Source organism: Myotis daubentonii, chromosome 1 (genome assembly GCF_963259705.1).
Source record: "Myotis daubentonii chromosome 1, mMyoDau2.1, whole genome shotgun sequence".
NCBI classification, from domain to species: Eukaryota; Metazoa; Chordata; class Mammalia; order Chiroptera; family Vespertilionidae; genus Myotis; species Myotis daubentonii.
Window position 1 is genome coordinate 59,889,921 of NC_081840.1, and position 576,716 is coordinate 60,466,636.

Consider the following 576,716-nt stretch of genomic DNA (forward strand, 5'->3'; position numbering starts at 1 on the left):
AGATTTTAAAATGTTCATTATGTCCTTTAGATATCGTTTGCTGTTTCTGAAGCTAAAGAGAAATGGAAAAGCGAGCTTGAAAATACGAAGAAAAATGCAACGCCTGGAAAAATGCAACACCTGGAAAAATTGGAGGAGAAGATTCATTCTCTTCAGAGAGAGCTGGAACTGAAGGACGAGGAAGTCCCTGTGGTTATCAGGGCCGAGTTGGCAAAGGCCCGGAGTGAATGGAACAAAGAAAAGCAAGAAGAAATCCACAGAATTCAAGAACAAAATGAGCAAGATTACAGACAGTTTTTAGATGATCATCGAAATAAAATTAATGAGGTGCTTGCAGCAGCTAAAGAAGACTTTCTGAAACAGAAAGCGGAACTGCTCCTCCAGAAGGAGACAGAATTGCAAACCTGTCTAGACCAGAGTCGCAGGGAGTGGACTGTGCAGGAAGCCAGGCGGGTCCAACTGGAAATCTGTCAGTACGAGGAGGACATTCTGACTGTCCTTGAACTTCTCCTAAAGGGTACCCCGAAGGAGCAAGCCCCTGGTTCAGAGAACAGGCAACTCTCAGAACTCATGTCGACGTGTTCTTCAAAGTGGGCGTCTGTGCGATATTTTGAAAAACTAAAGGCCTGCATTCAGAAAGCACTTCAAGATCTACTCTCCCTACTTACGGAAAACACCAACTCAGAATGGGAAAAGGTATGTGCCCAGGAAGTGAAAAGAGCTCTTAAACATCAAGGGTGATTGTAGACGTTGCATACAGTATTTTTTCCTTTCATTTTACAGATGTAATACTTGTGTGTTTTTTAACCAGTGGTTTAAAAAACTTTTTGTAACAAATCCAAAGCATTGCATTTTTTTTTTTTTTTTGGCCAAAATAACATTACTTCTTCATAAATATGAGGCAGCGCTTTTAACCCCCAGACATCTTTTTCCCTAAAAATATATATGATATTCTTTGTAAGGGCCTGAGATTTCAGAAACGGAGTAACTCTCATTCCTGTTTTGTTTCTTCGGCATTGCCGCTCCAAGAAATACGCATCATATTAAAGTAGGGTTTCTTAAGAGCTTCTAAAGAGTTTAGAAACCTATTTCTTGCCCTCAGGGAATTTATATCTCATGTAGGCAAAAAAGTGCCAACCAAGTATAAAGAATATTGATGTAGAAACAAGCAAGTAGAGGTATGGCTTGCTCACACAAGCTCGGAAGCCCAGTTTGGCTGGTGTTCCATGCACATGCATGTGTCATGAAATCATTGTATCCTTCTCATTGTATAAGTACTTTCTGACACCAGCTTTGAGTTTGTGGAACAGTTGATAAAGTCTTGCTCCTTATGATTGAAGAAATTTGGTATGAGTGAAAAAATCCAGAATGATATTCTAGGCCAGGGGTGGGCAAACTTTTTGACTCGAGGGCCACAATGGGTTCTTAAACTGGACCAGAGGGCCGGAACAAAAGCATGGATGGAGTGTTTGTGTGAACTAATATAAATTCAAAGTAAACATCATTACATAAAAGGGTACAGTCTTTTTTTTTTTTTTTTAAGTTTTATTCATTTCAAACGGGCTGGATCCGGCCCGCGGGCCGTAGTTTGCCCACGGCTGTTCTAGGCATTGTGATCAGCCAGTTTCAACATTTGTAATTAGAGGAAGAAAAAACAAACCAGTATTATAAGGTTTGTCTGATAGAAGAGTTGAGATATGAGTTAATTCAGCCAGATAGCATGACTAAATATTTTCAAGGCAAAAAGTATTTGGTATTAATACCTCCTGGAAAGAGTCATAATAAGCTAGGAAAAAAATCTGAATTCCAGTCCCATACATGGGGGTAATTAACTTATTATCTTGGGCAATCATATAGTATTGTTTGTCATCTGAAAAAGAAAGTACAAATCCCTTGGGTTTTGGTAGGATACCCATGATGCAGCTCGGCCTTTCTGCATCCCAGAATTTTAGAGCTGAAGAAACCCGAAAGATCAGTCCACTCCATCCCATTTCACTCCTGTCATGTTTGTTTGTTTTTTCCTCTTTTAAATGTGTTTTTATTGATTTTAGAGAGGAAGGGAAAGGGAGGGAGAGTTAAAAACATTGATGAGAGATAAACATCAACATTGATTGGCTGTCTCCTGCATGCCCCCCACTGGGGATTGAGCCTGCAACTCGGGGATGTGCCCTGACCAGGAATTAAACCAATGACTTACTGGTGCATAGGTCCCTACTAAACCACTGAGCCACACCAGCCAGGCGCCAGGTGATATTTTTAATTCTTTTATTGTTATTATTTTTTAAGTCTTTATTGTTAAGAGCATTACAGATGTTTTTTCCCCCCCTTTTTCCCTTCATTGTCCTCCTGCACTGGATCCTGCCTCACCCTATTGTCTGTGTCAATGGGTAGTGCATATATAAGTATAAGTTCTTTGGTTAAGCTCTTCCTGCTCTTTCCTCCCCTCCCCCTTCCCTCACTCTTCCATCCAAGATTCATCAGTCTGTTCCATGTTTCCATGCCTCTGGTTCTATTTTCATCAGTTTTTTTGTTGTTGTGCATTAGAGTCCTTATTTATTTATTTTGATTTTTAGATTCTATTGTTGATAGGTATGTATTGCCATTTTACTGTTCATATTATTATTATTATTTTTCTTCTTAAAAAAGACCCTTCAACATTTCATGTAATACTGGTTTGGTGGTGATGAACTCTAGCTTTTTCTTCTCTGTGAAGCTCTTTATCTGACCTTCAATTCTAAATGATATCTTTGCTGGGTAATCTTGGGTTTAGGTCCTTGCTTTTCATCACTGAATATTTCTTGCCACTCCCTTCTGACCTGCAAAGTTTTTGTTGAGAAATCTGCAAACAGTCTTATGGGAGCTCCCTTATATGTAACTAACTGCTTTTCTCTTGCTCCTTTTGAGATTCTCTGTTTGTCTTTAACCTTTGGTATTTTAATTATGATGTACCTTGGTGTGGGCCTCTTGTTTGGGACTTTCTGTGCTTCCTGGACTAGTAAGTCTATTTCTTTTACCAGGTAGGGGAAGTTTTCTGTCATTATTGCTTCAAATAGGTTTTTAATTTCTTGCACTCTCTCTTTGCCTTCTGGCACCCATAGGATGCAAATTATGGTACACTTGAAATTGTCCCAGAAGCTCTTTATACTATCTTCATAATTTTGGGTTCTTTTCTCCTTTTGCTTTTCTGATTGGATGTTTTTTGCTTCCTTATATTTCAAGTTGCTGATTTGATTCTTGGCATCCTCTACTGTCAATTCCCTGTAAATCTTCATTTCAGTTAGTGCAGTGGTTCTCAACCTTCCTAATGCTGCAACCCTTTAATACAGTTCCTCATGTTGTGGTGACCCCCAATTTCATTGTTACAAATTGAACATAATTAAAGCATAATGATTAATCACAAAAACAATATGTAATTATATATGTGTTTTCCGATGGTCTTAGGTACCCCTGTGAAAGGGTCGTTTGACCCCAAAGGGGTCGCGACCCACAGGTTGAGAACCGCTGAGTTAGTGTATCCTTCATTTCTGACTGGTCCTTTTTTAGTTATTGATGTTCTCACTAATTTCCTTGGAATTCTCACTAAGTTCCTTGAGCATCCTTATAACCATTGTTTTGAACTCTGTATCTAATACAGTGGTTCTCAACCTTCTGGCCCTTTAAATACAGTTCCTCATGTTGTGACCCAACCATAAAATTATTTTCGTTGCTACTTCATAACTGTAATGTTGCTACTGATAGGAATCATAATGTAAATATCTGAGATGCAGGATGGTCTTAGGCGACCCCTGTGAAAGGGTCGTTCGACCGCCAGAGGGGTCGCGACCCACAGGTTGAGAACCGCTGTTCTAGTAGTTTGCTTGCTTCCTTTTCATTTAGTTCTTTTTTCTGGAGATTTCTCCTGTTCTTTCATTTGTGACATGTTTCTTTGTCTCCGCATTTTGGTTGCTTCCCTGTGTTTGTTTCTATGTATTAGGTAGAGCTGCTGTGTCTCCTGGAATTGGTAGAGTGGCCTTGTGTAGTAGGTGTCCTATAGGGCCTAGTGGCTCAGCATACCCAGTCACCTGAGCTGGGCACTCTTGGTGTGCTCCTGTGTGGGCTGTGTCCTGTTGTAGTTGAGCCTTGATTACTCTTGGAATAACTGGGAGGAATTGACCCCCAGGCCAATTGGCTGTGAGGACTAGCTGTGACTACAGTGGAAGAGCTGCTGTGCAGGAGACACCCCTATGGATCAAGACTTGCTTCTGTGGGGCTTTGGTGCTCACTGAGTCCGCCCTTTGAGTGTGTCGCTTTAGATGTGGTAGAGTTGTAATTTGGTGTGGTCTGAAACTTTTCCACCAGGTGCAATGGCTCTGGGGCCTCCTGGGAGGTGCAAAGTCAGCCACTGCTTGTCCCTTGCCTGGGGCCACCTGGCATGAACTACAGAGCAATCTGCAGATGGCTGCTACTTGTGTTGTGCTAGGAGGTGTCCAGGAGAGGCCAAGCTGTGAACATTGGCAAGTTGCTGCTAGTGCCAGGCCTGGGGCCACTTATTGAGAGGTATGGGGCACACCAAGTCCAGCTGCTGCTTATTTGAGAGATTTTAGGAAAATCTGAAGCCTGAGCCAGAACAGACCATTAATATAAAAAAAGCCACTGCAAACAGGTTGGGTGGGGCTGCAAATTGGGTGGAGTGGGATCTCAGGGAATCACCAAGTTGAACAATGTTGGCCAGAATAATGGAGCACCTGCCAGTCAGCTCTGTGTGGGGGGAGATCTCAGCAGGAAAACAATGACCTCTGCCAGCACTTTTGTTTAGGAGATAGCTGCCCGCCAAGTTCTTGCCCTGATGCTAGACAATTTAGTTCCTCCCCATATGTCCCTGGATCCTTTCAAGCTGCTGCCCAGCACTGGAGCTCAGAGGGAGTAAGTCTGTGCAAGGGCCCTTTAAGAGGAACTGCCTGGATCTCAGGCAGCCTCTGTGTCACTTAGCCACAATTCCTGCTGGTTTTTCCAGCCCAAAGTTAAGGGGACTTCTCTTCCCAGCACTGGAACCCTGGGCTGACAGTTTTGATGTGGAGCTGGGACCCTTGCTCCTCAGAGGAGGCCTTCTCAGCCAAGATATCCATCCCAATTGAAAACACGTATTGGACCAGCCCATTCTGCGCCTCTGCCTCACCTACCAGTCTCAGTGTGGTTTCTTTAAATTTCCTAGTTGGAGGGCTTTTATTCAGTCAGATTTTAAGCGGTTCTGAATGATGGTTGTTCTGTGTTTTAGTTGTAATTTTGATGGGTTGTGGGAGGTGGCGAGTACCACGTTTACCTATGCCGCCATCTTCTCTACAGCTCAAATCTGATATTTTAAATTACTGATTTCAAAAGATGTTATTACTTACTAGTTGCTTTCAATTTAAGAATAATTGGGTGAGACTCCTTCCCATGAATAATGCTTATAATATTCTATTGAGAATTTTGGGAAAAAATAGATAATTAAAATAAGAAGAATTATCCATAGGAGGTTTTAATGATAAGTGATGGGAAAATCATATTATGTATGCTTTCAAGTTTACTTTCCTGAAAAGGCAATTTCTGCTATAAAAAAATCAAGAAAATGTAACACCTTTCTTCTACCATTAATATGTAATCAAACCCGGGGTCTTTTTATAGGACTTATAATTGTGCAAACAGTGTAAGATCATTTGTATGACTCAATGTGGCTTACATGTCTCTGGAGACAGAATCACGTAATTTGGCTAAGAACTTAGACTTCTGCGGCTTTAGTTGGGTGGGATCAGATTCCATTCCTGAAAAAGGGTGGCTTTGAAATGCCTAATCTGGCATTTGTCACAGAGTAATACTTGAATTTTGCTCTTTTAAAGCTAACTCATTTCAGAACCTTGAGGTAAAGCAGTGATTATAAATTTGCAATATAGGTGCCATAAATGTGAAGAGCTGTGATTGATGATTTATTAAATTTATAGTTTTTAGAGCTGTTCATGAAAATTAAAACAGAAACACTGATCTACAGGTACATATAAAATAAGTCTCGTTAAAATAATTTAGATGATCAAAGGGTTTTTTTTAAATGGAAAGGATGGCCCTAGCTGGTTTGGATCAGTGGATAGAGCATGGCCTGCAGACTGAAGGGTCCCAGGTTTGATTCCAATCAGGGGCAAATGCCCAGGTTGCAGGCTTGATCCCCAGTAAGGGGCATGCAGAAGGCAGCCGATCAGTGATTCTTATTATTGATGTTTCTATCTCTCCTCCATCTCCCTTCCTCTCTGAAATCAATAAGAATATTTAAAAAACAAATAAATAAATAAATAAATAAAATGGAAAGGATGAAATGAATTAAAAATCAAGTGTCCAAGGAAAATAATGCCTTATCAAAATATATTAACACAACATTTCATAGTTGATAAAAGAGAAATATCAATTGGAATAAAAATTTCAAACAGACTAAAGGATGTGCATTCTATCTTTTCATACCACCAAAGTCAAGTCAAAGCTAAGACCAGAAAGTGCTTGCTAATTTTTTTTGTTATCTTAGCTTTTCTCCAGTTTTGAGTAGAAACTGGAAACATTGACTGTTTGGGGGCTCCACCTTTGTTACTCCTTTTGGCTCAACCCCATCTGTGTCCTCTTGAATGCTCAGAATTTGCCTCTTCTCTTTACTTGCTGATCTCTGCTTGTGGTGGGCATTGTAGGTAGGTTTCCTGACAGTTAAATGAGTTTCTTATAATCAAAATAAAGGCTTCTAGAATCAAGCATATATAATGTGTTTTAAGTAATTAAACAAGACAGCCCTCGCAAGATCATTCTTTGGGATTTAGTAGTTGTCCAAAATCTGAAAATACTACTTTAAAAGAATGTCTCACCACAAATTAGTATGGTGGCTGTATTGCCTGTAATAGGACTAGAATGCAGAAAGTGTTCAATACGTGTTAGTGAAGAAATGGTCTTGTGCAAGGTGCTTCATTTAGGTGAGCCTCAGTTTCTCTTTTTAACATTGGAATTTAACTGGCCTTTCTTTCAAAATGGTAGCATATATTAAAATATTTAGAAACATATAGCATACTTATGTAAGTTAAAAAAATATTTTTACTGTTATTTTACTCTCAATTCATGGAAGGCAAAAGATTGGTATTGCAATTTCTTATTTTTTATTTTTTTTAATTAAATCTTTATTGTTCAGATTATTACATTTGTTCCTCTTTTTCCCCCCCATAACTCCCCTCCTCCCAGTTCCCACCCCACCCTCCGCCCTCACTCCCCACCCACTGTCCTCTTCCATAGGTGCACGATTTTTGTCCAGTCTCTTTCCGCATCTCCCACACCCCTTTCCCCCCAAGAATAGTCAGTCCATTGCCTTTCTATGTCCCTGATTCTATTATGATCACCAGATTATTTATTCACTTGATTCTTAGATTCACTTGTTGATAGATGCATATTTGTTGTTCATAATTTGTATCTTTACCTTTTTCTTCTTCTTCCTGTTCTTAAAGGATACCTTTCAGCATTTCATATAATCCTGGTTTGGTGGTGATGAACTCCTTTAGCTTTTCCTTATCTGTGAAGCTCTTTATCTGACCTTCCGTTCTGAATGATAGCTTTGCTGGATAAAGTAATCTTGGTTGTAGGTTCTTGGTATTCATCACTTTGAATATTTCTTGCCACTCCCTTCTGGCCTGCAAAGTTTCTGTTGAGAAATCAGCTGACAGTCATATGGGTACTCCCTTGTAGGTAACTGAGTTTCTTTCTCTTGCTGCTTTTAAGATTCTCTCTTTGTCTTTTGCTCTTGGCATTTTAATTATGATGTGTCTTGGTGTGGTCCTCTTTGGATTCCTTTTGTTTGGGGTTCTCTGCGCTTCCTGGACCTGTAAGTCTATTTCTTTCACCAGCTGGGGGAAGTTTTCTGTCATTATTTCTTCAAATAGGTTTTCAATATCTTGCTCTCTCTCATCTTCTGGCACCCCTATAATTCTGATGTTGGTACGCTTGAAGCTGTCCCAGAGGCTCCTTACACTATCTTCGTATTTTCGGATTCTTTTTTCATTTTGCTTTTCCAGTTGGGTGTTTTTTGCTTCTTCGCGTTTTGAATCTTTGACTTGATTCTTGCACTCCTCTGGTCTGCTGTTGGGTGTCTGAATAATATTCTTTATTTCAGTCAGTGTATGCTTAATTTCTAGTTGGTTCTTTATCACAACATCGAGGGTCTCATTAGATTTCTTGAGGATCTCACTACATTTATCGGCGGTCTCACCAGTCTTTTCGAGGGCCTTACTAAGTTTATCAGCAGCTTCTAGACAGTTCTTGAGAGACCTTAAAAGTGTGGTTTTGAGCTCTATATCTTCCATTTCTGACATTTGCGTCCTGTTTCTTTGTCTCCGCATTTTTTTATCTTTTCTTGGTGCACCCCCTAGTGGTCTTTGTGCGCAGTCTTGTAGTTAAGCCTTGATTGTTGTCGGTAATACCAGGGGTGATTTGACCTCCAGGCTAATTGGCTATGAGAGTCCGCAATTTGTAATGAATTTGATTCCTGCTGCAGTGAAAATGTTCTGGATTTTCAAGAGCAATTTTGATTTCATCTAGTCCAATGGTTTGATCACACAAACTATTAAAATACTTCAAATTCATATGTATCTCCTGTCTCATAGTTGGCCGCCAGTCCTCTGCCAGATAATGTTCTAATTTGGAAAATTAGAGAGACTAGTTCATCGTAATGACAGTATTCACATTAATACCATAGAAAAATATTGGTGATAGTTTAGGCAGGATTTGTTTCAGGGTGATGGTTTTTGTGTGTTTTTTTTTTTTTTTGGTGTGTGTGTGTGTGTGTGTGTGTGTGTGTGTTTAATATTAGCATGTTAAATAGAGAATTGTGTGAAGACTTTTACTAGGCAATAACTATAAAGCTAATTTGTTTCAGAGAAACATGGGTGTCACCGGCCGAGGAGACCCTGGAACCCTGGTCGTCCTTCCTACACCCACGTCCGGACACCATGCTCAGACCTCGGCCTCAAAACAAACAGAAGCAGAAGCTGGTAATGGGGTTTGATTCCTGCTGATCTTTGTAACATCCATAACCACAGTTCCAGAGGGTTGCTTTGAAAATAAAAGGAGAGCAAAGATGTATCTAGTTTTTGAGTGAACAAATGCGTAATGTTACTCCTACTTGATGTGTGTCCTCCCCCTAAATTTCATTTTGCATTTAAAAGACAAAGTTGCCCTAGGCCTTCTTACGTCTATTTTTCATGGCGTTCCCTCCATTCGGAAGTGATTCTGTTTAGAAGGAGAACAATGAGAATTTTAATGGCACAGTCATATTTTTATTCCCTGGCTTTATTGAGAAATCAAGGGCTTCACATAAGAAAATTGACAAATAGCGGACACTTTTTCATTCACATTACTGGTTTATTTCAACCATTTTTTTCTTTTTTTAAAATATATTTTTATTGATTTCAGAGAGGAAGAGAGAGGGAGAGGTAGAAACATCAGGGATGAGAGAGAATCACTGATTGGCTGCTTCCTGCAGGCCCCCCCCCGCCCCCCCCCCCCCACGTTGGGGATCGAGCCCGCAACCCAGGCATGTGCCCTTGACTGGAATCGATCCCGGGACCCTTCAGTCCACAGGCCAACACTCTGTCCACTGAGCCAAACCGGCTAGGGCTCAACCATTTTTTTAATGATAATGTTCCTGAAGTGTATTAGGTGTTTTCTGATTTATTTGTGAGTTTCTTGTGGGCAGGGGCAGTGTTTTTATCTCTTTCTTCCTAACACATGGCCGAGTGAATGACACAGAATTTGCGGTCCTTGAGCATTTGATGAATTAACAGTTTAACTTTTCCTTAAGACTTAGAATTGTCATTATGAAGAAGAGTTGGTGTGCTTACTGCAGGCCCCTGAAGTTTTCAGAGGTCACAGAGGACTATAGGGCTTCTATTCACTGAGCTTTTGAGCGAGCCTTGGCATGTCTTTTAGTAGCTTTCATCCCTAATAGGGGATTGGCCCCTTGCAGCCTGCTTCTTCCCCCCACATACCAACACATGCACACTCTCTCTGTTTGTAACCCAAAAAGAACTAAGAATTGCCAGAGCAAATCATACGTACTAAACCAAACCTTAGTTTTCACACGTTTCTAATTCAGTAGGCAGTATTACCAGGATCCTTAGAGAACCCCTGCCTTGCCTGAGAAATCAGTCAACAGTATTTTTCTCATTGTTCATAGATCTTTTTCCCTTACTTCTAGGTTCTAGATGGTCGAGAATATCTAATTGCTCATTAGGTGCGTGGTAATACCACCTTAATTTATATCTTGCTTCTTACTTTTCAGTGTCATTTTATGTCTGTTATCATATTTGGAATGGCCTGAGAATCATATTTGTGTGTGTGAAATGAGTAGTTTGGCTTTGGGAAATCCTGTCAATATGAAAGAAATTGGACTAAGTCAAATCAGACTATAAACAAATTTATTTTTCTTTTTTTAGTCTTTTCCCCTAAAAACAACACATTAACAACTTCATTAGAAAGGATTAAATAATCCAAAACATATAGTAAGAGATAAAGTCCTTTACAATCTTACTCCCAGAGTGCCACTGTTGACTATTTGGTTATAGTCTTCTAATATCTCATTATTTTTAAAAGTAATTTAAACATTAATTATTAAATACTTGACACATACAAAAAATACATGTAATGATCACATAAGTTACGAGGGCTGATGACCAGGAATCCACTTTAAGACTTAAGAAATAGAACATTACCAATACTGTTAAAGACTGCTCCCCTCCAGTTTGCGTAGTTATTTATCTATCTGTGTGTCCACCCATCCATCTGCCTATCTACTTACCAACTTGCCTACATATCCATCTATCCGTCCATCCATCCATCCATCCATCCATCCATCCATCCATCCATCCCATTTTTGGTAGGATTATTGGTATGAACCATGAATTCATATTTTTAAAAAAACATATTTTAAATATACACTTTATTGACTTTTTAGAGAGAGAGGAAGAGAGAGAGAGAGAAATATTGATGAGAGAGGACCATCATCGATCAGCTGCCTCCTGCATGCCCCCTACTAGGGATGGACCCACACCCGGGCATGTGCCCGGTGCCTTCTTGGTTCCTGGGTCGATGCTCAGCCGCTGAGCCACACGAGCCAGGCTAAAATATGTTTTATAATTCATTACTAAGTGTTAAAATTTTCCCAGATTTAGCTAGTGGAGCCTCTTCAAACTGGCTCCCATGTCCTTGGGACATGCTATATATTTGAGTAATTTCTTACTTTCTGGTATAGCAAAATACTCTAGCCTCATCTTGTATATACCCTTTCCCGGTACTAGAGTCAGTCATTTCTTGAAGATTTGAGGTCCTTTTTAGTGGGAAATGGTATTCAATACTAAAATCTGAGCATTATTTTTCATAGCAATTTAAAATAGAGGGTTTTATTCAGTTTTGCACATTAAAATACTAAGTCTCAGAGAGGTTAAGTGATATTCTCCGAGTCACACACCCAGTAAATAGTGGAAACAGGATTTAAACCCAAGTCTTTCTCTTAAGCATCATACTTTTTCCAGTTATACTGTAGCCTTTAGTCATGTCATTTGGTCTCCTTTTTCCCTCCTTCCATCCCTCTCTCCCTCCCACCCTCGTACCCTCCCTCCTTTCCTTCCTTGTAGTTCTTAGTCTAAATTGATATAAAACTTTGCTATCATTTAATTTTTGCAGATAAGAAAAATGTCCCTGAGATTAAAGGTTCATGCTGTGGACACAGCTTCCAAGAACTTGAAAAGTCAAAGGAGGAATGTCAAGATCTAAAAAGAAAACTGGAGAAATGCTGTCGGCACCTTCAGCATTTAGAAAGGAAGCACAAAGCCGTAGTGGAAAAAATCGGAGGTTAGCATTTAAGGTGGCATTGCTACCGGTAGGAATCTCTCTGATCCTTGTTGACATGTTCACATGTGAACTTTTACTTAACAGGCACTGCTTCTCTTTGGGAGTTAATGTAGACTAATTTGGACCTTATTTTTACTCACCAAATTATTACTGAACTCAAAAGAGGAAAATTGGAGCTCTGATGAAAAGGTCACACTCCTTTCTTCCTGTTTTGATTGAAGAGACACTGAGTGCCCATTACGTGTCAGGCAGTATTGTAGGCACTGGCGATATCGCAGTAAATGCATCAGGCAGAATTCCACTTTAGATGGAGATATGCAAGACTGTTCTTTTCCTTCAAGAAGCTTCTTATCAAGTGAGGACAATTGAAAACAAGTTAATCAATAATTGCAGCATTGAGTGCTACTGGCAGTATGTTCGTGTAAACTTGGAAGAAAAGATGTTCATTAACTCTTCCTCCTGTTTAGAGTTAAGGGAGGCTTGACTGAGCCGTGAAAGGTGAAGGTCTTTGCCAGAGAGAACAGCATTCTAGGCAGAGGGCAAAGGCGCCTGGGTCTGACCTGGTTGCCTTCCAGTCCATTTTTCACAGTGTTTTCAGGGAAATTATTTAAACGGGCATTTCTGCCATTTTCTATTGCCCTTATAAGAAAGGAAGCTATTGAGCTTATGAGGGTACACCCTCTTACCTTTCACTCTTCACTTATATTCTGTGCTCTGTATTCTTTACATTTGAAATAGTTCAGATTCTTGAACTGGTCAGGAATTTTCTTTTACTCCTGTAAGTACCCTGAGGATAAGGAATGTTTTGTCTTATTCACCCTTGTTGTCATGGTGCCCACTACATACCAGACAATAGTAAACGTCTGAATGAATGAAAGCCTGAATCCATGGACTCCAAATAATTGCATCATCCATAAAAGACCAGGTGGATAGATTTACTTTGTTTTTTTCTACATTCACCTCTTGCTTGCCTGGGCAACCTCAGTCACTTCCTGAGTCTTTCTGCTTCCACTCTTGCCCCTCTCATCTGTTCTCCTTCAGGTAGCTAGAGCAGTGATGACGAACCTTTTGAGCTTGGCATGTCAGCATTTTGAAAAACCCTAACTTAACTCTGGTGCCGTGTCACATATAGAAATTTTTTGATATTTGCAACCATAGTAAAACAAAGATTTATATTTTTGATATTTATTTTATATATTTAAATGCCATTTAACAAAGAAAAATCAACCAAAAAAATGAGTTTGAGTATCACCTCTGACACGCGTGTCATAGGTTCACCATCACTGAGCCAGAGCAACCTTTTACAAAGTAAATTGTGTCACCACACTCTTAAAGCCCAGTAGGGGCTGGATGTGGTCCTCAGTGAGACATACAAATACTTAATTGAAGAGTCTAAAAAGCCCTTCATGACGGAGCATCTGCTAGCCCCTCCAGCTTCGTCTTCCCCAGCCCACATACCCATTCATAGAGCCATAGCATGGATTTCATTGTCTCTTTCCTCGGGACCTCTTTGCATTCCCTCCTTTTACCAGAACATCTGCCCTACCATCCAGACCATACTGCCTGGCTAGCTCCTCCGCATCTCTCTCTCAGTGCATGCCTTCCTCAGGGAGGTAATCCCAGCCGCCAGACTTGATTAGGTTCTTCTGATAGACGTCCCCTCACCACCTGTGATTTTTATAACAGTCATCATCCTTGGAGTTATTGGACGTTTATATTCTCCAAAGGAGTAAAGACTTCATGGTGACAGGGATCAAGTCCTGGACCAGCACTTAGCACAGTGTCTGGCATCAGCACACACTGTGAACACCGTTGCCTAAGAGAAGCCATCTACATCCTCCTACTGCTTGCTAAGTCTGTTAAAGATCTATATACAGTGGGGCCTTGACTTACGAGTGTCCCAACTAACGAGTTTTTCGAGATACGAGCCGTCTCTTGGCCGATTTTTTGCTTTGAGTTGCGAGCTAAAATTTGGGTTATGAGCTAGCTTCAGATACCCCACTGCTAGTTGGCGCAGCGAATGTCACAGTGAACACCACAACATCAGCCCAGCGTCACGTTTCTCACTCGTTCACTTTTGATTTGACATACGAGTAATTTGAGTTATGAGCTCCGTCACGGAACGAATTAAACTTGTAAGTCAAGGCCCCACTGTATATAAAAGCCTAAGTGACCGTTACGACCAAATGACCGAATGACTGGTCGCTATGATGAGCACTGACCACCAGGGGGCAAATGCTCAATGCAGGAGCCCCCTGGTGGTCAGTGCGCTCCCACAGCCAACCAACCATAGTCCCTCCCCCTGGCCAGCCAATCTCCTGTGGTCCCTTCCCCCTCAGCCAGCCTCCCATAGTCCCTCCCCAGGCCAACCAACCTCCTGGGGTCCCTCCCCCAGCTGGCCTGGCCCTGATGGTCCCCGAACGGGGGTGGGGCCAGCTGGTGAACCTCCTTTGTTCCTTACCCCTAGCCCACCCTGCTGGGCTGGCCAGGCTGAGAGATCCTACCTATGCACGAATTCGTGCACTGGGCCTCTAGTAGATAATAATTACTCTAAGGCAAAAAGTGTTTTAAGAATTTTGAGAAAAAAATTTTAACAGTTATAACTCCTATATAGTGATTGCTTACTTATTTAGTATAATTGTTCAACTGTAGATGTAGATACAATGTAGCTACTGTAAAATTAGGTGAAAACCAGCAATATCTGTTTTATAGAGTAAAATGACAGGGGCAGTTGGGTGTGATTATTACTTATAAATAATATTTAGCACCATTCATTGTTATCATAAAATCATTATTCTACATAGTGCTTTTTAAAAATACATATATTTTTATTGATTTCACAGAGGAAGGGAGAGGGAGAGAGAGAAACATCAATGATGAGAGAGAGTCATTGATTGGCTGCTTCCTGCACACCCCCCTACTGGAGATCGAGCCTGCAACCTGGGTATGTGCCCTTGACTGGAATGGAACTCAGGACTCTTCAGTCCACAGGTGGACACTCTATCCACTGAGCCAAACCAGCTAGGGCTACCCAGTGCTTTTTGAGGTAGATCTCTTCTGTAATTTGTGCACTTAGAAATATTTCAAGGAAGTTGGTGATTAGCTCAAAACAATGGCTGCAAAAAGGGGTCAGGGTCAGAATTTAAGTCATTCAATAGTTACATTTTAGTGTTTGTCTTAATGTAAATCTGTTGATAATGTTTTTGCTCTTGTGGTTGCTTCCTTTTTGTTTCTTAAATTCCCTTTCCACTGTCTTGGTAGCATTTATTGGAAAGTGATAGGGTAATAATGAACGGTTTAAAAATATACAAGTTAACATCAATCACTAGGGGGAATAGAGTGAATCATTCCCCAATGTATGGGGTGTAATGAGAGGGTTAAGTGTAGGATACATGAGGTGCCAGGTTTGTACTTCCTGAACAATGGTATTGCCAGGCCCACGTACAGTGCTGTTAACTTATTGTTTTATCTCTGTCATAATCTTAAAGTAGGTAACACTATCTGCATTTTTCCAATGAAAAAACTCAGGTTCAGATAGTTTAAGAAATTTGCCTAAGCTCATCCAACTGGTAAGAAGTAGAGTTAGCATTTAAACCTGTGTCACTGACTGAAATTCATGGACTCCATCAGTCTCCTCATCTTTTTTAAAGTTCAAGGAATTAAAAAATCTGACCTTCATTCTGAAAACAGTGGGTTCTTAAGCTTGATTTTTAAAAAAATGTTGTTTTGAGGTGCTTGTTCAGTGATCATTGATATGATCATAGACTGTATACCAGGACCCACGGGAACTGGGAATTAGAAAACCTAGTAGTTTCTGCAGAGCTTCAGTCTAGCTGGAAAACAAAAGAGATGCCTCTGAAACAATTAGAAACCCTTGCAGAGCAGTGTGTAACCTGAAGCAAGATGAACAAGCAGCACAGATTTTAAGTGCTAAGAAAACAGAACAGGAGTGGTCAGGTTAGGGCTCATCAGGGAATGAATGGCACAGAGAGCAACTGGAAATCCTGTAGTTTCCTCCATAAACATTTGGGTTGTGAACATAAGGGAACAGGAGGCTGAGAAAAAAAGAGATTAATTGATCAGTATTCTATAAACTTCTTTTTTTAGAAGAGAATAGTAAAGTTGTTGAAGAATTAATAGAAGAAAACAATGACATGAAGAGTAAATTGGAAGAACTGAGAACACTTTGTAATTTACCACCAAGGTATACTTTTACTATTTTAAAGAAATTGCTTATTTCTAAGTATCTTTAAATTATATCAATTGTGTAGATAATATACCAGGAAAATCAATTATTGTCATTGTTATATAGTCCTATGCCATGTAACAACATTTTGCTTAATGATGGACTTCATATATGACAGTAGTCCCATCCTATCTAATAAAAGAGTAATATGCAAATTAACCATCACTCCCTCACTCTGCCAGTCTGTCACAAAGATGGCAGCGGCCACGGAGCTGGAGTGAGCAGGAGGCTTAGGTTGCCCCTGGCAATAGAGGAAGCCAAGCTTCCCGCCTGCCCTGGCCAGCCCTGAGCTCCACTCAAGGCTACAAAATTTCAATTATAGAAGATAAATAAATCCCAGATACCTGCTTCCAGCCGCTGTGGCCTCTGCTCAAGGAGGGGCTGGGAACATGGGTTGCCAGGGGCAACCCAGGCTTTGAGTGGGACCAAGACTACAAAATTTCAATTATAGAAGTTAAATAAATCCCAGATACCTGCTTCCAGCCCGTGGCCGTGGCCAGCCTGAACACAGCCCTCAGCCCCTCACCCAGGCTGGCCAGGCACCCCAGTAGGGCCCCAAACCCTGAAGGGGCTGTGGCCAGCCTGCAAACAGCCATCAGCCCCTCACCCAGGCTGGCCACACCCCCATGGGGTGAGGGTCCCCACTGGGGGGCTTGACCAGCCTGCAAAGAGCCATCAGCTTCTCACCAAGGCTGACCAGGCACCCTAGCAGGACCCCCACCCTGATCTGGGACACCCTTTGGGGCAAATCAGCCGGCCCCCACCCATGCACCAGGCCTCTATCCTATATAACAGTGGTTGTCAACCTGTGGGTCGCGACCCCTTAGGCAGTCGAACGACCCTTTCACAGGGGTCACCTAAGACCATCCTGCATATCAGATATTTACATTACGATTCATAACAGTAGCAACATTATAGTTATGAAGTAGCAACGAAAATAATTTTATGGTTGGGTCACAGCATGAGGAACTGTATTTAAAGGTCCAGAAGGTTGAGAACCACTGCTATATAATAAAAGGGTAATATGCAAATTGACCCTAACAGCAGAACAACTGGGAATGACTGGTCACTATGACACACACTGACCACCAGGGGCAGACGCTCAATGCAGGAGATGCCCCCTAGTGTGGTCAGTGCACTCCCACAGAGGGAGCTCTGCTCAGCCACAAGCCAGGCTGACGGCTGCCAGCACAGTGATGGTGGTGGGAGCCTCTCCTGCCTTCTCAGCAGTGCTAAGCATGTCCGACTGCAGTTTAGGCTTGCTCCCCGCGGGCAAGTGGACATCCCCTGAGGGCTCCCGGGTTGCCAGAGGGATGTCTGACTGCCAGCTTAGGCCCGATCGCCCCAGGGAGTGGGCCTAAGCCAGCAGGTGGACATCTCCCGAGGAGTCCCGGACTGTGAGAGAGCACAGACCGGGCTGAGGGATCCCCCCGAGTGCACAAATTTTTGTGCACCAGGCCTCTAGTCTATACTAATGATAGAGGAATATGCAAATTGTCCAAGATGCCCTCACAGTAACAGTAACGACTGAACAGAACAGCAGGCTGCGTAGGGTGACAAGGCCGGCAGGGGTGTTAATGAGGGATGACCAAATGACTGAACAGCAGGCTGTTTGGGTTAACCAAGCTGGCGGGGGAGTGGGGGCAGTAAGGAGCGGCCAGGCCGGTAGTGGAGGGGTTAGTTAGGGGTGACCAGGCTGGTGGGGGGGGGCAGTTGGGGTGACCAGGCCAGCAGAGGGAGCAGTTAGGGGCGATCAGGCCAGCAGGCAGAGGCGATTAGGGCTGATCAGGCTGCCGGGGGGGGGGGGGTTATTTAGGGGCAATCAGGTAGGCAGGCAGGTGAGCAGTTAGGAGCCAGCAGTACCAGATTGTGAGAGGGATGTCTGACTGCTGGGGATCGGGCCTAAACCAGCAGTCAGACATCCCCTGAGGGGTCCCGGATTGGAGAGGGTGCAGACTGGGCTGAGGGGACCCTACCCCCCGCCCCCCGTGCACGAATTTTGTGCACCGGGCCTCTAGTTAGATTATAATGGAGCTGAAAAATGCCTCTTCCTAGTGACCTCATAGCTGTTGAAATGCAACACTTTATTCACGTGTTTGTGGAGATGCTGGTGTAAACAAACCTGCTGAGTCATACAAACATATAATACATACAATTATGTACAGTGCATAATACTTGGTAATGGTAATAACTATGTTACTGGTTTACGTTTATTATGTTTCTTGGTTGCATCATTATTTCTTGTGCTTGATTTAATCTCATGCTGTTTCGTACAGTGACAGGTGTACAGGCTTGGAGCCTAGGAGCAATAGGCTACACCGTATAGGCTAGGTGTGTAGTAGGCTATGCCATCTAGGTTTGTGGAAGGGCACTTGGCGATGCTTGCACAATGGTAAAATTGCCTACTGACACATTTTCCAGAACATACCCTGATCATTAAGTGGTGCATAACTGTGTGGCACAAAGTATAAAAAAGAGGACAATCTTCCCAAATCCTATCCCTAGGATACCCTCTTTGAACCTCTTGTTTTATATCATTTAGGCTCTTTCATATACACATACCATGTGCACATGTTTTAAAAGTTGAGAACACTGTAAAAGCTATTTTGTAATCTTTATTAACATTTCCCCACCTCATTATAAACTCTATAATATGCTGCATTGATTTTCATCATGTGGATTTACCACGACTTACTTAAGTAACCATAACATTTCAATTGTTTTCATTTTTCTCCTATTTTAAATAACTATATAATAAAGATTCTCCTATGTAACTTTTAAGCACATTTCAGTTTATCTTATTGGAATTTATAGATAGAAGTTTTTCACTTACAACCTATGCTGTTTCTGTTTAGGTCATTGTCAGAAGGGGCCATTGAACATGCTTGCCTGCCGAGCAATCAGGGGGCCTTGGAAGAGCTCCGTGAGCAGTACATTAAAGCAGTGAAAAAAATCAAGCGTAAGTCCCTAGAGAGAGTCCCATGATTTTCAAGTGGTTTGGGCCTTTTTGTTACTGACAAAAGTAATTTTGGGGAATTTTTCAAACTACTTTGTCTTAGACCAGCCGTGGGCAAACTACGGCCCGCGGGCCGGATCCGGCCCGTTTGAAATGAATAAAACTAAAAACAAAAAGACCGTACCCTTTTATGTAATGATGTTTACTTTGAATTTATATTAGTTCACACAAACACTCCATCCATGCTTTTGTTCCGGCCCTCCGGTCCAGTTTAAGAACCCATTGTGGCCCTCGAGTCAAAAAGTTTGCCCACCCCTGTCCTATACTCTTACCAGCTTGCATAAGAGAACATGGATACCTTTCTTTTTTTTTAAAAAAAATATATATTTTATTGATTTTTTACAGAGAGGAAGGGAGAGGGATAGAGAGTTAGAAACACTGATGAGAGAGAAACATCGATCAGCTGCCTCCTGCACACTCCCCACTGGGGATGTGCCCACAACCAAGGTACATGCCCTTGACCGGAATCAAACCTGGGACCCTTGAGTCCGCAGGCTGACGCTCTATCCACTGAGCCAAACCAGTTAGGGCAATACCTTTCTTAATTAAACAGTAATGGATCATTTTGCCCAAGTAATTTCTTTTGGAAGTGACGTAGAGGATAGAGTTGTTTTATATTGTTGATTATCCTGTTTCTTTTTTGGACACTAATATTAAACTAAAAATGTCCTAATCTTATAACTTTTAACTGATAGCAAAGAAACTCTCTCGTGAGTGTTAAATTACTTTTTACTACCATCAACTTTTTAGGACCAGGGGAAATGGATCTAGTTAGGCGGCGTTCTCTGGTTTCTCATTATTTTGACAATGGACTAAGTTGTGGATGTATTTGTTTGCCACGTCCTTTACAGCCCTCGGTGGTGCAGCACCCTGCAGAGCGTTTCTTCAGTTATGTTTGCCTAGTAGCACGGATACCTCCTGGTTTTTAATTACAATAAATATTGCATAGAATGTGTGTGTCCCAGAACAATAACCAACACTTATACAGAAGAAATGTATACTTACGTCCTAATACTGCATTCATTTTTAACAAAGGAGTGGAGCAGGTCTCAAGTTCCGAATATAATTGGTAGATCATGAGAATCATGTGTAGATGTTTGAAAAGCCCATTTAGTGTCAGTTTTTAAGAGGATTTGCTTCTCAGTTGCCGCTTATATTAATAGAGGCTCTATTACTACAAACAAGGCAATTGTTGTTACCAATCATATTAATGGGGAAGTGAAATTTTAAGTATTTTTTTCACCCTAATATAACTTGTGTGTGTGCGTGTTTACATTTTAGAAGTTGGTTGGAAATTTTGTGTTGACATGTACTTTATTTTCATTTTTTCCACTTCAGGTAGTGAAAAGTAGTCTATCAGTATTTTTGCAGAGAACATGTGATTTTTCAGGACAAGGTTACTGTCCTCTGTGAATTGGAATCCTTAATATAACAGGGGTGTTGATATTCTAGATGGAGAATGCAGGCCTGGGCTTGGTAACAAAAGTCAACCTTAGCTAAAGGTACTCCCAATCAAAGCATGTCGAGTTACAGATAAAAAGAGATTTCGAAAGCTTGTGGACTATTTTAAATGTGAATTCAGAAGGCAACGTGAGTCCCATTCCTTTCCCTGCAGTAGCACTGTGCACCTCTCTCTCGTGATGGTGAGATTCCATGTTGTTGGATGCTCACTGGTGCTGAAAGGATTGAATACATGATGAAACACGGATTTTCAGAGCACAAGGAAACAGAAGATTCTGTGTCTCTTCAGCTCCTTTTGCCTCCTTCTGTGTCTGCTATCTCCTCCTTTCTGGCTCCCTTTCCTGTATATTTCTCTTTTTCTCTTTTAATCAAACCTAATAGACAAGTAAAATGCATACAGGGTGGGGCAAAAGTAGGTTTACAGTTGTATGTGAAACTTTATCCTTGTGCCATTATTTCTGAATTATTGTATTTTCCATATGAACAACCGTAAGCCTACTTTTGCCCCACCCTGTGTTTATGGTCTTTTTCTTACCTCAGTGTTTTAGAAGAGGACAGAATCTCCCTGGGGAATGTGCTCTGTGTCCTTACCATATGTGGCTGTCATCATTCTGGGAAGACTTTTAGATTCCTTTGCCTTTGAGTCTACCAAAATAGTGATCGGAAATATTCCCTTTTAATGACTGTGGAAAAGTGCAGTGTCTAAATTATACCTGTAATCAGTTCATCTCTTAGAAAATTGGTCTGAAGTCTGCTTCTCTTGTTTTTAAAGAACTGATAACAAACGTGCCTCTGTGGGGATTTCTCTGCACCCCACCCCCTCACCCACCCCCTTGCCCGCAGGTGACATGCTGCGGTACATCCGGGAGAGTAAGGAGAGAGCTGCGGAAATGGTCAAGGCAGAGGTGTTGCGAGAACGTCAAGAAACCATCCGTAAGATGCGCACGTACTATTTGACCTGCCTCCAACAGATCTTGCAGGATAATGGGAAACAGGAGGGGTAAGCTTAAACAAGCATCGTGTCCTTAGAGTACAGTACCATGACGCATGTTTTTTTTTAAGCATTTTGCTTAATCACGTTATTAACTGTTTCTACATGATCAGCCATTGGGGTTAAGAGAGGCTCAAAGGCTGTGCTGCCCTAATGTTGGCAGAGCTAATAGGAAAACAGAAGTCCTGGAGTGAAGGAAACTCATTTTTCCCCTTAAACTATATTAATTTAATGTTCTGGAATTCCCACAGAGCTGAGAAAAAGATTATGAATGCTGCTAGCAAACTTGCTACAATGGCAAAGCTGCTGGAAACACCTATTGCAAACAGATCCCAGAGCAAAACCACAGCGTCAGGTATGTCAACATGAGTCACTTGAGGGGTTTTCTCTCTCTCTCTCTCTCTCTCTCTCTCTCTCTCTCTCTCTCTCTCTCTCTCTCTCTTTTTGATACTTAATATTTTTCAAATGAAAAAAAAATCCACAGGAAATGTAGGGAGTGAGAAGTAATTTATTAACTTCTGTGTGTTTTTTACTTAAACTGGAAATGTGCAAAACAATGTTGTTTCCAGCTCAAGTAGGCAGACTCAGCAAACCCATCAGCTTCCTTTTGCTGCTTCCAACCCTAGAAATGGTAGAAAAGATGGTAAACAACAACTATAAAAGAAGAAATTATAACTGGGCTTAGAAAAGTGTGATTGGGGGCCAGAAGCCATGAGAAATCCTGAAAGAAATACAGCAGAAGATTGAGGAGGGGAGCCCCGTTCAGAACTGCCAGAGGTGACAGCCACAGCAGGAGCAGTATCAGAGCTGTCCCACAGAAGAAGGTGGTGGTGTTGCAGGAGAAGTAAGCCTGGGCCATCCCACCAGGAAAACTAGTTGGGGTTCTAGAACAGCAGGATCCAGGTGGGGTCACCTCTTCATTTCTCCGCCTCTCCCTTCCCCAACCCCAATACTGGGCTGGGTCAGAGCAACAGGAAGAAGGGCCTGGAAGCAGGGCAGTGCTCTGGGTGGCCAGCCACACCAAGGGGGCGCGGAGTGGGAGCCCACATGCTCAGAGGACCAGCATTTGTATTTTTTTAATTTAATGTTTTTTATCCTCACCTGCGGATATGTTTATTGATTTGGTAGAGAAAGAAAGAGAGAAACATTGATGTGAGAGAGAAACATCGATCACGCTATTTGCCTCCCAAATGCACTCCTACTAGGGATCAAACCCATGACCTAGGTAAGTGCCCTGACTGGGAATCAAATCTGCATCCTTTTGGTGTATGGAACAATGCTCCAACCAACTGAGCCACCTGGCCAGGGCCAGAGTATCAGGTTTTAGGTCTTTCTACCCTGCAGCTCATTTCTTCCCATTCCATTCCCAACTTCTTTAAACCAACAGCAAAACAGGTCATTGAGGACATCTGAAAGGTAAGCATTCAACCAAGAATCATCACATGTTTATAGAAAGCCAGTACCATGAAAAAAAGCACCAAACTCAAAATAAAACGAAACAAAACAAATAAACAGAACTTATACCTAAGGAAATAGAATTCGTAGAACGAACAGCAGGACCTGAGAATGTTAGAAAAGTATAGTATGCTCAGAAAAATGTAAGAGAATATTGTAGTGGAAATTAACAATATGCTAAGATTTTTATTATTTTTAAGGAGAGGAAATAGATACTGGTAATTCTAGCCATTGCTAGAAAAATATAGGTTTAAGTATGTGTATTGAAATTTAAGGATAACCAATAGAGAAATAGAAATAGAGTATGTAACTTTCAAATTGGTAGGGGAAAAACTTGGAAGATGATGTTTTTAATCTAACAAAATCAAGAAAGAGGAAAAATACAACTAGAAAGCATGGGTAAGTAGGAAACAATGATTGGTTGAAATATCAGCATTCACACCAAATGTGAATAGCTTAAACTCACTTATTAAGAGACCACAACTTGCAAACGGTTTTTTAAAAATCCAGACATATGTTACTTCCACAGGAAGAACATTTAAAATTCAAAATAAAAGGATGGAGGGTGACATACCTAGTAAGTGCAGTGCTGATAGTAGAAAAATTATAGAGCTAAATGCAATGTTAGGAAAATTAGAGTGTTTTAGCATTAAAAGGGACCAAAGTTCATGATAAAGGAATTGCCTCCCAAGAAGCTATGTCAATGGTTTCTTTTTCTAAAAAAAGAAAAGAAAAAAGCTTTAGAATATGTAAAGCAACAGCTGGTGAAAATACATGAAAGCATTGGTAAATTCCACATGGGTGGGGGCGGGGTGGGATTTGGACTCTGGGAAGCTTCAGGCAGAAATTGTTCAGGAAACTGAGTCTGATATTGGTAAATGTGATTATTTGTGTAAATTTTGGAATGGTAATGTGAACCTTGGGTAGAAAAGGGCAGTTGCATATAATAAGAAAAAGGTTTTTCTGGATTTGGAGCAACAGTGTGCAAATAATGTTCCCAGTCGAAGCCCTTTTCATGGACTGTGGGGACCAAGCTGTACTCTTCTGAGGCAGTTGCCTCTGATTCTGTGCCGTGTGGCTACTGTGCCTCTGGTCAGATTTAATGCCTTAGCTCCGTGGTCGGCAAACTGCGGCTCGCGAGCCACATGCGGCTCTTTGGCCCCTTGAGTGTGGCTCTTCCTAAGCCTTAGGAGTACCCTAATTAAGTTAATAACAATGTACCTACCTATATAGTTTAAGTTTAAAAAATTTGGCTCTCAAAAGAAATTTCAGTCGTTGTACTGTTGATATTTGGCTCTGTTGTCTAATGAGTTTGCCAACCACTGGCTTAGCTGATTAAATGAGAAACTCCGATTAGTTTGTGCTGTGTGTGTGGGCCTAGTGTTGGGCACTGGGGTTCTTCCAGTCAACTCTCTTTATCAGAAACTCCATATCAGAACAGGACTGGAAATGTCGCAGTTGGTTCTTAAAATGCTATAACATCTGTTGCAGAAAATAATAGACCCCGGTGGATAGCAATAATACTGTATCAGATTTCAGTATTAAAATTACCTACCTTGTTTGAATGGATATATGTAAATGAGGATTTTAACATGGTGACATTGATGTATTTCTGAGAGTGATTCAAATAAATGTGCCTTCTTTGGGAATACATAAAAATGGAGTTTTTGTCCTTCTCTTCCAATGTTAACTTTCTCCTGGTTTTACGTTCCCCTCATTCTGTGTTCCCTTGTATATTGTAGTACTGCCCCTGACTTCAGAGATAATTGGTGTTGAAAAATCAAAAAGTAATGACGTGGACCAGACTCTACCGGGTCACACTGAAAGCAAATCAAACAGTATGAAAACTCTCCCCCAAAGTACGTGCGACCAGGTTCCCAAGAGGCGGGCTGCTTGCGACCTTCGGAGGCGGCTGGAGGCGGCGGAGCGTGGGGACCCAAAGCACGTGAGTCCCAAAGGGTCGCGTGCAGACTTTCAGGGCGGGGATTGCAGTCACAAACATCTGCACGCGTCGCCAGGGGCTGCCTCTCCCGAGTTTGTCCCTTGGGAAGGCGAAGGGGGCTATGGTTTGCGCAGGAAGAAAGACCTCCTCGGTGACGCCGGCTCGGGCTCGTGTCTGCAGGCAGCCGAATACCCCTTCCTCGGACCCTTCGGAAGCAAGTCCTCGCCGAGAAATGGCCCCGCGCTTTCCGAAGCGGGATCCGCACACATAACTTGTCGGAGTCCTAATGAAAGACTCGGCTTCAAAGTCTACAAGTGTGTTCCACTCACTGAAAGGGAATCGGACAAAAGTGAGGGTCTGGGTGTCGAGGAAGCTCCGGTCAAGGACGGCGGGGACCCGGGCGCCTCGCTGGGCTGGCCTTCCAGCAGCGCCACCTTGCCCTTTGGCAGCCCCGAGGCGTCCTTTCTCCGCGCAGGGCCGCACGACACCCCGGAGGCGCGCGCCGGGGCCGGGGCCGGTCCTTTCAAACAGTTCTTGGCAGCCGGTTGCCTTTCAGAGAAAGAGAAAAATCATAAGACTTCTCCACCGATGCAGTGCCGGACTGGTCGCACTGCAGACCTGTCCGAAGAAGCCATGTATGCCCAGCCGGGGAAGACCAGCATGACCCCTGGACGCCCAGCTCGTCCCAAGGCGGATCTGTTGGCGGCAGATTTCCAACAGCTGAGCAGCGCAGAGCCGTCTTCAGCGCATCGGCAGCCTTCGAGAAGGCCGATGGCCCCTCTGTCCAGCCAGCAGGACAGCGGCTTTGACAGCCCCTTTGTCAATCTTGACTAATCGTTGTACAGTATTTAAGAAGAATATATTGGCAAGAAAACTGGAAGGGAAGACTTCATATTGAAAAATGTTTTGAGATGTTTTAATAACATCTATTCTATGAGTAAAGTATTCCCATAAAACTACTTGAGATATTCATGTCGCCTTAATCTCCCAAAGGCCTGATAGTGTCTGTGTAATCTGTTTCCGTGTGGTGTTTACATTTGGTTGCTAAACCCTCTATTTTTTTATACTTACAAATTAGCTCTCTGTGCACTGTTAAATTATTTAAATAAACTTGCATATGGTCTATAGAGTTGTTATGAATTATTTTGTACCTCATGATATAGAAATGTTATACTGACATTATGTTTGAAATTCATCCAGAAAAAAAAAAATGTAAACTTTGATGATTTGTGTATATGATCAGCCAAATTTAATTTTTTAAATTGGCAATATTTAATGAGGCTATATACTCACTCTACACACACCTTTCCTAGAAGTATCTTCTCAAAATTTTTATTCTTGCTTTCAATTTGTAGAAAAGAGGTTTTGTACGGATTGCCACAAAATATGTAACGGTGTCCTAGTTGTACTGTTTAGAATAATAGTATACATTTTTTAGTTGGCATTTGCATTATTTCATGTCTCCTAGGACATCCAGAGAAAGACTTTCTTTGTCTCCTTTATGGTTTCATAGTCTTTCTTTTAGTTAAAATACCACTTTTTAAAAAATGGAAACGATAGGCCCTATCATGTAGCAAACAATTTTTAGCTGTTAGATTTTTATGTTCATTTATAGAATAGAAATTGGCTAAGTTATTAATGCTATGTGCCAAAGGTCATAACTTTAAACCACGCAGAAATGAATGACCACCTGAATACTGTTGTTTTAGAGGAATCTTTTGCAGATTCTTAGAGGTGCGTATGAAAGTGTTGGTGTATGCAGGTGCTTCTCTCAAACCTCTCACCCTCAACTGTGTATGGACAGTATATGTGGTTTGATTCAATATAGTTTCCACCCAGAACCAGGCTAACATGGGTGTTGGTGGGATGGGTGGCAAATGCATCCTCCTCCTGCTGTGAATCATATCTAAAAGCAAGAACCTGGAATGGAACCTTCTGGAGCTTGGAAAGCTGTGTCAGCTCATCTGGTGACCGAATGTAGAGAGAGAAGCCTGAAAACTAGCCCGGATTTCAGTGCTTGAGTTGACATGCAGTTAGGGAAAGGGACACGGCATCTCTTCAAAGTCTCACTTCTGTTCCCAAGTATCAGTGCCCCTTGTCTAATAGTTTAGCTGGAATTTCTGACTCTAGGAAAACTCCTAAACCAGCTGAATTTATGGTTCTGATTAGTTATTGATCCGTTGAAGCCCGGGGTGTAACTGAATCGAGAATCTAGCTCATTGCTCACCTACCTTTTCATCTTTTGTTTGTTTTAAAACCTTGTCAGGTATTGACATCCTCAGCATCAAGGTCGACATTGGAGATCATGCTTTCTGCTCCTCTTATGGTGTCTCTAATCTCTTTTGATATCATAATTTCAACCTAATTTTTTTTGATATCCATATTTCATTCTATTCAGTAGGATTAAGTTACCTTATTTCAAACACCTTACACACAACCACCAAGGAAGGTATACACAGACAACTGTGCAAACGAAGGGACTGCACAGCCAAACCAGCACAGCGATTTGCATGTGAAGGTTGATGTCAGAACAGAATGGAAGCGGGAGCTCCATGGACGATACGGTCACATAAATTTCACTTCATCATGGTGTTTAATCTCTTCTATGTGCTGCTGGGTTCTGTTTGCTAATACTGTGTTAGGGACTTTCATGTGTATGCTCACAAAGGATGTCAGTTTTCTTGTGATAACTTCGTCTTGCTGTGATAAAAAGGTGATACTGGTCTCATAGAATGGGTTGGAAAGTGGTTCTCTCCCTCTGTTTTCTGGAAGAATCTGTATAGAACTGACATTATTATTTAAATACTGGATAGGTCACTATGTGAAATTTTGGTTTCTTTGACCCCCTCCCCCCTATTTTTCTGTTTCTTATTAAATTGATTTTTCTCCCCTCTGATCTTTATTTTCTTTCTAATACTTTAGGTTTAATTCACTCTTATTTGTCTCTTCTTAAAGTGGAAGCTTAGATTATTGATGTGAAACCTTTTCTTCTATAGGTATTTAAACCTCTAAGTACTATTTAAGTCATATCTTGTAAATGTTGATATGTTTTGCTTTTTTTTATTTACCAGGTAGTTCAAAATATTTTCTAATTTCCCTTGTGATTTTTTTTTTTACCCATAGGTTATATAGAAATATGTAACTTCATTTCTAAGTATTAAGGATTTTCCAAATTTCTTCTTGTTTATTTTTATTTTTTTGTCATTGGAGACTATACTTTGAATGATTTAAATTCCTTCAAATTTCTTGAGACTTGTTTTATGGCCTGGTGTATAGTTTATCGTGGAGAATGGTTACACCTGAAAAGAATGTGTACAGCATTCTCTTGTTTGATGGAGTATTAAAAACAGTTAGGCCCTAGCTGGTTTGGCTCAGTGGGTAGAGCATCCGCCTGCAGACTGAAGGGTCCCGTGTTTGATTGTGGTCAAGGGCATGTAGCTCTGTTGCAAACTCCTCCCTGGCCTGGGCCTGTGCAGGATGCAACCAATCGATGTGGTTCTCTCACATCAATGTTTCTCTCTGTCTTTCCCTTTCTCTTCCACACTCTCTAAAAATCAATGGAAAAATATCCTTGGGTGAGGATTGAAAAAAAAAAATGTCAGATCAAGTCGTTGGTTGATAGTAGTGCTCAAGTCTGTGATAGCCTTGCTGATTTGTGCCAATTTGTTCTGTTAATTATGAAAAAAATGTGATATTGTCATTTCCAACAATAATTGTTAAAGTGTCTATTTTTCCTTTCAAGTGAGACCATGCTGTCGGGGTCTTCCCATGCTGCTCAGAGGAAGCAGGCAGGGAAGCCAGGAGGACAGTGTCCTGGTACAGTTAGGCAGGAACAAGGCCAGAGCCAGGGTAGACATGGTAGAAAAGAAGGAGACTATCCCAACACTGGGCTGAACAGGACCTGCCGCCTGACTGAATACAAGGTCAAGAGCAAAAGAAGCACCAAAAGAGGATTAGAGCTGGAATGATTGTGAAGATTATTGTGCTGTTCACCAACAGGTATTGGGAAATCAGGACGAAAACGGGACATGGTGAATTGAACTGGACGTACCTTCCCTTCAATACTACAACGCCTGTGCTCTGGTGGCCACACACTAATGTTAAAACTAATTTACAGACACTTAACTGCATGCGGAGCATTGTGCCAAGTAGTTCATTAGCTCATTAAATCCTCACAACAGTCTTTGAAGTAGGCTCCATATGACACTTTTTAGATGAATGAAACTGAGGCTTAGAGGGGTTAAATAATTTGCTCAAAGCTAACACAGCTAACACATGGGCAGAGCCAGAAATCACACCCAGGTCTTTTTTTTTTTTTTTAAATAAACTTTTCACTTAAAATAGTTTTAGGTTTACAAAAAAAGTTAGAAAGCTATTACAGAGAGTCTCCAAATGTATCTCACCCAGACTCCCCTATTGTTAGCATCTTACATCACTATGATGTATTTGCCACAACTACTATAAAGAACCAATTTCACCAACGTCTTTTTTTCTTTTTCCTCCAGAGCCCATAGTCTTAATCCCTATCCTGTCTATTTGGCTTGGCTTATAGGTGAGCTGGAATTCACTTTAAAAGGGGAGTTCTTTCCTTTTTCCTCTCCTTCCACTTCTCCCCCGTGCTCCTGAGAAGGAAAATGAGTTCAGCAGGCTTTTCCACATGTGAAATCCTTTTAACTTGCTTTCTTGGTAGAATACAGGGGTGGGGGTGGGGGGGTGGGAAGGTCTTACTCTTTAGTGGAGATTTATGGAATATGACATTATGTGGAGGTTGTGTTACAACTCAGAATTTACCAACACAATTGGAAAATCTATAACACAATAGAGTCATCTTTTGTAATTTTAAAATTCAACCAATAATAGTTCATCTAAAAATAAAAAATAGAAGACATTTAGAAATTTCCTAGCAGTAAATAAGCCATTCTGAAGCTTCTTGATATTATTATGACAACATTTTTCCTTAAGGACCGGAATAGGAAATTAATTGGAAATTAAAATAGTAATAGCATTAAAGAGAAACTTTATTTACAAAAGTAACATAAACTGAAGGACTTCTTTCATAAAGTTCAACAATAACATGAAAACTCAGAGATTGAGTTAAATCTTGTGCTCTTAGAAATGTCTGATGAGTAAATTGAATAGAACCAACAAAAAAAATGTGGTTTTGAAAATTATCTTGTTTGGGTTCAGGCACAGTCCTTGTCGGAAAGATTCTGTTTTCTCACAAGAAGTTTGATTTCACAATTTTATTAATCATGTTGTGTACATAGTATGCTGACCAAATTCTCCTCCTGGTGCTTCCTGACCTCATGCGCCCAAGAGTCGGAGTTCATTTGTATAAGGACACAGAGTGAACCCACTTTATGCGTGATCACAATGGCCCTATAGGTATTAATGGTTCAGTTTCACAATTTACTCTGCAAAGTCTACAAGACTTAGGTTATTGTTAGTTACTTTGATTCTGTGATTCCAAGTTGTTTCTGACTTTCCCATGAATTCAGGTTTCTGTTTTAATTAGTTAAAAATTTTCCAAAAAAATTTTTTAAATTAAATTTATTGGGACGACATTGGTCAACATGAACATATAGGTTTCAGGTGTGGCTTTCTATGTTACAAGATCTGTACATTGCACCATGTGCCCACCACCCAAACCAAAATTCTTACCTGTTTGGTTTCTTAAGGTTTGGCCTAGGTATAAACACAAATAATAATATATGCTTTTTGGATACCTATAATGGAGCAGTCATCATATTAAGCTTCATACATACACTTTGTCCTAATCCTTTCAACAGCCTTTCAAAGTGCGTCTTCTTATCCTCATTTGACCAATCAGGAAGGCTTGAAAGGTGAAGGGGCTTGCACAGGGACTCTCTGTGGCTGAGCAGGTACCCACAGTGGCCATAAATGTGAAGGTGGATATGAGCCCATATGCTCAGCAAACATTGTCTTTAAACCAAAGCCATACATTTCTAGCATTGATATTGCTTCCCCCTCAAGAACAACATATGTGGATGCTACTGTATCATTAATAAGAAGTCTTCATACTAAAGACGGTTAAGAGTTGCTGCACTGTCCTTAAAAATCAAAAACAAAAAACCTTCCTAAAATTAGATTAGGTGTGTGCTGCATAGCTCATATCTAGTTAGTACAAAGCAGGCTTTTCTCCGGTTAGACACTGAGGTAGTGATTAGGATCAGAACTTTGGAATCAAATAAGGTTCAGATTTTTATTCCATCACTTACCAGTGAACCTAGACCCCACAACTGAAAGGTTGGGGTTATGTGACTGACACTGTTGGTTGTGTACCCAACATGATTACCTACTTCTTGTTGGCAGAGCAAGGAGGTGGGGGTGTCTTCCTTCCCTCATGACTCAGTCCCGCCTCCAGAGCTGACTCCTGGTTGGCAGGAGCTAATCACAGTGTCCCGGCCCCAATTCCAGCTGCCAGGATTGGTTTAGGGGTGGGCATAGGACTCAGTTTTGTGGGGCACTGATAGAAGGGAAGGGCTGGAGGGCTTCTGGAAAATGTTCCTTCCTAACTGTGTGTCCTTCCTCACTGGGAAGGAGAACTGATCTATAATGACAAATGTGTAATTTCTAGATTGGTGGTGAGACCCACTTCCTCGATGTCTTACCTATTGGAAGCAAATTATCTTCTTCAAGTCACCTGAATAAATACTGTAGGAAGTTTGCTCGCAAAGGTCTTTTCTCTGGAGCAAATCTAATTATTTACATGTATTTGCCCAAACGGAAGCAAAAACAGACAAAAGAAGATATTCTGAACTGGCTCAAAATCAAGATATGTAAGATTAGCCAGAGGTTTCCTTAGGAGAAATGAAAAGTCTTGTTCTGGGAAGAAGTCTTCAAAACTTTTATGCTGTTTATTTCTTAATTGAGTTTTTAGAGAGAGTGAGAGAGAAACATCGATTTGTTGTTCCACTTATTCATGCATTCATTGATTGATTCTTGTATGTGCCCTTACCGGAGATTGGACTCACAATCATGGCATATGGGGGATACGCTCTATCCAACTGAGCTACTGGCTAGGGCTCAGATTTTAGAGCCAAACACATATGGGTATGGGCACTAGAAGATGAAAAAAGATCTAAAAAAATGAAATGTTTTGTCTCCTAAGTCCTTCAGAGTAGTTAAGATGTTGCCGTAGCTGACAAAATCTATGGCCAAATATATAGAAACCTGCAAGTTGAAAATCTGGAATCCTTTGACTTTCCACCTTGCTGCTCTCCTCCCCCTTCCCATCAGCCTATAGAGAGAGGCCAGGCCAGTCTCCACGAGTAGGTGCAAAGATGAGTGTCAGAGGAGCCAAGGCCAAGGCCAGACATAGCTTTCAAAACCTCCCCTATGATGGGCTCCGCGCGGAACGCGGAACACCCAACTGGCCAGAGAAAGGCTTTTGGAAACAGCCGAGTGATGGACGTTCTTGAGCGCTCATTTTCCAGCAGGGACAGATATTTGATTATATAACGAGAAGTTATGTCTTCTGGCATCCAAAGAACTGACCTACAATGACAAATGTGCAACTTATTAAACACATTCCACTGGGCCTGCAACACATGCTGGTTGTTTTCTCAAGACACGTAGTAGCTTCGCCACGAGGAGCCCTTTCCCGTGGCTCCAGCTGGCAAATCTCTCTCTCATTTGTATTCGTGGCTTTGTCATCACACAAAGCTTCGCTGTGGGTTTTTTAAAACACTAAGTTGATGTGGATGTGGGTTCCCCTCTATTGCCACAATTCTAGAGACCACAGATCATTGTTTAAGGCCAAACCTATGTGCGAGTTTCTATTGGTGAAAAAAGAGAAAGAGAGCCCCCTCCATGCTGTATCTCATATGTACTGCTTCCTCGTGGTGGGTGTGGTTTTGTTTTCTTGATCAAGATTCACATCTTAAGCATATAAATGGGTCCAAATGTATTCGTTTTGCTCTGGAGTCTTCATTAATGTTAGTTGGGAAATGTTGGTTCTATGTCTTATTGGGTTTTCTTCTTTTCCCACAATGCATAGGTGGTTGTACCAATGGTGAGCGTGGTCACTACAGCCCATGCAGTTAACAGGCACAGCTACATGCTTGCTGAGGAGGAATGAGGGCAAGTGGAGTATCTCACTGAGGTCCCAGCTGGCTGGGCTCTGGAGAGGCTTAGGAAGGAGATGAGGACAGCAGTGGCTGGCTGCTCTGTGCAGAGTTGTGTTGTAGGTGCCGCAGACAGAATGATCGATCTATACGTGAAAATTGTTCATAACTGAGTTTATATTGTTTTAAAAATTATTATTTTTTTTTATTATTATTAGTTAAGGTATTACAAATGTGTCCTCATCCCCCCATTAACCCCCAACCTCCCCCCCCCCCCCCGCCCCGCACACTCATGCTCCCATCCCCCTGTTGTCCATGTCCATTGGTTTGGCTTATATACATGTATACAAGTCCTTCGGTTGATCTTGTTTTAAAAATTATTAATGGTAAGTTACACATGAATGGTAAGCTAGACTTATAGATGTTAAGTTTAACATTGCAAGAAGGTGTACAATGAAAAGCCTCCTTCCCAGCTCTGATTCCCAGGCCCCTCGTTCTCCATCTTTGAAGCAGAATCGATTACTCCGAGTCTATGTACACAGGGATGTGTATGTAAATAGCCTCTATTCTAAGTGGTAGCTGGTTATACCTACTGTTCTGTACCTTACTGTTACATAAACAAATTAAAGCAAGCATATGAACAACAGATTGTCATACTTTTCTAATGCTACAAAATAATGAGAACCTGAAAATAGTGAAAACTGGATAAAAAAGATCAGTCACTTACAAGCATGGGGTGGTCCTCTACAGATATTTATAACTGAAGTGTGGGGTGACCTTCTAGTGGGGACTGTGCAGTTATATGTAATCACTGAAAACTGGTTCACAGAAGCCTCTTCAAGCATCAGCAGTACAAGATAGCACACTCAACTGCTCTCTCGAACAATATGCAAAGGGAGTGTAGGTCCCAGGATGTTGGCAGTGTTCTGTGGATGGGGTACAAACCATGTAGTCATCAGAATGTCAAGCAGAAACTTATACATGTGAGCTCCTAAACAGTCCTCCATTAGCTCACATGCAGGTCAGATAAGAATGCCCTAAATAACACATGGGACTATTAGAATTTAAATGTGCATTTCTGGTAAACAGCAAATACCCCTTTAGTATAAGTACTAGAGGCCCAGTGCATGAAATTTGTGCACTGCTGAGGGGTTGTCCCTCAGCCCAGCCTGCACCCTCTCCAATCTGGAACCCCTTGGCGGACATCCCTCTCACAATCCGGGACTGCTGGCTCCCAACCGCTTGCCTGCCTGCCTGCTTGATTGCCCCTAACCGCTTCTGCCTGCCAGCCTGATCACCCCCTAACCACTCCCCTGCCAGCCTGATCACCCCCAACTGCCCTACCCTGCCAGCCCGGTTGCCCCCAACTGCCCTCCCCTGCTGGCCTGGTCACCCACAACTCCCTCCCCTGCTGGCCATGTTGTGGCTGAGGGCGCCGCCATCTTTGAGGGCATGGTAGTCAATTAGCATATTCCCTCCTTATTGGCTATGGGCACCACCATCTTTGAGGGCAGGGCAGTCAATTAGCATATTCCCTCCTTATTGGCTGTGGGCGCCTCCATTTTTGCAATGGTGTGAGGGTCAATTAGCATATTCCATCGTTATTAGATAGGATGTCCGAAATTACATGGGACTTATGTTAAAAAAATTATTTGTTCATCTAATATTCAGATTTAGTAAGGAATCCTTTATTTTATCTGGCAACCCTAGTTATTAATCTTAGTGGCTACATGATTAATGTATTGATTAATCTTAGGGACATGAGTTAGCACAGAGATGGGCACAAGACTCAAGCTAGGCAATCAGCCTGTCTCTAGGATTGTATATATAGCTGTTGAAAGAAAGACTTTCAGGGGTGGATGTCATTTTTTTAGATCCTCTTCCATTGGCCAAATAAAGTAGGCAGTATGCTATTAGAATGAAATTCAGGGACTCTAGAATCACATATTGTGCAGAAAAGGTTATGTAAACAGCTCCAGGTCACACAGAAGTCAGTTCATCAACCTAGGATCTGTCCAACTGACTCCAAAATTAATGCTCTCTCTACAACTACTGGGAAACTAAGAAATTAAGACACCTCCCACCCCTGAAGTAGAATTCAAAGAAGACGAATGTAAATCCCTGGTCCTCTGCCTGATTTTCCAGTGGAGCCCCACTAGGGCACCATCTTGCTGTTTCTGCTTCTGTTCCTCCTTCCTTTCCTCTGAGGCTGGTTCCCTGTGATTAAGAACCAGAGGCTCAGACCGCCTTTTAAAACCTAACTTTGAAAGAGAAGAAGATGGGAAAATTATATTAAGATGGTATTTCTTTGAAGTAAAAGTATTAAACTACTGGGCCAGGGGTCTCTAATCATCTTAACATGAGAGAAATCCCACCTAAGGAATCTTTTTTTCAGCCTTTGGGTGCAAAGAACTTGGAACGCAGACAAGGTTCTGAGGTCTCTTTAAACATGGAACTACTCAAGGGCTGGGCACACTGGCGTTGCTCCTGCCTTTCAGTAAGAATTAGTTGTCAGAACGAAACATCTCTTCTGAACTAAGGATTAGGGAATCTTTTTGGTTGCTGTAACTCAGTTGTAAATAAACAGAAAACTAAAAATGGGATGGGCATGCTTGTTATAAGGAACTGGTCTTGTTCCATTAGCCAGTGACTTTAAAGAGTATAAGGCTTAAGGCTGTATTCCACAAAGTGGAAGATTTCCACACGGAAATGGTGATGCCCTCACATCTTTGTATTTTAAAGCAATCAAATATGATTGATTTGAAACACACATTAGGCAACAGTTGCAAATACAGTTTATACAAGATACCCAAGTTGAATTGTGGTATGTCCTCATCTAATGTTTTACTCCCCTCTAGTGGCTTTTTATATAGGATAGCAGATTTTAGAGGAAAAAATAATTTTAAAATATATTTAAAGCATATTTATGTTTTACAGAACTTCTGGATAATTCTGTTGAATTTAAAGATAAAAAAATTGAACTTGAAGTTCTGTTAGTTTACTGCTCATTTTGTAAGTGAAGAAATTAAGGCAGAAAGGGGAAATGACTTACTCAATATCACATAGTTGGTTTCAATCAGATCTTCTCACCACAAATGATGATATTGTCCATATAAATTTATGGTTTCCATGGAACTAGGAAGCTTACAGATGTCCACTCAGATGCTCATCATCCGAGGAGAGACTTATGCTTTGGAGGAAGTTGGAAATCAAACTCAGTAAGTGTATCATGGATTATGGGTACTCTGGGATGAGAGGGGCTTACACCAGGAAGGGAAGAGTAACTGTTAACAAGAATACCTAGAGATGAAAATACTGACCAGGTAAGCTCTGGTTTGCCTTTCTCCTTGCTAATGTTGATGGGTGCAATACCTGCTCAGAGGTGTCCTTTGTCTTAGAGACTTTCCTATTTTACAATCTGAATTATTGCTGTGTAATGTTTAGCTCTGTTTCATTCTCTTAAAACTTTTACTATTATTCTCCAAAGTCTACTTCCCATTGCTCTCTATATAAATGTAAAGTTTTTTCTTTTTTTGGAATGGAAAGTTTTTGCTTATGATACAACTAGAGGCCTGGTGCATGAAATTCGAGGACTGGGGAGGTCTCTCAGCCCGGCCTGCACCCTCTCGCAGTTGGGGACCCCCTGGGAGATGTCCGTCTGCTGACTTAGGCCTAATCCCCCCAGGGGTATTGGGCCTAAGCCGGCAGTCAGACATCCCTCTTGCAGTTGGGGCTCTCTCAGTCCAGGACCCCTTACTCCTTACTGCCACTGCGCTCGCCAGCTGTGAGCCTGGCTTCTAGCTGAGCAGTGCTCCGCCTGTGGGAGCACACTGACCACCAGGGGGAAGCTCCTACATTGAGCATCTGCCCCTGGTGGTCAGTGCATGTCATAGTGACTGGTCGTTTGGCTGGTCATTCCACCATTTGGTCGATTTGCATAATAGGGTTTTATTATATAGGATATTAATATAATAAAAAGTAATTTTCTTAATTATAAAAGTAACTCTGATTACTTTTAGAATGGTCCTCCCAGAGATAACAACTATAAACAATAGGAGAACGAACAAACAAAAACTTCCTGGAAGCAATGGAGGCTGAACAAAGTTAAACAGATTATGGAGAGGATTGGTTTGGAAGAGGGAAATGGTTAAGGGTGAGTTTTCTTTGTCTTGTTTTTTTTTTATAGTTGAATACATGTGGCAGCTAAAATACCTGTAGAAAACCAATAGTCTTTCTGGCCTGAAGGATCAGAGAGCAGAGCTTAAGGCAATCATGGCCCCTGGGAAGTAAGGGAGGAATTCTGGCAATGACAAATCCTAAGAGAGGAACCAAAAATCCTGTGTACAAATTTTTGCTAAAACTTGTACTGATCCCTGAACTCCTTATGGGTGGGTCAGATTTTAAGTAGCTTAGCTCAGGATAAAATAACAGATTTGGGCTAGTGCCCAAGAGACAAAAACTTGCAGTTTAAATTCAGCTAAGTTACTTATCTGCTAAACCAAACCAAAACAACAACAAAAAACAAAACAAAAAGTAATATTCATAAGAGGAATATAACCTATTCCAGAGTGTCCCTAGATAAGGTTCACAACATAAAGGATACAATCCAAATTTATTTAACATAATAGAAACAAAAAAATATGATCTATTCTTGAGAAGAATGACAATAAAAAAAGATGAAACCTGATATGACCCAGCTTTTGTAATTATCAAAGGATTTTAAAGCAGTTATTATAACTATGCACAATTATGTAAAGGAAAATATGCTTAAAATAAATGAAAAGACAGGAAATTTCAGCAAGAAAATAAACCATGAAAAGAACCAAACAAATTCTTGAACTAAAAATTAGATTACATGAAATATAAAATTTAACAACAGAAAGGAGGAGACAGAGGAAAGAACCATTTAAGAGCCAAAAGGAGATGACAGAGAAAGAACCACTGAACTTGAAGATAAATCAACAGAATTATCTAATCCAAAGTACAGTGAGCAAAAACACTTTAAAAATAAAAGAAATAGTACTTCATGGATTTGTGGTACAATATCAAAACACTTAACATATGTATAATTGGAGGCTCAGAAGTAAGAAGAAAAAGCAAATGCAACACAAAGAAACATTTTAAGAAATAATGGCCAAAATACCCCAATTTTGTGTAAATTATAAGTTTACAGTTTATAAAAGCTTAGCAAACCCAAAATCAGAGTATAGTCAAATTGCTTAAAATTAAGAATACAGAGTAACTCTAGATAGCAGCCAGGAAAAAAAAAAGCAATGCATTACATATAAGGGTACAATAATTTGAATGAGTTCAAATTTTATACACCAGTGCCACTTTTAATACTTTGGTATTAAAAATTCTCAGAAACAATGAAGAGAGAAGATAGCTACCCAACATCTTTAAAGAACTATAAGAAAGAGAGAAAAAAAACCTGTTTGCCCAAAACTATATTAAAATTTTTATATCAACAAAAATATTGTTTAAGAAATGGAGGCAAATGAAGATATTTTCAGATAAAAGAAAATTCAGAGAACTTGTCTTAAACAGAACTACACTAAAGATATGTTAAATGAAGTTCAGGCTGATGGAAAATAAGGCCAGATGGAAACCTGGTTCTTCAGAAAGAAGGAAGAGAGAGAGGGAGGGAGAGAAGTAGGGAAAAAGGAAGAAAGAGCATCTGAACTAGTAAAAATAAAATATTACTTTTCTCTTAATTTCTTTAAAATATGTGACAGTTTAAAGGAACACTTGTAACATTGTCTCATGAGTTTTATAATGTATATAGATGTAATACATATGACAATTATAGCATAAAGGCTGGAGGTGGCTGATAAGTGGTCCTATATGGTTGAAAGAGTGTTAAATTTTACATGGAGTCATACAGTTATATATCTTGATAGCAGTTTGAGTTACACAGATATATGCATTTACTAAAACTCAGTGAATTTATACTCATATTTGTACATTTTACTTTATATAAAAATTACCTCTAAAGAAAATTACTACAAATAATATTGAACTTGAGTTAATAATATGCATACTGAAACATTCATTTTGAAATACATAAAAAGTAAGAGAGATTAATGTATGGCTAGAGGAATGGATAGATGGATAGATATGTGATAAAAAACATATAGCAAAATGTTATTGCTATAATCCAGGCAGTAGAAATACAGTTGTTTACTGACAAATTTTTTTAACTTTGCTATGTGTTGAAAATGTTTATTATAAGATGTTGGAAATAGAAGATTAAAATTATAATTGTAAATATTTATGTTAATATGCTCCTTTACTGATTTTTCCAGAGTAATAATGATATTTATTACTGGTTGAAAGAGGATTTTTAACATGGCATTAGGACACTTTTTTAAACCCAAATATATACATAGTAAAAAAGAGGTCCCATACACTTACTTAGTATAGAAGTGTCTTAGTCAGCTTCAGTTGCTATATCAAGGTGGCTTAAACAAGAGACATTTATTTCTCACAGCTCTGGAGACTGAGAAGTCAAGATTAAGGTGTTGGCATATTTGGATCCTGGTGAGAATCCTTTTCTTGGTTTGCAGACAGCTGCCTTCTCTCATGTTCTCATGACCTTGAGAGAGAAAGAGTGCTCTAGGGTCTTTACCTCTTCTTCTAAGGACACGAAGTCCATCATGGGAGCTGCACCCCCAAAATCTCATCTATACCTACTTACCTCCCAAGACCCCAGCTACAAATATAATCACATTGTGAGCTTAGGGCTTCAATTTTGTATTCGGGGTCAGGGGACACAACCATACATCAGCCTATAAAGGGAACTCAAAATTGTATCATACAGCAGTGCCACTTTTAATACTTTGGTGAGTTATCTTTCAGTATTTTAAAACATTAATACGTTATCTTTTCTATTTTGGTTATTTTATTAAGACATTAAATATTTTTCTGAAATATAATTTCTAATGGCTAAATTAAATGAAGATAGAAAAATTAATAACATCTATTATTTGACATACATTGTTTTTGAATTTTCACATAAATGCTCACATAAAAAGAGGTCACAGAACCTGGCCCGTGTGGCTCAGTAGATTGTGCACTGTCCCATAGACCAAGAGGTCCCCTATTTAATTCCCAGTCAGGACACATGCCCAGGTTGTGGGCTCAATCCCAGTGGTGGATATGCAGGAGGCAGCGCATCAAAGTTTCTCTCTCTCTGCCTCTCCTTTCCTCTCTATCTAAAAAACAATAAAAACATATTTTTGAAAAAGAGGTCACAGAATAAGAATCAGTAATCAGAGAGCATGAGACTTCTATATGGCAATTGACAAAATTAGAAGTCAGTGCCTTTAAAATTCTGATGGGAAAGATTTTCAGTTCATAATTCAAAACTCACCCTGTCAATAAGATGTACATTGCAATATCTTCTAAAATTTACTCATTTTTTAGGAGACAATTATGGGATGTGCATTGCCAAAACAAGGTGACAAAGAAATGTGGAAAACATAGGATCCAGGGGATAAGGATCCAATAGAACACAGTGGAAAAGGAAGGAAATTCCCAGGATGACTGTGAAGAGAAGTCCTAACAGTACAACAGATCTACAGTGCAATCAGAAGGATGGAGATACCCAAGAGAGTGAGTTCTTAAAGAAAAAGGAAACTTATAGAATACCTTATAGAGTTTGAACTTGAGAGAATATTTTTAGTTCAGTTGAAGAATTGTGGATAAAATAATAAGAGACAAGTATATAAAAAGTTGAGGAAATAAAAGGCAGTATTTCCTCTAGGAAAAAAAAGTTGCACATGGAAAGAAACCTTATCATTGTATACTATAGGCTCATTCCTGAATAATATTAATTTTATTATAATAATGTAAGTACTTTATACTGATTTAAGCAAAAAGAGCAAAAAGCTATATTGAGATTATCAGGGAAATATATATATACATACACATACATACAAGCAGGATATGTAAGAGTTAAATTTTTATTTTATACTAGAGGCCAAGTGCATGAATTTGTGCACGGGTGGGGTGCCTCGGCCAGGCTGGCGATTGGGGCCAATCGGGGCTGGCCAGCTGGGGAGGGACCATGGGAGGTTGAACAGCTGCAGGAGGTTGGCTGGGGGAGCGCACTGATCACCAGGGGGCAGCTTCTTGCTCCCTGGTGGTCAGTGCACATCATAGTGACCAGTCCACCGGTCGTTCAATCGCTTAGGCTTTTCTATATGTAGATAGTGGAAATAAAACATAAAATTAAAAAATTTAAGAAAAATTAACATAACACATTATTAAGAATTTTGAAATAAATTCTAGAAAACACAGACAAAGAAATTGAAAGTTATTGCCACTGGAGGACAGGAATTGGAAGTAGGGAAAGATGGGGCAGGATTTTATTATATGTATTTTTTTATTACAAATTTTAAAACTCTTAATGGGAGATGTGTATGTATTTTGCTAGTCCAGGTTGTAGGAAGCTGTGAATAGTGCTTACAAAGCCTAACCACATTGTTCTGACACTCCACATAATTGCCTTGCCTGGTTATAAAACTGCTTTCAGTAAGCCCTGTCACCTAGGTATAACATTTGGATTCTGGGTAGAATTTTTTACATCATTACCAGACTCATCTTATGACAGACTCTAAGATAATTACTAGTTATCTCAGAGGTATAGTTGAATTGCTGCTGTGAAAAAATGACTTGCTTGCAGGCATGGTAACTGGTTAAAGGCTGGGAGGGGCTGGGCATGGCATTGCTGCCCAGGCACACCACAGTTCCCCATCATGGATACATTTATTTATTCATTTTATTTTATTTTTTAAATATTTTTTTTATTGATTTCAGAGAGGAAGCAAGAGGGGAGAGATAGACAGAAACATTAATGATGAGAGAGAATCATTGATCGGCTGCCTCCTGCACACCCCACACTGAGGATTGAGCCTGCAACCCAGGCATGTGCCCTGACTGAGAATTAAACCTTGACCTCCTGGTTATAGGTCAGTCGACTCTCAGCCACTGAGCCATGCTGGCCGGGCATCATGCATACATTTAAACAGAAGCTAGGTTAAGGCTTTAGGGAAGGTTGTCGAGACTTTTCAATTAGGCATAGGGTTGGAGTACGCAACTCTGAAGTGCCTGAGATTCTATGAAGGAGTTTCATTCTTTCTGAGAATGGCTACCGGTTACTATTTAAGTAAGGATTAGGACCCAGGAAGAGGAGTCAATGATTTCTTTACTTTTTCTGTCAGCGTTGAGTTATACTCAGTATCTTCCCATTTCCTTTCAAATGTTCCTTGTGTGTTTTAAAATAATGTATGTTATCTATTTTGGAGGCCCCTGTTTTATATGTGATCATTTGATTAAGCTTGACAAATGTGTTTGTTTAAATTTTCTATGTCCTTACAATTTCTTGTTCACTCAATCTGTCAGTTATTTTAAGAGGTATGTGAAATCTCTCACAGAGACAGTGAATTCATCAATATGTCCTTGTGGTGGTTTCAAAATTTCTTTATATATTTTTGAAGCTGTCTTATGTTCACACACATTTTGAATTAATATTCCTTCTTGGTTTACTAAAACGTAAAAAAAAAAAATCTACCTAGTGGCCTTCATTATCTTTGGTAAAGTGTTCACCTTCCATTTAGGTTAATATAACAATGCCAGATTTTTTTTCATTAGTACTTGACTGGTATATCATTTTTATCCTTCTACTTTCAGCATTTATATTTTATGCTTTTGTTGTGCAAAATTTTAGTTCACTTAAAAAGTAATCCCACAAGTTATATATCATTTTTGTTTTATGCAGTTATTGTTTGTTGAGATTTATCCAAATTCTTATTATTTTTCTCACTAGTATTTCCTCTTATATTTCAGACTTTCCTTTTGAGGCTATTTTCTTTTTTGCTGTAGAAGTTCCCTTGGTAAATATTGGAAGTAATTCTTTTAGTTTGTCTGAAAATTTTTTAAAAATTTATTTTTTACTTCAATGTTAATAGACAACATTGCTGGTACAGATTTATAAATTGACAGCTTCGTTCAGTGCTTTGAGACGTTATCCCATTGTCGTGATTTTCTTGTTGGTGAGAAATCAGCTTTTGTCTAAGTGATGTTTCCTTGAAAATAATCTGTTGGTTTACTCCTTGGCTGCTCTTTTTAGGGGGGTGCTTGTGGGGAAGTGTAGTGTACTTTTAAGATCGTCATCTTTTTAACTTGATGTTTTACTGTCTCATTACAATATGTCTAGTGAAGATTTGTTTGTATCTATTTTGCTTGGGGTTCACTATAGTTCCTGGATCTGAAGATTCATGAGTTTAATAGATTCTGGAAAAATCTCAGCTATAATCTCTTCAAAATATTGCCTCTCCCTATTACCTCCTTCACTAGGACTCTGATTAACTGTAGTTCAAACTTCTCAATCCATGTTCTATTTCACAATTTTTATGTCTGTATCTATTGACTTGCATTGTAGTTATTTCTTTCGCCCTATTATTCACTTTGCAAAGTCTCTTTTCAGCTGTATCTGATCTGCTGTTTCATCTGTCATTGAATTTCTAATTTTAATTTCTAAACATTTTATGTGCTTTTCAAGAAATGATTTCTTGCTATTTTTGATAAACTCATTCTTTGACATATTTTTGATAGTTTTAAAGAATTTTAAGCAAAGATACTTTATATTTATTTTAAAAAATTATTCTAACATATCCAGTTTTTGTAGGTATAATTCTAAAGTATATTCTTTTGTCAAGTTTGGTGACATTTTTTTAAGGGGAACTCAAGTGCTCTGAAACTTTATTCTTGAAATTCACTGAATCCTGGTTTAATTAAAGCGTGCTACCAGCAAAGAACTGTGTTTGCTTCTGCAGCATGTATAGGGCCTTTACAACCTGAGAACCCTTTAAATGAAAAAAAGAAAAAAAAAAAGAAAAAAGATTTTGGCCTTAGCCGATTTGGCTCAGTGGATAGAGCGTCAACCCATGGATTGAAGGGTTCTGGGTTTAATTGGGTCAAGGGCATGAACCTGGTCAGGGTGCTGTGCAGGAGGCAACCAGTCGATGTGTCTCTGTCACATGGATATTTCTCTCTGTCTCTTCCTCTCCTTTTCACTCTCTCTAAAAATCAATGGGAAAATATCCTCGGGTGAGTATTAACCAAAAAAGAAAAAAGAAAAGTTTTTTGAACCCAATAGAAATTTAACTCCATGCTATGATTTTAGAAATTTCAGGAGAGAAATTTTATTTCCTCTCTCTGAGGCAAGTCTGAGATAGGCAAATTTCTTTCAATGGGGCTTTTGTTTCTTTGTTTTCCATTTTGCCCACTAAGAGTGTTACCCTGCAGGGGTCTTGCTTTATGTGGGGGATCTGACCTGACTCTCCCTGCGTGGGCGCTGTGCTTCTTCTCCTGTGCCCCTTTTTCCCATAGGCCGCCAGGGATTGACAAATATTTTTACTGCAACCTTTGACTTCAGTGCTGGCTCACCCTCTCAATTCATGCTTTCTTGTGATTTGGGGCCTCTGAGGATTTTCCTAACTTTCTTGCCACATAAACTATTTATTTAATGACTCGAGGGATTGCTTACTCACTGGAATTGAAAGATACTCTAACTGGGTTTGAGGGAATAAGATCAGAGTTTTTGTGGGTCATTAGTTGGCTGTACATCTGTAAAGACCTCCTACTGTATATAAAACATACATAACATATGCCTTTTATCTGATATTTTGAAGTGTACTGGACTAGGAGAAAATTGCTGGTTATTTAATTCAGCATATTGAAAGAAATAGAAATAGTTTGCTTCCTTTCATTATTGATTTTTTTCTTTTTACTTTTCCCCTCTCTGTCCCTCTCTGTCTACTCTGTTGACTTTCTTGTTTTTATTCATTTTCACTATTCCATTTTTTGTCATTCTATTTTTTTTCCACTTGTCCTTGGCCTTTTTATTTCTTTTTACATTCTTGCCTCTTTATTGTTATGTTTCTTTTCTTTCTTTGTTTTATTTCTTTCCCCTCCGTTCCTTTCCTCCCCCTTTTCTTTCTCTCGTTCATGTACTTTCCCAAGAAGGGCCAAAAGATTATTCTTGGTCTCACCTAGAACAATTGTTTAATAATCTCTTTTATAAAAATTAGTTTAGCGAACACTGATTAGAACAAGGAGTCTATGTCATTGGAATGAGGTCAAACTTATAGTGCCTTTCATATAATGAGTGCTCAATAAATGTTTTTGTTTTTGAGTGCAACTTCAATAAGGATTCTAACGCGCCTACGGTAAGCACGCCGTGAGATAAAAATGCTGCCAAGCAGACCGTACCTGTGACTCCATCAAGCCTAACCCGCACTGACAGGGAAGCGGATGGAATGTTAATTGGGAGCAGCTGGGTGACTGGCATGCCTGCAGCCACAGGACGGGGCCAAGGAGCTCTCAGCGAGTGTACAAGTTACATTTATCAAAGACCCCAGAGGCTTTTTAATGAGAATGACCTCTGGTTAAAATTAGAGTGAAGGGGAAATAAAGATAGTAATTTGGGTCTTAGCATATTTTCCACCTAGTAGCCACTGTCCTAGAGAATGAAACTCATGGAATTCTCAGAATAGTAATGACTTGGCCTTAATAATCTCGAGAACCCCGTTAGGTGGGCTCACCACTTGTTGGTTAGCAACATTGGGAAAAATGCCATGTGAAGAAAACTGAGATTACCCCCTCCACCCCCCCCCCCCCCCAGTTTTAAATACTCTTATTGTTGTCTTGGCTGATAGAAAACAGGCTGTGGTGATCGGATTTGCCTCTCTGAGAGGGATTGCTTACTCACCGGGATGGAAAGATACTCTAAATGGGCTCAAGGGGAATAAGATCAGCGTTTTGGGGGATGGTTAGCTGGCCGTACATCTGTAAAGACGCCCCACTCTATGGAAAATCCTAAATTGAGGCTGGAATAAAGTGACAAAGCTAACCTACAAGTTCTAAGATACATTTTGGTGGGGACCCCCAGACAACTCCTTTTGGGGTTTCACCAGGAGGAATTAGTAATCTCCCCGTCCGCTAAACGAGGCCTTTGGTTTGTGAGTAGAAAGCTGGCTGATGCAACTTGATTGTAAAAACACTAGTTTGACTTCGAGTATGTTTGAAATGTTCAAGTATGATTAGTGTGTAACTATATACTAGTATGTTGTTTTATCTATTTTTCCCTCCCCAACACACACCTTTACTTTCTGGAGTATTTTAAAGCAAATTCCTGACATAATAGCATAGTATTTCATCTGTAAATATTGTAAAATCCTGGCTACTCTTGAGAAGGGTTGAGGTTGTACCCAGCCAGTCCATTAGATAGAGGAAGCCACAAGACATGAATGTGGCCCATGATACTTCCTCTCATGTGCCTAGCGATTTCTATGGATGTGTCAGGAACATTGTAAGTACTTTACATTTTTAAACCCATTTCATGCCATTGACCAACTTGGAGGGAGTTGGTTTCCTTGAGGACCCACAGACTATCAACCAACTCCACCTCTACATCCCACCAGCATATGCCCGCCTCTGTACGAAGTGCTAGGAACTGGGACCCCCTGGGCCCCCATTTGGCTAACATTTCCCCTTTTTTCTCTACCACTAGCCTCAGAAGGATGGAGGCGACTACACTGGTTGCTTTTGTTTTACCTATATCTCAAAGTTCCATTCTTTGGATAAAAGACCATTTATTCAGAGTATAAAGAGATGTTTTTATTCTGGGAACCTGGAAGGTATTCTGTCATCAGAGCACTGTTTAAAGCCATCTTTACATTTTTACTATTAAACAGTGTTTATTTCAGGTATCTTCTGCTTCTTTGGAATGATTGTGAAGAAATGCAAAATGTATGTTGAACAGACAGGCATATTGGAATTAATCAGCTTTCTTTCCCTCAGAAGGTACAAGGAAAGTACGTTATAAATTATTATCTACTACGGTAGTCTTTTAGGTTGAATACTTTAAGTTGGAAAAAGGAGGCCTTTCCAACCCTCTAACCCAAGAAAGTTTGCTCATTTGCATTTTGACTCAAAAATACATTTTGAACAGATGAAGAAATTGTAAAATATTTTAAATACACTATTTTATAGTTTAAAAATTATGAATATACATTCTCTGAGAATTCAGATGTGCATAGGATGATTTTTTTCATTAGGAAGAGGTCCTAAGCAGTGATCTTCCTCCAAGTTTATGTAACTATTTTCCTGTGTGTGTGTGTGTGTGTGTGTGTGTGTGTGTGTGTCCTTTTAGCACTTGTAAGGTTTCATTTTCACATTTAATATTTGGTCCTTGGAAATATTTCCAGGTAGTCAGGCAGTGGTCATAATGGTTTATATTGAATAAACCATCATTTTTCCAAAGGTATAAAACCCTACCCAATTCCCAGAATAATTTCTTAAATGTAAGTTTTTCAGGACAGTTTATTCTGTTCCATTAGTATCTATAGTTCTCGTACCAATATCATGCACTATTATACTTCAGGTAACTTCAAAATAAACTTTTGTATCTAATAGGGGAACTCTGTGTCAGAATGACCTAGAAAGTTTTGAAAAGTTCTGATTCCTAGGCACACACCAGACTTACTGAATCAGTAGGACTCTCAAGAAATGAGTCCAAGATGCATATTTTTGGAAGCCTCCCCTGATGTTTCTGATGTGTAGCCGGTTAATGTAGAGCTACATCCTGATGTTTAATGGCTGTATAATAGTCCATGATATGTGTATGCATGTTATTGCTATTATCCTGATATATATAAACCCTGGGTCGAAGGACCAATAACTACCAAGGCTCCATTAATCAGAAGTCAGTCCTGCAGTCAGCACTGGGCTGCCTGCCTGATTGGGCCTAAACCAGGAGTCGGACATCTCCCAAGGGGTCCCCAATTGGAGAGGGTGCAGGCAGGGCTGAGGGAACCCCCCCTCTGTGCATGAATTTCATGCACCAGGCCAATAGTAAACAATATTGTAACAGACATTCTTGATTCATAGACACTTTTCCTACTATTTATTTGGAATAAATTTCTAAAAATAAAAAATTTTAAAATATGTTTTTATTGATTTCAGAGAGAAGAAGAAAGAGGGAGAGAGAGAGAAACATAAATGATGAGAGAGAAACATTGATTGGCTGCCTCCTGCACGCCCCCTACTGGGGATAGAGCCCACAACCTGAGCATGTGCCCAGATGTGGAATCAAACTGGCGACCTCCTGGTGCATGGGACAATGCTCAACCAACTGAGCAACAATGGCTAGGCTCTAAAAATAAATTTCCTGAGCCAAAGGGCATTCATATTTTTATGCATTTTGATGCCTAATGCCTACTGACCCTCTAGAATAGAACTGTTTAACATTACCTCTATTATTGTATGAGGGCATCCTTCCTAATTCTGGGCATTATATTAATACTAGAGGCCCGTTGCGGAAAGATTCCTGCAAGAATAGGGCTTCTTCGGGCCTATTCTTGCAAGAATAGGGCTTTCTGCAGTGGCTCCACTCCCACTCCGCTGCCGAGGCTCTGCTCCTGTCTCCACTGCCTCTGCTCCCTCCCTTCTCCACTGCTTTGCTCCCTTCTGCAGCACTTGGCTTCCTTCTATGCTATCTTCAGTCTTTGCTCCATGCCTGTGTATGCAAATTAACCACCATCTTTGTTGGGTTAATTTGCATACTTCCTCTGATTGGCTGGTGGGCGTAACAGAGTGACACCAATTTGCATGTTTCTCTTTTATTAGTGTAGATTTGCCAATTGTATATGTCTCTGTGAGAGTTGAGACTTGAGGGCATCAGGAAGAATGAGGAGGAAGAAACATATCTTCAACTCACACTGGTGTATAACTCTGGAGGAGATGCGATTTAAAACAATGATACCCATGTTGTACTGTTTTCCTGAACTGTTCCGTGTAGGGGGAAAGTACTTCTGGAGATTATTGAGGCCTAGAGGTTATTATCCTGGACTGGGGTGGGGCTGAGAGAGGAGATAATATATGTGAGAAATAGAATTTTCTGTAAACTTGAGGACATCAGATGGTTGTTCTAAAATGGAAGATGTCATCTAGGAGAAAACACAAGTGAGAGTTTGGAGTGGAGTTGGTAGGTAGGAAAGAGAAAGTATTTTCTAAAAATTTCAAGAAATATCAAATAGGAGACTGGATTTCTTAAAATTGCCTAAGATGCAGGTTTGAATTATTTTATTTGTATTTTTAAAAAATATCTCAGGTATTATCCTTGTGCCATATATATTGCAAATATTTTCCTGAATGTGTTGTGTACCTTTTTAATATTTATGGTGGCTTTTCTTTTTTGACATATAAACATGTTCTTTTCTTTTATGGTTTCCACATAAATAGTTCACATTTTTTTTCAGATAAAAATTGTAATTATTTGGTTAAATTTTAGATGACACTGGAATTCTTTATTATTTATGATTAGTTTAGGTAAAATTGACATTTTTATGGTGTTTAATTTTTAAATTTGAGACATACCATTTCTACCCTTTTAATTTTTTTCAGAAAAAAATTCTTGTATTGCTTCTGTTTTCTTTATGTAGCTCCTATATATTTCTTAAGTTTTTCCTAGATATTTTATAGTTTTTGTTGTTCTATATTATAATTTCTAATGGACTAATATTGGGATATAAGGAATTTATTGAGTTTGTATATTAATTAGTAAAATATTGATTTCTTATTAGTTTTATAGTGTTCCAGTTGTTTTTCTTGGTATTTCAGCTAGGCAATCATCAGCAGTAAGTAATAATGATTTTGCCTTTTCCATTTCACAGTATTTATTCCTTGTTTTGTTATCTTCTCAGATTGTACTGACTAGCACTTCTAGAATGATTTTTAAATCATTCTAGACTCATTTTTGCCTTATATCTGATTGAAAAGAGATTGTCTTTGTAGCAGTGTTTTTCAAAGTCCCTTTTTATATCCTTTAAAAAGAGTTTAGTAGTCAAGTATGTTTTGAAACCATATATTAATATATTAAAGGCCTTCAAATATCTGTTGTAAATGCACTTGTTTAAATTTCTTTAAATATGCTTACCATTTTTAATAATTCGTTGTCCCTTCTCTTTTTTTTTAACATAATACCTATAATCTTACTCAACCAGTGCTCTACATGTTTAAGCATGCTGTAAGATGTTGACTTGAAACAATTTTTAAGACCGCTTTACATAAGTTCCTTTGATTCCTGTATTGCTAGTAATTAAATGATAAATCTTGCCAAATATATTTTTTTAGTATTTAAGATGATAAAATATATATTTTTCTTTTGATTGACATGATAAATAATACTAATAGTTTTTTTAAAAATATATTAAACTGTCTTTGAATTTTTAAAAGAAACCATTTCATGACCATTGGGTTTCATATCTTTTATATTCTTCTGTATCTTATTTGCTAATATTTTAGATATATAGTCACAAATGATATTGACCTCTAGTTTTCTTTGATATGTCAGTATCAGCATTATGCCAGATTCACAGAATGAATTCAAGTCTTTCCTACTTTCTCTATGCCCTGGACCAGTCTTATAGCACATAAATTCTCTGTTCCTCAAGTATTTGAAAGAACTTTCTGGGAATTAGTAATGGTTTGAACACATTGGGTGTGACACATATTTTGGGAGTAGTTCTCTGACAGCTCTTTCAGTGCCATTAATGGTATATACATGGTATATACAGATTTTCTCTTAGTTTTTGTGGTGGGTTGATTGCATGGATGAATCCAATTAATGCCCACCTTGTATTCATGCACTTTCCAGTGGCTTTGCAACTCTTCCCATCAAGGTGTGGATTCTCTTTCTTTGCATCTTGAATCTGGGCTGATCTTATAACTTGCTTTGGCCAATAGATTCTGATTGAAGTGACATGTGTCATTCCCTAGCTTGTGCCTCACAGGGCCTTGTGCATTCTGCCCTTACTCTTGGAACCCTGTGAATAAGCGAAAGTTAGCCTGCTGGAGAATGAGAGAGCACATGGAGGAAACCTCAGTGTCCCATCCAAGACCGTCCTAGACCAGCGTATAGCCAGTCATCTCCTAAAATCTGCAAGATCTGAGACAAGATTAGCCAAGACAAGATGAGCTGGCCAATTAACCTGCAGTTGACTGCAAACTTATGAGCAAGCCCAGCAAGACCAGAAGAAACACCCAACTAATGCAGACTCATGAACAGTAATAAGTGCTACTGTTTTAAACTTCTGGGTTTGCTATATAGCAATGTTAACCAATGCAGCTGTATTTCTTTAGAAAATCATCCTTTACAGGGAGATTTTAAAATTTATTGCGATAGTTTTATATGATATTCTCTCATGAATTTTCTGTTTTCTTCTTATCTGTAGCATTACCTCCTTTATTAATTTTAAGGTGTTTACTTGTTGCCTTATGTATGAGTGTGTGTTTTAGTTAGTTGTGTCTCTTTTATTGGTACTTTCAAATAATCCCCTCCTAAATACTTTACATATATATAAATTTATATTAAAATATATATTTCCTTCTTTTTTATTTGTGTTATTTTTATTTAATAAAAAATGTATTAAGCCTGGCTGGTGTAGCTTAGTGGTTAAGCATTGACCCATGCGCTAAGAAGTCACCAGTTGATTCCCAGTCAGGGCACATGCCCGGGTTGCCGGCTCAATCCCCAGTAGGCAGTGTGTAGGAGGCAGCCAATCAATGTTTCTCTCTCATCGATATTTCTATCTCTTTTCTCTCTCTCTCTCTCTCTCTCTCTCTCTCTCTCTCTCTCTCTCTCTCTCTCATCAATAAAAAACATTTTTAAAAATGCATTAAGCCCTAACTGGTTTAGCCCAGTGGATAGAGCATCAGCCTACAGACTGAAGGGTCCCAGGTTCCATTCTGGTCAAGGGCATGTACCTTGGTTGCGGGTACATCCCCAGTAGGAGGTGTGCAGGAGGCAGCTGATTGGTGTTTCTCTCTCATTGACGTTTCTGACTCTCTATCCCTCTCCCTTCCTCTCTGTAAAAAATCAATAAAATATATTTTTAAAAAATGCGTTAAGATTTTACTTTTACCCTCGGTTCAGCTTTGCCAGAGACTCACATTATAAGGTATAACATTGTCATTTTGTTGCATCTTGGTAGTTTTAGCCACTTTTCTTTCTTTTTTCATTAAACTTTACATAAAAATGAATTCTTAGTTTTTATTTTAATTTTTTTGGTTAATCCTTACTTGAGGATTTTTCCATTGATTTTTAGAGAGAATGGAAAGGAGGGAGTGAGGGAGAAAGAGAGAGAGAGAGAGAGAGAGAGAGAGAGAGAGAGAGAGAGAGAGAGAGAGAGACATCAATATGAGAGAGACATATTGATTGTTTGTCTCTGGAGCAGGCTTTGACGAGGGGTGGGGATTGAACCTGCAACCCAGTACGTGCCCTTGACTGGGAATCAAATCTGTGATTCTTCAGTGCTTGAGTCAACCCTCTAACGACTGAGTACACTGGTCAGGGCAAAATGAATTCTTAGTTTTTAAGTGTCTTTGACTTTTTCCACTTGTCCTTTAGTTATAAACTTCCAATTTTATGGCACTGTGGTTAGAGAATATGGTCTTTACAACTTTGAGAACTTGAGATTTTTATTTTTTGTGGCCTGGGATAGTATTACTTTCTGAAAATAAACCCCTTGACTTTCCATCAAAAGCATATTAACCTTATGGATTAGTAAAATGTGAGAATTTTTATAGGTTGGGTTTCAGTAATACTTTGAGTACTTAATATAATATTATAGAAGAGAATTATAAAACTAGAAAGGGATAATGGGAAATCAGTTCAAGAAATGCTGATGGAATTGCCAGGATAAGCAGAAAGGGAAAAGAAGGCCGGGGGAGCCTCAGTCTTGGTTGATAATGTTGCCTTAAATGTTTTAGTTTAGTTAAAGAAGAGAGCAGAACAGGTTCTTTTTTTTTTTTCTTTTCTTTCTGAAGGGGCTTTTACACAGAGAACAAAGACTCAGAATTGTATAAACCAAAAGACACCTTGAATGTTGTGCCAGTCCCCACCCCTACTCATCCCTTCATCCCTAGTCCATGGGGATATAAGGAATATAATATTTATCACTTGGGGAAAGACAGCAATTTTGCCATCAGGTATCAATAGTTATAACAGTCATGTGTGGACCTGCCTATGTTCTATCACTGAGGCTGTGCTGGGGAGAAAGCTAAGCAGTTCCCCTATTAAGTGGCTAACTGGGAAGTCATGGTTTCTCATGAGATTTCCTGGGTACGAAAAACCCCAAAACTCTTTCTAATGATATAACCAATAGTAAACAAGATACCCATGCCTAAATTCAAACTACTGCATTATATTCAAGTTACAGTCTTTCTTTAATTTTTTCTCTTTATTGATTAAGGTATTACACATATGTCCTTATCGCCCCATTGCCCCTTTTGCCCCCCAATCATGCCCTCACCCCCCTGTTGTCTGTGTCTATTGGTTAGGCTTATATGCATGCATACAAGTCCTTTGGTTGATCTCTCCCCCTTCCTCTTGCTCTCCCCTACCTTCCCTCTGAGGTTTGACTGTCTAATCCAGGGGTGGGCAAACTTTTTGACTCGAGGGCCACAATGGGTTCTTAAACTGGACTCGGAAGAAGGAGCTGCGGCCGTGTTTCCCGACGTTGCCATGTTAACACTGCTGCTGGTGAAGGAGCGGAGGGGAGAGCAAGAGAACCCTCCGCTCTTTCGGCTCCACGGGCCGGATAGAACAGCCGAACGGGCCGGATCCGGCCCGCAGGCCGTAGTTTGCCCACGGCTGGTCTAATCGATGCTTCTCTATCTCTGGATCTGTTTTTGTTCATCAGTTTATGTTGTTCATTATATTCCATAAATGAGTGAGATCATGTGATATTTATCTTTCTCTGACTGGTTTATTTCGCTCAGCATAATGCTCTCCAATTCCATCCATGCTGTTGCAAATTTGAGTTTATTTTTGTGTATGGTGTAAGTTGGTGGTCTAGTTTCATTTTTTTGCATGTATCTGTCCAATTTTCCCAACACCATTTATTGAAGATACTGTCTTGATTCCATTGTATGTTCTTGCCTCCTTTGTCAAATATTAATTGAGCATAGTGGTTTGGGTCGATTTCTGGGTTCTCTATTCTATCCCATTGATCTATATGTCTGTTCTTGTGCCAGTACCAGGCAGTTTTGAGAACAGTGGCTTTGTAATACAGCGTGATATCTGGTATTGAGATCCCACCTACTTTGTTCTTCTTTCTCAGGATTGTTGCAGCTATTTGGGGTCTTTTTTTTTTATTCCAGATGAATTTTTGGAGAGTTCATTCTAGGTCTGTGAAATATGCCATTGGTATTTTAATGGGGAGTGCATTGAATCTATAGATTGCTTTGGGTAGTATGGACATTTTAATGATGTTGATTCTACCGATCCATGAACATGGTATGTTCTTCCATTTGTTTATGTCTTCCTCTATCTCTTTTTTCAATGTCCTGTAGTTTTCTGAGTACAGGTCTTTTACATCCTTAGTTAATTTTATTCCTAAGTATCTTAATTTTTTTGGTGTGATGGTAAATGGGATTGCTTTTTTAGTCTCTCTTTCTGTAAGTTCACTATTGGTGTATAGAAATGCCATATATTTCTTGGTGTTAATTTTGTATCTTGCTACATTGCCAAATTCATTTACTAAGTCATTAATTTTTTGATGTAGTCTTTAGGGTATTCTATGTACAGTATCATGTCATCTGTGAATAAGGACAGTTTTACTTCTTTTCCAATTTAGATGCATTTTATTTCTTCTTGTCTGATTGCAATGGCTAGTACTTCCAGTACTATGTCGAACAGGAGTGGTGAGAGTGGATATCCCTGTCTTGTTCCTGTTCTTAGGGGAAATGGTTTTAGTTTTTTCTCATTGAGTAAGATGTTGGCTGTGGGTTTGTCATATAAGGCTTTTATTATGTTGAGGTATGATCCTTCTATTCCCACATTGTTGAGAGTTTTTATCAAGAAAGGGTGTTGGATTTTGTCAAATGCTTTTTCTGCATCAATTGATATGACTATGTGACTTTTATCTCTCAATTTGTTTATGAGATGTATCACGTTTATTGATTCGTGGATATTGTACCATCCTTGCATCCCCAGGATAAATTCTACTTGGTCATGGTGTATGATCTTTCTGGTGTAATGCTGGGTCCAATTTGCTAGAATTTTGTTGAGGATTTTGGCATCGATGTTCATGAGGAATATTGGCCTGTAATTCTCTTTCATTGTGCTGTCTTTATCTGGTTTTGGTATTAGGGTAATGATGGCTTCATAGAATGAGCTTGGAAGAGTTCCTTCCTCTTGAATTTTTTGGAATAGTCTGAGGAGGATAGGTTTTAGTTCTTCCTTGAATGTTTTGTAAAACTCCCCTATGAAGTGGACTGGCCCCGGGCTTTGGTTTGTTGGAAGCTTTTTGATGACAGCTTCAATTTCTTCCACAGTTATCAGCCTATTGAGATTTTTAGATTCTTCCTGATTGAGTTTTGGAAGGTTGCATTTTTCTAGGAATATGTCCATTTCCTCCAGGTTGTCTAGTTTGTTGGAATAGAGTTGTTCATAGTGTTTTTTAACATTCCTTTGTATTTCTATGGGGTCTGTTGCTATTTCACCTCTTTCATTTCTGATTTTGTTTATTTGGGTCCTTTCTCTTTGCTTCTTGGTGAGCCTGGCTAGAGGTTCATCAATCTTGTTTATCCTTTCAAAGAACCAGCTCTTGGTTTCATTGATCTTTTGTATTGTTTTTTTGTTCTCTATGTCATTTATTTCTACTCTGATTTTTATTATCTCCTTCCTTCTGTGCACTCTGGGCTTTTCTTGTTGCTCTCTAATTCTTTAAGTTGTAGAGTTAGATGATTTACTACCATTTTTTCTTGTTTTTTTGAGGTAGGCCTATAGAGCTATAAACTTCCCTCTCAGGACTGCTTTCATTGTGTCCCATAGATTTTGGATTGTTGTGTTTTCATTTTCAGGATGTTTTTAATTTCTTCTTTGATCTCTTTGGTAACCCAATCATTGTTTAATAGCATGCTATTCAGCTTCCAAGTTTTTGAATTTTTTTGATTGTTTTTATTGTACTTTATTTCTAATATTATGCTATTGTGGTTTGAGAAGATGCTTGATATGATTTCAATCTTCTTGAATTTGGAGAGACTTTGCTTGTGACCCAATATGTGGTCTATTTTAAAAATGTCCCATGTGCAATTGAAAAGAACGTATATTTCGTGGCTTTGGGGTGAAATGTTCTGAAGATGTCAATTAAGTCCATCTGATCTAGTGAGTCATTTAGGATTTCTGTTTCTTTGCTGATCTTTTGTCTAGAGGATTTGTCCAGTGATGTCAGTGGTGTATTAAAGTCCCCTACTATGATTGTATTGTCGATCTCTCCCTTGATATCTTCCAGGAGTTTTTTTTTATGTATTTGGGTGCCCCTACATTGGGTGCATATATGTTTATCAGGGTTATATCCTCTTGTTGTATTGATCCCTTTAGTATTATGAAGTGGCCTTCCTTATCTCTTGTTATGGCCTTCACTCTGAGATCTATTTTGTCAGATATATGTATTGCTACCCCAGCTTTTTTTTTCATTTCCATTTGCCTGAAAGATATTTTTCCATCCCTTCACTTTCAGTCTGTGTGAGTTCCTTGTTCTGAGGTGGGTCTCTTGTAGACAGCATGTATATGGGTCATGTCTTTTTATCCATTCAGCCACTTGATGTCTTTTGATTAGAGCATTTAGCCCATTTACATTTGAAGTTATTATTGATAGGTACTTGTTTGTATCCATTTTTATTTTTGTGTGTCTGTGTTCCTTCTTCCCTTTTTATTTCTTCTTTTTACACCAGTCCCTTTAGCATTCCTTGCATTGCTGGCTTGGTAGTGATAAACTCCCTTAGGTTTTTTTTTTTTTTTTTGTCTGTGAAGCTCCTTATTTTCCCTTCAATTTTGAATGATAGCCTTGCTGGATTGAGTATTCTTGGATTCAGTCCCTTGCTTTGCATCACTTTGTAAATTTAAAAATATGGAATGCTTCACAAATTTGCGTGTCATCCTTGTGCAGGGGCCATGCTTATCTTCTCTGTATCATTCCAGTTTTAGTATATGTGCTGCCGAAGCTAGCACTCATGTTACATTCTTGATGTATGCTGTTATGGTCCCAGTTGATATTTTTGCTGCTAGTCACATCTTTGTCAGCTAAAGACTGGATGTGAAATTTTTATCAGAAAATAAAAAAGAACTTCAGTCCTTCTCACTATCAATAATACAATTACTTTCTTTTTGTTACCACTGATATTTCAAAACACACTTTATCCAATATTTCTGGGTTTTAAAATGAAAGGTTTGGAGAAGGAAAGGGAATTAGTAATGGCTTATTAATGGCCTGTGGCAAACCATGCTTTTCAAATTGATGATTTTAAGAAGGAAAAGTGCTATGAGAGAAATAAGTATTGTGGAACAGTAAATAAATCTTCACTAGACCCTGAAATAGATGAACAGAAAGTAAAATTATTCAGGTCTCTCTCTCTCCCTCTCTCCCTCCCTCCCCCCTCTTCTCCTCTCCCTCTCCCTCTCCCTCTCCTTATTCCTCCCCCTTCCACCTCTCTCTGAGAATTAGTTCTTTGCACATTCATAGAGGAAGCCACCAGGGGGCCTCGTGGTGTGCAGGCTAGGTAATTGGAGTTGAGGTTAATATGGCTGCATCCCTTCTACCACGTGGTGGGATGCCAAGATCCTGTTCAACTGCAGATGCCACTTTCTTTCTTTCTTTTTTTCCTTGCTAAATGTCTATGAAAATGAGAGGGGGAAAAATCCAATCCACTTCAAAAAAAATTCTATATCTGAGGTAGAAAACCTGAAGTCTAAAGGGCTGAATCTAGGCCTACGGTTAATAACAGTTACATATAGGATGGCAATTCTGGAAACCCATTTTAGTTGCAGGTTCAACTTGAATAGCATTGTTAGTGTGGATAATTACAACTACCTGCCAGTGAGCAACTAGCACATTGTGAACTTTGTTGCTGGTCATATCTGTCAGGATTTGGCACAAGTTACATCACCCTGTAGAGGACCCAGTCCTCCTTGTTCCTCTGAGGATCTCTTCTAATATTTCTGTGTGCCCTCCCCCGAGTTTGTATAGGCTTTTGCTTTTAATCACCTGCTTCTCTCCAGAAAACCGCCCTGGGATTTCTGAGCCACTTTGTCTGTAAGCACAGCAGATCCCCATTCCCTGAAGGTGTGGCCCATAGCTAGTGGAAGATGGTGTGAGGTTTTGAAGGCCCAGCTCTCTTGTCTCAACCTAGGTCAACCTCTGTGGTGTCACTAGCTTCCTGGGGTAATTTAATATTTCCTGGGGTAAGCACTTCTGTGGGATCTGGATGGGGCTGGAACTATGACTAAAATTGTACCCTCACTTGACTTCTTCCTTTTCCCAGTTTCACTTCCATCACCCCCTTCATGGTTTCTCTGGGAACCATGGCCTTAATAAGTCACTTGCACGTAAATCCTCATATTAGTGTCTGCTTCAGGTAAATATGACTCAAGGCATTGCTGAGTATTTTAAGAAGAAATGGGTTTAACACAGGGAACCAGGTGCTTTCAGAATTACTGAAAGGAAGCAGGAATCAGAGGCTATAATTGAGTTTAAGGATGTACTGCCACAGTCACAATCCCAGGGAGCACAACTGCCTCTCCACAGTCAAAGCTGGTGGCCAGACAGCAGCACACCATGCCTGGCCAATATCAGGGAGACATGTGTGTTTAAGACCTTGCTTCTAGCCGGGCCCTTCCAAAATCTAGAGCAAGTGGTATCTGCTGACTCAATTCCAATTTCTTTATTCTAATTTTTATTAAATTTATTGGGGTGATATTGGTTAATAAAAGTATATAGGTTCAGGTGTATAGTTCTGTAATACATCATCTGTATATTGTATTGTGTGTGCTCACCACCCCAGTCAAGTCTCCTTCCAAAACCATTTATCCCCCCTTTGCTCTCTTCTACCTCCCACAGCTCCCCTTTCCCCGTGGTAATCACACACTGTTGTCCGTGCCTATGATTTTTTTTCCTTAATCCCTTCACCTTTTCCGCCCAGTTCCCCATCACTTCCACCCTCTGACAGCTGTCAGTCTGTTCTCTGTACATATGAGTCTATGTCTATTTTGTTTGTTAGCTTATTTTGTTCATTTAGATTCCACATATGAGTGAAATCATATGGTACTCGTCTTTCTCTGACTGGCTTATTTCATTTAGCATAATGCTCTCCAGGTCCATCCATGTTGTCACAGAAGGTAAGATTTTTCTTCTTTTTAAAGGCCAAGTATTATTCCATTGTGTAAATGTACCACTGCTTTTTTGTCTACTGATAGACATTTGGGCTGCTTCCAAATGTCTACTGATGGACATTTGGGCCGCTTCCAAATCTTGGTTATTGTAAATAACAGTGCAATGAGCATAGGGGTGCATATATTATTTTGAACTAATGTTTTGGGTTTCTTTGGATATATTTCCATAACTAGAATTGCTGGATCAAATGGGAGCTCCATTTTTAACTTTTTGAGGAACCTCCAACTGCTCCCCACGGTGGCTGCACTAATCTGCATTCCCACCAACAGTGCAGGAGGGTTCCCTTTTCTTCACATCTACCCCAGCACGTGTTGTTTGTTGATTTATTGATGGTAACCATTCTGACAGGAGTGAGGCAATATCTCATTGTGGTTTTAATTTGCATTTCTCTGATGATTAGTGGTATTGAGCATCTTTTCATATGTATATAGGCATCTGTATACCTTCTTTGGAGAAGTATCTGTTCAGATCCTTTGCCCACTTTTTAATTAGATTGTTTTGCGGGTTTTTTTGGTGTTGAGTTTTGTAAATTCTTTATAAATTTTACATGTTAACCCCTTATCAGATGTAGCATTGGTGAATATGTTCTCCCATTCAAAAGGTTGTCTTTTTATTTTGTTGATGGTTTCTTTGGCTGTGCAAAAGCATTTTTAGTTTGATGTAGTCCCATTTGTTTATTTTTTCTTTTGTTTCCCTTGCCTGAGGAGATATGTCAGAAATAAATATTGCTATAAGAAATGTCCAATATTTTACTGCCTATGTTTTTTTCTAGTATTTTTATGGTTTCAAGTATAACAATCTAAGCCTTTAATCCATTTTGAGTTTATTCTTGTATATAGTATAAAAGGTGGTCTAGTTTCATTTTTTGAATGTATCTGTCCAACTTTCCAGATACCATTTATTGAATAGACTATCTTTACCTTATTGTATGTTTTTGTCTCATTTTGTCAAATATTAATTGACCATAAAGGCATGAGTTTATTTCTGGCCTCTCTATTCTGTTCCACTAATCTAAATGTCAGGTTTTATGCCAGTACTATGCAGTTTTGTTTACTATGGCCTTATAATATAGTTTAATATGAGTTAGTATGATTTCTCCAACTTTGTTCTTCTTTCTCAAGATTGTTGTGACTATTTGGGTTTTTTTGTGATCCTATATACATTTTTGAAATATTCGCTCTAGTTATGTGAAATATGCCATTGGTATCTTGATAGGACTTGCATTAAATCTATAAATTGCTTTGGGTAGTATGGACATTTTAATGATGTTAATTCTTTATATCTATGAACATGGTATATGCTTCCACTTATTTGCATCTTCTTCAGTTTCTTCCTGCAGTGTCTTATGATTTTCTGAGTACAGGTCTTTTATATCCTTGGTTAAATTTATTCCTAGAAATAAGGGACAGTTTAGCTTTACTCACAAGTTTTGTCACTCTATGATTATGTAGGTACACCCAGCACAGAAATCTACATACAATGCCATTAAGAGGTTCTTAATTCACACTTACTGAGGAGCATGTAAAATAACTGAACCCACACTTAGAAGATATCTCATTTCAATGAACTACACATGTTTACTTGGAATGTGTTTCTTATAGGCTTCCTATTCTGCTGCACTAAGGAGCTGGTGACAAGTCTTTGCACAAAGGCCAAGGAAGGAGTCTCTATGCTGATCTAGTCAAAGTTTCTCTTCAGGTTCCATGATGCTCTTGTTCTCTTATGGTTGATTGTGCTAGGATATCTTTTTTTTGCTTCAGTTTCTCCTGCTGCAAATATTATTTTGAGTTTATGCACTTTTTCAAAGTCTCTAGTCTACTCATTAGTCCTAGGAATAGCTCAGTGACACAAAAGTTCATAACAAACCCTTTCTCCTTTATTCATTCAGCAAATTTGAAAAAAAAGCTACTACGTGACAGACCTCATGACAAGGTAACAGAAAGCAAGACCAACACAGTATCTAAGCTCTCCTCTGGGAGCCAGAGTCTAATGAGGAGCACAGATATTGGACGTGCATGTGCGCATGTGTATGTGTGCGCGTGGGCACATGTATGCAAATGGAACTATAGGGAGTGAATTACAGAGTTCTCTGCAATACACAGACGTACCATAGCCAGACTTAAATACCAGGGAATTGAGGGAGTTACATGTAAGGAAACATTTTCCAACCATTTTTACTATGACCTACACTAAGAAATAGAATTTAGAGTACAATACAACATACGTACACATACAAAATCAAAACATATATTTAATAAAACAACATTTATTTTTCTCTTTTATTTTTTTATACGTTGTTTTCTTTGCTGGTAAATGCCTACTAGATTAGGAACTAAGAGTAACAGACACATATTCCAAAACACAATGCACAAAGTCCTGGAATGAATGCATGTTAATTCATTGTTCTCACCCTTCTGTTGTGCTTATGATCTATTTGCAAATACCTTTTGGGTGCCTTCCTGTTTTGCCAAGATCAGAAAGCAAAAACTACATTTCCCAAGCTTCCTTATAGCTGAGCTTTTACATTTGAAATAGGTTATGCAAGTTAGCTGCAGTATCATCATTAGAAAGTTGGAATTGTAGGGGATTTTAACACCCCATTTATATCAATGGATGATCTTCCAGACAGAAACAGTGGCTTTAAATGACACACTGGATCAGATAAATTTCATTGATATCTTCAAAGCATTTTGCCCCAAAGTGAAAAAAATATACATTCTTTTCAAGTACACATGGAACATTTTCTAGGACTATATGTTAGGACACAGAACAAGTCTCAATAAATTTAAGAAGATTGAAATCATATCAAGCATCTTTTCTGACCATGATGGTATAAAACTAGAAATCAGTCAGTCACAAGAAAAAAACCTGAAAAACACACAAAGACATAGTGGCTAAATAACATGTTACGAAACGAATAAGTTAACAATGAGATCAAGGAAGAAATCAAAAGTTACCTTGAAACAAGTGAAAATGAGAGCACAACAATCTAAAACCTAAGTGACACAGCGAACACAGTCCTAAGAGGGAAATTCATTACAGGCTACCTCAAGAAACAAGAAAAATCTCAAATAAACAATCTAACTTTCCACTTAGAGGGACTTGGAAAAGAAAAACAAACAAAGCCCAAAGTGGGTAGAAGAAAGGAAGTAATAAAGATCAGAGCAGAAATAAACAAGATAGAGTTTAAAAGAATACAAAAGATCAATGAAACTAACAGCTGATTCTTTGGAAACATAAAAAGACTGACAAACCTTTAACCAGACTCATGAAGAAAAAAAGAGAGGTCCCAAATAAATAAAATCAGAAATGAATGAGGAGAAGTAACAATTGACAACAAAAAGTACATAGAATTTTAAGAAAATATAACAAACAACTATATGCCAACAAATTGGACAATCTGGACAAAATGGATAAATTCCTAGAAGCGTACAATCATCCAAAACTGAATCAGGAAGAATTAGAAAACCTGAATAAGCCAACAACAATGATGAAATTGAAGCAGTAATAAAAAAAACTCCCAGCAAACAAAAGCCCTGATCTGGATGGCTTCACAGGGGAGTTTTATCAAACATTTAAAGAAGAACTAACACCTCTCTTTCTCAAACTTTTCCAAAAACCCAAGAGGAAGGAACACATCCAAGATTTGTTTACAAGACCAGCATTATCCTAAATCCAAAATCAGACAAAGACATTACAAAGAAAAAGAATTACAGGCCAATATCTCTGATGAAGTAGATGCTAAAATCCTCTACAAAATATTAGCAAATTTGATCCAGCAATCCTATATAATAAAGAAGGAATATGCAAATTGATCATCATGCCCTCGCCCAAAGATGGCCGCCCCCATGTGGTCACAAGATGTCCACTCCCATGTGGTCACAAGATGGCCAGCACAAGATGGCCGGCAAGGGGAGGGCAGTTGGGGGCAAGTAGGCCTGCAGGGGAGGGCAGTTGGTACATTTATACCATGAAATAACTATGCAGCTGTAAAAAAGAAGGCTCTCTTACCCTTTGAAACAGCATGGAGCGACCTGGAGAATATTAGGCCAAGAGGAATGAACCAGTCAGAGAAAGACAAGCATCACGATGTGGAATCTAGTGAACAAGGTAAACTGATGAACATAATAGACCCAGAGACATAGATGTATGGAATAGGCTGACGAATCGCTGAGGGAAGGTGGGTGGGGATTGCTGGGAAGAGATTAACCAATGAACTTATATGCATATATGCATAACCCATGGGAACAGACAATAGTAAGGTGGTGGCAGGTACGGGGTAGAGGGTAGTCAATGGAGAGAAAAGGGGACATCTGTAATACTTTCACCAATAAAGATGGATTAAAAAATAAAATAAATGAATAAAGCTGGCATATATTAAATGGTTCTTATGTAGCAGGGACTGGGCTAAGAACATTATGTCATATAATTCTTACAACAACTCTGCAAAGTTTTAACTGCATTTTATAGATCAGAAAAGTCAGACTCAGAGAGAGTAACTATCTTGCTCAAGGTGGTAGAGCAAGTGTGGAATCAAACCCAGATCTGTCTCACTCCTAAGCCCAGGCTCTTAACCACCCTGGCAAGGCAAGTGGTGACTAATTGTCTAATCCTCCCCCCTTGCCCTTAATTATTGCTTTCTGCTTCTTTGTGGCCTGAGCTTTATTTCAGTTTTTCCTGTGGTTGATGGTCTATGTTCATATACCATAATTGCAAAAAACCTATGTGGATGGCCAAGAAAAACTTCCCCTTCAGATTGCAATTGCTTGGAAACATTTGCCTTATTCCCTAAGCTCTCATTTATGGCTGGAATGCATAAGTATTCCTCGTTAGTCTGCTTGTTCATTTATTTTAAAAATTGTTTAGTACTTGCTATGTATCACACAGAATTCTAGACATTGGGAATATTAACCAAGTCCCTTCTCATTAGAGGAGATAAACAATTCAATTTATATTTGACATATATAATATGAAAAGTGGAAATAAGTACAATAATAACATGATAATGGGAGATAGTGACAGCTGCATATGTATGTGAGTGTGTAACTTATTTTCTCTAGGGTGGTTAGCAAAAACTTTTATGATAGGATGACATTTGAGCAAGGACATAAAAATAAGAGAGAGAGAGAGTCCTGTGGGAATGCGGGGTAGCAGTTTTCAGGTTGACGACCAGCAGGTGTAAAGGCTCTGAAGTAGAAGTGCACTTGGCTTCTTTGAGAAACAGCAAGGAGTCCCATGTATGTGAAATAAAGTGAGTGAGGGGAAAATGGTAAAGAGAAGGGCAAGAAGCTACAGGGCCTTATAGGCTCTGTTAAGGACTTACCTTTATTCAAAGTGAGACATTACAGAGCACTTATCAAAGGAGTTATATGATCTGATTTACTTTTTATAAAGTTTATTTATTATTTTAAATCCCCATCTGAGGATATTTTCCTATTGATTTTTAGAGAGAGTGGAAGAGAGAGGGAAAGACAGAGAAATATCGATATGAGAGAAACACATGGATTGGTTGCCTCCTGCATGTGACCCATCCAGGGCCCAGGACAGGGAGGAGCCTGCAACCGAGATACACGCCCTTAACCTTAATCCAACCTGGGACCCTTCGGTCTGTAGGCTGATGCTCTATCCACTGAGCCAAACTGGCTAGGGCTGCTTTACTTTTTAGAAGGATGACTCCAGTTGCTGGATGAAGGCTATAATAAAGGGAACAAACATGGAAGCCAGACCAAAGAGGAGGCTATGGCAGCCCACTCGGTGTGATATGGATTGGATTAGCATGGTGATGGTGGATCTGGAGAAAAGAGGTGGGATCCTGGATATAGTGTGAAGATAAGTCTAACGGCTGTAGAGCTCAGGTGAGTAGACAGAACTGGAGATATTTAAGGGCAGTTGTCACATAGAGCTGGGACTGAATGAGACGTCTGAAGGGGGAATGTAGATAGAGGGTAGCAGAGGTCCTAGAGTTGGACACTGGGACACCACAACGATTACAGTTTGTAGAGGTGAAGTGTAGCCAGCCAAAACAGCTGAGAAGGAGTGAACGGTGATGGACCAGGAAAACCAAAAAGTGTGGCGTCTTGGCCAGAGCCGAGTGAAGAAAGTGTTTCAGAAAGGAGTGAGAGGTCAACTACGTCAAATACTGCTAGAGACTGAACAGGACGGGTTGGATGACTGAGGATTAACCAATAGATTTGACGCTGTTGAAAATGTTGACACTTTTGGTAAGAGCTGTTTAGGGGAGTGGTGGCATTTAATAAATGAAAAAAGAAGTCCTGGAAATAGCAGGTAGAGGTCGCTCTTTCTTGAAGTTTTGCAGAAAAGTGGGCTGGAGAAGGATATTGATAAATGTTTAAATTTGGTTTTTAATGATAGAAGAAATGACAGCATGCCTGTTTGTTAATAGGAATGATCCAGCAGAGAGAAGTTAGCCTTAGGTATAAGAGTTGGTTTGTCCACCTTTGAAATGGGAGGGAAGGCAATGTCCATGATCATAAATGCAGGTAAATGATAGTGGAGGGGGCATGTAGATTTACCCTTTGGATAGCTTTTATTTTCTCAGTAAAATAATAACCAAGGTGAGCAAAAAAGACTTAAGGAGGAGGGAAAGCATAGCAGGTTTGAAAAGAGAGGAGACAGTATGGGAATTGAACTGAACAGGAAAATGTAGGAGTTCCAGGCAGTATAGAGGGCCCATGAACTCAAACTAAGACAAGTCAATATAATGGTGTGATTTTCTCCACTTATACTCAGCTGCTTGGGTGCTGGCCTGGGAGAATAGATGAAGAGTTGGATTTGCCAGGATTGTGGTTAGTCAGGCAAGCACAGAAAAGTTTTCTAGGCAGAGAACTTACAGAGGGACCAAAGGGGAAGGGAATTGGGTGAATGTGAGAGTGTAGAATAGTAATTTTTCATGGTGTCTAAGCTGGGTAAGAAGGAAATAAGTCAGCAGGAGTGATGGACAGTAAATTGGTGACGTGGTTAGTAAGTTGGATGTCCTGGTGGTGTCAAAGAACTAGCAGAATTGAGGTTCTAAAGAGAGGCAGCAGGAGATATGGGAATGTGGTGGTCAGAGTATAGAATGCTCGACACTTAGATTATAAAATGACCCAATTATTGGTAATGGTTCATACTTGTCTAAATTGCAATCTGGTGGTTCTTGAACAATGGCCCATAATGTGGGAAGTAGTCAGGCATTCCTTGGCTGAAGATAACCTACTATTTGATTATTAAAACTGTTATTTTATAAAATATTATATTAGTAAAAATAATATGTTAAAAGAGCATGAATATAATATGATTGTATTACTGAGTCTTTTTTTCAAAAAGAATTTTTATTAAAATAATTTAAAAATATGAGGACTTCCTTTGGGCCCAAGAATTCTATATTTAAGATAATTAGAGATGTATACTCAACAATAAAGAATTAAAAGAAAAGAGAAGTAGAATAGCTATATCAATATCCATCAAAACAGATTTCAAGAGAAATAAAGTTACTATGGAAAAAATAGACATTTTATAATGTTAAAAAGTTAATGTAAGTAAGAAGATATGTTATAAATATGCATGTATCTAACAAGTGTTCTAAAACAGATGAAGCAAAAATGGACAGAAATAAAGGGAGAAACAGACAACTCAACATTAGTTAGAGTTGTCTCAATAATTGCTAAAACAAAGACAGAAAATCAGCAATTACATAGCTCAGAGAAACAATATCAACCAACATAAATTAACTGACATCTACAGAATACTCCAAAAAATATAAAAATAAATAAAAATAACTAATCCCATATATTGATTAACTATGCAGTATTATGGCCCTGGCTGGTGTGGCTCAGTTAGTTGAGCTTCATCTCATGAACCAAAGAGTCGCAGGTTTGATTCCCTGTCAGGGCTCATGCCTAGGTTGTGAGTTCAATTACAGGTTGGGGTACGTTCAGGAGGCAACTGATTGATGTTTCTCTCTCACATCGATGTTTCACTCTCTCTTCCTCTCTCTTTCTCAAATCAATAAAAAACTTTAAAAAATATATATATATATACAGTATGATGGAATATTTATACAATGGAATATTTTACAGACATTAAAATACTATATGGAAAAATATATTTTTGGTGTGGGATATATTTACCACACATTACTAAGAGAAAATCAGTAGGTATATTATGAGAATTTTGGTAAACAACATAGGTCTAGTTGCATAAAAAATACTGGACAGAAATATGGCAGTGATTGATGGCATTATAGAAGATATATTTTTCCTCTTTGTGAAAGAGTTTGTCTCTGATTTTCAAGGTTTTTAATTGAGCATGTACTACTCTTGAAAGTAGAAGCTAAAACAAACAATAGTTGCTATTTTAAAAATTCTACCTTTGTAGTACCTATATCTGTTAACAATTATGGCCCATTTATAATTTGGTTCTTTCCTTAAGCTTGAACAGAACACCCCCTTACTTAGATTAGGGTTCCTAGGCTCATCGGTAGCTAAACTTTACATTCTTAGGTCAGTTATTCAACTTGTGTTTCACTTGAGAGATTTTTCATGGCCATAAACTTTTCCACTCTTCTAATCATATCTATTTCCAGCTATCACTTCTCATGTAGTCTGAACAAATAATGAAGCAATATAGATTTCAAGTAAAATTTAAAGATATATCTAAAGAAAGAAATCCTCTTGCTCCTTTTCTGGTCATTAAAAGGTGTTTTTCTTTATAAAAGAAAAGCCTTCTTATTTCTAGAATCAGATATTTAGCTGGTCAGTGTTTACTTACTGATTTCCTAAATGTGACTACTGGCATCCTTGACTACACTGATTGCAAGCTTCCAGATCATTTCAAACAGGGCTCCTTTAGGAGATCCATCACACTGTCTTTTTTTTTTTTTTTTGAAAACAAAGCATTTAAAAACCATATTTAATTGAAAACCAATGAAGTTGTCTAGAAATCTAGCAATTTTTCAACAACCTCATTGGGTCGGCATAGGATCCACTGGTTTTTGTTAATGGCATGATTTGTTTCTGATTTATCTGTTGCTTAATCTACTGGGGCATAGAGCCAAGTACATGTTTTCAAGATTCAGCTGCATTCCCTACACCCAGGAAATGTGAAATGTGTGTCCAATCCACTGAAAGACTGTGCCCCCCCCCCATTGAGTCTTCTTCATTTGAACATCTACTTTCATTTTCCAGTGTGAGAATGCTACTTTCTTGTACAATTTAAGGCAGACACTTTCTTGAGTAGTTCTTCTGAGTCCCCCCTTATTCTAATATTGGGGTTTCCAAACTGAACTTCCTCTTACCCTTGTACACTTCTAGGTTTAAATATGATGTAAAATTTTTTACTGTCTTTGTGGTTTGGTTTGATGTTTTTCCTAATATAAGCAAGGTTTAAATGGCAGATTTTTCTTTCCATCAATAGCTTAGTGGACAAATAATGAAATCAAGTTTGCATAACGCCACTACAGGGCTATCTACAGTTAGAACTGAATGTTTTATGAAGATAGTGTTAAATTAATAATTCTTTCATTTGGCTTGACCATCTAACTCTTGAGTTTTTTTGTGTGTGTGATTTCTACTACCATCTGTACACATTTTTTGAACTATAAAAAGAATAACTAAAGCACTAAATGTTTCATTTCTCTGAATTCCCTTCGAATATTTGTCCAGGCAAATGTTAGCAGACACATACATCTTTCCAATTAAATCTGCACTGTCATCACTAAGTGAAAACAAATGGTGGAAAAGACAATTCTGAAAGAGTAAAATGTTTAAGTTGCAGAACATTTAAGAAACTTGTGCCCTGTCCAGTGTGGCTCAGTTGGTTGGAGTGTAATCCCATACACCAAAAGGTGTGGGTTCAATCCCAGGTCAGGCATGGGCAGGGGCAAGAGATCGATGTTTCTCTCACACATTGATGTTTTTCATGTTTCTCTCTCTTCTCTCTTCTTCTCCTTCTCCTTCTCCTTCTCCTCCTTCTCCTTCTCCTCCTCCTCCTTCTTCTCCTTCTCTTTCTCTTCTTCTTCTTCTTCTTCTTCTTCTTCTTCTTCTTCTTCTTCTTCTTCTTCTTCTTCTTCTTCTTCTTCTTCTTCTTCTTCTTCTCCCTCCTCCTCCTCCTCTTCCTCCTCCTCCTCCTCCTCCTCCTCCTCTCCTCTCTCTCCTCTCCTCCTCCCTCCTCCTCCTCCTCCTCCTCTTCTTCTTCTTCTTCTTCTTCTTCTTCTTCTTCTTCTTCTCTTCTTCTTCTTCTTCTCTTCTTCTTCTTCTTCTCTCTCTCCTCTCTCCCTCCCCCTCTCCCTCTCCCCTCTCCCTCTCCCTCTCCCTCTCCCCCTCTCCCTCTCCCTCTCCCTCTCCCTCTCCCTCTCCCTCTCCCTCTCCCTCTCTCCCTCTCCCTCTCTCTCCCCCTCTCCCTCTCTCTCCCCCTCTCCCTCTCCCTCTCCCTCTCCCTCTCCTTCTCCCTCTCTAAAAATGTGAGGATAAAAACCCAAACTTGTTCCAGAGACATTGAATCAAGCCTGCTTAGAAATGCTCTTCAGGGATTTTGTTTTACAGACTAACCAAGGTAAGTTATTTATAATCAACTTCTCAAGTGTTTGTTAATTGGTCTCAAAGTGAGGAAGATGCTTGAAAAAGTCTCGTATTTCTTCAGATGGTATCTGTTGGCTGTCTGATGTACCTGTCAAAATGCAGCTTCCACTTCCAGTTTTAGCTGTGAATGTTAAGGGCTTAGAAGTTGTCATTCCTGCCTTTACAACAAAGAAAAGCTGAAGGAACTGAAAATTAGCATCATTTTTTCGACTCTCCCCGCCCCTCAGAAAACTGAGGTTGTAGGACAAATCACCACCTTAAAATCTTAGGAGAGGCAAATCCAGAGAGTCATAGCTGAGATCTGCTTACTTGGGGAACTCCTGGGATGATATATGGATATAACACACTTAAGTGGTCATTTTGATTTATTAGATGGAGGCTGATGTGGTCTAGCTTGAGAGTTAAAACCTCCTGGGGGTGTAATCTTAGGAGGGGAGTCTCTACATTTCGTGGAACCTTACCATTTCTCATGGTGAAGAGCCAAGAAAGATCCCCTTATAGTTCTGACAGGGAAAAGGAAAGAGCAGCTATTGTGAAACACAACCAAGCAATATCCATCTCAAAAGCCTAGTCTCCAGGGGAGGAAATACTGCCAGAGTCCTAACACTTCTGGAGAAAGGGCATTTCTTCAAGGATAGCCCCCGATATCCTCCCTGTATCACCTAAGCAAGATGGGGGAGATAGAACCTGGAGAAGGAGAAGGTTCTAGTCCAAAGACATGGGCCTGGTAAATGACAGATTTAATCCCTGGGCCACCACACCCATGGGATTCCATAGATTATAGCTGAGAGAGCTTTAAGATTCAGTCTATCTGAATGGAAGTTCTTTGGCAAACTCAGAGCAGACATAAGCAAAGACACTAAACAAATTTGAAGCCCTTGGCACCTATAGCTATAGCAAACATGCAAGATGATAGAAAGAAAAAAATACCCACCAATCTAGATTCTATATCCAGTGAAATTATCCTTATAAAGTGAAGGAGAAATAAGGCTTTATCAAGAATACAAAACTGATGGAATTCATTGCCAAAATATCTGACCTGTAAAAAATGCAAAGGAAGTTATTTTTTTAAAAAATATTTTTTTATTGATTTCAGAGAAGAAGGGAGAGGGAGAGAGAAAGATAGAAACATCAATAATGAGAGAGGATCATTGATTGGCTGCCTCCTGAATGCCCCCTACTGGGGATCGAGCCTGCAACCCAGGCATGTGCCCTTGACTGGAATCGAATGCAGGACCCCTCAGTCTGCAGGCCAATGCTCTATTCACTGAGCCAAACAGTTAGGGCCAAAGGAAGTTCTTTAGGGAGAGGAAGTTGATATTGTCAGAAACTTAGATCTATATAAAGAAAGGAAAAGCATCAGAGAAGGAATAAATTTCTTTTGAAAGAAATATAATCTATATATATAAAACCCTAATATGCAAATAGACTGAACGACAAAACAACTGAACAACTGAACAACCAGTCACTATGATGTGTGCTGACCACCATGGGGCGTGCATGGAACATGGCCGGCGTCAGCAGCAAGCGGCAGAGCGCGGAACATGGTGGCATCAGCTGTGGTGGGATGGTGGAGTAGGTGAGTGGGGGTGCCAGACGAAGGCGGGGTGCCAGTCGCTGTCATCAGGGCGAGCCTCTGGTGGTTACTGAAAATTCTTTGCTCCCACGCACCACAGTCCCACCCGGCACTCATACCTGCTGCAGGCGCCGGTCTCACTTGCACCTGCTGCCAGCGCCTAGTGCTGGTCCTGATCACTCAGTGCTGTCAATGGGTGTGAGCACTGGCTGCCAGCTCCGATCGCCCCGGAGGGCTTCTCCACCTCCCACTGCTCCTGACGGGTGATTGGGGCAGCCGCTGCAGCTGCTCGCACCCACTGATGGCACCGGCCCCACTTGTACCCACTGCTGTCGCCAGCCCCAATTGCTCTGCGCTGTAGGCAGGTGCGAGTGGGGCCATCAGGATGTGGAAGCAGTGGCGGCGGGAGCAGGGCTTCTAGCAGACAGGGAACCAGGGGCCACAGCAGGCAGGGGCGCGGAGGATGGGCCGAGACCTGCCCCTGTGCCCACCGCAGCATCACGGCCCACAGTTCCTTTCAAAGTGCACGAATTCATGCATTGGGCCCCTAGTTGATCTATAAAGAGAAGAGATAAAATGGAATTACACAAAATGTTCAATGAATACCAGAGAAGACAGGAAAAAGGAGAAAGAAGAAACAAAGAACAAATACAATAAATAGAAAACAGTTTAAACATGCTAAGTTTATATTCTATATCTTTGTTTAAAGTAAAATGTTTAGGACTTGCCATTGCATGTGTTAATGGAGTTTTTTATTGCCATCCAGCTCTCAAATCCAACAGGTCAGGTGTGAGGGCACCTGCTGCATTTGTAGGACATGTGAAGAGATAGTGCCCTCAGTTTGGGTTCTTTTGCCTATTCATGGGCCTCTTTCTCCTTTGCCTTCTTTGTGCAATTGACTTGAAAGGAAGCCATGGCATGTTAGACTAGAGGAAAACCTTGGACCAATTTTGGGGAAGAGTTTTTTTCTGCCAGAAGAAGCCTGTGCTGACTCTTCTGCTCCTGCCTTTTCCTCACAGGGCCCTCAGGAAAGATGTCTCACTCAATTATCTGAGAAGCTAATATATGTAGCAATGACAATAGACCCTTGGGGAAATGATTTATATTCTGGAATTCCATGACACCATTAACTCATGAGAATAATAAGCGAATTCTGGCTCCCTGCCTTCCTCACTGGAATAGTCTAATTTCCAGGTGCATTGATCAAATCTAAGTTTTGCTATCAGGCACATACCATAAAGCTTTAAGGGCTGATGTCGATCTAATAAGTAGTCATTGGATAAACACAGTCAATTGATGTAATGGGATTCATATAGAAGAAGTAAAGGGACTCTCACCTTCAGAAAGATCTCCATGCTTTTTCTCATCAGGCATACGCTACCCTGATGCCTTTTCACCCCATCTTTCTCTATTAAAATTCTCAATCAACTTTTACTGTAAAATTAACATATGCTTATTTTGTCACATTAAAAATATGCACGTGATGCACTCTCAGATTTATTTGTCACTAAATTAGATCCATTGTGCATGCCCTATATAGAATTAGCATTTAACTTGATCACAGTAACTGTGCTTTCTAGTACTGAGAGATGATTGCTTAGGGCAGTGATGGCGAACCTTTTGAGCTCGGCGTGTCAGCATTTTGAAAAATCCTAACTTAACTCTGGTGCCATGTCACATATAGAAATTTTTTGATATATTCAACCATAATAAAACAAAGATTTATATTTTTGATATGTATTTTATATATTTAAATTCCATTTAACAAAGAAAAATCAACCAAAAAAATGAGCTCGCGTGTCACCTCTGACATGCGTGTCATAGGTTTGCCATCACTGGCTTAGGGTTACAACATTCCTGAGTGACAGAAGTTCCCATTTACACTGTTCAGATTTTCCTAGGGATTCCAAGAATGCCTGTTAGGCAAAAAAATAGGATGTGCCTTTATTTTCCACTCAACAAATACTGGTTAGTTCATTTGCCTTCAAAGGCCCATCACATGTTTATCCTTGTAAATTATCATTGTAAAATATGATAACTTCAAATTCCCAGGAGGACATTTAAAATATTTCCCACATTTTAATGTACTGAGATGCTTTCATACAATTAGAGTAACATTTCCTAAATTGATGTTCCATGGATATTAATAGTTTGCCACAAAATTTCTTACAAAAATATTTTTGAGAAATTGTATTAAGATAACTCTATTTTTTTTTCTGTTCATCAGATTATTTATTCACTTGATTCTTAGATTCACTTGTTGATAGATGCGTATTTGTTGTTCATAATTTGTATCTTTACCTTTTTCTTCTTCTTCCTCTTCTTAAAGGACACCTTTCAGCATTTCATATAATACTGGTTTGGTGGTGATGAACTCCTTTAGCTTTTTCTTATCTGTGAAACTCTTTATCTGACCTTCAATTCTGAATGATAGCTTTGCTGGATAAAGTAATCTTGGTTGTAAGTTCTTGGTATTCATCACTTTGAATATTTCTTGCCACTCTCTTCTGGCTTGCAAAGTTTCTGTTGAGAAATCAGCTGACAGTTGTATGGGTATTCCCTTGTAGGTAACTGAGTTTCTTTCTCTTGTTGCTTTTAAGATTATCTCTTTGTCTTTTGCTCTTGGCATTTTAATTATGATGTGTCTTGGTGTGGTCCTCTTTGGATTCCTTTTGTTTGGGGTTCTCTGCACTTCCTGGACTTGTAAGTCTATTTCTTTCACCAGGTGGGGGAAGTTTTCTGTCATTATTTCTTCAAATAGGTTTTCAATATCTTGCTATCTCTCATCTTCTGGCACCCCTATAATTCGGATGTTGGTACGCTTGAAGTTGTCCCAGAGGCTCCTTGCAGTAGCTTTGTATTTTCGGATTCTTTTTTCATTTTGCTTTACGGTTGGGTGTTTTTTGCTTCTTCGCATTTCAAATCTTTGACTTGATTCTTGCGCTCCTCTGGTCTGCTGTTGGGAGTCTGTATAATATTCTTTATTTCAGTCAGTGTATGCTTAATTTCTAGTTGGTTCTTTATCACAACATCGAGGGTCTCATTAGATTTCTTGAGGATCTCACTATATTTATCGGCGGTCTCATCAGTCTTTTCGAGGGCCTTACTAAGTTTATCGGTGGCTTCTAGACAGTTCTTGAGAGACCTTAAAAGTGTGGTTTTGAACTCTATATTCTCCATTTCTGTCAGTTGTGTCCTGTTTCTTTGTCTCCACATTTTTTATGCTTTCTTGGTGCACCCCCTTGTGGTCTTTGTGCGCAGTCTTGTTGTAGTTAAGCCTTGATTGTTTTAGGTAACACTGGGGGTGGGATTTGACCTCCAGGCCAATTGGCTGTGAGAATCAGCTGTCTAAGATAACTTTAAAAGAGTATGACTACTAATATTCATAATAAATTTATGAAAGTGTTGTTAAATACTTGGGCAGTGTTTAATAGGACACTCCCTAGAAATCCCTGCATGGTTAATTTAGCAGTAAACAGGCAGTTTTTTGTTAGTTTTTAGTAGACATTTTCAAGGGAAACCATGATGATACATTACAATTCAAGAAGTCTGGACACACACAAAACACTTCCTTAGTAATCCATTTGTGTTGTGTTTGTTTTTGTGCCAGAGGCAACTACTAATTATGTAGGGATTGAACTAGAAGATAATATGGTAAGTTTTAGGATACAACCAATATTCTGGCTTATTAGAAGAGATGAAGAGATTCTTAGGAGAGATCAAATACTCAGGGTAGGAAGCTGGGGGCAGGAGGAGATGGAGATTCTTGATGAAGAACTTGAAAGTTGGAAATCCGTCAAGGGGATGTGAAAGGAAGAAAAGAAATGACATCACTGTATACAGATCAGAGAAGCTGGGTCTGTAAAGAGAACATCCAGAATTGAAGCAGTAGCAGCCACTCTTGCTCCAAACTATTAAGGTGCCTTCCTAGGTATTGGCAGTTTATGGGATCCTATTATCTTAGCCTCAAGAGGAAGAGACACGTCCTTGGCAGTTGATGCAGACTCCTTGCTGAGAAGAATGGAGGTGGCCAGAGAGAGCCCACAAGTGGTTACCGCAGAAGAATACATTTCTCGTGGAGTATGCCTCCAAAACAAGCTGACTACGGTAACCCAAGTTGCTGTTGTACACTTCTGCAGGTTCATGTGGAACAAATCACACGGGTCAAACTGCCTTAGGACTCATGGACTGTTTATCTGTTGAACGCAGGGATGCGTCTTCAGAATATGTAAGATGTCTAGATTAGAGTTTTGCATATAGAAACCTCTCACATAAATACATTTCTAAAAGCTCCAAATATCTTCAATTCAGCTTTGATTAAAATTAAAGCGAGGCCCATAAATTATTTCAAGGAAGAAAATTTAAGACAAAGAAGCAACATGTTTAAAAAACTCAAAGCATGACATTCTGCAAAAAGGGAAACTATGGAGACAGTTAAAAGGTTGGTGGTTGACAGTGGGACAGGTGACAAATAAGTGGAGCACAGAGGGTTTTTAGGGCAGTGAAAATACTTTGTATGACATCATAATAATGGCCATATATTCAGTATACATTTGTTCAAACCCACAGAACGTACAACACCAAGAGTGGACGGTGATATAAAAATAAATTTACCCTGGGGGGCGGAGGGGTTGGCTAATAGTGGGGAGGCTGTGCATGAGCCAGCAGGGGTATTGGGAAATCTCTTTACTTTTTCCTCAATTCGCTGTGAACCTAAAACTTCTCTTTAAAAAGGTTGTAATAAAAAAATAATCAAAGCACTAGGTTAGTCATTAGATTTTTTTAAAGAGAAAAGATAGCAAATATTTATATATTAATTACCTTAAAATTTAATTTAAATCTACATCTTGTTATAAGGTCGAATTTCTATTTAAATCTGTTTGTAAAAGTAATGCTCCAGGACTGTTGAATTGTGACTATGAATGCTTGTTATAGGAAGCCACATTTGTTAAAATGTACATGTGGAAAATGGTTCAGTTACAATGATAGCCATGTCTTAGGAGGCTAATTTCATGCTTCGACTGGTTTACTGTATAAATTAACTCCACTAGTATAAAAGGACTATACCCCTAATCTAAAGGGCTTTCCTTCTTACAAAATTTACCTTCCATATAAAAGTGGCTAAAGCACATTAACTTGAAAATACAATGCAGAAACACAGTTTCCCTCAACACATATAAATATTTGTCCTAGTCAAGTCTGCAACCTCTTTCTTCTTCCTTGAAAGCTGATATTACACATAGCTTATGGTCTGGCCAAACCTCAAAAATTCTAAGTTAAATATTTTAAATTCAACACAGAGGAGGACAACCCTACCTTCCGCCATTATGTTCTTGCTTCTATCGGGCTATAACCTACCTGTCTGGCTGTTTGCTGAGTTTAGAGCCGTTCTAACTTAACTGGGAGAGGAAGGACAGGGGAGGGGCCGATATGCAGGTTGTGAGTGGTCATAGTCATCCTACCTTTACAGAAAGTTTTCATTGCCTCTGGGTTTGCTCCTGACTCTTTTTTGATAGGACTCTTCTATATTGGAGGGGGGATGGGGAGAATATGATAGAGCAAATTGGTCAAAATGTTAATAATTGTTAGAGCTAATGTATATGGGATTTTTGTTACTATTCTTACATTGTTGAATGTTTAAAACTATTTCAAAATAAAAAGTTAAAAATAAAAAGATGCATGCCCCAAATTCCATGTAAGAATCTTCCCAAACATTTCATGCTGCGCACAGAGGACTCTAAGAGATGGTGCTGCCTGACTTCCTGCTGTCAGCTCTGACTCGGCTGCTGCACCGTGTACATGTGGAGGAGGAGTCAGTGACCTAGAAGAAAGGTGACTTGCCTAAAGGCCATACTACATCTCTGGTTTTCACAAAAGTCGGGGGATATACTCTAGGCTTCCTGACCCTGACTTTATGAAGGTAATAACAATTAGAAAAGTCTGAGAAAGCCAAATGGGCCCTTGCCATCCAACCTCAAACCATGGTGAAGTTTTCTTCAGGGAAGAGAGAAATAGTTGTGTGTATGTGTGTGTGTGCGTGCATTTGTGTGTGTGTGTGTGTGTGTGTGTTTGGGAAGGGGTGTGGTCTGAACCATTTTCCCACAACAAGCCCAGGCTCGTTCTCCTGGATCAGAATCCCAGTACTCACTTTTCCTCCTAATCTCCCTCATCCCCACCACACGTCTCTTTTAGGAATGGTTTTTGGTTCTGGAAGATTCTGCCCAACATGGCCCAGGTCCTTATACTCTGAGGGAAATTTCATTTAGGAGCATGAGTCAGCCAGGGCCCAGGAGGGAACACTTGTGGCAGCAGCCTGCTGCTGGAGCCTGGGCCCAATACAGGGACCAGTGAGATGGCAGCACAGCAGCAGGTGACCTGATGGGCATTATGGACCTTCTTCGCGTCTGCACCCTTCTCAGCACCCTGCCAGAAGAGCTGCAGGCAGGGCTAACCACCTCCTTTCCTTAGATAAATCCATTGATTGGCAATCAAACTTGGGCTCGAATTTGATCGATATTTAAAAATATAGCATACTAGCCTGGCTGGTGTAGCTCAGTGGTTGAGCATAGACCTATGAACCAAGAGGTTAAGGTTTGATTTCTGGTCAGGGCACTTGTCTGGTTTGCGGGCTTGATCCCTAGTGAGAGGAGTGCAGGAGGCAGCTGATCAATGATTCTCTCTCATCATTGATGTTTCTATCTCTCCCTCCCTCTCTCTTTCTCTCTGAAATCAATAAAAACATTTTTTAAAAATATAACATACTAATAAAAAATTTGGGATATAAAAGACCAACACATCGAAACTGATTACCATTGAGAAGATAGTTTATTACTCATATTCCCAAGAGGAGGGGGTGAACCACGTCACCGCAGGGGTGGGGTGGGGGGACACATGTGGAAGCACCAGGGTCATTTAAGAGGCAGAGGGAAAGGGAGGCATTGTTGACAAGAGCCTTTATTATGGTTTCCACAGGGATATAGGATTTATAATTTGCATCAAAATCATTGTCATATTCTTGTCTAACAGGATAATTTGTGTTATATTCCCATCACATCATTGGTTTCCTGATACACCATAATATTAAAAATAATGTAGAAGTTTCTAATTAGAGTTACAGCAAACCCAGAGGCAAAGGAAACTTTTATGTAAAGGTAGGATTACTTTGCTTGTTCAGAATCTGCATAATGGCTGATGATAACGAGAATTCCGAGCTTTCTGTGAAGTTACAAAGATTTCAGAAACATAAGATTGCAGACATGGCACATTTGTGGACCCCAGAGAGTAAGCCATATGTGAATGAGAGTTTGAACTAAATGAACGCTATATCCTGTCCAACTATAGGGACTGTAAGATAATAGACAGAACAGCTCAAGAGGAGGAGACTGTAGGCCAGCAGCTCCTCAGTCCAAGTTTTGCTTTCCATCTCCTGAGTATCAGGCCACAGAGAGCTAGGCACCACTCTGGTCACAACAGAGCCAGAATATTTGCAGTGTCTCCACAGAGATAATCCACTACTGACAACAACCCCGCCACACCTCCAATAGGGTGGCCAAAGGCCCCCAGGACAAGGCTAGCTGGGAAACTGCAGGTGGAATGATCCATACTAGGAAGTGATCAGAGGCAGTGGGGTATGTTGTAATAGGTCAGAGTATCCCTAGACCATGGGAAGATGATCTTTGTGGTGACCCTAACATGGCACATTTCCCCATGGTTTTCTGGTATTTATGGAATTGCTTTTATTTCTGCAGCACTTTATAATGAAGGGAAGGCTGGATGGGGTGTTGAGAGCCAGTCTAAGTGCCTGCAGGGATGGCCTCTTACTCTGACTTTATGAGACTTTGCCTTGGATCCTTCCCACTTCCTCATATTTCCCTATTAATACACGACTCATAATTGGACCTCTAGAGAATTTGAGGAACATTTTATACTAAATGCCTTCATTGGTCACTTCTGTGAAATCAGTTGGGGGCTTTGCACTGTTGAATCGTTTGTTTTTATGTTGGGCCACCTAAGAGGGCATTGGCTATACTGATGTCTAAGTTTTTGCTTTCCCCTGTGGAGTCTGGCTTCAAGTCTTCTCATGATACCTCAGAATAAATCCCCCTTAAATTTTTTTTGACCACCCAATTGCCAGCTAGAACCAAGACTTAGAAATCCTGGGTGGCAAAATTTAATAAGTAGATTTGATTAATTCCTAGATGATAAAATTTTAAAATGTCTTCAGATGCATTTAAAAATGTGTCATGTATTATTTTAGGCATGTGAGCTATGAAATAATGGCAATAATGATGTGTTTAAAACCATTAAATCATGTTGCTGGCTGAAAGTTTTCCATAAAATAGAGTGGGAGTAATAACTGTAGGTCAAATTGAATTCTGAAAGATGACCACACAGGGACCAGGAAGGCTCAAGAACATGGATATAGTCTGAGACAGAAATCATTTTAATGGAATTTCCTGAGGTTCACAGAGAACATATGTAGTTTACAAGATAAAAATAGTATGAAGGTTCAGATATTTAATAATTGATGTAGAGGTCAAATAGAATGGCCTGCTGAGATAGTCCTTCCATAAGTCAATTAGTGTTGGACAAGTTCTATATGTAAGGGAATCTGGTAGGCTCTGAGGCATTCACAGTTGATTTGTTCTAAGGTGTTTTTATGCATCTCATTCAGTTCTCTCATGAGCCCTAGTGAGGTAGGCAGAGCAATAGTTGTCTCTCCATCTCACAGATGAAGAAATTGAACCTTGTGGTACCTCTCAAATTTTAATGTACCTATAAAACAACTGGAGCTTTCATTGACATGCAGATTCTGCTATGATAGGTTCAGAGTGGAGCCTGAACTTTAGCATGTCTAACGAGTTTCCAGATGATACTGATGCTGCGATGTGTGGTGAGATCTTATAGGGCATGAATGATTCCAAACAATGTAGTCAGGAAAAAATGAGACTGTTTCAAGGCATAGTGGAAAATAAGTGGGCATTATGTTTGCTGAGTTAGTATCCTTGATGCTATAGGCTAATAGTTAAAAATGTTTTGGTGCAGACCTCCATAATAGAACTGACCGTGATGAACTGTATCTTACTTGATACTGAGCCATCTCCTCAAGCAGCCTGTATGTTCAACCCCTGAACCACACTGGCCAGGCTAACTCAGTGGTTTTCAAATTGTGTTTTATAAAGTTGCTTCAGAGGTGACCTGAATGGGGTTAAGTAGAGGCTTGGACCCTCCTCTGCTTTTACCAGATTTATCTGATTTATGTATTGGGGTTCAGTATAAGGTTGTGTTTGAAAAAAAGGTTTCTGATGTCTTAACTGTGTTTGAAGTCTTTGGATCAGGTGATCTCTAAGATCTTACCTAAAGTTAACATTGTATGACTGGTGGCAGAGCTTGGACTAGAATTTGGGTAAACTGGCTCATCCTTCTCTCATGCTATCTTGGTGCCCATATCTAGTCCCCCTTTCACAGATAATTCACTGACAAACTTACTTCTCTGAAGCCCAGTAGTTTAGGGAAAAGAACTGAAAATTGGGTGACTTTGGTACAAAACCTGATTCCTCCAGTAATTAGCTATGAAAACTGGAGCAGTCATTTACTTATCCATCACGTATTTATTATAGCTCACTATGGACCAGGCACTGTTAGGTGCACTGAGAATATGATGGGAAACAAGGTAGACAGAATCCCTGCTCTCATCAAACTCACATTTAAAAGGGTGCTAACAAAAATATAAATAAGATAATTTCTCCTAATAAGGACCTCCTTACATAGAAAAATAAAAGGGATAAGAACAGACAGTGGAAGTGAGAGAGGATTTGCCTTGGGCTTTAGCAGAGGCTCACAAATAGTTCTTTGCTTCTCCACCTCCCAACCGGGTAGGAAATTCTCTCAAACTGAAACAAAAAAAGGAGATTCATGTCTCTTCCCAGTTGGATCCATCCTTTTGGTCTTTGCTGAGCCACAATCAATGGGAAGGAACAGATACACTCAGATCTTCTGACACCCCATCTTCAGAAGGCCTGCTCGGGACAGGTGGACTTTCAAAGATGTGTCAGTAGGCATGAGAAGCTGCACGTGGCTCCAAGGTGTTCTGGGTCTCCCCTCCCTCTTGGTTTTCACAACCTGCACAAGCCATGAGCACTAACTAATTGGGTACCCTTGGGGACTTCTAGAATTTTAGAGCACAAGATCATAGGGAAATTCTCCATTTTACAGATAAGAAAATGAGATTCCAAGAGGTCAACCTTAACTCCAGGTCATTTGGTGTGTGCCGTCAGGTCTAGAACCTCAGGTCTCATGATTCCCGGGTCAGTGTTTCTGTCACAAAATGTTCTTGCTCCCTCTCTGGGCCTTAGGAACCTCACCTGTAAAACAAGGGATTGAGTTAGGTCAGGGGCCTAACCAGTGCATAGATGTGCTTGGTCTGGCCAGCATGGGGTTGTAAGTCCCTCAGTGTGAGTCCTTGGGGTGGGTTATCACATCTCCAGTTTGACACATACCCTGCGACTCCCCTTCACTATTTTCTGTCATCGGCCTGCCCCTTGTTTTCATGCGTTTAAGGCCCTGGGCCACATGATCTCTAAGATCCTTCCTAACCTGGTCTGATCCCGAGTCTTCTCCCCTTACACTTTAGACAGCAGACAGGATTTCTGATGGGAAAAGAGAATCCTTTGGACTGACTTTGTTTCTTTCTGGCAGAAATACCACCCATCAAATCAGAGAGGAGTGAAAAATTACAAAAGTTTAGTCATCTTAACCCAGAGAGGCCAAAGTCTGACTAAAGACAGCATCAGCTTATTAAATTTAACTCATAGACAGCCACCCAGCAAGATCAAGAGGGCTAACCCCTTTAGGCTTTGAAATGAAAGCCCCCTTGAAGCTAAATCTCACCCTTTCAGGGAGACCCCTGCATCACACATGCAGAAAGCTGCAACCCCGTGTTTTCTGGGATGGCGGCGCCCCAGTGGATCCACTCTGAAGCTTAGTGCTGGGAGGAGCGATGTTGGCTGCAGATATTGGCCTCGAATGAAACAATGACTATGCATGCTTTAGGGAATTTTACTAAGTATGAGATCACCCCGGCTGTGCTGGGCTTTCTTCACACAGCCTGTTATCTATAACAGGGGAGTTAGAAAAAGCAATGATTTTAAATATCTCTGGGAGCCTTTCCCCTGCCCTGCATAATGAAGCTCTTTCTCAAGCCCTGCTGGCCCCCTGCCCACAGGACACTGGCCTTGGATGCAGGAAGGATTTACCTCGTTTCTATGCAGTGGAAATGTGATTTGCATGGTTTGCTCTGTCAAAGGGCCTGTGTGGTCCAAGCGACAAAACATCAGTTCTGTCATATATCATCTTCCTGACCTCTTCATTTATTCATTTACTCATTTCTCAACAAATATTTATTGAGGATCTACTGTGTACTGACATTGTTATAGTGCTTAGGATACATGAATGAACAGATCAAGAAAAAATATCTTGTGCTCACATGTTCCATTTATGCAATAGATGGCTAGTCTGTATGGATTGTAAAAGGATCTAAAGTTTTATGGATATCTTCTTAGTTGCCTGACAGTCTCTTTGATGGCATTTTAAGGGATACTAAGGGTCAAATGCAATCACTCACTTTTCTTCTCACACCTACCATGACTGCGAAGAACAAAAATATGATTTCCGGGATTCTATGGCTCTTTGTCTTCCTCCAATCTTATAACCATTGGAGAACCTCCATGCTTGACTATCATAGCCTCAACTTTCACCCTTGACCTCTGAATGCCAAAGGTAGGTGTTTTAACACCCTGATTTATATATATAGTTTAATAATACTTCTTGGATGTCCACATGAACAATTGGGATCTTCATAAATGAACTGGTTTCTCCACAACCATCTATCCATCCTGGTTTTGATATCTCTGTTATCAACATAATTTTCCTCTAATTTTCTATATTTGAAAACTTGTCTTTAGTCACTTCTGATATCTCTGATCCTCAGTCAGCTATGTGACTTCTTTCATCTTGTTCCTTATGTCTGTTTCTGTCTTCCTGTTTGTAACTGCCCTGCACCCCCACCCCCAGCTCCTTTCCAGCTCATTCTTGGATCAGTACATCAACTTCCCAAGGAACCTCCCTGACTTCAGCTTCCCCTGCTCTAATCTACCCTGCACGTGGACACCAGATGCATGTTCCTTACACGTTGCTTTCATCTTACCACTCCCTCCTATCAAACATAAATCCTTTGCCAGGTTTCCAAGGCCCTCCATGGTCTGACTTCCCTCTACATTACCAACAGCTTTTTCCATTTTCCTCTACACATACTCTCTGCTCTTAGTCAGGTAAGTCTCTTAATGTCCCTCAAACGCACATAGCTCATTCCATGTATGTTCATACTTTTCCTCCTCAGCCTGGCAGCCTATTCTTCCTCGTGCCTAAGTAGATCATGTATCTGTCACTTAGAGTATAGTGTCATCTCCTCCACAGCGTCTTCACTGACTAGCTCAGAACCCCCTTCCTGTGAACTTCCTCAGGTCTACAGTTTGTCTGTAGTGTTTAGCAATCATTTACACTAGTCATTAATGGTTTGCTCATTGTTTCACATATTAATCCCATCTCCCCAAATAAATCAAAGCCCCTTGACCAGGAACTATAGACTATATTGTAAAATACATACTCTATTTTACTCCACTATACCACACTGTACTACACTATGATATAGTCTGATACAATTTTATGTCTAAGCTTTTGAGCTTAAGCTTTTTGGTTGATTGTATTTAAGTAGACTCTACCCCACCCCACATTTTCCCAATTTTTTTTATTATACATAACTAGCCATGTTTATCCCATCTTTAATAATCCTTATTTATGCACGCGGATACATGATACATTTTCAGGCAAAGGGTTTATTCTGGTGTTCTTAGCTATAATTTTTATATTGATTTGAGAGTATTTTAAATTAGTTAATTAAACCTCTCACTCTTTTTTTTTCATCTCCTAGTCATCTTACCTCAAAGAAAGAAATAATTTCCTGTCAAGGAGCTAAGATTTTAGAATCATTTACATAGAACAGTCACTTTATGCCTGTCAACATGAAAAATAATTTGGAAGAAACGGGAATATGGTTGTTTATTTTTTGGCAATATATGCAACTTCAAACTCAATAAGCTAAAAATCTGTTCCTTTCCGAATATAAATTGACTGTCAAGAATCTGTGTACCAAATGATTATGTTGCTGCATATTTCTCTCAATTCATGAACCCCATGTATTGTATAACATTACCTCATATGCTGTAATCATCATGTGTCACATGCAAGATACATAAAATACATCATGAACGTCCCACTAGGTATCAAAGCCATCCAAGTCTAATTAACTTATTTTACAGACTGTTTCTAGTTCTTGTCTCTAGAACATACAAACATCAGAAATCAGAAGTCAGTCTAAATGTTTGAATACCCTATTGTAGTAAATCATAATATCTTCGTTTGCTATTCTTTGGCTATCTGTATTTCTTTCAAGTGCACTTTTTTTTTTAACATCACTTTGGAGCAATTAAAAAATGATACAGATAGGAACTCCATTTCATATTGAATAGGCTCATGAACTGTGAATTATTGCATGTGGCTGTCATCATTTTAATCCACTATAGGTTTTTCTAGAGTCAAAAGACTCTATCATGCTTCACTGCAGAGCAAAAGTCACACTCCTTTCGTTCAGGAGAGTTCATAGGTGGTAGAGAAATCTGCAGGAGAGAATAGAGCTGATTTTCTTTACAAGTCTCATGGACATATTGAGGTTTCTAGTCATTTGGGATCTGCACTACCTAAGAGGAAGATACTACCCTGAACTTGGAGGACAGAAGAAAAGCTCATGGCGTGGCTTGGCCTCCATTATCTTTCAGTGCAGGGTGATTGTATCCACAGAGCTCAGACGGAAGAGAATATGAGCTCTGACCCATGACTTTGTGCATGTCTCTTACTCACCAAGGCACTGCACTGCCTTGTAAACACATTCCTCCACCCCACATGCAATCTCCCCCTCTGACGCATGCCTTCTGTACCCTCTGCTTTTCCCAGATGCATTAGGGTCGGAGCAACATAGGGCAGCATGGGCCTGTCATGCTGGGGAGACTCTGTGTCAATAACAGTTATGTGTTCCTTTCCTGCCTTGGGAAAAATAAAAATTTTCCTCTCAAGAAAACTTTGTGCTTATTTGAAGCAAAAAGAAATAAGGATACAAAGTATCCTTGGAGGCCATCATCCATTTCTGGTTTAAAAAGCAGGACAGGTGCTTCTTGGCACAAAACCCTCAGTCCAAGGGTTAAAGCTTGTGGACTTAAGCAGTCTGAAGTCCAGAATTTCACCGAGACACCTGTTGCCATCCAGGAAGCAGTGGCTGTGTCTCAGGGTTCACTGACCATTTGGCCGAGGTAGCTGGCTGTCTTCATAGTCATCCTGGTCGGGCCTGCTAGAGAGATGCCCAATCCCAGGCTGGAGGAAGCCCCGAGCCTTCCCAGAAGACCGCAAAGGCTAGGGGAACTCTTAAGAAATCCTGCCAGCTTGGATTGTAGTTTCAGTACTTTTATGACAAATTCCTGTAATGTTTATTAATTTTCCCAATTTTTCCCAGAAAAGCATATATCTCTGCCTCCCAGGGTTTGCAAGTAATGCTGACACATTTTTGTAGCAGCTGTCATTGAATGATACATTTCCTAGTATCATTTGAGACCACATTGGAAATAGAGGAAATGGGTGAGGAATTGTTATTAATGATATTGAACTTGAGTTCTCCCAAATTTAACACATTATTTTTCTAGAAAGTTGCTCTGAGCTCTCTAAACACCAAATTTCTTTCCATTTTGTCTCTCTTTTTTAAAACTAATCTGAAATATGAATTATTTCCACATTATTTTCTGTTTATTAACTTTCTATTATATTACCAGCCTTTTCCCAAATTATTACTGGCATGATTTTTAATAGGCATATCATATAATATTCATGCTTTTGCCCTTTTGTTAGTCAACAAGGTTATTTCTAATAATGAAATATTGTAAATATTGAAATAAGGATGCTGTGGCCATCCTTATATAAAATGTTTTTCATTTTAAGTGTTTCTTTAGGGTTGATTTTTGGAATTGAAATCACTGGGTGAAGGTATATTTTCCTTATAAAGTGTATTAAAGAAAAGTGGCAGAACAGGAAGGTGAAACCTATGTACCCATCACTCAGCTTCAATAGTGATCAACTTAGGAGCAACTCGTTTCTCCTCCACCACCTCCTTCCCCCTCACCCAGGACATTTTGAAGTAGATCCCAGTCATCTGGCCATTCCATCCTAGAACTCATCTTTGCCTTCTTTCCCTGGTCCCACACAGATAATCCATCAGCATGTTCCACTGCTTTTATCTCCAAAAAATACCTTGACTGTGTCCATGGGTGCCACTCTAGTCCAGGCCACAATCATTTCTTTCCTGGACCATTTCAATAATATATTTCTTGATGTAATTCAAATTTCCAGGTAAAAATTGAACAGTTTATTGCTTTTGAAGACACAATAAAGATAAGGCTAAGGTCAAGAAGATTTTGATTAAGTGAATGATGGTGATGCTTACCTAATGCTAAATACAATATGTAGATTTATATCTTGTCTGTCCTGTGGTTATTGAAGCCACTGTTGTCATGGAAAATGTAAGAGGACTGAGATGTGATGATTTATAGTGGTCTGTGGAAATTTGACTGTGCTGACTCCTTAAATTAGAAGACTCAGTTTCTATTACTTCAATATTTACACTTCAGACTATGTCAGACAGCTTTGAAGCATCATGTCCAAAATCTCTGTATCCACATTCTGTATGGCAACCAACTCTATGCAGACCCCCTTTAACTTCATGCCGGTGCAGTGGGGCCCATGGCTACTTCATGGCCTCTCACCTCCTGCACACACCTACTTTGCAGGAAAGCCCACCCCAAGCCCATGCTTGGAAGAATAAAGGAGTCAATTCTTCGTGGATTGTTAGGCAAAATATTTCTAATGCTTGATGTACCCAATGCTACCTTAAGAAGCACATTGCTCTCAGTGACCGCCAGTTCACCCCGGGAGAGGTAGGCTCGTATCATCTGAAAAGAATGTTCTTACATAGGAAAGTAGGCCCATTAAGTTGTTCACTGCTTTGAAATATACAGTGTTTATCAAGCACATGGCACTTGGCTTCAAGCCTGGAGGCTATATATATCAAGCCCCCATCCCCTTTCCCGTGTGGAGATCTACCATCTTACTGTTGGCTAAGACTCTACTTCTGTCCGTAAGTTTCCTTAATAAACTCTTCAATTCTGGAGTTTTCAGCCTGGGGAACTCAGGAGAAGGGCAAATTGATGCAGGACCCGGTGACTTAAGGACAATGTGAGGGAGTGAAGGGGGTGCTGTTCGCTTGCTCTAATATCAAGCACAACTGTATTATGTCTAGTCTGTGTTTCCCATGAGATTTCACCGTCAGTACCAACTGGACAATACCAACCACCTATTTGTTCCCCTACAGCTAGGTTGCCTTTCTGTGATTTATTGTCTCCTTCAAAGCTACACTCACTATTCATTTGAATTAGGTTTCATTTATGCCAGAATATTTAGGGTGGGACCACAGTACTCTGATTTTTTCCAGGTTTCACCCTCTCTCAGAAGTAAGCAAGTGGTGTTTTTATTTCACATGTGGGAATAAACTGGTTCATAGGGAAGTTAAGAACCTTATCCAAGATGAGAAATTGAAGGGAATAGCAGAAAACTTTATAACATTCTCCAAGATGCAGAAACTATTCATTTGGACAATTACACTGTTTTGAAATCAAATATATTTGAGAGTTTTAAAATTCAAGCCGACTTTTGGTGAAGTCCTTAGAATTTATCTTCAGTATGTCCAGTCTTATATTTCTGTGGTTCCTCCCCCGCCTCTTTTGTCCCAATGCCTGTATATCTATGATGTTTCAACCAAGTATCTCCTATCAAAACCTGGTCTCAGCAAAGGAGCTGAAACTATACCCGCATACAGAGAATATTTATTAATGTTTAAGGTATTACTTCTCCCTAAAATGATGCATAAATGAATTTCTAATTGTGGAACTTGGGGACTAAAAAAACTGGGATAGACTTGATTGGAAAAGCAAGGTGAAGAGTGGGGAAAGGAGTTTGGAAAAAATTTATTTCCTTGACTCCTGGAACTCCTGGAACAGATGAAGGTTCTACTTATGTGTCCTGTTGGTGGAAAGTGCCTTGCAGTGGCTAGCCGGGTGTGCCAGGAAGAGTGCATCAGGAATAGTTATTCTACTTGCTCAGGCTTACATATATTTTTTAAATAATCTATTCTTTAGAGCAGTTTTAATTTCACAGCAAAAATGAAGGGAAATTATTGAGAGTTTCGATGTATCACCTAACTGTCCCCATGCACAACCTCCCTTGCTATGAACATCCTGCACCAGAATGGGACATTTGTTACAATTGAACCTACACCGACACATCATAAGCACCTGAAGTTCATAGTTTTTATTTGGATTCACTCTTGGTGTTGTGCATTCTATACATTTGGACAAATTTGTAATGACATGTAACCTTCATTATAATAGCACACAGAATAGTTATATTGCCCTAAAAATCCTTTGAGCTCAACCTATTCATCCCCCCTCCTCTGAATCCTTGGCAATCAGTCATCTTTTTTTTTTTTATGAAAAACTATTCTGTTTAATAGTGCACTTCATTTATGCTACAGGATGAGCAGGATAAGTTGGGAAAACATAATGAGGTCATCCCTTCAGCTGGTAAATTCAGGAGCTCCAACTTACCCCGGCAAGGAGCCCTGCCACCAGGCACAGGCCAGAGCCTTCCTTCTCTGGGCTTTGCACTTTGTTTGCATTCATACTCTGCTGTTGAAGTCAGAGGTGGGGTCAGGAGAAGTCTGGCTTCTGGGGCCAAATGTCCAGGTCATAGGTGACAGAGGGCAGGGCAAGCTGGCTGAGCAAGTTTATTAAAAGCATCCTTAGTCACTAGGGTTTGAATTAAACAACTTTTTATCACAGGAGTGGTGAGAGGAAGAGGGAGAGGAGAGGAAAGAAAACAAAAACTAATTCTAAATGCTTTTGATCCATTTCCTCATGTTAGACTCACTGATTAGTTGTATTTCCCAATTAGTCCTGGGTTCTCCACCAAAATTGCCAGAATGCTTTCCGAAACTCCTCACCCCCAATCAAATAACAAATCCCTCATCACCCTATTTCCTTATCAAGACTTAAAGCTGGATTAGGAACAGTGGCTTCCACATACAGCATCCTTTCCCATTTCTTTTCTTTCTTTTTTTAACAGCTTGTAGTTACTTCAACACATTTAAAGTTCCTTTTCCCTTTCTTAGCAAGTAACAGGACCCAGAACATTCTTTCCACTGCCACCTGTGCTGACTATACTGACTCCAACTAGAGGAATCCTTAGAATTTTACTCCTACTGTGCTTCCACCCTCACCTTGGTAAGAAAGGCTCCCTTGGTATGAGAACTCTGGTCTAGTGCAAACTCCCTTCCATAACGGAAGGTGATTGGTCCTAGAGCTTCCCTCTATTTCCAGCACTTAATCTGCTGCTTGCCTCCTAATTTTTTAAGGCTGGTATTGTTCCTGGGGAAACTGACCAGGCTGCTAATCACTGTGCCAGGATGACTTGCCCAATTTTCCCCATTCTCCAAATGGAAGATTTGCATCAGAAGGGACACACCCTAAGTTGTTCATACTTTTATAGTAAGGCAGGGGGTCTTCAGACGCAGAGGAAGTGAGAAAAACAGGTGTGTGGCTCTCTTTCATGTAGACTCCCTGATATTTAATTCAGCAGTAACTCAGAGAGATCTTTTGCTCATTCTCATTACATCCAAAGGCTTCTCTCCAGTGTGAATTCTCTGATGGTGGACAAGAGCTGAACTATACCTAAAGGCTTTCCCACATTCATTAAGGCCTGAACTATAGGTAAACTTTCCTCTGCATTCCATACATTCATAGGGCTTCTCTCAAGTGTGGATTCTCTGGTGATGAATGAGGGTAGAGCTTCTACTGCAGGCTTCCCCACATTCATTACAAACATAGAGTTTTTCTCCAGTGTGGATTCTCTGATGATGAGTAAGGGTGGAGCTCCAGCTAAAGGTTTCCCCATACTCATTACATTCATAAGGTTTCTTTCCAGTGTGGATCCTTCTATGTAGAATGAGAGCAGAGCTACAACTGAAGGTCTTCCCACAATCATTACATTCATAAGATTTCTCTCCAGTGTGGATTCTCTGATGCTGAATCAGATGTGAGCTCTGGCTGAAAGCCTTCCCACATTCACTACATTCACAGGGTTTTTCCCCGGTATGAATTCTCTGATGTTGAATAAGGTCTGAAGTTTGATTAAAGCCCTTGCTACATTCATCACACTTATGGGGTCTGTCTCCCACAGGAAGTCTCTGAGGTGAAATAAGGTTGGAACTCACAGTAAAGCTGTTCCCCAAATCATTATATTTCTCACTTCTCTCTGTCATGGGGGTTAGCTTTTCCTCAACTGTCACTTGACCAAAATCTTGTATCTTCCTATGCAGTTTTTCTCCAGAAGAGTTCCCCAGCTGCCTCTTGAGACTGACTACTTTTTCATAGGCTTCTCCAAACTTAAGACCCTGAGAAATATCCTTTTGGAATCTTCCCAATAGCACCCCATCTGATTCCGTATCTTCAGAAATTTCTTGGTCATGCTCAGTTCTGGTCTCACCATCCAATGAGAATAAATTCCCATAATTCTCCAGCATACATCTCTATAGAGATCCCTTTGAGCAGGCTACAAATGCTCCACTCCTTCCAGATAAAGTATACAGCCACATCCTCAAATGTCACCAGCTCCTGAGACTTGGCCTTTAGGAGTGCAGCTACCAGCACCTCAACCCCCAGTCTGTCCTTGTTGGAAAATGTGGGAACTTTGAGGGAGGAAGACCACTCTCAAGCAGGGACTGAGGTTCCTGAGATGCATGATCAGCCTGCGTTTCCATGGGTAAGGCCAGAAGCTCCTGTCTCTGGTCTCCTGTTTGCAGATTCAGTAGGAAATAGGTTTTCTGAATGAGATAGAGGAAGGCACTTCTGTATTCTTTCCCACCTCCTTTGTAGTTATCTCTTGGCAGCAATTACTGGGAGCTCTTGGAGATTCTGGCTTTAGTTGATGCCAATGCCTGGAGGCAGGGACAGAAAACTTGGGGGGTCTGGACATGGACCAGGCCCCACTGAACACTGTCACAGACCCCCACACCAGGGACAGAACAAAGAACCAATCAGTCATATTTTAACTGTCTCCATAGTTTTGTCTTTTCCAGAATGTCATATAGCTGGAATCATACAGTATGTAACCTTTTCAGACTGGTTAACCTTCTCACTTGGTAAGAACATTTAAGGTTTTACCTTGCAACTCCCTAATAACATATGATGCAGAGCATCTTTTTATATGATTATTAGCCATCAGTATATTTTCTTTGGTGAGATATCTGTTCAAGACTTCTGTCCATTTTTTAAATTGGACATATACCTTTTCTTACTATATAAGTTTGAGAGTTTTTTTTAATATTTTGGATAGTAATCATTTATTAGATATCTTTTGCAAATATATTCTCCCAGTCTGTGGCTTGTCTTTTCATTCTCTTGAGGCTCATGCTTCTACATATGAAAAATAGTGGGTCTTTTTTTCATGTTCATTTACTTCCTGGTTCCTGAGCAGCAGCCAACAAAGTTGAGGTGATATGAAAAGAACATTATGTTCTGGTATCCATGAAGTATGCATATCCCAAGATACACAGTTTATTTCTTGTCCGTTTTCAGCTGCGGTATGCCATATATCTCACCACTAACAGCTTATACAGATGGATCAAGGAATGGAATATGTGGCCTCTGGGATGGAGGTTACCCCTAGGGATTTCTGTTATATATTCCTTAGAACTTCAGGACGTTATTGCTCTTGGAAGTTTCAGATTTCAAATTTGTGTAAATGTATTGTCTGCAGGACCAGCCCTGTTTCAAGGGTTACTTATCAATAAAATAAATTAATTCCTCTAGTACACAGTGATCACCCCCAACTGCCCTCCCCTGCCAGCCCAGTCACACCTAACTGCTCTCCCCTGCCAACCTGGTTGCTCCTAACTGCCCTCCCCTGCAGGCCTGGTTGCCCCCAACTGCCCTCCCCTGCTGACCATCTTGTGGCTGTGGGTGCCACCATCTTTGAGGGTGTGACAGTCAATTAGCATATTCCCTCCTTATTGGCTGTGGGCACCGCCATCTTTGCGACAGTGTGAGGGTCAATTAGCATATTCCCTTTTTATTAGATAGGATAATTTGGGGTTAAATTTTACCAAATGGTTTTTCTGCATCTTTTGAGATGATCATCTGGGGATTCTCTTTTAACGTGATAATATGGTGAGTTACATTGACTTTTAAATGTTAAACCAACCTTATACTCTGGAATAAATTCCATTTGTTCATGATTCACTTTTCTTTCTATATATTTCTTGGTTTAATTTGCTAAAATTTTGTTTAAGATTATTGCCCCCATATTTTTAAAGGATATGGACCTGCCTTTTCTTTTCTTTTCTTTTTTTTAAAAATATATTTTATTGATTTTTTACAGAGAGGAAGGGAGAGGAATAGAAAGTTAGAAACATTGATAAGAGAGAAACATCGATCAGCTGCCTCCTGCACACCCCCTGCTGGTGATGTGCCCTCAACCAAGGTACATGCCCTTGACCGGAATCAAACCTGGGACCCTTCAGTCTGCAGGCTGACACTCTATCCACTGAGCCAAACCGGTTAGGGCCCTTTTCTTTTCTTTTAATGTCTTTGTCTGGTTTTATATCAGGAGGATGATGAGCTCATGAAATGAATAAGGAATTGTGTTTCTCTTCTATTTTCTGAATGAGTTTTTACAGGATTGTTAATATTTATCTTATAAATGTTTGATAAAATATATCTGTGAAGCTATGTGTACTTGGTGTTTTCTTTGTGGAAATATTTTAAATTATGAATTTAATTTCTTTAATTGCTATAAAGTCTCTTCAACTTTTCTATTATTTTTATATCAGTTGGTAATTTATGCATTTCAAGAAAAGCTTCCATTTAATTTACATTGCCAAATTTACAGGCATAAATTTATTCATAATTTTTTTTAACCTTTTAATGTCTATAGGGTTTTTAATAAGGTTAACTCTTTTATTCCTGATATTGGTGATTTGAGCTTCCTCTAACTTTTATCTTGAGCAGTGCAGAACTTGTGTTATCCATAGCAGGCTTTTAGGAATGTTAAAAATATTGTACCATGCCTCAGGAGAGGGTGTCACCGTGGATTAGGCTGCTCCCTTTGGTCAAGGGCAATGTTCACTTAGGGACATAGCTGTTAGCAGTTAACATTACCAGCAACTGGTGGATGGGTACATGAGCCTAGAAGAGGAGATCTTAGCAGAGAATGGCATTAACCATTTTGGAAGAAAAAACACATTTTGAGTGTGAGATAAAATTTGAGCAAAAGCAGGGTGTTGAATAGCAATAGATCAGCAGAGGTAATATGGAATTTGGCTTGGTGAGGACCAGGGGCAGAGAAAGGTCCCTAAATAGTACTCACAATTTGGCTTCCCTTAGTTTCTAGGGGCCTAGGAAAGCCATAATGTAATCCTAGAAACAGTGATGACTGCCCAACTAACTATATCTACTTTACATTCTAATTATTTCATGCTGATGAGCACCTAGACTAATGGAAATGGATACTCAATTTACTTAATAAATATAGAATAAAATATTTTAAAGCACAAGTCTCTGGTGAAAATTAATAAAGGAAGCCTTTAGTGGTAAAAAGTTGGAAGCTACTGGCCTAGAGCCTCAGGTGAAAGAATTTTGGTTTAAAATCAGCAATAGGAATATACCTCTAGGTTCCTGACTGAGAAAGTAACTATAATTGATTCTTAAATCTTAAGTCCAGAGTTTCAAATTTAACTCTGGCAATGTAAATTTGTTATTGTGTACTGTAGACAAGTTTGAAGCAAAGCCTTCTCTCTTAAAAGAATACAAACATTTTCATAGCTTTTTAAATTGATTATGCACATGCAATTGTTTTTATCATTCACAGATCATCAAGAAGTGAATGAGATCCATGAATGTAATTTCTTAATCATCCCCCAGAATTCCAACCACCATTCCCACTCTCCAGTGTGCAGGTCTTTCTTTCTCCTGGTGTTTGCTGGGAGCAGAGTCCACTTCTGGTATTTATAAGGTATCCCTCCTTGCCTCTTTAATTACTCAAAATTCCTACCCTGCTTGCCTTCAGAATCTCTTCCCAAGAATATATCTGAAAAAAGAACAAATGCTGGTTAACAAAAGGGTTATCCATCTCTTCCAGGTTGATTTGAACTTTTATTAGGAATCAAAACTCTAAACTATGAGAAAAATGCAATTTTAATTAGTTGGTGAATATAATATCTTACAGATGCTCACAAATATAAATCCCCACTGCCCCAAAGCAGCCCTCTGCATCTCCTTTGCCTACTGGCTACTCCCCTTGGCTGAGCTGCCTTCAGAATTGCCACATAGAATAAGCATCAACTTGACATCTTCTCCCTCCCACATCCCAATTTCCTCCTTCATTCCTCATTTCTGCTCATACCCCATCCAACTAGTTTCACATCTCCTTGTCATCTTTGGCTTCCCCCAGCCATGATTGTCCTACCATGACCTCATGCAGTAATTTTTCTATTCTGTTTCATGCCACATCCCTGGAGCACACGCCCATCACCAAGACCCAGAGGCTAAACAAGCTTCCTGACCTCCTTTCTTAAAGGATTTTGTTCCTTCGTCCCTGAAGCATGGTGACAAAACATTAATTTTCGAAATCATGCCACTCCCATGCTCTAAATTCTTTAATGAGGTATATTTCCATACAGTCCTCAATGTTCTGGCCCCAACCCACTTTCCAATCTTGTCTTACTCTTCTTTCCCTCTCTACAGCCCACTGGTTTTGTCTACCTGCTAAACAGGTGGTAGAATTGCCTTTCTTTGGCCTTCCTTTTACAATAGTCCTCATTCCATTGGAGAGGAGGGCTCCACTCTTCGCTTGTAAAACATTTCCCCATGTTTTCAACCTTTAGATTACCTCTTCTCTTCTCTATGACTTCTCTGGAATAGAGATATCTTTTTCTCCTCTAAGCATCTAGAAGTCCAATGTTCTCTCTAGTTAGTATTTAAGCATGTACTGCCTTATAGTGTTGGTTCCATTTTCTTAGTGTACAGGGTTAAAAGTATTATGTTAGACATAGCTATGACCCTTCAAGTGAAAGTGGATCCCAGGCTTTTCTTCTGTGGAAAATACAACAGAAGCTGAGAGAAGGGGGGAAAGCTCTATCTAACAAAAGGCTTGTGGGCCAGCAGGGTAGGCTGAAAAGTCTAGGACAGTGGTTGGCAAACCATGGCTCGTGAGCCACATGTGGCTCTTTGGCCCCTTGAGTGTGGCTCTTCCACAAAATACCACGTGCGGGTGCGCACGTACAGTGTGACTGAAACTTCGTGGCCCATGCACAGAAGTCGGTTTTCGGCCTGGGTGAGTCTATTTTGAAGAAGTGGCTTTAGAAGAAGTTGGGGGTGTCGGTTGGTTGGGCAACAGGAGACGTGGCGCAGGCAGGCCGCGGGATACGCAGCGCGGGGACGCGCGATTCATGCATGAGTTGAGTGAGCCAGCCAGCCATCTCATTGTGCAGTGGTTAGTGCTAGTCGTGTCCACAAATTGTGCGCGGGTGACAAAAGATAGACGAAACAAGTATATAAGACGAGTGTGGATGGGAGAGTTGGAAGGGGTCGACCTCAGCGAACGTACCTCAAACAGATTGAGGACATTTTTAGCAAAGTCCAGCTTAGGAGTACCCTAATGAAGTTAATAACAATGTACCTATCTATATAGTTTAAGTTTAAAAAATTTGGCTCTCAAAAGAAATTTCAGTCGTTGTACTGTTGATATTTGGCTCTGTTGACTAAGGAGTTTGCCGACCACTGGTTCAGGAGAAAGGGGAGGAGAGGGGTGCAAGAGAACCAGAGTGAGGGCAGGTGAAGTGGTTGATCTGAGACATTTGGAGAGAGGGGAAAAAGTGTCTGAGGGAGAGTTTTTACAACAGAGTAAGTCTTGCTGTGCGCAATGTGGCAACAAGTTCTCCTTCCACCTCCTCACGAGGGCTTCAGTGGAGACTTGCATTATTTAACAGATGTTTTCTTATTAAGTTAGATTCTGTTTCTTTTTTTTATGTACTGTGTACCGATTGTTCATGTCCCCTCCAAATCCATATGTTGAAGCCCTAAAGCTTAAGAGTGATGGTATTTGGAGATGGAGTCCTTGGGAAGTAATTACGCTTAGATGAAGTTATGAGGGTGGGGTGCCCATGACATTAGTGGTTTTATAAGAAGAGGAAAAGCCAGAGATCGCCGGTTCTCTGCCACATGAGGAAACAGTGAGAAAACCACTGTTTATACACCAGGAAAATGGCCTTTACCAGGAACTGAATCAGCCAGCACTTTGATCGTGGGACTTCCCAGTCTCTAGAACTGTGAGAAATAAATATCTGTTGTCTAAGCCACCCAGTGTCTGGTATTTTGTTATGGCAACATGAACAGACCAATATAATGTGACATTGTGTTGTGACAGGCTGTCAGATGGGGACAAGGAGGCCTAACTCTGTACACACACACACATACACACACACGTATTACCGTATAGTTTGTAAGTTCTTTTGGAATAATAACTTTTACTTCTCAGTATCCATGCAATGCCAAGCAGTACTGTGACTAGAAGGAGCCCACCTCCCACCCTGACTGTTTGTCTTTGGTATTCCTGAACCTCTGTGTCCCTCTTCACCCAATTCCAGTATACCAGTCATGGCCTCCAGCGGGTCTCCCAGTGAGGGCCATGTGTCCCAGTGACTATGCAAGGACATCCACTGGGGTTTGGGAAGAGAGCAAAATGGAAAAACAACAACAACAACAACACCCACACACATGTGCACATACACATATGTACACACACAAATCCATTCTTTATATTTTTTGTTTGTTTTATAATGTACATGCAAAGTAGAATTGGCATATAGTAAGAACTATTTGGCAATTACAGTATTAGAATTTAGATATCCTTTAGAGGGTCTAGTTCAGTATTTCCTAGATAAACTTCAAAGAGGTGGTCACTTTATTTTTTAAAATATATTTTATTGATTTCAGAGATGAGGGGAGAGGGAGAGATGGAAACATCAATGATGAGAAAGAATCATTGATCGGCTGCCTTCTCCATGCCCTCTACTGGAGATTGGGCCTGCAACCCCAGCATTTCCCCTTGACCAGAATCAAACCTGGAACTCTTCAGTCCATGGGCTGACACTCTATCCAATGAGATAAACCAGCTAGGGCTAGTCACTTTAGAAATACAGATTTCTAAGCCCCACCTTAGACCTGCTGAATCAGCATGGGGTAAAGTAGGGACAGGACTCTGAAGTTTAACAAGCTCCTAGTTCACCCTGAAGCAATGCACCCATGGGTCTGCTGTCCACTGACATCTAACCCACTCGTTTTGCTGAAGAGGAAAGTGACTCTTAAAGAAGTAAATGACTTGCCAAGGACACAGCCAATTAGCAGCAAAGCCTCAACCAGGACCCACACCTCAGCATTTGAATCCCATGCTTGTTCTATCCCCTGTATAATGTGCTTGCTTTTTAAGCTATGGGCATCATTTTCAAGTTTCCCAGACTCTCCCTTCTTCCAGTCTATCACTCTGGACACTTCCCAGGGGTTTATTATCTGCGGAAAGACATCCAGGATGATGTCATATTGTTGCCTGCACAATCATGCAGAAATTGAGAAAGTTCAAGCTACGCCATGTGATGCTGCATAAGTGGCTTAATTTCCAGATGGAACTCACAGGGGGCAATATTTCAGCTTACTAAGTCATGTCGATTGAAAAATACAAAAGCTTTTGAGCTTTTGTAGATGTAAGAAAATCAAATGAAGGACTGCTAACATCCTATTGCCAGCTTAGGTGAGTGGATGCGTGGTGGCCCTAGCAAATAAAGAGAGAACTTAGGGGAAGAAACAGGTTTAGGGAATTTGCTGATTCATTAGTTAACTTTTTGTGGAATAAATTACCTCAAAATTTAGCAGCTTCAGCCCTGACATGTTTATTACCTCCTAGTGTCTGTGGATCACCAATCAGGCCCTGCTCAGCGAAGTGCCTTGGGCTCAGCATTCTCACAGATGTAATCAAGGTGTTGCAGTCCCAGCTGAAGACTTGCACGCTCACCCCTGTGGTTGTTAGCAGAACCTAGTTCTCCCAGGGCTGTTGGACTGAGAACCTTAGGTCCTCACTGGCTATTGGCCTGAAACCTCCCTCAGTTCCTAGCCATAGGACCTCTCCATTGGGGCAGCTCAGAATATGGCAGCTGGCTTCCAGCAGTGTGAGCAAGAGGAGAGTAAGAAAGGGCAAGCAAGATGGAATCTAGACTCTTTGTAACTTGATATCAGGAGTGATACCCCATCACCTCTGCCATACTCTGTCTGCTAGAAGTGAGTCACTAGGCCCAGCCCACACCCAAAGGGAAGGGATAACTCAAGGGCGTGAGTACCAAGAGGTGGGGACCAGTGATCATTGCAGGCCATTTTGGAGGCTGCCAACTGTGGGAGGACTAGGTGGGGACACTCGGCAGGAATTTGGACATCTGCATTTGAAGCTTTAGGGAGATATCTACTGGAGATACAGTTCTGGGAGTTAGCCCTTTATGAGTAGGAGATGAAATCATGGGAACAGATAGAGTCAGCCAGAAAGAACATTTTAAAAAGTTATCCACTAATTACTAACTTCTAGAGAAACTTCATATTGATATTAAAACACAAACAAAAATATACTAACCAAAGCCATTTGTTACTCCTAACTTAAGACTTTCAGACTGGCCATGAAAATTTGGGTTAGTGCACGTGGCATCTTCTGGTATGATTGGAATATTATTAAGATTCTGAGAACAAGCTCATTCTCCACAAAAATTCCTTAAAAGAAGTGACTAATTGAAACCTGGAACATCTCCTGATGAAGAAAAATAAAGTCTAATTTGTCCTCCATCAGTTTTGAATTGCGGATCTGGTGGATCTCTCAGTGTTTCCAACAAGTTTTGGGTGATGAATATTATAAATATTCATACAATATGATTGATTGTAGTCATTTAAAGGCCTGTTCCCACGGGCCCACAATACCCATCCCCTTCATAAACACCAGGCCCAGGGTGTGTCACAGAAACCTTGGAGAGTGAGAAGTATGTCACAGTCTCCACTGGTCCATGATCTTTCCTCCCACTGTGCTTTGCTTTGTGCTCATCGCTTCAGCCTGGAATGTTCTCCCCAGACTGTTCTGTGCAGCCAAATCCTACCCTCCCTTCAAGGCTCAAATCCCTTCTCTTCCATTAAGTCTTCCTAACTGGACCAGCCCACCCCACCTCTCTCCTCTCTGGACTTGTGTCGTGGTGCCACCCATTTTGGGGACTAACTCCCAGCCATTTTCCATCCTTTCCTTTGTCTTACTCATCAGGGGTTGACAAAGTATGGCCCATGTGGCTAATCTGACCCCACTGCCGGTTTTTGTTTTTGTTTTTTTTTTTTAATATATTTTATTGATTTTTTACAGAGAGGAAGGGAGAGAGATAGAGAGTTAGAAACATCGATGGGAGAGAAACATCGATCAGCTGCCTCCTGCACATCTCCCACTGGGGATGTGCCCGCAACCCAGGTACATGCCCCCGACTGGAATTGAACCCAGGACCCTTTAGTCCGCAGGCCGACGCTCTATCCACTGAGCCAAACCGGTTTCGGCCCCACTGCCGGTTTTTATATGGCCTGCAGGCTAAGAATGGTTATTACGTTTTTAAATTGTTGGGGGGAAAAATAACTCAAAAGAAGAACAGCATTTGTTACATGTGAAAATCATATGAAATTTCAATTCAACGTCCATAGATAAAGTTTTATTTTGTCAATAAAACACTTGTGGAAATTTTCTTTCTTTGGCTTCTGGCCCCATAAAGCCAAAAATATTGATTATTTGTCATTTTATAGAAAGTGTGCAGACCTCTGCTATACACACTTGCTTTCTCCCTCCGTGAGGACACAGTGCTGACACATTCTGGTAGCTTCTGCAGGGTCTACTAGAGTCTGGAGCACAGAGCTGGTGTTTGTTGAATGCTGTTGAATGGAGCTGAGAGAAAATGTGTTTTTAATTTTTGATGGATACAATGTTATGTCCTTTCTTGCTGTCCAGGCCTTCTCTTTATTCCCCTCTGCTGTTGGGCTGGTATCTGTTATGTCTGGTAGAAAAAAAAATGACAGGGAATACCAGGGTGGGTCCCAGAACTCATGGAAAACACAAATGAAATAAAGTCTGGGAACCAGAACTTTTGTTTTGGGTGGGGAGGATCTGTTTGCTTTTGGGGATTGAGGTAATGAAAGTTATTTCAATAACATAATTCAACGGTTGTGCATGCTTTCTGCCAGAAGAATGGCTAGGCAAACCTCACTCAGGAACCCCATCTGCAAAATGCGAAGAGTAAGCACTGAAATGTTGAGCAAATTCTCCCTCAGCAGAGCGCAAAACTATGCACACACCTAGGTTAGACTATGTGAGATGCGCAATATGGACACAGACTAGATGGGGATGTGACTGGAAAACTGAGGCAGAGAGGCAGGGACGTTGACCTCAGCAGCTGTCATGATCCTTTCATTTCCCAGTGAGACTTTGTGACGGCCTCACAGAATACATGGAGCTCGCAGATAGGATGTGGTGCAGTTTCACATAGCAAGGAAGCTCAAGAGATGAATTTGTAGCTTCCAAGAACACACCAGAGAAGTGCTATAGATACTGGGAGTGGGTCCAATCTATATCAACCCAATCTTGCCTGAGATTTTTGTGGCAGATGGATGAGGTAGCTGTGATGAAATGAAGAGTGCCCTTGACTTGCATCAAAGGCATGGTTTTGAATCCAGCCCTGCCTCTAGTACTAGTTTTATGAATTGGAGCAAGTTTCTTAACTTTTCTGAATGTGCGTTTACTCATCTATAAAATTGAGGCAGAAGTATTTTCCTTCGTAAGTTTATATTAGTTATCTATTCATGTACAACAGACTACCCTAATGATTAAGTGGCTTAAAATTACCATAATATATTTATTCTGTGGGTTTACAGGGCAGTGCTTGAATCTTGAGATGGTGTAGTGGACATCTGGACATTTTTTGTGTGTGTATATGACAAGCATCTATTCCCCAACTTTTGGCAACAGTGTTTTGGTCGTCCTTTATGGAGCAACTCCTTTCCTCTAGCATGCCTTCTTGTTGGGCCCATCCATCAGGCTTCTCCATCTTCCCCTGGCCAGAACTGTGGGCCAATTGGACCCTAGCCTTTGACTTTGAACCCTGAGAAGTGTGGCAGAAGGACCAAAATGGTTGGAATGGATTCACTCAAACAGTACCACACTGAAGAGATTCTCCATTTGTTTCTGATGCTTCTACTCAGAACTGAGCTACTCTCCATTTGTCACAAAGTCAGGTTCAATGAGCCATCTTATGACCTGATAATACTTTAAGCCATTTTTAAAGACTTAAATTGTCCAGACTTAGTTTTCTTGCTTGTAGACAGAACCCTTGCTGACAGAGACATCTATTCAGGAGATATAAAGTGATGAGAATGGTCTGGAAGCTAAAATGTCAGAAGATTCCAGTTGATCAAACAACAACAATTTAACTAGTTATGTTTTATATAACAGTTTTTAGGACACTGTACAAGTTTCCTTGAATAAGAAATGTAACCTTGTCCTTAAGGATCCATAATCCAGCTAGGGGAGAATAAGTACAATGACTACAGAAAAAAATATATATTTCACTATAACAATATAATATCCCAACTGTCAGTACCTAACAGTGCTTGGCACACAGGAAGCATACTATCTACACTAATAAAAGAGAAAGATGCAAATTGACCATACCTTCATGATGCCCACCAGCCAATCAGGAGTGAGTATGAAAATTAACCTTATTGCCTCTGTGGAGGCTGACAGCAGGGAGGAGGCAGCTCCCAGCACTGCCTGGCCTGCTTGGCCGTCACCATGGCGACCAGGGTGCAGGCAAGTGCGGCTGCAGGCAGCACCCAGCATGGCCTGCTTAGCAGTTGCTCCAGTGTGGAGCAGGCAGGCCCCGCAGAGAGCAGAGAACCACGGGGAGCGGGCCTAAGCTGTCAATAGGACATCCCCTGAGGGCTGCTGGATTGGAGAGGGTGCAGGTCAGGCTGGGACACACACACACACACACACACACACACACCATGCATGAATTTCGTGCACTGGGCCTCTAGTAATTACATATTACAACTAATACACTATTAAATGAGTGATTCAGTTAATTAGTGCAATAAGGTCTGAATAAGAGAGAGAGCATATGAGCTAAAATTCCTCATGAACAAGGAGGAATTTGAGCAGATGCTCTTAGAATGGATCAAATTCTTTGAAATGGAGAGGAAGGATAAAGGCATTCTAGCCTATTAACTTATTTTGCAAACAGAGTTATAAACTGTGATAAGTATGGAGAGAGGTGGCTTCTGAATCATCTGGCATAAGAAAATCTTATTGCAAAGACATGGATTTTCTTTATTTGTTACTGAACTTTGTTACTGGAAGCACACTGCTCTAATATATGTTGATTGCTTAGATAATGGGAATATTTCTTATGTATTTAAAAATGCATTTCCCTTTCAGTAATCAGGTTTTTACACCCTTCCCCTGCAGATTTTTTTTATCATTATAATTAATGGTGGAAGTCATGAGACTTATTGCCCAAAGAAAGGAGGATATGGGCTAGAGCAGTGGTCGCCAACCTTTCGGACCTCACGGACCACCGCTGGTCTGCGGACCACTGGTTGGCAACCGCTGAGCTAGAGCTCCCATGCCATATAAAGAAGATGCAGAAAGTCTTTCCTCTACTAGAGCATGGGGCCAAGGAGAAAAGAGGAGAAGATGGGGACAAAGAGCAGAAGCAAATGTTTAATCTAAATTTCCCCCTTAGAGTGAAATCCTGGAAGGTAGTTTAGGGTTGAGGTAAGAATCATAGAAATATCCGGAAATGCTGGAATGGGGGCCTTGCAAGGCACCAAGATATGCTCTTTGCTTAGTGGGAAAAGCCTGAGAAAAGTTGTGTTCAGTTGCTGCTGTCCAACATGACACTGAGTGGGAGTTCCTCAGAGAGAGTAGAGAGTGTCTCCCATGTTAGTGGAGTGTAGAGGAAGCAGGCAGGGTTCCATCAGCCCTGCTTCTCCTGAGCCATGGTCCCTCTGCTCTGATCCCTTTCCCAATCTGAACAACCCCCTTACCTCTCCCTGCCCAGGGAGCTTTTAAAGATGCCCTAGTGAAGGTTCCACTCCAGAAATCAGAACCATCGGGAGTTGGGTCCTGGTGTCAGACTGTGTTAAAGCTCGTAGGTCATTCTACTGTATGGCCATGGCTGAGAACCACTACCCTAAGTCTAGTCTAATCATGTGTTTGAAGTTAAGTTAAACATCACTTCCTCATGGAAGCTTTCCCTGATAGCCCCCAACATAAGTCAAATCCCCTTTTTATATGTCCTCCAAGCAAACGCCCAGTACTTCTCCCTCTTGGCATTTAACAATTGGGCCATTATTTATTTCAAGTAGACTGCCTGGAGAGAAACATTCTGCCTTGCTCTGCAAGGAGCCTGTTTCAACCATGCACCAACTGCTGCACAGTGCTCAGCAAATAACTTCTTGAATGAATGATCCCCCTTGACTCAGCCAAGGGTGTGTGATCAAGGCTCCAATTTATGACTCTGCTAAGAGCATTTTAAACCTTAAACTAGACCCCATGTACTTATAGAACTATGGTTTGAAATGGGTTCATGGTTTTGCAATTTGTTTTCTTTTCCACCTTCATGTGTCACAACAGATCAGCAGGCTCATTCATCATCATCATTACAACCTGTGTGGTCAACATTATTATTATTATTATTATTATTATTCCCATCTTGCAATTGGAAAAATGTTAAATAACTTGCCCAGGTGTCTATACCCTATTATCTAGGCACAAACTATTGCAAATGAGGAAAAACCCCTTCAGCAGGCTTCCTGTTTGTGCTGAGCTGTGATTTCTGGCTTGGTAGCTCCAGTTCCAGCGGCCAAGGCCCAGGGTGCGATGTCCTGACCTCCTAAATCATTATAGGGTGCAGAGAACACCGGGCCTTAAACATATAAAGATGCCATTGCCATAAATATTATATTCTCCAAAGTCACAGTGCTTTGCTTGTCCTGGACAGGCAGCTGTGTGTGTGTGTGTGTGTGTGTGTGTGTGTGTGTGTGTATGCTCTCGCGGTTTGGGGCAGGTGAAATGGGGTCATCCAGGAAAAGCCCAATCTTAGCTTTGGGCTGGGCAAGAGAACCATCTCATCACAGCCCCTACCCCAAATCCCAGGTTTCAACCTGCACAGGCCTATGGGGCAGAATCACACTGAGGCCACTGGAGTATCCTGGATCCAGCCTGGCTGGCTTGAACCAAGCCTCAGAAGAGCTGTGCCTGGAGCAGGCTCCGGACTCCCCAGGCGGCAAGTGGAAGTGGTGGGGGTCACCCCCCCACCCCCCACCTGCACATCAGTCCCTGCCAAGGCCCACGACCCTTGGGGCTCCTGGCTTCAGCGCAGGCGCCGCTCCGGCTCCTTTCCCTGCCCAAGAGGCGCTGTAAAGAGGCACAGGCAGCGAGGACAGGTCTCATCTCGCGCAGGGGCCGCCTAGGCCTCCAGGGCCGCTGTCTCCAGCGCGCGTTCTTGGTGCAGGTGGCACAGCTCTCCGCGCGGGCCGGGTTTCCCAGATCACGAGAGAGGCTAATCTTGGGTCTTAACCTCCCAGCCGCAGAGCGGGCTCCACCGCTGCTCCACTTCTTCCCATTCCTTCAACTTCTCACCCGCAAACGAACAATCCCAGGCCGGGCAGGACCCGATCACCTCTGCCTCCTCTCACTGCACTAATCCCGCGAGCGAGGGAGGCCGCTGCGCCGAGGCGGTGGCTGGCAAAGGGGAGTGGAAAGGGAGGATGGATGGGGCCGAGGGGTGGGGTGGTGATGAGGGGGGATGTAGGAGGGGGTGTCATTTTCTTTTTCTTTCTTTTTTTTAAAAAAAGTATTTCTCTCGCGAGAAACCGCTGCGCAGACGATACTTGAAGAGGTGGGGAAAGGAGGGGGCGCGGGAGCCGCGGCAGAGACTGTGGGTGCCACGGGCGGACAGGCGGCCACAGCTGGAACAGCTGCGGGCGGAGCGGGGCCGCGGCTGCTGCGGCCAGGACCGAGGGACAGCCGCCGCCTCCTCGGGAGCAGGAGCCGCCGTTTTCCCAGTGGGTGCAGCCGGGGTCCCGGCAGGGGTCGGGCGGCTACCGGGGCTGGAGGGGCGGCCACCGGGGCTGGAGCTCCAGCCACCGAGGCTTTTGCGTTGGCGCCGCGGCGAGGACGGGGATGGGGGTGAGGGGCTGTCCCAGGACGTCCACAGCTGGTGCTGGCCCCCTTCTGCCTGACAGCTTCCTGGCCCGGGTCTCCCGGTGCCCGGCTCCGAGTCAGATGCTTGGGGGGCGGTGGCAGCGCCCGCAGCCGGCCTCGGACGGCGCGGCGGGCTTCTAGCCCCGCGGCTTGGCGGAGGGGACAGGCTGGGGAGCTGGGCGTTCCGAGCGCGCGACGCGCGCAATCCGTGCCATGAAAAAAGAAACGCAGCGAACTGGCCCCCGGGCGCAGGCACCTCTCCGGACCTGGGTACTTTGCGGCGCGCTTTCCAGGCGGCGCCCGGGAGGCCGTGGGGTTGGCTGGAGCCACTGCTGCCGGGGGCCTGGGCTTTTCAGCCAGCTGTGGACCAAACGGTCCTCACTTACCCAAAATAAGTGCGCCACGCGCAGGCGGCGCGCGGGCTGGGCTGGGGAATGGGGACCGCGAAGCGGCAGCATCCCGATGCCCTGAATGACTCCCCGCCCGGGCGATTTGTCTGTTGCAGCTGGCACGGGCCGCCCGAAGTGGGAGCAGCGCCTGGAGAAGGCGGGAGGAACCCGGCCCGGGGTACGGGCGGCGGGAGAGCGGGACCCCGGCGGCGCGGCGCGCGTGAGGGCGCAGCGGCGGCCGCGGAGCAGCCCCGGGCGCGGCGAGAGGCGGCGGGAGCCGGCGGCCGCTCGACACCATGCGGCGAGGGGGGCTGCTGGAGGTCGCCCTGGGATTTACCGTGCTCTTAGCGTCCTACACGAGCCACGGGGCGGACACCAATGTGGCAGCTGGGAACGCGAAGGAAACCCGAGCCAGCCGGGCCAAGAGAAGAGGCGGCGGCGGACACGACGCGCTGAAAGGGTAATGCAACGGGGCAGCTCCTCTGGGGTGGGTCTCCCCTCCCTCTCCTCCAGAGACACTGAGGGGATGGACTCCCGCCCCGGGAAGTGTCCCTCACAAGACCTCCTGGGGGCACCTTAGAGGTGCAAGGGTTACCCGGTCCTCTACGCATTCGAGGATAAACCACTCTAAGGATTCCTGCCCCAGAGGCGAGGTCATGGTTAAAAGGAATCCTGGGCCATTGTCGAGGCCGATTTTGGGAGGCCAGAAGGGTTCTTTGAGGAAGAAGGGGAGGAGCTGCGACTGAGAGTAGAGAAGTCCATTCCTTTCCCTTCATACCAATCCGCTCGGGTTTAGGGGAAAGCACTTTGCTGTGGGCATCTTTGCAGATGCTCCGTTTGTAAGGGAGCGCGGGCAGGGAGGGATTCCAGGGACAGTGGGAGAAGACACACAGTGAGTGGTCAGCGTCCTCTAAGTCGTGCTATTAAAATTAGGGAGTGAGTTTTCTGAGTAGCAGTGCTCTTCAGAGGTCTACGCTGGAAGCACAGCAGGGCAAGAGTTTCTGAGAGCTTGTTTCTGGGTTGTAAGGAGCTCTTCATTTCACCGGGGCACTAAGGCTGCTGTGGCCCAGCCTTAAAGGGTGTTTTAAACCGGTGGTGTATGTGTTGGGTGCGTGCAGCTGGGCACTTCACCAGCTTCCTATGCCCCTGTTACAGAAACTGTTTCAGCAGGAACTATTTAAATTAGGCAGCTCGACTGTATAGGGAATACACTTCTTTTAAAATTGTTCAGATTGAGAAAGAAATTCCTTTCTGCGGTTAACTTCAAGCCTCCATAGGAGCAGCAGGATGGACTGTAAATGACCCATTATATCTCCTGGGAGGAGCCTATTAACTGAACCCAGACGGGAAATACTCAGAGGCTTTCCACGAAGGGCTTATGATTCTCATTGTTGCTCTTTTTTTTGAATAGTTCTGTAGCTTGATTATAGGGCCCTGAGTGACCAAGTGATGTTGTCTCTGGGATATGCGGCTGAACAGTTCACTTATTATTTCTTGTTCTGGGCTGTTTTAATTATATCTGTAGTGACATTTGTGTTTGTGTGGCCCAGGTAGGGAATAAAAAGTGCACTAAACTGACAGATGGGTTTTTGAATCCTGATCTGGACTGGGGACACGATGACTGTCAGAGCCACGCACTTAGACTGTGGTAAATCGTGTGGTTTCCTGACCCCAGGAAATAGTTACGATTAATTTAGTTCCATCTTGGTCTGTGTGGGATTCCGCCAGTGTTGGAAAGACAGTTTGCTTACCATGTGAAGCCGGATCCGCATCAGGCAGCAGGCACTGATTGCTCTGTGTGTGAGGCCCATTCCAAGTTCAATAGATGGACCGAAACTCTGACTTTTCATATGTTCTCAAAAAGACCTATTTTTTCCAGCATTTTTCCTTCAAAAATATTTCTGCTATGTAATCTTATCTTGATATCTAAGCTTGATGCCATGGTTCCGAGAGAGAGAGAGAGAGAGAGAGAGAGAGAGAGAGAGAGAGAGAAGTGGGGGTTTAATTCTGTGGATGAAAGTCTGCAGGAAGACATTAGGCCCGGCCAGACAGATATTTGTCTCATCGCTATGTGCTGTCACCAACCAGGGTGTTTCCTTGGGAGGCACAGACTCAGTGTGGAAGCAGAAACTAAGCTCTGCTGCTTAACAGGATGTCCACACTTTCACTCACACCAGCACTTCCTTCTGTTGGGTTTTACGTGTTTATGACCATAGAGAGACAACCCTCTCTGTTCCTTGTAGTATTTGCTCCCTAACACAGATGTTACCCTAGTGCAAACTATTTATAAAGCCTTCCTATAAACGTGATATTAAATAGAACAGCAATGATAACTATTCCTAATTCTCATGTTACCTTTAAGATTTTACCTATAGACATGTTTTAAAAATAATTAAAATTAACCTTTATAGTATAAATATTATATGTTTGTATGATATGATATAATATAATAATGAACCTTGATAATATAAGGGGTTTTATTATTATTCTCATGTTATCTATTTGGGGAGGTAAAAATGATAATTTAAAAAGATATACAATTAAAAGTATTGTTTTAATTAGTACTCAGAGACCATTTTCTTGGGCATTTAAAAAAATTATAGGCATATACATATACATATACAAATACATGTACACATGAATTTATATGTATATATACACACATATAGGTGTGTCCTTTTTTTTTAAAAAAAAGTTCTTTATTGTTGAAAGTATTACAATATGTCTCCTTTCCCCCCCATTGGTATGTGTTCTTTTTAATTCATGTGCATACTGTATTGAACCTTGCTCACTTTCATATATTGTTAGTGCATCCATCTATAAACTTATATGGATCTACCTCATGCATTCTCTTGGCATATAGAATTCCATAATGTGGCTGGTACAGTTCCCTAATGATAGCTCTTTAGACTATATCATTTTTGTGTGCAATTACCAACATTCTTCTACATACCTACGTGTGTACGTGTGCAAATTTATATGTGGTATAAATGAATAAAAATAGAATTGCTGGGTCAAAAGTTTTAAACAAATGCCAGTTCTGATGTTAAATTTGAATAGCATTTAAATGTATTCTCTCTGCTCACTGCTATTACAGTCTCCCATGAATAAGTCTTTGAACCATGCCCTGCTGCATAAGTCATCAGGGAAAGCAGTTGTGTGTTACATTTTTCCAGTTATTGCTTAAAATTCTATTTTTGCTAGTTAAAATAGTACCAGCTTTAAAACTAACCTCTTTGACTAAAGTAAAACCTGTTTACCATTTTAATGGAAATGCACCATTTATGAAGTGAAAGTGATTTGTAACCCCTGAGTCTGCCTGATGCCCAGTTGGTGGCAGCAACTTTCAGCACCTCACTAATATTTCCTCTAGTTAAAAGGCACTTTAAGCTCATCAGTGTCGGTGTGCGCTGGCCTAATCTCTCTTACAAATACCGCCTTCTTGTCTTTCCCTGAGGTGACAGGTGGCTTCAGGATTCGCCTTCATGTTCTTGGTACGTATATGTATTCGTATCCTGTCAGCTGCCTCACTTCACAGGCCAGGGACTGCCTAGCTTTACCATCTGGGTGTATCGTCTTAGCTTGTCTTATTCTCCTCCCATCCTGTTGCAGGTGTTTTTTTTTTCTTCCCACTGGGCAGCAGAAGTTGTTCCACAGTGGAAATTTAAGCATCCTCAAGTTCCTTCCCAGTTCTCGCTGTGTTTTCTTAGAGTAAATCGCCAATTTCTGTCTTTACAGGAATATTTTTAAATGAAGTGAGTGTGGTCTGCCTTTACTCTGCAAAAATTACATTTTTCTCGATTTTGAAATGAGAATTTTGCAAGTTTCAAAAGTGTTTTCAAATAATAAGTGTATAGTAGTTTTCTTTTGTTTGGGCATTGTTAATTTGTGTGAAATGAGTTTATGAGAAATAATAAAATTCTAGCTTTGTTGTTGAAATTTCAGTCCATCACATTTTTTTCTCAGCCAAATCCTTAACTTGTGGGATTAGGCAAAAAGTGTGGGAGACAATCCAATAAAAAAAACAACAAAGCCAAATGCACAACTTTACTAGACTAGGAGTAGTTATGCACCATTTATTTATGATTGCCTTATTGCTTTAGCTCCCAAATAAGGACATAGTACAGTTTCCTATCAAAGGGGAAAAAGAAATCTTTAGCGTGAAACCCCTGCCCCTAAATCTCTGATAAGATGAATTGAGAAGTTTCATCCTTGTTGCCTGGTTTGTGAGTGTATGAGACTGGTTGTGCTTCACACAATTTGTCCCCTTGTGCGTGACTCCTTTTGGTCTTTGTTTATTTGTTTATTTTTTCCAGAGGTCTTGTTCCCAGAAAAATACACATGGAACAGTTCATACACAGGGTAGATTATGTGACGGCAAACTCCTAGGGATTAATTACACAGAAGTCTGTTATTAAAATAAAGAACGTTAACAGGGAACACAGAAAAAGTTCTGTAGACTTTATAACGCCCATTTTACTTTACAAAGAGGACTTTAAGGCTTCACCTGAAGTCAGATAGGCTAATCATTACATATGGCTAAAAGACTCCTGCAGTGGTATGGTTTGTCCTTGCATTTATTGAAAAGATTAAGCTAAAATATTGAGGCACCATTAAAAAAGATATTCTTAAGTAGAAGGCTTCAGTAATTCCACATTTTAAACAAGAAGATGGAGACACAATATTTATTTATATGACTCATTTCATAACATTTAAGACATAGTGGTTGTTGACAAAAATGCATAAGTTGTTGATATTACAAATTAATTAAAACATGCACCAGCCTCCTTGAGATGGGGTTAGGGCTGATGGAAACAGGATTACAGATATCTGTCCAAATTTATTTGGAATTATAAAGATTAGTGAAATGTTTCTTTCTTGTCTTGTGTAGCAGATACTTAACAAGGTTATAGTATTTTGCCAGTGACTCTAAGCAATCAAAATACTGAACAAATTATTAGGCTCTTTACACACTAGTTTGTTTGCTTTATCCTACTATAAACCAGGCAACCAAATCTAAATAATTTGGGAATATGAGCCTTAATTTTCAGTGTGAAAATAAGGTTTTAAATATGTTTTCTTGAGCTCTACTAACATTTTTTTCTGTTTCTAGAAACTAACCCAATAAATGGGGCCCATTCGAGCAACTTAGAACTTTTTCCCATAATTTTGTTTTTAGAAAGCTGAAATCAATAATGTATCAGGCCTGAGTTATATGGCAGGCATATGAGAGTTTAATGTTTCAAGAGTGTTAAGCTTGATTTTCCCATTAGGTTGTAAAATCATCAAAGGCAAGAAAGCAGTCATAAGCATGTTAACATTACGTTACTGGTAGATGGGATTCCAGAGAGTTCATTAACTCAGGAAGCCTTGATCGAAAGCCATCCTGAATTTAGGTGCGTGGAATGCCAGAGACATGCAGCCATGGCCACGAGGGGCTTAATATTTGCGAGCACAGTCAGATGCATTACAGGAACTAAGAGTCAACAGAAAGATAGTAGAGGACATGGCATCTAGGATTAAGTAAAAACAAATAATAAGAACAATTGTTGCAGTGGCAGGTGACATTTAGATGACATTTATGTACCAGGCACTGCTTTCAGTGTTTTACAGATAGGACCTCATTTGATGCCCACAGCATTTCTGTGAAATGAGTCCTTTTACTAGCTTCCTTTTACAGCTATAAGAGCACAACGGTTAAGTTTTAAAGACACATTTTTAATATTTTTTTCTTCATTAATTTTAGTTCTGGTTTTGGTTTTTCATTCCACTGGACAAAAATGTGGGGCTAAAACATTGTAAAATTCCCCTTAAAATTCCTAATATTTCTTTGTGCCCGATCCCAGGCATAGTTAATAACATGATAATATTTTGTCAAACAAGAAAATTTCTTTAACATTTCTGAAATAACATAATAGAACAGAAGGAATTAAAGAATGTTAGATCTGGTGGGGTCTTTGGATGGCACATATATTTTAGCATTATACCTTGACTTTTATTGAGAGTGGTAGGTAACCATCGCAGGCACTCTCCTGCATCACCCAAGGTTCTGAGCTAGAGACATTGCTCATGTTGTCATTCAGAATCTCTTGCGCTCATGTGCCATGTGAGAGATTTTTCTCAGAATCAAGTTGCAAGAGAGACTTCTCTTTCCAGGAGAGGCTGCTATGTGTCTTAAATTCTTAAGACACAATATGATGAGTTACTGAATTCTTTCATTTTTTTTTTTTTACCTTGGTTGCCTGCAATATGTAATTTTTACATTAAATTGCAGGAATAATGGTAAAGAATAGCAGGTTCTAATATGTCCCTCATGATTGCACTTTACATATGTTAATTCATTTAACACATAACCTTCTTGAAGAGGGAGATTATACCTACTTGCCCATTAAACAGATGAAGAAATGGAGGAATGCAGAGTGCTAGTAATTATTCCAGAGATATAAATTAGTAAGAGGTAGAGTTGGGAAATCTGTCTTCATAGTCTGTGCTCTTAACCAATGTGTTGCACTGTTTCTCCAGTGTAATAAATCTGATACCTGGTAAGTTTATTCTTTTTTTCATAGTCTTGAATCTTTCATTTCCCCCAAATCTTCTCCGACCATTGCTTCGGGGAAAGACTCAACATTTATTGAAGGCAGATGCAGTCACACGACAAAGGAAGCATCATTGTGGAAATTGGATTAATCAGAAAAGACTTCAAAGTGAAAGTCTACCAGGGCTCAGCCAACTGTGGACCAAGCTTCCTGTTTTTTATAAATAAAGTTTTATTGAATCAAATCCATGCCCATTGTTTACATATGATCTATGTCTGCTTTCACACTACAGGGATAGAGTGGAATAGTTGAGACAAAGATTGTATGGCCTGGACAAAAAACAAATTATTTGCTCTTTGTCTTTACAGAAAAAGTTTGCTGACTTTTGTTCTATGTGACAAATAAGTGACTGTCAGGTCTGAGAACTTCTTAAAGGCAGTTTCCTTTTTCATTTTTTTTATTACTGGGAATAATTAGGAGCTGGGCATATGGTAGGTGTTCAATATTTAATTTTTGAATGCTGGGCCATTTTGATGGACTGGTTGACAGGATAAGGTGAATTATATAAAGTAGAGCTCAAAGGATGTATATGAGAGAAATGAAGAAAAATTTGAGTGGAAAAGGCACAAAGTGAAAAGAATATAAAATGTTTGCGCTCATGGGCAGGGCTTGCATTGCCTGGCTCCAAGGGGCCCAGCTCACAGTGTAGCCTGTGAGAGTAGTGCCTTTGGAGTTGTATAATATGCAATCATGTGAGCCTGTCCATAGAGTGACATTGTCAGGCTGGGAGAGGAACTAGAGGACACATACCAGCACTACCTGATCGTGGGAAAGGTGAAGATGGTGAGTTAGTAAAGGATTTTAAGATGGGAACACGATCAGATCTTTGCCACTTGGCAGAAGTGTGGGAGGCACATGGTTTAGAGAACTGAGAGACTAGAGGCAGGGAGTTTTGGGGGGCTATCATGGCAATCAGGGTGAGCGTGGACGATGGCCTAAGCAATGGCAGTGGAGGGGTTAGAAGAAGCTCAAGGTGTTCCAGAAGTAACCTGGCCAGTACTCAACCACTAAGTTGTGTAAAGCAAAGTGGGCGAGGCACTTAGGATGTTCCCACCTCCATGTATCATTAAAACTTATTACACATGAAAACATTATAGCACCATTAATGAGAAATGAAATCATTCCAAGTCCCTGTACTACAAGGAAACAAGCTATTTTCATCTGTGTTTTGGTTATCTTATTGCTATGTAACCAATTACCCCCAAACTGAGTGGCTTAAAGAACAACAATTTTATTATTTCTTATGATTCTGCAGGCCAGGAATTTGGACAGGGCACAGTGGGGAACCTTGTCTCTGCTCCCTGCAGTGTCACTGGGGCTGGAATGAGCAAGAGGACTTCTTCACGTGTGTTTCTGGTTCTGTGATTGTGGGCTGGCGCCTGCCGCCCTGTTTACTTTGGTGTGGCTTAACTAAATGGACAGATAGAGCAGGGGAATAAAGGAAGCAAAGAGTCACTTGTCTGGCTCTTTTGGGGGACTTCCAGGTTTTAAAGCTCTCTTCGATGTGATCTCCTGCCTGGGCCTGCCCCTGGTGATGGAGCCATGTAGTGTGTTTTTTCAAATGGGGAAACTGAGCCCCAGGTGCAGCGACCAGGCCTCGCTCAGAATAAGTGTCTGTTGTAGCTCGATCTTGAACAAGAGCTTCTTGACCTGGGTCACATACTTTAACCCCATATGTTGACTGCAGAACTGACTTGAATGGCTGAAAGCTGGCTGGAAGGGCTGGATGGGCTCATGTGTTTGGATCGTGGGCTGCGTCCCTCACATCTTCCTGTAGTCTCAGATTGTCCCCCTCTCACATGGCCTTGTGGCAGACTCTCCAGCAGCGTAGCCAGACCTTTTACATGGAAGCTGAGGATTCCAAGAGTACAAAAGTGGAAGCTACCAGGCTTTCTTCAAACTTAGCCTGGACTTGCATGGCCTTGAATTCCATGCAAGTCACAGGTCTTGTCTAAGTTCAAAGGCATGAACAAAAAGCCATAGTTTTAGCATGGATGGAACTGGAGAGCATTATGCTAAGTGAAATAAGCCAGTCAGAGAAAGATAAATATCACATGATATCACTTATTTGTGGAATATAACGATCAATATAAACTGATGAACAAAAACAGATCCAGAGACAGAGAAGCATCAATCAGACCGTCAAACCTCAGAGGGAAGGTAGGGGAGGGTGGAGGTAAGGGGGACTTGTATGCATGCAAATAAGCTTAACCAATGGACACAGACACCAGGGGCGTGAGGGCATGAGTCGGGGGCTGGTGGGGGGGCGGCAAGGGGGGGGATAAGGACATATCTAATCCTATCTAATAAAAGAGAAAAATGGTAATTGGCATACGACGATACCCTTTTCATTGGCTAATCAGGGCTATATGCAAATTAACTGCCAACTATGATTGGCAGTTAACTGCCAACTATGATTGGCAGTTAACTGCCAACTAAGATTGGCAGTTAACTGCCAACAAGATGGCGGTTAATTTGCATATGTAGGCACAATGCAGGGAGGCGAAAGGGAAAGCAGGAAGAAGCCCCCTGCCACTGACAGTGATCGGAAACCCAGGGGGGAGCTAAGAGCTGGGGGACAGGGCAAAGGCGGCCCTGGGGCCGCCTTTGCCCTGCCCCCCAGCCATGATTGGAGAATCAGGTGCCTTTTCCGCCCTGGCCAGTGATAGCAGGAAGTAGGGGTGGAGCCAGCGATGGGAGCTGGGCACGGTCGAAGCTGGCAGTCCCGGGAGCTAGGGGTCCCTTGCCTGGGCCTAAAGCGGAGCCCACGATCGCGGGGCCGCTGCAGCTGCGGGTCCCCGCTGCCCGGGCCGGACGCCTCAGCTAGAGGGGTTAGGCCTGGGGAGGGGCGGAACCTGCAACCACGGGGAGATGGGGGTCCCCTGCTCAGGCCTGACACCTCTGCCGGACGCCTCAGGCCTGGTCAAGGGGCCGATCCGGTGATTGGTGATCGGAGGGTGATGAGGGTCAACTCCTCTGGCCGAGGCATCAGGCCTGGGTGGGCGGCGGAGCCAGGGATTGGGGGGATATGATGGTCGGTCCCCTTGCCCAGGCCTGAAGCCTGGGTCAGAGGCGTCAGGCTTGGGCGGGGGGTGGAGCAAGCGATCAGAGGGAGATGGGGGTCCCCGGCCCAGGCATGATTCCTGGGCCAGAGGCCTCAGGCCTGGGCGGGGGCCAGAGCCAGTGATCAGGGGGAGATGGGGGTCCCCTGTCCAAGCCTGACACCTCTGGCAGGGGCGTCAGGCCTGGGCAAGAGGCCGATCAGGCGATCGGAGGGTGATGGGGGTCTATGCCTCTGGCGGAGGCATCAGGCCTGGGCAAGGGGCCGATCAGGCGATCAGAGGGTGATGGGGGTCAACGCCTGAGGGCTCCCAGTATGTGAGAGGGGGCAGGCTGGCCTGAGGGACACTCCCCTCCCCACACACACCCAGTGCACGAATTTCGTGCACCGGGCCCCTAGTACCTTAATAAAGGGGAAAAAAAGCCATAGTTCCCCGCTGCCCCAGGTTCTTTATTTTTTCCATCACTATATATCTACTCTATGCCCTCACCCCCCTCCGCCCCCCCCCCCCCGAAATCACCACACTGTTGTTCTAGTTCTTTATGTGAGGAGCAGCATGTATCTGCAGGAAGGGGCGGAATTGGGGAGGACATTTTTGGAGACTAGCTATCAAAGTGAAGGAATGGGTTTTTGGGAAGGATAATTAGATGTTTAAGGTTTTTTGTTGTTGTTATTGTTAATCCTCACATGAGGATATTGTTTTTCCATTGATTTTTAGAGAGAGTGGAAGGGAGGGGAGAGAGAGAGAGAGAGAGAGAGAGAGAGAGAGAGAGACATTGATGTGAGACTGACACACTGATTGGTTGCCTGGCCAGGGCAGATGTTTATGTTGTAATCTAACTTGATTGAGTCTGATTGGCTTAGTTCCCCACTGAAGATATATATGGTGTTTTGCTACTGTGACTGCATAATGAAAGATGAACAACATGTCCCATGTTCTGTTAGGTTAATGTTAAGGCACTGTTCTTAGCTTGTCCACAGTTCCACAAACCCTAGGAATAATGTTACAGTTCTAATAAACTGGCCAATTTTGTTTTATTGAAATACAAGAGTTATGAAACTCCTAACTTTCCTGCTTTCTTTTTAGCTTCTAAGAAACTTGGACAAATTTAATGCAGACTTTAATTTATTATCTTAGGTACCTGATATGTTTTGCCTCCTTCTATATGGGATTTTATTTTCAATTTCTATTAATAGCCAATTTTTTGCATATCTGTTGGTATAATTTACCTCAAAAGTTGTTTTTAGAATGAGGGAGTATAATTAATAAATAAAAAAAGATGTACAGTTGCCAATAGAATTAGGGTTGTAATGAGTCGAATGCTATTAATTTTGTCATAAATGGAACAGCCACATTGTTAATAGAACAAAACTGGATTAGGAGTGCAGTCCAGTTTTGATTGTAGATCCAATACTCTACTATCAAAGTCTGGTTTTAAGTCCTTGTGACTTTCCCACTTTCTCAAGTGGCTTTTGTGTTGAAGTTATCACAGAGTCTATTTATTCAGCCCCTTGGAGCGGAAGGGAGAGGGGACAATCCCCTATCTCCGCCATTCCCAGCCGGAGATGTATTCCAGACATCAGGCAGCCCAGAGCGGGAGAACTGCTCCATTAGACAAGTTATTTGGTTCAGTGTTCTGAAGGGTTGTGAATTCCTAGACCATCAGTCATACTTACATTCAAATATAAGTATCCAAACACATCGAAGTCCAAATATAGTACAACCACTTTACAACGCGGGTGCTGGGAGACAGGATTTATGTCGGCCCTATGGACACATTACGTCTGCTGTTAAGCTCTTAGTGTCGTAGTTTTGAACTAAACTGGTGTGATATCTCTGTTAATAAAGAGAAGTATTCTAGAGATAGGTATTTGTTTTTCTGTTTCTTCTCCTTTTCCCTCTACCTCTTTTCCTTCTTCTATGTCATCAATATTCTTCTCCTTATTACTCTTCTTCATCATCTCATCTTTTTTTCTTCTTCTTGTAAGTAACTTCATGAGCTGAGCTTCACATAAAATAGGGATAATAGGAATATCAAATAAGGGTTAAAACATTAAGAAAATTAAATTATAAGTAAAACATTACATTTTTACCTGAGGGTCTTAGAGTGTTCAAGAAGAAAACAGAGATAAGGTTTTGTTAGGGGAGGGAAGGAGAAAGACTGAAGAAGCCAGTGGGAGGGAGTCAGGAACAGGTTGTGGATGAAGAGTCCAGTCAACCAGTTACCTGCGTTGGACAGAGCAGGTCCCTCACTCATGGCAGCCTTGCTACCAGGTGACCTATGGCCTTACTGGACTGTTCAGGGGACCGAGAAAGATAGACACTTGGATGTCAGAAAAGATTCTTGTGAAACAATTAGAGAAATTTTGTGGAAAAATCAGGTCAAGCCAGCATTTATTATGCACCTATGTATATGGTACTATGTAAGGTTTGGTGCTCTCTCACTCTCCTCACGAATGATGGTTTATTGTCTGCCATTTCCCCTACTCATTTGATGCTAATTTAGATTGAGTAAATTAATAGGTGCCTTTGATGAATAACTTTTAAAGACTCTTCTTGGTTTTGATTTTTTTGGCATATGGAATCATGACTCAGGTCTTCCTCTATAGTCAGATCATCCATCTTTATAAAAACATTACAAGTTAGAGTGATAGTGGGACAGACGTTAAAAATTTATAGATGCAGAAACCGAGGCCCAGAGAGAGTTTATTAAAAAGTGCTCAAGATGCTTACTTCCTTCTCTATGAAGTAGAGAGATGTGGAAGCTGAGTCCCACAGTGCCAGGAGCCGATTTCATTAGACGTGTGTCATTGCGCAGGAGATTATGCCTCTCTTTGTGTTCATACCCTGGAGAGGGTGAGTGGTACCCGAGGGTCCTTAGCTGGGCTGCCAGTAAGGGCACAGGGCACAGGGCACAGGCACTTTTCTTGTTCTCCCTTTATTTGGCTTAGGAAGTGCGATCAGCCTCTCAGTGATTGACCCAGATGGGAGGCTGGACATCAGAGCTTTAGCTCCTCAGGACTCCCTTCAATCAATGGAAGTCTCTGGCTTAGGTGGGGGCAAATGCGATGGGGCTTAATGGAAGGTGGTTTCCGGTGAGGGTAGCAGTGAGGGGGTGGGAGAAGGAGCACTGGGAATCTTCTCTGGGAGTCTGAGGGGTAACTCCCCCCGACCCCATAGTCACACTTCTAATGAGCAATTAGAATGTTCAATGTCCTGGGATGGGCCACCGCAGTTCTATGTCTGTAAACGTGGACTCTTGTTGCAGCGTGCTGACTCAGCTATCCAAACTATCAATTTATACATTTATACATTTAGATTCCATGTAATAAGCATGTCAGTAATGAAAAAACTCTTGTTTTCCATATCATCTCTCCCAGAACATCTGCTTAATCTAAGTGACAACTATGTATTGAGCATTAGCCGTTTTTGAATCTAATGCTTAATTCTCAGAATGAACAGCCTGTCTCAAGCCAGTTGATATTATCATCTTCTGTCCAATGATTCTAGGCAGAACTACATTTGGAATATCTTTCTCTCTCTTTGCTGATGGGGTTAATGTCCCAGATGATGTAGACACGTGCTCTCCAAAGAAGGACTTGATATGCAACCTTCAAGTGGACAGAACGTTTTTTAATTTTTCATGGACTGCTGCTGCTTCACACCCCAGAGTTTAGGCCACTGACCTCAAGTTTGCAAATTTTATATCCCATTACCACCCTGTGAGCTCTGTACTCCCCAGGGCCACATAGTTGATGTTTTAGCTGGAATCTGAGAAAGTGTCTGAACATTTCCTGAAGAGTTGGCGAGGAGCAATTTGGCAGTTCAGTCATAAAAACCCAGAGCTAGTGGCTGGGGTATATGTTATAATGACCTCACGCTGTTTCCTATTTGAGCCTGGTCGTGGGTAGCTGGGTAGAGTGGCATTGCTTGTGGGACTGACTGTATTTTAAAGGTCTGAGGAGTCATTTTCAATGAAGACTAATAACCATTGGCCATGTTTTCAGAGGGGCTTGGAAGTGTGGGCGTAGGGTCTGTTAGGAAGGAACCTTAGACAAGTGGCTTGATCAGTCTGAGCCTCAGTTTCTTCACTTATAAATGAGATTATAATACCTTTCTGGGTTGCCTGGAGGTTTAATGAGATAGTACATTTCCCATTCCTACTACAGTGCCTGATGTGCTTAGGTATGGCAATGAAGGTGATTCTAATTCTGATACAGATAAGGAAAATGAGGGAGGGAGTCATACAAAGAGGCAGGATTTTTATGGCTAAAGCAAAAACGTAGATAATTATTGTATCTGGAGACCACAGTCTCCACTTTCTCTCCTTGGAACTGATTATTTTCAGAACCAAAGGAAGCAAACTTGAACTTTAAAATCTTTAAAAATATAATTTTAATGGAAACTTACTTTGTCTGTGGAGCTCTGGCTATATGTAAAGGCAATGTGCTGGTAAGGCTTTTATTTTTAAATGCTCCCTTCATCTAAATTGTGTTGCCTTCGTTAGGAAATAAACTTACTAAGCACTATTCCTTATTAATATGCTCCTCTCAACTCCTCCAAAGAAGTTTGCATTGTTGGATTGGCAGATGTGGCCAATAGGCCTTGTCTCTCTCCTGAAGGACACTCTTTTCCACAAGAGCTTTGTGAAAGGAATTTGTTACTTTAGGAAATGGAAGGACTGACCCCAAACCGTTTTCTTTGGCATCAGTGCAAAGAGGACCCTGAAAGATAGTCCTGCTTTGTGGTGAGGTGGTTGGCCGTTTATTGAAACGTGCTTTCTTTGGTTATGATCGAGTGGACGACAAGCCACACTACCTTTCAGCTCATGATCTCAGAGGTGATGAGAGACACTCTTTCCCAGCTACCACACATCAGATCTCGTGGAGAAGTCTGGCTCTGCTGCTGTTCATGTGCCCACCACTGTGGCCAAGGAAATGGGGCACTGGGGCTGGCCAGGCCTGAGCCGTGTGGAATGGGTTCCTCTTAGGAAAGAGGAGTTTGGCCAGCAAAGAAGAGGAAGGGAAGCTGAATGGGTAAACAGCACATCTGTACGCAAACAAAGAAAGCTCCATTTTTCTTTCTTTTCTTTAAAAAATATTTTTTTTACTGTTGAGAGCATTACAGATGTCTCCCATTCATACGCCCCCCACCCCCGTGTCCCCCTTTCCCCAGGTTTTCAAAAGCTCCCTTTTTCGTAGACCCAGGACTTCTTCAACTCACTGTTATTACCGTTTTCCCTGGGCGCTTTGTGGGTGGGCCTCACTTGCCTGATTTGGGGCCAGGCTGACGCAGATTGGCCACCCCTGAGAAGAGCCATGGCCTTCACCTTCCGACTGACCACCCCCTTCCTTTGGCTTCATGCTTTGCAGCAGCATAATGCACATTCAGTACAAAAGGGTTCTTATTTGTTGTTTTTCTTCTGTGCCCTATTTCTCTTAAGAAATTGAAAATAGCTTTATTTTTTTTATTTTCTTATAATGATTCCCATTTTGATTTTCAAGAAATCTTAAACTTTTGAACATTCAGGAAAGTGGAACAAAATATGCATTATCTTAATTGAGACAAAGCTGTAGTAGAATCCCTGTGCCCTGCACCCTTACATTTCAGCCTCTGGTGAATTAATGGCTGTAAACTTTCTGAAGTTGTGGTTGCTTCATATTCATTCTCAGCCCATAAAAGTAAGACTGCTCTAAATAAGGAATGGTTTCCACAGATAGTAATTTTTCTAATTGTCATTAAAAATGTTCGAATTACCTAATTTTTCTCATCCCCTTAGGGTAAATCACACAACCACCAATACAATCAAGGTTTATGAAAAAGCAAAAATATAAAAACAAAGCAACAAATACCAGGTACTTTTTATGCTTTGCTAACTTCTCAAGAAAGAAAGAAATTCTATATAATAGAATGCTAATATGCAAATTGTCCCCTCTGGAGTTTGACCGCTCGCTATGACATGAGCTGACCACCAGGGGGTGGCATGAAATGAAGGAAGACACTGGCTGGCAGCTGGCAGCTGAGGGAAGGAAGGCCCCAATCGTCCCTGATTGCCAACCAGGCCTAGGGACCCTACCCGTGCATGAATTTCATGCGCCGGGCCTCTAGTCTCAAATAAGAAAAAAAACTTTTCAAAGTTTTGAAGACCTTTCAGGAATTTTACAAGAATATGCAAGCCATTTTTTTTCCTTCTTCTTTTTCTTTGGTAAGCAATTCTGACTTAATATTAGGGATATTGTTGACTATTTGACAGAATTCGAGACAACAGAGTTTCCTTTAACCGTGGATTGAGTTGTCTGCTCATTTGCATTTGGTCTCTCCCTTGAAAATGGGTCAACACAGATTCTCACATATTGAAGAATCAGAAAACATAGCACGATTTCTTGCTAAATAATTTCGTCCTCTCGTCTCCTATTTCCTGTGACTGTAAGCACTCTCTCATTTATGAATAGAAAAGCCAAAATTTAGCCCTTTAATGGACCTGATACAAATCAATCCCCTCAAATGTATTTTTTTGTTATCTGATGGGTTTATTTTCTTATTAAAAAAGATAAAGTATCCTTATGAAGATGAGTCATGTCCAAAAGTAGTTGTAGTACCCAGGGAAGCCCACCCCTTGGGCTGACATGCTAATTCTTTGCACAAGTGTAGTGACGTCATTGCTCTTGGAGTCCTTGTCTAATGAACAGCAGCCTTATTTAGTTGCCACACACTTCAAATTTGTAGAAACACGTTGGTTAGTTTTTGCCACTTGTTTAAGATGGTAAACATGTTGGGATTGGACTGTTATCTCTAAATGGGGATTCCCATCCCTCTTAAGAATGTTGAGATAAACAACAGATAAAAGTGGTTCCTGAAGTGGTGTGGTGATGGTGTGCAGGAGAATATGCCTATGAGGATGAACTAGGCCAATGCTACTGCAAAGCTGTTGATTTAAGTTTTTTAATAAGGAGGATTTAATATATACAAGACTAGAGAGAACAATACAAAAGCTCCAGCTTCTGCAGTTATCAAGTAATGGTCAATCTTATTTTATCCATTTCACTCCCCCATTGCAGATTTTTTTTTTGAAGTAAATCCCTAAAAATAATTTAGTGAATATTTCAATATGCATTTCTACAAGATAAGGGATCTTTAAGAAGCATAACCATAATACACTATTACATTTAAAAATAACATTAAAATATCACCAAACACCCAGGATTTAAATTTTCCTGATTAGGTCATAAATTTTATTTATTTTTTAAGTTTGTCAAATCAGGATTCAAGTAAAGTTCATATTTTGTAATTATTGATATGCTTCTTAAATATGTTTAGATATATAGATTGTCCCCTTTGTCATTTTCTACCTTGTAATTTATTTATTGAAGAAATTTGTTCATGCTCTATGATAACACTTATATGTGGAATCTAAAAAGCTTAATAAACTCAGAGAAACAGAGAGTGGAGGGGTGGTTACCAGGGGCTGCCAGGTGGGAGAAAAGGGGAGATAGTGGTCAAAGGGTATAAATTTCTGGTTATAAGATACATTAGTTCTGGGGACCTAATGTACAGCATGGTGTTTATAGCTAATAATACTGTGTTATATACTTGAAAATGGCTAAGAATAGATCTGAAATGTTCTCACCACAAGAAATAGGAACTATGTGATGGGGTGGAGGTGTTAGCACATGTCAGGGCGGTAATCATGTTGTATCAAATCAACACACTGTACACCTTAAAGTTACACACTGCTACATGTCAATTATATCTCAGCAAAGCTGGAAAGGAAGAAATTGGTGCATGTCCTGTAGAGTAGAGCTACTTAAAATGCCAGTCCATAAACAGCTTATTACCAGTTTCTAATGAGACGAGAAGCATGTGCCAGATTGTAAATCCAATCACTAAGCACACTATTTAGCTCAGCTGATTCATTTTTTTTCATGGCAAGGCTTTCTCCATGAAGGAGGCAGGGAGGTGATTTGTCCCGCCGTCAGCTCCTTATCTCATTACAGATGAGTACCATGTAGCATGCAGACCAGCACCGCCAGTCCTGGGACCACACCTCAGCACGCTGCTGTCCAGTTTCTCAGCCTAGTGGTGACTGCATCCAGTGCTGGTGGTACTTGTCCTTCCCCTCTGTCTCCTGTGTGCACTGTGACTTGCTTGTTGGCCCTAGAGGCGGATCCAAATCTGAATCGACTTTTTGGCGAGAAGACTTTGTTAGGCGTACTCCTATTAAGAGGCCCGTCATGCCTGCTGGTATATCTTTTTGTGATGTGAGCAGCCCAAATTGATGATCATTGTCTAGATCCATTAACTTATGAGGGTAGCAGAATGGGCATATTTGAATTTTGTCACTTCCTATTTATTAATACTGTGAAGTTATGCTCATTGCTCCACAGCCAGCAATGTCTACGATGCTGCCAAAGTGTGCTTTTTCTGCACTTCTCCAGACTGACCCATGGCTTTGAGAGTTGTGGAAAATGACTTAATAGCTAATGCTAAGTATTAGCAATGATGAGGTATAACATTTTGGGAAATTTGTGCAGAGGAGCCTGGCAGAAAAGAAGGATATAATTATGCAGGTGTCCATGGCTCTCCCCTTATCCAATGATTTTGCGTGAAAGTCAAGATGGAGCAGCTCAGTGTGTTATTTTTATTTCACAGTAAGAGTTTCAGACCAGGGTCTTATGAAAAGTTGGTAAGATTTTGGACTAAGGGTGGAAAGAAGATGCTTGTAGATATTTTAACATTCAGGAGTGAATGTTTGTCTTCTCATTTCAGCATTGCTTTCTCAGGAATGCTCTTTTTAACTTTAGAAATAGTAACTTTTAAATAAACTTTATTGTGGTAACCATTTCATAATAGTTAAGTCAGATCATTATGAATCTGTTTAACTTAAACTTATACAGTGCTGCAAGTCAGTTATATCACTAAAACTGGAAAAACAAACAAACAAACACAAAGAAATGGTACAGCTTTAATGACTCAAGTGAAAGATTTTGAAAAACACTGATATATCCAGATCCCCTTGGGAAAGGAATGCGGGGACAAGAGCTGCTCCAGTAGATTCATGCTAAATGTTTGTGGGGAACAGTGTGTGTGTGTGTGTGTGTGTGTGTGTGTGTGTGTGTGTGTGTGTGTGTAAGTCACATTTCCTGTGTTTCATATCAGTGAAAAAGATGTACATATACAGTTCTTTGAGAACAGATGTATTTCTACCTAATGTCCAACTTCCAGGTACTTGCAGGTTTTTAGACCAAGCTTTGTCTTAGGAGCTGCTACAGAGATTGGAAACCTTTTAGGTATGTTAGGAGGTAGAAAGGTGGACACGTTTCCCTGTTCTGGCAGCATCGTCTCCTCTGAAGTTGTCACTATGTTGAAATTTTGTGCTGACATTATCACCGCCTCTGCACAATTATAGCTTGAAACATGAATGCTGCCACATCCTCCCGGGCACTCCAGAGGTGTTGAGAGGACAGCACCGGCATCACGGAGGCCCAGAGAGAAACCTTTTGGGTTGGATTTCAGGGGAGAGCTGTGCTGATGGTTGGGATGAATCGCCAGCCTCTCCATACATTGGACCAAGTGCCGGCAGCCTCTGCATTAAGTCAGAGAGCTGTGATGCTGGAGGGTTTTTTAGAACATCGTCCTGCTCACCTGGCTTTCGTGCACCAGGTCAGATGGTTGCCTGGGTGATCTGATACTTTTGCTTGAAGCTGCTTTTCTAGATGAGACACACCCATGTTCAAGTGTACATGCAAAACACATTCCAGTGGGGCTGTGAGTAGGTTTAGAATTGTCCACATTGCTCCCCACCCACCCGCTCCCCTGAACACTGAACATGTTAAGAGCTGGCTGCTATTTCACCAGAGGGAACAGGACAGGATACTCACCATGGAGAAGCTATTTCAGAAAGGGAAGTGCCAATCTGTAGGAGTGAGTGCTCCCAAAATGTATTTATCATCGCTTTCCCTTTCCAATCTACTTTGTAAGATCGATCTTCAAATTTTTGGTTTGCACACCCAGGAAAAGAAAACCAGAGTGCAAAAAATGATGCACACATTAGTTTTTATGAGGGAACAAATTCTTTCTGGGATATTTATGGAAACATCTTTCTAATCTCGAATCTAGAATCTTTAGTACTAACCTTGGGATATTTTAGGAGTAAATTCTTTTGGTTTTTAATTAGTGACCTATGACATGCTTCTATTGTGTAACCTCTGAACAATTACTTCACATCTCTGAATTTCAGCTTCCTCATCTAAAAAGGAGCACAATAATACATTTTCTTAATAGAATCTGGGGGAAGAGTCACATGATTATTTTGTAAATTATAAAGCTCTCTAAAATTTGCTAATGATATTTGTTCTACAATGTGACTTCCCATGGACTAGATAAATTCTTGATTTAGTCATATTCCCTCAAATTTAAATTAGACTGTTTTATTAGAAGTTTTAATAAATGTTTAGAAATAAATGCTTACACCTTTGCTTCCATTGCAAAGTTAGAAAAAAAAAGACTTGTTAAGTTCTTGACCCCTAATATTGTGAATTGTTAATTTCTATGACATACTCTCAACAACTTCCTTTCAGCTAACTTCCTCTGACTTTTTAAAAACTTAAACGCTATCGCTATCAATGACTTTTTGTTGTTGTTCCTTAGGAACAGTGTTGTCTCTGTTCTCATGAAAGGGTTTGGGAAAGAAATGTTTTAAAAGACCCACTGCCTGTTGATGCCTATGAAATAGAGGTAGAGATTCAAGACCCCCAAAGCTTTCGTAGCTATAAAATGTTTCTAAATAATGCACCTGACACATGGAAAAACTTTACTCTCATACCCCACGAATTCCACATATGGGTATCTTTTATGTTTTTGATTTTTCATTTTAATTTCTTCAAATTTAGAAGAGTGAATGAGATGATATTGATTTCCTAGGACTCATGATCTCTTTTATTCCTTTATTGTTGGTTTTATTCTAAACAGATGGACCTTGGCAATAAATTAACTCTGACTGAATTCGGTCCCCTTGTGTTGTCTTAGTTGGATGTACGTTTGACACCTGAGCCTTCATTTACCATTTAGGATTCAGGTATTGTGCGAGGTGCTGGGTGGCAAAGATCAATCTGAACTTTCTATCTTTAAGGAACTCACATTGCAAAAGAGAGGACAATTTTTTTGGTTCCAGGGGATCTGAAATGCTTGAATAACTTGAGTACAAGGTAAAGCTGCCAAATGGAGTTCAAATCTGACCTGCCTCCTTGTTTCATCTGGAAGCTACTCTTTCTGGAAATGGCTCACTGAACCCTGGTTCTGTGAAGCCATCCTGGGGACTGATTTTATATTGGAGTTGCAGGCGGGGTGGGATCTTCTGGTCTCTACCAGAAACCAGGTACATTGAGGATGAGAATATCCAATTCCTTGCCAGTGTTTAAGTTCCTACTTTATGGACTTATGGATATCCCGCATTGGCCCCAGTGGTCTTGGGCTAGGGGTGAGGGTGGCACTGGGCCTGGGGCCAAGAAGGCTTATTCTGGCCGCCCTCTTAGGACTGTGTGGAGTGGTCTGAGTTGAAGGTGTTGAGTTCTCATAGTTCCCTGGGCAGCTTACTGTAGCTGCAGGGACCACGGGCCTGAGTGGCCAAGTTTCCCTCGGCTTGCCTGCCGTGGAATGTGTTTTCCCATAGAAACAACATTTTAAGTTGTGGTCAGGTTCCCAGACCAGCCTATAATAACCTATTTAGCTGATAATGTAGTCCAGAGATTGCTATTTGACTAGCTTGGGGACCAAACCACCACCTATTAACATTGTTTCTATTGGAAGAGCCATCCCGAGTTCTAAATACCAATATAGAAATGACATTTGGAGTCCTTCCTGTTGGTCAGTTGGGAGCTGCCAGTACTCAGACCGGAATATCGCATCACTCTGCACTCCCAGTTCCTGAAGAACCCCATTCATTCCCCTCAGCCTGACCCCACTGACTGGTATTCTTGTCTTTTCCTGGGGCTGCCAATACATTCAGATGGTATTATCGCCCTGGACAGAGCTCTTGGTTTGAGAATTTCTGGGAAGGGGTGGGAATCATGGTTTCTGGCCCCCACTTCTTCTGTGGGTGATGAAGAGGAGGGGAGGGGAAATTAGGGCTAATGGGGCAGTGAATTCCACAGACCTAGTCCTGGGCTGCCTCTCACTGTGCAGGTTTTGCACCACTTGCTGAGTTTATGTGTTTGTGTTTTAATAATTTCTATACTTTTGCCAGTCTTTGGGAAAGTACAGTATGGCTTCGGTTTGAGTAAATGGAGCAAATACTCTAGGAAAGGAAACTGTGTTGCCAGTCCTTGAACTCGTGGGGAAGGCCAAGGAGTTGCAGGGCTCTGGGAAGCCATTCTACAGCAGCTGTGTGTTTCCATGGTGTCATTGATCAGATTCTCTAGGATGCTGGAGAGACACAAATCTGAGATGTGCCAGTTTTCCTGTATTGAGGAAACCCTTCCTCATCCTTATAGAATCAAAGAGTAAAGTCCAAACTCTATCAATAGATACACCGCCCTCCACATTTAAATGGGAGCATCTTTTATGCAACCAACCATGGGTGTGATGCTGGCAGGCCAGACACAGGTCCCTCCCTTTAGAGAGAAGTAGGTCCAGTGTAGACTATGGTGGCAAGTTAGTCAGAGCATCGCCTTTAGAAGTCGGGGGCCTCTGGGTGTTTAGCAGTGTGTGCAGCCTTGGTGCTCTCAGTGTTGCTCCTTGCAGAGCACCAGAAGTAGGAAGTGCCCAGACTTCAGCAGGATCCGGACATGCTGCACAAAGCCGCGGGCTTCTGGTCTTCACGGTTCTTTCCCATCACACTGCCTCAGGGCTTTAAATTCTTCCTTTCTTTTTTTCCAAAGTAAATTACATATACACACATGTTTCAGTCACCCATAAAAGATTCCAAAAGTTGGCCACCAGTCTAAAATGACCTCCCAGATTTGGGGAACTGCCTTTGCTGCTTTCCATTCTTTCAGCTTCTTAGGGTGTGTGTGTCCATCCTTGATACAGCAACCTAAATTCTTTGGTTCTTAAGTCCTTGGGCTATTGCTTTTGATCAACACAAAATCCCCCCACAAGCACAGTTTAGGGCAGACAGCAAAAAACTGTTGATACAACACCCTACCCTCTCTGTGCTGTGAGTTCCCTACTCAGTGGTGGGAAAAGCCTTTGTCCAAATAGCACCTGCAGGCAGGCCTTTCCAGGCCACCCAGTGAACTGTGGGATGTTTGTCTTTAGGAATTGGCCGTACATGGTGGCTTCATCTGTGGCCTTGGTCAGTTGCACCAATCTGCCAAAAGAAAATATGCACCAATTTGTGAACTGAGAACTTTTGTTTCATTGCTTTTGGGATTTTGATCAGCTGCCTCCTGCATGCTGCCCCCCAAGGGTGATTGAGCCCACCACCGGGGTATATGCCCTTTTGCTAAAGAAATAAGTAGAATCAGAAATATATGATCTTGTCTACATTGATTTTGTCTTTTCTCAACGGAAACATATTGATCCCTGAGTTCTAAACACTGATAACTTCACTGGTCAGAATACATTAATGAGCCCTGGCCGGTGTGGCTCAGTTGATTGGGCATCATCCCATGTACCAGAAGGTTGCTTGTTCTATTCCCAGTCACAACACATGCCCAGGTTGCGGGCTTGATTCCCGGTGAGGGCGTGCAGGAGGCAGCTGATCGATGTTCCACACTCACATCGATGTTTCTTTCTCTCTCACCCTCTCCTTTCCTCTCTCTCTAAAATCAATGAAAATATTAAAAAAGAGAATCCTATATAGTAAAAGCCTAATGTGCTAAGTGTCCGGCCGACCAGTTGGCCGTTCAACCAATCAAAGCATAATATGCTAATGATATGCTAAGGCCGCTCAACCACTCGCTATGATGTGCTATGATGTGCACTGACCAACAGGGGTCAGACTCTCTGACTGGTAGGTTAGCTTGCTGCTGGGGTCCAGCCGATCAGGACTGAGCGAGACAGGGCCGGACATGCCCTGGAGCCCTCCCTTGTTCCTCCCCCACCCCAATTGTGCACTGGTGGGGTCCCTCGGACTGGCTTGCGCCCTCTTGCAATCCAGGACCCCTTGGGGGATTTCGGAGAGCCAGTTTGGGCACGATCCCGCAGGCCAGGCCGAGGGATCCCACTGGCGCATGAATTCATGCAGCGGGCTTCTAGTAAATTAATGATCAGCATGTCAGCAAGTAACCAAGGCATGAAACCATTATACATCACTGTTAACTGCCTATACCTTTCAAATAGGCATGAAATATGCTTCCTTTAAATAGATTAACTGATAAGAAATAGTTCTCACTATTAGACAGACTTCCATGTTGGTGACATTTACAGCTGGCCTATTTATGACACCAAAGGGATGGTGTTCATCTTTGTTAATTGTACTTTGTACTTAATAAGGCATTTATTTAGTTCTGTGTGCTTTTAAAGAGACTCCAGGATATTCTAGGCATAACAGACATAGTTTCTCTGCTTGAAGAACTATTAGTCTGAGATCAGAGTGGGTGGGGGCAGGGATGAGACTCTAGACATATAATTATTTAAAATATATAATTACAGTATAGCATATGTTGGTTTTTGAGAGGTATGTTTGGAATTGTGTTAATAGATTGCAAGGTGGTGGGATTAATCCGGGAGTGGGGATTAACAGTATGGGGAGAGGTGGACTGACACATTAAAAGGGAAAGATGGGAGAAGAGTTTGGATTTAGCATGTGCATGTCATGGGTGCAGGGGCATGTGCATTAATGAGGGCTGAGACAGCGAAGAGGAGCAGAGCCGGAAGGGGAAAGTGAGGGTACAGGTGAAGAAGAGAGTGGCAGGTAGGTAGGCCTGCCTGGTAGAGATCTGAAGCTAGTAGTTCAGGTTTTGCAAACCAGAATACAAAATTGTTCATCTTCCTGTTCTTTTTAACGGCATAAAGTGGCTTAGAGAGGTTGGCTGGCTTGCTTCTTCAAAGAAGGAAACTGGGATTGTCCCATCCCAGCCAGTGTTGACCCAGACAACCCAGAAATGAATCCTTGGGTCTGGAGAGCCCGGCTGAGGCTTGAGGAGGCCATGGGAGCTGTTTTCATGACCAGGGTTTGAAGTTTCATTACTCAAGTTGTTGTGACTGGCAGATGGGTTGGAACAGTCACATGTGGTATTCAGATCACTTCTGGGAGATCTGACCTCTGTCTTCAGTGAGGGGGGCCAGAATACAGCACTAAAATAAGAGAGAGCATTTGCAAAGTTTATTGGAGTAGTAGTGGGGTCCCTTTATCAGATAGTATACATGATTTTTCTTTTCTTTTTTATCTTGATAAAAATTTTTGTCAAAGAACTAATACAGTCAAGATGTGTGGTTCACAATACATGTAGTTCATTTGTGTATTATAATTTTTCATCTATCATATTTTTTACCTTAAAAATTAAGTTTTTGTAAAACTCTGGAACAGTGGAATATTAAGATCTTGCCTTGAGGCATATTACATGGGCAGCTGGGCCCTACTCATTATGTAGGGCATATGCCTTTTGATATCCCTCCATGATTATACTCAAGGGGACTAAATCATAATTTTTACCCCAAAGCTCAAGAAAGCAGGCAACTCATGGGGCAGTGTCCACCTCATTCACCTTTATCTAATATTTAGTATTCTCCTTGCCTAAGGACTTAATCAGTTCACAGCCTAAGAAACGCACGAGGATGCAATAAGAGCCCCTGAACTTGTTTCTATTACCCCCATCTTGTCTGAAAAGCAGTTTGCACTCGGGATAGGAGACAGAAAGGCTATCTTGCTATAAGAGAGGCCAGACTCGCAGAAGTGGGTTCTGGCTAAGGAATCTGGACACACTGCAGACATTTTGCACAGAGGCCAATTCTTGCAATAATGTGGTCAGACGTGGTAGAGCCCAGCTGTTTGCTCCATTGAGAGGGGCTCTCGCTAGCCCACACAATCTCTGAGTGCTGTGTCTGAACTGGATCCAAATATCCAGCCTGCTGAGGCTCACCCATCCCCCACACTGATTGGAAGTGGGCTGTTGCAGAGCGCAATATTCACTGCAATTTGTGAGAGAAGTTACAGATAAAGACTTAGCAACTAAAAAAAAAGTAATATATAGCGGTGACGTGACATGTAAATGTATTTCCTCTTTCCCCCCCATGAACTAGTAGAATACAACTATAAGTAATTTATGCGTTATCTTTGGTCTATTGATGGACGTTTTGTGATTTTTGTTACTCATGCCACCATGAAATGTCATCTTGTTTCCTAAATACATTTCTGCCTTAGCATAGGGCTTAAGAGGGTGTATTTCTGAGTAAGGTTTCCTGAGTTCAAATCCCTGTTCTCTACTTCCAAGCTATGGGACCTTGGTAGTTTGTGTAACCTTCCAACTCCCTGGTTTCCTCCATGTTAAAGACAACAGGAATAGAACTCCCCTCAAAGGGCTGCTATGAGCATGGGATAAAGTAATGTATCTTTAGCATTTAGCATGAAGTTCTTTACCCTTTAACTTTTACCTTTAATTTGCTGAATGCTCCTGCCACTTTCATGGGGCTGTAACTCTGACATTTTTTTTTTTTTTTTTGGTGGTGCGCTAGTGGGTCTGGTTGATGAAGTGAAAAGGAAGAGAGAGAGGTATATGAACGCTACACTTCCATTTACACACACACGTAGCTTCATTAAAGACGTATCTTCTTTGTTAATAATTGTTGTGCTGAAACCTTAATGTCTTTCATAATGGAAATAATTCAACATGTCTACTTTAGACTTTACATGTGTTAGTGCTTTCCCACTTAAATAAGACACTCATTTATTTCTAGAATTGGAGCTGTTCTTTTATGTGCATACGTAGCACAGATGCCACCCAGCTTGCTTGAATGAGTTGTTACTTTGCCATTCTCAAGACCAAAGTCAGCAGAGGCGAAATCTTAACATCTTTGTAATACTTTGCATTTAGTCATATAACATAGTAGTATTTAGTGTTGTTAAAGGATGAATGAGATTAAAACAGTCACCAGGTGAAGATGTTGGTTGAAACAACTGAAACTAAATGATATATTACTTATTATAAAGGGTAAAGTTATGAAACACAATAAAAAGTCAGAACATGCAAACTAAATAAGTCACAATTCAACATTATCTAGCATCTTAAGAAATGCAGTGAAAGGAAAATGTGATAACTAAAAAAGGGACTGTGATAACTAGTAAAGCAGAAAGTGACTTGTTTGAGATGAGATGTTTATGATTTTAAAGTAAGTTGTTGCTTTAAATAAAAAATTATGACCCTGGCCAGTGTGGCATCATCCCATGCACAAAACGGTTGCTGGTTTGATTCCTGGTCAGGCACATACCTGGGTTGCAGGCTTGATCCCTGGTGGGATGCATGCAGGAGGCAGCCAATTGATGTTACACTCCCACATTCATGTTTTTCTCTCTTTCCCTCTCCCTTGTTCTCTCTCTAAAAATCAATTTTAAAAATCTTTTTAAAAAAGATGATCAAAGTATAACAGTGTATATTTTAAAAATAAACAGTTTTGGATGGGATTAAAGTGAGAAAGCAAGCCCAGGGACACAGACAATAGAGTTGCGAAGGCCTGGGAGGGGCAGAGGGGGGTCAATGGGAAAAACAAACAAATAAACAAACACAAACAAACGGGACATCTGTAATACTTGCAACAATAAAAATAAAATTTTTTAAAATTGAGAAAGCAAAAGAATTATCCTTCCACTTCCCCAGGTCCTCAGCTCTTAGGCAACAAGTTTTAACCATTTCTGTTTTTAATTATTCTCATATTTATCTGCATAGCACCATCTACTTTGCTTGTACCTATCTGCTTAGATTTAAACAGTACCCACTGGCTTCTTGCCATGAAAGATGGGGACATAGCTCACATAGATATAACATCTAACATGTTTCCTCTGTAGGTTGATTCTAAACACTAAAAATACCAATAAAGAATTACTCTATTTCTGTGATTTGTCAAATACCTTGGAAAATATTTTGAATATCTTGCTTTGTAGGACTGAAATTACTGATTCTTTTTTTCTTAACTTTTTCACCCTGTTATGTGTGTTGTTACTCCATAAATATACTCATTCTTGTCAGACAATATGTCTTGATTTTTGTTTGAAAAACATCGTTTCTCCAAACACAGGACACCCTGCAAAGGCTCAGGGGCCCTCTGAAGCCATTCCAGGATTTGGTTTGGGGTTGGACTGGATCCAGTGGGGTTGTTGTAAATGGGCTATTGGTGGGGGAAAGTTTGAGGTGGTTGACTTTTGCCTGGATTGTCATTTTAGATGGAGAGGACATTTATGAAGTTTAGAGGGTTGAGTGACCTCCCTGCCTCCCCCCCCCCACCACCTAGCCCCCTACCCTATCTTCTCCTCTGATCATCCTTTCCAAGAATTTGAGTTGCCTTAGGAAATTCTGGGGCAACTGAACTAAAGTTTTTGGCACTACTTCACAGGAGGGGCAAAGGATTGATGGCTGTTGGCTAAGAATTCTTATAAGATCTTTCTTTCTTTCTTTCTTTTTTTCTTTCTTTCTTTCTTTCTTTCTTTCTTTCTTTCTTTCTTTCTTTCTTTCTTTCTTTCTTTCTTTCTTTCTTTCTTTCTTTCTTTCTTTCTTTCTTTCTTTCTTCCATCCTTCCTTCCTTCCTTCCTTCCTTCCTTCCTTCCTTCCTTCCTTCCTTCCTTCCTTCCTTTCTTTCATCTTCTATGGTTCCTTTGGCTGAGTAGGTAATTTAGGTTAGAAGATGATTCCATCCTGAAATACATTGCATTTTCATTGTCTTTTTCATACACGGAGCTTTCATATCCATTATTTCAACTGACACACATATTTCATTATCCTAATGTATAGAGAAATAAACTAAGGACCAGAAGCCCTAAAGTCATATAATGTACATATGAAGTCTCTATTCAATCATTTTCTGTTTAGCCTTGGAGAAGCCCTGGCTCTTGGGTATGGATTTAGGGCCCTTAGCCTGGTCCCTCCATCTTTCTTTCTACTTCTCTTTCTGACCTTAGCATCAGCAAGCCTGAAGTATGCATTTTATCCTGCAGTGTTCCAGGTTCTCTTAGGCTGTCAAAGGTGTGCAGGACAGGACAAAGACCTTACCTGCATTCTCAATCCTGCATGTGGTCCAAGTAGTGACTTCAGAGGAAGATGCTCTGCATACATAGGGAGAATGTGTGAGTTCACACCAACCGGAAATACACTTTAGCTGTGCATTTGTTTTTAAAGGCTTATGCTTATGGGGCTACAGTATTCCAGAAAGCTTTGGAATAGCTCTTGGTTTGTGAAATTGATTGCAAAACATTTGACCTTCCTCATTAGTCCCTGAACTCGAGGAACTAGCATGAATGTTCAGGCCAAGTATCTGCAGCCATTGTGGAACTAGCTGGATCCTTACCCAGTTGCTCCTTAAAATTTTAAATGTGGATCATCTGGATTTTGAATGGAGGCTTTGCTCTAAGATGTGTGATGAGTTGTCTGTAAACAAGAAGCCCAGAGCGACGTTGACTTTATTTTCCTGTAACTGTGGGTATCAACTGTGTTTCCAAACTTTGGCTAAAGAAATATTTATGTGTTTCGGCTTTTATTTATTCTGAGTAATGTCAGGATTCACATTCCTGTAATTCTGGTGAAGGGAAGAATGCGGTCATTCTTCCTTTTTAGAGGTGAACTGGGCCATAGAAAAAAATGTACACAGCTTCAATGAATAGAAATTTAAAGACATACATGCAATATATTTTATGATGCCCTTTCTTAACTAGATTGGTAGGAAGTTTATTGTTTTTTTAAATATTTATTTAGAAATTTCATAGTGGTTTTTTTTAAAAAACATATTGTTATTGATTTCAGAGAGCAAGCGGAGGGAGAGGGATAGAAATATCAATGATGAGGGAGAATCATTGATTGGCTGCCTCCTGCACACCCCACACTGGGGATTGAGTTCACAACCCAGGCCCTGACCAGGAATCGAACCGTGACCTCCTGGTTCATAGGTCCATGCTCAACCACTGAGCCATGCCAGTTGGGCGGAAGTTTATTGTTTAAATTAGACCCCTCTATAGCTCTACAAACATTTATATTTGTGTATTGGGATAGAAGGCACTGTATTTTGCATCTCTGTGTTTTATTTCTTTGATGTACTATATGCGCAGGTGATATTAAGGGATATCCATATTGATATCAATATGTTAAAGTGTCTCAAACTAAAAAGCCAGCATTGAGTCCCATGAGTTTACTTTTCTCTGTCTGCAAAGATTCATCTTGTTCTTTAAAGAAGTTTTGTAATCCTTACCCGAGGATATGTTTTTAAATTGATGTTTTAGATAGAGAGGGAGAGAGAGAAACATTAATTGGTTGCCTCAGGTATACACCCCAACCAGGGATTGAACCTGAAACCTGGGTATGTGTGACAGGGAATTGAACCTGCAACCTTTTGGTGGATGGGATGTTGCTCCAACCAACTAAGCCACCTGGCCAGGGCCATCCTATTCTTATAACTCAGGAATTTTTTGCTTTTTTTGGTTATAGTTCTTTCTTTAAATTTTATGGGTTTCTTATCATTGAATTTTGCTTTTGTTTTTGTTTCAGACCCAATGTCTGTGGATCACGTTATAACGCTTACTGTTGCCCTGGATGGAAAACCTTACCTGGTGGAAATCAGTGTATCGTTCGTAAGTAAATAGATAATCTGTCATTCTTCATGTTCTTCCTTTGTGGTTTGGTTGACTGGTGATTTTTAATGTTTGGTCCTTTGTATCTGCATACCAGTAATATGTTGCAGTACCTTCCAGCTCTAAGATTTCCCTACTTTCTCTGAATCCAGATGGGAAATACACTAATGGGATCAGACCATTAATATCCTTTAACTCAGTGACTTCTTTTGGAGTATTTCTGAGATACAGGAATAGACCTTAGGGTACTGGGACACCCTGGTCAGTGTTGCATGTCATCACATATGCTGTGCCTGACTGCATAGATTGCATGATCACTTCGAAGGGATTGTGAAAGAAGGTCACCATTGCTGTTTTCCTTATTTTTAACTTCTTCGTTGGCCACCCACAAGCCTACCCAAACGTTGTATGCTGAGTTTGTGTGGTCAAGGCCACAGGCAGACCTTCCTGTTAGACAAAGGGGAAAGGAGGCAGATAGAGCATCAGATGAAGACCAGGGGAAATATTAGGGAAGAACTCAAGTGGTGCCAGAGATTCCTCTGGGATCTGTGCTTCTGTGGCAAACATCCAGGTTCTCAGAATAGCCCACAAATGTTGAGTGGTACACCACATGCCAGGCCAGATGTTATTTAATGGAGATATGAAAAATTAGTTATGGCATCTGTTCTCCATGAACTTTTACAGTCATCATACCTATGAAATAATTTTCAGTTTTCAGAAAATTTCATTAGTATAATGGGAGAATATACAGCTGAAAGGACACTAAGGAATCACTCAATCTATCTTCTCACTTGGCTAACAGTGGTATGTGGATAAGAATAGACTCTTTCAATAAATATTCACTTGGTGAGCTGAAAAAATTAATCCTTTCCCCCAATTCTCTTTTTTCCCAAAGTGATTTTAGGCAGAGAGAGAGAAGAAAGGAGAGAGAGAAAGAGAGAGGGAAGTAGGGGAAGGAAGAGAGGGAAGGAGGGAGAGAGAGATTCATTGTTCTGCTTATTTATGCATTCATTGCTTGATTCTTGTATGTGTCCTGCCGAGGAATTGAACCCGCAACCTTAGCATATTGAGATGATGTTCTAATCAACTGAATTACCAGGCCAGGGTCCTTTTCCCAATTTTTGATTCTGACCAAAAGCAACTTATTCATTTAACACATTGCCATGTATTTCAAAACCAAAGTTGAGTCAGTAAAACAGGGATGTAAATGATATTTGGAGTTTCCTAAATGAACTTAACAACAGAACCTTTTCCCTGGTATTCTGTAGAATCTCTGAGAAATGCTATCCAGATATTTAAAAATGTTTATAGGATGCTTTGACAGTTTTTTTCTTAGTAGTTTTTAGTCTCCATCCGTGGATGTTTTGATGTTTCAATGCATTTTCTATCAAGTGTATTGTATTTAGCCTTGCCATCTCATTTGCCTCTTGCAAGGCTGTGTAGGAGTTTGAGGAAAGGATCATGCCTATGAGTATTAAAAATAGTCACCAAGTCTTAGTTTGGTGATAAATAGAAATCATTTGCCATTTAGACTTACTGTTTTGGCTACTGGCAAAGCATTTGGTACCAGTAAGATATTAGTTTAAACAGCTTCCTGGCTGTGGAGGCAGGACTGTTGCAGTGGATTTCAGACGTCTGCTCTCAGACTGTGGACATGACTCACAATTGGATAGAAGGCAGGATCAGAGCTGCTCCATAGATCATATGTTCTCAATGAACAGGGTCTGATCTAGAGAAGGAGGCCCAGTGGGCCTCAGTATTTTTATAAAATTATTAAAGATTAAGCATTTATGATAAACTAGACTTCCAAGAATACTGTGGTAATTTTTGTATCATTAAATCTTAGTGTTGCTATAAAAACAGAATGCTTGTAGGTATTTAAGTATGTTTAGCTGCAGGATTTGTGTTTTTGTTTTCCCTTCATAGGATGTCTGGGCCCCTGGATAGACTGAGTGCTGTGGAATACGCCAAGAGAGGCTGAGAACCACTGACATGGATAAGGGAGTTACCAAATTTTATAGCCAGAGTTTATTTGGTCCAAATGATTTGTTTTGCAAATGAATAAACCCGAGGCCTAAGGTCCCATAAGTCACGATGACAGAGTTAGGGAGGAGCCGGAGATCCCAGGTTTCTCATTTGAGGCCTGGGTCCTTGTCAGTCAGTGTGAGCTGAAACCGTGTGCTAACCACCCTCTGGTTTTATTCACAGCCATCTGCCGGCATTCCTGTGGGGATGGATTTTGTTCTAGGCCGAATATGTGCACTTGCCCATCTGGTCAGATAGCTCCTTCCTGTGGCTCCAGATCCAGTGAGTATAACATGTTATTATATATAATATTATTTTATGTGGTTATGCCCTATTTTCTCCTAAATTTGCATTTGGCTTTTCTCTTGCCTGCAATACATTTTTTTCACGAGAACATCTGCCTTCTCCGTTTTGCCCAAAATACTTGGAATGACTTTGCTTAATCTGGCCTCCCATTTCCCTTCTTTACTCTTTATAGGGAAATTGCTATATGGGGCATAGTTACTATGAGTAATATAAAGATTATGACCTTCTTCTGTGTAGCCATTGCCTTATTTATCTTTGTGTCTCCAATGTAAACACCATAAAAGATGCTCAATGAAATGGTTGTTTAATGAACATTTTGGCTCAACCTAGGCATTCTTCCTTGTGGTACTGAAATATGAATCTGATTAAACACTTTTTAAAAATCTCAAGACCCCTGCCTTTGCAAGAAGAAAATGCAAGAAGCCATTATTGCAGTTTCTGGGGGTGATTTATCTTGAAGCACAAACATATTTTCCCTTTCAGAATTTTATCACTTTGTTCATTCTGTGAGCCAAACAAATATTTACAGTTCATTCCTCAGAACTTTGCTTGCTTGTTCTTTAAGTGTGGGGTCCTCAGCAGTGAATTAGGGGATGTGAGGGGGGGAGGGTTGGAAGGAGGTGAGTCATTATTGGTTGTTAACAAGTTGAAGTTCATGTTCCTCAACACCTTGACACTCCCCTTACAGTGTGTTCTGCTTTTGACAAGGTTTTAAGGGAATGTATTGTGAAATAAGTTCATTCTCTTTGGTTTACTGCAATTAGAGACTTCCGCAGAGTCAAGGTTCATCATCCACTCAGAGTTCTGACATTAAAGTGTGACTCGTATAAGCCAGTTAACAGGATAAGGCAACTAGTGCTTGGTAGTCGACCCTCTCGGTGCCCACTCACGTACCTTGGCTTTCATGGGTTGACTGTGCCTGAGACATCTGTAAAATTTTCCTGGCTAGGGAGCATGCCAGGTCTGCATGCAGGGCAAGATGGAAAGGCTGGGGGTGCGAATGGGGACAGTTAATGGCCCCAGAAGCAACTTTTAACCAATGACAGGAGAATGTTAGTGCCCTCGCCTCCTTGCCTCTCAGTTTGCATCACTATGAGGTGTATTCTGCACTGTCTCCTGGAGTTCCCCACTTGAACACAGTAGGAATAGGCTTGATAATGTACTTTATTAGCTTCCTTCTCTTCCTTGTCTCCCTTTCCCACTCTCTTATCAGTGTTTCCTGAAATTACTTCTAAAATAAAACAACTCACATTGAAATAATTGTCTCAGAATTTGTTTCTGATGGAAACCTAGAACTATACACAGACCGATTGGGATAGAATTCCCACCTTGAGCTGGGACTCATTTGCTTATTTCACTGAGTATAGATTATTCTTATTTTATCTCAGCTTGGTTTTGAATGTATGTCTTCCAAGCAACAGAAAGTTCATTTGCCATATCAAGGGCACCTGAGTGGGAGAAATAGAAAGAGGCAGAGAGGTCAGCTGGCAGCACAGGACCATGTTGGATGTCTCTAGCCTCATCAGGATGGCCCTCAGGCTGCTGCTGAGGAGTGAGAGCCTCAGGGTTGGGGAAACAATCCACATATCAAGCTGGGAATAGAACCATCTCTCAAATAGGTCCTTCAACCAACCAACAACACCGTACTCCTCTGGGGGAAGAAAATAAAGCCAGATGGCAAAACTGAGTAGCCAGCTGGAAAGGTCTTCAGTGATAGTGTGAGCTGCTAATGATTTCTGTCAAGTAATGACATCTCTGTCATGAGATATGGAGACAGCTGTTAATAAGACCAGAAGGGAAAACTGTGGTCCTAGTAGACCTCATGCTAGCAGTGAAGTGGGAGGAATGGTAGTCTTGTGCCTAGATTTAGGCTAGAGATTGAAGTTTAAGACTACTGGGTGATGTTCTCTAAAGAGGTTTGGGTTCATCTGTGGTGCTCGGACACTGGACAAAGTAGTTTGTGGATCAGAATAGTGTGAGGAGGAGAATTTGGATCATATGAATCTTTGAGGCATTTGGAGCCTTTAATATTGTTGGTTTGGACTTTATATGAACTAATATTTTCTAAATAGCTTGAAAAATTAAAGAGGGCAGAATGTTTTTCATTAAGGTAACTGGGGATGATCAGAACCCCTTTCTGATCTTTTGAAGTGGTGTTCTAGGGAAGAGCTATACCTTCCTGTAGAACTTCCTGGCCACGGTGTGGTAGACAATAAATGTGGATGGATCACTTTGCTAACTCTCTTGCTAGTAGAGGATAACCCAGCTCAGTGAAATGTTTGCACTCACTACTTGTGATTCTATGAAAACGGGGTAAATTTAAATAATCTCACCAATTTTTCCTATTAGAAGTTTTATGCTTGGTTTGTGACAGGTGTCAAAGAGGTGTAGGCGAGTTGTAGGACCTCTGAGGCCTTTGTTTTCTCACTGGAAAATTAAAAGAATGAAAGGAAGGCAGTTCTTCTAGGTTGTTTTTGATTTGCGTGTCCTGTGAATCTGAAAATTGGAAATGACTCCTTAGTGGTCTGAATGAGAAACTACATTTCCAGAAGGTCCAAAGTGTCAGTCCACAATTCCTTTAGATACTAAGGACATGGCTTCCCTTAATCTACAGGGAGTCTTCCCACCAGTCATTGAGGCATCAGGGTAAAAAGAGAAGGTTGGCTAGGCAAGGTTACAACAATGGATTTTTTAGACTTTAATTCCAGCTCTCTTAGGACCCTTCTCTACTCTACGAGTCTCTGAGGCTAGATGGATTCTGAGTAATCCTAATTCTCACAAAGATCTGTCACGGTTGACTGATCCATGAATTTGTCCATCGAATTACTTTTATACTTTTGTCAAAAATTAGTTGACCATATTTATGTAGGTCTATGTAGGTCTGGGTTCACTGTTTTATTTAATTGATCCACTGTCCCTTCTCTAATACCATACAGTCTTAATTACCATAGCCTTATGATGTCTTGAAAATTGAGTAGATGAATTCTTTTCACTTTTTTCTTCTTTTTAAACTTTATTTTAGCTATTCCAGTTCCTTTGCCATTTCATATATATTTTAGATTAATCCTGTCTGTATCTACAAAAAATATTTCTAAGATTTGATAGGAATTGTATTAAGCCTATATGTCGGTTTGGGAAGTATTGGCATCTTTATACTTCGTTAAATTTTATCATTTTCAATTCACTTCAGATTCAGTGAGAATTTGGTGTGCTTGTACTCCCAAAAGGAATCCAACCTCTAAGGATATAAGAAGGAAAAGGCCCGGGCAACAATTCCAGAGCAGCATGTTATCGGGTCTGAGTGAATGTGGTGCAACCACATAGTGAAACTGCAATGACTCCTCAAGCACGGGAAGGTGCTGTAGCTAGTCTGGAAAAAGTGACCCTTTGAACAGTTTTTCAGGGAAGTGTGGGATTTATATGATCAGGGAGGAAAGGAGTGGGTAGAATCTACTTAGACTGGTCCATAGACACAATTCAGTTCTTTGCTTTCTAGTCTATCCTCTATGGAAGTGCCCTTATCATTGTTTTCATATAACTTGCCTTTCTCTGGCCCTTTTCCAGCTCTGCTAGGTTGTGTGTTTTGTTTTGTTAATACTCACTTTAGGGTATTTTTTCCATTGCTTTTCAGAGAGAATGGAAAGGAGGGAGGGAGGGGGAGATAGATGGAGTAGAGAGAGAGAAACATTGAAGTGAGAGAGACACATTGATTGGTTGCCTCCTGCATGTACCCGGACTGGGGCTGGGGATCAAATTTGTAACCCAGGCACATGTCCTTAGCCAGGAGTCAAACCTTCCACCCTTTGGTGAGTGGGCTGGCGGTCTAACCTCTGAGCAACACAGCCAGGGAGAGTTTGTTGGTTTATTGGTTTGTTTTTTTAGATATTTTAGTGAAGTTACTCTTCTGAGTAGTGTGTCTTTAGGCAGCACGGGATATTTATGCACTTAAGGAAAATGTTATTGCTGTTATCTCTTCCTGTGAAAATCTTTTTTGCCCTTCAATGATTCTGGTTGCCCTTATGGACTGTTGTCTCAGGCAGAGAGTCAAGAAGTCCGTCCAATTGTTTGATTTGTCTGTCTTGTGCCTTTCCTAGTTCCTAAATTAAAATCACCTGCTTGCCCATACACATACTTATTTGCAAATTGCTCCCAGTGTTCTGTCTGCCCCTGTGCCTGCCAAGATAATGGCAGGTTTTGGAATCATTTCCAACCTAATGCATCCCAAAGAAAATCGTTACCTGGGTATTTAGACCTTAGTGCCAGCCCGGCATATCCTGTTCCAGTAGTGTGCTCACATTGTTCTCTTTTGATTGGTTATTTTAAGAATTAATTTGTACTGGACATGATCTAAAGAAAGTTTCTTCTACTCCTCCTGATGCCTGTCAAATGGAAGGCATTCAATAAGTGTGGGATGACTGAAATCTGGAGCCAACATGAAACTCATTGGGATGCTACATGGATACAGGTTAATTCCATCTTCAAGGGGAAATCCTCACTGGGCCTCATGAACCTCAGGTGGCAGCCTGCACACCAACACTTGGTACTTAGAGCATCTGATAAATTTAGAGCATCTTAATGGTTTTAAGTAGAGCTATTATTTTTCAGTTGCCATTTGTAGAGACACAGAACTTGGTCTCCAAATTGCCAGACATCTGGAATTCTTGTTCACATCAGAGTAAATTTAGAATATGCATCAATGGCAGAACTCAATAAAAAATACAACCAATTGGTGTGCATATACTCCCTAAACTGTTCCTGTTGTGCAGTGAGGTCCTGGGTGCCTGCTTTCCCCTCGAGAACTGAGACGCACATAGAATGCAGTTTCTGCCCTGTCCCGTTTGGCTCAGTGGGTAGAGCGTCGACCTGTGGACTGAGGGGTTCCAGGTTCAGTTCTGGTCAAAGGCACATGCCTGGGTTGCGGGCTTGGTCCCCGGTGGGGAGCGTGCAGGGGGAGGCCGATCAATGATTCTCTCTCATCATTGATGTTTCTATCTCTCTTTCCCTCTTCCTTCCTCTCTGAAATTAATAAAAATATATTTAAAAGAGAATGCAGTTTCTCTGGTGAACATATTTGTGGCAAAGCAGGTGTGATTAAGATCTACTCTCTGTTGATGAGCTTGCCCCCCTGGGAGCCATGGCTCATTGGTATATTTGGACCATTGGACTCACCATACTTTAGTGTTTCACAAGTCTGACCAAGTTCTTTTATAATTTAAAGGAGAAAGAATATTTCATGCTGGAAAAAGTTCACTTGAAAGACAGGGCAGAAAATATATAAAAGCATATGAGAGAGGTTTTTTATTATATTTGTTATATTTAAATATAAACTTCTCATTCTTCTTCAAAAGAAGAATTAATTCTAGTTTCTAATTTGAACAAATAATGTAAAGTCACTATTTAATCTGCTGTTAGCCTTTTTATCTCAAAGTAGCTAAATGGCTTTGCTGCTCATGTGGGAATGGAAATTAGCTTTTGGCATGAGCCACTTTAATTGAAATCAGTTTGTGGGTTGAGTTCCTCTGCTGCTTGACAGATGACATCATTTCCTGTGCCTTTCCCAGTCCTCGCTGTTTTGCTAAGATAGGATGGAGCTAAGTTTAACTTCAAATTTTAAAGCAACTATACACCTTTTCCTGACCTACTTAGAATACTATCCAAATTTTTCACCGAATCATTTCCTCTGTGTACTTGCAGATAGTTTTTTTAGTTAAAAGCATTTTGGCTGAGACGTTTTAATGGAAATATAGGAGCCTAAAATAACAGTTTGTTTTAATCAGTTTCCTGGGTTGCTTGACTTCTATAATGATTCTTCAACAAAGGAGTTATTTCTGCTTTTACACACGGGGAAATAAAGATAAAAATATTTTTAACAGCAAAGTACTCGGGGCTATATAAGTGCTTGGGACACAATGGGCAAATTCCCAGTCTCAGCTTTTTAGCATGGCTCTTGATATCATTATCAGGTAGCACGATTTACGTAAATAGGTGTTAATTTAGTAAAGTTTTTTTTTTTAAATATATGTTTTTATTTATTTCAGAGAAGAAGGGACAGGGAGAGGGAGATAGAAACATCAATGAGAGAGAATCATTGATTGGCTGCCTGTACATGTCCCCTACTGGGGATTGAGCCCGCAACCCGGGCATGTGCCCTGCCTGGGAATCAAACTGTGGCCTCCTATTTCATAGGTTAATGCTCAACCACTGAACCACACTGGCTGGGCAGTTTTAATAAAGTTTTTACAGCATCTATAAATAGGCTAGGGCTACTCTGAGCACTTACGGGGGGCGTATAATTAATGATCATGATGCTTCCCACTTTCAAGAAGCTCTCAGATAAATGGGCTGAGGATGGGAGAAATAATTTAAAAAATAGGTTTGGTGACATAATATACATTTCAAAAGACAAGAATAAGGTACTCTGGAGTCAGAGGGAAAGAAGGGGAGGGAGGAGAGAATATAAATGAGGAAATGTCATAGGAGAAAAGAGATGTTTGCAGTGGGTATTGGAGATAGGTGGGATTTCAGATTTTGTGAGAACTGTGTATGCTTTCTGTTTGGGGGTGGAAAGTTAGGCTCAAGAGACAAATAGACAGGTTAGAGAGGAGAGTCCACGAAGAGACCAGTGCAAACAAAGTGCCTGGCATTTTGTCCGGTATATAGTAGGCACTCGGAAATATTTGTTGAGTGAATGAATGACTGATACGGAGATCGGGGACTGAGTCATAGGACATATTAGGAGTTTGCAAAGGAGCCTGAAAGGCGCATGGGGCCTTCCTGAGGAGGGCTTTGATGCTGAGAGATGGAGGTTGTTCTTCATACAGTAGAGAGAGTGAGCCTTTGATGGTGTTTCGGTCAGTGTGTGACATGTTCTTGCAAAGGTGCATCACTTTCAATGTGACTTCACTCTTTGGTGCTCTGTGAGGGCATAGCAAGTGTTGAGTTCTGGCCCCTTCCTTTCCCCGTTGTCATGCTGAGATTTGTGTAGCTCCTGATGAAATGGTCCTTTCTCCTGGAGTCAGCAGCTGTGTTTTGATCCTCACAAGGCTGCTGGAGTCTTCTTTCTGCTCCTGGGAGATTTGGCTTCCATGCTCCAGGAAGACTGAGCAGAAGAAGGAGCATAGCCCCTGATGTCTGCTCTTGCACAGAAGAAGGATTCTCTTCTTCCCCACCCCCCTTGTTAAAATTCTTTAATGTAATGATTTTTTAATTTTTTCTTTATTGATTAAGCTATTACATATGTGTCCTTATCTCCCCTTGCTCCCCCAACCCCCCACTCATTCCTTCACCCCCTTGGTGTCTGTATCCATTGGTTATGCTTATATGCATGCATATAAGTCCTTTGGTTGATCTCTCCCCCTTACCCCCACCCTCCCCTACCTTCCCTCTGAGGTTTATCGATGTAAAACTGTTGAGCCTTTTTCTCTAGAAATTTACCCCCACCACTTTGAGGACAGGGCAGAGTAAGGCAGACTTCCCATGCCTGGCCTGGCCTCCTTGTATAGGGATGTGTCACCGAGGATTGATGATGGATTCAAGCAAGCCTTAGTCTTTTCCAAGTAGAGTAGTTACTGTTTCTGGAGGCCTAAGGAACAGCCTTGGATTTTGAAAGAGTTCTTAGCATGCTCGCATGATTGCAATAGAGACAGCCTAAACTCTAGAGAAACGAGAGCCCACGACTTGCCATCATGCTCATAGGCGTCTTTTACTCCAGCTTTCTCTCAGGTCTGCTTGCCTGCCTGCGGTCTTTCTGCCCTGGGCCCTGAAGCCCCCACTCCTGTAGGTGACAATGTGATGAAGAATGAATTTCAAACACTGCAGGTCTTATTTGGTTTAAGGTTACAGTTGAAGCAAGCAGCTCTTTCTGAGCCGAGTCCAGCAGGCCTTCATTATCAGGATTCTTGTGACTCAATGCTGTTGTAGGGTTTTCCCCTTCTTTCTTGTTGTCGCCAAAACTTCTTTTAACAAAGTTCCTTGGACTTTCTCACTCTGACTGTTTTCCTGGGCACCTAGCTGGAATTCTAAATCTTTTAAAATAAAAATTATTGCCGTGGTAATCTTGCCTCATATGGTTACTCAAAACACTACTTTCTTGGTACAAATTACAGAAGTGATATTGAGCGGTAAGTTCTGCTAAATTAGGGAAGTCATTTAGCATGATTAAATATCAAAGAAACAATTACATTGCACTGTAAATTACTTTATACATACAAACAATAACATGTTTATCATTGCCAATTAGGTTACTTCTGAATAAATATATGAATCTTGATAAATAATTTTATTTTCTCTTTAAATCACTGCAAATCAACTTCTGTGAACTGTTGCAATCTATGTACTTAGATTGTTAAACTAAAGCATTCTTCTTTTCTTTTTCCTTTTCAAGTCCAACACTGTAATATTCGCTGTATGAATGGAGGTAGCTGCAGCGATGATCACTGTATATGCCAGAAAGGATACATAGGGACTCACTGTGGACAACGTAAGTAAACCATAGCTGTAAGTATTCTAGATGTTAATCCATGTAGATAGACATGTAGGCAGATATATAGGCCAAAAGAATACAGAGATAAGCACCAATGGATTTTCTTTGATTACCTGGGACATGACATTTTCATAGACGTCCAGTGGCTTATTGGTGAACAGGTCATTTACCCAGCACACTAAGCACCAAATTTCTAATAGGAACCTTGGGAATGGATAGTTTGATTCCTTTTCCTCTCATTTGTCTTCACCAGCCCACTTTTCCTTATCCCTTCGGTTTACAGTCACCACCACAGGTGCAGAATTGTTATTCATTCCAGCTGTATACCTTCCATTTGATCACTGACCCTGTCCACCTGAATTTTCAAGAAGCATTTCAAATAAAGAAATCAATCTCATATTTCTCCTCAAATGTGTCCTTTATCTTGATCAATGGTATTTGCATCTCTCTAATTTCCTAGTCTAGATTCTGCTACTCTAATAGGTATCACATGGTGTTCAGTTTGTTGGTTCATTCACGAACAGTTCATTGTGTGTTTGCTCCTTTATTAGTCCTTGTGCTTTTCAGAAGAAAAAATTCCTTTTCAAAAACTTGTGTTTTTTTTATTACACCGAGATAAAGATATATATCCTGCAAAAATTTGGAACAGTTCAAAAATGTAAAAAATAAAATTATCCATAACCCATCATTTCAGATATCCCTTAGTCTTTTAATGCATATTTGGTACATGAGATCTTATCCTATGCATACTTTTTCATACTACTTTTCCCCTAAATATTTTATTAGAAGTATATTCCATGTTATTAAACATTTAAAAATACATTTAATGGCTGAATTTCATTACATAGATGAATTACATGGATGAATTCTTAAGGATGAGCTTTTATTCATGTTGTTTCCAATTGGCGAGAGAAAAGGGGGACAGCCTCCCCAGTGTGGGACACCCTTCAGCTGAGTCTTGAGGGTCAGCTAGGAGTTCAGTTGTCAGATGATGGGAGATGGGCCTTCTAGGCAGATGGCCAGCATGGGCCACAGTACTGGAGCATGACAGAGCATGGGCTGTTGAACATGGCGGGTGCTTTGGTGTTGCTAGAGCTTATGTGCTAAGGGGAGTTATGGGAATGGAGATATTGCATGGAATGGAAGTCATGGGCCAGGTTTTGAGGATCTTTATGCATACCATGTTTTTGCCCAAAGTAGAGCCAGGAAGGGGAGTGAGATAACAATGAACAACCAGAACATCATTCATCTGTTGAGTGACTTACTCTGTGCTAGGCACATTTCAGATTTTGCATGTGTTAACTCATTTACTAACAATAGCCCTGGCTTCCTTTGAATTTCAAGTACAGCAGTGATTAGACATTTATGTAACCTATGAAGTGATTCCCCCGGTAAGTCTAGTACCCATCTGATACCATACCTACTTACTACAAGGTTATTCGTTGTGTTCCCTCTGTGGTACTTTACATCCCCATGGCTGTTTTTATAATTGGCGATTTGTATGTCTTAATCCCTTCCCCCTTTTAACCCACCCCCTAAATCCCCCTCCCTTCTGGCAACTCTCAAAATGTTCTGTGTATCTTTGAGTTCAGTGATGCCTTTTATAAAGCACCATTTTAGATGCAGAACTGAAAGCATTGCCCCTATGCTTCCTGGAATGAAACTGCCAGAGTTAACACAGGTACAAACTCACCTACCCAGGCAGTTTTATCTAAGAGTTGACAGAGGGACATGGTGGAGCTAGAACTGTAGAGTAACACATACCACAGTGATTATTTAGATTTTTTTTATTGTTGTCCTTTCAGGGGACAGAAATTATTTCATTAGCATTAGAAGACCTCTCAGCTCCTCTCTCCTTGTTTTCCAGCTGTCTGTGAAAGTGGCTGTCTCAACGGAGGCAGGTGTGTGGCCCCAAACCGATGTGCGTGCACTTACGGCTTTACTGGACCCCAGTGTGAAAGAGGTAATTTGTAAAAAATGAATTGGTATACAGATGTTCTGGTGGCTATGGCTGTTATTGATTTAAATACACATTGGATTTGTGCTGCTGCTTCATGACGTTGGCTCAATGTTGGGGGGCTTTCCAAATTGTCACTGGGAAGGATCCTAGGATGATAAGACAGTGGTTCTAAATCTGTTTATGTCATTCAGTTATTCTTTCCAATGGAGTCAGGACTCCAGAGTGAGCATAAGTTCCAGTTGGCATCAAGGTAGAAGAAGGAGAATTTCCCACATTGAGCTCATTATTATCCTAGTAAAGTAGAAAAATGGTTCTGAACAGAACATCTGTATAGAAAGGGGAAAATTTAGGACGAAGAAAAACACACCTAAAGATCTATTAGGACCTGTTGGAGGCTGTAGTGGCACAGATGCTCAACATTCAGAATCCACTGTAGAAATATCGCGCATCTGCCACGGCAGTGTGCGGCTTTCCAGCACTCTGCACCTGCTGAAGGGTGTCACCATCCTCACTTTTGCATCTGAGAAGGTTGCTTACATAATTATAAGCTTTAATTTGAATGTGAATGTTCTGTGTTCAAGCCTAATGCTTACTCCTGCTCCTAATAAAAACAAATGTTTTACCTACAAATGCAGCTGTGTGGAGATGTGTAATGTGCTTGAGTCTCCTTCCCATCCTCGGAACTATGGTATTTTTGATCATTTTGTCTCCACATTCATAGCCATTTTCTTATCGTTCCCAGTTTTATAGCGAAGGTTTAGACCAGAGGTGGGGAACATGTGGGTCATATAAGGCCCGAGAAATCATTTGGTCTGGCCCTGCCAAGGCATTAGGGGTGAGTTAATTAAATGTTAGACCAAATGCAGCAGGCTAATTTTTAAGTTGATAATTCTGTATGGCCCACAAATGATGTTATAAATATCCAAATGGCCCTTGGTGGAAAAAGGTTCCCCATTTCTGGTTTAGAGGGTTTATTTCATACAAAACTACAAAAATACTGTACTCATGAAAAGTATTCATTGAAAAATACTCATAAACTTTTTAAACTGCATCATCACTTGTATCCAATGTTGTGAAAGATCTTTTTATTCGAAGATGGAAAGTAAAGATTCAGTAGTAGATATTGAATATATGTTATTTTAATACAAAGAGCAGAGAGTGGTATGTGAGAAATTGTTCTCTGTTTCTATTTTTACAAGTTTATTTAAATTGAGTTATTTGTTGATAAAGCAACAATACATATTTTAGCAAGTAACTCTAGGTCAATTACTATGATTGCTGATAAATAACATTGTATCTCTATTTATAAACCATTGTGTGGTATTGATGTGTGATGGATGCATCGTGGCCTCTTGGCCTTTATGTTGCATTTGGTACCATGTTGGAAGCCCTTCTTAAAACCGTTTCTTTTTACAACTTGCACAGATTATTTTTATTGATTTGGAGCTAATATTTGTCTAATGGTATCCAGAGTAATAAAGATAAATATTTTGATTAGGTAGTATCACTATAGCCTCATTATTTACTCAATGAAGATGTTGTAGGATTTAAATTGTTGAGATTAAAATTGTTAATGTGTAAATTGAGAAAGTGGTATGTGAAAATAATTCTGCAATGGTAATACTAGGTTCAATTTGTTTTAGAAAAAAATCACTAATATAATGAAATTGTAGGCTATTTTACATCTAAGAAAGTGATTAATAATTTGCAGCAAAGGATATTGATGCCCATAGTTCTGGTATTGATAATAACCCAATCTAAAATAAAGAGGATGTGGTGTTTAACCATCCCATAGTTATGTCTTTAAAGACTTGATTTTCTACCAAGATTAAGGAATGAAATGAAAGGGTTACGTTACTAAACTACTAATTAAAACTGGCATATTACTCAGGGGTTTCTCCAACTTTTAGAGAGCATTTCGGTCACCTCCCCTGAAATTTGCACTGAGGTGTGGGGTCTTTGCAGTATCGAAATAAAATTAGTCCCTAAATGGCAAATTTTCAGGCATTTGCAGTAGTTGAGATGAGGGGATAGAAGGTGGGCTCTCTTTAATCATTACTTTTGCCTGCTCCACTCCTGAATGCGCAGCCCCAGACCTTCAACGGGAGAGGTGATACATGGGTATAATTTCCTTCAGTGCACAGGAGAGGGGAGTCTTTTGGATTCGAGAATTGTATTTCCCTTAATAGAATTTTCACTGTTTTCTGCTCATGGGAAACTCATCTGCTTCCCTCTTTACAAAAATTAGAGGCAATATATCCTTTTACTCAAATGTACATTTGTGATTTCAGGAATCATTACCAAATATGTAGGACAGAGTCAGGACAAATACATCTGGAAGTGTAGGGAAGTGTCTGTGTGACTTCTGTGTTGGATAGTGTCCTGATTACCTCATTTATTACCTAGGCTAGTTTAAACTGCCTTAGGCTAGTTGTATTATGTTTTAATTGGGATGTGACTTTTTATTTTTAAAAATGAACTTTCAGGAAGGCTTTACTAATCCCCTCTCTTCCTTCCCGGAGGCTGGGGCTGGTGCTCCTTCCGCATCCTTCCTTAGCTCTCTCTCCATGCCTCTCGTCGGGACATCACCATGGTACCCAAGTGGGTTTCCCTGTCCACTTCCCCACTAGAGAGTAAGCTCTTCAGCAGCAACTATGGCTTCATCTTTTTAATTCCTACTGATGCATGGCACACGGCCAATACATGTTGAACAGGACTTATTTTAAAGCACGAGGAAACCTGGAGATATGATTATCAGACCCGAATAAGTATCTCCTGGAAGTAATTGTTGTTTGCTCACTGGGACAGTTCTGGATATTTTTCATTGGGTTTATTGTAAGCACAGTTTACACTGTTGATGCCTAATTGAATTCAGCCCCATCTTTCACAAGTGTGATATTTTTAGGGTCACAAGACTGTTATTTTTCAATTGACAAGGATGCAGAAAAGGAAGGTGTGTTTTGGTCCAAAGCAAGTGGCAATACACAAACTAACAAACAAATAAACAACTTCCTGTCCTGATGTAATGCACATGAAAGGAACACTTAATATGTCAGTAACAAGTCCTTCTTAGAATAAGCAGCTTTGTCCCTGGGAAATCTTGGAACTTTTATGTACCTCTAAGTGCCTTAGGGAGCCGATACAAGTGTGGAGTACCCTTTGGGAATGACTTGGGAAGGATTTGGCTCACTTTAAGCCAATAAGTGAATCTTCATTCACGGACATAGTGGTTTGGTCTGTGATGGAGAGGAGCAGTAGATGCACGTTTGAATTATGAATCATAACAATTCACTCAGCAAATGCAATCAGATTATAAAGTAAATTTGTCTTACTTGCAGCTTTTAGCCAGTAAAATAAATATGTTTTTTAAAACATTTCTTGGCTAGTCAGCCTCGTTGGGCTGGTAACAATGACACTAATTCCTATCACTGCACTAGAGGAAGAAAAGTAAAGGCCTGTGACTTGTTTGGCTTGCAATGTTTACTTTTCTGAATGCGAATGCCTTTAGTTACATTCTTCGGTTTACCACAACCTCCACCACTCCCTATTATCATCCTGCCCACTTGATTTATTTAGCTTGCTTCTTAGCCCTTGTGAGCACTTGCATTTCCCACTCCCTGCTATATTCTCTATCAAAGATAGAATCTCTTGTATCTTCTTTTATATCCTAAGTTTCTTTCATTGTTCTTCATCTTATAATTATTTTCTGTAAATTTACATTTTCTGTAAATGTATGGTTTTCCTGATTCCTCTTTCCTCCCTCCCTCACCATTTTTACCTTCTTTCTGCTTGGGTCTTGAGTAACCAGTAAAACTGATCATTTCCCAAGCTCTGTGGTACAGTATGTTAGCAGTTGTTATTAGTATTGAAATGAAGTCAGTGTCTGTTTTGGCAATGATAACATGAGCTAGTTGTTTATTGCCATAGCTACTGTCAACAGACTGTGTGGAATCACACTTTCTCTTGCCATCTTGCCTCAGAATGCAAGCCATTTAAAATCTTGTTAAATTCTCTTATATTAAACACAGTGAATCATGTAGTGAATGAAACGTCTCAAGGTAATAAAGGGAGAATGATGGTGATAGACCTGAACTTGGAAGTGGGGAGGGACAATGATGAATAAGCTTGAGGAAGAAGACAATAAAAGAAAGACACTGAGAAAACACAAAGAGAAGCAAGAGACCCAGGCGGGCACTAAGTTAAAGAAACTCAAGTCAAGAAGGAGTTCAAGAAATCGCTTGGCAATTGTTTCACTCGTCAAAGGGTCAAGAAAGAATGGAAATCACAAAGAGGCCCTTGATATAGCAGGGGGTGTGTACTGGGCACTTAGAGTGTGCCAGGGAGTGTGCTGAATGCGGTACTTCGGGGATTTGCAGCAACTTCATGAGAAAAGTCCTAGAATGAGTCCCATTTTATAGAGGTGTAAACAGAGACAGACAGAGGTCAGATAGCTTGCCCAAGGTCAGACAGCTTGTAAGTGGTGCAATCAAAAGCTGAACCCAGCCAGTTTGTCTCATAAGCCTGTGCATGGGATTGCTGTGCTACAGTTGGATATCACTGGGAAGGTGCCATTAGTAATGCAGAGAATTTTCTGAGGAACAGAGGAAGAAATGTAGAACGATGAGTTTTTAAATGGAAGTCATATTTTTTTAAAAGCCCTTCAAGAAATTTGTCTAGTTGGGTGGAGAGTTGAATTAAGTTTCTGATAAATAAGTTTAAAGCCGAAGGAAAGGGAGGGGTCTTGAATATTGCTCAAGTGCATCTAATGCAGGGTTTTGGAATATTTTTCCATTTTATTGATTTTTATATATTTAAAATATGTATTTTTATTGATTTCAGAGAGGAAAAGAGAGGGAGAGAGTGATAGAAACATCAGTGATGAGGGAGAATTATTGATGGGCTGCCTCCTGCAGGCTTCACACTGGGGATCGAGCCTGCAACCCAGGCACGTGCCCTGACTTGGAATCAAACTGTTACCTCTTGGTTCATAGGTCAACAATCAACCACTGAGTCAAGCCGGCCAGGCTGATTTTGATATTTTAAAGATAATCCACTCATGGAAAGAGGGTGATTCCTGTCTGTTCATAGTATATAAATAAAGGGACTCTGAAGGACTGAACCAACATTCCTAAATGTAGACATACAAAATGAATATTGCCATTCAGTGTAGGTACCATGGAAGGTTCTATTGTTATATTACAACTAGAGGCCCGGTGCACAAAGTTGGTGCACTGGAGGGAGAGGGGGTCTCTCAGCCTGGCCTGCGCCCTCTCTCAGTCCAGGAGCCCTCAGGGGATGTCCGACTGCTGCAGAGGCTGGAGAGGCTCCTGCTACCACTGCTGCGCTCACCAGCTGTAAGCCCAGCTTCTGGCCGAGCGGCCCGCCCCCTGTGGGAGAGTACTGACCACCAGGGGGCAGCTCCTGCATTGAACATCTGCCCCCTGTTGGTCAGTGCATTTGGTCGATTTGCATATTAGCCTTTTATTATATAGGACTGTTCAAACCATATTTTGAGCCACTTTTTGGAGAATTACTTTCATAGAGTCAGCAATACATTAAAATGAGCACATGACCATTTTTCCTTCTCTTTCTGGGAGGCATTTGAGTTTTAGAAACAAAATAGTGTCAGCTCTAATGACATCAGTGTATAGTCAAGCACTTTAGTTGTTTGGGGTCAAAAACTGACTCATTAAAAAGCAGCGAAAAGGATTGTCTTGCATGGCTCTTGCAGCACATGGAAGTGGATTACTGTTTCATGGCAAACTTTCTGTGAACCGGAGGAGGAAGCCTTTTGGAAGCATGAATGCGCATAACAAAACGTTTTCTCTGATTCCTCCATCTGGCGGTCCTCATGCGTGCTGCTGAGTGTAAGCATGGACACGGAGCCTCCTAAATTCCGATGCATTCATTCAGTGTTAAATTCCTACCCAAGTCTAAACTGTGAAGACAATCATTGGGTTGTTGCCAAATCAAGAATGTCTGTTGGCTGTTCTGCGGGCTCTCCGTGGCTAAAGCCTAAGGGAAAGCATTGTTGAAATGATTGCTTTAAGAAAAAGAACAATGGGGCAAATGTGGAGTAGAATAAAAATGAAAGTATTGCCATAATTCTCTCTCTGTCAGAGAAGCAGACAGTGGAAGGGGAACTAAGCCTTCCTTCCTTATACTTGACTCCTTTTTGGAATTGCAGTGTTAACGGAGGTGGAAAAGATGTGTGTGTTTTTTTTGTTGTTGTTTTTCAAATCTACATCCTCATATGTGCAGTTGGTATATAAGAAACTGTCTTTATCATAATTTAGTTTCCCTGATGATAAAAAACTGGTAATTTTGCACAGATATCTTTTTAAATGACTTCATTGAACAATTATAAAAAAAAAACAATCCTTAAACAATTGATAAGCATTTATTTTGTGAATCCAGAAAAGCTGCATTGTATCGTATCTAATGAATGGAAAGGACTAACATATAACGGTCCCAACACATAACCAGGTCGTGCATTTCAGATACATTTTCTTCATAAAAAGGAGCTAGAAACGTGACCTTCTCACAGAGGCCTGTCTAAGGTGCTTCATAGAATCAGGGCCTGGTTTTCTCATGCTTTTTTCCCTGGAGCTTTTTTCTGGAATGAATTAATGAATGAAATGCATCTCTCTCTCTCTCTCTCTCTCTCTCTCTCTCTCTCTCTCTCTCTCTCTCTCTCTCTCCTCTCTCTCAGTGAGTTTTGTAGAGCTGCATTTCTGACACTAATTTTACGTAATGTTAAATTTTAGGTGGCTGTCACCAAAGTCCCTAGTGTAACTGCCGCAGGCCATCTCCTGTTCTCAGAGCGCTTTTGGAAGGCAGGGCTCTGTGAGCTAGGCATCTTGTTTCCCTTAAAGGTAACCAGCAATACACACTGTTGTTCCTAAAGTATATTGGAGCCCTCTGTGAGCCTCACTTTTGGTATTTAGTTTAAATGGAAACTAAATACCAGGGTGCAGAGAGCAAAGGCAGAATGCCCTAAATGTTACCATGCATCTGAAGTGGTATGGCAGCACTTGGCAGGTGGTGGGTCATTGAATAAACTTGATTGTCCTAGAATAGCTGCAGAAACCACATCTGTTGACATAGACATTCAGTTTTCGCAGTTGAGTCACTGTATGCACACAGGGAACATATGCTACCATGCCTCGCGAGGCTGCACATGCCTGGCATGAAGACGCAGGACTGGTGGGATGCTGTGATAAAGCAGTTGCACTGTCCCCACTCTGTCCCTCTCGTGGGCTCGTTTTTCCTCTGTTGGTGGATGAAATTTTTTTGTCCCTTTCAGAATTTCTTCCCTGTGGGTTAATGTGAGCAAATATATCTAAGTTCTTGGTTGTTTACAGGTTCTTTCGTCCATGGTACCTCTGGCCATTTGAAGCCTCGTTGCTGCTCCAGGCGGTCCTCTGAGGAAGGATCTAAGTTCACTCCACACCAGCTTTCCCTTGCAGTGGCCCACCGCTAGCTGGCAGAAAACACTCTTGCATTTTTTGCCACAATAAATTTCTGGAATACAAACCAACTTTGACAGTAGTAGCCTCTCCCTAGAACCATGTCAGCATCAGGGCAGTCAGTTTCTTTCTTTAAAAAAAAATATTTTTAAAATTAATTTTAGAGAGGAAGGGGAAGAGAGAGAGAGAGAGAGAGAGAGAGAGAAAGAGAGAGAGAGAGAGAGAGAGAGAGAGAGAGAGAGAGAGAGAGAGAATGAGAATCATTGATCGGCTGCCTCCTGCACGCCCCACACTAGGGATCGAGCCCACAATCTAGGCATGTGCCCTGACTGGGAATCGAACCACGACCTTCTAGGTTCATAGGTCGATGCTCAACCACTGAGCCATGTCAGCTGGGCAGGGCAGCCAGTTTCCATCATTAGACAGTCCCCAGTGTCCTGCAGACTTCAGGGTTATATATCATGTGTTCTGAGCAGCCTCCTGGAAGCCGTCCTCATGACTCGTCATCATAATGTGGTCTTCCCCCAGTTTCTCAGAGAGAGAGAGCTAGTGATAGCTCAGCTCTCGCCCAAGTACCCCCTACCCATCTTTTGCAACCTCAGACACTTTGATACTCTTGGTGTGCATGAGATTTAAGAGCCTTGTGATCAGATTGTCATCACCCCCTTTGCAAATTCTAATCGCAGTGTCACACTTGATTTAGAATGTGATATCTATGGTCTTGGTGGAAATGTCCGTTTTCACATCCTCTTCTGTTCTCAAAACCAATAATGGAATGCAGCTATTGAATTTGATCAAAGATTTAGTATCATGGTTTCATCTTCAAAGACAGTTTGTTTTCAACTTCATTGTTTGTTTTTTTAGCACTCTGATCTTTAAAAAAAAAGAAAGGTTTTTTTTTATAAGTTAGTGGCCACATTTAATATTTGGACCATTCTTTTTTCCTGGACGATGTTTTAGTTTTGGGTGCTCAAAACCCTGGAGCAACACTCAATAGAAATGTATTGTGAGCCACATAAGTGATTTTAACTTTTCTAGTAGTCACATGAAAACATCAAAAGAAACAGGTAAAATGGACTTTGATAGTATATTTTGTTTAATCCAGCATATCCCAAAGTTTTTTTAATCGATCCTCAGTATTGAAAATTATTGAGATATTTTGCATTCTTTTTTATAGTAAGTCTTTGAACTCCAGTGCATATATTACGCCACATATGAACTTGGGCCAGCTAATAGCCACATGTGGCTATTGGACAGCACACTCTGGAACCTTATTTCTAGTAACATCAGCACTTCTCCTAAGGTCTCAGTTAAGTCTCCAATTTCCCTTCTTCCTGCAGCTTCTTCAACTTTTAAGAGAGCAGCATCTTAGAGACAGAACCTGTATTGTTATTTAAAAGTAAACCAATAATAATAATAAAACAGAATCAGAGACCTCAGATGAGAGTCTAATTTCTCAGGACATAGAAATAGAATTTTGTTCAAATGTAAGTGATAAGCAAAATCTCTTGTAGTCATGTTATTTAGATATAACAATTGTAGCAAGTATTTCATAAAAGCTTGGCCTTAAGCTAGGCACTAGGATGGAACCAAAAAGAAGTGTGTGATTTTTGTCATCAGGTTCTTGAAATATTTTTTTTTGGAAAGGTACAAATGGATATATGAAATAATTAAGTAACCAAGCAGGGCAAAGGTTTAGTGAGGCAGCGTAGGTGAGGGGAAGTACAGGTGAAGGGAAAAGAGCGTGCAAAGGTGCAGAGGCTGGAACTGGCTGGGAAAAGGGAGCACACAGCCACCCTCAGGAGGTCCCTGCTCTGCCAGCTTTCTCCGTGTTGGAATCCTCCTATGAGAAAGAGGGGGCATGATGCCAACTTGCTTTACTGAAAAGAAGGGAGGGTGAATTTCAGATCTCTCTGTGGTGCCCCTCTATTCTACTGAATGGTGCTTCAGTACACTATCTGTATGATGCAGGGTTTTGAGCTTTGGAGAGTTCTCTTTTGTGAGTATAAATTGTGGACTGGCCTGCTTCTTGAAACTGCTTCAGCTTAACCTGTGGCTAGCAGCCTGGAGACCCTCCCTGATTTTACATGCTCGACTGCGAGTCCTTGAGCAAGGACGCTTAGTGTTTGCGTTCCCTAGGAGTTATGGCCTCTAGAGAGCCTGCTGCTTTGGGTGTAGGAATGTATATTGAACACATATCTGGGATGCTGTGGCCCAGATGATGTGCCAAAGTACTTTTTGTAAAACATTACTCCTATGGGGGTTCCGTGCAATGAAGTTTCCATGGCCGTAGCATTTTGGGAACGCTAGTCCATGTCCTCGTCTTGGAGAGGCACTGGTGTATTCGCAGACTAGCTCCCGGGAGCCCTGCAGGAAGGTGAGTGTTTTCACTTAGTTTAACCCAGCGCTTTCAAATCCATTAATTTTACCCTCCCTCCCTTTCTCCCTCAACACCTTTAACATTCTTATTCTAAAGATCTGGCTTCTGATCTTGACAAGCATTTTGAAAGTCATTTGACATCTCCATGACAACATCTTCATATTCTAGATAGGTGTTTTAAATCCATATATGATCCTCATCTGTAGATGAGTATTTGTCAAAATGTCTAGGGTTTGGAGGAAGATCTTCATCATGTAGTAACTCACCTTTTGTGTTCCTAAGAGGACGCATGGGACCATAAATCAGGGCAGTAGGTAACACCCATTCTCTTGGGTTTGGTTCTTTAATATTCTAAAGTATTACCAAGGCAAGCTGAATTATCTCATTAAGTAGTGATAAATTCATAATCTGAATGGTTTAATGTGGTTGGCATGTATACCCTCTGATTCTTATCAGCCCTTGGGGGCACTACTTATTAAAAACTAGGAGTATTGGATATTCTCAGAGCTAGAGCCCCCTTTTCTAGATTGGTTACTTTACATTCAAGGTCAGGTTTAAGGATTTATTCTTCCTCAGTTCTTTCCTGACAAAGGGGACTCCACCATGAAAGCCCATCAATTTCCATGCAACTTCACCGACATCACCACCTCTGGCCACCTGGACCCCACCCACATTTCTATTTGATGGTCAATGCATCTATTCAAATTTTGGTCTTTGTCATTTACTTTAAGGATTACATCAGCCATTTTAGTATTTTCATTCCTCTAATGACTTCTTGTTTTCTTGCATTTTATTATATTTTAAGATAATTGGATGAGACAGTCCCTGTCTTTGGGGAGGAAGGTTTTATTTGTGTGTTGTTTTTTAAAGAATATAGTCTTTTATAAAAAAATATTTTTATTGATTTCAGAGAGGAAGGGAAAGGGAGAGATAGAAACATCAATGATGAGAGAGAATCTGATTGGCTGCCTCTTGCACACCCCTTACTGGGGATCAAGCCTTCAACCCAGGCATGTGCCCTTGACCAGAATCTAACTTGGCTATCTACTGAGCCAAACCAACTAGGGTGGGACAATGGTTTTTAATTATGTTACCTAAGAGGTAGGGAATGAGCACATTCACCTTGTCAAAAAATGTTTTTAATGTACATTTGTTGATATACTTATATCCTAATAAAATGATGTAGACTTCTTTTTCATGTCTTTTGGGAAGCCTTATAAGCAAGTTATAATACTTTAACCTTTCTTAAAAAAATATTTTCTTCATCAAATGAAATATAAATGACCTCTTAATTTGAAAACATATATATGTATATATTTACATAAATATGAATATATACACAAATATGAATATATATGTAAACTAGAGGCCCAGTGCACAGCATTCATGCACTGGGGGGAGGGGGGGGTGTTCCTCAGCCCAGCCTGTGCCCTCTTGTAGTCCAGGACCCCTTGCCATCAGTCGACAATCCCGTGAGGGGTCCTTAGCGCTACAGTAGAGGCGGGAGAGGCTCCAGCCACCGCCCTTGAGCTCGCCAGCTGTGAGCTCAGCTTATGGCTGAGCGGCGCTCCCCCTGTGGGAGCACACTGACCACCTGGGGGCAGCTCCTGCATTGAGCATCTGCCCCCTGGTGGTCAGTGCGCATCATAGCGACCAGTTGTTCCACTGTTTGGTTGATTTGCATATTAGGGTTTTATCATGTAGGATACATGTGAATATATTTTTTTCTGTATTTTCTCTGCAAAGTAAATTTGGCCTGTCAGACCCCATCATATGGACATTATAAATGTGGCTAATCCAGTCAGAGAAAGATAAATACCACATGAGCTCACTCATTTGTGGATTATAGGGAACAACATAGACTGATGAAAAGGGACAGACCCAAAGACTGAGAAACAGCGATCAGGCTATCAATCCCCAGAAGGAAAGTAGGGGAGGGCGGGGGTAAGGGGAAGAGATCAACCGAAGGACTTGTATACATGTATATAAGCCAAACCAATGGACATGGACAACAGGGGGATGGGAGCATGAGTTTGTGTGTGGGGAGGAGGTTGGGGGTTAATGGGGGGGATGAGGACACATTTGTAATACCTTAACTAATAATAAAAAAAAAATAAAAAAAATAGGAAAAAAAAATAAATGTGGCTAATCTAGTTCTAGTTTTGGGGCTAATAAAGCACTGATTTATATATACATCTCCAGCCAGGCTATGGTGCTTCTCATAGACCAAAGAACAAAACTATGATGCTCCTTCCTATGGCACTGAATACCAAACCCAGTGCTGTGAAGAGTTGTTTATTAAACCTTTGTTGACTTACTTAAACTGTGGGATCTTGAGGTTGCTGAGAGATAGTATTTCAATGGTAAATACTAGTATACCTAGTATATTTGTTTGATACAAGCTTTTTAAAAAAGATGCTCTGAACAACAGTACCTACCCATACATCTGTATTTCATATAGAAACGTGAGTGTGGACATTGATAACTGAAATGCGTGGGAAGTGAAGTCTGTGGAACACATGAAAGGAAATGTTCTCCAACTTTCCTCTCCTATTCCCTCAGCAGCAATCCCTTCTCTCTGAACTGTTTCAGAAGAGTTTTATAAGTAAACAATGGGTTGGGACATTTATTTCCTCAGGAAATAAAGAATGTTGTAATGGTGCAATTCATAAAATAGGCCATTTCTCTGTGTCCCTGGAGAGCCTTTGTCCTCTTGCCTGCCTTTTCGTAGGAGACACTGCTGATCTTCACCGATGTAGGACACTCAACTGAAAGAGAAGGCTTTCAGGTTTGGGGGCAAATTTTACCCAGATTGAAAAAAAATTATAATAAATATGTATTCGTTCTTAGGGATCATTTCTTCCCTAAAATCTCAATTTAAAAAGCTCATATCTTGTTAGGGATTCCAGTGATATAGTCTTTAAAAACTAGTGAACTTTAAAAAACAAAGGCAAAGCCATGGTCCTCCAAGTATAAATTTTGATTCAATCTTTGTATAATGATTTGCAAGCATAATTTGAAAAGCTGGGAATATTTTAGAACTTTCTTCTTGTACTAGGGGAAAAATAAAAAGCAGAGGCATATAAATATCTATCTATCTATATCTATCTATCTATCTATCTATCTATCTATCTATCTATCATCTATCTATCTATATATCTGAATAACACAAAACTCACTTTGCAAAGCAGTATGTTGAATTGCCCTCTTTGAGGGAAATAACCCTTAAACACCATAAAAAACTCTCTAATTTTTTTTAAAAATAGTGTGATTTGGAATTAGAGCTATTTTCTTTTTTAAAACTTATCTTTATTGTTGAAAGTATTACAAATGTCACTCCTTTTTTTTCCCACAGACCCCCTTCACCCCACTCCTACCCCTCCCAGGCCTTCACCACACTACTCTGTGTCCATGGGCTATGCATATCTACACTAATAAAAGACAAACATGCAAATTGACCGTACCTTTGCTATACCTTAAGCCACACCCACCAGCCAATCAGAGCGACTATATGCAAATTAACCCAACCAAGATGGCGGCCAGCAGCCACATGGCTGGAGCAAGCAGGAGGCTTGGTTGCCCCTGTGATGGAGGAAGCCAAGCTTCCCGCCTGCCGCGGCCAGCTCTAAGCTCCACTCAAGGAAACAAAGTTTCAATTATAGAAGATAAATAAACCCCAGACGGAGCTGGAGCGAGTAGGAGGCTTGGGTTGCCCCTGGTGATGGAGGAAGCCAAGCTTCCCGCCCATCCTGGCCGGCTCTGAGCTCCACTCAGGGCTACAAAGTTTTAATTATAGAAGGTAAATAAATCCCAGAATAAAAAAAGAAGAAAGAAAGGAGAGGCTGTGAGCTTCCTTTGCTGGGGGGCTTGGCCAGCCTGAAAATGGCCCTCAGCCCCTCACCCAGACTGGCCAGGCACCCCAGTGGGGACCCCCCACCCTAAAGGGGGTGTGGCCAGCCTGAAAACAGCCATCAGCCCCTCACCTAGGCTGGCCAAACCTCCATGGGGTGAGGGTCCCCACTGGGGGGGGGGGGCTTGACCAGCCTGCAAACAGCAATCAGCCCCTCACCCAGGCTTGCCAGGCACCCCAGTGGGGACCCCCACCCTGAAGGGGGTGTGCTGAAAACAGCCATCAGCCCCTCACCCAGACGGGCCATGCACCCCAGTGGGGACACCCACCCTGAAGGGGGTGTGACCAGCCTGCAAACACCCATCAGCCCTTCACCCAGGCTGACCAGGCACCTCAGCGGGACCCCTACCCTGATCCGGGACACACTTCAGGGCAAACCAGCCAGCCCCCACCCGTGCACCAGGCCTCTATCCTATATAATAAAAGGGTAATATGCAAATTGACCCTAACAGCAGAACGACTGGGAATGACTGGTCACTATGACACACACTGACCACCAGGGGGCAGATTCTCAATGCAGAAGCTGTCCCCTGGTGGTCAGTGCACTCCCACAGCAGGAGCTCTGCTCAGCCACAAGCCAGGCTGATGGCTGCCAGCACAGCGGTGGTGGTGGGAGCCTCTCCTACCTCCTCAGCAGCACTAAGGATGTCTGACTGCAGTTTAGGCCTGCTCCCTGCTGGTAAGTGGACATCCCCCGAGGGCTGCCAGTCTGCCAAAGGGATGTCTGACTGCCAGCTTGGGCCCGATCCCCCAGGGAACAGGCCTAAGCCAGCAGGTGAACATCCTCCGAGGGGTCCCAGACTGCAAGAGGGCATAGGCCAGGCTGAGGGACCCCCCCCGAGTGCACAAATTTTTGTGCACCGGGCCTCTAGTATGCATATTAGTTCCCAGGTTCATCTCTCCCCACCTGCTCCCCACCCACTCTTCACCCCCCTTCCCTCTGAGGCTCGTCGGTCTGTTCCATTTCTTTTCAGACCTTATTTAGGCTTCATTTCTTTCAGCAATGCTTTTTCACACTGCCAAGCCGAATAGCTATCATAAAACCAAACAAAAGTCAAGGTTCTGAGCGGTCATTACAGCCTTTTACTGAGCCAACCTGAAGTGTGCATGGGGCTCCCCCATTTCCTAGGTTGTTATTCTTTGTTTTTTATGAATGAGAGGAAATGATAGGGAAATGACCTTCAAGACTAAGTTTTATACCAAAAGAGTCCCTCCTTCCAATTTGTCAGTATTACATGACAGTAATTTGAACATTTTAATTAAAATTCTTAGTTAGGAGACATTGTGTTTTTAAAATTGCTTGTTAATTCCCAGAAAATGGGTTAAGAACTTTGACCCTGAAGAAAGTCCTGCCACATGTTGGCTGTGGGGCTTTTGGAAGTTCCTGATTGGTTCCCTTATCTGTACAAGGGGGTACTAAAACCTACCTAGTGAGACTGTTGGGATATTACATGAGATAGTATACAAAGTACTTAGTATGAGGCCTAGCACAGACATAATACATGCTTAATAAACACTTGCTATTAACATTTGCCTTCTCATGAAAGTGAGAGTAATCTTGGTTGGAAGTGTTATTTCATAAACAATATTATCAAACTATCAACTATCACCAATACTAGATCTAAACTTAGAGGCCCCATTGTGACTATGTTTTCCACTGAGAGGACTTGTCATTTTACTGGAACAACATAGTTTTTGGGCCGCCTATTCAGATTAAGTGCAACATTCCCTTTTGGACATCATATCAACCATGTGCTTTTCTTTAAGACACACCCAATCGTTGCAATTGTAATGAAGGCTGAAACTCCAGTGGTGCAAATAGTAATAAAAGAAGGAGAAAGTGAAGGAGTGAATGACAACCAGTTCCATAAAATGTCGTGGTGACTGTAGCCCAGGAAAGCATTGGTTGTCACAACAGCTAGCCAAAGATTACTAAAAGGTTTTTGTTTCCATATACTGACGTATACAGATACAGAAGGGGGAGTGAACTCGTTTCTTCGGAAAAGGCCAGCAGTGAAATGTGGAAAGTACTCAGCTATTTTAGAAAGGTGGCGTTCTAAAATCATTGAGAGATCATAGAAACTTACCAATCGGCAAAATAAAATGAACACCTATGTAAAGTATATATTCAGCTTTCCAGGTTGGTATGAGAACTTGAGTCTACAAAGATGGCATCAGGCAGTTTATGGGTGTGTGGGAAGGTGCTTTTACTTATCGAATCCACATGACATTCTTTTTTTCTATGTTTCTATCTATGTATTTATCTATTTATATATATATATCTATCATCTTTTTAAAAACTCCTCACTTGAGGACATGCTTAGGGAGAAAGAGAGACAGAGAGAGAAACATTGATCAGTTGCAAGTTGCCTTTCATATGTGCCCAGACCTGGGATTGAATCTGCAATCCAGGCATGTGCCCTGACTGGCAATCGAACTAGCAACCTTTCAGTGCACAGGACTATGCTCAACCAACTGAGCCACTCCAGCTGGGCTCATCTTTTCTCTTTTTTTTTTAATGTTATTTTTCAATTAGTTTACATACAATATTATTTTGTATTAGTTTCAGGTGTGCAGCATAGTGGTTAGACAATCATATACTTTACAAAGTGTTTCCCCCACTATTTCCAGTACCCACCTGGCACCATACAGTTATTACAATATTATTGACTCTATTCTCTATGCTGTACTTTATTATTATTATTATTTTAATCCTCATCCGAGGATATTTTTCCATTGATTTTTAGAGAGTGGAAGAGAGAGAGAAAGACATAGAGAAATATCAATGTGAGAGTAACACATCGACTGGCTGTACTTCTCACTCCCATCACCTTTTTCACACAGTCCCCCAACCCCTCATCCCTCTGACAACCACCACTCTGTATCTATGAGTCTGGTTCAATTTTGTCTGTTTGTTAATTTTGGTTTATAGATTCCACATATAAGTGAAAATCACATGCCATTCTTGAGGCCACATCTAAGAAAGGACTGAAAGTGCTGGTCATAGAAGACTACAGTTAGAAAAGCCAAAATATTGACATTTCCAGGCTCACGCATTAGGGTTTTATTAGATGTACCTGTAAGAAAGGTATGCTGTTAGGATTTCTGAAAAGAAATTCTGAGAAGAAGAGATGTGAGTGTGTCCCTGTGCATCTGTTCTTTCCCAGGCGCGGTGCTATAGGCACACACTTACCCTACCTTCTGCAGTTACATGCTAGTGGGGAGAGCAGAGAGCAAACATGTAAACACAGAAACACTCAAGTACCAGTGTGTGCTGGAAATGAAGGGATGTGGAGGACATGAGGGCAGAGAATAATGACACATGGGGACGCCTGGTCAGGGGGCCTCTCTCAGAGAAGTCGCCAGCTGTGTGAAGAGTGAGAAGAAGATGTCTAGGTAGAAGGAAGAATATGTGTAAAGGTTCTAAGATGATCCAAGTACTCGAGGCAGTTCAGACCATGAGGGAGAGTGATGGGACCTGAGGCTGGAGAAGCGGTCAGGAGGGCTTGTGGGGAGCTCTGCACACAGCACTTCAGGACGAGGGCAGTGGTGCGTGGCACCCACGCTGGGGGTGATAGGACGCTGTAGACTTTTTTTTTTTTTTTTTTACAGCACATTAGAAACCTGATAGCTCAGGTTGTCCATGAGAATCTTCTGTAAAGAGCTACCAAGTTCTGACCCAGTTAAGGTGGGAGAGTTCTTGTAGGTTTCCAATGCCCTTCAAAACCAGGGGGATCTTGAGTTTTAAGTTGCTCAACACTGCTTTTTCTCTCGTGTTTCTATAGGGACTCCAGCCCCTACCTTTTCTCCGAGGAAGTGACTAAGCTGCCCTTAAAATACATAAAACAAGTACACCCTAAAAATGGTTTGTTCAGGCATTAAACATTTTGAGATAATGCATGCTTTCAAGTGGACGCATGCAGACTTGTCTCCCGGGAATGCCTTTGGATGTCATAATAGCAATTCTGGTATCAATAAATCATTTACTATTTGGACAAGCCATGGCCACCACCTCAGTCACTAGATACATTTGTAATGGTTTTTATGAACAATAATAACAACCACCTAGCAACATAGTGTTTGGGCATGGCAGTTTTAGAATAGCACATGTGGTTTTGTGGGCTTTGGAAGGATAAATTCTTACTGCCTGTAATATATTTTGAAAATTAAACAGCCAATATTGTTGGAGGCCCACTGTGCACAATACATGAAGTCATGCTGCTTGGTGTGTGGCTTTATATAAGAATGACACATCCGTGTTGGGTTTTTTTTTTGTGTGTGTGTTTTTGCTAGTTTGTAAGTACTTTTCTGCTCCATGAGGGAAGGGACTGATCCTTCTTGCTCCCATTTTTATCTCCAATGTAGAGGGCACATAGTAGCTCAGTAGTAGGTGTTCACTAGATGAATGAATAAATGAATAGTTTCTAGGCACAGTTTATTCCTTGTGTTTCTTATAACGAATGAGAAATGAGTGATCTGCCATCTCTACTTTGAATGAGTAGCTTTCCTCTTGACCCTTTAAAACCATGAACAGCTTCAAATATTGTTATTATTCACCAGTGAGTTCCGTGCAGTTTGACACCCCAGAGAAGCCAACGCTGTATGATCTCTTCCATCTATGCTGTATGTTATAGACATACACACTGTCTCAGCTGGTCCTTGGAGACAACTTGAGGGAATGTATTTCCAAGCTAAGGAAACCGAGCTTGGAAAGACCCTCTTGTCTCTTCTAAGGCAAGTGTCTAGGAATGAGATCTGTGTTTTCCAACTCAGCCCAGACTGTGGTGTATCCATATTCTCCAAGAAATATTTGCCTGGCCTTTAGGGCTAAAACCATCTTTAGCATTACTTTTAGCTATTATTAATTATCTTTTTTTAAAAAAAATTTCTAATTTTGTTCTCTCCTCCTCTCCTTTGGTTCTCAGTTGGGTTGCTAATTCTTGGCTATTGCCATTCTTGATGTCTTTCAGTCTCTAGATCAAGTCTTAAAATTCTGCATTTCAGGTGACTAAACAAAATTGTTTGTTTGAATTTGGGGAATAGCTTGTCTTTAATCATAAGTGGATTCTGTATGATAAAACGCTTTCCCCCAGACTGTGAACATACGGATGGATGCGGGGGCTTAGCTGAAATTGAGCTGTAAATAGAATTGGAAGAGAATGTGGTGTTGAAGGAGCCTGAGAGAACACGCAGGCACCAAGAATCTGGATGTCTGAATGAATGTCCTGCTGCCAGGTTGCTCTGCCTAGGACACCTTCTGGTGCAGTTTCTGTAAGGGCGAAGTTAGACAGGTGTACTGGAGCGCCTGTTTAGGGAAGGGCTGAAAATTGGTTTTCTTTTGTCCTTTTTTTTAAATGTACATGTCAGGAGATGTGCAGTTTCACTCTTATAAAAATGCCTGGGGATTTAGGTAGGAGAATGGTCTTCTCTAGAGCATGAGCTCTGTGAGAACAGGGGCTTTTGACTGTTGTGTCAAGGTGCCTAGCATTGTACCTGACACATAGTAGATGCTCAATAAATATTTGTTGAATAAAAGATTGAATCTAACAACAGATCTAGCCCTTCGCTTTTAGCAATAGGACTGGGTTCAGAGTGGACCCCATGATTTGCTGGTGCGTCGCTGTAACGATGCTCCGAGCTCAATCTGCCTCAGTTACTTAATGACCAGAAGCTCCAGCCAAGTTGGAGCTGGCGTTCGACTCTGTTCTGACACACTGTGCATGCAGCTCTCATCACTGTCTCAGTGGGTGGTGACCTGCCTCTCTGATAGGCTCTACTCGATTATGAAATTATAATTGGCTTCAGCTCAACTCTACAGAATAGAATAGTGACTGTAGCTTATCTGTGGCTGAAAATAGGGGAGAAGAATGAAAAGAATTAAAAGGGACTGCTCTGGGTAGCTTGGAGTGACATTGATTAATTAATATGCTATCAATTTTCTTCCCCTGAGAAACATTTGGTCACAAAGAGATCTGGCTTTCAGAAGAAATTTAAATTTGGGGGTGAGGCTTTTTGGCATAGTCTGGTATCATTGGAATGGTCTAAGTAGCTTTTGTTTCTTTTTTCCCATGCCTTCCCATGCTTGCTCACAAAGGCTCGATGCAGTCCTTGACTGTAGAGTTATCCGTCTTCCACGGGCTGAGCATTACCTTGCCAAGTGCCATGGAGGAGCCAGCGTGTGGAGTGTACGTGGGGCAGGATGTGTCGCTCTGTGAAGCACCTCAGGAAGCCTGGAAAGCTAAAGTCCGAGGGGCTACAGTGTGGAATTTCCAAGGAGAGGCTGAGAGAGAAGGAGACTGATTGGTTGATTGATCTCCAAAGGGCAGGGGATATATTTCACGGTTCATGGTGCAGGGAGCCTGCAGGCTTTTAACAGATGCTTTTCATGCGCCTCAAGAAGTACAAATGTCCCATTTGTTAGGTTTTCAAGAACAAATGGCCCAAAAGGTTCCGTGTTCTCTTTTAGCCCTGGTGCGTGCATAGCGGCCGTATGTTCTCTGACAGCGTCACGGTGTGGGTAGGTAGGAGGAGCTTCTGGCTGAAAAGCAAATGAGAAAACTGGAGAGGAAGAAAAGAAAATTAAAATAAGATGTTGGATTGAGAAATACCAAGAAGGGTGGATGTTTCAGGCTTTCTTTTTGTAACGTCAGTAACTGTAAAAAAAAAAAAAAAAAAAAAAGATAAACAGAATAATCTATCTTTTTAATTTAACTTTTTATAGCTATCCCCTCATTGACTTTTGTTTCTTCTTCAAATTCTAATTATACAATATTAAACATACTTCATGAACTTCCTCTTCACTAAGTACAAAATGCTCATGTGAAAGTATGCTATCACAGCAGTCTCATTTTGGATGAGATTTTGAAAGATCTCATCCAAAATATTTCAAAGAAGTTAAAGAGCAGGTCAAGTTGCTGCCTTGGGGAGCAAGGAAGAACTTGCTCCTTTCTCCATCACAAATGTCTCCTTAGACTCGTATTATTTGGACTCTTTTTACCCTGTTATCTTTCATGAATTCATTCCATCTTATAAGAAAGTAACATTGGTTTTAATATAGAACTAACTGAGTTTAGAATAAATAAGCTTTTTTCATGGGCTCCCTGTTTTGACTTCGGGATGCTAATACTAATAATAACTCTCTTAGTCCTCGGGGTTGCTAAAAAAGACCTGCACCCTTCCACTCTGAGACACTTTAGGTGGATTGAGTGTAAGTGTGCGCAGGTTTGATGAGGCCTGGAAGGGATGTTTATTGAGTAGGAGCGCTTCCGAGGACATCGAGGCCTGAAAGAGCCTGATATAGAACTTACTTTCCCTCGGCCCTTCGTGAAGGGATAGAACATGAAGTGCTCTTCTGTGGGTTGTCATGGGCTGAAAAAGACTCAGAGAATACGGTCCTCAAAGAACTCACACCTGAGGCAGAAGATGGCGCCAAATATTCCCCTCATTGTTCTTCAGAGACGGGAGCTGTTCCTGACATCCACAGGTTTCAGAAAGCCGGCTTCTGGGAAATGGAGATTTTATAGCCTATTAAAATATGAAAATACCCATCTCTTCCTTCCCTGCTCTTTTGAGAGGGTGATAGAATTATATGTGCAACTGTATTGTAGTTTAAAGTACAAAAAAAAGAGAAGGGCCATTATTAACATTAAGCAACAGACCCAGCAGTAACCCTATAACTGTTTTTGCTTAATACATGGAATTATTCCTAAATTCAATTAACATGGTATTTTTAAGAATGGATTTTTGCCAAGAAAGTATCCGTAACAAATATGGAAAGAATAGCTCCTTATCATTCTCTACTATAATTGCTGCATTCAGACATGCATCATCACACCCAACAAGACTTGGCAGTGCTCCGGGTGAGATCTCTGGTCCTCACACTGCTTTGGCCCTTGCCCGCCCTCCTTTCAAAACTGTGTTCACCACTTGGGTACATGGTCACTGAAAGTATCTACAAGCTTCAACGAGTTGGAGTTGCATTTTTGCAGCTTACATTTTTACTTAAAAATAAATCACAGGATGCACTTTGGAGAGCACAGGTCTAGGAATGGAACATTAACAGAGGGTACGTCAAACCGCAAATACTTCCAGTCCATTCAATTCAAAGTATTTCCACACAAGCCTGAAAAATAAATAACATGACCAGCAAAAGTATTATCTTGTCCATAACTTCCCGTCATGGCCCTGACAATTTTTTGAGCACACATTTGGAGGTTAGGAACCCAGTGATAGTCTCCTTGGAGATTTGAATGTTCTTCCTTACTTTCCCCTTTGAATGAAGGAACTGAAAATGAATTTGAACCATGTGCCGACCTTAGAGGATTTGATTTTAAAATATTTTTTTTCTTCTCAAAAATACTTGAACCAATAGAATCACTTTTGATTCCCCAATCCTATTCCTGGCCAAAAGTACACATTCTAATCTTCAAATTCTTTTTTGTAGACAGAGTGTTCCAAGATTGTTTGTTGATGTAAAGAGCAATATTATTTTAGTAATAAGTCCATACTAACAGCTTAATTTCTTTTGAATTGAATTGTTCAGACACACAAGTCAATCATTTGGTGCCAACTGAAGATTGCTTTTACAAGAAGATATGTGTCATACATCTTAATGATGTATGCCACCTTAGCCCTTAGGGCAGGGGTTGCAAATTAGATGCTCATGCTGTATTAGCCAACTCGCTCCCTAACTTTCATTATCTAATGCATGCATTATGGAGAATCACCAACACATGGGATATAAAAGTAAAAATGACACCGTTGAGTAATCGCAAACTGTTGACTAATCTCCAGGGAAGGGAGGGCAATGAGCATTCTTTAGGCCACTTAATTCAAGAAAGAACAGGCTCTGTTTACTTAAGAGGCTAGTTCGTCTGTTTCCTGATTGCATTATTATTGTGAGAATGCCAGAATGTATTACAATGGATAAAATGAGGGAAAAAATAAAAGATTAACTTACACGGGCCAGGAAAGAGTGGTGGTAGATGTTTGAATGTTTCTTTGGAATTAATCAGTGGTTCATAAACTTAAAATACTTTTTTTTTTAAATCTTGAGAAATGAGTTTTTGATTCAAGTTACACAGGAGAAAATATGAGTTGGCTTGAGAAAGGGAAAACCTCGGTTCACATAAACTTGTGCACCGATGCCTTTATCATGGGAAACTTGTAATTAGAGGTCCAAATCTCGAGCACACAATTGCAACCTAGTTATGCCTGTACTGCAAGTGCTCACAGGAGGTACTGGCTAGACCTGCAAATAACGAATTAAGAGATTCCAGCTGGGACGTGATGAAAGCATTTTTGTGAATCTCTGTATCTTGGCTGGACCACAGGGTTATAACTTGGAGAAGGCTAACTTGTAGTAGTATGTGACAGATTTATAGCCCAATGGATGTTGGGCATCAGAAAAAAAGACTGAGGTTAAAAGAATGACTCGAGAATTATGAACTTCAAAACAATTGCCATTGGAAGGGATGCTGAAGAAGGAAAGCACGAATTCCTTATAAGAAGGGAAATAAAAATAATAAAGATTGATGGTGAGGCATTGAATAGGAAGCGAGGTAGTTTGGTTTTCACGGCAACCCTCTCCTCCAAGACCCCTGTCCACTTTCGCTGCTTTACAGTTCTCCACGCCACTTCTTCCTCCTAACACATTGTAGAGCTTGTTTAGGATCTAGTTCTTCGGCTATATTGTGAGAAGAGGGATTGCTTTTGTGACTCCAACCTCCTTCAGCTATTTGTTGCATCTTCAGCTACCAGACTTGTGTCTGGGACATAGTAGGCTCTCAATAAAAATTTGTTGAATTAATGAATCTTGTGACGTTAAGCCAAAACTTTGTTTTAGTCTGTCTTTCTTTCATCCCTTTTTCTCCCCCTCTTTCCCTGCCTTCCTTCGGCAGTTACCTATAGGGTGTGCTAGGGCCCAAAGACCAATCAAAACAAGATTCCTGCACCCCTGGAGTTTGCAGTCTATTGGGATAAATCCCATTGTGTAAAAGGGGGAGTAAATGAGGGAGTCCAGTTCAGGTTGATAATGCTGTGATAGACATAACATGACGTGCAGTGAGAATATAGAGAAAGCACACACATTTAAATCAGATTGAGAGGCCAGGGAAAAGGTTTTTGGAGGAATGGAAAATGAAGGATTTATAGAACCTAGAAGCATTTGTGAGTTGATGAAGAAAAAGACTTGGATGAAAGCACAGGCCTGGAGAAACAAAATAGCATTTTCAGAGAAACTGGAGTAAGCTTGTGAATAGTGATAACACCAGAGCATACAGAGTTTTGGAAGTAAGCAAAATGGACAGTAATTTAAAAATCATTGACTTTATGAGGTGTTTTGGTGTTTTCATTGGGCGAGTCCGTTATACTGAGATTTCATACTACTTCAGACAAATAGGTGAGATCACTGTCGTTGGTCATCTTACCTTTTTATTTCCTACTTTCCTATTTGCCCCTTCCGGTCTTGATATCCTAGGCTTAGGATTAATAGTGCTCTAAAGTAGAATTGCCACTTTGCTGCCAGCATGGTATTTGGAATATGAAGACTTTTGTTCTAGCTTATAATAACTGTTAGGACAATGGCCCTTTCAGACTAATTTTGTTATTTGTGATTGTGGGCAAGGGTTATCTCTGAGTGAATACTCTTCCCTGAATGAATAAATGAATGAATGAAGTTGAATGAATGAAAGGATGAATACACATGAATTATTTCTGATCTCTATTCTGCAACTTTTCTCTTCTGGAACCTGTTTTTATATTTAGCTTCTAGGCATGCCTGGCTGTCGATTAAAGTGGTAGTTCTGTGTTAATCTGATCTGATATAATCTTCAAATTTCATTAGTTTTAGTGTTAATAACTTTATATGTGATGAATTTGCCATCCGTATTTGTTCATTTAAATTGATATTTAAAATTAAACGAACAAAGCAGTGATTTTCATAAAATTGGATGGCAATTTTGTGTCTTACTTGAATTTCCAAATAGGAGACTCCTAATTGTCCTGATCTGATGTTGTGTAGAAATCATGCATACTCTCAACCTTCCCATGTTCTTAAACATTTTATTAACATTTCTTGGAATATTTTCTAGCTTGTTGCATTTATATTGGTCTTGTTTTATAATGATAAATAGATGTATCTGAAAACAGTGCCTGCACAAAGTAGAAACTTAGTACATATCGCTGACTGGATGAATAAGAGAGATTTTTAAAACATACATCTGATCATTAGCAGTTTCTCACTGTCTTTAAGGAAAAGTCCTGACTTCTTTGCAAGAAGCACCAGGCCTTTTACAGTCTGAAACTGGTAGATCTTTTGGGCCTTATTTCTTGCTGTCACACACAATAATTCATGTTCTGCAATGCATGTTCCTAGCTCTGTGCCTTTATTTGTTCTGTCCCTTCTGTCTGACAGATTCTTACTGATCCACCAGATGGGAAAGCTGCCCCTAGTCCTACTGCAGAAGAATAACTTCCGCACTATTTCTGAAACATAACTCTCATTGCACTATTTCACCTTCTGTGCTTAGCTCCTTGTCTAGCTCGTACACTCAAGACAGAGGCACAGTCTTGTTTGCCTTTGTGTCTCTGTGGCTTAATGTTGTGCCTCTGATCATTTCAAGGACTCGGTAATGTGTTTTGAATGAACCGATGGGGTTATTAGGCCAGTGCCAAGGCTTGAGAGTCCTCCAGTTGCTCTGGGGCCTGCTCCACACCATGAGGACAGGAGTCCCGCAGTCGGGACAAGCAGACGGGGTTAGCGGTCTGAAGAGGCCTAACCCAGAGCCTGGACACCTGTAGGAGGAGAGACCATTGCCAGCTTCGAGAAGGCCGTGTGGTCCTGGCCTGACTGCTCACTGGCCTTTTTTTTGGAGGAGTCCTTGAATGGTGCTGCCCTTGTTTCCTCACCAGGAAAGCCTTTCTCAAGAGATCAGGATCCATCAGAAGCCTGCAGTCTAGTTCTCAGGGTTTCTTTACCTGTTTGCCAGGCATCTGGTTAAAGGGAGAATGACAGACTTCAAGGGACTATCGAGAATCCGAAATCTCCTTGTTGGGCCACAATCATAGTTGAGAGCCATGTCTAAGGGGTGTAATAGTGATTACTTTTCTCAGAGCTATGACTTTACGTTTGCTGAAGCTTATTTAATACTTAACTGCTCATCCACTGAGCCTTGTAAAAGCTTTCTGTTTTATAATAGCAGGCATGGTGCTTTTATTGTTATTACACAATAAGCCACGTTGTCGAGTTTATGATTTATTAGACTCTGCTAGGGTATAATGAGTAATGGTGGTGTTGAGTACAGAAACGTGATTAGATGTCATTTGTTGTGCCATAGGAGATGAATGTTCTTCGCACGAGCTTCAGATAGGCAGTTCCAGTGTGTAATTGGAAGTGTGTTGTGTATTCTGGGTCATAACTGTGACATAACTCAGACTATGGTGATATAAATATATATGCAAAATACAAGCTTTCCAAAGTAATTTGAGACGAGCCCCAAGACATGCCAAAGAAAGATTCCTTTCTTAGTTGAAATGCTTTATTAGCTTCCAGTTTGCAGGTAGTGTTCAAGCTCCTTAGCGCAGCCGACAAGGCCCCTCCTGATCTGGTCCTTGTCTACCTCCCCTCCCCTCGCCACTGCTCCCTGCCAGCAGGCACCCTTCACTTGACTCAGGAACCACGCCCACTTCCTCCTTTTGTCCCACTTCCCACAGATTTTTCCAACACTGGTCAGCATCCTCAACTTTCCTTGCCCTTTGCCTCGTCTTTATTTATTTATTTATTTATTTATTTATTTATTTATTTTCAATTTATGAAATGAAGAAAAGTACAGAGCACAATACGACAACCATATGTAAACTCTCCACCTAGGATTAACTAATATCAGCATTTCATGAATTTTGCCTCGAAATGAAATAGACAAACCATAACATCTCAGATAAAGCTGATGTCTTTTTTTTTCTTTTTTCCTTCCTGGTTCCTTGGCCATTCCTTTTTCGAGAGGCCACTGCCATCATGAATACGTCCTGTAGTTTTTCATCTCAACACATTACTGTACAGAAGAGCCCATGGCCGCTTGGGACTGCATAGATGTTGCTGTGCACGGTCTCTGCCCTATTTCTAAGAGAATGCTAATTTAGAGAATCCCAGTGCTCCCCTCTGGGAGCTCCTTGTTTCCTGTGGTTTGAGGGTTCTTTGTTTTCTACTGTTCGTCTTTTAAACAATCCAGTTGTTGCTTTTTTTTTTTTTTAAGTTTTCTAAAATTTCTGGCCTGGAGCTTCTTCAGAGATTTTTTTCCCCCCAAAGTCTTGTAGATTTTAAATGTGATTCTCCATTTTATTGGAAGGTTCGTTGGCCGTTCTTCTAATCCCCTCCTTCTACAGATATAGTTATTAATTATACATCATTTCTTTTTACAGAAATCATATTACCTTTCCATTAACCTGGCAGTTTTAGCAGTGAGAAATTTTACTTGTAATGTCCACAATTTTTCTTAAAGACTTAAAATTTTTAATTCTTTACTTTAAAAATATCTTGATATCAAAGTAACACATGTTCATGTAGGCAGTGTGAAAAGTGTTTTTAAAAAGTCAGAAAAGTGAAAAGCAGTTGGAAAAATGCCTATATAGGTCCTTGGGAAACTACTGTTAATGTTTAATATGCTCATTTAAGAAAATTTAGAAAGCGAAGGGAGGTAAGGAAAAAATGACCTACCATGCTATGCTAATATAATCACAGTGTATATTTGCTTGACTTTATTTCCTTTTAGTTTTTATGTTTCTTTACATAGCCATTTACATCATAATCAGGATATCAATGCAGCTTACAGTATATATTTATCCACATATAAGTATTTAAAAAATATTATATAAACCCATATTTCCATTTTGTTGACCATTTGGGCTCTACCTTTAGTTTTTATTTTTATTTTTTCTGATATATCACCATGTGTAACATCTTTGCACCTGGAGCTTTTTCTGCATTTAGAATAAAGTGAAATTAAAGCTTTTGATACATATTCCCAATCTGGTTGTGTGCCTCTGAGTGTCTGGGTCCTTGCTTCTCCTCATTCTTGCCAACATATGGGGTGTGTGTGTGTGTGTGTGTGTGTGTTTAAAATAATCAAAAAGAAAAATAAATCTTTGCTCATTCCTATCAATAGGCATCAGCTCTTTTTTTAAGAAAAAAATTATTGATTTCAGAGAGGAAGGGAGAGGGGGAGAGTGAGAGAAACATCAGTGATGAGAGAGAATCATTGATCGGCTGCCTCGCTACCCGGGCATGTGCTCTTGACCAGAATCTTACCAGGGGGCCTTCAGTCCACAGGCCGACACTATCCACTGAGCCAAACCAGCTAGGGCAGGTATCAGCTCTTTATAGAATTAAATTCTTATTTCTTCGATTATCTTATTTGTTTTAAATATTTTTCCACATATATTTATTATTTATTAGTGTACAGATATTTTTATTTAATATCACATGTGGATATTTTCCTTGTGATTCTATCTATAGCGTTTGAGAGTAAGTAGTCCTCTAGCTTGCAAAGATTGGATACATAGTTTGATTTATGTTTTTCCAGTTTTTCTTAATGGTTTGATTTTTAAATGTATTTGATGCTGTAGTTCAGTTTGAGGATTCCTTGTGGCTGAAGACGGAGGCTACTGAAGTACCATTGTCCTGCCATGCCTGGTAGAGACCGTGAGGAATGCAGTGGTGGGGAGGATGCATCTCACACTGTTTGCACCTGATTCCTATTAGAAGTGTTATTTAAATCATGCTGGTGGGTGTTAACTAAAATGTTGGGCTAACCGTGGACTTCCCAATACCCGTGCTGCTCCTCTGTGGCTCAGTGGAAAGCTGCCGTCTGTCCTTGCTGGGTGTCCTTGTTTCCTGATTGTTCTCCAGCTAGTTCACACTAGGTCTTTGGCCTTTCTCTTGGACTTGTAAGCTCTGCCTTCCAGCAGATAATTCACACAACATTAGTCCACAAAGCCATTTTCCTTAGGCTCTGGGAAGTCTAAAACACAGGGTCATTCTTCTACAGGCAGGCTCTCTTCCCATCACCTTTCCTCCAGGACCTGCTCACCTGTCTGCTGCAGCCCAGCCAGCAGAGGCCAGTGTGCCGGGCCTGGCCAGCTCATTCAGGCAGCTCTGCCTCCTTAGCTGGGTGAAAGGCTTTCTTTGCTAGCTCCACTGCTTCAGAATAAACACAAACTCTGTTTATAGCAACAACATTGTTTTTTATTTTTATTTCTTAAGGAATGAGTATGGGGTAAGTGATTCAGTAACTGATCAAGGATTGACTTTCAAATAAACAAGACTTGGTGGGCAGAACAGCTTTCGGAACTACCCAGTTTAAATGTAATGATCTCCTTATCACCCAAAGTATTCAACAGAGATGGGAAAACATTGTAACAAATGGTGTATCGGGAGTCACACATTTCATGAGGATAACCTTCTCAATAACTTTCTCACTATAAGGGTCTAAAGTTATACTGACATCTCATTTTCACCCCCTTTACCCCCGCTCAAAGTTCTAAAATTTATAGTAGCAGAGGCTCAAAACAAATTTTCAAGTTATAGAGTCAGTCTGGAAAAAAAGAATTCCAAAACCATAGGATACATATTATTGTAAATGGGTTGGTTATCTGCCCCCAGTGATTAGAAATACAAAGCTTACTCATGTAGTAAGTAAAACAAACCAAAAAAAAAAAAAAAAAAAAAAAAAAAGGAAGAAAAGGACAGTAAGTCCATATAGCTAAGATAGAACCAGGACGTCTAACTGCAGACTTATAGGGTTTAGTATATGATTTTTTCAGTTGACAATATCTGCATATTTTAGGTAATAAAAAAATTGATGAGCCAATCCATTCTTAAAACAGCCCAATGGAGGTATAATTTATACATCATAAAATTCACTCATTCTAAGTGTGTAGTCCTTTTTAATAAGTTTAGAGTTTTGCACCCATCACTGCAATTCAGTTTTAGGACATTTTCCATTCTATGAGTAAGAGATGTCTCTTCATTTATTTAAACATTTCAAGATTGTTTATTGTTAGTATACACAAATGTAGTTGTTCTCTGTATGTTGATTTTGTATGCAATGGCCTTGTTTATTAGTTATAGTAATTTTGTGTAGGTTCTTTAGGATTTTCAACATGTAAGATTATGTTGTCTGTGAATAAAGATACTTCTACTTCTTTCTTTCCAAATTGTATACTTTTCTTTTCTTTGCATTACTGCACTGGCTAGAACCCCCAATTCAATGTTTAATAGAGGTGGCAAGAGCAGATGTCCTTGCATTTTTCCTGATTTTAGAAATAAAATATTTATTATTTCTCATTATTTATTGTGTTAGCTATAGGTTGAGGCAGTTCACTTCTATTTCTATTTTGTTAAGAGTTTTACTATGAATGGTTATTGGATTTTGTCTAATGCATTTCCTGCAGCTATTGAGATGATCATGTGTTTCCTCCCCTTCATTCTATTGATATGATGTGTTATATTGATTATCAGATGTTAAGCCAACCTTGCATTCCTGGGATAAATCCCAGTTGGTCATGGTGGATAATCTTTTTATATATTTGGTAGTATTGTATTAAGGGTTTTTGTGTCTCTGTTAATAGGAGATATTGGTCTGTAGTTTTCTTTTCTTGTGATATCATTGTTTGGCTCAGAATAAATTAAGAAGTGAGCCAATTGATGTTTTTGTTTATTTGTTTTTTTCAACTAGTCTTAATTAGGAGGATAGTGTAGAGCAGTGTTTCTTTATGGTAAAATTCTATTTAAAAAGTAATTTCTAATCTAGTGTGAACTGGGGCTTTTTATAACGTACAATAAAAATAAATTACTAGGAAAATTATCCAAAATATACAAATATAAGCTCCATTTCTAAAAAGAAATTCAGCTTCTATAAGCTTTATTCAAATTGATACAAGAATTTCTAAAGGCTTTTTATTCTTAATTTCTGTACTTGTTTCTTCACAGACTGGACACACATAGTTCTCACCAAACTGTAAACTAACTCTGAGTTAGCTTATGTTTCTCAGACTTTAATGTGCATAGACATCACCCAGGGATTCTGTTAAAATGCAGATTCGGATTCAGTAGGTCTGGGACAGGGCCCAAGGGTCTGCATTTCTGTCAAGCTACCAGATCATGCTGATGCTGTTGGTCCACAGACCACACTTTGAGTACTAAGGCTATGAAATATAATACAGATAGTAAAATAAATGTGATCTCTTTAATAACCCTATTATAAATTGCTTTGGGAGATATTTTGGTTTTTCAAGGATTGTTGGATTGTTGCTCAATGGTCACAGTTCCCTAGATATTCATTGTTTTTCTTGGCCTCACCTTTCTGGGCCTGCAACTGCTCATCTCTACATCGAGGGGGTTGAACCAGAAGCTTTCTGAAGTCCCTTTGTGATCTCACATTCTGTGGTTTTAAGCATCCACGTCAAAGGACAATTATGGCTGCATTTGCATTTTCTTTTTATGTAAACCTAATAAAACAATGAACTCATAGTCTTATTTTACAACAGTTCTTATGTGATGTTTAAAAATAACAGTAAACATTCTTTGCAAAATTTTGGATGATCCAGAAAGATTAATATCAACATTCAAGAATTTTTTTTCATGTTGAAGTCTTAATAAAAATGGGCGGGGTTCTTGTTTAACCTTATAGTTGGAAATCCAATAAAAAAAATAATTGACTTGCTTAAACTGTGGAGAGAAAAGTAAAATAGGTGTTTATATTATGAAATTCAAGTTGACACAAAATAGCTGAAAGGCTTTAATCTCGGCCAAGTTAAAATGATCTCATTTTTCTTTATGTTTCATTTTATATACTGAGACAGTTGAAACAGTCCACCCTCTCTCGTCTTCCCTGCCCCCCACCCCATGCTTAAAAGCAAATGAAAAGGGTGGTAAATCAGTAATAGAAATGTGTTGTCGGAACCTTCAGAGGCGGTATCCTCAGTTTTCAGCACATATTAGTGTGGTTCTACTATTCTTAATACAGATGATCACAGCAAACTCTGCAATGAAGGGTGGAGGCATTTGGTCAGCCTCCAAAGAAAGTGACTAATAATTGACCTAATGTACAGAGCACATGAATAACATATTCTTTGGGTAAAAAAAAATATACATATATATGGTTTATGGGGTGTGAGAGAGTTCACATCCCTTTTTCAGTTCTTCCAAAAGATTTAAAAACTTAGCACTAGCCCTGGCTGGTGTGGTTCAGTTGGTTGGGCATTGTCCAGTGCATCAAAAGGTCACTGGTTTGATGATTCCCAGTCAGGGCACATCCAGGTTGTGGATTCGATCCCCAGGAGGCAGCCAATTGATGTTTCTCTCTCACATCCATGTTTTTCTCTCTCTCTCAAATCAGTAACACTATATTTAAAATAAAACAAACAAAAAAACCTCAGCTGCTTTATTAAAATTTTAATCCCTTAGTCTCAAATGCAGGTCATGCATTCAATGTCACTGTGCAATTCAAAAGCAGATTCCCCATCCCAGGATTTTCTTAAAATTGTTGTTTAGAATTTTGGAGTATTGATTTTGTTACATTTAAGTGTACAGTGACTCTAAAACAATTTTATTATAATTTTTTGCACCATTGAGCATTTGTTTCCCTTGGTGAAGAGATTTGATGTCTCCAAAATACATAGGAGTTTTCACTTGTTGAGAGATCAGTGGAAAGTTGTAATTTTTCTTTCCTTTTTTCATTTAACACATTGCACATCACATCAATAATACACTTACTGTATTTCTATTATTCTTGGCTTGTCTGCAAGATATTTTACTTGGTGGATTTCCTTTTATTCATTTAGTAATAATGGGGTCAGCCATGCAGACCTTTTCATTTTTAATTGACTAACCCTTATTGTGTTATGTGCTAAGACACATCCATTAATGGTAGGAAGGACATGGATCAAAAAGTTTTACAGTGGTTCTTTCTGGGCGGTGTGAGATTATAGTTGAATGCTATTTTCTGCCTTCTAATTCTTTGTATTTTTTTTTGAAATGTTCTGCAAAATCCATGTTTTTAATTTTTAATTAGGAAGGACCACAAATATAACAATTAACAAAAACATTTCTAGATTTATTTCTCTCTAAAGAAACTAAGTTTCACGTAACTATTTAGCCTAGATGGTGCGCCTGCTGTATGTGGGGCACGCTGCCCGGTCTGGGGCAGTCAGGCAGATGAGACTCCGCTGTCAGCCTGGAGGAGCTCAGGCTCTAGTCTAGTCCATCATCTCACTAAAGTGTGGTCAGTGGGAGCCAATAACTGGCACCCCCAATAAATTATTACCACCTGTAGAGTGGGAATAATTCCATGCCTCTTTGCTGGGATTAATTGAGATTGTGTAAGTGAAGGATTGCTCTGATAGTTGGCACATAGGAAGTTTGGTCATGATTGCTGTGCTTGGCACATTCCTGCGAATGTGGAGCTCATTGCCTCCAGAGGCAGCTCGGTCTGTCCTTGGGGAAAGGGAGAGGATGCACCCAGGTGACCTCTGCTCTGAGGAGCCCCGCCCCCGCCCCCCAGTTGCTGTTCCACATGGCCTCCCGCTGAGCACTGACTGATGGTGGTTGGAGCTGTTACTCTGTTCCTTCCAAGCCAAGTTAACAGTTGGGATTGTCCTGAGAATGCATCTCTGTTTCATGAGGGATAGGGAGAAACTAGGATTTCATTTCTGGTTGGGCAACTCTAGAGAGTTATTTTGTAGCTATGTAAGGGCCACCTTGGGCTTTTGCTTTTTAATTAAGGGAATGTTTTATAGTATTAGTAGAAAACAAGCATTTGAGAAGACAAAAATAAAACTAGAAAAAATATATGCTGGGTCACCTAAAGCCATTCAGATGAAGACATCGAGTCCAGAAACTTCCAAAATGTCTTTTCTCTGACCTCACAACAAAGCACATAAAACCCCACTGGCTTTGTATCACAGAAACGCCTCCCGGTGCGAGCAGATGATTCTAATAAGCTTGCTTTATTGATCTGGTTGCAAAGGGCGCTGTCCAACAAGTAATCCTATACAATAAAAAGTCTTCTTGGGGGATCCTTTAATAGTGAGGGTGCTGTTGGTGTCTGCGTGATGACGACGATAGTGAAGGGGAACGTTTAGCTAATCACACAGTTATTGTTCTGCAGTTAAGCAGCCGCAGCGGCACTCTGGAGCTCTCCGAATGCCTGCCTCCCATACCAAACATTGCAGCCTTGCCCTGAAATTCCCAGACCACCCACTGTAACAGTATAGTATATAAAAGGATCCAGATGCTCAGAAAGAGAACGGGTGAAGTGTCGAGCACGTGTGATAGCTTCTCCTTTGTCCTTCTAGATTTTGAGCACTGTTTTCTCATAGCTGGCTCACTAGAGAGAGCAAATTCCATCTCAAAGTCTTCTTTTCAGAGCTTTTTTTGGGGGAAATAGATCAGGATTAAATTTATCACAAAAATATACATTTTTAAAATTGTATTTGATTCAGGGGTCTCTGTGCCTGTCCAGCCTTTGCACTTCTCTCCTGTATTCCTCAGAGAAAGAAACTGTAGGCTGCACACCCACGTTGAGCCCGAATGACAGGTAGGACCTGGAGGGTATCATGCAACAGAGTGATAACCACCAGGTAAGGGTATCCGGTAATGTGGAGTGTGCATTTGCAGAATGGGAGAAGAGAACTGGCTACATACAGATAACTTATTATGGTTTCAGGCCTAATTTCTTGGAAGTTTTAAAAATGCTTCCTTTTATACATGTTTTGGAAGTGAAGATCTATTTGGAACTGAAACATCATGGCAGCTTTGCAGTGGTTCAACTGGTGATCTATGGGTAGTTTGTTCAAGACAGATTTAATAGATGTTGCTGTTCCTCTCCCCAAACACTCCACTCAGGGCAGGAGATTTAGAAGAAGAAATTCTCTTCAGATGAGATTTATTCATTTATTCATCCTAACTCCTTTATTTTCTCTCACCATCCTGTTGAATTGTGTTTCCCAGTCCGTCTTTATCACAGTACTATATTTTTAAAAATGCCTAACCTAAAATTAATATCTCTTCCTCAAGAAAGTTAGCTTCAAGAGAGCAGAAACTGGCTGCCCATTTTCTGCTGTATCTTCAGGGCCCAAAACAATGCCTGGCATACAATAGGTTCTCAATAAGCATCGATGATGGAACTTGGCCCATAAAGGAATTCTAGCTAGGACTGTGAGGAAAAGATCTTGGTTCATTCATTATTTTGTTCATTCATTCATTCCACAAGCATTTATTGAGGACCCGGCATGTACCAGGGACTGTGGGCTGGTTACTGGGTAAACCTGCTCTAAAAGAATTTACAAATAGATAAAAACACATTAACTATAATGTAGTACAACCCTTTCATTAAGGAACAAGTTAATGAACACTGGATTTAAAATGTCTCATTAAACATTTTAGAGTCTTTCAAAATCTTTATTAACATATAAAAATTTCCTTTCTAACTTAAATGTTGTAATCAGGGAGACTGTGAGCACAGGCCTTGTGTGGGCTGCTGTCTTGGCCTGACTTAGGCAGGGAAGATGCTTTCCCCAAACCATGGGCATGCCAGGGTTGAGGGGTGACCCACCAGGGGGCCATCACCTACTCAGTGCCATCTCTGAAAACAGCAAATCTTTATCCTTGAAAATGAAAATGCTTTGGTTTTAAAAATATGTTTCTGTTTCTAATGAATCCAAAGCTTGGCTTTACTTAAAGGCATGCACATTCCCCCTTGCTGATGGAAAGCAAAAATTTCATGCCTGTGCATGAAGGGCTATTTCATTTTAGAGTCTCAATTCTCCATTTGTACTACACAACCTGACCACCATTTGGCATAAACAAATAAATATTCCTAAAGCAAGGAAAGACCATAGGTTACTGTGTTGCATGCTCTTTCAGAATAAGTAGTTTCTCTGAAGTAGATGCATTGCAACAACCCGCAGTCTCTTTGTGGCCTACTATCCATCCAAGTTGTCTATGATGTCACAGCGTCACAGTAGACCTCTGGAAGGGACCCACCTTATGACCTGCCCAGTCTCTGCCTTTTGTAGAGGATGCTATGAAGGTCCAGTGAGCCAAAGTTCCTTATCAGGGGTCATGCAGTTAATTGATGGGAGTTTGGACATGAAATAATTTTTCTAACTTCCAGTCCAATGTTTCCCCAAATGTGGTCTGTTGTCACTTGCATCATAATTGCTAGGGTTGCTCATTAAAATGTGATTTCTGGTCCTCAAGGAAATTCGAATAGCTGGGAGTTCAGCTCAGAAATTTGTGTGTTAATAAGCTCCTCAGTTGAGCTTACATTAAATAGTCTGCTTGCACAGAGCGGCCTGCCTTCCTGTTGTACTCCAAGGAGTCAGTAGACTGTATCCCATTTAAAGAGGAGCTTTAGCCGGGCATGGTGGCTCAGTGGTTAAGAATTGACCTATGAACCAGGAGGTCACAGTTCAATTCCTGTCAAGGCACATGCCTGGGTTGTGGGCTCAATCCCAAGTGTGGGGCATGCAGGGAGCAGTTGGTCAATAGTTCTCTTTCATCATTGATGTTTCTATCTCTCTCTCTCCCTCTCCCTTCTTCTCTGAAATATATATGCTATCTAATAAAGAGGGAATATGCTAATTGACCCTCACGCCATCGCAAAGATGGCGGCACTCACAGCCAATAAGGAGGGAATATACTAATTGACTGCCCAACCCTCAAAGATGGCAGCGCCCACGGCCAATAAGGAGGTAATATGCTAATTGACTGCCACACCCTCAAAGATGGCGGCACCCACAGCCACAAGATGGAGGCACCCAGTTCCCTCAGCCCTACCAGTGCGCCTGCCTCCAGAGTCCCCCAGTCCCCTCAGTCCCCCAGCTGCCCAGGGCTGGCCGAGGCACAGGCAAGCCTCAGATGGTGGCTGCCCAGCCGGCCAGGGCCATCCGAGGCTCAGGTAACCAGGGCCGGCCAAGGCTTGTGCTGCCGGCAGTGGCAACAGCAGAGGTGTGATGGGGCATCTCCTTCTCCTGATCGCCAGGTTTCCTCCTGCCCCTGAGGGCTCCTGGACTGTGAGAGAGGGCAGGCCAGGCTGAGGGACCCCCCCCCCCTCCAATGCATGAATTTTCATGCACCGGGCCTTTAGTAGATTTAATGAGGAGCTTCAGTGATCTAAGAACATTACTCTAGTTTAAATGGTAAAACCCCTAATTTAGAGAGAGATTATTTTCCCATAGTGTAGCAGTAGTAAAATTTTCATTTGAAGGTTGTTGGATCAGTGGACTGTTTGGGAATTTTTGATCAAGTCTAAATAGATAAATGTGATTCTTTAAAATTTTGAATTGAGTCTAATAGAGCTTGAGCTGACATTTAATATATTCACATCTGTTTTTGTTATCATAAAACGCTCTCTGGATGGATGTTGAGGGCACTAATAACGGGGTTACCTATTTTGTGGAAGGAACTGGGCAGAGGGTAAATGAGGGGGAAATGAAACTTTACAGTAAATATTTTCTATGCCTCTTGAGTTTTGAACTCTGTGAATGTATTGCCTATTCCAAATGTTATAATCATATAAAAGTTTAAAGCGTTGATATTCACCATCGGACCTTAGCAGGTGACAGCTCGGACTGCCCAGGCGACATGAACACACACTCTGGAATCTTGATCTCCCTGTAGCAGAAGGTAATGCACATTTATGAAGGTCAAGGCCAGGAAGAGAAAGACTGCAGATTCAGCTAGTTTTAAGGAAATCACTAATTGGCTTGAAAAGATAAGTTGCTATGATTGTCCACGTATACCCACGGTCTTACAGCTCCACCCAGGATCACACTCAGCACTGGGAATTATGGTGACCTTGGGAAAATTACTTAATCCTCTTGAGACTTAATTTTCCAATCTGTAATAATAATAATGAAAACGTAATTCTTTTAAATTTGCTGTTTCTGAAAACATTAGTTAGTCTTCAAAAACAGTTCTGGGGGCAGATAATACAGTACCATCTCTATTGTTCAGATGAGGAAATTTTGGCCCAGAGAGGTTAGGTTGTTTAGGGTCACACAAGGGTGGGACATCTAACTTCAACTACTAGATTTTTTTTTTTTAATGTGACATGAGGTCCCATGAATTAGATAATTTCCAAGGCCCTTTCCAGCATTAAAGTCTTTGAGAATATGAGCTATTCAGGACTCAGGTAACTTTTGTTGAGGCCTTTCAGAGAAATCCAAAAGAAATTGAAATGAAGAGCCCTCAGTTTTAGGAGCTTGCATGAAGAAGACCAAGGAATATTTACAAATCCAGTGCATACCAAGTGCAAATTACACATACACAACTTCTCTTATCACATAGCACTGTTTGTGCACCTGACCACCAAGAGGGTGGGGAATTCTAGTTCCCAGGAAATAATGTCTGACTGACTCTCAGCCTCTCCATTAGTAATAGTAACAAATGGGGATTGCTCTCTGAGAACTCCCTGAGGAAAGTGTTTGTTATATATTATCTCATTTAACCCTTACTATAACCCTCAGAAAAATATGATTCGCTTTTACAGATAAGGAAACCAAGACTTAGAGATCAAGTGATTCAAATTGTAGGTGGCAAAGCCAGGTCGCTACCCAGGATCCTTTATTGGTTTCAGGTGTGTGAGCTCCCTTTATGCCTGTGCCATCTTCATGTTTGAGAACGTATGTCGGATGGTTTCAGATAAGGATATGCTATAGAGAAAACTTAACCAACCCCTGTCAACACACAGACACGTTTGATTTCATACAACGACAATTTAAGTCACCTTTAGTGTGGCCACCAGTAGCAAAGGGCCCATGAGTTCCACATTCTTGTCTCAAAACTCTTTATCATGGGAGCCTGGCCTCTCCTGTGTAGTATATATCACCTTATATTGCTTCCTATATAAGAAGTAGAAATTGATCAACTTATCTTACAGATTATGGCTGACCGAAAGCAAATGATGGGCGTACTAACCAATTTGACAGGCTTTGTCTCCACAACAAGAGGGTTTTGTGGACCACGTACTTTCATTCTTTCTTTTCATCATGTTTTGTTTATTCTTTTTCTGTGGCTAGATGTGACCACTTTCCTCTGTCACATGCCATCATCTCTTTCAACGCTGTGCTCGTGGCCAGAGTGGATCCATGCAGAGTCAGCATTTACCCAGTCGTTCTGGGAAGTGAGGGGAATTTCCATCATTTTCTTAGTTCACATGGACACAGCAAGGTTCCTAGCTTGCCCGGATTGGCAGACAGTTTTTGACGATTGTAAAAACTGCTTTGCTCAGGACCCTGGCTCCTCGCAGAGGTCTGCCTGCCTCCCCTTGGTCTGTGTCCTCAGCAGGCCTTTTCCTCGAGTCAGACTCTTCTAATGAGAGCGTTCTTGGGTTTCATTCTGGGGGGAACCCAGCCTCCACCCGCCAGACTTCCTGGAGAGCTCTCAGCTGCTGCCGAAAGGGCCAGGAGCCTTGAGGATTGGATGGAGCTCCCTTTCGAAGGGGGTCTCAAAATTCCTTACACATAATATATTTGTGGCTACAATTTGTTAAGAAAGGAACCAGGCTGTTCCAGCCAATAAATTGTCAAAGGAACACATACCTTAGATAGAGAAAATGATTCTCAGTCCACAGTCCTCTTACTCCCTTTCCTAGGGCTCTGCCTTCAGGATTTCCAGTATCTTCACGTAAAGCTCATTTCTAAGCAGACCTTTGGTGTCTGCTCTTTCCATTTTCCAAACTCTTGGGGCCTATGCGTGAGGACAGGCCTCTTCATTCACCTGCCTCCTTGTCTGAACTTCAGATAATCAACACAATCAACACTGTTTGTTCCCAGTATGAATTCAAAGAGCTCTGAAACAGCATTCCTTATGGGAAGTCAGGTTAAGTGGGGTTTCTCCAGGGATGTGTGTCCATGCAGCGCTTCCCAGCTCACTGAGGAGGCGCTGAGCAGAAAGTTAGAGCTCTAGAGTGTGTATAGCTACTCCTTTCAAAGATTGCGGTGGCTTTGTAAAAATTAGCTGTCAGAAAAACAGAGCTGGCCATATCACCCCACAGGCTTTGAACTTGAAAACACATTTCATATCTATTTCGACATAATCTTCTCTCTAAATCTGATCCCCCTGCTATTCATACATGTCTGGTTTTGTATTAGGATATATTGTAGCCAGATATTTGGCTAATCTATATGACTTTTTTTTTTTTTTTACTTTTCATAATTCTCCCCAATTTCTTAGGTATAGAATTTCCAAAGCTGGCTTGTCAATGTGCCAAAATAGCTTGATGCTTTGCTTGACTAGGTTATAAGATGACTTAGATAATTTATGCTTCCCTTCACCATATTTGAGGGAGTACTTACTTAGAAAGGGTTTACATCTTGGCTTGAAATAGGTCTAATAATTTAAACCCTCCCTCCTGGAATTAGCAAGATAGCAAAAAAAACTAAGCCTCATGGTAATAATGTGGAAATGATGTTTAAAATTATATTCAAATATTTATGATTCTTTATATCCTAAGTTACAGTATTGAGATAAACTGGGGAAAGATAGTCTGGAGTGGGAACCAGTTTAAAAAAAAAACAAGGGTGTATGCATAGAAATACGAAAAATGTGTTACAGAATTAAAGATTGAGCAGTTTAGATGAAGCAAAGAGAATTCAAATAAGGAGGCTGGATATGGGGTTGGATGGTAGGTTGGCCTCACTGAGAGGACTTGGGCTGCTAATTATTATTTATGCCAAGTTTGCTGAAGAGTTCTTCTTTTCATAGGAAGACATATTTGATTGGGGTATGGGAGGGAAGGTCTAACTTTTTACTTAGCCACTAAAACAGAAGCCTAGTTATTCAGACCTCAAAGTCTTCACCCTGACAAAGTCATCTCCTGGTGGCGGCTTCATTATATGTTAGTCATAGTGTTTAAAGTGAGTGTTAAGTTTTTTTTTTAAGTGAGAATCTTGCAAATGCAAATGTATCAAGTGGTGGCCAATGTCACAGGGACCCTCCACAAACAGCTAAGTTGGCTGAGCGTAGCCCCAGTGGAGGAAAATGCTGAGAAGGAAACCCGGTCCGCTAGTACCTTTCCTTCACCCTTCACCTAATCCTTTTCTCCTCCCTTCCCCAACCTGGACCCATCTTGCCTAGCCTTTTCAATGAATACTTGGCTTGAACTTAGTTCACTCAACTTTGTCGCTGACACGCCCGTTGTACTGACGGAATCCTGGCTTGAATGGAGCTTGCTCAGCTGTGCTTCAGACAAATCCTTCTGGCTGACCTGGTTTAAACCTGGCTTTCTTGACATCATCGCTGGCATGTTTCAAGGTGAAAAAGGACTCCGCTGCCCCTTTGACTGCTCCCCTAGAGGGGAAACCAGTTGCCACTTGGCACCAGAGCTTATCAGGCCCGCATCCAGAGCAGTAACATGATTTAGTGCTGGAGCAGGAGGCAGGAAACTCGAGTTCTAGTGCTGGCTGTGCTTTGCAGAAGCCGTGTGACCTTGGGCAAATCATTTCCCTGCCCTGGCCTCAGTGTTTTCATCTGTAAAGAAAAGTCAGGCCCTTTCCGATCCTGAACATCAGGAATTCACGTGACGTTAGCAAACTCTTGAGTATGTAGAGATCTTGGTTCCACGTGCTAATCTTCTTACCTGCCACATGGCATCTTTCCACATGGAAACACGGACCCGCTCCATTGTGACTCTGTTGTGTACACCCCACCCACCTCTTCATCTTCGGCTTAGGAACCGCAAAGCCCTACCTTCTGCTACAAAGAAGGCCATTCGAAAAGTTGGTTAGTTGGGGAAGGCTATTCTGAGTATTAATTTGTCTCTCTTGAATATCTTACTTTATTTTAAGAAGCTTTTTCTTAATTTAAATCACTCTGTTATCAGCCCCTTTCGGGTGATGATTTCAAAATTATCACCGATAACAGCTATGTACTTGGGACACTTCCAGGTATTTTACATACGGGGGTGGGCAAAAGTAGGTTTACAGTTGTGAGTACACGAAACTGGTATTGTTGGGGTTTTTTTTGGTATTATTATTTATTATTGTATTATTTTCCATACCAGCAACTATAAATCTACTTTTGACCACCCCTGTGTAATATTCACCTAACCTTAGCAAGCCTATCAGGGACATATCATCTCCATTTGATACGTGAGGGAATTGAGTCTCTCTGAGGTCACTCAGAGCACAGAACTGATACAGGCTGAAATTCAAATCCAAGCTATCTATCCCTACCCTGAGCTCAACCACTCCCTTTGCCATGAGAAGTACCTGCCAGCGACCTACGAAGAACCTAGTGTTTTGTGCAAGAGATCTCAGGAAACCCCTCTTGTTAAGGTCTCAAAGAGAATAATCTCTAACTGCATTTCAGATGCTTGGAATTTATGCTTTGCCAAGCGGTTTTCCACTTAATTTTAAATCCATGGGTATTTCAAGGGGAATTTAACCCATATGTTTCTGATTCATTTGTACTTAACTCATCAAAGAGGATTGTTTTGTACACTTTCGATTCTTCTCATGAGCACTCTTGAACTCATATTTGACTGGCATGGGCTGGATTTCCAGTCTGCCAGGGTTGAAGCTTGATTTTAAATCCTTCTTTCCAACCACTATTTCATGGTGGTTTCATCCTGTGAGTGGATGGAAATTGAAGGTGAGTCCTAAAGACTCTTCCAACACTCACCAATATTCCGCTGATGTAAAAAGACAGCCACTAACCTTTCAAGGTCTATTGTGCTCACCTACAACCTTACCTCATGAAGCTTCTGACCCATGTATGGATGTGTTCTATGAGGGGGGGAAATGAACTTCATAGATGCAGCATTTTCCCTTGGAATGGTATAGAGTAAAATTGTCTTTCAGGGATAAGGTGTTTATGGAGCTTAGGTATAGTATTAGTACCTTGGAAAAACCTGTTAGCTGAGAATTCTATTTGGGAGATACTTGAGTTATACAGCTATAGAGAGTTTTCTTCAGAGACCGCCATTTGAAATGCAGAAGGCAAAGCCTGTTTATGATCTCAGCATGTAGATGGGTTGGGTACATTCAGTTCTGATAACCTGCTGAGTTGGAGAATGAATTAACTTTACATGAGTTCACCTAAGGAATGTGTACAGTTGTTGGTAGTTGTGCATGGCCCAAAGGGAAGCAAGAAAAATTTTTGTTCCAAGTTAACAGTTTGGTTCTATGAACATATATGTAGAGTGTCTTCTGTCCCTGGCATTTGGAGATAGGGGATGAGAGATCTGAGAAAAACAAGAGACTGGAAATTTACCATTCAGTAGGCTATGTAACGTACACTTTTAAATGTACCATAAAGCCAAATGGTCTGAGTGCCAAGTAGGCAAAGTACAGGCAATGCACCATGGGAGCTCAGAAGATGATGTTTATTTTGGTTGATGAAGTTGGACAGGCTTTCTCCAAAATGAGATGTTTAAGTTTGGGCTTGAAGGATGAGAAAGCTTTTGAAGGGGGAAGGGTATTCTGGGATGAGGCAACCCGACATGTTCTCGGGTAATAGAGACAGTTTCAAATAGTTATCCCAGATCCCTGCCCTGGTGTAGACGTGGGCTGGGTGAGTCTGCAGAGGAGGATCAGAATCCTAGAAGTTCATTCTGGGCTCGCAGGAGTTGTGCACACCTCTGAGTAATGAGCAGCCGGGATTAGTTTGACAGCCTTTAACTGGGCACAGGTTTGCAGTGCAGGGAGAGTTTTTTAGTCTTGGATCAAAGAACGGACACTGGAAAGAGGCCTGGAAAGGAACAAGATGTGAAGGAGCAGTGCGTGAAATTTACATAAAAATTAATGTATCAATGGAGGGCGGGAAAGAGGACATATGGAATACTTTCAACAATAAAGATTTTAACAGAGAAATAAAAAGAAAGAAATAACAGAGAAAGCAAAATAAAATAAACACCATAAATGTATAGATGAAATTAATAATACATTACACATGGCCTTGTACTTGGAATAGTGTATAAATGCTGGTCAGTTCTATTTGATGTAGAAAAAAACAATCAAATGATGCATCTTATGTGAAAAGCTCTATTCACAGTATCATTTTCATAGCATAAAAAGAGCTACTATTAGACACAAGATTAAGCATTTTACATACTTTACCTCATATTGTTCTTATGAATACCCTGTCTTATTATCCCCTTTATAATTGAAAAAAACTGAGACCAGAGAGTAAATAATTTGCCCATGATCATATAGTTGTAAAGGTACCTGCATCTTAGTTTGCAGAGACAATGTGTATGTATGGATATGGCTTAGCCCTTTCTATCCATAATACTTTTTCATTGCAATATATGGCATATAAAGGATATATGTCACATATGTATGACTTATGATGCTAATAAAAGTATATACACTGCCTAACATAAGCACTAGAACGATGCCAAAACCTATCTAGGCTTCCCCATCCTCTTTCCTGCTTCATTCTACAGAGGTAGCTACCTCTGTTGTAAATTTTAATGCATATATTTTTCAACTGACACCAACATTGCTTCTGTGTTATCATGGTTTAGGATTAATATATTTATAAAAACAAAATTAGGATAATTTTAATTTCATTCAAACATTTCAATATTGCATTGATATAGTCTGAAGGTAGGTCAAGATGTAGGAGTCTGAGAAATAGGACTCTGACACTGATACAAACATCGTTTTAATCGCGAGAGCTGTGACCTAATCCTGGGGGACAAGAAGAGCAAAGAACTAAGAGGAGATAAGCAGTAACAGACAGGGCCTGTTCAAGATTCCATCTGCCATTAATTTGTTTTATGACATTGAGAAAATTACTTTGCTTCTCTGAGTTTTGACTTACCCTTGCATAAATTGTATGATTTCTTTGAGAAAGGCAAAGTTGTATAGCGGGAAAAGTACTGATTTTTAGAATCAGAAACACCACAATTAGAATTTGCATGGTGCCACTTAACCTTTGTATAGCCTTAGGCAAGTGCCTTAACTTTATTTTCAGCCTCAGTTTCCCATTCTGTAAAATGGAGTGAGAAAATACCCCTCAGAGAATTGTTGTGAGAACTAGGTGAGAAACCATGTAAAAGTAGCCAGTACAATGTATTTTCTTTCTCTTCTATCAGTTTCTTTCTAATTCCAAAATGAGAGATTCCAATGCTCATCTTATACATAGACTTTTGAAGCACACCAGCTCATAATTATGGAATTTCCTGTATTAACAGGCTAAGCATTTCTCTCAAATCAGACTTGTCATCAGAGGACTTTCCAAGGTCTGGGTGAATCTTTTCAAATTAACAACAGCATCTGGGATTTTTAAAAAAGTACACAAAAACCAGTTCCTCTCATACTCACAGGAGTGAGGGGAAAGGAGTGGAAAGAAAAGTGTAATAAAAGTTCATTTACCACCCTTTTCCTTCCCCTTTTCTGAGCCAAAAGAATAGAATATAAAGCTAGGACTTTGTTTTTATTGGTTGTGCAGACCATCTGTGCTTGCATGAAATATCACTACTGTTGCCATATTTAAAGATTGAATAGTTCCCCATGTCGATTTGAATGCAGTAATTACCTTTCAGTGACCTTCCAGTCTCTCCCTAACCATAAAGCTCCTTGGCATTTACATAGTTCTTTGATTTCTTCTCAGTACATTCTTATTGATATATAGTTTGAAATTGCCACTGTTTGGGAATAACTCCAAAATTCCATTAGTTCCAGATGTCGTCCACTGTATTTGTTTATATTTTATGATTGTTATGGTAACAAATCAAATACATATAACCTTTGGGAATCTAGGGGAGGGGATAGTGGTCTTTTATTTTTCAGTTAAGGGTAGTACATGGGGCACATCCCATTTAAAAAATATCTCGAATGTTTAGAAAATTGAATAGAGAAACATGGTCTTTAAAGGTACCACTGATCTTATTTTAAAAAATGGGATGCATTTTACAAATGAAAGCTGGCATAACTCTTGTGATGGTTATGGTGCATTTGGCCATTTCCATGCTGATTAATTTTAAAAATGTGTGTACATCAGAGAGCAGAGTATTAAGGCAGATTAGCAGAGTCTATTCATGTCCTAACATTAGACACTTTATCCAGTTGCCAGGAAGGAAAACTAGGTTGATTTTTAGAATATGAGTTCATAAAAGAATAGTATCTGGAATTCTCTTTTGAAGTTAGGTGTTTATTTATGTACTTGAGCAATTTTGCTCAATCGTTTTGCTCGCAATCTTTAAAGTACATGCTATATAAAAATTTCTAAAATGAAATATTTTATTCCTGGGTCATTCATTCATATTTGTCAGATGAGTACAATATCCATGCACTTGGTGTCTCAGTTAGGAATCAGTTTAGATGAAGTAATGGGAAACCCAACCATAGTGGTGTAAGCAAGTAGGGCTTAAGTTTTCTTATCCTTGATCAAAAATGTGATCAAGGATCAAGGCTCTTCTTTCTTTCTGCTTTACCATCCTTAGTGCATGAATTTTTGTCCCCACAATTGCAGTTTGGAAGATGGACTTCCAGGCATCACATTTTCTAGAAGGGGTTAAGGACAAGGGCTAATCCAGACGAGTGTGTCTCATTATATCAGAAAATGAAAAGCTTTCCTTGACTATCCATCCTGCAGACCTCCACTTGCATCATATTGACCAGACCTAGCTACATGTCCACTCTTAGCTGGAGAATAGCTAAGAAGAAAGAGATTGTGGAGATAGTAGAACTTGCTCAGAGCAAAGGTTTCATGTATCCAGGCTTGGACTTGATCTGCATGTTGACCTTTATTTTTGCTCTATTTTTAAAATCCCAACTATTGTTCACAAGACAGGACAAGCAACAGAGTTGAGATGACTTAGAACAAATCTATCAGCACTACAAACAGATTAAAAGATGTGTGTCCGGTAGACTGTGGATCAATGACATAATCTATTTTTAAGAATTGCAGAATACATGTTATCTTTAGCCATGGTATGTGTGGGAGGAAGAGAAAATAGAAGAACTAGTGGCTCTGCTAGGTCTTTCATATAAATGGATTTGTTGCCCTGACCGGTTTGGCTCAGTGGATAGAGCGTCGGCCTGTGGACCAAAGGGTTCCAGGTTTGATTCCAGTCAAGGGCATGTACCTTGGTTGCCGGCATGTCCCCAGTGGGGGGTGTGCAGGAGGCAGCTGATCGATGTTTCTCTCTCATCAATGTTTCCAACTCTCTATCCTTCTCCCTTCCTCTCTGTAAAATATCAATAAAATATATATTTTTAAAAAATAAATGGATTTGTTTACTACTCATACAACCCTAGGAGGTAGAGGAAACTAACTCAGAGAGGGTAACGGTTCATTGTCTTGTTGATAATCAGAGTTTGAGGATTCAATTAAAGTATGATAGGTTCAAGGAATCACAAACAGTTAATTACGGCTTGGGCAAAGTGAGCGAATAGTGCAAAAGATGATGGATTTAGACTAACTTGAAGATTTAGACAAACTTGTTTTCATCATTCATTCATTCATAAATACTTATTTGCTTATTATGGGCCCACAGATTATTCTAGGCCCTGATGATACAAAGTTTAATGAGATAAAATATTTATCCTTAAGACTCACAGTTTGATGAAAGACAATTATATAAACCAGTGATTAAAGATAATTATATAATAAATCAGTGATTACCGTTGAGCTTAACTAACACAGAGGAAGAGGAAAGTGGTGAGGGAAGACTTCCAGAAGAGGAATTTGCTGGGCATATAGATTGGTAACAGCTCTGTGAGTTGAGGAACTACATACAGTTCACTCAGTGTTGCTACAGAGAATCTGCACTCAGAAGATGAAGCTGGGTGGTCCTAACTTAGGTTCTAACTTAAGTTCACACCTGCAGGGTCAGGGGAAATGGGGCTCTACAATAAAGCAGCAACAGTTGGGTTGCAGAGGACGGGCAGATTAAGAAACTGTTGGGGTGGTAAATTTCACAGAGTTTGCAGTGATGATGGAGATAGGGTGTGAGGGCTTCTGTGATACCCCCAACCAAGTTTGTAGACTTGATGTGGGCTATGGTGATGCCCTTCAACAAAGTAAGAAATGTGGGAGGAGCCAGTCTAGGGGGAAAAAAGCTCGGACATCTTTCTGCGCACACACTACCCTTCTTAGATGATGAAAACAACCCTTTCTCCCTAATCTGGCTGCTGCTTTTCTGGCTCAGGCCACCAGGGCACCTGAGTGGTTCATGGTTCGGCCACTTAAAGTCCAACAGACAGGTGGAGTGTCTGACTCAAGATGCATAGCAGATGAGTTGCCGAGCTGAGACTGGGAAGCAGCTTCCTTGACTTTGTAGGCCTTCTGCCTTTCAGTTCTACCATTGTGTGTATTCTACCTACATAGGGCAGGCATGTAGCAGTATATGCCTGCTGATGTTGGGGGAAAATCAGCTAGAACTTTGTGTGTTACTGAGAGTTAGCCACTGATTTATATATGTCTGTGATCATTTTCCTGCAAATTTATCTGTTTCTGGGTGGCCCCCTCTTGAGTTACAACTAAAAGGATAGCTTGCTGAAGTGGTTTCATGTTTGGGATTGTGTTACTAATTGGGAGGGGTTTTATATTTTCACTTTTCTTTGAGAATGAAACATTACACATTTCATAAAACTCTTTCTGATAAATATGGATGATTATGTAAGTAGAGCCACATTCTTCTTAATGACTTGTTAAACAGTACAGGGGCTTGGTACCTTTTTTGAGCAATGATACTTTTAAGAATCTGATGAAAGCTGTGGACTCTCTTCCTCCAAAAAGGCGCAAATGCACACCCATGTTGGGTCAGATCCATCCAGCTGGTTACAAATAAGGAAATCAGCTTTTGCAGAAAGGGAGATTGATTGTGAGGAACCTGGGGTGTGCCAGGAACCCCAGGGCAGTGGTGCACTGTGGCTTGATTGAGGGCTGGAGGCAGGAACCAAGTGCTCTCTCAGTCTCTCCCTGGAGCCACAGGCTCTCTGTTCTCCCTGCCGACCTTGTTCCTACTCCATGTAAATGGCTTGTTATGTGCTTCCTCTTCTACATACTGGCCCACAGCTCCGGAGGTAACATCATCTGAGGTTCCAGACAGATTAAGACCAGTGTTTTTCAATCCCAGTTCCAAATTTCTGGAAGAGAGCATGCGATTGCTGCACGTGGCTCCAGCACTCAGACACCAGGTCCCCTTGACTGTGTCCAGATCTGTCACACTGGTGCATGTGACGTGTGCACAATGTCAGGGCACTTTTGGATGCCCCAAGTCCCAACTATGTTCTTCAGGTTAAGAACCCTGGACTAGAGAAATTTGAATGCTAATAGCCCAGCAGCACTACCTTTTAGCCATAAAACTTGCAGAAAATGGAACATAGAAGGTATTTGCACAAGCGTAGAGCCTATGAGCACTTGCTCTGTGCAGAGTTGTGAAGTTTGAATATCAGTAGTGAAATCCCAGGATGGTGAATATGATGTAGATTGAATTATAACTCTCTCCAAGGTCGTTGATATTATATTCCTAACTTTTACCCTTAAAGGTTTGGAAATTCAATTTTAATTATTGTTAACATGCCTCGTAAATATCCAGGGGAATACAATATAGACCTGTTCATACATCCAGAGAGCCAGAATCTGGCTTGAGTTGTTTTTCTTCCACAGTTGGAGAAAATTGTGGTGTTCGGCTTGCCTCTTGGGCATGTTAAACCACTTTTAATGCTGTCTCTTATTATTTTCTAACCATATGCACTTTCCACACATATCTAACTAGCTGCCTCAGATGAAACCCCAGTGTCTGGCCAAGCTGGTGTAAATCTTCAGTAAGTGGTAAGAGGGAACAGAGTAGCACAGTGCCTCTAATGTTCAGACAGTGCACAATTTAATAGTTAGACCTCGTCGTCTCAGGAGCAACTTCAGATTTTTTTCCAGTCCTATGGAAATTTCTGAGCTGTACTCCCTTCTCCCACTGGCTGCACCAGGCAACACTTCATTGAAACTAGATTGGCCTTTCTGCCTGGATAGTGTGGTGTTGATATTTGGTTCTTCAGATCATTAACCTGGGATGCGTGGGACATAATTACTTCTAAAGAGCATAGCACATATCTATCAAATTGCTATTCTATGCTGTACAACAGTAATCACATAAAAAACATAATGTCCCAGAACATCAAAACCTGTATGGTATAGGGAAGCTGCCGAGAAACCACGGTGCTCATCCAGTTAGTGGCATGTTCTCAGTCCACATGGTAGGTCCCAAAGGCTGACCATAAAATAACAACAAAAAGGCAGTTTTGAGTTTCTAAATGCAGCTTTGTCTTTGGCCTGAGAAAATCAGCCTTCTACCATATTTTGGTATATGAGCATGCACAGATTTTTTTTTTAAATCAGAATCTTCTTTTGTTGATTAATTAAACCTACATGATTGGATTTTGGTATCACTGCCTCTCCCATCCCCTATGTCCATGCCTGTCTTCTGCTTCAATCATGTGTTCTGAGTAATGCTGTACTTTCTTCTTACTTGTCTGTCTTCAGTTGAGTTCAGCGCCAAACCCTGAGCTGGAAACAGTCTCAGGAATTTTTCATTCATCAAGACATTTTCTTCCAAACAAAAATTCTGAGACTGGGAGGGTCACCTTGAGAACCATGTGATGATATATTAGCATAGTTCAGTGATGCATGTCTGTGTGTGTGTACTTGCATGTGTCTGTACTTAGTTCAGTGGTATATCTGTATGTGTACATGAGTATGTGTGTACTTTTGTAGTTTTGTGTACATGTGTGTGTGTGTGTGTGTGTGAGAGAGAGAGAGAGAGAGAGAGAGAGAGAGAGAGAGAAAGAGAGAGAGAGAGAAAGAGAGAGAGAGAGAGAGAGAGAGAGAGAGAGAGAGAGAGAGAGAGAGAGAGAGGAGCAACCTATTATCATATACCCATAAGCAAATAAAAGTTTGGTAAAAAGCCAATTCTAGACATAACACTTCCCAACCAATGTATGTGAAGGCTCTCACTGTTGTGTTTCTGCCTTGATATTACAAAAAGACCATATTTATAGGAGGCATGGCTTAGTTGTGGTTAAATGGCTAAACCTTTGTCCTTGCTTTAAGTTTTCAACCCTATCTCTGACAATTGATAGTATCACTGGAACATGGTATGTACCTATATCCTGTCGCATGAGCTTAGCTGGCAGGTGGAATGCCAGTGATTGTGGGCTCCCTTGCCCTGTCAGTTCAGAGGTGCAGAGTGCAGCTGCTCTGGGAGAACTCTCACCTGTCGCGCCAGGACTCCATCACTTAGTGTTGGCCTGATCCATGTGTACTTAACGCTCAGGTTTCTGTGAGAATTGGCCAAATGTGTTTGAAGTAAGAATTTCAACCATGAAGTTTATATATAAATATCTGACTGTGATATGACTAAGTGCTTGCTCACAAAGAGGAAGGGAAGGGCAAGAAATGTAGTAAAAAAGCTAAAATACACAGACTAAGGTTTACTCCGTTACACATAGGTTCTGCTTTATTTTGATAGCCTCTATATTTACAGAGGCTAATAGTGTTTTGTGCAGGGCCAGACTCATCAATTCAAATCACTTGTCCTATACCAGGTATTTGATTGTAAAAGTGTGAAGAACTTTCACACTGAATATTGGTAGGTAGAGCCTCATCTTCCCACAGGTTCTCCATTTCAGTGAGTGGCTGGCCGTATGTCCAGCTACCAAAGCCAGGCACCCAGGAGTCATTCCTGTCTCTTGTTTCCCTCACTCACATCCAATCCATCTTTAAGTGCTCTTGGTTCTACCCCCCAAAGACATCCCACCTGCCACCTGCTCTTCATTTTTATGCCACCACCTTCGCCTAGTCAACACCATCTCTCACCTCAGATTCTTCAGTAGCCTCTTTGCAAGCTTTCCCATTTCCATTCTTGAACCCTCCAAGCAGCACTCTTTAAAAATAACACATCATGTTTTCTGTGGCTTCCTGTTGAACTTAGGGCCATATCCAAACTCCTACTGTAGCCTGGAATGTGCTGTGGATTCCAGTCCCTGCCGAACGTTCCAACCTCCTGGAGTGCCCCTTAGCCTTTGCTCTCTGAACTCTGGTCACAGTGGCCTCCTCTTGTTACTAGAGAAGCCAGACCGTCTCCTAGCTCAGAGCCACTGTTCTTGCTGCCTCCTAAACCTGGAAAGCACTTACTGTCACTTTGCATAGCTGACTTACTCTCATCCTTTAGGCTCCAGTTAAATGTCATCTCCTCCAAGAAATCTTCTCTGATAATTCTACCAAGATAGGTATCCCCAGTTACTCTGTATCACAGTAGTATGCTTATTTCATTTGCAGACTAAGTCACATCCTCAAATCTAATATTACTTTAAGTATATGTACCTATTGACTATCTCCCCTACCACATTGTGAACCCATGTGGTGTAAGTACATTCTCACTGTTATGCAACAATCACCACCATTCATCTTCAGAACTTTTTATTATCATTTCAAAGTGAAACTCTATACCCATTAAACAATAACTCCTCATTTCTCCCTCCCCCAGCTCCTGGAAACCACAATTCCACTTTTTGTCTCTATGAATTTGACTATTCTAGGTACCTCATATTAGTGGAATATTTTGAATCTATTTATTTTATTGCTCCTTTACTAATATAGGCCTTTACCCTCTATATAGAAAAATCTCATTTATAAGAATAATTTCCCAAATTTATTGATAAAATATTCTACTAGGATCCTTCAGAAATTTAATTGACTTTTTGAAGAACTAATATTTGGAAATTAAACCATATTACAAGGCACTTTTAAGATATACAAGTTGATCTAATATCATTGATCGTAAGGCCCGTTACTCTTCTGTCATTAATCTGGCTTTTGGATTGTAGAGAATCTTCTATACTTGGTGGCATTGAAGAAAATGTAAAAGAACAAATAGCTCAAATGGCTGCATGATACTGTTGTTTTTTTCTTGCTGTTCAATAGCTGATGCTCTTCAGTGAAACTGTAGTTTGGTTTCACGGGATGCTCATACAAGCCATTTAAAAAGTGAATAAATAGGAGCCAGCTGGTTCTTTAGCATGGAATTTGCAAAACATTAAAAACGAAGACACTCGCTATCATTTTATTATCTTAACGGTAAACATATCACTGAAACCAGAATTTGACTTCTGTTCACCTTCCACCCATTTTCCTCCTAGTAAAAATAGTTGAGAGATAACTTTTGGGGGAAATGAAAATTAGTAATGACTTAAAGGATATCCAGTGAGGGAATAAATAATGTCAGGTAAATGATTATTTGGAAATGAGATATCCTCTTTCCTGGACAAGATTGCTTACTGTTTTCTTCAGCATGCAACAGAATAAAATGTGGTACCAATTTTCTGAAGTTGAATTGCTGCCACACATAATTGGGTCCCACAGAACTGGGTTTTGGTGAATTATATAGTATGCATTTTTAAAATTTATTTTTTATTTTTTAAATTTATCTTTATTGTTGAAAGTATTACAGATGTCTCCTTTTCCCCTCCATTTTCTGTTTTAAATAATATTTATGTTAACATTTATAATGGTAATACTTTTCACTTAGGAATTAAAGAAGTTAATAAGTAAGATACTAACATATAGTTTGTTTTATTTATGCTTTATTTCTAAAGTGCTTTAAAAAACCATTCATTATAATTAAGCTGTACTTCAAATACGGTTGCTTAAACATCAATATTTTTGCATATTATAGTATAGTAAAGTTTTACAAAGGTTCATATTCTTTAAATAACATTGTGTAGACCACATAGACCATGCTCAATAGGTAATCTTTCATGTAGTATTTCATAGAAATGTATGGATTGGAAAGTATATTGTCATTAAAAGAAACACATAACTTGAATGAAATGGGAGAGGCAATATTGCCTAGTAAAAGTAGCCCAGAAAGGAATTCCCACTCTCCCCAAATTTTTATTCTGAAAAATTCCAAACCTACATTAAAGATGAAATACAAATAAACCTATATACCTTCCACCTACATTAAATATTTGTTAATCTTTTCCACTTTTATACACATAATTCTCTCTATTTATATGTATATTTATATATAATATATGTATGTACAGTAGTAGTATATGCATACATTATTATATAGTATTATATAGTATACTAAGGGCCCAGTGCATGAATTCATGCACCTTGAAAGGAACTGTGGACCACGAGGCTTTGGCGGGCACAGGGGCCAGTCTTGGCCCATCCTCTGCACTCCCACCTGGCCCCTCCTGCCGCAGCCCTGCTCTCACCTCTGCCGCTCCCATGCACTGATGGTGCCAGCCCGCTTGCACCTGCTGATTACGTGGAGCAATTGGGGCTGGCACTAGCAGTGAGTCCAAACAGGGCTGGCACTGTCAGCGGGTGTGAGCGTCAGCTGCTGCCCCCAATCGCCCTTCGGGAGCAGGGGGAGGTGGAGAAGCCCTCAGGGGCGATCAGGGCCGGCAGCCACTGCTTGCACCTGCTGATGGTGCCAAGCAATCTGGACCAGCACCAGGTGCCAGCTGTGGTTGCGAGCAGGGCTGTTGCCAGCAGTGGGTGTGAGAGTCAGCTTCCGGCCCCGATCGCCCCTCAGGAGCAGGGGTAGGTAGAGAAGCCCTGAGGGGTGATTGGGGCTGGCAGCCACCACTCACACCTGCTGACGCGCTGAGCGATCAGAGGCCAGTGCTGGGTGCTGGCAGTGGGTGCAAATGCTGGGCAGGACCACGGTGCATGGGAGCAAAGAATTTCTAGTAACCACCAGAGGCTCGCCCAGATGACAGCACCCAGTGCCCCACCTTGGTCTGGTGCTTTAGCTCATCTGCTCCACCATCCCACTGTGGCTGACGCCCACCATGTTCTGCGCTCTGCCGCCTGCTGCTGTCACCTGCCATGTTTTGCGCGCCCTGCCCCCCTGGTGGTCAGCGCATGTCATAGCGACCGGTTGTTCGGCTGTTCTGCCCTTCGGTCTAGTTGCATATTAGGGTTTTATATAAATAGATAATACTGTACATTATTATTATTTGTATATATATCAACACTAATAAAAGAGAAAAATGGTAATTGGCGTACGACAATACCCTTTTCATTGGCTAATCAGGGCTATATGCAAATTAACTGCCAAGATTGGCAGTTAACTGCCAACTAAAATTGGCAGTTAACTGTCAACGAGATGGCAGTTAATTTGCATATGTAGGCACAATGCAGGGAGGCGAAAGGGAAAGCAGGAAGAAGCCCCCTGCCACTGACAGTGATCGGAAACCCAGGGGGGAGCTAAGAGCTGGGGGGCAGGGCAAAGGCGGCCCTGGGGCTGCCTTTGACCTGCCCCCCAACCATGATCGGAGAATCAGGCGCCTTTTCCGCCCTGGCCAGTGATAGCAGGAAGTAGGGGTGGAGCCAGCAATGGGAGCTGGACACAGTCGAAGCTGGCAGTCCCAGGAGCTAGGGGCCCCTTGCCTGGGCCTAAAGTGGAGCCCACGATCGCGGGGCCGCTGCAGCTGTGGGTTCCCGCTGCCCGGGCTGAACGCCTCAGCCAGAGGCATCAGGCCTGGGCTGGGGGCAGAACCAGTGATGGGGGGAAATGAGGGTCCCCTGCCCAGGCCTGACGCCTCTGTCAGAGGCGTCAGGCCTGGGCAAGGGGCCGATCCTGCGATTGGAGGGTGATGGGGGTCCATGCCTGAGGGCTCCCAGTATGTGAGAGGGGGCAGGCTGGGCTGAGGGACACTCCCCCCCCCCCGCCCCACACCCAGAGCACGAATTTCGTGCACCGGGCCCCTAGTATATATATAAAATTGTTTTGATGAATCACTTGAAAATTAAGTTGCATACATTATAACACTCATCTCTAAACAATAAGGACATTCCCGTATATAATACAATATCATGATCACACCTAAGGGAACAATGATTCCAAAATACCATGTAGTAGCAGCCCATATAAAATCTTCCTCTTATTTCTTTTTGAGACAGTATCCAATTAAGGTTTGATTATTATGTTTTTTAAATCTAAAATAATCCCTCTACCACCTTCTTCTCCTTCTCTTCCTCCTTCTCCTTCTCCTTCTTCCTTTCCTTCTTTTTCTTCTTCTTCCTATTGCTCTTCTTCTTGTTCAGAGCTGCGGTCATTTACTTTTGGAAAAGTTCAGGACAGTTGCATTTGAAGATCACAGATTTTGGGTTTTCTGATTCCTTCCTCATGGTGTTGTTTATCTTGTTCTACTATCCCTGTGTGCCCTCTCAGCTGGAACTTAGGTTTGGACGCTTGCTTTGATTAAGGTTTGACTATTTTGGGTATACCAGTAAACTTCATAGATAATGCTTAATACTTTACGTATATTTCATCAAATCAGGACCTGTGGACCTAAGTTTGATCATTCGGTTAGGATCTTGGTTAGAGAATGCCCCTGGAGTTCCATCCAGGTAGTAGCTCCAGCACTGGACAGGGAAGCAGGAGGTAGGGGTTTATGGTAGTGGAGTGATGCCATGTATATAAATGTGCTTTCTAACACTGTGAATTCAGTTGACTGTTAGGACAATGGAGTAGTGTGTGTTAGCCTTCTTAAATTTGGGTTTGTTGTTCGGTTAGTGAGCTTGTGGAGAGTATAATTAATAAAGAACATAATAAAGTGTCTCAAAATTAGCCAACACTAAGGAAATAAACACTGTTTTGCCGTGATTAGAAGGGTGGTCCTGGTTGGGAGATACTAGGTTGTGTTGAGTGTCGGTGATTCCAGGGTTAGAATCACATTTCTAGGGTTAGACTTTTAGGTAAGCAGCCAGCTACCTTGCAAACGCCTCCAATTAACAATGGAACATAAACTCTTCTCAATAAAGTTTAAAAAAGAAATAGAGACGCATTCAACTGAGAGCCCTAGAAGGCAAAATCACTTTGGGGGCTTATGCAAAATATGGATGCCCTTGCCCAGTGCCACATCTACTGTGTCGGATTCCATGGGGGAGGCCCAGGCGTCAGTATTTTGCAGAGCCTCCCCAGGGGATTTGGTTATGTCCTAAGGTTAAGAGTGATTGGAGTAAGAAGAAATAGCAGTTATGAGACTGATTATGATCATGGAACTTCTTTGCCTTAATTTTCTTCAGACTAACAGTTCTCTGAACTCTTTCCTGGGAAGGATGTATTAAAATTCCATATACCGGGAACTTAGGCAAACCAGTGCGCCCCAGGGCAACCTACCTGGAAGAAAGAGGCATGGCGGTGACCCTCTCTGTCATGAATAAATTGATATCGCATCCTTTCGTTTGTAATTTTTATGAAAAGGATTTAAAATAATTGGAGCCTAGTGCCCATAATTATATCCTTGTGCCTTCCCTGCAGTTTGTGGTTTCGTGACTGGGCAGGAGTGACAAGAATTCATTGGACCACAGAATATGCTTTGTGAATGATGCATTTGCTTCAGAGTGAAGTCTGAATACAAATGAAGGTGACATAATGCTGTATGTCACAGCATTCTGAGCTGCAGAGCTGGGAAGGAGCTGAGGGTCGAGGCGGACACACGTTGGTTAGATCTCAAGCACTGAGGCCAAATCTGTTGGGACTGGGGAACAATCCTTGAGCCTAACCACTCAGAATGGGAACATTTAGAGGCAGAATTTCCCATGAACTAGCTATACTAGGGTAAGCCAGTTAAAAACAAGTAAAATTGCATTTTAATTTTGGAAAGGCTTGGCCTGTTGCCCTAGTTCATGGAGGTCTTATATGGAAGTGATTGTAGAGCAATTTGCAAACAGCCAGTCTTTTTAGTACTATATTTTAGTTGCATTAGGGATAATGATTTACATTGAAGGAATGAGTCAGACGTTACCAAGCTTTGAATAAGGCACATTCCCTGTCTATCTGGAACTATCTGAAAAAAAATAAAAAGAGTATGTAAATTTAGCCTGTTATCATGTAAGTGCTATGGGAATAATTGTACATAATTGGATTATTAGGAAGGAATTGGAAGTGTGGGCAGATTTTTTCCCCCTGTGGTTGGAGTATTGTACTAAATGCAGCATAGCTTTGGCAATTTAAATGAAGTATGGGACAAAAAGCACATGCTGCCAAATCGGAATGGCATTTGAAAACCACGTTGATACAGCATTGACCTTCCAAGAGATTTTTAGATCCAACTCTGTTTCATCCAGATTATGCCTCTCCCTCTGCAATCAGCCATTTTTATTGAAAATATGGCTCTATAAATACATTGATGTCCACTTACTAATCTGCACTGGCAAATGAGCTGGGTCTTTGTCCACAGTGATAAGGATCTAGAGTGGCAATGTGTTAAGTCCATAAATTTTGTTATACACACTCAAACTATTTGCCAAATATCCAGAATATTTAATAAAGATTGCTCCCTATGGGCTCTAGAGATGACTAATGAATATTGTCAGAATTAACAAGTGCCGTTTCTATTCCATGTGTTCCATATTGAAATGAGAGCAAGATGTTGTTGACCCTGGAAAAGTCTTAAGGGTTCTTTTTCTTTTTGTGAAGGCCTTCCAGTGAGGAATTCATGTCTGAAGTCATGAACTAGTGTTAGAAAGGACTGAATCAGATTTTCCTAGCGTTTTTGTTTTGTGCCCTGATTTTGTTAGTGTCACTCACAAAACACAGTGTTTGCACCTACCCCGAATCTTTGCATATATAATTCCTTAGGGTGTCTTGGCAAAATGAAGAGGGAAAACAAATCCAAGTAGTGTTGAAGAGAGGGTTTTTAATTAAACTTCATTTTTCATTATGTTTTTTTAAAGATTGAAACTGGCATGCCAACATGAATCTGTTTGATTAAAGCATTTGCCCTTGTCTCAATTCATTAAGAGGGGAAAAAAAGAAATAAACCTAAATTTTCTTCCTTGTTACCTAACATGGAAGGCTTTATTTGTTTTTTAAGTAAAAGATTGTGTTGCTGTGACCTTTCTAGCCTCAGATTTAAGATCTGTATAGTCATAAAAATCTTGATGGCTGTGCATGAGACAATATTTTTCATACTAAAGGAATTCATCAGTAATATACACTGAATGTTGTGTATAATAATGAAAAATTGGAAGCAATTTAAGTGACATACAGTAACAAAATTACTGAATAAATTATTCTGTAACTTCTTGGAAAATTATGCCATCAGAATCATATTTTGGAATACTATCTCTATATATCAAAGCCAAAGCGACTGAACAACCGAACAACTGGTAGACTGGTTGCTATGATGCACACTGACCACCAGGGGGCAGATGCTCAATGTAGGAGCTGCCCCCTGGAGGTCAGTGCGCTCCCACAGTGGGAGCGTTGCTCAGCAAGCTTACTGAGTGGTTGCGGCAGGCGCAGTGGTCTGGGATAAGCTGAGTGGTGCAGGCTCCTCCCCAGCCACCTGCTGCTTCATGTACTACTACATCCCTCAGGGGATGTCAGACTGCCGATTAAAAATGCACATATAAAAGTATGTATATCCGATAATATAACCAATACGGTATCAAGGGTTTCTTTATGTGTAATTACATGTAAGGGCTATGGGAATAATTGTGAATAATTAGATATTTAGTATTGTCTTATTTATATGTTACTGCTTTTGCTAATTGTCTGAAATAATTATTTTTGAATCAAAAATACATAATAAAATATTAAAATAGAAAAAGAAACACTATATATCAGAGAAGTATTCATTGAATGACTATAGGTAATATGTGGAAGGTTTGAGACAAAGAACAAAGAAAGAAAGATGACTTTAGCATTGCCCTTTGTCCCATGTAGCTCCTGCATCTAAGAGCAAACTGCCGTGATGCTGAGTGACGTTTTCTTTACTGACAGAATGAGATGAAGGCAGAGATTTTATTTAACAGCTCAAGCATTTAATTTCTGTATTCTTGTTTGAATTCAGTATCGAGGGAGGAAGATAGCAGACTTTCAACAGATATGGCATTATGGAGAATATTAAAATATACCTAGAATTTGACTATATAAAAGTAAAAAATAATCAGGAGGGTGAAATATACTTAAACAAAGTAAAAAGACAAACTGAGGAAGTGTCAAGAGGGTGGGCTGGGAAAGGTGGGCGGGGCCCGAGCATATAGAGACTTGAGGGGAACAAAGGTCTAAGGTTAGTCTTGCAGTCCTGTCATGAAGACTTGTCCTTAATAAATTGCATGTCTCTGTTCCATGAGCTACTTGGAGAAAGAAAGAAAAAAATAAAAATGAAAACATAACCCAGGGTTTCATTGGCACACACAGGGCTGTTCATAAAACCGTAGAATTCAGTGGGGAAAGGAACTTACTGAGGTCATCTAGTCCATCCCAAGACTCTCAGGAAACACTCTATCTGTATCTGTGCACTTCCAAAAACGACACAAGGAATCTCTCAGTGTTGGGTAGCGGATGGGAGCCCAGGAGACTTGCCACAGCCCAGCCTCCCTTATCAGTTGAGGCCGTTGTAGAGCAGAAGGGGACATTATCGTCCCAATGTCTCCCACAGGAGACAGAGGACAGCCTGACTTTGGTCTTCTGTGTTCCCCATATCTTACTCGTTCTTCTTGGTTGCTGAATCCAGATGGACTTTCTCCCTTATACAAAAAAAAAAAAAAAAAAAAAAAAGGCAGAGCTTGTATTTGGTGAGACTCCTTGGAAATTCTCCTGTGACCTTCCTTAGCTTATTTCTGTTTGCTTTAAGATGTTCCTTTTGCCCAGGGATTATAATGATTTCAGACCATTGCCCGTACTCTTTATATCCAATTCCTCATGTCTTTAACGTGACTGAATAAAAAAAAAACACCTTTTTTGGTTGTTTACTTGTTTTTGTATTTGAAATAAGACAGGCTCAGTTCAGGAGAAACAGGTAACTATTTCTTTGTTTAAGGAACTCCCAAGAAGAAGGGGTCATGAGTTGCCTTGCTGAAGGTTCTTAAATTCTTTGTTTTCACAGCCTGAATAATAATAGACTGTGAGCTCTGTGAGGGCAAGGACTTCGTCTCCTAATCACGGAAGCATCTAATCAGACATAGGGCTGATTCCTAGTAGGCACTGATACCTTTTCCTGAGTGAGCGGACGTGTAACAATGTCATCATGTTATATTTGTATAGCACATCTCAGGTGTAGTATCTGTTAGCTCGTCTGATCCTCACAACAGCATCTTCTAAATGGGTAGGCACTGATGTGTCTATCCCCATTTTGTAGGAGAGGGAAATGGGGTTCAGAGGTAGAAAGGACTTCCCGAGGCATCATATGAGGTCAGTGATTTGGAGTTAAGCAAGATGGGGCACAGGGTTCCTCTGCAGGATGGTTCTGGTTTTCTGGACTTTCATGGCTTCCTTCTTCTTTATTTTCAGATTACAGGACAGGCCCGTGCTTCACTGTGGTCAGCAACCAGATGTGCCAGGGACAGCTCAGCGGGATTGTCTGCACAAAAACCCTCTGCTGCGCCACCGTGGGCCGAGCCTGGGGCCACCCCTGCGAGATGTGCCCTGCCCAGCCCCACCCCTGCCGCCGCGGCTTCATTCCCAATATCCGCACAGGAGCTTGTCAAGGTAAACCCCAGGCTGGTGGAGTTATTAATGGATTCATCTTGTTTGCTCTGGAGGGCCATTTTCCAACAACGTTGGAGAGGATGGAAACGCAGCGTCAGAGACATAACTTCACGATTGCTCTGACGGCATGACATCCAACTTAGGCGTTAGAAGTGTGGCTCTCCCTGGATTTTCCTTGCCAGCAGTTTCTCCTTGGGACCCCAGAGGTGCTTCCCTGAGGTGCTATGATTCTAGTTCCAGCAGTGCTGCGCATTACAACAATGCTGTGGGTGCACACAAAGCAAAATTTGTGGTCAAGGTCGTTTGTTTTTCTTGATTTTTTTTCCCCCTCCATATAAAATGGTTGGAGTTTCCCTGTCTCCTAGGTTGTACTCAGTTGACCTGAAGAAAATTGCATCTCTCTCCATTTTATGGGCTACATTATGCTTTTTTTTCTTTACAAGTCAGAAATAAATTAGGCTTTGGTTCACAGTTTTAAATATCCCCAGATGTTGCCTGCTTGCTTCTTCTCCTGCCTCCCCTAGAAGCCCTTACTCTGTTTTTGGCTTCTACTCCTGTTCTTCCAGCTGTACAAATTCTTTTATTGTCTGGGTGTCTGGCAGGAAACAGGAGGAAGTGAACGGAGGCAGCCGTGCACTAAACTGATGGGCCTGAAAACTCCCAGGCTGTCTCTGTTTCCTTTAAACATCTTCGGTGCTTTTTGAGCAAGTTGCAATATTTGCAGAAAATTCAGGGTATGCTTTTCTGAGGCAAATAGAGACTAGTTTGGTTTTGTTCTATATGTTAATTCTAAGGGTAATATGCAATAAAACAGAACTTGAGCTTAATCACACAGTCCTATGGGTCTCCATTAAATGAGACTTCAATAAATTCATCTCCTGAGAAACACTGTTGAGGCTGGCTTCTGGCTTCTATGTACAACATACGACTCCTTTGGACTCATCCTTCTCAATGTCAGAAACAGCAAGAAGTCACTTTGAAACCCAAGAATGACAAAGCAGTTGATTGTATGATTTTATAAGATAGGGTAAATTTAGTTCCCCTTTTCTTTGATGCCTTTCGCTTTTCTCATCCTTAGAAAGTCCCAGTGAATTTTGAAGAAATTCTTGGCCTTGGTGTTCTGAGGTCAGCTAATGCCCATGAACTCACTGACTGACCGGGGAGCCAGAATTTGAGTGCCCCAGCTGCCCATCCATGAGTCAGAGGCTGAGGTGCTAAGATATTTTGGGGGAAAGAGAATGAAGAGGGAGAGGAAAGAGCTACTGCTCTTTAGCTTTGCTATTCATTTAATACAGTCTGGACTTTTCCAGCATTTTCTTTCTGTCCCTCCCTGACTCTGCTATTCAACATCCAAGACAAAAAGCATTTTATAAGAAAATTCGTGAAAAGCCATGGAATCAAAATGGTAGTTGTAGTGCCACGCTGTGAATGAAATTCTTCATCTCCACCCTGAGGGATTCTGCTGTCAGCTTGGGGCTCTGTCTCCTTGCTGGTGTTGTGAGTCCTTGGGCCAGATGTAAGGGACTGTGGGCAAAAGGGTTTATCAAGGAGCTTATTGGGTCTTCATTTTTAGAATGTATGGCCAGTAGAGAAGTGCCCTCATCTATATTTCCTCTTGGCTCAAAATCACAATCAATAAGACTATATAATTTTGCTTCTATGTACAATCTTAATTTTAAATAACATTTGAATAAACATATTTAACCTACCAAGTGACTGGGAAATTCTGACCTAAGAAAAAATTGAGATGAGCTCTAGAACATAATTTAATTATATTTCACATACAGTCATTAATTTGTGGGCCAGGACATTCCATCTAAAACAGGAAGCAACACTTTTACACCAAAATAAATGGTTGTTCCTTTGTTGCCCCTTTTCCTTTTTGCCAACTTTTCTCAAGAACTCAGGTTGCTTAGAGGTCTTACAACTGGTCATCGCTCTCTTGTTTCACACAATGAAGAGTGAAACTAAAGAGGATACCAGGCTTCTAGATTTCTAAGAAAATACCGGAAGCAGAGGAAGAAGCGTTAGACTACTTCCCTGGGGGTTCTTCACTAAACCAGACTTTTGCATGTTGCGGATGAAAAGATGGAGAAAGAGTACATGGAGAAAGATGGCACTTTCACCATCTTTCTGACTGGATGTCATGAGCCTTCACTGATTACATTTGTTCCTGGAAGGTTCATAGTTGAGGCTCCATGTAGTACCCACAGGTTTCTTCCTTGGGTGCTGTGATACAGCAGTGAACGAAATGAACAAAGAACCTGCTGTATGGAAGATAATCAATTTATAAAAGCAAATCTACGTATTGGGTCACTTGGTGATTCATCCTATGGAGAAAAATAAGCCGAGTAACTAAGAAGGGTGGTGACTGATGGAGGGCTGGGTGTTGCTATTAGACTGGTCAGGGAGGGGTCTGCTTCTGAAGTGCCTGAGGAGCAGAGACCTGATGGATGGGATGGCATGAGCCGGGCAACTGTGTGGAGGAAGAATGGCCCAGGCAGAGGGGCCACCACCACAAAGCCCATGGCAGGTGCATCCTTGTTGTATTTGAGGCCAGGCAAGGATGCCAGTGCGCATGGAGAGGAGTGTGAGAGGGAGGAGGTTAGGACATGAGGTCGGAGAGTAGAGGGGTTAGGTAGCATTTTCTAGGGCTTAATGTGGATTGAAGTTTTGAGCTGAGGCGGACATAATCTGACTTTAAAAGGTCCTCTCCCATCACCACTCTGCCAGCAAGGCGCTTCACCTGGGATTTCTCACTTCTTGACCTAACTTCCTGTGTTCTTTAATTTTTATTGCACAAGACAGTTCTACAGAATGCAAGGTGAACATGTTGCATTGAATTTGTATAAAAACATTAGCTCTCTTGTGTAATCTGAGTGACCTTATTTAAGAGTAGTCTGTTTTAACTGAATTATTCAATACAACTCAAAGACAGTTTTGCTATAGATTGTGTTACATTTTGATTTTAAGGGTTTCTTGAATAACTCTAGTTTTTAATGTCAACCGTTTTTGTCATTGTACCTTTGCATGCATGCATGATCAAACCCCCAAAAGTTAGTACTTCTCTACATGAGGAAAGATGGAAAAATAACGAATGCTTATAACTTCATATAGAAAACATTATAAGAATGTTTTATATGAATTAGTAAATTTTGTATAAATTAATCTCTCTCTCTTTCCTCTCTTTTTCTCTCTCTGACCTAAAATCTGACAGATGTGGATGAATGCCAGGCCATCCCTGGGCTCTGTCAAGGAGGAAATTGCATCAATACTGTTGGATCTTTTGAGTGCAAATGCCCTGCTGGACACAAATTTAATGAAGTGTCACAAAAATGTGAAGGTAAGAAATATCAGGCTTTGCAGTTCGAAAATGGAGGGGCAGGTAAAATCCAAATCAGTGGCAAGTTTTTTTTTGTAAATTGTTCCTAATTCCTTCTGTCTTTGTCATTCCTATGAATGTGTAAATATAACATTCTCACCAGGAATAATATGCCTTTGGAAAGCCTGGCAGCTTTTTCCACTTTTATAGACCCAAAAATTAAATATTAAAACATGACATTTTAATTTTATTTCTGTTGTTGACATTGCTGCAGATGTCCCCCTTTTCCCAGGATTTGGGTTACAATGTTTAAGACACATGTTTTTGCATAGCTCTGTAGATAGAAATTTAAATTTGATCATTACATATAATTTAGAATACCTTATCTTCTAATATTTTCCTAATTAAAACGTACATTTGATTTTTTTTTTAAAGAGACCAATGAACTCATTTATTCTCCAGGTACAAGTAGGGTTAGGGTTAGAGTTAGGTCAAGTTTAGAATTTTCTTTTCTGCCTATTAAATGGACACCTTTTTTATGTTAAACAAAAATGACTTGAGGTAGAGTGATTTATTTGCATTTAGTTTATAGATTGAGCTTCTAAAAATATGTGTACAGAAAATATGTTCATATTCACCACTACTGAGGCCTGGCTTCTAAGTGTAATAAATACTATTTTTTTCTATGAGAGGGAAACACCCAGGAAATGAGTAGGCAGCATTGAACCCTCTTTTCTTTGGTGAGTGCATGTACCTTATATGTAATATCTGACAATAATGTACCACCATTCTCAGGCCTACATCTCTGATCAGCAGAGAAAACATTTTTCATCTTTTGGTTCACACTCTAGCACTTATGTTGTCTTCTTTCCTAGATGTAAACCATTACCTTTACTTTAAATATATATATATTTCAGAGAGGAAGGGAGTGGGAGAGAGAGATAGAAACATCAATGATGAGAGGTAATCATTGATTAGCTGCCTCCTGCACGCCCCACACTGTGGATCAAGCCCGCAACCCAGGCATGTGCCTTTGACCGGAATCGAACCTGGGACCCTTCAGTCTGCAGGACAACGCTCCATCCATCGAGCCAAACCAGCTAGGGCAACCTCTACTTTAACAATTATACTTCCAAATTTTAAAATATTATGGTATATGTTCTTAGGTATCATCATACATACATTTTTATGACATTAGTACACTATTAAGATTTATGGCATACAAAATCCACATCAGAGTGGGCTGTGGCTTACAGGCTTAGGTGGTCTCAGATTAATATATTCATCTTCAAGAGACAGAGTCAGCTTTCAGAGAGGGGAATATGGGGTGTAGGACTTGGCCAGTCTGTTTCATTTTCTGAAATTATTATTGCTTCCAGCCTGAACTAGAATCATTTTCCTACGTCCCTTATCTTTCACCCAGACCCATCAGTTAGCATCAGTTGGGACCGAGCACCTTCTGTGGTTGTGAACGAGACAGAAGACACTCGGATTTAATATCCAGACAGAAAGAAAAATGATTCAAAATCCTTTTATTAATGCTAAGAAACCTATTATGGTGGTGTATCTAATGGACCAAAAATTCAGTCTGAGAATTACTTAACCATTTTCCACAAATATTCCACCCTAACCCCATTCCCCAAGCTACATATTGAAGTCAGTAGCAAGATAAAAACAGAATACTTTTGGCTAGACCTTTTTTTTTCTTTCTTTGCCATCTACTGTTACATTAAATTCAGATAGTGGGTTTTTTCTCTTCCTTTTTATTTTTCTTTGCAAAATTGATATTGGAAGAGACCCTGTTTATACTACATGTTCTCTGGCCTGGAGGCTGCTGTGAGATGGTTGCCTCCTTACCCCGGTTGAGGAAAGTAATCAGAAAGCCCTCTCAGGATGCTTGGTGAGCTGGGTCCACGCCAGGCTCTTTGCTCTTCTCCCGCTGCAGCGCCTCACGATGGGGAGGGCATAGCTCTGGGCATAGGATGATCTCCAGGTGCTCAATAGGAGGAATTCCAGACCCTCTGGCCCGCGTGGCTGAAAGGCTGAAGAGACCACCTATGAGCCCCCAGAAGATGGTCGGGCCACATGGGATTCTGTGCCCTTGTGGAGATTGTCCTGGCATCGTTGTCATTACTTTGGTGGCTGTTTAAATGTATCTTCCTCTTGACTGGAAGCCTGAAGTAATTTAAAAACACACACCAGTTCAATCAAAAATTGGCTTTAGCAAATTTACAAGATGCTAACCTTCACTCTCTTTGTGATGGTGAAACAGCTTTCCAGAAGATCTTCCTCTGGGAGAATTCTCCTTTCTTGAAATATTCCCCTTTTCTCAAAACTTAAAAAAAAAAGTCATGTACAATTTAGGTGCATTTGAAAGTCATGTACAATTTAGGTGCATTTGATGTGTAAATGAACAAACTGGAGTGATTAAATAATAATTATTAAATTTTCGTAAGTGGGAGAAGAAGATTGAGAGTCATCCTGTGAATGGAGAAAGACGGACACAGTCCATGCCCTCCTTCCCTGGGATTTTTCAATGACTGGAGTGTGCACACTAAAAGGACACGAGCATTTTCTTTTTGGAAACCAAGCCCTATTTGCATAGGCTATTGTGGGAGGAAATTAAGAAATAAAGTGTAATTAAAGGATTAAGTTTTATTTCTGGAAGAAGTCCCTTGGATTCCTTATGAACCACTAATATTTTAGGATTTAGATTATCACCAGCCCATCCTTTAGCAATTATAATAGTGCTGCACGATGCAAAGGGCTTTTTAAAAATGTAGTTCTTAAGTGTGTACACTCCCTACTATGTGAGCCAAAAACCTAGGACTTCCCTTTCTGAAATAATGGCATATTTATCTGATGGCTACTTGCTTTAGGGATTCTTATAGCTCAGACATCAAGAATTCCTGAGTTACTCAACCCATAGACATAGAAGGGGCTCCATCTTCTTCAGATGCTTACAAGCTCTTGGCTCTCACTGTTCAAGGTCACTGGCTCCCTGTACCGTTGCTGAACAAAATCTTTGTGGTAGAGACGTAAGAGCCCTGGGAATAGAGTAGACCTGGCCCCAGTCCAGGTAATGTCCCTCATCCTCCGAGTGACCTTGAACAAGTCGATTACCAGCTCTGAGTTACTTCAGTTTTCAAATGAGGAGGTTGAACAAGATGGTATCTGGGTTCTTTCCAGTCCTGCCATCCAGACCCCATCACCGCATTTCTCACTATTGTCCCGTTGTGATCAGGCTGCCGTGCTGGGTGACTAAGAAACCATGCGTGCTGGCATACCTAGTGTGACTATCAAGTAGCGTGGCTGATGGTTTTTTCCATGTGACTTGAAGGATCAGCCTGTTTACTTTTTAGTCACACATTTTTCACCGGATTTTGTGTGTGTAATAAAGCAAAATTCATCTCACCAGCTTGGTGACATTCATAATTAGTAGTGTCACATGTTGCTTTTAAACAACTGCCACAATTTTTAGTTTTATATCTTCCTAGTGAGTAATCTAGAATCTAGATTCTAGATGGTCCAGATCAGGTTAACTGGTTTTCCCTGTTTCTCACTCAGGGTAGATGTCCATGATCCTGGATCAAGCTCCTGAATAGCTGAGTGTCCCAATGATACCTGGACCAACCTCCATTCCAGTTGCCCCCTCCTTTCTTCGCTCTGCTAGAGGAGCCCCAGGATAGGGAAGTGGCTGAGGGACAGGAAGAATACCCAGGGAGAGATAGTTGGAAGGGAAGGAAGACCAAGAACAAAGATCCGGGCAGCAAATCCAGAGGAAAAGGACCTATCATTTGTGTCCCTTCTCAGATCCATAGAGAGAAGGCAACCATGGCACAGGCATCTCCCAAGGGATAGCTACTCCCCAGCAGCTCTGCCTCTCTCGCCTGCCCCAAGGGAAGAGGGGAAGTGTCCCAAGCACAGAAGAACCTCTTCCCAGCCAAGCCTCACTGCTCACTGGGCCCCTGAAAAGATGGACTTGCAGAAACTGAGAAAGCCACTGTTCCCAGACTCTCCTACCCAGGGTCCCTGGTAGGAGATAAACACAGAGTGATAAGAGCCTGGAGAAATAATAAATTCATGTGAAGTTCAGAGTATGAGTGATTCTGACACAAATGCTTTATTTATTTAGCCTTTTCCTCTCGAGACCTCCTCACAGCCTGGTCATGAAATCAGAACTCTTGCTTCCCTCCCTGGGAAGCAACAGGACCGAGGAAGCGAGGGGATGCAGGGAAGTAGAAAGGCCCTAGACACATGGAGGAAAGGGCTGTGTCACTCAGGAGAGGGCACTGAAGGGGACTCAGAGCCATTGAAGTTTTCTCACATTGAGCAGTATGGCCTGGGAGTTCTATCTTGATCTGTGTGAAAATTAGGGAGGTTTGCACTACAGTGAGTTTTCTAACCTGCTGACCTTTGAGGGTGTGCACCTAAGTGGAAACTCTGTTCCTCCCTCTCCCCAGCCCCTGGCAGTGGAAACTTGGGTTTAACATCACTTTATGAATGAACCTCTTGGCTCTTATTTTGGGCATTACTCATGCCAGTTCTCTGGAGGCCTCCTGGGCACCAGAATTACTGGGGTAATTAGAGGAGTTGACACACATAAAGCGTTTAGACCAGTGATGGCGAACCTATGACACGTGTGTCAGAGGTGACACGCGAACTCATTTTTTTGGTTGATTTTTCTTTGTTAAATGGCATTTAAATATATAAAATAAATATCAAAAATATAAATCTTTGTTTTACTATGGTTGCAAATATCAAAAAATTTCTATATGTGACATGGCACCAGAGTTAAGTTAGGGTTTTTCAAAATGCTGACACGCCGCGCTCAAAAGGTTCGCCATCACTGGTTTAGACAGTGCCCGGCACCCAGCACATGTCAGCTCATTCTCATTGCTGCTGCGATAGTCTTCAGTAAGGGGTCCACATCTGACCTAGCCAGCAAGTGAAAGACGATTCGCCATCTGGCCAAATTAATTCTGGTTTTACAATGGCGTTTCTCTGGTATATGCTATCACATAAATAACCTCTTTGGATATTGATATATATTGTGTTTTTAATAGGAATGGTAGCAATCATTTATACTATCAGGTAGAAAAAGATTTCTTTCCATAGACACGATCTCCCCACAGGATCTTTGATAGATATTTTATGACTTAGAAATTAACTTTTAGGGACACTTTGAGAAAGGTGCTTTCTTCTTAATACTGTTGTGGGTTCTGGGTGGAGCATCCCAGTGTTCCCCCTGCTCTCCCCTGAACCCACAGAGAAGCATCGTAATGGCAGCCAGAGTGCTCCATTGTGGCCAAGTTTGGTCATCACTCAAACCACGTGGTCTTCTCTGTGGGATTTTGGTATCTGCTTTGTGGAAAATCAGATTGAAACGCAATGCAAGAACTGATGCAGATCATAAAGTACATAGAGAGGAAGCTTAACTGAATGCATACCATGGAGAGAGAAAGAGAAAACAGAATTTAAAAATAAGTGACATTTGGACTGTTAGCATGCTGTAGTTACTTGGTGAAATAGCAGTACACAGTTTTAGATTTTAAAGGGGAAATTTATTTTATTTTGCTTTTATAATGAATTTGGTGAATTTCTTGGGTAAACCTGTATTGAGAGGAGAAGCACCCACTCTTTGAATTGACTTTTTTATGTGCAGCTTTTATTCTGTAAAGATTGCTGTTTCTGGCAACACTATTTGACTAATGTCACATCTGAGTCCTTGGGTGACAAACAGTTGTCTATTGTGTTCTGTGAGTACCGAAACTCTTCTTTATGTTCCAGATATTGATGAGTGCAGCACCATTCCTGGAATCTGTGACGGGGGCGAATGTACAAACACAGTCAGCAGCTACTTTTGCAAATGTCCCCCCGGTTTCTACACCTCTCCCGATGGCACCAGGTGCATAGGTAGGTCTAATTGTAAACAGCATGAATGGTTTCTGTCAATTAGTTCCATAACATCTTTCTAAACAAGTCTGTTAAGGGGTCATATAATTTCTCACTTACTGTAAAATGTACATCTATGGAAACCTATTAAACAGTCAAGCACCCTTGGAAAGAGCAGAGGCACCCTGTGGTCCTGTTTTGGGATTTTTGCCTCCCATAGGGAGGGGTGATCCAGGAGGCCCTACAGATATCCTCAGGCTATGAATTAACCTGCAGTTATGCAAGTGTCAAACCTTGAAGCCCTGCTTGACTCTTCTCTCTTTTGACCCCCAACCTTCAGTCATTTCCTGGGACCTATACTATTTCAGGTCTGAAGTTTTGCCATAATCTTTTCATTGGTCTTCCTGCTCCCTGGCTTCTCTACAATTTATCTTGTCAGATTTATCTTCCTCAAGTAGTGCTCTGATTAAATAACTCTCTTGCTCTGGTAGTTTTCCATTAGGATTTGGAGATTAGTGGATCCTTCGGGTGCTGCAAGCCCCCCAGAGCTTTTGGGGTTAAAGAGGGGGCTGTAAACATGGAGAGGCTGAGTGGAGAGGGCTGTTGCCTTCCACCCCCAATCCCCACATCCACACCCTCCAGCTCTGTTTTTATCTGGTTGGATGTTAAACTTCCATGAAAAATATTAATTAAATAAGGGGTTTTGTTGTTTAAAAAAATAGATTTGACAACTGCTGGATTTAACAACTGCTGAGACTCCCTTCAAAACCGATTATTTAGACTAAAGTTCAGGTTCCAGAGTGTGCAGCCTGAGAGCTAAGAAGCTTCGCTCTCTGCCCGATTCCAATCTCGCTACGTTGTCAGCACAGCTCCTGCTTCTCACCCTCGAACAGGCTATTCATTTTTATCCTTTCAGGCCTGTAATCATACATGTTGCACCCACAACTCAAGACACCCCTCTTCCCAGCTCAAGCCCCCTTTCACATTCTTCTCAGGCCCTCTGTCTTTGAGGGTGCTCCAGATCAGTTTACCCGAAAGCTATTTCTCCCTTACCAGGGGACATGCTTCTCACAAATGGCCTCATAGGGAAATTCTATGTCTGCATGTTTTTATCTCACTAATTATGCCGTCAGCTACCCTTAAAGACTAGTAACTGCTGTCCTTATGTCCCTGGCGGTTCTCAGCACAGTGTCTCCCATGTTGGAGGTGCTCAGTGAGTGTTTGTTGAATAGCAAGATGATTAAGTCTTTACTGTTGGGACAATGCTAGGAAGCCCGTGGCAAATGGCCTTGGAGAAAAGCGAAGGCTATCTTTTGATGTTTGTTTCTGGCCCATATTTTTGGAGACACTCAGCTTCACATCCTCACCACAGGCCATGGATTTCAGACCAAAACGAAATTGCACTTGAAATTCTGGATTCCTTTTTACTTAGTCACATACAATAAAAGCCGAGGGCAGTCTCTTACAGTTGACATTTGGATAACTACAACTAGTGAGGGAAGGATATCTGACTTTTCATTAGAAACAATGGGAGTGCCCAGATTGCCGATTTTCCAGGATCTATCCATAGAATAGGAACTGCAGTGAAAGAATGGCAAGTGCAATATATAGTTCCTTCCCCCCCCCCCCAAAAAAGTCCCAATTAGCATATGACCTCTAGGGGATATGCTTAGCACAGACGTAGATCAGAAGTCCTTTCATGACCAGATAATAGGTAGATTTTTTTTTTAACTTTTAAAGAGAGACTCAAATGACATTAAAATGGTTAAAAACACATTTACATATCAGATTTCTTACATTAAAAGTTTTTTTTCTTTTTACTAGATATATTTACGCTAATTTTTTACAAAGGAAGAGGGTGGGGAGGGAACTAAGATTTATGGATCACCTTGGTATGAGGTACTTTGTGGAAGTTACCTAACTTAATGTTCATGACGGTGCCATAGATGGAAGAAGCTGGGGTTTAGAGAGTCCAGGTAAATCGGTTGGTCCAGTTGTTTAAGTGACTAGTAAGTGAGGGAGCTGGATTTCAGCCTGGGCCTCAGTCCACCATCTGGCCTCCTTCCACTGCTTCCTCCCAGATGAAGCCCATGCAGTAACTTTCTTGCCATACCTCCAGGCAAGCGCTGTTTGTCCTTCTTTGGAACTTTCTGGTACCCATAATTAGCAATTTATTATATAAAATTATCCAGAGGACATATCTGCCTTTGCTAATGCTAATATTTCCTGCCATGGTAAACCACAGAGACACCCCCCTCAAATAATCCCTATTGGCAGGAAAATAGTTTTAGTGTCCAACTTATATACAAATCCAAGGTTAGCTGGTAAGTTGGCTGTTTGGAATCAGTAAATCTAACCAATAGAAACATCCCATATGTAGATGGTGGTCTGCAGTGTTTCCTTATATATCTCTTCTAAGCATGCAATTCTGTTACCTTCTGTCAGCACATCCTGAGACTCTCAGCCCTCCTCAGCCCCAGTGCCCTCTGTGTTCTGTAAGCTCTGGCAGGATTATTTTATTTTTTGCTCTGTGATCATTTGTTGGCACACTAAGACCCTTTGTGTAGGGTTGTCTTTTCATAGTAGTTTGTCTGTCACATCAACTCCCAGGAGTTCTTCAGATGTCCTGTACCTAGTTTAGGCCTCAATGAGTCTGATTTAACACATAAGATAGCCCTAACTCTGGGCTGGACACAACGATGCTAGTGATTGGATAGGAGAGGCCTGTTGATAGGCTAGGAGGACCTGCAAACACCTATTTGTAATATATTTGTTCTGCTACGATGTGGCTTCTGGGTCCTGAGAGGGAGGGCGAAGGAGGAAATTCCTGTTCCTTTCTTGCTGGGTGTCTTGGCCAGGACAGGTGCAAAATAGCTGACGGGGTCTGCGGCTCCCCCTGCCCCCTTTATCTCCTTCAGATGCTGACATTCTTCCCCCTCGGCTTCCGTAGGTCTTCATATTATCTCGAACCCACCCTGACCCTCCGTGCAAAGTGATCCAGCACCAGAATGGTCTTCTCCCCACTTACTATGGCATTGCTACCTGATGACATAGGGAACTTCAGGCTGGTGTGCCCAGGGCTCAGTTCCTCCAAATAGAGTCTGGTTTTCACAGATTTTCTCTTCTTTTACCTATTAGCCCATAGGTTTTCTTTAAAATGTTGAGTTGTATAAATGTGTGCATTTTTAACAAAGGCTGTCCTTCTGGGAAAAAGTAAAGCAAAAGCAAAATGATTATTGCATGTGCAGGTGCCATTTGTAAATCAAGGACTGTGGCAACCGAAACACGGCTGATAATTTTTTCAACATTCACCATTTTGATCAAGAGTCTCCGTCTCACTGATTTAACACATAAGACAGCCAGCGGAGCAGTAACATAGTGTCATAGTTAATTTGCAAAATAATAGGCATTAGCCCATTATGAGTTTGCTGTCCCCAGCTTTTCTCTGAAAGATAACCCATGCTGAAAATTATGTAGACTAATTTTGGTCAAGTGTTTACACTGGGTTTGGACCACTAAATTCATTGGAAGCTGGGATATAAGCCAGTTTTTAACATCTCTTTCCATTCTTAACAGCCTTTGGTTTCTGATCTTCAAATATTTACCAATCCCTAAATATACAAAGTACTAGTGGCTTTAAGGCATTGCTAACTAGAATGTAATAACTCCTATCTCTCCAACCTCTTCAGGAGGAGGTGCCACCCTTGGCTTCACAGAACATGCCTTGTCTGCACCCCTCTCCCGCCCTCTACCCTGGACCAGCATGGAATAACACTTGTCTTGCCTCTTTGCTGAGAATATTAGTCTGACCAGAGCAGCAGGAACTGGGATCACAAAAAATTTCTGGAAAGCACATTCATTCTTGCTAGTGGTTTTAAGTCCTTTTCAGAAATGATCTTGCACCCTTTAAAGTGGACCCATAGTTTTACAGTTTGTCTAGGCTTGTTGTAGCCTTTATCACTTGATGTTAACAATGTAACTGCTTCTAAGTTAGCCTGGTTTTTAAATTTTATTTCACTTTATTCATTTACTAGAGGCCCAGTGCACAGGATTTGTGCCCTGGTGGGGGCGTGGCCTGCGGGGATCGACCTGCTGTGGGAGCACCGCTCATCCTGGTCAGCCCAGTGGCTGTGGACCTGCCCTCTGAGTGGCTGCTCCCTGGTCCAGCATCTTTCATGGAGCTGGAGCACTTGCCTCTCCAGGGGACCCAGTCGGGGCCGGGCCCAGGGACAATAGCACTGAGAGGCGGTGGAGTAGGCCTCATTCCTGCAGTGGCCACGAACCCGCCTCCCAGCCTCTGGGGTCAGCTCTATGAGCCCAGTGGCAGCACTGCAAGGCCTGCAGGCATCCGGAGGAGGCAGCAGGGAGCGAGGAGGAGGAGCCTGGGACGAGGAGGCAGTGATTGATCCAGCCTGGCTTCCTGCCTGTCCTCCCGGGGTTTGCAGCGGGAGCAGCCGCTCATCCGGGTCAGCCAAGCGGCACTCCCACTGTGGGAGCGCACTGACCACCAGGGGGCAGCTCTTGCCTTGAGTGTCTGCTCCCTGGTGGTCAGTGTGCATCATAGCAACTGGTCGACCAGTCATTCTGGTTGTTCTGCCATTCGGTCGCTGGGCTTTTATTATATAGGATTGCAATCATCAAGATTTGAAGGCTTTGCATTCCTAAGAATGATTTAGATGAAAACCATGCTAGATATAACTCTTTGGGAAAACTTAATGTTTAATATTTAGTCTTATAGGAAACATAGGGGCAGATTTTTTTACTATTAAAAAATTCCACACTTCAGAAAAGGATTTGCCACTTCTATTCTTTTAAATGACAGGCATATGTAAAACATTGTTTACATTTCAGCACATTATTTTGTATTATCTGTGCAGAGGTGTGCTTTACTCAAAGAGAAGCATACCATTAACGCGTGCCAGGTAGACCAAGGTGTTCAGTTGGCTCCTTGGTAGCCCAGGGTTGCACTTCGGTGTGTCAATGTTGTCATGACAGTCAGACATGATGTCACCCAGTAAAAGTGATCTATAGAGAGAAATATGTCTTCCCATGTTGCTTTGGGATGATACCTTCTGCCAAAAATAAATAAATAAATAAATGTTTCCAGAACCATTGTCTCCTATAGGACTAAGAACTTGGAATCGCCTACATTTTGAACTTGTAAATATTTCGTGCCTTATAAAATTCGTTAGGGCCCCAGGACAAAAGGAAATCTTGATTAGCAAGCATTGAATCTGTCTGCAAAGTGGCTTATTCCTTAAAAAAAAAAAAATCTCAAGTCTGACTCATAGTTTCAGACTGCAAAATAAGAAAGATCTCTTAGAAATGCAGACTATAGTGCAGACTTAATGTTGTTTTAAAATAGATTTATATCAATATTTGCCTAAAGGGGCTCGAATGAAATCGTTTGAAACCAAGGACAACATAGTCTCCCTTCAGTAGAGAGACCTGTCTTTGCAATAATTAACTGTCACCGCCATGGTTTTCTTAGTCTCTCTTTTCCTATGGCACATATGGTTGTAATCATTCGTTCCCACCTTGGGATTGGAATGTGGGCCTTGGGCCAAGTGCACCAGCTCGCAGGGGCACCAGGTGTGAGCCGAAGAAAGGGTTTCTGTCGGAGCATTGTTCCTGAGCAGGGCTCGCAGCTTCCCTTCCAGGGGCAGGAGTGTCCGTTCCTGCTGCCGGAGCCCAAATGGGAAACGCAGAGGTGGCGGGCAGCAGAGTGTTGTAACCAGTTTGATCTCAGTGATGTGTGTGTGTTTCTTTCTTCTCTCAGACGTTCGCCCAGGATACTGTTACACGGCTCTGGCAAACGGGCGCTGTTCTAACCAGCTGCCACAGTCCATAACCAAAATGCAGTGCTGCTGTGACATCGGCCGATGCTGGTCTCCGGGGATCGCCCTCGCGCCTGAGATGTGTCCCATCAGAGCAACTGGTAAGAGCCCTCCCAGCTTACTGCAGGGTGTCCCGACTCAGCCCCCGCAGGCCTGGTGGCAATGTGCATGAGGCAGATTTCATGGAAACCCAGGTAAGTAAGATTCCCAAAAATAAGAGATGACATTCAGGAAAATTTCCCCAGGTCATGGACTGGGAAAATAGAGGCCTATATCAATAACACTGCTTCAGGTACTGCTTCTTACTTCGCTTGCCTATGACTGCTGAACAGCACCCTTTTCTGGAAGCAATTGCTCCCTCTTATTCGCATCTATTTCTTTTGGCCGCATGCAGTCCTCCAAAGCTCTGAGTAAAACGCAGCTCTCCCAGAGCCTTTCAGGGGAGCTATTCTGGGTACACATTTCCTCCTTCCCTAACATCTGACACTTTCCTTTTCCTACTTGCCAAGTTCTGTTGACTTTTTTTTTTTTTTTTTTTTACAATATCTCTTTCATCTGTCATATTTATTTCCACGTAATGTTCATTTTCCCGCGTCTGGGCTATTGCGGTAGCCTCCTAGCTGATCTCCGTGAACTCCGCAGCCGCCACATACATTTCCCAAAGCATAACTCATCCGGAGTTCAGTTTAAAAAATTATGTCTGGGGGGAAAATGTAGAGAAAGATGTCCAGAAAAATTTTCCCAGGACGAAGTCAGGCCGTATATACTGGGCTAAGTCACTTTATTTCTTGAAAATAAGATTTTAGTACTTAGCCTTATATTTAGTCCCCAAATCTGTTCCCTGTTCATCTTTTAACTCTTGTTCTTTGTAATAGCTTTCTTTTCTTTTTTAATAGATATTTTATTGATTTCAGAGAGGAAGGAAGAGGGGGAGAGAGGTGGAAACATCAGTAATGAGAGAGAATCATTGATTGGCTGCCTCCTGCATGGTCTACACTGGGGATCGAGCTTGCAACCAGGACATGTACCCTGACTGGGAATCGAATCGTGACCTGGTTCATGGCCCAACCACTGAACCACACTGGCCAGGCTAGCTTTATTTTCTCGTTGCATAATGTGATCCAGTGTTCCTTGAACCCAGTCACAGTATTTCTAAACTCAAATGTTCTTTTCTCTTAACACTTCTCCCCAGTTCAGGTCCTTCTTCCTTCTTCCTCACCCCTGCCATCCTGCTCATTTTCTACCCTCCTGTCTGTTAAGGATTGGCTCAAAGGTGACCTGGTCCATATACTCTCCCTAGACAACGAGCTGGAATTGCTGCTTTGTCCTCAGTGCTCCAGGCTTGTGGTCCTGCTGCGGCACCCGTCCCACCAGCTCTGCCTTGTGCCTCTGTGTGCTCATACATTGTGTTTTCACTGGTTGGTAAATCTCATTAGGACGTCTCCTACATCATTATAGCCCCATGTTCCTTATGCTTTTTTTTTTTTAACACTTCCACAGTATTTAGCAAAATCTTGCTTATAGGAGGCAATCAGTAGAATGAACAATTTATTAAGTGACATCTTTCCCAGCAGTTCTAAGTTATAACTGGGGTTATATCTCCTTCTCAACCTGATTCCTGAAAAGTGTGTTTAAATCAGGGACATTTGGGAGAGAAAAGGTAGGTGAGGGTGGATAATGCAGAGCTAATGAAATACTTCAGAGTATGCTCCTCACAGAATGCGAATTGCCCATTATCGAGGGTTATAGAATTGCTCACAGATGTTGCTATAAAATTTCTGTTTATTGCTGAGAATTATATGTGTGAGTTAAAGAAGCAATAAAATCTTTCAATATCTTTTAACATATACCAAGTCATATATTTTATTTGATTTGCTTACGGTCTCTGACCTAAAAATATAACCCACCCTCCTTCATTCATTAGGGAGAACATTTAGTAGGTCGCTGTTTAGACACACATGACTTCCTACTAAGACGTATGGCTTGGGTACCAGGAAAATTGCTTTTTAAATACATATGTTAACTTAGGAATCAGCAGCATCAATGTGGTTTTCTTCCTGTGTTGAGGCTTGCGTAGAGGAGAGAGGAAACTGGAGCAGGCTTAGGTGCCTGAAGACCTACTTTGGGACATGCGGGGCAGAAGGCCTGGTTCTCTCGGGTCCTAGTTGTATCAGGAAAGATGCACAGGCTGAAGTAGGCCCAGGGCAAAACAGACTGATAGAGAAAACACATTTGCGGGTAGGCGTGTGTTTGCTCAAATGTTCCAGTACCAGTGCTACAGAGCTTGGGCCTCTGACAGAGAGTGATGACATAGGAAGGAATATCTTAGATAGGTCAGTTTTTTACTCTTCAAAAAATAAAATCTGTATCATCTCTGGGTTAAATGGGGATAGGAAAGGTGGACATCAACTGAACAAAATTCGCCCCAGGTTGCTGATCCTGAATGTAAAGGCATTTAATGGACAGTTATGAAGCTGAAGAAAGTACAGGACCCAGTCTGATATACTCTCCTGGAGAGGACATGATGCATTTAATGGCATGCTTAAAGTAATATACCCACCTAATTAGCAGAAATTATGATAAGCGATGGAACTTCTTTTGTACAAATGCAAAAAGGCTAAAAAAAGAAAGAAAGGCTGCTTGATGCTTGGAAGCAAAACGAGTCCTTTAATATAATTGGCATTCAATTAAATCCAGCACATTAACAGATTCCTTTTATGTGCATTTTAAGACACAATTTAAGGGCTAGGCTGAGCATGGGAGGTTGAATTATGAATGTATTTCAGTAAGACATTTTACTGTGTCTTAGAAGAAGCCAGACTTTAGTCCACACAGAAATGAAAAATATTGGCCTAATTTCTATTAATGGATTAAATTAATATGGAAAATAACTATGGGAGAATCTCTCTGTGACAGTGATAATACAATTATCAATATTCTGGCAAGAGAGTAAAAATACATGAAAAATTGCATGGTCATTTTTCTCAAAGAAGGTTACTATGACAGAATATGGCTATTTGTGGGAAACAGGAAACTGATTAGTTAGTACATCTCTGGAAACCTGGGTGCTGTTTAAAAACACCTGTTTGGAAGCCCGGGGGGGGGGGGAGTGTCACAGATCTAAAGACAGTTTCTTCTAATAAAGACATGGCATTGTGGGAAATAGGAATCGGCCTGAATCAGGGTGTACTGGTTCAGAGGGTCATTAGGCAGCATTAGCAGCAGACCGCCACCCCCTGGGCCCCGTGGGCCCCTCCTTCACCAGCACTCTGCTGTCTTTCACACGTAGGTGCTCCTTGGGGGTTCTGTCCCCGCATTCCCTTCCTAAGATGAGCTCATCCATCTCTAAGGCTTTAGATATCACCCATCTACTGATGACTCCAAAACTTATGTCCAGCCTGACTTCTCTTTAGGCTTCAAACTCTTCAAACTCATCTGCACTGGGATGTCTGATGTCTCAAAACTCGTCTGTTCAGATGGAACATAGAGCTTCCACCCACCAAACCCACCCCCACCACACTTTTCCCCACCCCAGGGATCAGAGCCTGCATCTATCTACCCAATCGCACAGCCAGGAAATTAGAAGTCATTCTCAATTTCCTCTTTCCTCCACTCTGACATTTACTCCTGCACCAAGCACTATCCATTTTTCTCTAAAATGTGCTTTAAATTTATCTACTTCTGTCTGATTCCATCACTACTACCTTTGTTCAGTCATCATTGTCTTGGCTCCCTCCAGTACATCTTCCACGTTAGCAAGAATGATCTGGAAATGTTCATCTTCTCACATCTTAACCCTGCTGAAGACCTCCAGTGCTTTCCATTGCGCATGAAATAAAATCTGGGCTTTTAAGGGTACTCTTTAGAGTCCTTTGGGATCCACAGGCGGGACTAGATGGAGAAAGTGGCATTTCTTCTCCTTTGAAGTGAATTGTGATATAAGTTAAAGACTTCCTTGGGTTTGAAAGAGGCATTGGTACACCCCCTGGTAAGTTTGTTTTGGGTTTTGAATTATTGTACCAGTATGGCTGCTGTTGTAGGTATTCTGAATGGGAATGAAGTCAGTTGGCTTTTTTCCTTTTCTTCAGTTGACCTACGTGGTTTGAAGATCAGTGCTACTCAAAGATTTCTTTGAAAAGTAAGGATGATTTCCGTGGACCAATGAGAGATGCTACAGCTTAGCTGTTGTGTTCTGTTGTGTTTTTCCAGAGGATTACAACAAGCTGTGCTCTGTCCCTATGGTGATTCCCGAGAGACCAGGATATCCTCCCCCACCGATTGGCCCCATTCCTCCAGTTCACCCTGTTCCTCCTGGCTTTCCTCCGGGACCTGGCGTCCTGGGCCCTCGACCACCAGTGGACTATCCGTATCCATCTCGGGAACCACCAAGTAAGAATTCAGAAGTCATCTAGCAATTTTTCTTGCATTAGTCAGCTTAACTTTTTTGTTGTTGGTTATGCTGCTTTAGTCATTAAATAATTTTACCAAATCTTGGATTAACTTTGAGTTTATATAGTGTTGTATAAAACTTTCTCAATTTACCTAGTTCTTAGATTAAAAATGGGAGGTTTCATATTCTCCAGAGATTAATGTCCTTTTATGTTATAGATGTTTTCAGTCAACTGTGGGAAAGATTTGGGAGAGATTTAAATCTGATTACAGGATGAATTAATAGAGGAGGTGTAAAATTATCCTTGGGTTATTAGTCATACAAAGCAGTTTTGCAAGTAAATGCCAATAACTCACTGCCTTATGTCTTCAACCTGGAATCTTGAGATTGGGGTGGAAAAAGGGGTGGGGAGGAGTAGACAGAGAAGCAGGTGATGCCTGGCCAGGTGTGCTACAGTGCACATGCGATCTCTGTGGGCAGGATGGAAGTATGCTTTATTGAAGCCAGATGACCTTTGTTTGCCCAGGGTCTCCTTCCTTTATGATCCAACATCTTGCCCATTATTTCCAGATTAAGTGCTGATGAAAGATGCCCTAGTTACAAAGCATTTTAATGGGATTTAATATGATTCCTTTAGGGGTGCTGCCAGTCAACGTCACTGATTACTGCCAGTTGTTTCGTCACCTCTGTCAAAACGGACGCTGCATTCCAACTCCTGGGAGCTACCGGTGTGAGTGCAACAAAGGATTCCAGCTGGACCTTCGTGGGGAGTGCATCGGTATGTAATAGATCGCTAGGTTGGTAGCAAGAGGTTACTGCAGTGTTCTGTTCCTTGACTATACAGGTTTTCTATTCTCTGTAACAAGTCACCTCAAACTTAGTGGCATCACAAGTTAGTGGCATTGCAAGTGGCAACACAAATGTATTATTTTATAGTTCTGTAGGTTAGAAGTCCAACACAGTCTCCCGGGGGTGATAGCAAGGTGTTACAGTGCTGTGCTCCCCTTGGAGGCTCTCGGGAAAACCCATTTCTTTGCCTTTTCCAGTTTCTGGAGCCTTCTGTATTCCTTGTCTGAGGGGTCCTCCCTCTATCTTCAAAGCCAACAGGGTCACATCCTCAGATCAGTCTCTAACTCTCTGGTTCCCTCTTCCAAGCCCCCCTTCCACTCAAGGACATTCGTGATCACCATGGGGGATCTGTGTGATCCAGGAGACCCTCCCCAGCTCAGATCTGCTGATTAGCAGCATTGATTTTTACCTGCAACCTCATTCCCCTTGGCCATGTAGCATATGTACAGGTCCTGGGGGTTAGGACATGAACATATTTGGGGGCCATTATTCTGCCTAACACAGTGACTTTTAACTTTTATTGTAAAATACATTCAAATCTTTGTTGGTAACCCCAGCTTAACTCATCTTACTAAAATGCGTGAGCATTAAAAATATCTCAAATTATAAAATCTTTTCACATGTTACTAATTTAAATGGACAACTTACCAACTCTCTCTAGTTATTAAAAACTGAAGAGAGAAACTTTAAATGGTTGACAAGACCTTTAAGCTAGTGAAGGGAGGAAATGTCCCACAGGGACCTTATATTGTTAAGAAAACTCAGTTGCCATCTAATGTTTAAAAATATAATAAATTCTTCCCTTAGTTCTGTTTCAAATTCCAATTCTGAAATTATGAATCAGGCAAAAATCAGTCGTTCTTGGTTTCTTGTGCTGTGGAGTTCCCTGGCGATGTGAAAGCCCCCCCTAGCAGCCCATTGGAAAGTCATTCAACCCTAGAGGTCACCCTGAGTTGGGCAGAAGAGGGAACATCCAGCTCAGGGCTGGGGAGTGTGAGGTCAGACCTGCACCTGCCACCAGAAGCATGTGACCTTGGCCAGGTCGTGTATCCTCTGTGAGCCTTAGCTTCCTCGCCTTTACAATAGAGCAGCGGTTCTCAACCTGTGGGTCGCGACCCCTTTGGCGGTCGAACGACCCTTTCACAGGGGTCACGTAAGACCATCCTGCATATCAGATATTTACATTACGATTCATAACAGTAGCAACATTACAGTTATGAAGTAGCAACAAAAATAATTTTATGGTTGGGTCACAACATGAGGAACTGTATTTAAAGGGCCAGAAGGTTGAGAACCACTGCAATAGAGGAATGTAAACCAGTTTACCTCTAAGTCTACGGATAGTTCGCCATGACTGTAAAACTAGTGGGAGCCTGTCTGGGGACACGGTGAAGGAGGGCTCCATGATGGGTGAGAATGGCCCTTTAGAGGACAGCGGGGGTCATGTTTTGTTCTAATGTTCCCAGTGGAGTTCAGCAGGGGATGCTTAGATGGCGTCACACCTTTTTATGGAAAAATCAGGCTTCGAGAGATACTCAGAATCCTATCCAGAAGCCGCTTCTGAAGTGTTATTCTGTTTGATTCTTTTGGGCAAGGCTCAGGGAAGATAAAATGTTTATTAGCTTGGAGTATTGAGTTGCTACGTGTTCAGCATTTTTCTCTGAAAAATGACACAAGAGAAGAATACACTTTAACTGCTCCACCAGTCTTCAAGTGGCTGGTGACACGGCACTCTGCAGTGAAAAGAAAAGAGATCCTTTGACTACGCTTTTTAGTTCTTAAAATGAAAGTGTTTTAACATAAAAAGGAAACCAATAAAATGGCCTGGAGTTATGAGTTATGCTATCAAATTTCTTACTAAAATATACTGTGTTTTTCAGATGTGGATGAATGTGAGAAAAACCCGTGTGCCGGGGGAGAGTGCATTAATAACCAGGGCTCCTACACCTGCCAGTGCCGCACCGGCTACCAGAGCACGCTCACCCGGACGGAGTGCCGAGGTATGTCCCCGCTGGGATGGGGGGCGTGTGTGCTCAGTGAGAGATTTGCTTCGAAGGACTTCAATGGAGTTTAACTAACCTTTACCAAGAACGGCTAACATGGTCACACTGATTTTCGCACTTCACTCCAGATAATTATTACTTCAAAGGACATTGTCATAAAATCTGACATTCAAATTATTGTAAAAGAAGCTTCTGTGCCTGCAGGAATGTCCTGATTTTCACTACTTTTTTTGCCTCATCACTATCGCCTGTTAATTTTTTATCTGAGAGTTAGGGAATGGCGTTGTCTTTTGTTGACTCGGAAAGTCTCAGGTGAAAGTGGATGCAATTCATTCATTAATGGCAAGGTCTAAAGCAGGGCTGGGGAACGTCCGGCCTATGGGCTGTATGAGGTCCGAGAAATCATTTGGTCCGGCCCAGCCAAGACATTAGGGGGGTGTTAATTAAATGTTTGACCAAATAGAGCCGGCTAATTTTTAAGTTGATACTTTTGTGTGGCCTGAGAATGATGCTATAAACATCCAAATGGCCCTTGGCAGAAAAAAGGTTCCCACCCCTGGTCTAAAGGCTAAGGAAGTAGCCTGTAAGTCTTTGCTGCTTCCTAGTGCGGTCAGCAGCTGCATCACCCGTTTGCTGATGGGACGTGCAGAATCTCAGGTCCCACCCCAGATCTGCCGAGGAAGAATCACATTTAAATTTAACATGATCCTCAGGGATCCACGTGCACATTAAAGTTTTCGAAGCACTGTTATCAGTGGTTCCTCATGAAAATTTCCCTTTAGGTTTGTTTCTTCATGAACGTATCAAGTCACCCAAAATGCCTTTTATTGGTTGACTGTGATGTACCAAGGGGTACTCCCCACCCTCAGAGAACTCATATATCTATATCTTTATAAATTTGGCACAGAATGAGCTGTATCACTGATCCAGTAAAGCCAGATAAAAGCAAGAAAACTCCCTGTTAAAATTAAATACAAGGAAAGATGGGAGGTTTGTATGACTTAAAAATTCGTAAGCCATTCATAAGAGTTAATTTTATTGCCTCTTTTAGCAAAAGCTATGAGTTGAAGACATACAGAAGTTATAAGTGTTTGTATCAGTGACTAATTTCAAAATCTTCATATTTTGTTCTGAGTTGGAGATTGCCTGCCAGTGGTATATTTTAGTTCACTACTTGCAATTGGCAGTTTTGAGCAGAAAAGAACTGGAGTATGTAGCATTTCAGTCTGCTGATATTTCTATTAATAGCATACTTATTGAATTAGAAGTATGGACAGTTAGATTATTTATTCGATTTTAGAACCTTTTTAATGTTTAAACAATATAAAAAGGTTCTAAAATCGAATAAATAATATAACTATAATTGGCATGTACAAACAGTGTACTAGGCATTTTTGCAATAGTAGAAAACAAATGGAAAGCGATGTGTTGGAAGTCCACACTATTAAGTAAATGACTCAAAGACATCATTGGGAGCACTCACGTAGGGCACAGCCAGCAGTGGAGATGAATGTTGTCATTAATGTGAGGATTGCTTTATGAGAGACTGAGGATTACCTAAAAGCCTCCAGCACTGTCTTCGTTAATAGCTAGTACTAATAAGCTTATCACAAACAGAGAAAATGGATAAAATACTCACATTTTTGGGTAGATACTTGCCACAGATGGTCAGAAAGGCTGTGTAGTTCATTGAGAAATACATGATGGGCTGAATAGAGGTCAGGAGAGACAGACTTTGAATGGCAAGCTTTTCATTCATCTTGTAGAGCAGCAGGGAGCCCGGGGCGTTCAGAAATTAGTTAGGAGAGAAAACGCTGAACTCTTTATCCTATCCTCAAGAATATGTGGGTTTTCCTATTTTTTTTGGAGTGTGGAGCAAGTCAGATTTTAGCAAGGATTAAGAAATAAATGAGAGAGAAAAAGATTGGAGGTTGTTGGCACAAAGATCAGACAGAAGAAAAGCCCAGACTGCCTCAGCTAGTCCAAGGACTCGTGTGGAAACCACTGCCGGGTCTGCCCAGAAAGAAAGTGCGCCTGAGGGTCAACCACAAGACACCATGCAGACGTGGGGTAGACAGTCAGAACAACCCATGTGCCATGAGTGCACATTCTTGTCCTCCGGAGGGTGTTGAGGGCACTTATAATCAGGCACATGTGGTCTCAGCTCCAATAGGTAGGTCTGCTCTCATCCGGTTCTCCACAGATCCCTGGTCTTGGCCTTCTGGGGAATAAGCCCTGGCAAAGATTGTGTGCTATGTGGACAAGGCGGTTTGTGTTCATCCTCTTTGATGTTCCTCCAGGTATCTAGCCTAGAAACTGAGAGGAGCAGATAATCCAGGACACTGTCTTGTCCAATTTGGGTTTACTATCAATCTTTAAATGAGAGATCAGATATGCGTTTACTCCAGTTATTGTCATCTTTAACACTTTCACATCAAGCTCTGCTGTTTACTTTGGCATAATATTGAATACAATAGAAAAAAAGAGGGAAATGCCCACAGTACCAATGCTTTATTTGGTAGCTAGAATACTCATGAAGTTAGAAAAGTGACTAGGAATAAATAAACAATAACATTGTACTTGAACCAGAACTGCCATCAGGAAGGTAGACATTTCAGAGTCATGTGATTTATGGTTTTCAGATAGAATTAAATATTTTTTTAATGGCATTTCTGTTTTATTATTCTGATATAGCTATCAGATCTGCCTTTTTTATCATATATAGGATGTGGCAAAAGTAGGTTTACTGCTGTTAATATATGAAACAGTTTATCCTTGTATTATATTTTGTTGAGTATTGTATTATTTTCCATACAAGCAACTGTATTGAAGGACGCCAGCCAAAGTTCAACATGAATAATGGTGTATACTGGCTCATTAACTCAGCTAGGAAAATGGTGAAGAAGAATCTATTTTATTTATAAATCGAGGTTTAAAGAGTCTTATTAGAAATTAGAGTTAGAGGGAGTACTCTTATGTTGACATTTTTCTTCTGTTCATATGTCTTTCAAACTCTAATCAGTAATCTTATTTCTCACAATATTTGATACCAACTTTATGTTTGAAGATTATTTAGTAATTGTGACCCAAGATTAAGATTATGAGTTTGGAGTTGGAGGGAGGGAGAAATAAAATAATTTTTAACCCCCTCACTAATGCTATCTCTTCTACTTTAACTTTGATTTTAGACATTGATGAATGTTTACAGAACGGCCGGATATGCAATAATGGACGTTGCATCAACACAGACGGCAGTTTCCATTGTGTGTGTAATGCGGGCTTTCACGTTACACGAGATGGGAAGAACTGTGAAGGTAATGACAGCATGCTAACAATAACAGTATAATACTGTTATCTCCCTTCTTCCAGTGAGTGTCAATATCAGATGTCTTTAACAAGACCAAGTCAACCATTGAGTGAAAGTTCAAAATATCAAATATATTTCACATATTGTTATCTGGGAGGCAAGCATAATTTTCGACAATATCCGTGCCTTTAATTCACATTTCTGTGAGTCAAATATATTTTAAATATAGGAGGAGAGCTTGCCATTTAAAGATCCCTGGTTATGATGAAACTTAGGTAGCATAAATCATTACTTCCTAATTTTATATAATTAGAACTTGTACATTATTTTTTAAAATGCAGGGTACATCATTTATTCTTTAGTCATATATGATCTTTTTGTTTAAACTGTCTACCTAGTAATAACATATTACTAATGGGTATCTGAAAATGTAAAATTTGATTGAGAGAATATTTGACTATAGAGAGCCAGCCATAATTTTATATTATCTCTTAAATTACCTCATTTTTTTGAATTGGGCTGTTTCAAATATTTTGTCTTTTTCCCTTGTCATTTTTTCCTAAATTGAAACTATGGCAATTATTGATGAGTTTCCACTTCTTAGACTTTCAGTGAAAAATGAAGAATGGCCCTTATCATCTTTCCCAACGTCTTTGGGAAAGATCCCAAGAATCTATTCATACATTAAAAGAATTTCAAAATTGTTCTTAGAAACATTTTTGGCAGAATATTATCTCAGTGATTCAATTCAAAGACATAATGCCAAAATTCTCAGTTGGGATAGAATCCTGTTTTAAAAAAATCATAAATTACACTGATCTGACTAATGCCGGTAAGTAAAAACACACCATGTCTAGATCAAGTGCCTCCCAAGACAGCTTGAATATTAAATAAAATAACATATTGATGAATTTAAAGAAATATCCTCATGGTCAAAGGATCCTTAAAAGTTAGCTGGCATGACTGTAATCCATAGTCAAGTCTTGCATTTTAAAAATACATTTTTTTCTTACCCCTATTTGAAATTGCTTCAAACTTCAAGCTGTCCTCTGATTCTCTGGTTTCCACTTTTTAAACTATATATATTGATTGATTTTTAGTGAGAGGAAGTGGGAGGGAGGGAGGGAGAGAGAGAGAGAGAGAGAGAGAGAGAGAGAGAGAGAGAGAGAGAGAGAGAGAGAAACATCCATGTGAAACAGCGAAGGCTGCATGCCCCCTATGGGTGGAGCCCACAACCTGGGCATGTGGCCTGCCCGGAAATGGAACCAGCAACCTTTTAGTGCATGGGACAGTGCCCAACCACATGAGCCACACTGGCCAGGGCTCTGGTTTCCACTTTTTAAAGAATCACGAAATCACCTAAACAAATTTCAAAATTCCATTATTGACTTTTTATTTTTGGTATATGAGAAGTAATATGGATCTGTGAAGTAAATTTAACCATGAGGCTGCTAACACATTTTCAGTTTTTAAACTGCTATTCCTTAAAAGAGTCCTGGTAGTTTCTATTGAGTCAAATTTCATAATATGTATATGTATATTTTTATGACAAAATTATATATGAACTTATATATATATGTATGTATACATGTATGTGTATATGTGTATATTATATATACATGTCATAAAATAAATTTAGCCTTATAGTTTGCATGCATATGTCAAAAATTGAGAACTTGAGATACATATTTCCTTTGGCCCCTCTCTGTTTGTGTGCTGTAATTTGGATGATAATTAGCCTTAGACCAGTGGTCGGCAAACTCGTTAGTCAACAGAGCCAAATATCAACAGTACAACGATTGAAATTTCTTTTGAGAGCCAAATTTTTAAACTTAAACTATATAGGTAGGTACATTGTTATTAACTTAATTAGGGTACTCCTAAGGCTTAGGAAGAGCCACACTCAAGGGGCCAAAGAGCCTTATGTGGCTCGCAAGCCGCAGTTTGCCGACCATGGCCTTAGACTATAATTTTAAAAAAGAAAGAAATATAAAGAAACAATTATATCCATCTAGGTTGGCTTCCTTTGTAGGCTTACTCTTCTGGTCCTAAGAAAACGTATTTTTGTGTTTTAAGATATGGATGAATGCAGCATACGGAACATGTGCCTTAATGGAATGTGTATCAATGAAGATGGCAGTTTTAAATGTATTTGCAAACCTGGATTTCAGCTGGCATCAGATGGGCGTTATTGTAAAGGTTTGTGCTGTAGAACTCTACATCATGTTCTGCTTTTTCCTTCGCTCTATATTACTTAGAGGTACCATTTTCCTTATTGATTCTCTTCATTTAAATTACTCCGAATTCTGGCTTACGCAACTTCTTAAGTCCAGCCATCCAAAGAGCTACATTGAGTGCCCAGGAGGCTGTCCTTGTTACAGAGAGGATGTTTGGGGTCTCCTTAAAGGAGCCCAATTGGTCTACCAACAGATGAGAGTGCCTTTTGGATGAGCTGGGTCTGCCCCTTCCTTGCAGTTGGGGAATAATGGCAGTTAGCCTCCTTGATGGCTTCCCTTTGCCACCTCTTCCATCTTCACCTGGACAAAAAAATGTGGACTCATTGCAGTGATCTCTTTTCATGATTCCCGCCATATACCTTAAGGAACAGAAAATTCTTCATGGACAATTTATTTAGGCTTTATCAAGAAACAAAAGGGAAACAGGATTAAGCAGAACAGATAAATGAACCAAGAGCCACTGTGTAGCTTGGTAGCTTTTGAAATAATCTCATTGCTCCAGGTATTGAAGCAAAAGTGAAGATTTTCATTTGTGCTTTTGAAATCAGGGGTCCTAAGGCGAGTCATAGGGGATCCATCTGTGCTTAGAGTCTCTTGTTTTATTTAGTCAGGGGTGAGAGGCTATTGCGCTTGGGTTCAAGATCTGAGTTGGAACCAGGCTTCTCAAGAAACCTCACACTCAACACAGGCCCCGGAAATCCGCTAAAGTGCCGCACACAAAGCCTTTTGCTCCTAGGTTCAGATGCGGGAGCACAGGGCATCGAGCTCTTCACGAGTGCGGAAGCAGGATAAAGTTCAGTGGTGCCCCTTCTCCAGCTGGTGGACAGCTTTGGTAAAGGTGTTATGGAAGGAAGCCTTACATCAAGTCTTTGGCAAGACGTGCATGTTCTCTAGGCTTTAAAGAGCTTCTAGTTCTTGGTTGTTTACCTACGTTCTCTATGACCTTCACAGCAGTGACTTAACTTGATGTTGGGCAAATCTGTCTTCATAGCAAGGGAAAACATTTGAGTTTTCAAATTTGAGGTAGAAAATTGGTTTCTGTACTTTTGAGCCCTGTACAGGGAGAAACTCAAGAGTTGGGAAGACAAGATGAACATATGGAAATATTCTGCAATGTAAGACAGCATAACGGAGTGCCAAAATGTACAGATCAAGTGCTGTACAAGTGAAAAAGAAAGGGGAAGAGATGTGAAGGCTCCCTTGTGAGCAGACCTTTAGCAAGAACACACACTCCTCTTAGCGACCCACAGAGCACACTAAGATTCACTTTCAGTGCCTTTACGCTGCTAGTGAGCCAGCCCATAGCCTCTCAGCGTTAAGTATGCCAATAGAGAATGGTGATGGGACTATTTCAGAAGACACTATGACCTCATAGATGAAACTAGTTTTTGTAACTATTTGCAACCAGTGAAATAGTATCTTATCAATAAACTAGAGGCCTGATGCATGAAATTCGTGCGAGGGGCGTGGCTCTCGCAGCCCCAGCTTCGTCCAGGAAGGTCGTCCAGACGGTTGTTCTGCTGTTTGGTCTAATTAGCATATTAGCTCTTTATTATATAGGATTATATAGGCTAGGTTGTTCCATTCATCTGAAAGTGCCTAATGACTTGGAAGATTTGTTCTGACTTTACCATTCTGGCTTAAGAATGAAAGCTGGAGAGAGAAAATGAGAGAGGGAAAATGCTCCATATTCTTACCAGTCTTCTTTCTTTTCTGGTATATAGAGAACATGGAACACACACTGTAATAAGAATAAAGGAAAAAGAAAATTCCTTATATGCAGATTTTCTTATTTTCCATGGTGTTTCTCTTGCCATCACAGGACAAGGTTTTTCTCTTCATGCTGAGCACTTAGTTCTGAGCCCACAAAGATGTGATTGTTCAAAGCCAAATAAACTGCTAATTCAATCTCTGTAGTTAACTGATCTGATGAGCAGCATGGCCTCCTTGGTCACTTAAAAACTATATATATAGATATATATATATAGATAGATAGATAGATATTTCAGAGAGGAAGAAAGGGAGAGAGATAGAAATATTAATGATGAGAGAGAAACATTGATTAGCTGCCTCCTGCGGCAATGCCCCCAGCTGGGGATCAAGCCTGCAACCTGGGCATGTACCCTGACCAGGAATCAAACCAGTGACCTCCTGATTCATAGGTCAACACTCAACCCCTGAGCAACACTGACCAGGCTCCCTGGTCACTTTTTGAAAGCTGAGACTGCTCACTTTCAGCAATCAGTATTATATCTGTGTCCCCAGTAATAACACACACAAAAAAACCTTCATGTTACTTTTCATGTTGCAGTTGCCACTGTTTTACTGTAGGTCTCATCTTGAACAAAAGGTGACTCAAGTAAGTGGACCAATTTGAGTTCATGTATTTAAATATAACTGCCATTTTACATACAAATCTGTACACAGAATCTTGGACCATCTGTATATATTTTGTGCCAAACAACATAAGCTAAGTAAAAGGCAGAGGTGTTTTCAGTCTCAATTTGCCTTTTTAAGGTCAAAAGAATGGAAAGAGTTGCATACACCAGTTGTATATTATAAAAGGAGTTGTTATAAAATGACTTGCTTCTAAGTATTATATGTTTTCCAAAACACAATTTTGGTATCATCTTTATTTCCCTATATTTAGGGGGGCGGGAATCACTACTATTATCGGTATGTATCTAGTAAAGACATTTATCAGGTTCACCTAAGTATGCATACACAATACTATAAAGTGTTTGTAATGCCTGTGAAATGTTTTTCTTTGCTGGGTTCCATTTACTTACAGTGCTGTTGTTGACCAGGAATGGTCATCAAAATAATCTGCATTCATTTTCTATTCCTGTCCTATGGTGTGTCATTGAGGCTTTAGTTCTGTGTCTCTTAATGCCATGCTAATTGTCCCAGAGAACTAAGGCCTGAGGCCTACTAGAATGAATACCAGTCTGGGTATTGGATGCCCAAAGGAAAAGCTTTCTGCCCAGGTCAAAGGTGCAGTTTATTATCAAGCTAGGTTCTTGGCAGTCCTGGAAGAATTGCCGTGTGAAACATTGCACCAGATCCTTTGTATTTTAGCCATCACTTTTCTTCTGCTTCCAGTTCTGTTTTTGCCTTTGCGATTCTTATTTTGGAATATATATATATCAGGAGAATGTTATTAAAATAGCTTTCTACGGAAAAGAAATAAACTCAGCCAGGTTATTTCTCTTGGTTTGTGTTGCTATTCTCTCAAAGGAGACTGAAAATGCATTTTATTGAGCTTTGATTGCTGATCCTGCATATTATGTCCCATCTTCCCCATTTCCAAATGTTGTAATAGAACTATAAACATGTTATGGCTGTAGATGAAAGTTACTTTTTTTTTAATAAGTGCTTTTCCACACCACAGATATTAACGAGTGTGAAACACCGGGGATCTGCATGAACGGGCGTTGTGTCAACACCGATGGCTCCTACAAATGTGAATGCTTTCCAGGACTGGCTGTGGGGCTGGACGGACGAGTGTGCGTTGGTAGGTTAAGCCATAACTGGATGTAGGATAGTGATCCATGCTCTGTCAATCAATAAAACCCACCAATAGCAAATGCAATCAACTGCAGCAGATATGATATAATTAATATTTATGGAGCAACAAACCAACAGTCAGTTCTCTTCTTGGATAAATTGGATATTAATTTAAACGATAGAAAGATGAGCTGCAGTAAATGAAAAGCAAGGGAATCCTCATCTCTTCTTACCCCTTTTCTTTCCTAATCACATAGCTGTCCTCAGTTTTCTCCAACCCTCCTTGATTGATAATGGCTTTTGAAATTGGCCTGTGTATGCTCATTATCTCTTGGCAACATGTTCATTGAGTATTAATGTCCAAAGGGAAAGATAGAATGCAGCAGAGGATGATATGCATAACCAAGAAACTTACATGATAATAGTTTTATGTGGCTTTATAAGAAGTTTGAGATTTCTTGAGAAATAGATATGAATTTTAATCACATTATTTTTAAGAAAGATAGTGAACCCTTTGAATTGGGAGGGGATTGGGCATAGCTGGACAACCCTTCCCTGATGCTAAAGATGACACTATTTATTGGCCAACTTTTACAGATTTCTATAATGAATCTTGACAGATCAAACTTCCCTTTTTTGAAAGTACATCTAATTCAGACATTCAATAATTACATGTCTATTTAGAGGTAGGCCACCATTCATAAATATCTTATTTATCATGGGATGATAATCAGCCATCAGCCATCATTCATTATGAAGTGTCTGCTTTGTACAGGCCTGGGGCAGACAGAAATGAATGAAGTATAATTCCAGTGCCTAAGTGCCTCCCAGTTAGGGAAACCAGGATAGTCCCTAGAACACTGAAGGAATCTGGCCACTGGTTTCCAGTGCTTGGAAACTGAGTGCAGTTTTTTTGTTTTATTATTTCTTATTGAGACCAAACACCAGAGGCATTATTTGTGAGTAAGAACTGGGATGATGGATAAATAAAGCTAGCTTCAACTTTGACCTGGGGGCTCTCATCTGTTTGAAGCAATGGTGTGATGACAGATGTGTCTTCCCGTTTAGACACACACATGCGGAGCACATGCTACGGTGGATACAAGAGAGGCCAGTGTGTCAAGCCCTTGTTTGGTGCTGTTACTAAATCCGAATGCTGCTGTGCCAACACTGAGTATGCATTTGGGGAACCTTGCCAGCCGTGTCCTGCACAGAATTCAGGTATGTGCTGTCACGCGATGCCTTCCTTGCAATGCTACCCTTGTGCCACCATGTGCAGTCTTGCATTTATGCAAGTCCTAGGGAAAGATTACATATGCTCTCCAGGTACATCACGTACCTTCCTGGGGTCTTGGCAGGAGTCTTGATCCACGTTACTCACCTGATTCTAACAACCATTTGGAATAGGCAGCACATTTGTGCCTCCCCTCAGAACTCCCCCACCTCAATAATAGTCATGCTCTTTGGAATACAGGTAACTTTGTTTTCTAAAGTAGTTTCACGGTGTTTGCATTTTGTAGGAACGACTTATAAAGCAGAATTTTATCCAGCGTAAGAGTAAATAATTTTTAGGTTGCCTGAATATTTCCAACTTTTCTCCAAAAGGCCTTGTGAATTTTGTTCAAATCCATCGTGTTGATTTTAGTGCGCTACTCCTAAATGATTTTATTCAAGCCTAGGGAAAAAGTAATTTCCACTATTTGAAGCGACATGGCACAGTGGAAAGAAAACTGGTCCGCGAGTCAGAATTCTGCTCCCTGGTCACAGGCAGACAAAGTACTCAACTGGGGGGTGGGGGGTGGGGAGAAAGGAGTGGAGTTAGTTTTTTGTGGATTTTTATTTGTTTAGGAATTTTTCTCACCTATTTTCAAAAAGGTTTGAGATGGCTTACATTAGTAAACATAATTATAAACTGGAATGATATGGAAAAGGGATTCTTAGTTTTCTCATCTCTAAAATGACTTGTTTTAGATAACCCAGAGGAGCCTCTCCACTTGTAAATTATATTTATTTGTAAGACAAAAAGAGTGTATTGAAATTAAAACAATAGACTGTCTGCATTTGAACAGAATTTTAAGGTGGCTTGGCCATTGGCTTCTAATGCCCTAGAGTTAGATCTAATATTGAAAACATGTAGCCCTGATTGGTTGGTACACATTGATAGGTTCCGTTAGTTCATTTCTGACCTAGAAATTAAAATATATTATAAGAAGTTAGAGAAAGTTAAATGCAGACTTTTAAAAAATGGGGATACCAATGAAAGAAGAAAAGCTTTATTCTGTCTGGTTACTTTACCCAGTGACTAATATACAAATTATCATTTTATATATGATTATCAATCCATTAAATACTTGTTTATAATACTTCAATTATGTAATATACAAATATAATTTTATCCAACAAAGATACTTTCATATAACTTTATAGTCATACATTATTACTGTCAGCCTTTTGTATGTTACTTTAACTTTTCAGAGTACTTTTGTTGCATGCTTTGAATTTAGAAGATAGATAAATATCTTGAAAACTGGTGCACGAGACTATAGGTGATTTGTTCATATAGTAAATGAGTGGAAGAGCCAAACTTAGAATCCAGGACCCTTGGTGCATATAGTTCTCACCTTTTTCCTCTGGACTGAGTACATCTCCAAAGAACTTGAGCTGTAGGAAAATAAGTGGGCTTATAAAAAGATGACTAAGGAGACCAGATTTCTTTAGAAAGCTTAGAGTGACATTTGAAGCCCAGTTATACGAGCCTCTATTTATATTTGAGTGGATTTGCACAGCAGAGGCCCACATGTGGAAGTGAATTCATTCAGTGTGTTTCTCTACCTCTTTGGTAAATGAAAATGCCAAATTATGAAGGATCTGAATGTAGACACCCCTCATTTCCGGAGAGAAGAAGGATTTCCAAAGGTATTGAAAATATCCCGAAGGAATAGCTTTAGTTAATCTACTGAGAAACCCCAACCACACAACATCTCAAGCTCATCTTTGTGCTATGGAGGTCAAGTGGGCTGTATATGAAGATATTTCGTACTGGCTGAGCATTTCCTCTCACAGAGATCAGTCAGTTAAATACACAGAAGTGTCATTATTAGGAATTTTTTTCATCTGTCCCCATACCGCAGCCTTCATGGCACAACACTGAGTTAGCTCAGCAACACCTGTCATCTAAGTGCTTGAGCTCTTCCAGGTGTTATGCTGAGCACTTTCCATGTTCTCTCATTAAATCCATAGAACTATAGGGTGAGTTGGGTATCATTGTCTCCAATTTATAGAAGATGAAACTAACAGAGGGAAAAACCTTGCTCCCAAGACCCCCAGCAATAAGTATGGCCATCAGCATTCAAGCCCATGCTGACCTGAATTCACCACAGGGAATACTTTAGTACCAGATCTTGCCCAAATGGAAAAGAACAATAATTTATCTGCATTTAGTCCAAGCATCAGCTAATTTTAGCACTAATGTTAAAAGTACTTTTTACAAAACTGGTCAGATTTTGCTTTTCCTGTTTTTATTTACATAGAATATTTCTCCACCTTTTGGTTAGATGTCTCAATTAATTGCTAATGTGAGAGAATAAAAAGGATGTTTTTCCTTTTGCTCCCAGTTCCTGTCTTTCAAACACACAATGGCAGGTACCTTTCACTTGTTCCCTTTTCCCACCCCCTTTAAGATGATTTAAAAATTAAGGGATTTTCCTACTTTTCTCAAATTTACATTTGCTAGAAGGCACAGGTTCTGAGGGATCCAACCTTAGTTTTCTCTCTATGTATGGCCTAACTCATTTGCTTCACTGTCATCAGGAACACGATTTTCTAGTAAGACTGTAAGGACTGTTGGCTTCAGCAGTGAGCTGCAGGAGCCCCTGTAAAGATGCTCATCTCTAGGATCCAGTTTTCCTGCCCCTTCAGTGCAAATGATTTGCATTTAACCATGAAGCTCTTCTGTCCATCAAATATTGTTGGAATTGCATGCAAAACATTCTATCGATTTTAACCAACATTACCCCAATAAGTTTAATTTTTTAAAAAGAAATAGAAATCTGATCCATCACAATCTTAGAACATAGTCCATAAACTTCTATTTCTTCAATAAGATCTCACAGTTTTAACATCATGCAATACTTCTCCTATGGACTTATAAAAAATGAGTCTAGCACCCTGAAAAATATTCACTTTTTTAAAAAATATACTTTAATGCAAACACAGATACCCTGTTGTCCTTGTGAGTGGAGGCTAGAGACTTTGCAAAGAGAAATGAGAAAATGTTAAGAACTGGGTACTGAGAAAACAGCTCGCACCGAGAAACGAAATTATTCCCAAGATGGTGGGAGAAAGTTTTATTAACAGTTAAGAAACCACACTTTAACAGGCACATTTCGCTGTAAGTGTAAACTGTTCCCTGGTGAACAAAATCAAGTTATAGGAAAAACACCTTTTCCGAAAGTGCTCTGCACGGGGAATTGCTGGAACTTGCCTGTTGCCTTAAAACTTGTTTTCCTCAGTGATGCGGAGCCTTTCAATGGGAGCTCCGTGTAATGGTGACGCCCCCGGGAGATGCCTCCTTTCCGTTGCCACTTATTTCAGTTCCACTCACTTTGGAGGAAATGATGTGTGCAAAACCAAAAGCAGGATCGACCTGTTCTGCAAACAAAGGGATCATTTACTGTCTGTTAATTTATTGCAGCGGAGTATCAGGCACTCTGCAGCAGTGGGCCAGGAATGACCTCAGCAGGCAGCGGTAAGGACTGGTTTCAAAATTTACTACCTTGGGCATGTGCAGAGGCGGGTCAGGCCTTCCTGTGGGTTTCCAGTTGGCCCCTTTACACCAGTCTGGTCTGACTCCCTCGTTGGCCATCACTGCATGAGGTACCTGGGTCACCGAGAAGCCCCCAGTGGCAGGGCAACCAGGGCACAGCGGGTCCTGGGATTGCTGGGTGTGGGTGTGGGGCGTGGAAATGACAATTGGGTGCCTTCCCTGGAGGGCGCGGTTAGAGGACGGTGGGTGAGATACAAAGACTGTGGTTGCTCATTTATAAGAAGGGGCAGCCTGGCCTTCCTTTGTATCTTCCATTATCAAGTACAATGGAGGGTTATGGCCTCAATTGAATTATTATTTCGTAATTGTCCAGTGTTCAGTCATTATAAGATGGCAATTAGGAGCCATCTTATATTTTATATTTTTCATCTTTTGTAGCAGGCAATGACAGCGATTAACTTAGTTGGACAAGAATGACCTATTTAAGTGTAGAAGTAAGAACTAGAGAAATATCAGCGCTATAAAAGGAATTACAATTAAAAGGGAGAGTTGGAATAAGTATAAGATGGGTGATAAGAAAGCCGAAAGGATTATTTTATTAATATAAAATGAAACTATTTGATTCAGGGGAGTCCTGAAAAAAAGTGGACTGGCTGAATTGATTGTCAGTTCACTCAACTTGCTTGATTTCATCACTTTGAGTGGATGAAGGTGGGAGAGGATATTTGGAGGACAGGAGAGGAGAATTTAGGTAATTTATAATGAATAAGGAGTTAGTGTGGAGTAATTAAGTTGTGTTAGGGACCTGCAGAAGTCAAAACGGTCAGCTCTGATGTATGGAAGAGTCAGGCACCAAGATTTGAGACTGCCATTCACTGACTGTCATTCTGCATCGCCTTTGACTGTTAGAGCTCTCCTCAGTCTGGGAGGGCACAGCAGAGGGGAACCTAGCATCCTCTGGGCAGAGCCACAGAGGTCTCCCAGCACAGGTGGAGTCTGAGGGGGCTTTGGCCGGGAGCACAGGTCTGCCTCAAGCCTTCTGGACACAGAGTGAAGAGGGTGTTTTATGTTCATGGAAGAGTGAAAAGCTTAAAGTCAATAAGCAGGGTTCATGTTTTAATTTGAGCTTGAGGATATTATTACAAGAGTTTGAGCCATGAGAATGACACAGTCACCTAGTTTTGAGGTTAAGTCTGGTGGAAGTGTGGAAGGTGGATGGGAGACGGACAGCAGGTGGCAGAGAGACCAGTTGTAGGGACTTGGGCTCTGCTTTTGATTCACTTTTCCATCTGGCTTTTGGATCAGAAGCCAGGAGGTCTCCTTCAGTCTGATTAAGGATTGGAAATCTTTTAAGTCCAGGTCAGAAGCCAGTTCCTCTCATAGACTAAGGGAAGGAAGATTTGACTCAGGATATCTTGTACTGAGAAAAAGGGATCAAGGTTTTTTTAATCAACCTGTCACCTTCTTTATTTTCTCTTCACAAGATCCTAAGGTCATTACATTTATTGTAATGCTATCTTTTGACAGTAATTTGGTATTTAGCATGTTATTGATTTTGAACTCTTTTGTGGTGCAGATATAAACGAATGTGCATTAGATCCTGACATTTGTCCGAATGGAATTTGTGAAAACCTCCGTGGGACCTACAAATGTATCTGCAATTCAGGATACGAAGTGGATTCATCTGGGAAAAACTGTGTTGGTGAGGAGTTTCCCCTGTTTTCTAAGATGTTCCGTGCACATTGCTTTCCTCCTTTCGATGCTTTTGGGGAAACCACTCATGAAGGACTTCAGGGACTGGATGCTCTACACTTTGGGTGACAGCATGGCCCATCCATGTCTTGGTGGACAAACATTTATGTAGCTGAATCTTGATAATTTATGAATAAACATGTGTCAGATTCAATCCATAAAAGAGGAGCTCCTTAGATACATAAAATGGAAACACTGAACCATTCTTGGATGGCTACGAAGGCATCCCTAATTTTTATCATGAAGCAGCTCTTCTCCCAACCACATTTTAGGATTACTCAGAGAAAACCCAGCTTATTTTCAGTAATAACTGCTCTCTGTTAAGTTTAACAAATGTCATTTTTATGCTCTAACAATCCTAATGAAGGTTCCAGCCAGTAACTAAATAAATCCTTTGGTTGAGAAGAAAATGGACAACAGAAACACCATTGTTTTCTTCTCCAGCTTCTCCAGTTGCCTAGGCTAGTATCTTCTGAAATGTGCAGTGTCTGTTCCGTAGTGTAGTGACATACTGCCTCCGGTTTCCTGAGGTTCGACCTCTAAAACCAGAATATTCAGACTTGTGAAAATATGCCAAAGCATACCCAAACCCAAATGTAAGATGGTGAACCTTTTTTATTTGGAAGCAAAACACATTTTACCTCAAAGCAAACATACTTTCATGAAGTGGGATGAAAATTAGTAGTCTTTAAGATAAACAGGAGACCTAAAGTATATTTTTTACTTTCTGAAAGCCATTTGGGACTTAGAATTAGGTGTTTACTCTTTTCTGCCTTTAGGATTATGTATGTATGTATGTATGTATGTATGTATGTATTTTTAGCCCCACCTGAGGATATTTTTTAAACTAATTTTTAGAGAAAGAGAGAGAGAGAGAGATTAATAGTTGCCTCCCATGTGCATCCTGATGGAGGAGGATGGGACCCACAACCTTGTGGTGTATGGGACCACACTTCAGCCAACTAAGCCAACCAGGTTTATTAGTGGTATTTTAGGGGTAGGGTTTGAAATGTACTGTTCTAAGGTGGTCAGTCAGTTGTTGGAAATGTAATAATTCAGAGATGCTACAGATTGAAATAAACAAATGTCCTGTTCATTCTTTTAACACACAATCTAGCAAGTATCAACTACTTATTGGGTAATGGATTCAACTATCTCCCATCCAGCCATTAGGGAATCACCATATGTTCTGACCCTAGGGAAAAAAAAGTTTCTCCCATATGTCCTTGGGTGTCAGCTGTTTTATTTGTCATGTTTCTCCCTTTACCATTTGGAGTCCTCTGGTGTTGAAGAGCTTGATGAAATACTGGGACCCCTCCCAAGAAACTTGTTGCCTTTGAGTAGACAAATAGTGCTTTAATTTATAAGAGGAATGGGATTAAATTATATCATATAGAACTTTACTCCCTTGAACAAGGAACAATGGTCATGCCAATTAAGTTTTTTTATTTATTACTAGAGGCCCAGTGCACAAAATTTGTGCACTGGGGGTGGGGGGGAGGGTCCCTCAGCCCAGCCTGCACCTTTTCACAGTCCGGGAGCCCTCAGAGGATGTCCAACTGTCAGCTTAGGCCCACTCCCTGTCTAAGCCATCAGTTGGACATCCTTAGCACTGCCACAGAGGCAGGAGAGGCTCTCACCACCACTGCTGCGCTTGCCAGCCGTGAGCCTGGCTTCTGGCTGAGCGGCGCTCCCTCTGTGGGAGCACACTGACCACCAGGGGTAGCTCCAGCATTGAACATCTTCCCCCTGGTGGTCAGTGCATGTCATAGCAACCAGTGATTCTGTAGTTCAGTGGATTTGCATATTAGCCTTTTATTATATAGGACTAGAGACCTGGTGCATGAAATTCATGCACAGGGGGATCCCTCAGCCAAGCCTGCACCCTCTCCAATCTGGGACCCCTCGGGGGATGTCTGACTGCTGGTTTAGACCCAATCCCACCTAAACTGGCAGTCAGACATCCCTCTCGCAATCTGAGACCACTGGCTCCTAACCGCTCACCTGCCTGCCTGTCTGATTGTCTCTAACCACCTCTGCTTGCCAGCCTGGTGCCCCTAAATGCTCCACTGCCTGCCTGATCGACCCTAACCGCCTCTGCCTGCTGGCCTAATCTCCCCTAACCGCCTCTGCCTGCAGGCCTGATTGTCCCCTAACTGCTCCCCTGCCAACCTGATTGCTCCCTAACTGCTCCCCTGCCAGCCTGATCACCCCTAACTGCTCCCCTCCTGACCTGCTTGCCCCCTAATTACTCCCCTGCTGGCCTGATCACCCCCTAACTGCTCCCCTGCCAGCCTGATTGCCCCTAACTGCCCTCCCTGCTGACCTGATCGCCCCCAATTTCCCTCCCCTGCCAACCTAATTGCTCCCACCTGCCCTCCCCTGCTGGCCTGATTGCCCCTAACTGCTCTCCCTGCCTGCCTGATCACCCCTAACCACCTCTGCCTCGGCCCCCGCCAATATGACTTTGTCCGGAAGACGTCCAGTCTAATTAGCATATTATCCTTTTTTTAGTATAGATGCTATATAGGACTATTTTAATATTGACCATCTCTGAAATATCCATAACTTGTCCCCTGACCTCTTGTTATTATAAAAATTCTTTCCAAAGCTCATTCAGCCTAATTGTTATTTCTGTCTCCTAGTGCCAAGGTACTTTGGTTTTCTACAGCACTTTTAATCAGTTACAAAGACCTTCATTCAAATGTAACTTTTTTATAGTTGGCCATTTCTTCTTTTTTTCATAGCTCCTACTCCTACAAAATTCTGTGTTTATATTGACACTCTGATATTAGTATTAAAACAATGTAGGTACTTTTACACAGCAATACATGATGAAGGCCTGGACTCTATTTATAGCTCTTATCTAAATTAAGAAAAGGGAATGGGGGTGGGGGGGGGGGGAGAAAGCGCTAACTCCAGGTGCTCTAAAACAAGCTTCAATCACTTTGCCCCCTCCCACTCTCCCTGTATCTCTGAGTTATTTTTGTAGGTCTCCTGTTCTCACACCCTCTACTATGCTCTTCTTCTTTCCTATACTTTCACTGTTTTTCATGAGTAATTTTTACTTTATCTTCTATTTAACTACTTACAGAATGGAACATAGCGGGCATGCTTACTGCCCCTCTCACACAATGTACAGTTGTCCAATTTTGCAGGTGGAAGCAGAGTGCTGTATCTAATAGATCCCTCTGTTGTTAGGGCTGCTGACGATTGTCATTGTGGCCAAGATAGAAACATGTTATTTTGGGAAAAGCAGAAATCTTACTTTGAAATCTTACTTATTTTTCACCTGCTTGCCTTCTTAATATGTGGCATCTGCACACGTGGAAAAAGAGCTAACAGTAGAACAAAGCATCTGCTCCAGTTTAAATCAGCTTTCATCTGGGTTTCAGGCAAAATCCGTATCTAGAAAACATGGAGGATGGAAGCAGGTCATGGGGGGCTACACACCAAACCCTCCTCTTTGAACTACAGGCTTCTTTCTCCCTCCCTCTCTTTTATTGCTGCCCCAAACTTGGCCTGTCCTTCTCGTGGTCTACATTGACTTTGGAGAAATGAATTCTTTCTCTCACACACCCTTAATTGTAGGGCCCTTTTGTAGGCTACACATGGTGCTTTTAAACTAGTTTCCACTGAAAACAAGTTTCACTATTTCGTTTTTCTATGAGAGCCTCTCTTTATTGGCAGACATGAAAAATCATTATTTATTTGGGCAGGCCAGAAAGACACAGGGATGTTTAGCTCCATCCAGAAATCACCCGATGGGGGGAAGCAAGGGGGAGTTTGAGAGGCTGTAGGGATTCTTCCTTCAGTGCTTTAGTATATACTTCCAAGTTGTATATAATACCAAGTCAGAAGTATCTTCAGATTTCAGATTATGTTCAGAAGTTTGAAGTTAGGACTCAAAGGTCCATTCGAGCCATTAACCACACAGGACTCCAGGGCCTGGCTAGTTTTTAATGTTTATCATCAATTCCTCAGTTTAAGTTTTCAGATATCATCAAAGTTTAAGAATTGCAATATGACCCTTTTGGAAAGTATTAGCATTCCATATATTATTTTGACAGAATTCTCAGTATGCTACTTCACTCAGCTGATAACATGACTTTACACTTGATTTTCCCATATTAAAAACTTTAGAAATATGTTGCTGAATTGTGCACTTAATGCTGTGAACCCATGCGGCTCTCCAGTGCTGAATTTCTGTATCCTTTATGTCAGGGTTACTAGCTTGTCAAATGATGATCTAAGCAGAACCTCTCCATGTCTGAAAAATTCCTTGTGAATATGTAGCTTTTTCTGTGGGCTGTGTGATGGTATAGCCCAAAGGGGTACTTCAAAAAGCCGTGTGATTTCTACACTTCCTAATCTAAGTCACACATCAAAAGTTAGAATTTGCATCGGATAGGCCAACTATTTGGCTGAAAGCAGGGAGTTTTCCCGCAGCTCTCTAAATCTCCAGTCTAATTCCCCATGACAATTATAAACTCTGCAGATTGCCTCAGACTTGATAAACATAACCAGAGACCTTTTAAATTATTCTAAAGAAGAAACACTCATTCTGGAACCTGCACATATCAAAAATGGACCATACCTTCTAAATGTTTATTTAGTTTCTTAAATCAATAGATTAGTCCTTTGAATTCTGGTACAATGAGACAATTATATAAAGATTAGTAATTGCCAGTAAATCCAGATTTTCTTCCTGCTCAAGAAAGAAGTGAATGAACAGTGTGTGGTGACTTTATACTTTGTACATACCAAGTAGAGATAATCAGGTCAAGCCCTTATTTTCCTAAAATTGGGTGGTTTAGGCAAAGACCAATGGGACAGAAGTTTTGCCTCTCTGTTTGAATTAATCATATCATTGTGACTTTGTAAGCCCAACTAAAAGAGCAAAGAAGTTGCATGAGAGGGATGGGCTCTTTTAAAAGTTCGTTTTCATTGGTTTTCCAGATATTAATGAATGTGTACTGAACAGTCTACTTTGTGACAATGGACAATGTAGGAACACTCCTGGAAGTTTTGTCTGTACCTGCCCCAAGGGATTTATATACAAACCTGACCTAAAAACCTGCGAAGGTAAACTACGTTTTTTTTGTTCCTATACTGCATACTTTGCTTTCTTTTGTATTGCCACTAGAAAGCCACGGAAATAAATTAGAGTCACTTCCATTTTAGATAATTATGCCCCTTTAGTTGAGAATCTGTGGTCCTAAACGGCACTTGTATACACTTTGCAAGCTATTGGTGGTACTTACCTGCAATGGGCATATTATTTGTCCTTTATTCTTAGTTTAAGTACCTTTTAAAAGCATTCATTTTGCATTTGCCTGCAATTGGAATTTTATTAGCTATCATTTAATAGATGCAGAAGACATTACATATATGTTGTTTGAGTTCATTATTCAGAAATCACACTTACATTTGCTCCATATTCTGTACTATAGATACTTGTTTAATTATTATTTTTGGCATTCCATCTAGTCTAGAAAAAATCTATTGAGGCCAGCTTTACTATCCAATGAAGAATTTATGATAGCCATTGAGGCCAAAGTTTCCATATCCATTCATGCTCAAGACTAGTGTTTAGCAGTGATATAGAACTGTTTTTGTTTCAGATATCGATGAATGTGAATCCAATCCTTGTATTAATGGAGTCTGCAAAAACAGCCAAGGCTCTTTCATCTGTGAATGTTCTCCTGAAAGTACTTTGGATCAAACAAAAACCATCTGCATAGGTATTTATCTTCCTGAGAATGATATCATGGTGTTTACCAATGCTGCTGTATTGAAATACCTATTAAATATTATCCCTCCCTACCCCCCACAGAAACCATCAAGGGCACTTGCTGGCAGACTGTCATCGATGGGCGGTGTGAGATCAACATCAATGGAGCCACCTTAAAGTCTGAGTGCTGTTCCTCCCTTGGTGCTGCCTGGGGGAGCCCTTGTACCATATGCCAAGTCGGTAAGTGAAATGGGTGCTGTGGCTCCTGTGCCCATCTCACTGGTCACTTTGCTTAGAAAGGGGAAGCCTAGTACTTTGTGCATTTGGGCTCATGTGAGGATTTTAGAAGATTTAATTCTGATGACTTCAGTAAAACATATTACTGAATAGGAAACTAAGAGAAGTATCAAAGACAATACGTTCAGATAATTTGTCAATTTATTGTTTTCTATCACCAGTTACCTGGTGTTGCTTTCCTAGACCAGCAATTCCTATTGGCTCTCTGGAGAATCTTGGGACTAGGGGTTCTGAGCCTTGTATAGGTGCACATTTTCTTCCAAAAAAAATTGAGTAACATAAAGAAATCAGTATTCATGACTAAATTTGTAAGTCTGTTGCAAAGCTGAGGTCTGGGAGACTTGTTGATGATTTTGTTGATTCAATGTTTGGGTATATAAATGCATGAATTTACATGGTATGAATGCTACAGGGCATGAGATATTCAAGTTCTAGACTTTGGTTTTAAAATTCATGTTACAGTAATCCTATAGTTTGATTCCTATTTTAGGGCTAATAGCAACAGAGAAATCTAGTCAGTTTCCTTCTTGGTCATCAATATAACATGATATTTAGGGCACCTTGATGTCTTTTTGGATATCTCATAGGAACTGAGCTTTATTTAAGGATACATTTCATTATTCTTTTTCTCTCATGCAGTTTCAAAAACACTTTGTTATCTCAGACTTATTTATAGAAACAAAATGTAATTCATGTTCCCAGTCCTCTTTCGTGTTTCTTATACTAGGTCATAACTACAAAGTCTGGATATTGTTATCTCAAATTTGTTTTTTGTTTTTGTTTGTTTGTGGGGGTTTTTTTTACAGATCGCATATGTGGTAAAGGCTATTCAAGAATAAAAGGAACACAATGTGAAGGTATTTATGATTATTTATAAACCATAAATTTCTGTGTGCTTGAAGAATGCTTGTGTTAACTTGGACTGGATAAAGATGTCATGTAACTTCACAATGAGAAATATGCTGCAGAGAAATAAAATAATGAGAACTGCAGAGCACAACAGATGTTAATTTCACAAGCATATATATGCTCTTGCCAGTTTCAAACTACTATGGCCAGAGTACAGGATGGCTGAAAATGTAGGCTGACCATACTTTGAATTGACTGCCCTTTCAAAATGCTGTTTATCAAGAAGATAAAACAGGTTTTTAATAGGGCTGTAAAATTTGCCTTTTTCTTGGTTTGTCCTATTTTTTGTTGTTTGTTTGTTTCATCACAGATGATTTAGAAAGACACACTTAGCTGTATTATTTTTGAAAATATACATAGATTAATCTCCAGTTTGCCATGATTCTTTCTCCTGGAGTTCCAGATAGACATAGGTCAGGGTGACTAACACAACCTGACATGACACAGCAGCTGAACAATTTTAAAAACAGCAATTAGTCCCATATGTGGGATGAAGTGCAATTTCTTCCCTGCTGAAATAAAGAGGAACACTATAACCCCCACCCAAGGTCTTGCTTTCCAAATAATGACTGAATTCTTTGGCCTTTCTTTGGTCCAGACCCACTGTTAATAACTTCTCTGACCTCAGCAGCACATTTTTGTATACAAGTGGCCAGAACAACAATAAAAAAAGAACCCCAAAAGGTAAATTTCCCCCTTCCCATTTATCTCTCTTACAAGGAGAGATCAGGAACATTTTTTTAGCGTCCCTAGTTTGGGAAATATTTCTTCTAAACAGAGACACTGTGTGTGAATTTCTTAACCAATGCTTCATGTTTTCGATATTGGCAAGTAAGTGCCTTTCTTTGGATTAATTTGATGGTGAATATTTTTCTAAATTAAGTGCAGAGAACATACTGCTTTGCATTAAGCAAAGTGGGACAGAAGGGCACATTTGAGAGTCAGTGAACGATAAATGGATGAACACGAGCATCTTTTGAGTCTCCCCAATTAAAACTGGGACCACCAAGGTTTTGACAGAACAGTGAGACCGTAGCTGAGGTAGAACCAGTAATACACTCCTGGGGACTTCTCAGCACTTCTCCAAAGGGAATCTTTTTACTGGCTCCACATATTCCTTAGTAGGATTTTCTTCTATGCCCACGTTCAAGCTCTTTATTCTTTGCCAATTTGAAAGACCAGGTTTCTGTTTCTCTACTTACTTCCAAACATCTGGTCTCATAAAGCTAATTATATGGTTCCTGGGAGCCTTACCTGAGATAGTCACAGTACCCAGAGCTGTCTCCAAGACCTCACACCAGCTCCCTGTCTCTTCAACTCGGAAATTACTCCTGGGACCAATGGAGAAACTCATATCTTTAGCAGCAGGTGAGCTCTAGTTGTTGCTATACAGACACCCCAGAAATTCTACCTACAGTCTTTGGGAGCAAAATAATTTTCTGATCTTATCAAGTTCAAATGGCCTTTTCTCTTATGAGAATAATTATGACTTCATGAATGGAATAAGGTAGAATGATGTTACAGACATATTAACTTCATGCTTTTTTTCCTGCATAGATATCAATGAATGTGAGGTGTTCCCAGGAGTCTGCAAAAATGGCGAATGTGTGAACACCAGGGGATCTTTTAAGTGCCAGTGTCCCAATGGGATGAGTTTGGATTCCACAGGGAGGATCTGCCTGGGTAACACAGAGCTTATTACTTTTCTGGTGATCATTTCTTAAAGATTATTAACACTTCAGTTAATAAGATAGAGCTGAATATTTGGTTCCAAGTACAGATACACGCATCCCAAATTCAGCATTTCCGTTAGGATCCATGGTGGTTTTTCGGAAAAAGAGCCTTCCCTACTGAAGCTCTTTGTTTATTCTTTATAAAAAGAGTAGAGAATGTGTTAGTGAAGTGAATTGTATGTAATTGTTCCTTCAATCATTATCACCATAGTTATTATTCCAGAGCTCTTAAATCTACCCCAATATGTCATGGGCTCTAAGATATGAGGTGAATGGTGGAGAGAATACTTTCAATTAAAAAACTATAACTCATACCTGCCAGGCATGTCCTCCTATTGGCCAGGAGGACAGGTCCTTGCAGGAAACTCTTGTGGGTATCAGGAAAGAGAGGGAATACCATGCCTTATGTTTTAATTACACTTTACAATTTTCAGATGCATAATCTCATTTGTCTCATTGTCTAAGACAAGCAGACTTCTTAGTCACAGAATAGGACCAAATTCCAGGTCTTCTGACCTCTGGTCTGCTACTCTTTCTAGTCTTCCTCATAATCCCATGAATTTGGAGTTGGAGCTAGATCAGTGATGGCGAAACTTTTGAGCTCAGTGTGTCAGCATTTTGAAAAACCCTAACTTAACTCTGGTGCCGTGTCACATATAGAAATTTTTTGATATTTGCAACCATAGTAAAACAAAGACTTATATTTTTGATATTTATTTTATATATTTAAATGTCATTTAACAAAGAAAAATCAACCAAAAAAATGAGTTGACGTTTCACCTCTGACACACATGTCATCGGTTCGCCATCACTGAACTAGATGTACCCCACATGTATCCAGAAGGATGTGTACATGAACACATGTTGAAGTGAAAGGAATACTTGAGAAGAGGAGTGAATGGCTTTTCTTGGCTGTTTTTCCTCATTTTGGAGTTTACGATTCCATCTCTCCTCTGAAGTGGATCAGAGGAAAAGGGGCTGGGGCGAGCTCAGATGTTCTCCAAAGATAGAGAGTGTAGTTTGATTTTAGCCTGAGAAGAGATGGCAAGACCTCATGGCCAATATGCATTGGTCACTGGCATGTCTGTGAAAACACCCCCCCCACCCCCAAGCGCATTGCAGGATTTCTTAGAATACTGCTCCTTTCATAAAATTATCAGAAAAAGGGAACACAGAGTAGCTCTCCTCAGGGTCTCTCTGTTCTCTGGCAGATATCCGCATGGAAACCTGCTTCCTGAGGTACGATGACGAGGAGTGCACACTGCCCATTGCCGGCCGCCACCGCATGGACGCCTGCTGCTGCTCTGTGGGGGCGGCCTGGGGTACGGAGGAATGTGAGGAGTGTCCCGTGAGAAACACGCCTGAGTATGAGGAGCTCTGCCCCAGAGGACCCGGATTTGCCACAAAAGAAATTACAAACGGAAAACCTTTCTTCAAAGGTACAATGGTGTCAGTGGTTGGTTGCCCTTTCTTATAGACCAACAGGATGCATTTGCATGAACCCAGAGTTCTACCAATGGGATTACAATGAGTGGTCATCCTTGATCACCTCAGCATACATTCTTTGCTTCCTGAATGATCTGTAACCAAACTTTCACTCTGTAATGGGTTTTCTTTTTTTCTATATCTCAGGATTTCCTGAGGTTGCTTGCCTCACCCATCTAGCCATTATTAAATGTTAAGGTAGATTTTAATGCTACCCAAAGCCAAACATGAATGAAAGGAAATGGGAAAATTGTATGCCATCTGCTAAAGCCATATGAGAAGACCTTTTATCTGCTGATTTGAGCTTCTATGTCTCTGCAGTTCACCTGAGTATAATGGAGGGTGAATGGCATGAGAAACCCAGAGGCAGATCCTCTTTGTCCAAATGTAGTGAAACTCATTCCTGTGGCAGACACACTCCAGGGACAGGATATTTCAAATATTATTTCAGTTTATTATGCTATAATCTAAAATCCATGCAAAAAAACAAGAAGTCACAGATTTAATCTAATTCCAATTTGATTTAAGTTTTTACGCACAATGAAACAGAGCTTGTTTACTTTAGCATATGGAAAAAATCACAATTGGTTACTCAGAATTCCGACTATTCAGGGAGGCTCAGCTTATGTTCCCAGTATAGAGTTTTGTGTCGGTTGCCCATTGTGTCTGGTCCCAGTTATTATGCTTCATAATTGCATCAGATGGGAAATGAGTATATAAATATCAGTTAACTATCTTTATAGAAAAATGTGTAGACTTTTTTTTTCTACTGAGCATTTTGTCCAAGAGGCTCTGGGGTTTAAAACTGTTGTGTCTAGAAAGACAGTTTCTAGATGGCCCTCTTAAATGTCTCTTAAGTAAATTTAAAGGAACTCGAGTGATTTGCTTCCAAAGGCTGTGGGAATCCATTGCCACAGAAGGACTTGATGTTCTTGAGATTTAATCTGCCCGTTCTGTCTCTCATGACACTACGCAAAAATTAACTTGTATTTCTTGAGCTTTAGGTTTTACTCTGGAAAGGTTCCTAAAAGGGTAAACTCAGATTACACATTACAGAAGTCATCTCCTAGTATACAAAAAAACACACAACTCTTCTGCTTATATTAATGAAACTCTATGGCTCTATAACACTGATAAAATATTTTTAAATAGTATACATTATTTCCAAATAATTTAAAGTAGAAATGATGTCTTCTTTGAAATTCTTGTATGTTGGGCGTATCGAAAACACATCAAAAAGTATAAATAAATATCTTATTTCTCTACACCAGCGATGTTCAACCAGTGTGCCTCAAGGATTCTTAAAATATACAATATCTGACTACTAAGTCAGGGGCACTAACCTATTTTCCCTGAGATTATCAAATTAAAAAATGACAGGAGCCAGCACAATAATAGTCATCTGGTGTGAATGAATCAAAATTATACCTATTTTTTTTTTTAGTCAGATCAGCCAAAAATGTGTAATATTTTTTTGGTTTACCATAGAATTTTAGTATAATTACTTTATACATGCCATGAGATGAAAAAGGATGAAAATCTTTGCTCAATACACCCAATTGGTTGTTGTGGGGCAATATATTCTAATAATCTTCTAGATGCTTTAAGTATAAACACTAGTGGTTTAGACCATTCATTCAGCAAATAGTTAAATGTTCAGTGTGTCTCAGCCTGGATTCTAGAAGTCCAAATAAACACACTCCTTACTTCTCTGATAATGCTTTCTAAAACAGAAGTTTAAAAGACTAGAAATGTGTACTCAGTCATATTTCTCATGGATCATCACACAGTCTTTAAAATGAATATTGCCAAGACCTTATATCAAGACCCTCCAATCTCCTCTCCTGGTTTTAACATGGTGGGATTGAGACCTATTGGTTACTCACAACTTTTCACATGTTTTATTTTTCTTGAAGATATCAATGAATGCAAGATGATTCCCAGCCTCTGCACCCACGGCAAGTGCAGAAACACCATTGGCAGTTTTAAGTGCAGGTGCGACAGTGGCTTTGCTCTTGACTCTGAAGAACGGAACTGCACAGGTCAGTGAGGGGACTCACCTTGGAGGGACACCCTTTAGACTCTTCATCTTTATTCCACAAGAATGAAGGCTATCCTGATACTCACTTGCTGCCACTTGCTGCTTTTGTGCAGACATTGATGAGTGCCGCATATCTCCTGACCTCTGTGGCCGTGGCCAGTGTGTGAACACCCCAGGGGACTTTGAATGCAAGTGCGACGAAGGCTATGAAAGTGGATTCATGATGATGAAGAACTGCATGGGTAAGTGTGTGCCCATTTGATCAGCACAGGAAAGAAAGGATTCCAAGCAGCTTTGAGGACTCATGGCCCAGGGCCTGGCTTCCTGTTCCCCCAGTGCACTGCTCTCCTGACCAGTGAGTCCGGAATCAGTCTGTGGCAGCGGGAGACTGACATGTGGGAGAGCTGAGGGAATTCATCCTGCGGGGTGGTGGGTGGCCTCAGATACCAGTTATGGGTCCCAGACAAGTGAGTGTAAAACTTAGAATAGACACCCCAGGGAAGAGAGAACAATTCAAATATAAGCTATATTCAAGATCACATTATAGTGTCTCTGCCCAATATTCCCAGAAGAGGAGATTAATTAAGCTGGTTGCATTAAATCAGGGCCCCTAGAAACAAGCCTGAGATGGAGATTATTTTGAGGCAGTGCTCTCAGGAAGAGACTAAAGAAGTGAGGGAGGCAGGTGAGGGAAGGAGAGGAGAAGCAGACTTCAGCCTTACCAGGCTTCCACAGGTGACTCGGGAGTGGAAATGGCATTGGAGAATTGTCCTACCTTGAGACAAGCAGGCCAAGATTTTCTGTTTCCACATTGTTCAGTCAACTATTGGCCATGTTTGGCCCCCCCAATGGGAAGGAAATACAATATCTCACTTCCCAGATATTTCTGAATTAAATGCACAGCAGTTCTTCAAGAAGGAATCTGTGAGCCATTAGTGGCTAGGACACCCAGAAATGGGGTGATGAGTACACTGGTGTGAACATGGGGACCTGGGCCGGACACCCCCAACATCTTCAACACGGGTTGTTTCCATTTTTCAGATATTGACGAGTGTCTGCGAGATCCCCTCCTGTGCCGAGGAGGCGCTTGCCTGAACACCGAGGGAAGTTACCGCTGTGAATGTCCTCCTGGCCATCAGCTGTCCCCCAACATCTCAGCATGTATTGGTAAGGAGGAAGACTTCAGACCACTTACTGGTCGTCAGTCATTCAAGCCATGTCTCTGCCAGAGTCTGAAGCTGATGGCTGGATGTTTGCTATTCCTATTTTCTGCACAGACATCAACGAGTGTGAACTGAGTGCGAACCTCTGTCCTAATGGCCGGTGTGTGAACCTCATAGGGAAATATCAGTGTGCCTGCAACCCTGGGTATCATTCAACTCCCGACAGGCTGTTTTGTGTGGGTAAGTTCTATACAATATATTGTTTTATATTTTATTTTATTAGTCTCTTTCTAAAGCACTCAAGCCATGTTCTCAGAGTTCTGCTCCCATCACTAGCTACCTTTACTTAATCTTCCTTGTTTCCCTGTCAGTAAAATTCTTTTCCTTGTGGCTCACAATGTTCAGATATCAGCTCCTTGTGTGTTTCAAGAGCAACTAAGTGAGAGCTATGGGATGTTTTAGCTCTAACAAGTATAGTTTGACCCGTGCTGCTTTAACGGTGAATGGTAGCACATGCTCTGTTTACACAGATGCATAACCAGACAAATCAGCACGTGATTACTAACCCCCTGAAATAATGAAGCATGGTGAGTGCTGTGAAAAAGCCTAAAAAACATAGGGTGTAATCTCTGCCCTTAGGTGGTTCAGATCAGCTGAGATTTCAAAGAATAATTATTCGAAAGAAGACTATATCTTACCCAGAAAGAGGCCAGGTGTGGCACTCCTTAAAGAGGGGACTTTGGGGGACAAGCCTTTTGCTTTGTGGCTGGCCCTCTGTAGGTTTAGTCGTGCTGGAAAGAGTGGCTCAGAGAACCCTGTGGCTTTATTATGCCCAAAGTCAAAGTGAAACTTTGTGCAAACTGCCAGTTTTTGCCTGGTTTGGGGTGTACATCATGTGGAACTGCCAAGTCTCACATGGTTTCTACCCAAAGTCATAAATCAGCCCAAAAATTCTCTTGAAATATGGCCCAGGACAACCTCAGAACTCTAACTCAAGTTCTTGAAAGGTTTAGAACTTCAGCCAGTCAAACCGAATGTCAAGTTTATAACTGAATCTGTGACCCAGAGAATTTCACCCATGTGGTCATTGTCATATATGTTCTCATAGCCCCTAGCATTTCTCCTATGTGGCATGTGGCACACTGTGTATTGTGTAATTAATTGTTCATCTAATTCTCCAGCTGCAGTTCAGCATTTTGAGGGTAGGTCCTATGTCTGTCACATTCACCATTAGATTCACATCTCTAGCACATAGTAGGTGTGTAGTTCATATTTTTTGAAGGAATCAAACAATGTGGTGACTTCCAGTTGCCCTAGGATGTTCTTTTTTGTTTGTTTGTTTATTTTCCTTGACCCATGCCTAGAAATTATAAATACATGTCATGATCATAAACACAGAAAAAGGTAATATTATTTTTATTTTTATTTTTTTAGACATTGATGAATGCAGCATAATGAATGGTGGTTGTGAGACCTTCTGTACAAACTCTGATGGTAGCTATGAATGTAGCTGTCAGCCGGGATTTGCACTAATGCCTGACCAGAGGTCATGTACTGGTAAGTAGGTTTTAGCCTCCTGGGAAATAACAGGCCCCTTTATAGAGTAGTTTGGTGCCTGGACTGTGGAATTGATAGTTCTGAGTCCAGATCTTTTGTTTGTTACATATTTTCGCTGTGTGTCATTGATAAAGATCCTTAGCATAAGATTTCTCATGTATAAAATGGGGGTCAGATTGCCTATGTGGAAGAGTATGTACAGCACTTAGTGTAGTATCTGGCACATGCTCAACAAGTGCAGTCTAAAATAGTGTCTCCATTGATCAGAATTTTGAAGAATCTGATCTCTTGACTGACTTCAGTGCTCTTCAGGGTGTGTTGCCTGGACCAGCAGCATCAGCCTCACCTGAGCATGTCTTAGAAATAAAAAATCTTGGGCCCCACCCTAGACCCACTGAATCGGAAACTCCTGGGGGTGGAGCACAATAATCTGTTTTCACAAGCTCTCCAAGTGATTTGGATGTGAGAAATGCTGGTCTAATTTACACTTCTTGATGTATCATCCTGGGCTAGAAGAGCCATGTAGGCATCTAGAGGTGAAAAATGAGGTGGGTAGTATAGGTACTGATTTTGGTTTGGGTTAAGAAGAGAACTTAGGTGTAGAGACCAAAAATATCTTATCTGACCTCAAAAAATCTCCCTGAAAAGCCCTAAATATATATATTTTGCTATAAAAATTAAATGTTGAAAATATTTTTACTAAAATTACATCTGAGTAGATATGCTTGTTAACTAGTTTTCACTTTAAACATTTCAATAAAACAGAAGATGATAAACTTTAGGAATTTAAATTTCATGAAAAAATAGGATTCATAATCATTTTTGAATGACAAATTCATATCAGAGATAAAATTCCTAATTAAATGATGGACTTTTAATTGGATGTGAACCTTGACCTTGAACAGTATGTTGGAATCTTGAAAATGCTTCTCTCCTGATAGCATGTTCTATGGAAAGCTTCATTTGGATTTGAGACCTAATTCTCTAATGCAAGTGGGCTGAGTCCATTCAACTTGGGTCACTGAATTAAGAGAACCAATATCAACAACAGGTCATTGTTGGTTTTATTCTCTGCAGACATTGATGAGTGTGAAGATAACCCCAATATCTGTGATGGTGGTCAGTGTACCAACATACCTGGAGAGTACAGGTGCTTGTGTTATGATGGATTCATGGCATCTGAAGACATGAAGACTTGTGTAGGTAAGCAAAGAAACAGAATTTTCCATTTTCTCTGATTATTCACAAGTACTGTTAAATTACATAAAGATTAGTTTGGGGAGCTGATAGATCCTGTATGAAAAGTAAGGATATTTAGGGGTATAATGCTAATATTCCAGAACTGGCATTTCAAAAAGCAACTTCCTTGTGACTGTGATATGATGCTCTTGTCAGATATGTTATGTAGATGAGCTACCATTGGTCAACTCCAGATAGAGTTGACTTTGCCTATGCATTATTTCTGTCCACTTAGCCCTCCTGCTATAATTAGAGTTTAAGCTTTTAAAATGTTTATCTAAAAGCAAGCAAAATTTATTTCTGACAAAATGCAATAACTCTAGAATTGACTGCATTTGTTTTAGAATTTCTATTGCTATGTATTAAAATTTGTTAAACTTTTCTGCAATATCTAATCTGCCTTTAATCCTGTTCAGTATATTTTTTATCTCAGACATCATTTTCATCTCTAAAATTTTATTTAGGTATTTTTCATACTTCTGTGTCTCTATTTGATATGTTCAGTCATTCCTCTAGCTTTTGAACATATGGGATACAATTATAATAACTGTTTTAATGTCCTGTTCCACTAATTCTGTCATCTGTGTCAGTTCTGAGTCATTTCAGTAAATTGACTTTTTATTATGGTTCATATTTTCCCACTTCATGGAATGCCTGGTAATTTTTGATTGGATGCCAGACATTATAAATTTTTACTTTCTAGGTGCTAGATATTTTTGGATTCCTAGAAATATTCTGGAGCTTTATTATGTAATTCCGTTATTTGGAAACAGATTGATCCTTTCAAAATCTTGCTATTACGCTTTTAAGAAAAGTTAGTCTTGGGCTAATTTTGCTCCATTACTGTGGCAAGATCCTTCTGGACACTCTACCCAAACCCCTGTGAATTCTGGGATATTCCAAACTGGTAGGAAGAGGCACAAGTCCAGGCCTTCCGTGAACGCTGATGATTGTCCCTCTAATTCCTGTGGATGGTACTTCCCTTAGCTTTGAGTAGTTTCCTTGCATGAATCCATTGATCAGTACTTATCTGAATACTTAACTGGGCCCCTTTGCAGGTATTTGGATACTTTCTTACTGTGCAGTTTCCATCTGTCCCTTGCCCTGCCCTGTGAACTCTAGTAAACTGGCCTTTCAGGACTTCCAGCTTCACCTCCTTGACCCAGGGACACTACCTGGTTCCATCTGTCACCCCTTCTCTATGCCAGGGACTTAAAACTCTCCCTACATAGTAATCTGGGGCTTCATAGAACTCATCTAGTTTGTTTTTGTGTGTTTTTTGAGATCACTGTCTTTTGTTGCCTATATTGTCCTTTTGTTGCTTCAGGTGGGAAGGTAAATTCTTTGCCAGTTACTCCATCTTGGCCAGAAGCAGGAATTTAAAATTGAAAATATTTAAATTGTATCATATTTATAGCTTCAGAAAACCCTTACTGAATATTTGTGAAGTCCCAGAAGTGAAAATGAATGTCATAAAAAAGTAAATAACTTTAAATTTGGGGGGAAAGTGAAGTTTATAACTACTTACACTAAGACTACTAGTTTATCTGTCCTATCTTTAAAAATATGTAAACTAACTTGTTGGCATCATGCAAACTGAATTAAAAGTCTCACCTTGCAACATCATATGCTGTTTTGAAAAGTTTTCTAGACTGTCACATAAACAGGCTCTATACTTAGCCTAGAGTCAGCCAGTTTCTTTGCTGACTTGACCTCCTGCTTATGGCCCAGATAATTGCCAGTGTGCTGGCTAGCCTGCAATGTAGAAAGGACATGTGAATTGAGCTCCACAGATCTGATGCACTTTTTGAGTGGAAGTATTTCACCCTTTCTGATTTATTTAGCACAGTTGCATTATCTAGGGGGAAAAGTGCTCACTGATATCAAATACATGGTTATGTGCATTAATGATACCTGTGTGTTACAGATGTCAATGAATGCGACTTGAATCCAAATATCTGTCTAAGTGGAAGCTGTGAGAACACGAAAGGCTCCTTTATCTGCCACTGTGACATGGGATATTCAGGCAAAAAAGGAAAAACCGGCTGTACAGGTATGCTTTTTAAATCGGACAATAAAACATTAAGTGGGTAAGAGACTGCTACCATAATTATACATTAATACAAATTTTAGATCTACTCACATTTTAATTACATTAGAAAGCATTTTGTATAATATTTTTTCATTAACTTATCCTGTACTTCTTTGAAATTTGTCTTACTATAGATTGGATCTAAGCTGCAAGTTTTTTCTTGACCTGTTAAACAAGGCATATTGGATAAATTACCACTATAACTAATACTATAAGTATCACATTTTTATGAAATTAAAATCACATTTTATATCAAAGTAATTAACATGCTAGTTACCAGACAGTCATATCCCTTTACAGTTGTGCACCACATATAATGTTACAGTTGTGTCAGACCACATGTACAACAGTGGTCCTATAAGATTATAATGGAGCTGAAAAGTTCCCATTACCTGGAAATGCTGTTGCTGTGGTAATGTCCTAGCTCAATGTTTCTGTGGTGATGCTCATGTGAACAAATCTACTGCACAGCCAGTCAGGTGGCGGTACAGCACATCCAGTTACAGTAGGAGGCTGCACCATCTAGGTTTGTGTAAGTGCACTCTGGTGTTCGCACAACAACAAAATTGCCTGACTATGCATTTCTCAGAACGTATCCCGTCATTAACTGGCACGTGATTGTATTAAAGCAAGCCTTTCTCAATAACCTCCACTGCCAACATTTTATTTAAGGTTATAACTTTTTAGAGAAGCATATCCTATAATTCAAATATTTCATCAATTCTCATCAGTCTTCTAGTTCCTTAAATTAGTGTGCTTTTGATGTATTAAGTGGCATTAGCCCACATAGGTCTTTATTCCTGGGACTTAACAAATCTTATGTAGTGCTAATTAAGCCATTTTGTAACTTTGGTTGTCTAATACTAATATCACATAATACCAATAAGAAAAATCTTTCTACACCCAGCCAGGGTTGCTCAGTGGTTGAGCATCGACCCAGGAACCAAGAAAATCTTTTCACAGTATTTCTAGATTATTCTATTAAATGTCAAATAAAAGAGGTAATTCTTTGTGAGTGATTTTGTTTTGGAGTATTTAGTTGTTATTTTCAAACTTGAGACAATGATGTGTTAAGTATGTAAAATAATGAGCAACATTTTTCAGTAATTATTTATATAATAGATTATGGCATATAACATAATTTAAAACATAATAGAGACCATGGTGAGCTTGAATTAGGTAACTGCATAATTTCTTTACAAATAACAGACTTTAATTCCAAATGCCAGTTTGGCAAGCCCCTGTGACTTAGAATGAACATTAAAATATTTTCAGATTGGCAACGTGGTAAGTGTACAGATCCTTTTCTAAATTATAGCAACATTTTCCAAGAAAACCCCCAAATATATTATCATTTTAAGCTGTGCAATAATACCAAGTTTCAAAGTTATAGATATACAAAATAACACCAATAATGTTACTATTGGTTCAAAAATGGCAGATTCTAGCCAAATTGTAAAAATAAGCATGAAGCTGGAATGCTTTTCATCCTCACTATATTACTCTTCATATGAAGCATGGCTAGGGGGTCCATTCTAATAGCACAGTGTTTAAAATCTCAACTCTTCATGTGGTCTCTGGGGTACAAATGATGCTTAGCTCACTACATCTATGGTGTAAGCTTTATTTTTAGCTTCCAGTATAAATAGAGAATTTGGGATAAGGGGGGGAGGGGTCTGGCAGTAATGAAGGGAAAGGTAGTACAGTTTCATATTGCATTTTACTTAATAGAGGCTAATGCCAATGTTTGGCTCAGTTGAACTCACTGAAATTTACCCCAGGGAATAGTGATGTTTAAGAAGGGAGAAGTTAATCTAATGGGATGTTCTTCAGCTATAAGAAAAAGATATTTCTAGAATTGTATGCTCCAAATTCCAGCTAAGAGGGCCATGTGCAGAGGCCAATTATTTTAGGCCTTTCACCATGAAGACAGCATACATTTTCATGCGATGTTAATTTTATTTTAGGTAAGTGAGATATAATGCCCTTGGCACAGTGCTTGACATTCAGTAGCCAGTCAATAAATGGTAGCTCCTGTTGTTATTGTAAAATGAGACGTAGACAGTGTCTAGAAGCCTTTTAATTGAAGACATAACTTGTAGTCTAGCAAAATCCTATAATACTATTTACTGACACACACTTGAAGTCAGTTTTAAGAAAGAAAAATCTTCCCCCTTTATATTAAAAGGCTTGGTGGTGAGTTTGCACAGATACTGAGACTATGGTGAGAAAAGCCGTGTACATCATATGAGATAAGATGACATCAGTTTTACTGTATGAACAGCAATCTTTCAGTAAATTGTGTGAACAGAAAACATAGATTTGAAGTCCAAGAAATTACTCTCTCTCTTCCCAAGCGTCAACATCCACCTACTTTTAAATTATAGCCTAAGATGAATTTTAATTTCGTAAAACCCAGATAGCACTGTAGGGAGAAGACTTCAGTCTCATGGCCCCTTTGATATCATACCAGTGTGGCCTACGCTCTTCTCCTGTGAGGCAGAAGAACTCCAGATTTTATTCCTGGTTCTTCCATTGGTTCATGAGCTTGAAGAAATCAGATAAGCATTCCCCTTGGGTGAACACCCTGCAGTGAAGTAGGGAAGGAGGGGGTGCATTCGGGGGGAAAGAGAAAGAGGGCCTCTGTAAGTACTGTTATTAACAACCAAGGGTATCACATCTGATTGAAAATGACTTATACAAACAGGAATTGGCAGCACGTCTGGTATACTTAAAAACAAGTTTTAAAAAATCTGAGCCAAAATAGTTTTTAATCCCATGTAACTAGGGCTCTTTTAGCCTGCTTTTAGTTTAAAATTAGTGTCACTCCCAACTTAGAATACTAGCAGGTTACCTTGGTGATAGCCATGTTAAACACAAGTGTTTATAATGTCCCAGGCAACTAATATAAATACAGATATGTTCTCGCCTAATGGGATAAGCAAGCCACACAACAAATAACAATGAAGAGCAGACCTGGAACTATGTTTTTGATGAATATCTTATATATATTTCTATACAAGCATAATATGTATAATATACATAATTATAAATTTTAAAATAAGAGCCTGTAAAGGAATTATAAAAGTATGTGTACTATTTCATAGGGAGGAACTTTGTTTCACGAGAACGAGAAAAATGTCCTCTGGGTTCCATTACAGCTTTGTCTAAATATTTCAGCTCCCTTGTCATTACTGATTGTTTCCATTTTAACAAATAAACATGTTTCTCCCCCCCGCCTGCCCTCCATCACTTTAGCAGTGTTCAGAATCCACCCACTGACTTACATTCCCAGCCTACACAGATGTTAGGGGTTTCTTTTTTCTTCGTAAGCGTTGTCCAAATCCTGGTTTGAGGAGAATGTTCGATTTAATGGAGGAAGAAAGTACACTTGTTTGAATCTAGAACACAGTTCTCTGTCCCTGGCTTGAGGGAGCTTGCTGGGTTAGTGTTTCTGTGGCCCCATGCAAGGCTTCTGCTGCTCATTTTGCCCAATTGTCATTAGACAACCAATCAGAAAGAGAGGAACTACGTTGCTGCTAGGTGCCATCCTTGGTGGGTCCTGGCTTTCACAAGCTAATTTGCAAGAACCTTCCACCCTCATGTGCTCACTCAATCAGTTAGCAAGGTATACTATCAACATAAGTTGTTTTGAGTTAAAATAGCGGGATTTCTTGGTAATGCCATTTCTCAAACTGTGTGCTTCTTTCTACCTGAGAAATGTTGCTAGTGGGTCCATGAGAGAGAATCATATACTTCAAAACCACCAGCACTCAGTGACAATTTGCACCCACTTTCTTCCAGCTTCTTATCGCCGCTAATCGTTCTCCACTGGCTGTCAGCCTGTGGAAACTCGGTGGGTGTTCACTTAAATTATCTTGGCTCCAAATTTGGATTCAAATGAAGAAATCTAAGCAGCCTTCACGTTTGGCCTCTCCATTCACTCAAACGTCCTCTTCCCCAATGCCTAATCAAGGAGATGCCACAGTGTGTCAGCTCTGCTGGATTAGGGTCACCATGTGACTGATGCCCAGATGGTGGGAATGCAGGTGTTTGTGTGGGCGATACAGCCTCTCCCTGTCTGATGGCCAGAGGCGGCCAAGCAGCTCAGAGCACAGCCCTTGTTCAAACGGCAGTGGAACACACCCACGCCTGCGCCTGGGGGTCTGCTCAGGCCACACCCTTGCCCTTCCAGGGAGCCCTGCAAATAGGACCTTTGAGTCTGTGAGGCAGCTCTGGGGTTATGGAGGCTGCAGTGTCAGCCGTAAGTTTGAATTCCCTTGCTTTCCTTGGCTTATGCTTTATTCTTAATCTGAAAAAGGAATTTTCTGTCTGGAGCAAACTTGTCGGGGAAAGAGAACATTTGTACAGAAAGAGATGTTCTTGGCAAACCAGTGCTATGTTTCCTTCACATTACTGAGGACTAGAGTGTTGTAATGAGAATGCAGCATTTTTGTTTGCTTGTTTTTCTTAGGGCTCAGTTTCCCCTTCTGTTTGTTTTTATAATGAGGTGCAGTCTTAGGCCCAAGTCTGCCACAAAACCGATTAAGGAATAATAGTTGGCACATGTGTGCACATACATACATGCAGTAACTTTTTATTCAGAGATGCCTTTATATTATGACCAAGTCTTTCTAATTCACGTGTCACATACTGAGAGTGTAAGACGTTGAAATGATGATATACAGATATTCACAAAATGGGGAATTGAATATTGGCTCCTGAGTTACTCTCTCCTCGTATCCTAAAGCCCATAATACATGGCTTCTTACAAATATAATTTCTTTTCACCTTAAAAATGTGTGGTGAAATTGCACATCTTTTCTTGAATTAGAAATTTATATTAGCATATTATTAATAATTTTAAAAGGAGGGAGAATCTCCTTTTATTTTTAATTTTGTTGTTGTTGTTAATCCTCATGCATGGGTATTCTTTCCATTGCTTCCTAGAGAGAGTGGAAGGGAGGGAGGAAGTGGGAGGGAGAGAGACACACATTGATTTGCTGCCTCCTGCACATGCCCCCACTAGGCCAGGGATCTAACCTGCAACCCAGGTATGCTCCCTTGACTGGGAATTGAACCCAAGAACTTTTGATGTGTGGGCTGACACTCTAACCACTGAGCACACCAGCCAGGGCGCCTCTCATTTTAAAAGAAATTGTCGTTTTTTTAATTGCAACACTAAATATGGAAAGTTAAAAATAATCCATACGAAAATAAAGGTAACTTTGGTCATTAGAAAACTGGAAAGAAAAGGATTACAGAATGACTAGATTGACAGGCTATGATAATCTCTGAAAATTACACTTAGTAGAGAAGATTAGTGAAGACTTCTATGAGCCTGTTAAACTCACCAAGGTTTTGAAAACTCCATAAAGCAGGACTTAGAATAAAGTCCGGGTGTACCTAAAGAAATCAGCCCAATTAGGCAGCCGGGGCGGGGCCTCAGGGGAAGAGCACTAAGCAGTGGAGGGGGAAAGTGAGTTCCTGGTGGTCCTGGCTCTGCCCCTCACTGGCTGTGAGGCCCTCAAAAGCCCCCATGCCTTTGGGGACCCCTCTGTCTCTTCCTCTTGGAAACTGAGGATAAGGAAAGTAGAATTCTAATTTCTTTCCACTTAGAAAATCTCTTGATTTTGTAACATTTGGAGGCTTCAATACTTAGGCAATGGAAGCTCATTATTTCTACCTAATTCAGAGATCATGACAAATAAAGGAGGGAAATTATGAGGACTCTGCAAGAAGCGCTGGTTTGCATCATTAACTCCTCTGAGGGGCGTGATTATCTGAGGAAGAGAGACATGTCCATGGCTCTGGTTGGGGGCCCTTTAGGTCAGGCTTACTTTCTTGAATTCCTGTGCCTACTTAGCACTATTATACCGGGGCAGGCCTTGGAATGTGCCCGGCTCACTTATCCAGTTGGTGAAAGCTCCCAATCACATGTCTAAAGCTGCCTGGTATGTGCCTCCCTTGACCTGTTAATAACTCAATAGGTTCATGTGGTTGCCAAGGTTACAGTAAAGTCACCTATGGAATACGTTGTAATTGTAAGAACTTTCAGGTGTGTTTTCACCTTATGATGATTAGTGACACTGCAAAATAACTTGGTAGGGAAATTTTGTTATTTTATTTTGTGTTTCTTCTAGAAGTTCTGAAGAAGCCAAAGAGCCTAGGACCATGTCAGAGTTTCAGATGAAATATTTGGCAAACAGCGGGTTTGCAAACACTTTCAAATAATTTCATTGGGCTTCTTAAGTAAACAAAAGGGTACACATAAGTTGCTTGCCCAGTTTCCTATTCATGCCACTATTCAAGCGAGCACTGAAAATTCTTGCAACGTTTTGTAGGCCAAAATTATCCTCCTTGACCCAAATTTTGTGTTAGGCACTGGTTTCTCTATAGAGTCATCCATACCTATGAGCTCTTGTTCTTAGTTAATAAAAAAGTTGATTATGAGGTTAGATGCTTGGCTTTCCTTATCTAATGGATTAATTTTAGGAAATAAGATGATGGTACCAATTCCAATTCTGGTCATTAACAAGGTGTCCTATATTTCAATGAAATTTGGACACTGGCTTCAGGTAGTGTCAGAGTCCACAAGTTAAGGGCTCAGTACTACAAGACTGTCCCAATTCAACTGCTGATCGAAAGTCTAGTTTTGTTACCTGTGCTTCTGACAGATTGGCTACAAATCCTGTAAATCAGAGGTTCCCACACCTTTTCCTTAGGTTTGATTAGTTTCCCAGAGAAGCTCACAGAACTCAGGAAACCAGTTTATTCTCTAGATTACCAGTTTGTTATACGAGGATATAATGCGGGAACAGCCAGATGGAAGAGGTGCATAGCGCAAGACATGGGGAAGGGGTGTGGAACTCTGTCCTAGAGGGCACGCTCTTGCTGAATCTCCAAGTGTTCACGAACTGGGAAGTTCTTCGAATCCTGTTCTTTTGGAGTTTTATGGAGGCTTCTTTACATAGGCATGAGTGGCCTTGGATTGATTCGCCCTCCAACCCCTCTCCCCATACCTTGTCCTAAAGTCAGGGGAGTGGGACTGAAAGTTCTAAGCCTCTGATCAGAGGGATGGTTCTCCTTCCAACCAGCCCTCCTGCCTACAGTCACCCCATTATCCATAATAAAAGACACCTTCCTCACTCTCATCACTTAGGAAATTCCAGGGTTTTAGGAGCTCTGTGGCAGAAATGGAGACAAAGACCAAATGTATAAATCTTGCCAAAACCGGTTTGGCTCAGTGGATAGAGCGTCGGCCTGCGGACTGAGGGGTCCCAGGTTCGATTCCGGTAAAGGGCATGTACCTGGGTTGCGGGCACATCCCCAGTGGGAGATGTGCAGGAGGCGGCTGATCGATGTTTCTCTCCCATCGATGTTTCTAACTCTCTATCTCTCTCCCTTCCTCTCTGTAAAAAATCAATAAAATATATTTTAAAAAAAACACAAATGTATAAATCTTACAATAAATTAAAATTTCACAGGAAAAAAAACCCATTTAAAACCTTTATTGTAACATTTTTATATTAGAGACTCTATCTTGGCTAAATTTGGAAAGGAACATTTGGAGAATGGAGAACTTTCAAGAATTGGGGGTCTTAGTAAAGTGACCCTCATCTGGTACTCCTTTTTCAGAGACATCTCCATTGGATTGATTTGAGTTTTACATGAACCATGCAAGAAGACTTGGGTCTCCAACGTGCTAGGACTCTGAGAAGCTAGAGAAAAGAAGGTTCACACACAGCCTTAAGGAAAATTCTCTGCAAATGCTTAAATTAGCAATACCTCAAGTAAAACTGTTATAAAAATAAAGCATAATTAAATAATAGTGTTTTACATTTAAGAATAAAATATATTCAATATATAGAATATGAATATAGAAAACATAGAATATGAATATAGAAAATATATTCAATATATAGAATATTTCCAATATGCCAACACATTGCATTTCTTTGTCTGTATGATTGACTTAATAAAAATATTGGATATAGAAACGCCTGATCATGAGTGTTAATATCACAGAACATGAGGCAACTCACTTTTTAAGGTCAACTGGGAAATGTTTCCTTTTGTTTTGCAGTGACTAGACAGTTACACAGTATAATGGAAAATAATTAGAGTCAATAATAGCAAGTAGCATCATGTTGTTTTTTATAAATTGAAATTTAAAGCTGTCCAATCTTTGTAGAGTATTTAGGTGGATGTTAAACCAATATATATTTTACTGTGGGAAGTGTGAAAGTAAGTCCACTTTTGATGTTACTAAGTTCCTATCGCTACAACTTAAAAGGCCAAAAAGGCATCTGTGCTATAAACTTTTTTTCAAATCGCTGCTTCTTTTTTCAGACATCAATGAATGTGAAATCGGAGCACACAATTGCGACAGACACGCCGTATGTACCAACACAGCAGGAAGCTTCAAATGCAGCTGCAGCCCCGGATGGATTGGAGATGGCATTAAGTGCACTGGTGCGTTGGAAAATAACAGACATTTTCCCATGAACTGTAGAGATTATATGAATTCTGTAATTCATGTGTTCAATGACACATTTTATGTCCATAATGAAATGTTCTGTTTCCTTCAGATCTGGATGAATGCTCCAATGGAACCCACATGTGCAGCCAGCATGCAGACTGCAAGAATACCATGGGCTCCTACCGCTGCCTCTGTAAGGAAGGGTACACAGGCGATGGCTTCACTTGCACAGGTAGGTTTGTGATGGAAACAACTGTATAAATAGCAGTCAGAGAAGCAAGGTCTTTCAGACCAATTCTTTTTTGAAGGCTGTGTCAGTTATGGATGTCTTCAATATAAAAGATTAGTTCTTTGAAACTAGATCCTTGTGGGATGGAAATTTGGAGCTAGGTCAGTTAGGAAAACCTCAGAAGCTGATTATATATGTATATACTTATTAGTGCTCTATATATCTCATTGTATCTAATGGTGTCATTAATTTAAAACAAGTCACACTTCCTTTTATAAACCTCAGTTTTTATATTTTTGTGCCCATTTCTCACTGTTGACTTGTTTTTCATGCCGTACTTGAGAGTGAGCTTTCTGTAGGAAGCTATGTTCTGGATCATGTTGGCAGTATATGTTTTTCTCCCACAGCCTGCCATCATTATCACCCCACATTGGTATAAGCAAGAATTTCCCAACTGCTTTGTAAGGAATTCATTCACTTCCAGTTTTACAATATATCAATGACATTTTTCTTCAGTTATAATTAATAGTCATGGAATTAACATGAATTGCTACATTTTTTCAATATAGATGATTAGAAATGTGATTGTGTAAATATAGTGGTGGGCAAAAGTAGGATAATAATAATAAATAATATAAGAATTAATAAATAAATAATAGTACAAGAGTAAACTGTTTCGAGTACTCACAATTGTAAACCTATACTGGCCCACCCTGTATGATACATATACTTCCATGAACACGTAAAAACAGATAACACTTTTTATGTCAGGGCTTTGGTATTAAATAAGATACCGAGATCCATTTCTCATTGACCACTATGTAGCATAGCTGCTCACATGACTTGAAGTGTTAATTTATCCTGAGCACTTTGCTCAGAAGAAATCATTCAAACAAAAAAAGAGGCAAGGGCCCAGTAAGTGATCTACCTGAGTTCTTTGTAACTCTCAGCAAGATGTATCATATTTGAAATTGTTTTTACCTAACCCGGTGAAGTTTTGTCAGCATAAACCTCTTATTACTTTTTAGAAAATATTGAGTGCTTCATGTATTAGGCGCATATGATTCTTGTGTTTGATATTTAATGCCCATGATTATTAACAAAACTCGGTAAGATTAAGCAGATGGGAATTTTTGGTGTCCTCTATCGTTGTTGTTCTAGCTCATTTGCTTCCCCTCTGAGCTGAACCTGAAATTTGAAAAAACAGGCACAAACCATGCTATGTTATTTCCTGCCATGGATGTGTCTTCATGTGGATAATTCTGCTGGAAAAAGCCTTGGTTGGAATGATTTGTTTAACTTATTCATTTTACGTCATTAGTGATGATTTAGCATCTGAGCACCAGGTTCACAGAATATTCACTATCAGCATTCAAAAGCGAGTTTAAATGTGTCAAGGACAAAGTGTGACCAAACACCACCACACTCAGGAAGCTGACAATTATAAAAATTGTCGAACCTGAGGAGTGGGAAAACTAATGGAGAAAGAGTAACTTGTGTTTCTTTCTGGCTGCAGATCTGGATGAGTGCTCTGAGAATCTGAACTTGTGCGGCAATGGCCAGTGCCTGAACGCCCCGGGAGGATACCGCTGTGAATGCGACATGGGCTTTGTGCCCAGTGCTGACGGGAAAGCCTGCGAAGGTAACTGCTGGGGAGGCTGCTGGGGGCCTTGCAAGCCTGATGAGATTAGGTTATTTACACATTCCTGATTTCATTTTTTAGCTGAAATGTGTTTCGGCTTCAACCTCATCAACTCAGTTTGTGGAGGGATTAAGTCTCCAGCCAGATCATTTTTCTTTATGCAGAGAAAATCTTCTCTGGCCATAAGCTTCATATTCAAAACCTTGGCCAGATAGTCTGCAACAGTACACTTGTCGGTCATAGGTGAGAAGACATCACCACGTGTGTTTAGCTCAATGCAATCTATTTGCCCCCATTGCTGGGGAAGGAACGCAAAGTGCTGGTCCCCTGGGAATAGCCTATTGAAGGATTCTCTTTACATATAGAAACACAGTTTTGAGTCTCTGCTATGGTTTGGCTTCTGGAAATAGAAGCCTTAAAATAACAGTGAGCAGATAGTCTTTTCCACATAGAATAATGTCTTGGGTACATATGTCTCACATGGTCTCTAAATGTCTTTTACAAATCTGTCCAGTAGGAGACCCTTTGGGGTAATGTCATAGGTCATGATATGTTTCAGCACAAGGCTCTGTCTTTCTGATAAGTGTTGGTCAGACAGGACGAGCCCTGGGAGCCTGTTGGCTAAGGATGGATCCCACTAGGAGACACGGGATTCTTCTCTTTGCCTACACATGTGAAATTTAAGCGCATTGTCCCTCATTGAGAAGAATTAGTCGCTACAGTGAACTAAAAAGATTTCAAGAGAAATAAACAAATGATAACGATTGACAATAGAAATTTAAACAAGACCCTGACTAATGTTCTTAACTAATAGTTGTTGCTTGTTAATAGGACATTAACTCAAAATCAATCTTGAGCTATGACATGTATACTAATTCCCTCATATAGTTCTATAAATACTTTGTTATGGAATCATTGGGTGTTCTTTATACAGTTTATATTAATATGCAAAGTTTGATATAAAATTCCTCTGAGTCAAGAAACTAGATTATGCTCTTGGTTATGTGCCTAATGCCTTGTTTAATTTTGTTATTCCAAACATCCAAGGAAAACAGGTACTGTGCCACCTCTGGTAACATAAATAGTTGCATTCAAAGTTTTGCTTCTCTTAATGCTACAAGGGAAGGTTTTGTTTGTTTGTTTGTTCTTAATATAAATCATCCCTAGCAGAGTGGTCATGGCTATTTAAAACCAGTCTCAAGGCTGAAAATGTGCCCGTGTGTCAATTACACCAGCAGAATGTTAATGTGAGGCCGGGGCAGAGGCCTAGAAGAAGCATCTGCAGTTTTTAGATCTCCATCAACAACAGCAAACACACGACATGGGGATACAGAGGGTTAGAAAACTGATTATCAAAGTTACCACAAAGCCTTTGTGATTCTCAAAATTTTAACCTACAATGAAAACTGTAAATGAATAGATTAAAAATAATAATAATTTAGGCTAATGTGGTGTTTTTGGCTCTTTACAAAAGTTAAGTGGACCTGAGCGAAACACCATAAATGAGATAATATATGTAAAATGCTTAGCGCACTACTTGGCATGTAATAGAGGCTGAGAAAAAGTAAGTTCTCACCTAAAAGACATCCCTACCCATAGCAAGTCATCTAAAAGTCAAAAGAAGTGCCTAAATTTATGTCTGATAGTCCTGATTTTCCTAATAACATTAGTTGATGAATTATATTAGGGAGTTTCTTTAGTAAAAAATTAATTTAATTAATTTTTTTTCTTCTTTCCAAGATATTGATGAGTGCTCCCTTCCAAACATCTGTGTTTTCGGAACTTGTCACAATCTTCCTGGCCTGTTCCGTTGTGAGTGTGAGATTGGCTATGAACTGGACAGAAGTGGCGGGAACTGCACAGGTAAGGTGTCCATTGGCAGCAAAATTTGCTTCCAGGGGTGCCAGGGGACTTGGCTGTTGGGGCCCTGCTGGGATTCCACAAGGATATTCAGAGTCACAAACAAAAAGCTGGGATGAAACATTAGGGATCACAGAATACATTTTCTGAGACTTGGAACTGATTGGACATGAGGATCCAGAGGAGAGAGCTGAAGGCAGCTGAAGGAGCAGAGTTTATAACCTCAGAATCAAGCTGTGATACAGATAATGTGCCAGGGGTGCTCCAGCTATAAGGCTTCCCAGCCATTCCTTTTCTCCTTGGGTGCAGTTTCAGAGTTTCCTTCTGAAGACCACGGGATCATGGGTTTTCTCCTTGTCTTCTCCAAAGCCCTACTCACTCCTTCTCGGCCCTGGCCTGCCAGTGGTCACCAGAGAATGTGGTACTCAGCCACCCATTTGTAGCGTGTCCATCCTCTTCATGTAAAGCAAAGGACTCTCTGGGAACACATAAAATACATGAGAAAAGCTATGAGCACGCCCATAGACTGTTACTCTGTTCGCTTTGGCACTGAGTTAAGACTTTGAAAGCCGTTTGCACTTCTCCATCCTAGTCTACCCTTTGTTCAGGGATATTGAGGAAACAGTCCCATTCTGTATGGGCTCAGGATATCAGGAAGAAAGAGATTTTCCCAGCAACCTTCACAAATCATGACTCAGTGGCTCTCCAGATTATGACCATAAACTGCATATCCACCCTTGGCTCATCCCCAGATTGCTCTGCACTAGGCACATTCTTCTCTTGGTTTCCCTAAAGACAGTTAGGACACCGAGCTGGGCTTCTAGCATAACACAGGAAGTTGCCTCTACACATACCATAGCCTTTCCTCAGGGCCCCAAATCGCCATCAGCATCATTCTGTCCAACCTCATTTCTGTGAGTCTGCCCTGTCCCTCCAAGTTCCCATGAAATTTGAGCAAAATCATTTTCTGCCACAGGTTCCAGGTCCAAGGGGAAGGTCCCGAGGAGAAGGTACCATCCTTACCCTTCAACCTCTCCTCTCTGAATCCCTGTTTATCTGATCTTGAGTATTTTGTGAGTGTTCAACACAAACTAAAGGATTATACAGAGTTGGAATTTGCCAAAACTCATGTCCTAAGTATCTGGAATTTTGTACATATTTTTAGACTAGAAACTGAAAGGGAAATCCTCCAACCAGCATGAGTGACAGGAGAGAGACTCTTGGTGGCCTTGTGGAAACGCTGAGTCTCGTGCATGTGTGTGCTCACTCTGGGCTGCAACGAGGCAAGCACAGCCAATGGAGGAAGCAGCAGAAGTGCCTGCTCCTGAGGGTTCTCTGGGACATCTTACTCTAATTTGATGAAATAACAAGCCACACATATTACATACATTTTCTTAAAAACTGTGTCTGAATTTCTGGTTGACCGAGGCCACAGTCGTGTTTTGCTTTCAGTTACCTTGACTGGAATATTTTTCCGAGTTCCAAAGTCATATTTTCTCCTGATGACAAATTTGAATGCTAAATGTGTTCCAGAGGAAAAAAGACCAAAGACTCTGACAGATTTCCTCCCTGAGGGGTTGTATTTCACAAGTAGAAGACTGTATTTCTAGGTGTAATTATGATGAGTAATTCTTAGAAAATTCTCACTGGGAGCCCTAGATTTGGGTGCTACTATTTCATGGTAATGTCTTCCCCACATTGGCTCTTGTGACAACTCTGCCCCTTGCTGTTTGATTTTAGATGTTAATGAATGTCTGGATCCAACCACGTGTATCAGTGGGAACTGTATCAACACTCCAGGCAGCTATACCTGTGATTGTCCACCTGATTTTGAGCTGAATCCGACTCGAGTTGGCTGTGTCGGTAAGATCTTAAAACTTTTCAGAGAAGCATACTGTTTGTTATTTTTAAAGCAGCATTGAACATTACATTCTCAAATTTTTTTTTAAAAAAAGTAATAATATGAAAATGTAAACATTTCCTAAATTTGTGAAATACTTTCAGATTCCTTTTCTGTAGATAAATTCCCAATTTAGTTTCTCCGTAAAAATAAATTTTGTGTTTTTAAATAGTTTCTGAAACAGTTTCTGAAATGGATTTAAATTTTCAGCCTCCACGTAGAAAGAGTCTTCCTGACACATTTTTGTTTGTGTATGGTAAATAGATACCCGCTCTGGAAATTGCTATTTGGATGTTCGACCTCGAGGAGACAATGGAGATACTGCCTGTAGCAATGAAATTGGAGTTGGTGTTTCCAAAGCTTCCTGCTGCTGTTCTCTGGGGAAAGCCTGGGGTACTCCTTGTGAGCTCTGCCCTGCTGTGAACACCTGTAAGTGGACATCCTCTTATTTATTATCATTATTCCAGCTTGGCCAATTCTCCTCGCTAGATACACAGAATAGAAGCCCCAGTGGGAGGGAGCGGCCACTAGTCTCTACTCAGAGATCAATCCTCTTGGCTTTGTTGAGGGGACCCTGCTCCCAATTTGGTGGTCAGGATGTCTCACCAGTGGGCTTGCACTAGGAGGTCAGGTGGAGCAGGTTACAGTTCCCTTCTACCTGCGTGATAAGCAGATCCCATTATGTTAAAGAACACCTTCCAGGCTAAGTCACTTACAGTGCTTCCTTCCCAGGGACACATTGATTGGTCTCTCCTTTGTCATTTATTGACTTGTTTCAGAAGCTCTAGGACAGATTTGAGTGTCCCTGAGTTTTCAAAAAAGAAGCAATTAGTTAAGCAAACATGAAGTGGAAGATTATTCCATTCTTTTTAAAATTTCTTTATTGATTATTACATATGTGTCCTTATCCCTACATTACCTCCCCATCCCCCCTACTCATGCCCTCACCTCCCTGTTGTCTGTGTCCATTGGTAGATTATTCCATTCTTATGGTATGACTTTAAAGAAAGTTCTAGAATGATTTTAAGGACATAAATAATATATCCTAAAAAGAATAAAAGGCTTCCCATTTTTCTAAGTGTATCCCCCAGGATGATTCAGAGTCAGATGTTTCTTTGGCAAAGATCAATGGTTGCTACTTATGCGGTATATTGGGACAGGCATTGATTCTTTCCTTGATAAAAGGCCATTTATTCAGTTTTTCTAAAAGTACTTAGAGTACCTAAAGTATGTTCCTTGAGTGTGCAAAGATGAATTTCACTAGATCCTACCCTCCAAGAGTATACTATCTAATAAAATAAGGCCCAAGCATATAAGCAGTAATTCAATGTAGGCCTCAATAAGGGAGAAAAAGGGGCAGACTGTGACATGAGTGAGAGCAACAGCCCACCTGGTTCTAATTAGGACTCCATCTCATGCCACTCATGTAACTTTGGGCAAGTTGCTTAGCAAGCCCGAGTTTCCTCATTCATAAAATGCCTCATAGGATTAAATGAAATGACTTGAGTAAAGCACTCAGTACAGGGATGAATGTTCAGCAGGCATCGCCTTCTCCCTTCTCTTCAGAAAGGGAAGTCAGTCTGGCATACAGTGGTGATGACTGAGGTTTTTTTTTTTTTTTAAATATATTTTATTGATTTTTTACAGAGAGGAAGGGAGAGAGATAGTCAGAAACATCGATGAGAGAGAAACATCGATCAGCTGCCAACTGCACATCTCCTACTGGGGATGTGCCCGCAACCCAGGTACATGCCCTTGACCGGAATCGAACCTGGGACCTTTCAGTCCGCAGGCCGATGCTCTATCCACTGAGCCAAACCGGTTTCGGCGACTGAGCTTTTTTTAAAAAAAGATTTATTTTTTTAGAGGGAGAGGAAGGGAGGGAGGGAGGGAGGGAGGGAGAGAGAGAGAGAGAGAGAGAGAGAGAGAGAGAGAGAGAGAGAGAAGAGAGAAACACTGATGTGAGAGCCAGACATCTATCAACTGCTTCCTGCATGCTGCAACCCAGGCAAATGTCCTGACCAGGAATGAAACCGGCAATCTTTTAGTGCATGGGGTGATGCCCAACAATCTGAGCCACACTGGCCAGAGCATGACTGTGCATTTTTTTAACTGGGCCTTGAAGGAAGGGTGTGATGGGAAAGTGAAGACTTAAAAGGAGTAGTGGAGAGCAGAAATAGGAGAGAAAAAAGTAAAAGAGGAAGAGGAGGGTAGTTAATTCCATTGATATTGAAAGAATCAAACCAAGATGTTTAAATGGGGGAGTCAGCTCTGTTGATTAATAATGATTAGCAAATAAGAGTCCACCTTACACCAAACTAGATTGGAGCTAAAACTGGAATATATACATATTTAAAGTTATGCATATATACATAACATTTCAGAAATGCAAGAGAGGGATTATCAAATTAGGGAAGAACATGAGGGCCATGAAAGAATTGCTTCGTATGGATACTCACCAGGGCATTCCAGCAGGTTAGGGTCATTCTTGTTCATGTGTTCCTGTATGTGTCACACTGCTGGTGCATGGCACTGAAATAAATGTTTTTGAATGAAGTAGTTGGATCAGAGAATTAATGGGGGGAATCAAAGGACACTGTAAAAACTTGGTCAGAGGCATCAGTATTACTATCAGTTAAACAGAGGGCAAGAAAGATCTCTTGTCATTATGGAGAGAAGTGGGGTGGGAACCAAGAAAGAGCAGCTCTTCCTAGGGCGCTGTCTGGAAAGGGTTTTGGAAACAGGCTGACTAACATTATTATGGAAGCTGTGATTTCCAGGAAGTAAGTCTGAACCAAACATAATAATGGAGGAGTCTGTGAGAAAATAAAAAGGAAAAGAAAATCTTTAAAAAGAAAGAAGGATGGAGATGAGGGAATAAAATAGTTCACAAGAACATAAGGCCAGGGGAGTGTGTATAGGGTTCAGAGACTGAGGACAGTGGCCATAGTAAAAGCCTTTTGAAAATGATGAGCATAGATAGAGATACTAACTTGCTTCAGATGGGTGGGGGTCACTGTTAGAGATTCCTGCAAAGGAGTATGTACAGTTGGATATGTCGGTATTTCTCTCGAGGATACCATTGCTAGAAATTTTATCCTCAAAAGAACTCAATTTGATTTTTTTTGTTTCCATAGCTGAGTACAAAATTCTTTGTCCTGGAGGAGAAGGTTTTCGACCCAACCCCATCACTGTTATACTGGAAGGTAATTCTGTTTCCTTTCTCAGAAAGAGCATACATTTTGAACTTCCTTGGGTTTACTGACAATGCTGAAGAAACACTGCTGTCTTCATTTTGACAGACATTGACGAGTGCCAGGAGCTTCCAGGGCTGTGCCAAGGCGGCAAATGCATCAACACCTTCGGTAGTTTCCAGTGCCGCTGTCCTACGGGCTACTTCCTGAATGAAGATACCCGAGTGTGTGATGGTAAATGGCCCCGACAGGATGATAAGTTCTTTCCAATATTGAGAACTGACCTCAAAAGCCAGGAAAGCTGAAATTTAGCAAAATAACACACTGGTCTAAATAGGAACATAGGTATAATGACAGGTGGCAGTGTGCACTAACATTACTGATATGTCATTGTCATAATGCCAAATTGCCACAAAACTCCCTCTTTTCCTGTGGAAAGTATAGTTTTATTATCTTACACTTATGTGTACAAAAGTTTTCCATGCTTTTCAGAAAAGCCATTTTTTATTAGAGCAGCACAGGTCCCGTTTCAGTGACTTCTATATGCTGGGCAGTTCTGGGCTCTTCTTCCTGCCCTTCACCACTTAGCATGGGTACCAATGCATTTAAATTAGCTTCAATTAAAGGTGGCCCCTTTGGTTTCATGATGTGATGACCCCTGTTCATCCTGGAAAAATGGAGAATATTGACCACTTTTAGCTGTAGGACTTGGGCTACAGACCAGGCTGAGAGAGATGGATTTCATTTACATGCAGGAGTCACAGGACTAGTTAGAGAAGAGACTTTTTTGCATCCTGGAGGAAAAGTAGTTCTCTGGTTCTCCAAAAGGCTTATTGGGTGACTCAGTGACAACCTTGTTGAGGGCTAGTTGAGCATCCAGTGTGTACAACATAGTTCTAAGATCCACGGAGTTAACAAAAGTTGGAATCAACTCCTGTGTTTGAAAATAGGGAAGGAGGTGTGAAATACCTGTTTCCATGCTCTTGTACCAATGCAGATTCATGAATCCAGCTGTCTATAGCTTTAGGATACATCATATCGCTCCATGGATTTTGTGAACATATGAAGTACTATACACAGTTGTCTTTCTGAAGTCTCCACATTTCCATCTCTGCGTGCCTTTGAGGATGTTATGGACTCAGTTATTAGGAACTCATACCAGAAAGCAAAACTTCCCTTGCTAAAACCTCCTTTTCTGAAAATGCACACCCACGTTAGCACAGAAAAAGGACACTGATGAACTAAACATCTGTTTCTCTTATCTGGATCTTAAAGTGCCCTGTGGACTTTCTCCTTCCTTGTCAACATTTGTAGTGATTCTGAGTACCAGGCTATTCCCAAGAGTGAAATGTCCATCTTCCCATACCACTTTCTCTTTGGATTACAGATGTGAATGAGTGTGAGACTCCAGGAATCTGTGGTCCAGGGACATGTTACAACACCGTTGGCAACTACACCTGCATTTGCCCTCCAGACTACATGCAAGTGAATGGGGGCAATAATTGCATGGGTAAGTCCAAGCTTTTGTTAATAATGCATGGTTGGTCCTCATCTGCAAAGAGAAAAAGAGCTTACAGGTCCAGCAATTAGTCCTTATGTTATTTGCTCCTTTCACTGTCTTTGTGAGAACCACCTCCCCTTTAAACCATGAGCTTGGCCTTTTCTCACCACCACCTCGTGTGGGTGGTTGGGAGTTTTCTTTAAACTGTAATGTTGGAAAATCCCAAACAATGGTTTAATAGTACTTCTTTTGTTTGACTTTGGGTGTATCTTTATTCAATTATATTTACAGCACTGACCGGCAGTATTAAAACATCATGAGTCGGAAATGAGAAAATTACTGCCAAAGAGCAGTGGAGAATTGTTACTAGGAGACGGGGTGGAGAGTCATGTAAAGTTTATTAATGCTACAGCTACATAATGACCTAGTTTTGTGGCACCAAGTATCAGGGACTATATTTCTCAGTTGTTGTTTTTCTTATGGCACTATAGGTAGATGGAAAGTTGTGTACAAGCAGGCTTTGCCCTTATCAAATTCCGTTCAAAAGAAGCTCACTGCTTGAATATCCCCTTAGAAATCCCCATGGCATCGCCAATCCCTTCCTTCTTCCTTTCTTCTAGATATGAGAAGAAGTTTGTGCTACAGAAACTATTATGCTGACAACCAGACCTGTGACGGAGAACTGTTGTTCAATATGACCAAGAAGATGTGCTGCTGTTCCTACAATATTGGCCGAGCCTGGAATAAGCCCTGTGAACAGTGTCCCATCCCCAGCACAGGTGAGTTTTAGCTTCACCATCACCAAAACTACAGGTAAATCAATTCCTCATAGATTGTTAGGGAAATGAGTCTCAGCCAGGGAAGGGATGGGTGCATCGTTAATCTTCATTAGAACAAAATAGCTCACAAAGGCAAATATTTAAATTTGCAGTTGATCCTGGTCCTTCCAGCTGAAAATTTAAGTTACAGAATATGCTTTCTAATTTTTATATTAGTTCATTTACCAGACTTACAGACTCAGCATATCACAAAGATATACATACTGTTATCAGTCTAACCAAGGGACTGGAAACATCATGCAAAGCAATATGACAAATAAGCAAACCATATTCCCATTATTTTAACTTATTTATAACTAGTTCTGTTCCAAAATAGAATTTAAGGCAGCCCACAAAGAATCAAATGTAAAACAAGATGGCCTAAGGCAAATGGCAAACAAGGGCAAGAAACTTGGAGCAAGTTAGCGAGGCTAATCCACAGAATTCCAGCCAGGAATTTCCAAACACTTGCCAGAGATGAGCAGTAACTTTGGCTCCAAACTTCCCAGCAGCTCACATGAAAAAGGGAGACATGCGCAAGTCTAAGAATCTCAATGACCATGGAGCAAACTCAGCACTAAAGGGAAGCACAGCTCTTTTTGATATTGAGACCTGAGAGAAATTTCTTTTTCTGTCCTCATAGAGAAAGATCTATATAATGTTACTTGTTTTTTAAAAAGGATAATTTATATCCTTGGAGCAAATGTACTGAGAACTTTGGTGCACTGTTATTATAGCATATGCTAGATGATATATTTCATGTATGCCATGATGACATCACTTACTAATGTGATGATTTAGATTGAGTGAACTATTGTGTATTCTATAGAACCTACTCCATTCTCCAGTGATCCGTAATACAGCAAATCTATCTCTAGTGCTACCTGACAACACATGAAACATTTTATTTGAGTAAAATATACTATTGCATCCATTGTTTACTGCAGAAATAATGTAGTATCTATCACTTAGAATTGTAAATTACCTTACTCGGCAAGATAATGCTAAACCAGGTTTGATAAACTACATATAGCCCCTGGGCAAAATCTAATCCACCACCTATCTGTGTATAGACCACAAGCTAAGAATGAATTTTACATTTTTAAATGGCTGAAAAAAATTGTTAATTTTTTAAATTACCAAAAATAATTGTTTTAATCCTCGCCCAAGGATGTGGGTGTGTTTTTTATTATTATCAATTTGAGAGAGAAGAAGAAGGAGGAAGAGAAGGAGGAAGAGAAGGAGGAGGAGGAGGAGGAGGAGGAGGAGGAGGAGGAGGAGAGAGAAACATCGATTAGTTACCTCCTATAAAAGTTCCAACTGGGGATTGAACCCACAACCTAGGTATGTGCCCTGACAGGGAATTGAACCTGCGACCTTCTGAAGCATGGGATGATGCTCTAACTAACCGAGCCACCCTGCCAGGGAAGAACAGACTTTTTAAAATAATATTTCATGACCTGAAAATGATATGAACTTCAAATTTTGGTGTCTATAAATAAAATTTTGTTAGAACACAGCCACACTAATTTCTTTACATTGTCTATGGCTGCTTTAATGAGATAGTTGAGACTGCACAGCCTGAAAAACCTAAAATATTTACTCCTTACTCCTTTAAGAAAAAAAAATTGCTGACCCTTTGTCTGATTGTCTTTGATGATATATACCTTTCAAAAAAACACCTGTGGGTTACACTCATTGGTGTGTGTATTCACATATAAAAGTATATGTGTATATGTCTCTATATATTTGTTTTTAATTATTTTGGAAAATAAATTTATTTTTATAAAATGTTCTATTATAAAATTTACACAAAAATCTTTTTAAATTAGATTTTGCAAAGCTAGATAGAAGTTCTAGTATTTTTTTTATCTTAATGGATCTTTGTATATTCCCTTGGAGACCACATTGGAGACCCCTGATAAAGATTATCATTTACTTTCAGAACTGTCTGTCTGAGGTTTAGGCATCTGCATACTCTTACTAAAATGTAAGATGTCTTCTTCATATTGAATATTGACCAAATCCAATCATGGCTTTTCATTACCTATACAATCTGCACACATTTGAGGAGTCCCTGAAATTTACCTGGATGACCAGTGTCTGTTGGCATGACACTTATTGGAAGTGGACACTCATAGAGTAAGACATAAATCACTAGGAGAAGAATATGCTACATTTACTTCTAGAAACCGTTGACTAATTTTCAGTGGGGTTGACCAATAAGGCAATGGCCATCTTGAACTTAAATTTATATCATGCCATAATAGTTACAGTCATGATCTGGAATGACAAAATCTCAGAGTTAGAAGGGACAGCAGATGGCATTTAGCTCATTCTTTGTTATCAACTTTGCTGAATTCAGGCATGAGAGAAAGATAGAGGGTCAGGAGAGAGAGAAAAGGCAAGAGTGCAGCACCAAAAGAAATCCAGCTCAAAAAATTGAAGTAATGGTATAAGTTGGTGGTTTGGCATGAATTAGTGATTAATAGACCTGATGTCAAGAACTTGGCTAGACTTACTATGGTCTTCCCAATCTACTGAGGAAATGGCTTTTGTAGGCATTCCCCTTAATGCAGAGTGGAAAGAGACACTCCTGCCAGTCCTTGGATTCAGAGGTGAACAATCAACACTAATAAAAGAGAAAAATGGTAATTGGCGTACAAGCTACCCTTTTCATTGGCTAATCAGGGCTATATGCAAATTAACTGCCAACTAAGATTGGCAGTTAACTGCCAACTAAGATTGGCAGTTAACTGCCAACAAGATGGCGGTTAATTTGCATATGTAGGCACAATGCAGGGAGGCGAAAGGGAAAGCAGGAAGAAGCCCCCTGCCACTGACAGTGATCGGAAACACAGGGGGGAGCTAAGAGCTGGGGGGCAGGGCAAAGGCGGCCCTGGGGCCGCCTTTGCCCTGCCCCCCAGCCATGATCGGAGAATCAGGTGCCTTTTCCGCCCTGGCCAGTGATAGCAGGAAGTAGGGGTGGAGCCAGCGATGGGAGCTGGGCACAGTTGAAGCTGGCAGTCCCGGGAGCTAGGGGTCCCTTGCCTGGGCCTAAAGCGAAGCCCACGATCCCGGGGCTGCTGCAGCTGTGGGTCCCCGCTGCCCGGGCCGGACGCCTCAGCCAGAGGCATCCTGCAGGGGCAGGGGCGGAGCCCGCATGATTGTGCGCGCCCCCCCCCTCCAGCCCCCCCCCCCCCCCCTGCTGCCACTGCGGGTCCCCGCTGCCTGGGCCAGACGCCTAGGCCAGAGGCATCAGGCCTGGGCAAGGGGCCAATCCTGCAATTGGAGGGTGATGGGGGTCAATGCCTGAGGGCTCCCAGTATGTGAGAGGGGGCAGGCTGGGCTGAGGGACACTCCCCCCCCCCCACACACACACCCAGTGCACGAATTTCGTGCACCGGGCCCCTAGTACCCTTATAAAAGCCCAAATTCCTACAGGCAAGTTCATACAAATGAGTGTCGATGTGGTGGGAAGACCGCTGCTTGTCTCTCATGATGTCAACATGAGGTCACTTCCTGCAACATTCACCTTAAGGGCAAGATTATAATATCTGTAGGAATTTCAAATTTATTTTTTTATTTTAAATACTTCAAAATATAGATAAATATCTTTCCAGAATGTTTACAAAGTAAATTCTTTCAGCCCAATCATTGCTCTTTACTGACCCTTGTTCCTATGCCCCTCACCCCACCTTTGTCTAATCACTGCAGATGAATTTGCTACACTCTGTGGAAGTCAAAGGCCAGGCTTCGTCATTGACATTTACACCGGCTTACCTGTTGGTGAGTTATGATGCCATTGTTGGAACTTTCTGCTTTTGCCTTTGTGTTAAGAAAAGGGTTACACGTTATTTTCTCAATTTGCTTTTTTTTTCTTAGAAGGAAAATTCATTAAACAGTGTCATTTCAATTTATTGAAACACTGATTCTTAGTTTGAAACGAACTGTGCAAACACCCCGGGTAGCTCCACCTAATTGGCAGCAGCATTTGTTGCTCATGATTAAGGGGACTGGAAGGCTTTTCACAAAATTACAATCAAGCTTAGTTAAACCAACCCTAAGCATCAACAAAGAGAGAGATTCTGGGAGCAGGGCCAGTTGACGTTTGATTTGACTGTAATTCCCAATCCTGCCTTCTGACTAAGACATGCGTTTAATATGACCAATCCTCACGTGTAGGTTGTTCACCTAAATTCCTTCTTGTGGATCAATTTTGTCTTTCATGGAATCTCCCCAGGTTATCTGCTTTGGGAATTTCAGATATGAAATTAAAAAAAAAAAATCCTTCCAATCTGGTAACTGAAGCAGAGACCATTATAGTACTAGAGTTGCTTGTGCAAGAGTCAGAAGTATTGCACAGCGGTCAGCCAACGAGGCAATGCTTCTGTGGTTTAAAACCAAATAACATAAAAGTAGAAAGCTATTGCAGTCTCAGAGCTTTCCCCCTGTGTGATTTATATGCATCCTTAGATGCCCCTCCTCAGTCTGAGCGCTCGAGTGGAGTAGCAAACATCACCACTTGCTTTGTTCCACCTTATTCCTAATAAGTAAACTGAAATCCACATCAGCCTTTCCAATGACCGTGTTTAAGAAAACAAGGGTCTGGTCCAGCAATCAGCCCGGCTCCCTTAGTGCCAAATCCATATGGCTCCACAGTCTAGTCAACGTCCAAAGAAACTTCATGGTCTGGAAAAGGAAACTGCTAAATGACACTGGCATAAAACACCTGGCCCCAGCTGCTTTGCTTTCCCCTTCCCAAAACAGATCTTTTCATCTCCCTAGAATTTCTGATCCGAAGATAAGTGGTCTTTAGTAGTGATGAGTCTCCATGGTAGGACCAGGAGTGCACCCAGAAAGGCCTGCCCTGTAAGGCTGGCAGTAGTCAGACTCGAAACAGCATTAGCACCACCCACTAGTCGAGCTGGAAAGGTCCCAGACAGCATCTAGTCCAAATGCCTTGCTTTGCAGTTGAGGGGAAGGGACTAGGCCGAGGTCACCTAGCTAATTAATAACAGAGCTAGGACCAGAACCCAGTCCTGACTCACAGCTTGCTTTGACTCTAGCTCTTGAAAACTGGAAATGTGATAGTGAGCAGTATACTTACTGTACCAAATTCCACCATGACAAAATATTTAGATGACTGGGAAACTTTGTTTTATTTAAGCTTTATACTCTTCTTCTGAAAGGCCTTAAGATTGTTGGCATATAGAGCCCATTCGTATGGGGTTAAAACTATAGCAAGTTTATTAATCTTGTCTTAAAATATAAACTTCTCCATGTTAAAGTTCAAATGAAATCCAGACAGGAAAAGAAAATATAAATTTTTATTATATCCTTTGGCTGTTTTATGCAGAACAATGGCTAGAAATTTGACCCAGCCTATTATTGTTAAACATGATAATATATCACTTATATTTAAAACAAATAAATATGCAATTTCATGTTTTAACCCATCCTATTGTTGGATTGGGTTGTTGTTTTTTGTTTGCTGATCAGACACAGCTGTAGTCTTATTTGCATAAGTTTTTAACAACACGAATGATAAATGTGTGAAAAATCTAAAAACATAATTACCTGTGTTCAAAATAGCAATAAAACTTTTGAAATTTTTAAAGAGATCAACTTGCCATCACACAAAATCAAGCCCTTTAGAAAAGGGTCTAAAATAAATGGATAGCCTGTCAAATTTCTCCTTTAAAACAGGCTGGTTTCAGAGGTAAGTCTTCTGAAATTATAGCATCTTTTGTTGGCTCCACTTACGTCTATGGCCAACTTCTTACAACTTAGGCAAAGCGCCTTGCAGAGCCTCCGGACTACAATAGTAAATGAAAGGATCTCAACAGCAGTCATAGAAACCTGGAGAATTGGAAGGACGTGTGATGTAGATAGACCAAAGCTTTATATCCCCTCCCAGCTTCTGGAGTGTTTTGTGAAACTACCAAGGGGCTGATGGAGGGGCCCTGAGAATAACAAGTGCTTTGATAAAGGTTTTCTGAAATTTGTATGACTGTGATGTGAAAAAACACAAGGGAGGCAGGACAGCTGGTTAGAGGATCCCTGGTATCAAATCGGACTCTGCTTCTTATTGGCTGTGTGGTCTTTGGCAAGTTCCATCCCCGGACTTGGCCTCAGTTCCATCACCCACATAGAGACCACCTCGTAGGGAGACGGATGATTCAGTGAGTAAATCCAGGTTGACTGCCTGACAAACTTAGTATATAGACTTTATTAACATTATTATCCTAGAGGGAACTGAATGAATGGGAGATCAGAGCAGGTTAGACAGAGAGTGGACCAACCAGGCTGGTGGAGAGTGAAACCTGCCCACAAGGTTCCCTCACCAACTGGCCAGCCTGTGTCCTGTTCAAATGCTCACCAACTCCACTTCCAAATACTGGTTCTTAGTTTAACAAATTTTAATTGACACTTAATATTTGTCAGACAGCATGCTAGGGGCCTGTAACAGTGGTGTAGCAGCTAGGCCCAGCCATGGGCTTAGGAAGCCACAGCCTATTCCAAATTCCGACAGTCCTTCCTTAGTGCTGACTCTATCTTCGCCATCAGCTGGGGCCCAGAGTACCCCCAGACCTGACCAAAAACCTAGTGAAAGAGGAGGGGGCATTGAAGTTGAATTTGAAAGGCCAGAGTTGGCTTTGACCTTAGGCTCCTCCTCTGTTCTTTACCAGCTCCCCTTTCCCATTCTAGCCAAACATTGCCACACACTTTGGGTAGAGAGGCTGTCTACTCTCAGCCGTCACTTTTTCCTTCCCCTCTGCCCAGTGTCCAGGGGATGCAAAGATGGCTTCCAGCTGGACAGTGTGGATGTTCTGAAACAACATAAAAAAGACAGACACTAAATCCAGATAGACACATGAGTGTCTGGAAAGTGGTTTAGTTATTTCAGTTTGCCATTCAGTGACGTTCCCTCCCCCTTCCATCAACCGCAGCACCCCAACATGCACCCACACACGTACACACATGCACACGGCCGCACACGTGCGCACGCATTTTCTCTTCTTTGGTTTTAGACTTTCGTTGAACATCCAGTGACTCTCCCTCCCGATCGACCCTGCCCAGGGGCCATGTTCTGTGCTGTCACTCATGCCTGGCTGCTCTGTTTCTAGATATTGATGAATGCCGGGAGATCCCGGGGGTCTGTGAAAATGGAGTGTGCATCAACATGGTTGGCAGCTTCCGATGTGAATGCCCAGTGGGCTTCTTCTATAATGACAAGCTGTTGGTTTGTGAAGGTAAGTGATGATGTCACTCTGTCGTGTCCAGAAGTGAGCTAACTGGTGAGCTACTTACCCACACACTTGGCCAATTTCACAACATCGGAATTTCATAAATTCATCAAGCTCTAGCACAGAGAAGGGCACCGTGGGGAACAGCATGAAACCTCATGCAAAAAACATTCACTAACTCCCAGTGGAAAAAGCAGGACGTACATTCCCCAGCCCCCTCCCCCTACACACACAATGTATTAGATTTCCCAGCTGATAGGAAAGAGCCTTGAGTTCCTGGGTGTGTCAGATGGATTGCTTTTGTTTCTCATTGCTCGAAAGTGAGCGTGAGCGGTGGGCAGTCATCTTGAATTGAATCTCAAAATCAGCGTCCTCTTCCGAAGGGAGCCTTTGCTACTCCCAAGTGAAAACAAGGCTAATGCAAATATTCCAAATGCATGAGAGAATTCCAAATGACAGGAACGGCAAATTCAATGTTATAGGAAGAATGCTGGCATGCATGCAAATGGTACTTTTTTCATTTCCAAATGACCTTCCCTTGCCATGTGTATGTGCTGTGATTCTGCACATTCCTTGCAGCACTTCATCTTTTTCCTACGTCTGGGGAAGATAGTGTCCCTTCACATTTTAGTAAAAGGGACAACGTTACCGGTTACTAAATATACCATGTGCTCTGGGATAGCTGGAATAATTTTCTATTTAATATGTAAACTTGGAGCCCATGGCAGCATTTTTGTTCATGTTAGAAAGTGTTAGTATCCCTTAGAGCATGGATTAGAGCACACATGTCACCATTTTAATGTTAAAAAAATACTTTTCTCCTAAACTGGGGATAATTATAGACCATGTTATAGCTCTAAGCACATGTTTGTTAAGTTATCCTCACCCGGCTTTTGGTTACTACGGCCAAGTTGGCACATGGTCTTTCCTCTGCCTTCTGGGTGAGGGAGTGGGAGTGGGGTGATAGCCACTCAGAGCCTTGCTAAGGAGATAGTCATTTCAGACCTGGGCCGGCCCTGTATTTGGAGGCAATCCAGGAACAGGTGTCTGAGGGGGAGGCGTGATGCCGGGGAGAGGGGAAGCCCACTGCGGATGATCAGACAGTGCTAGGGTTGACCTTCTTCAAAACTACAGTCTTCTCCCCTCCATACAGGCCTCAGATGGCTGCCGCCTCCTTGTGGCATCTCCCCTCTGCTTTCATTCAGAGATCCCTTTGATGGTTCCTTTATCCAGATGCCTCTTTCCTATTCATATTTGCTGAAACAGCAGCCCTTGGCCAGAACCCGTAGGGAAGGCCACCCATGACCACCAAGTCAACCTAGAGGTTGATACCCACATGAGATCAGAAACCCACAACTGTGCCAGTGTAAGCCACTTACCTGTCAGGGCAGCATTCAGTGGATATTGAGATTACGAAGTGCTCCAACTTTTGGGTTTCATTTCATAGGATATCCATCTGCAGGGTGAGTGTTTAATCTAGGGTCAGCCTCTTCCCAGCACGATCCTAGCTCTCAGAATCAGAAAATGAAGGTTGATTTAGTACATGCCTCAGCAACGCTGAGGTTGGAATGAATTCCAGAAGTGATTTAGAGGGAGCTACTATGCATCTGCTCTTCCCAAGTATGCACACAATCAGATGTTAGGTGTCTGATGCACCACAGAAATGCTTGTCGGTGACACCGTTTGGCTTCTCCAAGGATACAAGTCTCCAAGGATACAAGCTGCCCTCTGTGTTTCTGAACACCCTTACTAAGAGCAGTGCACACATGGTGGGTGAGGTGGTGCTGGCAAACAGACTTCTGCTCTTGTATCTACTGCACAAAGAAGAATCTCCCCCAGCCCCCCCCCAGCCCCCCCCCCCCCCCCCAACACACACACACATACACAGGACAGAAACTCCCACTGACAGCAGTCCTGACATTTTCCCGCCACAAAGCACAGGCCTGAGAGGCACCATCTGATGTATTTGCCGCCCCCTTGTGGGAACTTCTGCTGAGCCAACTCTGAAACCGCAGTGCTAGGGCTGACTCCCACCTGCGGTGCAGGCTCTTCCTTTAGTGGTCTTAGGCCTGAATTAGATTATTTCACTGGAGCAGGGGCAGGGAACACATATTTTGCCGCATGGAATAGACGGGAAAGTGCAGTAACTTTTGCGATGCCATGAATTTGAACTACATTTTAATTCCATTTACTACATAATTTGAAGTACATAATTACATTTAAGTGATTTTAAACTGTTTAAATATATATATGCAAACAACCCCCTGAGCATAGTCAAAGCTTTGAAGTACACAATATCCATTTTATTCTTTTCTTTGATAATGTGAATTGGGCTGTTTGCAGTAGTTTTATGTGCAAAATGTTCAGCTTCCTCGGCTTGGCTGCCATGTGGCAGTAATTTGAGCAGCAGCCTCTGCAGCCCTGCCCTCCAACTGCATCTGTGGACCAGGAGCACCAGCTTCTCCCGGGAGCTTATGGGAAATGCAGGCTCTCAGGCCACCCCCAGGCGTGCTGGTCAGAATCTGCCTTTCCACAGATTCCATGTAATTCATATGTACCCTGAGGTTTGAGATGCTCTGCCCGCCAGATCTTCAGACAAGAGAAACCAGATTGAATCATAAAACCCTGGGGCTTTAAGCAAATACAAGATTCCCTGGGATCATTGTCTGGACTCATGTAAGGTCCTGACTGTAGCAGTTGAGTTTCATGCCTTTTTAAAAAGACATGAGCGAAGGCGTTGGTGGTATAGTGGTGAGCATAGCTGCCTTCCAAAAAGACATGAGTAACACTAGAGTCCACATGTGTCCTAAATCAAATACTAACATTTATGAAAAATACTAGTAAGGTGGGAAAATTAGAAAATCGTTTTCAGTCCCCCATGGTCTGTTTCATAAAAGTGATCAAAATGAGAAAACATAAATTTGTTTTGTGTGCGAGGCTTCCTTGACTGGGTACGCGATTCCGTTCTCCTCCTAATTAACTTCTCTTCTGCCTGAAGATATCGATGAGTGTCAGAACGGCCCGGTGTGCCAGCGCAACGCCGAGTGCATCAACACCGCCGGCAGTTACCGCTGCGAGTGCAAGCCTGGCTACCGCTTCACTTCCACGGGGCAGTGCAACGGTAAGTGTGCCCCCTTAGCTGGACATGCCTTCCCAGGGGGTTGTCTCCATTCATGTATATATATAAATATTTTTATTTCAGAGAGGAAGGGAGAGGGAGAGATAGAAACAGCAATAATGAGAGAAAATCATTGATTGGCTGCCTCCTGCACGCCCCACACTGGGGTTCTAACCCACAACCCAGGGAATTGAACTGTGACCACTGAGCCACGCTGGCCAGGAGATTATCTTCATTTAGACTGCTGAGGTTTAGCAACTAAACCGGAAAAAGCAAAACTGTTGCAATGTCTAAACACTTACCTTTTTTCCCCTCGTTATAGATGAGATGTTATCAAAACAATAAATAAATCATGTACATGCATAGATTTCATATTTACCCATCTGCTGCCCCACCGCAAATAGCCACCCCCAAAATTCATACACATAGACACACACACACACACACACACACACACACACACACACACACACACTTCCCTAACCAGTATTCAGGACCAAATACTTATCTTCTTAATTCCACATAATCCCCCTTGGAGAGTTGAGGTTGTCACCATCTCAGCCACACTCCCCAAATCTAGACAGCAAAGCTCTCCTGAGCTGCACATTAACCTGCAAAAAATGAACAAAAAAGAACCCAGTATATCTCTTCCTCCTAAACATTGTACAGATGTAAGATCACTCACTGAGGGCAGCAAACATTAACAGCCTTTCATTAGCTGTGAGTCATCTACAGTAAAATGAAAAACTATCTCCCAGAGGTTAGTTTTTTGGTTGTTCACTTGCATCAGGGATGTGGTAGAAGTACGGAGAATGAGTGTGTTGCCAACTTAAATTGATGGTAAAGGTATTCAAGTATCTGATGGTACCTTGTAGCCAGTGATATCAAATTAAACCACTGGTATTTCAGCCCAGAAGCAAAATAATACTTCATAATGATTTTCATATAAATCATTATATATTTAGCAAAAAGGCCAGGGAGAATGTGTTATTTTGCTTATGGTTCATTTCACAGGGAGTTGCCTGGATATTTTATGCATTTGTGAATGAAACAACACAAGGGAACATGGTCAGATTCCCCTTGGATTTCCTTGCCCACCAGTGAGTAAGTGGTAGGAAGTGCACGGCTCTCTGCAGGGTATTTTGCATTGTTTCATGAGAGCTCGGTGGGAAGAGGGTGTAATAGCAGAACAGAAACTCAATTTGAGAATCAAGACTTGTTTTGTTGAGTTTAGAGGAGCATGTGCAAGTGTTTAGCATTTTGTCAACAGAGCTGTTGTTATCCACGTATTTTTTAAAAAATGACAGGAAAAGTGAGGACGTCTCTGATATGAGCCACAATGCCCTTGTGAAACTTGGCATTGAGACCACTTCCCTGCATTTTGCTCTTAATTTATATTTCTTTGAAACTGAATGAAATAATTCCAGTCCAAATAAAGAGTTGCTGATAATATAGAATGTGCCATTTCACACCATTTTGCGCTCAGGCAAGAAGTTCTTTATATATTAAGATAGCATGTCCAGCCAGGGCCTGCTGGGCTCAAGCCCTGTCATGTTTTCTCGTAGAGTTAACATAAATAAAACTCTCCAGGCATTAACCAGCCATGAGGGCTGTGAGAGTGTTGTTTGTAGCCAAAGCTCTATTTCCCTCCTTCATTGAAATCCTCAGAAGAAAGGGAATGTACATACATTTTGCAATTATTCAGTTTTTAAGGGTTGAAGACTTCATTCTGGTAATGACTTCATATACATCTTACTTTAAAAATATTTTTAATGTCTTTCAATGCTGTCCTATATATGGCATTTTTTAGACATAATGCAAAATACTGCTCTTTTCCTGTGTTTCAAATGAAAAGAACTAAAATTTTCCTTCCATCATGAGATTTTTATTTGAATTCATCAGTACAGTACATAATTTCAAAGCAAAATCATAGCTGGTGGCCATAGTGCCCACATAGTTGCTGAGAGATCTGAGAGAATAATTAGTTAGTTACCTAAGCCAAGGATGCTGGCGGGACTTCAAGAGTCGTATAGTTACACAAATGTAGCCCCCTTCTGCAATCTCTCACCCAGCTAAAGACAAGAGGCAGGTTCTTCCCAACCACTGTCTCATGGTCTCTCCTCTCTCCACTGACTATGTGAGTTTTTCTCCCCCAGATACCATGTTTAAACCTCTTATCTCAACCTCAGAAATAATCTCCTGGGAGTTCATATCCTGATGCTTGAGAAACCTCGTTTTCTAGTCTCAAAACAAAGTGAACTTCACCATTAAGTTCTATAGGATTGTAACTTTCCATTTCACCAGTAGACTCTCAAAGTACTCTATGTTTTATTTTTTGAAATCATCATGAGATAGGCAAGGTAGGAAAGAAAATTCCTGATTTGGGAGCCATTTCTAAGAAGACCCTTAATGTTCTATATTTCTTGGGGGCTCCAGAGATAAGACAGACCTAGCCCCCAGCGTACTTCCAGGTCTGGCACTACCTTGAGGGCACTCAAGGTTTGGGTCAACTATGGTAGGCCCAAAGACACACCCTCAAATCAGCTTCCTTCCCAGAGCTTGGCAATGGAAATCAGTTTCCTCTGTCTATCCCGGAGAACAGTTTGCTCATTTTAAATCCATTTTCTCCAGTGGGAAGAATCATAATTTGTTAAGTTAACTAGCATTTCTGCATAGGCTAGCGGTAGCTCCTGAGCTGCTCTATACCAATTTCCTCTCTTAATGAAATATTCAACCCTACTTTTAAACAGTATGGTGATTGATCACAACTCTACATGTTCTGTGTATTGGAAGGAAGTGCTTGTAAAAATGTCAGCCGGAGCCCATGGAATGGAGGGGATACCATCTCTTCTGGGCACCACTGCTTTGTGTGGTGGAAAGTGCCCATTCCCAGCCCAGTAGGCAGGGCAGACAAGCAGCAAGTGTGGATTATTTGGCTGAGAGCAAGGTGCTGCTGTGCCCCACAGCATCTACACCCAAGGGGGCGGTCCGCTTTTTGCTTTCTTCTGTGATAATGGGAAAATCAGGATGAATCGGTGCTCTTAAAATTATATTTGACCTAAACATGTCCTGGAAGCTTTAAATAATTAAATTAGAGACATAAGTAAGCATGTAATTATGTCACATGTGGATTCGTGCAGTCAATTCTGCCCTGCAGATGATTAGATTTCAGGAGAGCAACCAAGACTCAGTTGATGAAAATTACAGTTTAGAGCTTAAAGACTGGGCAAGATGACAGAGCTTTCCTTTGAATGAATGTGAATAAAGAGAAAGAAATATCATTAGGATTGTCAAGCGTTGAAAGGAGCCATGTGTAGACATGAAGACTTGGTTAAAATGGAACTAAAGGTTATAGGAATAAGACAAAACAATGAGGTGAAACTTGAACAAGGGACAAGGCAGGTTGTCCATCATGAAAACCTATCTTAGCAAAGGGATTTGTTTGACTTTGGTAAAAATTTCCAAAGGAAGCTGTGAAGGGTCAATGATTTGAGGCCCCAAATCTTTTCTAGACAGAATACTTCAATGAATTCCACAGCCTGTGATGATGCTTTAGGAAAATAAATGAGTTGTCTCCCAGCTTGGATTTTTCATCCCCATCCTACTTCTAAATTCTCTCATCTTTCAGAACATTTTTTTGAATACTGCCCCTGTTTTCATTTTTTTTCATGTATTATTAACATACTCTGAATGTGCCCAGGAGGTGAAAATAAGTTTTAAGCAGTTTTGATGTAAAAAGAAACATAATGCCTGTACCTGTTTTACTGTCTTAGTTTATAAAGAGCGAGGATCAGTCATGGAGAAATACCTAGAAGTAAGTTATTCAATTTGATTCTGAAGCTTCCACGTAAGATGCTAAAGATGCCTTTTACCTACAGATCGCAATGAATGTCAAGAAATCCCCAACATATGCAGCCATGGACAGTGTATTGACACAGTCGGAAGCTTTTATTGCCTTTGTCACACTGGTTTTAAAACAAATGCTGATCAAACCATGTGTTTGGGTGAGTATGTGATTATTATTTCATTCTTCCTTCATATCCTGTTGAAAAATTCATTTGCATCTGAATATATATAATAGTTAATACTAAACTTTTCAGTAGTTGTTCTGCTACTTATAAAATAAAAACACAAGCAGATGTGTAGCATTAACATCCTTTGGTATTTAATCTCTGGCCATCTGAACATCATAAACTTCTTCCTTGATTTCATTTGGCTGTTTAGTTCAGAAAAAAAGTTCTGACTAAGGTATAAATTTAGAAAGATATTTAGATAAAAATTACCTTTTATTAATGTTATTAGCCTGTTATTATTCTTTTATAATATTATTCTTTTGTAATATTCTTTTATAATATTTACTTAAATAATATTTATAATATTTATGAGTGTTTGAATATGAACATTCTTTAAGACGAGTTTATAGATTTTACTGGATCCTCAAAAGCAAATTTACAGATGCTACAAAGGCATAAAAAGTAAAGAAACCTTTTCTGAGGAGAAAAGAGCTCAAGATTTTAAATCTCTTCCCAAGTATTAGTACTGAATCAGGATCTCGATTTAGAATCAACTTCAAATATGTAATCAATCATTTTCTCTCTTTATCTCCTTTCTTTATCTACTTTAAAGCAACATCCATTAGGTCTTGTGGGAACTTCATGAACATGAATCAGTTCCACAGCTGGAAAGAGAACAATCAATACAATAATGCTTAAAGTGCTTGCCTTTGGCTATGATTGAAGTCACCCGTTAGGGAACATTCTCATAAAGTTTTGTCTTCTTCAGAGGGGATACGTTTTAAATGAAAGGAGTATAACCAGCCCTGCTCATCACTGGGGAGCTAACCTCTGCATATTAATGGGACCCTGCCTAGATTCCTTTCTGTCTCTTTCATCTGAATTATCTGCAACCCACTACCAACGAACCTACCTTACCAAAGCTCAGCTAAACATAAATCACTCTCGGCAGAAGCTCTTGCTTGCTAGCAGGGTGACTTACCTGGATGCCATCTGCAACCACACACACACACACACACACACACACACACACACACACACACACGTTGGAGTCACCCTGGAGTCAGCAATAGCTTCTTGCTTTAGGATCACAGATTATGTATCTTCATGTGCAAAATTGGAAAGGACAGGAAACCCTAACCCTGACACCACACTTTGCCAACCTGAGGTATTGCTTCTCAGTCCCTCTCCCTCTCTTTGTCCTTCTCTTCCTCTGTCTGCCCCACTCTTGCAAACCAGCAGTATCAGCTTTCTTTCATGGAAATGTCTTATTTCCCCTTAATGTGCACCTGCTCTTCATAAGAAAGATGTCAGCTGCTGTGGTGAGACGTATTATAAGATGTCCAGATAGCTTTACACAATAGTCCAAGAGAAAAGTCATAGGCCAAGGAAAAGACAAACAATAACGCATGAGTGTGTGAGAGGAGCTAAGTGCCAACACCACCTTGAGATCATTTAGGAGGGAGAGATAAGTCACTCTCGGTGGGAGTGGTGGAGGGTTTTAGGGGTGGACTGGGGAAAAAGGGGGAAAAATGTCTAAAATGTCAGGTGAGTTGGAAAGCTAATTTGTGTTGTTGCTGATTGCAGGGTAATATCGGGTGACTCACTGCTTTTTGGGAAACTGGAGTGAGAATCTTACAGGCTGACGTTTGCCAAAGGTGGCAGCAAATCAAGACCCAGTTGCTCACACAGTTTTCCATTTGCAAGTGAAAAAGAAATTGAAAAAAGTGGCAAGGGTGGAGGATTCTAGGAGTAAATAGAATAAAATAATCGTTGTCCAGTTCTCATGTCCTTAGCTTGCCTCCTTTCACATGCCAACCAAGGAAATGATTTACTCCCCAGCGTTAGAACCCCGCCTTTTGCTGGGTTCTCACAGGGAGCTGCCACGGCTGGAACCCGTACCAACACTGAGGACTTCTCAGCCCATGGATGGCACTTTATGAACTCTAAAATGCCTTTTACCCCCAGGTAACCATGCAACCTCCTCTTCTGTTAATAATCATGTTTGCTATGTTCTTCGTTCCTACTAGACATAAATGAGTGTGAAAGAGATGCCTGTGGAAACGGAACTTGCAGAAATACAATTGGCTCCTTCAACTGCCGCTGCAATCACGGTTTCATCCTCTCTCACAACAATGACTGCATAGGTGCGTGTGCAAAACAGTCACCAAGGGAGTCAAGTTCATATGTGCTCTTTGGAATTAGCCTCATTCCCAGTGTGCCAGCTGTCTTTTTTTAACATACGCTGTCATATGCATGACAGTTGTTTAAAAGATTTGTCAAGTAGAATATGCTAATTAAATGTCATGTAATAATGTACGCCCATTACTTTTATTAAAATGCTTATTAGCAACTATATTTTTATGCCTGGTATGCTGTGAATTGGATAAATTTTAAAATAATTGAAATGATTACATTTTAAAACATACGCAAGTGATGCTCTGTATAAAAATTACATAATTTATGAATAATGTGGACCTGCTTGTCTACATGTTTCCCTCTAGCCTCTTTTAAAAGAAGTAAATTATTGAATCTATTAACACCTCCTCATAAAACATGCACCATTATTCATAAGTGAGTGTAATGAACCAACTATATATTGTTCTTGAGGCGAATTTAATATAATTCCAATTATGGGAATACTTAATAATACCCTCAGTGGTGTTGTTTATTAGTAACTCAGTTTTAGCCTTTCAAATTAAACCTAAAGGAAGATTAAGATAAACTCATATAAGATTGTAATATAAATGATCAATCACTAATTAATAGAATGGTGTAATCTTTTTAGGTTTTGATAGGTACTTATAGCCAGATCTAGATTTTCATTGGAATTTTTTATGTTTGGCTGAGCCAGCAAAGGCCACTGAAATTCAGAACAAGTGTTTTTCCCTTTAAAGGTTTTGATCATTGCTGGGATTATGACATTTTCTTTGGAATATATCAAAGGATATTTTTTTGGCAGATGTTGATGAATGTGCAACTGGAAATGGGAACCTTTGCAGAAATGGCCAGTGCATCAATACTGTGGGGTCCTTCCAGTGTGAGTGTAACGAAGGCTACGAGGTGGCTCCGGATGGCAGAACTTGTGTGGGTGAGTCCACTCTCAGCGAGACCCTCCAAAGAACATCCCAGAGACCAAAGAATCATGCAGGCTCTACCACCATGCATCCTTCTGGAAGCTCAAAGGGAAAAAAAGCAGAGCAGAATGACAGTAATTCTACACACACACACACACACACACACACACACACACACACACGAACACATATACCACTTTCCCCCCTCATCTTTTAAAATTAAATTATACTCACAGGTAATGGTTAACCTGGTAAAGAATTAGACAATAAATCATTCTAAAAACAATTGTAATTCCCTTTCTTATATTTATTTCCTCCAAAATAACTTTGTAGTAAATTCTTATATGAATTTTTTGGCTGCTCTCAAAATCTTCATATCCGTTGACTTTTAACATGCTACACTTTTCTGGAAATACTTCATTTATAGTAGGTTAAATAAAATGTGGTTGCCATATTGCACACTTCTGAAAGCTATTAAAGCTTATTTTTATTGAGTCATTAATTTTTCTCCATGGTAGTTTCATGGACTAATTTTATTTAGTTTTATGTGTGTTTCTTTGATTTGATCCCAGTTTCTTTGAGTTTTAATTGCTTGATGGAAAGCATGCCAGTTGAAACCTCTTCCTTCTTTTTCTCTTTCCTTTGCAGATATCAATGAATGTGTACTAGAACCCGGAAAATGTGCACCAGGCACCTGTCAGAACTTAGATGGGTCCTACAGGTGTATTTGTCCACCTGGATACAGTCTACAAAATGACAAGTGTGAAGGTAGGAGGGCATTTGGAAATAAGTAGTATTGGTTACTGCACTGGCATTATCAAAGTCAAAGCTTTTCTGATGGTGTGACGGTGTCTTCATTTTGGAATGCTTTAGCAAAAACAAATCCAAGAGCAGAGAGTGTGACTTATGGCCTCAGATGGTGAGACAAGGACATCTAATTCTCATGCTAATCCCTGATGAAGTTATTTTCTCTGTACATAAGGGTGGTCATATGACCCTGACTTTTCCAGTGTACTTTTATGCAGCTTATAAAATATCTTAAATTACCTGCTTTTAAGTGCCAATAGTTTGCAACTAAAATTAGCTTCCTGATTCCAGTTAAAATATTTGTGACCGCATTCAAGGTTGGATGCACGTGGCTATGTAATGTGTCTATGTTGTTTTGACCTATAGAGAGGTGGAAATGTGTTACTACAAATAAATTCTCTGCAAATTTTATAGCACTGCCTTCCTCAGTACATACGCCATTGCATTAAATGAAAGACATTAGTTGCCAAAACTTCAGAAATAACTAGGGTTGAAAGGATTCTTAAGAAGTCACCTAGCCCATGCTCCCGCTTTGAGCAGAACTACATCTAATCCATAATGAGAACGAAATGTCTCTACTTTAAGTATCATCAATGAGGAATTTTATTATATATCCAATTTAAATTGCAGTCAAGTGCAAATATTACACATGGAAACATATAATCAAAATTAGGCCAAAATGCAAATTATTAAACATGTTATTTTACTCTTAAAGACCGGCTTTTTTCACTCCATCGTTACTGCAAACTTCCTCTAGAATGAACAGAATAGAAATGTATAGAGAGGAAAACAACTTCCTGAATAGTCAATGTATGTGCCCATTCCACAGTCTTTGTCCCCCCTCTTAGGAAGTCAACATTTACAGGTTAATTTCTACTATAAGAGAACAAATCATAACAACAACGACGAAAACAGTAACCAAAAAGAAATGTTTGACATTTTTACAAAAGTTGGCTTTTCTCTTAAGAAAAGGTTGGATGTTGCGGTGGAGGGAGTGTGGGAATGGAGTAAATCAGCAGCAGCAGTTCAGATTTGTTAATAAGCCACAGGAAACGTGATGCAATCATAAATGCCATGTAATAAAATGGAGTGATGAAGAGGCTGGCTTTGTATTGTACAGGGAAGATAATCACTTTACAGTGCACATTACTAAATAGCACATTTTTCGTGTGGTAGTTATAATGTTAAGTCAAGATAAAGAAGTTAAGTTTCTAGTTTCCCTTTAGTTGGACCTTGTGGGAATAAAGCTGTGTGAGGCAAATACATTTTGGTGTGGGTAGAACTCTTTGTACAAACATCACAATAAAGAGCCCCAAGATGCAAGAGATATGTGTTTTAAAGGGGAGAAAGGTATTCCCATAAAAATATTATAGCTCAGAATTAAGAGTGACCTCTTTTTCACGACAAATGTCTGCTGAAAGGGGAAACAATGGGCAAATCTGTTGGAAAGAGTTTTTACCATTTACCATAAGTAGGATGGTCATGTAATTTTATGACCAAACCAACACAATTTTAGGATGAGCACCATTAATAATGCGGCCAGGCCAACAGGCATGTGCTGGGACTCTCTTAGGGAATCTAGGACTATGGTTACCCAAGCCATTCAAACTTTACCTCGGCCCAGCCTTAATCACTCCTTCAGAATAGCTAAGATGCAGAAGGAAACATGATACAATTATAAGTATACCAGATTCTTATTATCTGGAAGATGAGAGAAGAATTACAGGAAGATATTTTGTGTTTTCAGAAAAATTAACCTGCAAGTGAGAGTTCAGAGCCTCATCCTCTGTGATATCATTAGTTTGTCCTGCATAGGGTTATTTCCATGAGTGTTAGTATCTTTGTAAAATTCACAGTTAGGGCTATAGCATGAGGTACTGAGAAAAGTGATGTGGGTGAGTGGAAGAAAATAAATTTGGTTCAAAGCTAGATCTCTCACTGAGTAACTCATTGTCAACACACTTAAAATTTGAGGGCTTCTGTTCAGTGTGCAGTGGTGAAGGCAGACGGGGGTGTGTTGCATCTTTCCTAGCTTAGGGGAGGTTGGAATTACTCCAACTTTACTAACTAACCAAGAAACACAGTCTGGGTAAGAGATGTTTTTGGTTGAGTCCCTTAGAAGGTACTTGCCAATTCCATTTTTGGAAGAACTGTCAAAGACTAGTTTTTAAAGTCATCACAGCCTATATGTCTACCCATAGCACATGATATAGGAAAGTATCCTCATAACTGGGAGAATTTTGAAAGTCAGTCACACTTCATATTTCCACATTTTGCATCTGATACCTGATGGTTTGACTTTGTTTGACATGTGTACTTCTTTTAGATATTGATGAGTGTGTGGAAGAGCCAGAAATCTGTGCCTTGGGCACATGCAGTAACACTGAAGGCAGCTTCAAATGCCTGTGCCCAGACGGGTTCTCTTTGTCCTCTACTGGAAGAAGGTGCCAAGGTAAGTGCCTTTGAAGGCCTTAGGCTTTCATTACCCTGTGTTTATTTGTTGTGGTTTTATTTTTAAAACATGGCAAAGCTTTGATTCTTTGTGAAAGAGAAGATGGAGAGTTTTTATTCACCCAGAGGTCTAATGACTACCATATGTCAGAAAGTTCATTTTTACTTTCAAGGTTAAACACTCATCCATCAAGTTATGGTTGCTTGTGCAACAACTGTCCTGGCACTGAGACCCAGACTCCCCTAAGAACACAGATGCTGGTAGGCCTGTGAGTGGGATCAGCCAATAGCCACTGAATGTGGCAGAGCCTGGCACCATCAGCCATCAACCACACAGTCTCTGGCCCTGAAGAGGTAACCTAGATAAATGTGGGCCAAAACCTAGGCTTTCAGACAGAAAAATGCGATTAACCTACATGTCCCCAGGATATAGTGCCCATCCCTTACATCACAAGTTTTCTAAGAAAACAGAAAAATAAATTTGAACCAACCAAGATTCTTGCTAGGCCATAGTCTGTTTGCAGGAATAATACATGTGCACTTTTTTATAAAATCAAAAGGGAGCCTGAACTTAAGCATAACATAGTGTATTGTGTCCCAGAAAACTGTTTACATTTTACTTACCAATGCAATGGTGTGAGGCTGTCTCTTTTCACAAATTAGTTTAATGAATTCAGGACAAAAACACACACAAACACACATAGTTCTCCTCCCTCACACCCCGACCCTGCTATAGTGCCTTTTTGTTGTTTTTGTTGTTCTGTTTTTTTCCTGGTGTGTGTGTGTGTGTGTGTGTGTGTGTGTGTGTGTGTGTGTGTGTGTGGTTTTGTGTGTATGTGTGTTTATTTTCTTTTCATATTACCAAATGAGAGGCAATGGATATCATTTAAGATTCTAAAAATTGTTTAAAGTCTCAGCCCTGCCATGTTTTGCCTATGGCAAGGCATTTAATCTTTTGTAACCTCCATTTTCTCATTTTGAACAAAAATAATACCTGCCCAACTAATCTTATTGAACATGTGACAGAGCTTTTTTACTTTCTGAGTCCTTCATATATTCTTGTTATTCTGATCTGTTCACTTTTTACCGCACAGCTGGTCACTTAGCTACCTAGTATGTAAACGTGAGAAAGGGAAGAGTCGAGAATTCTCTGTTTGGTTTGGTCTTACAGGTAGTTGCTAGAGGCTGTGGGTTGATTTTGAGGTTGTGGATTGGGTGGTGCTTGATTCAAGCAGATACTTGGTCTGGATGGTAGAGACCAGCCCGATAAATTCTAACTTCTCCCTGGTTTTTGTGTGCCTTTGGGTTGGCCTGAGTTTGGAAAGAAAGTAGTGAGAAACCAGGTGTGAATCTGCCTTTGCGGCAAGCCAGAGGACACTCAGAGGCTATTAATTCAATTTGCACTGGCCCGTCACAGAGCAAGCTGAAGCTGCAGGAAGAATCAGCCCAGCTTGCGAGCAGCCCTGCCACCTGCTCAGCTCCAAGAGGCAGCACCAGAACTGAGGAATGCAAGCAGGGAAAGCAACTATTGTAGTTCTGATGCAATTTCAAAGGTCATTAAGGGCTCTTTGCAGATGGACTGGTAAACAGGCATCCCAGGGAGCCCTAGTTCAAGTGTGTGGGCAAGCCACAGTTCTCTTTCCCAATGCAAGGCACCTTTGATTAATAAACCAATTCTAGAGGATCACCACAAGCAAATGGAAATCTCCCACAGAGCACAGATTTCACTGGAGCCAGGGAACAAAGACCCAGGTTTTTCTTATAAGAATAGGAGTCAGGCTTCTATTGCCCATGAAATGAGAAAAGGCCACAGAACTACTGATAATGCTATGAAGGAACAAATGTGATGGATCCTGGCACCTGGAGGTCACAGATGTAAATGAGCCACTCCCACTCGCAAAGTTCAGTGAAGATAATTTGTCACTTAGGCTCACCCTAAATGTCCTGTGTTTGAGCCTCTGTGTAAAGCCTGGATTTTTTTTTCCAGGGGTGGGTGGGGTGATGGAGTAGGGTTGGGGAGACTGGGCTGAGGAACAGGGTCAATGATAAAAGGAAGAGAGAATGAACATGTTAACAGACTAGTATTAGAACATGCACGTGTCTAGGTTTCAAAGAAACATTACAAGCTGGAAGACAAAGGAAGGAGTTAAGCTTTAATGTATTTGTTGAGACATATTGGTGAGTAGTCACAAAATGATATCTTAGACATTTGTAGGCATAAATCATTAAAACAGGGCCGGTAAACTCAAAACTTTGAGAGAGTGACAATGAACTTGAAATGTAAAGCAAGTTAAAAGGTGTCCTTGCCATGATTGTATGGCTCAACTGGTTGGAGCATCATTCTGTACACCAAAGGGTGGCATGTTCAATTCCCTGTCAGAACGCATACCCAGATGTTAGGTTCAATCCCTGGCAACTAATCTCTGTTTCTCTCTCTCTCTCTCTCTCTCTCTCTCTCTCTCTCTCTCTCTCTCTCTCAACCAATATATAGATTTAAGTGTGTCATTCAGGGAACTATCATTTGTTAAATCTTGAAGCTTCTCAGCAAAGCAAACATTTGGTTGGCAGACATGCTGTAGGATGAGGACTGCCTTATAATTGCTCTTGACCTTCCGAAGAGTAGTTGACTGAAGGGTGCCTGTGAGGTCCTGTCTATAGCAGATATGGAAGTGAAGTAGAAACTAGGGAGATAGTTTATCTGGAAAAGTTGGCTGAAAAAGTTGAACAAGTTCATTGGGGATGCCAATAGAATTTGACTTAACAGAGCCTCATAAATCAGATAAACAGGCAGACAGATATTTTTACTTTAATTCATGAAAATTTTTCTGATATGATCTTTGACAACTCAGTTATTCTTACATTGTCTCATTGGTCATGAAATAAAAGCAAGAAAAAATGTCTTAACAGAAATGCATAGGTGACTATAATAGTATGCTACCCAAGACTGGAAAACTAACAGGAGAGAGTGGACCTGATCAAAAATATAAAAGGGGAATTGTGCAGAATGGATATGAAAGCATTTTGTTAAAACCTGCAGATTTTGCCTCTGTGTAACTTGAGAGGAGTTTGCAAGGCTCTGGAAGTCAAGTTTGAGGGAAAACACACTCCAGGCTCTTGGATGAGCTCACTTTGTAGAGTCACTCAATTTGCACTATAAGAAATGGAAAAGTCAGTTGCCAAAATTATGTCGCACAATGTTGGAGAATTTTGTAGGAACTAGATCCCATATTCCATGTTGGAGTCACCAAGAAATAATCAATATTAAAGAAATATATTCTTTGAAAGAGAGAGTATTCTCCCTCTCAGTCACTCCTCTCCCTGCCCTCCTCTTTACCTTCCCTCTCCCTCTGTTAAGCTAAACAAGCTTCTGCTGGTGTGCGTGTTTGTGTGCATGTTCATGTGTAAAATCTGCAGAAAGCTCCGTATCCACTTTGCAGACAGCAACTGCATGAGTAACTGCTGCAGTAGATGACCACTGTGTTGTGTTCTTTCCAGTCCACAAAATTGCCATGTTTTTATCTGCTCTGTGCCTGGAATCTGGGGTTTTATTTTGGCTCCAGGGCTTAGGGGACACAGAATAAACAGCAAAGTGTGGTGCCACAGTAAGTACTAGAGCTGGGAGGTCTCCCTTCACCTAGTGTGCTTGCTAAGTGTTATCCCAGACATGTGTAAGCAGAGCTCCCAGTGAAAGGTACTCATGAATGATTCCATCTCTGGATGTCCCCATCCTGAAGTCTCTGAGATATCAGGATTGAAATGTTACAATCTACTTTTTTATTATTTACATCAGGTTATTTGGGAAAACTGGCAAAAATGAGAAATAATATGGTGAAAGTCACATAGATTTGTCCATATCTCACTACAAAAGTTACCTATGACTATGAAGACTCAGCTCAGTTATTATTATAATCACTTAAGGCAGCGGTTCTCGCGACCCCTTTGGCGGTGGAACGACCCTTTCACAGGGGTCACCTAAGACCATCCTGCATATCAGATATTTACATTATGATTCATAACAGTAGCAACATTACAGTTATGAAGTAGCAACGAAAATAATTTTATGGTTGGGTCACAACATGAGGAACTGTATTTAAAGGGCCAGAAGGTTGAGAACCACTGACTTAAGGGGTGTTTCTATAGTCATGAGAAGAGAACACATTTAACAGGATGGCTTGTTTTTTTCTTTTTATATATATAATCTTTACCTGAGGATTTTTTTTCATTGATTTTTAGAGAGAGTAGAAGGGAGTGATGGGGGGGGCGGGGGAGAGAGAGAAAGAGAGACATCTATTTAAGAGAGACACATCAATTGGTTGCCTCCCGCATGCATCCCAACCAGGGCTGGGGATTGAGCTTGCAACCCAGGTACCTGCCCCTGACCAGAATTCAGCCCTCAACCCTTCAATCCACAAGGCTGATGCTCTGACCACTGAGCAACATCAGAGAGGGCAGGGATGGCTTATTTCTTATTCACTATTATACATAAACGATTTATTGATTTAGTAAGAAAGCAACTGAAGGGCCTCTTGAATTTATGCTGCAGATTTGCGAATGAGTTACTGTTATGCGAAGTTTGAAGGAGGAAAGTGTTCGTCACCCAAATCCAGGAACCATTCCAAGCAGGAATGCTGTTGCGCCTTGAAGGGCGAAGGCTGGGGAGACCCCTGTGAGCTGTGTCCCACTGAGCCTGACGGTACGTTTACATCTGTGCTTCTCTTCGGCCCGTTCAGGGTGCACACTGGCCACACAGTAAGCAAGACCTTAATTTAATTGTAAGTCTAACTAAAATATTCTTTAAAATTATTTTTCCTCAGGAGCTAGGTAGTTCTTTTCTTCTAAACTGTTATGAATTGGAGCTGCCCAAGTAGTAGGCACAGCAGCTCTGGGATCTCGTTAACTGTCTCTGGTTTCTGGGCTTGTCCCGTTCATTGTTTCCCAATATGTGATGCATGTGGCAGTTTGGCCGCCACATAATGCTTGGGGAGGAGCCTGTGGCTGGTGCCACTGGTCTGTCTATTAACGAGCATGTCTCCACCACAGAGGCCTTCCGCCAGATCTGTCCCTATGGAAGTGGGATCATTGTGGGACCCGATGATTCAGCAGTTGGTGAGTGGCCTGTGCTAGATTCTCAGCATTTCTAAGTATCAACTTCCTTGCTCATTTCCAGTTGTTCTTATTTCTTCACATCTGTCTTCAAAAATTAAGCTCTATTTCTTTGTCTTCTCATTTAGGTATCAATTGTATTTTGTATTGTATTTGCGATATTGTATTGTAATAACTATTCCATGGGTTAAACACTGAAATGATTATAATTTACCTCTGTGTGTGTTTGTTTTTAAATACCTTGTTATTTACTTTTTCCTTCTCCCTTGCTTAAGATATGGATGAATGCAAAGAACCTGATGTCTGTAAACACGGGCAGTGCATCAACACGGATGGCTCCTACCGCTGCGAGTGTCCCTTTGGTTACATTCTGGAGGGGAATGAATGTGTAGGTGAGTGATAAATCCGTTTCTTCCACTGGAGTTTTACAAATTAAAAATTAAGCTCTACAGCAAGCATGTCAAACTCAAAGTCTAACATGGGCCAAATAAACAAGGTTTAAGTTTATGTGGGCCACAAAAAACCAAAAGCTTCAATTTTCATAGAAGTGTACATTTATTTCGATAGAGACATGCTGAATACAAAGGGCTGAAATAAATGAGTAATCATTAACATAACAAAATAGAATATTTTAATAAAAATTAATATTTTTTCTTGAACATTAACTTACCAGACACTGAATAACTGCACAAATTAATAAGCGTAACTAAAATAAACCTATTTTTCTTATTCTTTGAAAGTGAAATATTTCCTGTTGCACACACCAAACAACTCAGTTCAACACTAATGATGTGGCAATGGGCTGCTAAAATATTTGCTGCCAGTATTAGTGGAAAGAAATGGTGTACCTGCGCGTAAGGCGCATAAGGGAAATGAATGGAACACGATTATAGTAATCAGTCATTAGGGAATGTTGTAGTTCCTTATTAATAATTATGTATAACAGGATATTGTAAAAATTAAGTTACAAAATTTTTATTAAAACATTTCTTACATACCGTTATATTGGCTGGGCCACATGTGGCCCATGGGCCATAAGTTTGACATGCTTGCTCTACAGCATTCACACCAGGAAGTACAAGTACCAAGATGGAACAGAAATAAATTTTGTTCATTCGTTTATGTATCATTCATCTAGCAGTACTAGCTGAGGCCCCACTATGTGCCAGACACTTTGTTCTGCTCTATGACTACAGCAGTGAATCAAGACAACATTGTCCTTCCTTGCATGGACCTTAATTCTAATGGGAAAGACAGATGCTGGACACATTTGAAAAGATAGTGGAAAGGACAATATTATAATGAAAGTCTTCTGAAATTAAAAAATATTAATGGTCATAATCTTATTCTCTCAAGATATAAAATACAAAATTTGCCCAGATTTTATTGCACATAGTAATATGAAATGCTATGTACCCAGTGTATTTCCCCTTGTTTTAACCATATATATATATATATATATATATATATATATATATATATATATATATATATTATTGATTTTTTACAGAGAGGAAGGGAGAGGGATAGAGAGTAGAAACATCGATGAGAGAAAAACATCGATCAGCTGCCTCCTGCACACCCCTTACTGGGGATGTGCCCACAACCAAGTTACGTGCCCTTGACCGGAATCGAACCAGGGACCCTTGAGTCCGAAGGCTGATGCTCTATTCACTGAGCCAAACCAGTTAGGGTTGTTTTAACCTTCTTATTGAAATTTCAAAGAATGACTTCTATGGCTGACCTTTGACCTCTTAATTCACACTAACTCCACATGGAATCCAAGTATTATGTCTATTTATCTAAGAAATCCAAACCTGAATTAATAATGGCATAAATGCTAAGAGTCTGTGTATATTATAAAGTGTTCTTTCCACACTGGGAATCAGGGTGTGAGGATTTCAGCTGCAGTGATACCTCTGGGAGCTGAAGCAAGTTCTTTAGGCCTTAGAATGTAATATTACGCAGATGGACCAAGTTATTTCTTATAACTCTAAAAATCAATGATATTGTGATTATTAACTTAAAGGAGATATGACATTCCTTACAGTGAAATGGAAGTTCATAGCAGAACGAAAGCAAAGTCATCAATGTTTTCTCTCTGGCATCTTCAGTTAGTGCTACTATGGATGAGATGTGAGCCTCCTCACCCAGAGTCTCTCTACCACAGTCTCTTGTCTTCACTTGCTGAATTCAAGGCCCAACAGAAGACAGAACCCTTGATGCTAGTCTACTACTTTTCTGTGCCCTACATAGCTAAAATACAATGTTATTTTTCAATCTCCCCTCCATCCCGCCCTCCCCACACACACACACACAAAGGAAGACGTTTTAGAATGAGGATTCTAGATGGATGAGTTGGGAGGCATGTCTATTTTTTGGACCTCCTTGGTAAAATTTGTTCTCTCTCTATAGTTATTTAGAGAGATCAGACCCTAAATATATTTCTTTCTAGACTTTCTTCTGCCTAATGTAAACCATCTGGCTTCAACAGAATCAACAAAATCTACTTGGGTCTTGATTTTATCCAGTGTATTAATTTTGCTTAACCTCTGGTCTCTTATTTTGCGTCAGTTTAGTCTTCTATTTTATATCTGGCAAAGCTCCATCATGTTTAAGGCTTCTTGGAGAGTGATGTAATGTAAGGCCAAGCTGGAGATGTATTTCTAGCTTTAAGTAAGTAAAAACTTTTGACTTGTGAGAGAAGCATTGCTTTAACCCTTTGAACATCTATTCCCACTAGAAGATATACTTCTTTATAGTGTGGGAGGCTGGAGAAACTCACGGAGCACTATGAGAGCTAGAAACCCAGCTACTGTCACTGTCATTGTCACTGCCACTGCCACTTAGCAAGTTGGATTTTACAGCGACACACCTGTGGCAATAAGACATGTCCATTCCTTCTCTGCAAGGACAGAATGAGAATAAAATAAGACATTACAGATCAAAGTGTTCTGATAGAATAAAAGGTATTATCTGAGTCCAAGCCCGTTTTCTCTCATTCATTGTGTTTCGAATATTCTCCTGGTCACCTGCAGATATTGATGAATGTTCTGTGGGTAACCCTTGTGGAAATGGAACTTGCAAGAATGTGATTGGAGGGTTTGAATGCACCTGTGAGGAAGGATTTGAGCCTGGTCCAATGATGACTTGTGAAGGTAAGACTCTTAAATTCATAATAGTTGGTTACATGTTCTGATATTGGAAGCAACAGTTGATTAATTATAATTCTTAATATGAAATCCACTCAGGATGTATAGAATAAAAAACATCTGGGCCTGGATGGGCTATTCCATCTTTTCTCCTCTGTGTGGCCTCCTCTCTGCAGGGAGTATCTGAAAAAGATACAGATGGCTCATGGCACAAGTTATGCTGCAGATCATGCAGTTCTTGGTGGTCTCTCTACTACTGATATTTGTATACAACTCCTGTCTTGTTTATTACCTTCTTTAGTACTTTCCATTTTCTCTTTCTGTCTTAATTTTCATCTTCCATGCTCCCTTTCTTTTTCTTCTCTGCTTTTTCTTTTCTATTCATAGAAACATCTACCCACTGAGGTAACCACCAACATCCTGCAGCCATCACAGCAAAAGAGATTGCCTATATGGTATACGTGTCTGCCAGTGTGGCTGGAAGACTGTATGGGAAGAAAGCAAAGGGAGAGAGTGTCTAGAAGAGTGGTTCTCAAAGGATGGTCCCTGGACCAGCTACATCAGCATCACCTGTGAACTTGTTAGGGCTTCAAATTTTTAGGGCTCATCCCAGACCTCCTGAATCAGCAACTCTAAGAGTGGGGCTCAGCAGCCCTCCAGGTGATTCTGATGTGTTCTCTAGTTGAAAACCACTGGTCTAAGAAAAGCATGAAGGGAAAATGAAGGCAGAGAGTAAAGTTGGTATTAAAATGAGCTCTGCATTAGAAACATGGCCCCTCGGTACCCATTGTTGAAGTTGTGAGTGGATCTTCCAAGGCTGTAACTAGTCATCATCTGGGTCTCACTGATGACCTCAGTTGGCATCAGTGGCCTTAGGGAGAAACATGATCTTCAAGATGGTCTGTTTTAACCCTGATTTTCCAAAACACACTCTGATGTTTTCAAATTATGAAATCTATAAAAATCACTTTGACCCACTAACAGTAAAGTCATTCCCACCTACTGAAGGCTCTAACCTGGGCATCAGCGGGAACTAGGTATCTCTGTAACGGTACAATAATTCGGGACACTGTTTGCTTGGGGATAAGGAACACTGTTATTTAACAGAAGCCTCTCCTATATGGGGAAAGGGAAGTGTTTAACAGCCATGGAGGGGTCTGCTTCTGTCCTGACAGCAATTGACTTGGCACTTGTTTGGGCTGAATGGGGTAAAACTGATCGCCACTCCATGTGGCTTTGGGGGTGGCAAGTGCTCATCTTGAGGCTTCAAAGCAAGAATTTTAGAACAGCTCCCTCTATACAGGTGACCTCATCCGTCTAAATAACAATTCATAATTACACAGGAATAACAACCATAAACTTGACTGTGCTGGGAGCATCAGGGTGCATGGCCACCCTACTGATACCAGTTATAAAATAGCCAGATCATTTTATAACTCCCTGGAAATCAGAGACTGCTTGGTCCACCCATGTTTATAACAATGAAGCATTTCAGCTTTTGGTAAAAGTAGATTCCTTTTGTTTTTGATTGATGTCCATGACCCATTATTTTCTTACTACCTCTGCTGCAGATGTAAACGAGTGTGCCCAGAATCCTCTGCTCTGTGCTTTCCGATGTGTAAACACTTATGGGTCGTATGAATGCAAATGTCCTGCTGGCTATGTCCTGAGAGAAGACAGGAGGATGTGCAAAGGTGAGACATTCATGTTCAAGGTCATCCAAGGCAGGGAGCTCTAACACGATGATGGGAGATGTCCCTCCAAAGCTTCCAATCATAGAGGAGGGCTGGGAATTGGGGAACACTGCTGTAGTTCATGGACATTATGAGGGTTGTCATTGCTACCTTTCCTAGTAAATTGTTGCTTGAGGCTTCAAGCTGAGTCGAGGGATGCACTGCAGATCCTTTTTACTTCACTCTGCGTTGCATGCCAGCCATGCCAGCCATGCCACAAATGTGAAGACAGAAAGAAAAGACATTTCCCCACATTCAGGAAGTTCTATATGAAGAGGTTGAGATGGAGATATTCAATTAATCAAAAAGTATTAAAAATCATGCTTCCTGCTTTTTGAAGAGATTACCAGTTAGTTAGGGAGCAATTTCTTCAAGTTTATACGTGGTTAGAAGACCTCTTCTCATTCTTGGGAGGCCACAGAGTCCAACAATGCAAAAGGAAATAGGTTACTTAATACTGTTTTATGTGTAAAATGCAAGAAATTAATGCAGCTTCTCTTATAAATTTGTGGTTGCACATTCTTTCCAGACCTGGATGAGTGTGAAGAGCTGAAGCATGACTGTGCTGAAAAGCAAATGGAATGCAAGAACCTAATCGGCACGTATATATGCATCTGCGGACCTGGGTATCAGCGCACACCTGATGGGGAAGCCTGCGTAGGTAAGAGAATCCCTGCAGAAGGAGCTCTGAGTGAGTCAGACGTGACAAGGACAAAAGGGACTTGGGCTGAATCCTTATGGGTGCTATGTTCTTCTTAGCCAGAGCCATTTTGCCCCTCTTAACCTCATGCCATAACTTCCAGCAGAGGGCCCCTTGTCTCTTGATGATCTGTGAATCCCATGAGCTCTGTGATTTTCTCCCTCTGAGCTGGCCTTTGCCTACTTTCTCAGCCCATTTTGCTTCCAGGATTGGAATATTGGGTGCTTCCTCTATTTCCTTCCTTCTCATTTTTGTACTCCTTTGTTTTGGGGTCAGTTCCACTTACTGCATTGGAATGTCTCCCTGTTGACCCAACTTTGCTACCAGTACTCTGTCATTGAGTTCTGATGCCAGGTCCTGAACAAGGAACATCACTAAACCAGTGGGATCCACCTCCAGAGAATGGTATTGTGCAGAGTGGGTCCCAGGCAATGGTATTTTAAGGCTCCCCCAAGTTCCTTTCATGTGGATCCAGCATTACAAACCACAGCTTTAGACTAGGGGTTGGCACAGCAGTGTGAGGTTCAAATCCAGCCTGCCAGCCCACCACCTGTTTATTGAAATGGAGTTGTATGGGAATATAGCTCTAATCATTTACTTATTGTCCATGCCTGCTTTCCTGTCACAGTGGCAGAGCAGAGCAGAGCACTTGCAACAGAGACCATATGGCCTGCAAAGCCTAAAATTTACTATATATTCATAGTAATACTGTAGTATTAGTATTACCTACAGAAAGTTTCCTGACCACTGCTTTAGACAAGAAATACAGGAGAAAATTACTAGAAAACTCCCACATGCATCCCTTTCCTTTTTAATAATCAGTGACATTAGAAAACATATTTCTGTTGTCAGTCAAGAATCTTAAGGACCTCACCATCCCCTTCCTCTGTAAGAAACTGAATTAAATAGCCATTAAAGAGCAGACTTTAAAAGCACAGGAAAAGGGTGTGGACTGATGATCCCATTCTGGGTCTTCTGGGATCTGTGCTGCTGACTCTCAGCGGCACATCAGAGTCGGAGAGCTTGGGTTCCACGCCAGAGATTCTGAATCACTTGGTCTGCCACTGGGGTTTTTAACCTGTTCTAGCCCTCTCTAGGTGTCACCTTCCAACTCTCTGCCTCTCTTTTTGAGATCGGTGCCTCAGGGGTTGGAACTATTCTTTCAAATGGGATGCACCTAGTCAAATTATTTCATCAGACACTTCTAAGAATCTCAAGCTATTTGAATGCTTTTCACTGAATCTGGGAAATTGAACTATGATTTATTCTTTCTTAAGAACATTGTTGAAGTATTATCATAAACATAATCTATATTGAACTGGAAGGTTAGTCTAGATAACTTCCTTAGGTTGTAGCTGACTATTGCAGATATTATTCTACTGAAGTATTGCAATATTTCTTTAATATGTTGATTTTAAAATTAAAAATTTTTTCCCTTCATTTGAAATGATCCTTTGAGAATCCCCTTTATGTACAGATATGGAAAATTTTAAATTTTATGAAGTGAAAAACCGGAAGTATGCATAAAATACTATCATCTATGTTTTAAGTATATGAAAATGCCATCAGTTATGTTTTTTAAAGGGTGGAGGTATACACACAGATGTATGGATTTGCTTGTATGTGTGCAATTCATCTCTGGGAAGACACATTAGTAATGCGGTTGACTCCTTGGAGGGGAATTTGGTGGCTGGGTGATAGGGAGAAAGGAGAAATTTTGCTGAATTATGTTCTTATACTTTTTGTATTTGGGACCATGTGAATAGCTTACCTAGTATTCACAAACTAAATTTAAAAAATGAAAGAAAGAGTCCATTCTTGTACAAAGTGGTCAGATGACTCCTCTTGTTTTCGGTCCTTCAATGAAACCGCACAGATGAGAATGAATGTCAGACCAAGCCAGGCATCTGTGAGAACGGGCGCTGCCTCAACACCCGGGGGAGCTACACCTGCGAGTGCAATGACGGCTTCACAGCCAGCCCCGCCCAGGATGAGTGCCTTGGTGAGTACATGCAGCGGGATGCCTTTGTAACCTGGCCTCCACATTGGGGTGCTTAGAACCCAGATCTCTTCTTTGAAATAATAGAGACTGTCAAAATTTCAGGAAAGGTTGAAAATGTTCATATTTGGGAGATGGCTCAGTGATTGATTGTCCATTGGGCTTAGCACCACCCTGCAGCTCAGTTCTTCCTTTCCGAATTGTATCACTGAACCACTTGTTTGAAATTTCCTTCCGCCTTTTTAAACCCTTGGTGCTCAGGATGCTTCCATATGTTTCTCTGCTTCCATGGCATGACTATACTTCTGGGAGCAGATAGAGTCACAACCTTGTCCAGACCAATGCTTTTCTGCCTGCTTACTGAATTTCTTATTTTCCTCCTCAGATGTCATCCTTTCTCTCTCACTGCAGTTTCCAGCTTTCCCTTCTCGCTCCTTCTCACCAGGGTAAAGTGTTATATCCCTTGTGGGTTTCATATCTGACCAAATTTTTGATAGCTTGCTGTGCTTAGAACATTTCCTAAAATCTTCCTTTTAATGTAATGTCCCTTCCAGACAACCGGGAAGGGTACTGCTTCACGGAGGTGCTCCAGAACATGTGCCAGATCGGCTCGAGCAACAGGAACCCCGTCACCAAGTCGGAGTGCTGCTGTGACGGAGGGAGAGGCTGGGGTCCCCAGTGCGAGATCTGCCCTTTCCAGGGGACTGTGGCTTTCAGAAAACTCTGCCCCCATGGCCGAGGATTCATGACCAATGGAACAGGTACTTCCCTTTGTTCTGGTTTATTGCCAATGGAGCAGGTAATTCATTTGGTCCAAAAATACTTGCAGGGAATTTGTTTATTTGTTCTATGAAAAACAGAGAATATGGAATCTGCAATATTAACCTAGGCTGAGTTTCATAGTGGAGGTTGACAAAAATTCTTCATTACGATATTTTCGATATTCAAGGCCATGATGCCAAAGTGTCCTGAATAAGTTGTGTGTGCTAGGGTTCCTGCCTCTGCTTTATAAGGAGTCTTCAACTATTTATCTATCTATCTATCTATCTATCTATCTATCTATCTATCTATCTATCTATTTACAAATCCTCACCCGAGGATATGTTTTTATTGATTTTTTAACAAGAAAGGAAGAGAGACGAGAGAGAGAGAGAGAGAGAGAGAGAGAGAGAGAGAGAGAGAGAGAGAGAGAAAGAGGTGAAAAATATTGATTGGTTGCCTCCCACATGCACCCTGACTGGGGATTGAACCCACAACCTTTTGGTGTATGAGATGATACTCCAATCAGCCGAGCTACCTGGGCAGAGCAGGAGTCTTCAACTTTTTAAATGAAAGTTTCTTGTAAGTGTTGTTGTTTATTCAGAATGTAATTTTTAGATAAATCTTAAAATAAATGTACATTAAATTCCTAAACTAGTGTGCCAATATGTAATTTAAGTCTTAAAATTGACTGAAATAGACTGTATAAGAGTATGCTGGATATATGTTCATGTTAGAAAGATGTGGTTAATGGTAGAATAACATAACTGGGTAGATTAGATGGGGTGACCAAAGAAAATTTATGATTTTTTGGAGGAAAAATTGAAATGGTGGAAAACACTCATTTCTTGAGACCAGTGAGGGTAGGCTAAATTGCATTTCAGAGTAAACTTGAAAAATTTCAGGAAAAATATTAGCTGTTGGTACAAAATGGTTATTTGGCAATCAAAAGTGAAAAAATCGCTGGTATTGGCCCCCACCGAGCAGTAAGTGGATAGGTGGGTCAAGATGGGGTGGACAGTGGCTTTAATGCTCAACAGTGCATATTGAGCAAATCTCCTTTGGTGGAGCTGAGTGGGGTTCTCTCTTCCTTAGCAGGCCACAAAGGCGCAGCCCAGGAATCCACCCCAGAGTCCTGGGCCTCCCTCACCAAAGAAGTGAAGCTTAGTCCAATTTCCCCCAACTATGTGATTTGATATTCTTTAGGATTAACTTTAAACACAACAAAAAGAATAGAAAAAAACCTTCCTCCTTATTTTGGACATGCAATATTAGAAAAAAGTGGGATTTCCTTGTCAGAAGGATCCACTGCTGTGATTCACATATGGAACATCAGCTTGAGGTGAGCTTGATGGCGTGAGATGGTGCAAGGAGTTAAATATGTCTAGATGAGGTAGATGTTCTGTGACCCACAGGAGGAAAACGGTCTAAATTTAGAAAGAAATTATTTTTAAAGTTTTCTCCTAGCCTGATTAGTTTACCACTACAGCCTGATAAAGTTATTCTTTGCCTTTCAAAATAGTTACCATTACATGTGAAATGTATGCTGTCATTCCTTTGGTTTAATTTCTTAGGTCCATAATTTAGTATCATAGTTCATTAGTACTTACACTGAAGTGATCCTTACATATTATTGTTGTCCATTTTAATGTCTTTTTAAATTTATGTTTATTAAATTACAGATATTGATGAGTGCAGGGTTATCCATGACGTTTGCAAAAATGGGGAATGTGTCAATGACAGAGGATCATATCACTGCATTTGTAAAACCGGCTACACTCCCGACATCACTGGGACTGCCTGCGTAGGTAAGTATTCTGTTTCTTCTAGATAAAATTGTAGATTATGGCAAAAAAAAAAAATCCTCAAACTAAAAAAAATCTAAAAAGCCTGTGTAAATTCATAAGAAAACATAAGACAAGGTTCAAACACTTCACAGAGTTTACTTTTTCTCAAAACAAAAATTCTTTCGACCTTGTGGGTATTGATATTTATGCATCTTTTCAGATAGGTAGTCACACTGTATCTCTTTGATCATAGACCTGAACGAATGCAACCAGGCTCCCAAACCCTGCAATTTTATCTGCAAAAACACAGAAGGGAGTTACCAGTGTTCCTGCCCGAAAGGTTACATTCTGCAGGATGATGGAAGGAGCTGCAAAGGTAAAGTAAAATGTGCCTTCACCCACTCACCTGCCTCCAGGGCACAAGGTTGCCGAAAGACCCTCTCTACACACAAGAGGTGCCCCCCTGGTGTTAGAGCCTGGATGGAGGCTCCCTATGCGGGAGGGAAGGGAGATGGCAGAGGACCAGTGGCAGCAACTATCCTTACTGTGTGCCCCTTGGGCATCCATGGGGGCCTTCCCTGAGCCTCTCAGAGGCAGCAGGACCAGTTCTACAAGGTCCTTCCTGTCCTGCAGGAGCTTATCTGAGACATAAATGTCACAATGAATTAAGAAGCAGCCAAAGCTTCAACAAAAATCCCTTATCGACCCAGGATTTTTGCAAAATTCTGTTGGTGTAAATGTACTCCTGTGAACAACTTCCTCAACATTAAGGACTCCATATATTGAGTAAATGCACTACTGCGTCATACTTAAGGATAATTTGGAAAATGAGGGATTTGGAGAAGGTAGACCAGATGGTAGAACAAGATTAGAGTATTCTGCCATGAAGTCTTGAAGGGGAAAGAGGGAAATAAAGAAGTTAAATGGTGGGATGGAGTGGAAGTAGGGAGCAGAGGGAAGGAGGGAGAGAAGGAGGGAAGAAGGGAGGAAGGGTCCTGCATTCTCAGTGATTTTTTAAAATTGAAATTCTACTTAAATTTGGAACCCACTTGGTATCTCCTGACGTTATTTATAGCAATGGAGTTGAGAATGAACCTTAACTTTCTGGCAGTGAGGAAAGAAGCCTGGTCAAAGCGGAGCATTTTATTGAGACGTGAGGAATAATCTGTAGGCAGTTTTATCGGAATGAGTATTTTTCTTTCCTTTTTTCCCTTCCTGATTGCTCAATTTTTTTTATCCCAAGGAGGATCTCTAAACAAAAAGTCAGTTTTGGTTTGGTTTGGTTTGGTTGACCAATTCCTTTGAGCAAAATAAAAAACAGCAAAGAATGAAGTGAGCAAATTTTCAGCCTCAACATTTTTTTTACGTTTCAGCTTAAATAGATCTTTTCAACATTCTGGAAATCTTTTGAGAATCCCTAGTCTCTTACCTCATTTAAAGTTTATTTAAAATTTATAACTGATCTGAAATTTCTTTCTTGAGGGATTCCCACTTTCCTCTAACTAAAGAGAATTGGGTTTTCCTTGGATTCCCCCAAAGAGCTACATTTTTAATCTAAATTGAGACCACGTTTTATCTTTCAAACTCTTCTCTCCTGGGTGCTCCCAGCCATTTGCTTGGCTCTGTTCTGGCCAGGCACACTTGAGTCAGAGAGATGAAAACTCAGAGCTTCCTCCTAAGGCAGCTTCTAGGTACGCATGCTGTCAGCTCTACTCCAATGCCCGTCTTGCACTTTCTTGTAGATCTTGATGAGTGTGCAACTAAGCAGCACAACTGTCAGTTCCTGTGTGTTAACACCATTGGCAGCTTCGCTTGTAAATGTCCTCCTGGCTTTACCCAGCACCACACTGCCTGCATTGGTAAGTGGGGAGGAAAGGTCCCTTTGTGGGAGATAGCTATTCCTTTAAGTTCTTTTGTTGTTGGAGTAAGAAGATAAAAACTCGGGAAAATATGGGGGTACGTATATGGGTGTATGTGCATGTGAACAGGTACATGTGAGCAGTTACAGGGTCTTTTATAAGTGAATCATCCATCTCTCTTCCTTTTAAATAACAGAAAGAGAGCTTCAGGGAATTCCTCCCCCCCGCCCCCCAACACACACACCTTTACCTACCCTGTCTCTTACAGATAACAATGAGTGCACCTCGGACATCAACTTGTGTGGGTCCAAGGGCATTTGCCAGAATACTCCTGGGAGCTTCACCTGTGAATGCCAGCGGGGATTCTCACTGGATCAGAGTGGCGCCAGCTGTGAAGGTGGGTAGGGCCCTCAGCTCCATCCAGCTGGTGGTGGGTCCCTGTCAGAGGCCTGTGTGGCTGTCAACACCTTCATCATCGTCCTCTATGTGATATCACACCTGAAGACAGGAAAGGTTTACCTGATTTGCACAGGTCCCATACCTTAGCAATCCCATCTTTTGTTCTCATGCTTGATTCTGTTGATAACCATGCCTTTCCTAGGTATTTCTGCCTAGTTATTCATTTAATTGAATAAGAAAAGTCAAGAAAAATAACTAGATTCCTGAATTTTATTCATTAATTTTCTGGTCATTGGATTCAGTCATGAAAGAATTCCCCCAATGTGGATTAAACATATGAGGAAAGCCCTTCTGATAATGTATAATTAAAAGTTTAAACCATTTTTTTTAGCAATTTACCTTTGTATTGACATTTTTTGGTTTCTAATTCTCGTACAAGTAAGAAAATATAAATAATTTACACAGCTAACCCATAAAGTGCCTGTGTGCTTTGCATTAATTTCTTCATCATTTTTATTTGTAGACTTTACCAGGGATATCTGAATATTTTTCTCCTTAAACTTAACAAACCTCCAGAGTAGATATTCTTAAAGGTTTGGGTGGTGGAATAATTTCCAAAAATAAAAACAGTTATGGGGATGTAAAGTACAGCATAGGGAATATAGTCAGTAATATAGTGATAACTACAATGGGTACTAATCAGAGTGATCACTTCATGAGTTATATAAGTGTCTAATCACTGGGTTGGGCAATATGTAATATTGTATGTCAACTGTAATGGAAAACTAAATGTTTAAAAATCTAACTCAGAAAACAAACAAACAAAAATCAACAACCGTGGAATAATTTTTTTCAGGGTCAGATTTCCTTTGAAAATGGCTTTCACTTTAGCACACATATAAATGTTGCTTCAGAGAATGCATCTGAGACAAGTAGGAATGTGGCTTAAAGGCGACTGCACCTCCTTTTTTCAGACGTGGACGAGTGTGAAGGAAACCACCGCTGCCAGCACGGCTGCCAGAACATCATCGGGGGCTACCGGTGCAGCTGCCCGCAGGGCTACCTCCAGCACTACCAGTGGAACCAGTGTGTTGGCAAGTACTTTTCCTTCTGAGCAAGAGGAATTGCTCTCAGCTCCTTAGAGTCAAAATGCTGCTTTCTCTCTGGAAACTTACTCTTGTCACAGAAGCAACAAATACTCATTTAAAACTGCCCTAAGCCATGGTCAGTGTGGCTCAGTGTTTAGCAGGTTTGATGCCTGGTCAAGTGCCTGTACCTGGGTTGCAGGTTCACTCCCTGGTCCTGGTCAGAATGCATGTTGGAAGCAACCACTTGAGGTATCTTTCTCACATCAATAGTTCTCTCTCTCTATCTTTCTCACTTTCCCTCCCTTCCACTCTCTCTCTAAAAATGGATGGACAAATATCCTCAGGTGATGATTAACAATAAATAAGTAAATAAATAAATAAATCTGATATACTAAAAGCCTAATAAGCAAATCGACTGAAGAGTGGAACGACTCATTGTTATGAGACGCACTTCCCCCTGGTGGTCAGTGCGCTCCCATGAGGGAGTGCTGCTCAGCCAGAAGCCAGGCTCATGGCTGGTGAGTGCAGGGGTGGTGGCCGGAGCCTCTCCCACCTCTGTGGCAGCGCTAAGGACCCCTTGGGGGTTGTCCGCCTGTCGGCTTTTAGGCCCACTCCCCAGGCAGGCGGACAACCCCTGAGGGGTCCTGAACTGTGAGAGGGCGCAGGCCCAGGCTGAGGGGACCCCCCCCCAGGGCACGAATATCTTGCACCCGGCCTCTAGTAATAAAATAAAATAAAACTGCCCTAACTTGGTTGAAACCAGAGGGAAGATACAGCCTTCACAAAATAGCAAACTAAGAAAAAAATAATGATAGAGGACACTTCAAGGCATTTGAAATGAAAAAGTTTATGGACTCCCAATATCCCCCTGCCCTTCTGTTGCCTTGCTAGTCTACTGGACCCACACTTGACTTCTGTAAACATTAGGAGCTGGCAAAATCCTACTTCTGACTAAAAAATGTCAGCCAGCTAGAGGCCATTATGAGCAACTGTTGGTCTGAAGATGCAAAAGTGGTTCCATTCAGCTCTGCACATCTTTGGGGCAGAGAGCAAGTAGCAGACACAGCGATTTTTTTCAGAATTGCTGAATTCTTTTGAAAATTAAGGAGACCCACAGGCTCTCTCATTAAATTGAAATTATGTCATTTTTGATTGCACAATGTCACGGGAAAATAACTTTTTGTTGTTGTTAATCTTCACCCGAGGATATTTTTTCCATTGATTTTTAGAGAAATGGAAGCTAGGACAGGTCACCGGAAGGGAGGGAGGGGGAGAGAAACATAGATGTGAGAGAGAGACACAGCTATTGGCTGCCTCCCACACGCTGGGGATTAAACCTATAAGGCACTTGATCAGGAATCGAACCTGAATCCCTTTGGTCCACAGGCAACACTCTAACCCACTGGTCGACAAACTGCGGCTCATGAGCCACATGTGGCTCTTTGGCCCCTTGAGTGTGGCTCTTCCACAAAATACCACGTGTGGGCGCGCATGTACAGTGCGATTGAAACTTCGTGGCCCATGCTCAGAAGTCAGTATTTTGTGGAAGAGCCACACTCAAGGGGCCAAAGAGCCGCATGTGGCTCGTGAGCCGCAGTTTGCAGAACACTGCTCTAACCTCTAAGCAACATCAGCCAGGGCTAATTCTTAATGCACATCAGAGAATTCAAACATGGTGAGTTTAGAGGGACCCCTGATCCACCTAGCAGCCTGAGCTCTTTGATTTCCTATTGAGGACCTGGAAGCTCAAGGAGGAGAGGGAAGTTGCCGTTACACAGGTTCTCTTGTGATATGTCTGGAGATAGAGCCCAAGGCTCTTAACTTTAAGCATCACCCCTGTTTTCACTCCAGAAGCATCTGTGACCTGTCCCAGCTGCCACACTGTAGGGGAGCCCTCCTTAGCAAAGGCAAGAGAATTCCTTGTCTTGTCTTTTGTTAGGGAAGTGGGAGTGGATGCTCCGCATTCCCTTGCTTCACTTTACTCCAAACAGACACGTCATTCAGTGTTTTCATTAGTCAAAATTGTGTCTCTCTCATCTGGTTTGATTTATTACAAGACACAGTTTTGCAGAAGTGAGTAGGATTGGCTAAAATGACCCCAGTGCTAGAGGAGTTTAGACCGCATGTGTTGCTGACCAGCTGTCTGGTTTTAATAAAAATGCCTTCACTGTTATGGGCTCAGGAAGGTCTTGGATTTTAGTTACCAAATTCTGACACTTTCCACAGACTTTCAGAGTGAGTTGTCCTCGTTATGTAGGTTCCTTGAATTAAATTAGACCTAGGTGCTCGGGGCGGGGGAGCGGGAGGGCGGACAGGTGAGAGGTGAGATCCACCACGGTTGAGCTTTTGCCCTCCTTTCCCTCCCTCCTCTCCCTACCTTCAGTCCAGGGATAGTAGAGATGGCCAGGTCGTGCCCTAGTTGTCTGGGGATTCAACTTTGGTCCCATGAAGATCATCTCCTGGCTGAAGTTATAGATAAATACATTGATTAAGAAGCAAGAAGAGCCCTGGTCAGTGTGGCAGTTGGTTGAGCATCGTCCCATGCACCAAAGGGTTGCCAGTTTGATTCCTGGCTAGGGTACATACCTGGGGTTGATCCCAGTCAGGATGTGTGCAGGAGGCAACCAATTGATGTTTCTCTCTCACATTAATGTTTCTCTCCCTGTATGTCCCTTCCTCTCTCTCTCTCTAAAATCAATTTTTTAAAAACATATTTTTTTAAAAAGAAGCAAAAATAGGTTTGGGAGTTTTTGATGCCCAAAAGATACCAGTCCAAACGTAGCTCATAATTCTTGAGAATTATAGTTATCCAGAGTGTGGGTTGCCTTGGATCAAAATGGTTTCCCCACAGCCATGCAGAGCAGAGCAGATCTCTTAGATCAGCCCAGCCTGAAGGTCACTCTCAGAGGATAGATGGGTTTGGGACCAGAAGCCACTGGATTTCATTGTTTTCTAAGAAATATCAAACTTACAGCTTGCGGTTGGAGTTGGCCCATTTTGACCTAGAGAAAATGAGTAAAAGAAAGCCCATCCTACATTTTGGAATTCTCCCAGTGGCTCTTCATGCCACAGCTAACACTATGCACATCAAAGGCTGACAACTTTTATTTTCGAGGACAGGGTGGGTAGGTCTCAATCTGCTTTTAAGGAGTATTTTTTTGGAGACTCTAAGGCTGTTTCAATAAAATTAGAATTGTCCTTTTTTAATAAAAAGAACAAAACCCTCACCAATGTAAGAACCAACAGAAAGAATAAAACAAAGATTTGGGAGTGTAGAAAAATTCCTTGTGGAGCCCTTTGCTCCAGGTGCTCAAGGTGAAAAGGTCAGGAAAAGTGCAAAGCATGTTAAACAAATTGTGGTGTTTGTATGTTGATAAAAAAGGGTGAGTGCACTGAGTATTGTCAAGCTATAAATACTGAACATTTGCCAAATTCTTATCTTAGTTCGTGCTCCACTCTACCCCACCTCTCCAACCCTGATAAGCAAGTTTAATTTAAACTTTACTAGATTCTCTGGGAGGGAAAAATGTAAAATAAATAGGAAAGGATATGAAAGGGGAGGGGAGTTCTCAACTGAAATTGATGTTCAAAGTGCAAAAGGACTTTAGAGATTATCTAGTCTGACCTTATTCCTAATATACAAACCCTATTCCTACCTCCCTGGTCATCCACGTTTGATATAAATGCCACCTTGAAGGGCACTTTCTCCCAACATAGGCCAATCTCTATATAGAAAACAATTCTTAGAAATGTATTTTTCATAGAGAATAAACTTTTCCTCCCTCTAACTTCTAACCATTGCTCCTATTTCTGTATCTTAGGGAAAAACACACCATGACAGGCCTTTTTCCCCACATACCTATGCCTTAGGGATTTTATCAGTCACTAGAGGCCCGGTGCACAGATTCGTGCACCAGTGGGGTCCCTCAGCCTGGCCTGCGGGGATTGAGCAGAAACCGGGTCTCTGACATCCCCTGAGGGGTCCCGGATGGCAAGAGGCACCCCGGAATCAGACTCCCTCCTCTCTAGTTCTGGTGGGTCACCTGAGAACCGCAGCTGCCAAGTCACTGCAGCTTGCCAGGTCCTATGTTGAGCGTCTGCCCCCTGCATGTCACAGTTACCAGTTGGATGGTCAAATGGTCGGACAGTCACTTAGGCTTTTATATATATACTAGGGGCCCGGTGCACGAAATTCGTGCACTGGGTGTGTGTGTGGGGGGGGGGGAGTGTCCCTCAGCCCAGCCTGCCCCCTCTCACATACTGGGAGCCCTCAGGCATTGACCCCCATCACCCTCCAATCGCAAGATCGGGCCCTTGCCCAGGCCGGACGCCTCTGGCCTAGGCGTCCGGCCCGGGCAGCGGGGACCTGCAGTGGCAGCAGGGGGCGCTGCGATTGCGCAGGCTCCGCCCCTGCCCCTGCAGGATGCCTCTGGCTGAGGCGTCCGGCCCGGGCAGCGGGGACCCACAGCTGCAGCGGCCCCGCGATCGTGGGCTTCGCTTTAGGCCCAGGCAAGGGACCCCTAGCTCCTGGGACTGCCAGCTTCGACCGTGCCCAGCTCCCATCGCTGGCTCCACCCCTACTTCCTGCTATCACTGGCCAGGGCGGAAAAGGCACCTGATTCTCCGATCATGGCTTGGGGGCAGGGCAAAGGTGGCCCCAGGGCCACCTTTGCCCTGCCCCCCAGCTCTTAGCTCCCCCCTGGGTTTCTGATCACTGTCAGTGGCAGGGGGCTTCTTCCTGCTTTCCCTTTCGCCTCCCTGCATTGTGCCTACATATGCAAATTAACCGCCATCTTGTTGGCAGTTAACTGCCAATCTTAGTTGGCAGTTAATTTGCATATAGCCCTGATTAGCCAATGAAAAGGGTATCGCCGTACGCCAATTACCATTTTTCTCTTTTATTAGTGTTGATATGCTAGACGCCCAGTGCACAAAAATTTGTGCACTGGCGGGGGGGGGGTGTCCCTCAGCCCCACTTGTGCCCTCTCACAGTCTGTGACCCCTAGGGAGATAACGACCTGCTGGCTTAGGCCTGCTCCCGGGTGGCAGAGGGCAGGCCCAATCCCTAGGTGCCTGCCCCGCAGCCCCTGGTCGGGCTCAGAGCAGGGCCGATTGGGGAGTTGGGGCACTGCACCCTGTCATGCACAAAGCAGGGTGAATCGGGAGGTTGCGATGCCACCCCCAGTCATGCTCAGGGTAGGGCCAATTGGGGGGTTGGGGCGCCGCCCGCTGTCACACTCAAGGCAGGGCCGATGGGGAGGTTGCGGCGCCACCCCCTGTCATACACAGAGCAGGGAGGATCAGGGGGTTGTGGCGCCACCCCTGTCACATACAGAGCCGGCCCATCAGGGGGTTGGGGCACTGCCCCCTGTCATGCACAGAGCAGGGCCCATCAGGGGGGGTTGGGGCGCCGCCCGCTGTCACACTCAAGGCAGGGCCGATGGGGAGGTTGCGGCGCCACCCCCTGTCATACACAGAGCAGGGAGGATCAGGGGGTTGTGGCGCCACCCCTGTCACATACAGAGCCGGCCCATCAGGGGGTTGGGGCACTGCCCCCTGTCATGCACAGAGCAGGGCCCATCAGGGGGGTTGGGGCTCCGTACCCTGTCACACACAGAGCAGGATCGATCAGGGAGTTGGGGAGCTACCCCCATCATGCACAGAGCAGGGCCAATCAGGGGGTTGGGGAGCTCCCCCCTGTCACGCACAGAGTAGGGCTGATAGGGGAGTTGGGGCACTGCCCCCTGTCACCCACAGAGCAGGGCGGATCAGGGGGTTGGGGTGCCGCCCCCTGTCACCCACAGAGCAGGGCCTATCAGGGGGTTGGGGCACTCCCCCCTGTCACACTCAGGGCAGGGCCGATGGGGAGATTGCAGCTCCACCCCATCACACACAGAGCAGGGCCCATGGAGGGGTTAGGGCGCCACACCCTATCACACACAGAGCCACAGGGCGATCAGGGGGTTTGGGTGCTGCCCCCTGTCACACTGTTCCAGGGGCCAGGAGGCCTCGTGGCTCCTCTGATCCCAGTGCTGGGAGGCCTCGCGGCTCCACTTGACACCGGGGCAGTGAGGCCTCGCTGCTCCGCTGATCCTGGTGCCAGGAGACCTCGCGGCTCTGCTGATCCCAGGTTTGGGAGGCCTCGTGGCTCCACTGATCCCGGTGCTGGGAGGCATATTACCCTTTTACTATATAGGATAAAGGGCTGGTGCACGGGTAGGGGCCGGCTGGTTTGCCCTGAAGGGTGTCCTGGATCAGGGTGGGGGTCCCGCTTGGGTGCCTGGCCAGCCTGGATAAGGGGATGATGGCTGTTTGCAGCTGGTCACACCCCCTTCAGGGTGGGAGTCCAATGGGGTGCCTGGCCAGTCTGGGTGAGGGGCTGAGGGCCATTTTCAGGCTGGCGGGTGACTAAAGCTCCCAACCTCTCCTTTATTTCTGTTTTGTTTTGTTTTTTTAATTTTTTTATTCTGGGATTTATTTACCTTCTATGGCTGTCACTGGAACTGAGAGCCAGCTTTAGCTCTGAGGCTCGGCTCCAGCTCTGAGACCTCAGCTGCTGAAAGCAGGTATCTTGGTTTGTTTGGGTTCTATAATTGAAACATTGTTGCCATCACTGCCGCTCTAAGCTCTGAGGCCCGGCTGACTGAAAGCAGGTTTCTGGAGCTTGTTTAGCTTCTATAATTGCAACATTGTTTCTTAGAGTGCAGCTCAGATTCCAGCAGCAGCAGGCAGGGAACCTTGGCTTCCTTCGTCACTGGAGCAAGCAAGCCTCCTGTTCGCTTCAGCTGCCTGGCTGCTGGCCGCCATCTTGGTTGGCAGTTAATTTGCATATCGCCCTGATTAACCAATGGGAAGGGTAGCAAAGTTATGGTTAATTACCGTGTTTGTCTATTATCAGATAGGATACTAGAGGCCTGGTGCATGAAATTCGTGCACTGGGAGAGGAGGGGGGTCCCTCAGCCTGGCCTGCACCCTCTCCAATCTGGGACTCCTTGGGGGATGTCAGACTACCAGTTTAGGCCCGATCCTGCACCAGCAGTGGGACATCCCTCTCGCAATTTGGGACCGCTGGCTCCTAACCTCTTGGGGGGGGCGGTGCAATCATGGGTGGACAGCCACGGGGAGGGGCTGTAGGCCTATTGTGGTGGGGAAGGTTGATCAAGGGCGGGGCTGGCCAGCGGGGCGGGGGGGGGGGGCGCGGTGGGTGGTGGGAAGAGAGGGAGTGTTTGGCCAGCCGGCCTGCTTTTTTTTTTTTTTTTTTTGGCAACTTCACAACTTTTACTTGTGGTGCCTGTGCTATGTCTGAAAAATACCTTTTCCCCCTGCCTGGGAAAGCGATGGGGAGGGGGCAGCAAAGAATAGAAGATGTCCCTATTGCACACGGACCCTATATACAGGCTCACCTGGCCCAGGCCAGTGGAATGCTTGGCACATTCTAGGATCCCTGCTCAGGGGCTGGAGGGGTGACTGGTGGCAGCACACATGAGAGGGGACCTCTGGGTTACCACTCTGGTCCTGGCTACTGGTCCTGGCACTTCCTGGTCCTCAGTTCCTTTCTGGTCCTGCCTACAGCCCTGGTCCCCCTACCTGGCTCAGCCTCCCGTCTCCATCCTGGCCTCAGATGGCCCCCTTGGCTCCTGGGGCTCTGTCCTCCCCTCCTAACCTGGAGATCTCACAGGAGGTTATGGCTTCTCAGAGACTCCTCGACAGCCCTGTCACTCGTGTTCACACAGGGAAGGGGTGCATGTGGCAAAAGCAGCTGTACAAATGCGGGTGCAGGGCAAGTCCTCCGGGGTCACTTGGACAGTTTGCTGATGACGCAGATCAGGGCCACATTCTCATCCTTGAGGTGCTGGTTGTCAGCTCGGAGACTGGACAGACCCTTTAGCTCCTCTTCCAGTTCAGCGGCCTTGCACTCCAGGGCCCTGCACTCAAATCTCGCCAGCTCCAGGAGGGCCGGCCTCTCTGAAAAGCACTCTTGCCTCTGCATGGTGCACTCCAGCTCCACTTTAAGCTGCTCTAGCCGCAGCGTGGTCTGGGTTAGGGCCTCACGAAGTCTCTCATTCTCAATGTGCAGCTTTGCGTAGAGCTTCCTGAAGCTCCCTCAGGCTCTTCCAATTCAGGCTGGGGTTCTGGGTTCAGGTCCTGCTGCCTCTGGACAGGAAGGGCTGGATTTGGGCTGATGTCCACTGGCTTCACCTCCTCCCCCTTCACAGGCCCTCTCCTCTCATCGCCAACTCTGCGTGCTCCCTGGAGGCCTGCGGTCCCTGTCCCTGCCCCTCAGGCACCTCTACTCTCAGGGCAGGGCCGTCAGAATTCTCAGCCCCAGGGACTCGGGGCTGCCAAGAAGGGTCCAGGCTCTCTGTGCACCCTGCTCTTGATGTGGATGGGAGAGTCTGATCAGGGGAAAGCCGGCAGGGGGGCGGGGCTGCGAGGTTGGCTGCTGGCCCCACCCCCTGATCAGGCGATTTGCTGGCTACAGTGGGTGTCATAGCGACTGGCCCAATCAGGGCCATCTTCTGCCCGCTCACCAGTCCCCAGTCCCAACACCGCCTCCATTGCCAGGCTATCAGGCCTGTGGGATAGCAGGCGCCATGAGCTGGGATCCCACAGGCCTGAGCCCCCAAGCAGCTCTTGGCTCCTCGCTCCAGCAGGAGTCTTCAGTCTCCGGCCAGAGCTGCTCCTATAGCTCCTTCCGCCCCCACCCTCCCCCTCATAGCTTGATCACTGCTTCGCCTGCAGACCTCGCCAACAGACTCCTGGGTTCCAGGGGGCCACCTTGCCTGTGGCCCGGCTTTCCGATCATGATCAGGATCATGGGCCGCAGGCAAGTCGGCTCCTGGGTCCTGGGGTGCTGCCTTGTCTGCGGCCCAGCTTTCTGATTGCGATCAGGATCACGGGCCGCAGGCAAAGCGGCTCCTGGATCCTGGGGGGCCACCTTGCCTGCAGCCTGGCTTTCCCATCGCAATTAGGATCACGGGCTGTAGGCAAGGCGGCTCCTGGGTCCCGGGGTGCCGCCTTGCCTACAGCCGGCTTTCCAATTGCGATCATGATCAAGATCACAGGCCACAGGCAAGGTGGCTCCTGGGTCCCAGGGTGCCGCCTTGCCTGCGGCCAGGCTCTCCAGCGGCTCCTAGGGTGGCACACAGGGGCCTGGATGGCGCCTCCCAGTTACGCGCCCTGCCTGCAGTATGCAAATTAGCCACCATCTTTGTTGGCGGTTAATTTGCATATCATGCTGATTAGCCAATGGGAGGCGTAGCGAAGGTATGGTCAATTACCATGTTTGTCTATAATTAGATTAGATAGATGGTCCCAGCAGGAAACAAATGACTGAGCCCAACCAAAATCATCGGGTAAGGGAGATGAACCTGTTGATAATCTATACAGGTGAGCCTCCTGGGACCGAGAGCAGGTGGGAAGTCTGCAGACAGATGTGGAGGGGCAAGAAGACATCCAGTCCAGGGATATTCTCTCCATCAAAGTAAACACCCTCGGTTCTTCATTCACTCTTTGGTGCCCGTGGTCTCCATTGGTCTCTATCGCACACTTCATCTCTAATTTAAAATATGGGGGGAAGAACACTGACAATGGCATATTTTATTATTTCTGTTCTAGGAATCTTGGAGCTTAAGTGACCTTAGGTGGGTGCTTGAGAGTCCTTGGATAGTAAAGACCCTCAAACAGACTCAGAGCTAGGCACTGAGTCATTGCAGGCAGATCAGTGCCTGGCTTTCTTATTATGTATTGACTCCCTCTCCCTGCAGCCACACAAAGGAGAGACAGAGAAGAGAAAGAGAGGACAAGAAGGGAGGTAGGTAAGGAGAGAGGGAGGGAGGTAGGAAAGAAGGAAGGGAGGACAGAAATATGAATATTATGTATATATGCAAACATGTTTCCCCCAGTATTTTTACCCATCTATTTTCCTAAATTGAAGAACAGATATTTTCTTAGAAACAATATTGTTCTTTAAAAATGAGTGAAAAGACATTTCTAAGAATTAAGTTTTCTACATGAACCAAATAAAGCAAAAGTAATTAAAGAAGAAAGGAAGTATGAGTTTAGATGGAGGTGAGTCTCTGGAGAAACATCCTGGCATAAAGGAAAGCACGTGGTTGCTGCAGTCAGACAGACCTGGGTGCTAGCTCTGCCCACCGCGGCTGTGGGGATCACAGGGGCTTTGTGAGCCTCACTCTCTTCATCAACAGGGAGGATAATACCTCCCTCCCATGACTGTTAGGAAGGTGAAGTAAATGAATGTGAAGCATGACCTGGTCTCCCATATGTCATGCAGCAGGCATCTGATAAATGCCAATTACCTTCTCCCTCCTCCCTTTTATTGGAAGTGTTTGCTAGGTGAGGAGAAGGCCAGTCTACCTGCATTGAAATGAGCATCCATCTAAACATGAGCTGTAGCAATTAACAACTATCTTGCCAGAAAGCTTCCAACCTGCCCTACAGAAGCAGGTCTACAAAAATATGCTGGAGGTTTCAGAAAATATAAATTAGAAATAATGAGAAATTCAAGGTTTTCTCCCTTCCTGTTGACTTAAGTTAGATTTCCCCCCTGCTTATTACTATCAGACTTGGCAGGTCCCTGTGGGCAGCCAGTCTGCACCATCTGTCTCTCTTGTGGGTTTTCCAGAATTATTTCTCAAGAAGTTTGCACGCATCTCTTCCAGCCATACTTAGCACGGCCCAGACTCTCGGGGGGGAGTCTGGTTTGAATAAGGGGGAACCCATTCAGAGATGGGAGTGGACATACCAAAAGGTACTATTCATCCCAGCACAAACACCTGGGGGGCCAATGCAGATTTTTGAAAAGGAAGGCCAAGGAGGGAAGACACTTTTTGCAGGGGTCAGCCCTTGCCAGCCCCGTACATCCTGAAAAAAGGAGATGGAAAAGCAACCTCCAGGAATGTGCTCGGTCTTTGCTTTAGAGACAGTCATACCGTTGCACAGAGAACTGTGTGATTCCTTCCCTCTCACTCTCAACCCTGAACTTTAGCTATGAACCAGCCCCATGAGCTTCATGGGGTGCGCATGAACATACTACTGTAGGCTTCCAGTGAAAATTAGAGTCTGTCGGTCCTCAGAATGCTGTGCTCTATTGCCCTCCACCCGGTGCATTTGACCTTGTCGGACACATTTGTTCACCACGTGGCAAAAGCCCACATCCACTTCCACATTTTTCTCTTGTTTTCCTTTTCTCATCCCAGACACCTCTACCTGCTTCAGCTTCCTGAGAGCCTGGCCGAGGGCCAGCTGGCCAGCAGCCAGTGACTTGACCCAGACTCCTCGATAGAAGCCTCTGGCCGATGTCACATATGCCTTGTTTTCTGGTTCTTCCTGCAGATGAGAACGAATGCCTCAGCGCTCACATCTGCGGAGGAGCCTCCTGTCACAACACCCTGGGGAGCTACAAGTGCATGTGTCCCACCGGCTTCCAGTACGAGCAGTTCAGCGGAGGATGCCAGGACATCAACGAATGTGGCTCTTCCCAGGCTCCCTGCAGCTACGGCTGTTCCAACACTGAGGGCGGCTACCTGTGTGGCTGCCCACCAGGTTACTTGCGGATCGGCCAAGGGTAAGCACTGCTACTTGTGGTCCTGGTTGGAGGCTCTCTCATTTATGGTGTAATCCAGCATATTAAACTGTTCTCAGAGAGCAGAGTTATACATTTTATAACCCTTGAGTTAATTCCAGTTAGCTCCATAGAGGCTGTAGGTTACTTTATTTGAAAGGGGGCATCTACAGTTCTGAAAATTTAGAGAAGTCAAACAAAATAGTCTATCTCATTCTCCAGCTTGATCTACACATCTTGTTGGAAAGTGATTCATTTCTCAGGAAATATGGGGGCTGACCCGTGACAAAGCTGGGCTCACGTAGCACATTGTTGCTTCCCTCTCTTCTTGGGCAAGTAGTATTCTGTCTTAACTTAAAATGCCACCTTGCCCAACGCCCAGTAGGATAAATCCAAAAGATACCTGTTGTGTGGTTTTAAAGTATATTTCACATGTTAGACTTAAATTTACATTAAAATGACCAAAATGGGTATTAAAATGAGAGTTGAAATAGTTATTACATTTTCCAGGTAAAATATTTCACTGCATTGAATGTATGTGAGTTGGGACAGGGAAGACCTCTTTTTATTTTACTCAGTGTTTTAAATTGGGTGGCAAGTTTTCAAAGTTTAGGTCTTTTTCCCTGCCGAGTTCGTCTAGACTTGGATGTCTGTCACGTTTTTGGCTATCCTGTGAAGGATCTCAAGCTTTAATATTTTAATTGGGAACACACACACATTAAATGTGCAAACACACATATGCCCCTGCACACACACATATACACCCCACACACATAGTTACATGTTTCCCAACATACACATACATGTATTTATCAAGTTATTAACTTAGTGGCCTTTGATTTCTTGACACAAATGGCAAAAGAATGCTTGATGGGAAGCACACAGAATGCCAGCCACGGGACACATTTCCCACATGTCTGTGCCGGCTCTCAGGAGACTCATTCTTTTTAAGTTTAATGCCAGAGCCGTTTTCCTAGCAAAAAACTGTGACACTCCACACTGGCTTCCGGCCACTGGGGCTTCATAGTCATACTTCTTGTAAGTGGTGTTGCAGGGATATGAAAATCCTGGGAAAGAGCCCTGAGAAAGGAACCAAAGCCTGCAAATTTGGGGTTTGCCTGTCAATAATGGAATCATTGTGTGAATGTTTACACACACACACACACACACACACATACACACACACACACACATGATGAGCATTTATCATTTCATTCATTATTATTGTTTCTACACATTTCATGTTGCAAGATAAAGAAAGAAGAAAAGGGCTCTGGCAGCATTGCAAAAAATGGTAGGAATCTGTATATTGAATCTTCTTTTATTGATTGAGAGAAAGAGAGCGAGAGAGAAACATTGATTTGTTGTTCCACTTATTTATGCATTCACTGGTTGATTCTTGTATGTGCCCCGACTAGGGATTGAACCTACAACAGTGGTGTATCGGGATGACACTCTAACCAACTGAGCTGCCTGGCCAAGGCCTATATTGAATCTTAACAGCATAAAGGAAGATGGGTTATAAAGAGTAGGCCAGCTAATACGGAAAAAGAGATAAATAATATATGGTCTACATTTTGACCCATTGTACCCATTTATATACAATTTTGGCTTCTCTATGAATCACTAGAGGGATAAGACCAGGCCCCCAAAATAAAGATGCTTTTTGAGTCATTCAGATATTTCAACACATTTTGAAAGGGGATCCTACTAAGTACATTCCAAGTGGCCTATGAAATAGCAGAATAAGAAAACAAGGTACTTGTGAAACATGCAAGCCTCCAATCATAATCTGGCTTTGATAACTAAAAGGCAAAGAAAAACAGCTGAACTAGTTCTCTCTTGGGCATTGGGTTTGTTTGTCCAGCCTCACATGAGTCAGAGCCAATGGCCCCAGTGGTTTTGAATGACTTGAAACAATTTCCCACAGTTGAGCAAGCTCTGATACATGTGTTTTATACGTTGCATCTCTTCCCAAATTATTTCTAAGTCAACCTCAAGTATCACCTAAGAGCTTTCTTCCTATTTTCAGTAGCTTCAGCCCTAGTCAGAGGTCAAATAATAGGAGAGATTGCTAAAAAGCTGGAGCTATGAAGGGTGGTGATGGTGGTGGTGGTGATGGAAGTGGAGGTGGCAGAGATGGCATCCATTAGTTGGGAAGAGGGCAAGGAACTGAACAGCGATGTCTTATACTTTTCTCACTCCCGTGGAACCAATTTCATGAAAACAAGACTTTTACTTAACCTCCCAAATTGCATGGTCTTTCCAAGACAGGAGGAAAACAACACTCCATGTCCCTTCCCCATGTAAGCATAGCAAATCGCCTGCCACATTAGGCTTAGGGAACAAAGGGGCAAATCATATCCAAAATAGAGCCCTAAGAGAATGGGGAAAAAATCAACAAACCAAGCAGCCAGGAATAAGAGGGCAACCACAGAGGACTTCAATATGGTTCTCAGAGCCATCCAATCACCCAATGGACATATAGTCAAGGGCTGAATGTCACCAGGTTTCACCAGAATTCTCATATCACCTCCCTGTGACCCACTTCTAATAGTAAATGTCTGTGCTGCCTTTCCGTTCTCCCACAGGCACTGTGTATCTGGAATGGGCATGGGCCGAGGAGGCCCAGAGCCACCTGCCAGCGGAGAAATGGATGACAATTCCCTCTCCCCAGAGGCTTGTTATGAGTGTAAGATCAACGGTTACCCAAAACGGGGCAGGAAACGGAGAAGCGCCAATGAAACAGATGCCTCCCACATCGAGGTGGGTACAGAGTGGTGGCTTCTGATGTCTCCTAGGGCAGAAGGGCCTTCCAGGTTCCTGTGGTTTCCTCTAAGGATGCTCCACAGTGAGCAAAGGCTCCCCAGGGAAAAAATCCAGACATTCCCTGAGCTCTAGGCTGCATTTTACAAGAGTCTGTGGGGCTCTCTGGGCTTTCTTGCTGCCTTTAGGGAGTGGCCATTCGAAGGTTTTCACATACTTGCTCATTTCCTCTGTCTCGCCAAAAAAGAAAGTCAAACACCCACCCAGAGTCTGCTGAAAGGACGAGGTCTGAACCAGGACAGCCAGTGGGCAGAATAGTGAAGTGACATAGTGCTTCCTACACAGGGACGCCAAGTTCTGAAGCTAGAGGCTGCTCTCCTGAAAAGAGCCATGTGGAGTGTGAGGGAACTTGGATTCTAGACAAGAACAACATGGAGCTCAGGCAGCCTGGTTTTCTTTGCCTACGGCTGCCGCAGCCTTTCAGTCAACTCAGAAATGCACAGATATTCACCCAGACCTCTGGCTCCCGGCCCTGAGAATCTAGCACATCTGGTCCCAGAGAGGCAAGCAAGAAGCCAGGTGCAAAGCATTGAATATTAGCAGATCATCAGAGTCAGGAAGTAGGTTCACAGGTGTGTCCTTCGGAGGGAACGTTTTTGCATCCGTGAACAAAATTGAAATAGACTGGTTCTTTCTTAAGCATCAGGGCTGTAATGCATCCGCTGTGGTTTAGGAAATGAGATAATCTTTAGAAAGAAAATACTCTATTAAAACAGTGGTTCTCAGATTTGAGTGTGCATCTGAATTATCTCGAAGGCTTGTGAAAATGGATTTCTGGGAGACACCCCCGGGGCTTCTGATTCCGTCCCCCTGGGGTGGCACCAAGGACTTGCATTCCTAACAGATTCCCCGGCGATGCTGAGGCTGCTGGCCCAGGGACCTCACTTGGAGGCCCACCCCGTTAAAAGACCTACAAATACAAGTGATTTCAACCTGACCTTATTCTTGACACAAGTTTAATATTACAAATATGTGCCAACTTAACACCTGTGGTTTTAAAAATGTGCTTTATGAATATGCTTTTTCAATATAGTTAAGACAATCTGAGAAGAAAGTTGTATCAGTGTGGGAATCACGTTAATTTTCCTTTATAATGGGAAACAAGTGCCTTTCTACAGTTTCTTTAACACACTGCACGTGTCTTTTCAGGATCAGCCAGAGAAAGAAGCCAATGTGAGTCTTGCAAGTTGGGACGCTGAGAAGATAGCCATGTTCGCTTTCAACATTTCCCACATCAGCAACAAGGTCCGAATCCTAGAACTCCTTCCGGCTCTTACAACGCTAACGAATCACAACAGATACTTGATTGAATCTGGGAATGAAAACGGCTTCTTTAAAATCAACCAAAAGGAAGGGATCAGCTACCTCCACTTCACGAAGAAGAAGCCAGTGGCTGGAACCTATTCATTACAAATCAGCAGCACTCCACTTTATAAGAAGAAAGAACTGAACCAGCTAGAAGACAAATATGACAAAGACTACCTCAGTGGTGAACTGGGTGATAATCTGAAGATGAAAATTCAGATTTTGCTTCATTAATTCACCATCCAGAGACCCAATAATTAAAAACCAAAGATAGATAGGTAGAACTGAATTTTTCCCCCAGTCAGAATTTTATATCATAGGTACAATCTTTCACCACATCAATTTCTATAAATAAGCACTATTCTTGTATTACCAAAGCAAGGTACAGGAGACTACCCTAGTTCAAAACAACCACTTTCTCAGGCTTCTCGTGTGTGTAGTGAAGCTACCTTGTTGATTCTTGAAAACTGGGATGTGTATTTCCACCGGGGGCTGGCCATCCACGCTCACGTGCCATCCTTCTAGCAGACATACGGGAATGTGCTTTCAGTTGTTGGACTTCTATTTTTTTTCAGACTTTAAAACTTTGCTTCTCCAAATAAAAGTACTAGGTTGGCCATTTCTAATATCTACTTGGTGCTAGTAAATTCTCAAACTAGATTCATAAATGCACTGTAATATTTACACAACTTAGAAACCAAATTCCAACTATTCAGCTCAAATACTTCATTAATTTCAATCAACCAAAGTTAGTTCAGTAGCTTATCTCAGTTATGAGTATAATACATTACATGTAAATTAAGAGTGTGTATACTGTAATCGTGCTATTTTTATCATTGAAACATTTATAAACTAGAATAATAATACCCTTAACGTGAGGGTTTGTAATGGTGCTTATTAAGACCAAAGACTTGTTAAATGTGTACACCAAGTGGTATTGAAATTTCTGTGACTGGCCCGCACGTGCATGGAGGTCTGGGAGGACCAGGAAGCAGCCTCAGCAGCCAGAACATCACCAGTGCACCCTTCATCACACCTGTGCCGTCTGCCAAGATGACCCTTGGTCATTCATGTCCACAAGGGGTCCATGTCATAAATGTCACAATAAAACAGTCTCTTCTTTTTTTTAGTGTACCCCTTGATTTTGTGTGCTTGCATGGATGTGGCATTGGAGGGGCCATTCTGGAGGCTAAATAAAGTCTCCTGAATTTGAATTATCCTGGGTCTGTTACTTATAGTTTCTAAAGGTACCAAATGTATAACCACTATGAGCATACTTAACATATTTGAGTCAGTCTCTTGTTTCATAATTCATTAAAGACAGCAGTGTTATTTCTCACCAGTGAGAGATTTAGATGGGAGCATTATTTCTAAAGCATAACCTAATTACTCCGGTGACTTAAACTACTAGATTTAAGTGCTTTAAAAATCTCAAGTTTAGTCATTGTCTTAGAGCACATGCATTTCATTACAAGAGATTTATCATGCCCCCTTTCCTCAAATATATACAGTGTTGGCAAGCCTTAGGTGTTCAGTCCCTCTTTTCCCCCTAAACATCTGTTGTTAGTACTAGTCTAATTACAAAGGGATAATTCCAAATTGGATACAATTGAAGGCTATTAATCTTGTTTTCTGAATGTCATAATTTGAAAATGCAGTTTTATTTTAAGTGCAATATGGAATCGTTGACAATTAAGCTCATTCAAATGATATGAAATGATTTTTAAAATACCAGGAAGGCAGTGAGAATAAAGGTGGATGAGATTGCCGCGAGAATGGGTGAGAAACCGTACAGGACTCAGACAAATCCTCTCAGAGTCTGCGGACAGCTAAAGAGGATGGAACAGGCATGTCCCAGAAGACAAAAGCAGGATCCCTGGGAGTGCCATTCAGTTTAGCATTTACCTGCCTCGTTCTGGAGCTACCCTCTGAGACAATGGGTTTCCTTGCTATGTGGTGACATCCCTGTCACTGGCTGGATGGTTTCAGTCTAGGCATAATGTCGGCCAATGGATGAGGATGCTTTCTTCTATCTGAACATTTTTTTTAAAATATATATTTTTATTGATTTCAGAGAGGAAGGGAGAGGGAGAGAGATAGAAACACCAATGATGAGAGAATCACTGACCGGCTGCCTCCTGCACGCCCCACCAAAATCGAACCTGGGACCCTTTTGTCCGCAGGCCAACGCTCTATCCACTGAGCCAAACTGGCTAGGGCTACCTGAACATTTTAAAGTATTTTTCATATCTCTTATTTTGCCATCCAAAAACCCTTGCTCAGAATAGGTGCTCAATAGAGATGAGTTGAATAACTATTTTGGAAAGGACTTGTATCTTGGTTAGGAAGTTAAATTTATGACTCAAAATTTCCTTCTAACTCTGCGCCTATGGCTCTGTGATGGAAGTGTGCTAAAATTATTAGGGAAGAATATATAGCATATGGTAAACGACAGTTTGCATATACGGAAAATGTCTTTGGTAATTTAACCAGAACTGCATTATATTCAATAACGGATTTTCTTTCTAACAAACAACAGAAGAAAATAGAGTTGGCACATAGTAGATCACTTTGATATTTTTAATAGTCTCAGTCTGGATTTTATTTATTTCAGAGCCAACAATTTTCAACGGCATATTTTCCATGTTTCTGACTGTAACGAAACATTTTCCTGATTGTTCCATTGTAAATATTTCTCTTGTTGGAACCATCTTAATCCCGAGACTTAAACCTGTACCTTTTAATTGTTTGTGACCTTTCAATTTTACTTTCAATGATTGAAGAACTTGGTTTTGTAAATCGCCCAGAAGCTTGAAAATGTCTTTTCTCTACCCCTAGCCCATTTCATTTGCCAATAATTACTTTGTAAGTAGGGTTGAAGTGAACTCAGCTGGCCTTGTGAAATGTTAAACTTGCACAAACAACTACATTTTTATTCAACAAATAGCACTTTACTCAGCCAAAATTGCTTTGGACATTGCCATTACAAATACTGTTACCCTTCAGAAATCATGTTTGTAAATTAGATGAGCCAAAATAAAGGACAATTAAGTTGATACTATATTATATGCTTAAAAGTCATATACCTATAAACTCTTAGAGATTTTAAAATCACCCTCAGCTTTGTCCATAGAATGTACTTTATTCTGATTTAGCTATAATTCTTAGAGATATATTAGAAATGTGATTATTAAATGGTTTAAGGACATTGTTTTTAAATGCTAGCAGATTATTACTGGGAGAGAGATTTGTTTTCACATACATAGCTGACGGCAGTTATTTCCCTCTTGCCAATTTTTTTCTTTATTGATTAAGGTATTACATATGTGTCCTTATCCTCCCATTGTCCCCCACTCCCCACTTATGCCCTCCCCCTCCCCCCCCGTTGTCTGTGACCATTGGTTATGCTTATATGCATGCATACAAGTCCTTTGGTTGATCTCTCCCCCTTACCCCCACCCTCCCCTACCTTCCCTCTGAGGTTTGACGGTCTGATCAATGCTTGCCAATTTTAAATAATGCTTTGTTTTTTAAAAAGGGGGGGTTAACTAATTTACTTCATTAAACTTGTGAGACCCAATGTGAACCTAACTATGTATTGTTAAGAAAGGATTCTCAGTATTCTTCTGAGAATTAGAAACAAGAAGGCTGTGAATTTGATTTTGCAAATTTCCACGTATCCATGACTGGGTTCACTTACAGGGTTGAGTCTCAATGAAAGGTTCTGACGTTCTCACAAATGTCTGTGTAAACATGAGGGTCTTGTGCATTTGACATCCGACATACATTTGGCAGGTCCTGGCAATATCACAGAATCTGTTATTTCAACTAACTGCTAATGATTCCAAAATGGCTTTTTTGGCAAACAAAATCAGAAACCTCCTTTTTGGACACGGGCTGTTTTGCATCCTTGATTTAAGCCTGAATTATGACCTCTGCAAATGGATGTCAATTTCATTTTTACCCTTGGACAGTGGAAGGTGCATCCTTTTTAACTGAGCAAACTCAGTGGAGCTCAACTCCATGCTCTCTGTCCATTGTTATTTTTGTTCCATGTAAAGTAATACTCATTGTTATTTTTTACCCCCGTGACTTTTCCCATTTCATGAATAAATGCAGCAGTAACCTCTCTCTGCTCCCTTTGGCCTCTTAAGGGTTGGGTATAGTGTCAGCTAGCTCATTTCTGAAATCCTAGCTCAGGTTCGAAGTTAAGCAGCACCGAGGTAGAAAAGGTTAGCAGAAAGCAGCTGCTCTGTTTAGCAGGTTCTGGGTCATGTCCATACCCCACCTGATGCGGGCTTTGCAGCTGCATGGCGAGTTGTAGAAATCAGAATACGTCTGGTTCCTTTTTAAAATTCTCTCTGGGGGAAGACTGAAATCAAACCTAAATGATTCCGCTTTTGCTTCTCCTGGAAATAGAGACATTTGAAAACATCCTGATGGTAATCACTGATCCCGGGGAGCCCACCAGCTATTGAGAGAAAGAGGTCACAGGCCTGTGTTGTTGTGTCTGCGTGGTAAGCCTGTTCTGGATGCCCTCAACAGCTCTGCCAGGTAAAAGGCCAGACCTGTCCCAAAAGATTAATGGGACCCTGACATGTCAGGATTTCAAGGCCTGGCAAGCTGGATTGGGTTGGTGTCTCTGTATTTTTATTGCTGCATGAAATCACGGTAATGTGTTGTTCAGCCTTTCTGTCTTCAGTTGCTCCTCATTATATCCCTTCAGCATGTTCACTGCACCTCTCCGGGCCAGTCCTGTGATCCAACTCCAGTGATCCCAGGCAGGAGGACAAGCTCCTCCAGGGTCCGCTGCTTCCTGCACGTTTGTAGATTGACCACAGCAAGCTCACCTGTGGGTCCTTCACAGTAATCAGTGAGCCCAAGAGTCCGTCCGCTGCAGAGCCAGCTTCCCAGGAGCACATGGCTCCCAATCGTGCCCAGTGGGTCCAACCCCACCCACACTGGCCCCATATCCCCTGGGAAAGGGCATGGAAGTGAGGCCACCATTCTTAAAGGCTGATGCTCTCAGTCTCACGTTTTTATTTCCTCAGGGTCTGTGATACTTGGTTCACAGAATTTTGACTTCTTGTCTTAGAAGAAGGTTTGCTGAGAGCTCAGTCGGGTCCTGAGGTCCCTAGGCGCTCTTGGTCCAGAGTCCCGACTCTGCAGGGAATCTGAGGTCAGATAGCTCTGTCCAGAGCTTGTTCCCTAAGTTATTCAGCCAGGGCAACTGGATGTTTCTGAGTCTTGTTTTCCTCATCGGTATTTTAGGGTTAATGATAACACCTTCCCTAGATGCTCCCAGGGGTCCGTATTGCCTGCGATAGATAGATAGATGATGGATACATAGATATTTAAACATCTAACACCTCTAGTTTAAACAGCACTGTGAACGGTGTTCCTCTGAATCTCACCTCAGTCCTGGGTAATTGTAATCTTCGTTGTGCATGAGTGCAGATGTCTTGCAAAGGTCTCTCTCCTTAAAGAGGTACGACTGAGACTAAAAGCCCCAGGCCTTCTGATGACATCGCACTTACTCGTTTCACTGTGCATGTCCAAAGAACAAATAAGATACAATATATGAGAGAAAAAGGAACCTGTGAAGCTACAATCACACTTGTGAGTTAAGGTCCAGGCTCCTCTCTGCTCTCCCAGCTACAGAGTGAACACGGAGAGAATTGAGCCGCCCCTTGCTCAGCCTCCTCCTTCCCCCAGTAAATGCTTGTCACTGCTGCCTCCTCGGTGTCATTTGAGAGCTCGGGTGACAAGAGTCTGCTTTGTCCTCATAGCTCCATTGCCCTGCTCAGGGCCTGGCACACAGTAGGCACTGACTATGTGTTGAATGGATCAATGACTGAGGTTGGAAGAAGTGAAAATAGGAAAAACCCACACAGAAGAGCAAACCATTTCTTCTCTCTGTTGTGTGACCTCTTCCTCTCCTCCCGTTTCTTTGTTTTCCTCAACGAATGTTTTTTGCGCACTTTCCTTGTGCCACCTGCATGAAGCACTAAGGACAAAGGTGAAAGAAGTCAGGTTTCTACTCTACTGGAACTTTAAAACAAGGGGGTGCCTAGCAGTCTCCCCCAGTTGTATCTTTGGTGGGAACATGGTTAGGCTTGGCAGGCTTCTGAAGGAGGAGGCAGGGTTAGGGGTCCTCACATCCCACCGTCCTAGGAGACAGGGGCAAGATATGGCTCTGGAGTAGATTCACCTTTGACATCTAAAAGACCCATGTCTAGATCTTTATGAATCATCAAAATTAGAAACAGCATTCTACCACACATAGTGCTGAAACATGGAAATTTTCAGTGGTGAATGCACTTTTAGAGTTAGATTCCTGTGTTTAAATGAAACTTACCCTAATTAAATCTAACATATAAAATATAAGCAGAGCTGCTTGGGTTAAAGCAGAGCTGGACAGTCTGGGGTCTCTACTCACTGCCTTCAAAACAATTTTTATTGAAATTATAACTGAAAGGTCCTTTAGAGTTTCATTGATTCTATAAATGTAAGACAAATATAATGTATAAAGTTAATTTTAAATGTTGACACAAACCCTAAGCCCATGGTTCTTAAATAAGGGTGTTATAAACACATGCCAAATGATGAAGTTATAAATATTTTCATAGTAATAACATAAGGCAGAAACTGACTAGATGCTCACCGACCCTACTTTTCACCCTCGGGCCCATAAAAGGACATTCCCTAACTTCCTTTGCAGTTAGGCTGTGGTCAGGTGATGGATTCTAACCACTGATATGTCAGAAGAAGTGCTATATGCCATTTCCAGGTCTAGCAAAAAAAATACATTGCCCTGGCTGGGTAGCTCAACTGGTTGCAGCCGTGGGCAAACTACGGCCCGTTTGAAATGAATAAAACTAAAAAAAAAAAGACCATACCCTTTTATGCAATGATGTTTACTTTGAATTTATATTAGTTCACACAAACACTCCATCCATGCTTTTGTTCCGGCCCTCCGGTCCAGTTTAAGAACCCATTGTGGCCCTCGAGTCAAAAAGTTTGCCCACCCCTGGGTTAGAGTGTTGCCCCAATATACCAAGGTTTCCGGTTTGATCCCCAGTCAGGGCGCATGTAGAAATCAACCATGAGTGCATAAATGGGTGGGGCAACAAATCGACGTTTCTCTCTGTCTCTCTCTCTCAAGTCAATCATCCACACTCACAAGGTATAAACTTTATTGCATTAGCCACTGATATTTTAAAATTATTTGTTATTTTGTTATATATCTGTTATATTTATACATTTATATGTATACTAGAGGCCTGATGCACGAAAATTCGTGAAAGAGTAGGCCTTCCTTCCCCTGGCTGTGGCACCACCTTTGCTCCTCCTGGAGCCACCTTCCGCCTCTGGCCTTGTTGCATCAATTTGCATATTCCCTCCTTATTGGCTGTGGGTGCCTCCATCTTTATCACGAAGTGATGGTTAATTGCATATTACTCTTCTATTAGATAGGATTTATACATATGCATATTTGTCCGGGCTGTCTAGAGTCATTATATTAGGGTAGTTCATATAGAGCCACTTTTTTCACTACAAAGACTCCACATCAACCTTAGCAGCACATTAGAATGACTCGGGGAACTTTTGAAAACCCCAGTGTCTGGGCTGCTCCTCTGACCCATTGATTTAGAAGCTCTGGAGTTGAGGCCCAGTCACGGTTGGTGTTGAGAGCTCTCCAGGGGATTCCAGTTTGCAGCCAAGGCTGAAACCCCTGCTCTCAGTCTCAGGCCCGTTGTGAACAGCCGCTTGGGGAAATTCATCCTGTAGTTCTGAGATGCATTCCACCGCTGCTAACACTGCTGGTCTATATGTTGTTGGATTATCACAATCACATGAACCTTGACATTTTCTGACTCTGCAAACTGTGTCTTTTCATTGGAGTTTGGGGTGCAGCATCAATAGGGAGCAATCAAGCTGCAAGGAGATGTGGATGTCGCCAGGTGGTTGCCTAGACTCATTGACCTACGCCATCACTGTCACACGCACTAGCCTTTTGGCAAGATTGTAATTTTTGCCTCCAGACTGGGTAGTTCTCAGTCTCAGGGAGCCAACATCTCTAATGTGAAGTCTGTTCATAGGAAAACATCGGGGAAGCCCCTTAAAAATATCTAAAACAGAACTATGGTCCAGTTACCTCAAATTTCCTCATACCACCTTACAAAACTGGAAAAGGTAAATTCATTCTTCTGAAGTGATAGTTCTCTGGAGTAAAAGTGGAAATTATCTTTTCCAGAAAGTATCAGTTTCTGCTAAGAGTGTGCAAGTTAATACAGCGAGATACGGAGCCAGGCCACCACCCAGCCCCTGACCTGACTCCAGGTTCAGTCACTGGGCCTTGCGACACTGGAATGATAGCACAGTGCATTTACCAGGAATGGCGCTGCGCTCTGTTACCTAAAATTTAAGCCTCTAATATGCTTTCCAAGGAGTGTTTTTGCTGTTGTTCAGAAAACCACAAAAGAAAAACTGAAGATGAAACAAGAACTACAGAAAAGTGGTATGTTGTTGCCAATATGAGTCAGAAAAAGGAACTTTAAAATGTATTTTGAATAAGCATGCTCAACTGCATTTCCACGTACTTCATGTGTGAAGGACTATCAGATTACAGAGGACAAAAAGGATGTGATATAAAAAATATTCCAATTCCAAATAAGTTTAAGTGTTTTATTACATTCAATGCATGTAATAAATATTCTATGCGGAATATAAAGAAAGACATCCATTTCAATCAAATGGGGCCTCAAAAAAAGTTTGCCTCCTAATGGGTATTTATTCTTTATCTAATATCATCAGAATATTTGTCAGAAGAGGTTAGGAATTATATTTATATGTAAAAAGCATGTCAAACATTATCAGACTTGAAAGGAACTTCAACTGCCTCTTCAATAGTGGAGAACAGATTCTGTGATATTTTTTAAATAAGCTAAACTCACTTGAGATAATCCATTATTCCTTCATTGCTCTTATTCTTTAAAAATGTGTCCTCTTTTTAAAAACACATTGACATAATTCCCAAAGACTCAACATACCAACCTGATGAGATGGTTGATCCTCATCAACTTAATATTTTATCCTGGGCCGAAATGCTTTAGCAACACCTCCCAACTTAGAGATTTCATCATACATCTCGTGTCTATAGCTCGTTTATAAAATATGAAGCAAGGCCACCTCCAGCATGGTTCCCTCACAGTCTGTTCCCAAAGACCTCAATAACCTGCTCCTCCCTTCCCTGTCTGGCTTCTGCTCCATTGGTTACAAACCACAAAAGGACTTTGATCCAAATAGATACACCCATTTACTCACTGACTGCGTAACAAGTTTACACAAAAATACACTTTATAGGGTAAGGGGGGTGGGAAGCAGAGGGAACTGGACCAGCAGGAGAGGGTCTTGAGGAAGAGAATGAAGGGAGTTGTGTGATGGGGTGGGTGGTGGTGGCCCAAGAGGGGAAACATCAAACAGGTGGCAAAGGAAGTTAGTTTTGCTTGTTTTAAACCAAGATAGTTAGGCTTTTAGTAAATATTTATTGAGACCTTCTCTGTGTTTTGCACTGTGCTAAGCTTTATGGCAAATGCAGAAGGGGTCTGTGACATTAAAGAGCTATGCAAGGGATTTAAAATCTAGTGACAAGATGGAACACACATGAAGCCACTGCATGGGAGTGCTTGTACACACACACACACACACACACACACGCACACACACACACGCGCGTGCGCGTTACAGAGAAAACGTGGTTTCTACGATGTCCCACAAACTTCAGACGTATCTTATTTATGTCTCATAACCATTCTGCAGAGTTAGGTACCGTTAACCCTTCTTATCAATGGAGAGTCGGAGGCCCAGGGGGGGGCAAGTGGTCATCCCAGCATCACACAGCTAACAAGTGGCAGAGATGGATTCAGTCCTAAATTATCTAACTCTGTTTTCGTCAGGGAAGATCTCAGTGGTTCAGTCTAATAAAAGTTTATTTCCTGCCTGAAGCCTACAGGTGTTCCTGGTTGGCTCGCCCGGAAGGTTATTGTCCAGGTGAAAACTCGGGAATCCAGGCCCCGCCCCCCTGAAGCTGTGCTATCCCAATGCCTGGCTCCCGAGCTTGCGGATGAAGAGGGAGGTGAGTGATGACGGCCTGGGAGATACTGTAACAACCCCCTCCAAACGCATTACAGGTCACTTTCCCTTCACGGACCATCGTTTTCTTGGGAAAGGGAGTGGCTAGGTAGCTGTGTCCCAGAAACAACCTGCCCTGCTGGAAGGAGAGAGAACACCTTTGGCTGCCACCTAACTCTCTCCCTGCCACAAACCCCAAAGCCACTAAGTGTCACACTTCTGGGCCATATGAGGGAGAGCTACATTATGTGGCGCTACATTACAGTTCCTGAAAAAAGTTCGGAGGAGTGGGGGGAGGGGGGAAGATGCTTGGAGCGGAAGGAAGGGAACCTGAGTAGGTGCTGAAAGTGGGTGAGGAAGACATTCTGGCTAAGAAGAACCAGAATAAACAAGCAAAGCTGGGAAGGTAAGGATGCATCACGGCCATGCTATGGGGCCTAGTTACAAGGTGAACCACATGCAGGGGCAGCTCTGAGAAAAGTAGGGCTTATAGGGCCCTGGCAGTAAGCCCTATAAGTTCAGTTGGTTACAGTGGTGTCCTAATACACCAAGGTTGCAGGTTCTATCACCGATCAGAGCAGGTACAAGAATCAACCAATGAATGCATAAATAAGTGGAACAACAAATTGATATCTCTCTCTCTCCCTCTCTCTTACTCTCCTTTTAAATCAATAAAAAAAAAAAAAGTAGGGCTCATAAGTACTTTTCAGCTGATGCAGGCTGTATGCTTCCCAGGGACGTCTCAAAATGTAAACTCACACAGGCCAGGGACCATGGTTTGCATGCTGTGTTTTGCTATTCAGCACCCAGAACTTAGCAATGGCTCAGAAATGATGACTTGTGTATGTTCTATGGACAAGGGTGGGCCTTTGAAAAATGCACCAAGAGGGGGATATCCAAGGCCTTCAGTTTTCCAGTTTCATTGTCAACCGTGGGGCTTTTCATTACCGAAAAGGAGTTGTAAAGTCCTTGACTCTTGTAACTTGTGTCTTTTCCACAAAAGAAGCCCTAAAACTTGGGAAGGGCGTATATAGCGGAGGTGGTGAGAGCATTTCCATCAGGGACGCAGGTGAAAGCTTCTTGGAGATGTGGCAGCTGGGCTGTTACAGAGAGAATATCTTGTTAAGGGCACTGATGTGGGCAAGCACAGAGTGAGCAGCAGGGCCAGCTGGCAGGTATGGCTTGGAAAGCGAGGAGCAGGGTCATGAGGTTGTGGTCACAGATGGGCTAGAATACCTGCCCAGACCAGTTTGAATACAGGGGCTGTTTGGGGAGGGCTAACCCAGCAGGAGTGCACAGGATTGTCTCAGGTGGTGAGACAGATCAGCCCCTTTTCCATCCTCATTTTTGACTACTTGGCCATTTGGCCAAGGCCTCTGATCTCCATGGGCATTTAGGCCTGAGGCTTCTGTCTCAGACACTTGTTGAAAGAATGAGCTCCTGCAGGAGTGCAGGTGCCAGGCCTCAGCCAGGGGGAGGGAGGGAGTGGATTCAAGACACAGTGAGGGGAGCGTCCTGTTCCCTGCAGTTCTGCTGAGTGACCTAAGGAAAGTGTCCTCTCTCCTCAGCTCCATTTCCCACCTTTACCCGGTCCGCTGTGTATGGACACTGAGAAGACAGGGTTATGGAAGAAGTTAGGGAAGACGAACAGGAAGAGGGCCTGTGTAAGACCTTGGGTAAAGGAGGGAAAGGTGAAGCAAGTGTGACTGGGACTCAAAGTCCGGGGACGGGTGACGTCTTAAGGCAGTGATGGCGAACCTTTTGAGCTCGGCGTGTCAGCATTTTGAAAAACCCTAACTTAACTCTGGTGCCGTGTCATATATAGAAATTTTTTGATATTTGCAACCATCGTAAAACAAAGACATATTTTTGATATTTATTTTATATATTTAAATGCCATTTAACAAAGAAAAATCAACGAAAAAAATGAGTTCGCGTGTCACCTCTGACATACGTGTCATAGGTTCGCCATCACTGTCTTAAGGCCTCAGTGGCCGTGGGATGCAGGACCCTGTGGGAAGGTGGGAGAAGTAAAAATAAACAGCTGAATGAACTGGGTGAATGTGAAATTAGCAATTATAGAATGCAGTTTTGCCTTGGTGGCTGAGAATAATAACATAGAAGAAAAGTAACATCTTTTAAGCTTATAAAAGACCACCAGGACCAAAGGCGGCGTCAGGAAGGGCGGTGGACCTGGGAAAGTTGGTGAGGCTTCTGTGCTTCAGCTGGCACAGCTGGGAAAGGAAGTGGTAAGGTTCTGCCTCAAAGCTGCCCTGGTGACCTCCCACATCCACCTGCCCCCCTTCTCCCTCCTCCGAGCCCATCCCCTGTGCTTCCAGCCATCAGATTCCATGGGAATCAATGACTTAGATGGCCCACCCCATGTCACTCTCCATTCTTCTGGTTTCTTTAAGGGACACAGAAAGGCTCCTGGTAAAAATATGGAACCCAAGGTTTGCTAATGGGGCACCTCCACCCCAATGTGAATCCCTTTTTGAGAGAACTGACGAAGGACCCTGAGCTGTAAGATTCGAGAAGTCCTACAGCTAAATCCCAAGCTGAGGTCTCTTGTACATTTGGAAAGATCTTTCCAGCTTGCAAAGTGTTGTTACGTGGGCATGCCCTCCCCTACAGTGAAGGCGATAAACAACCCGATGAACCCCAGGTCTGGCTGCTGCATGTTCCAAGGGAGGGGAGGCCTCCCTGACCACGCGAGGTGCCCCACACCCTGTATCCCTCCCTTTCTCACAGCCGCCAGACCCCCAGGGAGTTCTGGAGAAGATGAGCTAGTGCTCAAAGCTCCCAAGTCTGGGCAAGCCCCAGGCCACCTCCTCTGCCTCCCGACCACAGCCAGCTCAGAGGAGAGATGCTCCCAGCTCGGATCCGGGGCTGGAACCAGAGTCTCAGGAGAAGGGCCAAGCAAATCGGGTCAGACTTCTTTGCTGGGATGGGAGATTCCTTGGAGTGACTGGGTATGTGTCAGCTGCTAAAAGATTCCACTCTCCTTTCCCAGCTCCTAAGCCGCCGCCCTCCCCATAGGGAGCGTCAGCTGCCAAGGAGCGCTGCTGTGCCCTCTGGCTGCTGTGGCACGTGTGCTCAATAGTAATGAGCATCGTTTATGGGGCCCTTGGAATGTGCCAGGCAGCGTGCTAACCACTATGCAAATGTAGCCGATTCACCGGCTCAGGGTGTGAAATGAGCTCACATTCGCGCAAATGAACAGTAAATGCCTGTACATCGTGTTATGTCTGTGTAAGAGCCCCAAGGCCCCAGGAAGGCTTCGTCTGTCCAAAGGGTCAGTTTAGGTGAGTACAGCCTTAAGGCATAAAACCCAAACATCACCTAGTCAGCCAAGGAGCCTCATCCGTTTTGGCTGTGGTGGCCACTGTCAGTGGTCACTGTTGGGATTCCCCAAAACCTGCCTAGAGACAGTCCCTCGATGAAATCAATGACCTGGTGTCTGCGGTGGCCTCTGCCCATTCCAGGAACTAGACCCTTCCCAAAAGGCATTTCCAGCCATGGCAACAAGTCCAAAGCACTATGGATGTCAGAAGTGCACCTGCTATGCTCCACTGTCCTCTGTCCATGTCACCTAAAGGCAAGGGCCCTTAGACAAACACCAAGTCCTAGGGCTCGGCTCTTATTACACAGCACTCTGAGTTCACAGTTATTTTTCCCAGTTCAGCTAACCACCATGCTTCCTATGCCTGACAATGGTGTAGAAGGGGCCGCCTCTCCATACATAACAACAATCCTATTTCCTGTCCCAGTATGACCAAGCATGCTTTTCAGGGAATCACCCACCTTATCTGTGGGTTATCTTTTTAAATTCTCACACCCCTTTGTATCATTAGCTTCATTTCACAATTGAGAAAATAGTTAAATGATATAAAAGGCATCACTCAAGATCACACAGCAAATAAATGGTAGGACTGGGATTTAAACCCACATCTCCATCTCACAAAAGTGTTTGTGGTTGGGGTGTCCATCCAAGATAAAGTCCAGGGAAGAGGCTCCTTAAGTAGGTAAATGTATTTCTTTGTGGAGCCCTAGACCTGGGTAAAATGAGGAAAAACATGGGGAGCCAGTGAAGCTGAAAGCCCCCACCTAAGCTGCATTGGAGGAGATGAACAGCGAGTAGTTGGTGAGTAGCTAGGACATGTCATACCACATGTAGGGTGTGGCAGTTTTGCACACGTGTTGGTGTTGGACTGTGGCCTGGCCTGACTCTCTTGCTAGGCCAACAGTCTGAGTTAAGAAGACCCAGAGGGTAAATGTGAGAGAATCTAAAGGCGTGTGTGCCAGCTATGAGCCTGTGTCCATTTCTAAGCTGGTTTGGTTTTGTTGTTGTTGTTTTCTTTTTGCCTCAACCTCAGCACTATCACCTTGGCCATAATTGTCTCTACTCTGGGTCTGATACTTTTTGAACAGGAACACATGGGAATAAAGATTGTACCTTGTTTCACTTAAAAGTCATTTGGTTAAATGAACTTGACTTTTCCAGTACCATCCTGAATCTCCTTCTATCCCAACAAAGGCCCACCTTGATGAAACACTATCTCCTCCAAAGAAGTTCAGGTGGAAAATATTTGAACAGAAGTTAGACTTGAGTCTCAGGCAAGAGCCAAGTAGCTGATGGAGAAATCAGAAAGCAGAGGCTACGGGTACAGAGAAGAGAAGGAGCAGGTGGCTCTGAGGGAGACTCATATTCTGGGGTGACGGCGGAGGAATGTTAGCAGGAAGTAAGCTGGGAACCACCAAGCCAAAGCAAATACAAGATCCAAAGCTGCCCATATGGTCTATCCATAAGGAACATTGCCAAGAGAGAGCGCAGCAGGGAGGGGAGAATGGAAGATTCACGGCACCTTGCTTAGCAGCCAACAACTGGCAGAGGTGGTGCCAGCAGGGCATTCTGGGCTCTACCTCTTGAGTAACTCAGATGGGGTGTTTCTGCCCCTTAGATCTGGGTACAAGAGGCTCAAATCCTATCTCCATCCCCAACCCTAGATTGAAATTAAATGCTGTCCCTAGGATTTCTTTGAAATCCTGAAGGTTTATATTATCACCATCTCCTCTGCCACTTAAGCTTCTACTTTCCAGCATGTTGTGCCTGTTGTGTACCATATTGACCCACATATCAAACACAGTGCTCTCCCTCAAATTTCTAAACACCTCTGCCCTACTGCCTTCTGAAGTAGCCTTTAAAGGAATTCAGCTTAAGGGGAGCTGGAGGAGAAGATTCCTCATGGTGATGTAAAGCAATTGATACAGATGGCAATGTTCTACCTTATTACATCTGCTTGCCTTGAACTTTTTCAAGGGTGAATACTTTGCTACTACATGTGCTCAAATATATGATATCTGCTTCCTGAGAGTAGGCAGGTGGGTTTTTATATAAGCACTAGAGGCCTGGTGCATGTCATTTGTGCACTGGGGGAGAGCAGGAGTCCCTCAGCCCGGCCTGCACCCTCTCACAGTCAGGAACCCCTCAGGGGATGTCCGCCTGCCAGCTTAAGCCCACTCCCCACAGCAGTCAAGGAGTCCTTAGTGCTGCCGCAGAGGCAGGAGAGGCTCCTGCCACTGCTGATACACTTGCCAGCAGTGAGCCCGGCTTCTGGCTGAATGGCACTCCCCCTGTGGGAGTGCACTGACCACCAGAGGGCAGCTCCTGCATTGAACATCTGCCCCCTGGTGGTCAGTGCACGTCATAGTGACCGGTCGTTCCACAATTAGGTCGATTTGCATATTAGAGGTTTATTATATAGGATTAGATAATAACCATAAACACAGCGCACATTTATGGAGAATGTGCACATGCCAGGCACTATTAAGACATTTAAATGGAGTGATTCATTTTATCATAACAACTATCACCATTTCCCAGACTGGGAAATTTATTAAGATATTGAGTGGTAAAGTAACTTCTCCAAGGGGACAGAGCTAATACATAATGGGACTGGGATTTGAGCCCCGACAGCCTGACCTTTACTCACCTGGAGCCCACCTGGAGCCCCTACCTAGAGCCCCTACCTAGAGGCCCTATCTAGAGCCCCTATCTAGAGCCCCTATCTAGAGCCCCTATCTAGAGCCCCTATCTAGAGCCCCTATCTAGAGCCCCTACCTAGAGGCCCTATCTAGAGCCCCTACCTAGAGCCCCTACCTAGAGGCCCTATCTAGAGCCCCTATCTAGAGCCCCTATCTAGAGCCCCTACCTAGAGCCCCTACCTAGAGCCCCTACCTAGAGGCCCTACCTAGAGCCCCTACCTAGAGGCCCTATCTAGAGCCCCTACCTAGAGCCCCTACCTAGAGGCCCTATCTAGAGCCCCTACCTAGAGCCCCTACCTAGAGCCCCTATCTAGAGCCCCTACCTAGAGCCCCTACCTAGAGGCCCTATCTAGAGCCCCTACCTAGAGCCCCTACCTAGAGGCCCTATCTAGAGCCCCTACCTAGAGCCCCTACCTAGAGGCCCTATCTAGAGCCCCTATCTAGAGCCCCTACCTAGAGGCCCTATCTAGAGCCCCTACCTAGAGCCCCTACCTAGAGGCCCTACCTAGAGCCCCTACCTAGAGCCCCTACCTAGAGGCCCTATCTAGAGCCCCTATCTAGAGCCCCTATCTAGAGCCCCTATCTAGAGCCCCTACCTAGAGCCCCTATCTAGAGCCCCTATCTAGAGCCCCTATCTAGAGCCCAACATCACTAGAGAGAGTGAAGAACAACTATAGCAAAAACTGGACCATGTGTATGAGAAGCAGAATATGGGCGGAAGGGAAAATGAAGGGAAAATAGAGCACCTGAGGGATTATTAAATGGTCAATAGAATCTGGACACTGAGAGAGAATAATCTATTTCAGAAAGAGGCTAATTTTCCCCTAGAGCCATGCATTTGGACCTGAATTACAGCAAAGTTCAGAAAGAAATGCAACTCTAATGGACAGAAGAGGTAACCTCAGCCTGAACCTAGAGAAACCGGCTATGAGAATTCAGATAAGGACTGGGCAGGAGGCTGTCTCTGCTCTATGCTGTAGATACATATACAAGAAGGTTCTTGGCTACTTGCCACTGGTAATGGAAATAATGGGACAAAGGTAGGAAAAGCAGCAGAAGATGAATCTTTGTCAGGAATCTAAAGATCTCTAAGTGTCCTTTGTTGTCTCTTGATCTTCAACTTCTAACTTGTTTCTAGAAACATTTTTCCCAGTTGTATAGATGTTATATCTTTACTGTGGAAAAGTTGGGAAATGCAGAAAGGTATAAAGTAGAAAATGGCAATCACTCAGGGATCAACTTAGTATTCTATTAGACCCATGCATAACAGTATTCTGTTATATTAGCCCCATGCAAAGTAGTCTTACTAGTATAATAAAAGTTACACTATAAATCAATGAGGAAATGCAAATTTCCAATAAATTGGTGATGGTATAATTAGATGTCAATTTGGCAAAAGAAATGTAAGCTTTTCTTTTGGAACAACTCCATTATTCATCACCATCATCATAAAAAATCTAGGTGGGCTAAAAATCTAAATCTAAGCTACGTAATTTATAGAAAACATGTAGAAGAATATCTTGATTTGCTTGGAGTAGGAAGAATTTCTTAAACAGGCACCAAAAACATTAATTAAGATGAAAAAGATTGAAACATTTAGCTACTTTATAATTAAGAAATTATATTCATCAATAGCCTGGCCGGTTTTGTTGAGTGGTTGAATGTCAACCTATGAACCAGGAGATTACAGTTTGATTCCCATTCAGGGCACATGACTGGGTTTCAGGCTCAATCCCCAGTAGGGGGCATGCAGGAGGCAGCCAATCAATAATGATTCTCTCATCACTGATATTTCCATCTCTCTCTACCTCTCCCTTCCTCTCTGAAATCAATAAGGAATATATGTTTTTGAAAAGACAATATAAAGAGGCTAAAAAGATAAGCCACTGGTCAGAGAAAATTTGCAACATATATGACTGACAAAGAACTAATAACCAGATTATATAAATAACTATGAACCAATAAGAAAAAGAAAGACAGAAGAAAGGAACATTTAGGTCCACATAAAACTGTGTACATCATTGTTGATTGCAATATTTCACTTTTCACAAAAAGTGAAAACAACCCAAATGTCCATTGACTGATGAATGGATTAATAAAATGTGATATGTTAACATAACATAAAGAAATATTATTTGGCAATAAAAGGACATGAAATACTAAAGCATGCTATGGTATGGATGAACCATAAAACATTATGCTAAGTGAAAGAAGCCAGTGACAAAGAACCACATATTGTATGATTCCTTTTATATGAAACTAGAGGCCCGGTGCACAAAAATTTGTGCACTCGGGGGGGGGGGGGGGAGGGAGTGGGGAAGACCCTCAGCCGGCCTGTGCCCTCTCGCAGTCTGGGAGCCCTCAGGCTCCCCCGGGTATTGGGCCTAAGCTGGCAGTCAGACATCCCTCTGGCAGCCCGGGAGCCCTCAGGGGATGTCCACTTGCCAGCGGAGAGCAGGCCTAAGCTGCATTCGGACATCCTTAGCACTGCTGAGGAGGCGGGAGAGGCTCCCGCTACCACCGCTGTACTGGCAGCCATCAGCCTGGCTTGTGTCTGAGCAGAGGTCCCCTTGTGGGAACGCACTGACCACCAGGGGGCAGCTCCTGTATTGAGCATCTTCCCCCTGGTTGTCAGTGTGTGTTATAGTGACCAGTCATTCCCAGTGGTTCTTCTGTTAGGGTCAATTTGCATATTACCCTTTTATTATATAGGATATACAGAATAGGAAAATCTATAAATAGGAAGGAGATTGGTGATTGGCTACATCTGGGGGAGTGTGGGGTAATTAGGGGTGATAGCTAAGTGCTACAGGGTTTCTTATGGGGTAATGAACATGTTCTAAAATTGGTTGTGGCAATGGATGCCCAACTTGGTGAGTATATTAAATGTCATTAAATTGTACACCTATAAAAGACATGGCATGTTCAAAAGTATGTGAGTGAAGAGAGTTTAATAAAGGGATTGTTTACAATGGTGTGAGCAGCATTAAAAGAACCACAGAAATGGTAAACCACTGGGGACTAACTAACCATGGAGACTTTTCTCACTGCAAAGCCTGAAGCAACAAAAGGAAGGAAGAGTCCTACCAGACACTGTGAGAGCTGAGAAGAAATGCAGCACCCCTGCAGCCAGCACTGTGGGCAGCAGCGAGGACGTGAGGGGTTTCATACTCCAGATACTATCCTTGCCCACCCTCCAAGCTTATGCTGTGCCTGCCCCCTTTGCCAAACTTAACTACAGCTGGAGGCAAAGCAGGTTGGTGTTACCATTCATAAAGGGATACAGAGCAAGGCAGAGAAAAATGAAGAATGGACTGGGAAGGTAGAAAAAGCCAGTATCTCCCATGACCTAGTAAGTGCACTCAGAGGTTTACACAATAAACAAGCTTAATACACCATATTCAAGGTATGTGTGCAAGGCAAGTGGTGGCCTCATTCTCTCTAATAGACACAAACCGGAAACTTCTCAAACACCCACCATCATAGAGTGGAGAAGTAAGCTGTGCTGTAGTCATTCATACAAAGGAACACTGAAGCAATGAAACGAATTCATACAACTGGACAAAATGGCAAGGATGAATCCCAGAAACATATGCTAAGCAAAAGAAACAGGTAACATATGATTCCACATATATAAAGTTCAAAGTTGGGCATAACTAACTTAAATTGCTTAGCAATACATACAGTGATAAAACTATATATTAAAAAATAACAACAAAATGATGATCATAAAAGGCAGGATAGTGTTTCCCTCTGAGGAAGAGAGAGAGCAGATTATGGTACATGCTGGATAAGGAGAGGGGTAAGGGAGGGGGCCTTTGGGAAATGTTCTACTCCTTGATGTGGCTGTGCTTACATGGATGTTGGCTTTATATACATTATTAGAGGCCCAGTGCATGAAATTCGTGCATAGGAGGGCAGGGTGTCCCTCAGCCCAGCCTACACCCTCTCACAATCTGCGACCACTGGCTCCTAAAAGCTCACCTGTCTGATCGCCTCTAACCACTCTGCCTGCCTGCCTGCCTGCCTGATCACCCCGAACCACTCTGCCTGCCTGCCTGATCGCCCCTAACCACTTGCCTACCTGTCTGATCACCCCTCACCACTCTTCCTGCCTGCCTGATGGCCCCTAACCACTCTGCCTTGGCTCCTGCCATGGCAGCTTCATCCTTGTCATTTTGACATCTGGAAGGTTGTTTGGCTGTCTGGTCTAATTAGCATATTATGCTTTTATTATTATAGATACTAAAAGTATATTTATCTGCATATTTATAATATATCTAATAAAAGTTTAAAAACATTTTAATATAATTTTCATGTTTTCTAGACATATGCATATATAGAGTGAGTGCATATTCAACATCATTTCTGCACTTGCAACTTTTTAATTTAACCTTAGAAATAAAGGTTTTCTGAAATCAATAAAAACCCTTTCCAAGTTAGTTTTAAGGCTATATCATATTGCCAAATAGTATATATTATAAGTACTTGACTATTCCCTACTGGAAATATCTAGTCCAGGGGTGGGCAAACTTTTTGACTCGAGGGCCACAATGGGTTCTTAAACTGGACGGGAGGGCTGGACCAAAAGCATGGATGGAGTGTTTGTGTGAACTAATATAAATTCAAAGTAAACATCATTACATAAAAGGGTACGGTCTTTTTTTTTTTAGTTTTATTCATTTCAAACAGGCCGGATCCGGCCTGCGGGCCGTAGTTTGCCCACGGCTGGTCTAACCCATACTTTCTTCTTTTTCAATTTAAATTTTATTTTTCAATTATATTCAATACTAGGGGCCTGGTGCACAAAGATTCATGAGTGGGGGTGGAGGGTTGGGGTGAGGAGTGGGAGTGGGGGATAAGTAGGGTGGGGGTAGGGCAGCCGTGGGCAAACTACGGCCCGCGGGCTGGATCCGGCCCGTTTGAAATGAATAAAACTAAAACAAAAAAGACCGTACCCTTTTATGTAATGATGTTTACTTTGAATTTATATTAGTTCACACAAACACTCCATCCATGCTTTTGTTCCGGCCCTCCAGTCCAGTTTAAGAACCCATTGTGGCCCTCGAGTCAAAAAGTTTGCCCACCCCTGGGGTAGGGGGTAGGGGGTGGGGGGGTCCCCTCAGCCCAACCTGCACCCTCTCCAATCTGGGAGCCCTCAGGGGAGCCCTCTACAATTGGGAGTTTCTGTCTGTCTTTGCAATTGTCTGAGACCCCCCAACCCAGTTTGGATTGTTGCTCACAGAATAATAGAGGCTTTTTTTTTCTTTGCTTCATTGGTGGGGATTTCCTGGAAGTTTTAGGATATCTTCCCTTTAATTTTTCCTAGACATTCTGATTTTACTTATGTCTCTCACCTTTGCTTTCCCTCCATCCCCCACCCGCAACAGTAACTTGCTACAGGTTCACTTTGCTCTAGTGTCTAGAAGATCCACTGCCACCAAAACTATGATTCCCAGCATTCCTGGTGCTCCCTGCACTCTGGGCTTCTGTTTCCAGTCCTGGTTCTGCCACCAGAACTACTATTTCCAGAATTCCTGGTGCTCCCCACACTGGGAGCAACCGAGGGAGCCACGTCCCCCCAAGCTGCCAGCTCTCCCACTCTGCTCTCCGCCTGGCGCCTGTGTACACAAATTAACCCGCCATCTTTGTCAGATTAATTTGCATACTCACTGCTAATTGGTTGGTGAGCGTAGAAAAGGGACAGTCAATGTACATGTTTCTCCTTTATTATATAGGATTATTTTGTATTAGTTTACATTCAATATTATTTTATATTAGTTTAAGGTTTATAGCATAGTGGTTAGACAGTCATATACTTTACGAAGTGTTCCCCCTGATATTTCCAGTACTCACCTGGCACCATACATAGTTATTGCAATATTATTGACTATTTTCCCTATACTGTACTTTAGATCTCCTTGACTATTTTGTAACTGCCAATTTGTACTTTTTTATCCCTTCACCTCTTTCACCCATCCCCCAACCCAACTCCCATCTGGCAACCATCAGTATGTTCTCTGTATTTATGAGTCTATTTCTGTTTGTTTGTTCATTTATTTTGTTCTTTAAATTCCACATAGAAGTGAAATCATATGATATTTGTCTTTCTCTGTCTGACTTATTTCATTTAGCATAATACTGTCTAGGTCAGTGATGGTGAACCTTTGGAGCTCGGCGTGTCAGCATTTTGAAAAACCCTAACTTAACTCTGGTGCCGTGTCACATATAAAAATTTTTTGATATTTGCAACCATAGTAAAACAAAGACTTATATTTTTGATATTTATTTTATATATTTAAATGCCATTTAACAAAGAAAAATCAACCAAAAAAATGAGTTCGCATGTCACCTCTGACACGCATGTCATAGGTTCGCCATCACTGGTCTAGGGCCATCCATGTTGTTGCAGATGGCAAGATTTGACTCTTTTGCCCTGGCCTGTGTTGTTCAGTAGTTAGAGCATCAGTCTGCGCACTGAAGGGTCCCAGGTTTGATTTCCGGTCAAGGGCAGGTACCTGGGTTGGGTTTTCCTCCCCACCCCCAGTTTGGATGCATACAAGAGGTAATGGGTTGATGTGTCTCTCTCTCATATTGGTGTTTCTCTTTCTCTCTCCCCTTCTCTCCCTTCCATTCACTCTGAAAAGCAATGGAAATATATCCTCAGGTGAGGATTAACAACAACAACAAAAAGATTTTAGTATTTTATGATCAAGTAGTATTTCATTATACTAGTATATAGTATGTACCATCTAACCCATCCTTTAAAAAATGAAAAGTTAACGGTTCCATGCACTTACTTGTCTCTCTCTCATACTGGGAGCTCCATGAGGGCAGAGACCATATCTACTCTGCTGAACTCTATCCTCAGCGGCAACACAAAGCCTGCCTGGCACGAATAAGATGCTCAATAAACCTGTCAAATGGATGAGTGAGTGCACGAACGAACAGATGACTGTATCTAGTCCATCCTGCTCATCTCTATTACAAAACAGAAACACCAATGGGTGTCTAAGCAGAGGACCAACTGGGAGGGACAAGGGTGTGGAAGGAATTCCTTCACCAGTTGTGATTTGGACTAGCGGTGTCTAAGGTCCTTTCCACACCCCAAATCCTGGCATTTGTTACCTGGCCAGAGCCAGGACTCAAAACTGGAAGAGTGGAACCCCACGTATGAGCAGAAAGAATTTGTTTAAAAGTAACTGAAGAGTATTAGAAGCTATTTTCTTTCTTACCGAAAAAAAGGGGAGAAATGTTGAAAAATGTGAAAAAAGAGCACAGGTAAGTGAGCATTGAGAGAGTGGCAAAAACAGAATCTATACTTTCAAGGCGTAAAACTAAGAAGTATTGCTAAAATTTGGCAAGGCTTTTAAAAAGGATGCATGTTTTAGTGGTCTGTCTCAAAAAACTAGGCCACTAAACCTAAGTCTATGGCTTGTGCTTTTCTACACTCTGATTTGAGAGGGTAAAACATCCCCCTTTATTAGAATTAGGAACAAGTAACATTTCTTGTTAGATTTTAAAGCAGTGAAGCATAGGTCATAATAAAAAATAAAAAAAAGACTCCTCCAGAAAGAGGCAGAACTCTGTACAATGGAAAATTGAAAATTCGCCAATTTTAAGATGAATCAGCAAATAACTTCCCCATGACAGGGACCTGGGAACCCTGCTGAACAGACAGACCTACTTGAATTGAAATCAGCTCTATTTCCTGACTTGCAGGAACAACTGTCATCTGAAGACCTTCTCTGGGTGCTATGTGTGTGCCTTTGCCTGTTGGAATTTATTAGGAATGGAACACCGTATCCCAGGACAATATTCACCTACAGGAAAGGGTTTTCATTCAAAGGAATGTGGTTACATCAGGCCTTCTCATCCCACCCAACCTTTCCATCCTTGCTTTCCCACAGGGTGCAAGCTGTTTAGTGCGGCTGCCAGTTTTTAATTATAAATTCTCATATTTGCCGGGAAATCATCAACACCTGGCTTCATGCTCACGAGTCCCACAATCCCCTCATCCCAGCCCCAAATTAATTTCCTCTTCCTCCAAAGGGAAATGTTTTTGCCAAACATTCGTAATCCTTAGCAACTTGTTTACTCAAAGAAGGGAAGTGGGGAGGGCAAAGAGGACAGAAGAGGCGGTGAGTTCTTTCCTTTCAGCTCTGGCCATCCCAAGTTTTTGGCATTTCTTGGAGCTTCATTTGATGCCCTCTTACTTCTGAGATGACACTGCCTGCAATGTAAATTACCTACATATTCTTAACCAATGGAACTGACGCCCTCTATTCCCAATGAAATTCAGTGTAGAGACTGGGTATTTGAGAGTTTTTAGATCTTGAGTCAATGACACCAATTTGCTTAGTAACTCCCTATCTTCCTCCTAACTCTGAATCCATGTAGTTGTCTCAAATTTTATTTGGCTCAAAATTAATTTTTCTATAAAAATGTCATCCTTGGTGGGCAATAGCTAATTTTCTATAGTGAAAACAGGACCAACTTGAGTTGAAAAGATGATTTTTTCCCCCTGTCTCACAAGCTCAGAACCAACCAATCACAGACACACTTTTAAACGTATTGGTCACCTTTCATCTGTCTGCCCAGCAGCTCTCTCTTTTTCTGGGATAGCAATGCCCTCCCTCTCTTTGGGGAACTGCCTCTCTCTCCACTTCTCTAATTAAATCGATCTTGTTGGGGCTGAAAAACTGGCTTCATCTGAGAGTCTACTGAAGGCTCTGATACCCTGAGAACCTAGCAAGATGTCTAACCAAATGTCCAGTGAAGCCTAACCTGAACACATCTTTAACAAGAAAAGCTGCCCCCAGTTTTGTGCCTGGGAAATGCAGAAAGTCACCCTGGGACAGGTCATCCTCGATGTTTCGCTGTAACACTGCAATGGTCTCTGTCAAGCAGGCGGCCATTCTCCAGGGAGAAGGGTGTGTTACACTCCAGCCTCGGAACCACTGAGGCCCTGTGGAGTGCAGCAGGATGAAAGCATCTCGATGACTGAGATGGTCCTGACAGAGGCTCCAAGAGACATCAAGAGCTCTCACGAGGATCCACCTGTGCAGTGAACAGGGCTACTGCATTGTGGGAAGAGCTCCTACAAGTGAAGCTATCAAAGTGACAGTTACATTATGACTCCATTGCCACATAAAAAAACTGCCCCCAACCTTAGCAGCTTAACACAAGTATCACTTCACACCAATGTCTGAGGGCTGGCCATCTAGGGGTGGCATAGACGGGTAGTGTTGGGTCAGGATCTCTCATGAGGTTGCACTCAGGTTGTCATCGGGGGCTGCAGTCGTCTGAAGGCTGGACGAGGGCTGGAGGCTTCACTTCCAAAATGGTGCACTCATGCGGCTATTGTCTGGAGACTTCAATTCATTACAGTGTGGGCATCTCCCTAGTGCTGTCCCCTCATAGTAGCTGGATTCCCCCGGAGTGAGTGATGGGAGGAAGGCAGGGTGGGGGTGGGAGCTGAGAGAGAGAGAGAGAGAGAGAGAGAGAGCGAGAGAGCGAGAGAGAGAGAGAGAGAGAGAGAGAGACTAAGAGGGAAGCCACAGTGTCTCCTATAACCTAAACTTAGAACCAACTTACTATCTCTTCTGCCATATTTTACTGGTCACACAAACCAACTCCAGTACAGTGTGAGAGAGAAAGATACAAGGATATATGACCAGAAGGCAGGAATCACTGGGAGCCATCTGAGAGACTGGTTAGCACAACAGCAGAATCAAGAGAAGGAGCGGGAGAATGAGCCTTATTGATACTGCTTGAGCCCCTGGAACATCTATGTCTTATATGAATCAATAAATGCTTTTCTGTACTTAAGTTGTTTTGAGCTGTTTTTTGGCCCATTGCTACCAAAAGGTTCTTGACTAGTACAATTGCTAACTCTTATTGAGCCCTTAGTGCCATACAGTGAGCTAAGTCCTTCTCCATGACAGTTCCATGAGACAGGACTATTTTTTTTATATATCTTTTCCCCAGATGAAAAATGGGAGTCTGAGAGATGTTACATGGTTTGGAAAGAAGCCAGGCAACTGGAAAGTAACAAATGCAAATTTCATACCCAGGCAGCCTTACTCTAGCAGCAGTTCTCAACCTGTGAGTCGCGAACAATGAAAATACATCCTGCATATCAGATATTTACATTACGATTCAGAACAGTAGCAAAATTACAGTTATGAAGTAGCAACGAAAATAATTTTATGGTTGGGGGTCACCACAACATGAGGAACTGTATTAAAGGGTTGCGGCATTAGGAAGGTTGAGAACCACTGCCAGAGGTTCTCAACCTGTGGGTCGCGACCCCTTTGGGGGTCGAACGACCCTTTCACAGGGGTCACCTAAGACCATCGGAAAACACATATATAATTACATATTGTTTTTGTGATTAATCACTATGCTTTAATTATGTTCAATTTGTAACAATGAAAATACATCCTGCATATCAGATATTTACATTACGATTCAGAACAGTAGCAAAATTACAGTTATGAAGTAGCAACGAAAATAATTTTATGGTTGGGGGTCACCACAACATAAGGAACTGTGTTAAAAGGTCGCGGCATTAGGAAGGTTGAGAACCACTGCCTAAGAACCTACTCTCTTGCCATATAAAGGGATACTCTTTATGCACTTCTCCTTTTGATTCAGTTTGAGATCTTTTCCTCATGAGATGAGCTGTGAACTTGGATTCTCCTGTGGAATGGCTCACACACCAACTGAGACTGGGCCCACACTCACTGGGTCTATGGCCCAGAACAAAAGCCGCCTGAATCAGAGGAGAGAAAAATGTTACTCTGCTAAACCATTCCCACCGTGGCATCCATGGTGCATATCCAACAAAAATCAGGGGCCAGCCAGTCATCCATCACCAACCCAAAAGGTGTCTTCAGTTTCTCATCCCAGTAATTGAGGACATGTGTTACTCTGCAAACAGTCCTGATGGGAAATGGTTGACGGTCCCTCCCCTCTGAAGCTTGGCAAATGAGAAGGAAGAGGAGGGGGGCAGAGGAGGAGGCTGAGCATTTTCATTTTCTTATGTTAACAACTCTAAATGATTAAGGGCAAGAAGGGGATGGCAATAGAATATAAAAATGCTTTGTGTAGGGTTCACATTTACTCACACTTTTAACTCCACTGTGGCTTATTAGTTCATGGGAAAAAATGACAAAAAGGAATAAAAACCTGACTATGAATCCAGTATCAACAATGTGCAGCCATAGTAACCAAGAAAGTGCAATTCATGAATTGAAAAAAAGAAGAAAAAATGAGAGAGACAGAGAGAGAGAGAGAGAGAGAGAGAGAGAGAGAGAGAGAGAGAGAGAGCAGGCGGATGTCAGAAAATGGTTACTGAGTGAAGAATGCAGTTAACCCCTAGTAGTTAAGCAGGGCAGCTCTGGATTGGCCTTGCACACACCCTGGCTAAGATGCACATAAGGAATTGGCAATGTTCTAATTCCTATTTGATAGAATATCCAACTCAGCTGAAAAGAAATTCACTCAAGGATAAAATGACATAAAAAGGCTCTGCCTCACAAGAATTTCTTGACTTTTTCTGGGGGATGGGGGTGGGGTGGGGGTAAATCAAATTTGGTTTGCATTAGTTCAGCCTAGATTCACTACAGGAAGACAATGGGGTGTGTGACTTCTCGTGTATTTCCACAGTTAGCTCTGGAATGACTTGGAGCCGCCGTGTGAACACAGTTCTGGATAAAGTACAGCAAGCCGGGGCTCAGAGCCACACCCGCTGCTCTTCACCTCTGGGATATGCTAGTAAGTCATCTGTTTCTTATTTGTGTAGCCAGGTCTCCGGAATGGATGGCTCCAGGGCCCTGGGAGGAAGGCCAAGCAAGGGCAATGGTTCTGGAGGTCCTGGGGCAATGACTCAGATGGGAGTTATGGGCAACTTGGGAACTATCCAGTTATCAAACGTGGGGCTGAAAGCATCTTTAAGGGTCATCGCGTCCAATGAGTCACATGAGGCTTAAATTCCCCCTTTTCCCCAACCTTTGTGCTGAAGAGGTAGTTCAGCCCATGCTCAGACCTCATCCTTGAGAAGGAACTCCCCTCACTTGGGGGCAATCCATATAGCTTTAACTGCTAAAGAAATCTTTCTCCCTGTAAATTACCACTCACAGCTCCTTAAAGCAAGTCAAATATTCATAGATTTGAGAATAAATGGCTATTTTGTCCTCAGGCTTCTCCAATCTAAACATAAAGAGTTCTTCATCATTCTTCATTTGGCTCTTTTCCTTTGAAGAGATCTTAAAGTACGGTCCCTTGCTTTAACTATACCCCCCTGAAGTATGCTCACAGCACTCAAAGAATATTCTGTCCAGGGAAGGAAAGTAGAATCACTAATAGCTTTATCATTCTGAGATTTTACTTCCGTTAATATTGCCTCATATTTACATGTTTCTAACAGCCGAATGCATTTGGGTATTTACAATTAATTTAATTCACTAAAATTTGTGTGTTAGGCAAATCAATGATGCTTCTGGTCACCAATGACCAATTCTGCTCTACTCCCCAAGCACACGGGAGGTGTACATGTCCCCACCCCTTCAAGTTGGTTGTGGTTATGTGACCAGTTTTGGCCAATGGTCAAAGGTCTCATATGTCAATTCAGGGTTGAGACATTTAAGTACTCATTCTCAGCTTTCCAGCCCATTTTTCCCCCATTACAGCAATTGTCAACACATGTGTTGATTAGGAAGTGTCATGGATTGAATCAAGCTGTGATGCTGAACCAACACATAGAGGACAGATGCCCTGGCAGATCGCCTGGACATACAGCACAATTTGCTTGAGGGAAACATAAACTTTTGTTGCATTATGACAAGATTTTGGGGTGGCTTGTTATTGCAATAGAGACTAAACTTTCTGACTTAATTTATGTCTTTCGTTTAAGTAGAATTAGATTTACCACTCCACACATCCCCTTACACCACTTTTTTATTTTAATAATTGGTTTTGGAGTGTGAGTTAGGAACTTATGTGTGCTTTTTTTCTCATGATAATTAGTTTTAATCATTTTAGTTCAATGGCCAGTTGAATTAAAACTTTTTGGGGGGGGGGTGGATTTTGTTCCATCAAAGTTACATATTCACTCTTCCCACTACCTCCTTTATACTTAAAATGCTGATAAGAATATACAGGGTGAGGCAAAAGTAAGTTTACAAAATTTAATAAATATGAAAAATAATACAAAAATTAATGAAGAATAATACAAGAATAAACTGTTTTTTAATATTTTTAAAATAGTTTTTTAAATCTTTACTCAAGGATATTTCTTCCATTGATTTTTAGAGAGAGAAGAAGGGAGAAAGAGGGGGAGAGAGAAACATGGATGTGAGAGAGACACATCGATTTGTTGCCTCCTGCACACACCTGACTGTGTTAGGAATCAAACCTGCAACCCAGGTATGTGCCTTTGACCAGGAATCAAACCCACGCCCCTTCAAGAGTTCACGGGCAATGCTCTAATCACTGAGTCACACTGGCTAGGGATAAACTGTTTTGTGTACTCACAACTGAGAACCTACTTTCCCCCCTCTTTCCCTCCATCCCCTGCATTTGAAGACTGGAAAGGAGACACTTGTAATGACATACTTTTCTTAGCTCCCCATCTTCTATTCTCATAGTAATATTTAACCCTAATGAAGTAATGAAGATAGTTCCAGCCACAGTGTAGAGGTAAAAAAACAATCACTGGGGGACCTGTAACTGCTGGAGATCTTGTTTTTGTTAGCTCAATGAAATCTCAGTTCCTCTAATTAAAACAAGACATAACAATGGGAAAACATAATTACCTCACTTTATTCAACTACAAAATCATTCCGTTTTGAGCACTCTGGTAGGAATCTAATGATACATAACATTCAACTACTATTTGCAAGGTGTCTGAAGCATAGACTTAAGAAAAATTTAGGCTGAAATCAGCTTGCTTGCATGGAGAGACAGCTCCAGCAATATCACTGGGGCTGACACTGCTGGCTGTGCACTCGATGGTCAATCCCCAGTTTCTTTCATGTTAACCAAATCTTGTCTTTGTTCAGGTATCAGCAATAAATGAGCTTTAGGAAGTATAGGTTCCATCCCCAGGACCAGTTATCTGAATTATATTTTCCTTTGCCAGTCCTTGGTTTGGGAAGGGTCATGTAATCCAATTCTGGCCACTACGATATAAAGATGAAGACTGAAGAGAAATTTCTGGGAAATTTTTTCTCACTCTTACAAAGGAACATGGGGAAGGAGAGTTCTCTCCTGCAGCTGTAAATATGTATGAGTGAGAATATAATGCTGAGAGCTGCCTCAGTCATCTCTCACCATTCGAGGATACACATGAAGACAAAAACAAACGAAGATAGCCTGGCTGGGAAGAACTAGGTCATATCATATCATATCATATCATATCATATCATATCATAATTTCTTGTATTACAGTATTGTAGACTAGTAGTAGCAGTAGCAACATTATTAGTAGCAACAGAAGCAGTAGTGACAGTAGGAGAAGAATAGTAGTTAGAGTAGTAGTAAAGGAGGAGGAACAATGAGAAATACTGTCTTACAGGTATAAGAACCTACTTTGTGGGGCACTATAAGAACCATGTTAGATAGGTTCATTTTCCCATTATTCCTCCAATTCAAGACCATATCACTTCCATTCTGAGCTCAACATGTCATCGGCTTTGTATCACAGGGTCTTTTATCCCTGGACACTGACATTCAGAGAATCCAAGAAAGTGGGTGGTAGGTAGTTACCATGGTGCAACGCACATTAGTCTCCATCCATTCACAGCGAAGGAACAATGCCGCCCTTTCTGCATTCCACTGGTGCTGTCACTGGGCTGTTGCTACGTGGGATGTGCTACTTCTGGTGCCTGATGGAGGAAGATGGGGTACAACAGCAATCCAGGTTTTTATTGACCAGTTCACGTACCGCAGAGGCTCTCTGAGCTATCTGTTTGGAGAGTCTCAGAACAGGGTAGGGCAATCAGGGGTCCAATCAGTGGATATATAGCTCTCAGATGGTCATTCCTGGCATTGTGAGACTCTATAGACAGACAAGACACAACAGTGAATTTGCTCAAAAGAACACAATTGTTATGGGCATGGACTCAGGAGTTAGACAACTATAGTATCAGGTTTCACTATCAATCCTGCCACTTGCTAGCTCAGTGTCTTCATCTATAAAATGAATGTGCCTGACACCTAGAAAAGGCTCAATAAATCATAGTCATTGTTATTCACTATCCTGTCCACAAGGAAAATGTACTAACACACTGCCTGGGTCATGTAAATGAAAACCTTCACTAGTTTGCTTCCCTCTAAACATAAAACAAAAGTGAAGACTAAATTCTGATGACTGTATCTAGCTATGCCCAGAAATAGGTGATCTCTGGATGTGCAGTTCCTTCTTTAAGGGAATTTTAACTGGGTTTTTGTCACTTACAACTAGGACATCTGACTAATGCAACATTAGTTAGGATCAAGCTCACGTGTTTTCTCTATAAGCTTTCCCAACATTATATATATATATATATATATATATATATATATATATATATATATATATGCCTAAGTGACCATCTGACCGTTCGACCATCCGACCAGTAGCTAGGACATGCAATGACCACCAGGGGGCAGATACGCAATGCAGGAGCTGCTGAGCTGCAGTAACTTGGCAGCTGTGGTTCTTGGGTGACGCACCCAGAACCAAAGAAGAGGGAGCCCTATTCTGGGGTGCATCACCTGAGAACCACCCTCTCACAATTCAGGACCCCTTGGGGATGTTGGAGAGTCAGTTTTTGCCAGATCTCCAGAGGCCAGGCTGAGGGAACCCACTGGTGCACAAATCCGTGCACCGGGCCTCTAGTATGACATAATACATAATATGACAATTCATAATCTTTTATTCTTCTAATTTCTATATTGCTCATTGAGCATTTACTCCTATCTTGCTTGGCTTTTTTACTTAGCTATTTTATGTGCATATCTTATTTTCCCAATGTATTGAAGCTTCTCAAGGCCAATAGCAAGGTAACCCACTAATTTCCTGCCACAGAACCAGGTACTGTTCTGGGCGCACACCAGCCCATAATTAACACAATCAGCAAGGTGGTTTTCATTGGAACCTAAGTCAGGTTTGCTGCTGGATGGAAGCCTGGCAGGAGGAGTCTTCCAGGAAAGAACCGTGAGAAAAGAGGACAGAGTCATGCACACAGCTCTGCCTTAGTCAACAGAGACCAGGGGAATCTAAACATAAAGCACCTATGAAATGCTTGGAACAGCAGACAGCACTGTAAGGGGGCAAGTCTGGGACAGTGAATCTTATCACAGTGCAGCCACAGAATGACAAGGGGAAGTAGTCACATGCAAGATCCTGTAGCTGAATGTTTGTGTCCCTCCCCACCCAAATTCATGTGTGGAAACCTAATCCCCAATGTGATGGTATGTGGAGGTGGACATTTGGGGTAATTGGGTCATGAGAACAGCGCCCTCATGAATGGATTAGTGACTTTATAAAGGAGACCTCAGAGAGCTGCCTTGCCCCTTTGGCCATGTGAGGACACAGCAAACCAATGGACATCTAGGACTAGGCAGCTGGCCCCCACCAGACAATGAATCTGCCAGTGCCTTGATCCTGAACTTCCCAGCCTCCAGAGCTGTGAGAAATAAATGTTTGTTGCTTGTAAACCACCCAGTCTATGGTATTATGTTATTGCAGCCAAAAGGATTAAGACACAAGGCCAGCTCCCACACTGGTGGTGGCAGAGAAAGCAGCCTCTGTGGGTTTCAATAACAAAGCTCATAACCTGAGACATGGAGATCCTGGGGGTGCAGGGGCACCACAGGCTCCGTGGTGATGGGACACGGCTGGAGGACAGGCCCTGACATGTAGTCAATGACAAGGAGAGAATCTTGTCACTTAGTGGGAGCCATTCAAGACATTTCCCAGAAATGCTGGGGGGTGGGGGTGGTCTTTTCTGGAGTCTAAATACATCATAGAGTGTCCTAGAGTGCATTCTCCAGGGAAACATAAATTACACTTGCAAACTAAATTGGGAGGACTCCAGTGTCATGGCCAGGCTGCCCCCTGGCTGAGGAGGAGCAGGGCTGCCCCTCACCCCCCTCGCTGTGCACACATGTCCTGCTCTCTGCCCACGCTCCTGCCCCAGCTGCTTTTCTCCCAGTGGCCCCTGGATCGGCAGGAGTTGGATGACATTTCCCCCTGCCCCTAGGAGGTCCACAATCACATACTATTTTTTTTTTTTTTTGCTCCAGTTCTATTTAATTTTCAGAAACTGGATTCCTACTTGTGTCTATGACTCTGTAGTTGTTTTCCTCAATTTGTTTTGATCCAGCCTTTTAAATATGTTGCTTCTCATTTCTCCTCTCCTCTAAGAATGGGTTTAACTATCAAGACCTGACATCGTTTGTTAGAAAATGCAGTCTACGGTGTTAGAAGTTCTTTGGTCAACAGGTGTACGTCAACAAGAGGTGACCCAGAAGTTTGTGTTGGCTTGAAAGGATATAAAATCAGTTTACTTAACCCTGCATTTCTCATTCTGTGGTTTGTGAAATATTGAGCTCAGTAGAGAAATGATTCCTTTAAGGGAAGTTAAGAACTTGTGGAAGCAATGTTAACAGTGTAGAGCTACAAGGTATTAATGACTAAATCGTTATTTCAGAGTTTTGGGAAGGGCCTGTCTGCCCTCTTCCCATCCTTTGGCTTCCAAAGGCTGTGTCTATGCCCACAGTTCACTTTACTGCATCGACTGAATGGACTAGGTGGCACATGGGTTGTGGTCATACCAACGGGGGGATGTCACCCATTGTGGTCCTATATGAACTTCAGCAGCCTGGGAGGGTGCCAGGCTCTCTGATGCTCCTTGGTGGTTTCTAGGCACCTGAACTGAGGCAGGCACTCACTAGCCAGGGTGAGAGTCTCACCTCACGCCCTTCCAAGTGGGCCCCTGGGAGTGAGAAGAGGGAAGCTGTCACCACTGGCTCCTGTATCCTCCTCCAGGTGGACGGAGCTGCCGCAAGGCTGTGGCACAGGAAAACATGGGGGACTGTTGCAATTGCTACTTACAGTTTTCCTTCCACATTTCAGCAAGGAGGCCACCTGTTAAAACAACATCCTCATTGTCATCACCCAAGTAAACAAAACGGAGGCCTGTGGGCTTTGGGAGGATGCCTCCCGGTCCTCGTGTCCAACTCTGGACGCACTGGGCACAGTAAATGCATTGTGCTGCTAGCTGGTCAGAGCATCCCAGCTTGGAAATGCTCATGCTTATTTTCTAAGGAATGAAATTCTAGTGCCAACAGTCACTACCTCAGCCATTTCATTATGAGAGAAATGGTGGCAAAAGAGAAAAAATGAACGTGCAGTATGTGGTAGATGTACACAAAACTGTTAATCGCTGGTGGCTGCTGAGTTCTCTGTCCTGAATAGGCACAAATACATAAAGTGGAATAATTTCATGTTTAATTAAAATAAGAATAAGAATGTTTTGTTTTGTTTGTTTCTTTTAAATAGAGAAGTGTTTTAAAGCAATCTTTCTCACCCTAGCTGGTTTGGCTCAGTGGATACAGCGTCAGCCTGTGGACTGAGGGGTCCCAGGTTCGATTCCAGCCAGGGGCACATGGCCGGGTTGCAAGCTCAATCCCCAGCATGAGGCATGCAGGAGGCAGCCAATCAATGATTCTCTCTGATCATTGGTGTTTCTATCTCTCTCTCCGTCTCCCTTCCTCTCTGAAATCAATAAAAATATATTTTAAAAAAATAAATAAAGCAATCTTTCTCTACACTTTTCCCAACCTAACCCCTACCCTATGCCATGTCCTGGAGGCAACCACTCCAACAGCCATCATCCTGGGTAATAAGTATACATTGCTATTTCTTGATCTATCAACTCTAAATGATACCAATTTACTCTGACAATGACAATTTAGCTCTTTTATATTATCTTTCAGCTTCCCTCTGCTTTACCCTCCTGATCTTTAATAATTCTATTGCTCTTTTCAGTTCTCCCACTGGCATCCTTTGTGACATTATATACCACATTTTTATCACTATTTTATCCTTTAGTCAACATTTCAATGCTTTTCCCTTAGAATAAGCTACAACTATAGATGCAATCTTTGCATTACCAAAGCGGTTAGCATTTATTTATGCCTCTGGTGCCAGGCGCCTGTGCTTTGTCTATTGCTTAATTTTAAAAGACAAACATGAATACACAGCATACATGAGTGGGTATCATGCCACGCTGAACTAAGTGGCGTACTAGGCATGCGTTTTCTCCTCAACAAGTCATCTGGGCTGTGTAGGGGGAAATTCTTTTAGCATTCAAAGCCAAAAGGATTCTCTTTCCTTACACATTATCAGTTGCTTAAAATCATAACTTTGTATTATTCTCATCATGTTTGGGCAAGACTTTCTTATGTAGATTTTTTTCTGGAATTTTTAATGGCCTTTGCCTTTTTTATTGGCAAAAGAATAATGTGCTTTTATGACTTCTTACAGTTTTTTTTCTTCTTCTTTTTTTATCCCTCAGTCATGCCGTTGACTGCAAGCTGTTCATCCTCTGGTTTCACAGTGGACATCCAAGACCCTATTTTACTGCACTCGTGGGGTGAGGCCTCTGTTTCCCAAATCCCATGTCTCCTTTCCTTGGCTTTCTTTTTCATTTTTCCACCTAAAATGCATTCTTAAATAGTGTCAAGCAAGGGTGCCCTTGCTTGTCTGTAAAGATCTTGATTTTGACCTCACACTTACTGGATAGTTTGTTTGAATTCAAGATTCAAAATCCCCAACCTCATACTCAGCCTCAAAACTATTTTCATAGACAGAGTTATGCGTACACTTTCATAAGCATATTTCCCCAAAGTTTCATCACAAATGAAAAGGTGCAATTAAAAAAAAAAACACCCTCCTCTCCTCATAATTCTGACTTCTGCCCCTGACCATTCATGGAAACGGATCTCTCCAAGATCACAGATGCCTGCTTCATCTAACAAGCTCTTTTCGGCCTGTGGGCCTAAGGGTGGTGACCAACCTCAAAACCACTGTGGTGTCTTAGAATGCACAGGTGTTTCCAGCAAACACTCGATTGAGCATTTTGATTGGGATGGGAGAGAAGAAGGGAAGCAAGGAAAAGGAGCCAATTTTGAAAACCAGATTAAGCTGGTGAGGGCCAGAGAAAGAGAGGTGTCCCTGGGAGTGTGAGAGGGGCCCGGGAGGAAGAGAGGAATACAGTGGGGCCTTGACTTACGAGTGTCCCGACTAACAAGTTTTTTGAGATACCAGCTGTCTCTCAGCCGATTTTTTGCATTGAGTTGACAGAGTAATTTGAGTTAACGAGCTCCTTAACGAGCTCCTAATGAGCTCGGTCTCGGAACGAATTAAACTCGTAAGTCAAGGCCCCACTGTATACAGGAGGAATGTGTTTTCCCTCCCCCTTATTCTCCTTATCGTACAGGATTATAACAATAGGGCTATTCTCCTATTAGTATAACATAATAGTTATATTAATTCTTTCAGTTCTATTAGCTACTTTTACAAATTTAAATAACACACTTATGTCACTATTCAGAGAGAATTATAACAATGTTAGAGGCCTGGTGCACAAAATTCATACTCTCAGGGGGGAGGGGCCCCTCAGCCTGACCTGTGCCCTCTTGCAGTCTGGGAGCCCTCGGGGAATGTCCAACTGACAGCTTAGGCCCGCTCTGAGAGTGCACTGACCACCACAGGGCAGCTCCTGTGTTGACTGTGTGCCCCCTGGTGGTCAGTGCACATCATAACAACAGGTCGTGCACCACAGTTTGGTTGATTTGCATATTACCCTTTTATTATATAAGATTCAGAAGGAAAGCAGCTGTGGCCTAACTGTTAGTTAATTGGGCTAATATTTTTAAAATCAATTTATTGACATATGAGTGACATGTACAAGCTGTACATATTTAAAGTACAATGAGTTTGGGGGTAAATATACACCCATGAAACCATGACCACCATCAAGGCCATAAACATGCTGGTTTTCAGAAGGAGGATGCGGTGAGAGGGAGCGAGGGCTCAGCAGAGCACTGTTTGTGTGAGGGTGACTTGGGGCGGGCAAAGGGATTGAGAAGCTGGAGTACTTCTGTTCCTCTGTGCCCCACAGAGCAGGCCATGCACAAACGGAGAGGCTCCAGCCTGGATGACAGACTGGATACATACCAGAGTCTTCTGCTTAGCTTCAGGGAACACAGAGCGCCCCAGTGCAGCCGGGACCCCGAGGAGCCTGCTGTCATATCAGCACCTTCAGGTTCTAGCTTTGGGGGCCCGGGAAACAGCACGCCACAGAGCAGAGGGAACGGTGCTCATGGAGGGATTCTCACAGGGACTGGGAATGTGGCAAGGTACCCATTTTAGTGGCAAATACTACCTGTGAGGGGACTGGAATGGACTACCATTAGAACTAAGTGTGAGCACATGTAAGGTGGCCCGGGAGAGGCCTGAAATACCCAGGGGAGGCTGCGGTCCCCCTTCGTGTCCATGGGCACAGGTCCTTGAAATATGAACCATGACAATTAGCCCAGCTCTGTGCCGCAGCCAGGGAGACCTATGAAGTCAAGCTGATAAGAAAGAGAAAACTAACTGCCACTTCAGAAATTTTGAAGGGCCCTCCCTGGTAAGAGCAGTATGCCACCAAGAGGCCCAATGTGACTCAGTTTTGAAAACCAGATTAAGCTGGTCCAACTCCCATGGTTCAGCTTCCAACTCCTCGTTTTGCAGATTGACAGGAAAAATAGGAGAAGTGTGGCTGGGGGTGAGGCTATTCCAATCCCTTTGATTCCTATCCCTTTACCTCCTTCCATTTAATAAACAAAAAGTAATTTGCCTGGCATTTTTGTTAGGGAAACCAGTCTCTCCCTACTCCCAACCAGGTTTTCTGGTGTAAAGGAATGAGGATATTCTTAGAAATACTACAGAGAGCTGTGCCCTCAAATGATGATGCAAAACGCAGCTTCCGGAACTGCAAAGCTATTGGGGATGACAGAGATCATCCAGTAGAGCACTTCCTAAATTCACGTGCTCTTTTCCCTTCCATCCTCCTGGCCCCTTCCAGTCAATCAGAGAAAAAAATAGATTGGACTTCATAGCCACATGATATTGAAGAAAGGCTAACAGTGGATGAGAGAATGAGTCGTTTGAACGTAGACCATGAAGAGAAATGCCAACCCCTGAGAAGATTCGCTCAATAGGGAAAAAAACACTTTCCTTTGGGTGTAAATCTCAGCGTTGTGGTATTGAAAAAGAGAAAAGTAGCTAGAGGAATAAATATAAAAGATGAAAACTGGGATGAAGAAGGAAGGGTGGAATTCAGGAAATGAACAAAGAGAATGGAAAGAAAGGGATTAGGAGGAGGGAAGTGGGACTGCGAGGAAGAAAGAGGCTCATGAGTAGAAAGACCTGCTTGGGTGGGGAGGGGAGGAGATGCTCAAAGGGCGAGTCCAGGCTGATAATGGCAGCCTGGGGAAGATGAAGCAATCACAGGAGTGGAGACAGGCAGGGAGGAGATCCAGCAAAAGGAATTAACTACCCATCTGGGGGTTAGTGGTTGGGAAGAGGAGAGAGGTTGGGAGAGAAGAAAGGATGGCCCAAGTCCAGGTAGCCTCACACAGGGAACCTCTGAGCAGTGACTCATGATCTCTCATGCAGGAGACGTGCTGAGGTCCCAGGGCTGTACCACTACTTGGAATCATCAAGAAGCTTAGCAAATTAAGAAGTGAACAATATTAAGGACAGAGCCAGCTATTGTTGCCAATTTTATATGATTAATGTTATAATGGTCACTGCTCAGCTTTCCAGATTCCATCTTGTCATTGACTACTCACACGGTCTGTTGAGTCTTTCTGCTTTTCTTCACCTCCAAATCCCTCTGGTTGCCTTTCCTTGATGTTGCTCTTTGTGGAACCAGAGCCTCCCTTCACCTCACCTCACAGTAATTTGACTAAGTGGTCAGTGATGTTAGCATTAGGAGTAAGTTTAGCAAAATCTTAGGAGGCATTATCTCTGCCATTGAGTGACTATATAAAAGGGTGGTGAAATAGCATCCATAACTGCGCAGAAGCAGATATTATGACCACTGTTCCCTGTGGTGATGAGTCTTCAGAGGCAATACAGTTCAGGGCAGGCAGCCTCTCCTCCCTCCGTTTCAGTCTCCTCAGTCCCAGAAAGATGGTGAGCAAGAATGGGAGTGGGGTTGAATTAGATCAGAAATGGTTCATGAATTTCTTCTCACATCTTGGAAATATTTCCCTGTAATGCTGTGGTGAAAAAAATTCTGAGTCTGTATCATGGCTAAGTGAGAAAGTGCTAATAGGGCTCAGTGGGAAAATAGGCATTTTTTGAGTATTCTGTGAAAGTCACTGTTCTAAGTGATTTACATGGATTATCTCATTGTTATCCCATTTTATAGATAAGGATAATCAAAGAGCATCTTGATTGTTGGTGTCTGCTATAATCTTGAGAAAGGTCAGAGGCAGCATAGAGGCCATGGTTTCTGACTTCTGCACCAAGTAATCTCTCAATTCTTTTGTTTTCTTTGAATACTCGAATAACATATCAGTGATTCTGGCAGTGATCTACCTTAAGTCACCGTCCTAGCAGGTGTCCCTTTTGTCACTTCCCGTGTTCATCATCCTTCTCTCCAGGGTCTTAAGAGCTCCTACTTAAATGCACTGAAACAGCCATGGACTCTATGACAACTTCCACATTGTTGACCCAGGAGGGATGATGAAACTTGCTTTGCTCTGTCTGAAACCTCACATAGGTGCTTGGTTAAACATGCTGAACTGGTTGTTCAGAAATTCACTGTTTGCCCAGTGCTTCTAGTGACCTGCGCTCGGTGACTATCTTCTGCTCTTTGGCACATTACCATTGGAGATGTCCATCTCCCTTAAAGTTCCTTCTGGCACAAGCTGAGATTCATGACCATAGGTTAAAGGCCAACTCTACATCCATAGCACTGGGAGGACGCTGAAAAAAAAAAAAAGCAGATAATTTTCTTCCTAAATTTGTACCCTCTTATGTGTGCCTCCAGAGCCAGTAAAGGTTTTCAAATGATGATTGCAGTCTAACCAAACGTCTTTGGTTATAGGTCTCATGTCTCTAGCACACTAGTGTATGTATTCATAATTACTTAAAAGGTATACAGAATGCATAGTTTACACAATTCATTTATGCAATTCACTTAATTTTACAGTGGGGCCTTGACTTAGGAGTGTCCGGGCTAACGGACTAACGAGTTTTTTGAGATACCAGCTGTCTCTCTAGGCTGATTTTTTGCATTGAGTTGATAGAATAATTTGAGTTAACGAGCTCCTTAACGAGCTCGGTCTCAGAACGAATTAAACTCGTAAGTCAAGGCCCCACTGTATTTTCATTCTCACAACTAAAGAAGGTATTATTACTTCTACCAACCCAGGAAGAAATCCAGTCTTAGGGAATTCAGATGATCTTCACACACAGCTGGAAAGAAGCAGAACTGGAGCTGGAATCTAGATTGCTTGACAGGAGGCCCACGGAATTTACAAGAGCAGGAAGTTGGTGAAAAACTTGGACAAGAAATTGAGTAAGGGGATGGGCAGCTAGCTTTACTCTAGGTCACCTCCATCCCTTGCTCTGAATAGGATCCAGGGAGCTGGGGTTCAGAGGCAGGTCATAGGAATAAAGCTATAATTACTGAGTGAAACAGCTGTTGAAATGAGCCGCAAACGTTTTGGCTTCCTCTTCCCTTTCAGAATCCTGTATGTTAGTGGTTTCCAAACCATGTCCTGAGGAGCCTTTGAGTTTGTGGAGATTCCTCAGGGTTAACAGGACACTGTGGCAGAACACCTTCACAGTGCCACATTCATCTGCTTTAGATATTGAGCAACTGCCTACAATTTAATTTGAAGAAAAAACATTCTGCAACTTAACAGTGTGGTAATTGCGGGGGTGGGGGGTAAGGAGGAGAGAGGTGGAAGAGGGTATAGAGGGGATTAAGTGGTGATAGGGAAACATAAAATAAAATAAATGGAAGAAATCAAAATAAAACAGGAAAAAAAATTAATCATCATTATATAGGACTATTTAAGCTCCTGCCCATATAGTTCTCTTGGACATCTGGATAATTTTCAGCCATGGTTGCCCCTGAAAGAGGTGAACCATGACCTACTAGTAAAGTGACTCAGAAGGAGCTTGGAGCTAGAGTAATAATCAGGCTTAAGACACAGGATTAGAAGCCACAGGGACATGGTCACCTGGGGTCAGAGGAGGGGCACACCAAGGCTGTGATGGCAGGAACTCTGTGCTGAGCAGGACGCTTCAGGGAAGGTGTGGATGAACAGGAACTGAGAAATGAATGTATAGATCAAATTCCAGGTTTTTCTCACACTTACACCAGAGTTCTCCTAGTTTCCAGTGATCCAGGCTGGGCTTCACTCCCGGGAGCCTTCATGAGCTAAGTTCAACTGGAAACACCACCAACCACATTGAAGAGAAGTGGGTCTTGTCTTCTAATCATTCTGTCACTTTCATAAATGTGTGAAATCAGCATTCAACCCTGTCATCTGGCTGTAATCACTGAACTCAATAAATTCTACTAGGAAGCCTGGCTCCTTTCAGGTCAGGATCAGGACTGGGTCAAGAATTAGGAACAAGAATGGATACCGATTGACACTTGAGATAAAATAACTAAATTTAATCCTAAGCCACCATCATCACCATCCTGAACCTGCTATAGAAAGTCAACAAACCACTTTTTTCCCCCCTGCATAGGGGAAAAACACCAGAGACCTTGTCAGAAATCATTTTGTGGTTCTGAAGAAAAGGCGATCAGAGGCATGAACTCAAGAACAGCAGCGTCATTAAATGCTCTCCTTTCCCTGACCCTGGCACCAAAGAAGCGGCAGCTGATAGACAAGATTACCCCGGACAGGAGGAACGGCCTTGGACAGCTTACTGCTGGGTATCCTTGGCCTGGGTTGAACATTGAGGTGGAGCTCTGGCCTGTCGGTGAGCTGTGCCCTGGGTTGCTACAACCACTCAGCCTAAGTCATCCCCCTGGTGACTCCGTGTACCCACAGCAGTGCCCCGAACTCACTGTTATATTAGGCAACTGCGGCAAGTCCCGTAACCTGATAGCAGCACGTAATGCTATTTTGTGGGAACTCTGTTTTCTGGAACAGACTGAGGTCCCCAAGCTCTGGTCTTGTGCTGTTCGGGTGTGTCTTTCATGAAACACTCGCTATGTAAAAAAACAGTCTAAAGCACTAACTCACTCCGTCCTTGGAATTTATTTTCAATAATAGCATGAAACTGACCCATTTCTTTCAAAGGATTCTTGCCAACAAGAAGAAAAGTTGCTGAAAGCAATAAATAATTCCCTTCTTGGTCTGACATTTGTCACCTAGTTTGTTGAAACACTGTTCTTTTGGGTCAGTTACATTTTTTTATAAACTAAAATGTAGTGAAATAATTTTTTATTGTCGATGAAGGAGGTACCTTAAACCCTTGTTTCTTAAAGAACCCACTAAACTGAATAGGACGTCAATGTGTAACATTTCAGATTTAATTAATGAAAATGAGTGGGGAAAAGTAATGAGGATTTAACTCCCGGTTTTCACGGTTGTAATAAGCAGTAAATTCCTTGTGCCTTGTCATCCCCCCTTTACAGCAGCAGGCTTTGAGAAAATAGAAATAAAAGAGAAGAAGCCGAGTAGAACATCTTTATTATTCAACCTGAGGGACTTGTTGTAGATACGTAGGAAGAGAAGAAAAAGGGAAAATTAGCTGTCACATCCAGTGGCAGCAACATTGTCAGCTTGGGCCTTCTGAGCCGTAGTCCCGTGTTCCCAGAGTGAGGATTCTGATGATATATGGGGCTGGACTCCCGCGTCAGATATCCTCAAGGGTTACTTCTAAAGCTGTGTTGGGGGAGTTGGAGAACACGCTTTACCATGACCAGGTGCAAGTGAGAGCTTGGGGAAGAGGAGAAAAGAGGGGAGGCGACTAGGAGGGAAAGACAATAGCTAAGCAAACTAGGACAGGAGGGGAAGAACTCAGAAAAGCTCACAAGGTTGGATTATATCGCCCCTAGAGAGATGTGGGAGAACTTGAGGCATGCTTTGAAACCTGACACGTGCAATCTGAGAAAAGAGAATTACAGGTAACGTTTAATGTTTGTGTCAAGCATGTGGAGCCTACGTGTGGGATGTGTGCGGGAGACGCAGCTGAGGGCTTGTTTCCCATCAGACCCCAAGGACGGGTAAGCTGGCTCAGCTGGGGCCCGACCCCTCGGCCTCTCCCTCCGCAGTGAGCTAGGGACGCAACCTGTGACGCCGTGTCTTAGGAGCTTCCACGGGTAAGTTTTTGAACTGGGGAGCTGTCACTGCAGAATTATTTTCCAACAGTTTTCACATAAAGAAAAGTTTCTAAAGGAAGGTGTGTGTTCAACCCAGTATCCAAATTTTTACCAGAGGAAATTTCCAAAAACAATTTATATCACAGGATAGTGTCTTTTTCTGATATATTCATTGTATTTTTAGAAATTTCTCATTTAAAATCGGCCTCCCAACATTTTTATGTCTTTTTATCAAATCCAGTGCACTGCTTGCTATGTTTGGAGCTGTAACTCTGTCCCCACTGTCTCCTAAAGCAGTAGTTCTCAACCTGTGGGTCGCGACCCCTTTGGCAGTGGAACAACCCTTTCACAGGGGTCGCCTAAGACCATCCTGCATATCAGATATTTACATTATGATTCATAACAGTAGCAACATTACAGTTATGAAGTAGCAACAAAAATAATTTTATGGTTGGGTCACAACATGAGGAACTGTATTTAAAGGGCCAGAAGGTTGAGAACCACTGTCTAAGGCAGGGGTGGGCAAACTTTTTGACTCGAGGGCCACAATGGATTCTTAAACTGGACCGGAGAGCCGGAACAAAAGCATGGATGGAGTGTTTGTGTGAACTAATATAAATTTAAAGTAAACATCATTACATAAAAGGGCACAGTCTTTTTTTTTTTTTTTTTTTAGTTTTATTCATTTCAAACGGGCCGGATCCCGTGGGCCGTAGTTTGCCCACGGCTGGTCTAAGGACTGACCATCAGCTGGAAGGGGCAGGCCCAGGAAGCCACAGAGCTCTAAGTGTGCTGCCTGACAATGTCGCGTTGGGCCTGAGTGGACTCTGACTAACTGCAGCTCAACCATCAGCAGGCCAGTGACCTGTGGCCTGGTGAGAAGAGCGGAATCGGTCCAATTAGATTCCTTCCTTGACATTTTTGGACTTGGAAACCGAGAGATTGGCTTCTTAGCTGTAAGAAGAGCATGTGGACTGGGGGTTGGGGTGGCCACCACGGAATGGGTTCGAAATGAGAAGAGAACAGAACAGAACCAGAGAAAAGGAGGAGCAGCGAAGAGGGAGCCGAGGATTTACCCTAGAGCAGTGGTTCTCAACCTTCTGGCCCTTTAAATGCAGTTCTTCATGTTGTGACTCAACCATAAAATTATTTTCGTTCCTACTTCATAACTGTAATGTTGCTACTGTTATGAATCATAATGTAAATATCTGATATGCAGGATGGTCTTAGGCGACCCCTGTGAAAGGGTTGTTCCACCGCCAAAGGGGTCGCGACCCACAGGTTGAGAACCACTGCCCTAGAGAGTAGTTTTGGTTTCTGGCAATATTTCAGGCTTCAAGAGTTCATATGGTACTTCATTTCTTGTCTTTAAATTCCTGTGACTCTGATTCCCAGCCATTACACCTCCCTGCCACCACTCCCAAAAACTCCCCTTCCAAAATGCCAGCACCTCCACATCTGGGCTTGCCTGGCTCTCTAATCCTTCTAGCCATGAAGATAAATGCCTGAAAAAAAATTTTTTCTCACTCTATTTGGGACTATCTTTAAAGCTGCCAAACAAAGAGAAATAAAAGTGCCAAAAAGAAGAAAGAAAATATAAGTAAAAAACAAGGAAATAGCCCTGGCTGGTTTGCTCAATGGTTAGAGCATCATCCACCACCCAAAGGGTCATGGGTTCGATTTCTGGTCAAGGGCATGTACCTTGGTTGTGGGTTCGCTCCCAGTTCCCTGTAAGAGTGCTTGCGGGAGGCAACTAGTCGATGTGTGTCTCTCACATCAATGTTTCTCTCTCTCTCCCCTTCCTCCTATCTCCCTTTCACTCTGGAAATCAATGGGAAAAAAAATCCTCAGGTGAGGATTTTTTAAAAAGAAAAACGAAAAACAAGGAAATAATAACAAACTAAATATAAAAGATCTGACCAAAATGTAACTAAATTTGCCTGGCCAGTGTGGCTCAGTGGTTGAGCATCAACCAATGAACCAGGAGATCATGGTTTGATTCCTGGTCAGGGCACATGCCTGGATTTTGGGCTAGATCCCCAGTAGGGAGCATGCAGGAGGCAGCCGATCAGTGATTCTCTCTCATCATTGATGTTTCTATCTCTCTCTACCTCTCCCTTCCTCTCTGAAATCAATAAAAAAAAAAAAAACTTAAAAAAAAATTCAACTAAATTTGTTAAATGTAAGCTCTTAAAGTGACAATTTAAACTAAAAAATGTACACCCTGAAAAAAAGGAAGAATAAAAGAGGACAACACAGTGAACAGAATAGGAAAAGACTGAAATTTTTTAAAAGAACAAATGGTAAAAAAAAAATAAAAATACTAGGGAGAACTTCAGTGCTTTTTCTGAGAAGAGAAATGCCAGAAGAAGATGCCTTCTATATGCCAACTGCTTCATACACATTATCTTGTCGGATTCTCACAACCAGCCCTATTTTATAGGAACGCAAACTATTTAAAACAGGGAAATAACTTGCCCAAGTGGGAAAGCAAAAGAGAACAAAATGCCATGTCTGACTGGCTGCAAAGATGATGCTGGGAGGGAACACTCTGAAGGAACAATGGGTTTGAAGTCTCCAATCAGGCAGCTGTCAGAAAAGGCCCATGCGCCTTGAGATGGGTGCCCTGAGAGGGAGCGATCTCCAGCAGGTTTTCCCACCTGAACGCCTCTGCCGCCTCCGCAACAAAAGCTGAGGATTCCACTCTATTAGTGTTTGCAGTTGTTGGGACTTTCCATACAGCTGGCTCTTTTACAAAACAAAGCCTGGCCTGAGACATGGTTACCAAGCGAGACAGCTGTGGGGTGGAACTTGCATGTAGCCTCATCTGAGGTCAGTATTGAGCAAACGAGATCAGGCACATCTTGTAAAAAGCCTTGGTGATATTTACCAAAGGATGTGGCTGCCAATGCGAACAGCACAGCCTCAGTGGTGGGTAGCTTACAATGCCTGGGGGCAGGACATTCCCCAATGGTTCTGTCTGGGCATTGGTAAGGAAGGACTTTATCTGGCACAATTACAAAAACAATTCAGGTGCAGAGTTTGAAACAGAGCTGGCCCGAAAGGTTTGGAAGCGCAAAGCAGTTTTTTAATGCCTCTCCAAAATATGATGGCATTCTGTAAGGTATCCCTCTCCCTCTTTGGCAGGGGAGCACACTGAGAACAGGAAGACAGGAGTGAGTTATGCCAGAGTATTTACTGCACCCCAAGGCGGGCAAAAATTGGGACCTGAAAGTCCTTCCCAGGTGAGGAGTTTGCACTTTGGTGCCCTTGTTTACAACACCCAAGGGGTCTTGTACCATTGTTTCCTTTTTCATTCATTGGTCACAAATAGATATAAATAGATATAGGTATAGATAAATATAGATATAGAGATAGAGATAGAGATATACTTGTAGAAATAGATATAGATAGATAGATATAGATAGATATAGATATAGATATAGATATAGATATAGATATAGATATACTAGAGGCCGAGTGCATGACATTCATGCACTGAGGGGGGGCGGTCCCTCAGCCCGGCCTGTGCCCTCTCGCAGTCCGGGACCCCTTGGGGGATGTCCGCCTGCTGGCTTAGGCCCACTCCCTGCAGGTGGACATCCCCCAAGGGGTCCTTAGTGGTGACGCTGAGGCGGGAGAGGCTACCGCCTCCGCTGCTGCGCTCACCAACTGTGAGCCCAGCTTCTGGCTGAGTGGCGCTCCCCCTGTGGGAGCGCACTAACCACCAGGGGGCAGCTCCTGCATTAAGTGTCTGCCCCCTGGTGGTCAATGCATGTCATAGCGACCGGTCATTCCCCCGTTTGGTCGATTTGCATGTTAGGGTTTTATTATATAGGATAGATATATAGATATATAGATATATAGATATATAGATATATAGATATATATGTATGAGATATCAAAGGCACTTTACCAAATACTAAAAATTTCAAAGAAGCAACAATCTTAGTCCTTGATGGCTGATATGTGCAGCAATCCTCCACTGTGAGCCTGGGAAATACTACATCTAAATTCTCCATGGTAGATTGGGAAAATAGAACTGATTTTATACACATAGATTCACTGCTATGTGAGCACATAGGAAAAGGATGACTTTGGTCTGGAGGAGGCAAAGTATGCCTCAGAGGGGAGGTGAAGTATGAGCAGATGTTCATGGGAAGAAGAAAAGTATATTCCAAGTATCGGAACAGTCTACACATGGCTTTGAAAATAAGAAAGGGCAGACATGTTTGAAAAATAGCTAATAATCCTATATGCTGGATTGTGGGGTTAAGATTAGAAAAGTGACTAAGAGTCACATCATGCGAAATTTTGTGTGCTAACATAAGGTTAGAATTAATGCTGCAGATGAAAAGATTGTAAAAGGAGGAGTGATATGATTATATTTTAGCTTTAGAAAATAATTGAGTCAAATTATACATGGAAAAATTTTTAGAAAGCATTTATGTAAAATTTCTCTACAACTTACTGGAAATGACAGTGAGGAAATTAATAAAGGTGTAAACTCCAATGATAAAAAGTATGGGAGAGGAGACATTAGACAAGAACTATCAGCTATATTTTGGAAGATGGGAAGCTGAGAGAAGAGGAATAGCTGAATGAGCAGAACAGAGAAAGCTAATAAAACCTAAAAGCCTAATAAAACCTAAAAAGAGGAAGCCAAGAAGAAGCAAGATTAGTTGCTCTAAAGAGCTTTGGAAAGGTCAGGAATTTATGGTCCCTGGTGCTTATGAAGATGAAGGAATGGGTGGAGCAAGAAGACAAAGAATTAGTCAAAAGTCTGCATAAGTTATGGACCCTCCCCTTTGCCCCACAGCCAGGTGAGTATCTCTCCCCTGTCCTTGGAGAAAACAAGATGTTCGCTCTCTGGAGATGCTGAACCAGCAGGGTTCTGGACTCAGTGACACCAGGGAGCTAAACAGAAATGGGATTCAATGACAGCCACATTCTGAAGGGTGAGAGTTAGAAACTTTCCCTTAGCTCCATGAATGTACTCCAAGCTTATACTCCCCATGGAGGAGACTGGCAAGTTCTTCTTTGAAGAAAGTGACCTGCCCCAATAGAAAACAAAAAACTACCAATACTGACAATACAATTAGGTACAGTCCCTACCGATACATGGAAGTCACCCAATGAATGCCTGGGTCCCACCTCATCACTCAACAGAGAACCTCACTAGATGGTAAGTCCTTCCCAAGTACAAAGGGCTTCCAGTCAACTTTTTAGTCCTGGACACCTAGATGTAAACAGGCAGCCAAATATCTCCAGGTGTATAAGACAATCCTCTAATACAAAAGATTTAAAAATCAAAAGCAACTACAAATAAAAGTGGGGGTGGGGTGAGGGGAAGAGAATAAACCATGGAGAAAAGAGAAGCAATGCAAGAAAAGAAAACTTCAAAGAAACTTTTATTAATTAACAGTTATTGCATGCATTAAACAACAGGATGCAATAAAAAGAGAATAGTAAGTAAACAAGAAAGATATGCAAATTACAAATATATAAGTAGAAACAATTTTTCAAATTAATATAAAATAATTGAGAGGTAAAATTGAGAAAATCTTCCAGAAAGTAGTACAAAAATACAATAATAAAAAATAAAAACGTAAAATATCCATACCAAGGCATATCATTGTGAAATGTCCAAATATGAGGGATAGAGGAAATCCTAAATACTTCCAAAGAGAAAAACATAAAGAATCACAGTGGTGGTGGATTTCTTAAAAGTAGTACTGGAAACTAAAAGACAATGGAGAAATGACTCCAAAGAAAGTAATTATTTTCTACCTAGAGTTTAGCACCTGGACAAACTTTCATTCTATATGACATTAGAACAGAGGTATTGCCAGGTATGTGAAGTGTGGCAGGCAATACTCACACCAATATTTGTTTCCCTTTTCCTTCCTGGAACCCAGAAGTTTGCACTTCCCAGTTAGGCGAGGCCACATGTTCTGATCAAGTGGCTGTGAGCAGATGTGTGCCACATCCTGGCCAAAGCATTAAAGAGAGAGATGTGAGTGCCATGCTTTCTGAAGAGGCCTCATGTTGAGATGGTAGAGCCAGAGGATGGAAGCAGTTTGGATCACTGGAAGGCCAGAGGAGAGACAGCTGCCCTGCAGGGTTACCTGACCTCCAGCCGACTTGTCTGAGTCAGAAGAGACTTGACAAATGACACCATAAGTTGTGATGCTTATTTGTAGCATAGTCTGGCCTACCAAAAATAATTCTAACTGCATCATTTCTCAAAAAGTTAGTGGCTACCCTGTGACCCAGCAATTCCACTCCTAGGTGATACACCCAAAAGAAATGAGCACATGTGTTCAACAAAAGATGGGTACAAGACTATTTGTAGCAGCTGTAATCTATACTAATAAAAGGGTAATATGCTAATTAGACCAGGAGACCTCCCAGGAGACCTTCCGGATATCCTTCCAAACAAAGCCATGGTGGCGGGGCAGAGGCAGAGGCAGTTAGGGGTGATCAGGCCAGGAGAGGAGGGCAGTTGGGGGCAAGCAGGCTGGCAGGGGGGCAGTTGGGAGCAAGCAGGCCAGCAGGCAGAGTAGTTAGGGGCAATCAGGCAGGCAGGCAGGTGAGCGGTTAGGAGCCAGCGGTCCCAGATTGGAAAGGGTGCAGGCTGGGCTGAGGGACAATCCCCCCTAACCCCCCCCCCCCGCACAAATTTCATGCACCAGGCCACTAGTTATACCATAATATCCAAACACTTTACATTTATACTATATACCATAGTAAAAAGCAAACAAAAGATAAATTACTGGTACCTGCAACAACATGGATGACTCTCTAAACTTAATGAAGAGTAAAAGAAAGCCAGATATAAGACTACATACCTTATGATTCTTTTATATGAAGTTCAAAAACAGGCAAACTATTGATGGTGATAGAAGTCAGACTAGTGATGGCCTTGTTGGGGGTGGTGGCGTAGGGTATTATTGGGAAGTGACAGGAGAAATCCCCACAGAGTGCTGGAGATAGTCAATCTCTTGATCTGGATGGTAGTTACAAGAATAATTACAAAATAGTTATTGGACTGGACACTTAAGTTTATTACACTTTACTATGTTTGTTGTACCTCATCTAAAATAATTTTCTTGAAGAAAATAGAAGAGACTGGATCCACCAAAATGAGGGCATAAAGCCAAAAGCAGGAATGCATGGGATCCAGGTGACAGGCAATCCCCCGAGGGTCAGAGATAAAGGGGATTCCTAAGATTCCCAGGATGGCAGCTGTACAGCAGGCTGGGTTGCAGTCAGTCATGGTGGGAGGCAGAGGCAGAGACCAGAGAGAGGAGCAGCTAGAAAAAAGGGAAAGGAAAAAGAAACTGATAGATTATCTCAGTGTTCAACTCTATTGAAGAGAACATCAGTATTCCATAGAAGAATTTGGGGAGGAATTAATGATAAACACATGATAAATTAGTGATAAACACCCTACCCATGCACAAATTTCGTGCACTGGGCCTCTAGTTTAAAATAAAATAAATCATTCCAAAACACATTTTGATTCTCAGCTCCATCACAGCTAATAGCACGATGATATTGTACCAGGGTTTAGAATATTTTAGATGTAATCACTTTTTGTCATGATTTTAAATCCTGATTGTGCAATTTAAATGTGCCTTTAAAAAATTTGGTTCCATTAAAAGGAGCATGGTCCCATTAAAACGAGGCACCCTGTACCTAGAAGAGGCGAGCCCTGCAATTTCTGCAGGCTTAGTAGAGCCATAATGTGGAAAAAAATAGGTACTGTATTTGTTAAGATGCAAAAATTGTAGGGAACCAAAAACCTCAACTCAGTGTGGCTTAAAGAATAAAAAAGAGAATGTATTTCTTTCCTCTAAAGTGCTTAGAGGTAGAGAGATTCCAGACAAGGCTGCATCAAAGAGGTCACCAAGTATCCAAGCCCTTCTGTTGCTTTCTGCTTCACACCCCCGTGTTGGCTCCATCCTGCAGCTGGCACCTCTCTTCATTTTAAGATGCTGGTCCTGTCTGTTGGGGCTAATCTTTCCTCATCCAAGTCCATTGGGAAAGAGTGGGCATCTGTGACTGATGATGCCCAGCAGAAGTCCCAAATTTTTCCCATTGGACAGGCTTAGGTCACATGCCTACTATTGAGCCAATCATTGGCCAGGAGAGGAATGCACTAGAACCCCTAGTGGACACAACCTTCCTAGAGCCACACTGATGCCTAAATGGGAAGTAAGAGCTGTTGGGAGAGGAGGCAGGGAGACAGATGGAGAAACAATTATAAATGTCCCCAAAGGTACTTAACAAGGAAAGAAGCTCTGAATATGTTGGTATTTGCAAATGCACCCTCTTAAGATTGTCATGCTATTGCTACCTCAAAATTCTCATTTTTAAAATTCCTGTCGAAACTTGAAAAAGTCAAAAAGAGCGGTATTTTTGGAAGTGCAAATAGGGCCTTTGCCATGATAAGCTCTATGTAGGAAATAGCATGTCTCTCCTAGTGGAATGAAGACTAGGATAATGTGATGCTTTGGTGAAACAAAGGCTTTTTGTTTTTTATTTGATCTAAAGATAGGCAACCCCTAAGAAAGTTCCTAAATCCAATTAAGCCTGGGGGTACATCATAGCGTATCATGCTGTAAGCATGGTGATGGTAGAATCAAAAGAATTTGTTTAAAAGGTCAAAAGATGTAGGATTCCCCTGAGAGTCCTAGTTTAAGTCATTTATATTAAAAAGGGGAAAATAATGTTCCACCTCACTTGATGGTCATAAGAATCAAAACAGATTATTTTTTTAAGTACATATGTATGAGGAGTAAGTCTGAGGAGAATATGAATAACTGTGGGAGATTGAAAAGGCTGCCTAAATTCAAAATTTAAGATCTTTTTCTATTCTGAGACAGTAGGAAGTCTGATAAATGTTGCACTTATCTCTAAGTATAAGGCACTTAAAATATAAAATTTGCTGGGGCCCAACCCCAGCAGGTCCAGGGGTCCCCAAAGGCGTAGACGGAGTCGGCGAAGAAGGAAGGACACGGAGACAGTGTTCAGTTGATCAGCAGCCTAGCCAGGATCTCCAGACAGGATCTCCAGCCAAGTTCTGGTCTGGATCTCCAGAGAGGTTCTGCTTCGGATCTCCAGCCAGGTTCTGTGGCCATGTTCCCTCGCTAGGTTCTCCAGCCAGGTTCTGTCTGAGATCTCCAGCCAGGTTCGGTCACCAGGTTCTAGTCAGGTTCTCTTGCCAATTTCTGTAGTCAGATTCAGTCCAGGATCTTTTGCCATGTTCTCTCCAGCGAAGTTCTTCTGTCTGTAGGTTCTGTCTTCTTGGCTCTCTTCTTAAGTTCTGTCTCTTTCTGTCTTGTTACATCTGTATTTATACCAGTTGATTCAATCCTATCAATCTCTATTACAAAAGTTAGGGCGTTTCTTATCTCCATTCCAGGGAGTAAAGATTATGCAGCTTAAGCATGATTGTTCGTAGTTAAAATGATGAATTAGCCGCCTGGCACTTAGTTGAGGGGTTTTATTCCCTCCCTAACTTCAGGGGAAAATCCCTACCTGGGGAAACAACCTTTCTCAGAGACCTTGGTTAAAACACATAGTGCCAAGAAGGTGAGCAAACATATTAAGAACAGTATGCCATATATGCCAGGTCCCTTGAAACAGCAAGGATGGACCGGCTCCCAGAAAAAATTGTGTAATTGAGGGAAAAATTATACAACCTTTGACTCTTTTTATCACTCCTGAGGCCGCCTGCCTGTGTGGACACGGACATGTGCTTTCAAGGGGCACCATTGCATCTAGTGGCGGTCCACTGGACTTGCAAGCCTGGTCCCAGGAGGAAAGAAAGCACATCTCTGATCCTGGCCTTGCAAACTCAAATCAAATGGTGGTGGAAAATGTCACATAGTGGAAGAAAAACACAGAAGAATTCCATAATCTCAACAAACTTAAAAAAAAATATATTCTGGTGTGCATCTGGATTGAAGAGAGACTGAGTGATCACTTTAAGATGTCTGAATTTTGTCATTTGTATTCCATTTGTACTAGTTTGCTCAATATGTTTGCTGTAAATACTGCAGCTGCATATTTGATGAGCCCTCTTGTTTAGACCAAACTGCTGCCAGTAGAACCAGAGTACTTAATTTGCTCTACTCTTAATCAGATGATTTATCTAATCATATGACCTTTTAATTCATTGGCATTAAGATTGCTAAACAATCTTACATATGGTAGTATGACTGCTATGGGAATATTTTTGTGTTTATCACAAGTCAATGATTTACAAATACGGGTGATATTTTAGACTGATTTTTAACATATATTCTTATTGATTTCAGAGAGGGAGAGAGAAATAGAAACATCAATGGTGAGAGAGAATCACTGATCGGCTGCCTCCTGCACTCCTCCTACTGGGGATCAAGCCCAAAACCCTAGGCATGTGCCCTGACCAGGAAATGAACCATGATCTCCTGGTTCATAAGTCGATATTCAAACACTGAACCACTCCAGCCGGGCTAGACTACTTTTGAAAAAAGGAAGAATGAATGGCAAGTGGATATAATTTACTTTGCCCCACTATCTCACTTCATTCTCTCTAAAACGGGCAATTATTTAACAATAGTTTTGCAAAATATCTCTAGATTAATAGATGCTCTAAAGCAATTTTTTTCTACTTTTCAACTGCGTTTTACATTCAGTGTTATGTATATCAGTTTCATGTGTACAGCATAGTAGTTAGACAATCATATACTTTACAAAGTGTTCCCTCCAATATTTCCAGAACCCACCTTACCATACAGTTATTACTAGGGGCCCAGTGTACAAATTCATGCACCTTGAAAGGAACTGTGGGCTGCGAGGCTGCGGTGGGCACAGGGATGGGTCTCGGCCCATCCTCCGTGCCCCCACCCCGTTCCTCCAGCTGCGGCCCCTGGTCACCTGTCTGCCAGCAGCCCCACTCCTGCCAATGCCATTCCCATGCACTGATGGCACCGGCCCCACTCACACCTGCTAATGGTGCAGAGTGATTAGGGCCAGCTCCAGCAGCGGGTGGGAGCAGGGCTGGCACTGGCTGTGGGTGCGAGCAGGACCTTCGCCAGCAGCAGGTGCAAGAGGTGGCTGCCACTCCGATTGCCCCTCAGGAGCAGAGGGAGGTGGAGAAGCCCTGAGGGGTGATGGAGGCTGGCAGGCGCTGCTCACATCTGCTGACGGTGCTGAACAATCAGGGCCAGCGCTGGGCACCAGTTGTGGGCATGAGTGGCAGCTCTGATGCCAGCAGCGGGTGTGAGCGCCGGGGGGGGGGGGGGGACCACGACATACGGGAGCAAAGAATTTTCAGTAACCACCAGTGGCTCACCCTCATGACAGCGACTGGTGCCCTGCCTTGGTCTGGCGCCCCACTCACCTGTTCCACCCTCCCACCATGACCAATGCCTGCCATGTTCCATGCTCTGCCACCTGCTGCCAACACCCGCCATGTTCCGCACGCACCCCCTGGTGGTCAGCGCACATCATAGTGACTGGTTGTTTGGTTATTCAGTTGTTCGGTTGTTCTACTGTTCAATCTATTTGCATATTAGGGTTTTATATATATAGATTATTGGCTACATTCCCTATTCTGTACTTTACATCCCCATGACTATTTTGTAACTACCAATTTGTACTCCTTAATCCCTGCACCTAGTCCTCCAGTCCCCCTCCCTCTGGCAACAACCACTTTACTCTCTGTGCCTATGAGTCTGTTCATATTTTGTTCATTTATTTTGTTCTGTAGATTCTACATGTAAGTGAAATCATATGGTATTTGTTTTCCTCCGACTGACTTATTTCACTCAGCATAATACCGTCCAGGTCCACCCATGCTGCCACAGCTGGTAAAATTTCATTCTTTTATATGGCCAATTAATATTTTATTGTATATATGTAACAAACTTTTAAAAATATTTTTCTATTTATTACAATCATGAATAATTTATAACAATTTTATTTTTGTGTTTGTATTAAGGTGGCAGAATTAATCACAAACCAAATTCAAAATGTACTTCCAGGTGCTTTAGTGACACAACTTTGACCCCAAACACTCAACTCTTCACAAAGTTTTCATCAGGCAAACACGGCAGATATTATAAAAATGGCCAAAGTCAGTAAAGACATAATTGTCTGGCTTCATAATAAAGATCATGATAATAGATCCTACTGAACTCTTACCAGGACTAAGCCCTGTGCTAGACGTTTTGAAAAATAGGGTTTGAAAAATATGATTTCCCCTACTTTACCAGAAGGGGATACTGAAACACAAAGAGGCTAATTAACTTGCCCAAATCCACAGTTTGTAAGTGGCGGAGGTAAGGTGTGAACCCAAGCAGTCTGAATTCAAGGCCCATACCCACAATGACTCCACAGTGGAGCTAAGACTGTCAGTAACTCATGGGTTTTATTCTGGGTTTTCATATTCTTTATTTGAAGGGTTTTTAAAAAACATTCTGGTTTTTAATTTTTAAAATACTTTTCATTTTTATTATGTCATGTTATAGCTTTACACTGAAAAGTAAAAAAGGTGATAAGTCAATTTCTAGTATTACTGTACTTCATTTTTATTTTTATAAAAGGAAGATAATAAAATAGTGTTTTGTACTACAGTATAGGAAAGCATAGGTATGTGGTATAAACGGAATAAATCTTGATAATATTAAATTCTCAGTGCAGCTCTGAAAAAGAAGACATACTTTATGACAATGAACAATAGAGGGAAGTTTGATGGCAAGTTTAAAACAATATTAAATTGAGTTTATAGTCTGTGTTTCAGACCTTTAGCGGAAAAGCACTTCAGACCAGAATGATAAATGGGTCTTTTCAGTCCTCAATTTTTTACTTGTTACTACCTATCATAGGCTCTTTATTACAACACTATTTCTAGACTAAAAATAAAAAACAGAGACCTGGTGATATTTTTTATCAATTTCTACCTGCTTCAGATATTTAGAAAAAAATTGTTAGCTGAGATTTTCAGAAAATCATCCTCAGATCAACCCAATCTGCTTTCTTCATGTTCCCTTTAGTTCTCAACATTTCAAGATAAATATTTAGCAGTTGTCAATCTTTAAAAGTAAGAGAAGCTCAACATGGTGTTTAGTCTCAGAATGTCTACACTGTGAAAAAATGGAAGACAAGTCAAAAGACAGAGCGAATGCTATCAAATAGCCACATTTTTAAAAGGGGTGGGGGGGACCCTTGGTTGAGACTTTTGATTTTGGTGGTTTTTACATTATAGAATCCATTTGACCAAAATGTCTATGTAAAGATTGAGCCAGACAGATATTTCTCCTCTTCTAACAGTTAGTATTTCCACATAATGTATGTTGGTTTGAAAATATCTTTTTAAAAATATGAATGTGCTAGAACACAGTAAATAAAATGTCATTGTTCAGCTAGGTCAAGTTGAGGAATTATGTAAGTTTAGTAGCAGCAAGACGTTCAAGCATTCATCGGTTTAATAATTTTAGTAAGTCAGTTAGAAAATCTAGCCCTGTTTCTTATTTGTGATGTTTGGGGAATGAATGTGCTGATAATTCTTTCGCAACTCTCGCATGCATGCAGCAGGGCCGGTTTTAGGCTTGGGACCCTATGAGGTACTAAAGCAAGCATTCACTCTCTCACACTTGAGGTCACAAATTTTTGCAAGTCAAAAATGGTGAGCATGCCAAAAACATCACGGCACACACTACCAAATAAAAGAACACTGTTATTCTTACAAGGAAAGGTTTGACAAGACAGGAAATAGGCAGGGTCAGTGAAGTTTACTTAATACTGAGACTTATTTAACCATCCTGAAGCCAAAATACAATGACAGTTAAAAAAAATAAACAAATAGCTGTTACACAAAACAAAACCCCAGGATACATGGTCTCTACTGGAGCTGATTATTAGATTTAGAGCAAATACAGGAAGTGGATAACCCCAGGGAGCCCTCACAGAATTTCTAGCTATCTTCCCCATTTACTTCTGTCACATGCCTTTCACTGAGATAATGTGGATTAAAACAGTTTTAATTTCGTGAGTAGAAATATGAACCCAAACAAAAATTGGCATTAAAAATGCTCCAAAATAATTTCAGGAAAGGGCAAGACTTTTAAATGGTACATTCTCCTAAAAATGGGGAGAAAGAAAAAAGAAAATGGAAGATAGGAAAAATGTAGCTGTTCCATTACAATTTTTCATTTTTTTTGTTGTTGTTTAAACGCAGCAGGAGGGCAAAGCTGCTGGCTTCTCTGCATCCTCCCAGATGCCAGGAGGGATTGTGCAAAGCCCCGCAACCACCCCGGTTTTCCTTAAAGTTATAATCATTGTTCTCCTGTAATGACTGCTGCCTGCTTTCACTCAAATATTACTGCAGCTTGTTTTCTGCCAGTCTGGACCCTCTGGGAGCCATGGACTCATAATTGCAGATAAAACTGTTTGTTTTCTTTAAAAGAACTTTATGTACCACATTGACAAAAAGGCAAACATCAAGTGACATCTAGTGGATGTCTCTATTATTTCCTAAAGCCTCTAGCAATATTCTCCGCAATAGGTTGTCTTAATATTGCTTATAATTTTTGTTTCTCGGAGTCTCTGTCTTTTCCTAAAACAGAAAGGCAGATTATCCGATAGAAAAGATGTCATTTTCTTTGGTGGAAGGAAAAAATATTCTCTTCCATTAGCATATGAATAACAAGTCTCAAGATAAAATATTCTGGAAATAACTCACCTGTAACACATGCTACAAGTGTGCAAAAAAAAGTGTATTCAACATGGGACACATTTGGGCCATTATCAACTATGTCGATGGTTCTTAGATAATGAAATATCAAGTGCCAAGTTTCTCTGTTTATAAAGTTAAAGGTAATTACTAATCTGGCAAATCTATCTTTAGTCCAACTCTTGTCCCCATTTTCCATTGTTGTTTGTTTCTGTTGTCATTTCCCCCTTGAGAATGCTGGGGAGAATTATGTGAGTATCTAGGTCCCCTTTCCATAACTTCTGGTAATGTTTGCTGGTTCACCACAAGTTATTAAAGAAAAGTAACTTACCCAGGGTTACAGAAAGCAGCTGAAAACTTAATTGGGGTTGGGACTGTTTAACAATTCCTCTCCGGCGATTGCATGTGCCTGGAAGGCTTTGTGGAGAATAAATGCCTTGCATTGATGTCTAGAGACTGCATTTGCGGAAGAGACAGAAAGGGAAATGGTTGAGTGAAAAATTGAAAGATGGTGTTTAAATTTAGTATTTTCTTTTCTTTCAAGGAAAGGAAACTTGGAATATGTAACCCAGATGTCAACTGTCTGGCTGTCCCCAAGTCTTCCAGTCTTTTAGAGTTATTCTTCATTTCAGTAATAACACACACACACACACACACGCGCACACACACACACACGCACACACGGCCCTGCATGCAGCCCTCCTCTAATTTCCTATAGAAACTAGCATCCCCTTCTTCCCAAGAATTCATGGAAGCTCTGCTCGTTCTTAATCTCAGCTCTGCATCAAGCTTCGTAGGACTGTCTTGTTCTCTGCCCACTTTAGCTGGAATGCGGGCATTGTTGCCATTAGCCCTCCTCCGAAGACCTCTGGCACTAGAGCAGTGTACGGGGCCATCTTTATTGAAGTTTGGGTAATAGGAGGGAAGAGACATCATGGCTCAGCAAACAGATTAAAGCGTAATCAGTGCAGTGATACAATGTCTTGGATTTGTTTCAGAGCAATTCATTGTGGGAATACTACTCAGCCATAAAAAAAGATGAAATATTGCCATTTGCAACAACATGGGTGGATCTTGAGGGTGTTATGCTAAATGAAGTAAGGCAGGAGGAAAAGGACAAAAAAATATGATTTCCCTAATAAAACAAACAAAAGCTAACTCAGATTTCAGATAACACGATGGCGGTTACCAAAGGGGGAGGTGAGTGGAAGGGCAAATTGGGTAAAGACAGAAGAAAACTAGACTTTGGGTGGTAAGCATGCAATAGAGTACACAGATACTCTGAGTTATAATGCTGTGTACCTGAAATGTATATGGTGTCATTAACCAATGTTACCTCAGTAAATTTAATCTCAACATTAAAAAAATAATTTATTGGGGGTTGGGAATGAGGGAGTACGTAGGGATGTGGAATAAATAAAATCAGCTGCGGGTTGCTAATTGCTGAAAGTGAGTGCCGAGAGCATGGGGTTCACCATACTATGCATTCTACTTTTGTACCTGATTGAAATTTGCAAAATAAATATTTAAAAGAATAAGTTCCCTGGTGATCCCTGATGCAGGAGCTTTCTCACTGGCTCCCACCCCTTCTCTCATTAGCCTCCTACCGCATTTGGGGACCTCCCCCCACAACTTCTGAGTCTTCCTGCCTCTCCTCCTAACCAGGCTGCCCTGGGCTCTGGGACCCACTTTAATACCTGGGTAGCCCATGAGAGTGGTGTGCTGACTCCCTAAAAATAAAGAGATCAGTTTTCACCCTAAAAGGAATTCTGCCCCAGCTTTACAAAACACCCCATTCAGGTAAAAGCGACACGCTAGCATAGACAGCATTTCAGGTTAGTTCTCTTCCTCCTCCTATTTGTATTCTAACTGATAATTGTCTAACAAGGGCTGACTCAGGGAGTTATAACAGGACCCAGTAGGTTAGTCTTGGGGAGAAAGCACAAGTCAATGTGGCGAATAGGTGGTTGCTTTGCATTCTAAACAAATGATATGCAAGGCAGCCCTGCCCGCTGAGCAGCCCTTGCTCAGGATGGTGGCCTGCTTGATTCCAGGTCAGGGCACATGCCAGGGCTGCAGGTTTGGTCCGTGGTTGGGGTCCTTATGGGAGGCAACTCATTGATGTTTTCTTCTCTGTCTCTCCCTTCCACTCTCTCTAAAATCAATGAAAACATTTTTTTTAAAGGAATTGTGTCATACATAAATAAAACGCTCTTAAAATAAACCATATAACTTTCCCTCAGCTACGCATCTCTACTGCAGTAGCCCGGTGGCAGGCAGCTAGCAGAGCCAGCCCAGCCGAGGTGCCCTGGACCCCCATGCATTTCCGTGAGACGGGAGAGGGGACCAAGGGCAGGCGGCCCAGCCCGATTAACCAACCTTCCTCCTATCTGAGCATCAACTGGCAGCTGCTCCTTTAACTTAACTTTGTCTACTTTGGCCTAAAAAATGCAAGCTTGCAGCCCTGAAGTCAGCTGAGGTGAATGTTCACCACCACCCCCTCCGCCACCCCAAAGGTGTGCTTCTGAAGAGAGGCAGAGAAGTTATGTACGGAAAGCCGTGTTTCACTTCAAACACATGTGGGGCAGATGGGGAGAGTCACTCTGGATTACACTAATAATGTAAAGGTGGGACTTGTGTCTGCTATTCCCCCCCCCCTTTTTTAAATATATTTTTATTGATTTCAGAGAGGAAGGGGGAGAGAGAGAGAGAGAGAGAAACATCAATGATGAGAGAGAATCATCGATTGGCTGCCTCCTGCACGCCTCCCACTAGGGATCAGCCCACAACCCAGGCATGTGCCTGACCAGGAATTGAACCATGACCTCCTGGTTCATAGGTCGATGCTCAACCGCTGAGCCACGCAGCAGGCTGTCCCCTTTCAACATTTCCTGGAGGGAGGACAGGGACTGAGCTTTTCGGGGAGGGAGGGAGAGGGAGCTGTGGCTTCTGCAGCCACTTGCCAAATGCCTCTGACCAAGGGACTGGGAAAAGTGGACGTGTTACGGTTGGCCTGTGCCCTTGTCCCCAAGCACATGTGAGACAATGTCAGCACTTACTTCTGGCTCTAAATCGCAAAAACACTTCCTCTCTTTCTGCCAGGACCATTCTTCCTCCCACTCACCCCCGGAGTCCGACACAGTTTCCATTCCAAGGAGACCTGGTAATGATTCCAAGGAGACTGGCTAACATGTTCCCGTGACAGCGCTGGCGGGCGGCGAGAGAGGGCACGGGATAAGTTTAGGCTGAAATGAATTAGGAAACATTTTCAAGTTGCTCTTTGAAGCTTTTATTGCCTTATCATCAAACGGCTTCTCTTCTGTGGCTATATATTGATTTTCTTCTGACGATGAAAAAGTGTTTCATCTCTTCTATGATAATCAAATAGTCTCAGTTAACGGTAGCCTTCTTTTTTCTGAGCCATATTATTCCACATATAATAGAATTATCCCACAGGCCCCATCTCACAGGACTGCCATTCAGCATTAGTCTCTTTCTAATATTATTTTTCCTATCACCCCCCACAATAGGACGTCTCCGTTCCAAACATACAGCTGCAGGGGATTATATCATTATTTGCCTTTGCTCTAGTCAAAGTATTTTATGGGAGCTTCCTGTCATTTGTCCTGATCTATGCTACTATTTATCAAAACATCACCTCTGAAATTGCCTGCTTCTCTAAGGTGCCAGAAAAATATATTTCATGTCAAATACAAGTTAAGCCATTATAAATCCCACTGGGGTTTCAAAACGGGGCACACTTGGGATTTTATTTTCCTCTAAGAATAATGCCCTTCCTAATACTAAGTCAATGGACTTGTAGATGAGTATACTGTCATAATATGTCCCCAAAGCCCCTGGCCCATTAGAAAATAGTCACAAAAAATGTGTTTCTTTCCTTCATACTTGTGCGGTGTATGAGAAGGCTGACCTCATGTTTGGTTCAGTGTTCATACCTGAGTGGGAAGTGGGTTAATATCTTTCCTGGGTGGAAAAGGAGGTATTAGACCCAAATCAGGAACTCTGGAGTCTCGTCCTACAACTGCTGTAGGCTAGTAGTTCCCATGGCATCAAGCACATCTTAGCCTCCCTTTGTCTCAGGTAGTCATTTGTAATCTTACAATGTCTTAAGTCACCCTAGAAAGATTATTTACAACTTCACCTTTCCATTTTCTTGCTGTCATTTCCATCCATCATTCCTTTGCCATCCTCTCTGCTCACTACCTGGTGTTTTGACAATGGCTTCTTGAACTTCTTTGTCACAGACATTTAGTTTAATAGCAATCTTGTCAAAGCTCAGCTCTGATGTTTTGTTTTGTTTTTCAGAGAGGAAAAAAGAGGGAGAGATAGAAACATCAATGATGAGAGAGAGTCATTGATCAGCTGCCTCCTGCATGCCCCACACTGGGGACTGAACCCACCACCCAGGCATGTGCCCTGACCATGACCTTCTTGTTCATAGGTCAAGGCTCAACCACTGAGCCACGCCAGCTGAGCTAATCTTACTTTTTGCTCCAAATTATTCCATGGCTGGCCATTGCATCCCTGGTGTTTAGGGCCCTCCAAAGTGGACTTGCAACGTACCATTCCAAATAGTTAGCAATTTCCTACACGTCCTTTATACTCTAGACTATTTGAACTTTGCTTTTGACAGTTTCTGAATGTGCCTTCTTTGTATTTTCAAGGCATATCACATACCACACAGATTTCTCTATTTGTCTAGAATTTAGATGGCAACCTTCTAGATAATAACCTTTCCAAGGATAGTTGCTAGCATTTATTGTCCAAATATTTTTCCCCATGGACATTCATCATCTCTAGATTTTCTAATAATGTTAGGTGGATAGTATTATCTGTATTATTCAGATGGGAAGTCATAGACTCAAAAGTGGTTAAATGGTGTCCTCAAGCAACACAGCAAGCATGTGACCACTCACGCCTTAGTTGTTTGACCTGTATCATCTAGAAGAACACTAAATGGAATAGTAGTCAATAATATTGTAATACCTATGCACAGTGCTAGGGGGGTACTGGACTTATGGGGGATCACTTTGGAAATTATATAAATGTCTAACCACTACGCTGTACATTTGAAACTACTATATACTAATATTTAATGTCAACTCTAACTAAAAAAATAACAAACATAAAAACACTAAAGTGAATGAATCATGATGCTGGCACTTGCCCAGTAAATGTAGCTGGGCAAAGTTAAACATGAATGAATGTAAAATGATGTTTTTATACCTTTAATGCAGCCCCTTCACTTTAGATAATTGCCACCAGGTGGCAGTGGTTCGCTACAGCCGTAAAGTCTGGTCTCAAGATTTACAAAAAAACGGAATAGGAGAACAGGAAAGGTCAGGGGAAATTATTTGATGCACCTCCTTATTTTATGATAAGAACACTGAGAATCTGTAAGGCTATTCAAATTATTCATATCTTTTAGTTAGCCAAAGAGCAAAACTTAAACGTGGGTCTAAAACTACCAAAGCTAGTAATTTCTTCATTATACACACTTGTGTATTTTTTTTCTTCAAAACTTACAATTTATAGTTATAACTTCCCCATATTTTCAATATTAAAATATTCATTAAAATAGCAAATGTGATCAAAATTAAACAAAAAATTTATTATAAAAATCTAAGCATTTCAAAACAAGTAATAAGGCTTACATGTAAAAAAAAATGTTAAAATATAGATAATGCAAAAAAGGAAAAAATTACATTTCCAACAACTAGAGATAATTATTATTGGGTATATATTTTCCCAGAGGCTTTTTTTACTCATCTGTAAAACCCATTTTAAAAAATTAGACATAATTTTATTTTAAAACTAGAGGCCTGGTACCCAGATTCATGCACTGGTGGGGGGCATGGCCTGCGGGGATCAGCCTGGTGTGGGAGAGCCGCTCACCCCGGTCAGTGGAGCAGCTGTGGACCCACCCTCTGAGTGGCTGCTCCCACTGTGGGAGTGCACTGACCACCAGGAGGCAACTCCTGTGTTGAGCATGTGCCCCCTGGTGGTCAGTGCACATCATAGCCTCTGCTCGACCAGTCATTCTGGTTGTTCCACCCTTCAGTCTCTGGGCTTTTATCTATACTAATAAAAGAGTAATATGCTAATTAGACCAGGAGACCTTCCAGATATCCTTCCAGGCAAAGCTGGGGGCTTGGCCAGCCTGCAAACTGCCCCCATACGGCCCTCAGCCCTTCACCCAGGCCGGCCACGCCCCCCAGAAGGGACCTTCACCCTGATGGGGGCGTGGCCAGCCCACAAATGGCTCTCAGCCCCTTGCCCAGGCTGGCCACACCCCCCAGCGAGGACCCCCACCCTTGATCCGGGACCCCTTTCAGGGCAGACCAGCCGGCCCCCACCCATGCACCAGGCCTCTATCTATACTAATAAAAGGTAATATGCTAATTAGACTGGGAGACCTTCCAGACATCCTTCCAGACAAAGCCATGGTGGCGGGGCCGAGGCAGAGGCAGTTAGGGGCGATCAGGCCAGGAGGGGAGGGCAGTTGTGGGTGATCAGGCCAGCGGGAGCGGACGCAGTTGTGGGTGAGCAGGCTGGCAGGCAGAGTGGTTAGGGGCGATCAAGCAGGCAGGTGAGCAGTTAGGAGCCAGCGGTCCTGGATTGCAAGAGGGATGTCTGACTGCTGTTTTAGGCCCGATCCCTGTAGGGACATCCACCGAGGGGTCCCAGAGTGGAGAGGGTGCAGGCCAGGCTGAGGGACACCAGCCCCACCCCCATGCACGATTTTCGTGCACCAGGCCACTAGTCAACACTAATAAAAGAGAAAAATGGTAATTGGTGTACGACGATACCCTTTTCATTGGCTAATCAGGGCTATATGCAAATTAACTGCCAACTATGATTGGCAGTTAACTGCCAACAAGATGGCGGTTAACTGCCAACAAGATGGCGGTTAATTTGCATATGTAGGCACAATGCAGGGAGGCGAAAGGGAAAGCAGGAAGAAGCCCCCTGCCACTGACAGTGATCAGAAACCCAGGGGGGAGCTAAGAGCTGGGGGGCAGGGCAAAGGCGGCCCTGGGGCCGCCTTTGCCCTGCCCCCCAGCCATGATCGGAGAATCAGGTGCCTTTTCCGCCCTGGCCAGTGATAGCAGGAAGTAGGGGTGGAGCCAGCGATGGGAGCTGGGCATGGTCGAAGCTGGCAGTCCCAGGAGCTAGGGGTCCCTTGCCTGGGCCTAAAGCGGAGCCCACGATCACGGGGCCGCTGCAGCTGCGGGTCCCCGCTGCCCGGGCCGGACGCCTAGGCCAGAGGCCTTAGGCCTGGGCAGGGGCAGAGCCTGCAACCGCGGGGAGCTGGGGGTCCCCTGCCCAGGCCTGACACCTCTGCCAGAGGCCTCAGGCCTGGTCAAGGGGCCGATCCGGTGATTGGTGATCGGAGGGTGATGAGGGTCAACTCCTCTGGCCGAGGCATCAGGCCTGGGCTGGGGGCTGAGTCGGGGATTGGGGGGATATGATGGTCCCCTTGCCCAGGCCTGAAGCCTGGGTCAGAGGCGTCAGGCTTGGGCGGGGGGTGGAGCAAGCGATCAGAGGGAGATGGGGGTCCCCTGCTCAGGCATGATTCCTGGGCCAGAGGCCTCAGGCCTGGGCGGGGGCCAGAGCCAGTGATCGGGGGGAGATGGGGGTCTCCTGTCCAAGCCTGGCACCTCTGGCGGGGGCGTCAGGCCTGGGCAAGGGGCCGATCAGGTCATCGGAGGGTGATGGGGGTCTACGCCTCTGGCTGAGGCATCAGGCCTGGGCAAGGGGCCGATCCTGCGATTGGAGGGTGATGGGGGTCAACGTCTGAGGGCTCCCAGTATGTGAGAGGGGGCAGGCTGGGCTGAGGGACACCCCCCCACACACACACACCCAGTGCACGAATTTCGTGCACCGGGCCCCTAGTATATATAGATTAGACATTTTTCTTTACTCATTTTTTAAAAATTAGATACAAACCAAGACATAATGTAATAACTTGTTAATCAAATTAACCTTAAATTTTCTCTATAATCTTACTTTTATAAATAGACATTTTCTTTAGGGAACCACCTGGATCTTTTTATTTTATTTTTTAAATATGTTTTTATTGATTTCAGAGAGAGGGTGGGAAAGGGAGAGACAAACATCAATGATGAGAGAGAATCATCAATTGGCTACCTCCTGCACATCCCTACTGGGGATCAAGCTCACAACCTGGGCATGTGCTCTGACAGGAAATTGAGACAGTGACCTTCTGGTTCATGGCTCGGTGCTCAGACACTGAGCCTCACCGGCTGGACTCCTGGATCTTTTAAAATTCTCCCAAATTAACCATGTTTACTAATAAGGGGAGACCATTTTTAATGTACTGTTTTCTTCTTCATATACTTCTTGAGAAGATTCTCGGGAAAAATTTCAGTTTCATTTATATTTTGCTTTTTCCTCATTTTCTTTTCAGTACGGGAAAGAGAAATGTCAAAACCCTGTGTACCCAATCCATCTCCACGTAGAGATGTATCTTTTTTGCAAAAGGCATTTCTTTTTCACTTTTGAAACGTTATTTCTTCCACCTCACCTGTCTTCTTAGGATGATGATACAATACCAGAGCATATTTCTCAGCTGAAAGGACCAGGTCAGTTACATAAAATAGTACATTTTACACTAATGAGTATATGATAAGATGGTTTTAAATGCCTGACAAAGGTCAATCACATTGTCTTTACTAGAATGATTGCATGCCTCTTATGGTGGGCTCTGTCATCTTTCTCTCTATACAGGGGTGCTCTCTGAATCTATAAATATTATTACCAGTACTACGAAATTTTGGCCCATGTGATTTCTATCCTCTGTATCTGCTGTTCTTAACGGTCTATCACCTTTGCCTTATGGGTATGCTGTAGAGGTGAGCAGGAGGAAAAGAAGTTTTGGGGGGAGGAGGGACCAGAGATAAGTGCCAACTATTAGTACTCTCTTAATGGGGACCACTGTCGGAGTTAAAGATGTGGGGGAAGAGGAAGGCAGACGAGAGAGGACTTAGGGTGACTTGGGAATAGTCAAAGCAAGAGGATTGGGGTAGGAGCCCTGCTAAGAATGTTCTATATGACAACTTGGACTCAATACTTATGTAATTAAATTGTCAATGTTTCTGAGGCCCATTAATCCCAAACTCTGATCCCTTCATGTCATAAAACTCCAGGTGCCTATGTGTCCTAGCTTTGTAGCCTTCTACCATTCTTCCATTGATGAGATGGAAAATGAATCTGAGGAAATAATCATTTGATTATTTAGCTCCTCTCAGGTGGGATAAAGATAGTCATGTGGCAGGAAGTGCTGTGCAGAGAAGGTGCTCTGGGCCTCGGCCCCCCATCCACCCAGGCCAACTGCTGAAGTACTGGTACGCGGCTCCCACTGCACAGCCACCAAGGTGAACTGGAGCATCAGTCTGTAGGAGTCACCTGGTTGTTCCTCTTCTGATGTTACAGTACCAAGGACAGGAGTGGACAAGGGGTCATTAGTGAGACAGAACTGTGAAGGATGAGGAAAAATGCCTGGTTCTGGCTGGGAAGTTACCAAACTGTTAAAATCCAGTTCTTCTCGACTATGTCATTTCTCCCTGTGAGTGTCCTTTACTACTCACATGCATTTCACTTCTGGTCACCAGAAGTGTAGAGGCTTTCCTCTAGACCAGCGGTTCCCAACCTGTGGGTCGCGACCCCTTTAGGGGTTGAACGACCCTTTCACAGGGGTCGCCTAAGACCATCAGAAAACACACACACACACACACACACACACACACACACACATAGTTTTTGTGATTAATCACTATGCTTTAAGTATGTTCTATTTGTAACAATGAAATTGGGGGTCACCACGACATGAGGAACTGTATTAAAGGGTCGCGGCATTAGGAAGGTTGAGAACCACTGCCCTACACCAAGCAGTTCTCTGTGACACCAGCTGGGGGTCCTACAATTTAATTCAGTTCTGACACTGTCGACATGAAGACAGTGTCAGAGGCCACAGGCCAAGCGCTCAGTCCCCCAAGAATGTCTCCTCCCCTCACTCACCCCCCACACACCCTTCAGAAGCTGGTCACAAGCCCAGGTTAGCACCTCTGCTTCTGACCAAGTGACTACTGGTGGCCCATGAGGTCTGAAAGGTTGGCGACCGCTGGATTAGAGGTTCCAAAGACCCACCCTCCTTGGGTTTAATTTCCTAGAGCAGCTCACACAACCTGAGGAAACACTTATGCTCTGTTTACTAAAAGGTATGATAAAGGACACAGATGAAAACCCAGATGAAAGAGAAACACAGGGCAAGGTATGTGGGATGGGGATGGAGCCTCCATGCCCTGTCTGAGCACACCACTCTCCCAGCACCTTATAAGTTCACCAACTTGGAAGCTCTTTGAAGCCCAGAGATTTGGGGTTTTATGGAAGCTTCATCTCTTAGCTCCATTTTCAAGTCTTCTCCCTTCTTAAGAGAATGGGGGATGGGGTGGAGGCCTGAAAATTCTAGGCTTCTATTCATGGTCTTTCTGGTGACCAGTCCCCATCCAGGAGCCATCAAGGTGCCCACCCAGAGTCGTCTCATTAGAACCACAGACACTTCCATCACCCAGGAAACTGTAAGGTTTCAGCTTTGTCAGGAACAGAGGTCAAAGACCAATATTAAAACAAGAGATGCTCCTAGTGTTCATATCACTTAGGAAATTACAAGGGTTTTAGGAGCTGTGTCAGGAACCAGGGGCAAAGACCAAGATACCTTTTCTATTAACTCAGATAGTATCTATAGTTCAAATCTCACAAGCCTATCCCTTAGGAGTCTTTAAGATCTAAGAACATCTATCATGCATATCCCAGGGACCTTCTGCTATTTCCCTCACCCCCATTCACAGCACACACACTTCTCCAAATAGCCAAGTCTTTCATCTATCCCCCATGGATATGGTTGTCTCTTTCAGAGTAGCTACAGATCTGAGCATCTTCCTTTAAGTATGGTGCCTAGATGGAAAAATATTCCAGGTATGAAACAGATAAGGGCTTTCATTAACTACCTCTTCCATTCTATATTTTACCACCTGAAAGATTAAAGTACTATAAAGAATTTTAGAGTACTTTGGCTTTGAAACATAGGGTCCAAATTTTATTAGTGGTCATATTGGCTGAAATGTTAAGCAAGTTACTAAATACCTCTGGGACTTTAAAAAAAAAATTAGAGAGAGGAAGCTCAGAGGAGAGACATCAATCTGTTGCCTCCTGTACACTCCCCAGCTAGGGATCAAACCCATAACCTAGGTACGTGCCCTGAACGGAAACTGAACCCATAACTTTTTGGTGCACAGGATGATGCTCCAAACAACTGAGCCACACTGGCCAGGGCCCTCTGAGCCTATTTTTGTCATCTATAAAGAGTGTTTTATCTACTCTCCCACAGGTATGCTGTAAGAGTTTGTAAGTGCTTAATATAGTGGACTTCAGTAAGGGGTAACTAATTTAACAGTATAAGACCATATCTCTTAGTAGTCATACTATTTGTTCTTACTCAACTGTTACTATGTTGACAACAGAACCTACTCTGGCTAGTTTAGCAGAAATAATTTATACGACTCAGTACATGCATAAATATGTAATTCAATCTTCATAGTATTTACCCACCTGACAAGTGTCACTGTTTTTCTATTCAGTTTCTTTAAATGCTAGTTATTACCCACTGTGCTATCATGACTCACTAATGAATAGCGACCCGCTACATTGCAGGGTATTAAATGGCCTGGAGAACCACTGGATGGGCAGCAACCAACTCTAGCCTGTGCGCCTAGACCTGGGCAGCCAGCTCCGGCAGTCTGCCGTGTGACCCCACACACAAAAATGGTGCGTGGAGTCCCACGCTAGTGTGACTGACAGCCTGGTGCAAAGGGGTCTGGGAAATGAGTACAGAAAGCACACCTAGAAGTTTGCCGATGTTAATCAAACAAATCCACAGAAATGAAATGCTGCTTAAACATATTTAAGCAAAAGTACATGGGTTGGACAAACTCAGTGGACTAAGCATACATCATTATATTTAGTTTATCATGATTAAATTCAATATTCCCTTGGATACAGCCTATTGCTATTGCAGTGAGGGAAACCAATATACTAACTACAACTCGTACTATTTACTTGATGAAACAAAATCTGGAGAAATAAACCAACTGGAAATTTCCAAGTTATATTTCCTTTCACAAACATACTCTTCCCAGTCAACCTGGGGTCTACCAAAGGAAGATTAAAAAAACACTAAAAATAGAAAAAGAAACTGATGATTCCCTTCTTCCCACTCTCACCAAGAAATCCTAAGCATAAAAGTTTAGACTCTCCCTCCACCCTCTCTCTACACACACACACACACACACACACACACACACACTAAAAATAGAAAAAGAAACTGATGATTCCCTTCTTCCCACTCTCACCAATAAATCCTAAGCATAAAAGTTTAGACTCTCCCTCCACCCTCTCTACACATACACACACACACACACACACACACACACACACACACACACACACACAGTTTTTATACCAATAAAGAGAACAAGGAATGACTTTTTTTATTATCTTTTAGTTCAGTTTATATAATAATTTGAATCTGTGAGAGAATTCAAATTTATTGAATAAAAGGCTTTGCTTATGATCTATAAAACAAACCGAAGAATAAGTTGTTGAATGAGTAGCATTTAGTGAATTAAATAATACAGTTCTGAAGATCTATAACTGATGTACGTTTGATTGAAAAAAACAAAAAAAAACAAAACAAACTATTCAGGTTACCATGAATATTTATACAACAACAAATGTAGAAAAACACAAAAAAGTTCAATGTGATCCCAACAGATTACCTTTTTCCTTGATCATAAGAGAACCAAATATTTTTAGAATCTAAAGCTCTTAAGTTTACAGGAGTGCAAAACACCAAACAAAAACTCTTTATTTCTCATTTTCTATTCTTGGCATAAATTTTAATTTTTTCCAGTAGAACCAAAACCTCCTGAGCCCCTTTCAGTGTCATCCAAAACCTGAAAAGATAAAAGGTGGTAAGCCATCTGGTTAATTTCAGATCCTCTCAGTTCTCCCCAGCTCCTCATTAAAAAGACTTTCATTCCTGCTAATCCATCTTTAAAAAAGATTACAGAAAACCAAACTAAATTTTAGTTCCATAAATTTAAATATTGAATAATTTTTTAAAAAGCTAAGGAAATAGAATTTCACAGTACATTTAAATGATTTATTACCCAATATAATGCTATATGATAGCCATGAAAATCATCAAGAAATTCTACAGCTAAGATTTTAATTTTGCTTAAAAATGGGACTAGTCATATATGCTATTTAGTTACAGATAGCATATTAAATCTCACAATTTTAATTTCCTTCACTGATCATTCATTCCCTACTCAGTTTTTATGATACTTACTTGAACTTCCTCTATTTCTGGATAAAAAATCCTTTCACAAATGAGCTGTGCAATTCGGTCACCCTTTTTTACTTCAGAGAGAAAAAAAAACACAAAAGTGTGTTACTGATCTTTTATTAATGCATTCTCTGTACTCTGCCTGATACAACGAGAACTATAGCATGTGCCATTTAGAAGTACATAACTTGGAAAACTCGCTGCATCTATGTGACCATATGTATTTAACATACCTTCAAATTTTTCTTTGCCAAAATTAAACAGTACAACACCAAGATTTCCTCTATAATCTTCATCTACAACACCAGCTGGAGAAAAGAAAAATAATGTTAATTTGTTTTATGCTACCAAAACACTAAAATGTACAATTACCTCAAAAATCACTCTTCTATGGCTCTGAGATTTTTATAGATTTTTTAAAATTAATTTTTAGAGAGATAGGGAGAGGGAGATAGAAACATTGATGAGATGGAAATATTGATCAGTTGCTCCTGCATGGCCCCCTGGTGGGTTATTGAGCCTGCAACCTGGGCTTTTACCCTGAGTGCAAATCGAACCAGTGACCTCTCTTGATGCATGGGTCAACGCTCAACCAGCTGGGCCTTACCAGCTGGGCCTGGCTCTGAGATTTTTATACAACTGAGTAAGCATCTGGTAACTACGTAAAGCATCAAAACTAAGAAATCTTACTAATATGCAAATAAGAATTTAGAAGGCAGTCCTTATTTTCCAACCGGTTACCCTTATAAATGGTGACAGTTTCCTACTCTAAACTGCGAGCAGGCACTTCGCAACTCAGACAGGTGGTCCTGAATTGCTCTCCAAACCCACTGTCTATCCGCTGCACACCTGCCAAAAAAGAGCAGGAGAAAATTATGATTTGGATTTTAAAGGCTTTTTCTGGTGGCAGCTTCCTACTAATCTCCACATTGAAATATGATTGAGTCATAAATAAAAATGTCTGAAAGCCTGAAGATCAGCAGTGGAGTAAGTCAACGCTGACATCGTTAAGCAGCCATCTACCAAATATCAGCACATTTCATTTCTATAATAAAAATGGAGCTGAACCTTTTAATTTAAGCCACCACCTTTTCTTAGAGAGTGATCTCGCAGAGGACATTCACACATTAGCTTAATAATGAGCACACTTTTACTTAGAATCCTGTATAATTAGTACCTGTATGAGACCATAAACACAAGAGCAAAAGAGAAATGTAAGCCAGAGCCCAGCTTTGGCCCAGAGAAGTACATTCACCAGACTTGTTAGCACTTATCTTTGAGCCAGGAATTTTAAATGTTTCCGTAAATACAAGCACAGATAATATAGGTGGCACCAAGGCCTTTTCATCTCCTTTTTTTAACATTGAAACTTAATTCACAATTCAACCATTTTTAGTGTATTCAGAGTTGTACAACCAACACCATAATCAATTTCAGAATATTTTCATTAGCCCAAAAGAAACCCCCTATCTACTAGCAGTCACTCTCCAATCTCCCCTCCACTCCTACCAATTTCCTTTATACCTGCTAATTCTTTTCCCTTGGTTTGTAAAATGCTAGATAGAATTCATGCAAACCTAATTCAATGCAGGTCCATGTAATGTCTATCTAGTAACACCTACCTTCTAAAAAAAAAAAAACCAAACAAAAAAAACACAAAGCCAAAACAAAAAAAACACCCTCTTATCAAAGGAAAAAAGGAAATAAAAGTAATCAGGAACTTAGCTCCATGGGTACCAATGCAGTTGGCAGGCTTCATTATTTAAAGGTCAACTGAAAAAAAAACCTTTTTTTTTTTAGAACAAGGGTAAGCATTTCCTTTCAATTTTCTCATATAGGGGGAAGGGGAGAAAGTAAATTTAAAAAAAAAAAGTACAGACTAGGACTCATTTATCTAGAATGTGCAAGATAAGACAATGTGGATTGACTTCTGAATTCTTTTGTTCCTATTTTACCAGAACATTTTTAGGTTACCCAAATAGTACAGATGCATATAAAGTAAAAGCTAATAATGTTCCCCTACCCTCCCTCAGGTAGCCAATATTACAGTAATCTACATAATATAAAAGCCTAAGCAACCATTACCACTGGTCTCTACCAGTTACTATAACAACGCACTGACCACCAGGTGGCAGATGCTCAACCCAGGAGCTGCCCACTGGTGGTCAGTGCACTCCCACAGCCAACCTCCCACAGTCTCTGCCCCTGGCTGGCCCGCTCTGATAGGCCCTGATTGCTGGCCAGGCTGAGGGACACCACCCGTGCACGAATTTGTGCACCAGGCCTCTAGTATATTTTATACATTACTTTCTTTTTTGCCACATAGACATTCTTTGAGACTAATATGCATGTCTTAGTCATTCTTTTTAAATCTAAGATATACAGGACCATTATTGTATGTATTTCTTAAATATTATCACACATTCATGTTATTTTCACACTTTGCTATAACACACAGAGCAGCCCTGTACATATGTCCTTGTGTATTACTGCTTTTTATCCTCATCAAATAGTTTCCAAAAAGCACTTTTCTGGGTCAAAGGGTGTGTACATTTTAAATTTTAGTGGACAATTTTCAAAAAAAGGTGTAGCACTTCAAACTTCCATCAACGGTATTTAAGAAGGCCCATTTCCAAAGTCTTTGCAATACCAGAGGTAGCAATCTTTTTAATTCCAGCCAAAGTCATGAGAAAGAAATGAAATGGTATTTCATGGCATTACTTTGCATTTCCCTGGTGACTAGCGAGGCTGGACTTTTCCTCCTCCATGATTGCTGCGTACTTGCATGTTCTCTTCTATATTTTGTTTATATTTTTTTCTAATCTCTTTGGGTATTTAACTCTTTTGCATATGACTTAAGTATTTATTTTTTTAGTCTATGCTATCTCCTAAGATACAAAAACACTCCCTTTGTGTAAAGGCCTTTACTATCTATCTATAAAGTTGTTTTATCAAACTAAAATGGTTGGGTTTTGAATTTTGAATTCTGCAATGCCAGGTGATCCACCAAGATTTTATGCGCAGCACACAGACATGGGAAAAACCTTCAACTAACTAAAAGAAATGAAGTTGTTTGAAGTCAATTAAAATGTACGGCAGGGAAAAAAAGCTCTCAATTAAATTTACTTTTTAGCATGAATGCCAAAAGTATTAAAAAACAAAACAAAACAGAAACAGTTCCAAGTTCACTTATCACTCAAAGGCAACTTGACCTTCAAGAAAAACCCACATAGTAAGGGACATAAGTTACACGAGGGATATTTCTCTTCATGAGAAAGCAGCAAGTGTTCTGAAGTTATCACTGGAAAAATCATGCATTGGAACTGGCAGAGTGATTAACTGACTTCAGGCAATGTTTTACTCTGTCAAGACTTTGGCATGTCGTTTGTTGGAAACCTTTAGTGAAAACTATCCACACCTACCAGATGTGAGTTCTGAACAGAATCCTGCATACTCAACTTTTCCCTTTGACCCTTATTTACAGCCTGGGATTTCTAACAACATCTTTCCTCTGAAATAAAAACTGTGGCCAACTGTGATAGACCTGTGCCTAAGAGACATTTTTAAGATACTTTGCATCCAAGAACACACCACAATGTGATTTTATAAATACCAAACCAATCACCAGGCAAACTAACTTTCCATTTCCTTTACATGAATTTTTTTCAGAGGGTTTGCTTCAACAGAGCAAAAATTATTAACAAAGTTTCCACATTAAAAAAAAAAAGTCTGTGAAGTCCCTAGGACTTCACAGGAAATAGAACTTCCAGGATTTAATATGAGTCAAATAGTATTAGAGTTACATACATTAGCATTTAATCTTCCAACCCTTCACAGGTGTGCACACTAATTTTCATTGTTTTCTCCAAAGCCCATGTGCTTTTCCCAACCCTTTGAAATTTCTTTTTAAATATACACAATTCTTATATCCTTAAATTATAGTCCTAAATTACCATACTTGACCTTGTATACAAGTATTTTTGAAAATCACACATAACTGAGCCCAGGTAATTAATCTTCAATCCCAGGGGGTGGTCCATCCCTGTTGTGTCACTCAGCTTCTCTTAGGAACTGCTTTTGGGCTCTTGTCTTATCCCACAGCACCACCTAGTGACACCATGGGGAGACTAAGGGTCAGGCAGGAGATAGTTCAAGGACAGGTCTCAATGGTGCTTATAACCTATGCAGTGCATGTGACAATGAGCTAACTCAGGACAGACTATGGCTGGTGGTGGATGGGCAGGGGGATCAACAGCATTAAATGGTGGTGGAAAGAACAAGTGGAGTGAAATCATATGGATGGAGATTCCAGGTTTTTAATGTGTCTACTTGGACTCATCTTTGAGCCAGTTTTCTCATCCGTCAAAAGTAGCTTCAGCATGATAGTGAAGCACTCGCTATTATCAATGGGGATAAGGAAGGGTCCGGACATAACCTTGTCAATGGGGCCTATCACCAGTAATGAGATCCAAGTAAGGGAGTCATATCAGGAAGGTGAGAATTTCCGTTCAGTAAGGTCGTACAAGGATGGCCAGCAGAGACTAAGGTTCCCTCATGAAAGGGGTCTGGTGAGGAAATTGTTGACTTTGGGAGACACTGAGTAAGGCTTTGTTATAAGGGAATAGGAGCCATGGAGGACGTGCTCAGCAAGAAATTGAAACAGGCCCAGCTGGTGTGACTCAGTGGTTGAGCATCAACCTAGGAACCAGAAGGTCAGGGTTTGATTCCCTGCCAGGGCACATGCCTGGGCTGTGGGCTCGATCCCCAGTGTGGGGCATGAAGGAGGCAGCCGATCAATGGTTCTCTCTCATCACTGATGTTTCTATCTCTCTCTCTCTCCCTCTCTGAAATCAATAAAAATATATTATTTTAAAAAAAAAAAAGAAATCGAGTCAGGAAAGGGCAGTGTCTTCTCTCTTGACTTTAGGGAAAGATTCTCCTTTTATCTTTTGACAAACATGGATACCTCTCTTAAGGAGATAAGAAAAATCTTACTACAATATATACCTGCATTTTCTAGAACCTTTTCCTTAAGTGACATAAAATCTCTTCCTTCTCATAATAATAAACCTAAAACTTTCTTCTATAAATGGAGTCATGTTTGGACTAAATGCAGATTAACACTAAACCAAGGCAAAAACCCTATCTGTCAGAGAGTGTCTAGTTAGCCCAGTAGTAAAATAACATACATTTCACATAATGGTCATTTAAAAACTAAACATATTCAAATAGCATTTATAACTATCATGATTGTCTGTTATTCAGAGACTGAAATTTCTAAAAGGCAAGACACAACAGAAACCATTTCCTTTTCTTGAAATAAAATAAGAATAAAATTTGGCATTAGATTACTTCCTCTTAATAAGCAAATGCAAAGTAAATACTTAGAAATATTTACAGAATAAAAATGTAAATACAATACCTCCTACATCTATAAAGTGTTTTGCAGCCAAGCCGGATCGTGGAGCTAAAAAAAAAAAAAAAAAAAAAAAAAAGGAGAAATTGGCTATTTTAAGGGGGAAGGGCAATTACTTGATATAATTGACACAATTTAAGCATGTTATACTCTTATTTCCTATCATTGATATCTTCATCTTCACTTTACTTACTACTCTGTATTACCAAAGTAGAATAGAATAGTTTAGGAAAATCTGACAAGGTTTAATCTGAAGCCAACTTAAGCCAGTCCATCCAAGTTCAGTCAGTGGAGGACTAGGGTGGTGTAGCCATGGACTACTAGAATGAACTGAAAGGTGAGCAAGTGGGACAACCCTAGACAACTCTGTGAAGCAGGGCCACAATGGGAGGACTGTAGCTGGCAGGGGCACAGAACTGAGGAAAAGGACTTTGTTTTAAAATGAGAGTTCTGGCCGAAACCGGTTTGGCTCGGTGGATAGAGCGTCGGCCTGCGGACTGAGGGGTCCCAGGTTCGATTCCGGTCAAGGCATGTACCTGGGTTGCGGGCACATCCCCAGTGGGAGATGTGCAGGAGGCAGCTGATCTGTGTTTCTAGCTCTCTATCTCTCTCCCTTCCTCTCTGTAGAAAATCAATAAAATATATTAAAAAAAAAGAAAGAAAAACAAAGAGAGTTCTGAGCGTGTTGTAATGTAGACGGGAAGAAGGGGATATGGGAGAGGAAGAGGGAGAGAGGGAGAGGGGGAGAAGAGTCATAAACCTAATCAAAGAGTAGCAGAGCCCAGTCTAGAACTTGGGGCTCCAACTCATGATACAGATACCAAAAGACATGTCCGTATGTAACAAGTGAACCAGAGTAAAAGGCTTAATGTCAGTTGAAAAAAATGCCAAAAACTAAACCTTAGAAACTCAATTTACTATGCTTTTTATTCTTATTATGCCTTTTATTCTTAAAAAGAAAATATAAAAAGCAGGAGTGGGTGGGAAGAGATCAACCAAAGAACTTTGTATGCATATATGCATAACCCATGGACACAGACAATAGGTGGTAAGTGCCCGGAGTGGGGCATCAGCAGGTCTCATGGCCAACAAGATAATGATACTCTTGCTATCACCTCCCACCCAACCCTGGGACAGGAGGGTGGGCACAGTTCCACTTGCTCCTTAGGTTTACTTTGAAGGTAGTCAGGAAGTAATTATGCTTTTGAAAAGAAGTTTTAAACTCTCTCCAGGGACAACTGCATCACTCTAGGAAAGTCGAATCTGAGAACTTACACTCCATTTTGTCTTAGCTCCTCCCCTGTGAGGTGTTTCCCTAACACACTTCAAGGGGGCAAACCCAACAGGGAACAGGCTACGTGGCCGAATATACTAACAGGTTTTAGAAGTTTCACTCTCGTGACATAAAATGCCATGTGCCATTATCCTGAGCAGGCCTCTATTTTCTTAAATAACAAATATTAGCCATTCTCATCACCATCTTCACAAAGAAATCTTGACTTCATATGCAGTCTGGTTTTTGAAGGGGGAGTTGTGGTAACACTGGAAAAAGTGACAGTTAAAAATCACCTATATTTTCAGTTTTTCTCACAGCGAGAACCTCTTGAGCCAATGTGAGCCTTCTAAGAGCTAAAGTAAGGAATTGGAAAAATAGCAGAGATAAGAGGCAAAAGCAGATATAAGCATACCTTGTTTACTGTGCTTCACAGATGTTACATTTTTTACAAATTGAAGACCCACCATTAGCAGAGAGATTACAACCTGCTGAAGGCTTAGATGATTAGCATTTTTTTAAGCACTAAAGTATTTTTAAATTAAGGTATGTACATTTTTAGACATAACGCTGTTGTATACTTAATAGACTACAAGAGTGTAAACATTAACTTTTATATGAACTAGAAAACCCCACAAATCACGTGACTTGCTTTATTGCGATATCTGCTTCATTGCAGTGCTTTGAGACGGAACTGGAATATCTCCAAAGTATAATTATGTAAATGAAAGTTTTCAAATGGCTACATTTTCCATCACAGTTGGCACTTCCTTATTTTAGGACTCAGGCCAAGAAATATCCCTTCCCTCTTTTATAGCCCAGATAAAACTAAGATGAAGGAACGTATCACAAAAACATCTTGAATCACTTACCTACTCTTCCATAGCACCCAGAAGGAAGAGCTATCTGAATGTCGGTTTTCACAAGGGTTTTCTCCATGGGTGGTATTGTGTAATCATAGGCACTGGAAAGATATTGAAAAAACAAAAAACAAAACACTGGCATTTAGATGTAGTGACTTTTTTCTGGTGAAAGAGGTGACAATATGTAAATGCATTCTCCCCTGAACAAAATTTGGTTGGGAAACTGAGGTAATGATTTAGCAGGAGGGGACAGAAAAGATGAACTTTTAAAAAGTATGTGCTTCTCTAACGTGGTATGAAAAGAGGAAGATAAAGAGAGAACCAAGAAAGGAGGGTAAATAATAGCTAACATTTATAAAGCCCTTACTATGCCCCAGGCACAGTTCTGTTTTTATAACTCATGTTAGTCTCACAACAATCCTCTAAGGCAGCGGTTCTCAACCTGTGGTTCGCGAACAATGAAAATACATCCTGCGTATCAGATATTTACATTACAATTCATAACAGTAGCAAAATTACAGTTATGAAGTAGCAACGAAAATAATTTTATGGTTGGGGGTCACCACAACATGAGGAACTGTATTAAAGGGTCTCGGCATTAGGAAGGTTGAGAACCACTGCAAGGGATTATGAAAAACATGCAGAGAAGGAAAGGGGGCAATGGGTGGGCCATCTAACTGGGGACAGTCGGGTTGCATCTGTTCTGCTGGTCTTGGTGGGTTGGCAAGCACACCCAGCTGCGGCCATGACCTTTCACGGGCTGCGGGGAGAGTGGACCACTGTGACCAGCCCTGGAGATGCACACTGCTGAGGAACTGATGCTCCAAGGTCCACCCAGCTAGTGCTGCTGCTGTTTTTACTGTCGCCCCCTCTTTGATAGAAACTTAAAAATAAGCAGAACTGGAAGTCACTTTGAAGACCTTCATTAAGACTGGTAAAGCGGTAGTGTATCTTTCTTCAATGAAATTTGCTCTCTTCCAATAGTTACACACTAATTTATTAAAGAGATCCATGTCTATTTCAGTATAAAAGATGCTGAAAGTACCTTAAGTCCACCTCTTCTTAGATCAGAACAGTGCCCAGACAAGGTACAGTCAAACTACGTGCTATACTATTTCTACTTATGAAAATTAAGGGGCTGAACTATAGTCCCTTTCAGCTACAACAATCTATACCTCACTTTTCTTTTTCTTTCTCTTCTCCCTTACTATCATCACAGTTCTTCTCCTCTTCTCCTGTACTCACTTACTTATGACTTAGACCATAGTTCTCAGGTTAGAATTACCTGGAATGCTTTCAAATGCATCGTAAGGCTCAGACCACTCCCTATCTCCAATATCGCTTTTCACTTACCTTAATGGCCCTAAGAAGTGGGCACAGGAGTCCAGTGAAAAAAGGCACTTAATTCAGGGTCAAAAATTCTCCTACATTCAAGCCTTTGGATTAATCAATTCAGCTCCTTACAAACCCCTCACCTGTAAAACGCAACACTCACCTATTCAGACTGTTGTGAGGATTTAAAAATATATAAAGTTTTTAGTATAGGTAAAAAGTATAGAAGTGAGAAGGGGGGAGTATTACTAACATTTCTGCTGTTCCTATTCAAGCCCTTTGTGAAATTTCCAGTCCTTGGGCCAAAGTTAAACATGAACCTACGGAGAAATTTTATTCGCGCTTTAAACAAAAGCAGCCTTCATTGATCCTGCCTACGTACGTTCACAGTAAGCACCTAGGCGCCACCCTGGCTTTTCCTTCTATTATGCACAGCGCCATGCTCGGGCCTTGAAGGGCAAGGCGTGCCTTAAGCAACTCTACCTTCCACTCGAGAGGATGCAATCAATGTTGCAAAACAACGCCGCAGAGAACATTTCATGTTGCAAAATAACGCCTCAGGGCACATTTATGAATACTTATTTGCTATTCTACACTCTTTGCCCAAATGTCTGTTAAATTCAGGTTAAAGAGGAAAGCTAAAATTTTCCAATATAAAAAAAAAAAAGGCGGAAACTGTACATATACGCAAAAAAACGTCTGTCTCTGTAATCTTTGAAATGGAAGTTTCAAGCCGTAGCAGCAGAAGGTAAGCTAACGTGACAGAAAGCTCTCAAGTTCGGGAATTTGCCCCGGCCGGCTTGGCTCAGCGGATAGAGCGTCAGCCTGCGGACTGAAGGGTCCCAGGTTCGATTCCGGCCAAGGAAGGGCACATGCCTGGGTTGCGGGCTCCATCCCCAGCGGGGGATGTGCAGGAGGCAGCCGATCGATGATTCTCTCTCATCATTGATGTTTCTCTCTCTCTCTCTCTCTCTCCTTCTCCCTTCCTCTCTGAAACCAATAAAGAAATAAATACATTTAAAGTTCGGGAATCAGCCTTCTCTGCGGAGGGGAGGGAAGGAGGGAAGGAGGGGGCGGAAGGCGGCCTCCCCCGGCCCTGCGCCCGGGCGGCCGGCGCTCACCTGTACAGGTCGTAGCCCGCGGCGCGCGCGGACCCCTTGGTGGGGGCGGTGGCGTGCTCCGAGAGCCGCACGAAGCGGAGCCGCAGGCCGCCCTCCTCCGCGGGCCGGGGCCGCTTGCTGGGGGAGACGGCGAGCGTGTCTTCGGAGCACGGCATAGCGGGGCAGACGGCGGGCGGCGGTGGCGGCGCAGGGGAACAAGAGCGAGAGAATGAGCCCGGCCACCCGCCCAAATTCTGAATTTCCCGCCCGAAACGCCCCGCCACACCCCCTCCTCCTGGACGAGCGCACCAAGGGGCTGAGAGGGGAGCAGCGAGGGGCTGGGAACGCTTCTCCGAAAACAGACTTGGGATCGCAAACTACTGATCATTTTTGAACTTTCCGAACGTAGCACACGTGTCCAGTGCAGGGGCAGCTTCGGCGGCCTCCCCCGCACACAACTGGATCCACGCCACCCCCGGGGTGACCCGAATGGCCTCGCTCCCGCGCCCGGGGGCTGCGCGCCCTGCCGTAACGCGCTAAGTCCCGGAACTTCCCCCGCTCCGCTCCCCCGCCGCCCTCCACCCAGGCTCCGGGGCGGGGCCCCCTCCTCCCCACGCCTTAGGAAGCCCGGCCCCGACATTACTGGCGCCGCGACATCCTCGGCTCAGGCTGCGAGCGCTGGACAGCGGCCCGGAGGCCCCGGGCGGCGCGGCGCCCGCCGGGGCGGGGCGGAGGGGCCGGCTGGGCCCGCGGAGTCCCGCCGTCTCGGCGCTCGGCCGTGGGCTGCGCGCGTCCTTAAACGCGGAGCGGAGCAAAGAGTGAAGGAAATCGTAGCCGAGCCGGGGGCGCGGGCGGAGGGGAGTCATCGGCCCGAGGCACAGGCGCTGGTGGCTCTTCCGCTCCCGCGGCGCCGCCGGGCCGGCACCCTTAGGGCCGTCGGGGAAGCGACTCGGAAGCAGTAACGGCGAGGGGCGCACGGAGGCGGTGCGTCGCCGCTATTGGCCCGGCCTGGGCCTTGGGAACGTGGCGCACACTGTGTCCGGAATCCGGCTGCCTCCGCCTCCCTCCTCGTCTCGTGTTTGTTTGTTTTTCTTTTGTTTGTTTGTTTTTGTTTCGTGTGGGTTTTTTTCCCGGCCCCCTTTTCCCCTTTTGCTGAGACTATGCTGGAGTCCCCTGCGCGGCTGTTGACTCACCTGGGGCGGCGCCGCCCGAGGCCATGACTTCCCAGGTACTAACCTCAGGGGCCGCGAAAGCCGCGGAGCCGCCTCACGTGGCGGGTGCGAGCCTCTGCGCGCAGTGCCGCGCCCCAGGCTGTGCGGAAAGGAGGGTGTTCGATCCCCTCACTGCGCCGAGTGCGCCGGGGTATTGTTACTTAGAGGGGGTCGGGGCAGAGGCTCAAGGATCGCCGCGAGGACAAGTCGGTTGGAATCCTCGCACCGTCCTGATGAGCCCACAGCTGCCTGGAGCGCCCTCCCCCAGCCCCCAACCCCCACCCGTGGCTGTGATCCAGAGATCTGGGCCACCTGGGCTAACTACAGTGGGAATGAGCAAATCGCTTTCTGTATAATAGTAAATTGACTTTTCTCGGTTACAGCTATCTCCAGTTATCTCCGGAACCAGCGCAGAAATCTGAATACCGAATTGTAATGCACTTCGTCAAAATAAACACAAATTATAGTGACAGGGCAGGAGCAATTTTAGAAAAATGGCAAAATTGTTAGAGCATTGTTGGGGAAGGTTTGAGATTTCCTTGGTGTGCCTTTCCTTAATGGCGGTGCCCACCTTTTCAGGCTCCCCCTAAGCGTTGGAATTCCTCTGGGTGAGGTTATGGGTTACTGTGTGCTCTCTCTTCACGTGGCTTTAAATATTGCCTCTACCCTGCGGACTCCCCAGATGTATACCTGCAGCAATATGACCTGGGCCATGCTGCTTCAGCCTCATCTAGAGCCATCTTCCCGCTCACCTGTGGTGGTGCTCAGGCCACCTGGCTTTTGAACAGTTTCTAGATGCACCTGCTTGGGAATCCATATGCATCCATCCGTAGTCTGAGCTCCATGTGTTTCAAGTCTCAAATCATCTCAAAAAGGCCTTCCCTGACAAACTTACCAACTGGAATAGCTGCCCATTCTTCTCCATATCACCGTTTTCTAACACAGTAATTTGTTTTTTGTTCTAAACATACCTGTTTTTACTTCAATCTGTACTTCTTTTGTATCAGTGGTTCTCAACCTTCCTAATGCCGCGACCCTTTAATACAGTTCCTCATGTTGTGGTGACCCCCAACCATAAAATTATTTTCGTTGCTACTTCATAACTGTAATTTTGCTACTGTTATGAATTGTAATGTAAACATCTGATATGTAGGATGTATTTTCATTGTTACAGATTGAACATAATTAAAGCAGAGTGATTAATCACAAAAACAATATGTAATTATGTGTTTTCCGATGGTCTTAGGCGACCCCTGTGAAAGGGTCGTTCAACCCCCAAAGGGGTCGCAACCCACAGGTTGGCAACCCACAGGTTGAGAACTGCTGTTTTATATATTTACTAGGGGCCCAGTGCATGAATTCATGTACCTTGAACTGTGGGCTTCGAGGCTGGTGCCGTAGACACGGGCGGGTCTTGGCCCATCCTCTGAACCCCCACCTGGGCCCTCCCACCGTGGCCCAGGTCCCCTGTCTGCCGGCAGCCCCACTCCTGCCACCACTTCTCCCACACCTTGTAGTTGCTGGCCCCACTCGCACCCACTGATGGCGTGGAATGATTGGGGCCAGCGCCAGCAGCAGGTGCAAGCTGCAGCTGCTGCCCCGATCGCCCCTCAGGAGCAGGGGAAGGTGGAGAAGCCCTTGAGCAATTGGGGCTGGCAGCCACCACTCGCACCCACTCACCATGCCGAGTGATAGGGACTGGTGCCAAGTGATAGGGACTGGCACTGGGTGTCGGCAGTGAGTGTGAGCGGTGGCTCTGGCGCTGGCAGCGGGTGCAAGAGGTGGCTGCCGGTCCTGATCGCCCCTCGGGAGCAGGGGGAGGTAGAGAAGCCCTGAGGAGCAATCGGGGCTGGCGCCAGGTGCAAGTGGTGGCTCCAGTGCCAGCAGCAGATACAAGCGGGGCTGGTGCTGGCAGCAGGTGCGAGCACCGGGTGGGACCAAGATGCACTGGAGCAAAGAATTTTCAGTAACCACCAGAGGCTTGCCCCGATGACAGTGACTAGCGCCCCACCTTGGTCTTCCCCCCCCCGCCCCCCCCACTCACCTGCTCCACCATCCCACCACGGCCAACGCCCACCATGTTCCACGCGCGCCCCCTGGTGGTCAGCGCATGTCATAGTGTTCAGTTGTTCCACCATTTGGTCTATTTGCATACTAGCCTTTTATTATATAGGATTTTCCTGTTTTCTATTTGCTGTAGTAGACATAAGCTTTATGAGTGCTGGGACCACACATGTCTTCATTCACCATTGTAGGCCTAGCTTAGTGCCTAGCTCGGGAGGATGGTGCTGGATAAATATTTGTTGTATGAATGAATGACAGAGATCTCATTGTTTATTCCATTGGGCTCCTGTATATGATCACTTCTCAAAGTCTTTTTGATGTTCCTATCTACTCCTTTAATTTTTAGTCCAAGGATTTTTCCATATAATGCTTTTACAAAGGCCTACGATGAAAACCATCCATTCCTGCCCGCCCCTCTCCACAAATACCCTCCCTCAATCTCACTTTTCAGAGGCAACCCTTCAACTTTTGTGGGCTTTCTACTGGAATTTACCTCCCTACTTATAATTTATATTTTGCTATCTCTTTTTTTGTTGTTTGTTTTTTAGGGTTTTTAGAAATCTTTATTGTTGAGATATCTCCCCCCATTGCCCCTCTCCATCCAGGTTCCACCCCACACCAGGTCTTTACCATCCTATTGTCTGTGCATATAGGTAATACATATATGCCTAAAAGTTCTTTGGTTAATCTCTTCCTGCCCCCCCTTCCGCCTTCCCTCTGAGATTATCAATCTGTTTCATGTTTCCATGCATCTGGCTCCATTTTGTTCATCAGTTCATTAGGTTCCTTGTTCCTTTCTTCTGATTATTAGACTCAATTGTTGATAGATATGTATTTATTGCCATTTCATTCATATTTTTAATCTTTTTCCCCCTCCTCTTCCTCCTCCTTAAAGAAGACCCTTTAACATTTCCTATAATACTGATTGATGGCGATGAACTCCTTTAGCTTTTATCTGTGAAGCTCTTTATCTGACCTTCAATTCTAAATGATAGCTTTGCTGGGTAGAGTAATCTAGGTTGTAGGTCCTTGCTTTTTATCACTGAATATTTCTTGCTACTCTCTTCTAGCCTGCAAAGTTTAATGGCATAGAAATTATCTTCTGAATTAGGGTTGTTGAGATTCAGTCTATCGCCCCCTTCTCCACCCCATTCTTCCAATTGTTTTGAAGCAATTTTTGGGTAAGTCAGCAGTTAGTATTTACTTTGTGGAGACTATGTAAGTATCATGCACTGCTGAGACAAATAATGTGATGTGATTATATTTTTTCACCTGTTCCCCTCAAGTTAATTATTTTGTTTTCTATTTGTCTTTGTTAGTGGTGCTGTGTTTAATTCATCTGTTGCATGTTTTTATGAAATGCTTCAGTGGACCCAATACCTTAAACATCTATCACAGTAAATGAAACTAAAATACATAAAATCCTCTTATTAGTTCTATTTCCCTTCTCTTACTCCTCTATTCTGTTGCTCTAATGTGTGGAGGTGACCCTGTAGTCCTGTTGAATAGCTGCTGTCACCCTGAGACTTCCTGGGACTTGCCCCACATTTGTATTGGAGCCCTGGTTTTATGGATCTATATCTTGCTCTTAGTTTACGTCCCATTTTGCTGAAGTACTTTCTCAAGAATCTTTCTAAGGAAATTCGCAGGTGAGAGAAATCATTTGAGTCCTTGCATATCTTATAATGATTGTTAATATTACCCAGATCCAGATAACAATCACACTTCATTCATGAAATATCCTTACAGCCAGTAGTGAACTCTGCATTATCTTATCGCTTATAACACTATAAAATTCATTACCAATATACTCATAATTGTGTAATTGTCCCATACATATGAACTTTATCTTTCACATTGATGTCATACAGTTTTATGAACCCTTCAAAGCACCTACTTCAGTGTATGACATAAAAATTATTTGTTTGGCTCCTTATGATACCTAGCACCAAGAACATATTCAGCTATTGCTTCTGTTACAGAAAATATGGATACAGAAAGTGTTTACTTCTTGTCACTTTTCATCTGAGATTATTTTAAATGGAAAAGAGCATAATCCAACGGGAAAGGAGTAACAGGATAGAGTTCTGAATCAGTCAGTATTTAATAAGACATCCCTATGACAAATAAGAACTAACTATATCCTACCCATTGTCAATTTCATGCTGTTTTTTTAAAAATCAGGATATACTTATTCTATCAGTCATGTTGATTAATTCAATTACATAAGTCTAGTGTCAACTGGAACCTGTTGAGAATGCACATCGTTACAAAGTTGTTCTTCCTACCTCTGCCATTATTGTTAGTCCTGTCTTATCTGTGATTTAGCCTTCAGCTGTTTCAGTTACCCATGTCAACGTGGTCTGAAAATATTAAATGGAAAATTCCAGAGATAAACAATTCGTACGTTTGGAATTAAACACTATTCTAAGTAGCATGATGCTATCTCATGCTGTTATGCACCATCCTGCCCCTGTCTTGAATCATCCCCTTGTCCAGGGTATCCATGCTGTATATGCTCACTGCCTGGTAGTCACTCAGTAGTCATCTTGGTTATCAGATAGATTGTTGTGGTATCACAATGCTTGTGTTCAAGTAATCTTTTTAAAAAATATATTTTTTATTGATTTCAGAGAGGAAGGGAGAGGGAGAGAGGGATAGAAATAGCAATGATGAGAGAGAATCATCGATCAGCTACCTCCTGGGGATCGAGCCCACAACCCAGGCATGTGCCCTGACCAGGAATCGAACTATGACCTCCTAGTTCATAGATCGATGCTCAACCACTGAGCAACACTAGCCGAGCACGAGTAATCTTTATTTTACTTACTGATGGCTCCAAGGCCCAAGAGTAGGGATATGCCAAAGAGAAGCTGTAAAGTGCTGCCTTTAAGTCAGCGGTTCTCAACCTGTGGGCCGCGACCCCTTTAGCGGTCAAACGACCCTTTCACAGGGGTCACCTAAGACCATCCTGCATATCAGATATTTACGATTCATAACAGTAGCAACATTACAGTTATGAAGTAGCAATGAAAATAATTTTATGGTTGGATCACAACATGAGGAACTGTATTTAAAGGTCCAGAAGGTTGAGAACCACTGCTAAGTGAAAAGGTGAAAGTTTTTTACTTACTAAAGAATGAAAAAAAAATGTTATGCTGAGGTTGCTAAAGCTCTACAGTAAGAATGAATCTACTATCATGAAACTGTGAAGAAGAAAAATTCGTGCAAGTTTTGCTGTTGCACCTCAAACTGCAAAAGTGACCACCTCAGTGATAAGGGCTTAGTTAAGATGGAAAAGGCATTAAATTTGTGAGCGGAAGACATGAACAGAAAACATGTTCCAGTTGACGTCAGCATGTTGCATCAAAAAGCATCGAGCCTGTAGGAAAACTTCAGCTAGGGAGCCCCTGAAACTAGTGGTACCAAGCCATGTGCTGCAAAATAAGGGATGGTTTTACAGATTCAGGAATAGGTTTGGACTGAAAAATATAAAAATGACTGGAGAGGTGGCATCTGCCGATGAAGGAGCTACGGCCACACTTCCTGCAGAGGTGATGGAGAAAAGATTTCATCCAAAGCAAGTTTTTAATTGCAATGAAAACCAGACTCTTCTGGAAGAAGATGCCCAATAGATCCTACATTCATAAAAGTGCAAAGGAGGCATCAGGACATAAAACATGGAAGGACAGATTAACTCTGGTACTTTGTGGCAATGCTGCGGGGCATATGATAAAGCCAGGCATAGTGTATAGAGCAAAGAACACTCAGAAACAAAAATTATCTACTTGTGTTCTGGCAACATAATGAGAAAGCATGGGTGACAGCCACCTTATTTATGGAATGATTCCACCATTACATCCATCACAAGAAGGGTGAGTAGGGTAAGATATTGAGAGAGACCACATTCACATGATTTTATTACTGTATATTATAATTATTCTGTTTTATATGTTATTGTTCACCTCTTATTGTACCTAAATGATAACATATATATATGTATATATGTGTGTGTGTGTCTATATATATATATATATATATATATATATATATATATATATATATATAGACACACATATATATATGAATAGGAAAGGAACATAGTATATGTAGGGTTCAGAACTATCTGTGGTTTACTGTAAGTGTCCACTGGGGTCTTGGAACATATCCTCCTCTGATAAGGGAGAACAACTATATGGGATTTTTCTCTATTTTTTTTAACAAAGACTTGCACGATGTTAACTTATGCCAGTTTTATTCTAAGTGTTGTATAAATATTAACTCATTTAATCACAACTAGAAGAAACAAGTGCTCTTATTATCCCCATTTCATGGATGGAAAATTGAAGCACTGAGAGGATTTTTTTTTCCCCCCTTAGATCCAGGATTCAATTTCATGTAGTCTGGGTTCCAAGTTCATGCAGTTAGCAGCTGGCTTTGTAGTTTATGCACTCTGTGATTACTCTTATCAATACTGAGCCTGCTGTTGGCTGTGTTCCTCAGTCTGGGAGAGATGTGTAGTAAAGTAACCAGGCAATCTTATTTCACAGTTGATCATGTCCTCCTTGTTGAAACAGTTCCTCACTGGGCCACACACCTCTGCCTGCCTCACTGGCTGCCTCTTCTCCGTCTCCTTTATGGCTTCTCTTCTCTTCTCAACCTCTCTTCCTGCCTAAGATAAAGAGTCTGGAAGTCTTGCTTCTTCTCCCCCTTTCTCTCAGATCTTCCCTTATCTAAAAAAAAGTCTCCTCCTAATGCTTTACCCTATTTTATTTTTATTCATAGCATGTGTTGAAATGACATTTATTTATTTCACCTGTTAGTTGTATGTTTCCTCCACTAGCATGTAAGCTCTGTGATGGACTTAAGCTAGCTTAACTTGGGTTCTTTTCAGACGTTCTATGTGTGTGTGTTTTAACCCATTCTTGCCTTTTTAAAGTTTTATTAATTTTATTTTAATTAATTATTTTTTCCTATACTGATTTAGAAGTTTTACTCTCTGATTCTGTTGTTAATTTAGATAAATTAAAGCACTCAGGCTTAATTCATCAGTGTCTGAAATCTAAAACAAAAGCTGTTCAGGAACTAAGAGCTAGAATTCTGCTGTCTCTCTGGGCTGATATGATCTCTTTAAAATCATGTCTCTTTCTTTCATCTTTGAAAAGCATCTGATTGGACTGGAAAATTAGCCATACAATGTGTTATAATGTAACCATTATTCTGGCTAGTCCCTAGTTCAGAGGTTAATTGTATGACCAACTTTGGACAGAGCGGCAGAACTGGTTTTTCTTCAGCACGCTGACTGTTTTTTATCTGTGGGGCAGTGTAACTAGCAAACACTGTGAGTCTTTGTAAGCTGCCTAGTATATGCCTATTGTTAAACATATTTGCTATGAAACCCTTGGAAAATTCTGTTGGCCTATCTCTCCCAGGAATCTTTTCAGGTCCCTCTCAGCAGCATTCACTAACCTTCCAGCCTGAACTTTAGCAGGCCCAGAGGAGGCACCCAGATCTTCTGATATTCAGAGGAGCTTAGTTTGAAAAACTATGCCATTTGTAGGCTCTTGAACAGAAAAGTCAAATGAGTAGAGTAATATTTGACAACAGTGTGTGAAATAAGAATTTCTAAAATGACCCAGAGACTAGAGAGGCTGAAGAAATTGGAAATTTTCTATGGTGCTAATCCAAGTTTGAGGTGATGAAGACTAAGTTTTGTACTGCTGATGTAATACAATAATAAGCCATCTTAGTGGCTTAAACAATACAAATTTATCTTACAGTTCTTTGGGTCAAAACTCTGACACAGATCTCACTGAGCTAATATCAAGGTGTTGTCAAGACTTCAATTCTTTCTAGAGTCTCTAAGAGAAAAGCCATTGTCTTGCTTTTGCAGCTTCTGGAGGCTGGACCACATTCTCTGCTTGTGACCTCCACCCTCCATCTTCAAAGAGAGCAACAGCAAGTTGAGTCCTTCCTTCTTATGCTGCCATCTCTCTGGTTCTCTGATCACGGTTGGGAAAGGTTCTCCCCCTTTAAGGACTCATGTAATTCGGTTGGGTCCACCCAGATAATCCAGGATCATCTCTCTCAAGGTCAGTAATCTTAATCACACCTGCAAGTCCCTTTTGCTTTGTAAGGTCATATATTTGCAGGTTCCATGGATGTCTTGGGCGCCATTACTATGTCTAACATAAACTACTAGAGCAGATATTTTAAGCCAGGGGTCCTCAAACTTTTTAAACGGGGGGCCAGTTCACTGTCCCTCAGACTGTTGGAGGGCCGGACTATAGTTTTTAAAAAAACTATGAACAAATTCCTATGCACACTGCACATATCTTATTTTGAAGTAAAAAAAAAAAAAAATGGGAACAAATACAATATTTGTATTTGCATGTGGCCCGTGGGCCGTAGTTTGAGGACCCCTGTTTTAAGCAATCAATAGCTGGGTTGATGGCCATTAAGTCAATTTGGTATTTTCATATGGGTGAAAGAGGTGGAAGAAGATATTGAAATCAAGCATTAGAAATTTGGGTAATTTCACCCATTTCTTCCATTCTAAGACATGTGAAGATCTGTCTGTCTGCTGTCTTTAAGAGGAAAATCCTGGAAGTCACGAAACAATGGATATCTTGGTGAAGCATCTAGATCTAGGAACAACAAGCCTTAATAAGCAGGCCTGGTCTGTTCGTGTTTTCAGGGATGGGCCTCTTTTCTCACCTTTCCTGTGAGCACTGGTGCCTCTCCTGCTGGCTCCCAGTTGTTGGGACCATCTGCCTTTTCCTCCTCCTCTTTTCTCGTATGGGCCCCCACTCACTCAGGCCCACTTCCTGGATGGAGCAAATGGGACCAGGGAGCAGGGTATGGAGAATGACTGTGAAAACAGAAGGAGATGTTGGGGCCACACTGGAATTGATATGTGAGTGGAGACCCGCTGGATAGTTAAGAGTGGGATGGATGTGGTGGCAGTCATTCTGAGCAAAATATGAGCACGAGGGTCTTTCAGTATAATCAAGGAAGGCGCCAGGAGAAAGGATGCTTGAAGATACTACCTCAGACAGTTTTGATCTCTTTATTTCTCAGTCTCCTTGGTTGCACCCGATTTTCTCCACGACATTGAACAACTGTTGTATGGTTTTACTGTTGGTAGCACACAATTTTTCCAAATTAAGGGGAAAAACAAACAAACCAGGAACTGAAAGGTTATGCTTTTCATCTATGTCTGTGTAAACAAACCCAGTAATTAACATAACTCAAATTGCTGCCGAAACTCTCCATATTTTAATGTGCACATTGTTGCTGTTGCTACTAAATCTCTGCATATATACTGGGAAGTTAATCCTGCATTAGGAAACAGAAAAACTAATTAAAATAAAATTGGGTCACGTTCATGATTTTCATATTCATAAGATTCAAAATTTCTGTGAGGAGATGCACGATGCTGACTGAATTATCTTCCAGAGTAATAACAAAACACAAAACAAAAGAAAAAATGGAAACTGAAACTGGTAAAATATGGGTATCCATGCAGAGAGATGTATTAATTAGGCTTGCTGTGGTTGATTGTGATTCAATATTCTGCCTCTGTCAAATACCCCTTACTAGGCTGCACAAACTCAGTTCTCTTCGGTCTAAAGTAGATATTATCCATTTTTCATGTAGCAACATTTCTTCAAATTCTGCCTTTTTAAGAAAAGAGGTTTTCACTGAACTTTGAAGATAGCATTATTAGTCCTTATAATGTTTTAATCACTGTCTTTTTTGACTGCCTTTAGGACAAAAGAGCAGTTATAAATGTTCAAAGAAAAGTCAGGAAGGTGAAAGGCCAGTGTTTCTGTGCCTGTAGGTTCTGGCTAAATGAAATTGAGTTGAGGAACTAATGTAGAAAATTCGAGTCACTACATTTTCTTTTAATAAATTGGATTAACTGGAACATCTTTACAACATATCTTTCTTTTCTCCTTCCAGGCCCACGCTGTCCCTGTCTACCCTGCTCTCTGCCAAGGAGGCTGACCTGTGTGGACCTCACCAATGATCGCTTTTGTCCTCTGGTTTGCATTTGGGTTTGACAGTAGACAGCCCCAGCAGGAAGTCAGAGGAAGAGGTCATGGCCCCCTCTGCGTAGCTACACCCCTCTGCTGAAGACCGTTGCTCTTGTCAATGTGGCCTTTCTTCCAGGCCCTGGAAACTACTTTCTCCCCTTTCCCTACAGGCCTAGCACTGCTCTAAGCTTCAGAGTAGTGCACTCTCTTTGGCTTCCCAAACTTGGCCCACCCCTTTATAAAGACCTCTTTAGTAAACCTTCCTACAGTTATCCTAATTGGACTGTGCTGTTTCATATTACAACCCTTCCAGAAACACAATCTCATTCATTTAGTACTGTATCTAAATTCTTCCCACATTCTGGGGCCACATCATCCCTTACCAGGACTAATAAGTGATCTCCTTGCTTCTACTCTTTATGGCTTAAAATCTCCTAAAGATTACTCATAATAATTATAATAAGATCCAAATTCCTTACCATGGCCCAAGGCCCTAGATCAGTGATGGCGAACCTTTTGAGCTCAGCGTGTCAGCATTTTGAAAAACCCTAACTTAACTCTGGTGCCGTGTCCCATATAGAAATTTTTTGATATTTGCAACCATAGTAAAACAGAGACTTATATTTTTGGTATTTATTTTATATATTTAAATGCCATTTAACAAAGAAAAATCAACCAAAAAAATGAGTTCGCATGTCACCTCTGACACGCGTGTCATAGGTTCGCCATCACTGCCCTATATGATCAGGCTCTTACCATTCCACTTCATCATCTTGAGACATACTCACCTCCTAGGTTCTAGAACACACCAAGGTTTCTTTTGCCTGAGGGCCTTTATCCATGGTATTCACTCTGTCTGACCTTTCTCCCTGCTCTTCACTTGGTGGACACCGTCAAAGACAAGACCAAATAGGTAAGGAGATCAATTTTATTCAGGCTATTGCAGTGGGAAAAGCACCCCAGACCTCAAGATTAGAGTATATTTCAGTTTTCTATGGTTGCTGTCACAAACAACCACAAAAAGAGTGGTTTAAACAATGGAAAATTATTATCTTATAGTTCTGGAGTCCAAAACAAGTTGTAATGAATTGCACTGCCTCTGGAGGGTCTATAGGACAATCTGTGTTTTTTGCTTTTTCCCACATTTACAGCTGAATTTCTTGTCTTATGATCCCTTCCTCCACCTTCAGAACCCATGGTATAGCGTCTTCTCTCTGGCTCTGCTTCCATTCCATGGCTGCCTTCTCTCTGTAGTCAAGTCTCCTTCTGCTTCCCCCTTACAAGGATACTTATAATTATATTTGGAGTCCACCCAGATAATCCAGAATAATTACATCTCAAGCTTTTCAATCTCATTTCCAAAAGCCCCTTTTCCATATACAGTAACATTCATAAATTCCAGGGGTCAGGGCCTGGAAATCTTTTAGGGACCATTATTCAGTCTACTACTGGGTACCTCAGCAGGGTGGATTTGCCTTAGATTATTATAGGGAGGAGAAGGCAAGTTATAGGTGGGGTTATTTACAGTCGGGATTGTTTTTCAATGGAAAGAAGTTTCAGTGAAACAGGAAATGTTTGTTTCTGTGTCTAGCTAGTTTCAGGGGAACAAATAATTTAATTCTCTGTTAATAATTCATGAGGCAACAGATTCAGGCCAGAAGGAACCCGTCTGGGTTTGGTTTTTGTCACAGGTAGACATGGAAGTCTACGAGTCTTGTAGGAATCATGAGAAAGAGTGGACAGCAGGTCTTATGTAAGCCATGTGGGGGAATGGTGGTCATTGCAGTTAGCTGTTTTCTAGAACTCAAAAGGGTGGGGAATTGGGGGGACAAAGAAAGGCTGGTGAGATTTCCTGACTATCACTCTTTTCTAAGAACATAGAGTTCAATTAAGGTGCATGATTGTCAGGATCTTCTTATCAAATATTTTTTCATTGATACCTTCCCTGAATACCCTAAATACTTCCCTTTCCATTATTCTCTGTCATTGTTTCCTCTTTATGTCCTTTACAGTATTTTTCATAATCCATAATCATTTTGTGTACTTGTTTGCTCATCAGTCCATAAACTTTTTAAAAATATATATTTTTTATTGATTTCAGAGAAGAAGGGAGAGGGAGAGAGAGAGAGAAACATCAATGATGAGAGAGAATCATTGACCACTGCCTCCTGCAGGCCCCCTACTGGGGATCCAGCCTGCTGCCCAGGCATGTGCCCTTGACTGGAATTGAACCCAGGACCCCTCAGACTGCAAGCCGACATTCTATCTACTGAGCCAAACCAGCTAGGGCTAGAGAATAAACTTTTTGAGGGCAGGGAACATGGTTGTTTAATATCTTGAAAGCTTAGAATGATGTATCTTTGTATCTTTAGAACCTGGCACAATTTTATTGAATTGACAAAAGAGGCAATACCAGATGCTAAATAAACTCTTGAGAAACTGTCTAGTAATTACCTCATTGGTAATGAAATAAATGAGAGTAAAAATAACAGTGAGATAAACAGGAAAGAGTCAAAAATCCCAGACAGGAGGACTCACATGTTCAGAGACACATAGAGGTGTGTGGGGAATGTGGGGCTGAGCTGGAGGGGTGAAGCGCCACAGAAAGTCAGAGGCCTGCCTCCAAGGAGATTATCTTTATACCTCTTATTCCCCCAGTGTCCCGAGTTATCTGTCCTTTTAACACATATTTATTGAATGCATTCCATGTGCTGAACACTGGCCTAGACTTTGGGGACATAGCAGGGAAAAGACCAGACAAAAATCAGTCTGTCAGTAAGTAGAAGTTATGAAAATAGTGCTGAATGTTAAGGAAAAAGCAAAGCAGAAGAGTGAGAGGTGGAAGGTAAGCTTGTGATTTACAGAGAGTGGCCGAGGGAAGGCCTCAGTGAGAATATGCTATCTGCCAAGTGTAATGGGAGAGCAGGAGGTGTTTAACCAAACTTGAAGGGGGTGATATCTGGGGGAAAGGCATCCCAGGCAGAGGGCACAGCAAGCACTCGGGTCCTGAGGCACAAACCTGTAAGAAGTCTGATCTGGTCTAATCAGAGTGACGGTGGGGCGGGGAGGGTGGGGGTTGGGTGCGGGGGGGTCACACAATTGTAGAAGATGAGGTCACAGATGCAGAGATGAGGTCACAGACGCAGAGGATGAAGGTTGCAGTTGTAGGGTCTTGTAAACTTTTTGTAAGGGCAGCAGCTTTTCCCCTGAGTGAGATGGGAAGCCATTGGAAGATTTTGATAAGAGGAAGAACATACTCTATTTCATTTAAATAGATTTTACCTCATTTAAAAGAATGCTGGAATGAGACAGAAAGGATCAAAGTTGGAGGCAGTGATCCAGGTGAGAAATGATGGTCGTAGCACAGATCAGGGAGGTAGCAGTGGAGATGGTGAAATGTGATTAGATTCTGGATATAGTCTCCAGCCAATAGGATTTGCTGATGGATCAGATGTGAGGTGAGGGAAAGGAGTCAATGATTCCAAAATTTATGGCAAGGATGGGGTTGCCATTTACTGAGCTTTAGAAGAGCTGCTTTGGGAAAGAAAATTGAGAGCTCAGTTTTGGACACATAAAGTCCAAAATCCACAGAAATATGTTTTTTAAAATAGAATTCACCTTGGCTGATATGGCTTAGTTGGTTGGACATCAGCCCATGCACCAAAGTTGCAGGTTCTATTCCTGATCAGGGCACTTACATGTCTGGTTTCAAGTTCCATCCCGGTGAAGGGCGTTCCAAAAGCGGCCAATCGATGTTTCCCTCTCAGATCGATGTTTCTCTCTCTTTCCTTCTCTCTAAAAATCAATAAAAAATAAATAGAATAGAATTCATATTATAAATGTACCTGTGAGCATTAGGAAATAATAGAACTGCTGATCATATCAGCAATGTGCTGGTTGCGTTAGCAACTGGAGAAGTTTAACATCTTTGATATTGCTTGCTTCTCTGACATTCTCACCTTCCTGAGAATATTTCTACCACTTCTTTGTTGAAGAAGTACAAAAGGGATATTAGAAAATGCAAGTACATAATTGATTTGGAAGAAAAACAGAGAAGTCTGTATGTGACATATCTGTTTCCTGATCTCTTGGTCATCTAAAAGCAGATGAACTGCATTCAGAAGCTCAGGTGAGCCTCCAACTTTGGAGAAAGAGCTGCATCAGAACAGAGGCCTGTGCTCTGGCCCCACGGCTCTGCAGCTGAGGCCACAGCTTGGTAGTTACTCATGTTGTTCTCTAAAAAGTTGCTGCTTAGCTTTGGCCCCAACCACCTTCTGCTGAGAGATAGTCCAGGCTGATAAAGAAAGCAGTTTCCTTGCTCCAGATGTCATTGCCTATCACCCTCTCTGAAGCAAGGACATTCATTACCTGGATCTTGACCTCAAACTTTGAGTTCTTCCGCATTCCTCATCTTGAACTACACAAGCGGAAAATACATGAGTTGAGTGTTATGCAAGCGTGCCATACAGGCTGCTTCCCCGCAGTCCTTCCATGTAAATTAATTTTCCAGATAACTGAAGCTTGGCCATCCTGCGATGTCACCCAATGAGGGAGACTTTCTGACGATGAACTGCACATCTTCTTTCTTAACCGGAGTGATGGAACAAAATTGAACTTTTATGCCAGTAGGCTGTCCTCTTACAAAGTGATGATGCCCTCAGGCTCTAGTGAGATATGTAGGGTCTGTGCCTCCAACACTTATGACTGCAGACTAACATGTTTTTGAAGCTTGTATTTGCTTTTTAAAAATGTTTTTTGTGATGTTTTGCTGCATCACCCCTGTTGTCATTTATTGCTGGTTACTGCTCATTTAACATGCTGGAAAATACTAACTGGGAAACCATGTGAACAGAATTGTGTATAAATATTCTGTTGGAAGACCCTGCTTTAGTAGTAGAGGACCTTTGAGGTCCTTTTCAGCTTATTTTTATGGTTGTAGATTTCCTGAAAAAAATGGGCATGATACATTGTGCATAGTAGTGGAGCATTTACTTGGGTACTTCACAAGCCACTTGTAACTTACTATCTGAGTCCCAGCTTGACTCGTAAGTAGCTGAGATATGATCTTCAGAAATGGTAGATAGCATTTGTGGGAGGCCAAGTTCTAAGATGGTCCTCATGCTTCCTGCCCCCATCATGTTCATACTTTGCATAACCTCCTCCCCTGAGTTTGGGAAGGGCCTATTGAGTATGATGGGATGCCACTATCGTGATTAGGCTGGTTACCTTTTATCAGCGGTTCTCAACCTGTGGGTCGCGACCTCTTTGGCAGTCGAATGACCCTTTCACAGGGGTCTCCTAAGACCATCCTGCATATCAGATATTTACATTACGATTCATAACAGTAGCAAAATTACAGTTATGAAGTAGCAATGAAAATAATTTTATGGTTGGGGGTCGCAAGATGAGGAAGTTTTAAAGGGCCAGAAGGTTGAGAACCACTGCCTTATATGTTTGGCAGAAGTGAAAGGATTTTGAGTATGTAATTAAAGTCTCTAATAAGTTGACTTTAAGCCAATGAAAAGGGAGACTTACCCAGGTGGGCCGGATTTAATCAGGCAAGCCCTTTAAAAAAGAGTCTAGAGCAGTGGTTCTCAACCTTAGCTGCCCTACCCCTAACAGAGTGACAACACGTCCTACAGGAAGCGGAGAGCTACAGGAGAGGGCAGGGAACAATTTGTTATGGGGTGGGGCCACAACATTAGTAACAAAGAAACAGAATTTCCAGAGGATGAGACCCAGAAATCAGGATTTTAAAAAGATTCCCAGGTGATTCTAATGTGCAGCCAAGGTTGAGAACCACTGGTCTAGAGGTAAGAGGTTTTCTCTCCTGCTGGCCTTGAAGAAGCAAGCTACCATGAGTTGCAAGGAAATGAATTTTACCAAAATCACGTGAGTTTAGAAGAGGACCCTGAGCCTCAGGTGAGACCACAGTCCCAGTCTTATCGTGACTGCACCTGAGTCCCAGCTTGACTCGTAAGTAGCTGAGCAAAGAACCCAGTTAAGCTATGTCTATATTCTCAACTCATGGAAACTGAGATAAGTTGTATTGTTTTAAGCTGATAAGTTTGTGACAATTTATTATGCACTAATGGAAAATTACTACAGCATCCTATTTGGATTTTGTGTTTAAAGGGGCAAAAGAACATACTGCACTTGTAATGAATGCATGGGTTCACACAAACTTAATTCATTATTATAATTAACCCATCCTACTATGCATAATATCAATTCTGAGTTTTATTCAGCCCAGGAAAAAACCACACCCAGAACCTATTAAGGTTAAAATTGTCATTCCGGAGTTTCAGAAAATAAAATATGCAGGGCTCTAGTGGTAAATCCAACCCAACATTTCTCTATCACTTTCTTTCACCCAGGAATCATAAGTTTTTTTTAAAAAAGCTCATTTTTTTAAAATAACCAAAATGAAATAAAACTAAACTTATCAGTTAGTGTGTGGTGGGTTCAACTTTTTTTTTTTAATAGTGATATTTCAGTTGCTTACTTAGTTTTGAGTGTTTTATAAAACTTTTTAAAGTTTATTATATACTAGAGGCCCAATGCACAAAATTCATGCAAGAGTAGGCCTTCCTTCCCCCAGCTGTCGGCACTGGTTTCCCTCTGGCACCTGGGACCTGGGCTTCCCTTGCAGAGGGAGGCCCTGCCCACCCACCCCAGCCTGCTGGTCAGTGGCCTGGGCCTCCATCTGTGGGGTGATCATGGGGCAATGGCCGCGCCCCTGACCAATTGCATCATACCCGCCTTGGCTGGCCTGGTGCCAGTGGGTGTCATAGCGTGGTCCTGGATAGTTGTACAGATGGTCGTCTGAATGGTCAGTTGTTCCGCTGTTCAGCCGTTTGGTCAATTTGCATATTACGCTTTTATTACATAGGATGACCTTCACAATAAATGTCACTTCAAACATGAGTTAGTAATTAAATAGTCTAGCAGGCAAGCAGTTTTTTATTTATTTAATTTTTAAAATATTATTTTTGAGTAATTATTTTATTTTTTTTAAAATATATTTTATTGATTCTTTACAGAGAAGAAGGGAGAGGGATAGAGAGTCAGAAACATCGATGAGAGAGAAACATCGATTAGCTGCCTCCTGCACGCCCCCCACTGGGGATGTGCCCGCAACCAAGGTACATGCCCTTGACCGGAATCGAACCTGGGACCCCCGAGTCCGCAGGCCGACGCTCTATCCACTGAGCCAAACCGGTTCGGCTTGAGTAATTATTACTGGTATATGGTAAAAAGTAAATCTCTCACATACTTGTCCTTTATTTATCTCATTTTTCTCTCCAGTGTCAAGTCTTATCAGTTTCTTATGTATTCTTCAACAAGTATTCTGTGCAATTACAAATATTCAAACAATTATGAGTAATTATTAATTATTAATTACCACTCAATGTTATTAATTATATTTCCTGGTAGATTATTATTTGACTACTAGAGGCCCAACGCATGAAAATTCATGCAAGAGTAGGCCTTCCTTCCCCCGGCTGCTGGCACCGGCTTCCCTCCCGCACCCAGGACCCAGGCTGGCTTCCCTCTGGCCCCGGCTTTGTCAGGAAGGACGTCCGGAATGACGCCCGGTCTAATGAGCATATTACTCTTTTATTATTATAGATATTGATAAAGTTGACTATATTGATAAAATAAATAAAGTACTTTATTTTGGATTTTTTACATTTTTTTTATACAAGAAAGTGATTTGTACTTTCCAGTTTTTATAGTCTGTCATATTTTCCTGTTGAGTTTATGCTAGTTTCACAGAATAACTGAGGAGGGGAAAGAGAGAGTTTTATTTTGCTCTGTTCAGCAATAGCTTAAATACAGTGGTAATTACCTTTTCTTTGAAAGTTTAAAAGAAGCCACCTAGAAAAAAATTCTTTCAGTTAATGCCCTTTTGGAGCTAATTCTTTGACAATCTTTGTGTTTTATTCTGAAGTTTATCAGGTGTTCCATTTCTTGTCTTAATTTTAGTAATTTATGTTTTACTAGAAATTTCATTGGAATTTAATAACTTACTAGTCTAGTTTTAAAGAGCATTCTTCTCCAAAGTTGTGCCCATAGGTCTCTTGCTCATATAAATTTGTGTATATTTTATCCTTTGACATTTTTTCTTTTTAACAATAGCAACAAACAGCACTTGAGTTTATCAGCTGACCTATTTTTCTCTTCTCCCAAAATTATGTCTAACACTTGATTAAGTGTTTACCAAAAAGTGCTCAGACAGTTACTGTGCTTAGCTATTAATACACAGGATCTTATTTCCTTGCTACAACCCTCAGGAATAGGTTCTTTTAATAATCTTCATGTTACATATTGAGAAAGTGGATTCTTCAGGAGGCTTGGTAATGATCCCTCCACTAGTAAGTGGAGAAACTGAGATTCAGCTCCTTTCTCTTTGACTCTAGTGCCTCAGCTTTTATTTTCTTCCCTGCTTTTCTTTCTTAATTTCTTCTTCATGCTTTCCTTTAGTTATTTTGGCAGTTTCTAACTTCTTGAGTAGAATGTAAACTTTCATTTTTCTTATTTATTAATAAATCTATTTATAGGTATAAATCTACCTCTGAATACTGCTTGATCAGCATAAAATACATTTTATGTTGAGTTCTCAATGTCTCTTTTGTTAGAGTTTACAATTTCATTTTTTATTTTGACCTGCTTTATTTAGAAGAATTGTCTTTTCCATGAGTAAGGTTTTTGATGTTATTGTTTATATACAAGGTGTACCAAAAAAAATGTATATATACTTTTTTTCTGATAGCTCACTTGATGTTTCTTTCTTTTCAGATTTAACCCATTGGAATGAATAATTATTCAAAGGGTGTATACATTTTTTGTGGGACACCCTATCTTTGTAAATAATGTTAGTTTTATTATATTATAATATAAATGTGATATTTATATTTCTACATTTAATAATTTACTGAGTTATCTAATATATAACTTGTTTTTATAAACTATGGATTTTTAAAACAGGCTGTATTCTCTATGGGCGAGCACTATTGTGCCTATTAAATCCATTTTGTTATGTAGTCTGATTCTTCTATATTTAATCTGTCAAAGATGGTGATATAGGTGAGCTGTTTCCTAAGAAAATTGACTTTCTGTGACTCACTCCTTATATTTCAAACAATGCTTGTATTATTTATGTCAATACCATGCTATTTGGTTACATAAAGCTCTATTATTATTATAGCTATATTGTGCCTATATATATTTTATAAATGTGAAATGATACTCTCCCATCCTTCCTAATTCTTTTAGTCTGAAACTTTGAATAATATTGCCAGCTCTATTCTTTTGTTTGAATATTTCTATATATTTTTGTTTATTGTTTTGTTTTTAGCCTTTTTGATATATCATTTAGGATATGAAGCTGATAGTTTGATGTTATTTATTTATATTAAATTTGAGAGTCTTTAAGAAAGATAAACACGTTTATATTTTTTGCTTATTTCTTGTATGTGTGATCTTTTCTATTTATTGTATCATCCTATTATCCTATCTAATAAAGATGGAATATGCAAATTGACCATCACTTCTCAACAAAGATGGTGGCGCCCACAGCCAATAAGGAGGGAATATGCAAATTAATGGGACAAAGATGGCGGCAGCTGGGCTGGGACACTTGCATCATCGCCATGGTGATGACACAGGTGTTCTGCCCCGACCTGGCTGCTCCAGGCCTCTGGGCCAGAGCGAAGGCGGTGTTGGCAGCCAGGGGAAGGAAGGCCTATTCTTGCACAAATATTCATGCATTGGGCCTCTAGTATTGTATAATTACTCTCTTTTAAATGATAATTTTTTCTGACTTTTATTTTTTAATTTATCTTTATTATTGAAAGTATTACAGATGTCCTCCCTTTTTCCCATATTGACTCCCTCCACCCTGCTTGTGCCCCCTCACAAGGCTTTCACCTCCCTATTGTCTGTTTCGATGGGTTATGCATATCCTATATGATAAAAGCCTAATATGCTAAGTGTCCGGTTCAACCAATCAAAGCATAATATGCTAATGATATGCTAAGGCTGCTCAACTGCTTGCTATGACATGCACTGACCACCAGGGGGCAGACAGTTGACCAGTCGATCAGTCACTATGATGTGCACTGGTAGGTTAGCTTGCAGCTGGGGTCCGGCTGACTAGGACTGAGTGAGAAGGGCCGGACATGCCCTGGAGCCCTCCCGCAGTCCCTCTCTGGCTGGCCAACCTCCCACGTCCCTCCCCAGCCCCAATTGTGCACCAGTGGGGTCCCTTGGCCTGGTCTCTGCCCTTTCACAATCTGGGACCCCTTGGGGGATGTCAGAGAGCTGGTTTTGGCCCGATCCCGCAGGCCAGGCTGAGGGCCTCTAGTATGCGTATAAGTTCTTTGGTTAATCTCTTCCTGAACCACCCCCCTCCCTCCTTCCCTCTGAAATACATCAGTCTATTGCATGATTCAATGTCTCTGGTTCTATTTTGTTCATCAGTTGGTTTTGTTCATTAGCTTCCACATATAAGTGAGATCATGAGATACTTGTCTTTGTCTGGCTTATTTCACTTAGCATAATACTCTCTAGGTCCCTTTATACTGTCTCAAATGGTAAGAGATCCTTCTTTTTTATAGCTGCATAGTATTTCATTGTGTTAATGTCCCATAGCTTTTTTATCCATTCATCTACTGATGTGCCCTTGGGCTGTTTCCAGGTCTTAGCTATCTATATATATAAAAGCCTAAGTGACTGGCTGACCTGCCAACCGGCCAGTAGCTATGATGTGCAATGACCACCAGGGGGCAGACATTCAATGCAGGAGCTGCTGAGCTGTGGTAACTTGGCAGCTGTGGTTCTCGGGTGATGCACCTGGAACCAGAGAGGAGGGAGCCCGATTCTGGGGTTTGTCACCCAAGAACCACCCTCTCACAATCTGGGACACCTCAGGGGATGTCAGAGAGCCAGTTTTGGCCCAATCCTTGCAGGCCAGGCCGAGGGACCCCACCTGTGCACAAATCCATGCACTGGGCCTCTAGTTGTAAATAACACTGCTATGAACATGGGAATATCAGAATATTCTTTCTGATTGATGTTTCAGGATTCTTAAGATATATTCCTAGAAGTACCACTGGGTCAAGTGGGAGATCCATATTTAATTTTTTGAGGGTGGTTGTACCAGTCTGCATTCCTACCAGCAGTGTACAAGGGTACCCTTTTCTCTATATCCTCACCAGCATTTGTTGTTTGTTGATTTATTGATAATAGCCATTCTGCTGACTTTTCTCTTTTAGATTTTTTTTCTTATTTGTATGCTCTTTATGTATTGGAATTTACACATAATTTTTAAATTCCGTTAGAAGACACATTTAAGCTACTTTTCAGAGTCAATAATTATCCAAATTATTAATGCCAATAATCAAATAGTGTCTATTGGTTTCCCTTTATAAGAGATACTGCATCCTGGAATTCCTGGTGGCACTGAAGGCCTGTCATGTGGGGGAATGAAGACACTCACTCTGAATGGTCAATAGAAGAGCAGGACTCAGAAGTAGAATAAAATTTATTTTTCTTCTCTTTCCCTTTTTTATGTGTACAAGTATGGTATATGATTTAAAATTCTATACCTACATAATCCTTAAATGGTATCTCAGTACAGCAAAAATGCTAAGTGATAGAATATTTTGTCCTAGTTTAAATGGCAGATATTTTTCTTCCTTAGTGGGACTTAAAATAATGATATTTAGAAAGGTGTCACAGATGAGATGAAATCTTTTAGTTTCTATTTGAAAGCACTTTTTCTGCACAAGGAAGGGGAGACTGAAATTGTGCCCAATGTCAGAATTTCTAAAAGAGGTCAGATTGACCTACAGGTCTCTGGGTCAGATGTGGGACCTGGAGCAGGCGGTTTGACCTCCTGGGTCTTCCTGCAACTGACAGGGACGCCATGACCTATCAGCAACTGGGTCATCTTAGCACCAAAGTGAGTCTCATCCAAAGAGGAATTTCTCCTCTGCCCCCCATGTGGAATCCAGACAGATCCCTATGTCAGCGTGGGCCCTAAATCTCTGCCCAGGAAAACATTAGAAATACCTAGTGAACTGGCTGCAGGTGACCCATGCGGTGACATCCGCCAGCAGGGACCATGCAGGTGCTAAGACTTGTGCACCTACCGACAATAAGCAGATGTGGCTGGTCTTCTGTGATTGGCACAGAGACCTCCACTACACTACCTGGTATTGGTTTTAGGGAGAGGCCTGGTTCATATCAACTTGCAGTGCCAGTTGGTAAGCCAGCAGCCTGAGAGCAGTGAGACCCAGGGACTGGATTGTCCATTCCTGCAAGTTTTCTTTGTGTGAGGAGAAGTTGTGCACTGGCTCAGCCTCTATGGCAGGCAGGTATCTTTCTGGTGCCTATCAAGGACGTCCATGAGAAGTCTCACTCCAGCAGCCATGTCTGCATTAAGTGCCCACCAAGCACATGGTTTGGTCTCTCCCTGTAGCCATTTCTTTTTTAAGAAATATATTTTATTGATTTTGTTTTTACAGAGAAGGGGGAGGGGTAGAGAGTTAGAAACATCGATGAGAAAGAAGCATCGATCAGCTGCCTCCTGCACACCCCCTACTGGGGATGTGCCTGCAACCAAGGTACATGCCCTTGATCAGAATCGAACCTGGGACTCTTCAGTCCCCAGGCCAACGCTCTATCCAGTGAGCCAAACCGGCCAGGGCATCCCTGTAGCCATTTCTGAATGGTCTGGGCATCCAGCAAACGGGATCCCACTCAGTGGTGCACTATCCTCCCTTGGCTCACCTCCAGCTGCCAGCTGCGGGGAGGAGTTAGTGGAATTCTCCCAGGGTCTCCTGCAATGATTTTTCCATGACATGTTGTTTTTTCTCAGGAGCATTGATTGCAAGCTGACCTTTATAGCTTCCTTCATTCTTTCCCAAGTAAACAGTTTTTTAAAATATTACCATATGGATGGCATCCTTGTTTATATCCTACTGTGACATTGATTTTTCCTACTTTGTTTCTTTGGTCATTTCAGGGGGGATCTGATAGACAACAGAGAAAGAGAATTAGATGCCTTTGTTCCAGTGGTGTAGTTTGAGTTGTTTTTTTTATTTTTTATTTTATTTTTTTTTTATTGCTTAAAGTATTACAAAGGGTATTACATATGTATCCATTTTATCCCCCCGCCCTAGACAGTCCCCTAGCCTCCCCTATCACCCCGTGTCTTATGCCCATTGGTTATGCTTATATGCATGCATACAAGTCCTTTAGTTGATCTCTTACCCCCCTACCTCCTGCCCCCCAACCCTCCCCGGCCTTCCCGCTGCAGTTTGACAATCTGTTTGAGGCAGCTCTGCCTCTGTATCTATTATTGTTCAAAAGTTTATAATGGTCTCTATTGTCCATGAATGAGTGAGATCATGTGGTATTTTTCCTTTATTGACTGGCTTATTTCACTTAGCATAATGCTCTCCAGTTCCATCCATGACGTTGCAAATGGTAAGAGTTCCTTCCTTTTTACAGCAGCATAGTATTCCATCGTGTAGATGTACCACAGTTTTCTAATCCATTCATCTACTGATGGGCACTTAGGCTGTTTCCAGATCTTAGCTATGGTGAATTGTGCTGCTATGAACATAGGGGTGCATATATCCTTTCTGATTGGTGTTTCTGGTTTCTTGGGATATATTCCTAGAAGTGGGATCACAGGGTCAAATGGGAGTTCCATTTTCAGTTTTTTAAGGAAACTCCATACTGTCTTCCATAGTGGCTACACCAGTCTGCATTCCCACCAGCAGTGCACAAGTGTTCCTTTTTCTCCACATCCTCTCCAGCACTTGTCGTTTGTTGATTTGTTGATGATAGCCAGTCTGACAGGTGTGAGATGGTACCTCATTGCTGTTTTGATTTGCATCTCTTGGATGATTAGTGACTTTGAGCATGTTTTCATATGTCTCTTGGCTTTCTGGATGTCCTCTTTTGAAAGGTGTCTATTTAGGTCCTTTTCCCATTTTTTGATTGGATTGTTTATCTTTCTTTTGTTAAGTTGTATGAGTTCCCTATAAATTTTGGAGATTAGGCCCTTATCAGATATGTCATTGGCAAATATGTTTTCCCACACAGTGGGTTTTCTCGTTGTTTTGTTGATGGTTTCTTTTGCTGTGCAGAAGCTTTTAATTTTGATGTAGTCCCATTTGTTCATTTTTTCTTTAGTTTCAAGTGCCCTAGGAGCTGTATCAGTGAAGAAATTGCTTCGGCATATGTCTGAGATTTTGTTGCCTTTGGATTCTTCTAGAATTTTTATGGTTTCCCGTCGTACATTTAAGTCCTGTATCCATTTTGAGTTTATTTTTGTGTATGGTGTAAGTTGGTGGTCTAGTTTCATTTTCTTGCATATATCTGTCCAATTTTCCCAGCACCATTTATTGAAGAGGCTATCTTGGCTCCATTGTATGTTCTTGCCTCCTTTGTCAAATATTAATTGAGCATATTGGTTCGGGCCGATTTCTGGGGTCTCTATTCTATTCCATTGATCTATATGCCTATTCTTGTGCCAGTACCAGGCAGTTTTGAGAACAGTGGCTTTGTAATACAACTTGATATCTGGTATTGAGATCCCACCTACTTTGTTCTTTTTCAGGATTGCTGCAGCTATTCGGGGTCTTTTTTATTCCAGATGAATTTTTGGAGAGTTCGTTCTAGATCTCTGAAGTATGCCGTTGGTATTTTAATGGGAAGTGCGTTGAATTTATAGATTGCTTTGGGTAGTATGGACATTTTAATGATGTTGATTCTACCAATCCATGAACACGGTATGTTCTTCCATCTGTTTATGTCTTCCTCTATATCTTTTTTCAACGTCCTGTAGTTTTCTGAGTAGAGGTCTTTTACCTCTTTAGTTAAGTTTATTCCTAGGTAGCTTAATTTTTTTGGTGCAATGGTAAACGGGATTGTTTTTATAATCTCTCTGTCTGAAAGTTCACTATTGGTGTATAGAAATGCCTCAGATTTCTTGAGGTTAATTTTGTATCCTGCTACATTGCCAAATTCATGTATTAAGTCTAGTAGCTTTTTGATGGAATCTCTAGGGTTTTGTATGTATAATATCATGTCGTCTGCAAATAAGGACAGTTTTACTTCCTCTTTTCCAATTTGGATGCCTTTTATTTCTTCTTCTTGCCGAATTGCAATGGCTAACACTTCCAGTACTATGTTGAACAGGAGTGGTGAGAGGGGGCATCCCTGTCTTGTTCCTGTTCTTAGGGGAAATGGTGTTAGTTTTTGTCCGTTGAGTACGATGTTGGCTGTGGGCCTGTCATATATGGCTTTTATTATGTTGAGGTACGATCCTTCTACTCCCACCTTGCTGAGAGTTTTTATCAAAAATGGGTGTTGAATTTTGTCAAATGCTTTTTCTGCATCAATTGATATGACCATGTGGTTTTTTTCTTTCAATTTGTTTATGTGATGTATCACGTTTATTGATTTGCGGATATTGTACCATCCTTGCATCCCTGGGATAAATCCTACTTGGTCATGGTGTATGATCTTTCTGATATACTGCTGGATCCGATTTGCTAAGATTTTGTTGAGGATTTTGGCATCTATGTTCATGAGGGATATTGGCCTGTAATTCTCTTTCATTGTGTTGTCTTTACCTGGTTTTGGTATTAGGGTGATGCTGGCTTCATAGAATGAGCTTGGAAGTGTTCCTTCCTCTTGAATTTTTTGTAGTAGTCTGAGGAGGATAGGTTTTAGTTCTTCCTTGAATGTTTGGTAAAACTCCCCTGTGAAGCCGTCTGGTCCTGGGCTTTTGTTTGATGGAAGCTTTTTGATGACTGCTTCAATTTCTTCCATGGTTATTGGCCTGTTGAGATTTTTAGATTCTTCCTGATTGAGTTTTGGAATGTTGTATTTTTCTAGGAATTTGTCCATTTCCTCCAGGTTGTCTAGTTTGTTGGAGTAGAGCTGTCCATAGTATTTTTTAACAATCATTTGTATTTCTGTGGGGTCTGTTGTTATTTCGCCTCTATCGTTTCTGATTTTGTTTATTTGGGTCCTCTCTCTCTGCTTCTTGGTGAGTCTGGCTAGAGGTTTGTCAATCTTGTTTATCCTTTCAAAGAACCAGCTCTTGGTTTCATTGATTTTCTGTATTGTTTTTTTGGTCTCTATGTCATTTATTTCTGCTCTAATCTTTATTATCTCCTTCCTTCTGCTCACTCTGGGGTTTTCTTGTTGCTCTCTTTCTAATTCTTTGAGTTGTAGAGTTAGATGATTTACTACCATTTTTTCTTGTTTGTTGAGATAGGCCTGTAGAGCTATAAACTTCCCTCTCAGGACTGCTTTCATTGTGTCCCATAGGTTTTGGATTGTTGTGTTTTCATTGTCATTAGTTTCCAGGATGTTTTTAATTTCTTCTTTGATCTCATTGGTAACCCAATCAATATTTAATAACATGCTATTCAGCTTCCAGGTGTTTGAGTATTTTGGGTTGTTTTTATTGTAGTTGATTTCTAGTATTATGCCATCGTGGTTTGCGAAGATGCTTTTTATGATTTCAATCTTCTTGAATTTGGGGATACTTTGCTTGTGACCCAATATGTGGTCTATTTTTGAAGATGTACCATGAGCACCTGAGAAGAACGTATATTCCCTGGCTTTGGGGTGAAGTGTTCTGAAGATATCTATTAAGTCCATCTGATCTAGTGAGTCATTTAGGATTGCTGTATCTTTGCTGATTGTTTGTCTATAGGACTTATCCAGTGCTGTCAATGGTGTATTAAAGTCCCCTACTATGATTGTATTGTTGTCGATCTCTCCTTTGATATCTTCCAGGAGTTTTTTTTATGAATTTGGGTGCTCCTACATTGGGTGCATATATGTTTACCAGGGTTATATCTTCTTGTTGTATTGATCCCTTTAGTATTATGAAGTGGCCTTCCTTATCTCTTGTTAAGGCCTTCACTTTGAGGTCTATTTTGTCCGATATAAGTATTGCTACCCCAGCTTTCTTTTCCTTTCCATTTGCCTGAAAGATATTTTTCCATCCTTTCACTTTCTGTCTGTGTGAGTCCCTTCTAATGAGGTGGGTTTCTTGTAGACAGCAGATGTATGGGTCATGTTTTTTTATCCATTCAGCCACTCGATGTCTTTTGGTTGGAGCATTTAGTCCGTTTACGTTTAAAGTTATTATTGAAAGGTACTTGTTTGTAGCCATTTCTTTTTGTGTGTGTGTGTGGCTGTTTTCTTTCTGAGCTTTTTATTTCTTATTTTTATACCAGTCCCTTTAGCATTCCTTGCATTGCTGGCTTGGTGGTGACAAACTCCCTTAGCCTTTTTTTGTCTGTGAAGCTTCTTATTTCCCCTTCAAGTTTGAATGATAGCCTTGCTGGATAGAGTATTCTTGGATTCAGTCCTTTGCTTTGCATCACTTTGTAAATTTCAGTCCATTCTTTTCTGGCCTGATGTGTTTCTGTTGAGAAATCATTTGACAGTCTAATGGGAGATCCCTTGTATGTAACTTTCCATCTCTCTCTTGCAGCCTGTAAGATTCTCTCTTTGTCCTGAACATTTGCCATGGTGATTATGATGTGTCTTGGTGTGGGTCTTTTCGGGTTCACCTTGTTTGGGACTCTCTGGGCTTGTGTGACTTTTTTCTTCCCCACCTCAGGAAAGTTTTCTGATATTATTTCTTCAAGTAGGTTTTCTAATCCTTGTTTATCCTTCTGTTGTTCTGGTACTCCTATTATTCGTATGTTGTTTCGTTTCATGTTGTCCCAAAGCTCCCTTAGGCTCTCCTCCTGTCTTTTAATTTTTTTCTCCAATTGCAGTACATTTTGGGTGTGTTTTGCTTCCTTGTCTTCTAATTCACTAATTCGGTCCTCCGCTTCTCCTAGTCTACTGTTGATACTTTCAATGGAGTTTTTTATTGCAGCTATATCACTCTTCATATCTTCTTGGGTCTTACTTAAGTTGTTGATTTTTTCATCTGTTTCTTCTAGCTTCTTCCATATGTTATCGATTTTTTCATCTGTTTCTTCTAGCTTCTTCCATATGTTATCGATTTTTTCATCTGTTTCTTCTTGCTTCTTGAAGAGGTTGTCGATTTTTTCCTCCATCCGGTTTATGCACTCTAGGACCCTTATTCTGAATTCTTTATCTGTCATGTTGCATGCCTCTGTATTACTTAGCTGCTTTTCTGGAGAGTCCTCCTTCTCTTTCCTTTGGGGGTTTCTTTGTCTACCCATGTTTGATCTCACTGACATATCTAGGTGTTGAGTCGTTCAGTGGGTGGCAGTGACTCCTTGGTCTGTGGTTGCTCTTCGGGCGGTTGCGGTAGCTGCTGCTCTTCAGTTGGCAGCAGCTCCTCTGGTGGGTGCTGTTCACAGCTGTGGTGGCTCTTCTGGCTGGTGGGGCGAGGTTTCACGTACAGCTGCTGTTCCTCAGCAGAGGATGTGGTGCTCAGGAGGTTGCTGTTGCTTGGATCTGCTGCATTGATTTAAAGGCACAAAATACAACACAACAAGGCACCACGTACCAGGCACTCTACACAAATATATTCACGATATTAATAACTCCAAATAAAGGTGACCACCTGAATTAAGAGAATTAGGGGATAAGGAAGAAGGAAGAGAAAAAGATAAAAGAAAAAAAGAAAAGAAAAGTAGGGACCAAAAAAAGGAGTGCAAAAATGAAATCGGGAAAAAGGAGGGGGGAAAATAAAAGCGAGAAAAGAAAAGAAAAGAAAAAAAGAGCGAAAAGAGAGAATGAAGTGGAAGAGGGGAAGAGACTTTTTATATGAGGAGAATACTCCTATAGAACAGCCATTAATCCCAACAAATTCCAGCAACAGCTCCCTGGATATGAATGCAAACTAGAAACAACCAATAATATAACAATGAAAATAGAATGGAGAACACTAATCCCAAAATAAAATAAAGAGAAAATAAAATGGCACTTTAAAAAATGGTAAAATGGTAGCAGTAATAATACTGGTTAAAAAATAAGAAGGTAGTAATTAAAAGGGTAAAATCAGGTGATGGAAAAAGAAAAAAAAAAAAAGAACAGAAAAAAAATATTGATTTCTTAGTTAAAAAGTGAAAAAAGAAAAAAAAATGCAGTAGTGAAGGTCCTTCGGTTCTTCTATTCTTCAGTGTGGCTCGCCTTAGACCTTCCAGGTATTCAGGAGAGTGTTGAGTTTCCCTGCGATATACTGTTCCTCTGTGTTGTGAACCACAGTCCTTATTTTAAAGCAGGTCGCATTTATTTCCCAGACTGCCTTATTTTGTGTTTAGCAAAGAGTCAGTTTGTGGGTCAGCCTCTGGGTGGCAGTGTTCTGGGGTTGGCCTCTGGGGCTATAGGGCCTCTCTTTCCAGTGGAAGTTCACTGCCCAGAGCTGACTGTGTAATAGTTACCGGCGCTATGTTGTTGCTGGGATTGAAAATCCCTCTATAGGCCAGACCCTGTTAACTCCCAGGGACTGATAAGGTTATTTTAATCCTTGATCTCGTACAGGGTGGAATCTGGGTGTGGCTGTGCTCCTTGCCTGGGGGCCGGGGGGAGGAGCCTCACTCTCTGGAGAGAGTGGCTGCCCCAGTCCTGGGCTCAGGGGTGTCTCAGCACTCAATTCGCTGCCACCTCTCCCGGCTCCCCCTCTCTCCCCAGTCTCTCCCCAGATTCCACTCCTCCGCACACTCTCCCTCTCTTCAGCACAGGTGAGTGTCTGTATCTGAAATGTCCCATGAACAGGATTCAGTGAAAACAGACAAACAAACGCCGGCCGCGGAAACGGGGAAGGCTTGGTTTCTGTAAGCTTCTTCTCTTACCGGGACTGTATGGTCAGGTCAGCTCTTCAGGCTGCCCCCTTTAGGCTCAGTCCTCCGCGGTCACAGAACCCAGCTCTCAATTTCCCTGGCGGCGCCAGGAATCCCGCGGTTCTCCTTTCCCCCGTCAGGGGCTGTGCCTGTCCCAGGGGACGCGGCTGTCTGCCACGTGGTCTCCCTCTGACTCTCTGGGCGCAGAGGTCTGGCAAACTTTCCTGCCCAAATCCCTGGTTTTTTTTTTACCTTTCCAGGGGAGTTCTGCTCTTCCCGGCTGCAAACCCTCTCACCAGCTGAGCAATTTCGCCAATTCGGTGTGGGTGTTACTAGTTTCAGCTGTTCATTCCATTTGCTCCGGGACACGACCTGGGACGCGTCTGCCTATATCGCCGCCATCTTGGTTCCTTCTGTAGTTTGAGTTTTTAATGTTTGTTTTTTTTTTAATAGAAGTCTGGTCATCCTGCATTTAGGATATCTGCAGGACTTACGAGAAACACAATGAAAATCAGTGATTAAATATTTTTACATGAGACTTAGGGCAGATCTGGGTTAGACATAGAAATTTGGGAGGTATCAGCATGTGGTGGCAGTCAATCCCTGGAATGGGAGAGACTGCTTGGAGCAAGTTTCAAAATCTTCGAGATCTCAGTCCCTCTCCCAGAGATTCTAACTTACCAGGCCTATGGAGGTCTCCAAGAGTCTACAATTTTTTTTAAAGCTTCCATTAAAAGATTCCTAGTATTGAGTATTAGGAGAACTTGTAAGACAATGCTCCCAGTATGGTCCTATTAGTGTAGGAAAATTTTATGTCTCTGTGTACGTGGATAGGTCGTAAGGATGGTGAAGATTTTGAAGTCATCGTGGGGGAAGCTGATGAGAAATGTAAGCATGATGAGAGGACAGAGAAAGTTGGACATCAATGCACATCCTCGGGCGACTTTCTCCTGCTTAGAAAGATGAGTGTGGACAGAAAGATGAGGGCTGGCTGGGTTAACAGAGTTGGGGTGAAGCAAAGGACAAGGGCAGGACCCTGAGGGCTACAAAAGATGCTGGCACCTGGCGACAGCTCCATTCTTTCAAAATGTTGCCCCTCTAACCTATTCCCAACACAGCTGCTCTTCATCTTAAAACCATCAGTCCCTTACTGCCACCCACCCCTTTCTCTCAGTCCATGATTTCTCCTTTGTTAACAAGGGACTTTAGTCACTCTCTTGCCAGTAGCCCCCAGAAATAACTAGTTTAAGGTAAAATCACTAATAAGTGGTGAGGCCATTCTGAAGGTGTGTGTGTGTGTGTGTGGTTGTTTAACCACTACTTTATATGGCCCCTTTGGTTGGCATGCTGATGTCCCACCCAGACCTTGTTTAATGAAGGACTCAGTGCCCGAGCAGCTGGGAGACTTCTGCTCTCAGCCCCCCAGGGATCCCGCAGCTGCAGAGAGCTGCCTCACCCAAGTTCACACCGGGCCTGGCAGGCCACATCCAATGACTGCGCAGTGAGGGGGATAAAGGCCTGGCCCTCTCAGCCCTGCTTGGGACTGCTTTGAAGGGATCTTCTGTCTCTAGAGCATCCGGTGGGTCAGCTGAGTCTGCCCTTGGGTCTGCATCACAGCTCCCCTTTTCCTCTACCCTTCCTGCTTCCTCCCCCTCCCTTCTGTGGGTGTGGATCCCAAGGGCATTCCTTAGTAAACTTGCTCCACAGTAAACTCTCTCAGAGTCTGTTTCCCAGGGAACCCAAACTGAAACAGCCTCTCAAAGAAACAAGAGCCAGACTCTGCGGTTCCAGAAGTCAATACTTCTCACCTTTCCCAGAGACCCTCCAAAGCATTTCAGAGAATGTCAGGCGCAGGGGAAGCTGGGCGCACCTGCCCGTGGTCACGGCTAGTCATTTGGGTTTCGGGTGCAAGGGCTCAAAAGAGAGGGTCTAATCCAGGGCTGAGCTAAGTCAATGCTCCCACACTAGGAATGGGGACAGCCTGCTGCCGAAGCTTCTCCGACTCTTGTCCCCCTGGTCATCTTTCTCGGCGGAGGCTGGAAGTCCTAATCTCAAATCCCAGGTTTAGACAGCCTTCAGATGAGGCACATGATAGAAATTTTCAGGCCCACATCTGCTGCACCATTGCGCTGTGATCTTAGTGACTGAGAAATAACACATGACCGAGGCCAAAGCAAACGAATTTCAGTGCTTTTATTTCAGGTTCATTATTTCCCTTACATTTTATCAGAATAAGAAGTCAAAACATGTCAGGAAAAAATCAAGGCATGCATCAGAAAATAAAATTTCATTGTTTTTTCAATGTGATTATGTATTATAGGAATGGAAAAAATGGGAAATGAAAAAAAAATCAGTACTTATGTATTTCAAATTTTGCAAGCTTCTCCACTTCACATTTTAATTGCTCTTTTAAACCCATACAATCACTATATAAAGTAACTAAGTAAATGATTCAGGATATATTTCTTTATAATGTCTGAAAATTTGTGGTGACTGGTTTTCAATTGCTAGACATCTATGAAGATTTCATCTGTGCTAACCACTTAATTAGAAAAATATGCAAAGTAATACTATGGTGGAAATTTGAAAATATTTAATAGGAAGAAAAATTAAAGTTTCTATATTAAGAATGGAGTATATTTCATTTAATTAGAATATGTGCTGCCTTCTAATCCAGCTAATATACATTTCAGTCAGCAGCAAATTGAAGCCATATGTTATCAATGATCGCTCAGATCATTCTAAGTATATAATCTGTGTTACATTAAATAACCTTATTTAGGTAACTGCTTTAAACATTTTGTAGACTCAAGTACTTCTTAAAGTTTTCAGGTATTGATTTTCAAATCTTCTTTGTAGGTATAAGCCTCTCAGAAGGGCAAGCATAATCACGTTTCCTGCCCCCGTCGGTCTTTTCCTTTGATAACCACCCCTGTTACTCTACCAGCCTGTCAATAAGCATTTAATGAGAACCTGCTGTGGGGCTGAAGGCTCTATGGGGGCCTAGAAGCAAACAAAAGATTAGGTCTGCCTGGAGAAGCTGACAATCAGGTTGCTGGTTTTCATGAGCATAAGCCAGCATGGATTTGCTTAATTTTCTTGTTTATCATCAGCAATGAAAAAGATGTGGTTTTTTTTAAAGATTAGCTCTGACACTGCCCTTAAGCTGATAGAAAATAGTTCCCATTAACTAACAACAAAAAAAATAGTGACAAAGTTTATGTAGAATCCTGTGGTATAGTCTTCGGAGGTTTGCATAACTACAGATCAGATTTACACTATCAAGTACTGGACTGGTTTTTAATTATCCATGCATTAAGTAAAAATGTGTTCTAATTTTTCATGTTTTAGGAGTAAAATGTCAGGACATTTTTGTGGTTTCCTCTGACTAGTAAGACAGGAGGGAGGTTCTTTGTGAGGATTTCCAACCAAGCCATGTACAGCCAATCTGATATAGATCCTTTTCTGGCCACCGGAAGGCTCCTGACAGCATGGAAGAAAAACAGAAAACAAAGGTGACAATTACTACAGACAGTAGCATCCTAGTTGTCTGAGCTATTTAATAAGCAGTGTCCTGAAACTTTTATACCTTTCCTCCCCAAAATGAAGGCACTGAAATTATTCTGAATATAGATATGACACCAATGTATTTCTCAGATAATACAAATAGCTATAAAGCAGAACAGTAGACTTAGGCATTTTAGAGACAAAACACAACTATAAAATTTCACTCCTCTTTAAATACAAAACATGATCAACCAATACATCTACCCCTTTTTTGGCAGAAATAATTTTTCTCAGTAGTTTAAAGCTCTTATATTTGGGAGAAACCTTAGAAACCAGCTATTAAACCACTCAGTTCAGGAGACCATTTTATATCTTTGACGGATAGGACTCCAGGCTAGATCTTGCTTGAAGATATACTATCTATCTTTGTACATATGAGCCAGTTCATGAGCTATCAATGTGAAATAGTTGGAGATCTTCATATTTAGCCTTCAATCTTTAGGTAAACAAACATTAATATTTTCAGCAGGTGCACCCCTAAAATTTGTGGAGTGAGGGTCTCACCTTGGCCTCTCCCTACACGGCAAGGAGGCTTATGAGCGTGCAGTGGACGCCACACCTCAGGAGCACCTACCCAGTGAAGGGGCCTGTGAGCCTTGTTGGTTGGCATGAAGCTCGTTAGCAGGGAACCCAGGGCCAGGGTCCCGAAGCAGGCCTGGAGGGGCAGCCCGGGTTCTGGGTGGGCACTGCCCTGGACCTTAGAGCAAGTGGGGCCTTCTAAAGCCCCTGGGGCCCAGTTTTCTAGGTTTTAGGGTGGCATTTATTTGCCTTCACTGTCTAAAATCCCACATGTTCCTTTTTTTTTTTTAACTTGGCACCTAAATTGGCATGAGCTTTTAAATTGATTAACCCATTCACTGAAGATTTCTCTGTAACGTTCTTAAATGTCTGCAATGATACTTACAGGACGATGAGGTTAGCAGCTCTCGAGTGCTCCTGTAAGAGTTCATTCAGTCGAACTTGGCGGTAACTCTGTGGACAACATTCAGATTTTGTTGAGGGCTGTTTTCCCAGAATTATGAATAAGAATTTCTCTTCTTACCTCAAATTATGGACAAGTAGAAAAACCTCACTTTAAAAAATATTACAGTTATTTCATTCAGGTTTGGAAATGTACTGTGTTTTAAAAACTCATGAGAAACTTTAGAAATATAAAGTATAAAACCAGACTGTCCTTGTGCTATAGTGGCTTATTAAACTCGAAGGCGGGGAACCAAGCACAGCACATGGATAACAGTAAAAAGTGAGTGACCAGTTCTGGGACTAGAATAAAAGAAGAAGAAAACTAACCTAATCTTGATACCAATTTGATATTTTAAGACTATAGATTAAATATTAATCTACCTTTCTTTAGCTCTTTGGACATTTTGCCAGTATAGGGAACTGGTTTCAACTAAAAAAATCATCAAAAGACTAACTTGGGAAAATAATTACAATGAACTATTTTGCAGTGATAAGAGTAATAATATATATTGTTATTATATTTCACTGGTTTCAGAAATGTGATTCCAGATATGCGATTTGCTCAATTATATGAAAAGTCCTTGTTAGAATTGGGCAGTTTATTACACACAAAGTTTATGATTCTTAGCTCAGTAAGTTTTCTACTAAATTTGAAAGGTTTTTACTATCTCTTGCTATAATTTGTTCCAACTTCAGCTCCTAATGTAGTTTATTTACATTTTGTAGTTTAGAGGTCCTTGTCGTCCTTTCCCTTGAATGTCCAATCCAATTCAAATGCCAATTATTCTACTTAATTCTATTTCCCTGCCCTTTTCATCTTCTCATCATCATGACTCCATTCAGTGCAGGCCAGATGGGGTTAACTCCCATCTTGTGGGGTTTTCTAGAAAAGCTCAGCATTTTACACCCATCCTATAATGTGAGTCTGATCCAACTTTCAGCTTCCTTATACAAATTTCATGTTTTCTCAGGTCCCTATGCTAGTTTTCATCGCTATCTTTATCAGGTTAAAACAAACACTTCGTTATTGGTCAAATTGTGTGTCTATCTTTATCTACTTTGCATAAATATTGACTTAAATTATCTTAGACTGATGGGTCTGTCTCCTATAAAATTAAATTTGAGAGATTTCAAAATATCTATCAATAACCTGTGTTTCTTTAAAAGGAATTGATTTTATATTAAATGAATAAAAAGTTTTCTAAATCCTCACATCTGGTAATATAATTGAAAAGCACTTGAAAAACAGAGGAACCCTGGATCTTAAATAATGAAATCCTATAACAGATATATTATTTCTTGATCTTTAAATCAACCACTGTTTCCTTTTTTTGGACAGTTAGCAAAGTCGAAATTAGGGAAGACAAGTCTACCTTTTCCTTGATTGCTTCCAGTTCTGCATCTGTGATTTTCCATGGAGTTTCTCTCTTTAATTTCTCAGCAGTTGTTAAATCTTTGCAGCTTTCATGGAGACGGTATGGTTCTATCATCTCTTCAAAGACTTTCCAGCTGAAATGGGAAGTACAAAGGAGGCCTCATGGTGGGAAGCTAACGCATTATTTCACAGATACTCTAGGTTTGACTGGCTCTGCTGGCTGCAGATCTGAGCTGCATGTCATGCAAATCTTTTAAGAGTTATCTTTGCCAGGGACATGCTGTGAGTAAAACTGACTATAGTACTGCCTCCCTATCCAAGGAAAGGCCTTAACAGGTTTGAGGCCTTGTTAACCTTTTAGGTCTTAGATCCTCAGTTTAAGCATACAAACACATAGATAGTAACTATTCTGCAAGTACATTTTCTATGTAGTATAGCCAAAGACAGTTGTTATGTAGACACTTTAGCCCATAAATGAGTTTCCATCAGCTTACTTTACAGATTCCATGGAAGACCTGCATGAATTAATGTAGGAGATAAACTAGGTTCCTTGGGATTTGGGTAAGGCTGCCCTCCTCACCTTCGGTCCACATGGCAACTCCCACTTGTGGCCGGCAGGAGGTTCTGGGCAGGTGGTAGAAAAGCAAGGGCTCCCACAGGTTTAATGGCTATAGAACTATTTGAATGTTGGCTGCAAATCCTGCAGCCTTTGTCTTTCTGCTGTTGTTGCCTGAGCTTTTCAAATGACTATTGTTCAGGTGCATGTCAAAAGAAAGAACAAAAATCAGTAATATTTTAATGTCTAAAAACCTGAGGCCATTTTAGGGTAATTAAGAAGAAATCATCTAGTAGAAAACTAGTAGTAAGTCAGCACTGTGGAACATTTAAAAAATTGCTGAAAAATCTCTCTCTTTCATAACAATTTCATAAGATCTAGTTTTTAAAATGATAGAGCAAAACAAAGCTTATTAATTTATGAGAGTAGTTGTCTTTGATATGCAACTCTAAGATGATCTCAAATATACTTTTCTTCTGTTTTATATAAAGTAGCTTACTTATAATTTAGTAACTTTGGAATGAGTGATAATTAGATTCAATGTGCCATTTGTTAGGCTAAGAAATAAAATATGAATCCATGAGTTCAATGATCTCCTCAGTTGGGGTGATTTGGGATTCTCAGATCAAAGTGCACCGATTACAAAGGAGTATGTATGCCTAGCAGTGTGCCTTTGTTGAGGATTGGAAAGATACTTAAAGCAGTAGGTTTCTGACAAGTTGGCTTATTTAGAATGGGAGACAATGACAAGGAAGGAAGAAAATTGATATGCCCTGTTATTCTTTCGACCACACAATACTTCTACTTGCAGTTCATTCCAACAGTGCTGGGCTTTCAGAGATCTTTGGTGGTAATCAGTGCAAAGGTGCTGGCCTAGGAGAGAAGAGCCTGGGTTCTCTCTCCAGCTTTTCCACTGTCCTCCTCAACATGGGTAACCTGGCTATAAAAGGGGGTGACGATGGCTGCTCAGAGCTGGCATGAGGATTGGTATGAGGGTCAGTGTGACGATTTGGGTGAAAGTGCTATGAAAAGTGTGCAGTTCCTGTAAAATCAAGGCATTCATTTACTGCACAGCCACAGGACTGAGGTTAGCAACTGAGAGGCTCTCTGTGTAAGCTCCCCATACACCTATACCTATTTTTATCAGGATAAGAGTTTTCTTTGCATCTTAGCCCAGGTGCAGAAAGACCAGTTCAAAAACAGTTTCCTAAGAAATAGAAGGTGGAATGAAGGTTGCTGGCTGTCTCCTCAGCATTTATACTATGCTTCCCCACTATAGTCTGTTGGGAATGACTCTATCCCCAGCATCAGCCAATCAGCACAATTCTCTGATTCCTTCTGCCAGAGTGGTTGGTCAGCATGGGCACATAACCCAGCCATGCCTGATGAACGAGGACCTAGCATTCCACTTGACCATGGCGACTGCTGCAGTGACTTAGATTGGTACAACCTAAGTGGTGCCTATGACCTGAATTCAATGACTGGAAAAGACACAAACTTTCTCACTGAACACAAATTATCAAATATGTAGTCCTGGTTGCCATGGGCAGTCATCTTATTTTTATTAGCAAAATCAAATTTGACTGATGATTTCATAATGGAAGGTACAATAGAGAGAATGAAAGAGAATTAGTCCTTGGCTGCAAAATTTACCGTACAGATCAAGATTTGTCTGAAAGCCAAAATACACTTGGATTTTTCAGTGATGTTTGACTGAACATAATTTCTATTACTTGTCACTATTTTTTTACATGCAATTGAAACATGCTAAAGTGACACAGAAGGTTATCGTGGGGTTGTATTTGCCAGTTGTTTTCTCTGAGCCCTTAACTGCTCTTGGCCTATGTTCATCTTTGATTTCTTTACCCTAAGGTTCGCCCTTGAGCTGGTAATTTTCTTTCTTGTGTTTTTTTTTTTTTTTTAATCCTCACCCGAAGATATTTTTCCATTGATTTTTAAGAAGAATAGAAGAGAGAAGGAAAGACAGAAACACTGATGTGAGAGAAACACATCAATTGGTTGCCTCCTGCAAGGGCCCCAACCAGGACCTGGGCCAGGGAGGAGCCTGCAACTGAGGTACATGCCCTTGACTGGAATTGAACCAGGGACCCTTCAGTCCGCAGGCCGACACTCTAATCCACTGAGCCAAACCAGCTAATAATTTTCTATCTCCTAGCTAGGTGATCCAAAACTAGCTCAAGATTCCTATTTTGATTCTTATTAAATGTAATTTTCTTCTATTTTTTAATCAACTGTAGAGTAGGCCAAGCATTACATGCTATTAAAAATAAATGAGAATTATTAATTCAATTAAAATTAACTTCTAGCTGCCCCTGCCTTCCCCATCTTGTTCTTCATAATAACAAAGTTTAAAATTGTTTTAATTGTGTACAATTTTGCCTTAATTCATATAAGATTTCTTCTTTCCAATTACTGTACATAGCTGTTTTTTATGACCACTCTAGCATCTTTAAATTATCTAATTAATTGCTTCTAGTTTCCCTTTGATTTTTAGATAAAAATTGTTGTCTTTTTGGCCTATGACTTTTAATTCAGTCTATACAATAAAACATGAAATCTAATCATGAGAGCGTTTCCATTTTTCCTGGCTCAATTACTTTCTCATTAAATTTGCTTTTGTACTCCCTCTCACCCTTGTTCTATCATATTATAGATAATGTTTCTATGATAAAATGTCTCCATCAAGACTTACTGATGTTTTATGGGTAGTTGAAAGATTTATTAAACACAATTTAAGGGCATTTAACATCAGCCTCCAACATGGAAATTGCTAACAAACTATTTTTGGTATCCTGTGAACAAACACAAAAACAAAAAAAACAGTGATGAGGAGATAGTTGTTATTAGTGGATAAGGACTGCCCAGCCACGAAGGCCCAGAGGGGAGCTGGAATTGAGTGCTCTAGGCTTTGGGCCCTGGGCCCAGGGCTGTACCGGCCCAGAGAAAGAGTTCTCTTTCTCTAATTGAACCGAGGAGTTGCCTTTTAAAATGATCACAAAAGTGCCAGATGTGCTACCAGTGGCCACATGTAAGATTTATTGAATTACTATTCTTTGTTCTAAAATTTACATTCAAATATTGGAACAGTCATTGCCAACACCAGGTATGTGATTGCTCTCTAAAGTAATATGGCATCACTTAGAGCCAAGTCTGAAGAGAGGAAGAGGGCACTTCCAGCACATCTCTTCTTAGTATGAGGGCACATTACTGCAAAAGTTTTTAATTCCAGTAAGAATGACCCCCTCTCCCCCATCTTCCTCAACACTTTGAAATATCAGGAAAAAAATAGCCAAGGTTGTGAAAACGAATTTATTTTTTCCTGAGAAAGGGAAATAATCTCTTCATTGCAGGATGAAGAGGCTATATAAGAAACACCCAATGAAAATGGTGTCTAAAATCAAATTTAAACACCAGGAACAAAGCAACAATGCCTGGGTCTCTGCTTCTTACTACAGTTCATAGAGTTTAATCCCTGAAAAGTGGAAACCATGGCACAGAGGTAGTAAGATGAAGAGTGGCTTGACTATTTTGGGCAATCAAAGAATGAAGAGGTATGGTTAGTGGAAGAGGTTCATCAACATTCTCGGTGACAGGACAGAAATGATGGGTATGAAGGGGTGACCATGGCAGAGACTAACATGAAAGGAAGGGAAGGAAACAAGGACTTGGGTAAAGAAACCCATGTTGATGGGTAAAGAGGCAAAGATATAGGAATAAGTTAATCAATAAGAACAGACAGTCCTTACTTAGCTGTTGATGATACAAACAATAAGAAGAAGAATTCAGCTATAAGTAGGTGACTAATTTGTACCCAGGGTTTATAGAATATCCAAAGTCAGTAGGATACACTGTGACTACCCTCCAGACAACAGTAAATGGCCCTGTACTTGCAGAGCATTGTCAGGTTCTGGCCTGCTCCTAAGGGGCACATACTAGGGACTATTGGACCTTCTGTGTTATGAAGGAGAATGCATTTCACCAGTTAGAGCCATACATGAGCTCATCTGATCACATCACTGCAAATGCCAAGAGCAATGACTTAGGAATTAAAATTCTTCAAATGCAATGTGGAAGGCTACCAGAGTTTATTGCATGAAAACTCAGTTCATATCAAAATATTAATTCCACTTACAAAGGAAAATTATATATGTGCTCTTAATTTTTCCTAAGTATAACTATAGAAATATAGGAATGCATTAGTGGTATATATGATGGGAGGAAATATTGCATAGTAACAACCCAGGTTGACCCTGTCGATTATAGCTAACATAGCTAAGGTGTTTTGTAAAGCCATCTTAAGTGACCTCATAGCCTTGGAGGAATTATGAATACCCTCAAGCAGCATGAAGTTCAAGTGGGTTGTTCAGTAGATAATGCATCCTAAATTTGGATGATTTTCAGATAATAAGCTCATATAGGATAACAATCAAAATAAGGAAGAGGACGAAGACTTGAGGAATGTGAACGGCAACCCAACAAGAACGGGAAGGAGAAATGATGGTCAACAGAAAGGAGAAGAGGCCTAACCGGCAGGTGAGGACCTGAGACACACTGAGACCTTTGTGACTCTCTCTACTCTGACCCTTGGAGGCCTCACTCCACACCAAACCAAACATATAAAACCACACCCAGGTGCAATAATAAACATGACTTTGAACTGTATACAATCAAGAATATAATTGCTAACTTATCACTCTAAGTAGTTCACTGAACTTACAATCAGCTATAATTTACAGATAATCTTCTTGCGTCTCTGGGAACTCCTGTGCAGATCTAACCTACAAATTGTTTTTAAGTATCATGGACATGACAGATTCAAGAACCAAAGGGGGATAAAATGATATCATGTTTTGAAGACATTTAAACAATTATTTGTATTTTGCCATTTTAAAATTTTGGAGCCAATACATTTCCTTGTCAGGCTTCAGATCGTTTTAAAGAATGCCTTTGGGCCCTCAGAGGCTCGAAGTATTGAATCCTTAGTGCCTAAAAGCTCAAATGGCCATGGACAGCCGATAATACTACCATTGTGCCAAGAAGACACAAGCTGCTTCCACATCTTCTCCACCGAAGCTCTCCAGCCGGGTGCTTCACCAGTAACATTAAATAATGAAACCTCGCCCTGGCTGCTCAGGTTAGAATCCTCTCAGCATGTACTTCCTGCTAATCTTGCCACCACAGACTCCAAGCACAGGAAGGGCAATTCTACAATGTCAACTAAACTGTGTTCTACAATCCTCCCTCTCGAGCTCATCTTCACCACACAACTTTTCCTTCCATTAGAATGTACTTGATAGTGCTATCTCGTGATTATTTGAAGTCCCTTTTAAAATTAAAAACTATCAGGAAGTCACTGCAATAAATAAAAATGAGAGAGTAGCACAGATTTTAAAAATGGACCTTGTTAAATGTTTCATACCTTTCTTTGTTTGGCTTCATGTTGATGTCACCAATAACATGGATCTCCGCAAATTTTATCCTAAATTTGCTCAGAAGGGAAGCCATTCTGAAAATAAAGAAAAAAAAACACTTTGTCATGCCATATTTAGCTACTTTTCAATCAAAGAGTTTTGTGTTTAAGCAATCATGTTTCATTTCCACTTAGTTTTCAGAAAAGGCTTTGGTTAGTGTTTGATTTTCATGATTGTACTTGATGAATATAGGAAGTGTGGACCAAGCTATTCCACGGAAGGCAAAGAGAAATTCCTGTATGTGCAGTCTCTGGAAATAGCAAACCCAGTTCTGCATTTATGTTTCAGGGAAAATAATGTAGGGCTCTCCAAGTGTCATTATCCTTTGCAAACAGGACAAGTTTTAATATTTAGTGCCTTTTATTTTGCCGATAATGTTTGGAGTTTACTGACAAATTGGTAATTATATTGTGGACCCTAAGAAAAGAGATACCTACCAAGAAGGGCTCCTGGTGGCTAACTGGGCTCAGATGTAAAAGCAGAGCTGAGCGGTGGTTTCTAAGCAGGGCCCTCTCCCACAAAGTGCACTTCAGGGAAAAGCCTGCCCTTCTGAACTCCCTGCTTCCTGCACGGAACTGCCTGCCTGCACTGTGTTCCTGCCATCCAAGCCAGCCCTTATGAAGAAATTATTGGAATTGTATTTCAACCAGTAGGACCGAAGCTTTCTCAGTCTAATCAGAGCTGCATAGCTATAGCATCTTCACTGACCTATTAGAGCAGCTCCATTCAGACCAATCAAAGCTGTGCTTTTTGGACCAACTATGAGGATTTGGAGTACTCATTTGCATGAGGACAGACCAGTCAGGGACCAGGGGTGGGAACTGCTCTCTGCTAGTATAACAGTCCTCTCCGCTCTGGCTTGGAGACTGCACTGTCCCTATGCACCAAAGACGGAGAGTGCCTTTTCCCAGCTAGAGCTGAAACACCAAAGTCTCCCTGGAGCAGGGCAAAGCCCAGCAGGAAGAGCAGACTGGCATAGAACAGGTCAGCACAGGGGCAGGTGGAGGTGCTGCAGAGCCTCCTCGCCCCAGGGCCACCTCACCCCAAGGCCGCCTCACAACCATGCGGTTCCACAGCTGTGCTGCTCCAGAGTTGGGCTGTAACATGACTGAGCTGTTGCCCAGCCGAGCTGTTCCTGGCAGTTGTGCTGTATCACAGAGGAGCTGTTTGCACTGAATCAAGTTTCCGTCTTCACCGCACCCCAAATTTGGGATTCCTACTGGCATTGAATTGATGCCAACAACCATCAGTTGACAATATATTTTTATACTAGGGGCCCGGTGCACGAAATTCATGCACTGGGTGTGTGTGGTGGGGGAGTGTCCCTCAGCCCAGCCTGCCCCCTCTCACATACTGGGAGCCCTCAGGCGTTGACCCCCATCACCCTCCAATCGCAGGATCGGCCCCTTGCCCAGGCCTGACGCCTCTGGCCTAGGCGTCCGGCCCGGGCAGCGGGGACCTGCAGTGGCAGCGGGGGCTGCCGCGATCACGCGGGCTCCGCCCCTGCCCCTGCAGGACGCCTCTAGCTGAGGCGTCCGGCCTGGGCAGTGGGGACCCACAGCTGCAGCGGCCCCGCGATCGTGGGCTTCGCTTTAGGCCCAGGCAAGGGACCCCTAGCTCCTGGGACTGCCAGCTTCGACCGTGCCCAGCTCCCATCGCTGGCTCCACCCCTACTTCCTGCTATCACTGGCCAGGGCGGCAAAGGCGCCTGATTCTCCGATCATGGCTGGGGGGCAGGGCAAAGGCGGCCCAAGGGCCGCCTTTGCCCTGCCCCCCAGCTCTTAGCTCCCCCCTGGGTTTCCGATCACTGTCAGTGGCAGGGGGCTTCTTCCTGCTATCCCTTTTGCCTCCCTGCATTGTGCCTACATATGCAAATCTTAGTTGGCAGTTAATTTGCATATAGCCCTGATTAGCCAATGAAAAGGGTAGCTCGTACGCCAATTAGCATTTTTCTCTTTTATTAGTGTTGATATTGTAGGTTTTACCCCCTGGCAAGTGTACATTTTTATGTAATTTGAGAGTTATAGAAAAATTGCAGGGATAGTGCAAAGAAATCCCAGATTCATCAATTGTTTATGATCTGCCCCATTTGATTTATTATTCTCCTTTTCTCTCTTTATATGTGCCTATATCTACACCTTTCTTTCTTTTTCTCTTTCTTTCTTCCTCCATCTCTTTCTTTCTTCCTCCCTCTCCCCTCCCTTTCTTTCTTTCTTGCTTTCTTTCTTTTCTTGCTTTCTACCTACCTGCCCACCTACCTACCAAAGACATTCTCTAATAGATAGTACAATTTTTGAAATCAGGAAATTTAACATTGATATCATACTATCATCTAACCCACTAACCAGTTTCAACTTTTATCAGTTGTCCCAATAAGACACTGGAGGATTTAAGAAAATATAATCGTTATAGACATCATATTTGTTTCCAGTTTATTACGGCCCTCTTTAAGAGAAATTAAATACACAAACCTCCTAAGAAGGGGGAGAAAATATAAAAACATCACTGAGTAAGAGCCCGTCATGATTTTGTGATTTCTGGGAGTAAGTTCCAGGCAGGGCTCAGGATTTGGACATGCCCCGAGGGACTGAGGGCTGCTGAAGTTCCCGCCTCAGGTTTCCTCCGGAGACCTTCGGATGCACCACATTCTCTGCACGCTTGCTGTCCTCACAACTACCCATCAGTGCTTCACGAGTAAATGAATAAAGATACAGACTAATACTGTGCTTTTAATTGGAAGGTTTCTTAACCTACAAATGAGACCCAGACATGAACATAGTGACTGTGACCAAGTGCTGCAGCACAGAGGTTGAAGGGCTGGGAGGAGGACCAGGTGCCATCTCTGTTATCTTTGAAGTGAGCTGTGCTAGAGTGACTACTGGGAATGCACAAGTTCAAGTCTCTCAGAAGAAGCTATTGGACACAAATTCCTCAGGCGCTTCCTTTCTGGGATACACTTACTAGTCAGAACATTGAACATTATACAAGACTAGAGGCCTGGTGCATAAAAATTCATGCACTGGGGGGGGGGAGGGGTCCCTTAGCCCGGCCTGCCCCCTCTCACAGTCCTGGAGCCCTCAGGGGATGTCCTACTGATGGCTTAGGCCCGCTCCCCACAGTCTGGCCTCCCTCTGCGGGAGGCCACCAGGCTGATCAGGGGACGGCGCTGTCCTCATCACCCCGCTGTTGCTGCCTTGCCCTTGGCTCCCGCAGCCGCTGTGGTGGCTTTGTCCAGAGGGCGTCCAGTCCATCTGGTCTAATTAGCATATTACCCTTTTGTTAGTATAGATAATGACACTGTCATTCAAGACTGAGACAAGGCTCCTTTTGAAAGCACTTGTGGCAGGAGATAAATGGACTTGAAGACAGTGATTAGAAAACTTGCACAGGTAATTTATTGACCAGAAAACCAAGTTACCGTGAGGCCTATCATGGAGGCTTTGTCTTTATATTGGTTGTACCTCAAAAGACACGTACACTTCTTATAAATTAAAGTATTGAAACAACAAGCATCCAAAATGTTCTAACACACGAGTGATAAGTTACTTACGCAATTTTTTCTTCTTCAATGCGGTTAACCTTCCCTCCGACATAAATTCTTAATTTACAGTCTTTCCATTTTTTTCTGAGAGTCAAGATATAGGGGATAAGGAGTGTTAGCCCTGAAAAAAAAAAAAAAAGAGTAAATTATGACAGAAAAGATGAGTATATCCAGCTGAAAGGAAATTAATGGCATTCCCTCTTTTTTCATTCCCACATCCACAGCTCCTAAATCATTTAAAGTCTTAGGAGAACACAGAAATGTTATTCTTTAACTCGTATCTTTTTCAGATACCTCCCCATGCTGTTTGTTAAATTTATCAACACAGAAATTCTGCTCCCTAGTGTACATTCCAGAAAATTTTACCTCCATCATCAAACAGCCACCAGACATCAATTGTGCCCTTTCCTTGCTTCTTCTTAAATTGGGCGCTGGCTTCCACCAGCTTCTGGTTGAACTCCCCGACGTGCATGGACTGGACGGTGTTAATGCTGCTGTCTGTAATGAAAGAGAAAGTAGTACATCCATTAGTCTTTAGAGGAAAGAAAGAAAAAAAATGTTCCAATAAATCTATTCAGGAAAATAGAGGAAGGGTCATGCATTTCTAACTGTTTTTTATACTTATAGGTAAATAGTGAGCCCTTTTCTCTGAAAAGGGGAGCTAAAGGTCAAATCCCACAGTAGTATATATCACCTTCAGTAGTTCAAAAATGTTTGATATCAGTTTTATGGTTATACTTTTCATTGTGGATTATTTTCAGGTCCTTAGTAATTGGTCTCAGAGTGAAATTATTACTTAGACATATAACAACGCTAAATTATCTGAAGAGAAAAATCTTGATTTTTCCAAAAGTCAGATATGACTCAGTTTAATCATACTTTCAGATTTACTTGAAAGTAAAACATGGGATGATCAAGTTTTCTGGAAATAAGCAAGTGAATTAGAAGTATTCCTTCATTAGGCTATGCATTCACTTGAGTACAGTTTGGGTGTAAATTCCATGAATGCCTGGGTGTAAAGGCGGCCAGGGATAATGTGCGCCTTGACCTAGTATGACCCTTCGGTTCGAATGCCAGCCTGCTTTCTCCTCTGCTTTCTTTTCAAGGATCTGTGAAGCTAAGCTGAAGCCATCTGAGCTATTTGAATTTCTGTGAATGAGATGAAAAAGCCAGGAAATATGGAAAGAGAAAATTTCTTTACTTGAGCTATACTTAAGGGTGCATATAAAATACTTAAAAAAATTTTAATGCAATTTCCAATCTAACACGGACACAATGAAAGTGTTCTAGGGAACTAGGCCAGTGGTTGAAGCGGACCCTTGTTTCGTTTTGCCAGCAGGGGTTTCTTTGTTACACTGTATATATTATTTCTTACTTCCATGTCTTTCATAGCTGCGACTGTATTGCTTATTTCAAAGAGATGGTGTCACTGTGGTGCTTAGAGAAGAGCCGACAGCCGCTCAGAGCTTCCTCTCTGATCTAAGGGGTTCTAAAGATCCTTTGTTCTGGCTTTTGCTGTTTTCATGTTTGGGCCTGTCCATTCTGAAGCAATTATCTTATATTGTTTTTATCTCCCTGGGACTGCTGAGGGAGAAAGTAAATGCATTTACGGGATGGACCAAATTCTGCACCCCCCCCCCCCCTTACATGTCTATCAAAGCATCCAGAGGACTCAAGTATGAGCACCTGGAGGCAGAGTCGGTCTTGATCTAGAACTCAAAGAGTTGTTAACCAACAAAAGCCCAGAGCAGTGAAGGGGCCTACATGAGAGCTGTGTCTGAAATTTTAGGTGTTGAGTATAAAACATAATATTATTTTGCTTTTCCAAACAATGAGACATGTTGACTTTCAGAGGAGCACATTTTTTGCCGAATGTATTGTGATGCAGAAACAGGTTTCAGAATAATAACAAGTCCCCTTTTCTTAGTAAGTACATTAATGCTTCCCTGCTCCCTCTCAGTCCTGAATAGTATTGGGCTATGACTTTGAATTTTCCATTGCTTTGCAAGACTGTACTATTGAATGGAGCAGATTCAGTGGATAGGTAACTCTTCTCGTGAATAAACCAAATATTTGGAAAGGAAAAGAAGATAGTAGTTAGCATCCAGATTGTCTTATTCTAATATTTACACCCTTGAAGTCCTGATATACCACTCACTTAATATTGAAACACATCATTTTCCTAGAAAATGGGTATATATAAGAGCGACGATACATATTTGGCTCTCTTAATAGCCCATGCAATAGTTCGGGTACCCAAGGGTACCTCTAGTATTTGAAGGCATATATAAAATTTTATCCTTGGGATATAGTAGGAAAATAAGGAAAAAAACCCAAACCCTTTCCAGGGTAGGAGATAGCCTCTTTAGAAGGCTGGATTCTGCCAGCCTAATCCAGAAGCCGGCTAAATCTCAGTTAAAACACCAGTGAATGACTTCAGTAACGATGGGATTCTTTGTGCATGACAGAAATAAATGTTAACATTCTAATTTTCTACCAGCAGAGGTCGCTGTGGACCTCATTAACCTCAAACTGCCGCGTTTAAGGAAAGAGCAATTTTCAAAAAATAAAAAATCAGATGTTTAGTTCACCTGTTTATGACATTTATAGCAAGATTTCTCATTTTCTGGCCCTCTGTTCCTGGGGCGTATACCTGATATTCAGATATAAGTGCGCTACTCAGCCAAAATCTACAGGTAATTAGTATCAATAAAGTTCAAGTCCAGAATTCTGGTCTGTGACAAAGATGCTTTTCTGAAATTGGAATTCTAGCTGGATCTCTCATTCAAACACCTGAAATGTCTGCAAGGGTTGTGTGTGTCTGTGTGTGTGTGTGTGTGGTGAGGTTGGGTACTGGTTTGTAAATTTTAACCCTTTCTCATATTAACTAAGAAATTTCTGTTTCATGGCACTCAATCTGCTCCCTCACCACATATAATTTTGAAAGAAAGTTTTTACAGTAAGATAGTACAAAGGGCTTGGCATTATTGATAAATTACAATAGCTTCTACTTTTCACCAATACAACCTTCTTGAAAAAATGTCTTCAGTTCTTAGTCAAGGCCTCCAACATCTTAGATGCTGTCTTCTCATCCCTGCAGGTAATGAAGTCTGTAGGGGGGTTCACCCTGTAATATTTCTTATAAATGCAACAGTACTTACCTTTCTTGGAGGTTGGCTTAGTGATGTTCAACTTGCCCGCTTTTTTAAACAAGCCTCGGATGCCTCCACCTCCTTCTTCCCTTTCATTGTCTTTGATCGTGGCTTCCAAGGCCAGCCTCTCCTGCTCTAATTTCTCCAGTTCATCTGATGAGAGAAGATACAATCGCTTACTAAACACAGAGAGAGAACGTTTGTAGGAACACTCTTCTATACTACTTTCATATTAAACATGGAACATGTGCAATAACATGATTATTGTATGATTTTTTTTCTGAATGATTATTAAAAAGAAATGTATGTCAGTAAATTATACTCAGAAAATAATAACTACCCAGAAAATAGCTCTGTGTTAATTATAATATGTGAAGTCACTAGGTTTTTTTTCTAAGGGCTATTTAATGCCATCTTTACGCACTTCTGGCAAAAACCAAAAAGCCAGACCCACTGGACATAAGATCTTATACACCGAAAGCCACTTATTTCCTGACCTGAGTTACTGCGTCAGATATTTTACAGTGGAGTGACAAAATTGCAGAAGTATACTGGGTATACTGTATAGCAGGCACACAACAATGCCTCCTGAACTGAAACATAAAGCTAGAGAGCAAGAATTAAGGAAGATAACAAATCTTATAATTAACTTTACAGGCTCTGAATACAAATGACGGTGAACAAGATCCACCAACAGTTCTTCCCGACAAACAAAATAACTTTCTGGAGTGACCGAAGCGAAAGAAATAAAAGCTGCGATGTCTTGTGCCTGCCTGAACTCACATTACTAAAAAGGGTCTCAGGACACTTAAGCCTGAACTCAAATTACTAAAAAGGGTCTCAGGACACTCAAGCCTGGAATAGGAGTCGGGCTGTGCAGAATTTCCTGCCCGTGGTTTAGGTCCACTATCCAAACTTGGATGTTGTGACTGGCTGCCTTTTATCTTTTTTGGATTCTGATTGTGACGAAAAATTCCTAGCTGCCATGTAATGCATTGCATCATTCTCTGACCTCAGCCTGCGTTGGATCAGGTAAGTAAAGACTTCAAAAGCAGTCAGATGGCGGTGCTAAGGAGTGATGGGCTTTTCGCTCACAGCGAGCAAGGTGGCCCTCTTGTCAGACCCCCTCCTCTTCTTGTCTGCTGAGAACACAGCCGTAGAAAATGAGCAATGTTCCGAGACAGCGAGCAGAAAACCGAGATCCAATGATAGACAACACTGGTAGGGCTTCTGTAAATGTCAGCCCTCGGAGCCTGTTGCCTTATCTATCTGGGAAGCGAAGCTATACAAACTCTGGATTTATCAATTATGCACTAACTAAATCTGTCAGGACAGGCACATCCCTAGACGGTGCTGTTATTCAGCTGCACGGAATTGTCTGGCCCCTTTCCAGGTCTTAGCAATTAATCTTTTGCCAGTGGCATGAGATTTAAGGTCAAATCACCCATGTGATTTCCCCAAAGCTTCAAAGGTTCTCAAGACCAGCAGCTATAGAAAATCTGGGAAATTAGACTGATGGTATTAAAGCTCAGACAGGAGTTGCTTACCCCTGACTTTTGAAAGGTGAACGCAGGCTGCATTGCACAGGGAGGTCGTGACCGATTATGGCTCTGCTGCTGGCTTTATGTGACATGAAGCAAGTCATTGATTTTCTCTACGCCTCTGATTCTCTATCTGTGAAATGGAAAATTGTAACCTTCCCCTTTCCCTGGCCCTGCAAAAAGAATAAGCAACAGTTCTCGCACGGGGCTTCGGAGCTCCTTAAAGAACAAAGCAGCCAGTGCATTCTCAGGCCGAGTGTTTATGCAACTCCTGGAAATGGGCTCCGTCATGCAAAGTAAAGTGAGTGTTTTGGAAAGCCCGGGGTTCATTCTAGCAGTTACCTTTTATCACACACTCTCCAGGTGCTGGGGACTGTGCTGCATGCTATTCTGTTATTCCTCAGCAACAACTCTGAGCTAGTTACTGTGATTATTCTCATTTTGTGGATGAAGAAAGCGAGGCTCAGAAAGGTTGAGTCACTTGTATGATGTCACCCAGCAAGTGACAGGGTTCAACCACAAAGAGGTCTGCTTGATTCCAAACCTGCCTGCTTCCAACTTTGAAGACCATTTGCTTTTGGCTTATTACTATTATTTCAGAATTTTCTTATTAAGCCCCAACCCCTATCCTCAGGGGAACCGGAACACTCAGGCACATGGTATAATGCAAGTTAATTCCTCAAACTATAGCCCCTCAATTGTAAAGGGAGGACCCTAACGGTACAGGTACATATGGCAGGCTGCCCAGAATAGCAACATCGCAGCATCCTGGCCGGGGTGACAGCCCCCCGCAGATGTCATGCACATTTTTGGGGCGATGCAGGGGCAGCTGTGGAGTCACTGCTCTTTGCAGTCAGCTGGAAGGTGCACATTTATGAGTTTTTTGGGGGGCGACTGCAAAGACAGTGGGGAGGGGTTCCTTTGCCCTCCTTTTTTGGCTGGCCCCAGCGCACCCCGTGATCAGCCACTAGTTGCCATGTTCTTTGTCCTCTAGTTTGGACAAAGGAGAAGAGACGATAAATCCTCCTCTGTAACAGAGCAGCTGGCTGAGTGCACCGGGAGCTGCTCCAACGATTTGCTTGAAGGTATGTAGACAGCCCATCCTGGACAGAGCACGCTGCAAACCCCCAGCCTGAGACAAAACCAGACTTGGTTTGAAGGAGGCAGATTCGGCAGTTCCCTCAAAGACGATGGAGACTAAGTCTATTCTAAAGGCTACAGTCTGCTCGCGTGGCCATCTGGAATAGGCACCGAGATTTCGCAAGTTCTTATTAGAGTTCATTCTAAATTATTCACTTTGTAGGTCATGTAGGGCCCCCTTCTGTGCCCACCCTCTCTTTCTCATTTCAGCACTAAGGAGCAGTGATGTTTGATGCTCTGTTCTGACTTATCTATCGGGTGTACTGCTTGCCTCTGTTTGCATAAGAAATCAAGAGAAGACTTTGTCAACACATTTCTTTCAACAGGAGTGCTGGCTAGCTGACCATTAGGCACAAGGTGGGTGAGCCAAGGTAGAGTGAATGGATAGATATAAACTGATGTCCACGAGGCTGACAATGAAAATGACTCATTTCATCACTGCCACCACCACCACCATCACGACTCCCTTTGTGACCTTTAGGGGTCACAAAGCCCTTTCCACACAGTATCTTATTTGATCCCAACACCAGTGCTGGGATGCAGGCAGAGCTGGTAATAGTCTCCCCACTTTAATGTAAAGGAAACTTGGGTTCAGACAGTTCAAGTGATCTGTCCAAGGTTGCACAGCTGGTGACCCAAGCCTTCTGCTTTCAGTTCTTTACCATCCTTCTTCAATGACGTGTTTGACTGCCTATTGAAGGAATACCCAATCTGCAGTTTTTTTTTTAAAGAAACCATCCACAAATTTCCAAATCAGAGAAATTTACATAATGCTCTACATTTCTATAATACTCTTGTTTCAATCTTTTTTCCCCCCCAGTAACTATGACTGTGGGGCACAGAATGTAGTTTTAAGATACACGTGTATTTTACCCCATTAAACTGCCAACTCCTGGAGCATAGCTTAGGTTATATTTTATTACCGCCACTTATTGAGAGTTTATTTTGTGCCAGGTACAATGCCAAACCCTTGGAAGCCATCATATATTTTAATGCAAAATAATAAACCTGTCAGGTAGGTACTATAATTATTCCAATTGGAAAATGTGAAGTGAAACACAGAGAGGACGAGTAATTTGACTAAGGTCACACAGCCAAAAAGGGTCAAGCTGGGATTTAAATCCAGGTCTGTCAGATTCCAGACCCTATGTTTCTACTTCACATACTTCCTCTCTCATATTCTTAGTTGAGCCCACACCTCTCTGCTAGTGCCTCCCACCGACACGAGTACTCAAGAATAGTTTGCTGGGGGGGGGGGGGGGGAAGAGAACAGGTCAGTGCTGTTAATACAGTTCAAACCATTTGAAAGTATTTTCTCTATAACGGGAGAAAAATAAGTGGATAGTTGCCAGGGATGGGGGCATATAACCTGTGTGTAAGGGACAGGCACAAAAGACAGTGTTTGAAAGAAGTGAAATGAATGCTGTATACAGAGGTACGGAAACAGGGGTTGGTGGAATATGACAGAAGGTAGTATAGGTGGGATTAGGTGGGAACTTTAATCTTCCATATTAGATAATTCCATACTCCATCATCTCAGAAAGCGACAATACGAGAGAGAGAGAGAGAGAGAGAGAGAGAGAGGAGAGAGAGTGTAAAATCCTGCCCTACTCTCATTCCAAGATGAAGAGAATCCCTGAGGTTGTATGAAAAAGCTTAGGCTTTAGGGTCTCTCAGTTGAGTGGGTTTCTAACCAATTGTTCAAACATAGCCCCAAACATTTCTCATAGTAAAAACAGAGAGTGAATCCTGAGCTGCATCTTCATGCACACGACAAATCACTTGAATAGTAGTTACTCTATTTTCAAGTGCTTTATAAATTGACTAGATTCGTGCACTGGTGGGGTCCCTCGGACTGGCCTGCAGGGATCAGGCCAAAACCCGGTGCACGGATTCGTTTAGGGCAGTGGTTCTCAACCTGTGGGTCGCGACCCCTTTGGGGGTCAAACGACCCTTTTACAGGGGTCGCCTAAGACCATCGGAAAAAGCATATATAATTACATATTGTTTTTGTGATTAATCACTATGCTTTAATTATGTTCAATTTTTGTAACAATGAAATTGGGGGTCACCACAACATGAGGAACTGTATTAAAGGGTCGCGGCATTAGGAAGGTTGAGAACCACTGGTCTAGGGTATGTCTGGCCCATCTTGCCCAGTCCCCATTGGCCAGGCTCCAGCAGCAAGCTAACCTACCAGTCAGAGCATCTGCCCCCTGGTGGTCAGTGTGTGTCATAGCAACTGGTCGAATGGAACCAACGGTCAGGCACTTAGCATATTAGGCTTTTATTATATAGGATTGTGTGGTAACCAACTGGAGTAACCATATTTTGAAATTCAATTTAATTGCCAAGATTGCTTCCACTGTTCTATCCTCAGTCTTTTATTTTTTAATAAGTCTTTTAGAAACAGGCAAGAGTCTACTCATTACAGTTCCCTTTGAATCTTCAGGAGAGAGAGTAGTCAATTATCTCACAACAGAAGGGAGAACAGGGGAACCTCCTGAGGAATGGCATCCCTCCCACTTCACAGCATCATTTTTTCTTTATTAATTATTCAATTATGCTTCTTTCCTTGGTCAATCAACTCAAAGCTGTAAATGCTCGCATGAATCAATGAGCCATAGCCCAGCGAAGTCTAGTTGAACTGAAGGCAGGAAGCAATCCTACAGTGGTCACCTTCCCATCAAGCAATTATTTACTACACTGCCATCTGTCTTTATTTTGCTAAGCCACTTCCTCAGACACAGCAGAATCCCCATGCTCTGAGATGGTCATAAATCGTGTAGCTCTTACATGGAACACTTGACCGCAATATATTGCAAATCACATGTCATCACTTTAGTTCCTACCAGAATAATATAGACTCTTTGTTGAAGTTGGCAAACTTGCTGAATACCCCTGGGAAGTGAACAACATGAAATACTGTGTTTTTTTGTGTTGTTGAGCAATAAATTAATTTATTAAGAGACACTGTCAGCCACCAGTATTGGATGAGTTGCTGTAGTACATAAGTGAGAGTGTTACGAGCATCGATCTTATTTATACAACAAGTTATTCTCTTCACATAAGCCTGTGACACGGTATAGAAATAATTGTCATTAGCTGGCAAATTACCTATAAAGCTGATTTCTACTCACTGCTTTATTAACTACAGTATATGGGCACTCAGAATTGCTAATATTTCCTTTAAATTATAATGTGTGATGACACCTTGGTGCCTGTGTTGGAAAATCTATGATGATAATCATTAACATAGCATAATGCAATACTTAAGATTTATCAGGCTCTTATTAAGCCTTATATTACAGTATAATATAATGAAACACAAGCTTATTTCTTCCAATTCAAAATCTAATATGAGGGTTGTGTCATAAATTACATAAACTTCAAAACAATGCATGGAAATGTGGCGTAAAGTTAATTTCTATCATTATGCTGCTGTTTTCTGCATGTTCTTCATGTAGTATTTGTGTAATGTTGTTTTTTTTGTTTACCCTAGATAATTGGCACTTCTAATTATTTTATTAGCATCCAACTGTATTTTCCCTTTCTTGACTAAGAAGCAGAAATATTTCAAACATCAAAGTTGATATAAATCAGATACTTCCCTTGGGAAATTAAAAGGGGACTCAGTTCACTGCCAGGATTCTTTCAGAAATACTACATACAGAATGAGCTTCCCTGTTGCTTTACAGAACTAAATTGATGGTGCATTTTGGGGGATGGAGCAGTGAAGGGTGGGAGCCGTATTTTTTTAGCTACATCACATCTTTCAGCTTGAAGAGATCATCACCACATATAAAGCAAATATGTAATGTAAATACAATCATATTTTGTATTCTCATTGTTTAGATGGTAAAACATTATAGCACAAAAACCAGACAAAATTAAAGTAAATAGAGAAATTTAGCAACACAGCAGGTCTCTTAAGATTAGGTTCTTATAATTGTCCTCAACATCATGTCTGTCTTACCACAGCCAAGCAGTCCCTATGTTGGGTTTTGAAGGAATAAGTGGAAATACCCTTGTTCCATTTCCGTATCTCAGATTTTACCATTGCCTTTCATTATGTAAGTCATTGTCCTCTCTGACTTCCCTTTTTAAAAGGTAGAATAGTGCTTCAAACAGACAAGTGTTTGAATCTCAGCTCTACTGACTACCAGCTTGTGAATCTTGGGTAAGCCTCAGTTTCATTAGTTGTAAGATGAGGTCAAGGATCATACTTTTCTTCAGAGGATAGTTGGGGTAATAAATGTTGTAATATATGTGAACATGAAACATAATACATGGCACATAGCAACTACTCAAAACATTAGCTATTGTTGCCACTAGGCTATTAAGTTCAAAGAGGAAGGAATGTATCAATTAAGCATGAATGCTGAGGGGGAAATTAGTGTTTCTAGTCTGTAAATGTAAAAGGTCCATAAAAAGAGGAAGGGGCATAAAAAAGGAAGGCTGAAGATACCAAAAACATATTTTGCATAGGATGAACTCTATTCTCAATATAAGCAGAGTATACATATCAGATAGTGGTTCTTTATCCTATGCAAACTCTTGATTTCTAGTTTCTTCTGCTATCTTCTCCTCCCTTACAACACACCAGAATGGTTGCATCAGAAAACTCACCTAATCCACTCCTGTTTCCTTCTGCTATGATGGTGACATTAGTGAAATAACAAATAGAATCTGGACCGATCGGGCACCTGCACTCTCAAATCCCTCACAGGCTTTTCCCTTCTGCTGGACCTGCCCAACAAAACCTTGATCCTCCTATATTCTGGAGAACAAATGTCACTGGATAAAAACTGGAAAACTAGAGAAATTGCTTCAACTTCAAAAAAAAATTGAGACTAGTGTGTACAATCCTCCTCAACTTATCACTGCACTCTTACAAAACCACACATTTCATCATCAATTCTCACCTCTTTTGCTATAATTTTAGAAGATGAAGCATTTTTCTTATGTCTCAGGCCAACTCTTCCATCCCTTTCTTCCCCTGATTCTTCCTGTTCCTCTAGGATCTTACTCCATGGGTCACACCTGCATGCCACTCCCGCCCCCCCCCCCGCCCCCCCGCCATGTTTTACCTTTATCTTCAATCTCTCCCCCTCTCTTGGGCCCATTTTTTCAGTCAGAAAACATGCCTTTCTCTCTATTCTAAGGTCTGTATCTCTCCCTATAGTAAACCTCCTCAATCTCATTCCTCTCCTTAGCATCTAAACTTCTCAAAATGATTGGCCACATCCATATTCTCTGTTTTATCATCTCATATTATCTCCTCAACCCACTGTTAACTGGATTCTGTCAACACCGGTCTACAGGAATTACTCTCACTAAGCTTATCTGTGCTGTGTCAATTACATTTTATTCACAAATCTTTCTGGTGTTTTCTGGTGTCCTGGACCATTCTGATGATTCTTTTCACTTTGAGCACTCTGCTTCCACAACACCACAGACTTCTGGTTCATTTGCCTCTCTGATGGCTCCTTTCCTGCTCCTCCCTGGGGCCCCTTTCCTGTGCCTGGGGGCTCTCAATTACATCCTCTCTTTGGGCTATATTTTCCAGTGTTGTAGTTTCACCTTCACTATTATGTCTCCTTTTAAAAACTTTATTAGTTTGGTAGGGCTACGATAACACATACCACAGACGTGCTTAAACAATGTAACTTTTTCAGTTCTGGAGACTAGAAGTCTAAGATTAAGGTGCTGGTAGAATTGATTTCATTCTAAAGTCTCCTTGACTTACAGATGGCTGTCATCCCACTTTCCTGTTTGCTTGTCTGTATCCTAATCTCCTTCTGTAAGGACATCAGTCCTATTGGATCAAGGCCCACCCTAATGATCTTATTTTACCTTATTTACCTCCTGAACAATCACATTTTCAAATATAATTACATCTGAGGTCAGGACTTCAACGTATGAAATCTGAGGAGATACAATTTGGCCCATAATATATCCTAAATCTATACCTCCTGCTCACAATTCTCCTTTAAGACCAGGACTGTCTAACAGCCTATCAGACATTTCCAGTAGAATTTCCCACAGGAGATTCTTTAAAAGTGAACCAGGCATCCCTTCATTAAACCTGCTCTTCTTCTTGTGTTTCCCATTTCCATTGGTAGAACCATCATTCATTTAGTCAGCCAAGGAATGAATCTTTTTCCACTCCCCTCTCTCCCATATTCTGCACATCCAACCAACCCCAAATGCTGCTTTTGTACCTCCAAAGTACTTCTGTTCTTCTCTCTCCATCCCTCGCTCTAGCTCAGGCTGTCACCCTCTCTAGTTTTTATTATGATGAAAATATTTTTTGATTTGTCTCTGTTTTCATTTACAGTCCTGACTGAGTCCATGCCAATGTAACTGAAAGATTATGAGATTTAAAACCTAAATTTGACCACTCTCTCACTTAAATTTCCTCAATACTTCTTCCTCATTGCTTAAGAATATGATCCACATTTTTTTAATATGGCAAATGAGGTCTTTTAAAATCAGAATTTTATATCAGCAGCCTCATATTTCACTATTGTCTGCTTCAACTTTTCACTTAAGTAACACTCATTTGCTTTTGGTTGCCCATGCGTTCTTCCACATTCCCCTGCCTTCCCACCTTTGCTACTGCTCTCCTCTTTGCCAGGAATGCTAGTCCTCAAACTCTCTCATTTTTTTCTTCCCCAACATTGCCTAGTTAACTCCTACTCATCCATGAGGTCTCAAAACAAAGGAAATTTCTTCCAGAAAGCCTTCTTCTTAAATGCCTCTTCTCTCTTTCCCACAATACCCTATAAATATACCCATCGTCACACTCATCATATACTCATTTCCATTACTAGGCTGTGAGTCTATTGAGGACACAGACTCTTACTTATCTTATTGTACCCAGCACTGATACCTACATCATGGCTGCTACATAAGAGGTACCCCCAAAATCCTGTTTTGGTGCCATGTCTTCAGTGGGCTCCATTTTAAAGTTTAATTAAAGAGATAAGTCATGGATTACTACCCTGTCCTGATACTTCAGAGACTTTTTAGATGTGTTCTTTATTTTATACACAAAAGGGTATGTTTAAACTTTAAGACTTAACAAGTAGTTGATCCCTGAGCAACGTGGGTTTGAACTGCGCGTGTCAAGTGAACTGTGAGCTTCAGTTGAACTGTAGTCAATTGAACTGTGCAGGTCAATTTAAAAAATCCTTTGTAAGTGGGCCCACTGTCCTAGAGAGGAAGCAGAGTCACTAATCCGAGTTAGTGATTTTGCCTCTGGCTTACATTAGTGATTCACATAGCAAGATACATTCAGGCTCATTTCCATGTGAGCTGTAAACTAGGTCATAGACTCAAAGACAAAATACATGGTTTTCTGAGGAAAGAATTAATCTTCATTTTTCTGAAACATCTTGCAGAAATTAATTCGGCAGGTTAATTTACCAAAGGTGTTTATTTTCAGCGATGCTGGCTTTGTGGTTTTGTGATAAGAAGAATAATTGATGACAGCCCTGGAGTACTCTATATTTCTGGTTAGCAGGACAAAGGCCACCTGTGTTAGCAATGGGGAAAGCAGGGAAGTGTACAAACCTCAGGTCAGCATAAGAATGTAAGCTCTGCTGTTATGGGGTTTTGTCCATATGGTGCACGGGTCTAACCCCAGCACCTAGAACAACATGTCAGCTGTGGAGTAGAGGCCTAATAAATATTTGTTGGTTGAATAACGAAAGTACATACCTTGTACCTGAAGAACCTGAGAGATGTCAAAGCCTTGGCTGATTCTGACTATGACCACACCAATCTCAAAATCAAACGCATCGCTGAAAGTGGAAGCAAAGTGGTTAGTGATTTAAATCCTCCAGCTTTGGACAAATAGTAAACTTGTTTCTAGGATTTTAATGTAATTAAACTAAGGAAACTCGCTTTAAAATACAACCAAGAGTTGATGGCTTTCTGTTAGGTTGTTTTCCCTTTATATCCTTAAAAAACATATTCTGGGTAAAGGTAACTAACTCATTTACTCTGGAACCAATTTACTCAAATATACTATCAACTAGAATTTTGATTAAGAGCTTGTAATGTACTTTTTGAAAAAATTGATTATTTTCTAATGTAAACAAAAGAATCACTGAAATATCTAGAACAGAGAATTTTCAGACTGCAAAGACCCTTGGAAATTATCAGCCAAATCTCTTTATCTATTCAGGAAGAATCCTACAACGTTTCTGATGTCAAGTTCCTTGTTAAAAATGTCTCAGTTCCTCTGGGGACCTTTCACCAGTGACTTTGGACAAACCATTTGAAGCAGTGCTTCTTCATGGCACCCCCATGCTGTTGAAGCTGGCTGTTGTGCCTTCACTACATGGAATTAGATTATCTGGAAGGGAAAGAAAGCCTTGCTTTCTTTTATCTCCATTTTTGTACAATTTTTTTTGTTCTCTGCCCGTAAATATAGGGAAAACCAATGAGTCTTTTGAGTTCATTTAAAATTCTCCCTTGGGAGCTCCTATATTTAATCTTCTTTGGATCGGGAGCCCAGATCCCTTTCATTGGGTCACCCTCCCTCAGAAACAAGGCAGGTTGTGATGAACTCACTGTACACAAACAAGATTTCAAGAGCTAAAGTAAACCTACATTTTCAAATAATGATATAAAAATATTCAGTATAGTGTGACTATTTATTTAAAATGAGTATGAGATTTAAAACCTAAATTTGACCACATTACTCTCACTTACATCTCCTGAATAGTTCCTCCTCATTGCTTACAGAATATGATCCACATTTTTTAATGTGGCAAATGAGGGCTTTTAAAATCAGGATCTTATATCAGCAGCCTCACATTTCACTACTGTCTGCTTCAACTTTTCACTTACGTAACACTCATTTGCTTTTGCTTGCAAAACCATACGTGATCTCTACTTAACAAAATAGACCCATTCTAGTAAAACTGCCACAAAGTAAATTCCTGATAAATCTTGTTTCTAATTGTCCTAGATTATAAAAAGCAGGCAATACGTTCCACAGAAATATTTGGATTCTGTGTTAGGCAGAATAATTTCAGACCCCTAAAGACACCCACATTTCCGTCACTGGAGCCTGTGGATTATGTCCCTTCATGGCAAAAGGACCTTGCAGATGTGATCAGGCTAAGAACCTTGAGGTGGGGAGATAATCCTGGATTATCTGGGCGGGCCCAGTGCCATCACCAAGGTCCTTGGGAGTGAAATTGGGAGGCTGAAGAGGTTAGTGTAATGTGATGTGAGAAGGATTTGACCCATCAAATGCTTTGAAGATGGAGGAAGAGAGCCATGAGCAATGGGCAGCCTCTGGACCCTAGAAAAGGCAAGGCCATAAACTCTCTCCTAGAACCTTCAGAAGGTCATATAGCCCAGCCCACACCTTGATTTTAGCCCAGTGAGTTAGTGTTCATAATATTAACCCACATAACTTTAAACTAATAAATTTGTGTGGTGTTAAGCCACTAAGTTTGAGATAATTTATTAACGCAGCCAACAATACCTAGTACAAATTAAACTTATACCATACTTCAGAATATTACAGGTATTTAAAATCTTTTATTCAAAGAAAAATGGTAAAGTACTAAACTATTGTAAAAATATCTTTATGATATCAATAAAACTGCGCTTTAAGCCATACAACAAAACAGCCCCAAAAATCAGAAAGAGAAATATAACACAATATGGTTGTATGGTTGTCTTCCTTCTGTATTGACCCCATTGCCATGGTAGTAAAGTCATTTAACTTTACCAAGCCAGCTAAATTTTATACTATACAAATTTGAGCCACCTTAACACTGAACTATATTACCCAAAAGATCAATCATTAATTTGGTATAAAAGTCAGAAGTTTCTTTAGCTTAATATTACTAGGTTTGATTATTTTGGTCTCTTTGAATTTCTAAACTGTTTGGGATGGTGGGGAGGTTAGAATATGATTCCAGGTAATCTTGTATCAAATAATGGACTCTATGACTAAGATTTACATATTTCTTTTCATTCCCAAAGTGAAGATAAAATTTCTTGCCCTGACATTCCTTTTTCCCCCCGAAAGGTAAAGATGAAATTGTACTGAAAAGTCTGGATAACAGAAAGTATATCTAAACCCATTTCCAAGAATGTCAGGCCAGAAACTGACTGTGATTCTGAACCTATCAGGATGCTGTTTGCTGAGCCTGGCAAAATTCTAGTGCCCCAGCAGGAGGCAGATGGCAGCACATGGCATCGGACTTTGTATGTTTGCGGAACACAGTTCAGGAGAATGCATTTAATGCATGGGTTTCTTATAGGAGGAAGGCTAAGTGAATTTCTGTTTGGTCAGTAATGCATATAATTTCAGAAGGTAAAAATTATTTCCTTATGCTTCTTTTTAGTGGAACTAATATTAGAATGCTTTTGTTATGTTGCCAAAATCTCCCCCAGATGATGACAAACGTGGTGCTCGTTCTAGCAGGAGCCAGAGGACATAGCCTGGTACGAGAAGTACTGAGTGCAAGCTTGTTTTAATGGGTGAGGGTTTATTACGGACTTTTCAGACATCCCAGGGCATCTCCAGCCTGTGCAATGAAGTCAGAGCAAAGCCAGGCCTGGGCGGGGGAAATCTTCCATTTTCAGGGCCGTTGACACAAAGATGGCTGCTGACCAGAGCTAACACTGCCTCCCTTGAGATGAATCTGGCTAAGTATTTTCAAGCCTGGAAGAAAGGATCAATTTTCTAGAAAGGTCACTGAGGATGCCTTGTGCCTCTTCATAAGTGTAGCTTCTGTCCTCTCTTATGCAAGAAGCAAGCCAGGCAACACTTAGGCTGTGTAAGTACTTCTTGAGGCAGCATAACCTGTGGTCAGGAGCTTAAACTTTGAATTCTGACGACCCTGGGTTGAAATTCCAGTTCTGTCACTGACCCAACCCTGCATATCTTAAGTTTTAATGTCTATGTCTCTACTTATAAAATGGGAATGATAGTAGTGCTTACTTCAAAGTCTTCTTGTGAGAATTAAATGGGGTAGCTCATGTTAAGGGCATTAGCCTGGTGCCCACTCATCCTTTAGTGACTATCATTATTACCTTTATCCCAAGACTCTCCCAATATTTAAGGATCAGATGTCACATACCATTGAAAATTCACTCTCTGTGCACTAACCAACACTGTTACATGGCAGAGGCAACTGGCATATGGCACCATCATATCAACAATGAGGCTTTGGGCTAGTGACTACGTTCCCCAAGGCTCAGAAGAAGATAATGACTGATTGGGCACACCAGCTAGTCCAAGATTCCAGTTTTTTGAAAGAAAAATTCCTTTAGTAACCACCTGTCCTTTGTTTTTAATCTCATGAATAGGTTTTAAGGTTGTAACTCTTACTGTTGACTTTTTTGACACCGAATTCCCCCCCATCCTGCTTCCTCTGATATTATGATTCCCTCGAGTTCTATTATTGGAAGTGTTTTCAGTTTGGTAAAGAATTCAGAGTACCAGGGGAATGTCCTCTTCTCAGGCAATTGAATCTCATATAACAGTGTCATGTACTGCCCTGGTTAGTGCTTTATAAGCAACACATCTTGAAAGCATCACTTACTGTATGATTCCCACGTAGTTTTCAATCTCTGTTAACTGAGCTTTCCTCCAGTTTCTTTTATATCCAATCACCAGAGTGTTTGGTTTCATTCTTCCTAAGCCCGAGGCCTAAACAGAGGAGATAAACACATGGGCAATCCTTACTGTACCAGGAAACCACCACTGCAAATGAAAAATAAGGTCCGGAAGAGCACTGAAGTAATGTTCTGATGATTCAGAAGATTAGATTACATTTCAGTGCATGTCCTTCATGCCCATACCCAAGCATAAAATAGAAAGATTAGTTCTAAATCATCTCAGCCATAAATGGATTTTAGATGACAGAAATGTAGCTTTTCTAAATTAGCAGTCATTTGCATTTCTTCTGACACACTCATTAAAATGGTTCAATAATTTAAAATCAAGTGAGGGTTGGCTTAACTGTTGGCATGCATGCTGTAACTTAGTGGTTCAAAGCTAATTTCCACCTGTTATATCCATAATGTCATTAGCAATAAAATCCATGTTTGGAAAATTCTTATATACAAAATCACTGAAACTTCTACCTACACTATTTATTGAAGAGTAAATGAGCTGTGTTTCCAGAACCCAATTCTTTTATATGACAGTATCATTAATAGCCATCTTCCATATCAGAAGTTTCATTCCCCCCATTAGATGACAGGATATGACTTTCAGTTAATTAAATTTAATCCGGCAATATTATTGGGCACCTATTAATCGCAAAGTACTATGTTAGGTGCTGTGGCATGGTAGTGACACATATTCTTTGGCCTTAAGGAGCTTAGAATAAAGTGGAAGAAACAAGATATTCACAAATAATTTTAGTTCAAGTGCAAATGCACTAGGAACTCATATGGAAGCATAAAGAAAGAAACCCTGAATTCCAGTTGAGGATTCATGGGTGGCTTCATGGAAGAGGTGGTATTTGTCCTAGATCTTGCAAGTTGGTGAGATGTTGACAAGTAAGAGTGAAGGAAGGGCATTCTGAATCATGAAAATAGTGAAACAAATGACCAGAACAGGAAGTTTTAGAGAGGACAGTAGCAAGTAGAAGAAGATAAGCATTGATGGAGGGTTCCTAAAATAAGCTTTGCTTCCACCACATTTATATATTATTCTTAGAAATGTCCAGGTAACAGAATAGCTCATTTGGCCCAGGGCAGATATATGGCAGTATGGGTGTAGTCTTTCCCATGACTACAGTTTGGGGATGTGGTCATTCATACCATAATTTCTTAGATGCATAGAAGGCTTTATCTAATATGGTATCATTGTCAGTGCCTCCCTTTGTTACGACGTTGTCCTGCCCTTTGTCATGACCTCTCTGGACTCCACTTTTCTTTGAAGAAACTCATGAGAACAAGCTTTATGCACTGCCTTTTTTCCTTCTGGATTCATATATGAGTTGTTTTTCATGCCTATGTCTTTCCTCTCCCTGTTCTTATTATGTTTGTTGTCTTATTTCCAGTGAAAATTTATATTACTTTTCCAATTTTTATGATAATTTTATATTAAATGCATAACCTTCCCAACATATTTAATCAAAGAGCTACTGAAAAGTAGCTTGAGGCTGAAGGAAAAATCAGCATCTTACAATGACCTCTATTTCCATGGGTTAGCAGATGAAAAGAGGCTCACTGGGGTAATAGGTCTTTCAGAAATGCGCTCTCTGTCTGTGCAGCCACTGCACAAGTGCTCGTCAAGGATGTTAGAGACAAGAATACATCGAAGACTCTTAATCTCCAAATATTACAACGTGAGCCATATTTTTTTCTTTTCTGCCTGCACCAGCATCAGAGTTATCTGGATGCTGTTTGGAATGTTGACCCTCCTGTGTGTGGCCACTCTGAAAGCTAAATGATTCATTCGGTAAGTGTAGAATCAGGGCTATTCAACTATGTAAATGCCAGAATGATTAAAAAGCCAAAGTCTCTTGGATTATTTTAAGGAAACTGGCACTCCTAATTATGAAGTTCAGAACAAGGGGAGGAATTTATGTACTTATTATTGAAGGGGAGGAAAAAAGATATAATGAGTGAGAAAAGATGGGAGACCTGTAGGCTTTAGTGTTGAACCACAGAAATTACTATATTTTAGTCAACATTCTGGAAATAATTTAAAAGGATAGCGAGATTTTACATCCTGACACCAGGCATTTATTTAGCCTAGCAGCTGCCCTCATACCATTTGCAAAAGAAAAAAGGAAAAGAATGTTTCACTTGAGCATTGCTAGATGCAAAAATAGTTTGAAGTTTTAATAGGATCCTGAGTGTCGTCAACCTCAGAACAAATTTGCATTTCAATAAATATGGGGACAGAATGTATGCTGTTGGCCAAAGGCAACCTCATTTCCCATTTCCAGTGTATGAGTCATAGTTGATTGTAATAGAACCTCTTCGCTTTTGTTTCTGCTTTTCCTATCTCCAGGAATTCAAAATGTAATCCTTATCCATCTGCACTGATCTCTGACGTTACACTGCCCATGTCCATTTGCTCTGGGAGCTTCATCAGCGTGGAGTGCTTTGTCCTTTGCCTCTGTACTCACTCCTTCAATGCTAGCCTTACCTGAAGGAGACTTCGGACACCATCCCTGAAACAATCTGCAGCCACTGCAGCATAAAACGCCTTGATTTTGTTCTTTATTAGCCAGGCCTGCTTTTTCGCCATGCCACTGTTCATCTCTTTAACACACAGCTTGCGCGGTCCCTGTATGACACAATGAAATATTGGTTAGAAGCTCGGCTATTACACATCGCACTGCTGTTGTTTTCTGAAAGGCAAACATAGCTGGCGATGCCCCATTGAGTTACGAAATGGGAAAGAGGGAAAACACCTCAGTACAGGGGGTTCACGCAGACTCAGCCTTTTGGAGAGGAACTGTGCTGCTCCCATTCTTCACTTTCTACCCGGAACGTCAGATGTGTTAATACCTGCTTAGTTAACTGCCTCCTGCTGAATGACAGAAACAGCTCAGGGCATCATGGCACATGAGGAAAATACGAAAAATGTGATGGCAGAAGTTCAGAATAAATACACAATCTACCTTTGACTCAATAGCGAGAGCCTCTTTTAAGAACACCAATCAGAGCCAGAGCCCAATGGCGAGAAATGAATGGCGCTCTTGGGAACCAGAGCATGATGATTTGCAAACCCTGCTGTGGACTACCACGACTTGACAATTCTACTAGGCCCATCGGTTGCTTTTTGTGATAAGGATACTGCTGCACATTTCTCCTGGTAATGTTAACATACTCCCACTCAGTTAAATCAACATTTCCCACTCCCTCAAGGAATCTGGTGGAAACAAAAGCTCACATACCTGCGGCTTAGGAAGAATACAAGAGTTTAAGCGAGAAGAGGGCAGGTGTTGTCATGGTAGATGAAGTATTTTGTAATGTCCAGATTTGAGTTCCAGAAACTCATTTTTAACTAAAAATTTTATTCTTGTTCCTCCTACCTTAAAGGTCCAACCTAGCTTTTCCTTGCATTATTTCAAATCAATCCAAAAGGTTATTTCTGAGTATCTGCCATGTGCTGACAGGGTACAAATCTATTATTTTCTTGGGAAACTATTTCAATTCACGGAGAGATTTGGATTTTGTTGACTTGTCTTAGATTTCTTACAATACACCTGGAATCTTGATAAAATGCAGTGTATCGGTCTGGAATAGGACTCAGAATTCTACATTTCTAACAACTCCCTGGGACATGAATGCTGCTGGTCCTCAGACCACACTTGGAATCGCATCTTAGAGGGTCTCAGATTGCAGAGAAAGGGCTTCAATGCATTGAAAAGACACCAGGCTTTTTGGCCAAGACAGAACGGTTTTCAAATCTAAGTGTGGCCACTTTGAAGGTAATTGATAATCTCTGAGCTTTTAGATAGTATTCTGCAAACAGGAATAACAATCTCTGTCCTTTTGCAAGGTTGTTCTAAGTAGTCATGATACAGTCCCTATTATAATGTCTGGAGTATAGTAGGTGCCTGTCCAAAGTTGATTTTTATTACCTTAACTGAGTGCTCACAATCTCATTGAAGCTCCCAACCTAATTCTACAACAGAGATGGGAGAGGGCTGAACTGGGAACCAGTGTCGGGTTTAGGTCTGGCCCTGGCACTGACTAGCTGATTTGTCCTCTTTTGATGTGGGTTATACATTTCAAAGAATAAGGGAATTGTCTAGCTTATCACTGCCCACCATGATAGCTCTTATCATATGTTACTATTGAGCATTTGAAATGTGGCTGGTCAACATGGAGTTGTGCTAGAAATGTAAAATACATAACTGACTTTGGAAGCCTTAGTATGAAAAATAAAGCACAATATCTCATTTATAATTTTATATCAATGGCATTTAATATTCTGAATACATTACATTAAATAAAACGTAGTATTAACCTGGTTTTTTGACTTTTTTAATTGGCTACTAAAATTTTTAAATTACATTTGTGGCCTGTATTAACTTTGTCTTACACAACACTAGATGATCTCTGGGGTCCCTTCCACTTCAAGGTTCTGTTTACATTGGATCAGATTCTTCAGGTACTTATTTCTACCAGAATATTTTCTAGTACATGTGACAACGTTTCAAAACAGTTTGGATGACTTACATTACATTTAAAAGAACAAGAACCCTCCATGAAGATGGAGAAGGTAAAGATATAGGAAGGGCAGTTAGTAAACCAGAAGACTTAGCCTAAGGAAAAATGTTATTATGGGTCAAATTTTCCTCAGGGTTCTAGCTTAATGCATTCTGAACCACTAGTCCTTCTGGGGCATTCTAGACCTTATCAACTTCAGAAGGAATATTTTATTCAAGTAAATGCAATGATAACAGCTATGAAATAGAAGAAAAACCAACAGCTAAGAAAGGTATCAGACTATCAATATATTGAGTTGCACCAAGTGACTTTGAAACCCTGAGGAAACTGACATTTATTTTAAATAAATACAGTGTAACATGTCTATTTGTAATACAGAAACCCAGATTAAACATTAACTGTGACAGAGAGATTTACTTTAATGCCTAAATTTGCCATACTGAGAAGTCATAAAAATATTTCATGCAGAATCTCTCTTGGCTAAAAAAAAATTATAATATCCTTTTAGCATACTTATTAATGTGAGACAGGGCTGCAATACAAATGTAGTCAGGAAAGAGTAAACTAACAAAGAGGGAAATAATTATTCAAGATTCAAATATGTCATAGTCACAAAAGTGAATTTTACCACCCTATTAAAATATTACAGAGATTAGCTCAGTTATGATCCAAAATATGAGTATATAAATGAATTCAGAATTTGAACAAAGAAGCCCTAAACATCTTAAATATATTATAACTGACATTTATTGAGAGAAGGATAAAGAAATTATAATTTTTTAGTCTGGAGAAGTTGATGTGATACTACTTCAAATAAATGAATATTATGAAAAAGAATTTACAAAGGAATTCCAATATCCTTAGGATTAAATAGAGGAATCTGGTCCAAGTGCAGTGTCCTTTCCAACTTTTATTTTTCAAAACATTGAGGGTCCTATTGCTCTGCTTATGCTTTTTTTGCCACTCTGGTTGGACCAGTGGGGAAAAAGAATTTTTCCTTTTCTGATTTATCCACATCTTATCTCAACATACTTCCTAGTGCCCATAGGTCCTTTCCTTCTTCCTGTATTTGGTCATGTCATTATTTTATTAACACCATGATAGAAACTCATTGACTTAAGGAGAACAGATGCACCTAAAAAGTGAGTGCATTTTCTTCTTAGTAGATAGGAAAGCTGAGATTAAGAAAATGTTGCAGACAGAGAAAGAATGAGAATTTTCTCTGGGTTATCTATGCTTGAACCGCCTTCTTTTACAATGAGAGCGAAGGACAGGATGTTCAAGGTTTAAAGAATATTAGAGAGAAAAAAAATTAATCAAATTAAATTGACATCTTGGTACACAGGTGTGAAGTGACTAGAAGAATACCAATAAAATCTGGATAGCGTTTCCTCTGGAGAGGGAGGAGAGTCATGGGGCTAATTGGTTATAAAGGGGACTTTAGCTTGATCTGTGATGGTTTATTTCATTTAAAATGTAAATGGAAGCATCTATGACAAAAAAGTTAGCAGCTGTTTATTAAGAGAGGTAGAATATAAAGCCTTTGGAGATATAAGTATGTCACTGATTTATTATGTGATAATTGAGAGGAGAAAAATAGACATGACTTTAAATTATCAAGCTGGAGTCCTTAAAAAGGATCCCCAAATTTGTCTTGATGACGGGTCCCGCATATGAAATCTTTAGGCTGAGTAGGAAAAGGTCACGGGAGAAGGAAGAGGCTCTGAGGGGAGAGTGTAAGAGTTAGTCGGGTAGTTGGAAGGCTATACTGTGGGCTGTGGTGTAATAATAACCATCTTCATATCAACCTCAGCAGCTTTGAGGGCTATGACGTGTAGCCCTTTAGAAATGCCTCGGTTGTAGGACATAGCAGCTGTAGGCACATGCTTTCCATCTACCCACCAGCATCGAAACATCAGTGAGCTCTGAGCCTTGCTCCTTCCTTGTAGTATAATTGCACTTCAAGTAGCTAAAAGCCACCAGAGGGACAGACACAGAGCCTGCTGTCCTGCCATTAGTGCAGTGGGAGTACAGTTCTCACTGTTCCATCCTGATCAAGCTGTTGGATACTCCAAAAGTTCAAGATCCAGTGCCTGGACTTGGTTTGCTTAAGAGAGAGTGCTTTAGGTTTCTGTTGAAGGGGATATGTTTTTGAAATGAAAATGGCAGCCATGGTAATTAGCAAAAATCGTGATAATAACACTATCAGCAGTAAAAACCCAGATTAACCGGGCGTTTATTATCTGACAGACACCGAGCTGAGCACTAGAAAGCTAATCTTACAGATTCTCTCAACAACCCTCAGAAAGCTGAGGCGCAGGGAGACTAAATTATGTGCCCATGGGACTCTCAGCTAGTAGATGGCAAAACAGTGATTCAGACCTTGACCGTGTGTCTCAAAAGCCCATGAGCACTAGCTTCCTAGCATTAAAAATTAAATTATCATCCCTGAACATCACTGTAACTATTTAACCTTCCCCACAAGGTTGGTCTAACCACCAACCACTGTGCTTTAGGAAAATTTTTCTGATGGCGACTTTCTCCACATCCCCTTCTACTTTTTTTTTTCAAAGATGATTGACGACTGAATATAGAAAACATTGAAAAACGTTTAAAAAATGCTGACAGCATCCCACATCCCCAGGAGCTCACAGAAAGTAACTAACTGGAAAGTCATTAACTGCAGCAGTAACTACTTTCTGTCCCCAAGAGAGCCTCAGTACCTGGGAGCAAGGCTCAGGAAGACCAGCACAGTGATGTGTAATGTGTTCCAACATGCATGTCCAACAACCAGGGCTGTTGAAAGCACAGACTTAGGTACCTACTTCACTAGAAATGACACCCAGTATCACATTCTTTTATTATAGTCAAAGCAGCAGAGGGTTAATTAAAAGCAATAGCTTTTGTCTCTATAAAAAGACCTTTTCTCCCTTGCCAGTATATGACTGTTTATACTCCCAGTTCATTTCTCCTGCCCTGAAGATATCTTATTGCCTGCTAAACTAAGTTTGCTCTAAATTGCTGGAGAAGAAAAACACCCCAAACTGCTTATTCCATCAAAACCCACTCCTGTATTATATTGGCCAAAATGAAATCCACTCATCCAGGGCACCAAAGTTGATAATATGAGAAAAGGGTGCTTGATAAGATTTTTTTAAATCCTCTGGAGTCACAGTTGGTCATTACTTAACCTGTCAATCTTATGTATTCAGTAGGATCCCTTTCAACCCCCACTGGATAATTGCATTGAGTTATATTGTTTGAGTTTCTATCATATAAGCACCGAGAGGAAAGATAATATGACCAACCAGCTTCATATAGCAGTTAGAGTATTACCAAGTGTAAAAAGATGCTAAGTGCTGGTCCTGATGGCATGTGACAAATTAACCCCTGTGTGATGGCACAGCTGACTGGCCCCAGGGTTAACAGCTTCCTGGTGGCCTTATTATTCACTGGCAGGCATTGGGTGTTTAGGCAGTGGTACCTGCTTCTAATAACACTCTCAGGACACAAGTCTGCTAAAGCTTTCTCCTCATGATGTAACACAGAGCACAGCTGGTTGGCCTAGACTGACATCCTGGCCCTGGCCCTTCCTTGTCATTTGACCCTGTGTATTAACTTAATTTTCCCGAATCTCACTTTTCTCATCAGCAAAGTGAGAACAAGGCTTCTTTTCCTTTCTGCCCCACTGGGCTGTTATGTAGATCAAATAAAAACTGTAGGAAAACGCTTTGAAGAATTGGTAACTATTCTAAAAATACACTGAAGTAGCTACGAATTTTGAATGGTATGTGTGTGTGCATGTATGCGTGTGTGTGTGTGTGGGTGAGAGAGAGAGAGAGAGAGAGAGAGAGAGAGAGAGAGAGAGAGAGTGTGTGTGTTATGGGAATACAAGTAGAGATAGACTGGTTTGAAGGGCTTAGATTTATTATTTTGTTATAATTTTAATGCTTTCTCTTCACTTTAGAGATTGGTTATCAGTCAATAATTATGGTTAAATTTTTAGTGTTTACTTTGATACTTTCTGGGAAACCCACCAATAACTTATCTTTAGTCTACCACATACTTCCTGAACAAAAAAGGGATTAGTTCAGCTATGAGTGATGTCTATCTAAGACATGGAAAACTTGGCTTAGCTTCCTAGATATGTATAGTGTTATCAAGTTTATCTAAATATCTACTTTAAATTCTCTGTGCTCTCAGTTAAGGCCATGATGTCTGGTTCTCTCCTCCTCAGTTGATCTGTTAATAGCATCCTCTGGCTCATTTCATCCTTTTATGTTTCTGTGGACAGTTATGACCCCAAATGCCTTCACTTTCTTTATTTATTTCTGGGCCAGCTTTCTTTTTCTTGACTCAAAGGACATCATTTGGAATATTTATCACTTTTAGTTGGTCTCCTATGAAATCAGAAAGACATTTTATCCACTCATTTAAATTCAGGATCACGGTCTTTGCTCTATGAACCAAGGAAAAGGGCTCTTGTCCAAGCTGCCTTGCCACTCTCCTGTCACTGCATGTACCCGTTCAGCTGACCTAAAATAACACAAGGTGAGCAGGAAAGGAGCAGCACTTTTCTGGGATGAAGTGGCTCTTACCACAAAGACTTCACAGCAGATGCAAAGGCCACTGTTCTTGGTGAAGGCGTGAGTTATGTCTAAGAGAGCGGGTCTTGTCATGGGTCCCCCTGTTAGGACAATGCACTGGGGCCTAGAAGTGGAGAAAAAGAAGATGTGAGAACTGACCGGTGCAAGAAGCCTATGAGCTCAGAACCACCCTGGTGGAAATGGCAGGTGCAGAAGGCTTGGCAAAATGGAACCAACTCTCCCCTATGTATTTCTTGGATTTCTCACCAGAAGTCTTGAGTCATCCTGCCTGCCCATCTTGCCCTCTCTATATTCTTAGTTTAGTTAGTGAGCGCTAAAATGTAAAGTCAGGAAAGGTGGTCTTGGATTCCCCTTATCTTCTTTCCTCTGGACACTGTCCTATTCCAAATCCCAACACAGTCTGTCCTTTCCCACCCAGTACTTTCCTTCATCCTCCTTGCAGAACTTAGCCTTCCAGGTTCCATTCAGAATAAGATATACCTAATAAAGAGCTTAAAGTGTTACTTCTAAGAGAATTCAGTAAGCCACACAGCATTAAGTTGAATGGAGACATTGGGGACATCGCTGTAAAATCACCTCATTTAGGTCACCTCTGTATCCCCATGCACGGTAGGTGGCCCTGGGCACTATGAGGGTTTCTAGTTGGGGGTGGGCGTAGCTCAGAGTGGAAGAGAAGAAGCACTTGTTTACAGAAGGTGCTGTCATGAAAACGTGGTAGTTTGTATGACTGCTTAGTCTTAGATTGTACCCATAGCATGTGACTACTCTAGTGCATTTGTCCTCCATAAAGAGAGGCCACTTCTAATGTGGAACAACAACAAGATACTTGAGAAGCCAATTTTACCTGAAATTTTTCACATGGTCTTCCACTGTGGTTAATTCCAGAGCATTGTCCAAAGCACTGACATAGGAAAGAGCCTGTGTGGAGGAGCCCCAGTTCACATCTGCGGACGAAAGAGGAATATGGCACAAAAAGTATTGACCTTCCCTCTGTCTATGGTGAATAATTTTTATAAGCGATTCCCTCTTACGATTTTCCCTGGCTGTGTCAGCAGTGCCGAGAGCACAAATTAGAGAGCATTGTTAGAGAACATTAGAAAGAGCATTGTTCTTCTCTGAGTATTTTGTGAATTCTTCAAAGTAAGACCTCTCTTTCCAGCTAAAGATCAGATCTGAAAGCTTACATCCTCGAAATTGTGCTGTGTGGTGAGACTGGGTGATAACCACACTGCAGACAATAGACTTGGGAAAGTGACTGGCCTCTGAATAAACTCAAGGGTCCTTCACAAGTTCTTAAGCTGAATAAAAAGAGGCATTTGTATACACAGATAGCGTGTAGCAATCTTTTTATTTGAAATCGTAAAACTAAATAGCTCAGTAATTCTTACTTCTGGGTGTCCATGAAGAGGGTCAATCATTATTAAGATTTTAGTTTGATCTTTTAGGACCTAATCTTCATAATAATGGAGGTAAACACTATCATACTTTGCTTTTTTCTTGATCAAATTAACTATTAGATGGATTCTCTAATTTTTATAAGAGAAAGTCCCTGATGGGATTCACTCCAGATGGCAGGCAGAGCCATCTCCCCAGTCTTGCTTTGAAGAGTCACGGAAATGTTGGGGGATTGTTATCTCCTGATAAAGAAGATTAAAATTTATTAAGTGTTGACTATGCACCAGGCTTTAACACACCTTAAGGTAATTTATATTTATAAAAACCCTACTAGTCAATTGAATATGTGTAAAAAATGAACTTTGAAGCATATCTCACATTATATACAAACATTAAGAATGGATAACAAACATAAGTTCAAAATTTAAAGCATTAAAATTTCTTGAAGAAGTTTGTGACAATGGATTAGGGAAGAATATCTTGGTTAGAAGCAAAAAGCTAAACCATAAAAGAAAAAAATGATAAATAAAACTTTATAAAAATTAAAACTGCTCTTCAAAACAAACTATAAGAAAAATAAAAAATACAAGTCATAAACCTATAGGTAATATTTGCAAAACATATACTGTAAAAGATTTGCACCCAGAATTTATAAAGAACTTTTACAACTGAATAATAAGAAAACAGTTCCAAAAATGGGAAAAGGAATTAAAGAGACACAACTAAAGAAGATATTTGAGTGGCAAATTAGGTGTGCAACATTATTAGTCATTGGGAAAATGCAAGCCAAGCCACAGTGAGATAGTACTTCACATCTATTAGAGTGTTATTATTTTTTTAAATCAACTGACAATACTAAGTGCTGACAAAGATGTGGCGCAAGTAGTATATTCATTCATTGCTGGTAGGAATGGAAAATGATACTACTACTGTGGAAAACACTTTGGCAGTTTCTTATAAAGTTACATCTACAGTTATTATATAATCAGAAATCTCACCCTTAGAGGAATGAAAACATAGGTTCACATAAAATCCTGTGTGTGAATGTTTATAGAAGCTTTATATAGAGTCACCCCAAGCTGAAAACAACCCAATGTCCATCAACTGGTGAACACATTTAAAAAAATTTTTGAGACATATTCACACAATGCAATATTACTCAGAAACAAAAGGAACAATTACTTATACACACAATAACATGGATGAATCTAAGAGCATTATGTCAAGTGAAAGAAAACATGCACAAAGGCTACATAAAATAGATTTCATATCATATTCTGGAAAAGGCAATGTCCTTCTTAGGACAGCAGTGGTTGCCAGGGGTTAGGTTGTAGGGAAGACTGACTACATAGGAGTGTCAAGAAACTTATAGTGATGATGGCAATGCCCTCTGTCTTGATTGTGGTGGTGGTCACAAGACTGCAAGTTTGTCAGAAATTATAGACTGTACATGTAAAGGGAGTGAGTTGAAGCAAGCATCACTCAAGTTCATTGGGATTCCAATTACAAAATACTTAACCCAAAGTAGGAAACTGTTTGTGAGAGAAAGACTCCGCCATCCAGTTTATAATGAATGCTATTATTTCAAAACATTCTCTTCAATTAGATATCAAATGGTAAAAGGCACATGCGCATTAACCTAACTCATCAAGGGCACTGTGATTATCTTGCTAGATTATCAAGATTTTATATCTCAGTTTGATTGAAAAGGAAAGAAACCACTAAACCCACATTTCTATATAACTTCAATAAAGGTGGACTTACTTGAACCCCCAAAATAGAAATAAAAGGGGTGAGTTTTATCATATGTAAATTATACCTGATAAAAACACATGAAGTAATAAGAATAAGCAACAAACAAGCCCCTCCAAAGTAGTCGCTGCCTTCTCTGCTTTACTTGTGGAGTAAAGGTAAGGGGATTGTGGGGGTGGCACGGATCCCTGAGACTGAATCTCAGTACCTGACTCTGTGGTCTCCAGCCTCTCCCATTTGCAGTCTATCCAATTCTCTCCTTTTCTCAGCAATTTGTTCATGTCACTTTCACTTTACCTACTTAGAGTAATTTATTATATTACATAGTTCATTGCTTATGTGTGGATTGTGAACTCCTTGAGGACAGGGACTATATCTCATTCATTAGGACATTAGAAGGTGATGTAATGAGAAGCTTGTGGGGTTTGGTGTCATACACACTGTAGTTAACATGTCAGCTCCATCAGATACTGACCATTACCTTGGCAAGTGGTCTACTCTTTGAACCCCAGTTTCTTCATCTGTAAGATGGGCATAATAATACTTAACATACAGCATTATTGTGAGCTCATGATATGTAATAGGTGCTCAACAAAGTTAGCTATTGTTATATTACATTATATTATTAATAGCCACCATACACATGGCACACCTAAGTATACAGGAGCTGCTCACTACCTGGTTGTTGAGTAAATGGGTAGTTAGAGGCTGCATTGTAATCCCCCTCCTAAACAGACCTTATCTTACCTGGCTTCTTATAGGTCACATAGATATAGAGGAAGAACTCAATGATGTAGGTGATAACAGCTGCCCACCAATTGATGACAAACATGACTGCACAGCACAAAACAGCTCCAAAAAGAGATACCCACATGTTGTAAATCCCATATGCAGGTCTCCATCCTGAAAGTAAAAAAACAAATCTATGTGCACAAGAAAATCTTCCACACGATCACCATCATGCCATTGCATATGATCAGAATACAAGTAACATGTTTCTTCCCAGCATAAAAACAAGAATTAGGTCAAGTTTCCAACTCTGCTATTAGTTTTCTATGATCTTGGATCCCTGACCTATGGAGGTGTAATTACACCAAATAAGGATGCTGTGAAATACAGAAAAACGTGTCCTTCGTGGCCCCTCCTGACTCCCTGCATGTCCCCTGATTGTCTTCCCAAACTACAACACCTTGAGCACCTCATATCTATGCCGGCAGGAGTTCAACGGAGGCAGGAGGGATGGAGAAGTGGGTCTTGTGGGGAGGGTGGAGGAATTCCTTGGTGGGCCAAGAAAGAGAAGGTTAAGACAATGGGCTTACTTTCCCATGCAGAAAGCAGAGCAGTCATCAAGTAAATCCATTCATTTCCTGCCTGCTCTTCCTGTACCCTGAGAGGAGCATGCTTGCCCTTTCAGAAATAATAATTAATGGGAAGAGAGGGTGGCATTTGTCTTCAAAGTCTTCTTAAACCTGATGCATTAATATGTTTTGCATTTGCAATGAAAATACTTCTCAAGGTTCATATATGCAAGGGGGGGGGTTCCCACATTTTACTATTAGTTCCCTGAAATTAAAGAAGCTGGGAGACAGTGTGGTCAGGATGGGGAAGCTCTGATTTGAAGGGTACATTTGGTCTCTGGGTGAAGTGCATTTTAAATTCGGAGAGGCCAAAACACAACAGAGCTTTCCGTCTTCTGGAGCAGTTTCCTAAACGGCCACAAGATGGATACAGCACTTTGAGAACATCACTGGGAATGGCCTTATTTTACAATCTGGCTGTGTGTGTGTGTGTGTGTGTGTGTGCATGCCTGTGTGTGCGTGTATATGAAATAGAGAGAGAGGCTTGGAGAGAGGTGGGGGAGAGTCTCAATTTCTGGGTCTTTGTATCTGTGTGTCCCCCTCTATGGGCTTTCCTATTTTTCCTCTCTTTTCCTCTCTTCCTCTTTGCTTTTTTTCCTTTTCAATCTTTCCCCTGACAACCTCTATTACTTTAAAAAAGAACATAACATGACATGGAGGCACACATTTCTATGATTTTCTGTATTCTCTGACTAGAACTTTCTGTTCTCTGCTTAAAAGAAGACAACACAACAGACACAAAAAGTCCTCAGTGATTTCCGGAGCCTAGTGGCCTTGGGTGGATGAAGGCCCCCCTTCCATCTACCTTTTGTCTTATTGGCAGCAGCTTTTCCAAAAGAAGTTCAATTGTGGCAGGCCCCAAAACAGTGAAATGTGTTTATGTCCCTGATAAAAGTCCTCATGGCCTCATGAAAATGGTCTAAAGTTGACTTTGTTGGTGATTATATAACTATAAATACACTGACAATCATTGAGTTTAAACTTTAAGTGGGTGTGAATTATATAGTATGTGAATGATCCTACCTAATAAAGAGAGAATATGCTAATTGACCCTCACATGGTCCCAAGGATGGTGGTGCCCACAGCCAATAAGGAGGGAATATACTAATTGACTGCCATGCCCTCAAAGATGGCGGTGCCCACAGCCAATAAGGAGAGAATATGCTAATTGACTGCCATCCCCTCAAAGATGGCAGCGCCCACAGTCACAAGATGGCTGTACCCAGTCCCCTCAGCCCTATTGCTCCACGTGCCTGCCTCCGGAGACCCCCAATCCCCTAAGCCCCCCAGGCACCCAGGGCCAGCCCGAGGCACAGGCAAGCCTTGTATGGCAGCTGCCCAGTCGCCCAGGCTGCCCGAGGCTCAGGTAACCAGGGCAGGCCGAGGCTTGTGCTGCCGGCAGTGGCAGCAGCAGAGGTGTGATGGGGCATTGCCTCCTGCCCCTGAGGGCTCCTGGACTGTGAGAGGGGACAACTGGGCTGAGGGAACCCCCCTCCAGTGCATGAATTTTCATGCACGGGCCTCTAGTTTCTTAATAAAATGTTTTGAAAAGAAAAAAAGTCCTCATGGTGAAGAATTTTCTGAAGGTCGATAATGACTAGTCTCTGCTCTGGTAGAAAGGCAGAAGAAATTCTATTGGCCAATGGAAGCAAATTAGAGGTGAGAAGTGACTAGATGGGGGAAGATTCCTTGGTGTGAATTTTGCACCACTTTAAATCAGTCTGAGAGCACAGGGATGTCACCAGCTTCACTGTGAATCTGCATTGACTACTCTCAGCAGGTAATTATGGGAGCTACTCATCCTTCTCTTCTGCACCATGGGCAGGAAACAAATTGATAGTAAGGAAGTTTCAAATATATACATTTATTCCACTTCTGTGGTCACTTTCACCAAGGAAATAAATAGTGATGTTTTTCTACTGCTGAAATAAATGTGGTTTCTCTTGCAATGAATAATTTATTGCCGCAGGAGAAAATTGACTTTACGGTTGGTCAGAAAGGCCACTGCTCAAATGATTCTTTTTCTATTGCATAAGTCACCCCCTCAACTCACCAAACAAAGTGGATTGCACTGCCCACTAGGATATAAGGAAACAGATAAACACAAATTAAGCACTCTCACTGACTCATTTCATTTTATTGACACTAACCATTGTTGGCTTAGGCTTATTTTAATTTTAAAAAGTCAACTTACCTGGGGATTTGGCATAAGAGGCATGGAAGCAGGAGAAATTAATAAGTGCGTATGAGGCCAGGAAAAAGTTGGAGATGATGGGAGCAATGGTGTTCAGTTCCGCTGTGAACAAAGCAGACATGAGCATGTACGTCTGAGTGATGAGACCAGGGGCTGAACAGCTGTTGCAGCCTGCAAGCTTGACTTTATTTAGAGGCTGAAAACATAGCTAGCATCTGTCAAAGTTGAAGAAGTTAGTGATTTTTCTTTGGGGCTGCATTCATTTTAAGACCTATTCTTAGCCAGAGTTTCTTTTCCATAAAGTAAGAAGCAAGAAAACCTACCAATCTGAAAATAGGCAATCAAGACCTCTATTTGCAAAAAAAATTTTGAGTGGGAATGGATAGAGGGTTTGGGGATTGGGCAGGTTATAAGCCCCTGTGGCTATTCCAGGGGTGCCAATTCCTGTGTTCTTTATCTGCTATGCATGCCCAGGCTCTGCAGGGTGCCAGATTAGTTAAATTCCAGAAATGCCTACTGGGAAATCTCCCTGCATGTACTCAACTTGCTCTCTCTGACTTTCAGAACCCTTGTTAGCTATTTCTAGAGAAGTTCTACCAAATTTGTAAAAAAATGTTTTACTACTATAGCTAAATATCCAGTATGAGTTAACCCTAGCTGAATTGCTTATGTTGTGATAGAAGAAATAATTTAGAGATAGTCCTATTTCTCTGAATGTCAGGTGTCTATCGCCCTCAGTGATGGAAATGCAGGGGGCAGCTGGGGTGGCTCTAACATGGGGGCCAGCAAGGAGGTAGGCAAAAATAGCTGGCACACACCTGGAAGCTAATCTGCATTGTTCTAAAAGAGTGATTTTTAAAGATATAATTTAACTTACACAATTTTTAAAACTTTATTTGATCACTTAAATGCAGTAAACTTTGTTACCTTATAACAAATACCTTCAACCTCATGGGAATCTTGCAGGGATTCATGAATTACAGCCACTTCCTGAGTTTATGTGATAAGGAGGAGCCCTCATCTTTTGGCATCTCTGTGCTGAGAAAGGCTCCTCCCATCTATGCATAGCTACCACCTCTTGCTTCTTTTTCTCTAATAAGCTCACCAGCAAAATGATGCCTTAGGGCAGTGGTTCTCAACCTTGGCTGCACATTAGAATCACCCGGGAATCTTTTTAAAATCCTGATTTCTGGGCTTCATCCTCCGGAAATTCTGTTTCTTTGTTATGGGGTGAGGCCACAACATTAGTAACAAAGAAACAGAATTTCCGGAGGATGAGGCCCAGAAATCAGGATTTTAAAAAGATTCCCAGGTGATTCTAATGTGCAGCCAAGGTTGAGAACCACTGCCTTAGGGAGCAGTGAGGAATGTGCAGGATACATTGATGCATGTGCCTCTCCAAGATTATGTAGCCGTTTCTATAGTGTCTAGGGAGCAGGAGATGGGATTAAATCTAGTTTAAGTGGTTCTCAAAATTCAGTGGTCTATGAATCTCTTGAGGAACTTATAAAAATGCAGATTCCTTGTCACCAGAGATTCTGAATCTAACTCAGGTTGTGCCTGAAAATTTGCACTTAAACCTGCAGGTGATTCTGATTCTAACACAGGTGGTCAACGGACAGCATTTGAGAACAGACACTATCCTGCTAGCTGTGGGGCTATGCTAGATGATGTAAAGACTAGTGGCAGCTGGGGGAGACTCTGGGATTAGACCAGTGGTTCTCAACCTTGGCTGCACATTAGAATCATCTGGGAATCTTTTTAAAATCCTGATTTCTGGGCCTCATCCTCCGGAAATTCTGTTTCTTTGTTACTAATGTTGTGGCCCCACCCCATAACAAAGAAACAGAATTTCCGGAGGATGAGGCCCAGAAATCAGGATTTCCAGGAGATTCTAATGTGCAGCCAAGGTTGAGAACCACAGGATTAGACAATAACGGGCAGATTGGGGGATGGATTCAGTTACATGTGGGTGGATGAATTTCCAACATTCAGATTCAAAGAGATGAAAGTCCGAAGCCCACCTCAAATCTCTTAAGGCCCTCTCCCCTCAAAGTTTTCTCATTTCCCTCTTAGACAGACTCCGCTATTCCCCAATGGAATATTGAACACAAAACAGGTAACTTTTCAAGCTAAAAGGAAAACCTTCTGAGTAGCTGAAGAGTTATTTGGCTTTGGGTGAGAACAAGAACGCTACTAACCAATAAGAATGAACGCCATGGCTATCACAAAAGTGAGGACGTATCCTCTCAGTGGCTCGTTGTTTTTCCCGTATCCTTTTGCGAAGAACTGCAGGGCTTTGTAGATGTTGTCCTTGCATAGAGCCTAAGGGGAAGGAAGGGGAGAACCTCATCATTTAGAGCTATGTGCCGTCATTTTCCCTGGGTGATTCAGACAAGAAGATTGGGCGAAAGATGGAGCGATACACTATATAAGGCACAAGTTAACACGGAGGTTCATCATTCTTTATACTATTTGAATCGATCTTGACTATGTGGCAGACATAGCATTTGAGCCAGATGCAAACATTAAAGTGTTTCAGCAAATGATGGAAAATGATTGCCGGTGAGAATGAATATTTCAGTTTGATCCACGTTCAGTGGCAACAGCAATAGGGAGAAACACATGCTCGGTATCACCTGGAACACTTTGGGAGCGCTGACGAGGGAGGCCAGGGCGGAGGAGAGCGTTGCAGAAAAGATGCCAGCCGTGATGAGGGGGCCGAACCCCGACACCATGCTCATGACCTTGAGAAGAGAGGGTCAAGTCAGGAAACTCATCCAATGGACAATAAAAACAAACAAACAGACAAGCAAATAAATAAAAATAGCTAACTTTTTATTCAAATGCTTTTCTTTCCACTTTCTGTGATTTGAAATTTCTTTAATAAGCTAATTGCTTCTAATCAGAATTCTCCCTCTCCTGCTCATTTTATTCTCGAGTTGTTTTCAAGATGAAAATGGCCTTCTTGTTGATTATAAAAATAATAAATGCTCACTACAATACATCCAGAAGATACTGGGAAGAATAAAAAAAGAGGTTTCAAGGGTTTTGACAGTATTTCCCCCCTCTGTCCTTTGTGTATTTCCTTCATTATGGGAAATTCTATCTCACAGAAAGTGGCGTTTTAATAAGGTTTGGAGAGGGACTCAGCTGTTTACCAGGCCTTTAAAGGCATTAGTGTTTCTTGGTCTACCTGCCCCTAGAACAGCGGTTCTCAACCTTCTGGCCTTTAAATACAGTTCCTCATGTTGTGACCCAACCATAAAATTATTTTCGTTGCTACTTCATAGCTGTAATGCTGCTACTGTTATGAATTGTAATGTAAATATCTGATATGCAGGATGGTCTTAGGCGACACCTGTGAAAGGGTCGTTCGACCGCCAAAGGGGTCACAACCCACAGGTTGAGAACCGCTGCCCTAGAGGCTTTGTAAACCTTTGCTTTTTCTGTGCTCATTAAACACAATTTTAGGTCTTAGACATGATGAGAGTCTGTCCATTTAAGTCATATTTGGAATAATGACTTCAGTTGAGTTAATTTCTCTTAGTTGGTTGTTAAAATAGATGAATGAAGCCTTCATGAGAAATTTGCTCCTCCTTCTGCTCACTCATCGTTTAGACAAATTAATGTGTTTCAAGTCCTACAGTTTCCCCAACTTCCCTTGTCCCTCCCCCTCAGTTATCCCCCGCCCCTCTGCCACTCACAGTTTCCCTCTGGCCTTGTCTTCCAGGACGACCAGAGAGGCTGTTCCTAAGCTGAAGCCCATGCAGGAAGTGCATTCTGTGCTAGCTAATCTGTCTCTCCTCCCCTCCATGAACTCTGGCACAATTGATTGGAAGGTACACGATGTCGGGTGTGATCCTGCCCTGGTGCTGCAATTCACACAGTGCCTGTTCTCTCCGAGCACAGTAAACATAACCCCCAGATCTGCTACATGTATGTCTGCACGATTCTCCTCCCTCTCACACCAATTGTTCTTTGCTGAATTCAATTCGATCAATCATCAATCCGTTGCAGGGTCAGACGTGTCACTATACATGACGTTATCAAAATGAAAACAACGGCAATCAACATTGTTATAATGACTGCAGTTCGAACCTGGAAATTGTTCATCAGCCCATACTGACATGGCTCGTGCTGACATCTTGAGAAGTCATAGCCCAGCCCACAGGCCGCTGAGCCATTGCAGTTCATCCCAGAAATGATGGTGTCATTCATGTTCCCAGTGGCATCTCGGACCACACAGGCCCCTGGGGAAACAACAGTGGTTTGTCATTTCTTTAGATTTTTAAGAGTTCTCTTCCCTTAGGGCAGTGGTTCTCAACTTTCCTAATGCTGCGACCCTTTAATACAGTTCCTCATGTTGTGGTGACCCCCAACCATAAAATTATTTTCGTTGCTACTTCGTAACTGTAATTTTGCTACTGCTATGAATCATAATGTAAATATCTGATATGCAGGATGTATTTTCATTGTTACAAATTGAACATAATTAAAGCATAGTGATTAATCACAAAAACAATATGTAGTTATATATGTGTTTTCTGATGGTCTTAGGCGACCCCTGTGAAAGGGTGGTTCGACCCCCAAATGGGTCACGACCCACAGGTTGAGAACCGCTGCCTTAGGGGTTTCTTCTGAAAACATACTTAGTTTGCTTTGAATTTGAGCAGGTGCATCGACTATCCTGTCTTCATTGCCAAGGCTTCCTGGGACATGGAGCCTGGGGATTCCCATCCTCTGTAGCCTGGGGGCACCCCCTGTGTCTAACAGGCTGCCACTTCCACCGCCTTGGGTGGTTTCAGTCCTAGCTCTCACTTGTCTCTGTAAGGCCATTGTGGGTTGGAATACCTTACTTTCTGATCCTTTAAAATGCAAAAACAGTGCCTTGCACATAATACATACTCAATTCAGATTTCTGGCTTAGTGCTACTGATTCGGTGTTTTTCAAATAGGATTTATTGTCTCGTTTGTGAGAGAACCAAGGGATGGCATTATTGAATTCCAGTAATTAAGAGAACCAAGTCCTCACTTTCAACTATTGATATTCCTTGCATACTATTTTAAACAGTTACAATTATACTTAACTAGAGGCCCAGTGCACGACATTCATGTACTGGGGGAGAGAGGGGTTCCTCAGCCTCACCTGTGCAGCAGACATCCCCTGAGGGGTCCTTAGTGCTGCTTCAGAGGCAGGAGAGGCTCCCACCACTGCAGCTGCACTTGCCAGTCATGAGCCTGGCTTCTGGCTGAGTGGTGCTCCCCCTGTGGGAGTGCACTGACCACCAAGGGGCAGCTCCTGTGCTGAGCATCTGCTCCCTGTTGGTCAGTGCAAGTCATAGCGACCAGTAGTTCCACCGTTCGGTCGATTTGTATATTAGCCTTTTATTATATAGGATATACAATTTTAATGATTTAAATAATAAAATATTTGGGGATAAAATATTAAGATTTCTTAATCAATAGTAGTGGTCAAATAATATTCTATCAAATACTTACCTCAGTTTACTCCATTTTTTCATACATTTAGGTGTTCTTATTATTTTCTATTATAAATATTCTACGAACATCTTTATGCATATATATTTTTTGTATCTTAACATATTTCTCTAGGGTAGATTCTCAGAATTGGATTTATAAACTTTTTAAAGATCCTTAATATATATGTCTTAATCACCAATATTCCCTATGAATTTTTCTAACTATAATCTGACATTATGTATTTAATAAGGTTATTGAAATATGTGAACATAGGTGTGAAACATATACAAACTTTTCTGAACTACTTGAAGGATAAATACTGATGCCGACCAAAAAAACTATTGTTTTTGCTTTTCAAACTCCAGCCAGGGAGAGTTCTCACTCCTTGCGAATAACGGTAAGAGAGGTCCCGTGGTAGGTAGTATCTCATGGGAACCCTCGGGCACATTCATAGTCTTTAAATCCAGGAAAGACTTAAGAATCATAGAATCTGCAAGTTGAAAGAACCACTTAAAATAGACAGTGCAGAATTTTTTTAAATATAGTGGTCTGCAGCTAGGCGTAAACACTTGAAGTTATGGGTGCTGGTTATCAAGAATGATCCATCCCAGATTTTACTTCTTTGCATTGTTTATTTATGTTGAGCTGACTTTTCTAAATCATGTATTTTGACTTCTGCATAATAGAGCTCCCCAAATTCCAATGCAGCCAAGCCACGAACCATTATTCACACTATCGACAAGCCGTAGACCCATGACCATCCTTCTCTTATCCTGGGAAAAGTATAGAAACACAGATTTTTCCATCCATCAGGAGCAAAAACTAAAAGAATCTTTGAAATCAGGTCTATAACTTTATGTATTCCTTTATTTTTACTTTGTGTGAGAAAGAAAACCATTTGGGAAATTTAACTTTGAGTGACTTCAATGATATTTAAAAATATGTTGATTTACTAAAGCATTGGAATAAAACCTCTTTGCATGTAACTAAGCTTGGAAATGCCACAATAATACTGTTAACAACATTATCCAATTTCCTCAAATAAGAAGCAGTGAGAGAAACAAGCAACTAAGTGAATTATTTTGCTTTTTTCTTTAGAAACCAAACTCAAGACATATGTATTTCCCAATTTGCTCCATAGTAAACAGAGGGTGACCGAGATGTGCCTTTTGGTAAAATTGTCACCCAGATTCCCATAATGATCCAGCCTGGAGCTGTACTCCCTAGTGAGCAAAGAAAATAGCTTTCTTCTCTGACTGTGCTACATTCCTTCCTCTCTAATAATGACATAAAGTGAGGTGACCCCAACCAGGAGGAGGTATGGCTGCAGGCAGCAGGTAGAACAAGAGTTCTAGGAGCTTAGGAATAGCAGGTGAATCCACGTATTTTCTGCTCATTGGGAAATGTAGGGACTGGCTGCCCACACTGCTGGCAGCTGGGTCTTGTTGTGATTTCTTGCTAATCAGTGGCAGTGACATTTCCATAGTAAGGACAGCAGTGCAAGGAGGGGACACAGTCATCAGTTCTATACCTTTCATAATTTCCTAAGGCTTTTGTTGTTTGCTTTGTTTTGTTTTGTATCTGGCTTTTTTCTTTCGCTGTTCCCCACCTGCCCTAAGGCAAGGGAGGTGGGTGCTGGCAGGGATGACTTCCTTGGCAGTAGGAATCTTATCATTGACTCATTCTAGAGTAATGAAATGGGACCCTTTGTGTTCATTAAATTGACCAATCTGTTTACTTCTTACTCTATCCCTGACCCAGAGACATCTGGGCTACAGTTTCATTGTAGTCAAACCTCACAGTGGTTCTCAACCTGTGGGTCGCAAACAATGAAAATACATCCTGCATATCGAATATTTACATTATGATTCATAACAGTAGCAAAATTACAGTTATGAAGTAGCACCAAAAATAATTTTATGGTTGGGGGTCACCACAACATGAGGAACTGTATTTAAGGGTCACAGCATTAGGAAGGTTGAGAACCACTGCGAGTATCTAAGAAAGGAATTAAAATAGTTGCCTTTTTGAAAATATGCTACTTATGTTCTATTGAAAATCCACTTAACATGAAAATCCATCAGGTACCATCATCAGAGACCTACAACTTACCTACACAAATAGCAACTCCTATGTAGGCGACGGTGGTGATGAAAATGGCCAGCATGGTTCCTCTGGGGATGGCATCTTGGGGATCCTTTAAAAAATAATGTGGAGGTACAAGGAGACAGGGTGGGATAAGAAACAGAGATCAGTTGGAGTTATTTCTGTATTTTCAATTTTTTAGGCTATTCTTCTTGAGGCAAGTTCTCAAGAAAAGATCAAGCTAATAGCAAAATGGTGAGCTCAAGTTCTTTTGGGATAAAGATAATGTTCTGAGAGTGAATGAAGAAATCTGCAGAATTCTGCGCTGAACAGAAGAGATCTCTAACTGTCCAGGAGGGAGCTATTATAGAAAAGTATGCCAGTTAGTTCACTCACTAATGCCTCTCTCTCTCCTTATCTCCTGTGAATTCCATGCAAATTCATTAAACCTGAAATTATTAGGAGAAATATCCAACCATACCCGGCACATTGACAATATCGCTCTGTGTGTTTGTTTTGTACTAAGCTTAAGCTCGCCTGAAAAAAAAATCACTTTTGACTGAGCACAAAGGTTGATCTGCTAAATTCACCAATCCCTCAAATTTCCCCTTTGGAATCTAGCTCAGGAATGACTGCAATGGGACATATTTAATTTCCAGAAGCAGGCATGAATAAAGAGGCAAATTTAAGCTTATACCAGAAATGGGCTTTTCTCTTGCTTATAAGTGTATAAAAATTCACTGAGCTGAACTCACATCATATATAATATACCATTTTATATCCTATTTGCAGGAGCTAACTCATATCATAATCAATTCCAAGCAGCATAACTTCTAAATAATTGAATTCAACTTAACGGGGATTATTAAATAGAGATTCTAATGTAGTTATTGATTGTACAGGACAGTGCCTGGCATACAGTAGGAGTCAATAAATATTGAATTGAGGGAAGCATAGTCTCAGTAGGCATTCATTCCCCCACCAGAGGACATGAGACTCATCAATACAAATAAGAAATCAATGCAGTTAAAGTAAAAGTGGTTTTTTTTGTTTGTTTCTTTGTTTTTTAGCTTAAATCTGCTGATCAAAACCATCAGAAAGGTAAACTCGTGGTGACTATAGACTCAACCTAACAGCTGAATAATCAAGCCAGTCTGTCCCCATATAGGAGGAAGCCATCCCCACGGAGTCACTCTCTGGTCATTCATTCCTTCCCACTCTTTCAGGAGTCTCTCCACACATGGTTTCCCCAATACAATGATTTTCAACCTTCTTTACCTCACAGCACACATACACTAATTACTAAAATTCTGTGGCACACCACAAAATACTTTTTTTGCCAGTCTGGGGGGAAAAAAAAAAAAAAATATATATATATATATATATATATATATATATATATATATAATTTTGATTCATTCATACTGGACAGCTATTGTGTTGGCTGTGGCATTTTTTTATTTGAAAATCTAAGGCAGTGGTTCTCAACCTGTGGGTCGCGACCCCTTTCACAGGGGTCGCCTAAATACATCCTGCATATCAGATGTTTACATTACGATTCATAACAGTAGCAAAATTACAGTTATGAAGTAACAACGAAAATAATTTTATGGTTGGAGGTCACCACAACATGAGGAACTGTATTAAAGGGTCGCGGAATTAGGAAGGTTGAGAACCACTGATCTAAGGGGAAAGAGGTTAGTGCCCCTGAAAAAACAGTCAGGTATTGCATGTTTTAAATTTTTCTGTGGCACACCGGTTGAAAATTGTTGGTCCAATACATATATGTGCAGCCTCTTCCTTCCAAGCTATTGTCTCCCAAAGTGAATATGGCAGTGTGTGCAACTGAGCAGCACGTGGAAGGAAGAAGACAACTGTGGCTGAAGTGAGACCCACCCAATCTCCTAATTCATGTTATATTTCAAAATTTATTTTATTGATTAAGGATTTATTGGGATCTGAGTGAAATGTGAAGAACTGATTTAAATGGGAAGAGATAAAATATATGGAAGGATAAGAGGTGTGAAGATGGAAGGCAGTCTTGTACCTAAAACACAGAAACTTAGATTTTACTTAGAACTACCTGCAACAAGCTCTGAAATTACTTATTTAGAATTTATGTGAGGGCCAAACTGACCTGATATAAATCAGAACACCAATATCTTAATGTATGATCATATGTTCATGTTGTCTGGCCTATAGCTGCATTTTCCCCACAGGGATCAGGACTTTGACAAATGCTTAGTTTTCATTCTCATTGTTAGTTTCCATCCCCCTAGAGATAAACCTAAATCTAACTTTCCTTCACCTTTCTTCATTAAATATTATATATTTATTATATATTAATAAATATTATATATAATATAATATAATATAATATAATATAATATAATATAATATAATATAATATAATTATATTATATTATATTATATTATATATCATTAAATATATATATATCCAGTGACCAGAATGGCAGAACGACCAGACGACTGGTGACTATGTTGCCACTGAAGCAGCCAATTGGCCTGATCCAGGCCCTGACTGCCCCCCCTTGTCTCCCCCACCACCTGGCCTGGCCCCCAATTGGTCCCCAATGCCCCCGATCAGGAGCGGGGCTGGCTGGCCAACTGCCCATGGCCCCTCCCCCCTGCCAGCTGGGCCCGATGGGCCCCCATCAGGGTGGGTTGGCTGGACCCCACCCATGCATGAATTTATGCACCGGGCCTCTAGTATATATATATTTTGGATTTCTTCTTTTGGAATATGTCAACCATATCCTAATCTTGCATCTCTGAAAGTGCATTTTAACTGTCTTGATTAGACTTGGGTATCTCCCAAATCATCTTCAGGGCACATATTTACAGATTATCAATGAGTATTTTAACAAATAGAAGATTCAGGAAGGAACTTTGTGCCAACTCTCATTGACTGCCATCTTCAGAAAAATGCTGGGTTGTGAGCAGAGGTAGCATCTTACATATTCTTACAGTGTGTGAAAAATAAATGTTTGTTAAGTTGAATGGAGTCCATGATGTTTTGATTGTTTCAAATTTCACTCAGAGAGAATATGTACTGATGTTTCCTTGCTACTTCCCAATATGCTGTCACCTCTCAGCCCTTAACATGCTTGACCACTCTGGCTTTTGGTCATGTAAGGATAAGAGAAATATTACTTCTCAGGGCATTATTCTCCCTTAGCTTTCAGGACCCCACTCTGTCTTGGGTTCTCCTCTGTTTTAGGCAGCTTCTTCTCTTTCTTCTTCAAGGACTCCTCCTCCACCATCAATACTCTGAATGTTGTTTCCCTGGGTGCTGCCTTGTTTTCTCCTCTCCTCCCTTTTGCACAGGCCAGGATGAACTCATGCATGCCATGGCTTCCAGTCTTGCTCTAGCTCCTTTCTAGAGCTCCAGATTAAAAAAATGAAAAGGATGTTTTATTTTACTCTATTTTGCAGTAAAAAAAAAAAAATGTTATACATCACAGTCAAGTATACACATACAAAATTTTCCTCAAGCAATTCTTTACTGCAAATGTTGTTTTCTGATTATTTTCACATCAGTGCTGTACTAGAATAAAATACAATAGATACATACCAAGAAATCTCCAATCTGATATCCTTCTGCCTTTTCAACCTCAATGGCCAAATATGAGCTTCTTTTTTTCTCATCTATTACACCATGCAATCAATTCAGTAGGTTGCACCAGCATGAAATGAATACTCTATTGTATTTTATTCTATTACAGCACTGATGTGAAAATAATCAGAAGACAGCATTTGCAGTAAAGAATTGTTTGAGGAAAATTTTGTATGTGTACACTTGGCTGTGATGTATAATGTTTGCTTTTTTTACTGCAAAATATAGTAAAATAAAACATCCTTTTCATTTCCTCTTCTAACTCTAATACAAGTTGACCCCTTTGATCCATATTCCCTGCCATAGCCTTAATTCAAGGCCATGTCATCTGTTGCCCAGACGTCTGGTATCTTCTAATTGATCTTTTTCCTCCAGTCTCCCTACTATCAGTCCCCTTCCCTGCCCCTCCCGCCTCCAGCACACTATCCATCCTTCACAATCTGATAGCAGGCGCTCTCTAAAACATATATCTAATCTTGATCTAACTTTCTTAGTGTCTCTAGCTAGTTTTGGGATAATATCCAAACTCCATTGTCTGTAGTTTAAAGGACTTCTGAGTTCTATTTACTAGTATAAATGAGGGTATGTGCTGAAAGTTAAGCTTAATTGTAAAATCCCCAAAGTATTTTTAAAAGGAAAGGAAAAACACACACCTTTTTATAGCAATACTATTACCACTTGTGCCCTAAAAGTCATGAGATATCCTCTTCATTTCCTCCACATGCAAAATCAAAATTAGTGATTTCTCAGTACAGATTGATAGATAAGTAAAAATCTTTACTAATATAGCATCCCTAACTTAAGTTAGCATTTACCTCAGAAGAAATTCTAAGTTTTGCCATTTTAGATAGCGATATTTTTTAGTTCTTTGCTTACTCCCAGAGTGCCCAGGACACAGAGAAGGCCCTTTATAAATATTTATTAATATACTGATGCAAATATTTTCCTTGGGTGCCCTGTTCTGCAGGTAAACTAACTCCCATCAGTAGCATCTATCTCTGTGCCTTCTTGCATTCCATTCCTTCTGTTTGATTGTCCCTCTCTTCTTTGTTCTATTAATGAAGTCCTTGAAATCTGGATTGAATGTCCTTCCTCTGAAAGCCTTCCCTCACTTCTTTAGGGACAGCAACTACTGTTTCTCCTTCACCTTGCATGTGATCTGTTTTTGCTTCTTAGGACTCAATTCGAGTAAGTATGTCTCCCCCTGAGACAATGACCTCCTGGAGGGAAGGGCTGAGGTCTCCTCTGCTTCCCTGGTGCCTGGTGCCTGGTGCCTGGTGTAAGTAGGCTCAGTATGTATTGGCTGAGCTGAACTGACGACTAAGCATCTAATACAAAACTTGTCCTTAAGGAGCCTGAGAAAAGTACAGGATTCTTTCATTCAAATGTGTACTTACAGTTTATAGAAGCTTAAATCAGTGGCATCTGATACTTTTCCAAATCTGCGAAACTGGAAGCTCAACATCCACAGGTAGGTTTCATGAAGCAGTGATATTTACCACTTGAATCATTTTGAACAACTTTATGTTTCTAGCCTCAGCCTCATCTTTTTTTATGCCATATTTCTGCTCAAAAATTTACCGTGGCACTGTGGTCCTTAATATAACAAATCCCAAAGCCTTTATTCAATCACTCAATAAATATTTATGGAAGCTCTGAGGTTACAGCAATGAACAAAACCAAAGGCAAAGACCCCACTTTCATGGAGTTATATTCTAGAGCAAGCACCTCTCACTTGGTCTCTCCAACAGCCTCTCCTTACCTTATAAGGTTATCCAGCACCATGAGAGCTTTTCCAGTTCAGATGTGAGAGATCCTTACTGGCCTTAGTTTTCCCCTTGCCTGACTGTTCTTTTGTTTCTCTGCCTGTAGTACATTTTCTCACCAATAGTCAATACTCAGCCTTTACTTTCAGTTCACACTCAAGTGTTACTGCCAGGAGGAAATAATCCTTAATTTAATAATTATTTGTTCATTATTTTATCTTCCAATCCATTTGGCAGTGCCTACAGTTTTCATTTATACATATCTCTTGATGGCTTTTGCAAATATTTCTTGTTTTCCAAAGTAAGTTATAAATTTCTTGAGGTAAAATCTGTATCTTCTACTTTATGTGTGTGTGTGTGTGTGTGTTTATTGCCTCCTCATATTATTTCTCACCTTCTTCCTTTTACCTTAGAACCCTCTTAAATGTTACCTGGACACATCACCGCCCAGCTAGACTGCATTTGCCAGCCTTCTTTCCATCTAGGAAAGGCCTCAGACTAAATGCCGGCCAGTGGAATGTCGGAAGTAGCGATACATCGGAAGTCCAGGAATTGCTTGTCCTCTGCTTCCTATTCCTCTTCCGATGGACTGGAATGTGATCTTGCAAATGACCAGTAATTTTTGACCTTGCAGATGAGGGCAATCCCCAAGGGAATGGTAAAACAGAGAGGTCATTTGGGTTCCTGTGCTACTTTTGGGAGATCTTTCTTACTCCACTGGGTGGCTATGAGTTCAAATTTTTATTCACTAAAAAAACTTGTATCTTGTTTGGGTCAAAATTACTGGTCTTTTATACAACATTCAAACCATATCCTAACAAATACAATACTACTTACAGTAGTTAACATAGAAAAATATGAGTGAGTGTTGGATAAATGCCAATTACACAAGGGTATGTATCCCTGAATTTAACATCAGCATTCAGCAATAAGGTAATTTGTCTTTGTTTCTTGTTTGTTTTTCTTAAATGTTCCATGTTCTTACACATTATGTGTTTAAAAGAGGAAGTAGTGGTTCTGATATTTTTTTCACTGAACTGTATTTATTTGGTTGGAAATGTGACACATGCTCTACTCTGCCTTTTGATATCACTGAATAAGACTTTGGAAGGACTACCAAAAATAGGATAGTTTGGCACTTAAAGATAATTGAATAATCAGGAAACCTTACAGAAATGTTATGGTTTGAAAGCTGTAGAGAAACAGGGTCACTATCGATCTCTGTAGCTCTTTGTGCTGCCCACCCACTGCACCACCACCTCCCGAGACTACAATAACAGAGAAAACATACCTCCAAGTCTCCTGAGATATTGGCACCTGCAAGAATCCCAGTGGCTGCTGGGAAAAAAATGGCAAAGACAGAGAAGAAACCTTCTCCTTTTGTGAAGCTTGGCCCAAAGTTTTCTGCAAATATTGATGCTGCAACACAAGTAATGAGAAAATTATTATTAGACATTCTTCACAGAGTAGGAGATAAAGTTACCTTTGGCTTCTATAGCCCTAAATGCAAATGAGTTCCTATAATCTAAATGAAATGAACTGAAAGATGTTGGTGTGCTCCTGATGAACCTCATGGAATATTTGTCAACGGTCACATACATATCCCAAGTTTTTCGATCTCTAGAACAGAGCTCTGCAATTTTTAAAAATATTTTAAATTCTTTATTGATCAAGGTATTACATGTGTGTCCTTATCCCCCCATTGCCCCCTAACTCCCCCACCCCGTACCCTCACCCCCCTAGTGCCTGTGTCCGTTGGTTATGCTTATATGCATGCATACAAGTCCTTTGGTTGATCTCTCCCCCTTCCCCCCATTCTCCCCTGCCTTCCCTCTGAGGTTTGACAGTCTGATCGATGTTTCTCTGTCTCTGGATCTGTTTTTGTTCATCAGTTTATGTTGTTCATTATATTCCACAAATGACTGAGATCATGTGATATTTATCTTTCTCTGACTGGCTTATTTTGCTTAGAAGATTGAAAAATGAGGAAATGGAGAATTCTCTCATGGTCATACTCAAAAATATGCCACACACATATACTCCTCTACACATATACAACTAATTCTCACATGCATAAATACCTTAATCAACACACTGCTTTTCTATGCCTTTTTTTAAAACTGCAGAACCTTGTGGGTGGGGCTACTTTAAAATTTTGTTGTTAATATTCTCACCTACTCACCCCTTGCTGAGATTGAATTTTGAATCCTTACACCAAATTATTATCTATGGGAGAACACTATTGCCCCAGGTTGTCACCAATGAAAAGGAAATAATCTAGAAGAAAAGGAAAGGGAAGCAAGAAAAGAATGAAAAAATGTGAACAAACGAATCTGGAATAATGCAAACATAAGGAAAGAAAATTTATAACATCAGAAAAAATATAGCAGGAGGAGGAAGGAGGGAGAAGGATAACAAGGAAAAGGATGTTAACATGCAAAGCAAACAAGACAATCCTTATAAAGAAAAAGAATCGGAAAGAAAGAGATGAGATCATATAAAAAGGAAATGAATCCTGACAACTGAGCAAATGAAGGGAAATCTTTGTAAAATCTCAGCAGTGGATCCATGAGTAAGCTAGAGTGGGAAGCTAGGCAAGAATGGATCTGTGGGGTAGAAGAGGAGAGAGAAGTCAAATTCCATGCCCAGTGGCACTATCTCAGGATGCTACAGGAAGCAACTCCTACAGTCTTTTATGGTTGAAAACCCAACAGTGATACTAGGCAATGCTATTAAAAAGCAAGGTGCAAAACAGTCTAACAGTGAAAAAAAATGATTGTTTTTTCCTTTAGTGCTCTCAGTGGTTGAACCAATGGTCTGAGCTTTCTCCTCCTCCTTTGCATGCACACTCTGCTTCTACCCTTTTGACAGCAACAAGCTGTCTAGCACTTGGAGGTTTTCAAGACACTTTTACATCCTCTATATTACTTGCTTTTTAAAGATCCCCTCAGGAAGTTGTTATTATCAGCTTATTAGGAAAATCTGAGACCCAAGCATGTTAGGTGAGCCTTCCAGCTGGTAAGCAGCAGGGTTGAGACTCATGCTGGCTCTCCTGAATCCAACCTCTGGCTCTTCCCTGGATCACACGGGGATTCCAAGGCTGGAGTGGCGGTTACAGGGAGCTGATGGAGGTGAGCAACGGAGAGCTATTTATTGCAAAGTAACTCATTTGTCAACTGTACCTTGGTAGTTAAAGAAACCTCTGGACTTCTTCTCATTGTTGGATGGGATGACTGTTCCAATGAAGAAGTTTGCAATAGCAATAAGAAGAATGATCAGAAGGATCACTTGAGCCTAGAATGGCAAAATAAAAGGAGGCCAAGTTAGATTTATTTAACAATTTAGTGCAAAACCATGAAAGTTATGTTCCCCTGATGAAAGACTCTATCTCATTATTGCAGTTGAGACTCTACTGCCCAGAGTAGGTAACAAGTAGATCCTAATGGAATGACTTCTTAATAAGCCTTATTTGACCTGAGTATACATATTACATTTTCAATGGGAGTATGTGCTTGGACACTTGAAAGTGACATTACAAGAACATTCTAAGTACTAGGTAGGTAACTCACTGCAGTGTCCTCAGGAATATAAGTGAAACCCCAATTTTTAACATTAATAGAGCTTATTTCCTTTTTAGGCAGAACTCCATGGATTCCTCCCATCCCCAGTGCTAACTGCAGAAGTACAAGAAACAGAATGACTCATAGAATTCCCTGGACACTTAGTGTATTTGATGTTGGTCTGCCAATGTGTTCCCAGCACAAGCAGCTTGCAAAGTTGACCAGCCAAATTGTCTATTTTTAGTTTCCCATACATTTCAGGGTGTTTATTGGCTTGGCATTTCTACATGCTGTTCCCTCTGCTAAGAAGGCACTTCTTTTTGCAGAACTATTTCCTTCTTTTTATCCTTTCAGTTCTAGTTACCTCCTCAGACAGGCCTTTCATGACCACTGGATCTAAATCAATAATAGCTAACATTCACCAAAGGTTTATAATATAACAGCTGCAAATTTAACTTTATCAGTATTCTTTTAGAAGTAGGTAGTATTATCAGCATTTAAAGATAAAAAAAACTGAGTCATAAAGATAAATTAAACAACTTACTAAGGGTCATATGGTTATAAACTAGATTTGAATCTAGGCATTCTAACAGCAGAACTTTAACTTCTACCCTCTATTGTCATGAAACTATATTGCCGCCCTCAGGGAATAAAGCCCTTGAAAGTAGATTTCCCATTATTTTCTATCTCAGTGCCCTGCTTATTGCCTTCATAGTACTTGGACAATTTACCATGTTACATGTACTTGTTATCTCCTTGATTATTACTCAGATCCTCACAGGCCATGTATTCAACTAGGGTAGGAATTGTGCCTGTTTTATTCAAAGCTGAATACCCAGTGCCTAGCAGAATGCCCAGGACAAGTACTTAATCAATTTTTGTTTAATGTGTGAATGATTAACCCATAAAGAAGTGCCATGTAGAAATGTTTCCTATTGCTTTCTATAGATGGAAGGCTTTGGCTTTTCCTAGCCGGTGAACATCAGTAGTCTCGTTACTCCATCTCCAGGTATATAAGTTCAGTTTCAATTAGACCAGCCACTGTATAGTTACAAAGCAATCAGAAAACACGCTCCCCATCATTTAGAAGTTTACTAACTGTTTTACTACTCTTTAAATCCAGGTATTCTCTAGTTCCAAGGCCTGTGATCCCCTCTAATTTGCTACTGAAGTACTAGATTTCAGAGAATGATAGTTTCTGCTTCTATTACCTTCTTCCAACATATTTGCCATTTCTTTTGAGTTTCAGCACTCACAGCCACCTTGAAAGGGGCTACCAGAGGTGTGGTGGAGAAACACAGGCTGCCAGCCTGTACAGATGCTATGATCATAAGGGGATCTGGGCATGAAGATGGCACCAACCGTGGTGGTTGTGTCACTGTGATGATACATAAACAAGGACAAAGCACTGATCTGATCATATCACACGTGAGCTGTGAGTCATGACCACCTGGATGTCATGCTTTGAGGGCTTGGTGTTCCACCCTAGCGCTAGCCTGCAGCTTTTCCATAGCAAGCAATAATAGCAATTCTTTTTAAATATGGGCCTCCTTCTGTCCCTGCAACTTGTTCCAGGCCTGACCATCGATTGTTGATAACCTCATTTTGTGAAATTCACCTTTGCTTCCCATTCCATTCCAGCTACTGAAATTCCTAAAAGAATCACCACTGTGATTGAGCCTATGATCCGGATATCATTGGTTGGATCCACCATCATTGAATCACTCTCCTGGGGGGAAAAATCACAAAAATGGTTAGAGATGGATTTTTTTTTCCCCCTTGTGTATTTATTGTATCATTTAACAGTAAGATGAGATACTATACACTACTGTCTGAGGCCATACAGGATGATGGAAAAATGAAGTGCTCATGAATTTGAGAAGATACAAAACCTAACATTATTCTTTTCTAGGATAACAGGCCTTTGATAGCCAAAGTTAGGAGTTGGACATTTTAGAGATTCATTCTAATTACAGCTTTAGAAGCTATTATAGCACTAAGTAAAAGTATGTGTAGATATACATATTATGTATTGTTTCAGAAGAATGACTTGTTATTTTTGTGTGTCAGAGAAATTCTAGAGGAATAAAAATTAGTGTTTTCCAAAGTTAATATTGGAATATAAGTGTTATTCAATTAAAGAACAAACTACACAAAGCAGGCAATGCATCTATTGAAGAGAGCATACCTTATGAACCGTATGACCCACTCATTTATTCATCTAATTTTAAAATAAATATACTGTTACCAATTAAACTCAGTGAATGCTATCACTACCACAGAAAGAGGACTAGAAGATAGGTCATATACCAACTAATTCGCATGCACACATATATACCACCTAGATGGGGCACCTAAACTAGGAAATGCCTAGTTTTCTGCAATGGGTTATTCTAATGTTTGAACTTTCTTTCTCTTTGTAAACCTATAATAATAATAGTAATATAGTAGTCCCCCTGCCCTTATCTGTGGTTTCCATAGTTTCAGTTACCCATGGTCAACCATGGTCCAAAAATATTAAATGGAAAATTCCAGAAATGAACAATTCATAAGCTTTAAATTAAGTGCTGTTCTGAGTAGCATGATGAAACCTTGTGCTGTCTGCTCTGTCCTACTTAGGATGTGAATCATCCCTTTGTCCAGTGTGTTCATGCTGTATACACTACCTGCCTGCCTGTCAGTCACGCAGTAGTCTTCTAGGTTATCAGATCAACTATCACGATATCTTCGTGCTTTTGTTCAAGTAACCTATTCTACTTAATGGTTTCACAGGGCAAGGGAAGCGATGCTGGCAATTCGGGTATGCCAAAGAGAAGTCAAAGTTGTAGAGAGCTTCCTTTAAGTGAAAAGGTGACCACAGTACAATAAGGTATTTTGAAAGAGACCACATTTATATAACATATTATAGCATATTCTTAGAATTTTTCTATTTTATTGAGTTATTGTGGTTAATCTCTTGTGCTTAGTTTATAAATTAAACTTTATAATAGGTTTCATATGTATAGGAAAAACATAGTATATGTAAGGTTTAGTACTATCCACAGTTTCAGGCATACACCCTCAGTAAAGAGGGTGGGACTACTATATTGCTGCTGATAATAATACTCATTATTTACTGTATGTTATGCAGTATTTCATGTACATTATTTCATTTGATCTGTACCACATTTCTATAAAATGCATAGAAGAGTATTAGTCCATGTTAAAGATTTGGAAAACAAGATTTAGAAGAATAGAGGGATTGGTCCAACAGCTGGTAAATGTGAGAGCCAGGATTTTAAGTCAGGTTTTTTTCTTTATGCTCACCAGATATTTTTCCATTGATATTTAGAGAGTGGAAGAGAGAGGGAAAGAGAGAAATATCAATGTGAGAGAAACACACTGATTGGTTGCCTCCTGTACAAGCCCTGGCCAGGGCCTGGGCTTGGGAAGAGTCTGCAACCGAGGCACGTGCCCTTGACTGGAATCAGACTGGGGGACACTTCAATCCGCAGGCCAATGCTCTAGCTTAAGTCAGTTTTAATGTCAAGCCTAGGGCTTCTTCAACTATATCCAAGTTCCACATTCTTCAGAATAAATCTATTTCTTCTCATCTTGCCATAATAATATGCCCTAGTGCCCTGAAAAAGCAAATTAAGCCAAATTATCTTGCTTGGATAAAAATAGAAGAGCTTTTACTTACCTTAAGAAGGTCTACCACAGTCTCAGCAAATCCCACCACATACATAGCAACAGCCACTGCGTTGGCAAAAGCAAAGATCAAGCCTATAGACCCACCGAACTCTGGCCCTAAGCTCCTGGAGATGAGATAGTAGGCCCCACCTGAAACAGAAACAGCATGCTTTACATGAGGAACCGCTAAGGGATTTAGTTTATTTATTTTATAAGGGATTTAGTTTTTATGGGAAAATAATTCTGAACATCTGAGGACATTTAAAATATTAATTGTTCTAATAAAAATATTATATTTTCTTAATAATTTTAGGAATCTATGTCACCTTAATGAATAGCTTAAACCTTCCTTGCACTTTGTATATTATCTACAATAGAGCTATCCTGACTCATTAAAATCCAACTTACTGAAACCTAATTAAACACAAATGTTACAAACAAGAATACAGCAAATGTTACCCAAAATGCTTTGTCTTTTATAAAATTTCATTGGAAAGTTCAAATCAATAATGTAACTGAAGTAAAATTTTATATCTGAAATTTCCAAAAACAGGCAGGGCTAGCAGAAAATGAAATAGGTGAAGTTTATCATTGCTATTCTAACTCTCTTTCTGTTATAATTTTCTGGTACATAATTGCTATGTGAAAAAGGTATCAGTATAGTTCTGTGTATTATCCACTCTATAAATCATACTTGGTTTTTTTAATGTTTTTAGTTCAAGAAGGCATGATTATTGCCAAATATCTCTATGTGTATGGAGGTGACAAATGGGAAGAAAGGTAGGGAGGGCTTAGAACAATTCTCCTTTCGACCTTAAAAAGGTAGCTCTATATATGGCTGTGTACTTCCGTGCACATGAAATACTGAGCTGGATTAGTTTACTGCTTAAAGGGTACTGAGAGTTGCCAGTGAAGGTAAAAAAGACTAGATGTTGAGAGGCCTGGATAACTTGATATTATCACAGACCATAGTAAATTAATAACTTCCTATACTGAGCTTGCCTTAGAGGTAGACAGAATTGGTAGGGAAATGACATTGAACAAACGTATCTAAAAACAAAACAAATGATCTTTACTTAAAAGGAATTTCCTCCACTATAGTCACTCCTATGGGTTAAGGGGTCAAAGTCCTCTCTGAAAATGTAACCTATTTCAGTGGGGCAAATCCCCATTATTTCCTTTGCCCATATTACACTAAATAATTTGGCTAGCCAGTTACTTAGGCTTGGTCAAAATGAGAGCCACACAGAAATTATGAGAGGAGGTGTGTTGTGGGAAGCACAGTGTTTTAGAAGCTCTTGGGTGGGGAGACTTGGGGAAGATACCCAAACAGAAACCCTGAGGAACCCAAGCAGAATGGAAGGGGGAAGAAGGAAGTTAGGACATTGATCAACTTTAGGCACTTCGTTTTCTGTTTAGGCCTGCTTGCTCCTGGATAATTTGAAAGAAACTGTTTGTTTTTCTTTTTAAAGATCTTCTCATGGCTGTTGGACACTGGAAGCATAGTGCTGGGTGAGCTCTGAGGACAGAGGGGGACGTTTCAGCAGTGACAGCTGGGCCACTGGAGAAGACCCATGCTGAGAGGACCTGGGAGAGAGCCAACAGGGCTTGCCCAAGGCACAAAAAAATGCCTTCTTTCTAGACACCTGGTCACTCTCTACTTTGTAAACATGTTCAATCACTGGAAATGGGGTGAAGAAATCTTTTCTGGAGATCTCTTAATATTAATTGAGAAGAACGCTGCCTTACTCCTTACTTTCTGGGTTATTCTGTCTTATGTTAAGGCTTTGGAGACTAATTATCAATATAAAATTTTTACTTCCAACATTAAATCAACTCTAGATGTTAATTCATAACCAAGCTTGCAGTCATAGGTAAATGAATCGGCTTACCTCCTCTTACTACTCCATTTGTACAAATGGCAGACATAGAAATACCTGTGAGTGTTGTCACTACCACACTCAGGCCAATGATGATGACTCCAAGACCTGCAAAATGCCCCAAGAAAAGTGTTTGGCTCCAGTACTTCAAGAAGTCCCCAGTACGTCAGGAGGCAGCAGTCTGCCTCTTGTCACAGAAGGTTCAGTCTCCGCATGAGAAACCTGAAATGTTCTAAAGAATCCCATTCCACGAAGGTCCAGGAAACACCTGAAATGTACTAAACTTTAAAATGGAAGCTGTGTCCAGGAATGATTTTCCAAGAAACACCAGGAAGAATGCAGACTAGCCTGAAAAATAAACCATTTGCCCAAGGAAGTTGAGCATCTGGAAACCGGGACCTGCAATGTGCCAGAGAGTCCGTTAGAGAAGAGACCACAGCTGGTCGGGAGTGGGCCGGGTCTATACTCACAGTACCTCATGTTTCCTTCAGCATCCAGATCATCCAAAGAGTTAGCCAGGCTTCAAGAACATTGGGCTACTTCCTTGTTCCCATAAAAAAGAAAGTATATAAAAAGTTTTGCCTACCCGTAGTAAGTGATGAGAGCATTAGATATCTTAGAAAGTTTACCTCCACGCACAAACCCGTTAGTTGCTATTGCAGAAGTTGACAACCCAGTAATAGAGGTTACCATGGTGGAAAGAAGAATTATGACAACTCCAAGACCTGTTAGCAATGAAAGATAAAAGATAGCACATTTTACTTTTCTTCCTTGGGTTCCGTATGGCCACAAACTACACGGCCTTTTGTTTAAGTCTTCATGTCCAAGCCTTGGGCCACAACGGAGCTCCTTTGTGCTGAAGAGAAACTGGCTTGCCTGGCATACAGATCAAGTCAGAGGACTGCTCATTACGATGAAGGATGGTTTCCAAACGTACACACAGTCTAAACTGCAGCCCTGGAAAGGAAACGTTGACTTGTGCTAATGTCCTGGGAGAGAAACTACCCTGGCTGTGAAAAGAGAAAACATGACATCTGACCTTCTCTCTTGCTTGAGAGGAATGAATGAGAAAGTTGGAGGGTTGACAAAGGTTAAATCCTTCCCCATTCTTCTTGCATCTCTCTTGCCTGAGGAGGGGCTAGGGGGGAAACTTGGATTACCTTTAAAAACACTCCAGAAAGGTCAGTGGTGAACTATTTGAGCCTGTGTTGCCTTTACCTTACAAATGATCATGCGGGTCACAAGTTTAATTACCTCCTCTGACATATCCATTTGTGGCAATAGCAGAGGTGGATAAACCTGTGATAGCAGTCACTGTCACGGCTAAGCCGATGATAATCACACCAAGACCTCAGTTGAGAGAGGAAAAATAAAGGCAATTAATTGGTGGAACAATCCATTAGGTCGTTTGCATAAAAACCAGCAAGTCTAGGGGAATCACCAAAGGACCACATTTGTGTTAACAAGGTGGCCTAACAATTGCCACAGAGTAAGTGCTCAGTTCTAGTTTTCTGCCAATAGCAGCACAGATCCTACAAACTCAAGAGCTAAGATGTGGAGTGTGAAGTTGAACACAATGAAGCAACTATGGCTGGTCAAAATTTAACATGAACCTCACTGATGATGATGATGAAGTTCTAAAGACACCTATACACATAGTAATTGGTCTATACCAGTGGTTCTTAACCTTCTGGCCCTTTAAATACAGTTCCTCATGTTGTGGCCCAACCATAAAATTATTTTCATTGCTATTTCATAACTGTAATGTTGCTACTGTTATGAATCATAATGTAAATATCTGATATGCAGGATGGTCTTAGGCGACCCCTCTGAAAGGGTCATTCGACCACCAAAGGGGTCGCGACCCACAGGTTGAGAACCGCTGGTCTATATAATACCAAGCTGTTAATATAACTAAAGAGTAAATGTTCATCTTTCCAGGTAACTATCTCTTCATATACATTTGGTTGTGTAGGAGTGGGAAATTAGATACAATCTAACAAATTGTTCATCTGGCAGATAAGTAATATGGAAAGAACCAAATTGAACTACTTTCGCTCACTGGCTATGTGACTTCTAACAAGTTAGTTTTCTGAGCCAAAATGGCAGTGAAATGAGAAAGAATGCATGTGTGAAGTGGCCAGCATTGTGCATAGAACACAGTCCACAATCAGTGGCAGTGTTTTGTGATCTGATCCATAATAGTCATAATAGCTATTGCTTATTAAAAGCCTACTCTCTATCCAGCTATGTGTTAGACAACATGAGAAATACAAAGAACAAACAAAATGAAGAAAGCTGACCTCCAGGATCTATGGTACAGAAGTCCATGATTACGAGAGGGAGAGAGTGGTAAACCAAAATTCAAAGGAAGGCAAGGGTGCTCTCAGCTAAGGATTATTTTGAGCTAAAGGTAGTTGAAAAGAAGCAGATACTTCCCTCTATTTGCCTAAACACAGGACATAAATTTGTAAAGGTGCCAGAGACAAGTCTAGACCATTATCAGCTGGAATTAGTACCAGAGGAACATAAACTTATCTTCTATTAGTTCCTCCATATAATTTGCCTTCCCACAATTTGCCACCCTCCATAAGTGTTGGCAGGCTCTCTAGTTCCAAGAATGATTAGAAGGGTAATCAGCCAAGAGAGGTTGTGATCTCTCTGGACATTCCCCAGGAGAAATGGAAGTCTAGGGAGATTAAGGGAAGAAACAGGAACACCCTGGCTCTAGCATAGGTCTCTAGGCTTTTTCCAGGTGCAGTAGGAAGAGGCTAACTATGGGTAAAACATGCAAACTCGGACCATATTGCTTTGGCACCTGTACATTCTTAAGTGTGGTGTTCTAAGAAATCGTTGCACTAAATTTTTTACATCTATTGCAGGCTTCCTGGGGTGAGCATCACCTCTTCATCACTATGTAGCCTCAGTTCTTTGTGCCTCTGAAAGTGATTTCTTTTGACCTTTTGCACATCATTTTGCTCTTGACTTAGTTTTGAGTAAGTTTGGCCAAATGTTTAGCTCACTCCAACAACTATACAGAACCATATAGTTTGCATTTCAGGGTATTAAACCTACTCTGATTTTATTTCCCTACCACAGTTTTCCCCTTGCCTCTATTTTCCCAACAATTCTTAATTTATCCTTTGGCATTGCAAACATTTCTGTAAACCAAATGAAATCCTGAAATAAATTTTATTAATTTAAACAGTGGAGGGATTTGTTTCTCTCTCACAAACATAAAATCCCAGGCTAAAAAGTAAAGTAGAGAACATTTAGCTCATAGTTTTCTCAAAGCACAGTCATCTAATCACCTACTCCAGAAAATGCCTGGAGCACCTATTAAAAATGCCCATACTTAACTGAGCTTGATCTTTCAAAGTGAATCCCTGGATTCTACAGTTTTATAACTTAACATCCCAGGTGATTTTTATGCACCCCACAGTCTGAAAACTATTGCACTATCCTCAGCCTGTCTCAATTTGTGCCTGCCTATTCAGCAAGGTTCTTTAGCATTATCTTCAAAGAATTGATTGGGAAACCATTAATCCAGCTCCCTAATTTTTAGATGAGAAAACGACCCTCACATAGTATAAATTACTTGCTTCTGGTCGTACCTGCTTTTCACACCCTTCTTCCCTGCCTGATAGTTAAGTTTAGGGCAAACTATCTGGCCCCAGCCATAGTCTCCAAGGCAGAGAAGAACAAGGAGATGGCATTATTGGCTCATTCTACCATTTGCTTTTGGGGACAAGACAGCCAACACTCATGACTCCAGAATGGTTATCTAAGGGCTACAGTTAGTTACTCCTGGCTCCAGCTTTCTTCTGGCTTTCTTCCCAGGGTCTGGGCTTAGAGTATTCAGGTTTCTTCTCCAAGCTATCCCCAAAGCAAAAAGAAACTATTTGTACTGTTTCTTTCCTTACCCAATTAAGGGGACTCAAATGGGACCCAGGTGGTGACTTAATGAACTCATTTAGCTTTAAGTTTAGAGCAAAGGCCAGTAAAACTGAGTAAGCGTAGTAATAAGTTTCTACTACTCACTAAAGTCTATTGTCTGAGAATTAAAAGAAAGGGTAGTGTAAAATTTATTTTAACAGCCATGCAGGTAGAACTCTATTTCTTCTAAAGTAGGATTGAACTATTTAAGTAAAAGGTCTTTATTAAAACGAGACTGATGTCTGAAAGCATAACAAGCAGTTTAGCAGAAGATAGGATTCTTCCTCTTTTACAGTGTTGCAATAAACATGAAACTGGATTGACTGTGAAGAGTAATGTAAGATCTGATTAAAGTTCAGATTATAGCCCAACATATGGATGTTAAATAAATTGCATTAAAAAGAATTACTTTTGCCCTTGGCTATGCTCACACCTCCAAACAAAGTAATGTTTCTTGATGATCTCAATAAGTCACTAATCTGCCCTTAGAAACCTAATTTTGCATGAAACCCTGGAGCAAAAACTTGGCAATATTAAGATGCAGATTTTCCATGGAACAGCATATACTTAGCTGGGACCCTGCGGCTGTAAGCATTCATTTGACATGCATCATAAAGCCAGCAAGCAGCCCTTTGTCAGGAGCCCAGCCGTTGCCAAACATGAAACATGGAAAAACTATGGGAACAGGTTCCAGTTTTTCAATTTACAACCCAGCCCTTTCTTTTTCCCAAGTTAGTCTTCTGATGATTCTGAATGTGTTTTGAGGAGCAAAGGTATTAAATAATGACCAAGTACCGTTTGAATGAGAAGTGAGATACATTCTGGAATAGTATCTGAAAGCATATCCAAATGTCTATGTTCTTGATACTAATGATTTGTAAGTCTTCCCTAGGAGTGAATCCATAATGTCTTTTCCATATATAGAGTAGAACACCATTATTAATTTTTATCACATTAAATCAGGAACTTTGATAAAATTCAAATACATTTTTATATAAATTTTTTATTAATATACTTTCAATAAAAAGATTTGCCACAGGAAATAATACTTTAAATAGAATATAATATTTAAACATTAAATAATCACTCATAATGATGTCAACATTCATTTTCCATTTAGAAAAATTAGCAAGAGCTATATATATGATCTGAGTCATTTTATCTATCACTGTAAGCTTCCATCTGGCAATACTTTATTAACCTTTGTTTTCTTACTGCTGATACCTGAAATGAACAGAATTATTTTCTTTGGAAAATGTTCAACAATTCAGCATTTTTATTTGTCAGGTCACATTTTCTCTTGTTTTCCTCAAGTTATTTTTTACTTAGTGAAGTTCTGCCAATAATCATAAATGTCAGTATGTCACAAATATGAATACTATTATTTAATATGAATGTGTATCTCTCTACCTGTACACCTAAAACTCTATGAAAATGTAGAAATATTTCCTTGAGCACTTATCTGGTTGGCAAACTGGAAAATTCCAGTCGCCCAAGAGTTAATGCTTCACCTTTCCTCTCCGACAAACATGTCTAAGAGGCAAAGCGAGAGTACAAATGCTCTTCTGTGACCTTCATCTCACATTCCGCATTAATGGTGAACACAAACTGCTTATTTTGAGCTTAAAATTGACATAAAACTTTATATAAGAAAGGGGGAAAATGCTTACCTATTCCAGCTTCTCCAACAATCCAGGAGAGGCGAATGAAGAGCATGACACCCCAGATATTCAGCATGCATCTTACCTGTGGATGGAAGGGTGTTGAAAGGGACATGAGAAGTGATAGTGCGGCAAAACCCAGGTCTTTGTAACCGTGGTGTTCAGGCCTTGTTAACAGTCTACTACAACATTGAATGGATCATTTTCATTTGTAAACAGAGGAGCTTTCTCACCAGCACACCTTTCACCCATCCGAACTTCACAGCCCCGGATTTATCTTCTTCTTCTTTATTTTCAGCTTGTTCATCTCCAGGCATCCCATCACCGTTAGCAACCCTGTCAGTTGAACCTGGGGCCACTGCCACATTCTGCATTGTTACAGAGAGCAAAGACATAGTATACGTCAACAAACACGTTTCCATAAAAACTTCAGAGCAAATCAAAACAATGGACATAAACTTTGACAAAAAAAATAATTCTAGACATTTTAAGATAATTAATGTCTGCCCTGGGAAGCTGAAGGCACCAAGACGGCAGGTGTGGTGAGCAATCTGGGCACTTCTTCTACTGGTGAGAATATTGCCTTAAAGGAAAATGACCAGCTTTTGATTTGTTTAGAACACAAAAGGAACAAAAGAGAGAAGAAGGGATGTAATAAAAGGAGGAAAGTCTATCAAGAGTGAATGAGGGTCTTTGAGAAGACTTGGTAAGAGGACCTGAAAGTTAAGCTTCTTTAACTAAAACAGAGCACCTGGCCTTCCTTCCATTACTCCCTCTGGGATTCATTTCATTCATCTAAAATAATGATGATAAAAGTTCTCTACTCACGTCAGAGTATCTGTAAGAAGATTCAATGAATGGATACAGATTTTTTTCTTTTTAAGAAAAGGGTTTAAAGGCATTGTATGGCTATACAAAAATGCTATTCCTGTAGGAAAAATTTCTTTTTGATGAGATATGCCTTTGCCTGAGAACTGTGGGCTGTGCTCTTAGTATTGCACAGAAGGAAAGAAGTCTCATAATTAGAAAGATTGGCTGAGTGTGAAATGAGAAGTAGTATAAAAAAGCTTAAAATAGTCATTCCTTTATTTATTTATTTTTAATTAATTTTTCCTATGGCCTAACTTTGAAAAAGACCTTCCTTATTAGTAGAAAGTCTCTGAATTCAGTGGGGGAGGTAATAGCTCTGTTTCTCTCAAGAATAACTCCCTAATTTCTCTTTTAGGTATGACTTTTATTAATTTCAGAAGCATCCACTTAATTTAGCCTATCTGGCACCTACCTGACTCTGTAATGGTTGGACTATACCCCATTGTGCTTCCCAAAATCAATCGTTCGCAGTAAGGGTTTTGAGACCATTAGGGAAGTCTTTTAATTCAGCACTTAATTATTATTAAAGGACAACTTTATTTGTTTAAATGTTTTAAATTTATTTAAGCCTAGAATGATATGTTCTGACATTACCAGCTAAGAGGTCTTGGACAAGGGTACCCCCTGCCCCCTAAAATGGAACTGGCATGAAATAAATATTCCATATTAATTATAAAGACTTTATTTGGGGGCCATCGTAGTTCTTGCCCTTGCCATGCTCAGGGATTCCTGCTGCTTGAGCTTTGGTGTAGCATTAGCCTCCGCACTGTAAACTGGATCTAATTCAGGCTGTTTATTCAAAATGAGTTTGACTTCTTGTCTCCTTCCTCCAGCATATTTTTTTTACTTCTCTTTGTAAGTGAGGATATTTTCCAATTTTGTTCTCGCATAAGAATTTTTCATGATACTAATGTGACACTTGGGTAGCCAATGTAATATAATACAATAAGAGTCATTGTACGCCAATTAAACTGAAAAGAAGATGGTGGTGTTGGTTACTTCTCCTCAATGTCAACTAAGGGCCTTATATATCAGGCCAATGATAAGCACTATTGAATCCATAAAGGGGACTTGAAGGTCACCTGATATCTATCACTTAAGAGCAGACAACTTAGTTCCTCATCCGTTCTGGCTTCCTATTTCTTTTCTCTTCCTTCCCCATCGGGTATTCCCTTTCTCACGCTTTCCTTTGTACAGGCCACATTTCAAAAGGGAGGGGAATGGAATAAATCCCAAGCCAGGTTATTTTATTTAAAGACAGCACTGGGAGGAAAAGGTTGAATGAAAAAGGATACAAATTAATAGTTAAATTTAGTTATGAATTACCTGGAGTATATATCTTCAGCATCTTTAAGTCTCTATTTGCACAGATAATTGAAAGTCGACAGCATATATTTACATCAATGTAAGATATGGATAAAGGAAGTCCATGGAAGTGGAGGCTGAAGTAGCAGGGCAGAACCTGGAGCTGTGTTCTAGCCACAAATGCAAGTCATGCATGTAATTCACAATTTTTCAGTAGTTAATTTTAAAAAAGTAAAAAGAAATTAGTAAAATAACATGGGTTCAGATATGGATCCTTAAATCTTAAAAATATACTTAATTTCTGCAGAATATCATATTTCTAATACTTGCAATGTAAATATTCATTAACAGCTGTGGAACCCCACACGGTAGATGGGTGAAACAGTTGGGGTTGTTCTCCAGTCAATTAAAAATTCAACTTCTCCCTGAAAGGATTCTGTAAACATAAGGCAGCTGAGTGGGTCAAATGTAACTTTCATTTTCTACAATTGGAAAATCAATGAGAACAGAGAATTGAAAAATGTGTTAAAATGTCCATGACAGTTGAAGAGATTATTTGGTTAGGAGATTCATTTATTGACTTAATTTGAGAAAAAACTTTTAACATTGTCAATAATCTAGTTAATCAAGATCCCATGGCCAGATTAAGAAGTACAAATTGCCAATTATAAAAATAGTCATGGCAATATAAAGTACAGCAAGAGGACTATAGTCAATAACATTGTAATAACTATATATAGTGTCAGCTGGGTGATCACTTCATAAGGGGTATAAAAGTCTGAGCACTATGTTGTACACTGAAACTAATATAATACTGTATGTCAAATATAATTGGAAAATAAATTAAATTTTAAAATTGTTATTTAAATGTTAATATGCTTTGGAAAAAAAAGATCCCATGGCCAGACCATCAGCAGTTACTCATTCAGGGCAAAGGCAATTTCCTTTTCCTGGATTAATTGGGGATCCCATGAGACAAAGCCTTAATCACTTGCTTTACAAAGGCAGTCTTGGGAATAAAACCCATGTTTTATGATTAAACCTGAACTTGAGGGTCTGGTCCAGGAAATTGCTTTGCTCTCTGATGAACTCTGAGGGTAACTGTGACCCTTAGATCTGGATTAATGAGAATACCAATGGCTGTAAAAAAAAAATCTTACAAAGTAGGTTAAAGGATGAATAGAATATTAATATTTCCTCTTAAATGAACATATCTTTCTGATTGATGCCCTTCTAGTTAAGTTTAATAGTTCTTTAACTTATCTCTCTATATAAAGCAAAAGAATCTTCTATAGGACATGTCAAGGAAATCATCATATATGGAAATTAGTAAGGCAATAATTTTCTCAACTATTCCATCAATGTAAAATATATAACCCTCCCTTAGGTAAATATGTTCAACCTGCTAAAGTTTCAAAATTTTAAATATATTTATACCTTAGAGGGGGGAAAACCCTGCAATGTATATATTTCTTCTATTGACTTTAATGGTCTGCTAGTAAATTTATAAGTACAGAATCCATTTCCATTGCTCATTCCCAGAGTTCAGAAACTGCTGCACCATATAAACTAGAAGACTTGGAATCCAGTTTGGGCTATGCAATTAATTCAGGGTGTGTCCCCCAGCGAGTTACTTAACCTTTCCTGGATATTGCAGATGAAGATACGTCCACTGGGTTTTCTGGGAATTTTACTTTGAAGTAGTTTACTTGAAGGCAAATTCATTTTTCTATGTTTGCTATCTTTCTGTTCTGACATGGCAAAGTAAAACTTGGTTTCCCTTCTTAATAAATGTCTCTTTTGCAAGCCCAAACAGCAATGATGATAAAGTACTGACCAGGACTTTGGGGGAGGGTTTGTGGGTGGTCGGTGGCTGTGGCAAGCAGACTCCTGGCTCCTGCATGTTCTTGGGACCAACATCTCAAAGACTAATAAAAGTTTTATGCTTGCTGCCTGGAACCAGTTTTTTCCCTTCATACTTGGAGTTAATTTGTTTGTTCACACTCCATTACCATAAATGATGACCCATAACCTTTATAAATGCATTTTAAATTGCATAGCTTTAGGGAATGATTATTTATTTACTAAGAGTTTTTACCTGTGCATTAAGTATTCCGAGAAGGTAAAATAAAGTGCATTAAAAAGAAAGAAGGAAAATAAGAAAAACCATTTGATAACAAACTTTGCTACCCTAATACTAACAAACTAGTAAAGCTTCCATTGTATACAGATTAAGGAGTAAATGAAAAAGTAACATATTTATTCTTTAAGTTCTAACTAGATACATTTTCAAGTTTTTAGCCTTTAATCTCAGGATAGTAGAAACTTTAGATCATCATTGAGAAGTAGTTTCATAAATATTTAGACCTACATGATACCTTCCCCATTATTTTAAAATATTTTTTATTATTGAAATATTTAAACACATGCAATAATAGGGAGAATAATATATCTCATGTACCTATCATTCAGCTTCCACAATTATCAACATATGTCCAATATCATTCCCCTAGACCTCTTAGACTGCTGTCACTGGATTGCTTTAAAACTAATTCCTAAGGACCAGATAATTCCTAAGGATCATTTCAGAATTAAAAAAAACACACAACATGATTCTAATCACATTTGTATATCTTAATAGCCAGTATTACTATGTTTGTACATTTCTAGCCTTTTGTGATAAAGGGGGATATTTTAAATTGTGAAAATAAACAGAACAAAACAGAAACAGACTCATAGATAGAGAGAACAAATTGATGATTGCCAGATGGGAGGGTGTGGAGGATGGTGAAAAAGGCGAAGGGTATTAAGAAGTACAAACTGCCAGTTATAAAGATAGTCATGGGGATGTAATATCATAGTATATATAGTCAATAATATCATAATAACTGCAGGGTAATATCCTGGTGATCAACCATAAGGTATATAAATATCTAATCACTATATTATAGACTTGAAGCTAATGGGATATAGTTAACTATAATAAAAAATAAATTTTAAAAAGGAAATAAAAAGAGGATTTTTTTCTCTTTCTAAAAGTTACTGTAGACTATGCCTCTAACTCATACCAATGGAACAATTTATAGTCACAGTATTTTTACTACATCTGAAAAACGCATGGCTCACACACAAATGGACATATTTTTGATAACTTGGGCCAACAGGGAGCTATATGTGATAAACCATGATAAACCAGAATATGAAAATGAAACAAAATGATGCTTGGCATTTTCCAAGTATACTTTAAAGGAACTCCTATCTATCACTGAACAATTTATAATGGAAAATTAATCTTTTGTTTGTTTGTTCCCATGGAGTATTTTAATAGTAAGAGCTCCCGCTGTGGCCTTGGGTACTACAAACGCGACAGGTATTAGAATGAGCCCTTATTTGCAGTTTAACTCCAACAAATATTTTAGGGGTAGCTTCTGGTCATCCCTGGCCTTAAAGGCATTTATTGCCTCAATTTTAATGTCTATTTTATTTGCTTGGCGATGTCTAATAGCCCCAATTTGAATGCTAAAGTTCCAAATTTGAACTTTGAAACACTTTAGAAAAAGTTGTTTTATAGGGAACACATTTGTACATTTTAATTGTCCTTTTTCAGAAGATAAGCATTTCTACATTGACTTCTGTGGTTTAATGCTTACTTTGACTACATATCCTTTATTTCTACCCATAGCAATGCCATTTGACTTAGGAAATTTTAAAATCTCTTTAACTTGCTTTATACAGAAGCTCTTATAAATAAATAGCTAATAAATGCTTTTAATGGTGACAATGAAAATTGAGATCTGCAATTAATTCTGTAGGGGAAGCAACATAATGTCTTGGCACAGTCCCCCAAATAAGAAGGAATTGGGATCTCCTGCTCAACCCATCATGACTGAGGTGTGGTTTCTCCCTTGTGCCCAAGTTCCACCAGATTCCATTGCCATGGAATGAGCCGAGGCAAAGGGCTTATGGGAGAGTAGGCTGAGGGTGAAATATGTAATAAAGAGCATAGACTCTGGAGTCCTGTAGGCATGGGTTCAACTTATCAGCCTGTGACCTTCAAGATAAAAATAACTTTTAAAAAAGGAAATAAGAAGGTTTTTTGACCTTGGAAGTTTTGAGTTCTCTAAGTCATTGTTTTCTAAGGTCCATAGGATTTTATAACATTTTCATCATCTATAAAATAAAAAGAATAGTAGTACCTAACTAGAAGAGTTGTTATAAGGATTGAATGAGAATTTGTCAAATGTGAGCATTCTGCTTGATACACACACACACACACACACATATATATTAATTCTCAGTAAAAAGTTTGTTATTATGTATCAGAGTCACACTTAATGCTTTTATTCATACATTTATTTTAGTTGCTAACAATCTAATGACTCACATATGAAGTCATTCTATGAACTTTGTTTAGAATCAGTTCCTAACAGTTGGTTTCCTTAATAATATTTTTATTTTTATAGTATTTTATGCATTTCATAGACAATTTATTTCAATGACATGAGAACAGTGATTTTGATAGAAAGGCTATGTATTTTCCTGATTCCTTTGTAATTATGTTTTTTCTGAAATGCTAACAATGGTAGTTAGTAAGGCTGAAAACGAGTTCCATGAAAAGATGGCCATAAGAATTACGGTGGATACTAAAAGTGGGATTGTTTTTACAAAGTAAAAATACTAAATTAATCTTTGCTAGATGTATAATATAATGAACATTATAAATGTTTTGATATGGGAAGATCTCCAAAGTATATTGTTTAGTGAAAAAAGCAGAGTGCAAGAGAATGTGTAAAATATGTCCTAATACATGTTTGAAAAAAGAATATGGACAGAAAATTATATATATATATATAAAATATATATATATTTTATATATATATATAAAATATATATATATTTTATATATATATATATAATATATATATATGTGTGTGTGTGTGTGTGTGTGTGTGTGTGTGTGTGTGCGTGTGTGTGTGTGTGTGTAGGCATAAAAAATTTCAGGAAGGATTTATAAGAAACTCTCAGTAATGATTCCCCTGAAGAAAATAACTAAAGAGTTACATTAGATAACAGACAGTTCAATAAATATATTTAGTACTTGTTAAATATTGGATCGATGTGTAGTTTGCTTTTTAAATAAAAATTTTAAATTAGCTAGTAGCTAGTATAAAAATTACCATAATCGTTATCAACATTTTTGAGTTTCTATCCATTGGAGGCAATATGCTAGACTTTATATGCATATAAACATTAGTATTCACAAGCATCTTGCAAGATCAGCTGAAGTTACGTAGCTTGTATAATACTGTAGAGCAAGTAAGGGATGCACTACTCTTTTTTTCTGCTTTTAATTAGAGTTTTCATAAATCCTTAATTCATAATCACCAGTATAGGCATTTCACTCTTTACTATACAGAAAATAAAAAGGATTTCTTCAATCATGATAGCAAATCATTGGCCTAACAAATTCTGTCAATATCTACTTCTACTAGAATTTCACTTAAGATTGATACTTAAAACAAGATATTTCAAACTTATTTTTCATTTTATCAATTAGGACAAACTTGTATTTTTTCTTTCTGACTTGGGAATTATAACCACAACTAGCACAAAATCCAATTGGTTTCTGATTAAATATGTTTTGCCATTTAGTATAAATGTACCATTCTTAAAAGGCTTTTTAAAGCAATATAATAATGGATGCAAAAAGATCACCAAACAAGTAATATGTCAATTACTTTCCACTTTTAAATTAAGTAAACACTATCATTTACAATTTTTTTGCATACAAAAAAATCTGTGACATATCTGAGTATTATCATATAATGTTTACTCTAGTTGTGATTTGAGAAACTACCATAAAAAATGTCAAGGACCACAAGGAGGTGGCAGTAGAGTTACATTACATTACATTGCAGGGCTTCATCTTCTATTTGGGGGTGTGGGGCAGAGGAAAACCGGGGAAATGAAATAGTAGTAGCAAATTCACTGGGAAGAAGAGAGGTGAATTGAAGAAGGCGCTGCAATCAAAGGCTATCACAGGGTAGAACACATGGGGAGGCAGACTTATCCCCTACAACTTTAGTGACACTACAGGAATGTGCCCACTGTAGTTGCTGTGGTTGTATTTGAATTCTGCTCCCAATTTGGCCCTGTGGATACTTGTGTATGATTTAATCAAAATGAAGTACCCTAGATAAGTAAGGGTCAAGTTCATACAAAGAGTAACTTATTGCTGTACTCATCCAGAATGATTAGTCAGGGCATGAGACCTAAACCTAACTTTTAATTTATTTACTTTGCCATTCCTTTGTAGGTGAGAAAAAAAATGCTTTGAGTCAAAGTTAAGTCCTCAGTCTCATTTTATCTTTCCAAAAAAATATGATAACCCAGCTATCACATCTGTCAAATGCAGCTATTCCATTTCTACTGAATCAGATGGTTGTTTTTTTTTTTAACAATGTCGTTCCCTCTGAGTTAGTCTTCCTGTGTATAAAGATTTACATGTTACAGCTTTAGAAATTGTAAATAAGCTACTCTTCTCTCTCCAAAATTTCACTCCTAGGAACAATGTGAGTTTACTCCATTTCCTTTTTAATAGAGTTAAAATTTATTTTCTTTTATTGTTAAGTTGGGGGAGGGGTGAATGACACTATTCAAATTTTAATCACAATTTTATGAAGGAGCAGCTTTAAAAAATATGTTGAAGTATGGTGGAATGGAATTTCAGGTCTTTTTAAAGAGGACTTTGGCTCATTTTACTACTTCAAAATAAATTGAAATTTCTTTATAATGCCCTAAATTTCTCTTTCTACCCCTCCCACATCTTGGAAACCCCTTGTACACTCTTTTCTCAGCCTTCGTTTCCCTCTTTCCTCTCCCTTTTTTCTCTTCTCCTCTCCTCTTCTCTCAAATAGAAAAGGGAAGTGACACCTTGGTCTGATTTCAAATTGCCCTCTTCTCAAAAAATCTTCCGGGGGGTTGTCACTTTGTATGACATTGCCACATTGCTAACTCCTCTTGATTACAGCATTAATATCTCAGGTAGTCTAAAGCATATTCCTATAAAGAAAACAGCCATGTAACAAAGTGTTGCAGATATAGTACACGGAACAAGTCAGGTTTGGTGGGGAGAGGAGACACTTACAAAGACAAAGTTTAGAGCATGGGCTTGTTCCCCCCCCACCCCTCCACCCCCTTCCCCCGCAAATCACTCAGTCTCTGGTGTAAAACACAGAGTCAGAGACCTTATACAATCACGGGGAACAAGTTTTGGAGATGGGTTTCCTTGGGAAAAGAAGGATGAGCAGAAACTAAAAGGAGCTTTTCACCTTTATCATCATCTTTCATGAGATTGGTATTCCTAGAATCCCCAGAGTAGGTGATCATTTAATAAAAAAAAAAATGGTTGAACAAATGAATGAATATGAAAGAAATTGTTCCAACCAATTTTTTCCCTCATCTCAACACTTGGGCAAGAGTAAACTATATTGGATATGTGACAGCTAATTATTCTTCTTAGCAAGTGATTATACCGACAAAGAATGATATTCATTCCCAAATGTGTTCCCGAAGACCAGGAAGATAAAGTGCATCAACATATTTTAGAGCAGGTTATGGAAGAAGAAACAGACGAAGCTTACACATGATTTGCTTGTAGATTAGAAAAAGTGCTGCCTTATGTTTCTGGCAGATTTGGGAACTGTGGCTATATTCCTTAAATAATAAAAAGTTTAGCCACATCTGCTGCTTCTGTAGTTAAATTTAATTTAGTTACTTTTATATGTTTAAGTGCACTCTGGAGCCTCAGGCGAAGCTTTGAAGAGGAAGGGAGAACATGCTGAATCTTATAAATCTCTGCTGTCTCTTTAAAGAACATGGAAAATACCCATGTGCACTAAAGGCTGGTACCACAGAATTAACTACAGCAAGCACCAGGGATTTTTTTTTTTTTTTTACAACTGTTGTAGAAGCATTCTTCCTAAGGTGAAATCAGCTTAGTATTCAGTTTGACATGTTTAACCAAGTGTGAATCGAGTAGACTACAATTGTAAACAACCGAGGACATATTGCCTAACTTTCAGAGTCAATTCTCTAGTTTTCTTTCCTCAGTCAGTAAATACCTGTGAGACGCTTTTGTGTATTTTCTGCTTATTGGGAACGAGGGACAGTCGTGTAAGTAAGATGGACAGTTTGGAACAGACCTCGTCATTGGACGCTTCTACATTCCTAGTGCTATGAAAGAACAGGAAATCGCCTGAAGGAGGAAGGGAGGACACCTGCTTGTTCTCTTAAGCTTACCTTTGCAAGCTGCTCATGAATTTCAAGTATGCTGGGTCGATTGGCCTTGGGCCCGCTGAGGCTGCCGGTGTTGCGATAGTACTCGATCTTGGGGACAGCATCCATGGTGTTGTGGCCAAAGGTTTGTAGGTAGTATGTGTTTGTGTGAGAATCATAAACATGAAAACTAGCATCTGTCTTAGTAGTTTCTCCGTTTTGGAGGAAATTGTCATAGCACTCCTGTTTCCCAGGCCTAAAGCTGATTCTGAATCTGGTCTGGGCTTCATCCCCAAAAGAGGTTTCCTCATAATGGGGAGGGTCGCTGTTATCCGCTGTGGCACTGCTCTCATGGCCCTCATTTACGACATTAACTTGAAAGCGATTGGTATTACTGGGCGCTGAGTCCAGAAATACGCTGGAAGAATTGTTCAGTGACATCTTCCAACTAAATTTTTTTTTTGGGGGGGGGGGACTCAGCTATTTACTTTATTATTGCTTTTTTAAAAAATTATATATTTCCTCCTCCAAATAAACACTAATGTGTTAACATTAGGGAGCCCCTGGCTTTTGTTAGAAGAGCTCAATAAGTAGATTCTTGATGTATTTCCTATTCAGTCTTCACATTGTTCTTCAAAGCTGTCATTGAAAAAGAAAATTAAAACTTGGTCCAAGTAATAGAAATATATTTAAGTAGGAATGGAGGTGTGAGGAAACAGTGATCTTTCACAAGACATATATTTTTGAGTTAATTTAATTAAAAAGTACCTGTCCAGGAACCTTAGTCACCTGAGTAATTAAATCCCAGGATAAATAACCAGGGATTTAGCGAACCGAATTTCCAATAGAGTCATTAAACTGTTATCTGTGTTTGTAGTCTTTGCTTAGACTCTGTGCAGTTGGATTCAATAAGACTTCAGAAAAGATATAACTACTGATTTAGTACAGTAAGAACTGATGAGAACATTCTTAGCCTGAAACACAGTTCATCGACAGTACAAAATGTTGAAACTGCAAGGTATTTTTTGATTGATAACTATATAATTAAATGATAAGTAAAATTTAAAAATATTTAATCTTCTAAAAGTATATTCTTGGTAGACTTTAAAAACTTGTACTGTCAAGACGATGTCCCTCTAAATCAGTGGTTCTCAACCTGTGGGTCGCGACCCCTTTGGCAGTCAAACGACCCTTTCACAGGGGTCACCTAAGACCATCCTGCATATCAGATATTTACATTACGATTCATAACAGTAGCAACATTACAGTTATGAAGTAGCAACAAAAATAATTTTATGGCTGGGTCACAACATGAGGAACTGTATTTAAAGGGCCAGAAGGTTGAGAACCACTGCTCTAAATGATCAGCTTTCTTACTTGCTTTCAAAATGTTTGATTTGCTCAAAAATTTGTCTGTTTTACAAACGCCATTATAAAGTCTTAAAAATAACATATGACTAATCAGGGTAAGGACATAAATCAGTCCTCAGTAAAGTCGTATTCGATATTTAGTTTAAATAACCATGCTTCTCTGATTCCCCTTAATTAAATATTCTGAATCTTCACTGAGAAGTTTATATGTGACTTTTAGATAAGCAGAGTATTGAATCATTTTCAAAATCCATGGTATAACCCCATCTTAGCACATTCTTTCTTTAGAATAATATCCTTTAATTTATATCTTAAAATTTGTCTTTTCCAAGAAAGTTTTAAAAAGTACAAAAACTTGCCTCTCTCCTGAAATTAATAAAACTATTTATTTGAATTTAAAAAATTTCAACTTCAACTCTCAAGTAACCTCTCCTGGGGAAATCCTAAGCGACGCTGTTGTCTCTTCAGTTTTTATGGAATATCCCACTTCTCTCTATCGTCCTTGATATCCTCGCCCTTACTCCACTGCTCAGAATCTACTTTATGCATAATATTAAGTGGCATTTTACCCTGCCCAGAAATGTTTAACTCACCACCGGAGCCTTTTCTCTGGAAGCGTAACCTGCTTCAGCATCAGCCAGGCATATATGGGGCACTTAGCTTTCAGCTCAGAATCTCAGGCTGCTTCTTATTGGTTAGAATCTTCCTGGAAAGAGATGACTGAGCAATGATTGGCCTGGAATAATACAGTAGGTCCCACCCAGTCATTAGCCCTGAGGAACCTTAAGTACTACATCAAATAGTAACTAGTAGTAAACCATTAATCCTTTTAGACAGAACGTAAAATAAAGTTTCTTTAATTCATAAGGGGAGTTGTGTTACCCAACAGCAATTATCCAACAAAATTCGAGCAGTGCGTTAGTTGTTTGGAACTAAATAAATTCAATCCCATCTTCTTATTTCACATGATTCTTAGTGACCTCCTATTGTTTGGCATGTGCAGAAAATGTAGGTCTCCAGAGATAATTTCTATACATTGTAACTAGAAAATGCTATTTGAGATTATTTTATCTTGCTTATCATACATATTACTTTGACTTTCTCTGCATAGGATTGAGAGTATAGTCAATAATTTACTGCAAATATTCCTACGTAGTAGGAAAACAGTTTCAAGAAGAAATCAAACTGTAGCTAAGTTTCCCAGTGGCACTACTAAAGGACCTTTTAGTCTCCCTTTCGGAAACATTTTATCAAACTCGGATTTTGAGTTTTGTAGAGGGAAAGGTTTGGCTCACATCTGGGAGGTGGTAATTATTAAGACAGCACCAACAATTCCTCCCTGCAGGTTCTGTCACGGTTTTCAACTGCGAACATTGAATGAGTCCTCCTTGTGTTTTATCCGAAACTATGCAAGTGAGTTCCAGTTGCCTGAGCAGCATGGCTGTGGTGTGATACAGGGAGTGACAGCAAGTCTCTGGAGTCAGAATGCTCCCTTCCCATCCTGACCCTGCCACTTCCTACCTGTGTGATCTCTGGCAAGTTCCTCAGTCTCTTTCTGCCTTTATTTTCTCATCTGTAAAACGCGGTTGTGGATAATAGTGCTACCTACCTTGTGGTGGAGTCGCCGGGGTCCAGCCCCAGTGGTCCAGGGGTTCCCAAAGGTGTGGACGGAGTCGGAGAAGAATGTTTCACATGCAGACAGCGTTCAGAACTCTCTAGCTCTCTTTAGTCTCTGTGGATTTTCCTGTGCCTGGCTGAGGCCACCGAGAAAGATCCCCAGGCAAACTGAGCCTTTATTTTATAGTCAGAGGTAAACAAGGTAGTGGTTTCCATAGTTACAATGTTCTTGTGAGTTTCACTTGTTTTTGTTCTTGCTGCACTTCCCTCAGCCCATTAGCTTCCCAGATAAGACCTAGGGAGGGTCATAAGGTCAAGGCTAAATATGCTAAGAGGACTGTGCCCTCTAAGCTGGGACTTGTTTGTGACTTTGCCAACAGGTCAGTCTGAGGCTTAATCCTATATTGGCTCCCCACAGTGGAGTTATTGTGAGGAATAAATGAGTCAATTTGTGTTTATACTTAGGGTTCGCTTTTACTATTTTAGCAATATTTTCAATTGGTGACTTTCAGCCACATCCAAGATTCTGGGGTGAATCATTAGAGACTGGGATAGATCCCCTGCCTACTAAAATAGGGAGAAACAGATGCCAGACTGTACAAAGGGGCCTAGAGGTACCTAAGTAAAACCCCTAGGATGCTCTTAGGTAAGTGCTAATCCGTCAGGCCAATGTACGAGGCTGTACCTTATTAGAGACAGAATTGCAAGCATGTACCTATAATTCCTGCTCTCAGAAGGCCACTGGGGCAAGGAATTTACCAAGAGTTCTGACTCCCCAAATAGAAGGTAGTCAGGCATAGGAATTAGTCACATTTCAGATTCAGCTAGGTGGGGCTGCTTATTTAAATCAGTTGAAATGAGGCTGAAACCGAAAGCAAGTCCTGTTCACTGGCCTTGGACAGGCGCTGTGGACTCGCTTGCCGTTACTTCTGCCACGTCTAGTCTCCCTTCCTTCAAATGTTCCCCCAATGCCTGCCCCCTTTCAGGAGCCTACCTATTTCTCTCTTTCTTATTTTCTTGGGGGAAGGGAGTACAATGGACACTTATTTATTATATTCCATGTCCCGGATATGGTGCTAGGAAGGTTTTTTGTTGTTTGTTTTGCTTTTGCATTTTTACTGTGGTAAAATACACTACGCATAAAATGTACTGCCTAATCATCTTCAAGTACACAGTTCAGTGATACTAAGTACACTCACATTGTTGTGAGACCATCACCACCATCCATCCCCATAACTCTTTTCATCTTGCAAAAAAAACCCCAACCCTATATATCTATTAAACAATAAGTCCACATTCTTTCCCTCCTCCACCCCCCGTTTCCCATTCTGGGGTTTTTAATGATTTTTGACTACTTTACTAGTAAGTACCTCATATAAGTGGAATCAAACAGTATTTTCCTTTTTTTGTAAATGGCTTATTTCACTTTGCTTAATGTTCTTAGGCATATTGCAGAATTCCCTTCCTTTTCAAGGCTAAATAATATTCTATTGTGTATATTTACCACAATTATTTATCCAGTCATCCATTGATGGGCATCTGGGTTGCTTCCATATCTTAGCTATTGTGAATAATGCTGCTAGAAATCTGGGTGTACAAATATCTTTTTGAGACTCTGTTTTAAAATTCTTGGCCATAGACCTGAGCAGTAACCGTCTTTGTAAGATCTGTAGAAATATGGGACAATGTTGGAATGCAGCAGAGTGTTTCCAAACAAGGACTCTGACATTAGATTGCCCAAGTTCAATTTCTAACACAACCCTTCTCTAGCTTGGTGATCTGGGGAAGTTAGTCTCTCTCAACTTCAGTTTCTTACCCATAAAATTGAGATAATAAAGTGAAAATAGTAATACTGAACTCAAAGGATTGATAAAAGTATCAAATCACATAATAAATGGAAAACACCTAATTTAATGTTAACTCAGTAAATATAAGTCACTCTTTTTAAAAAATATATATTTTTATTGACTTCAGAGAGGGAGAGGGAGAGAGAGATAGAAATATCAAGGATGAGAGAGAATCATTGATCGGCTGCCTCCTGCACACCCCCCACTGGGGATTGAGCCCGCAACCTGGGCACGTGCGCTTGACTGGAGTTGAACCCAGGACCCTTGAGTCCACAGGCTGACACTCTATCCACTGAGCCAAACCAGCTAGGGCTATAAGTCATTCTTTTTTTGGTATGTTTGGCAGTGTTGTATTCTCAAGTGATACAAATATTTTTGTATTTATTTATCTCCTGCTATTCCTCCATACATTGATTATGGAGAGTCAGAATTTTGTACTTGGAAAATATTTTGGAATTATAGAATTCTATCTTTTCACTCATCAAATGAAGAGAATGGAGACTTGAGAGTTTGAATAATTTACACTAAACCATTGCTTTTTAAGGTTTGGGAACCTGTATTACTATGTATGACCAGTGAGGATAATAAATAATGATAGAAAGGTATGTTTAAACTGAGTTTTATGGTTCTCAAATTCCTTTCACATTCATCATGTCACTTAGTCCTCTCAGCATTCCTGCAAGACATACAGAATGGGTTTCTTTATCCTTGTTTTGCAGATGTTGAAAAGAAGTCTGCTTTAGGTAAATATCTAGGTCATAAAGCTTGTTTTTGGGTGGGCCCATATTAGAAATGATATATCTGAGTTTAAGCTCCTAAATTAAAAATTTTTTCATAACATCTTAAGTCCTCATTCATCTCAGATGTCTGGGTTGCCAGACATGTTGTAGAGTTCATAGTAAATTAGGGTCGAAAGGGACACTAAGCATCCTCTAGTAGCCTCCTCACTGAAGTCCACTGAGATTGGATGATTTAGCCGCTCGCACAGCTGAAGCCGTGGCAGGGCGGAGACTGGACTGCTTGTTCCTGGACAAGCGCTCTTTCCACTAGGTCACGGCTGGAAACCCCCTTTTTTGTGCTGCTGATAAAAGGAGAGAAGGATATTCTCAAGATCCATCCATGTTGCCCCAAAAGGCAGTATTTCATCTTTCCTTAGGGCTGTAGTATTCCATGGTCTATATGTGACATATCATGCTAAGAGAAATAAATCAGACAGGAGCAGTCAAGCACCATATGATTTCCCTCATATGTGGGGTATAAACTGAAAGTAACAATGGACAAACAAGACAAACAAACAAAAACTCATAGACACAGACAACAGTACAGTGGTCACCAGTGAGAAAAGAGGGTGGGGAGGAAGTGAAGAGTAGAGGGGTAACGTATATGGCGATGGAAGGAGATTTGACTTTGGGTGTTGGGCACACATTGTAGGGAGCGGCTATAGGGTTAAGCCTCAGACTGACCTGTTGGCAAAGGCACAAACAAGTCCCAGCTTAGGGGGTACAGTCCTCTTCGCATAATTAGGCTTGACCTTATGACTCTCCCTAGACCTTATCTGGGAAGCTAATGGGCTAAGGGAGATGCAGCAAGTGCTGCCAAAACAAGTGAAACTCACAAGAACATTGTAACTATGGTGACCACTACTTTGTTTACGTCTGGCTGTAAAATAAAGGCTCAGCTTGCCTCTGGATCTCTCTCTGTGGCCTCAGCCAGGCACAGGAAGATCCACCTAGAGACCCAGCTTATTCTCTTTGTCTGTTATTTCTTCATCCATTCGCCGCCCTCACTCAGGCTTGTGAACCTTAGCTGAGCTGGCTCAGCACAACACATGAAAGCTAAAATTGCACACTTGAAATCTATATAATTGTATTAGCCAATGTCACCCCAATAAATTTAATTTAAAAAGGGAGAGGAGGAGGAGGAAGTAGCAGTTTGAAGCAGGTCTGGTTTGGATCTCAAGCTAAGGGGTTTTATTGTAAGAGATTCCAGAAGGAGAATAATTAGAAGGGTCAGGACACTGTGATAATTGGGGATCTTCAGGGCCTGTGGCTATTTATAGGTTTGTGTATTAGTTTTGTGAAAGTTTTTCTCATCTGTGAATATTTTTGACCAATGGCTATTACTAGGAAAATCATATTCGATTTATCCTTTGGACCGAGGGCCCCTTATGTTTAAGACACCTGATTCTCTAATGTGAAGTGGGCTGGAGTTGGGAATGTGGAGAGGGTGCCGTGGCATTGCAGAGGGGCAGAAGCAGGAAGCCCCTAGCAGAGTCCATTAGCACAAAAAGGAGGCAGGGATTTAAGGCTGATGTTTGAGATAAGAATAAAGATGATGTATATGGTTGATGGATCCTTCTACCCTATTCATTAGACACCTCAATATTAGGGGATAGAAGAAAGTGAGGAAACCCAACGATGGTTTATCATTCACACAGCAAAGTGGATAAATTAACCACGCATGTTTATTGAATTTAGTGACTGAAATGAGCCTCTCTCCAGCAGCACACTCAAGGTAATCACAGTTGCATTCACCACGTGTCCCAAGAGCACAACACTAAAAACCATGAAGCTGGAACTGTCATGCAAGTGCATATTCAAATGTCCCTTTATCAAACTCTTCAACTTCATCTTCCCATGTAGAGGAAGGCATGCTACTATACGGGTCTAACAGGATTTTGAAGCATCTGATAATAAGAAGTCCCAAGAAAATACACAAAATCCCAACAAAAGCAAAGCCAGTTTTTTGCTCCAAAGTCAATGAGAAAGCTGATACTTCGTTGACACTCATCTTAGCTGAAGAGTTGCCACAGTAGGAACTACTCATTATTCACTGTCACATCCTTGTGGCTCTTGAGAATTCCAGCTGGAGTCACCTCTTGGCCTAGATACAAAATTGAAATCAGTTTAGTTTTGTCAATGTGTGATATTGAGCAGGTAATTGTTTTATAAAATCTGGCATTTTTCAAGCCCTCTTGACTTAACTCACAAGACGTTTGAAAACATTAGATATGAATCAGGATCAAATTAGCAGTGGAGATGCTACTTCTATTGTAGCAATTACAGAGCTGCCTTTGTGGACACATAAAACTGTAGCTCTATATGCTCAATATAAAACCAAATATGGCCCTAGCTGGATCCAAAGGGTCCCTGGTTCGATTCCAGGTCAGGGCATATGCCTGGAGTGTGGGCTTCATCCAGTAGGGGGCGTGCAGGAAGCAACCCATCCATGCTTCTCTTCTCTCTCTCTCTCTCTCTCTCTCTCTCTCTCTCTCTCTCTCTCCCTCCCTCCCTCCCTCCCTCCCTCCCTCCCTCCCTCCCTCCCTTTCCATTACTCTCTAAAATCAGTAAAAACATTTTTAAAAAATCAAGTATGAAGGTAAATATTCAAATAATTAATCTTTTTTTAAAAATATATATTTTATTGATTTTTTACAGAGAGGAAGGGAGAGAGATAGAGAGTTAGAAACATCGATCAGCTGCCTCCTGCACACCTCCTACTGGGGATGTGCCTGCAACCCAAGTACATGCCCTTGACCAGAATCGAACCTGTGACCTTTCAGTCCGCAGGCCGACGCTCTATCCACTGAGCCAAACCGGTTTCGGCTCAAATAATTAATCTTAAAAGCTTTTAATCAAAAGCATTGTGAGGTTAAGTCACTGCTTTTTGACCAGGATTGTCATCTATTTTTTGCATGTGTATATACAACCACATATAATTACATAGAGTATAAGCTGGTCAAATTCTCTAAGGTCCATGTTACAAGGCCTATCTCTAATGCCATTTTGTCTGATACAGATTCTGATCTTTTTTTTTTTTTAATTGACTTCAGAGAGAGAAAGAGAGAGATGAAAAGAAACATCAATGATGAGGGAGAATCATTGATCAGCTGCCTCCTGCATGCTCCCTACTGGAGATCGTGCCCTGACTGGGAATCAAACCATGATCTCCTGGTTCATAGGTCAACGCTCAACCACTGAGCCACACCGGCCAGGTGATTCTGATCCTTTTAAAGTCTTCTCTCTTCTTCCTTCTTTAGCTTTAAACTTATGTTCATGTATTTTCTTTTCTACAACTACTTCACACACTAAATCTCAAATTGTTAAAAAGAGAAATTGTATTTTTAAAATTTTGTTTATAAGTGCAGTATCCAACATAGCAGCTTGCCAGAAACAAGCAGCAGTAACTGTGGACTATTAGCCATCTTTCCACGATCTCCATTAGCTTTCCAAGCACCCTAAATAAACATAAAATTCAAATTAAACAGCGTGTTTCCTATGAAAATGCAGCTTCAAGGCAAGCTCCTCAGTCCCCTCCCAACCAGATCCCACACCTAAGCTTCTACTATACTGAGATTCTGAAACTACAACAGAAGTGTTGGTAAAAAAAAACAACAAAAATAAAAGTGTATGCTGAATTGAAGCAAAACAATTTTCCCATTTGATGTCTTAATGTTAATTAAATTAATTACCTTTAGAATCAGTTAATCAAATCATAATGTAGACAGAGAAGCAGGGTCACAGCTGATCATTAGAAGAATTAAGTCCTGTTAAGTTGGCTCTTAGCCAGTGATTAATCCACTAGACTCTGTTATTCTTATTAAAACCCACCAACTGACAAAATAAACAAACAAAGGTGTTTTCTAGTGGTAACAATAAAACACTCAACTCATTTGTCACTACTAATTAAAACAAGGTAACTTTCTACAAATAGTTACAAAATAGTCAAGGGGATGTCAAGTACAGCATAGGGAATATAGTCAATCATATTGTAATAACTATGAATGGTGCCAGGTGGGTACTGAAAAAATCAGGGGAACACTTTGTAAAGCATATGATAGTCTAACCACTATGATGTATATTTGAAACTAATGCAAAATAATGTTAAAGATGAATGGTAATTTTTAAAAAAAGAAATAAAACAAGGTATCTTCTTATTAAAGATACAAAGACCCTTATCTACACTAATAAAAGAGAAACATGGTAATTGGCGTATGACCGCTACCCTTTTCATTGGCTAATCAGCGAGATATGCAAATTAACTGTCAGCCAAGATGGCGGCCAGCAGCCAGGCAGCTTGAAACTAACATGAGGCTTGCTTGCCTCAGTGACGGAGGATCGTTGGAGGAAACCAACGTTCCCCGCCTGCAGGTGCAGGCCTCTAAGCGGGCAGTTTAAGAAACATTGTAACAAATACCGCCGGACTTCAGCCAGCAGATTCGCAACATTGTAGGCAAAGGCCAGAAACCTACTTTCAGCCTAAGAGCTGGAGCCAAGCCTCAAGGTAAAGCTGGCCTAGAATAAAACAAAGAAAAAAAAGAAAAAAAGGAGCGGTTGGGAACTTCAGTCACTCCCAGCCTGAAAACAGCCCTCAGCCCCTCATCCAGACTGGCCAGGCACCCCAGTGGGGACCCCCACCCTGATCCAGGACACCCTTCAGGGAAAACCAGCCGACCCCACCCATGCACCAGGCCTCTACCCTATATAGTAAAAGGGTAATAAACCTCCTGGCACCGGGATCAGCGTGACAGGGGGCAGCGCCCAAACCCCCTGATTGGCCCTGTTCTGTGCGTGACAGGGGTTTGCGCCACAACCTCCCCATCGACCCTGCCTTGAGTGTGACAGGGGACGGTGCCAGAACCCCCCAATTGGCCCTACCCTGAGCATGACTGAGGGTGGCATCACAACCTCCCAATCTGCCCTGCTCTGTGCATGACGGGGCAGCGCCCCAACTCCCCAATCGGCCCTGCTCTGAGCCCGACTAGGGGCTGCACCTAGGGATTGGGCCTTCCCTCTGCCACCCGGGAGCAGGCCTAAGCCAGCAGGTCATTATTTCCAGAGGGGTCCCAGACTGTGAGAGGGCACAGGCCTGGCTGAGGGACTTCCCCCCCCCCCCCGAGTGCACAAATTTTTGTGCACCGGGCCTCTAGTATTTTATATTATAATTTCTCTAGCATATATCAGGTATACTTTGTTCTTAGCATTTTAGAAAGTCTGTGAATTGAGTTACTTATTTTAAATGGAAAAAATTACTACTTAAGTAGTGGCCATAGTTCTTGGCATATTGTAGGTACTCAATACATACTTAAATTGAATTAAACTAAATGTATTAAAAATATAATTTTTTAAAAAACACATATTTTTACTGATTTCAGAGAAGAAGGGTGCAAGAGAGAGATAGAAATATCAATGACAAGAGAGAATCATTGATTGGCTGCCTCCTGCACACCCCACACAGGGGATCAAGCCCGAAACCCAAGCATGTGCCCTGACTGGGAATCGAATTGTGACCTTCTGGTTCATAGATCGATGCTCAACCACTGACCGCACTGGCTGGGTGAAAATATAATTTTTGATGAAAAAAGTGCTGGCTTGAAGATATCTAAGTTTGAAACATCCAGAACCCAAAAACGTATGTAGTCAAAATAAAATGAACAAAAAAACTTTTATTTGATTTTTTAAAATCATAAAGATACAACACAAGAATATTTTTTTGATTTGTTACTATGTTCTAGTAGACATAGACCTCTCTATTCAAAGAGATTCCAACTTGTAAGGAAAGAGATCCATCCACAAACACGACTAAAACAATGTAGGCTTCTACAAAGGAAACAAACCTTTATTTAACATATGCTGTATTTCCATAACAGCAATCCAGAGTTGATATTATCTTTAACATCTTGATGAAAAAAAGGGATTCAAAGAGGATAAACACATTTAGGGAGGAATAGAAATTTCACCCATTTAGGGACCAAGGAAGGTTTTCTTATAAGAGATTGTATTTGAGCCAAGTCTTAATACTCAGAAGATTTAGATATGTGGAGAAGGAAACAGCATGATAATAAATATGAAGGCAGAGAAGTACTAGATTTTTTTTCAGAGGATAGTAAGCAAGTTGACCTAAGCAAAAGAGAGTATCGGAACAGACCGCTGGAAAGGTAGGTTGAAGCCAGAATGTGAAATATCTTAACTGTCAGGCTGAGTTTGTAATTTATTTGCCTAAAGGCCAAGAGCTTGATGATGACACTGAAGTAGATATAGATTTCAGAGAGGAAGCATCATGGAAAAGAAATGGTCCAAGTAAGAAGCAATGAGGGCCTGGACTAGGAAGTAAATGTGCAGAAGATATTTATAAATACATGAGGGATAGGATTAGGCAACTAGTATAGTGGGCCATGAAAAGCAAGCGGCATCAACGGTGATTCTATTTTATTAAGGCTGGACGCTTGAAATACAGTGTTTTCATTTTTTAAAAAATAAATTGATTGGGGTGACATTGGTCAACATGAACATATAGGTTTCAGGTGTGGGTTTCTATGTTACAAGATCTGCATATTGCCCACCACCCAAAGTCAAATCTTCTCCTGTCACCATATATTAGGAGACAGTGTTTTCATTAACCAAAATAAAGAAAATATGAGCTAAGTGTAAATTTAGAAAGTAAATGAAGAGTTTTGTTCTGGACTTAGTGAATTAGTGGCACAGAGTAGACACTTTAATAGGCAGTTTTGAATAAATTAATCCAGACCATTTTGCCCAGCATAAAATTGCCAGCGGGGAGAACATTATAAGGGCCTTATTGTCAAGTAAAGTTTTTGTAAAAGAATGCATCCTGGGTGGAGAGGGTCAAATACATAGAAGCATCAAAACTTCACAAATCAAAATTTAAGAGATGGAAAGAACTGCGGAGTTTTGCCTAGGAAAAGAAAGATGATAGCTGTATTCAAATATTTGAAGTGTGATCCTCTGGGATCTACTTGTTCTAGATTGATCCAGAAGGCAATTTTGTTGTAATTCCTTTAAGGTTCTATTTGCAGGTACTAGAAAGATTGAAGATGAAAGGAGCCTAGGAAGGAACCTCAACAAACATTTCTTTTATGAGGAGAAGATTAAATCTGTTTGTGGAGTCATATATAGAGTGATCAGAAACACAAGTACATCTGTAGTAGGAAGTGCCCCTGGAACAAAGGAGGCTAGAGTGTCTATACGGTGTGGGAAAACTGTGTCAAAATCTGTAGTGGTAATGGGAACTGAAAAATAGGACATTGCCATTCAGAATTTGTTCATCATTTAAAATGTTCAGTTGAATATCCAGGGGGAACACTAAACTGAAGAGGTTTTTGAAGTGCTGGGTAAAGAGGAAATGGAGTCAGGCCCTAAAGGAAACTTGACAGAAAAGAAGTTTTATTTGTACAAAAGTTGTAAGTGCATAAGCTGAGATCACCAGACTAAGTACCTTCAAGAATAAGGATATGATTACATATTCAGTTTAAAAAAATAGAACTGAGTAAATTCACTTGGGGTTCAAAAGAACTATGACATTCCCATTTTAAATAAAAATGTTGGGATGAGAAAGACAGATGTTTGGTAAATATCTTAAAAGGAAGAACTTAGACTTTTATATCAGTCCTAAAATTCTACCTTTTATTAAAAATGAAAACAAAACACCGGTCAAAGAGAATAACAGAGCGTAGTATTCAAGGTTGAAGAAAGTCTGGCCATTGCTCTACGCTGTGTCTACACAAGCAAATAAGTGAAATGTTAAGCAATTGCCTAACAGTATCTTCAGCAAATAGATGGTCTTGGTAATGTAAGCCATACATAGTAGTTGAAATAGTACTATTTTCAGGCCTTAATTTTTCAAATATTTACCCAAACTTTCCATTTTTCTTGCTCTGTGAGATGAACAATGTGCCATTTCAACACCAAGTCTTAAAGTGTTTGAGAATATACTGCTAAGTATGCTGAGCTTTGCACGTTTCTTTTTTTTGAAATATATTTTTATTTATTTCAGAGAGAAAAGGAGAAGGAGAGACAGAAACACCAATGATGAGAAAGAATCATTGATTGGCTGCCTCCTGTACGCCCCTCTAATGGGGATTGAGCCTACAACCTGGGCATGTGCCCTTGACTGGAATCAAACCTGAGACCCTTCAGTCTGCAGGCCAACACTCTAACCACTGAGCAAAACCAGCTGGGGCTGAGCTTTGCACATTTCTATTGGTATAGAGAATAGTATGACATAAAAGCAATGTTAATAACTAGATATTGTTAAAATAAATAGAAGTCTTCAGTTACAACATGGATTTCTTCATAATTAATAAGTTACTCAACAACTCTGGATAAACAATATAGTTTCAGTTTCTCTAATCCCTGGAAGAGATTGGGAAGCAAATAAAAATAAATCAGCATGTTCTTCCTGCTGCATGACAATCATTTTAAGGCCTACCTCAAAAGGAATCTGGCTTACTGGGAAATAGTACCTGAATGCAAAATGACAAAAATTTAGACCATGAAATCACAAAGCCATGAATAAATTTTTATGAGGAAAAAAAATAGTTAAGAAATAAAATTTCCAAAAGGGAGTAGAATGTAAAATTGTGTGGCAAAGTTATTTTAAACATACTGCGCAACAACAACAAAAATGGGTAAAATTATCAACATTGTACAGTTTAAATATCAGCGTCTATCTGTATTATGATTAACGTATTTAAGTACAATTTTATAGTACTACTGCAAATGATAAAATATTGCCTCAAGCCATATTCACTGGAATAAGTATTTAGGCGCCTTTAGAAATGAACAACTGAGTTGAAAACATCATTTCCTTCATGGAAATTGTCAGAAACTGCAATCTCTAAGTCCTGACAAGTCATAGGATTGGGCCAAGGGTATACCTGTAGATATCAAAACCCCCAAATCTCACTGAGTTGCCTTGTAGTTATTAATCAATAAATAAAATATTTCTATGTTAAGTCTTACAAATCATACCATCTTTAGTAGTCAAACAAAGATAACAGTATTTTTATACCTGGTATATAGCATTTTACAAACATGATTGTTATGTGTGATGTTTATTTCTTCTATGAAATTAGTTTACTGATTGAAGGTATAAAATGTATTTTTCAGAAACAGATAGTTATTTAATTTGCATGCAGCATGTGCACTTGCAGAACCAATATTGAAAAGTATGTGCCCATTAAAAATAATCTCCTGTATTTTATTTTAATCAACAGGTTTCCCCCCATTTATTTATCTATTATTGATATTCCAAACAATATATCTGAAATAACAGCTATTATAGTGGAATATGATGTTTCTGGGTGAAAAGGATTTTGATATTGGTCATTAGATATGATAAACTCTAATGGTAATAATATGAACATTCACAATTTCATGAAATGAGAAATATAAGAAAACCCAAGCTTAAAAAATAATGAATCCTCTCATACACACATGTACAGCTCGCCCCCCCCCCTTATATATCAAGGTTATTAAATCCCATTAAAGCTAAAGAGGTAAAATGAAACATTATTAAGGCCACATCTGCACAGAGCTAGTTAATCATTAGGAATGGCATATGTTGTAATCAAAGGAAAACCTTAAATTACAAACCCAGATGTGTTCATCATGATGAAATGCATAAATTTCAGGCCTTCCCAGGGATCCAAAACCTTGGGATCTGCCAGAACCACCCCTCCCCCTTTCAGATTTCAACCTTAAGAGAATTCCCTTCTTAAGAGAATCTTTGGATGATTCCTCAAGGACTCTGATATTCGTTCCTTTCAAAGCACTGAAAACCTTGTCTGAAAATTCTCAAAATGTCTCACTAGAGAAACCTAGACTGTCATTCTCATTATGCCTCGTTTGTCTCCAGTACCCTTTGGACATATTAGACTGGAGAAGCACAGAAATCTACAAAACCTGGGAGAAACGTCAGCAAACTGCACACATACATGCTCTTTTGTTTTGTGTTGCTTTTTCTTTTTGGCAGCAACAGCAGCAGCAGCAGAAACATTAGTGCTCTTCCTCCTTTAGAATTCGAACTCACCAGACCTGCAGGCTCCTTTCCCCCACCTCCTTTCCCTCTTCCTAGCTTCAGAAATACAAGAGAATGAGGACATGCTTCTCATCTGGACCTGCACTGGAATCCTTCAGCTAATGCGGTAGGTAGGGGGAGAAAGTTACTTCTTGGCCAGGGTTGTCTCACCTTCCATGCTTGTTGCCATGGAGATGAAATCCAGCGAGTAGACTTAAGTGCTGGCAGGTTTGTCTGTGTTCGCGGATCTGTTCGGTAGTAATGTAAGAGGCATGTCCTGGGAACCTGCGTGGAGTCACAGGACCGGGGTTAGCGCTTTCCTGGCCTACCTGTGAAAATGTATCTGTAGGCGAGAGGCAGAAGCCGCGGGCGCCCGCGAAGTACTTGTGTGTGCGCGCGCGGGTGTGTTTTGCAGGAGAATCTGCATGGATTTCTTGGGTGTAGCAGTGTGTTAATATTCGCTGCGCGCCCGCGAGTGTGTGTTTGTGAGGGCTCTAGATTCTTACGTCTTTCTTCTCCTCCAATACGGGAAAGACGCGAGTGAAAGCTTTAACTGGGGACTGCATGCGGCATTTGGGGTTATTTCCCCTGCTCCCGGTTTTCTCCACTACGCAAACCCAACCGGATCCCCTCCCTTTCTTCGAAGTGCCTAGGCGCTGTCCGTAGTGCTGAAGCATTGCGTAGTAAAACCTAGCTCCCACATAAGAAGATTCCCAGCGAGGGAAGCTCTGATAAAACTCCGGTGTGGTTTTGAGGCACGTTTCTAAACAGTGTTAAAGAAGCCAAGCCCAAACCACATTGAAAGCAAAGCAAAACAAAAACAACAAAAATCTCTCATCTCATTCTTACTTAGGGGGTCTTGTCGTTCTCCAGACTCAGCTAGAACATTCCAATTCTATTCATGTTTGGATCATATATCCAGAACCTACAAGTTGTGAGCACCTGTAGATTTCCTAAACATTAATTATTGACCTTATGAGAAATTAAAATGTCAGCGTTTGGGGAAAATATAAATACAGAATTGGGTCATCATTCATGTAAAAATAAAACATAATGTAAAGGTGTGTTATAGTTTAATACTAAAGTGAAGACAAGCTTTGTGGTCATTTGGAGTGTTTACTAATTTAAAAAATTCTAGGGTCTTGCAAAATATAGGCAATGTACATCTGGGAGTTCATAAAATACTTCACTAAAAACAAAAAGGTTATTCTTTTTCATTTTAAACTAGTAAACACCCTGTAATATAGGTGAATTAACTGCCCACCAAAGGCAAAAAACTAGGAGTGTCTTCTTCCAGTAACATGACCATAGCCATGATTTTGACTTTTTTTTAAAGCTCACTAAATCCATATTTTTTTTGTTGGTACTAAGTGCTAAAGCAGTGCCTCTTGAAATTTAACGTGCATATGAATCCCCTGGGGATGTTGCTAAAATGCATGTCCTCATTCAGCAAATGTGAAGTTGGGGCTCAGGTTCTGCATTTTGAACAATATCCCAGGGGATGCTGGACGTTGCTCGTCTCAGAGCCATGCTTCAAGTAGCAAGGTGCTAGAGATACCATATTCTGGAAATGCAGTCACTTATAGAGTACAGAAAAGGAGGTCATTTTCTTCCCTCTGTTATCTACACTAATAAAAGAGAAAAATGGTAATTGGCGTACGACGATACCCTTTTCATTGGCTAATCAGGGCTATATGCATATTAACTGCCAACTAAGATTGGCAGTTAACTGCCAACAAGATGGCGGTTAATTTGCATATGTAGGCACAATGCAGGGAGGCGAAAGGGAAAGGAGGAAAAAGCCCCCTGCCACTGACAGTGATCGGAAACCCAGGGGGGAGCTAAGAGCTGGGGGGCAGGCGCCTTTGCCGCCCTGGCCAGTGATAGCAGGAAGTAGGGGTGGAGCCAGCAATGGGAGCTGGGCACGGTCGAAGCTGGCAGTCCCGGGAGCTAGGGGTCCCTTGCCTGGGCCTAAAGCAGAGCCCACGATCACGGGGCCGCTGCAGCTGCGGGTCCCCGCTGCCCAAGCCGGACGCCTCAGCCAGAGGCGTTAGGCCTGCTCAGGGGCGGAACCTGCAACCGCGGGGAGCTGGGGGTCCCCTGCCCAGGCCTGACACCTCTGCCAGAGGCCTCAGGCCTGGTCAAGGGGCCGATCCGGTGATTGGTGATCGGAGGGTGATGAGGGTCAACTCCTCTGGCCGAGGCATCAGGCCTGGGCGGGGGGCTGAGCTGGGGATTGGGGGGATATGATAGTCCCCTTGCCCAGGCCTGAAGCCTGGGTCAGAGGCGTCAGGCTTGGGCGGGGGGTGGAGCAAGCGATCAGAGGGAGATGGGGGTCCCCTGCCCAGGCATGATTCCTGGGCCAGAGGCCTCAAGCCTGGGCGGGGGCCAGAGCCAGTGATCAGGGGGAGATGGGGGTCCCCTGTCCAAGCCTGACACCTCTGGCAGAGGCGTCAGGCCTGGGCAAGGGGCCGATCAGGTGATCGGAGGGTGATGGGGGTATACGCCTCTGGCTGAGGCATCAGGCCTGGGCAAGGGGCAGAGCCAGCAATCAGAGGGGTCTGGGGGTCCCCTGCCCAGGCCTGATGCCTGGGCCAAAGGCATCAGGCCTGGGCTGGGGGCAGAACCAGTGATGGGGGGAAATGAGGGTTCCCTGCCCAGGCCTGACGCCTCTGTCAGAGGCGTCAGGCCTGGGCAAGGGGCCGATCCTGCGATTGGAGGGTGATGGGGGTCAACGCCTGAGGGCTCCCAATATGTGAGAGGGGGCAGGCTGGGCTGAGGGACACTGCCGCCCCCCCGCCACACCCAGTGCACGAATTTCGTGCACCGGGCCCCTAGTTCTATATATGTTTCCAGACTGTTGCAAGAATAGTCTATTCATGTAAATGTAGGGGTTAACCATTTTGTACAATATTAACAACAAACTTTATGAATTTGTTTGATTTTGACTTTGACAATGTCTGAATGCAAGCTATAGTTTACTCCACTCTCTATTTCCATACTGTGATTTCCAATCACCCATTCTCTTTTCCAGCCCAGCTCAAGGAAGCAGGACCAAGTTACATGATTCTGCTGTTGGTGATGGGCATACAGAATTTATTATGATTAGAGACCTTGACTTGAAATTTATGACTTTAAATATGGCTCCATAGTAAATGCTCATGACACTGATTTTAAAAATCTGTGTCAAACATAATTTACATGTATAGAGAGATGTTACAAATATAATTCTCACCAAGTTTAGAAAGTGGGAGATAGCCATTGTTTCACAGATCATTTGAGTGAACGCTGATCTGACTATTATATATATATATATTTTTTGGTTTTTTTATTTTTAATTTTTTTTTTATTACTTAAAGTATTACAAAGGGTATTACATATGTATCCATTTTATCCCCCCGCCCTAGACAGTCCCCTAGCCTCCCCTATCACCCAGTGTCTTATGTCCATTGGTTATGCTTATATGCATGTATACAAGTCCTTTAGTTGATCTCTTACCCCCCTACCTCCTGCCCCCCAACCCTCCCCGGCCTTCCCGCTGCAGTTTGACAATCTGTTTGAGGCAGCTCTGCCTCTGTATCTATTATTGTTCAAAAGTTTATAATGGTCTCTATTGTCCATGAATGAGTGAGATCATGTGGTATTTTTCCTTTATTGACTGGCTTATTTCACTTAGCATAATGCTCTCCAGTTCCATCCATGACGTTGCAAATGGTGACTATTATATTTTGAAGGTTCCTCTGGACGGTTTTCTGGTATTTAAAAGAAAATCCACACCTCCATCAGTTGATGCAATGCTTTTAGTTAATGATTGTGAATTGATGCCAAAGGAAAATTTTGACTATAAATTAGGTTTCTTGGTCTTAGCGGGTGCATGACCTTGACCTTTTCAAACTATATGAACAAGGGTGATACTCAGAGAAGTCTGCAAAGTGGCTTACTCAGGAAAGCGTAATGGATTTAAAAATCCATTATGTTCCACTTTCTTTGCTAGATGCTGGGATACAAAGATAGATGAAATTTGGTAGTTGCCCTTGATGAGATACATTGCACAACCACTTTACAATTTCTACAAAGTTCTAGAGAAGCACAGAGATTAGTAATTTATATTTTAATCTCTATTGCCAAAGAAGTTATGAAGAACAGAAATGAAGAATAGAATACAACCCAGAACACCTGTATTTTAAATTCTTACCAATGTCTGCTGCCAGTAAAAGTTGTTGGAAGGGTCCAGCCAGTGTGGCTCAGTTGATTGAGCATGGGTCCATGAACCAAGAAGTCCCAGTCAGGGTACATGGCCGGGTTGCAGGCTCGATCCCCTACTGGGTCTCCAATCAAAATAAATTCTTGGAGTGGGGCCCACACATCAACAGTGGAATCATGTAACTTAGTCCTGCTTCCTTAGGCTGGGCTTGAAAAGTCAATGGGTTATTGCAGATCGTAGCATGGAAATAGAGAATGGCATGCAGGAGACAGCCGATCGATGTTTTTCTCTCATTGATGTTTCCATCTCTCTATTCCTCTCCTTTCCTCTCTCTGTAAAAAATCAATTAAAAAGATATTTTTTAAAAAGAAGAAAAGTTGTTGAAAGATATGAAATATTTGAATGCTCTTCTAAAGAACATGTAGTTAACCTATACTCCTGGATAGTCCATTATTTATTTTCGGAGCAATCAAAGTTATTAGAAAGATAAATATGTGGGTAGCATTGTCTCGACCTCCCCCAGACAGAATTGCCTTTATTATGCTGTGCATTACACTTTCAGCATATACACAAATATTCTATATAAAATAACCTCAGCTTATAAAAACTACAGGATTGTTAGTAAAGACTTGCTGAACACATGACTTTCTATTTCTTAATGATATTCCTCCAAAAAACATTTCTTTCAATATTAATTTCATGAATTGAACTCCACACCCTCCTACTCATTTAAAGGAGGTAAGTGGTGTGTTCTCTTTTTATATACAATGTATTGTATCATGTAATTGATTTCATTTGCCTTCTTTCAGTTACCAGGGATGTCAGAGTCAAATTAACAGCTACAAATTAGTAACTATATATGAGGACATGTAAATGTCCTCATAAAATAAAAAATGAAGTCAGTAAATGAAAAATAAGTAAATAAACACATTTATTTCTCTACTTTTTGGCCAAAAATTTTGACTACTGGGTGGGTTGTTTTATAAATTTGTTTTTAACAAGATACTAAAATACATGATTCTATTGTTGATGTGTGGGCCCCACTCCAAGAATTTATCATGATTCTATACTAAAATATTGAAAGAAATGATCATATAGATAGCTATGAAGGTAAAATCTAATTTATTATGACTGAATGATAAGCTAACAGAAGAAAATTTCAATTTATATAACTATCAATCAGCTTTATTTCTAAACATTTTGTTTTCCTGTTTCTCCTTCTATACACTATAAATAGTGTCCCTTATATGACTAGAATTTTTTTGTTTTGTCAGAGAGTAGAAATGTTAATTATCTACCTTGTTAGAAGACATGGTAACTTTAGAAATTTGAGCAACATGACAGTTCCACTGTAATGAATATATTCTTGAATGAGGGTATCACAAAGGAACTGAAAGCAAGAATTTCTTCTGACAAGTCAGCTCAGAGTTCTTTTGAAAGGAAAATCATGCTTGTTAGGAATTCTTGCTATCCTGGCTCCAGTTGACTCCTTGCTCTCATTTTCTATAGTGGGATCATCCCTTGAACTTATTAGACCATCATGTTACCTTCAGCTTTTCATGGAAATCTGTCTGGCTGAAGTTGGTTATTCTTTCTGAGTTAAAATGTTTTAATGTTGCTGTGCCTTTTTATTTGAAACTAGAGGCCCAATGCATGAAATTTGTGAAAGTGGCTTGACCCTCGCAGCCCTGGCTGCCTCGGCTGGCACTCACAGCCCTGGCTTTGTCCAGAAGGTCGTTTGGAAGGACGTCTGAAAGGTCGTTTGGCTGTTCGGTCTAATTAGCATATTAGCTCTTTATTCTATAGGATGTTATTTACTCAAATGTTAGATATTAAAACTTTTGAATAAGAAACTTAAAAAATGATTAAAGACAAATATAAATTACTTTTGTGATAAACATTTAAAAATTAATCCAATGCTTATTTAGCTTTAGATGGGATTAGAGAATTAGCTATATCCCAAAGTCAGCTGTTGTTGTTTTTTAATGTATTTCTGCCTATTTTGAGTATCATTTGAAGCTACCCATACTTTTTTCTACATATATGACTTTTATATTTTGAGGGATCAAGAATGATTTGGAAATTCCAATAAAAAATGTATGCCTTCTATCTAAAAATAAACAGATGCAGATAATTTTGTTCACAACTCAAGGCATTCATGGCCCCCTCGAAGTCCATTTGTATAATCTCAAAGTAAAGCAAGGAGTGATTTAAAAATTTTTGCTGTAAATGAATGATCCATCATCTCATTCCCAATTTTGCAACTAAATATTGACAGACTTAAAGACTTGGTTTTTTTGTTTGTTTTTTAACCATCCCATTATTTTTTTGGTTGTTTCCCCCCTTGCATTTCCTTGGAAATTAGATAGAATCATTTTACCACCTGATCTCTAAAAAGTAGCCAATACTGAATGTGCTGAAATAGGATTTGAGTACAGTAAATGGATGGATTTGATTAGAAAATGGCTATGTGGGATTTTTGTCAACAGTGAAGAAATTATCCAAGTGGAATCATAAGTGAATTGAGCATGATGACACTTTAGTGTAGATAATGATCTACCACTGTCTATTTGATGAGTCCCACTGACAATGAGATGTTATGTTTTGCTGGTAAACTTTTCTGCAAAGAAAAAGGTACTAAATATTTCAATTCAGAGTGATCTATGATGTTTCATTTAACTGGTTTTAATTTTAGTGCTCATAAGCCTTAAATTGATTCGTTTAAAGTGCACTTCAAACCCTGTGCTATATTTACTGTTGAATCTAATGAGTATTATAGGGCACCTTGGGCACAATCTCCAAGAATGTGTAAGCCATAACTACAGTATAATACATTTAATTGACTTCAGTTATGTTGCTGAGTTAAAGAAACAGGGAAACAAAAGCAGTTTATTCTGCTATGGTCTATGTTTCTGTAATATCCATCAGTTATTGGCAAGTAAGGATGTCAATAAAATGTGGAAATCAATTGGTTTATACATGATGTTCTCCAGTACATTCATGTTTTGACTTCCCAGTAAAAGCAGCTTAACTAACCCCACTAACTCAGCTGAATACAGTAAGCTGTGGAGGAAAGCAGTTCTATAGACTATGCCCATCCTCTACTTACTCCTCTTGGCTCAATTTTGCCATATGCTGTCTTGAAATGCATATTGAACAGTTTTCCTGATATTTGTGCATTTTTCCTCATTTTCATAATCCAAACTTTCCTTATACTTTCGCATCATTCTTTCTTAACTATATTATCCTTTCAACTCATTTTTGTAAAGTTCTATATATCAGTATGTGTGTTTCTAACCTTCACTTTTAACTGTGGTAGTATTTTCATTAGGTTTGTAAAGGGTAGTGCTCTGGTTGTGAAGTTGTAGGGGTTTTACAGTGGATTTTTCCTCAACATGATTTCTCCCCTAAATATTTCCTATTTTCTTTTTAATTGAATGTTTTAGAGTAGCTTTAGGATCAGAGGAAAATCTGCAGAAAGTACAGAAAGTTCCTGTATACCTCTTTTCTCTTACTTACCCCATTGTTTCTTCTGTTACTAACATCTTGCATTAGTACATGCATGTGTTACAATTAATGAAGCAATATTGATACCTTAAAATTATTAAATATAGTCCATAGTTTACATTAAAGGTCACTCTTTGTGTTGTTTAGTTTACAGGTTTTGCACAGTGTTGTGTATCCATCATTATATATCATAACAGAATAGTTTTACTTCCCTAGGTATTCCCTGTGCTCCACTTATTCATTCCTCTCCTCCCCCCATCCCCCAGTCAACCTTTGGAAACCATTGTTCTTTTTTTAAGAATATATATTTTATTGATTTTTTACAGAGAGGAGAGGAGAGGGATAGAGAGTTAGAAACATCGATGAGAGAGAAACATCGATCAGCTGCCTCCTGCACACTCCCTACTGGGGGTGTGCCCGCAAGCAAGGTACATGCCCCTGACCAGAATCGAACCTGGGACCCTTCAGCCCTCAGGCCGACGCTCCATTCACTGAGCCAAACTGGTTAGGGCTCCATTGATCTTTTTACTCTAATTATAATTTTGTCTTTCCCAGAATGTATGTATAGAGTCACGTAGACTCTGTTACCTTTTCAGACTGGCATTTTTCACTTAGCAGTATGCATTTAAGGTGCTTCCACGACTTTTCATGGCTTGATAGCTCATTTTTTTAATTGCTTCGTAATACTCCATTGCTTGGGTATACCGCAGTTTAAACATTAACCTATTGAAGCATGTCTTGATTGCTCCCAATTTTGGGAAATTATGACTAAAGATGCTCTAAACATTCATGTGGAGGTTTTGTGCAAACATACATTTTCAATTCATATTGTTAAATAACTAAGAGTATGATTGCTGGATTAAGTGGTAAAAGTATGTTAAGCTTTGTAAAAAACCAGCAATACTGTGTTTCAAAGAGACTGTACCATTTTGCATTCCTACGAGCAATAAATAAGAGTTTCTGTTGCTTCACATTCCTCATCAGTTTTTGGTGTTGTCAGTACTTTGGATTTTAGTCATTCTAATAGCTTTGTAGTGGTATCACGTTGCTGTTTTTATTTTGATTCTCTAATGGTGTAAAATATTGAACAACTTATGCTTATCATCCATCTCTATATCTTTGGTGAGGTATCTGTTCAGATCTTTGCCCACTATTAATTTGGGTGGTTTGTTTACTTTTTCTTTTTTCAATTAAATCTTTATTGTTGAAAGTATTACATATGTCCCCTTTCCCGCCATTGACACCTTCCAGACCACCCTAGTCCCCTGCCCCAGACCTTCACCACCCTATTGTCTCTGTCCATGGGTTATTCATATATGCTACAAGTTCTTTGGTTTGTTTTCTTTTTTTATATATATATTTTATTGATTTCTTACAGAGAGGAAGGGAGAGGGATAGAGAGTTAGAAACATCGATGAGAGAGAAACATCGATCAGCTGCTTCCTGCACACTCCCTACTGGGTATGTGCCTGCAACCAAGGTACATGCCCTTGACCGGAATCGAACCTGGGACCCTCGAGTCCGCAGGCCGATGTTCTATCCATTGAGCCAAACTGGTTAGGGCTGGTTTGTTTTCTTAACATTGAGTTTTAAAAGTGCTCTGTGGAGAAACCTGTAGGGAGCTGATATAGGGTTAAGCCTCGGACTGACCTGTGGGCAAAGTCACAAACAATTCCCAGCTTAGAGGGCACAGTCCTCTTAGCATAATTAGGCTTGACCTTGTAACACTCCCTAGATCTTATCTGGGAAGCTAATGGGCTGAGGAAGTGCAGGAAGTATAACCATGGTCAAAACAAGTGAAACTCACAAGAACTGTGTAACTAATGGAAACCACTACCTTGTTTACCTCTCACTATAAAATAAAGGCTCAGCTTGCCTTGGGATCTTTCTCTCTGGCCTCAGCCAGGCACAGGGAAGATCCACGGAGACTAAGGAAAGCTAGAGAGCTCTGAATGCTGTCTCCATGTAAAACATTCTTCGCTGACTCCGTCCACACCTTTGGGAACCCCTGGACCGCTGGGGCTGGACCCCAGCAGAAACCAAGATGGCGGCATAGGTAAACACCGGAAATTGCTGCCTCGCACAACCACTTCAAAAATACAACTAAAACACAAAACAGACATCATCCAGAACCACAGGAAGGCTGGCTGAGTGGAAATTCTACAACTAGAAGGAAAGAGAAAAGCACACTGAGACTCAGAGGAGGTGCCGAAGTAAAGTGCAGAGGTACGGAGGTGCACATGGAAAGGGCTTGCAACTGAGGACGTGGTTGTCTTTTTCAATCAGTAGGGAGACACCAGCTCCTGATTGCTCTGAACTCCAGTTCCAGACAAGTCTCTGGGGACCCAGACTCATACAGGGATAAACTGGACTGTCTGGCATTGGTCGGAACTTGAGGGCAGCTTTCTCTCAGAGGTCTTGAAGCGATTACTGGGACACTGAGATGCAGCCCTCTTAGGGTAGGACTGAGGATCAGCCATAGCTGTTTGCTCAGCCCTGTTGATCTTCTGAGACCCCACCTCACCCAAGCTGTGCGCAGAGGCTTTTGCATATGAAAGGCTTGGCCCTTTGCAATCTGAAAATTACCTAACAAACTGCAGCTGGGTCAGAGAGACCCAGAACTTCCAAAAGAAGGCCCAAGGCCCTACAGCAGCTTGCATTACTTCATAGCTGGGCTTCATCTGGGCACCTCCAAATCCCAAACAAAGAAGAGGAATCTTCAGATTTCTCCATAGCTCCTGCTGGGTAGCTTCAGGCAGAGGCTAAATTAGCACCTCCTCAAAGATCCAAGAGCCAGTGTACCCAGTGGTCAGAGACCATCCAGATTACAACTCCTCAGATCCATAAGGGACACACTCAGGGGGCACACTCAGTGAGCACTAAAGCCCCACCGAAGCAAGTCTTGCCCCAGAAGGGTGTCTCCAGCACAGAAGTTCTCCCACTGCAGACACAGCTGATTCTCACTGCCAATTGGCCTGGAGGTCAATTCCTCCCAGTGATACCTACAACAAACAAGGCTTAACTACAACAAGACTGTGCACAAAGCCCACAAAGGGGTGCACCAAGAGTGTCCACCTCAGGTAATTGGGGAGGCTGAGCCACTGGGCCCTATAGGACACCTAGCACAGAAAGCCACTCTATCAACACAGGGAAGCATAAAAAAAGCGGAGACAAAGAAACAGGTCACAAATGACAGAAATGGAGGAAAGCAAACTACTAGATATAGAGTTCAAAACCATGGTTATAAGGTTTTTCAAGAATTTTCTAGAAACCGCCGCTAAATTTAATGAGAACCTCAAGAAATCTAGTGAGACCCTCAAGGTTATGAAAAAGGACCAAGCATGCACTGACTGAAATAAAGAATATTATACAGAGTTCCATCAGCAGACTAGAGGATCGCAAGAATCAAGTCAAAGATTTGAAATACAAAGAAGCAAAAACACCCAACCGGAAAAACAAAAAGAAAAAAGAATCCAAAAAAATGAATATAGTGTAAGGAGCCTCTGGGACAACTTCAAGCGTACCAACATCTGAATTATGGGGGTGCCAGAAGAAGAGAGAGAGCAAGATATTGAAAACCTATTTGAAGAAATAATGACAGAAAACTTCCCCTACCTGATGAAAGAAATAGACTTACAAGTCCAGGAAGCTCAGAGAACCCCAAACAAAAGGAATCCAAAGAGGACCACACCAAGACACATCATAATTAAAATGCCAAGAGCAAAAAAAAAAGAGAGAGAGAGAGAGAGAATCTTAAAAGCAGCAAGAGAAAAACAGTCAGTTACCTACAAGGGAGTACCCATACGACTGTCAGCTGATTTCTCAACAGAAACTATGCAGGCCAGAAGGGAGTGGCAAGAAATATTCAAAGTGATGAATAGCAAGAACCTATAACCAAGATTATTTTACCCAGCAAAGCTATCATTCAGAATTGAAGGTCAGATAAAGAGCTTCACTGATAAGGAAAAGCTAAAGGAGTTCATTACCACCAAACCAGTATTATATGAAATGCTAAAAGGTATCCTTTAAGAAGAGGAAGAAGAAGAAAAAGGTAAAGATACAAATTATGAACAACAGTACACATCTATCAGCAAGTGAATCTAAAAATCAAGTGAATAAATAATCTGATGAACAGAATAAACTGGTGATTATAATAGAATCAGGGGCATAGAAAGGGAGTGGACTGACAATTCTTGGGGGGAAAGGGGTGTGGGGGGTGCGGGAAGAGACTGGACAAAAATCATACAGCTATGGATGAGGACAGTGGTGGTGGTGGGGGGTAAGGGCAGAGAGTGGGTTGGGAACCGGGTAGAGGGGAGCTATGGGGGGGAAAAAGCAGAACAACTGTAATAATCTGAACAATACAGATTTAATTTAAAAAAAATAAATAAAAGTGCTTTGTATATTTTGGATATATGTTCTTTATCAGATGTGTTTTGCAAAGGTTTTTATCTTGGTCGGAGCTTGTCTTATTTTTTTCTTACGTTGCCAGTTTTTTTCTTAAGGCATTATTTTTTAGAACATGAGGTGTGTGTTTCCCCCCAGGAATGTGTGTATTGTCAAAGATGAAACACTTGCATATTTGATATAAGATTTCTAAAACTAAGCTAGTCAAATAAAACTCACACCCCTCATATTTTAAGCAAAACTAAACTGAATGAGTATTTAGTAAGATACAATGTCACTTTGGGCAACTATAGAAGACAATTGGAAAGACTACAAAAGGGTCTTATCTTTCAGCTATCTAAAAGGCAGTATTTTTTTTTAATATATTTTATTGATTTTTTACAGAGAGAAAGGGAGAGAGAGAGTCAGAAACATCGATGAGAGAGAAACATCGATCAGCTGCCTCCTGCACATCTCCTACTGGGGATGTGCCCGCAACCCAGGTACATGCCCTCGACCGGAATCGAACCTGGGACCTTTCAGTCCGCAGGCCGATGCTCTATCCACTGAGCCAAACCGGTTCCGGCTAAAAGGCAGTATTAAAACAGTTGAAGTTAGTGGCTATTTCATAAAACAATATTTAAAATATGAAGGTTTTAAGGAGAAAGTTCAAAGAATGTTCTGAGGACTGATTAATTTTAATAATTTTTACATAGTATTTTGTATACAGTATATAGTTGTTCTTATAGGACTGTTCCAAAACTTTAGATGATGTGCAAAGTAATAAACAGTTGGGAAGAATAAGGTCTGATGTTCCAGAAATGTTTTTGGTACTAGTTTCCAGAAATATTAGGAGGCCAGGTGCGGAAATATATAGGCGGAATATATATAGGTGGACACATTTCCTCAACGACTGTAGGGTTGTCAGACCATCTACCTTGACATCTACCATGCAGTCTCCTTAGGAATCTGAAGGCTATCTAGGGGAATTCAAAGTTGAGCTTTGTTAGTGGAGTCAAGAAAATAACATAATTTGTAAGTGTTTTTACATACTTAATCTTTTTTAAAAAAAATAAATTTCTTTATTGACTTCAGGGAGGAAGGGAGAAGGAGGGAGAGATAGAAACATCAATGATGAGAGAGAATCATTGATTGGCTGCCTCCTGCACACCCCCACTGGGGAACGAGCCCGCAACCCAGGCATGTGCCCTTGGCCAGAATTGAACCTGGGACCCTTCAGTCCGCAGGCTGACGCTCTATCCATTGAGCCAAGCTGGCCAGGGCTACATACTTAATCTTATTTAGAAGTGCAGGCATTCCTAAATCTAACAGACACAATGAATGAATGAATGAATGAATGAATGAATGAATGAATGAATATAGTAATTCTTTCCTTTGTATTTGAGTCTGTGCCCAATATTACTTATTGGTGCTCAGCATCATCCCTATCCTTAGAAGCACTCCCTTTTTTTTTTTTATTGCTTAAAGTATTACAAAGGGTATTACATATGTATCCATTTTATCCCCCCGCCCTAGACAGTCCCCTAGCCTCCCCTATCACCCAGTGTCTTATGTCCATTGGTTATGCTTATATGCATGTATACAAGTCCTTTAGTTGATCTCTTACCCCCCTACCTCCTGCCCCCCAACCCTCCCCGGCCTTCCCGCTGCAGTTTGACAATCTGTTTGAGGCAGCTCTGCCTCTGTATCTATTATTGTTCAAAAGTTTATAATGGTTTCTATTGTCCATGAATGAGTGAGATCATGTGGTATTTTTCCTTTATTGACTGGCTTATTTCACTTAGCATAATGCTCTCCAGTTCCATCCATGACGTTGCAAATGGTAAGAGTTCCTTCCTTTTTACAGCAGCATAGTATTCCATCATGTAGATGTACCACAGTTTTCTAATCCATTCATCTACTGATGGGCACTTAGGCTGTTTCCAGATCTTAGCTATGGTGAATTGAGAAGCACTCCCTTTTATAAAACATTCCTCAGCCTCTGTTGCCAGCAGCATTCCAACTTGAACTCTATCAATGAGAGGTAGGTGCTGGTGCACATTTTTAGAGAAAGAAGACAAAGAGAAACCATTCATCTCAACAGCAGTAATCTTGTAGGTATCAGCAAATGGCTGATGAGATAAGATGTCATGTCAGTAGCTTTTGGGTAAAAGAAAAGTTTAGGACTTATTGCCACAGGCAACAAGGATCATTGGTGCTGGTTCCCTTTGATCCCTCCCCATCCTAACTTTTTTGTTTGTTTGTTTGTTTATTTATTGATTAAGGTATTACATATGTGTCCTTATCCTCCCATTCCCTCCCACCTGTCCACTCATGCCCTCACCCCCCTAGTGTCTGTGTCCATTGGTTATGCTTATATGCATGCATACAAGTCCTTTGGTTGATCTCTTCCCTTTACTCCCACCCTCCCCTACCTTTTTTCTGAGGTTTGATGGTCAGATCAATGCTTCTCTGACTCTGGATCTGTTTTTGTTTGTCAGTTTATGTTGTTCATTATATTCCACAAAGAAGTGAGATCATGTGGTATTTATCTTTCTCTGACTGGCTTATTTCGCTTAGCATAATGCTCTCCAGTTCCATCCAACCTGTTGAAAATGGTAAGAATTCTTTCTTTTTTACCGCAGTATTCCATTGTGTAGATGTATCACAGTTTTTTAATCCACTCATCTGCTGATGGGCACTGTTTCCAAATCTTAGCTATGGTGAATTGTGCTGCTATGAACATAGGGGGTGCATATATCCTTTCTAATTGGTGTTTCTAGTTTCTTGGGATATATTCCTAGAAGTGGGATCACTGGGTCAAATAGGAGTTCCATTTTTAGTTTTTTGAGGAAACTCCATACTGTTCTCTACAGTGGCTGCACCAGTCTGCATTCCCACCAGCAGTGCACTAGGGTTCCTTTTTCTCCGCATCCTCACCAGCACTTGTCATTTATTGATTTGTTGATGATAGCCATTCTGACAGGTGTGAGATGGTACTGCATTGTCGTTTTGATTTGCATCTCTCAGATGATTAGTGACTTTGAGTATGTTTTCATATGTCTCTTGGCCTTCCTTCTGTCTTCTTTCGAAAAGTATCTATTTAGGTCCGTTGCCCATTTTTTGATTGGGTTGTTTATCTTCCTTTTGTTAAGTTGTATGAATTCCCTGTAAATGTTGCAGATTAAACCCTTATCGGTGATAACATTGGCAAATATGTTCTCCCATGCAATGGGCTTTCTTGTTGTTTTGTTGATGGTTTCTGTTGCTGTACAGAAGCTTTTTATTTTGATGTAGTCCCATTTGTTTATTTTCTCTTTAGTTTCCAATGCCCTAGGAGCTGTATCAGTGAAGATATTGCTTTGGCATATGTCTGAGATTTTGCTGCCTGTGGATTCCTCTAGTATTTTTATGGTTTCCCATCTTACATTTAAGTCCTTTAGCCATTTGAGTTTATTTTTGTGTATGGTGTAAGTTGGTGATCTAGTTTCAATTTTTTTGCATGTATCTGTCCAATTTTCCCATTTATTGAAGAGACTGTCTTGACTCCATTGTATGTTCTTGCCTCCTTTGTCAAATATTAATTGAGCATAGGGGTTTGGGTTGATTTCTGGGTTCTCTATTCTATTCCATTGATCTATATGTCTGTTCTTGTGCCAGTACCAGGCTGTTTTGAGAACAGTGGCTTTGTAATACAGCTTGATATCTGGTATTGAGATCCCTCCTACCTTGTTCTTTCCCAGGATGACTGCAGCTATTTGGGGTCTTTTTTTATTCCAGATGAATTTTTGGAGAGTTCGTTCTAGGTCTGTGAAATATGCCCTTGGTATTTTAATGGGGAAAGCATTGAATCTATAGATTGCTTTTTAAAACAACATTTTAATGATGTTGATTCTACCAATCCATGAACACGGTATGTTCATCCATCTGTTCATGTCTTCCTCTATCTCTTTTTTCAGTGTCCTGTAGTTTTCGGAGTACAGGTCTTTTACCTTCTTAGTTAAGTTTATTCCTAGGTATCTTAATTTTTTTGGTGCGATGGTAAATGGGATTTTATTTTAGTCTTTCTTTCTGTAAGTTCACTATTGGTGTATAAAAATGCCATATATTTCTTGGCTTTAATTTTGTATCCTGCTACATTGACAAATTCATTTATTAAGTCCAATAATTATTTGATGGCGTCTTTAGGGTTTTCTATGTACAGTATCATCTCATCTGTGAATAATGACAGTTTTATGTCTTCTTTTCCAATTTGGATAACTTTTATTTCTTCTTGTCTAATTGCTATGGCTAGCACTTCCAGAACTATGCCGAACAGGAGTGGTGAAAGTGGCCATCCCTGTCTAGTTCCGTTCTTAGGTGAAATGGTTTTCATTTTTGCCCATTGAGTATGATGTTGGCTGTAGGTTTGTCATATAAGGCTTTTATTATGTTGAGGTATGATCTCTCTATTCCCATTTTGCTGAGGGTTTTTATCAAGAAAGGGTGTTGGATTTTGCCAAATGCTTTTTCTGCATCAATTGATATGATTATGTGATTTTTATCTCTCAATTTGTTTATGTGATGTATCCTGTTTATTGATTTGTGGATATTGTACCATCCTTGCATCCCAGGGGATAAATCTTACTTGGTCATGGTGTATGATCTTTCTGATGTACTGCTGGATCCAATTTGCTAGAATTTTGTTGAGGATTTTGTCATCTATGTTCATGAGGGATATTGGCCTGTAATTCTCTTCCATTGTGTTGTCTTTATCTGGGGGGGGGTTGGTATTAGGGTAATGCCTGCTTCATAGAATGAGCTTAGAAGTGTTTCTTTCTCTGGAGTTTTTTTTTTGAATAGTCTGAGGAAGATAGGTTTTAGTTCTTCCTTGAATGTTTGATAAAACTCCCCTGTGAAGGCATCTGGCTCTGGGCTTTTGTTTCCTGGAAGCTTTTTGATGACTGCTTCAATTTCCTCCATAGTTATTGGCCTGTTTTAGATTCTTCCTGATTGAGTTTTGGAAGGTTGTATTTTTCTAGGAATATGTCCATTTCCTCTAGGTTGTCTAGTTTGTTGGAATAGAGTTGTTCATAATACTTTTTAACAATCCTTTGTATTTTTGTGGGGTCTGTTGTTATTTTGCCTCTTTCATTTCTGATTTTGTTTATTTGGGTCCTCTCTCTTTGCTTTTTGGTGAGCCTGGCTAGAGGTTCATCAATCTTGTTTTCCCTTTCAAATAACCAGATGTTGGTCAGATGTTGGTTTCATTGATCTTTCATATTGGTGGTTTTTTTTTCTTTTTGTCTCTATGTCATTTATTTCTGCTCTGATCTTTATTATCACCTTCCTTCTGCTCACTCTGGGCTTTTCTTGTTGCTCTCCCAAAATATAGCCATTACTCCTAGACCTTTGCTCCCCCAGCGATACAAGTTATTGTGGTAAACATCTAAGTGTTTGTACATTGAGTCCTACATGAAATATGTATATTGTTTGACTTGATCCAAAGCTTTATTTCTTTTCCTGCTGACTAAAGTAAGACATGAAAACCATGGAAATACACCTTATCAAGTTTGTTTAAATACATATTTATGTGTATATATTTGCATATTCAAACAGTTTGTGAATTGTAATGTAATGACATGAAATAATTTCAGCCTACTAGTCTACAATACACTGTGAAGAATATATAATATTTGCATACTATTGAAAAATCATTGCTTCTAACAAATTAGACTCATAAGTAGCCAGCAGGAATGGTGTGACCCTTGTTAAACAGAGCTGCAAAATGGTAGAATTTTTGGATTTGGTTCCATTTCATAAAAGTGAAGTAACAAATCCAGTGGCAATGCCTAAAGGCAATGGGGGTTATTTTTCTCTCAAACCAAGAAGTTTGGATATAAATAATCCAGGGCTTATACAATGGTTCTGTATAAGGTCATTGATGTTCCAATCTCCTAAACTAATGATCTGTGATCTGTAGCTTGTAGCTTTTGTCCTCAGAACTATTGCCTCATGGTTTCAAGAGGGATATTCCACCCTCGAGCTTGGCAGAAAAGAAGGAATGCAAAGAATTTACTGGGAAAGACCCTTTTAGAATTTGTAGCATATTTGTTTTTACAACTTCTTAGATAGACTTGTGTCCTATGGCCCCCTATTTTAGCTAGGCACATTGCTACTCAAGAAAATTGTGGTTCTGTCAATGAGGAAAAAAGGGAGAATGTATATCAGATGGAAAACTTGTAGTGTTGTATAGCATAAAGCAAAGGAGCAAATAAAAACCAATATAAATGATATCTTCAGAAAAAAATCTTAAAAGTAGTGTTTGTGGATAAAAATTGAGACTCAAATAAATATATGGAAATTAAAGAAATCTTTAGTTTTCAAAAAAATTTCCAATATTTCTTACAAAAATCAAAAGTAAATATTATTGGCAATAACCCAGCATTGTAAAGTTGAAAATTGTATAATTATCTAGAAAATTCAAGCAAAAACCTTGGTATTTTCTGAATTATTTGAATAATTCAGGTGAAAGTAGAATTTCAGCCTGGATTATCCAGATAATTGCCCTAATTTTAAACTTCACTTCACTGGTAGAGAGCTTTTTTCAGAATGTGTTTTTATAATGCTAAATGCTAAAAAATAAGATTCCTAAATTAAGCAGAGAAATGGAGGTGGAGAGAGAGAAATAGTAAATAGTTGATTGTCAGAATAAGACAATACTTTTCTTTCTAGTGACAATAACTGTCATCCACTTTTTAAAATAATAGAATGAACTTCTATGATGCAAAAGGAAACTACATATGATTTCAAATATAACCTGTAGCATTTTTTAAATATATTTTTATTGATTTCAGAGAGGAAGGGAGAGGGAGAGATAGAAACATCAATGATGAGAGAGAAGCACAGATCAGCTGCCTCCTGCACGCCCTATTGGGGATCCAGCCCGAAACCCATGCATGTGCCCTTGACTGGACTCTTCAATTCCCAGACTGATGCTCTATTGACTGAACCAATCTGACTAGGGCACCTGTAGTATTTTTTAATGTTATATATTCCATTTTAATTCTCTAAAGTTTGGAAACTCAATAGCTCCAAATTCAGCCATTTAATTTTATAAAGTCAAGCAAATTGATTTCAAAATCATACTATATTTTCTGTTTGACTTCATGTTTGTTCTTTGCCTTTGAATTCTTTAAACATTTTTTTTCATTTTTATCTTTATTTTTTTAATTAAATCTTTATTGTTCAGATTATTACATTTGTTCCTCTTTTTCCCCCCCATAACTCCCCTCCTCCCATTTCCCGCCCCACCCTCCGCCCTCACTCCCCACCCACTGTCCTCATCCATAGGTGCACGATTTTTGTCCAGTCTCTTCCCGCATCTCCCACACCCCTTTCCCCCCCAAGAATAGTCAGTCCATTCCCTTTCTATGTCCCTGATTCTATTATGATCACCAGATTATTTGTTCACTTGATTCTTAGATTCACTTGTTGATAGATGCATGTTTGTTGTTCATAATTTGTATCTTTACCTTTTTCTTCTT

General features: G+C 41.1%; 5 protein-coding genes, 1 non-coding gene and 1 pseudogene across 15 annotated transcripts in view; 2 read left to right on the forward strand and 5 right to left on the reverse strand.

The window, feature by feature from the left end:
- Positions 1-26,113, forward strand: part of CEP152 (centrosomal protein 152) — a 101,213-nt gene extending 75,100 nt beyond the window's left edge. For 3 of the 4 annotated variants that reach the window (XM_059702132.1, XM_059702149.1, XM_059702141.1), the window contains 8 exons: positions 31-696; positions 8,906-9,020; positions 11,710-11,877; positions 15,985-16,081; positions 18,979-19,082; positions 21,444-21,600; positions 21,843-21,946; positions 24,789-26,113. In XM_059702132.1, the coding sequence (XP_059558115.1) occupies positions 31-696; positions 8,906-9,020; positions 11,710-11,877; positions 15,985-16,081; positions 18,979-19,082; positions 21,444-21,600; positions 21,843-21,946; positions 24,789-25,822 (2,445 nt within the window). In that variant the 3' untranslated portion in view covers positions 25,823-26,113. The remainder of the gene's footprint in view (positions 1-30; positions 697-8,905; positions 9,021-11,709; positions 11,878-15,984; positions 16,082-18,978; positions 19,083-21,443; positions 21,601-21,842; positions 21,947-24,788) is intronic. The other variant, XM_059702159.1, reaches the window with a different exon arrangement.
- Positions 26,114-57,050: 30,937 nt separating this feature from the next.
- Positions 57,051-57,157, reverse strand: LOC132223515 (U6 spliceosomal RNA). Its single transcript, XR_009450485.1, has one exon. It is a non-coding gene; the product is annotated as a U6 spliceosomal RNA (small nuclear RNA).
- A 32,399-nt stretch (positions 57,158-89,556) lies between these two features.
- LOC132219457 (zinc finger protein 3-like) lies at positions 89,557-91,627 on the reverse strand (annotated as a pseudogene).
- Positions 91,628-105,811: 14,184 nt separating this feature from the next.
- FBN1 (fibrillin 1) lies at positions 105,812-342,750 on the forward strand. Of its 2 annotated transcripts, XM_059702182.1 has the most exons (65): positions 106,737-106,958; positions 136,781-136,863; positions 139,072-139,170; positions 147,578-147,673; positions 149,544-149,639; positions 210,669-210,866; positions 214,084-214,209; positions 219,979-220,104; positions 225,863-226,021; positions 230,130-230,309; positions 230,948-231,088; positions 233,040-233,159; positions 236,351-236,476; positions 238,546-238,668; positions 242,098-242,220; positions 243,282-243,434; positions 246,907-246,960; positions 248,555-248,680; positions 253,690-253,815; positions 254,355-254,474; positions 254,567-254,704; positions 255,568-255,618; positions 257,228-257,353; positions 258,615-258,842; positions 260,805-260,930; positions 261,043-261,171; positions 261,971-262,096; positions 262,207-262,332; positions 263,527-263,649; positions 264,727-264,852; positions 266,816-266,941; positions 275,333-275,455; positions 275,572-275,694; positions 277,208-277,333; positions 279,074-279,196; positions 280,934-281,056; positions 281,358-281,522; positions 284,231-284,299; positions 284,396-284,521; positions 285,675-285,797; positions 286,409-286,567; positions 290,324-290,395; positions 293,737-293,862; positions 296,855-296,977; positions 300,853-300,978; positions 303,018-303,134; positions 303,950-304,078; positions 304,713-304,832; positions 307,198-307,323; positions 311,866-312,015; positions 312,363-312,428; positions 312,701-312,817; positions 315,464-315,583; positions 317,149-317,271; positions 317,840-317,971; positions 319,887-320,012; positions 320,564-320,770; positions 322,451-322,576; positions 322,809-322,931; positions 324,298-324,414; positions 324,683-324,811; positions 325,788-325,907; positions 337,257-337,488; positions 340,077-340,251; positions 341,461-342,750. In XM_059702182.1, the coding sequence occupies exons 1-65, from the start codon at positions 106,795-106,797 to the stop codon at positions 341,848-341,850; spliced, it is 8,616 nt and encodes a 2,871-aa protein (XP_059558165.1). In that variant the 5' UTR covers positions 106,737-106,794; the 3' UTR covers positions 341,851-342,750. The 2 variants fall into 2 exon arrangements, with proteins under 2 accessions (XP_059558157.1, XP_059558165.1); XM_059702174.1 differs by lacking the exons at positions 337,257-337,488; positions 340,077-340,251; positions 341,461-342,750 and adding an exon at positions 105,812-105,970 and having other exon boundaries at positions 106,615-106,958; positions 325,788-325,942.
- A 69,801-nt stretch (positions 342,751-412,551) lies between these two features.
- DUT (deoxyuridine triphosphatase) lies at positions 412,552-424,597 on the reverse strand. 4 transcript variants are annotated; one of them, XM_059702214.1, is made up of 8 exons: positions 424,558-424,597; positions 423,386-423,524; positions 420,942-421,033; positions 420,366-420,425; positions 418,803-418,847; positions 413,614-413,688; positions 413,384-413,454; positions 412,552-412,985 (listed from the first exon to the last, which is right to left on the reverse strand). In XM_059702214.1, exons 1-8 carry the CDS (start codon positions 424,580-424,582, stop codon positions 412,929-412,931), a joined length of 564 nt encoding a protein of 187 aa, XP_059558197.1. In that variant the 5' UTR covers positions 424,583-424,597; the 3' UTR covers positions 412,552-412,928. The 4 variants fall into 4 exon arrangements, with proteins under 4 accessions (XP_059558197.1, XP_059558180.1, XP_059558206.1 ...); XM_059702197.1 differs by lacking the exon at positions 424,558-424,597 and adding an exon at positions 424,008-424,354; XM_059702223.1 differs by lacking the exon at positions 420,366-420,425.
- Positions 424,598-456,662: 32,065 nt separating this feature from the next.
- Positions 456,663-543,517, reverse strand: SLC12A1 (solute carrier family 12 member 1). 3 transcript variants are annotated; one of them, XM_059702233.1, is made up of 27 exons: positions 543,405-543,517; positions 541,465-542,079; positions 531,222-531,356; positions 530,998-531,073; positions 525,404-525,499; positions 523,522-523,661; positions 521,458-521,568; positions 519,462-519,573; positions 517,571-517,698; positions 510,904-510,988; positions 507,409-507,560; positions 505,947-506,054; positions 505,509-505,632; positions 503,308-503,409; positions 500,503-500,658; positions 497,453-497,552; positions 496,600-496,711; positions 489,966-490,106; positions 487,399-487,505; positions 483,542-483,624; positions 473,145-473,288; positions 470,350-470,481; positions 469,993-470,104; positions 466,391-466,477; positions 460,393-460,528; positions 458,961-459,028; positions 456,663-457,972 (listed from the first exon to the last, which is right to left on the reverse strand). In XM_059702233.1, exons 2-27 carry the CDS (start codon positions 541,879-541,881, stop codon positions 457,837-457,839), a joined length of 3,300 nt encoding a protein of 1,099 aa, XP_059558216.1. In that variant the 5' UTR covers positions 541,882-542,079; positions 543,405-543,517; the 3' UTR covers positions 456,663-457,836. The 3 variants fall into 3 exon arrangements, with proteins under 3 accessions (XP_059558216.1, XP_059558215.1, XP_059558218.1); XM_059702232.1 differs by lacking the exon at positions 525,404-525,499 and adding an exon at positions 526,021-526,116; XM_059702235.1 differs by lacking the exon at positions 525,404-525,499 and adding an exon at positions 526,646-526,741.
- Positions 543,518-548,776: 5,259 nt separating this feature from the next.
- Positions 548,777-549,150, reverse strand: CTXN2 (cortexin 2). The gene has a single exon (XM_059671855.1). It carries the CDS (start codon positions 549,099-549,101, stop codon positions 548,856-548,858), a length of 246 nt encoding a protein of 81 aa, XP_059527838.1. The 5' UTR covers positions 549,102-549,150; the 3' UTR covers positions 548,777-548,855.
- Positions 549,151-576,716: the final 27,566 nt, after the last annotated feature.

Coding starts and splice junctions, on each gene's coding strand:
- SLC12A1 (XM_059702233.1), bottom strand. CDS start 541,881: ATGTCACTGAACAATTCTTCCAGCGTATTTCTGGACTCAGCGCCCAGT. Junction 506,055..507,408: donor GGCTGATGAACAATTTCCAG/GTTCGAACTGCA, acceptor TCTCTTCTCAAG/GTCATGAGCATGGTGTCGGG. Junction 460,529..466,390: donor ATGAAGCCAAACAAAGAAAG/GTATGAAACATT, acceptor TTCCCATTTCAG/CTGGAAAGTCTTTGAAGAGA.
- DUT (XM_059702197.1), bottom strand. CDS start 424,230: ATGACTCCCCTCCGCCCGCGCCCCCGGCTCGGCTACGATTTCCTTCAC. Junction 423,525..424,007: donor CCGAGGATGTCGCGGCGCCA/GTAATGTCGGGG, acceptor CGTGCTCCGAAG/ACACGCTCGCCGTCTCCCCC. Junction 412,986..413,383: donor CAGAAATAGAGGAAGTTCAA/GTAAGTATCATA, acceptor TTATCTTTTCAG/GTTTTGGATGACACTGAAAG.
- CTXN2 (XM_059671855.1), bottom strand. CDS start 549,101: ATGAGTAGTTCCTACTGTGGCAACTCTTCAGCTAAGATGAGTGTCAAC.
- FBN1 (XM_059702182.1), top strand. CDS start 106,795: ATGCGGCGAGGGGGGCTGCTGGAGGTCGCCCTGGGATTTACCGTGCTC. Junction 242,221..243,281: donor GGACGGACGAGTGTGCGTTG/GTAGGTTAAGCC, acceptor CTTCCCGTTTAG/ACACACACATGCGGAGCACA. Junction 263,650..264,726: donor TGACCAGAGGTCATGTACTG/GTAAGTAGGTTT, acceptor TATTCTCTGCAG/ACATTGATGAGTGTGAAGAT.